Source organism: Schistocerca serialis, chromosome 2, assembly GCF_023864345.2.
Source record: "Schistocerca serialis cubense isolate TAMUIC-IGC-003099 chromosome 2, iqSchSeri2.2, whole genome shotgun sequence".
Classification (NCBI taxonomy): Eukaryota; Metazoa; Arthropoda; class Insecta; order Orthoptera; family Acrididae; genus Schistocerca; species Schistocerca serialis.
The window spans coordinates 838,432,306-839,009,021 of NC_064639.1; the positions used below are offsets into that span (position 1 = coordinate 838,432,306).

General features: G+C 43.2%; 2 protein-coding genes across 3 annotated transcripts; both read right to left on the reverse strand.

Annotated features, from left to right (window-relative positions):
• Positions 1–9,284: 9,284 nt before the first annotated feature.
• Positions 9,285–300,620, reverse strand: LOC126456452 (protein bowel). The gene is made up of 4 exons (XM_050092201.1): positions 300,484–300,620; positions 267,149–268,104; positions 23,381–23,700; positions 9,285–9,292 (listed from the first exon to the last, which is right to left on the reverse strand). Exons 2-4 carry the CDS (start codon positions 268,099–268,101, stop codon positions 9,285–9,287), a joined length of 1,281 nt encoding a protein of 426 aa, XP_049948158.1. The 5' UTR covers positions 268,102–268,104; positions 300,484–300,620.
• Positions 300,621–426,718: 126,098 nt separating this feature from the next.
• LOC126458107 (TELO2-interacting protein 1 homolog) lies at positions 426,719–568,536 on the reverse strand. Of its 2 annotated transcripts, XM_050094935.1 has the most exons (16): positions 568,337–568,534; positions 555,328–555,539; positions 549,989–550,125; positions 538,405–538,582; positions 530,880–531,057; positions 508,465–508,793; positions 492,842–493,050; positions 490,256–490,438; positions 486,079–486,273; positions 479,559–479,818; positions 467,876–468,088; positions 455,171–455,461; positions 439,750–440,072; positions 434,977–435,205; positions 431,334–431,468; positions 426,719–426,980 (listed from the first exon to the last, which is right to left on the reverse strand). In XM_050094935.1, exons 2-16 carry the CDS (start codon positions 555,525–555,527, stop codon positions 426,903–426,905), a joined length of 3,138 nt encoding a protein of 1,045 aa, XP_049950892.1. In that variant the 5' UTR covers positions 555,528–555,539; positions 568,337–568,534; the 3' UTR covers positions 426,719–426,902. The 2 variants fall into 2 exon arrangements, with proteins under 2 accessions (XP_049950892.1, XP_049950893.1); XM_050094936.1 differs by lacking the exons at positions 426,719–426,980; positions 431,334–431,468 and having other exon boundaries at positions 435,075–435,205; positions 439,778–440,072; positions 568,337–568,536.
• Positions 568,537–576,716: the final 8,180 nt, after the last annotated feature.

The following is a 576,716-nucleotide window of genomic DNA, read 5'->3' on the forward strand; positions in this document are numbered from 1 at the left end:
TATTCACCATTAGACCGCAAACGGGACTTTTGTGGAGTCTGCAGTTTGCAGTCATGAACTGTGCGGCTGGTCCCGGCGGAGGTTCGAGTCCTCCCTCGGGCATGGGTGTCTGTGTTTGTCCTTAGGATAATTTAGGTTAAGTAGTGTGTAAGCTTAGGGACTGATGACCTCAGCAGTTAAGTCCCGTAAGATTTCACACACATTAGAACTACCACAGCGTTTTGGCTTCTTGGTTCAAATGGCTCTGAGCACTATGGGACTTAACTTCTGAGGTCATCAGTCCCCTAGAACTTAGATCTACTTAAAACTAACTAACCTAAGGACATCACACAAGCCGGCCGGAGTGGCCGAGCGGTTCTAGGCGCTACAGTCTGGGACCACGCGACCGCTACGGTAGCAGGTTCGAATCCTGCCTCGGATATGGATGTGTGTGATTTCCTTAGGTTAGTTAGGTTTAAGTAGTCCTAAGTTCTAGGGGACTGACAATCTCAGAAGTTAAGTCCCATAGTGCTCAAACCCATTTGAACCATTTTTGACATCACACACATCCATACCCGAGTCAGCATTCGAACCTGTGACCGAAGCGGTCGCGCGGTTACAGACTATAGCGCCCAGAGCCGACGTTTTGGCTTCTGTTACGGTGTACTTTCTGCCGCGTCAGTTTTCGATGTTGCTTACGAAATCACATTCCACAATCACGGACTATGAGAGAAATTTGAGCATAGTAAAATGGGCACTTAATGGAAAAGTTTACACTTCAGAAGAATCTTACTAAATAGGACAATATTTCATAACGAAGGCAGCGGCGGCTAATAACCACATATTCACCATTAGAACGCAAACGGGACTTTTGTGGACTCTGCTACCGCAGCGTTTTGACTTCTGTTACGGTGTACTTTCTGCCGCGTCAGTTTTCGATGTTGCTTACGAAATGCACTGTGTAATTAGGATTTCATATTAACACAACCCCATCGCTGTAAGGACGATACATATTCTCCCATTTTGACCACATGTAGCACGAATATACCCAAGATATAACATCGTCTCGCGCGAATATTACGCTGATCATGAGAAATAAAGCTTTCCTATGGAAGATTTAAGTGAATTATCACTCCAAAGAACTTTTTTTTTTAATTATATGCTTACTTCATACATAACAGCCTTTCATCATTTCCTCTTACCAGTAGAAGCGACAATTTTTACAGAGTTTTCAAATATTAGTATAGTTCATCCCATGGTATAAACGAAACAAACATGTGTCATTGACTATGTATAGAGAGTGTAGCTAAATTCCCTTCACAGACTTTAAGGACAGGTTCCTTACACCAAAACAAGCAAAAATGTCAAGTAAACATGACCTCTAAAAAGCATACTTTAAGAGCTACGAGCAGTTGTTCATCTCACACATTGCAAACACATCTCTTCTGCTGTGAGCCCTTTACTTTCCATATTTTGGCAGGTTGGCACTACGGACCAAAATAAACAAAACTGTCCAGTAAACAATGGGTCTAAAATGCATACATTAAGAGCTATTAGCACTTATTCACCTTCGTTACTGTGAAACGACATCTCATCTACAAAACAAGTTCTCATAGCTCTTGAAGTGTGCATTTTAGGACAAATGTGCACTGGACATTGTTCTTTTCTTTTGGTCCTTAGGACCTCCTCTAAGAAAATATAGAAATCAAATAGCTTTCAGTACAAGAGATGTGCTTCATAGTATCGAAGATGAACAAATGTTCGTAACACTTAAGGTATGCATTTTAGTGCCCATGTTTATTATACTTTCTTTCTTGTTTTGGTATAAGCAGCCTGTCCTCAAACTTGTAAAGCGAAAAAAGAGGGAGGTAAGGACGAATGTTGTAAGTATCTTAAATACTTGTATAGTTCAACGTAAAAATTCTTCAGAACTCCTGTTCTGCCACCAAGCTATTTTATTAAAACCATCTCTGACAAAAATCATTACAGTTTTGACGTACTGATATAATCAATATCCTTGTGAGAGTAATTTCTTTCGAACTGTTGAGAAGTTTACATCTTATTGCCACATTCGTTATTACACTGCTTAAGGGGAGGTTTACTATCTTTTGGTTCAAAAAATAGATTTTTTTAAATTGAATTTTTGGATCAATACAAGTGTTTAGAATCCACCTCTGAAACGGTTTTTCCGAATACGGAACGGAAATGTTTGTTATTCGCAGTTGAACAAAGCAATGCACCTGCCTGAAATCGGCCTTCTTCACGCACCAGTTTTTTTTCTTTCGGAGGACGAGTTATTGTACCGGTGCTTGGGAGGAAACACAAAAAATTAAAATGAAAGTTTGAACGCGTGTGTTTGGAAGTTAGCCCCCAAGCATTTGCATTCTGGTGAGAAAAGTGTGGAGACTCCGACTTTCCTGGCAGTGAGCAGCTTCAACGAAGGGTATTCAGCAATTCTGAAGACCATGACAACGATGGACGTCACCCTGGGACTCTATTCGACGGAGTTCGCCAAGCATTCGGACGTCACCGGATTCAAGGGGCTGAAAACCGCTTGTCACTGGCCGTACGAGCGGCTCTGGAGCAGCGCAGGATGGCCCAGATCGAGAAAAACGCCCTCTATGAAGAAGGACTAGTTAATGGACCCGGAATAGCAGATTGAACGTACGTTGCATAATATTTCATTTGTATGTAGTCAAAAGTTCAAACGAGTTTTCCTCGAAATGACTTTTTTTTATCGCGCGGTTTGGTAACTTCAAATCTATTGAACCGATTGGCATGATTCTTTGTTTCTGACGAAGCTAACTATATTGTCTCGGAGTTGTACCACTTTTATTCCGATCCATCAATTATAAATATTTTTACTTGGCCAACGAAGTCCAAAAATCGATGAGAAAAACCGTGATTTTTTTCAAGTGGCGGCCATTTTGTTTCCTGTGGTCCAAACAACTAAAGCGAGGTACAGCTCCTAAAGAATCTTATATACGTCGCTAACGTCAACTCAATTTTGATTTCAGACGAGCCAGCTGTCCTGTGACATACCGTGCGTGGAGGTCTACATCGGAATTTTGTTTCGTTCCGACGGCACTTCCGCCTTTGCTCTTCGACATTCCTGGTCGAAAAAATTCTAGTTTGTAAAGGAAATATCAATAAACATTTTGAACAATTTTGACATTGATATCTGTAACACATCCCGAGAAAAAAATCTCAAAGAACATGCTTTCTTCGGGCCAAAGATAGTAAACCTCCCCTTAAGCATAACTTTCAAGTATTTACGCAAGACGGAAAAAGTCAGTCAGCCTTCTCGTTTGTGGCAGACTCTGAGGTGAACAACAGAAATATAAGATCGAATCATTACGTACCTGTTACGTTCAATGCAGCACACTCCACAGCCTTCACCTCCTTTCAGCAGCAGCGTTCACACCTGTCTCATATTTAGAATAAACAAATACTCGTATCCGTTAGGCAGATCATGACTACATAAATCAAAGATACTTTTAATCAAATTAATAAACAACTAATGACAATGCATTTCATCACAGGCCATCTTCAGGCTTATTCCATCAGTCAAGTCAAGCCAATTGTTAGCCATTTTTTAAGTGGCCTTTTGACACTTAATATCACCATGAAGTTGTACTTACGGCTACGTGTTCCATACATGATGTTTTCCATTTCCCTCTCATAGTTTCGGTTAGTTCAGTGCGAAAACCCAAGTCACTGATCAATAGTATGGGCAACCTCGATCGTGTTTATGTCAGTATTTAGACTACTCATCTACTGATCCAAGAACTGAATACAATACTCAATGTTATTTTTTCATGTTGGATCTTGTGAACTCCGCGGCCGTTAATGATAGTTGGTGAATGGCCCAGCCAGACACAAATAGTTCTCAAATGTTTTATTTTAGTGCCATAACCAGTTTCGGGTTACCATGCTCATCCTCACATGGCTAATACTTTTCGTTTCACAGATGATTTGATCAACAGCATTTCGTCTGCTCCACAATACGTTCCAGTAGATGGCGATTTGTTTCGTTGTCGTCCATGTGGTTTTCCAGCTCGATGTAAATGTTCTTTAATTCCACACATCAAAAAATGGCTCTGAGCACTATGGGACTTAACATCTGAGGTCATCAGTCCCCTAGAACTTAGAACTACTTAAACCTAACTAACCTAAGAACAGCACACACATCCATGCCCGAGGCAGGATTCGAACCTGCGACCGTAGCAGTCGCGCGGTCCCACACATCACCATGTTCATTGAAGAACATATACATCGAGCTAGAAAACACTTGGACCACAACAAAACAAATCGCCATCTATTCGACCATATTGTAGAGCAGACGACATGTATCTGAGGATTAGCATGGTAGCCTGAAAAGTATTTGTGGCTGGTTGCGTCTTTCGCCAACTACAATACTTACTCGACTAACAGTCGACTAGCGCACTGATGTGGTAGCAGGACTTTGGAACAATGTGAAGTCGTTTCATGTAGTGATGAATAATTGTCTGTCGCGTCGTTTCCAGATGGAAGCATGTGAATTGGTAATGAGTGGTAAATGGTAGTCACAAGATTGATTATTATCTTGAGTCTGAAGGAGATTTAGTAAGGCGCACTCTCGTGGAGATGGCTTTGGGCTCTTCGTGTCTCATAACAATATCACCAAAGTGGGTTAGAAGGATATTCAGAACACCTGTCTATTGTGTACCAAGGAAAAGTTCCGAGTACATAAATTGTGTGTACATTGTAAAATCATTCACCCAATTCCATCGTTTGCAGGAAAATGGGTTTGCTAAGGAGCTCTTGTTCTTCATAGGCTAGTCTGGTCAATATACTCATTTTGGTCAGACTCAGTATTTGCGATGTGTTTTGGAAGATGGACTTCGCGGCAGACAACAAATAATAACATCGGACCCCTCTTTTCATTAGGAATCAATGTCCAGTGTGAAACGGTTGCGGTTCTCGCAGACTTCAAGAAGAATTAAAGAATCGCAATTCCAAAGAAGCCACATGGTGTAAATGTTACCGAGCTGTCAGTCCAATATTTCATGGTCGCAAATTCTGAGCGATTTACTTACAGAAGAATCGAAAGATTGGTAGCAACCTACTTGGAGGAATATCAAACTGGGATTCGGAAAAATGTAGGGAAGCGATAGACAATACTGCCCCCACGACATATTCTAAAAGAGGGATTGCAAACTATATTTGTGGAATTCGTAGCTTTGAAAAGACCTTTTAACAATGTTGACTGGAATATACTCTTCGACATTGGAGCTTACGTCAATATTTTCAGCGCTCTTCGAAATTCTGGACGTAGCAAAGACAAAATACAAGGAGCGAAGTATTATCTGAACTAGAATAGAAATAAGAGAGCTGTTATAAGAGTCGAAGGACATGAAATGGAGGCTGTCTTTAAGAAGGGAGTGAGATGGGTCGGTAGATTATTCAACCTGCAAACTGAGCAAGTAGTACGTGAATCCAATTAATCATTTGGAAGGGAATTTTGAGATGGGTCGGTAGATTATTCAATCTGCAAACTGAGAAAGTAGTACGTGAAACCAATTAATCATTTGGAAGGGAATTTAAAGTTCAGCGACAAGATACAAAAACTTTACGGGCTGCCGATAACGTTTTCATTCCGTCAGAGATGACGAAGGTAGATCAGTTGAAAGAAACAGATCGTTTCTTGAAAATATGTTATAAGATGATCACCAATAAAAGGGCAAACAGATTAATGGAGTTTAGTGGAATTAAATCAGATGAAAATTATGGAATTAGATTAGGAAATAAGGCACTAAAAATAGTGAACGAGTTTTGCTAGATGGAAGGCAAAGTAGCTGACGATGGCCGTAACAGGGAGGATATATTGAATATAAACTTAAATATTAGAAAGTCTTTTCTCAAGGTATTTATTTGGAGCGTAGCCTTGTCAGTAAGTGAAAAATGGACGATAAACAGTGCAGACAAGAAGAGAACAGAAGCTTCTGAAATGATATGCATAAGGAGAATGCTGATGTTTAGGTGGGTAGATAAGCTATCTAATGGGTACTGAATCGAATCCATGGGAATATAAATTTATGGCACACTTGACTAAAAAAGGGGTTAGGTTAACAGCATACATTCTGAGGCAGCACGTAATAGCTTAGCTGCAGAGGGAACCGTAATGGGTACAGATCGTAGAGGGGGACCAAGATTTGACTACAGTGATCAGGCTCAAGTGGCTGCATTTTGCAACAGTTTTGCAGATGTTAAGGAATTATGCACAGGGTAGACAAGTGTGGGGAGCTTTATCAAACCAGTCTTCGGACCGAAAACAACGACGACGACGACATCAACAATAAATGGCCAATCATTATTTTCCGAGTCTGTACCATGTCGTTGCGCTGCGCCAAGTTCTATCCGACTTCAGCAACTGTTTACAGTGGACTAACAGTTTATTACAAACCTGCACCGAAGTATCTCGTTTACGAAGTCTGAGGAAAAAGGAGTCAGGCTGGAGTAACAAATTTGCAAACTTAACCCACATCCAGTTAGCCTACTTCGGAGCAGGACCCGTTTGAGGCCAGACATGTTTGCGTTCGTTCTTTCCACTGCTCAAAAAAATTATGAATCTTTTCGTGGGGCAGCAGAGGAACATTTTGCCATCCCGTGGATCGCAGAATAATTCTCTCGTCCACTGCCACTGAACTGATTTAGATTAAACACATCACAATGCAAGACACAGTTCAAGGACGAGAAACATCGATTGATTTCACTGCTACGCTACGAAAAATAGTTCTTAAGCTCGTAGTTCTTCTGTATGGTATCTATCAGCAAAACTCATGAATCACAGTCATCCACTGTACCTTATTGAAAGTTTGTAGAACAAATCAGTTCACATACACAGTGAACAGCTTCTCTCTCAGGTCAATTATTGGTATATTTTAAACGAACGACACAATTTATTCAACAATATTTTATTACCAAGAGATTACATCATATGTAATTAAAATTTAGAAATCGCTAAACGAAATTTACATAACTGATTAAACTGAATATATGTACACACTTCACGAAAGAAGCATAGGATTTTTTTTGTTTGTTTTAGAAAAAACTTTCCTCCTCCAGAAAATGGCAAAGATCTTCTTACTGTTACAGACGATGATAACCATCAGATCATCCCGCAACCACTTCAGAATAGGAATTTCTTTGTTTCATCTTAGTTGTCTTTGGTGCTCGTGGGTCATTTGTACATTAACAGCAACACATTTCATTAGTACATTTGGTACGATTTTACATTTTATTCTGCTTATCGAACACCAAATTCAAGCTTCTACATATTCTGTTCCCTTGACATTAGCCCCAAGTAAGAGATGAGTATCCAGCAAGCACAGCTACTATATACACTTCTGCTCCCGTCGTATCTGTCCATCCAAGTAACTCTGGAACTACCACACCACTAAGGTAACAGTAAACCTATAAACAAAACAACAAATTAAGGAACTACCAACACAAAAAGCTGTACAAATGTCATAAAACGGTGAAATAAATATTAAATTGAGCTTCATTTCTTCGTTGCCGTTGCGAAGTTCGTTGCACTGAAGGCCACTCCCAAAATCACTTCGAAAACACCCACTTCACTATTTACATAACGTTCTGTTCTACTTCAACACTTCCTCTCACTTAATATGTGGAAGAGCTTCTTTGGAACTGGGATGGATTTGAATTCGTAGTTTACATGGTGCAGGGGGGTCCACTCTCGCTAGAAAGAGTAAATAAAGGAATCATGTTGACGAATGTGAGTGTATTGCAGTCAGACAAGTGCGCTGCACAACACAAACAACTCTATGGGTAGACAAGTTTCCTATATGGCAAACGCATGCGAAACATTCCACTGGGATGAAAGATGGTAGAAAGAGAGGGAGAGGAGAAACACACAGGAGGCGAAACAAGCGCATTTTTTCCTCTCACTTCATTCGGGCAAATATCTTCATGTCACAAAGCACAAACAGTCGTAAACAGCTGCACTTTTCAAAAACCACCTTGTCGTCCAATTAATTTTGGAGTAATATATGTGAATGGATTGAAGAAGCAGAAGCACCTCTCCTTTAGCACTTCAGGGGACTAATTACTATATTCATATACGTATCTCTATCTTCTTCTTGTTCAATTCTCCGGCCAACATGATAACTTCCATAAAGTATAACGACCTCTCAGACTGCAACGTGTGAAATAAGAACGTGTGTTAATATAATGCTTCAGTTCTTCCGCCAACAGGATAAGGCAAAACCTTCTAAACACTTCACAAACTGAATCGTTCTCAAAGCTACGCCTCTGTTACATCAAGTTCGAAGGGACGTCCACAGCAGGCAGTTCTTTATAGCCAAGACAACCATAGATTTACGATTAGAAACCTATCTGCAACACGAGATTGCCTTCTATTCCACCACTATGTGAAAGATAAATCTAACACAATTCACAAGCAACAGCTAACGTCGCTCTGGAAACATTGTCTTCAATCAAACAGCACACGATGTTGTCAAGCTCGTATTTTGTACAAAGTGCTCCAACAATGGTTTCTGGAACAGTAACACGACGACATTCTGAAGGAAAATACCTGCTGATGGAACGACCACAAAATATTTCGGTCATTACATTAGAAAGGAAACATCAGTAATTCCGTGGATCAGTTGTTTTGCCGACAGTACCTGGTGCACCGTGTTTCCATTGTTACTGGGTGTAACCAGGTGACAGTTCTAAACACACGCTAGCAGGGAACGTCCGGCCCGGCCCGCTGTTCTGTCAGAGGAAGCCGTATTTGAGATCAGACAGGGGGACAGCGCGTCGGGGACGGCGAGCCGCGTCAGCGCCGCATGATCTCCTCGATGCTGAAGCCGTGCATCTTGCTGGTGGACGGCCTCTGCTGCGGAGGTCGGAGCGGCGGAGGCGGTTGCGGGGGTTCCGTCTTGGAAGTGGAGGGCTGCGACTGCGGCGGCGGCGGCGCCGGAGGTGGAACGGTAGGAGGAGGCGGCGTCTCTCTGGGGGCGGCGGACGGCGTTTCTCTAGGCGGCGGCGGTGGGGGTGGCGGGGGCGGAGCTGGCAGTGGCGCCGAAGGCCTCGGCGGCTGCTGCGGTGGAGGCGGCGAGATGTCTGGCGGTTCTGGCGGCCGCCGTCGGAACAGCAGCGACTCGGGGGCGGACGCGGCGGCGGGGACGGCGCTGCTGCCGCTGGTGACGGTGGCGCTCGGGGGCGGTGGCGGCGGCGGGTGCAGGTCCCGCCGGATGTGCAGCTGCGGCCGGTGCCACGACGGCCGCATCGTGTAGCCGCTACCCTCCTGCAAAGGCGGACAAGGAGCGACATCAGTATTCAACTGTTGCACTACGGGGCGTGGCTCCAAGAGGAAACCACATATTACTTACGTAGATCATATTTTTACATTTACGGGTTTCCTAATCGGTAAGGTAACTTTCTAACAAAGGAACCTCCTCACCGCATCCCCCTCAGATTTAGTTATAAGTTGGCACAGTGGATAGGCCTTGAAAAACTGAACACAGATCAATCGAGAAAGCAGGAAGAAGTTGTGTGGAACTATGAAAAAATAAGCAAAATATACAAATTGAGTAGTCCATGCACAACATAGGCAACATCAGGGAGAGTATGAGCTCAGGAGCGTCGTGGTCCCGTGGTTAGCGTGACCAGCTGCGGAACGAGAGGTCCTTGGTTCAAGTCTCCCCTCGAGTGAAAAGTTCATTTTCTTTATTTTCCTGAAGTTATGATCTGTCCGTTCGTTCATTGACGTCTCTGTTCACTGTAATAAGTTTAGTGTCTGTGTTTTGCGACCGCAGCGCAAAACCCTGCGATTAGTAGACGAAAGGACGTGCCTCTCCAATGGGAACCGAAAGCATTTGATCGCAAGGTCACAGGTCAACCGATTCCTCCACAGGAAAACGCGTCTGATATATTCTGTACGACACATGACAGGAATATGTTGTCGACCCACCTAACTTATACACTTGGCGAATGGGTAAAAAGATTCTTCTACCTTGCCAGATTTAGGTTTTCTTGTGGATGTGATAATCACTCCCAAAAAAGTGATGAAAACATGAGTTTGTCACATAAACTGCAACAAATTAATGCAACAGCTTCACAGTCGCACAGTTTTCCCTGTCCTCTGTCAAAACATATGTTTTTAACGTTTTCAAATTGTTCCGTGTGTAGACCGTCAAATCCTGCGTATGTCCAAGCAAATCTGAACATGTCCAGGAATTTTGGAGAGCGAAGTTGATTATGTGTGAGTGCCTGAACTTTGATAATGGTCTGAAAATTAAAATTTTCATTCGAGGGCAAACTTGAACCAAGGACCTCTCATTCCGCAGCTGCTCACGCTAACCACGGGACCACGACGGTCCGAAGCTCAGATTATCCTTGATGTTGCCTATCTTGCGCATGGACTACTCAGTTTGTATATTTTGCTTATTTTTTTCATAGTTCCACACAACTTCTTCCTGTTTTCTCGATTGATCTGTGTTCAGTTTTTCAAGGCCTATCCACTGTGCCAACTTATAACTAAATCTGAGGGGTGGTGCGATGGGGAGGTTCCCTTGTAAGAAGCATGAGAAATAGGCATCTCGAGAATGGCGAGGAATTCTAGAAACTACAAGCTATATTTAACACAGGACACTTTTCAGCAGCTTGCAGGAGACCTTGAAAACATGGACGGTCTTCTAGTCAGTAAATCATACCCATTCACAAACGGACAGTATGTACTGTCAACAAAAAACCTAAATAGCGACGGTGTCGTGGTTATGTGGTCACGGTGTTGGACTGCGAAGAGGGAGATCCTCATGCATCATATTTTTCTTTTTTTTCACAAAACTATAAACTGTCCGTCCAGTCAATGACGTGTCTGTTCGCTGTATTCAAATTTGTGTCTGTGTCGTGGTGTAACGTCCGTTTGCAACAGCGAAGTGTAAGGAAGGGACCTCCAGATGTGTGTATGTACAGGGTGTTTCAAAAATGACCGGTATATTTGAAACGGCAATAAAAACTAAACGAGCAGCGATAGAAATACACCGTTTGTTGCAATATGCTTAGGACAACAGTACATTTTCAGGCGGACAAACTTTCGAAATTACAGTAGTTACAATTTTCAACAACAGATGGCGCTGCAAGTGATGTGAAAGAGATAGAAGACAACGCAGTCTGTGGGTGCGCCATTCTGTACGTCGTCTTTCTGCTGTAAGCGTGTGCTGTTCACAACGTGCAAGTGTGCTGTAGACAACATGGTTTATTCCTTAGAACAGAGGATTTTTCTGGTGTTGGAATTCCACTGCCTAGAACACAGTGTTGTTGCAACAAGACGAAGTTTTCAACGGAGGTTTAATGTAAGCAAAGGACCGAAAAGCGATACAATAAAGGATCTGTTTGAATCATTTCAACGGACTGGGAACGTGACGGATGAACGTGCTGGAAAGGTAGGGTGACCGCGTACGGCAACCACAGAGGGCAACGCGCAGCTAGTGCAGCAGGTAATCCAACAGCGGCCTCGGGTTTCCGTTCGCCGTGTTGCAGCTGCGGTCCAAATGACGCCAACGTCCACGTATCGTCTCATGCGCCAGAGTTTACACCTCTATCCATACAAAATTCAATCGCGGCAACCCCTCAGCGCCGCTACCATTGCTGCACGAGAGACATTCGCTAACGATATAGTGCACAGGATTGATGACGGCGATATGCATGTGGGCAGCATTTGGTTTACTGACGAAGCTTATTTCTACCCGGACGGCTTCGTCAATAAACAGAACTGGCGCATATGGGGAACCGAAAAGCCCCATGTTGCAGTCCCATCGTCCCTGCATCCTCAAAAAGTACTGGTCTGGGCCGCCATTTCTTCCAAATGAATCATTGGCCCATTTTTCAGATCCGAAACGATTACTGCATCACGCTATCTGGACATTCTTCGTGAATTTGTGGCGGTACAAACTGCCTTAGACGACACCGCGAACACCTCGTGGTTTATGCAAGATGGTGCCCGGCCACATCGCACGGCCGACGTCTTTAATTTCCTGAATGAATATTTCGATGATCCTGTGATTGCTTTGGGCTATCCGAAACATACAGGAGGCGGCGTGGATTGGCCTCCCTATTCGCCAGACATGAACCCCTGTGACTTCTTTCTGTGGGGACACTTGAAAGACCAGGTGTACCGCCAGAATCCAGAAACAATTGAACAGCTGAAGCAGTACATCTCATCTGCATGTGAAGCCATTCCGCCAGACACGTTGTCAAAGGTTTCGGGTAATTTCATTCAGAGACTACGCCATATTATTGCTACGCATGGTGGATATGTGGAAAATATCGTACTATAGAGTTTCCAGACCTCAGCGCCATCTGTTGTTGAAAATTGTAACTACTGTAATTTCGAAAGTTTGTCTGCCTGAAAATGTACTGTTGTCCCAAGCATATTGCAACAAACGGTGTATTTCTATCGCTGCTCGTTTAGTTTTTATTGCCGTTTCAAATATACCGGTCATTTTTGAAACACCCTGTATTTGTTCTACACAAGTACCACATGTTATTACACCTGCTTTCCGTTTGGGAAGTTATGACTCTTGAATTACTTTGTTGTAACCAAGTTCACACCCATTTAATTGTTGTTTTCGTTCGTGTGCGATATCTACGAGCCAGGTCTTCTACTCTCACTGTTCGTCACATTTACTTGCGACAGTAATACACTGAAAAACCAAACAAAGTGGTACACGTGCCTAATATCGTGTAGGGCTCCCAGAACCACGCAGACGTACCGCAACACGACGTGGCATGGACTCGACTAATGTCGAGGAAACACACCATGACTCCTGCAGGTCTCTCCATAAATTCGTAATAATATGAGGTGCTGGAGATCTCCTCTGGGGAGCACATTGCAACGTATCCCAGATATGCCTGGGGAGTTTTCTGGTGAGCGGAAGTGTTTAAACTCGAAGAGTGTTCCTGGAGCCGCTCGGTAGCAATTCTGGACGTGTGGGGTGTCGCATTGTCCTGCTGGAATTGCCCAAGTCCGCATAATGGACGTGAATTCATGCATGTGATCAGACAGGATGCTTATGTAGTTGTCACCTGTCAGAATCGTATCTAGACGTTTCATGGGTCCCATATCGCTCCAGCTGCACACGCCCCACCCATTACAGGGCCTCCACCAGGTTGAACAGTCCCCTGCTGACATGGGGGTCCACGGATTCATGTGGTTGCCTCCATACCCGTACACGTCCATTGGCTCGATGCAACTTGAAACGAGACTCGTCCGACAAGGAAACACGTTGCCAGTCATCAAACGTCCAATGCCGGTGTTGACGGACCCAGGCGAGGCGTAAAGCTCTGTGTCGTGCAGTCATCAAGGGTACACGGGTGGGCCTTCGCCTACGAAAGCCCATCTCGATGATGTTTCGTTGAATGGTTCGCACGCCCACACTTGTTGTTGACCCCGCATTGAAATCTGCAGCAATTTGCAGAAGGGATGCACTTCTATCACGTTTAATGATTCTCTCCAGTCGCTGTTGGTCCCGTTCTTGCAGGATCTTTTTCCAGCCGCAGCAGTGTTGGAGATTTGATGTCTTAGCGGATTCCTAATATTCACGGTACACTCGTGAAATAGACGTACGGAAAAATCCCCACTTCATCGCTACATCGAAGATGCTGTGTCCCATCGCTCGTGCGCCGACTATAACAGCACGTTCGATCCCTCTTAAATCTTGATAACCTGCCATTGTAGCAGCAGTAACTGATCTAAGTCTCACATAAGCGTATCTGTCTCTTTACACATCTCTGTATGCCCATACCAGTTGTTCTGATGCTTCAGTGTATTTTCTTACCGCATGACTTATATTTTTTTACCCAATGAATAGTATGAAATTCATACTATGTGAATTACCGGACAAGAAGTTCATAATTTTGTGAAAAAAATGGCGAGACGGAGAGTGAACACGGATCTCCCGCTTTGAAGCCTAAAACCATGACCACACAACCACTACGCCGCTGTTCTTGCAATACCCTCGATGTTTCACATCTTGAGCTGTTTCTATTTTCCTTCTTTTCTCGCAAATCGCTAGATCTTCCTGTCTTCATGCTTGTTCTGTGTTCGGTTTTTGATGGGGCTTCCCTTGTAAGTAAGGCAAGACACAAAGGGAAACGACCCTCCACTTAGAAAACACAGAAAGACTGACTTCCCCAACACATGTAGAATCGACTGAAAGGAACTGCCTTCTTTACATACTCATATAGCCAACAGTACAGACAACACTCAGTTAGTCTACATTAATACAGGGTGAACATTAATAAAACCGACATATACATGGACGGACGCCTGACTGGAAACGTAGGAAAAAAGGTCTTATGAACACGAGTCCGAAAATGCACCGTTGTCACGGTAGATGGCATTGATGAATTAATGTTCCACTGACCACGTGCCGTGTGTTCCTTCTGCGCTGCAAGCTGTGTGATGGATTCAGCGGATTTAAGCAGCAGAATTGTCCGGTATTCAGGTCGGGAACAACCCGAGATGGCGTTTGTGTACGGCCAAGCAGATGGAAACGGCCGAGAGGAAGCACAGCTATACTAAAACAAGTATCTTCACCGACACCAACCACATCATACAACATTTCAGCCCCTTTTTGGGCATTTGTGTGATCATGGTTCCTTTCAGACAGACAAACGTGCTGGGAGGCGGCGGACTGTGCGTACATCAGACCTGGAGGACCGGGTTCTACAGGATATTGAGATGAACCCTGGTACAAGCTCCATCCAAGTGGCCCGCCAAATGGTGTAAGTCAAAGTACGATTAAGTGTATCCTGCAAGACAACCGCTACTATCGCTATCACTTGCAACCCCATGGAAGCCGCTTTGAATATCCGTTGCGACGTGGATGCGATACAGCTCTGTACTGTGTTGTCGTTGTACGCACACAGTCCATTTCCGGACACATGTTCACAGGAACTTTCGTCCTCCATTTCCAGTCAGGAATCCGTTCCTCCGGTTTGTCGGTTTCATTAATGTTCACCAAGTATTAGCGAGTGCGGCGGCTCTATGACATATGTTTCTGTGCGGATAGAATTTGCGAGTAGAAGGTGTAATGGACGAAAGACGCTACAATGCAGCGTGTCAGAAGATGAGGATTTGGGTCGGATGGGAGACGTGTCCGGATGGCTGGGACGGTTAAGGCGAGCGTTCTAGAGAACTGGAACATCCTGGTTTGAGTCCTTGTCCGGCACAAATTTCCACTTTCGCCATTGCAATACCGCAATGCCCTGTGTGGCTGGGAGTAATGGTCTCCCACCTACCCTTTTCCTTTTAGTCCCTCCTAGGTTATTTCAGAAAATGAAGCACAGGCCGCGTCATCCTGTGTGTTGTCTGCTCTATTGGACATGACTGACTGGACAGAAAACACTCAGTTACATAAACTTTACATATCTGTGAATAACCGTATTGTATGTTAACCGGGGACCTAGATACGACGGAGAGGCTCTGACCCCCGCCGCAGCCGCAGTGGTCCACCCCTACCGCAGTCCTTGACCGGCACAAATTTCCACCCCTCCGCCACCCCACACGAACCATTCGGGTTTGGCCACCGGTGAATTCCCCCCCCCCCCCCCCCCCCCCCCCCGCCTGGGAACGTCTCACACCAGACGAATGTAATCCCTATTTTTGCGTGGTAGAGTAATAGTTGTGTACACGTACGTGGAGAATGTGTTTGCGCAGCAATCTCCGACATAGTGTAGCTGTGGCGAAACAAGGGTAACCAGCCCTCATTCGCCGAGGGAGATGGCAAACCGCCTAAAAACCATCCACAGACTGGCCGGCTCTCCGGACCTCGACACAAGTCCGCCGGGCGGATTCGTGCCGGGGACCAGGCGCTCCTTCCCACTACGGAAAGCCGTGCGTTAGACCGCTCGGCTAACCAGGCGGGCCGAATAACCCTAACTCAACTGTCCTTAAAGACAGAAACAATTTCATTGAGGGACAAAGTGCTAAGTTCATTTATTTGTAGAGGAAACCTGTCAGCAGCTGTTTCTATAGAACCTAAAATTCTATGATTTCCCTTCCGATCAACTTTCCTTATTTTGTTCCAAGAACTGGAATTTCTTACGATTTTCGTAACAATTCCTTTGGAGGAATATGAAGATCTCGATGTCAGAATATTAAAGAAATCAATTTAGTCACTCGTATAAAGCTTAAAGGCAACGGTAGGGAGCTTAGAGTGTAACGTCCCGTCGCAACGATCCCATCAGAGGCGTACTATGAGTTGCGGTTAGGAAACGATAGCTTGTGAAATCAGTCAACAATCCCAGCGTTAGGATGGTGTGGATGATCAGACAGGGATTTGGACCGCTGTCTTTCCGAAATAGAGCCCAGTGTCTTTCCACTGCCAACTTGTGCGGTTGGAGCCTTGAAGATCAGGACGCCATTCATTACCACACAGAAAATGAGTTCTGTTGCTGTATGCAGAACAGGGTTGCGTTAACTATACAAGACGAGTTAAAACTGTATGGTGGGCCAGAATTCGTACCGGAGCACTGCATTTCGCAGGCAGTAGACTACGCCCAATTCCTCCATTCGACATACCTCACAGACTGACACACAGCCTGAACTTGTCACAAGTTTCTCTCCTTACTTTTAATTGCTGGAAAGCTTCTCCCACAGTGCTGCGAGATTAGCACCTCAGAGATAAAATGGATTTAAATTGTCGAAGACAATCTACCACCGGTTATTAGGGAACACTAAAACAGGATTTGTATAATGATACACACGTGTATGGCTTAGGCGATAATTTGCAGCCGTGAACACGGAATAGTTTCTCCTTCAAAGTAACTCTCATTATACCCGAGCTTCGCTATTCCCTGTGGAGGCGTCGGGAAGAACCGGCGTTGACTGGCGGTAATTATACGTCGTGGCGAAGTGATTTTAAGTCACAGGCCAAGACACTTGCCATTGGTCCAGGCCTGCGATAATTGTCTTCCTACTGCAGTTCTGAAGGCAATTCGTTGCGGACAGAACGACTGCTGCTGCTGCTGCTGCTGCCGTTAAAACTTTAGGACAGTACGCGGCGCAATGACTGCGAAATAAAACGTATCCTTTTTATTTTTGTTTGTTTGGTTTATTTATATGGTTATGTGGGATCGCATGAACCAAAGTAACTTGGTCAAAGAATAAGTCAGTACATGCCGTAGTTTACAGAGAGCAGTTTAAAAAATTTATAAACGAAAGAATTAATAAAACACGAACAAAATGTGAGAGCATATACGGAAAAATAACACAGTACATACAGAGGTTCTCAATTATTCCGAGTAGAGTATAAAGGAGTGTGCCGCAAGCAAACTTGCCAAATCAGATTTGAAGACTTGGGGCTTATCAGTCAAGTTCTTCCTGTTCTGCTGTAAGTCTACTGAAAATAAAAAGTGCTGGATAGGCACACCACTGCTTACTAAAGTGCAAATCATTTTTTCCCTCTAGTGATCTTTGAATACAATATTGCAGTTTGCCTCTAAATGAGTCAACATTCTCATCAGCAAATCCCACGATGGCGTTTACGTAGAGAGATGGCAGCATTAGAATTCCGCGACACCTAAACGACGGCCTACACGACGTTAGAGATCACATTCAGCACAGTGCTCCAGACGTAACTTTACAGGCATTTTTTCTTTAATATCTGACAAAAGTGGAGTATTTTCTTGAAGAAATATTTCTGCATCTAGCCGGCCGGATTGGCCGTGCGGTTCTAGACGCTACAGTCTGGAGCCGAGCGACCGCTACGGTCGCAGGTTCGAATCCTGCCTCGGGCATGGGTGTGTGTGATGTCCTTAGGTCAGTTAGGTTTAATTAGTTCTAAGTTCTAGGCTACTGATGACCTCAGAAGTTAAGTCCCATAGTGCTCAGAGCCAAGCCATTTCTGCATCTATTCCAATGTCTGATACCTACCTTGTCTCAATTGTCCTTAGCAATCTTTTCTCATGGATGACAGAATTATTTCAGTTTGTCTACTTACTTATTTATTTACTTATTTATTTATTTCCCATCATATGGAACATTTTCCGCCGGCCGGGGTGGCCGAGCGGTTGTAGGTTCTTCAGTCTGCAACCGCGCGACCGCTACGATCGCAGGTTTGAATCCTGCCTCGGGTATGGATGTGTGTGACGTCCTTAGGTTAGTTAGGTTTAAGTAGTTCTAAGTTCTAGGCGACTGATGACCTCCGCTGTTAAGTCCCATAGTGCTCAGGGCCATTTGAACCATTTTTTTTTAACATTTGCCGCCTAGCAGGATTCATGTCTGGCGAACATGCTGGCCCCTCTAGTCGAGCGAAGTTGTTATCACGAAGGACGTTCAAAAATGATTTAAATGGCTCTGAGCACTATGGGACTTAACTTCTAAGGTCATCAGTCCCCTAGAACTTAGAACTACTTAAAGCTAACTAACCTAAGGACATCACACACATCCATGCCCGAGGCAGGATTCGAACCTGCGACCGTAGTGGTCGCGCGGTTCCAGACTGTAGCGCCTAGAACCACTCGGCCACTCCGGTCGACCTAAAGGACGTCATTCACAAGATGTCCACGATGGGGGCGCGAATTGTCATCCATGAAAACGAATGCCTCGTCAACATGCTGCCGATATGGTTGCACTATCGGTCGGAGGATGGCATTCACGTATCGTACAGCCGTTACGTCGCCTTCCATGACCACCAGCGGCGTACGTCGGCTCCACATAATGCCACCCCAAAACAAAAGGGAACCTCCAACTTGCTGCACTCGCTGGACAGTGTGTCTAAGGCGTTTAGCCTGACCGGGTTGCCTCCATGCACGTCTCCGACGATTGTCTGGTTGAAGGCATATGCGACACTCATTGGTGAAGAGAACATGGTGCCAATACTGAGCGGTCCATTCGGCATGTTTTGGACCCATCTGTACCGCGCTGCATGGTATCGTGGTTGCAAAGATGATCCTCGCCATGGACGTCGGGAGCGAAGTTGCACATCATGCAACCTATTACACACAGTTTGAGTCGTAACATGACATCCTGTGGCTGCACGAAAAGCATTATTCAACATGGTGGCGTTACTGTCAGGGTTCCTCCGAGTCACAATCCGTAGGTAGCGGTCGACGAATGCAGTAGTAGCCCTTGGGCGGCCTGAGCGATGCATGTCAACGACAGTTCCTGTCTCTCTGTATCTCCTCCATGTCCGAACAACATCGCTTTGGTTCACTCCGAGACGCCTGGACACTTCACCTGTTGAGATCCCTTCCTGGCGCAATGTAACAATGCGGACGCGATCGAACAGCTGTACTGACCGTCTAGGCATGGTTGAGCTACAGACAACACGAGTCGTGTACCTCCTTCCTGGTGGAATGACTGGAACTGATCGGCTGTCAGACCCCCTCCGTCTAATAGACGCTGCTCATACGTGGTTGTTTACATCTTTGGGCGTGTTTAGTGACATCTCTGAACAGTGAAAGGGACTGTATCGGTGATACAATATCCAGAGTCAACGTCTATCTTCAAGAGTTCCGGGAACCGGGGGAATTGTAAACTTTTGTTGATCTGTGTATAACAGGATTAGAATAACAGATGGATAGAGAGTCGAACACAGCTGAGCATGAAAGGGGTCAATCTTGCCGCTTCGCTGTTACCCAGGCACGTTATCCAGCCTCGGCTGCAAGTGTTGTGGGACTCCATACTAGACATCACTCGCTAGCGTGCAGTATTGCAGGGTCTTAATAGCCTTTTCACGTTTCTGTGCACTTTTGCTGCCAAATTTAGACATTCAGTTTGGAGCCGCCAGTGATGCGCTCTACGACACCACTGGACACATCATCTTTACAGACGAGTCCCGGTTCTGCGAACAGCATCATGATGGACTTACTCACGTATGGAGGCTCTGACAACAGCGAACGTTGCACACTATATCCGTCATCGTTATACCTTGTGGTAATAAATGAAGTCCAGCCACTCACAGAGGCTCAGTTTCGACCGTAATTATCATAGAAACTTCGTTGACATTCTAATGTGTGCATGCTGAACCGATTTACACTGAAAAAAAAGTTAGTTCCAATTTTGGCCACCAGGTGCAAATCTGGCGTTGTGAGTGCAATAAAGACGTACAGTGAAACCGCGCTTAACGTGCACCTCCCATACCGCACAATTCGCATAACTACCAAAACAATTGCTAAAAAAATGCCTCGCTTAACGAGCGACGTTTCCCATGACGAGTGACGACGATTTAGAGTGACGTCACCAGCCGTTCGCGCGTCGCGGAGGAAACGTTCAACAACATGAACGCCTGTCATTGTCGGCAGCGGCATATGAATAATGTCTTTAGTATGCACTGCAGTTTCGGTTTAGCGCTCTTTCTGCTACCATCTTAGTGCAACTTGTGACCACACAGTTTTCTAAACTTTTATTCAGATAGTGTTTTTTTGTGCACAAATTCTAATAACCTTCGTAGAAATGTCCCCAAAAATAAAGCGGTAAGAAGATGCCCAGAAGAGAAAGAAAATGAACTTAAAAATGAAACGCAAAAACATTGAAAAACGCGAGCGTGGTGTGAGCGTTATGCTTTAGCACGAACATACAATCTGTCTACATTAACTATTTGCACTATCCTCAAGAATAAGGACAAGATTATGGAGACAGATGCTTCAAAGGGAGTGACAAGAGTATCAAAACAACGGTTTAATATTCTGGACGATGTCGAAGGGTTGCTCCTTATATGGATACGCGAAAAGAAACTGCAAGGCGACACTATTAACAAGAACATAATTTGTGCGCTAAATTTCGCATGTTCTATACCCCAATTCGTCTACAGATTTACCTTTATGATTCCTCCTATAGTGTAAGCGCACAACGATAAAATTCGTTATTTTATATCCTTCCTGATGTTGAAATTTTAATGATAGTGGTGTACATTCTACGCTAAGCATTCTGTCCATTTCTTATAACGGACCTTCTGAATAAGAGAACGTAGTTTTTCCCGCCGACATTCTTTGAGAGATGTTTTATGGTTTTCTTTCCGTTTCAAATTTTTTTTTTATGTACTCACTTCTCTGCCTCCAGGGATTCTGTCACCTAAAAAGCTGTACAGATGAAAATGCACAACCACAATTTTAATGGGGCCAGCGGCTATACCAGTAGTTGTGCATGGAAGCGGTCGCTCGATGCCGAACTGCTACAGACACTGATAATGCTGTTCTGTCACAGACATCGACATTGTCTCTGGTAGCCTGTGGAAGTTCCACCATTTTGGGACGTCCAGTTGAGATAAAACGGCCACCTACATGAGAACGTAGCCGCGCTCTATCAGTACGACAGTTGGACTTGACCACGTCTACAACGATTTGGTGTACAGTATGTCACCACAAATGTTCAGACACCTATTAGTGGACATTAATATAGGGAGTGTCCACCATTCGCCTTCATGACAGCTTGAACTCTGCTGGAGACACATTCAAGGAGGCGTCTGGATGTGTGTGGAGGAATGACAGGCCATTCTTCCTCAAGAGTCGACATCACTGAAGATAGTGATGTTGGACGCTGGATGAAAATCGACATTTTGCCTCATCCCGAAGGTGTTCCATTGTGTTTAGATCGCGACCCTGAGCAGGACAGTCCATTTGAGGAATTTTACTGTCCACAAACCATCGCCCAAGAGATGCTACTTTGTGACAGGCCGCACTGTCATGCGGAAACTAAAGATCACAGTCCCCAAAATGTTCGTTTACTGCACGTAGCACACAGCATTTAGCGTTATCTTAAGCGCAATAAAGGAGTCACACCCTACCCCAAAATGTAACATCTCGACCTCGGCACTTCTCTGTTGGTACTACACGTGATGGTAGGTAACTTTCTCCAGACATTCGCCAAACCCAAACCTTTCCATCGGATTGCCACAGGCAGGGTATAGCATGATTCATAAGTCCAAATCGCTCGTTTGCAATCATCCATTGTCCAATGGCTTCACTATTTACACCACCTCAAGCATCGTTTAGCACTAACGACAGAAATGTGTGACTTAGGAGGAGCTCCTTGGCCATTGTGCCCCAATCTTTTTAACCCTCCACACGCACTCATTCTGCCACCTGGGCAGTTTATGTATATATAAACAACAACAATTCTCTGCAAATATTATAACTTTATTTTTTTTCGGCATTCATGTTAATACCGCAAGTGATTTAAGTATTTGCCCATACATCGACTCTACTGTAGGCAAAAAAAAGTAATACCTCTGAACAAAGTATGTTATACCTCCGTATGAAGATCTACGTACAAGCATCAGTTGTACAGCAAATGCTGGAGTGTGACAAAATTTCCTAACTGTCGATATATACACTGATGAAAAAAATCGCAAGGCCAAAAAATGATTAATGTATAGTAATGAAATGATGGTAATACATTTGTCTAGGTAACAGTTGTAACTTATTAACGCTGCAATATCGCTGGTTAATGCAAGCACGAGGTATGCCATTGTACATGTGAAATGCCGGTACGTTAATAACGGCTGTAACCGCCAGAATGTTTTTTTTTTTTTTTTTGCGTGCGAGACTGTTTGTGTTCATTTTTAAAGTACTTCCTGCCACACCGCTGCTCTCCAAAATTACTGAAACTTTTATATCTAGTTATATTTATGTCATGGAAAACATTAAGTGGGTTTTTGGTAAAGACAATTTTTTTCAACATTGGAGAGTTTTTAAAGAATTTAATATTATTACTTTAAATTTTGTTATTTAATAACATGTCTCCATCTTCTGCCAGGAATGAATATTTCCAATTCTTCGTATAAGTCCTATTTGATGGTTCTTGTCCATTTTATTTAATATATAAAGATCATACCCAATATCATGGAATGGATGGCTTGCGTTTTTTATGTCGGTGGCTATTGCTGATTTATTTATTGTATTCATTATAATGTAAAAATAACTGTAATTGCACCTGATGTTGGCAGCATGTCACCGAATTCGTCGTACGAATAAAATATCAGAAGCAAGTGATTGTTGGAGTATATATTACATCACAAAAAAATTTGCAACACGGAAGTATCTCTCAAAAAAGACCCATATAACATGGTTAAATTTAGTCATGTTACCTATGACTTATCATCCCGGACATTGAATGGCAGTTCCTCATTCCTTACAGATACAGTACGCTGCGAGATACTTACATTGTGGTGGCACCTCGTCGTAGGCGGCGGGCTGCCACGGCGACCAAACAGCTGCGGCGGTGGGGGCGGCGTGCGGGGCGGCGGTGGTGTGAGGCAACGCGGCGGGGGCGGCGGCATCGAGGGCGGCGGCAGCCCCAGGGCGGCGGCAGAGCCCGCGGCGGGAGGCGGTGGGGGCGGCGCCATGCCCGGCGGAAGGTGGGGCGGCACGTGGGGCGGCGGGGGAGGTGCGTGCGGCGGGGGCGGCGAGTCCGAGTCCGGCCCCGGCGGCACGTCGCCCACGGCGTGCGTCAGCGCGTGCCGGCGCAGGTCGCAGTTGCGGCGGAACACCTTGCCGCACGCGGTGCACTCGTACGGCTTGTGGTCGGTGTGCGTCAGCAGGTGCGTCTTGAGGTTGGAGCGCTGGTTGAAGCTGCGCGCGCACACGGGGCACTTGTGCGGCGACTCCTCCATGTGCAGGATCTTGTGCACCGCCAGCGTGCGCGACTGGCAGAAGCCCTTGCCGCACTCCCCGCACTTGAACGGCTTCTCCTTGCTGTGGATGTACCTGGAACACAGGCGGAGCAAATGCTATATTAGCTGCGTTTCACGCACCACTATCGTGGCAGAAAGCTGTGCACGTTCTTAAGAATTAATCTTTTACTCTGCATTTTACCTTCCCTATGCTTACATCAAAAGTTGAAACTTTCAAGCAAAATTTTACAATCGCTTCGAATGCTAGTGTGAAATTTCCTGCCACATTAAAACTGTATGCCGGAACTCTGCATCTTCCATCTCTCTCTGCTTCCTTCCATGCTGTACAGAAGTTTTCCCGCTTACTTTGAAGGAGAAGCACTCGTGGAAGGCCGGCCGGTGTGGCCGAGCGGCTCTAGGCGACCGCTACGGTCGCAGGTTCGAATCCTGCCTCGGGCATGGATGGGTGTGATGTCCTTAGGTCAGTTAGGTTTAAGTAGTTCTAAGTTCTAGGGGACTGATGACATCAGCAGTTAAGTCCCATAGTGCTCAGAGCCATTTGAACCATTTTACCACTCGCGGAAGAAAGGAAGACTTAGCCAAGGCCTAGGGGATTGATTCGAGAATGAATCTCTCACTCTGTATCTTACTAGCCGATTAAACGTCTGTGCCCGACCGCGACTTAATCCCAGAATCTTGCTTTCAACTACAGAGCTATTCCGGCACGACTCACGACGCTTTAGGGAGTGCTACACCTGTAAGGTATGCAGGAGAACTTCTGTACAGTTTCGAAGGTAGAACGGAGGTACTGGTACATTCTGGAGGTTTTCCACATTATGGTGGGCTGTGCTAGACCCGCAACTGCGGTCTTCATTTGAATAAGAAATTCCGGTTGGCAGCTACTGTCTGACTTGTTATTGGAGACATTTTTCCTTATATGGTGGTACGATTCCGTATGAGCAACAAATGACATATCAGGAAATGGAAGATCTTCAAATGGCTCTGAGCACTATGGCATAACATCTGAGGTCACCAGTCACCTAAAACTTAGAACTACGTAAATGAGATGAAAAACGATTTTTTGCTGTGCAAATGTACCGCCAAGATACTGAACTAATTCGATCTGGTACTATAGTTGTGGAATAATTACACATTCTTGCTACGTGAGGAGAAGATGCCAGTGAGTAAGAAACCGATTAAGTAAACAGAGAGTGTGCAAATTACCCCGCCACATCCATCATAACACAGTGTTGGTTCAACTGGTTCAAATGGCTCTGAGCACTATGGGACTTCACAGCTGAGCTCATCAATCCCCTAGAACTTAGAACTACTTAAACCTAACTAACCTAAGGACATCACACACATCCTTGCCCGAGGCAGGATTCGAACCTGCGACCGTATCAGTCGCGCGGTTCCCGCCTGAAGCCCCTAGAACAGCTCGGCCACACCGGCCGGCCTTGGAAGATCTGTACGATGTAGGAAGAGTAGGATTTAAAATCCCATCGACGATCACTGGAGACGAAAAGTAAGCTGCGGAAGGAAATCTGCTGCGCCCATTCCAAAGGAACCGGCCCAGCATTTGTCTTAATTTCGTGAAACCACAGTACACCTAACTTTTGATCGTCGTACTGCTAACAGAACGGACGTCTTTCCGAATCAATGACTCCATATTGAAATTTTTTATCAATATTAGGGAAAAATACTTTTTGTGAGGAGCTTTTGGGGAAACGGAAACCTAGGAGAAATTTTTGCAGCAGAAAATTTCGGTACGCGGGAAACTGGGGAAGTATTTTATCTACCTAGCCTTACTGCTGATGCCTTCTGATAGCTTGGTTCAAGCAACACATATTTCGTTTTCTAGATATTCACTAGATGTCACTCTTGTCTTCAGTTCAATCGCTCACCTTTCCTTTTGTAGGAGACTTAACGCTCACTGCGGTGATACCTCTCCGTGACGTCACTATGACGTGTACTGCCCAGCTTCGATCGTTTGGGGTGCTTGTACAGATGCTACGCTGATGTTAAATCAATAGGGCAATGAAAAAACCATGAAGAAAGCAAATGCGACGCCCCTAGAACAGTTTTTTTCTGGCCAGGCCTTTGTTTTTATTTACAAATTAAAAATTTTAATTTACGTAGTACAATTTTTGTGATATGCACAATACTTTTACGGCCCTGAACACTCATTTCCACCTCTTCAAGATACCAACACTGATGACAAACAACAGCTTAAAGGAAAAAGGATATGTGGGGAAAAGTTACCGAAATAGTATGATTTTGGGGTATTTTATGTCTGCTATTAGGAAATTTCCAAAATTCAGTCTGGAAACGCTGTTCCGAACGCGAGTCTAATGTCTTAGCACTTCGTCATCTCACTCGATGGTGAGACGAACAGTATGCCAGCAAGTAGTTAGAGGGGGAAGTTAGAAGATGGAAACAGACGTGCTGAATACTCCACTGGTTGCACGGTCTTCCATAACACTAAATTATTTACACGCATTGACCTGTACGCAGTGTAGTAACATGAAACGTAACGTGTCTTCTTTGCACATGCTCCATCCGCTGATATGAGCCTCCAAACTCTTCTGCGAGTTTATTGACTTTAGACAACTGTTGTTGCGCACCTGATCGTTGATCTAAACTTTTTCAGGCAGTATGCCTTCCTGATCGAGAGACATTTCCCATTAACCGCTCCTAAACCACGTTGGACCTAGAGCATCATCTCCATAAGTTTACATCAAAAGGTAAAACTTCCAAGCAAAATTTCACAATGGCTACGAATGCTGTACCATCACTCAATAACATTACAGAAACTCGAGCAGTCGGAAACTAAACGGGAGATCAACAAAGTGGCTACTAGATAGGTGATGACTAATATACTGCTGCCAATGAATAGTTGCTACGATGATTCGTTGCTACTGAAAAATTTCAGTTTTTTGAATAGGTTCTTGTATAGGGGACTCATCAGGGACCGCCGCAATTTGCCTCGAGTCCTGAACTTCATAGAAAATCCGTTGGAGTTACGTTGTCAACATTTGACTATTCAGCTGACAAAGCGTTTCCTGCGATAGGAAGAGAACGGAATTTGTGTCTCGCTTCGGTACAAAGCTTTAATATGTCACAATAGTTATTTCAGCGCCCTCATCTCTACGCCGAAGAGCGGTCCTTTGTTGCTCCAGAGGAAGCGGGCAACAATAGCAGACATGAAAATTCTGAGCAGTAATCAATCACTTCGCGGCGAAGGTTCAAATCATAATACAATAGCCCTCCCTCACGCAAGATTTAGACCGCGCATTAACACACCCGGCCCAGTGAGCATCTGGCAGTACAAAAGACATATTCCAGACAGTAGCGTCGTCTACGGTTAACAAAGCCGTAAGCTCATGTCATCGAGCTCTTTCTGCTTTGTACCCGTGCACATACACATCGCCGAAATTAATCATTCCAAACAGGCATTAGAAATTATAATCTATTATCTAGACTACTGTAAAACTCTTCCCATTGCAGAATTAAAATTAAAAGTCATATGGCTTTGTTGCTGGGATATCCTACGGTATGCGCTAAAAATGGCTCTGAGCACTATGGGACTTAACTTCTAAGGTCATCAGTCCCCTAGACTTAGAACTACTTAAACCTAACTAACCTAAGGACATCACACACATCCATGCCCGAGGCAGGATTCGAATTTGCGACCGTAGCTGCAGCGCGGTTCCGAACTGAAGCGCCTAGAACCGCTCGGCCACAACAGCCGGCTACGGTATGGGTTCAGCCAGTTGGTGCAAAGGGTGTTCTATTTCTGCGCAAATTGTCTCTTGAGAGTTGAGACGGATATGTTTTTGTACAATGTAGATGTGTCCAGTATTATGTTTGAAACTTCTTGGCAGATTAAAACTGTGTGCCACACCGAGACTCGAACTCGAGACCTTTGCCTTTCGCGGGCAAGTGCTCTACCAACTGAACTACCCAAGCACGACTCACGCCCCGTCCTCACAGCTTTAATTCCGCAAGTACCTCGTCTGGAACTTTCTTCCAGGGTTGCTAGTTCTGCAAGGTATGCAGGAGAGCTTCTGCGAAGTTTGGAGGGTAGGAGACGAGGTACTGACGGAATTAAAGCTGTGAGGACGGGGCGTGAGTCGTGCTTGGGTAGCTCAGTTGGTAGAGCACTTGCCCGCGAAAGGCAAAGGGTCCCGAGTTCGAGTCTCGGTCCGGCACACAGCTTTAATCTGCCAGGAAGTTTCATATCAGCGCACACTCCGCTGCAGAGTGAAAATCTCATTCTGGAGAGTTATGTTTGTGTTGCATAATGATGGGAGAAGGGAGAGGGTGATACCCGCTACTGGCACATATCCTATTCCTGTTGATTAAACTTAACGTCCCCATCCGACGGACGGATCACCATCAACTGCATCGCATACCCTTACTTCATGAGACACCGCAGAGAGGTTTGGACTTTACTCCAGGACATTGGCCCAAACACTCGTGATCAGGAACTTTATGCCAGCACCTCTCCTCTACAACGATTTTCAAAGAAGGTTTGCCATCATTGCTAGAATACTTTCTGGCACCAACGGATCACTCTGTATTTCGAAACAGGAGTTGAAATAATAGACTCAGGGCGAGTAAGTATCAGGACAGGCTGCTTCGCACAGAGTGCAGATTTCATCTTTTGCTTTATTCTCGGTAAAGGTATTTGTATGCTTAGAACCATTGAGGAATTGGAAGCTACAGGTAATGAGCTAGAGACTGAATACGGTACATTATGTCTGTTTCGGAAGGAGGTGTGTCAAATAGCGTAGTGATGTAGTTCAACATGGCACAAAATAGTGACAACCCAAGAATAATTCAGCTAGCTATAAATGCAAGTATAAGATCGGACAGACGACAAGACTTTCACTCGTTCTGTTTTGTTCATCAATTTCTTAGCCACTGGTGCGTAACACTAAATCATTCTACATCTCCTATCCCTCCACGAGTCAGGAAAAAAGTACTCAAGACCTATGTCCAAAATCACATTACTTTCCAGAGGAAATTAAGCTTTATGTGTCACCATTCGCATAGCTTCCCTCACGGCATATTCGAGCTGTTTCGCTTTCTGTTGAACAACGAGTGACGTTATCAGCTGCGTCTATGCTTTTCCTATTCCTATCTATCCTTCCTCCTTTTCTGCTAAGGTGTTCCTACTATTTCTTGCTCTTCCCCTGACTATTCCACTTCTTCTCCACACTTGATTCCTACTGTAGGGCTACCAAATATTTCTTATATCTCATTAGTCACATTCGACAAAGACATAATGAGGAAGATGTTCACAAGAATATTAAGAATAGTGCTATCTCCGAATTTCCATCTATTTAGTACTGTGACTCTCATCATTAAACACACACCAAAACAAGTTTTGCATCACCTCAGTTCCCAGAACTCCTGAAGAAAGATGTTGACTGTGGATATTGTATCACAGACACAGTACCTTTCACTGTTCAGAGATGTCACTAAATCCGCCCAAAGATGTAAACAACCGCGCATGAGCAGCACCTATTAGACCGACGGGGGCCGACAGCCGATCAGTTCCAGTCATTCCACCAGCAAGGAGGTACACGACTCGTGTTGTCTGTAGCTCAACCATGCCTAGACGGTCAGTACAGCTGTTCGATCGCGACCGTATTGTTACATTGCTCCAGGAAGGGCTCTCAACAGGGGAAGTGTCCAGGCGTCTCGGAGTGAACAAAAGTGATGTTGTTCGGAATTGGAGGAGATACAGAGAGACAGGAACTGTCGATGCCATGCCTCGCTTAGGCCGCGCAAGGGCTATTACTGCATTGGATGACCGCTACCTCCGGATTATGGCTCGAACGAACACTGACAGCAACAACACCATGTTGAATGATGCTTTTCGTGCAGCCACAGAACGTCATGTTACGACTCAAACTGTGCGCAGTAGGCTGCATGATGTGCAAGTTCACTCGTGACGTCCATGGCGAGGTCCGTCTTTGCAACTACGACACCATGCAGCGCGATACAGATGGGCCCAACAACATGCCGAATGGACCGCTCAGGATTGGCATCACGTTCTCTTCACCAATGAGTGTTGCATATGCCTTCAACCAGACAATCGTCGGAGACGTGTTTGGAGGCAACCCGGTCAGGCTGAACGCCTTAGACACACTGTCCAGCGAGTGCAGCAAGTTGGAGGTTCCCTTTTGTTTTGGGGTGGCATTATGTGGGGCCGACGTACGCCGCTGGTGATCATGGAAGGCGACGTAACGGCTGTACGATACGTGAATGCCATCCTTCGACCGATAGTGCAACCATATCGGCAACATACTGGCGCGGCATTCGTCTTCATGGACAACAGTTCGCACCCCCACCGTGCACATCTTGTGAATGACTTCCTTCAGGATAACAACATCGCTCGACCACAGTGGCCAGCATGTTCTCAAGACATGAACCCCATCGAACAAGCCTGGCATAGATTGAAAAGGGCTGTTTACGGACGACGTGACCCACCAACCACTCTGAGGGATCTACGCCGAATCGCCGTTTAGGAGTGGGACAATCTGGACCAAAAGTGCCTTGCTGAACTTGTGAATAGTATGCCACGCCGAATACATGCATGCATCAATGCTGTACGGTGGTACAACATGCAATGTGTGGTTTTCATGAGCAATAAAAAGGACGGAAATGATGTTTATGTTGATCTCTATTCCAATTTCCCGTACAGATTCTAGAACTCTCGGAATCGAGGTGATCCACAACTTCTTTTGATGTGTGTAGTAACCACTGTGTACTACCTGTGTACTATACTTATTATATTGTTGACTCACTAAGGCTGTCTGATTAGATACAAGAGGAGTCCCGAGGGTCCTAATCTTGCCAGATGACATGAATGCATAAATAAGTGAATAACAAGGCACTACATCTGTGACAGTACGGTACTAGTTAAACAGTCAGCGCGCCAGCTGTGGAGAGTGGGACACATCTAGGTCAGGACTTGCGCGGTCCTCCACCGCGTGACGTCATAAAGTTGCCTCTGTAGCGACGGGCGACACACTCATTCTCCGGCGAACGTTACGCAAGCCCTGGAGCCCAGCAACGAGCAGTTAGCACGTCAGCTCTGTGCTCGTAAAACAGAGTGCCACTCTACTTCTGTACGACACGCGACGCCCGGCGAAGTTCTAGAGAATTCGTGTCACATTCACTTCCATTACAATCATCTGCCATTCGGTGGCCAGATATTATGATTTCTTGAACGATAGGCGTACAAAAGATTAAATGTAGCAGAATTTAACACGAGAGAGATGATGTGGAAGATTAACCGAATCGTATAAAATGACGAGCAGTAGTCTCAGGATATTTCTATGACATTTAAAACATATGATGGACTCAGCTCGCAGATGCCCGCTTCATTATATGCGTACACGGAGTTCAGTTTCTACTTAATAGATGGCTCTTATATGTATTCTAAAACGAAGTACATATCACGTGTGTCACATCGTAGCTGATCTCACAGTCAGTAAACAACCAAAATGCTGAAGAGAGCAGTTCGTAGTGATGGTTAAGAGGGATTACAGAAGCTTGTGAATACTGAAACTTCCTGGCAGATTAAAACTGTGTGCCGGACCGAGACTCGAACTCGGGACCTTTGCCTTTCGCGGGCAAGTGCTCTACCATCTGAGCTACCCAAACACGACTCACACCCCGTCCTCACAGCTTTACTTCCGCCAGTACCTCGTCTCCTACCTTCCAGACTTTACAGAAGCTCTCTTTCGAACCTTGCAGGACTAGCACTCCTGAAAGAAAGTATATTGCGGAGACATGGCTTAGACACAGCCTGGGGGATATTTCCAGAATGAGATTTTCACTCTGCAGCGGAGTGTGGACTGATAGGAAACTTCCTGGCAGATTAAAACTGTTTGCCGGACCGAGACTGGAACTCGGGACCTTTGCCTGTTTTGTGAATACTGTTTTCAACAGTGATAATGGAGTAAGTGATTTGTCTTTCAGTGATTCGGACTCTAAAGAACTGCAAGTAATATAGACCGCAAAGGCTCAATGATATTGAGGACTGGTGACTATGATGGCCAGGAAAATGAGACAGTTCATGCTCTTGTTCACAAAACCAGTCCTGAGGGATGCCGGCTGTATGAAAAGAAGTCTTGTCGTCTTGGATCACAGCATCACCATTGACGAACAAACATTGTACCATGGGATGGATCTGATTAGCCGATATGGTCACATAATTCTCAGCAGTAATGCGATCTGGCAGAGTATACATGGGTCCAGTGGAATACCATGCTATAGCTACCTGGATAATCACAGAACCCCCGCTCCCCATGTTTCACTCTTCGTACGCAAACTCGGCCAGAAATTCAAAACAGTGTGAAACGCGCCTCATCCAACGAAGTGATGTTCTTCCATTGTTGCATTTTCCAGGTTTCATGGCTTCGGAACCACATTACCTGCTACGGGAATTGGCATCAAGATGAGTTGTGGTGGAATTCCAGCACGCACTGCATTTCCCTGCTTATGGAGCCCCATTTGTGTTGTTTTGGTTAGCACCAAGCGAGTGTGACATTCCGTTCCGCAGTGACTTTTCAGCTGTCATTCTCTTACTTTTCGTCACAGTCCTCTTCAATGGTCGTCTGCTACGGTCATTCGACCCACCCTTTCATTCATGTTTTGACTGTAAGGATATTTTACCGCTTTCCTTCGTGCTGTAAGAATCTTCGATACGGCGCCCCTTGAAATACTAGACATTTCAGCTACCTTGGTTACAGAAGTACGCAGCACACGAGCACCTACAATTTGCCCACGTTCGAATTCATTTAGCTCGAACATAAGGCTCTCACAACTTCGTAGAGCACTTCTGACGACGATTAACATTTGCAGCGTACTGAGTGCATTGTACAGGTCCCGATAGAGGTCAAATATAACAGCACAACCTGCTAGTTTAGTCAGCATATGAATTTATGTTCAAGCATGCATTTTCATATATTTTCGTCGAGACCCCTGTAATTCACAGTGCTTTATTGAGTGTGGATGTAACTATAGATTCTGAAAACATATGATTTCCTGGTGACCCCCTATTTCGCTATTGTAGCCGGCTCGGTTGCTTTCTGCTTGCAAGGAAAGGCCGCTGAAGATGATGGGCAGGGCTTTCTCTAACCCTTCTAAATGGGTAGGGGTCGGGGACAACAAGGCTCATTCTAGGCGCTCAGTCCGGAACGGCGCGACTGCTATAGCCGCAGGTTCGAATCCTGCCTCGGGCATGGATGTGTGTGATGTCCTTAGGTTAGTTAGGTTTAAGTAGTTCTAAGTTCTATGGGACTGATGACCACAGATGTTAAGTCCCATAGTGCTCAGAGCCATTTGAACCATTTTTTTGAACAAGGCTCATTTCAAAGGCGAGTATCTACCGTGACGGCCTACGTCTCCATCACTAGCAGGGAAAGCTCTAAACGTCCTCGCAGGAAGCAGAAAATTACAGAAGCGCTATTAGTGCGAACGGGGAATCGGCAGTGAAATGGTATCCATGCGACCACTGATTGGTTGGAAGGCCTGTAAGTTGAACAGTCTAATTCCATGTAGCGGTCTAGAGCTCTGGAAATCTAGAAGTCGGCCGGCAACCCTCGTGTTGGTAAGGCGGCAAGTCGTAGGTTCTCTGTGGCGGACTTCGTGTTTTTTAGTGACTGTCATTTCGGAAGTATGAAGTTAGTGATCCTACGAGATGATCGAGGTCAATTTTCCAATAAGGAAAGCCTCCAAAGTATTCGAAAGTGCATTCCCGTGCGTGGGCATCGAGTTCCGCTTAGGCACTTTTTTGTTTTTCTTTGTGATGGTTGTGAATTAGTGAGGCTGGGGTTGCTCGGTAAAAGAGAGGCGTCACAGCACGCGTTTTGTCATTAGGGAGTTGGAGTACTTGAACGTGGCTACCATGTGGCTTGATACCAATAAATTTAATTTTTCGTGCGAATTTGAGAGTGATGTTTTATGTGGTTCTTTGCCTGTTTACTTCCACATTGTATTCCTCTTTTGTTCTTGCGATTGTCGGCAGGGGTGGTTAGTAAACAACTGGATGCGCAGTACCGAACTGTTAGTGATGAATCTTTCCAGTCCAGTGATCACATCTCGTAATCTTTCCTGAAAATAGTCGGATAGTTGCCGGGCCTTTAGATGGTCATATTATTGCGACAACCGTCTATATTCGCCACCAACGTGGAATAGTCACTCACAGATGGCAAGTGGCAGCACTAGCAGTGGGGGGACGTGGGAAACAGTGCAGTCATTGTCGTAATGCGAAAACGGAGCGATTTATCTGGCGTTCAAAAGGGCATGATGATTGGCTTTCGGGCCAAGGGTGGAAGCATTTCGGAAAACCGTTATCGTGCCACCAGGGACAAAGTACATCGTGCATGGCAAAATGGCGCGATCCAAAACCGGTGTCGAGGCAAATGTCGTGCTCCACAGGCTATAAATAACAGGAGCGAACGATGGCTCTGGAGATGTGTACCAGCGAATAGACGTGCAACTGCTGAACAACTGACTGCGCAGATGAACCAAGGGGCTACCAACAGTGTCTCCTCCACGACCGTCCAGCAGGCGCCTGGATCATGTACCCATGCTCACTGCTGTTCATCGGAGACGAAGGCTGGAATGTGCACGCCAGTACCACAACTGCGCGTCCAGTGAATGGCGACAGTCGGCCTTCTCGGATGAATCACGTTTTATGCTCCGTCGGAAAAATGGCCGCTGGCTGTACGACGTGAAATGCCTGAAAGCAAATACCTTGGGGAGTCTTATGCTCTTGGGAAAGTTTTCGTGGCACTCCCTGGGTGACCTCGTTGTTCTGGATGCCACAGTGGATCAACACATATATTCTTCTATCCTCTCTGTACAGTTTGTTTCTTCTAGGCACCTACCAGCACGACAGTGCGACGTTCCAAACAGCTTGCAGTGCACGTGCGTAGCTCAAGAGCACCAGGATGAATTTACTCTACTCCCCTGGCAGCCAAACTCCTCGGATTTAAACCCAAGCTATAATCTGTCGGACCACCTCGATCGGCTGTTGTTCGCGTCATGGATCTTCAACCGAGGAACCTAGCGCAGCTGACCACGGCAGTGAAGTCGGCCACGTGCCTCTCAGTACCTTCCAGAACAGCACGTTTCGCACTGCAAAAGGTGTTATTCTGGCTTATGGTGTAGGTGGTCATATTAATGTGGGTGGACAGTGTAATTATTGGCTTTTGAGTTGTGACCTTTCACCCTGTCTCGCGAATCAAACCAACGCTGACGACCCTTATTCATACTGAATGGCTCAAAATGGTTCAAATGCCTCTGAGCACTATGGGACTTATCTTTGGTCATCAGTCCCCTAGAACTTAGAACTACTTAAACCTAACTAACCTAAGGACATCACACACATCCATGCCCGAGGCAGGATTCGAACCTGCGACCGTAGCAGTCACGCGGTTCCAGACTGAAGCGCCTAGAACCGCACGGCCACACCGGCCGGCATTTAGACTGATTTTACGTGTGTAGCATCGTAATAGATTAATATGGTTCTGCCAATAAACGTCTCCGATTAAAGCCGTGGGGCAATAGGTCACGTGATTCGTCCTGCGCGTCGGGCACCGCCAAGAGAGTGTTGATTGTGGCAGTGACTGCAAGTATGACATAGCGCGACGCCACGGGAGCTACGAGGACGGACGAAAGGAACGTTCAATAGGTATGTACGCGCCGGCCGGAGTGGCCGTGCGGTTCTAGGCGCTACAGTCTGGAACCGAGCGACCGTTACGGTCGCAGGTTCGAATCCTGCCTCGGGCATGGATGTTTGTGATGTCCTTAGGTTAGGTAGGTTTAATTAGTTCTAAGTTCTGGGCGACTGATGACCTCAGACGTTAAGTCGCATAGTGCTCAGAGCCATTTGAGCCATTTGATACGTACTCACATTCGCCGAGCTTCCTGCCGTAGGTGCCAAGCAGTGCGAGTAACGAAAGGTTAGCGCGGACGGCTGGCAGCTGGCGTCCCTGGTTTTCCTAGTGCGGAAGCCCGCGGCGGTGTGTGTCCGACCACTTTCTCCGCAGCGGTCGCTGTGGGAACCGGGGCGGCGCGGCGGCCGGGCGTGCCCGCGCCACGCCTATACAGCCACACCGCCTCTGACTGCTTGCTCTGCTCTCTTCTGATCTGCTCTGCCAGCGGGTCACCCAGCGCCTAGCTGCCTTAGCTGCCCGAGTTACACGTCAGTTGTCGCATTTCAGACACGCTTCACTCTTTTGTTTATCAACTCCCGTTTCTTCCTCTAACTTGTGCTAAATTTGTGCTAATATCCTCATTCGCCTTCCCCCTATCCGTCCATCTTCTCCTTTACTTCTTCGTTTCTGAATCTCTTGTCTTTGTTCCTACAACTTCTGCAAAGTTTTTGTTAACATCCTCATCTGCTTGTTTCCATCCTTCCCCCATTCCTTCGTCTCCTCTACAACTCACCGGCACTACCTCGATTACTTCTTTGCTTCTTAAACTTTTGCCTTTGTTCCTATAACTTCTGTGCAATTTCTGCCAGCAACACCATCTGCTTGTTCTCCTTATTCCCCCCATTCCTTCATCTTCTCCATTAACTCTCCAGCCCTACTTCCATTACCCCGCTACTTCTGAGCTTCTTGACATTCAACAACTCATAGCCTCACTTCTTCTTCTCTATACTTTCTTTCTCTCATCTATGGAAACTCGCATCTTTTCATCGTTACCTTCTAATGCACTCCTCTTCGTACCTACATCTAACCTCGTTCCAGTTTCTTCTCCTACTTACCCTCTCCTCCTGCTATCTCTCCCACCTGTTCCTGCTGCTCTTTCTTTATTCTTTCGTTTTCCAGATGATAATCACTGGTTTACTTTACAGTTACTAGTTACCTGTGTCTTGCAGCTATCTGCAGATCAGTGTTTCACTGTGCAATATAAGAACTCTCCTAACACGGAGAAACATATGCTCCTTTCCGTTCTGTGCTTTAAGGATTGAAAAATAAAAAAACCTTACAACTGAAGCTGTATTTTCAGTCTCTATTATAACGCTCAATTGCGGACGTTCCTCCACCATGATTCTTTCTTGTATAGATCCTCTCTCGTCACTGAGATAAATAAAAAAATTATTATTCATTTTCTGCAGCTACTTCCAGTCTAAAATAAGAAGTGACACTTTTATTAACACTCTAATAAAATGCCACATTATTTTCCTCAGGAACAATCATCAGCTACTCAGTTCGATACAGTATGAACAGTATAATCGTTGTGATAGAAGTACGATATACATCCCATTAAATTTTAAAATAGTGCACCGTAAAAATGACCAATAGTGGAAACAGAACGTTCGCAACTAGTAATAGTTTATTAAAAACATCTGTACCTGCAACTGTACTAATAAACTGAGCTGGAGATATACCCTATTACAAAATAATGGGATCTGAAACACATTCGAGACAACAATGGTAGCATATCGGCTAATGTGTCTCTGTCTCTGCACTAGTTCCAGTAACAAATTGTTCAAATTACTATATACTCGTTTTTTATGACGGTATATCCACACAGATGTCACCCACGAGAAGTTTTCTTGGTTCACGCAATTGTTATTTGCGACAGAAGTTGACAATTAAGTATTTACAGCTGCACGTTTCCCTACCGTAAAAAGTAAATTAAATTTCCCAGTCTCCAAAAAGCAGATGCAGCGGCAAAATGGTGGGTGACAGATAAAGTAAAGAGACAGAAAGACGTAGGGCAGTTGCAGATCGTTTGTATTCAGTATCGAGTACCTGGTATTCCTCGAGAATCACAACATCAATTTGTCAGCGTCTATGACCTTAAGTTGCCTTCTGCAAGCAGCTACGGGCCTAGTCGGCTGTTTTCGTACTCCATTTTGTTCCTCCGGAAAGCATTTCGATTCTCCCGTGATTTCTTTTTCACCGTGAGCGTGCCAGGTCACCAGAAAACGGGGCGTAGTACACAGATTAATGTGTTCGCTGCTTAGAGCAAGTAATTGTTCGGGGCTAGAACATCATTTCTTAGTTGTGTCATATAAATAGCAACAATGCTTATAAAATAGTCATAATGAACTTTAATTGAGGTGTTACTTTATCTGATAGTTTTCGTATAAAACATACATGCACCACGGATAAACAATAACAGACGGCTTGGATGCCATCTTCATAAATGGTCTGAAGTGTATTAGGCAGTGGCAAATCTGGTGTCCGATGCGCTATGCGGAGAGAGAGAGAGAGAGAGAGAGAGAGGGAGAGAGAGAGAGAGAGAGAGACAGACGGACGGAGAGAACTTGGCAAGTTCGTCGTATTTCTCTCTGTCTCATATTACTTGATCGAGTTGTTGTTTCTTCTGCCATTTACAAAGTCGGTGCACGGGGATTCTAAACTTGGGAAATCAGTTCCTGCTTCTCTCTCTCTCTCTCTCTCTCTCTCTCTCTCTCTCACTCTCTCTATGGCTGTGAGAAGACGCCAGCCAATCGCACGCTGACCGACCCCTCTCCAGGATGACAACGCGACAACAGTGGCCGCTGTGTGAAAAGGACATAAGCGCCGCGACCGACTGACGACGGCCCAGTTCAGTAGCAGCTTCAAGAATAGTCACTTGTATAGAGGCGTCAACTCTATTCACTTTGCCTGTACACTCTATGTAGCACAGACTTGGAATTGTTTATACTGAAGAAGATTCATTATTTCTTATGTCACCCTTTTGCTTGCGAAACATCTGTGTAATTGCAAAAGTTAAGTATTCTATCTCTTCTTATTGTAATAAAATTCATTAATACGACTTGTCTGAGTGTTTGACTAGCGAACCGAGAAGCTGGCTTCCTAGACACCCCAAATTCCATCGTTATCACTTGTTCCTATAATATTTTTTTGTTTCTTTTACGTCACATAACGAACAGTACAACGGATAAATAGCTTCCGTAATACACGCACTTCACTAAAATTAAATTTTAATGCTTGCACGAAGCGAACAAGAACGGAGAGTTGTGGCCGAATGACGCTATTGGCTGGCGCGCCAAAGGGAAAGTCCTCTTGCTAGCTCACATCTCCCCTCCACTTGCCTACTTATTTGTTATAGCTTCTACGCAGAGGAAACAGCCGAGGGCGAGGCCATCTGCTGACAGTGTCAGGTATTGTTTGTTTGTGTCTATTGGCGTGATCAGTCTAGTACATCGTAAACAGCCTCGCCACAGTGGTAACGCCGGCTCCCGTCAGAAGTTAAGCGCCGTTGAGCAGGCTAGCGCTTGGGTGAGCCACCGTCCAAGTCCTCCAAGCGCGGATGGTAAGCAGGGCACTCTCATCCCTTATGAGACCATATGAGGAGCTACTTCATTGAGAAGTGGAAGCTCCGGTTACGAAAGCTGAAAACTGCCGGGTGAGCGGAGAGCAGACGTCATGCTCCTCCACAACCGCATACAGTGACGCCAATCGGCTCAGGATAACACGGCGGTCGACCAGTACCGTTGTGCTTCCGAGTTCTGTTCGGACGGAATTTAGTTGTAGTGTGCAACACGTTAATTACAGTTTAACATTGGATTGTATTTGTCATCAATTTAAGACAGTTTATTGCTCCGCAATGCTGTAGTTCTTTCGAATTATATAGACATGCATTAACAAATCATACAGTGTCAACAATGTTTTGAAAAGGGGTGAGGGGTAGAGGGGTGATACCTGCAGACTCTCCTCAGTCAACAGACGCGCAATTCCTCTGTTAATAAGCACCTGCACATGATTTGCTAACCAATACAACTAGGTCAGACGCACTATACATAATGAGGCATTTCGTGTGGTTCATTGGCTGGACGTCACTTTGGCGACTTGGGTGTCCCCAATCGCCCCAGTTATCCAATCAGGGAAAGGGGACCTTCAGTTTAACGTGGATTGCCAAACACGCGTCTTTCCAGGCGCCATCGTTGTTGTGACTGGATAAGACTGAAAACTTCTGAGGTCTGACCAGAATTCTATCCTGTGACCTCTCGGTCTCCAGGTATACGCTTGACCACGAGGCTCGACCCATAATATAATCAGTAACGACTAACGAATGCTTTTCAACAGCTACTAATCTGGACAATACCGTATGCATGTGGTTCAGTTATTTAGTAGTTGCTTTAACAGTCCTGGCGTGGAATCGCTGCCGTTACGGGTGGTCGCGTTCTACGGTTGCGCGCAGAGCTATTAATAGCACAGCGGCCACTGCTCCCGGTAGCTGCCCGTGCCACTGCCCGCAGCGGGAGTCGAAGGCGGATCCTTGCAGCCGAGGGCACCCGAGCTCCGCCGAACGCCTATCTCCAATTCCTGTCCAGTCGCTCTTCTCTCTCTCTCTCTCTCTCTCTCTCTCTCTCACACACACACACAGACACACACACACACACACACACACACACACATACATACATACACGCACACACAAGCGCGCGCAAACGCGATGTCGCTTGTTTATTGCTTTGTCGTATTTTACGACAAGAAAATTGTAGAGCTGCTAGCCAACGTGAAATTAGGTGAAAAACATATGTATTAAAATTAGAAATACCTGGAAAATGTGCAAGCAGACAATGCTTCCAGACAAAAATGTGTAAGTAAAAGTCATAGTTGGATGTCTTCTTGTAATGAACTGTTTTCAGACCTAGAAGCAAACCGAAACAATGAATGCACTTCATTCCACACCACTGACGATGTTCTAAATCGATAAAACGAAACTCGTTTGGTAAAATAAATAAGTATTTTTTAATAAATCAAAAGACGGATTTCAGAAGCCGTTTAGTGGTTGGTTAAAGGCTTCATAGATTTATTTTCGCTTTAGATTTGCATCAAATATCAAGCTTTCGCTGACTTCCTCTGTGGACATTGTAAGGAGTCTTCTGTAGGCCGTGTGATACTAGGTAATTCGACGAACTATATCCTGGAAAAGTCCTGAAGTCTCGGAACTTCTATACGCTGCCGTATATTTTTTCGATGTCAATGATGTGATCGACGTTGATTTCGCTAGATGGTGGCTTATTTCTCTGCAGCCTTTCAGCATGAAGCGCGCTTTTCAGCGCTGCAGTAATTGTATAGCTGTTCCACCTGTTGAAACTGCTTCTCCACATTTTGAAAAAAAAAAATGTTCGAATGTATGTGAATACCTAAGGGACCAGGCTGCTGAGGTCATCGCTCTTTGACTTACACACTACTTTAACTTACGATAAGAACAACACACACACACCCCCATGCCCGAGGGAGGACTCGAACCTCCGGCAGGAGGAGCCGTGTAATCCGTGACATAGCGTCTCAAACCGCGCGGCCACTCCGCGATGCCCCACAGTCCAAATCGCGATATTAAATGAAGAGTCAGTCCTCACTAACAAACTGTTGAGATATTGAAACTGTATGTTGCTAATAATTCAGCCCAAGAATCAATAGTAGTGGAAAGCTAATTCCTACTACGGTCTAATAAAATTGGTGACAGTTTGGACACTTTTTATTACTAATTAAACACCTGCTTGATAGGGTGGCAGCAGGACAGCAATGTGTCAACACAATAAGAAATAACCAATAAAATTTATTAAGAGTTTTAAAATAAACTTTACTTAACTTTTGGTAAAAGCTCGGTGTGTAGCACTTAAATGTCCACTTCTTAATACAATGAAATTTAAATAACTTGGCTGCCTTTGGTAGTCTACGAAACTGTCACCCTGACAAATTAATTATTAAGATGATAGTTTGATTTTCTAGTTCCCAGTAAAAAGCGACTGCCAAGTCGGAATGTATCTTCTGAACGGAACTCGTCGAACTGTACTTTGTGGTGTAATTGCACGAACTGTTCTAAGCAGATTGGAGGCACTGGACTGTAATGTGCACGTGTACTCGACGCGTTGTCTTTTCTGCCTGTCAGCGGAAGAATCTCCATCTCCGGCAGTAGAAGGCGGAAACAAAGTAGTCCCCGGCTGAAAGCGGTTAGTTTGGTGGCTGGCGACTCCGCTGGCGGACGAATACGGTACGCTGATGGAGGTAGCGCGGAAGCAGAGAGATGGTCCCGATTAGCTAACACCATATGGAGGCTGCTGAACTGTACGGAGTCGTTTGGCGTGAAGCTGTGCCTCTGTGTGACGACCTCTCGTACTATAGTTGCGCACCTCTTCAACCATTTACACAAGACAAACGTACGATTATGTTCAATGAATCGAAAATCTCACATCCTGCATCCATTTGTCATCAAAGTAGCCGTTTAGGTCAGGGATCAACAACTTTGACCGGGACAGCGGCTATACTCTTAGTGGTGGGTGGAAATCTGCGCTTGATGCAGAAAGGCTACAGAGAAGTAAGTTGAGTTGTCCACCGTCCAACACCATGTTCAAACTCAGTCAAGTCTTGAAAACCTCCGACTGTAGCAGCAGTAACCGATCTAACAACTGCGCCAGACACTTGTTGTCTGATATAGGCATTGCCGACCGCAGCGCCGTATTCTGCCTGTTTACATATCTATGTATTTGAATATGCATGCCTATATCGGTTTCCTTGGCCCTTCAGTGTGGTTCATCCAGTTATTTAGTACGACACGGCCTACAGGTTACTTCTGACGATGAAGATACAGACAATATACCAACCTAGCACAGCAAAACATCCGTGAAGCATTGACTCAAGAATTTCGTCACGAAAAACTACATACACATCTTTAAGAGTTGCAAAGGAACTTAGGCCATAGCAATGAAGATTCTTCATTCAGATATCAATTCCCCACTATTGTAACGAATGGCAATAGTACTGGGGAAAAATCCTTCAGTCTACTAACATATGTTCAGCCTGTTTACATTGCTATTTTTCCTTTTGTCGCTATAAAGAATTGACCTTAGTTCCAGTATACGAAATCAAATTTCTTTCGTATACCTGGAAAAACTGCGAACACCAGTCTTCGGCAGTGGGCGCTCCATTGGAGCCGGAATTGGGAGCAAAGCGAGCAGCCGGCCGGCGGCCTGCATTGCGTAAGCTCTGCAGTTCCAGACTCCGGGCTCCAAGATAGCCGCCGCGCTCGGCCGGCGCCTTTTACCGCCGCTGACCCCGCGTCGGCAAGGGCAGCGATCACCAGTCACAGCAGCACACGGCCACAGCCGGCGCCGCACTTCTGCGAGAAAAAAGCCCTGCACGCCTTCCGCGCGGAACACACTACCGGACGAAAAGATGACAGAAGACAGTATAATGTGTCCATCACGGGATGCAAATAAATGAAAACACACTGGAACGCCAAAGAAACTGGTATACGCACGTGAATTCAAATAGGCAGAATACAGCGCTGCGGTCGGCAACGCCTATATAAGACAACAAGTGTCTAGCGCTGTTGTTACATAGGTTACTGCTGCTACAATGGCAGGTTATCAAGATGTGTCTTTGAACGTGGTGTTATAGACGGCGCACGAGCGATGGAACACAACATCTCCAAGGTAGCGATGAAGTGGGTATTTTCCCGTACGACCATTTCACGAGTGTATCGTGAATATCAGAAACCCGCTAAAACAACAAATCTCCGACATCATAGCGGCCGGAAAAAGATCCTGCAAGAACGAGACCAACGACGACTGCAGAGAATCGTTCAATGAGACAGAAGTTCAACTCTTCCGCAAATTGCTGCAGATTTCAATGCTTGGCCGTCAACAAGTGTCAGCGTGCAAACCATTCAACGAAACGTCATCGATATGGGCCACTCGTGTACCCTTGATGACTTCACGACACAAAGCTTTACGTCTCGCCTGAGTCCATCAACACAGACATTTGATGACTGGAAAAACGTTGCCTGGTCGGACGAGTCTCCTTTCAAATTGTATCGAGTGGATGGACATGTACGAGTATGAGCCTTTCCTGGAACCTTAAAATCCGCCGTTACATAACTTCGATCAAACGGGGAGCACTCTACGCCTTACAGACACAAACTCTCCAAAGACAAAACATTAAAACAGCAGTTAGAAGTTAAAAACGTAAAATCTACAACTACATCTACATGATTACTCTGCAATTCACATATAAGTGGTTGGCAGAGGGTTCATCGAACCACAATCATACTATCTCTCTACCATTCCACTCCCGAACAGCGCGCGGAAAAAATGAACACCTAAACCTTTCTGTTCGAGCTCTGATTTCTCTTATTTTATTTTGATGATCATTCCTACCTATGTAGGTTGGGCTCAACAAAATATTTTCGCATTCGGAAGAGAAAGTTGGTGACTGAAATTTCGTAAATAGATCTCGCCGCGACGAAAAACGACTTTGCTTTAATGACTTCCATCCCAACTCGCGTATCATATCTGCCACACTCTCTCTCCTATTACGTGATAATACAAAACGAGCTACCCTTTTTTGCACCCTTTCGATGTCCTCCGTCGATCCCACCTGGTAAGGATCCTACACCGCGCAGCTTGGCTCGCCTTCCCCACAATATTGTCTATGTGGTCTTTCCAACTGAAGTTGTTCGTAATTATTACACCCAGGTACAGCCTTGAGAATTGTACTATTTATCGAGTAATCGAATTCCAACGGATTTCTTTTGGAACTCATGTGGATCACCTCACACTTTTCGTTATTTAGCGTCAGCTGCCACCTGCCACACCATACAGCAATCTTTTCTAAATCGCTTTGCAACTGATACTGGTCTTCGGATGACCTTACTAGACGGTGAATTACAGCATCATCTGCGAACAACCTAAGAGAACTGCTCAGATTGTCACCCAGGTCATTTATATAGATAAGGAACAGCAGAGGTCCCAGGACGCTTCCCTGGGGAACACCTGATATCTCTTCAGTTTTACCCGATGAGTTGCCGTCTATTACTACGAACTGCGACCTTCCTGACAGGAAGTCACGAATCCAGTCGCACAACTGGGACGATACCCCGTAGGCCCGCAGCTTGATTAGAAGTCGCTTGTGAGGAACGGTGTCAAAAGCTTTCCGGAAATCTAGAAATACGGAATCAACTTGAGATCCCCTGTCGATAGAGGCCATTACTTCGTGCGAATAAAGAGCTAGCTGCGTTGCACAAGAACGATGTTTTCTGAAACCATGCTGATTACGTATCAATAGATCGTTCCCTTCGAGGTGATTCATAATGTCTGAATACAGTATATGCTCGAAAACCCTACTGCAAACCGACGTCAATGATATAGGTCTGTAGTTCGATGTATTACTCCTACTACCCTTCTTAAACGTGCGACCTGCGCAATTTTCCAATCGGTTGTATATGATTGCTAAGTAGGGAGCTACTGTATCAGTGTAATCTGAAAGGAACCTAATCGGTATACAATCTGGACCTGATGACTTTCCCGTATCAAGCGATTTGAGTTGCTTCGCAACCCCTAAGGTATCTACTTCTAAGAAACTCATGCTAGCAGCTGTTCGTGTTTCAAATTCTGGAATATTCCATTCGTCTTCCCTGGTGAAGGAATTTCGGAAAACTGCGTTCAATAACTCCGCTTTAGCGGCAGAGTCGTCGGTAACAGTACCATCGGCACTGCGCAGCGAAGGTATTGACTGCGTCTTGCCGTTTGTGTACTTTATATGCGACCAGAATTTCTTCGGATTTTCTACCAAATTTCGAGACAATGTTTCGTTGTGGAACCGATTAAAGGCATCTGGCATTGAAGTCCGTGCCAAATTTCGCGCGTCTGTAAATTTTAGCCAATCTTAGGTCCAATGGGCATGCATCATAGATGACATCGTTTGTCCAACAGGACTAGCCAGAAATAAATTTCACGTGTCAAAGAGTAACATGTTTCAGCTGACCAATATACAGTGGCAGAGTTGTACAATATGCCGCAAATCCACTATGATTACGTGTTAGCTGGTTCATCATTCAAACTTTTGGTACGTGGCTGAATGTCAGGCATCGAATCTCCGAACAGACATTCCTGCGACGGCGAAGACCTGACAAGAGAGGATTTCATGACTTGAGAGGATTACGAAAAAACATCCAGTGTAAGGAATCTTACGCCCATAAGCGGAGAACGCAGCTTTTCTGGTTACTTTGAAGCACAATCTACTCTTATGTATGGAGGTACCTATAAAATGCCAGGTGGACACCAACTTTGAAATACGCGCCATAGCCTCATTCTTTTGGGATTCTGTGAGCAAAGAAGCAGTCGAAGTACGATTGGCTGTCAATCAACTGAGACGTGGGCGTCCGTCTACTCAATTCATTCAGTCATGTAACTTCACACATTCACTCTGACAAGAATGGCTGAGTCTTCGCTGCCTGGATCTCTGTCACCTATCACCAATTCCAGTGATGAACCAGATGGATTTGGACTTATCGAATACCTCTGTCTCTATATTGGGTGGCTGCATCATTGTGTCTTTGGTACGTAAGTTTTACCTGTGACTGGTGCTGTTGGGGAAAACTGCATCATTTGTAAAACTTCGTATTGCCTTCCACAGTGCGGCATAGCGTAGCGTGGTTTGGGGATGCAAAGAACGGATATGCACGCTTCCACAGTCAGAAGTCAGACACAAACTCGCCTTGACAATTGCTGCTAGGTACCCATACGAAATGTCGCAGGTGCAAATAATGAATGATTTCGAGATGCACTCCAGAAAATTGTGGAGTGTTACGTTAGAAAAGCGATTTGGTATCAGTGGACTAATTATCGGCTGTTCCTTATTTCTTTAGACATATCTCCAGCTGTTCCGTGAGTCGAAGTAATGGAAAAAGTTGTGTGTACGCCTATTGCGAAAAGAGGTTATTACACTTTCCAGGAATATAATATAGTAGAATGTGCAAGCAGTTCGCTAGATTATTTATCGTACACTGAAGAGAGGGGTTTCACTCCTACCTGCTGTACCAGCCAAAGAAGGATAAATTGATTTCTGCCGTTACTATTCTTCTTCCCAGGTTAAATTACACACCTTTAAGCCACACAAGAGTAGCAGCAGTAAAGGCGTAGGCACGATAATACACTCCTGGAAATTGAAATAAGAACACCGTGAATTCATTGTCCCAGGAAGGGGAAACTTTATTGACACATTCCTGGGGTCAGATACATCACATGATCACACTGACAGAACCACAGGCACATAGACACAGGCAACAGAGCATGCACAATGTCGGCACTAGTACAGTGTATATCCACCTTTCGCAGCAATGCAGGCTGCTATTCTCCCATGGAGACGATCGTAGAGATGCTGAATGTAGTCCTGTGGAACGGTTTGCCATGCCATTTCCACCTGGCGCCTCAGTTGGACCAGCGTTCGTGCTGGACGTGCAGACCGCGTGAGACGACGCTTCATCCAGTCCCAAACATGCTCAATGGGGGACAGATCCGGAGGTCTTGCTGGCCAGGGTAGTTGACGTACACCTTCTAGAGCACGTTGGGTGGCACGGGATACATGCGGACGTGCATTGTCCTGTTGGAACAGCAAGTTCCCTTGCCGGTCTAGGAATGGTAGAACGATGGGTTCGATGACGGTTTGGATGTATCGTGCACTATTCAGTGTCCCCTCGACGATCACCAGTGGTGTACGGCCAGTGTAGGAGATCGCTCCCCACACCATGATGCCGGGTGTTGGCCCTGTGTGCCTCGGTCGTATGCAGTCCTGATTGTGGCGCTCACCTGCACGGCGCCAAACACGCATACGACCATCATTGGCACCAAGGCAGAAGCGACTCTCATCGCTGAAGACGACACGTCTCCATTCGTCCCTCCATTCACGCCTGTCGCGACACCACTGGAGGCGGGCTGCACGATGTTGGGGCGTGAGCGGACGACGGCCTAACGGTGTGCGGGACCGTAGCCCAGCTTCATGGAGACGGTTGCGAATGGTCCTCGCCGATACCCCAGGAGCAACAGTGTCCCTAATTTGCTGGGAAGTGGCGGTGCGGTCCCCTACGGCACTGCGTAGGATCCTACTTCTTGGCGTGCATCCGTGCGTCGCTGCCATCCGGTCCCAGGTCGACGGGCACGTGCACCTTCCGCCGACCACTGGCGACAACATCGATGTACTGTGGAGACCTCACGCCCCACGTGTTGAGCAATTCGGCGGTACGTCCACCCGGCCTCCCGCATGCCCACTATACGCCCTCGCTCAAAGTCCGTCAACTGCACATACGGTTCACGTCCACGCTGTCGCGGCATGCTACCAGTGTTAAAGACTGCGATGGAGCTCCGTATGCCGCGGCAAACTGGCTGACACTGACGGCGGCGGTGCACAAATGCTGCGCAGCTAGCGCCATTCGACGGCCAACACCGCGGTTCCTGGTGTGTCCGCTGTGCCGTGCGTGTGATCATTGCTTGTACAGCCCTGTCGCAGTATCCGGAGCAAGTATGGTGGGTCTGACACACCGGTGTCAATGTGTTCTTTTTTCCATTTCCAGGAGTGTATTTTATACATTCTGATCGTGCCTTGCCGTGTTCATCAATCTGCGCGAATTTCCTCGAGTGCAGCCAGTTCTTACCTAAGGTACAAACAGCACGATAGAAAGTGGATTACGCCTTTTTTAACAGGCATATAGAGGCGGTGGGAGGCCGAAGATCAGCACATTACAACAACTGTGCAGCACTGCGGCGCGCAAGGACAGTCCCACTCCGCGCAATGTGTATTTCCAGTCTCAAACAATAAGTTACTGCTTTAGAAAATTGAAAAAAACACCTGGATATCCTGTTATTTAGTTTTTAATTGCGCAGTTAATAGCCTCTTTCGGCACTTCATTTTAGGTTGCTGTTTACTAATCTCAGTGTCTGTATTGAAACACACCTAACCTGTTGTTTCAGTACTGCCTTCCACTTAACACGTCGTAGATTTTTTTCTCCTCGTAAATGTTGGTTGATGTGTTTAAATTTTAAAGTGTGGAAGTTTGTTGCCCTTGAAAATTTAAAAAAATCTCTCAACGATACGAATCTTGTTAGCACTTTGCCGTTACATAACCAACGAACTTTGGATTGCAGTAATGATCGCTGATGTGCGCTATCAGTTATTGGAAAGGTATTCAAATAAACACGAATTTAAATACTTTATTAATATTTTCATTGTGATTACGTCGTTTGCCGTGTCTGTTAATTTTTCTAGTACTGTTTTAGCTGTAAGAACTTCGCGGCTTTGAAACAGCAACATCAAGACACGAAGGCAGTTCCTTAGCGTTTGTCTGATGAGCTCCATTCACTGAACAACAAAATGTCCGAGAGGACAACGAGGGCATGCTAGAAAGAGTTCCTTCATCAAGCGTTACAAGTTACACTAAAGAAGTGAAACGTCTTTATATTTGCGAGATCTATCTTGGATACGCCGTGCGTTCCGAGGCCCACATCGCCACTCTATGCTGCAAATCAGTTCAACGACATCCTTATAGTCACAGGCTCGAGGAGTGCACTGGAAAACCTATAAAAGCAGCAGCAATGGGATTCGAGCAATAACCACCAAGTGCTCGATGTAATGACGTTACCCTACCAGTGTGGAAACCAACATAAGGTGTCCAGTTATTATGGATCAAGGGACACTCTCACGTCTCGGGTAACGAACTGGTGGACCACCTGCCGAAACGAAGTGTGATTGATGGCCAACCTTACTACGCTTGCCTTTCATATACAGATTTTATCGCTGGTGTAAAGAAACAAGTCACTCAGGAATGATCGCAGACGTGGCAGGTCTCAAAAAGTTTAAAGAAAATCTTTATGCTGCAATACAGCTGAGCACTTCGCAAAAACCCAGTGATTTTATCAAAGCAGGAATTCCCCAACGCACATCTGTGATGGATCTGTTTCAAAAGCTGTCCACAGCGGACTATGCCGGTATTGCCCGGTTTCTGCAAGAAGCGGAATTCAGTTGTAAGTCAGACATGAAGGATCCAGCCTGAGAAGACGTGATGTATGGGCTGTATTGAATGTTTGGATGTACACAGTGTACCACGAAATTTAACCGACATTAATGTAATTTACAGTGCCAATGCTGTATCTACGATATTGTCTACCAAGTCGCATTTCTGGCTAAACTGTTAACGCTAAAGGTCAATAAATAAATAAAAATATCGTCCTTTGCAGTTCTCACTCAGCTACCAAAGTTTCTCTGAGGCCTGAAAACTGGTTTAATGTGATATCTCTTAGCACTTTTGCAAATTACTGAAACTTACGATACCGAATTATTTTCATCCACGGTTATACTCATTTTCAGATATTAGCGCCTGGTTCATGTTTTCGGATATTTACCCTATGTTATAGCCGTCTCGCGAAGTTTGGCTGTTCATAGAGTTCTTTTTTTAAATGTCACAACAAAATATAAAATACAGTTTGGTTCTCAGTTTTATTTTATAAAATAAAAATAAGTCTCTTATGAGAACTGTCACTTATGAGAACTTGTAACAGGCGTAAGTGCAGATATTTTTGTGTGTTCTGTCTTAATAAGCACAAAGATCTACGTCTTCGTTGTTTTCTTCTCTGCGTCGAACAGTCTTCCCAAAAAAACGTGAAAAACTTTATGAGCTGATGTTTTCTGCATGTCGTAACTGCACCACTAAGCAGACCACTCCTGTCAATACAGACCAAGCGTATCCAAAGCGCAGCCCGCAGGCTGCATGCATCCCAAAGCAAATATCACAAGTAGCGTCCCTTTCTTCCTCTCAGCAGTTATTGTTAGTCTTAAGTTTATTATGTGCGGCCCAAAAATATTCGTCTTCTTCCAGTATGGCCCAGGTAAGCTAAAAGGTTCGATACCCCTGGTATAGATTAACCGTTTTGGGTCCACGTGTCCATAAATTTGCCAACGTGAATGAAAGGGTTTGTCCATGACTGTGTTAAGATTAGCACGGGTTTGGCAGTAAACGTGTACGTCTCAAGGTTCAGAATATACCGAAGTTTTGCCAGTATTTACACCTTTCATTCAAAATTAAGACCTTTTCCCGATTCCTAGAATAGTTACGTTGAATGCAACCTGGTGCGAGTTGCAGTACGGTAGGTTTCTGCTCGGCTTTCCTACTGGTGATCTGCTGCAACAAGTTCACAGATTCGTGCAGCTAATGGACGAACGTAACCCTGCCGCCGAAAAAGAACCTTGACTGAATTGGAAGAAGTGCAAATTAAAAGTGGATATAGAAAGATTAATGAATTATACTTCACTCACCGCTTGTAAAACAATCTTGGACCAACTTCTATTTTCATTCACGTTCTCAACTGGACAGCCGGCCGAAGTGGCCGTGCGGTTAAAGGCGCTGCAGTCTGGAACCGCAAGACCGCTACGGTCGCAGGTTCGAATCCTGCCTCGGGCATGGATGTTTGTGATGTCCTTAGGTTAGTTAGGTTTAACTAGTTCTAAGTTCTAGGGGACTAATGACCTCAGCAGTTGAGTCCCATAGTGCTCAGAGCCATTTGAACCCATCAACTGGACAAGAACCATAGATGCTGAAGCCAATTGCAAGTTAAGTAAATTCAACTTCAGTATAAAGTTCTCTTAAAACATTTCTATAAATATTGGGTTTAAGATTGTTGCTTAGCTTTTTGCAATCTACATCTACATGAATACTCCGCAAATCAGATTTAAGTGCCTGGCAGAGGGTTCATCGAACCACCTTCACAATTCTCTATTATTCCAATCTCGTATAGCACGCGCAAAGAACGAACAACTAAATCTTTCCGTGCGAACTCTGATTTCCCTCATTTTATCGAGAGGTCGGTGTCAACAAAATATTTTCACATTCGGAGGAGAAATTTGGTGATTGGAATTTCGTGAGAAGATTCCGTCGCAACGAAAAACGTCTTTCTTTTAATGATGTCCAGCTCGAATCCTGTATCATTTCTGTGACACTCTCTCCCATACTTCGCGATAATACAAAACGTGCTGCCCTTCTTTGAACTTTTCGATGTACTCCGTCAGCCCTATCTGGTAAGGATCCCACACCGCGCAGCAGTATTCTAAAAGAGGACGGACAAGCTTAGTGTAGGCAGTCTCCTTAGCAGATCTGTTACATTTTCTAAGTGTCCTGCCAATAAAACGCGGTCTTTGGTTAGCCTTTCTTCCAGTTTTAAGTTTTTCGTAGCTGTAAGACCTAGGTATTTAGTTGAATTTACGGCTTTCAAATTAGACTGACTTATCGTGTAACCGAAGTTTAACGAATTCCTTTTAGCACTCATGTGGATGACCTCAAACTTAAAAATAAATTTGGACTTCTAACACACAACTTCTAATATTGACTGGTTAATCTTGCCCGTCAGTAGACCACAAAATGGTGATAACCGAAGCTTGTAGCTCTGTTCCAGATTGTTTAGTGCTTTCTTCGCTCGCCAGACTTCACTTGCCAGAAGGTCCGCACAACATGTTTGATACGTGAGATTGGTGCTACCTGTCCGTGTGAGGGACGGAGGTAGGAACACGGACGTGTGCAGTGCAGCGTGCAGCTAGGAGACGGGTGTCAGCTGATGGGGCGTGGCAGGGCGCGGGTCAAGAACAGCCGGGGAGACCCCGGGCCAGCACCTGCTGCGCTGCTCTGCCGGAGCCAGCAGAGCCACGCGCCGACAGCCGCGGGTCAAGGCCGCGCATCCCGCCGGCCGGCCAATCAGCGAGCGGCGCCCTGTTACGTCACGGCGCGTCTCCTAGCCTCACTACGCCGCCCACCCACTTCTGTACTGACGACGTGCTCGCTCGAGTGACCAACGCTACTTGTGATTTAAGTGGCACAGAGGTCTAGACACCGGATATGTATTCTATAGGAATGAGATTCCAGCCCTGCTCTGCTCTAGAGCCCAGTACGCATACTGGACAGAGAATGTTCCACGGAAACCAAAGTATACTACTGGCCATTAAAATTGCTACACCACGAAGATGACGTGCTACAGACGCGAAATTTAACCGACAGGAAGAAGATGCTGTGATATGCCAATGATTAGCTTTTCAGAGCATTCACATAAGGTTGGCGCCGGTGGCGACACCTACAACCTGCTGACATGAGGAAAGTTACCAACCGATTTCTCATACACAAACAGCAGTTGACCGGCGTTGCCTGGTGAAATGTTGTTGTGATGCATCGTGTAAGCAGGAGAAATGCGAACCATCACGTTTCCGACTTTGTTCAAGGTCGGATTGTAGCCTATCGCGATTGCGGTTTATCGTATCGCGACATTGCTGCTCGCGTTGGTCGAGATCCAATGACTGTTGGAAGAATATGGAATCGGTGGGTTCAAGAGGGTAATACGGAACGCCGTGCTGGATCCCAACGGCCTCGTATCACTAGCAGTCGACATGACAGGCATCTTATCCGCATGGCTGTAACGGATCGTGCAGCCACGTGTCGATCCCTGAGTCAACAGATGGCGACGTTTGCAAGACAACAACCATCTGCACGAACAGTTCGACGACGTTTGCAGCAGCATGGACTATCAGTTCGGAGACCACGGCTGCGGTTACCCTTGACGCTGCGCCACAGGAGCACCTGCGATGGTGTATTCAACGACGAACCTGGGTGCACGAATGGCAAAACGTCATTTTTTTCGGATGAATCCAGGTTTTATTTACAGCATCACGATCGTCGCATCCGTGTTTGGCGACATCGTGGTAAACGCACATTAGAAGCGTGTATTCGTCATCGCCATACTTGCGTATTACCCGGCGTGATGGTATGGGGTGCCATTGATTACACGTCTCGGTCACCTCTTGTTCGCATTGACGGCACTTTGAACAGTGGACGTTACATTTCAGATGTTTTACGACCCGTGGCTCTACCCTTCATTCGATCCCTGCGAACCCTTACATTTCAGCAGGATTATGCACGACCGCATGTTGCAGGTCCTGTACGGGCCTTTCTGGATACAGAGCATGTTCGACTGCTGCGCCTGGCCAGCACATTCTACAGATCTCTCACCAATTGAAAATGTCTGGTCAATGGTGGCCGAGCAACTGGCTCGTCCCAAAATGCCAGTCACTACTCTTGATGAACTGTGGTATCGTGTTGCAGCTGCATGGGCAGCTTTACCTGTACACACCATCCAAGCTCTGTTTGACCCAATGCCCAGGCGTATCAAGGCCGTTATTACGGCCAGAGGTGGTTGTTCTGGGTACTGATTTCTCAGGATCTATGCACCCAAACTGCGTGAAAATGTAATCACATGTCAGTTCTAGTATAATATATTTGTCCAATGAATACCCGCTTATCATCTGCATTTCTTGTTGGTGTAGCAATTTTATTGGCCAGTAGTGTAATATCTGCCGTGCTCCAAGGAAGCGAAGTAGAATCTCTGATGTTGACAGTAAACATAACCCGATGTATCTGACATGATCAGCAGGTACTATATGATTGATCGCAGATAACACGGGTCATACACGAACGTATCGTCGGCGGACGAGCATAAGGAATGGAGAAAGACTCGAACAAAATTTCCACGGGATGTAATAAGTGGAAGCTCTCTTTAAATGTGGATATATGAAATATAGTGCCTGTATTGAAAAAAAAAGCCTGATATAATTTGACTAAAAGATCAGTTCAAAATGGTTCAAATGGCTCTGAGCACTATGGGACTTAACTACTGTGGTCATCAGTCCCCTAGAACTTAGAACTACTTAAACCTAACTAACCTAAGGACATCACACACATCCATGCCCGAGGCAGGATTCGAACCTGCAACCGTAGCAGTCGCGCGGTTCCGGACTGCGCGCCTAGAACCGCGAGACCACCGCGGCCGGCAAAAGATCAGTGGCGAACGTCTTGAGAACGTTGCATTCTACAGGGTGAACCAGACCACCACCAGCTAGCTTTCGGAGATGATATTATGCAACAAAACAGAGGGTTCTAAAATGCTTAACTTCAGAGCCTCGTGGTGAAAGTCTGTCGGCGCAGTTCTGGTTCACCGTACATAACTATTTACTGGTAATACTAAGAAGCGATATGAACAGTACTAACATGTAAAATCAGTATTAGGGAACGCGAATGGAAGATTGATTTTTTGGAATCCTTCTGAAAAATGTAAGGCGGCCATAAGGAAATCGCATTTAAGACACTAGTGTGACCAACTTTACAGTACTGTTCAGTGTTTGAAGTCCTTATCAAACAGGCATGGCATCAGACATCGAACGGAATGAGAAACGCGGTACTAAGATCGTAATAGGTCGGTGTAACACAAATTCTCTGGGAGTTTAAATGGGAAGCTTTGGAATTAACCACACACAGTCCCGGGAAACCCTGTAGGCTAAATTTAGAGAACCTGCATTTGAAGAAGATCGTGCTACCATTACGCTGCCGCCGTTGTATATCTACGTAGGGATAGTGAAAAAGAGAGGCAATCATTTTTTCCTCACTCAATGCGAGAATGGGATAGGAAATAAAATCTATAATATCTGTACGGTGTACCTTCCACCACAGACTGGACAGTGACATGCTCTCTGTTTATATGTCGACGTAGACACTCATCCTGAGTTTGGTTGTACCTCTTGGGAATGCGGGCTGGTTCCTTAAACACCACCACCGCCGATTTGCTTCCCATCCTAATCCATCCGAACTTATTCCTTCGCTCACGACCATCCATAAAGAAAGCAACACAACACTATGTTCTGGAACCACTCCTCACTATGGTGGCTCTGAGCACTATGCGACTTAAGTTCTGAGGTCATCAGTCGCCTAGAACATAGAACTAATTAAACCTAACTAACCTAAGGACATCACACACATCCATGCCCGAGGTAGGATTCGAAACTGCGACCGGAGCGGTCGCTCAGTTCCAGACTGTAGCGCCTAGAACCGCACGGCCACTCCGGCAGGCACTCCTCACCATTTACCACAAGATTCACACACCTGATACTTCATGACAGGTCGAAAGAGTACAGTGGCGAGCTACGGCGGCCGGCCGGTGTGGCCGTGCGGTTCTAGGCGCTTCAGTCTGGAACCGAGCGGCCGCTACGGTCGCAGGTTCGAATCCTGCCTCGGGCATGGATGTGTGAGCTGTCCTTAGGTTAGTTAGATTTAAGTAGTTCTACGTTCTAGGGGACTGATGACCTCAGATGTTAAGTCCTATATTGCTCAGAGCCATTTGAACCATTTGAACCAGCTACGGCCATTTGGAGCCTTGGTCAGGGGAATAATTTCGAATGTCGTAACAGTGTCCCAACACTCAAACGTTGGCTGTCACATAAACACTGTCTTAGGTGTCCAACACTACGTGGAGTGTGACAGAGTCTTACGTGAAATAGATTTCGGCCCTGTTTAAATAATCCGTGGAATCATTCAGTGGCTCATTTTCTGCCAACTCATTGATACAGATTCTTCTTTTTCTACGGTATCGTTCCCGATTTTGTGGCGTCTGCATCCGATAACTGTTTGTTCGTCCAGAATTTTATATTTGTCTTCGTGAAAGGAGGCAAACGTGTGTTGTATTTTGCTCGGCTCATAGCGTTACACAAAACATTCCATTGACACTATTTTCTTGATTTACGTCATGCTATCGGTATTTAATTTACAAGTCGGTGCCCATTTCATCCTACGGTGACCAGCAGACCCTGAACCAGACCATTAACCGCAAATAAAAAAGAGGAGGAATTGAGACGATAGGAATGTCAGCATCACTAACCATTAACCATTCATCTGGAGGGAGTATGATGGAGGGCCTTCGGACAGCGACAGCACACATTGTCCAGACACGAAGATTTTCTTGTCTGTTCCTATATTAAAACAAATGAAGTTTTAAATATCGGCACGGTAGGACGTGCGGATGGATGTAACACGAGAGAATTATTATTTCTACGTCTTCTTCTTCTTGTCCTCCTCCACCTTTACTGGTAACGGTAGTCATGTACATCGTTACGTCCTGCATTATAGCCCCAAAATGGCTAATCGGGCCCGACCGACCGCCGTATCATCCGATGCCAATGGTGTCATTGGATGCGGTATGGAGGAGCATGTAGTCAGCCCACCGCTCTTCCGGTCGTTGTCAGATTTATTGAACGCTGCAGCCATTACTGCTCGGTCAGGCAGCTCCTGATTGGCCTCACGAGGCTGAAAGCAGCCCGTTCCAGTCCTCCCACCGAGGAGATATCTCTGGCAGTATCGGAAATCGAACTCGGGTCCCCCACATGGCAGCAGTTGCACTGAATTCTCAGCTACGGAAGTGTACGTACGCCTGTTATGATTCTACTTGAACACCTGTTATGATTCTGGTTCCGAAGTCCTGCTTCTTCCAGTAGAAATAGAATGTCTTAAGCAAGGCACCACCATTGCGCTAACGGTATTAGCCACTGTTGGGTGGAATGTCGCTGGTTTGGTTCCTAGTGCTTTTTAAGACTCATTTTTGGCTTGAGTATTCGGAGATAGTTTTCACTGGGGATCCTGAGTCCACCCAGCGGTCGTTTTTAATAAATAAACAGCGACGTACATATACATTGCCGAGGGTGATTCCGAAGACATATTCCATCACCTACCACCATACAACTCCACACACTTGAACACATGAACAGGTGATAACAATACATAGATAGCACACAAAACGAAACAGCACAGCTTCGACTGGTTTTTATCGTAGTCCACAGTTCAAATGTCCCCACGTCTTTCAGCCCATAAATCAGCAAAGCGAGTGCGACGCTTCGTTGACGCACGCAATTCTCAAAGACGACGCAGGACGTCAGAAGGGGACGCTAATTACTGTGCCAACAGTCGTAGGAAGAACGCGAGGTCATGCGCAGATGCGCATATTTGCGGCAGCTGATTTATGACGTAACTGAATTTTGTTTACATGTTGAATAAGTGAATACGTGTATGCGAGAGAAGGAACGTTCCTCAGGCCGAGTAAGTCAGCGACTTTACTCACATACACACACGGAGACCAAAGCGCGCCCGTAATAGGCTTGCACTTTTCTTTTCTTTTTTTTTTTTTTTTTTTGTTTGTTTGTTTGTCTGGATCGTGTTGTCACAGAGGTCAATTACAGCTCCAATTACGTCTTTCCGACCAAATTTTTTCGCACATTTCCCTTGGTTGTATGGCAAATGACGGAACTAGTAACCCTTCTCATACATTCGCTATTGCAAACACCTCTCCCCACTGGTTCCACTATTGATGTTTTGACTCGCTGTGATCTACGAGTATAAGGGGCACTCAAATGAAAACGAAACAGAGCGAAAAAAGTAAGTACACTGTTTATTGTTTCAAAAGTGATCACCATAACTGTTGATATATTATTCTCTCTGTGAGTCAAGACGGTCAGTGTCTTCATGGAGAAATGTTTGCGGTTGGCTACGGATGCATGATTGTACACAGGGGGGTTACTTCTTTGTCCGAAGTATATCGACGGCCACTAATGTCTTTCTGGAGGTCTCCAAAGCTATGGAAGTCGCCTGGGTAGCAATCTAGACTGTATAGAGGATGTGTAAGGGCTTCCGAGCGAAACTGCTGCAGCTTAGTCGAAACAACAGACACGCCTGCTCTGGAAAAGAGATGAAAACTTTTTTTTTTTTCTACTGCAAGGTCCCGCTGTGCATTGGCTTTCTGGAACAGGGCGCCATAATCATGCACAGCGATACGTGGACACCTCGCAAAAATTGAAGCACGTCATCAAGTCCGAACGCGCAGGAATACTGACGGACAGCATCAGTCTGTTGCAGGACAATGCCCGCTCACGTCTTGCCACGCTTGTTTCGATTAGGCTGCAGAAGTTCCTCTTTGAAGTCCTTACACATCCTCTATATAGTGTCTCCCCAAGTGATTTCCATATTTTTGGAACCCTGAGGAAAGACATTCGGGCGGTCGATTTGGTAAGGACGAAGTGGTGAACGCCTAGGCACAATCATGGTTCCATAGGCAATCGCAAAAATTTCTCCATGCAGGCACTGACCGTCTTGCCTGACAGAAGGATAAATGTATTAACAGCTATGGCAATTATTTTGAAACAATAAATAGTTCACTTACTTGTTTCCATCTGTCTCGTTTCCATTTGACTGTGCCTTATAGCTGCAAAGATCCGAGCTCTGCAATTATCCGATGTGTGAAATGGCCCGCCCTAAATTATATTATGAAATAAAAAAAATAAAAAAAAATTATAATAATAATATAAGAATATTTCAGCCAAGAGTTCATATCGTCTAAGAGCGCGCACTTTAATTTTTAAAGCGTTGGCTGCACTTGCCGGGGAACTTGCACTGGAACCCAGTGCTTATTAACATATAGACCGTATGTTTGCTGCAGTTCTTCTATTCTTTCTTCATATTTCGGTACCAAAGGGTTTTTATTAGGACTGAAAGTAACATACGAACCTCGTAATTTAACTGATTTCAGCCAAACAGTCACTGTTATTTATTTCGTTGTATTAGCTATTAAATATAGATGGTATTTCACCCATGACAACGAGGTAGCAGCTGTCCGTCTAGCGATACATTTGTCAGCAAGTGAACTTACGGTGAAGGCTGTACCCCACTGCGCTGGTTTATTCAGACGTACCTAGCGCTGGACAACAAAAGGCAGCGAAGTAACGGGAATACCCAGCGGAGATGTGTCTCCTGATTTAACGGCTACGGACGAAACTGCAGTTCAGATGTGTAGGATTATGATACGACTCGAGACAGTGGATCGTAGAAGTCAGAGACAAGAGAGCCGCTAATGTACAGGGGGCTCTGCAGACTGGTTAGTGCGGCCCGCACACGTCGCCTCTCGCCGCTGCCGCCGTCGCGGCCCTCAGCTGCTGGAGAGGGGCCAGCCCGCCTGGAACTGGAACCAGTTCCAGAGCCACGGGAGCCGGCTCCGCCTCGTCACTCTCGGCGCACGCCGTAAACTGCCGTCCGCATTCCGAACGGTAACCGCGGAGTACCGCCCGCCACATTAGTCTGTCCGTCTGGCTTCGTGCTACTCGTGTCAGCTCGCCACTCTGCTAGTTGTCACACAGTTTGCCTCTCCAGAATGTAAAACAATGGAACAATTATCTGCCACAATCGCAAACTGTATCACTCGCCGCCTGCAAGGCGTCTTCAAGCGGCCACAGTACAATTTTCCTTTAGCTAACTTGCAATGTGTACGCGTGTCTTTTCACTGGATTTAATTGTTTACACAGTGTTGTCATTGTCTTCAGTCCAAGGACTGGTTTGTTGTAGCCACGCCATTCTATCTTGGGCAAAGCTATTCATCTGCGTGTAACATCTGCAGCCTACATCCACTTGAACCTGTTCGCTGTTGTCGAGCCTTGTCTTCCACTTCTCCAATTTTGACTCCACCCCCCGCCCATCTCCGAACACATCCCTCTTCTACCTGATTACCTATTCCTAGACCCCTCACAAAGTCCTATTAACATATCCATCAGACACGAATCCAAGAAAGAGGGGAGGGGCGGGATATAGCACCATGAGCTGCGATCCCTCCAAAACCGAACCTTGGATTCGTATCTGCTATCCCTTCTGTTGGTCAATTTATGATGTATATTTCTACTGTCTACCTATGTAAACTGCGGTGTTCATCTGTAGCATCACGTTTCAAGACTTATTCTGTTCACGTAGGTTCCGTACTCACAGTGGAGAACGACCACAGCAAGAAGCGGCAACAAGGCATAGTGAACACGTCCCACCTCCTCTGAAGCAGAGGGTCCCACGAGTTGGCCTGATTCACAAGGAAGCAGCACATGTGGAAACGGCCATTCAGCACCGTTACAAACAGAATGGAAAACAAATCTACCTACATGAGTCTTAAAGACAAAAATAAAAGAATGCATTCTGTCTTTGTGCCTGTACGACTAACATGGAAACTGTTATAAGTTCGTTTTCTTCTTCTTCTTCCTCTGCACTTCAAAGTTAGGCACTTTTGCCTGTTCCATCTCCACTTGTCATTGCCAACTCGTTCTGGCTCTTTCTAAATTCTTTCTTCATCGTGGATGGTAAAGCGTGATCTGATGTGGGATTCTCTCTACACTCAATCTCTGTAGATGTTTTTTCCATTAATATTGTAAATATCTAGATGATTACATTCTCTTTTCCTTAATTTATGTTGTCTATACACTGCTTTTTGTAGCTCACTTTCACTTTCTGGCAAAATTGCTACACCATCTGCGTACATAAGGGTACTAACATACTTATTTCTACAGGCACTCTATTTGCAGCTGCGAATATGAACCGCTATCGACTGTGTATTGGAATGACGACAATGAAAATTTGTGTCGCACCGGGACTCGAACCAGGATTACCAGCCTTACACGAGCGGTCGCCTTAACTTCTCCGGCTAACTGCGCACGAATCACGGCCAGGCCCAAACTTCTAAATGTCGTCATCCTTATGTCGCAACCTGCACTCCTGCACTACGTATATTCCCGTCCAGGAAGGACATGTTTATTGAGAGTCGAGGGCCTGGTATTGGCGAATAAATACGAAGTAGCAATGCCTGTGTGGAACTTCATGCCAGATTAAAACTGTGTGCCGGACCGAAATTTGAACTCTGGACCTTTGCCTTTCGGGGGCAAGTGGTATACCAATTGGGCTACCCAAGCACGACTCACGACCCGTCCTCATAGATTCAGTTCTGCCAGTGCCTCGTCTCTTACCTTCCAAACTTCACAGAAGTTCTTCTGCGAACCTTGCAGAACTAGCACTCCTGGTAGAAAGGATTTGCGGAGACATGGCTTGGCCACAGCCTGGGGGATGTTTCCAAAATGAAATTCTGGAATTACCGTGTTATTCATGCATGTCGAAAGGAGCACTGCATCGTACTTCTTAAAAACACAGGTTCTGCTATTTCGCATATATTTATTTCTATTAATCTGTACACCGGATTTGCCTCCTGTTTCCACTTCTTAATCGGATCATAGATATACACATTATATAAGGTTGGTGACATGCTGCAGCCTTCTTTAAGTTCCTTACTGGTACCGATTCTTTAGATTTTATTGCATACAATTTTTATGATTATTTTTGTCTCCTTGTACCAACATTTTATAGCTTCAAGAAGATGCACAGTACATCCAGGTCTACCCTATCCCATATTTCTCTCTGTTCGCATTGTCCATGTTCGGTCTGTTGTTCAAATAAATGCTTTATGAAAGAGTAAGGCATACAATCAAGCTCGTTTCTCTATTAATGGTATTGAGGAAATCAAGTGCGAAGAACATGTGCCGCGTATCGTATGAGCGACGTTTACGGAACCCATACTGATTTCGAAGCAGAAGGTTTTTTGAGTTGGTACTGTTGCAAAACGAACGCTTTAAAACTTTTGGAAGCGAGCTAAATCAGGGTAAAAATACGCATTAAGTAGCACAACCACTTACTTTCAGTTATCGCAGTCGATGTTTTTGAAACATTTGAATTATTCAAATTCTCGTTCATGCAGTGAATACTTTATTTCGCCAACCTCATAACATTTTCCCTAAATTTATCTCCAAACAGTAAGTTACTCTTCTTTCTCTTTTAGTTTCGTTGTCAGGCACGTCACTTCCTTCCTCCCTATCTTCATTTTTCGTTTTTCACCTTCCTCTTTCTCTTCCTCTCTGATTCCTTCTCTTCTGTCCGTTTTTGCTGGCGCTCATTGTTTAAATCTACCTGCATATAATTTGTCTTTATTGTTCAACCTATCAGGGAAAAAATATAAACTCTGTTTCTTTTCTACACTATTTATGCCATGGTAATTTTCAAATGTTGGATTCTATATTATATGTAACTCATTCTTGCTGTAATGAATCCATACATCTTATAAAAATGAATGAACGTATTAATGTATATATGTTCCACATCTCCTCCTAAACGACTGGACCGATTTCAGCGTAACTTTTTAAACTTATGGCTTGCTGTCTGGAAACTCTCGCTATGGGAGTAAGAACCTCCTACCTTTCAAAGGGGTGGGATGGGGGTGACAAATCAGTATAACCCACGACGCGCGAATAGCCATAATTCACTCATCCATTGCTTGATAATGAGAGTATCTAGTGACTTAGAGCAAACTTTACACATAATTTCAAATCTTCAAGAAACTTTTTCTCGTCAACAACCTCCACAAAAAGATGCAAGGCAAAACGTTTTTCGCTTACTACATTTCCGCTGTGCATGCAGTAAAACTGCTGCGTAAAGCATGACTTTTTAACTTATTACTTCCTTCCTACTAACTGTATTCGCGATACACTTTTCAGGCGGTGTTCACATACACCACTGAATGTAACGGCACAATTATATCACTGTACGACGCATAATTCAGGGCACTCGACGACATAAACACTCAGATGCGTGAAAAACTACACGGACGTCATAAACACTGAAATGGGTGAAAAATTACCACATCATAAGAGATCTTTAAATTTATTACTTCGTTGCTACTAATTCTACCCGCAACACTTTTAGCACAGGGTAAGCAAATATGTCGCTGAATGTACATACAGAAATATATCATTCTATAACAAGTAGTTTTTTTTTGTTGGGTTGTTTTGGGGGAGGAGACCAGACAACGAGGTCATTGGTCTCATCCGATTAGGGAAGGATGGGGAAGCTAGTCGGCCGTGCCCTTTGAAAGGAATCATCCCGGCATTTGCCTGAAGCGATTAAGGGAAATCACGGAAAACCTAAGTCAGGACGGCCGGACGTGGGATCGTCCTTCTCCCGAATGCGAGTCCAGTGTGCTAACCACTTCGCCACCTCGCTCGGTAACAAGAAGTGCAGGAGATATGACGTCATAAACACTGAGTTGGATAAAAGGCTGCCGCATCATGCAGGACCTTTAAATGTATTGCTTCTTTACTACTAGCTCTGTTCATAGCAGACTGTAGCTAAATATACCACTGGATGTATGTCCAAAATTGTATTATTGTGCAGCATATAGTTCAGGAGATTCGGCGTCATAAACATTAAGCTGCGTGAAAATGAAACGGCAACGAGAAATAATCTAGAGATACGAGTGAAATATGTGTACAGTTACTTGTGAAATATGTTAAATATATGCGAAATATATTTGACAGATGTTTATGTGGGCAAAGTCACAGGTAAAAACCTCATCCTAAACCCACGGAACGATTTCATCCAAATTTGATACACACGTTAGTTACAATCTCAAAAAAAAAAAGCAACACTATGGGAATAACAATCACCAGAGTCCTATTGGGGCGAGCGTGACAGTGTGGAGAGGGAAGGAGGAAGCAGGAAATGGACAGACACCGAGGGGAAGTAGGAGATAGAAAGAGGGGGACGGAGAAAAGGACGGAGAGAGGGCAGAGGAGGAGATGAACTGAGAGAGAATAGAGGAAGAGATGGATAGAGACAGGACGAAGAAGAGATAGGCAGAGAGAGGGGGTGAAAAAGACGAACAGAGAGAGGGAGGAAGAGAAAGAAAAGAAGAGGACGTGAAGAGAAAGAGGGGAGAGGAGGAGATGGTGAAAGAGGGGGCAGGAGGACATAGACAGAGAGGAGGGATGAAGAATGAGATGCATGGAGAGAGGAGGAAGGAGGAAATGGATTAACAGAAGACTGGAATAAATAGATACATGGGCAACACTGAGTACTTATATATGAATATGAAATTGCGGAACGCCTGATTAGAAGTAAGAGAACTTGATGACCCCACTTTCGACCTGTTAAATAAATAAATGAAGGTACTCCTGTAGCCAAAGTCGAAAGTTACGTTTTTCAGCTGCTTCAGCGTTTGTTATAAAAAAAATTAAAGAAAAGAAAAAAAGAGAGAGATTAAAATCCTCTTAGCTCTAATTGACCAATTTGGACATTTAATGTGGCAGTGTCCTTCCTTAGATAAGGGCCGTGTCGTCACTGTGTCTGGCCCCACGGCCGCGTCCACGTAGGCGCCGCAGGTTTTTGTCTGGCTGGGAGCCGCAGGTAGGAGCAGGCCGCCCCCTCGCTTCTAGAGAGATCTCCCTCCCCCCCTCCCCCCACTCTAACCGCTCGTCCACCCACCTAACCGCGGCCGCCTGTGATGTGGCCGCTCGCTGTTGACAAACTCTGTTTGTCGTAGCCATGGCAACCGCTGAGACCTGCTGGAGGCGGGCGCGCTGCCCGGCTCCCAGCTGGGGACAAGGCGCAGAGGACGGCAAGCAGCGCGCATTTTTTCTCTCAGAGGAAACGCCTCAATGAGAATGGAATCTCTCGCCGGCATACACGTTTCGGTAGCAAGTTGTGTACTTTGCGGCCTTTCCACTTATGCTACGTGCCGTGTCACTAAAGCAGCGAACGAGCTGTAACCGGAACCAAGTTGATACTTCGTATTTTATCTCAGTAAGTCCGAGAAGGTGTATGCACTGAGTGGAGTGCATCAGAGTACCGCTATGAGTACCTCGTCACTTGAAACACAAGTTGAACAGAAACTGTAGGAATAAACAAATAAGTTGTCCTGATAGGAGAGGAACGTAAAATGTCACTGAAATGTCGTATTTGAAACATGTATCTATATCATGCAGCTACTTCTTTACATACCCGCCGCTCCGAATTGGACACCTGTCGTACTGTGGTACCAATTTTCCAATCCCTTGTCGCAGAAGACAGCCACATGTGCTTTCCGACAGTTCTCTAGTCTGCAAAAATACTGTCCTTATAGCCAGCGGTTCATATGACCAAAGAGATGAAAACCAGATGAAGCCAAGTTCGGGCACTGTGGCGGGTGAACAAACACTTCCCATCGAAAACACTGCTGGAGCGTTTCTGTTGCAGCTGCAGTGTGCGGCCGACCATTGTCATGAAGGAAGATAATTCCTGATGACAATTTTCCTCTTCCTTTCTTCTGAAATGCCCTTCGTGAAGGATTTTGTCGAATTGCTTAATTCAATCGCTGCTCATGCATGATTATTTACATCTTTGGGCAGGTTTAGTGACATCTCTGAACAGTCAAAGGGACTGTGTCTGTGATACAATATCCACAGCCAACGTCTGTCTTCGGGAGTTCTGGGAACCGGCGTGACGCAAAACTTTTGCTGATGTGTGTAAATTTTGAAGAGAGCTGTAAAAATTTCTTCTACTCAACTCATTCTGAGTAGCAGGGATTTGCCCTTTCTGGCGTAGCGCAGATTTATTCAACCTTTTTAACACCGCTGGAAATTGAGAAAGGTGACCGAAATTCGTTGTAAAATAATCAATTTAAAGAAAATATCCCATGATGAGGGCCGAAACCAGATACAACTACAAAGTTGTGGGCATTAGGTTGTCGTGTGATGTCGTACTAAGAATTGCTACGAAATTTTGAACAGAGTTAAAAAAAAAGTAAATGAAGCTTGACGAGACACGTCCTTCCAGTTACAAAGCTTTGGGCAACTGGGTATTCACGTGACGCCATATGACCTCGAACATGTGCCACGGGTGTTCAAAGGAATAATGGACCACGGACTCCGCAAGTATGTGACAATGGACAATTGCCAACGGTGTTGAAAGTGTTGAAGCGGCAATTCTCTATTACTGTTCCATTCAATAAACGAATTTTTATTTAGAAACTCGCTTACTTAGTGAAATGTTGTACATTCTATTATTAAAATAAATATTATTTTTGGTTACGTAGACTCATCTGTGTATGGTTAGTATCAAGGCATAGCGAAGACAGATTAAGCTAATAATCTGTAAACTGACCCATTCCATGTCATTGCGATGCATCGCACAAGTTATTCATGGAATAAGTAAATAACGAAACTAAATTACAATACAAAACTGTGGATCTAGTCTCGCCATGTTGTCTCTTCTGAATTTTCATTGATTTATTTTCCTAATAACAGTGAACCATGGCCTTCTTCGATGTATCTTCAAAAATGGTTCAAATGGTTCTGAGCACTATGGGACTTAACATCTGTCGTCATCAGTCCCCAAGAACTTAGAACTAAATAAACCTAACTAACCTAAGGACATCACACACATCCATGCCCGAGGCAGGATTCCAACCTGCGACCATAGCGGTCACGCGGTTCCAGACTGAAGCGCCTAGAAATGCACGGCCACACCAGCCGGCAATGTATCTTCTACTTCGCTTACTTTCTATAACGCCACCCAATAATCCACACATCCATCTATGTTGCTGACACAATGGAATACTAGTGGTTACTGATGTGAAAGTCGGAGGGACATTGTTGGACGAGAAAACCAGCAAAAAGGCTGAATCATTGCGTGGAATAACGAAAATGTCGTTGTACGATAGCACAGCGAGAGATAATTTTGGAACTTTCTTTCTTTTGCTTTCTTTCTTTTGCTTGTGGCGTTTTTCCCACAGATACGCAGGGTCGGCGTGGTTAATCGGATGTGGCAATGTTAGTTTAAGGAGTGGCCGGATGATCTTCCTGCCGCCACCCCGTACTGCCCGGGAAGGAATTAGTGTACCCCAACTGTCTGCGACTAGTGTAATCCATGGAATAGTGCGAAAGTGTTCAGATGTCTGCGAGCCGTGTAACTGAGACGGGACGTGGGGAACCAGCCCGGTATTCACCTAGTGGGATGTGGAAAACCGCCTAAAAACCACATCCAGGCTGGCCGGCACACCGACCCTCGTCGTTATTCCGCCCGGCGGATTCGATGCGGGGCCGGCGAGCTTACCCGGGTCCAGGAAGCAGTGCGTTAGCGCGCTCGGCTAACCTGGCGGTTAATTTTGGAACTTTCCTGCAGGGCTAATTAAGACAGATAAAAGTTCTGACAGTGTGTGGAGGTATAATGCAGTATCGGAAAGATAGAGACATGCAGCCACCGTCTCTCTCCACATTCAAGGGCACGACTTCCTGTGAACAGCAGGACGACCTCAAGCGGCGCGCGTGCTGGAAGCCGCTGGTCGTTAGCGGCGGGCAATTAGGTTCGTGTTCTGCCGGTGGCGGAAGCGCCACCGCTAGGCTTCGCACACGGCTGGTTCCCGGTGCTGACGGCGGCGCTATCGCGGTCTGCCGCGCAGCAAACTCCGGTTCCAAGCGTCGCGTGTCCACCCGACATTCACAAACACCGCTTCAACACCTGTCTGCAAGGCACGCCTGCCGCCTCGGCAACATTTTACAGTTAGTGTCTTCGCTGTAAATCACAAGTTAGGACCATCCGTAGATCCAGAGCGAGGGGGGATGCACGTGTACATGACTGAATCCAAATAATCTATACATATTTTAAAAATGGATGTGCATTATATACTACTGGCTACACAACGAAGATGACGTGCTACAGACGCGAAATTTAACCGACAGGAAGAAGATGCTGTGATATACAAATCATTAGCTTTTCAGAGCATTCACACAAGGTTGGCGTCGGTGGCGACACCTACAACCTGCTGACATGAGGAAAGTTTCCAACTGATTTCTCATAAACAAACAGTAGTTGACCGGCGTTGCCTGGTGAAACATTGTTGTGATGCCCCGTGTAAGGAGGAGAAATGCGTACCACCACGTTTCCCACTTTGATAAAGGTCGGATTGTAGCCTATGTTTATCGTATCGCGACATTGCTGCTCGCGTTGGTCGAGATCCAATGACTGTTAGCAGAATAGGGAATCGGTGGGTTCAGGAGGGTAATACGGAACGCCGTGCTGGATCCCAACGGCCTCGTATCACTAGCAATCGAGATGAAAGGCATCTTATCCGCATGGCTGTAACGGATCGTGCAGCCACGTCTCGATCCCTGAGTCAACAGATGGCGACGTTTGCGAGACAACAACCATCTGCACGAACAGTTCGACGCCGTTTGCAGCAGCATGGACTATCAACTCGGAGGCCATGGCTGCGGTTACCCTCGACGCTCCATCACAGAAACGAGCGCTTGCGATGGTGTATTCAACGACGAACATGGGTTCACGAATGGCAAAAATTCATTTTTTCGGATCAATCCAGGTTCTGTTTACAGCATCATGAAGGTCGCATCCGTGTCTGCCGACATCGTGGTGAACGCACATTGGAGGCGTTTATTCGTCATCGCCATACTGGCGTATCACCCGGCATGATGGTATGGGTGCCATTGGTTACACGTCTCGGTCACCTCCTGTTCGCATTGACGGCAGTTTGAACAGTGGACGTTACATTTCAGATGTATTACGAACCGTGGCTCCACCCTTCCTTCGGTCCCTGCGAAACCCTACATTTCAACAGGATAATGCACGACTGCATGTTGCAGGTCCTTTACGGGCCTTTCTGGATACAGAAATTGTTCGACTGCTGCCCTGGCCAGCACATTCTCCAGATCTCTCACCAATTGAAAACGTCTGGTGAATGGTGGCCGAGCAACTGGCTCGTCACAATACGCCAGTCACTGCTCTTGATGAACTGTGGTATCGTGTTGAAGCTGCATGGGCAGCTGTACCTATACACGCCATCCAAGCTCTGTTTGACTCAATGCCCAGGCGTATTAAGTCCGTTATTAAGGCCAGAGATGGTTGTTCTGGTTACTGATTTCTCAGGAGCTATGCACCCAAATTGCGTGAAAATGTAATCACATGTCAGTTCTAGTATAATACATTTGTCCAATGAGTACTCGTTTATCATCTGCATTTCTTCTTGGTGTAGAAATTTTAATGGCCAGTAGTGTATTTTAGAAATGTATGTGCGTATATGTATGTATGTTCCACATCTGCTCGCAGTCCGCCTCGAAAGCTGAGTGGTCACCGGGACGGAATGCCATGCGAACGGGCCCGAGTTCGATTCCCGGTTGGATCGGAGATTTTCTGCACTCAGGGAGTAGGTGTTGAATTCTCTTCGTCATCATCACCATCTCATCCCCATCGACGTGCAAGTCGCCGAAGTGGCGTCAACTGAAAAGACTTGCACCAGGCGACCGGCTTGCCCGACGGGAGGCCCTGGCCACACGACATTTCGTTTCATCTCCTCCTAGACCAATGGAACGATTTCAACCAAACGTGGTACACGTATCACTTACTGTCTAGAACTCATGGCTATGGCGGTTAAAATCACCCACCTGTCACAGGGGTGATGGTGGATGTGAAAAGGCAGTGTAGCCCCTGATGCTAGAATACACATACTTTAGTTCAAATCAAATGGCTCCAGGCACTATGGGACTTAACATCTGAGGTCATCAGTCCTCTAGACTTAGGACTACTTACACCTAACTAACCTAAGGACATCACACACATCCATGTCCGAGGCAGGATTCGAACCTGCGACCGTAGCAGCAGCGCGGTGACGGACTGAAGCGCCTAGAACCGCTCGGCCACAAGACCGGCTCATACTTCAGTCATCCTGTATTTGAGAACGGGAGCAATTAGTGACTTGTAAGAAACGTTTCAGATGATTTTAAACCTCTCCTCGCTGGCGACCCCCCTCAAAATGATGAAAGGAAAAGAAGTTTGTCGTTTACTTCATTTTCGCTGTTCACGCAGTGAAACTGCCACATGAAGCATGACATTTTAACTTATTACTCCTTTACTTCTACCTGTATTCACAACAAATTTTGCAGACAGTATTCACATATACCACTGAATGGACCCAAAAAATTATGTCATTGTACGACACACAGTTCAGTCAGTAGCCACATATACCATTGGATGTATCTGCAAAATTATATTCTCTCAAAGCACATACTTCAGAAAATAGGACGTCATGAACATTGAGCTGCTTGAAAATGAAACTGCAGGGCAAAATTCCCTTGAGGTACAGATGAAATATGTGTAGAAATACGTGTGAAAGATGTTAAATATCTGTGAAATATAACTGACATGTGTGTAAAAACCACTGGTTAAAAGTTCATCCTAAAGCCATGGGGCAATTTCAGCTAAATTTCGCACGCATATTAGTTACATTTGGAAAGAAATGCTGTAGCACAAGAACCACCAGCCTCCTATTAGGGTGAGCATGATAACGCGGAGAAAGAAGGGGGTAGCAGGAGATCGACAGCGACAGAGAAGGAGGAAGTGGGCGCAGATAGTGGGGAGGAGGAGATGAATACAAAGAGGGGGAGGGGAACTTGACAGAGAGAGGGGAGGATACGAGATGGATAGAGAGAGGGATAAGGAGGAGATGGAAAGAGGGAGGGGAAGAGCGGATGATCAGACGGAGGAGGAAGAGACACTGGACAGAGAAAGGTAAGAGGAGATGAGCAGAGAGAGCAGAGAGGAGGAGATGGACAGAGAAAGGAAAGAGGAATTGAGGGACGGATGGAGGCGATGGACACTGAGAGAGGGAGGAGGAGCAGGAGCAGTTGGACAGAGTATGGGGATGGATGAAGTGGACAGACAGAGCGGGAGAAGGAATGGCAAGAGAGGGGGCCGCGAGGAGATGGACAGATAGAGGGGGGAGGAAGGGGAGGACTAATAAAAGACTAATAAAAGACTGGAATAAATACAACATAGGCAACGCTAGTATTTGATTAAAATCATTTGTATTCGGCTAACTCTCGGATATTAAAGTGGCGAGAAAACTGAAACTGTAAACCAACATGCAGAGTGTTCACATGTTGCCTTGGCCTGCTCGATCACCAGACCCGTGACCAATCGAGCAGGTGTGGGACACCATAGGACGACAACTCCAGCGTCATCCACAACCGGCATTAACCGTCTCTGCACCGACCGACCAAGTGCAACAGGTATGGTGCTCCATCCCTCAAACTGTCATCCGGAACCTGTACGACACGATCCATGCGTGTTTGCATGCTTGCTTTCAACATTTCTGTGGATAATGTACCAGCATTTCACATTTGCAATGGCTTATCTCGCGCTTATATCAACCCGTGACCTTGCACGTTAATCAATTAAATATGTAACTAAACAAAACGTATTCCCAAAATTCATTCCTCTACATTAACAAATCATTGGTGTTGGTGTTTTTTTCTGCCAGTATAGTTCACAGATGAACATTCTTCCTCCAACCGCAGATTTAAGTTGGTGCACCGCTTCACTCGACCAGTTCCAGTTCTAAACGAGTCACCAGCAGTCGTAACAAGTATCGTCACGTTGCTTCAATCATCGCCGAGTGTCATAGTGAATATCGTTAACTGATCCTGAACAAAAATACTGTCATCGACAGCAGTCCAGAATGTACTGCTATTAAATTAGGTCTTCATTGGTCACTGAGTTAGGATAGACCAGTGTTCATAAGTTTTAATTCAGTGTTACGTTGAGTATTTACTGCGTACATTGTTTTAAGATATGAATGTTTACTGTTTCTTAGTGTGTGGCCAGATTTATTTTTGTTATAGTCCAATAGTGCCCTGTGACCACTCAATTGAGACTGCAAACACGCCACATCAATTCAACAACGACTTTATGTGGTACGGGGTTCGCACCCTGCTACCCTTACGATGGACGCCAAACTTATTTAATGTGTCCACTAAAGCATTTTGCCACTGTTATTTTTTTGTTTTTGTTTGGTTTCAGTATTGCATTGTTCCAGTCAGGAAGTCACGGATGAAGTTACCTGCCACTAGCAATCACTGTCGTATGTGGGGGTGCACATACGACCACAGAGAGGGCGAGCGCTGACAGAGATAATGAGTGCGTTCGAAGATCGCTTTGGCAAGCCCCCATCTCGTAGACCAGCCCTGCTTGGTTGGGATAACAATGCTTTTGTTTCAGGCAGTGACAAGGCGAGGCCGCTTGTTAGATGTAAGAAAAACCGATAGGAAACGTGTGTCGGCGTTGCTCAATCAAGTGAGCAGTCTCTAGTGGAATCTACTCGCAGAAGAGCAGCTGATCGTCAAGTACGATAATCGACTATGCCTTATAGCATTAAAAAGATACCCGACTGTGAAAGGATTTAGTCAATGTTTGGAAATGAATTAGCCTACGGCGACGTGGAGCAGCGAGTTGCAGCTCTCCGTACTTTGTTGGCGCAGTTTGTAAATGTCACTCGCCCCCACGGGTTGTCGAAGGGGTTGCCTAACCCTCAGGTGTTGGAGCAGCCGTCAGGCTGGTACATTTCTAAAATGCTCAATAAACGTGCGTGGGTGGTCCAAGGGTTTTGCCGAAGTGTGGGGAGAGGGGCGAGGGGGGGGGGGGGGGGTTCTTACAGGGACCCTTTGCCTTTATATTCACGCACATATTAATGCTGCACGCCAGCGTGATCACCGCATAGGAGGATTGAAAAAGCATAACTACCCTTTCCTGCTTCAGATCACGTTGCAGTTCTGTCTTGAACGGTCCTAGTGGTTACAATCTGTACACCACAGCAACAGTTGCGGTCGACCTACTTTCCAAAGGAGTGCGCTCACGTACAGTGAGAACTGAGACGCAGAGAAGGGTTGAAACGTCCGAGGGTATCAGCGCTGTCAATGGTTGTCAAAACACCGTCTTGTTGCTTATCACACTGCAAACAGTCGATTTAGACCTCGAAATGTGTGAGAATCAACGCCCCCCCCCCCCCCCCAAGAGAAGGGGTGGTTTCATTTACACCCTTGATGGCACTTTCTCAGGCGTTTCGGTGGCGATTCTGAGCGTTGGCTTGTCTGAAATATTTTCCTCGACCACTCATAAGAAAATTGTTTGATTTCAAAGCTGAGCATCGCAGTTCTCATCTCCATAGCAGAGACGTCAGAAAAAGGGATGAAGAGAGGCTGCGACGATTTTCTCATCGTGTGACACATTCACGATGGCGTTGGGCAGAATTGTGGTGAAATTTGGTGCTACTGTGACGTCATTAACCCACTTCAAACATCACATACTGTGGGTTTTTTTTTTTCGTCTGTGTCGACAACTTGCAATCTGAAGCGTCTCCGAGCCCGAGGATTACGTCGTAGGGTGCACGCTTTTGTACCATTTCAGAGGTAGGTTGTACGCACGTTTGAGCCAAATTTCAAACATGCATCGCTACGGGAGTTTCGAGTAAGTGATCCTTTACCATGTGTACCGGAATGAAATGAGCGTTAAGATACAAATGTGTCGATAGGGAACATTTGTTGCGAACGAGCCTTAATTTTTTTTGTTTTGTTTGGTTGGTATGACATCTGTCACAGATATAACACAAACAACATCATATGTTTTCATCGTGTTAACAAGGTCGAATTTTGTACCAGAAAGTGATGATTTGCGGAAAGCATTAATTTTTTGTTTTCATTTGAAAAAAAGTGCTGCAGAGTCGTATCGAATGCCTGTCGAGGCATATGGTGATCATGCTCTATCAGAAGCAACATGAAAAAGATGGTTTCAATGGTTCAGAAATAATGATTTTGATGTAAGAAATGAAGAACGTGGAAGACCACCAAAAAAGTTCGAAGACGCCGAATTGCAGGCAATATTATATGAAGATGATACTTTGAGTCAGAAGCAAATGGCAGCAATGCTAAATGTTGCACAACAAACAATTTCTGGCCGTTTGAAAGCTATGGGAAACATCCAAAACTGTGGAAAATGGGTGCCACATGAATTGAATGAAAGATGGAAAACCGAAAAACCATTTGTCAAATTTTGCTTCAAAGACATGAAAGAAAGTCAATTTTGCATCGAATTGTTACTGGCGATGAAAAATGGATTTATTTTAAGAACCCTAAACGGGAAAAATCATGGGTTAATCCGGGACAACCATCAACATCGACTGCAAAACCAGATCGATTCGGCAAGAAGACAATGCCCTGTGTTTGGTGGATCAGAAAGGTGTGGTGTATCATGAGCTTCTAAACCCGGTGAAACTGTAAATACTAATCGCTGCAGACAACAAATGATCAATTTGAACTATGCACTGATCGAAAAAAGACCAGAATGGGCCAGAAGACATGGCAAAGTAATTTTTTATACGACAATACACCTGTACACAAAGCAAAACTGGTTCAGGATACAATCAAAACACTGGGTTGGGAGCTGCTACCCCACCCACCGTATTCACCAGACTTGGCCCCTTCCGACTACCATTTGTTTTCATCAATAGGACACGCATTGGCTGAGGAACACTTCGATGCCTACGAAGAAGTCGAAAATTGAGTGTCTGATTGGTTTGCTTCAAAAGACGAACATTTTTATTGGCGTAGTGTCCACAAATTGCCAGAAAGGTGGTAAAAATGTATAGAAAGCAATGGTCAGAACTTTGAATAAAATGTTTTTACTTTTCAATCCAAAATTATTGTTTCATTTTCACAAAAAAAAAAAACGCTCATTTCATACCGGTACACCTGGTAATTCTGTTACGCAGTGTGGATCAGATGGAAGACAACAGCATGGAGTATCGTGTAATTACAGCAGAATGGGGATCCAGCACACTTTGTTACTACAGAATTGGGCATGGTTCGACAACATCTCCAGCCCCACTGAAATTTCCAGCACGGAGATCGAATCTTGCTACGTCAAACAACTCGTTATAGGGAATATGACGGTCCCAAGTGCCTCCGTAACGATAAAAGGGTAAGAATTGCGTGAAAGTGTTGTGGAAGCCTTTCACAGCAAAGTTCCACAGCAGCTACACAAGGTGTCAAGGAGGAAACGGAGACGCATAAATCTCTGTGTAAGGCACGCAGGTGAACATAATGATCTGAACAGATAGTTTTTGTGTGTAAGTACTCTTACGTAACAGTGTTTGATCTAGGGGTACAATGCCTTTTCTGACACGCTGTACATCACAGCGACGTTTTGTATCTTTTACGGAGCTAAGTGCTACCACTCCGAACTCCATGAATTTAGGATTACAGATTCATAAATACTGATTTTTTTACGGGCTGAAAATTCACCTCGCCCTACTGTAAATAATAACGACGTTCATTGTAATCATCTACACTAGGGGTTGGGGGCATCCTTCAAAATTGGAAACCTATGCCTTCACTGGTCTTCCTAACGATCTTATGCCTGTTAGTTATTGGTTTTGTCGATTCTTACTTGTGGCGTACGGTTTATGTGTCTTTGCGTCTTAACGGATATTGTTTTACTGTGTCAATTACTTTTGCATAGTTCTGCTCGAATGTCATCATTTCTCTTTTTATCTTTTAAAGTATATCCGGCCACGTTTCTAAAGAAGATTATTTCACAAGCTTCTGTTCTCCTTTTCGCATCCATAAAGCATTGCAACCATTAAACAGCATATCTGTGGACTTTCCCTTCCAACTTTCTGCGTATGCTTTCACAGAAGTAACTGAATAGGTCTAACTTACTGCGTACTTCATTATTTGCCCCCCATATGTAAAAATTCAGGCTAATTATTTAAATGTATTAATTTGGTCTTTGATCTGATTATTAATTTCGATATTGGGCTAATGTCCAAAAAATACTAATGATTTTCTTAATATCGAAATGAGCGTGTTTGTGTCCTTCACACGGTGTTCCATTAGTTTTTTTCGTCTGAGCATCGGCGGCTGTTAGCTGTGAAAGTCTGGAGTTGCGGAATCGCTTTCACAGCTGCCACGCCGTATTATTGTGAGGGAGAGGGTGGTTTTTTTCTGGGACCACCCCGGCCCTGAGGGTAGCTGCACCCCGTCATTAGGTGCGGGGGCGCGCCTGGCAACATGGCGGCTACCCCATCATTACGCCTACCTGCCCCTGCTTCCTATGCCTCCCACGGATTTCCCTGCACGAAGCTCTGTCAGGCGAGATGACGCCACTGCGCCCTCAAACAACGTCTACGGCCGCACAGATGAGGCCCCAAGCGCTCCACCCACCAGACACCTCGCCGTGGCTTTTGATAAAAGTACCTGCTGCGACACCGAAGACAAAGTGACGGAATTTTGCTACCTTAGAAACAAAATAGGGAATGGCGCACAAATCAATGCAAATCCAAGAACACTAGCGCATGCAAAGAGGATGTTCTGCGGTAACAGAAGTCTGCTAGTATCAAACAAAAAGAATTTCCGAGAATGTACTTCTGGAGCACTGTAGATAAACACCGGAAAAGAAGAGAATCGAGGCGTTTGAGCAGTTTTGTTACAGAATGAATATGAAAATAAAAGAGGACTCACAAGATATGAGGAAGTTTCCCGCAGAATTTACTTCTGTAAAATATCTGGGAGTATGCGAACGGAACGATTTGAAGTGGAATGATCATATAAAATTAATTGTTGGCAAGGCGGGTGCCAGGTTGAGATTCATTGGGAGAGTCCTTAGAAAATGAAGTCCATCAGCAAAGGAGATGGCTTACAAAACACTCGTTCGACCTATACTTGAGTATTGCTCATCAGTGTGAGATCCGTACCAGGTCAGGTTGACAGAGGAGAATATGGGGAAGACACTGAATAGGACACAGGATGTGATGGTAGGAGACCTGTTACGACATTAGGGGGTGATTTCCATGGTACTAGAGGCAACCATAGGGGGCAGGAACTGTACCGGAAGGCAACTATTGGAATATACCGTCAGTCCATAAAGCTCCGTGACCTATTTTGTTCCTAACGTATAAGCGACGACAGCGTAGTAACTACGATGGCAGCTTGAACTAACATCTATAAACCATAGAAGTGCATTCGACCATTCAGCAGTTGTGAGTAGGGTGTGAGGTCGCAGTGAATCAACACTGTTAGTGGCAGAAATTCACATGAAGGGTCAACGATCTGATGCCACAGCAGACATTCGAGTCTACATTTACATCTACTACATCTACATTTATACTCCGCAAGCTACCCAACGGTGTGTGTCGGAGGGCACTTTACGTGCCACTGTCATTACCTCCCTTTCCTGTTCCACTCGCGTATGGTTCGCGGGAAGAACGACTGCCGGAAAGCCTCCGTGCGTGCTCGAATCTCTCTGATTTTACATTCGTGATCTCTTCCGGAGCTATAAGTAGGGGGAAGCAATATATTCGATACCTCGTCCAGAAACGCACCCTCTCGAAACCTGGACAGCAAGCTACACCGCGATGCAGAGCGCCTCTCTTGCAGAGTCTGCCACTTGAGTTTGCTAAACATCTCCGTAACGCTATCACGCTTACCAAATAACCCTGTGACGAAACGCGCCGCTCTTCTTTGTATCTTCTCTATCTCCTCTGTCAACCCGACCTCGTACGGATCCCACACTGATGAGCAATACTCAAGTATAGGTCGAACGAGTGTTTTGTAAGCCATCTCCTTTGTTGATGGACTTCATTTTCTAAGGACTCTCCCAATAAATCTCAACCTGGCACCCGCCTTACCAACAATTAATTTTGTACGATCGTTCCACTTCAAATCGTTCCGTACGCATACTCCCAGATATTTTACAGGAGTAACTGCTACCAGTGTTTGTTCTGCTATCATATAATCATACAATAAAGGATCCTTCTTTCTATGTATTCGCAATACATTACATTTGTCTATGTTAAGGGTCAGTTGCCACTCCCTGCACCAAGTACCTATCCGCTGCAGATCTTCCTGCATTTCGCTGCAATTTTCTAATGCTGCAACAAGCGCGAGTTGAAAAACAAAGGATTTTTCTCACAGTTTCACATAGTTGTGTGAACATTCTGTGCGTTGTACTAAAGTGTGGGGACATTATATAAAACACATGGAGCATTAAAACCACTTCCTTAATTTCTGTCTATTTTTTTAATAATCCAGTCCCGAAATGTTTTGAGCTAACGGGGTATATCCAGCAAATAAACGAGGATGTTGGGTACAACTTTCAATGAAGAAAAAAATCTTCAGGCGCATGTTAATGTGCTTTGAGTTATTCAGAGTACGAAGTGGGAAGGTAAGTGGGCTGTCAGACAGCTTAGGGCAGGGCTTAACAACTCGGTGATTTTGAGCGTGAGCATTCGCGCCTGCTCACGCTTTTAGTCTCTAGCAGAGCAGCTGCGACGTGGTGGGGAATGAGGGAAATGAGCCCGCACCGTGTGGTTGCGACAACACAGCAGAAGCGCCTACTGTGAAATAGGGGAGGGTTATTTTTGCCAACGCTGTAATCTAAGAGCAGTAATGACGAGTCGGCATTGTGTCACACTGACAATGCCTTCGCATTTCATTCCACAGTGCGAGGAAACTTATCTTTCTACACAAAAACATGGGTACGCCATCATCATTAGCGAATGATAAGACGCTGAATGCTTCCAGGTAGTTCAGTTCACAGAAACACTACTTGTCTCACTTAGACAAATAGTCAAAGATTACGGAAAAGGTACATGTGACGGACTTTGGCGTGGACAGAAAGTTTTAGAACCTGAAAGGAAGCTCTCTGGAGAGAAAGAAGAAGAGAAAGAAAAATAAAGTCAGTGTGCCATTCGACTGAGCTACAAAACAGGACTACTTTTAGCAAAGTCAATGCGCGTTTTCACGGATGGTGGTTTAATAAGAGAATACATTGTAGTTGCAGCTTAACATTTATGTCCACTTCAGATAAAACAATTTCTAATGGTCTAGTTATCAAACATCACAATCATGTCTCCCACGCAGGTTATGGCAGACGACGTTCAGAGCCAGCTTGCAAAATATTTCTAAATAGTTTGTTGGATATGCTTTTGCGTTTTATGAATGGGTTAATATTGCAGCCACACAACTGCGTCGAAGATTTGAAACAAAATAAATCACCAGGTCCGGATGGAATTCCAGTTCGATTTTAGAAAGGGTACTCTACGGCATTGGCCCTTTACCTAGATCGCATTTATCGTGAATCTCTCGCCCAGCACAAAGTCACAATCGACTGGAAAAAAGATCAGATGTCTACAGTATATAAGAAGGGTAAAAATACGGACACGCAAAATTACACAGCCGACCGTTGTGGCCGAGCGGTTCTAGGCGCTTCAGTCTAGAACCGCGCGACCGCTACGGTCACAGGTTCGAAAAATGGTTCAAATGGCTCTGAGCACTATGGGACTTAACTTCTGAGGTCATCAGTCCCCCAGAACTTAGAACTACTTACCTAACTAACCTAAGGACATCACACACATCCATGCCCGGGGCAGGATTCGAAACTGCGACCGTAGCGGTCGCACGGTTCCAGACTGTAGCGCCTAGAACCACTCGGCCACTCCGGCCGGCTCGCAGGTTCGAATCCTGCCTCGGGCATGGATGTGTGTGAAGTCCATAGGTTAGTTAGGTTTAAGTAATCCTAAGTTCTAGGGGACTGATGACCTCAGCTGTTAAGTCCCATAGCGCTCAGAGCCATTTGAACCACTTTTTGAAAATTACACACCAATATCTCTAACTTCAGTTTGATGCAGAATCCTTGAGCATATTCTCATTTCGAATATAATAAACTTTCTTGAGACTGAGAAGCTTATATCCACGAACCAGCATGGATTTAGAAACCATCGCTCGTGCGAAACTCAGCTTGCCCTTTTCTCAGAACTATGTGTGAAGGGCAACAGGTAGACTCCTTATTCTTAGATTCCAGGAAAGCATTCGACATGTCGCCCCATTGCAGGCTGTTAACGAAGGTACGGGCATATGGAATGAGGTCACAGATTGTGAGCGACTCGAAGACTTCTTAAATAGTAGAACCTAGTTTGTTGTTCTCGGCCGGCCTGAGTGACCGAGCGGTTCTATGCGCTACAGTCTCGAACCGCACTACCGCTACGATCATAGGTTCGAATCCTGACTCGGGTATGGATGTGTGTGATGTCCTTTGGTTAGTTAGGTTTAAGTAGTCCTAAGTTCTAGGGGACTGATGACCTCAGAAATTAAGTCCCATAGTGCACAGAGCTATTTGAACCATTTTTTTGTTGTTCTCGACGGCGAGTGTTCATCAGAGACAAGGGTATCGTCAGGAGTGCCCCAGGGAAGTAGGATAGGACGGCTGTTGTTCTCTATATCATAAACGATTTGGCGGATAGGGTGGGCACAATCTGCCGTTGTTTGCTAATGATGCTGTGGTGTGCGGTAAGATGTCGAAATTGAGTGGCCGTAGGAAGATACAAGACGACTTAGACAAAATTTCCAGTTGGTGTGGTGCAGCTAGCCCTGAATGTGGGAGAATGTACGTTAATGCGGATGAATGTAACGTACAAATGAATGTAATGTTCGGGTACAGTGTTACTAGTGTCCTGCATGATTCAGTCAAGTCGTTTAAATATCTGGGCGTAACGTTGCAAAGCGATATGAAAGGGAAAGAGCATGTCAGAACTGTGGTAGGGAAGGCGAATGGCCGATTTCGATATGTTGCGATAATTTTAGGAAAGAGTGGTTCACCTGTAAAGGAGACCGCAAATAGGACGCTGGTGCGACCTATTCTTGAGTACCGCTCAAGTGTCTGGGATGCGTATCAGGAACACATCGAAGCAAATCGGAGGCGTGCTGCTAGATTTGTTTCCGGTAGGTTCGAACAACACGTAAGTGTTACGGAGATGCTTCGGGAACTCAAATGGGAATTCGTGGTGGGAAGACGACGTTCTTTTCGGAGGGACACTATTCAGAAAATTTAGAGAACCGACATTTGAAACTGACTTCCGAACGATTCTACTGCCGCCAACATACGTTGCGCGTAAACTCCCGACATCGTACATTTCATGGACGGTCTGGGCCGCTATAGAGACATACAGATAGTCATTTTCCTTTTGTTCAATATTCTCATGGAATAACACAGAAAATTGATAACGTTGATATGAACTACCCTCTTCTACGCACAGTGGTTGGTTGTTTGGTTGGTTTTGGGGAAGGAGACCAGACAGCGAGGTCATCGGTCTCATCGGATTAGGGAAGGACGGGGAAGGAAGTCGGCCATGACCTTTGAAAGGAACCATCCCGGCATTTGCCTGGAGCGATTTAGGGAAATCACGGAAAACCTAAATCAGGATGGCCGGACGCGGGATTGAACCGTCGCCCTCCCGAATGCGAGTCCAGTGTCTAACCACTGCGCCACCTCGCTCGGTGTACGCACAGTGGCTTGAGGGGTATATTGCTGTACAGGGTGAGTCAGCTGCCCCTGCCTATGGGTTTCACGCAACCTGCAACGCCTTCAAATGCCAAACACATGATTTTCACATTCTCTCGCTTTCTATGCAGAAACAGTTAGTCGTACAGAAAAAAATAAACAAGACCTTTTTGTAGTTAATTTCATGTAGTTAAATTTTGGACTCGGATACGTTTCCGCTAGAGGCCGTAGTTTTCGAATTAGTCAAGAGGAACGAGGCCTCCGTGGGAACGTATCCCAGAACAAAACTTAACGTCATTAAATTCCCTATAGTAAGATTCGGTTCACTTCTTCTGTTGGACCAGTAGATAACGCATAGAGAGCGAGAGAATAATATGAAAATCATGCGCGTGGTATCTGAAAGCGTTGCGGGTTGCATAAAACCCATAGGTATGTAGATGTGGGTGGCAGCCACAACACACTTTCTTCATTCCAATTCACTGGTGTGGAAAACCCTTCAAAGGCCTCTGTTACAGGTATTGCAGAAATGAGGACATTCTGTTACAAATGACAATATGTACGCAATGACGCAAAGGTGCTGGTGGAAAGCTTAGCAGTAAATCGATAAGTGTACTTTCTCTAGCTTCGTTCGCATAGGCAGGGTGCCGATCCGGAGAGTTTTCGTCAGCTAGACCTAAAAATCATCCGTAGACTGCCAGCACCAATTAACTGGATTGCTTTTTCAGCGGACCCCTGGCTGCCTAACTGTGCCCGCGTACCACGTCCGAGTGTGGCGTGTAGCGCAACTTGCACCTACCACCATGCTCGCTACTGAGCCACTTGGGAGGCTAGGAGACTATAACAAAACGCAACATACGCCTAAGGTGAACACTTCCCCCCGCTGCTAACACCGGACAGGTTCGAATTAAACGAGGAATTACAAATCGGGGAGTTACGTATTATTTCGCCAAAACACTATTACCATTTAGTGGTGCTGTAATATTGCGAAACGATACGTAATTCATATAAAGTTACTTGCTTTCAAGGGACTAATCTAGTAATGAATAAAGAAGAGGAAATGAATGCTCTAAGAATGATAATTGGAGGAAGAATGAAGATCAAGGTTATCGTCACTTCGCATATAAAGTCCTCCGAAGCATTACACAATTCTTACTGAGGAAGGATGTTGTTGAAATTTTCGTGTTCCTCAGTCAAAAATTTGATTGACGCAGCTCTCCACGCTACTGGTTCAAATGGCTATGAGCACTATGGGACTTAACATCTGAGGTCATCAGTCCCCTAGAACTTAGAACTACCTAAACCTAACTAATCTAAGGACATCACACACATCCATCCCCGAGGCAGGATTCGAACCTGCGACCGCTGCGGTCGCGCGGTTCTAGACTGAAGCATCCAGAACCGTCCGGCCACACCAGCCGGCCCCACGTTATTCTGTACAAGCCTCTTTATTTCTATACAGTTATTGCAACCCACATCCACTTGAACCTGTTTTCAGTAGTCAAGACGTGGTCACCGCCTACTACAATTTCACCTATCTTTCTCTCCACCCAACAAATACTCGCTACCCTCAGTTTCCGAAACACGTATTCCTTACAGCCTCGGGATATCGTCCCAACAACCGATAGTCTCTTTTAGTCAAATTTTGTGCCACACATTAGACTGGCTACCTCTTTTTTAGTTTCTAAATATAACCATCGAATTTTCAGCATTCTTTTGTAACACCACATTTCAAAACCATCTATTCTCTTTTCTTCTGTAAGATTCGCACTCCTCGTTCGCTTTCGTATATATCGTTTGCTTTTTATATCGTACTATTGTAAGATATTTCGGTGTCGAAATAAGAAAACTGATATACAACTACTAACTGCTAGTATCTCATTTCCTTCACAAATTTTCTCAGCGCCACCAAATTTAGTTCGGCTACATTCCGTTACCTTGTTTTACTTTTGTTGATGTTGATGTTATAATCTTCTTTATAGAAATTATCTGCTCCTTTCAACTGATATATCAAATTCCTTAGGGTCTACGAAGGAATTACAATGTCTTGGGCACACCTTAAGTTCCTTCTCGGTAAGTGTTCGTGCCATTCCTAAATCTCTGCTTCTGCCCTTTACTGTTTACTCAGTCTGTAGGCTAAATAACCTGCAGATAGGCTACAGCCCTGCCTCATTTCCTTCTCGAAAACTGTTTACTTCTAACGTCTTTCAGTTCCTACAGCTGCAGTCTGGTATCTGTACAAGTTGCAGATAACTTTTCAGTTTCTCCATTTTACCGCTCAAAACACGGTAATTTTAAGGAGCCAGTCAAGGAAAGACATAGATGGAAATTGGCGGTATGTCTTTGAATAATAAATAGAAGGGTAATACGACAGGAATTTTTGACTCGAGACTCAAGGTAATGTTCATCTCCTTAATCGCAAAGGGCTTTCTTCCTCTGCGAACAACAGCCTCGTGATGTATGAGAGTGATGTATGAGAGTGATGCCTTAAGTACAGGGTAGTTATAATCAAACTTTCGCCACTTTAGAGGGTACCATGAAAAGCGAGTGATCGTAGGATAATTAAACTTTGCGAAAACATCTGTAAGGACTTGCGGAAGAGAAATAAAGAATAAGCTGTTGAATGAAACCCATCTTAATTTACGCATGAGAGGGTACTATTTGCTAACTGCTTACCATGTTTAAATTCCTGGTTACAAACGCTGCTCAATGTGACGACCATCTGTATCCAAGTCAGCCTGGAACCGCATCAAAGACTGCTCTACTACTCCCTTAAACAACGGAGGATCGTGGAATGATCAGCTGTCGTGACACAGCTTGAAGACCGCACATTGCGTCGAACATTCTTAAGCATGGCAACAGTGACTTCTTCGACGATTTGTGCCGCAATTGGCAATCCGCCTCTCTCAGGAGCAATTCCCTAATCGCCAGTTAATTCGAACTTCCGTATCATGTTCTTCAATCCCGGTGTGAAAAGACCACCTCTTAGTATTCTGTTAATGCGTCGATGCTTGCGAAGAGAAGCAGCACCGTAGCTGTCGTCTTGATAAAACAGCTTTACCCTGCTCAGTGTGTACTGACCCTTGTTGACTGTCTGCAATCATAATGCACACTGTTGCATGTCTTCCACCCCTAAGTCGCCGTACCATTACCGGCGCCTAACGGCAAGTCATGGCACTACTAACAACGTAAATTCTGCAGGACACAGTTTGAACATCATTCCTATTAACTTGGGCAGTCAAACATTAAACAGTAGTGAATTTGTAATTATAACCACCTCGTATACCTGTTCACTGTAACTGATGTGAAATTTCCTGGCAGATTAAAACGGTGCGCCAGACCGAGAATCGAACTCGGGACCTTTGACTTTGGTGGGCAAGTGTTCTATCGTCTGAGCTACCAAAGCACGATTCACGGCACGTCCTCTCGTCTCCTACCTTCCAAACTTCACAGAAGTTCTTCTATGAACCTTGCAAAACTAGCACTCCTGGAAGAAAGGATATTGCGGAGACATGGCTTAGCCTCAGCCTGTGGTATGTTTCCAGAATTTGTGGAGTTTGGAAGGTAGGAGACGATATACTGGTAGAAATAAAGCTGTGAGGAGGTGGCGTGAGACGTGCTTGGGTAGCTCAGACGGCAGAGCACTTGCCCGCAAAAGTCAAAGGTACCGAGTTTGAGTCTCGGTCCGGCACACAGTTTTAATCTACCAGGAAGTTTCATATCACGGCACTATCCGCTGCACAGTGAAAATCTCATTCTGTAACTGATGTGTTTATAATGTGGTTTCGTGTTGCGTTACCACGAGAGAAGAGAGGGCAGAATGAAGAAACAGAGAAAATGCCTCAAACCACTGAAATGTGGCTGCCACAAAGTCCTTGAAAAGATATTGATTTGAGTTTCTGACTTCAGGGTTTTTTAAAGTGGTAAGTCAGAAACTAAACTCTTTGATGTGAATGCGTTTTTTCCGTATTTTAGTTCCAGGGCTCGGTTTCCAAAGATTGTAAAAGCATTTCTAATACACGCTCTACGGAAGAAAAGTAATTCTGTTGGAGAGCGAAATGCGCTAAAGATCATTTTAATTACTTACATCTCTACGCGTCAATCGCTATCTTTAATACAAGACAAGCAACAGACAAGGTAAATTACAATCAAAAGTTCTGTGTGAAGCGCAGATGTATAAAAAAAATCAGGAATGTGACAGTCAGGAAAGAAGTCGGTGTTAAAGCGCCATTTGCGAGCGCTACTGAAAGTAGTCGTAAACCCTAACGGAATGGCCATGTGATGAGCGTAAGGAATAGCAAGGCGGCGAAAACGCGTTTCTATAGAGAGGTAAATGGACAGTAAAAAAGAAGGTTACCAATTACACAAGGATCATAAAACGGGGAGAAGGGATTTTAAGAGGGAAGAAACGCTGTGTCCCAGCAGCAGAAGTCCGGTCTTAGCCATGTTGTTCAATAAATTTCTTTTCTCTCCAATTCCATTCTATACCTCTTTTTCACTTACTCGATCTACCCATCAAATCTTCAGCATCCTTTGTAGTGCGACATTTCATTGGATGAAGTGGTAAGGCCTTATGTACCACAAATGACGATGATTAGAAGAATGACACTGAAGCCGTGAAACAGAAACCCATGTATTCAGACTTGGGAATGTTTACATACTTATTTATTCTCATCAGATTCTGAGGGACCAGCTATGTCACGAGTCACTGTATAATTTACAGAATGTTGATAAAAATCCAAAATGCGGTAGTTTACGAATGAGTAGCATATTACAGTGAAAACTGAAAATTACTGAAAAAAACTACTGCACAAATTAAAATGCAGTGTCTCGCAACGAAATCTTTCAACTTCGCGTTGAAAAATCGGAAGTTTATCTCTCAAATTTCTGTGCTGCAGGAAGCGTATTAAAAAAAGGAAACCTGAGAATAGTGCGCCCCTTTCTGCACAATGGTTACGGTAGTGTTATTCCAATACAAACGTCTTCCTGTAGATGGTTCAAATGGCTCTGAGCACTATGGGACTTAACTTCTGAGGTCGTCAGTCCCCTAGAACTTAGAACTACTTAAACCTAACTAACCGAAGGACATCACACACATCCATGCCCGAGGCAGGATTCGAACCTGCGACCGTAGTGGTCGCACAGTTCCAGACTGCAGCGCCTAGAACCGCTCGGCCATCGCGTCCAGTCCTCTTCCTGTAGAGTTTCTCTGAGTAAATGCGGTGGTTCCTTTTAAACGAGCCCATGTTATTTGCCCCAAATTACATGAGACTATGTATATACAGAAATGACAGACACAGAAGTCCAAAACGCGAACCAACAGAACATATAGATCACATCATCCTTTCCCGCTCTTTAAGTATTATTTGTGGATCCAAAGAGCTGCCGTATTATATGACGTCATAGGAGATAACAGAGTGAATGTAAGCAAGCGAATAAAGTTTTCGCTTTCCAGTGTCAGTGACAGTTGAGACCATTTTATAGTGAAACTAGTAGCATTCAGTTTATGCAAGAGATACCGCATGTTATACGTAGAAAGCCGTTTTTCGTTTTTAATAATTTCGAAAGATCTACTTCGTTGATTTGTTGAGTACCTTATGACAGCGAAATTTTGATTTAATAAGAGTGCTCGGTCAGAAACTGTTACGAACAGTCTTTTCTCACAGTTAAGCGACAATCTCTTCTTTGTAAGCCACGTACTAATTTTAGCCACTATCCTCTGTCAAAATTATTTACCTTATATTCCACGTCCATGAGCCGTCAAAAATTATAAACATTGGAATCATCCTTCACGTTTACTGATAGATTATTGATAGACATTAAAAAATCTATGGTCCTAAAGGAAATCCCCATAAAATCGTCAGATAGATTCAAATCTATTCCCTGTTCCGTTATAACTGAGGACAATATTTTGTTTCATATTTTCTAGATACAAACTGACCCATTAGTGAGGTTTTTCCCTAATTTCGTAATGTCCCAACCCATGCATGGTTCACGCAATTAAATACTTTCGTTGAATCAAAGGTGATATCTATTGATCTCAATATATTACTTAGCGACTGAATTCCCTCACTCACAAAAGAGTAGACTGCAATACATTGAAATTTTTTATTGATGCTCCTCCAACGGAAGAAATTAGTTGGCTCACCACTTACCCTACAATACCTGGAGAATAATTAACACGTAAAGAACAGGAATCTGAAGGTGCGGAACGAATCTGGTCACAAGCGGGTGTCTTAGGAATACGCTGCGTGCAGCAGCTGAGCAGTCCAGACACCTAATCACCTGCCAGTATGCCAAAACATGGGCTTCTCGTGTACCTTTCTTCTTTCCTCTTCTTCCTAACCTTTTCCTTTAGGGGTTACTCATTTTTCCTTCCAGGAGTCTCCGCTACTTGAGTCGGAAGCTGTTAACCCCTTCTCATCCAAAGAACAAAAGGTAAGAAAGAGTCTACCGTATTGTATCACAAGTAAACCAGTATGAGCTTCCGAAATGTGTCGTTAGCAGTAAATGACCTACTTTTTCCGTACTAAATGAAGCCTATAAACAAAAGAAAGAAGGGACAGAAGAAAACAAACGCAAAATAAGAATGCCTTTTGCTTGGTTACAGCGAGGACAATAATTTTGTAATTCTACGTTAACAAAAGATCATATTTACAAAAGGTGTTCAAAATTTGCACCGTTTGCTTGAATCCAAGTATTGCATCGCTCAATATGCGGAGTCTAGCGCAGCCGCCTACCGGCGAGAGTAGGATCGACAAGCGCTACCACTGCACGTACCGCTAGGTATGTCATCTACTGACGTCACGTATTCAACATCTGTCATCCACAGTTGGTGTGTTTCCCGACTTTTGCGGCCTTAAGTGTCTTTTTAAAAAAAAAAAAAAAATACCTGTCCCAACGTCATCTACGCCGTTTTGGTGGTTTTTAAACTTTGTTAGGAATCACCCATATATGACAGTGCTGGCCGTCCCCTTTCCGTTTTTCTCGGAGCCCACATTAACACCTTCTTACGCCGTCATTGCTTATTCTTTTATCATGCCCAAACCACTGAAGAGTGTGTCACTTTCATTTCTTCCCACATTTTAGATGTTTTGATCTTATCATCAAGGGCAATCTACAAGTATCTCCTTATAAAATCTATGAGTAATACCAGTGCCCTTACCTTGCTCCTCCTTTTATTCGTAAGTGGTCACATTTCTGCGCCATAAGACACTGTATTCTCAATGACACTACGGAATATCCTTTTTTTTTGGTCTACTGACTGACACTGTTGTTCCAAATCAGTACGCGTAGGAACTTCGTTGCTCGTTTACCCGTCGCTCCTTTCATCTCAATATCTTTGTCACATGTGCCATCATTGGGCGTAATGCACAAACAGCAGTTAACCGGCGTTGCCTGGTGAAATGTTGTTGTGATGCCTCGTGTAAGCAGGAGAAATGCGTACCATCACGTTTCCGACTTTGTTCAAGGTCGGATTGTAGCCTATCGCGATTGCGGTTTATCGTATCGCGACACTGCTGCTCGCGTTGGTCAAGATCCAATGACTGTTAGCAAAATATGGAATCGGTGGGTTCAGGAGGGTAATACGGAACGCCGTGCTGGATCCCAACGGCCTCGTATCACTAGCTGTCGAGATGATAGGCATCTTATCTGCATGGCTGTAACGGATCGTGCAGCCACGCCTCGATCCCTGAGTCAACAGATGGGGACGTTTGCAAGACAACAACCATCTGCACGAACAGTTCGACGACGTTTGCAGAAGCACGGATTATCAGTTCGGAGACCATGGCTGCGGTTACCCTTGACGCTGCATCACAGACAGGAGCACCTGCGATGGTGTACTCAACGACGAACCTGGGTGCACGAATGGCAAAACGTCATTTTTTCGGATGAATCCAGGTTCTGTTTACAGCATCATGATGGTCGCATCCGTGTTTGGCGTCATCGCGGTGAAGGCACATTGGAAGCGTGTATTCGCCATCGTCATACTGGCGCATCACCCGGCGTGGTGGTATGGGGTGCCATTCATTACACGTCTCGGTCACCTCTTGTTCGCATTGGCGGCACTTTGAACAGTGGACGTTACATTTCAGATGTGTTACGACAGGTGGCTCTACCCTTCATTCGATCCCTGCGAAACCCTACATTTCAGCAGGATAATGCACGACCGCATGTTGCTGGTCCTGTACGGGTCTTTCTGAATACAGAAAATGTTCGACTGATGCCCTGGCCAGCACATTCTCCAGACCGCTCGCCAATTGAAAAGGTCTGGTCAATGGTGGCCGAGGAACTGGCTCGTCACAATACGCCAGTCACTGCTCTTGATGAACCGTGGTATCGTGTTGAAGCTGCATGTGCAGCGGTAGCTGTACACGCCATCCAAGCTCTGTTTGACTCAATGCCCAGGCGTATGAAGGCCGTTATTACGGCCAGAGGTGGTTCTTCTGGGTACTGATTTCTCAGGATCTGCGATCCCAAATCGCGTGAAAATGTAATCACATGTCAGTTCTAGTATAATATATTTGTCCAATGAATACCCGCTTATCATCTGCATTTCTTCTTGGTGTAGCAATTTTAATGGCCAGTAGTGTACCACCGTAAAGGGCATAAAAGTTGCCGAATTACGGCAAGGTAAAACGTTGTGTCCTTCTGCAGGACACGGAAAGTAAGTGGGTAGTTCCATAAGCTAAGGTTGGTAACCACCCCTGCTCTCCAGTGACTTGGTAATTGATTCAGTCTGTTCCTCGCTTGTTGGATTTGAGCTGTCGGTACGCTGACAGGTCGACGACAGGCGGTGGGGTCGTTGCACCGACAGCAATTAGGTGCCAATTAGCACGCGCGCAGGGGGCGTGGGACACGACGCGACACGTCGTGCATGCATGTGGGTATGTATATGTGTATGTATATGTATGAGAGCGGCGGCGGCGGTGGCGCCTCCGGGAGCCGAAGCCCGGCAGCTGGCTGGGATGTCCCATTGTCTCCGGCGGCATTTACATTGAATGGCGGTAGGTGGCAGGTGTTGGGTGCTGCGTCCCGGCGCTACCAGCACTTCCGCTAACCGAGCACTTGCCGGCAAGCGCGGCCACGTCCGTCGTGCTGCACCCGCGGGCCAGGTTTCGTTTGCGAAAGGTAGGAGGAATAGAAACTGCCTAAAATTCTAAGCAGGCGCCCCTCCGCCGATGAGTCGCATTATTGTGAGGCGCGTCCACGCCTGTACTCCGTAACACCCATTACGGTGTGTAGCGGAGGAGCCGGCCGGAGTGACCGTGCGGTTCTAGGCGCTAGTCTGGAACCGAGCGGCCCCTACGGTCGCAGGTTCGAATCCTGCCTCAGGCATGGATGTGTGTGGTGTCCTCAAGTTAGTCAGGTTTAATTAGTTCTACGTTCTAGGCGGCTGATGACCTCAGAAGTTAAGTCGCATAGTGCTCAGAGCCATTTAGTAGTGGAGGATACTTCTAGTACCACTAACTGATCCTCCCTTCCCTGTTCCATTCGCGAATGGCGCGTGGCGAGAACGATTATCGGTAAGCCTCAGTATTAGCTCTAATTTCACGAATTTTCTCGTCGTGGTCATTTCTCGAGATTTATGTGGGAGGGAGTAAATGTTAGCCGGCTCTTCTTGGAACATACTCTCTCGGTATTTCAACAGTAACCCTCTCCGTGCTGCACACAGCCTGTAGCGTTTGCCACAGTAGTTTGTCGAGCATCTTCGTAACGCTCTCGCGTTCGCTACACACCACGGCGACTGAACGCGCCGTTCTTCGTTGGATTGTGTGCAGCCTATTTCTTCTATCAATTAAACTTGGTAAAGGTCCTAGACTGATGAACAGTACATGAGAATCTGTCAAAAAGTGTTGTTCAAGCCACTTCTTTCCTTAAGGGGACCACATCGTGGTTCAGGTTGAAAAAAATCGATTTTCGGTTTTCCTCATATTTCGATAGATTTTATTTAAGTACTCTGATAAGGATTTTGCTAAAACATTTTTTTTCGAACATTTAAAGAGCATTTTCCTACCACGTGTTTTTCGTGCCACGCCCACTTTTCTGTCACCCACTGTCAACCCATCTTCTGTCAACTCTAAGCCATACGGAGATGCCATTATTAGAAAAATAGAATATGTAGGCCATGTTCAAAAACGTTTGGGAACATGGCTGAGAAAACTAACTGTTGATATGAGAGGAAAAAAATTAGAATATGGAAAATTGTTGACCGGAGAGGGTCGGTTAACTAAAACTGAAATAGAAAACTTGCAGGTATACTATGGGCAGGCAATTAGGAGAAATAAAGAAAATCTGGAGGCAATGAAGAGAGATGTTTGGGCCATATTCTTCCATAAGTCCTCTACTGATGATAAGTCATGTCATGGATTGTGTCCATCAGGAGAAAATTCGTAGTGCAAATACAATAGGGCTCAGGAAACTGGAGAATCTTATCCTTACGAGGATTCTCTTCCTGCTGCTGTTATTACAGCAATTAGACCTATTTTCAGAGACATGGCTCAACCTGACCTTCCAAGGAAATGTCTGCATGGGCAGACACAGAACCCAAATGAACGTTTCAACAGCATTATTTGGAACCGCCTTCCTAAAACTGTATTTGTAGGCATGCATACAATGAAACTAGGAGTTCATGATGTTGTTATTACATTCAATTGTGGGAATATTGGAAAGTGTTGGGTACTGAAAAAGTGGGAATTAAGCCTGGTGAAAATATGATCACTGGGCTGCAGCATTGCGATAAAATGAGGATAGACAATGCAGACAGGTCTGCATCTAATATGGCCAAGAAAGCAAGACAGACATCCAGGAAGATGAAAAAGAAGCTGGAAGACCTGCTAGAGGCCAAAGAAGGGCCAACATATGCAGCAGGACAGTTTTAATTAACTGGAAGTAACAAATTTTAAAAGTTTTTTCAAGTCAATTTCCCGCAAACTAAAATTTTCGGTACATATGCCCCATTATATCAGAAACTATCATAGATAAATGAATAAAATTTTCAGAGACTCTGCATAACATAAAAAGCCACCTCTGGTACTACATTCATTAATATTCCCCCATTAGGAAGTTCACAAAAATATTTTCTGGAGAAGAAACTTAATATTTTTTGTTAATGAATTTAAAAAACTATTTCTTAAAAACTATAAAATGGATTAAGTAGATTATAATACAGTTGACTCTATTATCATCATGAAACATAAAGTAAAAATATTAAGGTCCTGCATCAAATAGTTTTTTCAGAAATGGGTCAAATACTTGCCTAAATTAACATGGGTTAGATAGGCAGGGTGTGGTCCCATTAAGGTACTTCCAATGATTCTCAGCTTGGCATCTGTTTTTCTTGTAGCATCTTATACCCTGTCAGTGCAAAATGTTTCGAGAGTAGATTAATAAAAAGTAGAGAAAAGTTAAGATGGTGTGTTTAATACGTCAGGTGCTCTACATAATCTCCTCCCACTTTAGAAAGCACAGAACGTTCATACAACCACTTGAAACTGTCAGAAAAGTCTTTCTTTGTGACGTTATTCAACTTGCGCGTTACATCGCCTTGAATGTCGGTTACGTGGTCAGAGCTCTGAGTCTTCAGGTGAATTTCTGCCGTTTGTCGTTTTGTGGTAGGTTCGTATTGGTGACACCAAGTCTCGTCACTCGTGGCGAGTTTTCCCAGAAAAGAACCGTCCGCGTTTTGCACTTCCATCAGGTCTCGATAGGCATCCACGCATCTTTGTTTTTGTCAAGGTGTACACCACAAACTTGGCGCACTCTTTTCTCTTCTTTGACACATTCTGGAGAAAGTCTTGAAACTTGACTTCGAGATGTTTAGTTCGTTGCTCCATTGCTATTTGTAACATAACAATGTTGGCATAGTACTGCCGCACGTCCACTGCTTGCTCACAAGCCAGTGGTCGAACGAACGTTTGTTGTTTACAGTTCTTAGTTCAAGCAACCACTGACGTCGCTTCTACGCCAGGGTTAAAACCAGTCCCGGAACTTTTTGGATGGACGGTGTATGTGGTCATTCCATTCTACATCTTTCCGAATGGACACATGTTACATGGAATGTCTGGTTCGAATTAGCACATACTACCACTTTTGTAAACACTCGTCGCCAGTTTTGTAAAGCCTCGTCCTTACTGCTGTGGAGGCCGAGTTTGTGAGTTTGTGAAAGGGCTTCTGGTGCAGTACACCGTTAACACAATTTCTCCCTGTTACTATTGTACAGCTATGCCGCAAGGTCAGCTAACAAGATAGGTGAACGAAGGTTTTACAAGACTCCAACACATTAGTAACAAAGTCACACAAATGAGTTAAAAGGTTTACTTATCTTTATGACTTTTGAATTATTAAGTCTGCAACACTGCTTCTAATATAACACAAAAAAGGCCTTCAATGGCTAAGTGCAAATAAACATAGGTAAGCTTTACAGTACATAGCAAATGCAATTACAAAAAAATGGTTCAAATGGCTCTGAGCACTATGGGACTTAACTTCTGAGGTCATTAGTCCCCTAGAACTTAGAACTACTTAAACCTAACTAATTAAGGACATCACACACCTCCATGCCCGGGGCAGGATTCGAAACTGCGACAGTAGCGATCGCGCAGTTCCAGACTGTAGCGCCTAGAACCGCTCGGCCACCTCGGCCGGGTTGTGTGTGAAATCTTATGGGACTTAACTGCTAAGGTCATCACTCCCTGAGCTTACACACTACTTGACCTAAATTATCCTAAGGACAAACACACACACCCATGCCCGAGGGAGGACTCGAAACTCCGCCGGGACCAGCCGCACAGTCTATTACTGCAGTCCCCTGGACCGCTCGGTTAATCCCGCGCGGCAAATGCAATTACAACAACTGTCTGTTCAGTTCTAAGAGTTCACTAAACGTGGTTTCCTGTCTGAGTAGCCCTGAGTAGCCCCAAGTGGGTGAGAGCTGCTCTTCTATCTTCCGAGTAGGTTTCTGTCCATTGTCGTCCGGTCACTGGCGGACTGTACTCGGCCGTAAGTTGGCCGAGACGAAGTCGTTATCTTCATCCTCAACGCCGCCCGTGGCGCTGGTGGAACTCGCGCGAGAAGCGAGACTCTATGACACTGGTAACATCTCACATCTTTGCGCCTGTGGTGCTTTTGCCCTGCCTGTGTTTTGTTCGGCTGACACTGCAACCACCTCCCAAAATATTTACTATTGCCGTGTATCCAACGGAAAGAATAAGAGCTGAAGTAACATAAATGAAAATCATTAGAACATTCAATCATTAGGATTGATTTTGTTATTTTGAACTACCGAAATATTCTGTTCTCCATACTGTCATATAAGAACTTCGTAATAATACATTTTACTGACAAATGACGCTCAAATAATTTGCCTTACAGAGAATGTATACTACTTGCGGTTACACTAGGTCAAAGACAAAGATCTCAACAGCAAACTAGCATTCCCTGCTCCCTTGTGTAATTTTACTATAGTTACACGGTAACTATGTAATCTTTCGCCAAACACCGTAACGACGATATCTGGTATTTCCTAAACGATCAGCTGTGAATAATTTTTTTTCCTAAACTCATTGTTTGTTATTTCAGCTTGAGAGATGGCATGAGCCCCCTCTCATATTTCTATCTTACTCTGAGTAATTCGATTTGGGGAACTATAGCCGAGTATGGTCATTACAAGGCTAGTATTGAGAACTCAGAAGATATGAATATTTTCCTCTCTAATTGCATGTGGTGAAAAGTTGCTACTGCTTCACATGCGGTCTTTCCACGCAGTGTCTCTCGTCACCCGATTGGTCCGGTGACAGGGGGGTTCTGCTGATCTTGAAACGGTTATACCGACGGGTGTGAGGGAGTCGAGTGGATGCTGTCTAGATGCCGACATTGTCATAAGAGCGGGGGTGACACGCCCACAGGGGCCTGAAGGAGCGGCTGGGGCTAGAGATACCGTTACTTCGCAGAAACTTAGTGAAAACACTTTCTGATGGGCTACCAGCGAGGCGTGGGAATGACCTGTGTTCCCAGGCAGTCTTGCCGGGCAAATTCCCGCGTTTTCTGCAAAATAGTCACTGTGATTGGCTTGCTCAGGGGATAGCTCCGTGACGTAGCAAAATCGGCGCAGAAATTGGCGCCAAGTATCTCCATTGGTGGAATAGTAGTGCTTCGGCAATAGAGTGGAATTTTCCGCCGGTTTTCGAGTTGCTGATTGGCACGTTTAACCACGGCCACTGTCGTGGGGGCGGTAATGTTCTGTGTTCGGCCTGTAGTGTGCTCTTGAGTGAATCGGCTCTTGCCTTTCGGTCGGAGTAGGTTACAAGACTGAGCTATCGCTGCTCTGGACAGCCTGCCTTCCGTTGGCTCTCTAATATACTTTCATTTAATTGTAACTGTTTGACGAAGTTGCTGAAGTTTCGACTTCAACGTAACTTTCCGAGTACAGTTGGCAATTGAGCGTTCTGCGTACAAGCGGCCTATGTTGTCCGTCTTGAGCAGTTATGGCTAAAGTTGACTGTATCGGAGTTACTGTGTGACTTTGCTTGTTAAAATCAATCACTGTACCGTCAGTGGTAGTGTAGCGAGCCTCCGGTATGCCAGCCAGATCGCGTCCTTGCAGTTAAGAAGACAGCTTGGTAATGTATGTCCGCAGCACCGGCAGATTGGGGAATTTTGCTACGTGACAATCAGAGCTCAGCAGAGTGCGCCTGTTCCCGTCTTTTCTAACGTGGTTTTGTCTTGGGTGTTCATTATCTGAGTTCTCACTACTGTAGCAGCAATTAATGATGGGTTGGCTGGGTGTTTCTCTAAAGATTTGAGTTGCAGGGAATTGGCTCCGCGTACCACTTTGTCATAAATGTCACAATCTAGTTTATGGACAACTTCACCTTCACAGCATTTATTTGACTATCCAGTTTGACGTATTGTAAATGTTTCATGTCTTTTGTTTATTATTTTGAGTTTAGTCATAATAAATCAAATTGTTATTTTGGACAGAACTTCCATTCTGTTGATCGGTAGGGCAACCCTCTCATTTCTCACTACGTTAATGAAACTTTCCTTTATCAAATTAAATTATTTCAGGTGTCAAACTCTTTTCTACTCCACTTGCAGGGACGATTATAGTCAGTTCGCGTTTCCTCTTAATCCATGTGCAACAGCAAAAGTCGGAGTTAGAAAAGGGGGGACTTAGAGCATAATTTCCATATGAACATTCTAGAAAAATTTAGTGTTAAATACTCTGCTATCCCCAGCACCTCGCAAGCTTACCATAGGTATCAAATCATACGTCGAAACGAGACAACTAATTTCTCCAGGCAATCACTATAAGCCATTCCGTTGCTCTCTCTCTCTCTCTCTCTCTCTCTCTCTCTCTCCCTCTCCCTTTCTCTCTCTACCCCTCTCTCCCTTTCGCCATCGTAATGTCTTCTAATCACCACATTTAAACCTGATTGATATTCCCACGGTTTCTGTAAAATTCTGCATGAAAAAGTCACATATTCTACATGAAAAAGTCACATAGTACTTTTGGCTGGGAGTCCGCCAGGGATATGTCCAGACGCCCAATTCGAGAGGTCTTTCTTCGAGCACAACAGTACATTTCCTTCTCGAAATATGTTTGACGTGTCATACGTTTAACTCTTAAGTGTAGCTGATTGCAAATGAGTGTGAATGCTGAGTGATAGGTTGAGCTAAAGGAGAACCTCGAACATCACTAAGACGGCCGCCAAGCTTAACGGTGATTCACTGAAAACAACTTTCATCTAACATTCCTAGCCTTCAGCGTTGACGCTATAACGTAAGGGACGTTGAAACGCTAATTACAGACACTTAATATATGGTGCTAACTGTAGCAGCGCGAGACTAGAACAGTGTCCAAGTCAGTAGGTAGATGCCTGATGGAGTCTGCGCAGAAAGCGATGGTGAATATTTAACGCTGTCACCGGTTTGGTCTCTGCCGCCTTTCCACACAACACACTCCAGCTGTTCTTTCCCAGTGGCAACGCCGGAGTATGCTACAAGTGGGTACAGCTGTTTTTCGGAACATTTACATACTCGCAAAGCGACAAAGGACGCTACTGGCTAGAGCCATGGACTCGAGTTCTGCAATGATCGAAGAGGTGAGTCATGAGATATCTTACGAGCTTTTTGGTTCAAAGACGTAAATTACATGTCTAGCAATGACAAAATTATGTACGTTGTCCCTTCATTTTTTTAAATATTTTTTACGATAAGGTCACATGCTCATGTAGTCTGAGCACTGGCTACAGGAGACATAATCTGGTCAGCAGGGCAGAGGCGGGGAATGTAACGGCGACACTTGTTCCAGAGCGGCCCAGCACGGTCGCTTTCTCCGCGACGAGCAGCTGCGCCTGCTAAGCGGCAGCAACAGCAGCAGGTGTAGCGTGGGCGACGCCGCAGTGACGTCACGCGCGGCAATTAGAGCCCAACAGGCGGCCTCTGTGCCCGCCGCGCCGGCCCACGGAAAGCACAAGGGCGCTTTCAGGCGCGTGAGCAGCACTGCGCATGCGCGGCCTGGCGTACCACGAGGCTCCAGGCCACGGGAGAATTTGTCGAGCAACTACTCCGCTAACTCACACATGCCGACGGGGTGGTTCACCACGGCTGACCGTCGCAATTAGTCGCGCCGACAGGGTAACAAGCGGCGATATAATCTAGCGTAGACTGTACAAAATCTCTGTTTGGCGTCGGAAGTTGGGAGCAGCTTCGAACATAAATAAGTTTATACTTAATAAAACGCCTTAACTAGAGCTACAATAAACGCTAGAAAATTCGAACACACTGGACACAACTATATGACTTTCTGGGTGTGCGGCCACGTCATGATGTGATGACTCTCTCTCTCTCTCTCTATCTCTGTGTGTGTGTGTGTGTGTGTGTGTGTGTGTGTGTGTGTCTTCCCTCCTTCCCCCTTTTATTATTGTTATTATTACGAGGCGTGTTTTTATAAGTAAGTACCGTTTTAAAATTAAAAAAAGACGTGCTAAGATATCTCAATAATTTTATTTTTACATGAAAGCCTGTACCTTAATCTACTTTTCTGCGTAATTTCCGTCAATATTGAGGCACTTGTCATAACGTTGTACCAGTTTTTGAATACTCTTCTCACATAAGTCTGCCGCCTGCATTGTTAACCACTGCATCACCACTGCTTTGACTTTGTCATCCTCTTGAAGACGCTGACCGCCCAGGTGTTTCTTCAAATGCAGGAACATATGGTAGTCACTGCAAGATCGGGGCTGTACGGAGGATGATCTTGAGTTTCCCATCGAAAAGATGTGATCAGATCTTTGGTCTGATTCGCCACATGTCGACGGGCATTGTCCTGCAGCAAAACGAAGCCCTTGCTCAACTTCCATGGACTGTTGCTTTGATTCTGGTGCGACGTAGGCATGTTTCATCGCCCGTAACAGTTTGGCTTAAGAAATCATCACCGTCGTTGTGGTACCGCTCAAGGAAAGTCAATGCACTGTCTAAACGTTTGGTTTTGTGCACATCCGTCAACATTTTCGGTACCCAACGTGCGCTCAATTTTCGGTAATTCAAGTGCTCGGTCACAATACCATACAAAACACTATGAGCAACATTAGGAAAGTCATCTCGCAAGGAGGAAATCGTAAAGCGTCTGTTTTCTCTCACCTTATTGTCCACGTCCTGCACCAAACTTTCATTAACGACCGAAGGACGCCCACTCCGTTGTTCATCATGCACGTTTGTGCGGCCATCTTCAAATGCTCTCACCCACTTTCTCACCATTCCATCACTCATAATGTTTTCTCCGTAAACTGCACAGATCTCACGATGAATATCGATCGCTTTTAGGCCTTTAGCGCTAAGAAATCTTAAAACAGCCCGTACTTCACAGTCGGCGGGACTCACGATTATCGGAGGCATCTTAAACACTCAGTACACAACGTAAACAAGGAAGAATCAAACCGTAATGACGTCAGTGCGTAGATTAAGGTACAGGCTTTCATGTAAAAATACAATTATTGAGACATCTTAGCATGTCTTTTTTAAATTTCAAAACGGTACTTACTTAAAAAACACGCCTCGTATTTGAGCAAGGTACCAGCAAAATCACCTCTAATAGGATCATGCCTTGTAAAGCACTCTGGTGTTCATACCGGCTTCGAGGTGATGACAGCTTTACCTTCTTTATCAGTTATCATCGGAAAATCCGTTGGAAATAGCTATTCAGTTGTTGTTCTGACGTAGAGGTGCGTACCAGTACTAGCCGGTGGCGCCTGAGAGCTGTCAGTGTTTGCCATTGCTTCCAATGTGATGATTATGACGTGTGGTGGAGCTGGTTCTAGGCAACGATATATACAGGGTGGTCAGTCTGAAAAAACCTGGAAGGCTGTTTCAGGGTAAGTTGTGCAGAGACATAATTGTTAAGAAAGAAATTCGATACGTTGTGCTGTTTCTGAGGTAATTAGCATTGAAGTTAGTCAATCAGGTCGTTGAGTGCGCAAATTCAAGCTGCCTGCCAGGCACGGGGTTGCCAAACGTGTTCGTTTGGTTTCCTAAAACCGAACAAGAGAGCAATACATATATTGGACGTGGGACACTGGCAAAGTTCGGTCCCGAGCCAAAGATTGAGTAGTTTCGTGTGCTGTCACCTATGTTAAGCCAGAGACGGTGTTGCCAAACTTGTTCTTCGTTGTGTGTCCTAAAACTGAACAAGAGAGCAATACAAATACCGGACATGGGAAGGTGGCAAGGTTCGAATCCGAGTCAAAGACTGAGTAGTTTCGTGTGCTATCATCTACGTTATGAGAACTGACACTAATTTTAACTCACAGGCTGAATGACTGCGCGGGCAACGACCTGATTGGCTAACTTCAACACTAATTACATCAGTAGCGGCGTAACGTATAGAATTTTTTCTTGACAATTATTTTTCAGTGCAACCTACCCTGCAACACCCTTAAAAGGTTTTCCGACTGTTTCTGGCCACCCTGTACACAAAAGGTATTTCTCCCATGGTTCGTCAGGCGCATTTCCTCTGGTGTTTCGACAGATATTTGTAATTTCTGTTTTTGAACCGTGTAGCTGGAGTCACTCCAAACAAATCCTGGTCCGCAGCTCGTGGTCGTGCGGTAGCGTTCTTGCTTCCCACGCCCGGGTTCCCGGGTTCGATTCCCGGCGGGGTCAGGGATTTTCTCTGCCTTGTGATGACTGGGTGTTGTGTGATGTCCTTAGGTTAGTTAGATTTAAGTAGTTCTAACTTCTAGGGGACTGATGACCATAGATGTTAAGTCCCATAGTGCTCAAAGCCATTTGAACCAAACAAATCCTGCTCATCACGGTTTTCGCATGACGCCGAACGCCGACGGAAAGCGTCGGTTTATTTCCCATGACAAACAAAACGATTTTTAAATCAGAATTTTACGTGCCCATTCGACAGAGCGGTCCCTACTTAACCTAGTGCGTTATTCGTTAAGGCCCCCAGTGAGTCGATAATATCGCAGCTGATTTCCAAGAAAGTTGTCCTCTTTAAGGCAAATACCTGCAGTTCTCACCAAACAGGGCCTTTAAATAATCGACATTGGTAGTATAGCTTTATTTGGTTAGTAGACATCGATCGAGACAGTGGCGCAGTGCCTACCAAGACTATTAAATCAAAGATCCCCAGCTGAGGCCAGACTACTATTTTTTTTTTATCGCTTATCGCTTGTGTTAAATTTGGCAGCGATACATGTACGTCAGAAATGCCGAGTTGCCCCGCGTTTCAGTGTCCGTTTAAGCTGTAGGAACCCTTGCTAGCTGGTAGGTTAGTTCAGAGGGTGGAACACGCCAACGGTGTACCGTCTCTATTACGATCGTACCTAGTAAAGCCCTGCTGCTTTGAAACCAACCCCCGTCCTGAAAGCAGCCCTACATTTTACTTGCAACTTACAGTGAGCCAACTGAACAAGTACGTAGGCATCACAGTAGTGCTCAGACTTAAAAGATAATCACAACGTTGCTCCTACATAATATTGCATGATTACATCATAAGTTACCTGAGAGGACGAAATGCGGATCAATGAAAGACGTAGCGTTGCCAGAAACATCCGCTTACCTGCAAAGAAACAAGAAAACTTTCATCAGCATTGGGGTTTCATATCGAAAGATGTATTTATATTTCATTTTTTAAACTAATGAGCTTCAAGATGGAATATTGTTGCTTATGTGACTACATAAAGTATGGCGTATTTACAACAGTGGTGCAACTGAAGGAATTCCAGCTTATGCAAAGATGTACAGTAGTTATTGGAGAGTGGTGTGAGAAAGTGGGCTAATCGTACTAGTCTAATAGACAGCAGTCGTTTCTTGTATTGAGGAATCGATATACATATCGCCGTCCAGAGATCTGGATGAATTTCACAACACTCTGTTGTCTTCTCCGTCAGTACAAAAAGTTTCGAGAATGGATTAATATACAATAGAGAAATGTTAAGATGATGGTTGTAATACTTCAGATACTCTACATAGCCTAGACTCACTCGAATACAACGCACAGAACGTTCATATAATCGTCTGACATTGTCAGAAAAGTCCTTCCGTGGGATGTTGTTCACCTCGCGCGTCACATTGGCTTGAATGTCGGTTACGTCATCGAAACGCTGACCCTTCATGTGAATTTCTTCACTTTGTCGTCTCGTAGTAAGTTTGTAAGGATAACATAAAGTCTCGTCACCCGTGACAGTCTTTTTTTTTCAGGAAAGAATTTTAGAATTTTCCGCTCTTTCGCGTTTCAATCAAGTCGTGTCTTTAGGTTAGTTAGGTTTAAGTAGTTCTGATGACCTCAGATGTTAAGTCCCATAGTGCTTAGAGTCATTTGAATCAGTCTTCCTGGTCGAGTTCTGTATTACAAGGTTACTCAGGGCGATTTAGCTTATGGTACTGAGTGTTTTAAGTGGTGGAATGCGTTCGTACATGTGCAGCTTTGATTAAGCGGTCAAGAATTGGTGACCATGACAGGGTCGACCTGTACGCACAATTCCTTTCAGCAGAGTACTCGAATAAAACTTTAAAGGAGATAAATAAAAGAAAGAAATTCAGTTAATTATTAGTAAATATATATAAATAGCATTAAAACCTCATGAAATGTCTGAGAAAGAGCACTAGGGAAGACAGCTCTAATATACAATAACCTAATCAGGCTGATCTGATCCTTACTTTCGGTAAAGTTGTCGCCATTATACACAATCTCAGCACTGATAACTGAATTTTGATTACTGTATCCAAGTCAGTTAACCATAAATGCATACAAATACAGTTAAGTTACTCTGTCTTGACAGTCTCACTGCAAAAATAGGGAAGATTTACTATGTACTCGTATATTATCTACAGTTTTATGGTTATTCTGTCTACCCTTTTTAGCCGTTATTTCAGGTTCTGTTTGTATACAAAGACCACACTGAAAAGCTTTGCAATAAAGAGACAGTTGAGAGGCGACCCAGAGAAGTGCTGAACCCGTATGTGGGATCGTTAGTATGGTATAGTGGCGAGGATGAACCGGAAGAAATGTGTGGCTGGAATATGTTTTGATCCCCATGAAAATATTTAGGCTCCTGAAGTTGGACTTTTTACAAACGTTCCAGAACTTCTCTGCACGGACAGTATCTACTCTGCAAAAAGGAAGGAAAAGGTTCATTTACCTAACATGACTTTCGTCAAAGACATATGTGTACTTTATTTAAAAACATAGTGTTTCATTGTCAGACCAATATACCTGTTTAATGCCCAAATGTTTTTCTTATACACTGTCTGACAACTAAACACACAATGCCCTCATAGACAATGATTTTTCTGTCTTCTTATTTGTTTAAACGAGTTAATGTGCAGCGCATTAACTTTGGAGTCTTCAGTGCTATTACCTGATCCATAATGAACTAAAACGTCAGCAGAAAATTTGAACGATGTCAGCCATGCGTAACATTTTCTGTCCTGATGTGATTGCATCTCGCGGTGGTGTGACGAATTCAAAATTCATTTGTTTGAGACAAATCTTCTCTGACGACAGCAAGATCCATGACGCGAATGGGAATTTTGCAATATAAACAGTACCTCAGATCAAACCTACATTTGACTCTCGCTATTGCGCAACTTGTGTAATTTGACGTAAAGAAAAGTACGCCTGGCTGTAGTGAACATTTAATTTGCTCACGTCACTTGGTACACCTATGTTTCAGTTCGAAGTAGTGTTTACCCGCATTGCAAGCACGCAAAGAGACTATCGAAAGTGTCTTCGCGAGGCAGCCACGACAGCATGCTGTTAATGTCTTATATCTGGACTCCAGATTACGTACTCTGTTTAGCCATCTAAAACACAACGTTACAATGTACAAATAATTGTATGAAGAGAATACACAAATGCATATTTACAGATATAGGCGCCCAAGCTGTGACAATTTTGTCCACCATAAATTATTAACGAATTGATTTAGAAATAAATTAGATAGTTTTGATTTAGCAATTCACACCATTTCTGAAATTTTATCATAAGCAAGACATAAATATGCATACCGTTGAAACTTAGATTTTTATCAGTACTCTTAAGGAAATTAACAATCACTTTATCAAGATGATGAATGTCTCCAGTTAAAAAAAAAAAGAAAGAAAAAAAGAGGAAACTGATTGAGGCAACTGCAACTGGTATCTCATACTGAGCAGTACTTTCAGAAAGGCCAACGTTTCACAGTCAAACTTGATACATGGAAATAAGATGGGGTTTATAGTATCTTCCGTTTCAGATTCGCTCTGACATACAGGAGAACTGTAAATGTTTATTCGATGTAGGTGGAGAGGAAAGGAGGCGTGGTTGAAGCTGAGTCGAATGATGGTGGAAATCACTGATCGGTTCCAATGTATCCTCATAAACTATGGCTCTGTAGCAATTCGAGACTGTAACAGCACATGACAAACACCTTGCGTTGGTTGCGACAGTTCCACATCTCTTGTCTTTAAAGTTTTCCATGGCTCTTGACGTAACGTAAGTCGTCGGTATACCGGTACGGCAATTTAGCTCACGGACAATGCCTATAGAGACATCTCGCTTCGCTAGTACGTCAAGTTATAGGGGATGCCAATGTGGCGATGCACCCACAGCAAATAGATTGTCTGCCTCCACTGCGCACTGCGAACGTATTCCAAAACTATATGACGGTTGGTTGTTTTATTCCATCTCCGCTTTTGAATATTTTTAAGGACGCTCTTGGAGTCAGACACTAATTCGAGAATGGAATTGAAGATACAAATCTGAGTCATAAACATTATTTGACGAGTGACATTGTTGACAATAAGGTAAGGGAACATGCAAGCGAAATATAGTGGTTGAGCGCGTCGACGGTGTTGTATGTATGAGATTTCGTTTTGAAAACGAGTGATGAAATATGGATGAGGAGACATTCATTCAAAAAAGCATATTAAGCAGCGATTAAAACGGTTCCGTTCGAAGGCCGCACAGTCCTGAATTGCTATGCCAGACAAGCAAAATCGCCGTGAACATTGATGCACTCGGCCTACAGCCGCCCCAGGTTTAAGATATCCGTTTCATAAAACGCCATGCTGTGTGGAGAGGCAATCATCCCATAGGCGCACAAGGTTGAAGATACCCGTTTGGCGGAACACCGTGCCCTTCTGCGTGAAGAAGTCCGTAACTGTCTGCTGCACGAATTCGTCCGACGGGAATCGTCGACCTTCCAAAGCCGTTTCTAAGGGACCGAGAGCGTGATAATCGCATGGAGTAAGATCAGGACTGTTGGTCGTGTGTTCAAGTGTCTCCTAATTGAGGTGGCTAACTTCTGCGTTACGTCTTTTGCGATATGGGGACGTGCGTTATCATGAAGCAGGAGTACCCGTTGTCGCAGTTTTTGCCGGACGGTGATTTTCGACAGACGTGTTGCCCAACACACGTTCTTCAGTCTCCGATGGATGTCTAGCGATGACTGTCTGTCAGTAGCCAAGAAAAGAATTGCAGTATGTTGGTCCTGTTTGGATGCATTTTGTAATGATGTGGCCGTAGTTCAGGTTTCCGCATTTACAGCACGCTCTTCGGAAATGTCACAATAATCCCTTGACAGTAGGTCGGTGCTTACAGACCCGCACTGGAGTCGCGTTAAGTTGCATTTACGCTGCAGCAACACAGTCGAACGGAAGCTATTTCAACGCCCGTTAGACATAAGAATCTTACTAAATAACTAAGCATCAGATGTAAAGTGGGTTCTTGCACATTACATTGTCAATAAATGTCGCCACAGTAACAGCCTGTAAGGATTATTGGCAAACAAAAATGCCCAACAGTGTTGGATTGTTGTGCTATGCAGTGCAGCGGCATACATACGCATAGCGAGTGACTGCGCACGGCTTGTACGAGTTCGGAGTGTACATTGTTTCAGCCCTTCTCCCCACCCGACCCCTGTCCCCCTCCGCCAGTTCTCGGGTGTACAGACGACTGTGCTGCCGCCCAGACCGGGTCTTCAGCTCGCTTTGCCAACTAATACCAACAGTCAAATGGTTCAAATGGCTCTAAGCGCTATGGGACTTAATATCTGAGGTCATCAGTCCCCTAGACTTAGAACTACTTAAACCTAACTAACCTAAGGACATCACACACGTCCATGGCCGAGGCAGGATTCGAACCTGTGATCGTAGCAGCAGCGCGGTTCCGGACTGAAGCGCCTAGAGCCGCTCGGCCACAGCGGCCTGTATACCAACATTATGAAAACAAACCGTCACTGGTGTAAACGGCATCACTGTACCAAAGCAGACAAGTTATTTGCTTGCTACGATACAGAGAGGGAGTCGACTTGCACCGGCCTGAGACTGTACAGGGCTCGCTCCAGTTGGTGCCCCTGGAGCGCGCACGGCCCGTACGAGCTACTTGTTGACGAAGCAGCCACGGCGTTAATTCCGGCGATGACGGAGCCGCGCGGGATGGTATCGCCGCTTCGTTAAGATGGCCGCCGGCGATTGCCCGTAATGACGGCGGCCCCCTGCCGGCTTATTACGGCCGCAGGCAAATTGAGAAATTGAAATTTACGAGGCGGTCGGTCTCCGCCGTGTGGGAACGGCGCGGAGCGGCCTGCACGCCGCATCCGCGTGACCGCGCTGTGAAATCAAAACCGTGCCGACGCATCTTACAGCCCTCTCCGCGCGAGCTACTTTCTTGTCACAGTCGACTACGAGAGGTTGGTGAGTTCACTGTGACACTCCTGGCGTTCTATGCCGAAAATGAGGCTCGCTTTGACGCAAGTACATAATTGTTTGTGTTTAAACTCTGGCAGCAAAAGTGTGAGACTACCAAGTGCTGTTTCCTGCTCAGTTTGGCTGTTGCTGTCTTACAAAAATATTATTTTTTTTTTTCTAGGTGTGCTAATGGTTCGTGTATTAGTTCTCAACCTCAGGCATGGCTACGTCTCCGAATGCGGAGACGAAGGAATTCCTTTTTTTCCCTTTATTGCATTTCGATTCCCCCACCCCCTCCCAGACGAGGGAGAGGGGGGGGGGGGCAGGCTAGCAGCAGCGTAATATGCTGCTCTACAGCCTACAGAAAAGTTAAAAAACATAAGGAGAATATAAATAAACAAGAAAAAAGGCGATAAGAACGGTGACATTATAAAAAACTGTAAAATGGCGGAAAGTTGTGGAATGTAAAATATAAAAACACTGTGGTGACGATGCGGATGAAGGCACACAATAAGTAGACAGGCGCAATAAAAAAAGAAGGTGACAGTCTGGTTTCTGTTCGCATGAGATAAAAACACAACCAGCGACAGTATGGTGGCTGTTCGCAACACTGACAGGGGACGCACAACACTGAACACTCACCTAAAACATCACTATACAGGTGACACAGCGGAAGATGAGGGGGGGGGGGGGACCCGGACCGATGAAGGGAAGAGGGGGGTGGAAAGGAAAAGAAAGTAATGGGGAGCCGATGGAGGGAGGGTTCAAAAATGACTCTGAGCACTATGTGACTTAACTTCTCAGATCATCACTCGCCTAGAACTTAGAACTAATTAAGCCTAACTAACCTAAGAACATCACACACATCCATGCCCGAGGCAGGATTCGAACCTGCGACCGTAGCGGTCGCTCGGTACCAGAATGTAGCGCCTAGAACCGCACTGCCATGGAGGGAGGGGACGTAGAAAAGGGGGCGCTGGGTAGGCATGAGAAGGAATGGGAAAGGCAGTGGAGGGAAGAGCAAAAAGGACTCGGGGGAGAGAAGGGAGGCAGAGAGAGGGTAGGCAGGGAAAAAACAGGATTAAGGGGAGGGGGGAGAGGGAACCCGGGAAAAGGACAGAGGAAGGGAGGGGGAAGTCAGGATCAGAGTTGATAGGAGGGATAAATGGAGGGAGAGAGGGCATCATCCGGGAGGGGGAGTCGACGGAAGCCACTTTTGGAAAGGAGATGATGGGTGTAGAGGTGAAGAGTAGGGGGGACACAAAGGTGAAGGCGCGGCAGAGGGCGGGGGTTAGAGAAGAGAGCAGCAACCCGGGGATGAGGGGGATCAAGACGGCGGGAGGTGTAGAGGACGCAGATATGTTCGATGAAAAGGAGCAGATGGGGTAAAGGAATCCGGTCATCGAGGATTCGCGTGGGGGACAAGAGGCGGCGTATATGGAAGGCAAGGAGGAGTGCATGGGGCTCCAGGGTCTGAAGGGATTTAGAGAATTTGGGGGGGGGGGGATATCCAGGTGGGACTGACATAACAGAGGATGGGACAGATTAAGGATTTGTAGATGTGGAGGATGGTATAGGGGTTCAACCCCCCCATGCCCAGCCAGAGGCGGTTGTGGGCTTTAGATTGGATAGAGAGGAGATGAGGGATCCAGGTGAAGTGACGGTCAGTGGTGAGACCAAGGTAGGTGAAGACGGCGGAGAGGCGGACAGAACGGGCACAGATGGTAAGGGAGAAATCAAGGAGCCAGAACGAGCGAGTGGTACGACCTACGATGATTGCCTGGGTCTTGGAAGGATTGATTTTCAGGAGCCACTGGTTACATCATGCGGCAAAAAGGTCAAGGTGATTCTGGAGAAGGCGTTGGGACCGTTAGAGGGTAGGAGGGAGGGCAAGGAATGCGGTGTCATGAGCATACTGCAGGAGGTGTACTGGAGGGGGAGGGGGGGGGGGGGTTGCGGCATATCTGCCGTGTACAGAAGGTAGAGAAAAGGGGAGAGGACAGAGCCCTGGGGCACACCCGCGGAGGGGTAGAAGGTGCGGGAATAGGCGTTATGGATGGAAGGAATTCTAGAACACATTGTCTTCCACAGTGCATCATTTATCACTTCTAGAGAGAACGTCTGTCCAGATCACAAATTAAAGTTCTCCCGCCGTTTCATTCTCTCTGTACGTGAAGGCTAATTTCAAGAACTACTACAGGGGTTTTGGTATGGTTTTCACTAAGAGATGGACTGATTCACGAACAAGGTTTGTTATCTTTTCCAAAATTAATTGGCATTTAGAGTGACATCTCGTGGTAATGATGGAAGCCACGAGCTGGTCAGCTGCAAAAGCGGCGGTATCTAGCGGGAAAAGCAGTAAGCACCCGCCACATTCAAGAGAGCAGCGACACTTGTCCAGAATCTATACGTATCTTCTACACGTATTATACATTAAAGTAGTCCTTGTCTTTCATTGTGTCTGTATTGGAAGGTTAATCTCAGGAACTATTGAAGGGACTTCGAGGCGGTTTTTCAGTAGTAAAGAAACTGATTCACCTGGAATGTTTGTGTGTATAATGTATTATCACTATGCTAGGCTACTCGTCCGGCTATATGCACAGTACTTAGTGCGAGGCCACGGTGGGACGCCAATTTTGTGAACACGTGATCTTTACAGGACTGAAAGTAACCCCGAAAGATAGTGTGTGCTTCGTACAGGTTGTTAGCTGAAAACGAGGTCTGTTCAAAAAATTCCGGAACTTAGTTCAGAAAATGTTTCTTCACTTACCTTTTGTTTATTGTGCATGGTCTCCTTTTCGAAATACTCTCTTCCACAACTGTCACACCACTCCCAACGCCGTTTGCACTTCCGGAAGCAGATTCGGTACGCCTCTTGCTGAATCGCGCGAGTCGCCGTCTGCGAATTTTCTTTTATCTCGTCTATCGTTGCAAATCTTCGACCTTTCAACGAGGTTTTCAACATTGGAAATAAAGAAAAGGCCGCAGGGGCCAGGTCTGGGGAGTCCGGAGGATGAGACAGCACAGTGATTTCGTTTTTTGGGCAATATCACGCACCAACAGGGATGAATGTGCAGGTGCATTATCGCGATGCAAGAGTCATGAATTGTCTCGCGCCGGCCGCGGTGGTCTAGCGGTTCTAGGGGCTCAGTCCGGGACCGCGCGGCTGCTACGGTCGCAGGTTCGAATCCTGCCTCGGGCATGGATGTGTGTGATGTTCTTAGGTTAGTTAGGTTTAAGTAGTTCTAAGTTCTAGGGGACTGATGACCGCAGATGTTAAGTCCCATAATGCTCAGAGCCAATTGTCTCGCCATATTTCAGGCTGTTTCCTTCTCACATTTTGTAGGAGGCGTCACAACATGTTCCCGTAGTACCATCGATTAACAGTTTGTCCCTGGGCCACGAATTAATGATGAACTAATTCTTTATAGTCGAAGAAAACCATCAGCATGGCTTTGACATCTGACCTGATGAGCTTTTTTTGATTTTGGAGGACCTTTACCGACCCATTCTGAAGATTGAACCTCGGTCTCAACATCATAACCGTAGACCCACGTCTCTTCATCAGTTATGATTCTTTTAAGGAACATCTCGTTCTCACTTGCGCGATCCAAGAGCTCTTCACAGATAGCGAGGCGAAGGTCGTTCTGGTCTTTACTCTTGAGCTGTGGAACGAACTTGGCAGCAACACGACGCATTCCAAGACGCTGTACCAGAATTTCATGACATGATCCAACTAAAATGTTACATTCTTCTGCAGTCTTTCAGACAGTAAATCTTCGATTGGCACGCTCAGTTTCGTTGATGTTCCTGAAATGAGGGTCGTCGAGAAGCGTTGAAGGGCGTCCTGAGCGACGGCCATCTTTAACTTCCGTCCGGCCCTTTTGAAATCCAGTACGGCTTAAGCACTCATCACCGTAGGCTTCCTGCATTATTTGATGTAGCTCTGTAAAGGTTTTCTCGAGTTTCAAGCAAAATTTAATGCAGACGCGTTGCTCCTCTAATTCGGCCATCTCGAAATTCGGAAACTGTGCGACACAACTTCCTACTTAATACTGCACCGAACGATAACTAACAGACATATAAGAATGAAACTTCCGGCAATTACACATTTAACACAGGCATGTGCAGGAATTCGAACCGCATTTCGCTCCGACACACCACTGGCACGAAATTACGAACGTTCCGGAATTTTTTGAACAGACCCCGGACAAGAGAAGCAACCGCTGCGAACCTCTCAGGGTTCTTCGGTCGTAAAGCAGGGACTAGGATGCGACACTGAATGCAAGAGAGAGGGAAGCGTCAGATTGTGAAAGTAGAGTTTTGAGTGATAATATTAAGCGTGTGGAGCTCGTGGGTGGTTAGGTTCCACATCCTCGCAAGGACTCGCATTTACAATGCCACCTAAAAAAAGAAGATAGAACTGAAAATAGTAACAGAATGCCAGAAATTTGCAGTGAAGTGCATACTTGATGTATATTCTACGGACCCGGCAGCCGTGATGCGGATTTCCCGTTTCCTATTTTTCCTTTCCTCCTCCCATCTTTTGGTTCATCTTCTTCAATGTTATATCTTTTACGTTAAGTAGTAATAGCCTGCACAGAACCATTAGTTCATTCTTCATATTATTATCGTGCTTTTGAAGGACACGTATTTTCACTGAGTCCAGTAACTATAAAAGATTTTATTATTGCAAATATGTTAGTTGTATCACTGACGGACTGTGCGATGCGGCATAGTACTTAGACGGCGAACTATAATGTCTTGTTGTAAATAAATAAATAATAAAACAATAATAATTTTTGGTTTGTGCTATAATCTGCGTCTCTTGTTTACTTTTGCGGAAAAAAGATATGTGTTTTAACCGCAACCAGTTGTTCCACAATTTTTGAAACCCAGCAACCGGATGCAAAGCAGGAGGAAATAGCAACAGCGCGAATAGCTGTCGCTGTATTGCAGAGGATGCATATATGAAAAGGGAGCAGGGAGTATATCATTAAATGAAAGTCCGCCCGAACCGGCCACGAAGGCCCAACGGTACCGACCGACCGCCGTATCATCCTGGCGTCACTGGATGCGAATATGGAGGGACATGTGGTCAGCACACCGCTCTCCCGGTCGTATGTCGGTTTACGAGACCCGAGCGTCTACTTCTCAATCAGGTAGCTGCTCAGTTTACCTCACAAAGACTGAGTGCACCCCGCTTGCTAACAGCACTCGGCAGACGGTATGGCCACCCATCCAAGTGCTAGCCCATCCCGACTTCACTTAACTTCGGTGATCTAACGGGAACCGTTGTTAACACTGCGGCAAGGCCGTTGGCTAATACGTTCTTACGTTGGTTAATGAATTGTGCCTAGGTGATACTAAGGGATTTGGAAACTGAGAGAATGCCTGACTGAAAACCCCCACACTCTGAGAAAAAAAATAACAAAATTGCTCTGAGCACATTGGGACTTAACTTCTGAGGTCATCAGTCCCCTAGAACTTAGAACTATTTAAACCAACCTACAGACATCACACACATCCATGCCCGAGGCAGGATTCGAACCTGCAACCGTAGCGGTCGCGCGGTTCCAGACTGTAGCGCCTAGAACCGCTCGGCCACTGCGGCCGGCAAAAAATAACAAATTCTCTCCGATAGAAAGAGCTTGACTCATACTCTTTTATTTTTATATTGAATGTGAGCATTTCGCAATTTCTTTACAGCCTTCGACCAGTCAGTGACTATCTTCAGACTAAAGGCAGACGCTACAATAGTTTACGTTGCTGTTAAAGGTACTCATTTCTTAACTACTTGTTGTGTACTGTTAACAACGCAACGAAAATTGCTTGCAGCCTGTGCCTTTGGTCTAAAAATGAACTCTGAGTGGTCGAAACCTATAACGACATTGTGAAGTACTCATAGAAATGTTGCCGAAGAAAATACAAGAGTGGAAGAACCACTTCACTTTCGGACGATACACACCGTTTGCAGAGGACCCACTCTTCACACGCTGGCTCAAAAATAACGAATGAAAAGACGATCCGTAGTGTGACTGGGAACTGTAAACTTTTGCTTTGAACTCTTCTGCGTCCACTCCGCCCTTCGTTGCTCTCTCCTTCAGCGTCTCTTTCCTGAACTGCTATAAAGTGCAGGATGTTTCAAAGACACTTCTTTTCACGCGTTTATGTCTGTTTCAATCTAGCCCCAACGCAAAGACCACAAAGAATATTATAGACGTTGCAAGACTGCCTTATAGTAGTACAGACGATTGCCTGTACCTGTCCCATTCTCTTTCTGACATGTACCAAACAGCACTACTGATTAAAGTTCTACGAACTATACCAATTTCTGGAGCACGGTTATCGACAAATATTGATGAAGAAACACTAGTAGCTGACGCCCTGTTTAGGCATGTTCGTTAGGTTTCGTTGCAGCTGGCACTGTACTTTGTATTAAGAGTTGTAGCCTCTGATCTGATGATGACAGTAGCCGAAATGTATTAAATGAAAATAATTATCTAGAAGCCTTTATTCGCAAAAATCCACAAAGATATTAGACAAATTTAGGAAATTTATTTTATTTATTTATCATTAGTCAATTGGCGTAATTCAAACAACAGCAATCTTGCCTCTTCTCCTAGAGAACAAATCGTCGAATGAAAACCAATCTCGTGCAGGTAGGGACAGACTGGAGATCCCGTGCGTAAGCAGTCTTCCGCATACATATTTTTTCATATCTGCGCAGACATCATAGCAAACGTATCACTGACGCCACAGACCCACTCGGACGTCGTTGGCGTTTGATTTACAGCGTAGCAAGTCTCACGCAGATAGTACGTGCAACTGCTTTAAACAGGACATGCGCTCGTGTAGAACAGGCTTTGTTGTCAAACGTGTCTCGGCCGCGACACAACCAGCGAATGCGCGTGCACCTCTGGGTGCACTGGCGTTACAGATCAACTTTCACCATTAGGTACTGGTACACCCGGCAATGCCAAGCTCCAAAGTAATAACAGTTCAATAAGGCCAAGGTGTTCGGCGCGTTAACTTTCTCCAGCGCTAACGGTATACTTTTCTGAGTACTTTGTCCGTGCTATAAAAGACTCTTAGAGGTGTTGCATTAATTTTGAGCCTGTTACTTACCTGAACTCGAAAGGCGTCATAAAGAAATGAAAGTATTAGTGAGCGAAGAGATCGCCGTTCTACTGAATGTAAATAAGCACACAAGGACATCAGGAGAAAGCAGCCCCTACAGTTTAAGATAATTGAAAAACCTTTAACAAGCTTATAGACTTATGTGCAGAATAAATCATTTTCTTATTTATACTTAATAATTTACAACAGTATGACATATTTTTTAACTTTAGGTGCCAGGACAATGTGGCTGCAACAATAAAATTGTAAAGAAAGATACATTTATAAATTACGGATCCCCCACCCTCCCCCTTCTAACAGCCGTGATGTCTAGAGGAACGGAAGGTTCCAAATGATTGGAAAAGAGCACAGGTAGTCCCAATCTTCAAGAAAGGTCGTCGAGCAGATGCGAAAAACTATAGACCTATATCTCTGACATCGATCTGTTGTAGAATTTTAGAACATGTTTTATGCTCGCGTATCATGTAATTTCTGGAAACTCAGAATCTACTCTGTAGGAATCAACATGGATTCCGGAAACAGCGATCGTGTGAGACCCAACTCGCTTTATTTGTTCATGAGACCCAGAAAATATTAGATACAGGCTCCCAGGTAGATGCCATCTCCCTTGACTTCCGGAAGGGGTTCGATACAGTTCTGCACTGTCGCCTGATAAACAAAATAAGAGCCTACGGAATATCAGACCAGCTTTGTGGCTGGATTTAAGAGTTTTTGGCAGACAGAACACAGCATGTTGTTCTCAATGGAGAGACGTCTACAGACGTTAAAGTAACCTCTGGCGTACTACCGGGGAGTGTTATGGGACCATTGCTTTTCGCAATATATATAAATGACCTAGTAGATAGTGTCGGAAGTTCCATGCGGCTTTTCGCGGATGATGCTGTAGTATACAGAGAAGTTGCAGCATTAGAAAATTGTAGCGAAATGCAGGAAGATCTGCAGCGGATAGGCACTTGGTGCAGGGAGTGGCAACTGACCCTTAGCATAGACAAATGTAATGTATTGCGAATACATAGAAAGAAGGGTCCTTTATTGTATGATTATATGATAGCGGAACAAACACTGGTAGCAGTTACTTCTGTATAATATCTGGGAGTATGCGTGCGTAACGATATGAAGTGGAATGATCATATAAAATTAATTGTTGGTAAGGCGGGTGTCAGGTTGATATTCATTGGGAGAGTCCTTAGAAAATGTAGTCCATCAACAAAGGAGGTGGTTTACAAAACACTCGTTCGACCTATGCTTAAGTATTTCTCATCGGTGTGGGATCCGTATCAGGTCGGGTTGACAGAGGAGATAGAGAAAATCCAAAGAAGAGCGGCGCGTTTCGTCACAGGGTTATTTGGTAACCGTGATAGCGTTACGGAGATGTTTAGCAAACTCAAGTGGCAGACTCTGCAAGAGAGGCGCTCTGCATCGCGGTGTAGCTTGCTGTCCAGTTTCGAGAGGGTGCGTTTTTGGATGAGGTGTCGAATATATTGCTTCCTCCTACTTATACCTCCCGAGGAGATCACGAATGTAAAATTAGAGAGATTCGAGCGCGCACGTAGGCTTTCCGGCAGTCGTTCTTCCCGTGAACCATACGCGACTGGAACAGGAAAGGGAGGTAATGACAGTGGCGCGTTAAGTGCCCTCTGCCACACACCGTTGGGTGGCTTGCGGAGTATAAATGTAGATGTAAATGTAGTGTTTCACATATATTTGAAGATCTGAGAACAAGGTTTTCGACGAGTATGTATGGAAAGGGTCGAGTATTTTTGTATATGGTCGTAAATAACCAGTCCGTTAGTCTACGAGGCAACTGTATTTAACTATGTGTTATTAACCATCTTAATTAAATTCGTTTGGAATTACTCAGAAACTGTCGAAAAGATAGATTGATGCCTGCAAAGAACAGGCAGCAGTGTAAGTTTGGACTGGCTGTACTGGTTATCCAAATGCCAACAGAGACTTAAAATAAGAACCGCAGGTACTATAGAAACTGCAGTCATTTTAGATGGAACTTGGTACTCTTTTTAAGACTCTTGTTAATGTTTTATGTGAATCTTGTTGCAATCAGAGTTGACATGCATGTTAAATAAGTGTCTGTTTAAGCTTTAATTCCTTTGACTTTTTTTAATCATGTAGATACTGTTATGGTCATTTCGTAACATGTATGTGGAAGGAAGTAATATGTTGCCCAAATCTACTTGGAAGATTCAGTCGGAGTATTTTAAGAATTAACCTCTCCGCAATGCACAAGACGTCGCTTGCAAGTATAGTGCTGACTGAAGCTTTCGTTCTTACCAAAACGCCCCTAACGAACCATAGGCTCTGCTTTGAATCTCCTCTACTAATCCTGCTTCTAAACGATTACAATTACATATCCTTAGAATTAGTCCAATGGGCATGATTATAGAATCTGCCTTTCCTACAGATAATATTTGTGGTCGTCCAGGTACAATCTCTCGAAATAACCACAGATTTTACACAGTTTGTAGCCATTAACTGATCACCAAAAGTCACACCCTTTCGTAGGAAAAATTAACCACCTTTGGAAAGATTAGTACGAAAACCGTAACAACATGACGTAGTTAAGTAACTGTCTGTCGGCATTTCTGACTGTCTCTCTCACCTACAGTTTACAGCCCAACATGAGACTGTCGCAGGGAAGCTGTCAACATCGAAATCACAAACATAAGCCTCACGATAATCTGCATTGAGCGGCCGTTTTATAACCAAATTGGCCTCTCCGACGATGGACTTGACGAATCGAGGCCTCTGCGGCTGTCCCAGGAGACACCGTCGGTGCTCGTCTACCGTACTACTATCAATCATTGCATCTCTTCGTGTGGTGTTTCTGGTGGCAGAATAATCCGCCAACGATCCTAGCACTTGTCTAGACTGCCGCCGAAGCTCTTTTTCTTCCTTGCTTTGCGGTGTCACTTTCCTCTCTCTGTCATATACCTCTATCATTCAAACCATATTAATGGAACCATATTAATGGAACCATATTAACGGATTATCAAATCCGAAAGTATGGACAAAATCGCAAACGTGTACCTGTGAATCGCACGATAGTAAACAAACACTTTCTGCAGCGGTTCAAATCAAATGGCTCTGAGCACTATGGGACTTAACATCTGAAATCATCAGTCCTCTAGAACTTAGAACTACTTAAACCTAACTAACCTAAGGACATCACACACATCCATGCCCGAGGCAGGATTCGAACCTGCGACCGCAGCCGTCGTGTGGTTCCAGACTGAAGCGTCTAGAACCGCTCGGCCACTGCGGCCGGCTTCTGCAGAAGTGACAATGCAGCTTTCGTGACAATCACCATCGAAGAGCGGGAGTAAATGGGCTCCATTATGTTCTTTTTTCTACCAATAACGTAATCAAAGTACAGAAGAGACCTATTTACGTTCAACAGGCAGTTCAGTAGGCAGATAGATGACGATCAGCTTGGCCTTAGAAAAGGTAAAGGCCAGAGAGGCAGCTCTGACGTTGCGGTTGATAATAATCGAAGCAAGGCTAAAGAAAAATCAACACACGTTCATAGGATTTGTCGAACTGGAAAAAGCGTTCGACAATGTAAAAAGGTGCAAGATGTTCGAAATTCCGAGAAAAATAGGGTTAAGCTACAGGGACTGACGGCTAATATACAATACGTACAAGAGCCAAGAGGGAATAATAAGAACGAAGTGTTCGAATTAAAATGGGTGTAAGACATGGATGTAGTCTTTCTCCAGTACAGTTCAATCTGTACATCGAAGAAGCAATGATGGAAAGAAAAGAAAGGTCCAGGAGTGGAATTAAAATTGAAGGTGAAAGGATATCAATGACACGATTCGCTGATGACATTGATAGCCTGAGTGAAAGTGAAGAAGAATTACATCATTTGCAAAATGGAATCAGCAGTCTAGTGATTACAGAATATGGACTGAGAGACAACAGAAGAAAGACGAAAGTAATGAGAAGTAGTAGAACAGCGAGAAACTTAACATCAGGATTGATGGTCACGAAGTAGATGAAGTTAAGGAATTCTGATACCTAGGCAGCAAAATAACCAATGACGGACGGAGCAAGGAGGACATCAAAAGCAGACTAGCACTCGCAAAAAGGCCATTCCTGGCCAAAAGTCTACTAGTATCAAACACAGGCCTTAATTTGAGGAAGGAATTTCTAAGAATATACTTTTAGAGCGCAGCACTGTATGGTAGTGAAACATGGACTGTGGGAAAACTAGAACAGAGGAGAATCGAAGCATTTGAGATGTGGTGCTACAGACGAATGTTGAAAATTTGGCGGACTGATAAGGTAAGGAATGAGGAGGTTCTGCGCAGAAACGGAAAAGAATATTCGAAAAACGCTGACAAGGAGAAGGGACAGGATGATAGGACGTCTTTAAGACTTCAGAGAATGACTTCCATGGTACTAGAGGGAGCTGAAGAGGACAAAAATTGTAGGAGAGGCCGAGATTGGAATACATCCTGCAAACAGCTGAAGACGTAGATTGCAAGTGCTACTCTGAGATGAAGACGTTTGGCACAGGAGAGGAATTTGTGGCAGGCAGCATCAAACCAGACAGAAGACTGATGACCCCGAAAAAAGGGCTGCATCTCAAAAAATGGTTCAGATAGTTCTGAACAGTATGGGACTTAACATCGGAGGCCATCAGTCCCCTAGAACTTAGAACTACTTAAACGCAACTAACCTAAGGACATCACACACATCCATGCCTGAGGCAGGATTCGAACCTGCGACCGTAGCGGTCGCGCGGTTCCAGACTGAAGCGCCTAGAACCGCTCGGTCACACCGGCCGGCGGCTACATCTGTTTGCAGAGAGAGTCAGCAGACAGTCTCTGTGTCAAGTGTTGATCCCCTTAGCTCTTATTTTACTTCGCCCAATGTTCTTTTTTTTATCTCTTATAAGCAACAGCATTGATTGCCAAGAGCCCCGCGAGGCTTCTGTTGTTGTGTACCATGCAATTTATATAAGATTTCGTGAACAGTGACATTCTTGGAAGACTTCTCTTGAGATATGCCTGGAGCTACTCGCCCTCTCCGCTCCTTTTTCTTTTTTTTGGGGGGGGGGGGGGGTAATCAGTCTCCTGACTCGTTTGGTAAAGCTCTTCTCTCCCGTTCCTCTTCGTCGCCCTTACACCCAACGTCCTCATAATTGAACAATTTCTCATCTCTGTCTTCCTATCAGTTTTCGCTCTCTATAGACCCGTGGTTAGCACACTGGACTCGCATTCGGGATGACGACGGTTCAATCCCGCGTCCGGCCATCCTGATTTAGGTTTTCTGTGATTTCCCTAAATCACTCCAGGCAAATGCTAGGATGGTTCCTATGAAAGGGCACGGCCGACTTTCTTCCCCGTCCTTCCCTAATCCGATGAGACCGATGACCTCGCTGTTTGGTCTCTTCCCCCCAAACAACCCAATCCAAATCTCTATAGATCCCTTCTGACACCATTTCGTATGTCACCCTACATACACAGCTATTGGCACTGGGTCACCACCATTCATCGCTACGCTGACGAAGAGCATCAGCACCACCATCCGAAACGTTGTGGTTTTTACCCTACGACGGGGTCCCACAGCTGGAAGGACCTTATTAATACTTGGGGCACCCCAAAATAATGTAGGGTTGCATCACATCAAATTGGACTGCAGCCCCCTCCAGGACGAGGCGAGCGCAGCCGCAGGCACAGTAGCGCCGGAAGTGCAGCTGCGGCGGCGGCGGGCAGTAGCGGCTGCTACCGGCCGCTTCCGGCCACCTGACGCCTCCCGCGTCGCGCCTACCACCTTTTGTTCGCCGCTGCTGCCTCGCGTTTCCGCTCCCCGTCAAAGTCCGCATTTGCATCGCCCTTTCTGCCCGTAATAAGCTATACTGCCGTCCCTCGTATCGTCCTGGCCACAGATAGGGACCGCTGTACTTTATTACGACTATACCTACACACATCCGGCACAGTCTAAAAGGCAAGCGAGACGAGACCACCAACATTTCCATTTCCTGTTCTTCTTTCCTTGTTCGCTTATCTTCATTCTCTTCCTACCTACTTCGTACTCGCACGTGTGACCCACTGAGGTGGCACAGTGGTAAGGCACTGGACTCGTGTTCAGGGGGCGAAGACAGTTCAAATCCCTTTCCGTCCATTACATTTTCGATGATTTTCCCATCGCTTAAGACCAACATGGGGATAGTTTCTTTGATGGACACGACTCCTAAACAACTTCGTAGAAAACTAAATCCAAATATATCTTAACCAAAGGAACGAAGAAAGACTGAGGTTTAACAAGTACGGAGTTACAGTGCGCATATGGTAGACTAGCTTACACGGCAGTGCTTCATAGTTACTAAATAAATATGTACGGGAATTGTACATACGTTCTAATCTCCTTCTTCCCCCCCCCCCCCCCACCATCTCTCTCTGTCCATCCCCTTCTCCCCTCTCTATTTATCGATATTCTCCTCCTCCCTCTTCACTCTGTCCATCACTTCCTCTCCACTCTCTCTGTCTATCTCCACCTCCCCCTCTATCTCTCCCATCTCCTCCTCCCCCTCTATTTATCCATCTTCTCCTCCTTCCTCCTCACTCTGTCCATCATTTCCTCTCCACGCTCTCTGTCCATCTCCACCTCACCCTCTATCTCTCCTCCTCTTCCCCCTCACTCTGTTCATCTCCTAGTCCACTTCCTCCCCTTATCCCTTCTCCGTGTCGATTTCGTCCTTCCTCCTCCCCCCCCCCCCCCCCGCCCACCCAACTGACATTGAGCCTTGTTCGTCGTTATTGCAACGAAATCTTGATTGTTGATTGTTGTCGCTAAAACGAGTGGGTAAATCTGTTGGCATCATTGGTACATCCCCTGTGAGAGAGGCCTCTCCAGCTGCTGGATTTGTGATGACAGTAGTAGCTTCAATGGCAGTATTTTGCGTAGTTTCAATCTGCGAATGGTAAAGATTACAAAGTTTCAGACGATTCAAATTCCGCAACAGTATTCTAATCATACGCCGACAAGTCATAAATACAGCTTTCCTGTTTTCTGTTAAAACCGATTGCGAAGAAGAAAACAGAATAGCATATTGTTGCACAGGGAGAAACAATATATACAGAACAAACAATTTGTTTAATGATTTAAATTCCCTGTTGGTTCTGAGCACTATGGGACTCAACTGCTGAGGTCATTAGTCCCCTAGAACTTAGAACTAGTTAAACCTAACTAACCTAAGGACATCACAAACATCCATGCCCGAGGCAGGATTCGAACCTGCGACCGTAGCAGTCACGCGGTTCCGGACTGAGCGCCTGAAGCGCTAGACCACCGCGGCCGGCTAAATTCCCTGTTATCGTACTTCAAACAGACTGCGAGGATGAAAACGTAGCCGCACATTTTCAGAGCGTTGTATTTTCTTTCTCGTTGTCGGTTTCAACAGAAAACCTGTACACTGCTGTTGAAAAAATATTATATACAGCCTACGTCCGTCCGTACGTTCATTAGGGTATCGCGTAAAAATTTAAAGTAAATTGGTCAAGAACTTTTCGAAATTCTTGCTAAAAAGGTTTCCTCTTACAGGCCATATTCGTTCGAATGTTTATTAGAGCATCGTTTAAAACGTTGAAGTAAATCAGCGCCCGAGAGGACTGACGCATCGCTCACTCGGCCGCGCTGGATCGTACATCCACGGCGCGAACGTTGAGCCAGGAAATGGTCTTGTCTGCAGTGAGATAAGGAATCCACGCGGACAGTGCGGCAAGTTCTACAGCACCTCGTACTATCAGCACGGTGACAATCGTTGCGGCTTCCCAGCACAGGACATAGGGTAGCGTGCCGGCATTGGTGCATCGAAATGTGCTCTACCTGATGAAGGGATGGCATTACGGCAAACAGATGGACGTCTCCACGTGTCGCACCGTCGAGAGCTAACGTTGCCACATTGTATATCTCTTTATAACACGAGCCCAAAAACTTATGTTATTGTATAAGTTGCAATTGGGCATACAAAACAATTCCCTATGGTTCGCAAAGCACAGTAGTTCCCAACCTGGGTGTAACTACCCCCTGAGGAGTAAAATGAAATTTTATGAGGGGTGAAACTAAACGATTCGATTCTGTTTCAGTCATGAAATTAAATTATTTTCAAAAGATCATTACTATTATCACAACTTTGTAAGACTCTACTACTGACTATATAAGTTACCAATAATTACTTTTTCTCACTTAGTAGCATTAACTCCTCACATAGTCCTCCCACTACACATATGTGTTGTGATTTGTCCCGTACATCGCTGATGATAAAATGGTTCAAATGGCTCTGAGCACTATGGGACTTAACTTCTAAGGTCATCAGTCCCCTAGAACTTAGAACTACTTAAACCTAACTAACCTAAGGACATCACACACATCCATGCCCGAGGAAGGATTCGAACCTGCGACCGTAGCGGTCGCGCGGTTCCAGACTGTCGCTCCTAGAACCGCTCGGCCACTCCGGCCGGCCACTGATGATCAAAGAGAGACACATAAGTAACAAATGCTAAATATCTCAAGAAAATGTCTTCTCCAAGTTGTAGATAGTACCTGCAATAGTCTAGAAATTGCTTCATTACTCGCTTCGAAACAGATAAATGAATTAATTGACAGCACAACACAGCAGTAACTACGTAAGGGCTACTATAGTGTTGTACACAGTATTATTATTATTACTATTAATGACTGTAGGCAGACGCAAAGAATTAACAGACTGAAGTCTTCCGATTTCTTCGAGTTGAGAAGTAAGGAGTGCAGCAACCAAGTGATTTACGAACAGTAAGTATAGTACACATACTTTAACTTGGTTGATTTTAAATTTGGCTGCAGTATGCCGTTCAAGCAAGTGTCACAATGGAGAAGAAGAATAGAGGAGAAGTACGTTTTGTAGCAAGTGTCTGCTCTCACTGTGGATAGTTAGCTATCTTATCTGAGAAGGAATTGCGGTTAGCACTTACGATGCATCACAAGTTCTTTCGTCATTCATTGTAACACACACACACACACACACACACACATACACACACACACACACACACACACACACACACACACACACACACACACAAACTAAATATCACTCATCCTTTAGCATTTTAAAAATAAGAAAGTGTTCGGAGAAAAGTCTTCCATTCTACAGTTCAGGTAGGTGTTAAAATTGGTGATAATATGGGGGAGAGGGGACAATAGACGGCCGAACGGGGGAGGGTGGGGGGGGGGGGGGGGGTACTACGCAATGTCTGCATTCAGGGGTAATGGTCTAAGAAAGGATGGGAAACACTGGCATAGAAGGTAATCTGGATAGCGGGCGTTGCATATTGGTGTCTTAAGGCCGAAGGTTGCGACCTATAATCGAAGTGTCCATCACGTTATCTTTCAACTAGGTTTAGTTGCACGTGCTTCTCTGACCTACCCAGATAGCAATGGCGGCTCGTGCAAAATTTTACCAGCGTGCTACAAAATGGTGGCCTATAGCCTACAGACTTATACAAATAATAATCGTAACTGAAAATATTAATTTTACGTAGCCTATACAACCAGAAGGGTTTCGATGTATTTAAAAATTTTGTAATTAATCATTTAACATTGTAAGGAATGAAACAAAATGAAAAAAAAATTCTTGGTAGCAGCGAGAAACTTAGGGCAACGAATTACCAGTCAACATACAGTAGCTAACTACTCTTCCACGAAATAATTACTGCAGCTGCTCCACAAAAGACCTCATAGTCTACTCTTGCACGATACGTCATATGCAATTTGAAGGAAAAATATTGGCCTGGTGTTGTCAGCAACGCAGAACTTGTAGTGTTTGAAGGGATGACGTGACAACAGAGCATGCGCAGTCGAAAACAGACAGCTGTGTCCCTTCTTCGAGGTGATCGCAGCGCAGCTGACCATAATTTGAGCACTCGGCACGATTTCTAGGTAATGCGAAGACAGCGCTACAAAACATGTTTCCGTCTGTTTTGTTTGCTCACCAGCACGCATTCTAAGACAAACGGCGAAGTTTTAGTGCGAATTTGGCTGACGTTCGAATAGGAATGGCATAATTTAAGTGCGATATTTACAGCGTGCCGTAATAATCGCCAGCCGCTGGTAGATACCCACACAGTGTTCGAATGTTGCCCTAAACAGGATATTCTGCAGATCTCTCACCCACTGAAAACACCTGCTCATGGCTCGGTGACAGACTGGCACGTGAGCTCTCGAACCCTGTACACCTTCCAAAATCGTCTAAAAACTTCCAACTGTACCATATACGCGAAGTAACAAATATTTGATTATTTGCTTTTATTTCTGATGTGCAGTTTTAATTTTTAATGGTTTAATTCCATTTAATTTCGTCGTACGCGTAATATCGGATCGTCGCTGAGAGTCGCGTGTGCCCGCGTGGCGCGTTGCGCGGTTGCCTACGACCCCGGCGGCAGGCCTTGGAGCGGCCAGTGGTCGAGTAGTGGTGAGGCAGGGTGAGGAGGGGTGAGGTGGGGAGGAGAGAGCGTGGGACAGCGGAGAAAGCCGGCCGGGCCGCGGCCGTCGGTATCCTTGTGGCGGCCTGAGTCAGCCCGGCTCGGCGCGGCTCCAGAGCTCGGGGCGTGGCCAGCTTCTGCGGCAGCTCAGAGAGCGGCATTTGGAGCAGAGCCGCGCCCTGCGCACTCGGCGCTACGGCGCCGCTGAGCCGTGGGAATGGCCGCTGCGCAGTCGCACACCCGCTGCGCCGCCCAACTTACAACCTGCTGTGCTCCCGTAGCCACTGCTCCCACACTGTTGCGGCCATTTGTGGCGAACAAGTGCGTATCGACACTTCGTCATTTGTTCAGAGCTTCTGTGGAATCACAATATGAAGACGAAGTCCCGAGCGTGCCCAGAATCCATGCCCCTTTTACACGAGTATCTTCCTTCCTTTTCTCAATCGATTAGTCTTGGCACTTGGGTCTGCTGAAGCGCCAGTAGCGTATCTACAACGCATAGCACAATCAAATGATCACTGTTTTGAAACCGCGTAATTCTTTCTCATTGCAAGGCAGAATTTCGAAATTTAGCTCAACGGTACGAGGGCTGTTCGGAAAATAAGATACGTTGTTGTTGTTGTGGTCTTCAGTCCTGAGACTGGTTTGATACAGCTCTCCATGCTACTCTATCCTGTGCAAGCTTCTTCATCTCCCTATACCTACTGCAACCTACATCCTTCTGAATCTGCTTAGTGTCTCACTCTACGATTTTTACCCTCCACGCTGCCATAGAATACTAAATTGGTGATCGCTTGATGCCTCAGAACATGTCCTACCAACCGATCCCTTCTGCTGGTCAAGTTGTGCCACAAACTTCTCTTCTCCCCAATCCTATTCGATACTTCCTCATTAGTTATGTGATCTAGCCATCTAATCTTCAGCATTCTTCTGTAGCACCACATTTCGAAAGCTTCTATTCTCTTCTTGAGCCGAGCGGTCTAAGGCGTTGCAGTCATGGACTGTGCGGCTGGTCCCGGTGGAGGTTCGGGTCCTCCCTCGGGCATGGGTGTGTGTGTCTGTCCTTAGGATAATTTAGGTTAAGTAGTGTGTAAACGTAGGGGCTGATGACCTTAGCAGTTAAGTCCCATAAGATTTCACACACATTTGAACATTTTATTCTCTTCTTGTCCAAACTATTTATCGTCCATGTTTCACTTCCATACATGGCTACACTCCATACAAATACTTACAGAAATGACTTCCTGACACTTAAATCTATACTCGATGTTAACAAATTTCTCCTCTTCAGAAACGCTTTCTTTGCCATTGTCAGTCTACATTTTATATCTTCTCTACTTCGACCATCATCCGTCATTTTGCTCCTCAAATAGGAAAACTCCTTTACTACTTTAAATGTCTCATTTCCTAATCTAATTCTCTCAGCATCACCCGACTTAATTCGACTACATTCCATTACCCTCGTTTGCTTTTGTTGATGTTCATCTTACATCCTCCTTTCAAGACACTGTCCATTCCGTTCAACTGCTCTTCCAGGTCCTTTGCTGTGTCTGGTAGAATTACGTTTCCAGCCGCCCCGCCATTTTACTTGCACACTGAGCTGCACCTGATGTCCGTACCGCAGCAGAACAGACTGTGCACGAAACTTTGACAGAGACAAGTGGCGCCGCTGTTGATGCGCAATGGTCATAGCATAGGAAAGGTACGTGCAACTTACGTCCTACGGAGTCGTGCTTCAAGCTGATACAAATCCGGCGATTAACACTTCTTACATCGACAGTGGCCCAACTATGTCATGTAAGCAATATCTCATGCACCACAAAGATATGGAGTGTGCATATCACGCCATGTACTGGCTTTCGTGGCTTCACACTATTAAGAAGAGGAGCAGCATATTGTTGCGCTGCGTCTCGCATGGAGGATGAGCACCACATAACGTTTATTCGCCTTAACCTTAATCGATCTCCTCACATTTCCTCATTATCCGGACTGCATGAAGCGCTGCCTGCTAATAAGAGGACTGCGAAAGCAACAGTAAGGGTGGAGGAAATAATAACGGGCGCCTCGCCATTGTCCGAGAGCGGCGGCAGAGCGCGAGACCGGAGCCTGGTTGGAGACGAGCGTACGCAGCGGGCCGCGTGACGGCGGGATGAATGGCGCGGGTGGATGACCGATGACGTCACTAGGGGCAGGCGCGTGGGACCAGGCGCCCTCGCAACAGCGCGCCAGCCATCTCAGTAACGGCGCGATGGCGCATTTTCCCGCCTTACTGCATTCACACGTCGTAATAATTAACACCATCACGTAACGTTCACTGCGACAATGTAATATACTGACGCGCCAAAGAAACTGGTACAAGTATGCGTATTCAAATATAGATATACGTAAACAGGCAGAATACGGCGCTAGAGTCGGCCACGCCTATATAAGGCAGTGTCTGGCGCAGTTCTGAGATCGGTTACTGCTGCTACAATGGCAGGTTATCAAGATTTAAGTGAGTTTGAAGGTGGTGTTATAGACGGCGCACAAGCGATAGGACACAGAGTGTCAATGGTAGCGATGAAGTGCGTATTTTCCCTTACGACCATTTCACGAGTGTGCCGTGAATATCAAGAATCCGGTGAAACATCAAATCTCCGACACCGCTGCGGCCGGAAAAAGATCGTGCAAGAATGGGTCCAACGACGACTGAAGAGAATTGTTCAACGTGACGCTGCAGATTTCAATGCTGGGCCATCAACAAGTGTCAGCGTGCGAACCATTCAACGAAACATCATCGATGTGAGCTTCTGGAGTCGAAGGCCCATTCGTGTACCCTTGAAGACTACACGACAACAAAACTTTACGTCTCACCTGGACCCGTCAACACTGACATTCGAGGGTTGATGACTGGAAACATGTTGCCTGGTCGGACGAGTCTCGTTTCAAATTCTACAGAGCCGATGGACGTGTATGGATATTGAGAATACCTCATGAATCCATGGATCCAGCATGTCGGCAGCGGAGTGTTCAAGCTGGTGGAGGCTCTGTAATGGTGTGGGTTGTGTGCAGTTTGAGTGATGTGGGATCTCTGATACCTCTAGATACGACTCTTGACAGGTGACACGAGCGTAAGCATCCTGTCTGATCACCTGTATCCATTCATGTCCATAATGCATTCTAACGGACTTGGGCAATTACAGCAGGACAATGCGACACCACACGTCCATAATAGCTACAGAGTGGCTCCAGGAACACTTTTCTGAGTTTAAACAATTCCACTGGCCACCAGACTCCTGAGACACATTACTGAGCACTCTCGTACTCCTACGGATTAATGGACAGCCCAGCAGGATTCATGGTGTCAATTCCCTCCAGCTCTACTTCAGACATTAGTCGAGTCCATGCACGTCGTTCTGCGGCGCTTCTGCGTGCTCGTGGGTCCTCTGCGCGATGTTAGGCAGGTGTATTAATTTCTTTGGCTCTTCAGTGTAATATTATGCACTCTGCCAAACATGCATACTTCGTCTGTAGGCATATCACTCACTGCTTTCGTGATTAAAGGGAGTGAGTCGCAAACGGGATCGATCATTTGATTCGGGGCAACAAGGTAAGTATTTTTAAACCGTATGAACAATTCGCTTTCCTATCCGGTAAAGGTATATCGTCAGTGGTCTAAGGGCTCCAATTTGTGTAACAGCCGTGGATACTGGAAACCTCAAAGTCTCGTTCATGTTGATAGTGCTTGGAGACCAACCAACAGTAGGGCAGATTACTATCCAAATACGTCAGTTGACCAAACGCGTGTTTGTCATAACACTTCAGCAAGCCTGGTTCCTATGGCAAAAGGGGGGAAGATTTTCACAACTAATTTATCAGTTACCCCTCCGATATTTTTGTTTGTCAATTTTAATCTACCATTTTAGCATCTTCACTAACATTGAAATAGTATTTGTGTGCATTGCTGAGTAACTGCAGTTCAGAATTATCCAGTCTGTTAACCCACACTCATCGTAAACAAACATTTGTACGTAGGGGCTTCAGAAAGTAAGTTGCACTTGTCACCCCACGCTAAGACCATTGCGCAGCAGGAGTGCCACATTGTCAGAAGAGAATATACTGGTATTTTCCGGATTTCCTGCAGACACAACTCTGCTGCAGCACCGATAACAGCTGCATCACAGTGTAACATTGAAATGGCGCGGCAGCTGAAAAAGAATTATAAAGTGCGATTATTAGGGGAAAAACGTCTAAACTACACACAGATTGTCCGTGAAATTCTGGCGGTATATGGATCAAATGCAGTGCCTCTTCCGGCCGTAGTATAATGGTGCCAACAATTTGACCAAGGCCATACACACGCGGGCAATGCTGATTCACAAAAATGGTTCAAATGGCTCTAACATTATAGGGCTTAACATCTGAGGTCATCAGTCCCCTAGATTTAGAACCACTTAAACCTAACTAACCTAAGGACATCACACACATCCATGCCCGAGGCAGGATTCGAACCTGCGACCGTAGCAATGCTGATTCGCCATACAGTCCAGATCTTACACCACGTGGTTTCAACCTTTTCGCCAAGCTGTAAGAACGAGATTTTCCGATGATGAGGACGTCCTCAAGGCGGTTCACGAATGGCTCCGTGATCAACGTGCGGATCTCTATCGTTCGCCGGCCGGTGTGGCCGTGCGGTTCTAGGCGCTTCAGCCTGGAACCGCGCGACCGCTACGGTCGCAGGTTCGAATCCTGCCTCGGTCATGGATGTGTGTGATGTCCTTAGGTTAGTTAGGTTTAAGTAGTTCTAAGTTCTAGGGGACTGATGAACACAGATTTAAGTCCCATATTGCTCAGAGCCATTTTTCTATCGTTCAGGAATGGAACAAGTGGTAGGACGCTCCAAGCTTTGTTTGCAGGGACTTAAGTTAGAAAATAGTGTCATTTTGGGTCACTTTGAAGTATTGTGTAGCATTCAGTAGAGGTTCCTTAGTCTGCCCTAATACTGTGTAACTTAATTCTTGTAGTCCCTTCGTATACATCAACGGCAATCTGCTCGTCTTGCTGATTCTCGATCTACATAAATACGTGTGTACAGAAGTTAAACTACATTATACAAAACAAAATTATAGTAATAATAACAAAAGAAAGTCATACATTCTGAACACCAAGGCTGTATCAAAAAAGTTCACTTGAAGCAATGGAACGTGTTCCATACAGGGAACTTGAGATTCCTGCTGAGAGGATGCAAAACGAAAGATCTGTGAAAAGCGACGTGACATTTAAAAAAATTGTGTGAATGGTCTGTAATAACAGAACAGGTTCCTGAGAGAGGAAAGGGTTTTGGGGAAAAAGGGTTGCAATATGAAGCGACAAAGGAAGCACTGCGGTTGAAGAAATCGACGAAGTGCTTTCTAAACGTTCGCACACAGCTGTCTACTGGAATTCTGCCAGGAGTATTTCGCAATAATAGCGTGGCTTCTGTTCCAAGGTTCCCCACGCAAGACAATTAAACATCTCAGGCTGACAAAGGAAAACGTGTTTGGAACTTTGCCAGCGCCTTCCTGCACACAGAGAAGTTGCGCTTGTATTTCTCCTTTCGACCAAACAGAAGTAGCGGCATCACTAGGCCACAGTTTTATATAAGTACAGAACTGACGACAGAATAGAACATAAAATGACACTAGTTACTCTGTGTAACTAAGCATATCATGTATGAGTGGCAGCGACTGGGATCACCTTTTGCTAACACTGTAGCGTTTAAGACACTGGGAAGATTACACTCGACTGGCATACAATCATGTCGGAAGTAACTTCATGATTAATTACGATTAGTTGTCGTCGCACATAGTTTGAATTGCAACTGACCCAATGTTTTCTCCAGAGGATGCTCGGTGGGGATAGAGACCCAGGTTTGAGCAGATGAAAAAATTTGAATTCAAACTGCTGCCACGGTCCTGCAAGCATGTTATTGTCTAAAATATGCTAATAAACACCTGCGCTCGTCTAGTTATCGACCAAACTAGCAACTATATTTACCTATATATGGTGTATAAAAGACGTAAAAGACGTGCAGAAAACTGTATTGAATGTTTAGAGGAGATAAGAAGAAACACTTTTTTTATATGGCACAAGTGTCACAGGTGCACTGTTTCCTCGCTAGGGCCCCAAGAACGCTTCGACGTTAGTAATGCTCAGAGACGATGTTTAAACTTGCACTACGGTGAATATTGTTTTAGAGACGTTACTGAAAAGACTCAACTGGCGACTGCGTACTAATGATTGCCTAACACGCTCCAAACAACTAGTTGTTTCACGAATAATGGCTGCAGCTTCAGCCAAACAGGCTACCAGTTCTTCATCTGCCCCCACAAAAAGAAATCCATCGGAGAGAGGCCAGGAGAACTTGGTGGCCACGGTACTGGCCCACCCCTCCCAATTCAACAGTTGGGGTTAGCACTGTCGGAAGTTCCCTGACGTCATCAGCAAAGTGCGGTGGGACCCCGTCATCGTAGAAACATAATCGTTGCCTGATTGCTAGAAGGACAATCTCCAACATCTGCGGTAGTCGTTTTTGTTGACATCTTCAGCGATAGAAACAGGCCATGTGTTGGAAATTTTACAGTATGGACGGAAAATCCTCGAAGTTAAGAGTTTCTTCAAGTATTCGATATTCAGACGAAACCACACACCCGTAAAACTTTGAGATTATCCGGTACGTTCAAACAATGAAATCTGGTTTCTATGATTCTACAACGTCTCCACGTCGACTCGCCTGACTCCGCTGATCCCACAAAACCGACTGGCAAATTCGCAGCACTTCACTGTCATGACTTATGTCGCGGTGGAGAGTCACATGAGCTGCGTCATCTTCGGCGCTCGAAACACCAGTATGCTAGTGTAAGAGGCCGACAAATATTTTGACTGCTGAGTCTATATTATTCTCATCATCCTAGTGCGAGGCATACGACGGAGGCAAAAAAACTGTTAAAATCTCTTCCTCGGATGCTGATTCCATAATTTCTCCCAAACGAAGACGATATCGCCTTTCTTCGATACTCCTCAGACGAGACGAAAGGCGCCACTCTCGTCTATAGAATATGGAAGGGATAAAAATGATGCAAAATGTACCACGTAATGAGAAGGATTGCGGCTGAGAACGTTAACTTTAGAGCCTTTAAACTCTAATGTGAGTACTGGAAGTAACCACATCAGACGCGTTGATGGTTAGCTATAACTACCGGGTGATCAAAAAGTCAGTATAATTTTGAAAACTGAATAAATCACGGAATAATGTAGATAGAGAGGTAAAAATTGACACACATGCTTGGAATGACATGGGGTTTTATTATAAGCAAAAAAAAAAAAAACACCCCATATTTCTAGACGAGTGAAAGATCTCTTGCGTGCGTCGTTTGGTGATGATCGTGTGCGCAGCTGTCACTTTCGTCATGCTTGGCCTCCCAGGTCCCGAGACCTCAGTCCGTGCGATTATTGGCTTTGGGATTACCTGAAGTCGCAAATGTATCGTGATCGACCGACATCTCTAGGGATGCTGAAAGACAACATCCGACGCCAATGCCTCACCATAACTTCGGACATGTGATGTGGGTATATAAGCACCGACATGTAGGCAAAGGATTATTATGCTATTCGTGTCTTTCTGACGTGCATACGGTGAATGCGGAAACGTGAACTATGGCAACGTTATTACAAATACGTCCAAACAGGACCAATGTACTATTATTATTTTCTTGGCTGCCGAACGACAAGCACCGGTAGATATCCAGCGGACAATGAAGAATGTTTATGGGGCAACATGACGAAAACCATCGTTATTGAATGTTGTGCCAAATTCCGTGCTGGTCACGATTCGACACAAGACGCCGGTCGATCTGGGAAGCCAGCCTCATCCATAACGCCAACTCAACTGGAAGGCGCTCGAGGACGCTCCGCATGCGAATATCACGCCTTCGGTACCTTAAAAAAAGGGACTGAAGGGTCGAAGATTCCTGTCAAATCAGGACGTGCAGCAGGTAGTTATGGACTTCTTCACGCAACAGGACACGGTGCATCTTCAGCCTGGTGCGTTGGTTGGGTGACTGCCTCAATGCCTTTATTGGCATACCGATTCTGGACTGTACAGCCTTCGAACGGAAACTTTTTGCTCGGCCCTTATACATTCATGATAATAATTGCAGAAAGAACGTGGACGAGTTCCAGGGTATTAGCCACACTACTAGTCACTTTTACAGCATCACGAAGAATATGCTCTAATGATGTAGTGCACTGGATGAAGATGAGTATTGCTTCAGCAGTTGTAACATCTGTGGTGTCACCGCCAGACACCACACTTGCTGGGTGGTAGCCTTTAAATCGGCCGCGGTCCGTTAGTATACGTCGGACCCGCGTGTCGCCACTATCAGTGATTGCAGACCGAGCGCCCCCACACGGCAGGTCTAGAGAGACTTCCTAGCACTCGTCCTAGTTGTACAGCCGACTTTGCTAGCGATGGTTCACTGACAAATTACGCTCTCATTTGCCGAGACGATAGTTAGCATAGCCTTCAGCTACGTCATTTGCTACGACCTAGCAAGGCGCCATTACCAGTTACTATTGATGCTGTAAAACATGTACCGTCAAGAGCAATGTTCACCAGTTATGGATTAAAGTTAAGTATTCCAGCAGCTACGTACTATTTTTGCTAGTCTCATTACCTTGTCCTGTTCCAGACCTCACGCCAGCCTGCGTGAGCTTAAACGCGTGGCTTTCGGCTTCCTGTCATAGTGGATTGGCTGTCTTGCCAATCCACAACAACATCGAGCTACGCAAAGGATTCTAACACATCTAGGATTAACCGTCCCCCTCCTCCCCTCCCGATAAAAGAAATGAAGGCTCAATTCATTGAAGCAGCGAAGTTCCGTCGTAGGGACCTAGTGGTTCTCTATATTTACGCAACGAAGTCAGCTTCCACAAATGCTCATTTAATTAATTACCATAAGGCGCCGCACTACTGTATCGATTTCACTTGCTGATCGAAGTTTCTAAGAGCAGATCGCCGTTTAACCACACCTACATGACTGCGCGGGTAAGAGAAATGAGACCAAACTCCGCAAGTCCCTTATCCGCTTCCGCAAGTCTTTTGTACGCAACCACCTCCGTGAATATTATGTTTTTAAGCGCTTTTAATCCGTTCGGTCGCTGATGCTCTGACAGTCCCCAGGCTTAAACTTTCCTCTGATAAAGTTAAACGTCGTAACGTATATTCTACAGACTAAAAAAGTAGGGGCCAATCATGAGTACATCTGAATACAGCATTGTTTGTTAGATTCTTTATAATTTCCGTAAGTTACAAGTTTCAGTCCTAATTTTGAAATAGATTTTATGTATTTTTCTGTGGCACATTTCCTCAGGCCGGCCGAAGTGGCCGTGCGGTTAAAGGCGCTGCAGTCTGGAACCGCAAGACCGCTACGGTCGCAGGTTCGAATCCTGCCTCGGGCATGGATGTTTGTGATGTCCTTAGGTTAGTTAGGTTTAACTAGTTCTAAGTTCTAGGGGACTAATGACCTCAGCAGTTGAGTCCCATAGTGCTCAGAGCCATTTTTGAACATTTCCTCAGCATTGGGAAATCAAGATGAAGTCATGTTACGGGTTGTAGTAACACAGTGACGGAAAAAAATCGCAACAGCAAAAAGGAGTTGTGCGATATAAACAAAGGTTGGTAGGCATGTTTCTACATCTGAAAGATTATGCCTACTCAATTTTTGGCGCCATTATGAGGATGCAAATCAGGTTTGCTTTAAATAAGGCGCTGCAGTCATGGACTGTGCGACTGGTCCCGGCGGAGGTTCGAGTCCTCCCTCGGGCATGGGTGTGTGTGTTTGTCCTTAGGATAATTTAGGTTACGTAGTGTATAAGCTTAGGGACTGATGAAGTTAGCAGTTAAGTCCCATAATTTCACACAATTTTTTTATTTTTTTTTATTTTTTTGCTTTAAATACTCGCTGAAACGGTCGTGAGCATTAGTTACTTTTGAGATTGGACGTGGTGAGTTGACATCAGCAAGAATGTCTTTAAGATGACAAATACTGTGTGTGAACGATGTTGTGTAATAGGGCTACGAGAAGCTGGATATAACTTCAGCGGTACTGCAGAAATACTTGACAGAAATGTAGTCACTGTACATGATCGCTGGCAGCAGTGGTCCAGAGATTGCACGGTCGCAAGAAGACAGGGCTCCGGGCGGCCACGTGGCGCTACCGAGAGCGAAGACAATCTTGTTAGGCGTATGGCACTGGCGCATCGTAACTGCATCTGCAGCACCAATTTGAGCAGCAGTTGGCACCACAGTGACACAACTCGCTTACTTGAAGGACAGCCCCGAGCCACACGCGTTGTAGCGTACCTTCCACTGACCCCAGACCACCGCCATTTTCGACCTCATTGGAGGGCAGGGTGGACGTCTGTTGCGTTCTCTGAAGAAAACTGGTTCTGCCTGGATGCCAGTGATGGCCGTGTGTTGGTTAGAAGGAGGCCGGTAGAGGATCTGCAACCAACATGTCTGTGTACTACAAACACCTGGAGTTACGGTCTGGGATGCGATTTCGTATGACAGCAGCAGCACTGTTTATCTCACGCACCCTGACTGCAAATGTGTACGTCAGTCTGCTGATACGACCTGTTCTGCTGCCATTCATGAACAGGCGGTGTTTTCCGACAAGATAACGCCCGTCCACATACCGCTTTTGTAATCCAATATGCTCTACAGTATCGAAATGCTACCTTGGCGTGCCCGATCACCAGATCGGTCTCCAATCGAGCACATATGGGACATCAAACAGCACATCATCTACTACTACTGTCTGTCATTGCCTATAACTCAGCGGATATATCGCGGAACCTCTGATATGGTCTCAAGACATAATGCGTTGCAAAAACTAATGAATTATCTAGTTGGGTGCGGTGTGATCGAGTCGCAAATAGCGCTTGCATACCACGTTCCTTAGCCGAATCACTTTCAAAGTTCAGTGATTTTATCCCTAGGCTGTATCGTTGGCTGATAATACATATTCCTACAATCACCGTCATGGTGTCCAGTAAAAAATACCTCATTCAGAGGTAATGTCGTACATCGATTCGTAATGAGGGTATAGGTTTTAACATGGATACTTGTGTGCACCTGTAGAACCAAGACTGATTGTGACAGTAACATGCGCGCTAGTTGCTGGGATCGGTTCTTCTTCTCTCTCTCTTTTTTTTTTTTTTTTTTTTACATCTCACCGATTACGTGTCTCTTTCTAGGACACAGTGGTAGGACTCAAAAGAAGAACTTAAGAGACATGCATACCCATCGCCGACTTTCGATCAGTATTGTTTCGTATGGTAGGCAATCAGTTATTGCCGAAGTAATATACTTATGTTATGTGAACCGGGGGCCTAGAAACGACGGAGAGGCTCCGTCCCCGCCGCAGCCACAGTGGTCCGCAACCCCACGACGACTACCGCAGTCCACTTCACTCCTCCGCCGCCCCACCCCGAACCCAGGGTTATTGTCCGGTTCGGCCCCCGGTGGACCCCCAAGTGAAGGTCTCACACCAGACGAGTGTAACCCCTATTTTTGCGTGGTAGAGTAATGGTGGTGCACGCGTGCGTGGAGAACTTGTTAGCGCAGCAATCGGCGACATAGTGTAGCTGAGGCGGAAAAAAGGGAATCAGCCCGCATTTGCCAAGGTAGATGGAAAACCGCCTAAAAACCATCCACAGACTGGCAGGCTCACCGGACCTCGACACAAATCCGCCGGGAGGATTCAAGCCGAGGACCGGCGCTCCTTCCCGCCCAGAAAGCCGTGCATTAGACCGCACGGGCAACCGGGCGGGCAAGTACGAGGGTTGCCCAGTAAATAATGCCCCATATTTTTTTTCTCCGAAATAAAAAATATTAGAAATGTGACACTTTAGGTGCGAGTTATTTGAAGTTTCCCGCGTGTGTACGCAAAGTTTCAATTTCCTCCGACAGAGAGCGGTGGTGTAGGAATGTTCTAAAATGGCGTCTGCAGATGACATCCGTCATAAACAACGTGCAGTGATTGAATTTCTCGTAGCAGAGGAAGAAACCGTGGGCAATATTCATAAACGCTTGTGCAAAGTCTACGGAACATCTGCAGTCGATAGGAGTACTGTTGGTCGCTGGGCACAGAGGGTGAAAGCATCAGAGGGCGGTGCTGCGGAGCTCCGAGATTTGCCGCGGTCGGGAAGGCCTCCCACGGCTGTCACGCCTGACATGTTGCAGCGGGCTGATGTTCTCATTCGACGGGATCGACGCATTACGACTCGACAATTGGCACTGGAGTTGTCAGTAAGCAAAGGAAGTGTGGATGTGATTATCAATCAGCTTGGATACTCAAAAGTGTGTGCAAGATGGGTTCCTCGGTGTCTTACTGTCGATCACAAATCCCAAAGAAAAGACATTTCTTTCGATTTGTTGCGACGCTTTCACGTTGACGGGGAGGCCTTTTTGTCACGGATTGTGACAGGTGATGAAACTTGGGTGCATCATTTTGAGCCCGAAACAAAAAGACAATCGATGGAATGGCGTCATGCTTATTCTCCACAGAAGAAAAAATTCAAAACAGTTCCTTCAGCCGGAAAAGTCATGATGACTGTGTTTTGGGATTGCGAGGGCGTAATTCTCATTGATGTGATGCCAAAAGGCAGTACCATTAATTCAGAGGCTTATGTCAAAACATTAGACAAACTTAAGCAGCGCTTCCGGCGCCTTGGGCGTCATGTTAACCCACAGGATGTTTCGATTCAGCATGATAACGCTCGTCCTCACACAAGTTTGAGGACTTGTGAACACATCGCGAAACTGGGTTGGATAGTGTTACCCCATCCACCCTACAGCCCCGATTTGGCTCCTTCAGACTTTCACTTGTTTGGGCCAATGAAGAATTTCATTCGTGGAAGACGTTTTGCCGATGACGAAGAAGTGATTCACGAAGTGACAACCTGGCTCCGTAGGCAGAGTACAGATTTTTACCGGCAGGGAATACACGCTCTTGTGTCTCGCTGGAAAAAGGCCGTCGAATTTGAAGGAGATTATGTGGAAAAATAAAGCAAGTAGACAAAACATCAGTCTTTCACATATGTAAATTTGATTGTTGTGGAATAAATACTTCTGGAGAAAAAAAATATGGGGCATTATTTACTGGGCAACCCTCGTAGTATTGGTGGTTGCGTTATATGTTCGCATTTGAGTATCAGGTTCGTAAAGTATGGGGGGGGGGGGCGGGGGCAAGGATTTGACTTGGGGTACTGTGATAGTAATGGGGGGAGAATGTCCAGTTGTAAGGACGGTACGGCTATTTGCAGAGCCACTGCCGACAAGAGGGTGTATTTCTGATACTTCGCTCATTCTCGAATGCTGTTCAATTGAGGGCGCGACCGTAACAACTCCAGCGTTATCCACAGCCAGCATTAACCGTCTCTGTACTGACCGACCAAAAAACATGCATGGAACTCCATCCCACAAACTGACATTCGGCACCCTTACAACGCAATGCATGCACGTTTGCAGGCTTGCATTCAACATTTTTACTGTTACAGCAGTTATTAATATACCAGATTTTCACATTTGTAATGGCTTATTCCGCACTTATATTAGCCTGTGGTTTTGAACATTTAATCACTTAAATCTGTTACCCATACAAATGTACTCCCGAAATTTCATTACTCTACATTAATTTTATTTTCGTGTCGCGTTTTTTTTCCGTGAGCGTGTATTGCCTATGGTTTAAACATAGTCATTTTGCATCGAGTGCTTGGAACAACATTTAAGAGTCATGTTGATAGATTCACTGGTTTCACTCCGATCATTATTCCTGTTGTACATGGAAGAGAAACAGGAGTCAGATCATGAAGTACAGATTCCAGTGGGTGAAGTATCATGGAAGAGCCTTCAGGCTGCTTCGGGGCAGATTTGATTAATTGCCTAAGTGGCCTCTGCTACTGTGAACGAAAGAGGAATCTCTCCGCTGGTAAGACAGATACAGGCCGCACGTGTAATTGTGCGAAAAACCAGGAAGAAGGCCATATCGTAGTTTCTAGTGTTTGGTGACGTCAACAAAGCATCTATCCTTTCCATGACACTGTGCATCGAACCGAATCTACATATACATACATACTCTGCAAGTCACCAAACGGTGCGTGGCGGAGGGTACCATGTACCACTACTAATCATTTCCTTTCCTCTCGCATATAGAGCGAGAGAACAACGACCACAGATATACCTTCGAACGTGCCCTAATTTCTCGTGTCTTATCTTTGTGGTCCTTAAGCGAAATGTGTACGTTGGTGGCAGTAGAATAGTGCTGCAGTCAGCCTCAAACAGCGGTTCCACAAATTTTTTCAACAGTGTTGTTCGCAAAGGACGTCACCTTCCCTCCAGATATTCGCATTTGTGTTCCGGAGCATATCTGCAATATTTGCCTGTTGCTCGAACCTACCGGTAACATATCTAGCAGCCCGCCTCTGATTTCCTTTGGTGTCTTTCTTTAATCCTACCAGGTGCGGATCCCACATACTCGGACAGTACTCAAGAACAGTTCGCACTAGTGTCCTACATGTGTTTTCTTTACACCACACTCTCCTAAAATTCTCCCAATTAACCGAAGTCGACCGCTTACGTTCCCTACTACAATCCTTACGTGCTCATTCCATTTTACATCGTTTTTTAATGCTACGCCTAGATATTTAAAAGACGTGTCTGTGTCAAGTAACACACTACTAACGCTGTATTCGAACATTACGGGTTTGTTTTTCCTACTCATCTGCATTAACTTACATTGTTTTCTACATTTACAGCTAGCTGCCATTCATCATACCAACTAGAAATTTTGTCTAAGTCATATTGTATCCTCCTACACTGTTGTTCAACAACAACACCTTCCCGCCCACCTCAGCATCACCAGCGACCAACCGCAAATTGCTGCTTTGCTGCTCATCCTGGTGGCGAGACCATACGTGTATACAGAAAACAACAGCGGCCCTATCACGCTTCCCTGGGACAATCCTGACGATGATCTTGTCTCTGATGAACATTCGCCGTCGAGGACAACGTACTGGGTCCTATTAGTTTAGAAGTATTGGCACTCTGTCCCAAATGTTCGATAACTGAATCACGTTAAAGTGCTACAATTCTCTGTGTTACAAACGTGGCGATGATTGGTTGCCGGCCGCTGTGGCCGTGGGGTTCTAGGCGCTTCAGTCCGGAACCGCGCTGCTGCTGCTGCTGCGGTCGTAGGTTCGAATCCTGCCTCGGGCATGGATGTGTGTAATGTCCTTAGGTTAGTTAGGTTTAAGTAGTTCTAAGTCTATTGGACTGATAACCTCAGATGTTACATCCCATCACACACATCCATGCCCGAGGCAGGATTCGAACCTGCGACCGTAGCAGCACCGTGGTTCCGGACTGAAGCGCCTAGAACCGCTCATCCACAGCGGCCGGCTCCCATAGTGCTTAGAGCCATTTGAACCAATCTGATGAGTGGTTGTAACTGTATTTAAAAGTAATGTTGATAGACTCACTGATTTTATACCGAACATTATTAGAGTCACAATTGACTTAAAACAATTATTATTATTATTATTATTATTATTACTATCGATCGCATATAAGGCAAACAGATTAAAATAGTAATACTGACACAGTACATTCACTTCTGCGGACAACGTAACTACTGTTGCAGACATCCGCAGATACACTCTCAGATACACACGCACGCACGTAGACTCGTAGAGACAGCAGCGTCCGTGGAGAACAAGAGGAGGAAGCCGCGAGCTGTCTCTATGACTCGCCACCGGCAGGCTGTAAAGTAGGCGATAGCGACAGGTACGAGCTGCTAACGACTCCCCGCAACCCACACCAGCCACATACTTCACTACTGCCAGTCCGGGACACTTGCCTTGTAAGAAGACTGACGCAACAGCGGGGTGTAAATTGTAGCTGACTATTATAGAGAACACTGCGTTTATTGGCAGAAAGGAAATGTAAATTGTGCGTTATAAGAGGGTAATGTCCTGAACCCACCAGGGTAGCCGAGAGCGCTAATGCGCTGCTTCCTGGACTCGCGTAGGCGCGCCGGCCCCAGATCGAATCTGCCCGGCGGATTAACGAAGAGGATCGATGTGCCAGCCAGCCTGGATGTGGTTTTTAGGCGGTTTTCCACATCCCGCAAGGTGAATGCTGGGCTGGTGCCCACCTTCCGCTTCAGTTACACGACTCACAGACATTTGAAAACGTTCGCACTCTTTCTTTCTAGACACAGATACCTGGGGTACACTACTCCCTTCCCGGGGGGTACAGGGTGGCGGCAGGAAGGGCATCCGGCCACCCTCTGCCTCTAACATTGCCACATCCGTCATAACTAGACCGACCCTGCGTTCCTGCGGGATAAAGGCCTACAGGAAAGAAAGAAAGAACAGGGTAATGTCCTGCCTCCACAGCCGAGGACCTAACACACACTTGTACTGTGGTTCGGTTGGTAGGAATTGTACGCACTTGAGTAATGCTCTAGGGCGGCTCACACGGGTGTGTTGTATGCAGTCTCTCTTGCAGACTGCCTGCATTCCCCCTATCTCCTCCCAATAAACCGAAGTCTACCACAAACTTTACCTACGACTGAGACTATGTAATTGTTCCATTTAATACAACCACAAATTACTACACCCTCTTTGAAATCCTATCAATATCAGACTGGATATTTGTGCAGCTCTTTTCGGACAGTACTTCGTTATGGATAAGTGATCATCTGCAAAATGCGTGAGGTCACTACTAGTACCTTCTGCCACGTTATTTATATACATAATAAGACAAAAAAGACCCACCACAAAGAAATTACCTGAATGGGCGGAAATCAGTGGACGTGACGTACATGTACAGCCAAAGAAATGATTACAATTTCACAAAAATTGGATGGTTTATTGAAGAGAAAGAGCTTCACAAGTTGAGCAAGTCAATAACTTGTTGGTCCACCTCTGACTCTTATGCAGGCAGTTATTCGATGATGGCGTTGATTCACAGAGTTGTTGGATGCCCTCCTGAGGGATATCGTGCAAATTCTGTCCAATGGGCCTGTTTAGATCGTCAAAATCGCGAGATGGTTGGAGGGGCCTCCCATAAGGCTCCAGATGTTCTCAATTGGCGAGAGATCCGACGACCTTTCTGGCCAAGGTAGGGTTGGTAAGCACGAAGACAAACAGTAGAAACTCTAGCCGTCTCCGGCCGGGCTTTGCATTGCAGAAATATCAGCCCAGGATTGCTTGCCATGAATGGCAACAAAACAGGATGTTGAATATAGTCGACGTACCTCTGTGCTGTAATGGTACCGCGGGCGACAACCAAAGGGTTCCTGCTTTGCAAAGAAATGGCACTGCACATCACTGATGGCTGTCAGGCCATATGGGAGAAGACTGTCACACTGATATCGCCCCTCTATCCGGCACTTCTCCAGACGCATCCTCCTTGGCCACCGGGGCTCAATTCGAAGCGGGACTCATCACTGAAGACAATTCCAATCTACTCAACGTGATTCCATCGCGCTGCAGCGTCACTCATCCATCCAGCGTCATTCATCCATCGGCCGTCAAAGTTTGCAGTTTTGTATTTTCCATCGATATCTGTATGCATATCAACTTGTGACCAATTTGCATAACTCATTCGTGGCACGTCATTTTTTTTATGATGAACAAGAGGGATCTCAACACACTTCCCTGATGCACACCTGAAATTATCTCTTCATCTGTCGATAACACTCCATCAAAGATAGCATGCTGCGACCCCCCACCCCCTGCCTACGAATAAATTCCTAATGCAGTCAAAAATTTTGTTTCAGACGCCTATAATTGTACTATCGTTAGTAAGCTTTGGTGAGGTACTAAATCAAATCCTTTTTGTGATTCAAGCAGTACTTTGTCCACTTGATTGCCTTGACCTATCACATTCAAAAGAGAGGATTACAGATCAGGGTTTAACGTCACGTCGACATTGAGGTCCTTAGAGACAAAGCACAATCTCGGATTGTTTCAAGGAGGGAGAACGAAATCGGCGGTGTCAGTAGAAAGGAACGATCCTGCCATTCGCCTGAAGCGATTTAGAGAAATCAGGAAAAACCTAAATCTGGATGGCCGAACACGGACTTGAACCGTTGTCCTTCAGAATGCGAGTCCGTTGCGCCAACCACTGCTGCACTTCGCTCGGTCCATTACGTTCAAGACTGTACAGAAATCCCTAGCCACAACAGTAAAAACAGCATCGACGAGTACGTATCGAAGTTACCGTCTCAAATATATCGCCGCAATGTCTGATCCTATTCTAATTACCTTTCCCGACCCTACAAGATAAAGAAACTGCCACATTTCTCCTTTGTTTGGCTAGAGCAATTGTAAGTACCATTTTCATTCAATAGACAGCTTGAATCTAAACTCACTCTATAATCATTTCGAGAACATTGTTCCATTTTTATCCCGAGGATCTGCAGACATTTAAATTTGCCTTTACATGTTACTGGCTGATAACTGCAATTCCCTAACAGCCATATGCAATAACGAACCCACCTATTAAAGTTTCAGTAAGACTGGAGCAAATCAAGGTAAGGGCAATTTTTGTGTTATTGATCAAGTTTTAGCATCTCAAAGAATCTTAAGGTGCTTAAATAATGCGGAATTTGTTGTGGGACATTGTGGAATCTTCTCGCTTCAGCCCCTGTAGTTCCATGAAGTTTCGATAGGTGGCGGCGCTATACATAGCCTTCAACATGGCATTTGTAGCGGAGGTGCGTTCCAAGCAGAGCGTCTTAGATGTTCATAGGCGCTTGGAGAATTGTACGAGACCTGGCAATGAACAAAAGCACGGTGAGTCGTTGTGCGAGGCGTCTGTCATCATGGCACCAAGGTCGCGCAGACCTGTCCGATCTCCCGCATGCCGGCAGGTGACTCCTGTTAGGTTGGAACGTTCGGACACCTCATTCGAGGTGATCGACAGATCACAGTCAAACACCTCGCTGCTCAGCTGAACGTCTCTGTTGGTAGTGCTGACACACTCGTCCGTCCACCAGTTGAGGTTTTCAGAGGTGTGCGCGCGGTGGGTTGCTCGCTGCCTAACAGAAGACCGTAAAGGGCAGCGAAGGATCATCTGTTTGCCCCAATAAAGGATGTAAGCTGCGGGAAGCAGTACTTGGATGATGCAGCAAGACGCTGCCTCCGACGTCGACCAGTAGAGTGGTATTATGGTGGCATATAGGCCCTCCCAGTAAAGCAGCGTAAGGCCAGTAACAATAAATAGAAATTATATGGGAAAATAGGGTACTGTAGCTATAAGAGTGGGGAATAGTGTGGTGTTTTGAAACACTGAATAAAACCAACCTCGTTACAGAAAAAAATGTATTGCTTTACTTATAGAAAGACCCTCGCATTTAACACCAGCTACACCTCTGCCTTAATGGTACATTGTGCGCCGCTTTTTGCACTGTAAGAGACTATTGCAACCCCTCAAATAGCGCGACTGTGGGCATTATCTCCAACATAACCGAAGTTTAGTGATTTTCTGGTCGTTTATTCTAAAACAACACTCCAAAATTTGAAATGTTTGAAATCAAAGAGGATATGCAACGAAAAGAAGCGGTGGAGTGCCGCCTCTGTACTAGTAAGCACGCGACAGACGGATCGGTCTGCATGACGGGGCAGCTTCGCACGCAGAGACGGACAGTTGTGGGCGGTGCTGGTGACAAGGCCATTGGAGCCTGCTGGAGCGGAAGGCTGCTTAGGGACAGACCGCAGACCACAGCCGCCACCGCAGCAAGTAGTTCCAGACCCGAGCCCGCCTCCAGCGCGACAACGCCCTCAAGTAGTAGTTGCTCCACGGCCGCGCCAGCCCGCCTCTGCGGCGACACGGGTATGCCGAATGGCGTTCTACTGTCGCTCACTGATGGGGCTCGGTAACGAGCAAATACTTCTAATGTCGCTTTGCCTAAGCATCTCATGGCTGATTTTACCAACCACGGCCAAAAAGCAAGATAACCAGTGGCCCGTGATCACATTTAAAAGTAAGCCGCATTTAAAATATCTCTGCGTTAATCGCCGGTCAGCAACCGTCATCAGCCATCCGTGCATTGTCGGTGTATTGCAGTGCAAGGTGCCCTGGAAATGCAAAGCTGTTAATAGAGATATGAAATTACAAATGGTCGTCTATATATGCACATCAAAAAAAGTTTTATCACCACCTCGGTTCCGAGAGTTCCGGAACCAGTATAGAAAACTGGAGTGGAGATCAACATAAACATCATTTCCGCCCTTTTTATTGCTCATGAAAACAGCATCAACAGCGAAATACTTCCGATGTTATCCACTGGGACTAGGTCATTTATAAATATCGTGGAAAGTAATTGTTCTCTAACAGTCCCCCGGGGGGGATCTATTATTTTAAGAAGGCAGGCTAGCAATTCATCACTCTGGAATTGTGTCACACTGTTTTTATGGACATTAGGCAGCTTGAGTGGTCTGCTACGCCCCCTAATCTCAACACGGCTGAGTGCATCTGGGACGGCATCGAGCGTGCGTTGGTCCAAGCAACAACTTATGTTGTAGTGCGCTAGAGGCGGCTGAGCCGCCACGGGTCAAAATGGCATTCCGTTTTCGGTTGACTCTTTTCGGTGGACTCGTCGCAGAATATGTCGCCACCATCATTACACAGCAACAGGATATGACATGGTGTTAGGTAAGTGTGTAATCCAGTTGCTGATGAGTGCAAAATACACCAGCAATTTAGTATTGTTTCCAATACCATAGGTGATAAAACTGAAGTAAACTTTTCAATAATTTGTAAAGACTGCCGGTTCCCCCCCGTGTTGTTGTGGCAGTCTTTGCCTGTGCTTCTCCTTTGCTGTCTCCCCTATCGTTGTTGGTTACGTATAGTAATTTTGTTTCCGAAATTAAATAGCGCACAACAGACAGCACGTCAGAAAGACAGTCCGGGATGACATTTAAAGTCTGTATGTAATGACATCACAGCTGGTCGACCTGATCTAATCAGCTCGCGTGGGGAAACGCCCACCGTAGATGCCGGACAATAGCCGCTTGCACTCTCACGTCTGCAAGTGACTGACCGCGCCCCACCAGCGGACTGCCTTTATACTGTATACACTGCGCTGCACTGCACTTAAAAGAGAGTAAACCAGAAAGGCTCGCACAAATCTTTAGTTGTTACAGCAGCAAACTCGGTTCCGCGTTACCTTTGTACACTGCCGGAAAATATGCAACACCCTCAAGGACAAGGTCAAATGGTTCAAATGGCTCTGAGCACTATGGGACTTAACTGCTGAGGTCATCAGTCCCCTAGAACTTAGAACTACTTAAACCTAACTAACCTAAGGACATCACACACATCCATGCCCGAGGCAGGATTCGAACCTGCGACCGTAGCGGTCGCGCGGTTCCAGACTGTAGCGCCTAGAACCGCTCGGCCACTCTGGCCGGCGGACAAGGTCACTTTGTTGACAAGTTATTTGACGGAAAATACATCATTGTTGGCCTTTGTCATAATAATTCAGACCAAATGAAAAAAAATGGTTCAAATGGCTCTGAGCACTATGGGACTCAACTGCTGAGGTCATCAGTCCCCTAGAACTTAGAACTACTTAAACCTAACTAACCTAAGGACATCACACACATCCATGCCCGAGGCAGGATTCGAACCTGCGACCGTAGCGGTCGCGCGGTTCCAGACTGTAGCGCCTAGAACCGCTCGGCCACTCTGGCCGGCGAACAAGGTACCTTTGTTGACAAGTTATTTGACGGAAAATACATCATTGTTGGCCTTTGTTATAATAATTCAGACCAAATGAAAAAAAAATGGTTCAAATGGCTCTGAGCACTATGGGACTCAACTGCTGAGGTCATTAGTCCCCTAGAACGTAGAACTAGTTAAACCTAACTAACCTAAGGACATCACACACATCCATGCCCGAGGCAGGATTCGAACCTGCGACCGTAGCGGTCGCGCGGTTCCAGACTGTAGCGCCTAGAACCGCTCGGCCACTCTGGCCGGCGAACAAGGTACCTTTGTTGACAAGTTATTTGACGGAAAATACATCATTGTTGGCCTTTGTCATAATAATTCAGACCAAATGAAAAAAAAAATGGTTCAAATGCCTCTGAGCACTATGGGACTCAACTGCTGAGGTCATTAGTCCCCTAGAACGTAGAACTAGTTAAACCTAACTAACCTAAGGACATCACAAACATCCATGCCCGAGGCAGTATTCGAACCTGCGACCGTAGCGGTCTTGCGGTTCCAGACTGCAGCGCCTTTAACCGCACGGCAGACCAAATGAAACATACATGTCAAAGTAAAGGGTGCCCAGACTCTCAGATCAATAAACAGTGTACCCCCCTCTGGTAGCGACGGAGGCGTGCATTCATGTATGCAAAGTATCATAAAGGAGCCAAATGGCATCGTAACAAACATTGTCCGCAGCATTTGCACCTTTCGTCGCAATTCAGCAATGATTCTTGCAAGCTCTGGAGAACGAGTAAGTTCACATTTCGCCGTGTTCCAAACGTATTCAAGGTGACGAAACCGGTGATATTACTGGCCAGGACAGTTGTTATACAAAACGAAGTGCACGTTGCGCCGTAGTAGCCGCATGTGGACGTGCATTGGTCTACTGAAAAAACACATCACCTTCCTGTGGCAGAAATGGCAGCAGCACCTCGACTGTTTCACGAGGCCGGAGTAGCAGTACCGGGCGGTGTCGTGGTGTTAGTCGTAGCCTGAGCAGAGGCACATGTCATCTTTCTCCTGATGCAAGCAGACCGTTCCGAATAGTCCTTAGTGACACAGTAAGTGGAATATGGCCCGGATTTCTTCCCTGACTGACGTTCGGTTGGCCAAGGCTACTCACACACTGCATCGATCTGAGGTGCTTCTGTATTACGCGGACGTCCAGAACTTGGTCAGCTGTGTGAGGATGTACACTAATAGCCATTAAAATTGCTACACCACGAAGATGACGTGCTACAGACGTGAAATTTAACCGACAGGAAGAAAGTGTTGTGATATGCAAATGATTAGCTTTTCAGAGCATTCACACAATGTTGGCGCCGGTGGCGACACCTACAACGTGCTGACATGAGGAAAGTTTCCAACCGATTTCTCATATACAAACAACAGTCGACCGGCGTTGCCTGGTGAAACGTTGTTGTAATGCCTCGTGTAAGGAGGAGAAATGCGTACCATTACGTTCCCGACTTTGATAAAGGTCGGATTGTAGCCTATCGCGATTGCGGTTTATCGTATCGCGACATTGCTGCTCGCGTTGGTCGAGATCCAATGACTGTTAGCAGAATATGGAATCGGTGGGTTCAGGAGGGTAATACGGAACGCCGTGCTGGATCCCAACGGCCTCGTATCACTAGCTGTCGAGATGATAGGCATCTTATCCGCATGGCTGTAACGGATCGTTCAGCCACGTGTCGATCCCTGAGTCAACAGATGGCGCCGTTTGCAAGACAACAACCATCTGCACGAACAGTTCGACGACGTTTGCAGCAGCATGGACTATCAGCTCGGAGACCATGGCTGCGGTTACCCTTGACGCTGCGCCACAGGAGCACCTGCGATGGTGTACTCAACGACGAACCTGGGTGCACGAATGGCACAACGTCATTTTTTCGGATCAATCCAGGTTCTGTTTACAGCATCATGATGGTCGCATCCGTGTTTGGCGACATCGCGGTGAACGCACATTGGAAGCGTGTACTTGTCAACACCATACTGGCGTATCACCCGGCGTGATGGTATGGGATGCCATTTGTTACACGTCTCGGTCACCTCTTGTTCGCATTGACGGCACTTTGAACAGTGCACGTTACATTTCAGATGTGTTACGACCCGTGGCTCTACCCTTGATTCGATCCCTGCGAAACCCTACATTTCAGCAGGATAATGCATGACCGCATGTTGCTGGTCCTGTACGGGCCTTTCTGGATACAGAAAATGTTCGACTGCTGCCCTGGCCAGCACATTCTTCAGATCTCTCACCAACTGAAAATGTCTGCTCAATGGTGGCCGAGCAACTGGCTCGTCACAATACGCCAGTCACTACTCTTGATGAACTGTGGTATCGTGTTGAAGCTGCATGGGCATCTGTACCTGTACACGCCATCCAAGCTCTGTTTGACTCAATGCCCAGGCGTATCAAGGCCGTTATTACGGCCAGAGGTGGTTGTTCTGGGTACTGATTTCTCAGGATCTATGCACCCAAATTACGTGAAAAATGTAAACACATGTTATTTCTAGTATGATATATTTGTCCAATGAATACCCGTTTATCATCTGCATTTTTTCTTGGTGTAGCAATTTTAATGGCTAGTAGTGTATCATAAAGTAACCGAATGGTACACTGCGAAACATTGTCCCAAGCAATTTGCACCTTTTGTTGCAATTTTGCGATGATTCTTTCAAGCTCTGGAGAAGGAGTAAGTTTACAGTTCGCCATGTTCCAAACGTTTTCAAGGCGACAGATCTGGTGATATTACTGGCCAGGGCAGTTGTCATACATCACGAAGTGACGTTGTGTCGTAGTAGCCGTATGTGGAAGTGCATTGGTCTACTGAAAAAACACATCACCTTCCTGTGGAAGAAATGGCAGCAGCACCTCGACTCTTTCACGAGGCCAGAGTAGCTGTACCGGGCGGTGTCGTGGTGTTAGTCGTAGCCTGAGCAGAGGCACATGTCATCTTTCTCCTGATGCAAGCAGACCGTTCCGAATGGTCAGTGACACAGAAGGTGTAATATGGCCCGGGTTTATTTCCTGAGTAATGTACGGTCGGCCAAGGCTGCTCACACACTGCGTAGATCTGACGTGCTTCTGTACTATGCGGCCGTCCAGAACCTGGTCGGCGGGTGTGAGAATGTTCCATAGACGACTGCTAAAAGCAACGATATACTGTGCCCATCATGTACAGTAATCCGTCGAAACGTCCATCCAGCTTTCCGCAGACCCGCATTGCTATTCCCTTCAAAATGGTCCAGTGGTTCAATAGGAGTTCGTACCGGTCAGTAGCGCTTGGTTGTACGCTGGAATGAATGTTGCAGTCACTGTTCACCCCAAAGCAACACAGCTCCTTCAGAGTCAAGACACGGGGCACATAGCCAGCCCTCCTGAGCGCCATCTGATATCCGATGACCGCGACAGATAAATCACTAACACTATATTGCCTCATTATGCGCCTATTACAACCTGGTGCCATTGAAAACAGTCCTGGAGGGGGTCGCTTTTTCTTCCAGCAGTGTACCTTCCAAGCATACCCCGCTCTAGTGCACAATGTGTACGACTTTAAAACAATGACAGTTTGTAACGTACAGGCTGAGTCTCCTTAAATTTTCACCTCAAACAACGTTTCAGTCACAAATTATTTCGCTATATCCCACAACAAATTCCTCATTTTTTCAACCGAAACTGGCGCAGAAAAAATTTCGTTGCTTTACTTACTGAGCGCCCCTCGTACAACAAACATAAAATATTACTTTATTTTACTATAACTCTTTAATGTACAGTGCTTAACTTGGATCCATTCTACGGCCACATGAGTGACAACACATGTTTATTACTGTCATCGAGTACAGAATAACTGTTTATGCTTGGCTATTACTGACGGACAATCACTTGTCAATGTACGTTTAACTCTAAGCTTTGGTACATCGCTACGACTAATAATCCTGCCGGATCTCAATTACATTGATGCTACTCTTTTAATCGACGATCATAAAGGGGTCGAGCGGCGCTAACGTCCGATGTAAATAGACATCTAGCAGCGGCGGCGGAGGGAATCTCTTGTGGACATGTCTTCGCCGACGTCTTTCATTCGTGGCTGCGTCTGACAGCGGCTGTCTTTAGCATTTGGTGCCTTCGTGAGGTGCCAGACCTCACTCTTTGGACGACACCACAAACATTTTGTTCGTTGAAACAATGAAGACCTGCAAAAGATCTCGATGTACGCCACACAAGCTTCATATGTCCATGATATTCAGCACGACTGCTGCTAAAGAATCTGAGCTTGGTAAACAGACAAAGTGAGATGGGCATCAAATCAAAATCGCGCGACATGGCTGATCACGGTCTCAAGTGACGACCTGCAGGCCAACTTGTCTAAACAAGTGAGTCACCATCAGCAGCGTTTCTTTGTTTTAGCAGTCTGTCACGTGTCCTGTGCTGTTCTTTCCTTACTTCCGTCTGCAGCTGAAAACAGTCCAGTTATTACTGGTGCATTGTCTGAAAGTCGGCGGCAACCGCGACTAGGGAAGCGGCCCTGGTCTGGAGGCTGGAGAGCGGCGCGCGGACTGGAGCCTGGAAGCTGGAGCTGGAGCCGGCAGCGGTGAAGGGGCGGCGTGGGCGTGGGCGTGCCGGAATAGCAGCCGCGGCGGCAGCGCGCTGCCAACCGCGCGCCGCCAAACTCCCTGCCCCCTCGCCCGCCTCTAGCAGACAGTGCAGCGACGCACGCCCCCGTCACGGCTGCCAATAGCTCGCCGTGGACATCCCACAACCGACGACCAAGTAGAAACTGATCTTCGCTCTTGTTCCATGACCAGCAGGTTTCTGGATAAGTTGCGTCAACGTTTTCTAGATTAGAGATTCCAGAACTCAAATGTGTGGTGCAAACGGTGAACGCTGCAGTCCGATATAAAGCAGTTAGCATTTGACAGCTAGCGAGCTAGATTGCTCCCGCCATCAACATACCATTGGGAAAGCTACTGACAGTGTAGGCTCCCAATGTGTTGCCGCTTATACTGAGCAAAGCCTTGTCCCTGCCAGTTGTCAAGTCGGAAACTATTTTAGACGCGAAAATTTTGACTACTTCCAGAAAAAATGTCTGGCCTTGATTAGAATTAAGAACAGATATTTTTACATCCTTAGCGACACTGCAGAGATCTGTACCACTTGCGAATATTTAGATTTTGTATGTGATTTTTGTTGGAGACAGAGACTTTAAACTTCAATATTATTACCAGTAAAATATTTAAAAAACGAGCCCTTTTCCGAAGCTTAAACATGACAAACGCGTCCTCATACAAAGATAAGTTTGAAGTTGGTAACCAGACAATACCAACGCACTTTCAATTACATATGCTGCATAAAATAGCTGATAAAGGGGATGAGGCTATTTTATGACCACCACAAAATTTTTAAAAATACAGTTTTCGATAACTGTTGTTGAGTTTTATTAAACAACGTACATTTCAAAGAGATACAAATATGTAAGTTGGTCCTAGAGCCTGAAAAATATCTTTTAACACTGGCTTAGCAATACCAACTCTTTTCAATATTTTATACTACCAGTGGAGTTGTACTTTATAACCACCACAAAAAGGTATAGATTTCGTTACATATTGTTTACTTTTATACACAACCTTGGGGGGAGATTTTCTCCACTCGGGGAATGGGTGTTGTGTTGTCTTCATCATCGTTTCATCCCCATCCGGCGCGTAGGTCGCCCAATGTGGCGTCGAATGTAATAGAACCTGCATCAAGCCGGCCGGATCTGCCCCTCAAAGGGCCTCCCCGCCATTGACGTCAAACGCTTATTTCCATTTACATTGGGGATGGTGTGGCTCAGACGAATAGCGAAATTCTGCATGACCCGCTTAAGTATCGGAACATCGATGCTGTCGATGACCTCCTGAATGTTTTTATCTCAGCAATGGTTTTGGGGTTATTGCTGCACACCTGGTCTTTAATATAGCCCCACAAAAAGGAGTCGCATGTGTTCAGATCCGGAAAATATTGCACCCAATCGAGGTCCATGCCAATGGCCTCTCGGTACCCCAGAGCCAGAATGCGGTCCGCAAAGTGCTCCTCCAGGACATTAAACACTCTCCTGCTTCGATGGTGTCGAGCTCCGTCTTGCATGAACCACATCTTGTCGAAATCGGGGTCACTTTGGATAATGGGATGAAATCACCTTCCAAAACCTTTACGTACCGTTCGGCAGTCACTCTGCCATCAGGGAATATCGCACCGATTATTCCGTGACCGGACGTTGCACACTACACAGTCACCCGTTGAGGGTGAAGAGACTTCTCGATCGCGAAATGCGGATTCTCATTCCCCTAGATGCCCCAGTTTTGCTTATTGAAGAACCCATCCAAATGAATGTGGGCTTCGTCGCTAAACCGAGCCATACTGTGCATACTAATTTCCACCTCACCCCGCGGCCAACCGTGAAGTTCGAACGTCGTAACGCAAAGCGTTCAGAAGTTATGACGATTTTATTTCATATAGTTCAATATTTGTCACCCCGTATGAGTTCTGTGTGTTGAGGATCAGATCGCCTGAAACTAACACTGATTTTCATAGTCTTCACACAGTCATAAATCTCTATTTGTTGTGGTTCGTTTGTAGGAAAGTGACAAAGAGAAAACTGCGAGGTTGCCTATAAGCTACCGCTGTAAGTCTCCGATATTTTATCGGCAAAGTTTAAGAAAATTTCTCGTATAATGGGCCATAAAACATGCGTTTAGCATTATTAATTCCTCATAAAGTTTAGTAATGATGTTATTTTTCTAATGCTTACTTCATCGTAAATTATTACTTAAATAATAATTTTCTATTTAAGTATGGCATCGAAAAGGCTTCATGGAAAGTGGAGAACAGAAGAATTGGATATAAGTGTAATAGTATAATTACATTAATGTTTGGCCACAGAGAAGTGTTATCCAGAGCAGTTGAAAAAGAATTGGAAGAGCGTATTCTTACGTTTGGACACATGATGTTCGGTCTAAGCAATCGCATGTAATGAAACTTTTCTAGGTCAGAACGAAGCGAATGGCCCCCTAATTTTTTGTCCGTAAAAGAAATATCGCCGAATCCGAGAGAAGTCATGAAAGCCACAAACTTACAAGTCGTGTCGAAAAATCCTGTGAGCTGATGAGGAGCTCATGCAAACGAAAAAAAAGGCAAGGAAAAAGAACTCTAGAGTAACAGTTCCACCTGTGAAAAGGAAGTGTTATGGTGACTCTGCGGGAAAGGCGCCACAGAAACTCATTCGTAAAACAGAATAATTGAACAGCGAGTTGTGTAAGGAAGGTTGAATGGAGGATACGATCAATGCATGAAATGCAACATTTGGATTCGTGCAAAGTGTGCAGGGGTGGGGAAAGGAGAGAAGGAATTATATTTCAATGCCTACGAAGAATTGGTACAAGAATTCATCAAAAACTATAAACATTTTTTCTAAAATTAAAAAGTGTCAAGTACAAAACTAGGTTACAACATTTACAAAAATTTGGTATCTAATAACTCCGTCCTCCCCACCTCCACCACCCTCCCTCTCCCACTCCCATGCTGGTATTGCTAGGGTCAATCAGGATTAATTGTAACAGGCTTGAGCACTATAAATATCTATACCGTGTGTGAATCTCACATTTTTCTGTTAGTTTTGTGGGAGACAGAGAGTTTAAAGCGAGTTTCTAACGCCGCGGAGAGCGGAATCTTGTAGAGGTCGCCTGCAGACATACTTGTCGCACCATCGTCGCCACTGGGCGTGAAACGTAAGAAGAAAAGTAATTTAAGATGGACTATAAAAGCTCTGGGTAGCTACCAGGAGCAGAAAAATTGTTCTTGTTGTGTGAAGAGGTTGTGGCGTACAATCAAAACTAAGCTACCTTTTTTTTCCCCCTGAAGCGTGCCCGGCACTGATGCAGAGTCCGCTCAGTTAGCTGCTTTTTGCTACAGCTTCCTTTCACTCGCATCCTCGGTGTTTGAGGTTTGTTATTGCATGTCATCCTCGTCTAACCATGGCTTCTTTGGAGGACCACGGGCTCGACTTCTTCCTAGATAGCAGTGGAGGACAGTTTTTACTTAGGACCTGTCATCGCATCTAGCGATAAACCTATACCACCTAAGGCGTGCTTAATTTGCTATCCCATTAGTTCCCTTACATGTATGTCTTCCATATGGTTCAGATGCAAGACACAAATGCACTAGCGCATCATTTTCTTACTTATGCTGTTCTCTCTCTCTCTCTCTCTCTCTCTCTTTCCTTTTTCCTGCCCAGCGCTATGGACCCTATAGATCCATCGGTCGAATGATGGGTCTATAAATTTTCCGGGAACATGTAACACTTTTGTAACTTGACACCTTTTTAGACTCGCAACACCAGCTTGAGCACCAGTGTCTGGGAACATCTCAGCTCCCGCTGTTATAGGCAAATCATGCTGTCGCTTTGCTGAGTAGTTGTTTCTCTTCTAGAATGATATTTTCACTCTGCAGCAGAGTGTGCGCTGATACGAAACTTCCTGGCAGATTAAAACCGTGTGCCGGACCGAGACTCGAACTCGGGACATTTGCCTTTCGCGGGCAAGTGCTCTACGAACTGAGCTGTGATGACGGGGCGTGAGTCGTGCTTGGGTAGCTCAGCTGGTAGAGCACTTGCCCGCGAAAGGCAACGGTCCCGAGTTCGAGTCTCGGTCCTGCACACAGTTTTAATCTGCCAGGACGTTTCAAGTTATGGGGGGATTTATAGTTTAAAGTCAAGTCCGAACCACGGTGGAAATCGTCATTTTTTGCGTGAACGAACATTTCCAGAGGTGAAAGCCACACCACAGACAGCAGATTTAACATCTCACGGAGACCACCCGAACCTCTAACATTGCGTCTTTTTAATACTGAGGATGGTACGCACTAAACGGATGAAACCGTGTTGGGAAAGAGACCGAGAGGTGTGTTCGGGCCTGAGCGGCTCGTCTCTGCGCAGGAGCCGTCGTCAGCGGCTCGGCGCCGCGGTAGCGCGACCTGGACAGCCGCGTGGGCTGCGCGGTTTATGGCGACAGCTGCGGCCCGCACGCGCGCACTGCGGCGGGGACTGGCGGGCGCTGCGTCGCAGGGTCGCCGGCCGCGCAGGGGCGCGCCACAGGTGCAGCATCTCGCCTACCCCTTGGCTCGTGCGGCGCTGCGCAGAGGAACGCGTCAATTCGCCGTGTCCATCTGCTGCGAGAGTCACCATCGGAAACTACACACACAGCTGACAAAAGTCATGCGATACCTCCTAATATCTTGTCGCATCTCCTTTCGCCCAGCGTATGCAGCAACTCGACATGGCAGGGACTCAACAAGCCGTTGGAAGTCTCCTGCAGAAATGTTGAGCCACGCCACCTCTATAGCTGTCCGTAATTGCGGAAGTGTTAGCGGTATAGGATTTTGCGCACGAACTGACTTGTCGATCATGTCCCATAAACGTTCGATGGGACTCATGTTCGGCGATCTGGGTGGCCAAATCATTCGCTCTAACTGTCCAAAATATTCTTCAAACCACTCGCGAATAATTGAGACAGGGTGACATGACATGGTTGTTTGGGAACGTGAAGTCCATGAATGACTGCAGACGGTCACTAAGTAGCTGAACATAACCACCTTCAGTCAATGATCGGTTCAGTTGGACCAGAGGACCCAGTCCAGTCCATATAAAAATAGCACACACCATTAGGGAGCCACCAACAGCTTGCACAGTCCCCTGTTGACAACTTGGTATTCTCGGCACCCCCTTAGCACTGTGGATACAGAATTTTGAATTCCCTGACCATTTCCGAAATGGTATGCCTATGTGTTCGGTCCAACTACCATTCCGCGTTCAAACTCTGTCAATTCCGGTCGTACGGTTATAGTCACGTCGGAAACCATTTCACATGAATCACCTCAGTACAAATGATAGCTCCACCAAAGCGCTGTCCTTTTATACCTTGTATACGCGATACAGTATATGTGCATAACGCTATCCCATGACTTTTCGCTCCTCAGTGTGCACTGGTGTGCAAAACTTGAGGACGAAAGTAACTTTCGCGTCTTGTGTCACTGGCCATACGTAGATAGAAATGCTACACTACAGTACAGAAAGTAAACACGTTATGATACGAGCAGAAATGACACTTTTATTCAAAACTAACAATTACACTGAAGTCACCGAGATTTATGATGGTCCCCCGCACATTAAAAACCGTGGAACATGTTCTTAATAGGATATGTGGTTACCATGTACAGTAATGGATGCTCTGCAATTCGCTCTCTTGCTGGAAACAAGACTGATAAGGGTTCTAAACCTACAGCTACATACACAATCCGCAAGCCACCGTACGGCGCATGGCGGAGGGTACATTGTACCACTACTAGTCATTTTCTTTCCTATTCCCTCGCGAATAGAGCCAAGAAAAACGACTATGTGTCTTTGAACGAGCCCCAGCTTCTCTTATCATCACGATCCTTTTGCGAAACACACATTGGTGGCAGCAGAATAGTTCTTCAGCCAGCTTCAAATGCCGGTTTGCCGGCCGGCGTGGCCGTGCGGTTAAAGGCGCTTCAGTCTGGAACCGCGTGACCGCTACGGTCGCAGGTTCGAATCCTGCCTCGGGCATGGATGTGTGTGATGTCCTTAGGTTAGTTAGGTTTAATTGGTTCTAAGTTCTAGGCGACTGATGACCTCAGAAGTTAAGTCGCATAGTGCTCAGAGCCATTTGAACCATTTTCAAATGCCGGTTTCCTAAATTTTAATAGTCTTCCTCATAAAGAACGTCGCCTTCCCTCCAGAAATTCCTATTTGTGTTAGCCAAAGCATCTCTGAAATACTTGCATGTTGTTGAAACCTATCGATAACAAATGTGCCAACCCTTCAGTGAACTGCTCCGATGTCTTCCTTCACTCTGACCTGGTGTGAATCCCAAACACTCGGGCAGCACTTGGGAATGGATGGCGCTAGTGTCCTACGTGTGGTCTCCTTTACGAATCAGTTTCCCAAAATTCTTCCGAAAAGCCAAAGTCGACCAATTCGCCTTGCCTTGCCTGCTACTATCTTAACATGCTCGTTCCATTTCATATCGCTCTGCAACATTAAGCCTAAATATTTAATCGACCTGACTGTGTCGAGCACACTACTAACTCTGTATTCGAACATTACAGGGTTGTTTTTCCTACATATCTCCATTAACTTACATTTTTCTACATTTAGAGCTAACAGCTATTTATCACACCGACTAGAAATTTTGGCTAAGTCACCTTGTATCCTCCTACAGTCTCTCAACGACGACAGCTTCCAGTAAACCAGAGTATCATCAGCAAACAGCCACAGATTGCTGCTCACCCTGTCCGCAAGATCGCTTATGTATATAGATAATAACAGCGGTGCTGTCACACATCCTCGTGACACACCTGACTTTTTCTGATGAACACTGCTGACTTTTCTCACCGTCGAGGACAACGCATTGGAGTCTGTAACGTGGGAAGTCTTCGAGCACGTGGGAAGTCTTCCGTATGCTCGTACCTTCGTTGACAGACGTCTTGTAGTAAGGCGTTCCATTCCTCCACCAGTTAGGGTGGTAACTGCTCGATGGTCGACCGGTTTGTGTGGCCGTGCGGTTCTAGGCGCTTCAGTCTGGAACCGCGTGACCGCTACGGTCGCAGGTTCGAATCCTGCCTCGGGCATGGATGTGTGTGATGTCCTTAGGTTAGTTAGGTTTAAGTAGTTCTAAGTTCTAGGGGACTGATGACCACAGATGTTAAGTCCCATAGTGCTCAGAGCCACTTTTTTTTTTTTTTTTTTTCTCGATGGTCGTTGGTGCATGTGGACGTGCTGCAATGCGTCTACAAAAAGCATGCCCCACGTGCTGGATGGCATTTAAGTCTGGGGAAAGAGAGCTGACTCCATGTGAGTGCAGGATTTCTCGGAGAATTCCTTATACGTGACTTCGCCTGAAGATGATGTAGACGCATTCCATCGAAACGTTGCTACGAGACGACGACGCTACTCGTCTGACAACCCGTGTAGATTTCATATAAGAGCTCACTCCATTTGCCAATATCTGCTAAGGGTACTCTCATATAGCGACAGGTGGAAACCAGGAACATTGTCGAATATTATCGACTTTTTGGTCTAGATACTAAGATTTGGAGAGCCATAATGTTGCATGGGAGTACTGCCCTCCTACTTTTTGAATGCAGTACATTCCCCGTAACAGCGCTGTTGTGATGCTGTACTTCTTTCCCACGTCCGTTTTTTCAGAGGTGAGTTCGGTCCTGATTATTTCTATCGATTACAGAGTGTCACAGTATCGAATACCCCTTATGGAGGAGCTCTAGGAAGGAGAGAGTATTTGGCGAATGGACTGGGCTGTCGGTTATTCCGACTGAAGTCCCATCGAGCATTTCTTGCATGCGTTGGAGAGAAGTATTACGGTACGTCCACATGTACTAACGACCATCCAGCATTGTCAAGCACGCTGCTGGACGAATGGAAAGCCTTGCCACAAGAACTCCTTACCAGTCCCGTGGCCATATGGGAGCACGTCGCCGAGCATGCACTGCCGTCCGTGGTGATGAAACGCCCTATCAAGAATCATGACCCAAGTTTCGTAATGGTCAGGCGACGTTCATTAACGCGGTGACTTCAGAATAATTATTGTATTTGAATAAAAGTGGCATTTCTGTTTGTCGCATTGCGTATTTCAATTACTTTCTGTGCAATACTGCAGCAGATCTTTCTATGCATGGTGCAAATTTCATAGAGACACATCATGCGAAACTTACTTTCCTACTTTACTTTTGCACACGTCTATTATCAGCATCATCAAAGAACCTGTGTGACCACCTAAATGATCACGGTGAAACTTTTTCCTCTTAAATCAAGCCCTCTTCTCACATTTTTTTCAGCCATTTCGTTCAGGGCATTTACGCAACATTTTCCAGACGTTGTTTTATCAGTTGCAAGGTAAACAATAGGAAGAATATCGTGTGCGTTCCATAAAACATTAACAACAGCCTTTCGGGCAGACGAAATCGATGTCATCGTTTTTGGCGCAAATTAAAATGAATATTAGGATTTAACATCCTTTCTTCTACAAGGTAGCAATTGACCCTAAATAATAAAAACTGAGACGCCATCCACATGTGTACTAAGGAATCAGTTAAACTTTGGTTTCACGATAAATCGCACAAAACAAAAATATCTCAAGTCAATTAAATATTAGGGCAGTCGTAGTACTTAAACAACAATTTGAACTGGAATGATGACATAGCTAATGATGGGGGGAAGGCAAAGAAAGGACTGCGTTTTATTGGCTGAGCACTTAGAACTTGCAACAGGTCTACTAAAGAGAATGGCTACACTCTGCTTGTCCGTCCCCTGCTAGAGTATTGCTGTGCAGTGTGGGATCCTTGATAGATAGGGTTAACTGAGGACATCGAAAACATCCCTTACAAGGGCAGCTCGTTTGTATTGTCACGAAATGGTGCAGAGACTGTCACGGATATGATAAACGAATTAAGATGGCAATTATTAAAACAAAGGCGTTTTCCGTTGCGGCGAGATGTTTTCACGAAATTTCAATTCCGCCTTTCTCCTCCGAATGCGAAAATATTTTATTGTTGCCAATCTACATAGGGAATAATAGTCATTACTATTTTTCAGTCATAACAATGGAACTGGCTGTGAGTGTTCAGTATTCTCGCGGGTCGTAGGTGAGATTTGCCAATACCTCCTTCTGACATTAGCACTCCGTGGGCAGGCCACAAGTGGCCAATCAGGACTATCCGACCGCCGTGTCATCCTCAGATGAGGATGCGGATCGGAGGGGCGTCTGGTCACCACATCGCTCTCCCGGTCGTTATGATGGTTTTCTTTTAGTGGATCCGCTACTATTCGGTCGAGTAGCTTCTCAGTTGGCATCACGAGGCTGAGTGCACCCCGAAAAATGGCAACAGCGCATGGCGGTCCGGTTGGTCACCCATCCAAGTGCCGGTCACGCCCGACAGCGCTTAACTTCGCTGATCTCACGGGAACCTATGTATCCACTGCGGCAAGGCAGTTGCCCCTTTTGAGATACTGCCCTCGTATTGAAGGTGTAGGATCGCTTAATACAATTACGCCAACATCACGTCACTCTGTTTGGGAAATTTTCTTGATTCATAACGGGAACTACTTCGACCAGATATTAATCGCAAGTGAAAAAGCAAATACACTCTTTTTTTACTCTTAAATAAAATCGACTTATTGACTTCTCACCCCTCTATCACAAAGTTGGAGATGACTCGTATTAGCTAGGAGAATTTATTATTCTCTTGCAATCTCAAAGCTTTTGTTATGTTTCCAAAGAACCAATAACTCGACCTGCAAGTTCTTTCTACATCCTGAATTTGCAGGGGTTGGGACGATAGATATCAAAGTGAGATTAGTGCTAATTATTCTAAGAATAGACTCATTATTCAACTGCCCTTACATTGCAGTATACATTTCCCTTCAGCGTGACGTACAGCTCTCAGAATTTTTTGAGAAGATTGCAGTTCTATGTTCTAACTAAAGAGCAATTGTTTCCTCAGGTTCATAGCCCATTTTTGCTACACATCATGATTAACGACACGTGTTATACCGCCATGTTGCTTCACTTATCAGCACTTTTAACTGCAGCCACTCCTGTAGCTGAGATCGGTAAAGCAAGAGCATGCTTCGCAGGAGGTAGCCAGCTCGAATCTTGATAATGGAAGAAACTGACACATTGTTTTGCTGGTCAGGGGAAGAGAGGTGGTGGAGTAAACTTCGTGATCACCAGATTTTTGCGTCAGTGTTCTAGATTAAAATGAAAACCTTTGTTCTTGGGGACGAGGGGGGGGGGGGGGGACATGTAACCATGTTAACGTCGGCGGTCCCCTTGTGGCTATTCGAGAACAGCACTCTATTAGCTGATTCCAGGTTTCATGATTATCGTCATCCTCTTGTCTTAGATTTTGCGTAGTTTCCTTAAATCGATTAAAGTCACTGCCGGAAAATTTTTTTGGAAATTTGTGGTAAGGTTCTATGGGACCAAAGTGTTGAGGTCATCGGTCCCTAGGTTTACGCACTAATTAATGTACGTTAATCTAACTTACGCTAAGGACAATACACATACTCATATCCGAGGGAGGACTCGAACCTCTGTCGAGGGGAACCGCGCGAACCGTGACAAGACGCCTAAGACCACGCGGCTACTTGGACGGGACCGTAAATTACAGTCCTACACTTTCTTTCAGGACAGCTGCCAATAAGAACAAGCCCAAAGCGCTTTCTCCCTCCGTTGTATTTCAAGACAATTTTCCCCGTGTAAAAGTTACCAACTAATAATACGATGCTTTTAGCACGCAGGTTTCCTTCAACGAAGCCCGCTGTTTCACTTAACAAACCAACTGCGTCGGCACCAGCTGCGCTATACACGGAAGCAGGCACACAACTGATTCACAACAGGATTAACGAAAGCGCATTTACGCGTCATGAAAATTCATTGGCTCGCCTCACTGCACACAAAGGCACTGGCTCCCACGGGCAGACGGCGTCTGCAGCACGAACGCTAGCACAATACGTGGAATGTCACAAGAGCGCCTTTCATCTTCGACAAACTGTTGCGGTGCGCACGTTCTTCCGGTTTGCGGCCCCATTCTGTTCGACAGGCAGGCGACGCTGGGAAGGAATTTGGACACTGATGAATAATCGAAGCAACAGTGAAATTTCGATGCCGCAATGGCGTCACTTGTTTCCGGTTGACAGTGTATGATAGGCAGCGTACCAACATCTTCGAACTAAACCAGAATTTCTTCTCTGCTGGAGGAATTTACTGTCGTTGGAGAATACATTAAAAAAAACTCTACAGCCGTCGGTAGTAGCATTCCGGAACCAACAAGACAAGACAGACAATTATAAAGCGCGTTTCGACTTAAGCACCGTTGTACAGCCCCTAATTTTTGTATGCCTGTATGTCCTCCTCGTCGTTTTCTTGGACTGCGTCTGCAGGACGTCTCAGTTGTTGACAACAAATGTCGGCAGTGATGGTTTCACCTCAGGGAAGCAATTCGTAGCACACCAAACCGTCGCTGTTCCATCAGATGCATAACATTATCTTCTGTGGGTGAGCGCAGGTCTTTGTAAGGAGAATTGCTTCTTTGTTTGTGCTCAACCATTCCTTTCTTTTCATTACGATAGTACAAAGACACCATTTATCGTCGTCAGAATAGGAATGGCCGGTGCCGCTGATGACGAGCAAGCAGAGATACACATATGACCACCCGCTGCAGTTAGTGAATTTGCCTTAGAGCATGAGATACCCATGCATCCGAATTTTGAACCTTTCCTATTGCATGTAAATGTCGCACGGTGGTGGAATGATCACAGTTCATAAGGTTTGCTGGATCTCGAGAACACTGACGTGGACCACTGTGGATCAATGTGTTTAAACGCTCCTCAACAAACCCCCAAGGTCTTCCTGAACATGGGGAGTCACTAACGTCAAAACGATGTTCCTTAAAACGATAAAACCATTTTCTTGGCGTGCTCTGTCCAATGGCATAAACCGGATACACGAAACAAATGTTTCTGGTTGCCTCCGTTGCTGTCACCCCTCTACTGAACTCAAACAGAAGAATATGTCGGAAATACTCCGATTTCTCCACTTGGCACACCATTTTCTAGAGTCCACAGTTCCACTTACTATCTCCAGAAGACAAAAAGACAATATGTAAACTCAAACAGCAACAGTAAAACTACAAATAAAATAAACCCATAGCAACCGGAATACCACATGCAAAACGAAAACGCTACGAACTTATTGGCCAAAGTTTCACGTAACAGCCACGTTTCCTCATTAGTGAATACTAAACACCCTATCAGATCTTATATCCATTCATGCATAAATTCAGTTTATTTGTGAGATTGAAACAAACTGTGTTCGGGCATGCGTAACAATGCAATGTTGCACGTCGATGTCGTAATCTTGCTTATTCTCTATAAATACGCAAGATGTTGAAAATTTTAAAAAATAAGTCTATCATCTGTTTCTATAGCAGAGGAAAGCATAAACAGGAACGAACTGAGCCCTTTTTGGGGCTAGTGGGCAGCGCGCGGCTGGCGACAGACGGCGGACGCGCTGTGCAGCCGCAGCCGCGGCCGCTCCTCCCAGACAGGTTCCTGCGGCTGGGCGTGCCCCCGCCGGGGCTCGAACCGCTGTCGCTCGTAAAGAGGCCGCGCGGGAGTAAGTATGGGCCGCGCTGACGGCTGCCTGCTACCACACCACACCACGCCACGCCACGCTGCGACAGCGTTGCCGCCGCCTCCACGGCCTCTACTTCACACACACACCTTTTCCTGCCACAGAGGTACACGGAGTTCCCTGCTGCAAACTCTACCTCCTCTCCACCACTACAACACGTCTATCCAGAAGCGGTTTATTCCTCAGATTTACTAGCGCCTCATATTCCTACTTTCCTCCTCCGACCCCCTCCCCTGTTCACCCTTATCAGAATATTACTGGAAAACTTTATAATACACTAAAGAGCCAACGAAACTGGTACACCTGCCCAATATCATGTAGGGACCCCGCGAGCACACAGAAGTGTCGCAACATGACGTGGCCTGGACTCGACTGAAATAGTGCTGGAGGGAATTGACACCATCAACCCTGCAGGGCTGCCCATAAATCCAGAAGAGTAGGAGGGGGTGGAGATCTCTTCTGAACAGCACGTTGCAAGGCATCCCAGTTACGCAAAATAATGTTCATGTCTGGGGGAGGCTGGTGGCCAGCGGAAGTTTTTAAACTCAGAAGAGTGTTCCTGGAACCACTTTGTAGCAATTCTGATATGTGAGGTATCGTATTGTCCTGCTGGAATTGACCAAGTCCGTCGGTATGCACAATGGACATGAATGGATGCAGGTGATCAGACAGGATGCTTACGTACGTGTCACCTGTCAGAGTCGTATCTAGACGCATCAGGGCTCCCTTATCACTCCAGCTGCACACGCCACACACCATTACAGATCACTCAACAGCTTGAACTACTCCTTGACGACATGCTGGGTCCATGGATTCACGAGGTTGTCTCCATGCCAGTACACGTCCATCCGCTCGATACAATTTGAAACGAGACTCCTCCGACCAAGGATTATGTTACGGCCATCAACAGTCCAATGTCGGCGTCGACGGGCCCAGGCGAGGCGTAAAGCTTTGTGTCGTGCAGTCATCAAGGGTACACGAGTGGGACATCGGCTCAGAAAGCCCATATCAATGATGTTTCGTTGAATGACTCGCACGCTGACACTTGTTGATGGCCCAACATTGAAATCTGCAGCAATCTGCCGAAGTGTTGTACTTCTACCACAGAGAAGGATTCTCTTCACTCGTCGTTCGTTCCCTTCTTGCAGGATCTTCCTCCAGTTGCAGCGAGTGTGGAGATTTGACGTTTAACTGGATTCCTCATCTTCACGGTACATTCGTGAAATGGTCATACGGGAAAAATTCTCACTTCATCGCTGCCTCGGAGATGCTGTGTGACATCGCTCGTGCGCTGACTATAGCACCATGTTCAAACTCACTTAAATATTGATAACCTCCCATTGTAGCAGCAGTAACCGATCTAACAACTGCGCCAGACACTTGTTGTCTTACGTAGACGTTGGCGACTGCAGCGCCTTATTCTGCCTGTTTACATATCTCTGTGTATGAATACGCATGCCTATACCAGTTTCTTTGGCACTTCAGTGTAAAATCAATTAACTGCCTTACCAACAGCGTTTTTACCTCGCCAGTGGACACGTCGTAGCGCAGCTTCCTCACGGCTTTACTGTTACCCTAAGGACCTACTTTATCTTATCAGATGTGCGCCGGCCGGTGTGACCAAGTGGTTCTAGGCGATTCAGTCTGGAACCGCGCGACCGCTACGGTCGCAGGTTCGAATCCTGCCTCGGGCATGGATGTGTGTAATGTCCTTAGGTTAGTTAGGTTTAAGTATTTCTAAATTCTAGGGGACTGATGACCTTAGATGTTAAGTCCCATTGTGCTCAGAGCCATTTGAACCATATCAAAAGCTTCCGGACACATATTGGTGGACATTAACACGGGGTTTGTCCAACGTTCGCCTTAATTACGGCTTGAACTCGGCCGGGGATACATTCAGTGAGGTGTCTCGATGTCAGGGGAGGAATGGCAGTCCATCCTTCCTAAAGTGCAGAAACCAGGAAAAGTAGTGATGTTGGAGGTTGGGGTCTGGAGCGAAGTCGAACTTCTAACTCATCCCAAAGGTGTCCCACTGGGTTCAGGTCAGCACATTGCACAGATCAGTCCATTTCAGGAATGTTAATGTCGACAAACAACTGCCTCGTAGATGCCACTTTATGACACGGTCCATTCTCATGCTGACATAGTCACCGTTGTGAACTGTTCCTCTACTGCACACAGTGCACATTGCTGGGAAGCGCAATAAGGGAGCGACACCCTAATCACGAAAAATGTCTGCGCGCCGTGATACCATCTCCTCCGTACTCCACTGTTGACGTCAGATAACGTTCTCCAGGCGTTCGGCGAACCCAGACCCTTCCCTACGGCATCACCATCTGAAGCGTCGGTTAAAATTGACCAGAGACACAGTTGTGACTTACGATGAACTCCAACTGTTGGCCCATTGCACCCCACTCTTTTTAACTCCCTACACAGTCACTGTGCTTGCTGGACTGCTGGTAACACTTTGGAACCCACCCTGACGGCTTCCGCTCTTTTCACACTATGTTTTACAACTATCCTAATCAACGCCGGAAGGTCACTGTCCGACAGAAACTGACATCTGTCTGGTCTAGGTTTAGCTAAGATTCTTCCTTCGCGTTTTCGCTTCACTATCACATCACCAACAGTCGACTTGAGCAACTTCAAACGGTAAATTCATTACTCAGGTGACATCCGACGACTAGTTCAAATGGTTCAAATGGCTGTAAGGACTATGGGACTTAACATCTGAGATCATCAGTCCCCTAGACTTAGAACTACGTAAACCTAACTAACCTAAGGACATCACACACACCCATGCCCGAGCCAGGATCCGAACCTGCGACCGTAGCAGTAGCGCGGTTCCGGACTGAAGCGCCTAGAACCGCTCGGACACAGCAGCCGGCGCAGGCTGTTCGTCTACTGTACAGTGACATGATGAAAGTCACGGGATAGCGATATGTAGATATAGGGACGCGAGTAGTATTGCGCACACAAGGTATAAAAGGGCAGTATACTGGCAGAGCTGTCATTTATTCTCTGGTGATTCAGGTGGAAAGGATTCCGAACCAGAGCTGCACAACGAGAATTCAAATGGTTCAAATGGCTCTGAGCACTATGGGACTCAACTGCTGAGGTCATTAGTCCCCTAGAACTTAGAACTAGTTAAACCTAACTAACCTAAGACATCACAAACATCCATGCCGAGGCAGGATTCGAACCTGCGACCGTAGCGGTCTTGCGGTTCCAGACTGCAGCGCCTTTAACCGCACGGCCACTTCGGCCGGCCAACGAGAATTAACAGACTTTGAACACGGAATGGTAGTTGGAGCTAGACGCATGGGACATTCCATTTTGGAAATCCTTAGGCAAGTCAGTATTCCGAGATCTACCAGAGTCAAGTGTGCGCTGAGAACACCAAATTTTAGGCATTGCCTCTCATCACGGACAATGCAGTGGCTGGCAGCCTTCACTTAACGTCCAAGCGCAGCGGTGTTTGCATAGAGTTGTCAGTGCTAACAGACAAGCGACACTGCATGAAATAACGGCAGAAATCAATGTGGGACGTACTATGAACGTATCTGTTAGGCCAGTGCGGCGAAATTTGGCGTTTATGGGCTATGGCAGCAGTCGACCGACGCGAGTGCCTTTTCTAACAGCACCACATGACCTGCAGCGCCTCTTCTGGGCTCGTGACCATACCGGTTGGATCCTAGACGACTGGAAAACCGTGGCCTGGTCACATGAGTCCCGATTTCAGCTGGTACGAGTTGATTGTAGGGTTAGAGTGTGGCGCAGACCCCATGAAGCCATGGACCCAAGTGGTCAACAAGACGCTTTGCATGCTGGTGGTAGCTCCACAATGGTGTGGGCTGTGTTGACATGGAATGGACTGGGCCCTCTCTCCAACTGAACCGATCATTGACTGCAAACGGTTACGTCCATCTATTTTGAGACCACTTGAAGGCATTCATGAACTCCATTTTCCCAAGTAACGATAGAATTTTTATGGATGACAATGCTGTCTGTCACAGCGCCACAGTTGTTCGCGACTGGTTTGAAGAACATACTCGACAATTCGAGCGAATGATTTCGCCACCCAGATCATCCGACAGGAATCCCATCAAACATTTATGGGACATAATCGGGAGGTCAGTTCGTGAAAAAAAAAACAGCTTCGGCAACACTTCCGCATTTTCGGTCGTCTGTAGAGGCTGCATGGCTCAATATTTATGCAGGAGACTTCCTACGACTTGTTGAGTGCATGCCACGTCACGTTGCTGCACTATGCTTGGCCAATGGTTCAAATGGCTCTGAGCACTATGGGACATCTGAGGTCATCAGTCGCCTAGAACTTAGAACTACTTAAACCTAACTAACCTAAGGACATCACACACATCCATGCTCGAGGCAGAATTCGAACCTGCGATCGTAGCAGTCGCGCGATTCCGGATTGAGGCGCACCCCTGGCAAAAGGAGGTTCGACACGATGTTAGAAGATTCCCCACAACTTTTGTCACCTCAGTGTAATTTGAAAATCATGTTACAATGCATACCATCACCCTTTCGACCGATGCAGAGGATAGCGCTGAAGTAGTTAAGAGGTCCCGTGATAAATAAAATGAGCGAATGGCATCGCTGGCCGGGAGGCCCCATCCGGAGAAGTTCGGCCGCCAAGTGCAAGTCTTATTGCAGTCGACATCACATTGGGCGACTTGCGCGCCGGTGACGAGGATGAAATGACGATGAGGCCAACGTAACACCCAGTCCCCGAGCGAAGAAAATCTCCAACCCAGCCGTGAATTTAACCCGGGCCCGCTTGCATGGGAGGCGAGCACGTTACCACCCAGCTAAGCTTTTCATCGTTTCGAGTGACCTAAAAGAAGTGGAGCATACCTCAGTCGTGGCGAGAGAACCGGAATGCACTACCGAATTGTCCCCAGAATGAGACCTTTGTTCGATGGCACTTGGTGAAGTGTAAAGAAATTGTAACAAAAACTAGAGAGCTACATTACGACAGTGGGAATACGTCGACAACGGACCGGAGATTGGGGCCGTGTTTGTTAGTCCCGCAGACGGCCGGCATCAGATTAAAACGCTAACAGCGACTGGCGACAGAGGAGGTCGGTGCTAATGGAGCGCTTTATTATTGGACGCAATTAAGGCGGTCGCCCGGGATGGTGGTAGGGGCGGGGGTGGGAGGGGGCGGCCCCATTTCTTGCTCGTTTTGGCCGGCGGCGACGCCGGCTCCGCTGTCCTTGGGCGGGCTGCGGGCAGGTGCGCCGCTGCAGCCGCCGCTGGCTGGCCCTCTGCGGAGCTACTTGTGGCGGCTCGACGTGTGGCCGGCTCACCCGCCATCCGGCACAAGTTTTTGCGAGCCTCGACTCCGCCGCGAACCGGCCCGTTGACGTTCTACTACTTCTGCACGCTGCATTCCTGCCAGATTCCTTTTGCCACGCTAAAGCCGTCAGCACGCGTACCGGAGCGTGCTTTCGAACGTCAACGTCGAGCGTGCCGAGTCACCGTGCTGCTGAACGCTCAGAAACGATGCAGTCTGGCTCAACGTGATATACGCGATCGCAGCGCGCTCCAGCGGCAGCTGTCAGCTGCATCTGCCTCGCATATCATACTCTTTACAAAAAGGTTCAAATGGTTCAAATGGCTCTGAGCACTATGGGACTTAACTTCTGTGGTCATCAGTCCCCTAGAACTTAGAACTACTTAAACCTAACTAACCTAAGTACTTCACACACATCCATGCCCGAGGCAGGATTCGAACCTGCGACCGTAGCGGTCGCGCGGTTCCAGACTGTAGCGCCTAGAACCGCTCGGTCACTTAGGCTGGCTTTACGAAAGAGACTGGTGTAAAATTTCTACGCTAGACCAATTAAAACGCACGTTTCCTCCCTTGTCCGTAAACTGACGAGTCAAAACATTATGACCAGCTGCTTAATAACTTGCTGGTCCATATTTGGAACGCTATACGTCACCAATTCTGCGTATCATGGATTCGACGGTCTGTTGATAGGTCTGTGGAGGTATGTCGCACCAGTCGGCCGTTGTGGCCGAGCGGTTCTAGGTGCTCCAGTCTGGAACCGCGCGACCGCTACGGTCGCAGGTTCCAATACTGCCTCGGGAATGGATGTGTGTGATGCCCTTAGGTTAGTTAGGTTTAAGTAGTTCTAAGTTCTAGGGGACTGATGACCTCAGATGGTAAGTCCCATAGAGGTCAGAGCCATTTGAACCACTTTTTTTTTTATGTCGCATCAGATGTCCACGAAAAAGTTATGTAATTTCCTTAAACAGCGGGCCGCTGTTGTGGGTACTCGGTGATGGCGCCTGATAGCGATCCAAATGAGTTTCACTGGATTCACATTAAGCAAACTTCGGGGCCAAAACATCAACGTGAGTTGGGTTGGGTTGTTTGGGGGAAGAGACCAAACTGCGAGGTCCTCGGTCTATTAGGGAAGGACGGGGAAGGAAGTCGGCCGTGCCCTTTCAACGGAACCATCCCGGCATTCGCCTGGAGCGATTTAGGGAAATCACGGAAAACCTAAATCAGGATGGCCGGACGCGGGATTGAACCGTCGTCCTCCCGAATGCGAGTCCAGTGTGCTAACCACTGCGCCACTTCGCTCGGTAGCAACGTCAGTACACTACACGCTCCTCACATCACTGTAGTACGGTTCTGGATTCGAGAGAGAGTCAATTATCCTGCTGGAAGATGTCGCTGGCGGGGAAGACATCAAGCATGAAGGAGTGCAGGTGGCCCAGAGCTGTCAGCGTGTCTTCGACTACTACCACAGAACATACTACTATTCCCGCCAGGCTGCGTGCTTGGCACGTTGCTCATTTCGAACTGCCGTTCGTGTGGATAACGGCGCTTGTGAAGACGACCGTCGACCTGCTGTAGCAAAAACTTGATTCTTCCGACGAGGCGACACGTTTCCGTCGATCCACGGTCCAATCTTGACGATCCCGTGGCCACTGCAATCGCTGCTGACGATATCGCTGACCAACAAGTGAACCCGTAGGGGTTGTCTGCTGCGGAGCACCACGTTCGACAATGTACGATGGACGGTGTACTCCGAAGCACTTGTGCGTGCACCAGCATTGTGCTTTTTCGGGCAATGGTGTCACAGATCGCCACCTACCCTTATTTACCAAGCAGGCAAGCATCAAAATCCAACGTCCTGTGCAGAGTCGTGGGCGTACAACCGTCTAGCGCCAAGTGGTAGTTTCATTGTCGTTCTACCACTTTCCATATATGCTCACTACAGTAGCATGTGAACATTCGACCAGCTACTCCGTTTACGAGATACTCGTTCATAGGCTCTGGGTAATAATAAAATCACCTTTGTCATAGTCTCTTATGTCAGTAGATTTCCCCACTTGTAGCCCGTGTCGTCCCCCATCCGTCTTTGATTCACTTACATGTTTTCTTACCGTGTCACGTTCCCGCAACGACACCATGCGACATCCAGCCTCGCGGTGGGCAGTAGTCATAATGAACCTGCGACCGTAGCGGTCACGCGGTTCCAGACTGAAGCGCCTCTGCACGTTGGTAAAGCAGATCCCAGACTGAGATTCATTGGAAGAATCCTAAGGAAATGCAATCCGAAAACAAAGGAAGTAGGTTACAGTACGCTTGTTCGCCCACTACTTGAATACTGCTCAGCAGTGTGGGATCCGTACCAGATAGGGTTGATAGACGAGATAGAGAAGATCCAACGGAGAGCAGCGCGCTTCGTTACAGGATCATTTAGTAATTCCGAAAGCGTTACGGAGATGATAGATAAACTCCAGTGGAAGATTCTGCAGGAGAGACGCTCAGTAGCTCGGTACAGGCTTTTGTTGAAGTTTCGAGAACATACCTTCACCGAAGAGTCAAGCAGTATATTGCTAGCTCCTACGTATATCTCGCGAAGAGACCATGAGGATAAAATCAGAGAGACTGGAATAGATGGGAGAACCGATAGAGATACTGAAGGCACCCTCCGCCACGCACCGCCAGGTGGCTTGCGGAGTATGGATGTAGATGTAGAACCGCACGGCCACACCGGCCGACCTTTCATTATAGAAAACTACACAGATAACGACTGGTTTTCGAGAGATCCTCAATTTTCTGGGTCTTAAAAACGGTATACATACATATGGGCTTCAACTGAAAGCCAATATGGCGCTCTTCCATGATCTTTGTTTACGTTCAAAGGCAACTTCGGAATCTCTGACATGCTAGATATTGCTCTGCACGTTCGGAAAGACTCCCCAACGCGCTTTTTCTACTCTACGACGTCAGAAACTAGGCACGATTAACAGTCAACGTCAGAGTGCACGGTTTGGATGCTGACGAACGTGCAAATAACTAGTAACTATGCACGAAGAGGACGGGTACGACGAAGGACAGCAACTTACGGAGTCGTGAGGAGCCATTCAACTTGGAGCCGAAGGTCCACTCGTGTACCCTTGATGACTGCAAAATACAAAGCTTTATGCCTCGCCTGGGCCCGTCGACACCGGCATTGGACTGTTGATGACTGGAAACTCGTTGCCTGCTCGGACGAGTCTCGTTTCAAATTGTATCGGACAGATGGACGTGTACGGGTATGGAGACAACCTCATAAATCCGTGTACCCTGCATGTCGGTAGAGGACTGTTCAAGCTGGTGGAGGCTTTGTAAAGGTGTGGGACGGGTGCAGCTGGAGTGATGTGGAACCCCTGATACATCTACATACGACTATGGCAGGCGACACGTACGTACGCATCTTGTCTTATCACCTGCATCCATTCATGTCCATTGTGCATTCCGATGGACTTGGGGATTCCAGCCGACCAATGTGACACTCCACAAGTCCAGAATTGCTACAAAGGGGTTCCAAGAACACTCTTCTGAGTTTAAATACTTTCGCTGGCTACCATACCCCCCCAGAAATGAACATTATTGAGCATATCTGGGGTGCCTTGCAACGTGCGATCTCCACTCCCCCTCGTACTCTTCTGGATTTATGGACAGCCCTGCAGTATTCATGGTGTCAGTTCCCTCCAACACTACTTCAGACATTAATCGAGTCAATGGCACGTCGTTTTGCACCACTTCTTCGTGCTCCAGGTTCCCTACACGATATTAGGCAGGTGTACCAGTTTCATTGGCTCTACAGCATCAATTCTTATCTTTAAAATGTTGTTAACAAATTTGTAATGTTTTAATGTAAAAAAATCCTTTATTAAGAATGTTGTAAGAAATATCTATAGTTGGTAATTTATATTTGCAATGCGTATAGCACGTAATTAGAGACAAGAAGACTGCATTTTTCATAATAAATTATGATTATATACATGATAATTTGTTCGCCTGGGTAGCTGAGTGGTCAGCGCAGGTGTCTGTCATACGGAGCAGCCAGGTTCGATTCCCGGTACTCCCACGGCATCGTGATGCCAACGGAGGAGCCGTTTACTCGAGCAGCAGCGGTTCCGCGGTCTGCAAAGGCGACGAAGCCAACGGGAGCGCGGGAGTTGACCGCATGCCCCTCGATACTGCATCATCTGCATCATCCGCATGACACCATGGCAGCCGGTAGACATGCCTTGTGACTTCACGGCCTAGAGAGGAACTCGTTTTTTGTGTGTTACGAAACATGTATTTGATGATATTTTATTTCAGTCTTGCAGGTGTTCGAACTCAACGAAAAAAAATAAAAGAACTTATCATTTACTGGTACATCGCAGCCCTCGAACCGAACACGCTGAGCTGCCGTGCTAGAGTAGCTGGACCACCATAACCGATGCATCAACAGATAACTCATCTATAGATTTAACCTGCCCTTCAGGACTTGATCTATAAGGTTTCTATGACTGAGTTTGCGAGTATGAAAATATGTGACAGATACGGCCGTATTTTTTGAGTGATTTGGACTTGGAAGCTTAAATGATTTACACCGCCAAAGATCCGTAAACCTTAGTATCTGACGTCAATTTCAACGGGACACCTCCACCCTTTCCTGAGAAAAACGGGTCTTCATAGACTGTCGCATCTTTTGCTTGCATTGACTTAGAATCTTAAATTATTTACACCGCCAAGAGACCGTAGACCCTAGTACCTCACATGAATTTTAACTTTCTACCTCTACCTGTTCCTGAGAAAAAGAGGTCTTAACAGTCTGACTGACAGACAAACGGACAATAAAGTGATCCTATCGGGGTTTCGTCTTTACCGATTTGGGTGTGGAACACTAAAAAACTAAAAGGAAAGATGTTTTATTAACACCACAGATAAAAAGAGAACCAAAATTAGTGGACAATTCAGCATACCGATGTCATAAAGAACATCCTCCATGGAAAAGTCAAGGGAAAGGAATTTGTAGCAGTCGCACAGCATCAGTACTGCAAAGTACGATAAAAGGAAAAGCCCGCCCGGTTAGCCGTGTGGTCTAATGCAATGCTTTCCGGGCGGGAAGGCGTGCCGGTCCCCGGCACGAATCCGCCCGGCGGATTAGTGTCGAGGTCCGGTGTGCCGTCCAGTCTGTGGATGGTTTTTAAGGTGGTTTTCCATCTGCCTCGGCGAATGTGGGCTGGTTCCCCTTATTCCGCCTCAGTTACACTATGTCGGCGATTACTGCGCAAACACTTTCTCCCCATACGCGTACACCATAATTACTCTACCAAGCAGACATTGTTGTGGGACGTTCCCGGGGGGAAGGGGAGAGGGGGTCCACTGGGGGCCGAACCGCACAATAACCCTGGGTTCTGTGTGGGGCGGTGGTGGGGTGAGTGGACTGCTGTAGCCTGTTATGGGATTGTGTTCCACTGAGGGCAACGGCGGGGACGAAGCCTCTAGGTCCCCAGTTCAATACAATACAATGATAAAAAGAATGAAAGGTATCTATACCAAAAGGTACAGACTGTGAAAGACAAATTGTGACAGTCCTATCAACAAAGCATTGCCGTTGGAGGGTGATGATGATGATGATGATGATAATAATGGTATTTTCAACGCTTAATACATTATATAACTCATATATAAAGTAGAAGAACATGTTACCCATACACATATTTCAATTTTCCTCTATCTTTGCACTAATTTTGCATTCCAGGCAACTGAGTTCCTTTTCTGCTGTTGAGTCCATATTTTCAAATTTTCAATACCACTCAGAATTTTTGTTCATCCACAGCAAAACTCGCTTCAGGCACGTTGCCAGTATACCAAGAAAATCAGCTGCTTTGTTGGTACTCGCCACTCAGCCAAGAATTTATTTTCACTACTGCCGCCACTAGGAAGATTAAGCAAACCACAACGCCAGATGTATGCGAGGAGCTGAACAGTCTGTGTGGATGTTACAGCGGCTTTATCCCGGACAGCGTGAGAGTTAAAGGGTAACGCCAAAAAGTGGACATGCGCAAGGGGAGTTCTATGACTAGAACCGGTTTTCAACTCCAAATAACGATGACGTGAATGTTTTAAATGATCTTTTGGACTTTAGCCTTGGCGAGAGCCTGAAATATGAACCATTAATGTTAATTAAGGAAGAAACGTGTCTAATTATCTTTTATGTGGGCAAGATGTATGGCTGCAAAAATACAAGCCTGCCTGCGACGTCGACGATCATTACTCCGGACGAGAAGCGAGTTCTGCTTTTCTATAAGTGGAACGTACGCGTTTAAGCTCCACAGCTGTATGAACCCCTACAGCTGTATGAATATGATACAAGCGTCCAAATGCATCTCACAGTGTCGTGCTAGTGACGATACTGTGGTAGACTGCATTCACCAGAGATGAGTTCACATCAAAAATATTTATACCTGCAGACTTAACAGCTGTTGACAATCGTTCTGACTGGCAAATCTTTCTCTTTCAACAATAGCTCCAGTTGCTACTACTCATGATTCTGTTTGCTTACTACAAAATATTCTCAATTTCTATATTTGGTTCCATTAATTGTCAAGCTCGAGATTTTTAACATATTCCTGAATTTTGGTAATCAAACTTTGCCAGAGTGCAACCCATAAAAAGGTATAACTTCCATCTAATACAAGCATTAAAAATAAGAAGCCCATTTACATAAAAACAGCTATAGGTCTCCCATATTGAATGAAAGTATGTACGTTAAACGTGTACTGAGGATTGTATCTCTTTCTCAGTAATGCTAATGATAGTCGCCGTTCTTTCTCTTTCAATGGCTGTCAGTTAATACACACATAAAAAAAAGTTTTGCGTCACCCTGATTCCCAGAACTCCTGAAGATGGATGTTGACTGTGGATATTATATCACAGACACAGACCCTTTCACTGTTCAGAGGTCACTAAACCCGCCCAAAGATGTAAACAACCAAGCATAAGCACCGCCTATTAGACGGAGGGCGTCATAAGCCGATCAGTTCCATTCATTCCACCAGGAAGGAGGTACACAGCTCGTCTGTAGCTCAACCATGCCTAGAAGGTCAATACCGCGGTTCGATCGCGTCCGCATTGTCACGTTTTGCCAAGAAGGGCCCTCAAAAAGGTGTCTCATAGTGAACCAAAGCGATGTTGTTCGGACATGGAGGAGATACAGAGAGACAGGAACTGTCAATGACATCCCTCGCCGGCCGGTGTGGCCGTGCGGTTCTAGGCGCTTCAGTCTGGAACCGCGTGAACGCTACGGTCGCAGGTTCGAATCCTGCCTCGAACATGGATGTGTATGATGTCCTTAGGTTAGTTAGGTTTAAGTAGTTCTAAGTTCTAGGGGACTGATGACCACAGATGTTGGTGCTCAGAGCCATTTGAACCATTTGACATGCCTCGCTCATGGCGCCCAAGGGCTACTACTGCAGTGGATGACCGCTACCTACAGATTATGGTTCGGAGGAACACGGACAGCAAAGCCACCATGTTGAATAACGCTTTTCGTGCAGCCACAGGATGTCGTGTTACGACTCAAACTGTGCGCAATAGGCTGCATAATGCGCAACTTCACTCCCGACGTCCATGGCGTGGTCAATCTTTGCAACCACGAAACCATGCAGGCGGTACAGATGGGCCAAACTAAATGCCGAATGGACCGCTCAGGACTGGCATCACGTTCTCTTCAAGGATGAGTGTCGCATATACCTTCAACCAGGCAATCGTCGGGACGTGTTTGGAGGCAACCCGGTCAGGCTGAACGCCTTAGACACACCGTCCAGCGAGTGCAGCAAGGTGGAGGTACCCTGCTGTTTTGGGGTGGCATTAAGTGGGCCCAACGTACGCCGCTGGTGGTCATGGAAGGCACCGTAACGGCTGTAAGACACGTGAATGGCATCCTCCGACCGATAGTGCAACCACATCGGCAGCATATTGGCGAGGCATACGTCCTCATTCGCGCCCGCATCGTGAATGAGTTCCTTCAGGATAACGACATCGGTCGACTAGAGTGACCAGCATGTTCTAAAGACATGAACCGTATCGAACATGCCTGGGATAGATTGAAAAGGGCTGTTTATCAACGGCGTGACCCACCTACCAATCTTAGGAATCTACGCCGAATCGCCGTTGAGGAGTGGGGCAATTTGGACCAACAGTGTCTTGATGAACTCGTGGATAGTATGCCACGACGAATACAGGCATCCATCAATGCAAGAGGACGTGCTACTGGGTATTAGAGGTACCAGTGTTTACAGCAATCTGGACCACTACCTCTGAAGGTCTCGCTGTATGGTGGTACAACATGCAATGTGTGGTTTTCATGAGCAATAAAAAGGCCGGAAATGATATTTATGTTGATCTCTGATCAATGCAAACAAAACAACGAAGCAAAACATATCCTTTTCACTTTCTTTGCGTTGCCTAACTTGGCATAACAAGGGTGTTTTCATGTAGTTGGCAAAAGGAAGACAGTAACGTCTTTGCACCAGGGAGAAGTAGGTATAATGGAACCGTTGCCTAACACAGTCCAGTAAGCGTCTGCTCATGATTTCCTTTCATCCATCTCCACCCAACTTCCCACTTTAGAGCCCTCGAACCCTTTCCTTTCTTCTTTATCTTCTTCTTCTTCTTCTTCAACGCCCTCCTATTTTCCTTTGGCCATTTTCTTTTGCATTTCATTATTTTGTGTGCCATAAAAATGCGTCCGCGTGCAAACGTCGCCCAGGACACGCCCCGGCTGCCAAAGCCTTATTACGCCACTGCCCAGCATTGAACGTCATTCGCAGTAAATGACTGTGCTTGCTTGTTTATTTTATGCTATCGTGACAAATTAATTATCCCGCAACAACTGAAGCCTCTTTGATGCACCATTCTCATGAAACATCGAAATTACGTGTAAAACGTCGGAAGATTAGCGGGAAATGTTCAAAATCATGCTCCAAGGAGTTATAGTTTTTTCGAACACAAGTAATAGATTGCAGGCATTACAACACAATCTGTATTTCAGTACAGTTGCCGGGCGGAGTGGCCGTGCGGTTCTAGGCGCTCCAGTCTGGAACCGCGTGACCGCTACGGTCGCAGGTTCGAATCCTGCCTCGGGCATGGATGTGTGTGATGTCTTTAGGTTAGTTAGGTTTTTAGTTCTAAGTTCTAGGGGACTGACGACCACAGCAGTTAAGTCCCATAGTGCTCAGAGCCATTTGAACCATTTTTTTTTCAGTACAGTTGAAGAATTTCTTCCTTCAGAATGGGCAAAACATTACTACGAAAACTTGTTGAAGTGCTGGAGAGGAGCGAGGGACACTCGTAGTCAATGGTTCCAAGTCTGAAGCACTGCACAGTACCGGAGACTTCAATGCGCGGTTGGGCGAGCAACGGAACAAAGCTGGTGGCGGTGCGGCTAGGCCCGGCAGCGGCAGCGGGCTATGACCGGAGAGGAGAGAGGAGTCAGAGCAGAGCATCTCCAAGGCCAGCGGGCCGGGCGGTTGGTAGGCCTGGCCTGCCGGTTCAGGGCCGCATACCAGGGCCGGGCCTGCCGCGGCTGCCGCCTCCGCCGCCGCCGACGCCGCAGCCGACGCGCTCCCATTAATTACCGACAGACGCCGGCCGCGGGCGCCGCCGGACACCGGCACCGGACGGCGGTGGGCGGCGCACGTGGAGCGGGCGGAGCGCCGCGGCGCGGTGCGGTGCTGCACTTCCGGTCCGGACTTGTTTACTGTCTGCGGGACACTGCTGTCGCAGAGCAGTCACATTTCATTTGAAGCCGAATTTATCGGCGTGAAAGGCAGAGCGCTTACCGAAACCTCGGACTGCACAGTTTCTACCATTCATTCACACTACCTCTCATGCAACTTGAAACTTAAGGGAGAAAAGTTGTGGTTTCAGCAGTTGTAGTTGGTTGCCATGAGCTAATGTGCTACAGCGCACTAAAATTAAGCCATTTCTCTTCGAATTCTTGCCAGAAATTGATCTAAAACCACGCCATTTCTCTTCGAATGCGTGCTGGTAGGCAAATAACTGGACGAAAACATGTTTCGTAGCACTCTCTCTGTTCTAACAACCCTACCACAACAAAGGTCAAAAATTAATTATGATTGTAGTGTTGCTCACGCTGCTAAATATTGCATTTTCGGGCAACAACAAAGTTTGTATTATGTGGCAGGTGTCATTAGAGCACAGTTAATAAAGTCATTTTTTTTAAAATAATGGATAAACTAGGCACTCATCTTTTCGTGTTTCCCACGCTGGTCTCGTTGTGAACTCATGGCTCAATCGTCTAAAATCTAGGAAGTGATGATTCCAAGCTCGGATTCAAAGAGGCCTTGGTGTTATTCTGCAATATTCAAAAGTTTTATAGATGTGTTTCATAAACCATTCTTGAAGATTAAACTTTTGCAAGTTAGGACAATGGTAATGTAAAAAAGTAATCAGCACTCCGAATTTAAGTTACACTTCTTTTTTATTACTTTTGTTGCAATATCACGTAACTCGTTCCAAAACATCACTTCACAATATAAAACATACTTGAAAATATCTTCCTCATTGTTAAAGTTCACATTTCATAAACTGACTACAATTTGCGTCTTTTTAACATGACGAACAGAGCTTGACTCTATAAAAACCGCTTATTCGCCCAAAAATCAGAGTTACAAGTACGTCAATGATCATAGTGACAAAAGAAAGAATACACATAAGAACAATATCATTGCAATATATAAATATCGATGTATCGAAGTCCCTCTACATTAATGAAATCAAATCTGAATGTTGTCGCAGAAATATGTTAACTGTTTTACAGAAACACAGTAGAATATTTCTGGTATCGAGAGGTTGAGGTGAGGTGCGTAATGGTTACGCAATTCAAGTACCATTACACTGTGATAACTAGAAACCACTGTCGGGTGCTGAAATGACGGTCAGCCGCGCTACGATGAACTCACAGAAGGGACACGGCATCCTATTTTCGACTGCACATGCTCCGATATGACGTCATTCCTTCAGACACTATGACTGCTACGTTGCTCACAGCACCAGATCAGTATTTTTCTTTGAAAGACCATGTAACGTATTGCGCAAATATAGAGTATGAGGCATTTTTGAGAAGCAGTTGACATAACAACACCGTGCCTGAACGGTCATGTCTACCGAATGGCAACTGAAGGGCTAAGGTTCAATTCTTGCTGCTACCACAATTTCTTTTATTTTGCTTTATTCCTCACAATGTTAAACGATTAATTATAAAATTTAAACAGATATAAACAGGAAAATATGTACACGTAAACTTAATATATTCAATTTATTTATGATTACTACCCTTCAAAGTCAAAAGGCAATAGGCCACCACATTTCAGCACACGTAAAATTTTGCATGAGCCACCAATGTTTCTCAAATGGTTCAAATGGCTCTGAGCACTATGGGACTTAACATCTGAGGTCATCAGTCGCCTGGGAGCATAGAACTACTTAAACCTAACTAACTTAAGGACAACACACAGATCTATGTACGAGGCAGGATTCGAACCTGCGACCGTAGCAGTCGCGCGGTTCCGGACTGAGGCGCCTAGAATCGCTCGGCTACCGCGGCCGGCACCCAATGTTTCTCAGTAAAAAAAAGAATTCTAATCAAGACCCATGATTTTCATCGGCTTGATGAAAACTAATGGAAACGTGTGACTGTGACATGACAAAAGTCGAAATAAGTAATGACACAACGTTTATGACCTGAGGTTGGAATAAACAATAAAATTTGCAAGATGGTCGCTGTGTTTCCCTACGGCAATGCTGAGCATGTGTGCAGTCCCCTTTCGCATCGATTCGTCTAAGAGTTTTCCAATAGACCTGAAGCTGTTCCTGGAGTGCGATTCTGGAAGGACTGTGAAATATGGAACAAGGTGGATCTTCCAAAAGTTCGAACATTCTTTTTTAAAATTCAGTTAGTCCACACGAACTGCATAATATTCGTTACATGTTACTTTAAAAGCTTTATAAACAGAAGTATTTCGCAGATGAAATTCAAGACTTACTTTATTGCGCAACATGTTAACAGTCTAAAACAAAGCACCATCTGTGAATCTAAGCGTAAGCCTATTTCTTCACAGTCACAAACGCCTTCTTGTAATTTAGTGTTATACGCATTCCGCATCTTTTCGTTTTTACTTTACCAGTTGTTTAACAAAGAATCAAGGAATCAAACAGATAGCGATAGAGAGAAAAGCAGGGCGATATGTAGTAACAAATTATGTCTACCCATTCCTACAGGTGGCAGAATTTCAAAGTGAATTTTTTTTATTCTTTCCAAGCTGGGAAATACACTTGCCGAGGATTAATTATTTTATGTGTACAATTGTTTTAGATGTGTGAAAAGAGATTAAGGATGACCATAAAAAAGGTAACACAATGCACAGGCACAGTGCTACAATAACTTGCCATTAGTAGCAACAGAAAATGTTCTTACTGCCACAATACTTTTCGAAAATGAAAGTCTTTGGTTTATTGCTTACTTACTATACTTACAAACTATATTTCGAATGTGACAGTTAAGAATCTAAAAAAGCACCAGTAGTTGAGGAGAGGGTGAGACAGGGCTGTAGCCTATCCTCGAAGTTATTCAATCTGCACATTGAGCAAGCGGTAAAGAAACATAGAAAAAATTTAGAAAAGGGATTAAAGTTCAAGAAAAATAAATTAAAATTTTGAGGTTTGCCACGGACACTGTAGTTCTGTCAGACATGGCACAAAGAGGCAGAAGAACAGCTGTACAGAATGGATGACGTCGTCAAAAGAGACTATAAGACGGCCATCAACAAAAGTAATTCAAGGGTAACAAAAAGCCGTCGATTTCAATGGGGTGATGCTAAGGACATTAGATTAGAAAATGTGACACTAAAAGTTGAACACGAGCGTTGCTATTCAGTATACACCGCTCCTGGGGAAAATGTGTTTCTTCCCTGCCTCAGTCTGGAACATTTTGAGTCGTATGACGAGGCGGCCGGTGTGGCCGATCGCTTCTAGGCGCTTCAGTCTGGAAGCGCGAGACTGCTACGGTCGCAGGTTCGAATCCTGCCTCAGGCATGGATTTGTGTGATGTCCTTAGGTTAGTTAGGATTAAGTTCTAGGATTAAGTTCTAGGAGACTGATGAAATGGTTCAAATGGCTCTGAGCACTATGGGACTTAACTGCTGTGGTCATCAGTCCCCTAGAACTTAGAACTACTTAAATCTAACTAACCTAAGGACATCACACACATCCATGCCCGAGGCAGGATTCGAACCTGCGACCGTAGCGGTCGCGAATTCCAGACTGTAGTGCCTAGAACCGCTCGGCCACTCCGGCTGGCGAGACTGATAACCTCAGACGTTAAGTCCCACAGTGCTCCGAGACGATTGAACCATTTTTTTCTTTCGTATGACCAAAAGCAGTTCGCACTGTACGAAATCGCTTCGCGTTCGAAACACTTGTTTCTGAAATGTCATCCAGCACCGATTACAACCGTAAACATTCGAAAAACTGTAGAGGTACCTGCACAGCGAAAAATACTACTGTCAATAATCACGCAAACCAGTAGAGATGTAAAAACATCTCTACTGAGAGAGAGAGAGAGAGAAGTTTAACATCTCTACTGGTTTGCGTGAATATTGACAGTAGTAATTTTTGCTGTGCTGTACTTCTAGCCTCATGTGCAGAGTGTGGAGTGACATCCAACGGCTGTGCGCCCCTCGCCCGTTCTGGCTCCCTGCTGCGGGCAGCCTCGCAGGTGGGCTGCTGCGTCTTTATGGGACCCTCAAGGTTCCATGTTGGGGCCGTAGTAAGTGTTTACGCCGCCTACCTGCCGGACCACCCGCCGGGGCAACGCTTCCGGACGCCGTGTTTACAAACGCGCCGTCACTGGGTCACAGTCCACCCTTGCCGTGAACTAAGCTGCCTATGAAATACATGCGGCAACTGCTATTGCGTTATTGTATTGATTACAATGGTGGTGAATACAGCGGATCTTGTCTCAGTAAATTGAACCTACTAAACAGCAAGTTTACTCGACTTTACTTCACCACAACGCATTCCAGGCTTTCGACATCTCCGGACGGCGTCCGCTCCTTTACTGATTTGCGTTTTGTATACTGGATCTGTTTTCAGTGATACAGCCAATAGTTTTTGCTCTTGCTTTCAAGCAGTTGTCATGCTATTAAGCGCACGGGTTTGTCAAGGCACTGTTAGAAACTAAAAATTCTCTACCAAAAAAAGTTGACCACATGGATAGTACCACAGTTTTTACATTTTTTGGAAGTAACAATGATCTCAACTTTTTAAAAGTACATGTTATATCAAGTATGTAATACCTTTAATTGAACAGGAAACTACTGGATGCAGCTCAAATTTTAACGCAACATTGTAAACACGTCCAACGGGAAGACAAGTACGCAATCCCATTACACCATCTGGAAATGAATAATTTTTAAAAAGCATTACGTTGAAATAAATACAAGAACAAGTCGCTGCTTATCGGGGCTAAGTTCGAAGCAGGGCTCATCACTGAAGAGAAATCTACTGCAGTCAATGAGATTCTAGGCCGAAGACGTGTCTGGGGACGCCCTGGACAGCGGAGGGATACCAAATAGATTATCGCCCGCCATACAGCTCAACAGCCAGGAGTGGTGGTCTGTGACGACATTTCAATTCAAAGCAGGACCCATTTGGTTGTCATCCAAGGCACCCTCACAGTACAGGTGATCGTCGACGAAATTTTACGCCCGTTTTGTTGCCCTTCATGGCAAGCCATCCTGGGATTACATTTCAGCAAAATAATGTCTGCCCGCACAGGGCGAAAGTTTCTGCTACTTGTTATCGTGCTTGGTATACCCTTACTTGCTCCGCAAGGTCGCCGGATCTCTCAGAAATTAAGAACGTTTGGACCATTATGGGCATGGTCCTCCAATCAGCTAGGGATTTTGACGATATGATGCGCCAATCGGACAGAATCTGGCACGACATCCCACAGGAGGACATCCAAAACTCTATTAATGCCACACCAAATAACTGCTTGCAAAGGGGTCAGAGGTGGACCAACGCACTACTGACTTGCCCAATATGTGAGGCACTTTCACTTGAATAAATCATCCAGTTTTTCTGAAATTTCAATCATTTGTTTGCCTGTATATGTACATTACGTTTATCGGTTTCCATCCCATTCGGGTAATTCCTTTGTGGTCCATCGTTTTTCATTTTTTATCTTTATTTGATTTATTCTTTTTTTTAAGAAGTGTATTAATTTTATCTCTCGCTCCCTTTGGGAGTGAATCAGAAAAAGTACCCCTTAATAATGATAGGATATACTTCTTGGTTTCCGATATACTGTGGCTTGCGGAGTAGACACATAAAGGTAGAGCGTTGTGACAGATCTGCAGTGCGCGAAGACCCAACAATTCGAATCTGAGAAGCGAGTGACTTACGAAACAGCATATATATATATCATGCTGCCGTTAGTCATCTATTATCTTGCAAATTGACATCCACTGATGACTAAATGCCCCCTTTGCAACTTTCCATGCATTATATTTTTCATTTACAAGCGTCCATGCAGGTCCAGCATGTTTTCTGAGCGTCTACCCACCTGTCTTTACATCGTCGCCTCAATCTCATCTCTTGGAATCCAGAAGAGGGTTTTCTTGGCCTATCTACCCTTGATTCGTCTAGCTGCCAGTTCCAACCACCTCTTTTCAAAAAATGGTTCAAATGGCTCTGAGCACTATGGGACTCAACTGCCGTGGTCATAAGTCCCCTAGAACTTAGAACTACTTAAACCTAACTAACCTAAGGACAGCACACAACACCCAGCCATCACGAGGCAGAGAAAATCCCTGACCCCGCCGGGAATCGAACCCACCTCTTTTCATTTTCCTTGAAGTACCGGGTGATCAAAAAGTCAGTATAAATTTGAAAACTTAATAAACCACGGAATAATGTAGATAGAGAGGTAAAAATTGACACACATGCTTCGAATGACATGGGGTTTTATTAGAATCACCCCATATTGCTAGACGCGTGAAACATCTCTTGCGCGCGTCGTTTGGTGATGATCGTGTGCTCAACCGCCACTTTCGTCATGCTTGGCATCCCAGGTCCCCAGACCTCAGTCCGTGCGATTATTGGCTTCGGGGTTACCTGAAGTCGCAAGTGTATCTTGATCGACCGACATCTCTAGGGATGCTAAAAGATAACATCCGACGCCAATGCCTCGCCATAACTCCAGACATGCTTTACAGTGCTGCTCACAACATTATTCCTCGACTACAGCTATTGTTGAGGAATGATGGTGGACATATTGAGCATTTCCTGTAAAGAACATCATCTTTGCTTTGTCTTACTTTGTTATGCTAATTATTGCTATTCTGATCAGATGAAGCGCCACCTGTCGAACATTTTTTGAACTTTTGTATTTTTTTGGTTCTAATAAAACCCCATGTCATTCCAAGCATGTGTGACAATTTGTACCTCTCTATATACATTATTCCGTGATTTATTCAGTTTTCAAATTTATACTGACTTTTTGATCAGCCGGTATATGAATGATAATTTTTACTGCGATGAAGTTTGATAGTGCCCAAGGCGGTGCAGTTAGCTAATCGTCAAATTATGACTAAATTATTTATTTCAGAATAAAGCAACAACCTACTGAGGAAAATGACTTCCTTGAGAAAATCTCACTCGGCAATACCCAGTTGTTTTTCAAATGGTTTTCGCGATAAGTCAACGCCTTAAGTAAAAATTGGTAATCAGACGCACAAAAATGTGATAAATGAGGAATAAAGTGCTGGGAACCTTCGTGTGTCCTTGCATATCACCTCTGCGTTCCGTCATGTGTATGCGGTGATTTCCCTCCTCCACCTCACCCCAGCCAAAAATAGAACACTGTCACAGCAATAAAGCTGTACAATAAACGTATGGTTAAATGACGGACGGTTGGCAATTTACTTTTAGAAAATTAATCTTTAGCTCTGCGACGGAGTATGCGCCGCGTGAAACTTCCTGACATTAAGAAAGTCGATCAGACCTGGTTTCAAACTTAGACACATTTCCCCTGCACAGGGAATAGTCTTAGCGACTCGTCTAGTAATTGCCAAGGAGGCAGACAGAAATTTTGAAGGTAATCAGGAAATGGAAACACAATTGGCTTGAACACTGGATGAGAAGAGATTCTTTATTGATGGATGTTGTGGAAGAAACGGTGAATGGAAGAAGAAAAAGAAGACGCAGAAAATACCAGGTGTTGGATAGTATAGGAGCAGGAAAGAGTTACGATAAAACAAAGATGGTAGTAAATGTCAGGACTGCATGGAGAGCTACACGTGAAAACCTGCCCTAGGGCAGAACACTGAAGATTATGGTGCTGATGATCATCACGATCATGATAACGATCATGATAACTCTGGGCACGACTCTCGAGCTGCCTTCACAACGTTCATTATCGCAGCACCTCCGTCCAACTGTCCAAACCTCACACAAGCTCTATTACACATCTTGACGAACCAACACACTCTTTGCCCTCTACACCATTTATAACAATAGCGCTGAGATGGGCCTCGGAGGCTGAGCTCGGAGTATAATGGCGTTGCATCACTGCCACGTGACTAGCTGGGAGAAAGCACCGACTGACTCCCCAGTCGCCGGCGGTCCAGGGCCCCACGTGGGTTCTTTCACCACGCCGTGCCGCGCGCCGAAGGACGCCCTGGACAGGCGGAGACTCGACAAGAGGACCGGGGAGCCGATCAGCTATACTTTAGTAGAGCGCAACATCTGCATCCGCCTTGAGTGGGTATTCGTCTTCGATGACGTAATTATCTACCTGAAGAAATCACCTCCTTAGCGCATGGTTGTCAGTAGTTTGCCAACAAAGAACATATGATTGATTTTACAGTGCGGTCATGCACAGCTTACTTAATAGATGTTAAAAAATTTCTTTCAAAATATTATTTGAATCTTGTAAACACATTAGCTGTTGATAATACTTTATTTCAAGGTTATACACGACCAGTTTCGCAATTCCATAATCTTCACGTGGAAAGAATCTACAAAAACATACAGTATTGATTAAAGCAGATCAATAATACCAGAAATGTAGGGTATCTAAGCCAGGAAAGTGATGGCTCACTGGTACTGCAAACCGAATGAAAAAAGGAAAAAGCCACTAAAGCCACTTGTAGTGACCGTGGCTATGCCTACACCAGGGAGGTCGTAACACCGCATGAAGGTGTGGGGAAAACTGACGTTGGGAAATGCGTCGCGAGAGGACAAGTGGGAAGTACTGGAATATGTCGATAGAGGTCGTGAAAATGGCGAGTAGCATTGGTACGTTTTTGGAGTGAAGATTAGGAGCCGTTACGCAAATGGGTATTCCAGATAGAAGAAATACACCATAAGTAGTACACCAACAAAACCGTTGGATATAGATGGATGAAATCATGGCAATACTCTATGAATTGCTAAGATAAAATTACTTAAAATTTATTTTGATGTGACACTTATAATGTCGAAATTATAAAGTGAACTTAAAATAACCTTAAAAATAAAGTTGGTTAAAATTACTAAAAATTATTGAAAATCATTAAAAATTATTAATAGTTATTAAAACCCCCGGTTTGGATTTTAAGAGAAAGATACTGAAAGGAAGGCCGTAACATTTCAATGACCTAATGTTAAGTTAACTATGTGCGTATTTCACTCCCTCTTTTTCTGGTTTAGGTACCCCACATTTCTGTTATAATTAATTTGCTCCTAATCCACATTGTACGTTTTTTGTAGATTTTTTACACGTGAAGATGCGATTGAAATATAATTATGAAATAAAAGATTATCAACGGCTAATGATGTTTCCAGAAGTTACCTAGAAAATTTTTAGTTAAATTTTTTAAAGTAATTTTTTTAACACCGCCATCAAAGAATCCACTCAGTGACGACTTGTGAGAAACAACTACTCTCGCCAGTCGTACCTGGATGGGTCAAACGGTAAGTCCCCTGACCACGCAGTACAGCGTTCTGGATTCCAGTACCCGACCGATACACCGTCATTATCTGTCACGAAGATCCAAACATTTCGCCATTAATCTTTTCAGCAAATGCATGCTGTGTATACAGACCGGACTGGATTTGATTCAATCAAGGGCATTCTCAATGGTTCTGTCCCATATTCTGCTAGCGACAATCATCTCATGCTACATTTTAGCACTAAAATTGCTGCCTGCGTCATGAAAAAATCTTCTGATATCAAGGTCGGCCCCGGAAACCTCTATAGATGTTCTGCGGGCACTCCTGAATCCACCTCCGAACTCCAAACGGTACTCTTACAAGGGAAAGCCCACCTATCCCTTAGTATGTGTGTGTGTGTGTGTGTGTGTGTGTGTGTGAATTTCTAAGGGACGAAACTGCTGAGGTCATCGGTCTCTAGATCTACACACTACTGAAACTAACTTATGCTAAGAACAACACACACAACCATGCCCGAGGGAGGACTCGAACCCCCGACGGCTATCCCTTAGTGATGAGAACGAGGTAGTAGGGGCAATGGTAAGGCATTGGACTGCAGTTCGGAAGGACTGCAGTTCGAACACCGGGCAACTATCCAGATTTGGCTTTCCCGTGGTTTCCCTAAATTACTCAAGGCAAATCTCGGGATGATTCCTTTGAATAGGATACAATCGATTTCCTTCCTCAACCACAGCCAACGTGCTTTTCGCGTAACGTCCATGGAGATAAGAGGAATTAGAGCTCTTATGGAGGCATATCGATAGTCGTTTTCCTTTGCTGGATATGCGAGTGGAAGAGGAAAGGAAATGACCAGTACTGGTAGAAGGTACCCTTCGTCACGCACCGTACGGTAGCCTGCAGAGTACGTACATGGCGACAATTATTGAATTATATGAAAAGAAACGTAAATTAGTTACAAACTACGGCCTGCACACACTTTATTCAACATGTAAACGTAGGTTATGAAATGTTCGATCGATACGTCTACCATCATTGGCGATGATGTGGCGCAGACGAATAGAGAAATTCTGCATGACCCGCTGAAGTGTCAGAACATCGACGCTGTCGATGACCTCCTGAATGGCTGTTTTCAGGTCAGCAATGGTGTTAGGTTTATTGCTGTGCAGCTTGTCTTTAATATAGTCCCGTAAAAAGGAGTCTCAGGTGTTCAGATCCGGGGAACACTGCAGCCAGTCGAGACCACGTCAGTAGCCTCTGGGTACCTCAGGGCCAGAATGCGGTCCCCAAAGTGCTCCTGCCGGACATCAAACACTCTCTTGCTTCGATGGGGTCGTGCTCCGTCGTACATGAACCACATCTTGTCGATATCAGGACTTTGGATAATGGCGATGAAATCGTCTTCCAAAACATTCACTTACCGTTCGGTAGTAACCTTGCCATCAAGGAATATGGCACCGATTATTCCGTGACTGGCCACTGCACACCACACTGTCACCCATTGAGGTTGCAGAGACTTCTCGATCGCGAAATGCGGATCGTCAGTTCCCCAAAGACGCCAGTTTTGCTTATTGACGAACCCATCCAAATGAAAGTGGGCTTCGTCTCTAATCCAAACCATACTAAGCATACTAATTTCCATCTCGCCCCGCAGCCAACCGTGCAGTTTGAACGTCCTAACGCAAAACGTTCAGAAGTTATGACGATTTTATTTCATGTAGTTCAATAATTGTCACACTGCATGTAGATGGAGATGTAGAACATATGTCGCAGAGTACAGCACGCTGCGCAACACTGCTACACGGAAGAAAATTCTTTGTATGCATGTATGCTACATGCAAACAGCAAGAGCTGCAGGCTCCGCAGAAATGTATGTCCGTAGGTCATTTAACAAAAGCATGTTTTCCGGTCCAGACTGTATACCAGTTAGGTTACTTTCAAAGAATGCTGATATAATGGCTCCAAACTTAACAATCATATACAACCGTTCGCCTAACGAAAGATCGGTACCAAAGACTGGAACGTTGCACAGGTTACACCAATATGGTAGGAGTAATCCACTAAATTACAAGCCCATATCATTAACGTCGGTATACAGCAGGATTTTGGAATTTATTTGTGTTCGAACATTATGAATTACCTCGAAGAAAATGGTCTATTGACACAGAGTGAACACGGATATAGAGAACATCGTTCTTGTGAAACACAACTACCTCTTTACTCACGTGACGTGCTGAGTGCTATTGACAAGGAATTTCAAATTGATTGCGTATTTCTAGATTTCCAAAAAGCTTCTAAAGCTGTTCCACACAAGCGGCTTGTAGTGAAATTTGCGTGCACATGGAATATCGTCTCAGTTATGTGATTGGATTCGTGATTGCCTGTCAGAGGTCGCAGTTTGTAATAATTGACGGAAAGCCATAGAGTAAAACAGAAGTCATTTCTGGCGTTGCTTTTCCTCATCTATGTAAACGATTTAGAAAACAATCTGAGCAGCCGTCTTTGGTTGTTTGCAGATGATGCTGTCGTTTATCGACTTCTAAATTCATCAGAATATCAACACAACTTGCAAAACGATTAAGAAAAGATATCTGTATGATGCAAGAAATTGTCAATTGACCCTATATAACGAAAAACGTGAGGTCATCCACAAGAGTGCTAAAAGGAATCTGTTAAACTTCGGTCACACGATAAATGAGCCAAACCTGAAGGCCGTAAATTCAACTAAATACCTAGTAATTACAATTACGAACAACTTAAATTGGAACACACAGAAAATGTTGTGGGGAAGGCTAACCAAAGATTGCGTTTTATTGGCAGGACATTAAGGAAATGTAACAGATCTACTAAGAAGACTGCCTGCACTACGGTTGTCCGTTCTCTTCTAGAATAATGCTGCACGGTGTGGGATCCTTGCCAGATAGGATTGACGGAGTACATCGAAAAAGTTCAAAGATGGGCAGCACGTTCTATACTATCGCGAAATAGGGGAGAGAGTGTCACTGAAATGATACACAATTTGGAATGGACATCATTAAAACAAAGGCGTTTTTCGTTGCGGCGGAATCTTCTCACGAAATTTCAATAGACAACTTTCTCCTCCGAATGCGAAAATATTATGTTGACGCCGACCTATACAGGGTGGTCCATTGATAGTAACCGGGCCAAATATCTCCGGACACTTGGATGATGTCGTCCAGGATACCGCGCAGCATACATAGCACACACCCGTTGGGCATTTTGGTTACAATAGCCATACATCAACGTGATATCGACCTTTTCCGCAATTGGTAAACGGTCCATTTTAATACGGGTAATGTATCACGAAGCAAATACCGCTCGCACTGGCGGAATGTTACGTGGTACCACGTACGTATGTGACTACTAGAGCGCCATCTATCAGAAAGCGAAAAAAGTGGTCCAACTAAAACATTCATATTGCTTTACGTACTACACGAATATGTAATAAAAATGGGGGTTCCTATCTAAAAAACCGCAGCTGATATCCGTCTGACCTACGGCAGCGCCATCTAGCGGGCGAGCCATAGCGCCATCTGGTTTCCCCCTTCTAGCTAGACAAGTTTCGCTCTTTGTAGTTTTTTCGTTTGACGCTTATGTCGTGAGATATTTGGCCAGGTCACGATCAAAGGACATCCCTGTATAGGGAGAAAAGAACTTCATAATAAAACAAGGGAAATCAGAGTTCACACGGAAGGGTATAAGTTGTTTAAATGGCACTGAGCTCTATGGGACTTAACTGCTGTGGTCATCAGTCCCCTAGAACTTAGAACTTAGAACTACCTAACCTAAGGACATCACACACATCCATGCCCGAGGCAGGATTCGAACCTGCGACCGTAGTGGTCACGTGGCTCCAGACTGTAGCGCCTAGAACCGCACGGCCACTCCGGCCGGTGAAGGGTATAGGTGTTCGCTTTTATCCGCGCGCTATACGAGATTGGAATAATAGAGAATTATCGGGAAAGTGGTTCGATGAACTCCCTGCCAGGCACTTACAGGTGATTTGCGGAGTATCTATGTAGATGTAGATGTAGATGTGGCACTCCGAGCACAAGTTTTTCAACCTCTTGGTTGCGAACGTTCTGTATTGCACCGAAGATGCTTCGGTGTGGCGTCTTTAGCGTCTGTTGGAATCTACAGCAAAGAGATGACTAACGTCGAGACTTATTGCGCCAAGAATACACCTGCGTGTGCGTTTCGACTTCAGTTGCCATCATGGGTTGCCTGAACTTGACGTCGAGGAAGCTGTGCGCACAGTGCCGGCCTGGAGTGTGCTGCCCGGAGATGTGGCGTGGGCAGGCAGCCCCGTGCAGGGCGGCTGTGCGCGGCTGCTGCAGCGGCGGCCGCGGCGGCGGCGCCGGCGAGGTAGGAGTGGCAACGCGGCGCCCGCGCACGCATTCCTCCGCCGCGCCGGCCTGCGCTGCCCGCGAAAGCAAAGGAAAGCAAAGGGAGCACCGGCCGAGCCCACCACTGAGTGAGCGTACTGCCCGCCGCCAGCCGGCCGTCAGCTGCCGCACTACCACTCACAACATCTCGCTTCCCAACTGGCGTTGGGCGATTTAGGCGCCTAAGTGTGGTGCAGTTGACAGCCGCAGCTTTGCCGTAATTTCTGGTCAATGAGACAGCGAACAGAGGTAGGCTTTCCGCCTGGCGAAAGAGCATCTTACAAGGGAACCTCCCCATCGCACCCCCCTCAGATTTAGTTATAAGTTGGCACAGTGTATAGGCCTTGAAAAACTGAACACAGATCAATCGAGAAAACAAGAAGTTGTGTGGAACTATGAAAAAATAAGCAAAATATACAAACTGAGTAGTCCATGTGCGAAATATGCAACATCAAGACAGTGTAGGCTCAGGAGCGCCGTGGTCCCATGGTTAGCGTGAGTAGCTGCGGAAGTAGAGGTCCTTGGTTCAAGTATTCCCTCGAGTGAAAAGTTTACTTTCTTTATTTTCGCAAAGTTATGATCTGTCCGTTCGTTCAATGACGTCTCTGTTCACTGTAATAAGTTTAGTGTCTGTGTTTTGCGACCGCACCACAAAACCGTGCGATTAGTAGACGAAAGGACGTGCCTCTCCAATGGGAATCGAAAACATTTGATCGCAAGGTCACAGGTCAACCGATTCCTCCACAGGAAAAAACGTCTGATATATTCTATACGGCATGTGCGTCACATGACAGGAATATGTTGTCGACCCACCTAACTTGTGCACTTGGCGAATGGGTAAAAAGATTCTTCTACCTTGCCCGATTTAGGTTTGTTTGTGGATGTGATAATCACTCCCAAAAAAGTGATGAAAATATAAGAGTTTGTCACATAAATTGAAACATAGGAATTGTCTGAAAATAAAAAATTAAACTTCTCACCTGAGGGAAGGCTTGAACCAAGGACTTTTAACTGCACAGCTGCTCACGCTAACCACGGGACCACGGCACTACTGAGCTCACATCTCCTTGATGTTGCCTATCTTGCGCATGGACTACTCAGTTTGTATGTTTTGCTTGTTTTTTTCATAGTTCCTGTTTTCTCGATTGATCTGTATTCAGTTTTTCAAGGCCTATCCACTGTGCCAACTTATAACTAAACCTGAGGGGGGTGCGATGGGGAGGTTCTCTTGTTAGAACCGCATCGAACAGGCGCAAGCCCCTCCCCTTCCCCCTCATAATATACCCATACATTCTTGCCACAGAAGAAGTACTCCGAATTGGAGAAAATGAAGAAGATGCATATGGTTGGTTGTGTTTGGGGGGAGGAGACCAGACAGCGAGGTCATAGGTCTCATCGGATTAGGGTAGGACGGGGTAGGAAGTCGGCCGTGCCCTTTCAAGGGAACCATCCCGGCATTTGCCTGGAGTGATTTAGGGAAATCGCGGAAAACCTAAATCAGGATGGCCGGACGCGGGATTGAACCGTCGTCCTCCCAAATGCGAGTCCAGTGTGCTAGCCACTGCACTACCTCGCTCGGTAAGACGCAGATGTATATCCATACGCTGACGACATAACCATATGTTCAACAGATATACAGAAGCTGCAGAAAATCATTGAGAAATAGACAAATGGTGCAGTGAACACAAACTACACGCCGGCCTGAGTGGCCGTGCGGTTCTAGGCGCTACAGTCTGGAACCGAGCGACCGCTACGGTCGCAGGTTCGAATCCTGCCTCGGGCATGGATGTATGTGATGTCCTTAGGTTAGTTAGGTTTAATTAGTTCTAAGTTCTAGGCGGCTTATGACCTCAGAAGTTAAGTCGCATAGTGCTCAGAGCCATTTGAACCATTTTGAACAAACTACACATAAACATAACAAAGACAGAAATGGTAATTTTCAGAAAAAGAGGCAAAACACCCAAGAACGTGGAAATGAGCATCAAGGGACAAAAAATAAAAATCTCATCATACTTTAAATATCTAGGGGTGACATTGCAACCAACAGCCAAATGCTTCACAAAACATACAACAGAACGTGCACCCCAAGCAATACAGGACATCAAAAACATCCGTCTGCTCAGTCTAGAAACAGCCATGAAATTATTCAACGCAAAAATCTTGCCAATCCCGGCCTATGGGATGGAGGTTAACTGAAGATCATGGAGGACAAACGAGAAAATACATAGCCGGAGTTCTATGGCACCGAAGCAATGACGAACCGCTCATGGAGAGCCCCAATTTTCGAGCTGCGACATGTCGTAATTAGACTTTCTATTCACGGCTTTCGTCATCTAATTTGCAAAAACAAAACTTATCACGACCCAACCACAACATGTGTATATGAACGGTGTAACGAAGCCTGTGAACGATAACACATAGAACTGTGCAGTAAATGAGTGAAATCGATAAATGAATATGCAAAAATGTAAATGTAAATCCAAAATGTTAAGCAAAGTAACTGTATATGGCTATTTGGCCGCAATTCTAGTAAATAAAAAAATATGCCCAGGATCAAGGAAAGGGTCTCAGTGGTAGCCGGCACGGTAGCTCAGCGTGTTCGGTCAGAGGGTTATCTGCCCTCTGTAATAAAAAAACTGAGTTAATCGATCAACAACGAACTTAAACGGATGTCTTACGTCGTCCGCCCCGAGCAGATGCAACGAACGAAAGCGAACAAAGTGAGATTAAAAAAAAAAAGTGGATGTAACATTTTGTTGCACCTTTCAACTACTTCATTTGCATTTACATCTAAATGAGTACTCTGAAATTCACAGTTAAGTGTCTGGTAGAGGGCTCATCGAACCACCTTACCTTCAAGTTATGTCTCTACCGTACCATTCTTGAACTGGACGCGGAGAAAACGAACACATAACTCTTTCTGCGCGAGCTCCAATATTCTTATTTCATCATGATGATAGTAAGAATTTGCTGAACGACCTGCAGAGAATGGATGAAAGGTGCAGAATCTGGCCGTTGACCCTGAACGTAAATAAAAGTAACATATTGTGCATACATACTACTGTACAGCAACACTATTGATGACAAACAGCTGGGAGCAGCGTCTGCCGTAAAATATCTATGCGTAACTATCCAGAGCAACTGTAAGTGGAATGACCATATAGAACAAATAGTGGGAAAAGCAGACACCAGGCTCAGATCAATCAATCATCCAGACTGTTGCCCCTGCAATTACTGAAAAGGGTGCTCCCCCCCTTCCGGAACCAGGCGTTTTACTTGCCTCTGAATAGATACCCCTCCGTTGTGGTTGCATCTATGGTACGGCTATCTGTATCGCTGAGGCACGCAAGCCACCATAACTCCGCGAAGTCCATTGTTCATGGCGGTACGAATAAGGTAACTAAACCAATAAAAAGGCATCCGAAATACTCATACTTAGAAGGTGAACAAAGAAAGTTAACCTACTCCTTATTATGTTCCGCCACAGTTTTAAAATTATAAATGGTAAATACTTCCAAATTGTTGAATATTTCTCGTGATAGGTTAAGTAAGGTTCCGCTCATACACATATTTATTAAGAAACGTTGGTTACTAAACTATAAAAAACTTGCAGCCTTCATCAGCGTCAAAAACAGTATAGTCATGCTCCTTGGTCTGGTGAGTCTTTCCTCCACCCGTAATATGATGTTACGTCCTCCCACTACACTAGCCTACTGCAATGTAAAATATATCTATGACCATATATTAATTTAATAGTTAGTGTATATTTAAATGGAGGTTGCGACCATTGTCACATCCGTGAACCATTTTTAATAGGCAACTGATGTGGTGATCAAATGGAGCATGAATTCTCACACTTCCCGAAGAGAACATAGTGAACATTATATAATCACGCTGTACAGTACCTGAGAGTGTGAAGACAGGTCTCTGGAGAAAGAGGCAATGCCACAAACATCGGCTTACCTGCAAACAAACAAGAAAACTGTCAAACTTTGGGGCTTGATAATGAATAGCAAAAAATAAAAACGAAATTTGTACGATAAGAAATTTCATGTCGTATTGATATTTTATTTTTAAAACAAATATGCATCGAGAATGAAATTTGTTTATTGTTTTTCACCCAATATTGAAGTTATGGGACATGTCTATATGGAAAAAGATATTTACATTTAGTGCCTTAGCCTAGTTTATAGGTTTTTCTGTGTACAATGTCACTGCCCTGTTCAAATGCTACTCTGATTCACACCGCTGTCGTTTCGTTGATCAGCTCTAAGTATGGTTTGACGCAGCGCTCCAGCACATTCACTGGCCAGCTGAGCTCTCCATTTAGGCTTGTCTGCTCTAGCCCGCATCGTCAGCAATCTGCCTTGTGTGCTTGTAACTACGTCTGCCGCTACGATTTTTCACTTCCGCGATCCTTTCAACTACAATTTTCGTCCACGACCCGTTTCGTAATATGTGGCCAACTATTTTCTTGTGATTCTTCAGTTTCTCCTGGCGTATTTGTTGATCTAAAAGTCCAAGAGTGTACTGCCGGTTCACATCGTCCAACGGGCACAGTATTTCGGCGATCAGACATGTCACCATCGTCACGCGCTGACGAACCTGTCGGCGGCTGCGGTGGCCGAGCCGTTCTAGGCGAATGATCTGGAACCGCGCGACCGCTACGGTCGCAGGTTCGAATCCTGCCTCGGGCATGGATGTGTGTGATGTCCTTAGGTTAGTTAGGTTTAAGTAGTTCTAAGTTATAGGGGACTGATGACCTCAGCAGTTAAGTCCCATGGTTCTCAGAGCCATTTGAACCATTTTGACGAACCTGTCGAACCTGACGCAGCTGACAATGGCGACATGTCTGATCGCCGAAACACTGTGCCCGTTGGACGATGTGAACCGGCAGTACTCCCATGGACTTTTCTATCAACTATTTTCTTTCTTTCGACGATTACCACGTTATTACGAAATAGTTTTATTTCTCAATGCTAAGTCGATTTTCATTCGTCCAAACTGCATTAAAATATTTAATTCATTATTATTATTATTAATTCCTTTAACTCCTTATGTGGGGCATAGGGCTGCAACAAAGAATCACCATCTTGTTCTGTCTTCTGCTAGTATTCTCACTTCTTCCCATCCTATTCCTTGTTGCTAATCTCCTGCTACAACTGATCGTCTCCACGTCATTCTTGGCCTGCCTCGCCTCCGTCGTCCTTGCGGGATCCAATAAAGCGTTTCCTTCGCAATGTGTTCATTTGGTCTCCTAAGTGTATGTCCTGAACGCCTCCACTTCCTGCTTCATATTTGCAGCTCAGTTGGTTTCCGGCTGGTTCTTTCCCAGAGTTTTTCGTTAGAGATGACATTTGGCCATCATAGCCCCAGAAAAACTTTGAGATTCGCCGATGACATTGTAATTCTGTCAGAGACAGCAAAGGACTTGGAAGAGCAGTTGAACGGAATGGACAGTGTCTTGAAGGGAGGGTATAAGATGAACATCAACAAAAGCAAAACTAGGATAATGGAATGTAGTCGAATTAAGTCGGGTGATGCTGAGGGAATTAGATTAGGAAATGAGACACTTAAAGCAGTAAAGGAGTTTTGTTATTTGGGGAGCAAAATAACTGATGATGGTCGAAGTAGAGAGGATATAAAATGTAGACTGCCAATGGCAAGGAAAGCGTTTCTGAAGAAGAAAAATTTGTTAACATCGAGTTTAGATTTAAATGTCAGGAAGTCGTTTCTGAAAGTATTTGTATGGAGTGTAGCCATGTATGGAAGTGAAACGTGGACAACAAATAGTTTAGACAAGAAGAGAATAGAAGCTTTCGAAGTTTGGTGCTACAGAAGAATGCTGAAGATTAGATGGGTAGATCACATAACTAATGGGGAGGTATTGAATAGAATTGGGGAGAAGAGGAGCTTGTGGCACAACTTGACTAGAAGAAGGGATCGGTTGGTAGGACATGTTCTGAGACATCGAGGGATCACCAATTTAGCACTGGAGGGCAGCGTGGGGGGTAAAAATCGTAAAGGGAGACCAAGAGATGAATACACTAAGCAGATTCAGAGGGATGTAGGCTGCAGTAGGTACTGGGAGATGAAGAAGCTTGCACAGGATAGAGTAGCATGGAGAGCTGCATCAAACCAGTCTCAGGACTGAAGACCACAACAACAACAACAACCCCCAGGATGTTCCTCAGACATCCGTTGTTTAATGTCTGCAGCTTATGGGTTAGCTGCTTTGTCACTTTCCATGTTTCACCTTCATATAGAAGCAGAGATTTTACATTACATTCAAAAAAGGCTCTGAGCACTATGGGACTTAACATCCGTGGTCATCAGTCCCCTAAAACTTAGAACTACTTAAACCTAACTAACCTAAGGACATCACACACATCCATGCCCGAGGCAGGATTCGAACCTGCGACCGTAGCAGTCGCGCGGGTCCGGACTGAGCGCCTGAATTACATTACATTCACTTATCTGCAATTTGGTCCTCAATGTTACTTCCTTCGATCTCCAGATGAAGCGTAGGCTTGTAAAAGCGCCTTTGGCTTTGTTAATGTGACTGTTTAATGTCCTCTGTTGCACCACTAGTTGGTGTAATCGAGCTTCCAAGGTAGCAAAACGTATCCACCCTTTCCATTACCTGGCTCTCAAGCTTAAGCCCTGCGCTGTTGTTATCATTTGCCCGCATGTCTTTTGGTTTGTGGACATTAATTTTCAAACCGACTTTCTTCGACGCAGATTTCAGGTCTTCTAGTTTCTCTTTCATGTCGTTGAGGCTGTGGGATAGAAGGCAAAGGTCATTTGAAAAATCGAGGTCTTCTAGATGTGTTCAATTGTTCCATTTTATTCCTCTCACTTTATCCATTGCTTGCGTCATTACAAGATTCAGTACTGTGGTAAATAGTATCAGTGAGAGCGTGCAGCCATGCTTAACTCCTGTTTTCACTATTATTGGATCTGAACACAGACTCTGATGTTGAACCTGTCACGTGTAGTTTTCACACACGCACTTGGGAAGAGAAATTATTTTCTCTGGAATTCCAAAAGTTTGCAATGAGCTCCGTATTTTTGTTCTAATTATTATGTCGAAGACCTTTTCAAAGCCTACAAATAACATGCAAAGCAGCGACTGGTATCATGTGCATGTTCAGTTATTATTCTCAAAGTGTTTATCTGGTCAATGTAAGAGCGACCTTCTCTGAATCCTGCTAGTTCTCTTCTTACTTTCTTGTCCGCATATGCTTTTATCCTATTTAGGATTATTCGCAGAAGGATCTCTTGGCATTGACAGCAGGGTGCCGCTTCTCCAATTATCAGAAACCGATAGATCTGCTTTCTGGGGAGCTTGATGAGCAAGCCTCTGTTCCAATCATTCGGCACTTTTTCAGTAATGCGTATGGCTATCAGGAGTGGATATAGAATTTCTGCTGTTATAGAGGAGTAACTATGGACCGATGTTGTCGAGGCCCAGAGCTTCAGCGAAAATTCACACATTGCTGAAAATACAGTTCCGATATCAAGAACGTATCGTAGGAGAGAAAGGTTTTTGAAACAAAAAATATTGTGTGTTTTTTGTCATAACTTTATATTTCCAAAAAAATTAAGAAAACATCAGTTTCCATAATATGCAAATGATGAACTGGGTTGCCTTCTAAATTTGATTCTGTTTTGTAATCACCGAAATAATATCACAAACTCTCGAAACCCATGAAGTTTCATTTCGAGTCCTCCTTCCCCTTCTGGATGCTTCACTTTTTTGTCACGCAGTATATCTTAAATTCACGGTAACATCTACGCCCTGCGAATGTTCTGTCGCAACATGTATGTATAAATGGTAGCTTCTCTGCCAGACACAGACTTTGGTGCAGGTTTGTCTATTTAAAGCGTTATCTCTGCACATAAACATCCCTGAGACCTAAATACTTGTGTGTGTGTGGGAGGGGGGGGGGGGTTTGCTGTACACTACCTGCATGTATAAGTTCACGAAATTGTTCAATCTTTGAAAACAATAAACTTTCAATAAACAGAAGCAGAATTTTCTATATAAAACAAAATTCAGTTCTTATCTTTGTAAGTTGGTTATGTTATAATTAATTGTTAACTCTGTTTACAAAAAAATAGTTTTTTCTTTTTTCTATAGGGCACCACCACCCCATGTAAACCTCGCAACAACCTGCGAAAGTCACATGTACCGTAAAATGTAATGCTACATGGTTTGTAATTGAAACAGTAACCAGCCACAAGTATGGGTTAACAAGGTTTATTTCGATCAAACCATGACCGGTTTCGGGTTCCTTACAAAGCCATCTTGGGATATTTGTTACACATTTCGTTGCTATTTTGTTGGGGACCCGTTTTGTATCCTTTATGGGTGTGCTGCACTAGGATAGACAGAAAGTTTTTTGTTCAGTGTTTGGTAAAGTTTACGATATATTTAGTTCTTAGAATCTCTATCACAGTATTTGTGAAAAGATATTAAAGCTATTAAAACGTGAAATGTGATGAAAACTCACATGCTGTATGATTATGTGTGACGAAATCGACCTGCATTTTTCTTGTGAATTTTAAAATCAACACATTCGTGGACGCGCACTGTGCGAGTGCTATTCAATTCACTGAAAAGCACCCTACACGACAGCATTATGTTTATAATGGCAAGCCAGCCGCTGTGGCCGAGCGGTTCTAGGCGCGCAGTCCGGAACCGTGCGACTGCTACGGTCGCAGGTTCGAATCCCGCCTCGGGCATGGATGTGTGTGATGTCCTTAGGTTAGTTAGGTTTAAGTAGTTCTAAGTTCTAGGGGACTAATGACCACAGCAGTTGAGTCCCATAGTACTCAGAGCTATTTGAACTGATGGCATCAGATGTTAAGTCCCATAGTTCTTAGAGCCATTTGTACCATTTTTTTTCTTTATAACGGCAACAAGCTCAGTAAACATTTGGAATGCATGGTCAGCTTTACATGAGTAATATAAACAATATTTTCCAAGATCTTACGGTCGTAAAGATGTTGGGATGCTGTGAGAGTGTATGGGCTTAGTAAAGTATGCCTTTGCTAGTCCAATGGAATTAATATAAGAAACCGAAATCGACGTAAAATTATTTACAATAGTTGGTTAGGATTATGTTTACAAAGGTTATACATAAACAACACCAAACACTGTGTGCAGTACGTAAGCATAATAAGATACGTTTTCTGCTATATTGATAAAGCTAAGTTTGAACACCGAATCTATAGTTGCATTTTATGTTATTAAGAGTAACGTTTCAATATATAAAACTATGTATATCATTTAGGCGTGAATTTAACAGTAAAGGTGCAAATAGTTTTACTGCATTCATACAAGAGGGCATTTTTTTATGAAAGAACTTTTAAGTACTATGGTTATCGTGAACTATGGGAATATTACGTTGGTTTAAACGATGAGAAGACCTCTCGGAAATTATTTATGGAGGAGGTGTTGGATGACTCTGTTCATTCGGAATGAAATCAGGATTTGAATCTCAGTCTCCTCTAGAAGATTCGTTGTGACATCCTTACCTGTAACATGTAATATGTAGAGGTTGTTTTTTATCTTTTCAACGGCAGACAGCAAGGACTTCCTAAACAATTTTCGAGAGGCATTTTCGTCGTTTAAACCAACGCAGTATTCCTATAGTTGAAAATAGCCATTGTACTTTAAAATTTGTGTCGTAGGAAACATAATAAATAAATATTTTTGCTCATCTCGTACGAGTCGCATCCAGAAAATAATTTTCTCTATTCGTTTTAAAACAAGGACGATGGAGTTACATGAAAAACTTTATTGACAACAGGTAGAGCAATGTTTGAGCTAGTTTTCGTCATATCCACCAAAAGAACTGAGACACTTGTGATACCGTGGGATCAACTTTTGTATTCCTGTGTCGTGTAAGTCTGCCGTTTGTGAATGGAACCAGAGTGTGACAGTCGTTCACTGTTTCACCTCCGGACAGGAGATGAAACAGTTTGTTAGAATTTCGTGTTGACCGGAGATCCAATGTGACGCCAATGCATTGACTGCTGCTTGGTTTCCGGGGCCAAGCGAGAAATCCACGCCTCATCGCCCGTGACGATCCTGTCGAGGAACTCCGTCACCGTCATCGCGATACCGCTGCAGAAGTGTCATCGCTGCTCCAAAGAGTTTCGTTTTGGGCTTGGGTGTCAGGGTTTTCGGCACCCACCTGGCACACAATTTGGAACAACTGGTGCTTAGTGACAGTTTCATGCAACAAGGATCGCAATATCTGCGGAAAATGGTTGCTGAGCTGCGTAACAGTGAAGCGACGGTTCTCCAGGATGTGCTGGCGCACCAGCTCAATCAGGTGATCGTTGATGAGGGACGGTCGCCCACTGCGCCCTTCATCATGGACACTTTGCCGACTTTCGGGAGAAAAGCCTACACCAGCGACGCACCATCTGTTTGCCCATGATGTTCTGACAGAGCTGACGATGAATTTCGATGGGCGCTATGTTTTGTGCATTAAGGAACCTTATCACTGACCGAACCTAGCAGGTGCAGAGAGTACAAATAAGAGACGCCATTTCGGGGCACTACTCCCGCGGTATGGCACCAGGCGAGAACTGTCCGGTCGGCATTTGATTGTCACGTCATAGATCAGTTACGCATGCACAATTTTCCCTGCCAAGAGGAAACAACATCGGGAAACTTACTTTGTGGATGCGTAATTCAATACAAACTACTTATTCGCCTAGCTGCTGCTATGGACAAACTCGAGAGTTTCCACCACAGTTCAATCAATTAAACGCGAGCTCTGTAAAATACTAGCGACACCATCTCAAGCACCGCCTGGTACCCCAGCACATAATTGCTTGTGTGTGAAGCTAACGTTAGTTTCAATTTTTACGAGTACGTAAGGCGCCATCGGTAATGCAGGACGACTGAAATCTGAATCAGCTACCCAGATTCGCAGTCTGGTAATCACAGAGTCTGTTGCTTAACGATCTACGTACCGCGCATGGTTTTTTGTGCAGAGGCGATATCAAAGACCCGGCCATAGTATTTGTGCCAGTTCCCACAGCAGCATCTTGTATCGTAGGGGAAAAAAACGGCCGGCGGGCAGGCAGACAGACTCGTAGCTGATGCGGCCGTGGGCTACTCGCGTTTCGCGCGCAGCTTTCTTCTGCAGTGACCGCCGGCCCGCCGCGAGGGGGCGGTGATACGGAGCGAGTGCACACATGTGTATGCGTGTGCCGCGTTACGCAAACAGCGCGCCGGCCGGCTACCGACCCGCCCCGCACCGCACGCAGCCGCTATCTGCCCCGTGACGCAAGGCCTACCGTGCCGCCCACGCACGCATTCACGTGACCTGGGCCGGAACAAAGCCCAGCCGCTTCCTGGCCCGCCGCCACCGCTTTTACAACGCGCTTAAACCTGCAGCCGATGCTGTAACACCTCGCTCTGTTCTGAAGGTCGGGTAACAGGACGGGGGCTCAGGTATCAGCACTACTTTGTTTTAATCCTTGGAGCTCCACATTTACTCCGGTTTACAACCATGTTTTGCCTGATCTTGCGTACATGTCCTTCGTCCTCGTTACGCGAGCAGTTCTTCCTTCTTTTGCTAATGGTTCCTTCTCCTGCTGATGGCTCTCGATCGACACGCTTGAAATTATTTCCCTCCTCTGGTTTCGTCTAAGCACTGATTTCCTGTGTAAAGATATTTTCCAGCCAGCAATTACTGCTATGTACAGGGGGTGGACAAAAATATGGGAACATCAAAAACACAACACACTAACATGCCGAACACAGGGTACGAAAGCTGTTGGAACTCAAAACAGATTCCATCCTACGACAACACTGATGCGCCATAGGAACTGGTATATGAATGCGTATTCAAATACAGAGATATATAAACAGGCGGAATACACCGCTGCGGTCGGCAATGCCTATATAAGACAAGTGTCTGGGGCAGGTGTTAGATCTGTTACTGCTGCTACAATGGCAGGTTATGAAAATTTAAGTCACTCTGAACGTGGTGCTATCGTCGGCGCATGAGCAATCGGACACAGCAACACCGAGATTGCGATGAAGTGGGGATTTTCCCGTACGACCATTTCACGAGTATACCTTAAATACAAAGATTCCGGTAAAAAATCAGTCTCCGACATCACTGCGGCCGAAAAAAGATCCTGCAAGAAGGGCCCAACGACGACTGAAGACAATCAATCGTTCAGCGTGACGGAAGTGCAACCCCTCCGCAAATTGCTGTGTATTTCAATGCTGGGCCATCAACAAGTGTCAGCGTGCGAACCATTCAACGAAACATCATCCATATGGGCTTTCGGAGCCGAAGGCCCACTCGAGTACCCTTGATGACAGCCGTTGATGACTGCACGACACAAAGCTTTACGCTTGACTGAGCCCGTCAACACCGACATTGGACTGTTGACGACTGGAAACATGTCGCCTGGTCAGACGAGTCTCGTTTCAAATTCTATCGATCGGATGGACGTGTACGGGTATGGAAACAATCTCAATGAATCTATGGACCCTGCATGTCAGCAGAGGACTGTTCAAGCTGATGGAGGCTCTGTAATGGTATGGGGCGTGAGCAGTTGGAGTGATATCGGACCCCTGATACGTCTAGACACGGCTCTGACAGGTGACACAGTCGTAAGCATCCTGTCTGGTTACTTGCATCCATTCACATCCATTATGCATTCCGACGGACTTCGGCAATTCAAGCAGGACAAAGCGACACCCTACACGTCTACAATCGCTGCAGAGTCGCTCCAGGAACACTCTTTTGAGTTTAAACACTTCCGCTGGCCACCAAACTTTACAGACATTAACATTATTGAGCATATCTGGGATGCCTTGAGACGTGCTGTTCAGATGAAGTCTTCATCCCCTCGTACTCGTACGGATTTATGGTCAGCCCTGCAGGATTCATGGTTCCCTCCAGCACTACTTGAGACATAAGTGAAGTCCATGCCACGTCTTGCCGGCCGGAGTGGCCGAGCGGTTAAAGGCGCTACAGTCTGGAACCGCACGACCGCTACGGTCGCAGGTTCGAATCCTGCCTCGGGCATGGATGTGTGTGATGTCCTTAGGTTAGTTAGGTTTAAGTAGTTCTAAGTTCTAGGGGACTTATGACCACAGCAGTTGAGTCTCATAGTGCTCAGAGCCATTTGAGCCATGCCACGTCTTGTTGAGACACTTCTTCGTGCTCGCGCGGGCTATGGACGTTATCAGGCTGGTGTACCAGTTTCTTTGGTTCCTCAAGGTATATCTAAATGTGTACTCTGCAATTCACAATTAAGTGCAGGGCAGAGCGTTCAACGAACAATCTGCAAGCTATTTCTCTACCGTTCAACTCTCGAAAATTGAGCACTGAAATCTTCTCGTGAGAGCACTCGTTTCACTTATTTTATTATGATGACCATTTCTTCCTACGTAGGTGGTTGCCAACAAAATGTTTTCACACCCTGAGGATAACGTAGGTGACAGAAAAGAAGATCCTTCCACAACAAAATTCGCCTTTGCCTTAATGGCCACCATCCCAATCCGTGTACCATATCCGCGGCACTCCGCCCCCCCCCCCCCCCTCCCCCTCCTATTTCGTGATAATACAGAGGAGCTGACCTGCTTTGAACTTTTTCTATGTCCTCCTTTAGTCCCATGTGATGCGGATCTCGCAGCAGCAAGTAGTATTTAAGAAGAGAGCGGAGCAAGCGTAGTATAAGCATTCTCTTTAGCAGATCTGTTTCATTTTCTACGTCTTCTGCCAATAAATCGCAGTCTTCGCTTTCCTCACAACATTTTCTATGTGACCGTTCCTAGTTAACTTATTCGTAACTGTAATCCTTAACTATTTAGTTGAATTCACAGCCTTTAGATTTGTGTGATTTATCGTGCAACCGAAATTTAGTGGATTCTTTTTAGTGCTTATATTGACCGCTTCATACTTTTCATTATTTACCGCTTCACACTTTTCATTATTTAAAGTCAATTGACATTTACCGCAACATAAGGATATCTTGGCTAAATCATTTTGCAATTGGTTTTGATCACCTGATGACTTTAATAGATGACAAATGACAGTATCATCTGTAGAGCATCTAAGAGGGCTGCGCAGATTGCCTCCTATGTCGTTTATATACAGCAGGAACAGCAGAGGGACTAAACATTTCTTTGGGGAACGCCAGATATCACTTCTGTTTAACTTGATGACTTTGCGCCAGTTGCTGTGACCTGTGACCTTTGTGACAGGAAATCACGAATCCAGTCTCACAACTGAGACGACACTCCGTAAGCACGCAATTTGATTAGAAGACGCTTGAGAGAAACGGTGTCCAAATCTAAAAATATGCAATCTACTCGTTCTCCCCTGCCAATAGCACTCATTACTTCGTAAGGATAAAGAGCTACTTGTATTTCATAAGAACAAAATTTTCTGAAATTGTGTTTACTTTTTGTCAGTTAATCGTTTTCTTCGAGGTATACACGGAAAGGAAACTAAATGGTATACAGTGTGTACCGTGCCTTTATTAAGTGATTTAAGTTGCTGCGCTACACTGATGATAGCTACTCATATTGGCAATTATTCGTGATTCGAAATCTTGAATATTTACTCAGTTTTCTTTGGTGAAATAATTTCCGAAAACCCTTTTTGGTAACTGTACTTTAGTGGCTTAAGAATAGACAAATACGTGTCCCATGTTTTCAATAGAATCTTCAGCATTCTTCCTGCCAAACAGTGGCAAGCTAAAGTAGTGATGATGGAGTATGATAGTGATCGCGAACCCTTTTGTCCAAAGCAGACAACAAAAGCTCAATAATACTCAGATATGTTGACTGTGAGGCCCAGAGGAGATGCGACAGAACATCCTCGTGCTCACAAAACCAGTCCTGGACCAAGTTAGCTGTGTGAACACTGGCACTGTCGTTTTGGCATACAGCATCACCACTGGCGAATAAACACTGTACCACGCGATTAATCCGATCAGCCAAAACGGTCATATAATCGTTGTCATTTTTGCAGAGTAACGGTGGAGGCCATGCAATGCCACGATATTGCTGCACAGATCACCATCGAGGCCCCGCTATGTTTCACTCTTCGGAGGTAAACTCAACCAGAAGGCACAAATAGTGTGAAACAAGACACATCTGCACGAATGACTTTCTTCATTGCTCCATAGTCCGCGTTTCGTGGCTTCGGCACCATGATCTGTTACGGATATTTGCATCACTGATGAGTCGTTCTGGAATTCCAGCTGGCCATGCAATTCCCTGCTTCTTGATTTGTGTTGTTTTGGTGCTGACTGGGTTCGCGAGTTGACATTCAGTTCCGGTTAATTTGCATCTAAAGCTGACTTTCTACTTCTTCATCTACATGGATACTATGTAAATCACATTTAAATGCATGAGAGAGGGTTAATCGAACCACCTTCTCAATAATTCTCTACTACTTCAATCTCGCACAACGCGTGGAAAAAAAGAACTCCTATATCTTTCCGTACGAGCTCCGATTTCCCTTATTTTGTCGTGGTGATTGTTTCTCCCTACGTAGGACGGCGTCAACAAAATTATTCGCATGCAGCGGAGCAAGTTGGTGATTGAAATTTCATTAGAAGATTCCGCCGCAACGAAAAATACCTTTCTTTTAGTGATGTCCACATCAGGTCCAGTAGCATTTCAGTGACACTCTTTCCCCTGTTTCGCGATGATACAAAACGTGCTGCCCTTCTTTGAACTTCCTCAATGTACTACGTCAATGCTATCCAACGTCCTATCCTGTCCAATTCTAAAAAGAGGACAAGCGTAGTATAGGCAGTCTCTTTAGTAGATCTGTTACATTTCTTAAGTGTCCGACCAATAAAACGCAGTCTTTGGTTAGCCTTCCCCACAACATTTTCTGTATGTTTCTTCCAATTTAAGTTGTTTGTAATTGTAATTCCTAGGTATTTAGCTGAATTTACGGCCTTTAGATTTGACTGATTTATATTGTAACCGAATTTTAACGGATTCCTTTCAGCACGCATTTCGATGACCTTACAGTTTCATTATTTCGGGCCTATTGCCAATTTCTGCACCATACAGATATCTTTTCTAAATCGTTTTGCAATTTGTTTTGATCTTCTGATCACCTTACTAATCGATAAACGACAGTATCACCGGTAAACGACCTAAGATGACAGCTCAGCTTGTTTCCTAAATCGTTTACATAGATAAGGAACAGCAAAGGGCCTATAACATTACCTTGGGGAACGCCGGAAATCAGTTCTGTTTTCCTCTATGACTTTCGGACAATTACTGCGAACTATGACCTCTCTGACAGGAAATCACGAATCAAGTCACATTACTGAGACGATATTCCATAAGCACACAATTTCACTACAAGCCGCTTGTGTGGTACAATGTCAGAAGCCTTCTGGGAATCTAAAAATACGGAATCAATTTGAAATCCCTTGTCAATAGCACTCAACACTTCGTGTGCGTTAAGAGCTAGTTACGTTTCACAAGTCCATGTTGACTATGTGTCAATAGACCGTTGTCTTCGAGATAATACATAATGTTCGAACACAATATATGTTCCGGAATCCTGCTGCATATGTTCATTAATAATATGGGCCTGTAATTTAGTGGATCACTCCTACTACCTTTCTTGAATATTGGTGTGACCTGTGCAACTTTCCAGTCTTTGGCTACGGATCTTCCGTCGAGCGAACGGTTGTATATGATTGTTAAGTGTGGAGCTATTGTATCAGCATACTCTGAAACGAACCTAACTAGTATAGAGTCTGGACTGGAAGACTTGCTTTTGTTAAGTGATTTAAGTTGCTTCACTATTCCGAAGATATCTACTTCTACGTTACTCATGTTGGCAGCTGTTCTTGATTCGAATTCTGGAATATTTACTTCGCCTTCTTTGGGTAAGGAATTTCGGAAGGCTGTGTTTAGTAACCCTGCTTTGGCAACACTGTTGATTTTCACATGAAAATGTCGTTAGTTTGCACACAGACGTAACGTAAAATGAAAAGAGATGAGGCCTACAGCTTCGAAACTTTCCATAAAAAAATGATCATTTATTTCTGTTCTTTGCAACATGTGTTAACTGAAATGTTTTCTATCTGCCTTAGTGAGACCGGAATTCATATCGTGCCTCATTGAATTTATTTGAGACTAAAGGTCTTACAATTGCAAAACTTAACTGAATATTGGTGAAATTTCAAATATTAACGGCTTATTGGCAAAAGTTTTTGCATTTGTTTGTATTTGTCAAATTTCACTTGTTAGTAGAAATTCGTAATATGAATTTGGCGAAACCTTGTAAATAAATTTGTCCTTTTTTCTGGATGAAGTACTACGTTTTTTGTAGCCTGGAACCTTGCCAACTTCCCGCCTGGTAGTGCATTTCAAACCTGGTCTGATACGTATTACTTTCATTACGCTGCAGTACGAAATGTATGTACTACATTCGGCAAAAGGTAGGTGGAAGAAGAGTTTTCCCCTTCGCAGAACAGGCTGGCTATAAGGCGGCAGCTGAACAGCAAGTGATCGTAACAAAGTATAGGCCACATACTGGTACCGCAACAGAAGTAAAACAAAATGGGAATAGGTAGCGCGCCGGTGGCTGCAAGCGGCGCAGCGCGAGGGTAATTCTGGTCGACAAGCGGCCTGCCCGGACAGACAATGCGTCATTACAACCACGAGCGGCGCGGCGCGATCACAGCCAGCAAAGTGCTACGTATTGTGTCGCCAGAGAGGCTCTCGGCAGCAATTATCTGCCTATTACCGCGCACGAGCTTTCTCTCCGAGACCGCACTGACGCCACGCGGATCTGCTGGTCGGCTGCAGGAAACTACTGCTGGGCAGAAACATATGTAGCATCGTCATGTAGAGAACGTAATGTGCGCGACGCGTATAACTGAGGGTTATACAATTAAGCGTGACGTGCTCCTTCGTCTCTTCCAGGCAGAGATCATTGTGTCGCGTCCGCGGCCTCAAACCATCCGCCCTAAGTGCGCAAGACATTTTTCGCGACGTATTGCTCTGAATGCTAACTAGAACAGGTTTATTGGTGGGCCCGAATCCATATCCGGCACTGCTACAAATTCTTCTCTTATATCTTTCATTCTTTAGTCCAAATAACTAACGGTGGTCCGACCATACAGAAAATACACCGAAGCGCCAGAGACACTGCTATAGGCATGCGTGTTCAAATACTAACAAATCGAAATTTCGCGTCGTTATTCTGTAAGTTGGTAAGCGTGCTACAAACAGCATGCAGAATGGCCTGTAGATGGGAGTATAGTGCAGATGCACACATACCGTCGCAGTATCAGTATAAAGATGGCCACCCCACTTGCGACTTGCACCAGGGAAGAACAGCGTTCTATTATTCGATTTTTGCGTAGTGAATGTGTGAAACCTATTGAAATTCATCGACGAATGAAGGTTCAGTACGGTTATACATGTTTGTCACAGCAGTAAGTCTACGAACGGAGTAGGAAGTTCGCGAATGGTGTGACTTCAGTGGAAGATGCTCCTCGTCCAGGTCAGGCACAACGAGTTGTGACTCCACAGAACATTGCAGCAGTTGAAGCCATAGTGAAGGAAAACCGCCGAGTGACACTGAATGACATTGCAACATGTTTACAGATTAGTCATGGGTTAGCACACCACATTGTGCATCATGTGCTCCAGTTTCACGAAGTGTTTGCAAGATGGGTGCCACGGCAGCTGACTCCTGAAATGAGAGAACGACGTGTTGATGCTTGTGAAGAACTTCTTCGGCGCTTTGAACGAGAAGGTGATGGCTTCCTTGCAAGAATCGTTACTGGGGACGAAACCTGGGTTCACTTCCACCCACCGGAAACGAAGAGAGCGAGCAAGGAATGGCGCCATTCCTTATCACCAAAACCAAAGAAGTTTTGAATAGAACCATCAGCAGGGAAGGTTATGCTGACTCTCTTTTGCGACGAAAAAGGCGTCATTTTGGAACATTACATGCCTAGAGGGACCACTGTCACCAGTGCCTCACACACAGATCTCTTAAAGAATCATCTGCGGCCTGCAATCAAATCAAAGCGACGTGGATTGCTGTCAGCAGGTGTCCTTTTGAAACATGACAACGCAAGGCCCCACACTGCCCGTACAACACTTGCAACAATCACAGACTTGCATTTTGAGTGTCTTCCTCATCCACCATAATCACCACACCTTGCCCCACGTGATATCCATATTTTTGTACCATTCAAAGACGCAATGGAAGGAAATAAGTTCCGTTCTGATGAAGAGGTACGCCACGCGGTGCATGAGTGGTCGCGCGGACTACCAAAAGAATTTTTTTTCTAAAGGAATTTATGTACTTTGGAAGCGCTGGAGGACTTGCATTGAGCGTGGGGGAGATTATGTTGAAAAGTGATACAGCTTTGTACCACTTCAGCACAATAAATAATATTTTAAAAAAATTTAAGGATTTCATTTGACTCAACCTTGTATGTAAACAGGCAGAATACAGCGCTGCGGTCGGCAACGCCTATAAAAGACAACAAGTGTCTGGCACAGTTGTTAGGTCGGTTACTGCAGGTTATCAAGATTTAAGTGAGTTTGAACGCTCTGTTATAGTCGGCGCACGAGCAATGGGACACAGCATCTCCGAAGTAGCGATGAAGTGGGGATCTTCCCGCACAACCATTTCACGAGTGTACCGTGAATATTAGGCATCCCGTAAAGCATCAAATCTCTCACATCGCTGCAGCCGGAAAAAGATCCTGCAAGAACGGAACTAATAACGTATGAATAGAATCTCAGTGTCACAGAAGTGCAACCCTTCCGCAAATTGCTGAAGATTTCAATGCTGCGACATCAACAAGTGTCAGCGTGCGAACCATTCAAAAAAACATCATGGGCTTTGGCAGCAGAAGGGCCACTCGTATACCCTTGATGACTGCACAACCAAAAGCTCTAGGCCTCGCCCGGGACCGTCAACACCGACATTGCGCTGTTAATGACTGGAAACATGTTACCTGATAGGACGAGTCTCGTTTCAAATTGTATCGTGAGGATGGACGTGTACGAGTATAGAGACAACCCCATGAATCCATGACCCTGCATGTCGGCAGAGGATTGTTCAAGCTGGTGGAGGCTCTGTAATGGTGTGGGGCGTGTGCAGTTGGAGTGATATGGGACCCCTGATATGTCTAGATACGACTCTGACAGGTGACACGTACGTAAGAATCCCGTCCGATCACCTGCATCCATTCATGTCCATAGTGCATTCCGACGGACTTGGTCAATTCCAGCAGGACAATGCGACATCCTACACGTCGAGAATTGCTACAGAGTGGCTCCAGGAACAATATTCTGAGTTTAAACACTTCCGCTGCTCACCAAACGCCACAGACATGAACGTTACTGAGCATATCTGGGACGCCTTGCAACGTCCTGTTCAGAAGAGATCTCCACCCTTTCGTACTCTTACGGATTTATGGACAGTCCTGCAGGATTCATGGTGTCAATTCCCTCCAGCACTGCTTCAGACATTAGTCGAGTCCATGCCACGTCGTGACGCGGCACTTCTGCGTGCTTGCGGGGGCCCTACACGATCTTAAGCAGGTGTACCAGTTTTTTCGGCTCTTCAGTGTAGGTTCCAGATAAGTGAGTGAATCGAAGACTTCGGTTGAAAAATGCGGAATTTGTTGTGGTATATTCCCGATTCCGCAGCTATAACTTCATCAAGTTCCGATAGATGGCTGCACTACACGTAACCTTCAAAATGGCGTCTGTAACGGAGGTGCAGAGAACTGTCACTGAGTTTCCTTTGGCGGAAAACCAGAGCTTCGCAGATCTTCATAGACATTTGCTGAATGTCTATCGCGACCTGGCAGTGAACAAAAGAACGGTGAATCGAAATTGGCACATTCTAATTTCTACTTCTTCTTTAATAACAGAATTCCAGTACGCAGAAGCGTAGGAGAAGATTTTATATTCATCAAGCATTATTCTGATTTATTTACGAGACTGTGTTAGGCAACTACTGATTTCTCAAGTTCGCAAATCTTTAATGTGCATCGGCGTTCCACACAGCAGTCTTGAATGGTTAGGATAACTGTTGTAGGAATTCAGCACTTACAAGGAATCTTACAAGTTCCAGAGACCCTGAGACGCAAACTGTCTTTAACCAGGAGCAATCTCCCCTTTATCTTATTGGGACGGTCGGAAAACAAGTCTTCTGCCTCTTCTTCATCTACGTGCAATTCCCTTTCTATAAAATTGCTTTAAAGTTCATTTCTCTTGTATAGACCCTCTGCATACTCATTCCACCTTTCAGCTTTTCCGTCTTTGGTTAGGACTGGTTTACCATCTGAGCTCTTGATATTCATAAAGCTGCTTCTCTTTTCCCCAAAGGCTTCTTTAATTTTCCTGTAAATAGTATCTGTCTTTCCCCTAGTGAAATACGCTTCTAAATCCTGACATTTGCCCTCTAGCCATTCCTGCTTAGCAATTTTGCACTTCCTGTCAATATCATTTTTAAACGTTTGTATTCCTTTTCGCCTGCTTCATTTGCTGCATTTTTAAAGTTTCTACTTTCATCAATTAAATTCACTATCTCTTGTGTTATCCAAGGCCTTGTCTTTTTACCTATTTGATCTTCTGCTACCTTCACTATTTCATCCATTCAAGCCACCCATTCATCTTCTGCTATATTTCTTTCTTCTGTTCTAGTCAACCACTGTATAATGCTCCCTCTGAGGGTCCCAACAACCTCTGGTTCTTTCAGCTTATTCGGTCTCATCTCCTTAATTTCCTACCTTTTCCCAGTTTCTTCAATTTTAAGCTACAGTTCACAGCCAATAAATTGTGGTCAGAATCCACATCTGCCCCTGGGATTGTCTTACAGTTTAAAACCTGGTTCAGAAATCTCTGTCTTACCACTATAGAATCAATCTGAAACCTTCCAGTGTGCCGGCCAGTGTGGCTGAGCGGTTCTAGGCGCTTCAGTCTGGAACAGCGCGACCGCTACGGTCGCAGGTTCAAATCTTGCCTCGGTCATGGATGTGTCATGTCCTTAGTTAGGATTAAGTGGTTCTAAGTTCTAGGGGACTGATGACCTCAGATGTTCTCATAGTGCTCAGCGCCATTTGAACCATTTGAACCTTCCAGTGTCTCCAGGTCTCTTCCACGAATACAAACTTCTTTTATGATTCTTAAACCAAGTGTTAGTGATGATAAAATAATGTTCTGCGCAAAATTATGCCAGGCGGCTTCCTCTTTCCTTCTTTTCCCCTAGTTCATATTACCTATTTTTTTCCTTCTCTTCCTTTTGCTACTATCGAATTCCAGTCCCACATCATGATAAAATTTTCGCTTCCTTTAACTATCTGAATAACTTCTTGTATAATGCGAAATAATCATCGCTTAATTATTTAGCATTATTTTTACTGTTCGGGTCTAACACTCATCTAAATATCCTGTGGTGACAGAAAAAGGCAGCAGCAGTGTGTGATGAGGTTCTAAATGGGAAGAGACAGGTGGCAGTGCGGGCGGAGGCTGCTATCGGCAGGAGATCTGGGGACCGAGCCGTCGCAGGTGCAGCCAGGTAGCTAGCTGCCACCAGATCGGCCCCAGCATGGACACAAAGGAGGGAGCTTCCTCACTCTCGTAGCGCGATTATGAAAAAGGGAAAAGGTGGAGGGCGAAGCATGCTTCGTAGCTGCACAGCAACGCAGCTACGTTGCTCTATCAAACAGAACATGTACAATCTCATACTGCCAAAGAAAGGAATAGATGAATGTGATAACTGAAGTCATATCCTTCTAAATGCTTGAGCAGCGTAGTACAAAGAACACGGTTGAATGCTAGCGTCACATATAATTAAACTATATAAAATAAGTGAAAATGGTGTCTAATTGTGATGGATAAGCCCATATTAAAATTAAATTTATGCGTTGAAGAAGCAATTAAGAAAATGAAAGAGGTCAGAACAGGAATGAAATTCAGGGGGAATACTACGTAATTGATGCCATACTGCGCTTCTGTCAGAGATTAAGAGAAGGTTAGAAAAACTACCAAACAAATTTCACAATAAATGAAGTTCTGCTTCCAGTCAATAAGTTTCCTTAGAGGACCGAATTAGGGCAACGCAGTGGTCAGACCATATGCAGAGAAAACTTTGTTCGATGAAATATTTGGTTTACAACAAAGAAAGGCGCATGCAGTAGTCATACCATATGCATGGAAAATTTTGTTCGAAGAAATATTTGGTTTACAACTAAGAAAGGTGCATAGTACTGCCTCAATGGAAATAGTAGAATAAAGCAATGAACTGTCAATACTGAAAAATCATGTTAATGAAATGGACTGATAAAATATGAAATAAAGATACTTTCTGTAGGTCAGGTGAGGTAACAACGGGTTCTATTCTGTCAAGTCTATTGTATTTGCTAATGAAAGAAAAATAGAGAGATAAATAACGGACAATATACGCATACACCATTAAGTATGCTGGGTGCGGCGGATATACTGCAAGGGAGAAGTCTGTGCTTGGTACAAGAATACGCAGAACATAACAGCAACGATGAAGAGATTACGAAACACAAAAGTGTATTTCTCATTTTTGTACTTATTTTGCTTAATATTTCCTTCCTTCCTCCAATTTCTCTCTCTCTGCTGCGCCCTCCGGAAGATAGGGAACACAGCCATACGTAGAAGAGTTCCAAGCTGCCTAGTACTCAGGCGTAGCTGCGTTAAGGCTAGCCTCCAACAGAGAGCGCACAAGGCATGAACTATTTTATGTATCTACATACCTCAGAAAAATGCTTCCCAAGTGGACACCCCTCCGCCAAACGCAAATATAAGTTGACATAAGGCTCCAATCGAGAGAGTGTAGCCCCTTACCCTTATAGTACAACCAGTACCTCAAGTTAATATCAGGACTCCTATCCAGTCGGCGGCCAGGAGTGTTAGACTGGACATGCTACAAGTGGTTGTAGTTATCGTTCACTGTATTCACGACTAGACCCGAGTTAAAGCTAGTGCAGGTAAACTTTAAACTATGGCCACACGCCATCTACATACTACAGTTAAGTGTTTGTAAAGTTTCTGTTAATAAATTATAGTAAAATGTTGTTAATCTATGTTGACATCATTTTGCCATACAGACTGCCTAACCCTGTTTGACTCTGGGACGAGGCTGTACAGTTGCATGTACACAAAGTGCCTGATAACAGTAACTACTGTCAGTGGTAAGTGGTTCTTTTCCTACCACATAATACGAGGGCAGTTCAATAAGTAATGCAACACTTTTTTTTTCTCGGCCAATTTTGGTTGAAAAAACCGGAAATTTCTTGTGGAATATTTTCAAACATTCCCGCTTCGTCTCGTATAGTTTCATTGACTTCCGACAGGTGGCAGCGCTGTACGGAGCTGTTAAAATGGCGTCTGTAACGGATGTGCGTTGCAAACAACGGGCAGTGATCGAGTTTCTTTTGGCGGAAAACCAGGGCATCTCAGATATTCATAGGCGCTTGCAGAATGTCTACGATGATCTGGCAGTGGACAAAAGCACGGTGAGTCGTTGCGCAAAGCGTGTGTCATAATCGCCGCAAGGTCAAGCAAGACTGTCTGATCTCCCGCGTGCGGGCCGGCCGTGCACAGCTGTGACTCCTGCAATGGCGGAGCGTGCGAACACACTCGTTCGAGATGATCGACGGATCACCATCAAACAACTCTGTGCTCAACTTGACATCTCTGTTGGAAGTGCTGTCACAATTGTTCACCATTTGGGATATTCAAAGGTTTGTTCCCGCTGGGTCCCTCGTTGTCTAACCGAACACCATAAAGAGCAAAGGAGAACCATCTGTGCGGAATTGCTTGCTCGTCATGTGGCTGAGGGTGACAATTTCTTGTCAAAGATTGTTACAGGCGATGAAACATGGGTTCATCACTTCGAACCTGAAACAAAACGGCAATCAATGGAGTAGCGCCACACCCACTCCCCTACCAAGAAAAAGTTTAAAGCCATACCCTCAGCCGGTAAAGTCATGGTTACAGTCTTCTGGGACGCTGAAGGGGTTATTCTGTTCGATGTCCTTCCCCATGGTCAATGATCAACTCTGAAGTGTATTGTGCTACTCTTCAGAAATGGAAGAAACGGCTTCAGCGTGTTCGTAGGCACAAAAATCTGAACGAACTTCTCCTTCTTCATGACAACGCAAGACCTCACACAAGTCTTCGCACCCGAGAGGAGCTCACAAAACTTCAGTGGACTGTTCTTCCTCATGCACCCTACAGCCCCGATCTCGCACCGTCGGATTTCCATATGTTTGGCCCAATGAAGGACGCAATCCGTGGGAGGCACTACGCGGATGATGAAGAAGTTATTGATGCAGTACGACGTTGGCTCCGACATCGACCAGTGGAATGGTACCGTGCAAGCATACAGGCCCTCATTTCAAGGTGGCGTAAGGCCGTAACATTGAATGGAGATTACGTTGGAAAATAGTGTTGTGTAGCTAAAAGATTGGGGAATAACCTGATGTATTTCAATGCTGAATAAAACAACCCCTGTTTCAGAAAAAAAATGTGTTGCATTACTTATTGTACTGCCCTCGTATTAGTGTTTGCCGGCCGAAGTGGCCGAGCGGTTCTAGGCGCTTCAGTCCGGAACCGCGCTGCTGCTACGGTAGCAGGTTCTAATCCTGCATCGGACATGGATGTGTGTGATGTCCTTAGATTATTTAGGTAAGTTCTAAGTCTAGGGGACTCATGACCTCAGATGCTAAATCCCACAGTGCTCAGAGCCATCCAATACTTGTGTTTGAGGTTGGTAAATAAAGCCCTCTCTCTCTCTTTCTGCTTCTGAATATGTGTTATGTGTGTAAAGTTTTCTTCCATTTCTCATGAAACTTGAGAAATTGGCCCATGACCAATGATGTCTTACTACTGTTATAAACAAAACTGCCAATAATATAATTATTGGACTTGTGTATCCGCATAATTCTAGAGTTTATTTTCTGTGCACAGAGTGATATTCTTTACATGGATAATTTAACGACGAGTATCTGGTTATATGTAAGAAGATGACTATGTGCTGTAATCTTTCTAATTGAAACAGATGGGTAAATACACACAGCAACAAAAGTTTTGCATCACCCTGATATTTCACCAAGGTGTGTTGTTATGGTAACCGTTCCCGTTCTATTCGACCACGGTATTATTGCACTTGGCTTCCAATGGCCTCTGTCCTAAACACACTGTGGCGTTACAATAAACGAGTACAGTGGAAACAAAGGAAAACGCGTCGCGTTGTGAATGATTTCAAGACAGCTGAGCATACACCGAGATGACAAAAGTCATGGGTTAGCGATACGCACATATACACATGCCAGTAGCGTCGCGTACACAAATTATAAAAGGGCAGTGCATTGGCGGAGCAGTCATTTGTACTCAGGGGATTCATGCGAAAAGGTCTCCGACGAGATTATGACCGCATGACGGGAATTAACACACGGAATCGTAGTTGAGGCTAGACGTATGGGACATTCCATTTCTGAAATTGTTAGGGAATTCAGTGTTGCGAGATCCACAGTGTCAAGAGAGTACCGAGAATACCGAACATCAGAGATTACTTCTCACCACGGACAACGCACTGGCCGATGGCCTTGCCTTAACGACCGAGAGTAGAGACGTTTGCGTACGGTTTTCAATGCGAACAGACAAGCTACAGTGCGTGAAATAACCGCAGAAATCTACATGGGACGTACGATGAACGTATCCTTCAGCGCGACGAAATCTGGCGTTAATGAGCTATGGCAGTAGAGGGTAGACGCGAGTGCCTTTGCTAACAGCACGACCTCGGCTGCAACGCCTCTCCTGACTTCATGGCCATATCGGTTGGACCCTAGATGACTTGAAAACCGTGGCCTGATCGAATGAGTCTCGATTTCTGTTCGTAAGAGCTGATTGTAAGATACGAGTGTAGTACAGACCCCACGAAGCCATGGACCCAAGTTGTGAAGACGACACTGTGCAAGCTGGTGGTGGCTCCATAATGGTGTGGGCTGTGTTTATATGGAATGGACTGAGTCCTCTGCTTACGTTCGGCTGCTTCGAGACTATTTGCCACCGTTCATTGACTTCATGTTTCCAAACAACGATGGTATTTTTGTGGATGACAATGCGCCATGTCACCAGGCCACAATTGTTCGCGACTGGTTTCAGGAACATTCTGGCCAATTCGAGCCAACGATTTGACCACCCAGATCGCCTGACATGAATCCCATCGAACATTTATGGGACATAACTGAATGGTCACTTCGTGCACAAAATCCTGCACCGCCAACACTTTCGCAATTACGGATGGCTATAGAGGCAGCATGGTTCAGTAGTTCTGTAGTGGTCTTCCAACGACTTGTTGAGTCCAAGCCGAGTTGCTGCACTACCGCGGGCAAAAGGTGGTCCAACACAAGACAAGGAAATATCCCATGACTTTCATCCCTTCATCTACATCTACATCTACATTTATATTCCGCAAGCCACCCAACGGTGTGTAGTGGAGGGCACTTTATGTGCCACTGTCATTACCTCCCTTTCCTGTTCCAGTCGCGTATGGTTCGCGGGAAGAACGACTATCTGAAAGCCTCCGTGCGCGCTCTAATCTCTCTAATTTTACATTCGTAATCTCCTCGGGAGGTATAAGTATGGGGAAGCAATATATTCGATACCTCATCCAGAAACGCACCCTCTCGAAACCTGGCGAGCAAGCTACACAACGATGCAGAGCGCCTCTCTTGCAGAGTCTGCCACTTGAGTTTGCTAAACATCTCCGTAACGCTATCACGATTACCAAATAACCCTGTGACGAAACGCGCCGATCTTCTTTGGATTTTCTCTATCTCCTCCGTCAACCCGATCTGGTAAGGATCCCACACTGGTGAGCAATACTCAAGTATAGGTCGAACGAGTGTTTTGTAAGCCACCTCCTTTGTTGATGGACTACATTTTCTAAGGACTCTCCCAATGAATCTCAACCTGGTACCCGCCTTACCAACAATTAATTTTATATGATCATTCCACTTCAAATCGTTCCGCACGCATACTCCCAGATATTTTACAGAAGTAACTGCTACCAGTGTTTGTTCCGCTATCATATAATGATACAATAAACGATCCTTCTTTCTATGTATTCGCAATACATTACATTTGTCTATGTTAAGGGTCAGTTTCCACTCCCTGCACCAAGTGCCTATCCGCTGCAGATCTTCCTGCATTTCGCTACAATTTTCTCATGCTGCAACTTCTCTGTATACTACAGCATCATCCGCGAAAAGCCGCATGGAACTTCCGACACTATCTACTAGGTCATTTATATACACTCCTGGAAATGGAAAAAAGAACACATTGACACCAGTGTGTCAGACCCACCATACTTGCTCCGGACACTGCGAGAGGGCTGTACAAGCAATGATCACACGCACGGCACAGCGGACACACCAGGAACCGCGGTGTTGGCCGTCGAATGGCGCTAGCTGCGCAGCATTTGTGCACCGCCGCCGTCAGTGTCAGCCAGTTTGCCGTGGCATACGGAGCTCCATCGCAGTCTTTAACACTGGTAGCATGCCGCGACAGCGTGGACGTGAACCGTATGTGCAGTTGACGGACTTTGAGCGAGGGCGTATAGTGGGCATGCGGGAGGCCGGGTGGACGTACCGCCGAATTGCTCAACACGTGGGGCGTGAGGTCTCCACAGTACATCGATGTTGTCGCCAGTGGTCGGCGGAAGGTGCACGTGCCCGTCGACCTGGGACCGGACCGCAGCGACGCACGGATGCACGCCAAGACCGTAGGATCCTACGCAGTGCCGTAGGGGACCGCACCGCCACTTCCCAGCAAATTAGGGACACTGTTGCTCCTGGGGTATCGGCGAGGACCATTCGCAACCGTCTCCATGAAGCTGGGCTACGGTCTCGCACACCGTTAGGCCGTCTTCCGCTCACGCCCCAACATCGTGCAGCCCGCCTCCAGTGGTGTCGCGACAGGCGTGAATGGAGGGACGAATGGAGACGTGTCGTCTTCAGCGATGAGAGTCGCTTCTGCCTTGGTGCCAATGATGGTCGTATGCGTGTTTGGCGCCGTGCAGGTGAGCGCCACAATCAGGACTGCATACGACCGAGGCACACAGGGCCAACACCCGGCATCATGGTGTGGGGAGCGATCTCCTACACTGGCCGTACACCACTGGTGATCGTCGAGGGGACACTGAATAGTGCACGGTACATCCAAACCGTCATCGAACCCATCGTTCTACCATTCCTAGACCGGCAAGGGAACTTGCTGTTCCAACAGGACAATGCACGTCCGCATGTATCCCGTGCCACCCAACGTGCTCTAGAAGGTGTAAGTCAACTACCCTGGCCAGCAAGATCTCCGGATCTGTCCCCCATTGAGCATGTTTGGGACTGGATGAAGCGTCGTCTCACGCGGTCTGCACGTCCAGCACGAACGCTGGTCCAACTTAGGCGCCAGGTGGAAATGGCATGGCAAGCCGTTCCACAGGACTACATCCAGCATCTCTACGATCGTCTCCATGGGAGAATAGCAGCCTGCATTGCTGCGAAAGGTGGATATACACTGTACTAGTGCCGACATTGTGCACGCTCTGTTGCCTGTGTCTATGTGCCTGTGGTTCTGTCAGTGTGATCATGTGATGTATCTGACCCCAGGAATGTGTCAATAAAGTTTCCCCTTCCTGGGACAATGAATTCACGGTGTTCTTATTTCAATTTCCAGGAGTGTATACTGTGAAAAGCAATGGTCCCATAACACTCCCCTGTGGCACGCCAGAGGTTTCTTTAACGTCTGTAGACGTCTCTCCATTGAGAACAACATGCTGTGTTCTGTTTGCTAAAAACTCTTCAGTCCAGCCACACAGCTGGTCTGATATTCCGTAGGCTCTTACTTTGTTTATCAGGCGACAGTGCGGAACTGTATCGAACGCCTTCCGGAAGTCAAGAAAAATAGCATCTACCTGGGAGCCTGTATCTAATATTTTCTGGGTCTCATGAACAAATAAAGCGAGTTGGGTCTCACACGATCGCTGTTTCCGGAATCCATGTTGATTCCTACAGAATAGATTCTGGGTTTCCAAAAACGACATGATACTCGAGCAAAAAACATGTTCTAAAATTCTACAACAGATCGACGTCAGAGATATGGGTCTATAGTTTTGCGCATCTGCTCGACGACCCTTCTTGAAGACTGGGACTACCTGTGCTCTTTTCCAATCATTTGGAACCTACCGTTCCTCTAGAGACTTGCAGTACACGGCTGTTAGAAGGGGGGCAAGTTCTTTCGCGTACTCTGTGTAGAATCGAATTGGTATCCCGTCAGGTCCAGTGGACTTTCCTCTGTTGAGTGATTCCAGTTGCTTTTCTATTCCTTGGACACTTATTTCGATGTCAGCCATTTTTTCGTTTGTGCGAGGATTTAGAGAAGGAACTGCAGTGCGGTCTTCCTCTGTGAAACAGCTTTGGAAAAAGGTGTTTAGTATTTCAGCTTTACGCGTGTCATCCTCTGTTTCAATGCCATCATCATCCCGGAGTGTCTGGATATGCTGTTTCGAGCCACTTACTGATTTAACGTAAGACCAGAACTTCCTAGAATTTTCTGTCAAGTCGGTACATAGAATTTGACTTTCGAATTCACTGAACGCTTCACGCATAGCCCTCCTTACGCTAACTTTGACATCGTTTAGCTTCTGTTTGTCTGAGAGGTTTCGGCTGCGTTTAAACTTGGAGTGAAGCTCTCTTTGCTTTCGCAGTAGTTTCCTAACTTTGTTGTTGTACCACGGTGGGTTTTTCCCGTCCCTCACAGTTTTACTCGGCACGTACCTGTCTAAAACGCATTTTACGATTGCCTTGAACTTTTTCCATAAACGCTCAACATTGTCAGTGTCGGAACAGAAATTTTCGTTTTGATCTGTTAGGTAGTCTGAAATCTGCCTTCTATTACTCTTGCTAAACAGATAAACCTTCCTCCCTTTTTTTATATTCCTATTAACTTCCATATTCAGGGATGCTGCAACGGCCTTATGATCACTGATTCCCTGTTCTGCACATACAGAGTCGAAAAGTTCGGGTCTGTTTGTTATCAGTAGGTCCAAGATGTTATCTCCACGAGTCGGTTCTCTGTTTAATTGCTCGAGGTAATTTTCGGATAGTGCACTCAGTATAATGTCACTCGATGATCTGTCCTTACCACCCGTCCTAAACATCTGAGTGTCTCTTCAGTTGTCCAGCGTATCCTCGAGCAATAATCACAATAAAAACTCATGATAAGCCGACCGAAGAGCCCTCGCGCCCAGGTGCAATAATACTGTGGTCGACTAATGCCGATAGGAAGGTCGCCCCTGCCGTTGCTTGTAAACATACACACGGTTATCATGAGCGCTACCTACAACTAGAACGCCGCACTCGATTAGATAGCAGGACATCTGTTGAAAGTAAAGCACCTCTAGGGACGCATTAGAGATGTCGTTGGAACAGTAGGCTGAACATCCATCATATTACAAAGGACAATCATGGTCAATGATCGGGTCCGCATCATCACTTTAAGCACAGAAGGCTTGTCAATAAGTGGATCTGCTCGAGGTGAGAGTCAAAATGATGCCGTATGGAGACGAAATCGGTTCCAATTGACAGAATGTGTTGAGGATTTAAACTGCACAGGCGTCCGCGTTCGATAAATGCATAAGATGATCGATATCTACGGTTTTTGATTCACAGGTACCGTTGGCTGAGTGCTCCAGAAGTGCATCCGGCGTTCGAAGAGGCTACATGAAGTCACGTATTGCATCAAACTATTAGTGACGTTGTATGATATGACCATGGCGAGCACCACGCCGTACACCAAAGTACTATGTTCCACGTGTGCAACAAGGTGGTGGTGGCAGAGTGATGTTTTGGGTTGGCATTACGTGAAGCCATCGTGAACCTCTCGTGGTCGTTGAGGACGGTCTCACAGCTCCACGGTACAGTGACGTGATTATGTAGCCAATCGTGGGACCGAAACGCCAGCATTTTAGCGACAGTTTTATCTTGATGGATGATTACTCGTGGCTCTAGCGAACGCGTTCCTTTAGCGTACTAGGCTGGGCAGAATGGAGTGGCACTGCCTGTTCCCCGGATGTGAACACAATCGAACATGTGCGCGATCGATTGATGCGCCTTCTTTTTGGACGTCGACAACGACCATGTAGTCTGCGCGACTTAGGCAGAACAGCGGGACAATTTGGACCAAGGCTGGCAAGACGATTTCACCAGTGGTATGACAGAGGGATTCAAGCTGGCATGTGGGCAGGGGTACATTTCACCATGTGTTGACATTGCTAAGGAATGCTGTTAAAAAATTCTCCATAAGGAACAGACGATTCTGTCTTTACGCAAATCTTTGTTTCTTTTTTCGTTTCGTAGTCTGGACAGATTACAAATACATACAGATGCATGCCTCAGAGCCAGTTCTTGTTTTCTGTACCAAAAAGGTGATGCAAAACATTTGTTGATGTCTGTAAATATTATTCTTTCTACCTTCTGCGGCAAATGTACCTAGGAAAAATGTAATCCTCACTGATACGAAAACCGTGACTATTACAGCGTTCTCCACAATTACTTCAGAATTGCCGATATATTCAAATGTTATTCGATGCCTCGCGCGACCTACATGTTACGTGTGTGGAGCAGACTCTTTACTTAGCAGCGTGCACACTAAAAACACGAAGCCACCAAGTTACAAATACAGCTGTCACACGCATGTGTTAATTTATCGATGCGGAAGAAGGCCCTGCGTTCGTATCATCTAACGAACAGCTTGAGTTTCTTGCTGCTAAGTAACGCTGACGTCACTGAAGCTGTATCGAGGGCTGCCGGGAATAGAAACTTGACATGTGGCAATAGATGTTTTTCTCTGGTAACTGAGGGTCTTGTCTTTCACGAGAAGATTGCTAGTAAGAGCATAAACTGGGTCTCTTCCCCCGCCCTTTCCTCTCTCTCTCACTGTGTGTGTGTGTGTGTGTGTGTGTGTGTGTGTGTGTGTGTGTATCTGTGTGTGTGGCGTACCAAACAAGAGTGGGATTAGCAATACGATTAGGCCGTACGCACCCGCTGCAATCTCTGAGAAGTCTGGAAGAAACTGTTGTATTGACACGCTTGGCGCGCACGCATAGCGAATTCAATCTCGCTCTTCTTCTGGAAATACTCTAACAGACACCAGGAAGTTGTTTAACTATACAATAGTTTTATTTATTACTGTTTGCTAATTTTGATATCCAACTTAAAATGTTTTCCTAATTTCACTGCACTATTTTATTTATATAAAATACAGTAAAAACTGAATTTGTCCTCAACCTAAAATCTGATTTGAACGCCACAGTGATTTACTTGGCACGTTCCTATTCGAAGTGGTGTGCCGTTGTCCTCCTCTAACCATTACACGACTTACTCAACCCGTTATAGAGGGTCTCAGACTGCCACGGAAACTCCGAACCACACCGATGCGGTAACTTTCTCAATAATATACTCTATAACTAATGCGAACTTTTTGTAGAAAACCGCACAGTAGTAAAAGTAGGCGAAGTTGAGGTACAATCGGGTATGGGGTGAAACCAAGAACCCTAATATTTCTCTTTACGAGTTGGTAAAATTGTTCAGTGACCGTTGACCGTTAGAGCATGAAGACAGCAGGCAGCTTCGGTAACACCATAAAGCTTGTTACTGTCAGGCGCGTTGTTGTTGAGCAAAATAATGTGTTGGGTTTTTGTAGTTGTGTATCTTCAATAAAGAACTTATACTCGTATTACAAGTTGAATTAAATAATGCAATGAATAAAACTTTCAACAGGTTTTATGAACTTACGATATGTTAAAGAATTGTTCACCCTCTTTCTTATGCAGAAGGAATTTTACAGATTAAGGAAAAATTGCGGTAAAACCGGGAAGACGCGGTGGGAAAAAACAACTGATAGCCCCCATGTCTTTGTTACATATAATTTATATGCGCGACGTAATACATATATGCTTTTAACTGTACGCTGCTTGTGTGTACACGTTTTAATAACTATAATAATTAGACATAGAATTTACAGTTATTTTATGACAATTTTTAGATTATTTTTATCAGTAAGAATTTTAATAATAAATTCTTATTGAAAACGTATGATTTCATCTGAGACGGGACCATTAAATGCTCTATAGGGTCAGTAAATTAAGACATACGGCATTGCTAAAGCCCAAGCCACTCATTACAAAATGCATAGACATTCAGGGTTCAGATTTGCGTTAGATATATTTATGGTGGAGAGACAAGTATAGTAGAGGTCCTCAAGAAAAGATCGAAATTCTTCACAGGCATAAAAGCAGCCCCAAAAATTGAAAACGATGAATGGTGCTAGTAGAGAAAAGAGTCGACATATGGCAAAGCTAATGAAGTTCACTGAAATACCCGATGACGCCAGGGAGTTCTCTGAAGACATACTGAAGAAGAACAGTGCTGTGGATAGTGCAAGTGTAGGTGAGGGTTTTTTTATTTATGGGTATATCAATTGCTGATTAGAAATTATTTCACTTCATGTGAAGTTTGCAAAATTTGCATCCGTATAAAAACTGTAAACAGTCTTTTGCGTTTCCTGAAAAATTAGAATTTTGGAAAAAGCGAGTTTTGAAAAAACGGTCCTTAATTTGCGTGAAAAGTATGTCTTGCATTGTGTGGAGACTGCTTGGGCCGTTCATTGGCGGTTGCGGTCGGACAGCGCTGAGGCCGCGTCCACTGTTTGCCCACCGTTGCGTCATCCAAGGACTCCTTCCCGGAAGGACCTGTCCGGGCGCACCTCCTGCCCGGCGCAGGTTCCCAGCTATGCGTCTACATTCACGAGTCTCGTTCACTGCGGCTGAAAATTGTCCTCCCATTTCTATTAACGGAATGGCACAAATACCTGCTGAGAATTATGTCAAGGATTATGTCGAAATGATCAGCACAGTCGAAGATTCCGACAAGGCGGATAAAATTATATCTATATACATGTATCTCTCAGAAACGATTATAGTATGCTTTCGTCATTCTGTAACTACCACAAACTGAGAGTCTGCGCGCCGTTGTTTTCGATACTTGACAGTGTGCTCCAACTTATTACTTTGCATAAAAAGCTTTAGAGTGTCGTACATCTTGCATCGGTACAAAGCAAGGAAGGATGAACTTCAAGGTTTCACGTCAGTTCGACAAAGATGTAATTAGAGATGGAAGAGCACAGGATTATCGTCTCATAATAATGCAGTTATCCATACTACTATACAAAGAAAAGTCGTCGTTTAACTTTGTTACCAAAAAATCCGAAAAGTACTTGACTGATTTACTTCAAATTTTTACGCGATACTCAAACGAACATTCGGACGGACATACACTCTATATTTTTTAAATATGTGTAACACATAAATATATATGTAATTTATAAAGGGGCAACGTTGTTACCGAAAATCTTGGACATTTACTTCAAATTTTTACTTAATAATGTAATAAATATTCTGATAGACACAGGCTGTAGGCCTATATATTTTTATTATTTATAGTATACAAATACATATGTAATGTAAAAATGGGAACGTTTGTACCAAAACTCCAGAAAAATTCTTGTCTGAGTTGCTTCACACTTATACACGATACTCTAATGAACATATATATATATATATATATATATATATATATATATATATATATTTCCTTTATTGAATTTCAATTCCCCCCGAAGGTGGCGGGCTGGCAGCAGCTTAGTATGCCGCTCTTCAGCCTACAGACTTTGTTAAAAAGATGAAGAGAATAAATAATAAAAACAGGCGATATTTTTTAAACAGCACTGACAGGTTTCCAGTTAAAACCGACTGCGAGAAAGAAAATGCTATTCTGTGCTCTGCTGTGAAAATGTGCGGTTTGTTTTCTTTCTCGCAGTCTATTTTAACTATGATGGCTGGGCACTTAAACCATTAGTCAAACTGATTCTCTCATATTCTTTCTCATTATATGTAATCTTAAACAAAAACTGTAACAATAACGCGCTGCCTTGTTTTCTTCTCCACAATCGGTTTTCACAGAAAACAGGGAAGTTGTATTTACGGCTTTTTGGCTTATTATTTGAATACTACTACGGAATCTGAATTTTCAATAATAGTAAACAAGGGTCAAGGCCAGAGAGAGAGAGAGAGATGATGAAGAGAGAGGGGAGGAGGAGATGCAGAGAGAAACAAAAAGAGGCGGATGTGGACAGAGAGAGGGGGGAAGGAGGAGGTAGAGAGGGGGGAGTGTATAAATGGAGAGGGGGGGGAAAGAGATGATCTACAGAGAGAAGGGGATGGTGGAGAAGATGGACAGAGGGAGGTGGTAGAAGAAGATCGCCGGCCGCGGTGGCCGTGCGGTTCTGGCGCTGCAGTCCGGAACCGCGGGACTGCTACTGTCGCAGGTTCGAATCCTGCCTCGGACATGGGTGTGTGTGATGTCCTTAGGTTAATTAGGTTTAAGTAGTTCTAAGTTCTAGGGGACTTATGACCTAAGATGTTGAGTCCCATAGTGCTCAGAGCCATTTGAACCAGAAGATCAGGACGTATGTCCAGTACCCACAAATAATTAGGAATTGCGAAGGATTTCCGGGTTCGCTAGTGCGATATAAACACTAGGGATATGAAATGGAATGATCACGGAGGGAAACAAATTGGCCCATTCGACACATGCCAGTTTGACTACGGAAGTCAGTGCAATAAACACTTGTATATTGGGGAGAAAGGTGTCTGACAGTTAACCAGTTAAGTCACATGTGGGATGCGAGGTGACTCATGTGTGGGTCGGGTAGTACGATAAGAGCAGCTATCTTAGCATTAGTGCTTGATAATGCGGCTTCGGCTTTGAAAATAGTTGCTTTCTCATAAATAATAGAACACAGTATTTCTACGGAACATTTTTATATCCGGAAATTGTATCATCTTCGACCCGCAACCCTTATAGAAAAATGGACAAAAATTCCGGACTAAATGCAGCTCTATACAATTCGACATTGCTAACCCTAATCTGGAACGTGCAACTTCACAGGAAGCCAGTAGCTTCTCAGGGTGAGCGCATGAGACGTTCAAGCGAAATCTCATGAAGTTTACAGCTACTTTTCTTTGGATTTTAGGTCATACCGCAGGAGGCTTCGAGTGCAAAACAGCTGAGGTCGTAAGAGACCAAATCATGGCTCGAAATATACCTTATTGTAGGGAAAGCACTCCATGATTCATGAACTTAGTGGATTCAAATGGCTCTAAGCACTATGGGACTTAACATCTGAGTTCATCAGTCCCCTATACTTAGCACTACTTAAACCTAACTAACCTAAGGACATCACACATATCCATGCCCGACGCAGGATTCAAACCTGCGACCGTAGCAGCACCGTGGTTGCGGACTGAAGTGCCTAGAACCGCTCGGTCACAGCCGCCGGCAAGCTTAGTGGATTCATCACAGCCTAAACGGTATTAGTAAAGGTAGTATCCTCGTCGCCGCTCTAGGGTCTTGTAGCGCAAGGAAGCAAGAGAGAGGATGTTGTTATGGGTGGTTGGTATCCTCGTTCTACAACACAAATGCAGACGTGGATTAATGCAGTTCTTTATTTACATGAATCTGCTACTTAACTTGAACGGATTCCATGATCGTGGCACAAGCTCATCAGTAATAGTCCCCTTGCAGACAATGTTGGTAATCTTGCTATTACAAACTTTAGTCACTAATTTGGTCGCCCTACACTGTCGTAGCCTGAGATGAACTACACCCGCTCTGCTATGGAACTGAGAGACGCCGAACTGGAGTGTGAGGAAGTGAGGCCCTCCAGTCAGCGGCGGCTCTCTAAATACGTGCTGTCGACAGGGCGTTGGCGGCATGTTGCTTGCCGGTGTGTCTCTGGCCTCTCTCGTGATAGGCGCGCTTGATATATCGCCTGCAATCGATCTTCACGCTATATCTTTGCCGACCGGTGTGCTGGCGACAGCTTACAGAAGTATGCAGACTGAAGTGGTGAATGAAAATTCGTACTTAGTCAAAAATCGATACTGAGTCTCCTGCTCTCTAGGCAGGTGCATTAACCACTACACCTTCCTGACAGACTGGTGTTCCACAACAGCACGGACTACCCTAGCACACCTCCCTCCTTGATCCAATTTCCCATTCACGCCTCAGCCCACTTTGTATTCCCACTAGACTCGTACAGCATTGCAAAGGTCCTCCAACTATATTGGAACAGCATCACAACATGGAACAAAACGCGGAATCCTGCCTAAAACTAAGGCACAGATGCTTTAATCAAAAGAATCTGTATAGTTCCAAAGACCTTTTAAAGTCTCAAACATCTACGATGGATGTATACAGACTGAAGAGACTAACGAAAATTTGTACCCAGGCCAGGATTCGGACCCAGGTCTGTTGCTCTCTAGGCAAATGTACTAACCACTAACCCACCCTGGCACAGTAGCTTTGCCCAATTGCACGGAATACCCTAGCACTCATACCTTCTCAGTCCAAATTTCCATTCGCCCACTTGGAATTCGCTCTAGAGTTGAACAGCAGTACCAAGTGGGCGAAGACGTGAATGGGAATTTGGACTGAGAAGGCATGAGTGCTAGGGTATTCCGTGCAATTGGGCAAAGCTACTGTGCCAGGGTGGGTTAGTGGTTACCACATCTGCATGAAGAGCAACAGACCCGGGTCCGAATCCTGGCCGGGGTACAAACTTTATTCATTGCTTCAGGCTGCATATATACGTACTCGTAAGCCGTTAAAACTATAAAGAATAACAACAGTGAACCTGAAACGCTAGTTAAAAAGTAATAATCATAGTGAGAGGTCATTCAGTAGACGCTCCTACGACAGCCGGTGGCCACAGTCGAAAATTAAATCTCCTACTCCATTTTGCCACGGTGTAAAGAGTAGAACACGTTCCACAGCTTGTGCTATATCTGCTAGTTGTACAGTATCTGCTAAAACCTCGGATAACTCAAACCAGAAATACGAGTTAAAAAGTAATGGGTTATAATGCTGACACTGGGTCAGAAAGTGACTGACTGAGCTAGAAAGTGAGTGTGAATTGGTTCGAGGTCACCGTTTAACGGATAACGATGGCTGAAAAGACAGTGCACATCGCGCCGGCTCTCGTGTTCGTTTATAAGTGAAAATGCCGCCTTCAAAATGAGGACGTCTACTGACTATGCCAAGGTAAGGCTCGCTTTTTTTTGTTTCTTAACTGCGTGTCTTAAGTACGTATTCGTAACGAGAAGACATTACAAGAAGAGACGCGCTGTGTCCAGGAAGAGCGGCTTTATTGTGCAAGTGGCTTTGGCAGTGCGTTCCTCGGGCTGCGTGCGTGTTGCGCTGGCGGCGACGTTCGCGAGGCCGGCCGCAGCACAAACACGAGACGTCGTCAAACATCCTGCGCGCTGCAGCAGGTGTCGGCAAGAATTTCTGCCGCAGGGCCGCCACGGCTATGGAGTGAGCATTCGGATGCGCAGAACGAGAAATCTGTCCACAACATCTCCAAACAAAATGGTTCAAATGGCTCTGAGCACTATGGGACTTAACATCTGAGGTCATCAGTCCCCTAGAACGTAGAACTACTTAAACCTAACTAACCTAAGGACTCACACACATCCATGCCCGAGGCAGGATTCGAACCTGCGACCGTAGCGGTCGCGAGGTTCCAGACTGTAGCGCCTAAAACCGCTCTGTCACACCGGCCGGCGCAACATCTCCTGCTGCACAAGTCACGTGGTGCTGGGACGGCGCAAGTTGGTCGGTATAGCGCTTAGCATATTTTGAGTGTTACCACTTCGCTAGAACAGATAGATCAACTTCAGAAGTATCCTGAAACTTTGTATATGCGTTTTATAGACGTCTTAACAATTTCATGCCTGGAACTGGAATAATTTTAAAGCTGTGAAGAGCAAGGGTATTGTGCTTTTTCGCCATAGTATCATAGCTCAGTTCCACTTCACTTACGTTTTTTCGGGTTCGGGAAAAGAAGTGACAGCCAACAATACTTTTTAGGTTTCCTGTTGGACTTATTCATGTTGTCCAGTCTCCGTTCTAATTAAAAAGCATTCTTCAGCGAAGTGTTTAGAGCACACTTTTGAATATTTCGCAGGCACGAAATTCTTTGTTTATGTTTTGTGGGGCCATATTTTGACTCTCTGTTCATCTTTCGGGAAAATAGAATACAAAAATTATATAATGCAGGAAACAATCTCATGCAGAAGTACTCAGACACAGATATGGGTTTGAGGGGACCTGAATAAACTGGAGGAAATTAATCACACTGCAGATGAACATAGGACGAATACGTAAACACTGACTGGCAGCTTAAACGCACTTGTAAATTTATCTAACACTTCTCTCGTAAACACATGGGGGAAAAAACAGAGAAATTTGCTCTACAATACAAGATATCATACCGCGTCTCGATTTTTTCAACATATAAAGCGCCTCACACCAATATGATGTTCACTATTAGAGATTTGTTGTACGTACCTAAGAAAAGAAACTGCTCCTAACTTCACGTACCTCTCTTTACATCCGTAGCAACAGCAACTCTGCACCATGGCTGTTATTACTACTAACATGCGCAGTAGGCTATGCTCACTCCAGAGATATTTGTACTCTATGGCACCACCTAGTGTCACACTGCGCCACCAGAAAATTGTAACGGGACATTAATTATTTCAGCTGATTTTCTGAAAACTTCCAGATAATTTTATACACAGCATGTTATATTTCAAGCTAAAATCTATGAAAAGGAATTACTTTGTTTTGGATGTTACAAACGGTAAATACTAGTTCTGAATGTACAGTTAAAATTATTTTTTTAGAAACGTTTGAAATTGCGAATTATTTGGCATACTTAAAATTTCTATTATTAATTGCCCAATCTAGTACTGCTTACTATTTTTATTTTTGGATTCATTTATGAAATAGCAATCGAAACTAGTAGATATTAGTTTGTCAAAAAAATTATAAATCCTTTGGAATATTGTTATTATCGCGGAGTGAAGTAGTAGTGAGCATGCCTCTGATGTGATCGGACGTATTTTTGTACTTTGAGCGAGCAATATAATTTCGGCTTTCTTAACGTGAAAATCCAAAGACTGTATGATATACTAAAATGTGACAAAATATATTAACGTAACGACAAAAATTCTACAGTAACAATCTTCAAATTTATTTAGATCAATTCAACCATGAGGACTTAAAATGTGAGAATTTCAGCTTCAATAACCATAACCCTAGACAAGAAGAATTGGAGCCAACTCTACATGAAAAGCTAAGTAAACTAGAAAGTTTATTGTAACCTTCACTTCTCTCAAAATTTTTCATTAAGGCTTTGCTTATTGTCGACAGTAGCTGGAATTAAGAAGGAGAGGGGAGACTATCACAATGGTAGTACCGATCAGCGCCCCACAGAATGCTCACCTGCCTAGTGCGTCAGCTACGGAAGTCACCCTGAGGGATCGCGGGATAACAGCAAATTACAACGTCGTGGGAATGATGCTACACATCTTCGAACAGTACCTGCGCGAAACATGTATAAAAGAGATGTTCCTACGCGTATACGAATCGACCGGCTGTCAGCTTCAGGGATTTCCGTCATTACTACTACTGTCCTCTGTTCATAGATAAAGGTGGCAGTTCTTCGCTTTCGGTGGCTTTGTCAGAAATTCTGTACACAGAAATACGGGAGTGTTGTCTGACAATGACCAGTAAATAGTTAAAGAAAGGGCGGATTTCGTCGTGGAAAGGATAGAATTGGTGCTTATATATCGAGAATAAATACAAGAAAGTGAGTGAAGCACGATGCATGGGAATATACTAACAATGAGTTCGAAGTTTTTCGCAACGTCATCCTTGCATAAAACATTTTCTGTTTGTTTATCGCTTCAAATCTGAATTAAATATCGAGTTTTCGATAAAATCCTGTATCTTCTTCCTCGGGAACAACTGGATGTCGTGCCTGTTGTTGTGGAAAATATTTATACGTCATAAATGGATAGTGATTGGTCGACACACATCATGATTACGTCATGCTTGCAGAAATCGTGTCTGTTCCTGCGCTGGTGGGAATGGATGACCAACAGAAATGTACTCGAATTAAAATGTGTGAAAGGCAGGGATGTAGTACTTCTGACCTACTGCTGAATCTGTATATCGAAACAGGAATAATGAAAGATTCAAAAGTCGCATTAAAATTCAGAATGAGAGGATAATTATAAGATTAGAAGAATGCATTGCTGCTCCCCGTGTACATGTACTAGAATTATGACTGTAGTTGAATGAGACTAACGGTCAACTGAACACAGAATATGAATTGAGAGTAAATAAAAGAAAGCATACAGTATTAGAAAGCAGTAAAAATCACAATGGCGACAAACACAGAGAAGTAGACGAAGTGGATGAACTCTACTACCTTGTAATCGAAATAACGCATAACGAACAAAGCGAGGAGGACACAAGGAGCAGACTAGCACAGAGTATTCCTCGTCAGTCATCTCCTCGTCGATCTACCAGTATTAAACACAGGCCTTCATTTGAGAAAGGAATATCATTGAGTGTACGTCTGGGACACAGCATTACATGGACAGTGAGTCATAGACTGTGCGGGAAAAAAAACGAAAAAAAGGGGATCGGAACATCTCAGATGTGGTATTATTAGAGAAGGATGCTAAAAATGGCAGAAGAAAGATGATAGTACGACACATGTTGAGACGTCAGAGAAGAGATTTGATGCTACTAGAGTAAGCCGAAGAAGCCAGAAACTGTGGTGGTAAACAGAGATTAGAATATATCCAATAAACAGTTGAGGACGTTGGATTAAGTTTTACTCTGAGATGAAGGGGTTGGCACGGGAGAGGAAACCAAGGCGAGCCACATCAGACCAGTCAGAAGAATGGTGGCCCTCAAAGCGTGAGTGTCTCTGTTCCATCAAGTGTGTCTCAACATATACCACGAATTAAAATAAAGTAATGTTTATATTCCATCTCCAGGTTTTACAGGCGGTTCTAGGCGCTACAGTCTGGAGCCGCGATACCGCGACGGTCGCAGGTTCGAATCCTGCCTCGGGCATGGATTTGTGTGTTGTCCTTAGGTTGGTTAGGTTTAAGTAGTTGTAAGTTCTAGGGGACTGATGACCTCAGTAGTTAAGTCCCATAGTGCTCAGAGCCATTTGAACCATTTTTTACAGGCGGAACAGCGAAATATAGAGTCCAGAAACAGCCCTTTTTATTGCTGTAATGAACAGACGATACTGCTGACAACAGTCACCGATGACACACCGTGCGTCCCGCATAGTACGTAGGCGGTAGTGCAGGAAGTCGCTACGAGGCGGCTCCCCGCTGTGCCACTGCGGGACAGATAACGGCTGCGCGGAAGCCGGCGACGCAACACGCTACCAGAAGCCGGCAGCCAGCAATCAGGTGCCAGAGCGGCTTATCTTCCGTGTTGACATGCTGAGCCACTGCGACAAGACTACCGCATAAATAACTACTCCACTTCCTAACTGTTAACTCCAGATACTTAGCCGACGACTCGCGTTTGGTAGGTATCGTCTGAAGCCTTAGCGAGTAAGCAAGACAAGAAGATGATATTTATTTCGTTAATTTATGAATCTACCTCAACCGGCAAGATAAGGTCAGGCCCTATCTAACATCCAACCAGACAACTTTAGTGAGTCAACATTACTATTTGTACAGTACAATAGCAATATACAATGATAATACTAAAAATAATAATAGTAACTAAAACCATAATATATACTAGAGAATTTTATATTAAGGCAAATTAGCAAACACAATTCGCATAATTCGTGAAACTGTAACAAATAGGATACTTAAATTTACGGGAGTAGAATGTCAGAAACGTGAAAAAAAAAAATGACTGCTCAACTACGTTTTAGAAAAAAAATTTTAATGATCTGAAATTTTAAGTTAAAACATTACAAAGTACAATTAATAATTTTATGATGAAAACACACGGAATTAAAATAAACTGCCTGGCCATTTTGCAATAGTTTCAGGAAATTTGACAAATACTCAAATAAATTACTCAAATAAATTTCCTGAAAAAAATGGCCAATACAACAGGTCTCGAAATTTTAGCTGAAAAAACAACTGATGACAAATATTTAAAAAATCACCAAAATACGTAGAAAAACAGATAGGTAAAATAGAGCGTAAATGTAAATGTCTTGGAGAAACCATGAAGCAGAACGGACTAGGAAAATTTGTAATATATGTAGGACTTAATGGCGGAGAAACTATGCAGCAGAATGGACTAGGAAAATTCGTAATAGATGTAAGACTTAATGGAAAGAGCATATTCTTTTATAAAAATGTTTACAACAAGAGATGCACATCCAGGAAAACAAAAGTAATACGCAATACCACGATGGTAAAACCACAATGTTTATGCATGTGAAGGCTTAGCTATAAATTATAAGCTAGACAGAATAGAGATTACTGGAAAGACGGGTTATTAGAAAAATAATGGGTGCAAGAGATGCACATCCAGGAAAACAAAAGTAATACGCAATACCACGATGGTAAGACCACAATGTTTATATGCATGTGAAGGCTTAGCTATAAATTATATGCTAGACAGAATAGAGATTACTGGAAAGACGGGTTATTAGAAAAATAATGGGTGCAATACAAATTACATATTGTTGCAAAATATATCACAATCAATGGCAAAGCAAAGATTAATCTTCTTTGGACAGCTGTACCGAATGTATGAGAAAAGACAAACGAAACAAATATTCCTATATTTCTGAAAAAGAAATCGACAGTAGCAAGTATTACAGACATAAGAAAAGAACTGGAAGAGAACATCCAAGAATATGAAATAACAGAAAGAAATCTTTTTAAGGATAAAATATTGAATTTAGAACGCTTTAAAGGTAGAAGAAATAAGAAAATTGAGAATAACACAGACAGAAAAAAGGAAAAGAGGAAAAGGAGCTGTACTGAAAAAATGGGAAACAACGGAGAATGAGGCGGACTTCAAGCTGTTGCGTGGTCCTGGTTGATTAATACGAAGATAAAGAATAATGATGGCAGTGTGTATAGTAATGAATATACGGCATTAAGGAAATGTTAGCCTTGTTAACATCGTATTAAACAGTTTCCTCATTACGTTCTTGTCGAATGTTAGTAATGACATCTAATGGAAACGTATGGCAAGAATACAGCAGGAATGAAAGTGCGACAAGTGGACAGGTCTCCATCATCTACATCTACGTGATTACCCTGCTATTCACAATAAAGTGACTGGCAGAGGATTCAACGAACCATCTTCAAGCTGTCTCTCTAACGTTCCACTCTCGAACGGCGCGCGGGAAAAACGAGCACTTAAATTTTTCTGTGCGAGCCCTGATTTCTCTTATTTTACCGTAATGATCATTTCTCCCTATGTAAGTGGGTTGCCAACAGAATGTTTTCGCAATCGGAGGAGAAAACTGGTGATTGAAATTTCGTGAGAAGATACCCTCGCAACGAAAAACGCCTTTGTTTTAATGATTGCCAATCCAATGCACCTATCATGTCTGTGGCACTATCTCACCTACTTCGCGATAATACAAAACAAGCTGCCCTCCTCCGAACTTTTTCGATGTCATCCGTCAGTCCCATCTGATGCGGATCCCACACCGCACAGCAATACTCCAGAACAGAAAAGAACGAGAAATAATAGGATAAGATAAGCACATGCGATGGAAGAAAGAAAACAAGAATAGAAAGGGACGAGAAAAATGCAGATAGTTTACAACGCGACAAAAATACTTATTCCAGAAAAGATGCAGCTGGATTATGTCCAGAGGGAAGCTATGCCGATGACAACAGATAGAGCTTTAATATCCTATTGAATGCAGAGTGTTCTAGAATAAGACGCAGCTTATAGAGTAGTTTGTCCCACATACGTATGGCTCAGATGGAGAATGAGATGAAAAACGATTTTTTGCTGTGCAAATGTACTGCCAAGATACTGAACTAATTCGATCTGGTATTATAGTTGTGGAATAATTACACATTCTTGCTACGTAAGGAGAAGATGCCAGTGAGTAAGAAACCGAATAAGTAAACAGACCGTGTGAAAATTACATCGCGTACCCCGCCACATCCATCATAACACAGTGTTGGTTCAACTGGTTCAAATGGCTCTGAGCACTATGGGACTTCACAGCTGAGCTCATCAATCCCCTAGAACTTAGAACTACTTAAACCTAACTAACCTAAGGACATCACACACATCCATGCCCGAGGCAGGATTCGAACCTGCGACCGTAGCAGTCGCGCGGTTCCGGACTGAAGCGCCTAGAACCGCTCGGCCACCGCAGCCGGCATTGTAGGAGGACTGATGTGATCATACAACCTAAAGTCTTACGCTAGGTCGAGTATGATTCTCGTAGTATGCTGAAGCCGACGTAATAAATAGGATGCAAGCTGCATATGACATAAGTAACAACCCCATTTTTGTGGGGTTAATCCATGTTAGTTGTTTAATTTTTTTGTATCTTCTTCAAAGTGCTTGTTTCTGTATGACAGTACGTAGCAAAAATGTAGAGTTGGTTGTCCTTAATATCAATTAAACAGCGTATTACTATCGCTACGGACTCCACTTCCACGGTGACCAAGGTGCTAGCGGTTAGATGACTAGATTCCAGTTGTGGAGGTCCCAAGTTCAGTCTCAGGTAGGAGTGGGATTTTCCTCTTTCTAGCCCCTCCAAGACGATCCACGTCTATTCAGCCTGCTATCAAGTGGGCGACGGGCGTTTTTCCCGGGAATAAGTGGCGGGCAGGCCGATGGGATTGCCACCCTCCATCTCCTAGCGCCGCGTCGAAGAAAGCTGCAATCTGCAGTGAGAGCAAGAGCCCTATACCTTTTTTTTACTACACTTCCGTACAGCTTTTCAGTAATAATTAATGGCTCTGAGCACTATGAGACTTAACATCTATGGTCATCAGTCCCCTAGAACTTAGAACTACTTAAACCTAACTAACCTAAGGACATCACACAACACCCAGTCATCGCGAGGCAGAGAAATCAGTAATAAATACAAGGCAAGATACAGCATAGCTTTGCGCAATACATCAAGAGTAGACTCACCATGCAGCAGAGAAGACATTCGACTTTTTAATTTTTAACTAGTGGTTGAAAGATGTCTCCTACTGTAAAGTCTATATTAATGTGATCACTTATCAAAAACCTGAATAACCACCAAAGTGGTCGGCAAGTAATGATGGGAGGGATCTCTGTGTTGATAAGGAATCTACGGATGTCAGTCATTGAATGTTGGCTCCAATTTTGACTGGACCAGAGGTGGGATTCTTGCTACACTTTGGACAGGGGGCCTGAAGATGGCATAATGTAGCGCTGAAACTGCTTGCTCACATAAAATAACAGCCAGAAATTCACACGACTGAAAGTGTTTTGATTCGACATTTAATATTTACTTACGGACAATTGTTGCAGTGTTTGCTTTCTGTGTGATGGAACGCAAAACGTGATTCATCTGAAAAGGTCACCTGTCGCCAGTTGCGGTATTGGGATACAAATTCCAGCTTTCGTCGCCTCTGAACAGCTGTCAGCAGGAGAGCATGAACCAGCGCCTGGTGCGGTGGTCCACACGAGGTAACGATCGCCGCTGAATAGTGATTCAGGACAGACTGTTAGTAGCCCCTTGGTTCATATGGGCGGTCAGTTGCTCAACAGTTGCACGTATATTCCTAGGTACACATTTCGGGAGCCGTCGTTCACCGCTGTCACCTATGGCCGGTGGTGGACCACAGTTGCCTCCGCACCAGTTTCGGATAGTGCCATTTTGCGATGCAAAGTATACTTTAACCAAGGAGGTACGCAAACTGTTTACAGACTTAGCCGTTTGGAAAATACTTCCACTCTTGGCCCGAAAGCCAGTGTTCATGCCCTTTTGGGATGCAATACCGCTCCGTTCTTGTATTACGACAAGGATTGCACCGTTATCAACGCCCCCCCCCCCCTCAGGACACGCTTTACATACCCTCCACTGCTAGTACTGCCACCTACCATCTGTGAATGGTTATTGCATACTGTCTTCGAACATAGGCGGTGGTGGTCACATTAATGTGACTGGACCGGGTAAAGACATTCTTGTTGCTTGTTCATTGTGTGGTGTAACACAGTGATCTACATCTACATCTACATAATTACTCTGCAATTCACATTTAAGAGCTTGGCAGAGGGTTCATCGAACCACAATCATACTATCTCTCTCTCATTCCACTCGCGAACAGCGCGCGGGAAAAACGAACACCTAAACCTTTCTGTTCGAACTCTTATTTTATTTTGATGATCATTCTTACCTATGTAGGTTGGGCTCAACAAAATGTTTTCGCATTCGGAAGAGAAAGTTGGTGACTGAAATTTCGTAAATAGATCTCGCCGCGACGAAAAACGTCTTTGCTTTAATGACTTCCATCCCAACTCGCGTATCATATCTGCCACACTCTCTCCCCTATTACGTGATAATACAAAACGAGCTGCCCTTTTTTGCATCCTTTCCATGTCCTCCGTCAATCCCACCTGGTAAGGATCCCACACCACGCAGCAATATTCTAACAGAGGACGAACGAGTGTATTGTAAGCTGTCTCTTTAGTGGACGTGTTGCATCTTCTAAGTGTCCAGCCAATGAAACGCAACCTTTGGCTCGCCTTCCCCACAATGTTATCTATGTGGTCTTTCAAACTGAAGTTGTTCGTAATTTTTACACCCAGGTACTTAGTTGAATTGACTGCCTTGAGAATTGTACTATTTATCGAGTAATCGAATTCCAACGGATTTCTTTTGGAACTCATGTGGGTCACCTCACACTTTCCGTTATTTAGCGTCAACTGCCACCTGCCACACCATACAGCAGTGTTTTCTAAATCGCTTTGCAACTGATACTGGTCTTCGGATGACCTTACTAGACGGTAAATTACAGCATCATCTGCGAACAACCTAAGAGAACTGCTCAGATTGTCACCCAGGTCATTTATATAGATCAGGAACAGCAGAGGTCCCAGGACGCTTCCCTGGGGAACACCTGATATCACTTCAGTTTTACTCGATGATTTGCCGTCTATTACTACGAACTGCGACCTTCCTGACAGGAAATCACGAATCCAGTCGCACAACTGAGACGATACCCCATAGGCCCGCAGCTTGATTAGAAGTCGCTTGTGAGGAACGGTGTCAAGAGCTTTCCGGAAATCTAGAAATACGGAATCAACTTGAGATCCCCTGTCGATAGCGGCCATTACTTCGTGCGAATAAAGAGCTAGCTGCGTTGCACAAGAACGATGTTTCCTGAAACCATGTTGATTACGTATCAATAGATCGTTCCCTTCGAGGTGATTCATAATGTTTGAACACAGTATATGCTCCAAAACCCTGCTGCAATCCGACGTCAATGATATAGGTCTGTAGTTCGATGGATTACTCCTACTACCCTTCTTAAACACTGGTGCGACCTGCGCAATTTTCCAATCTGTAGGTACAGATCTATCGGTGAGCGAGCGGTTGTATATGATTGCTAAGTATTCTGAAATCCAAAGACACGCGGTCCCTGCTGATGCAGACGTGGACGGAGCGCTCCCGCCGCCCTGGCCTTTGTCCCGTGTTCCCCCTTCCCCTTCCACCTCACCCCGGCTCCAGCCCCCAACCCGTTTCTTTGATCCGGCTGACGGTGGCCATCCGCCGCCCCACAAATGATTCGTTACGTGACTCCGTCCAGGGCCTAGCGGACAAAAACCGCTCTGTGGTGTCGGCTGTCCTGTATTGAGAGGGAGGGGGGGGGGGGACGCGAGGTCTGGTTTTTTCTGCCCCCTCCGCCTCCGCCCGCCTCCGGCCCTGATCGGGTTCCTCGGCTGCCTCTTGTCCGCCTCTGGCCACCGACTTTTCACTTCCACGCTCCACTGCATGTCGAAACGATCTCAAATTATCACCGCTGCGGTGACTGACAACGGCCGTCTTCCGTATCACAGACATCGCCGCTGCTGAGGTGGACTCGAGCCGTCGGGGGCCAATGACTTGAAAATATTTGTTCTTGTTTTCGTAATGTTACGAAGCCGAAATCTTGTGGTCAGTGCAGGATACAGGTATATGTCGGAAAAAATATTGTTTCTTACTGTGACGAAGCAACAATGCCAATACCCAAAAATATGTTTGTGCCTGGTAATTTTGTATAGTTTTTGTCATACCAGTTTCTGAAGGAGGAGAATGGCGAAGAAGAAACGGGGCGCCTAGTAAGATTTAATGTCACTATATTGGTATGAGCCAGATGTTGTTGACGAAGCCAAGGCAGGGAGACTAGAATGGATCAGACATGTCTATAGAACAGGGAAGGGGCCAAGATAGAGAGAATTGACAAAGATGAAATTCGAAGGAGGAACACCTTCAGGCAGATCGAAAATAATATGGAGAGACAAGGATGCCAACGATCCTCATATAACGAAACTTCCTGGCAGATTAAAACTGTGTGCCCGACCGAGACTCGAACTCGGGACCTTTGCCTTTTGCGGGCAAGTGTTCTACCATCTGAGCTACCGAAGCACGACTCACGCCCCGTCCTCACAGCTTTACTTCTGCCAGTATCTCGTCTCCTGCAGAGTGAAAATCTCATTCTGGATCCTAAGATACTTGAAGCAAGGGAAGAAGGCGAAAAACCGACTGCAGTGTGTGGAGCCAGGAGAATAACAGAGAAAGGAAGAGTATCATCACATGAACTGTTTGTTAATTATAAGGAGGTTTCTGTGCTTGTCAAAGGGTCCAGCTGATGACTTACCAACATCAGATTCATCTCTCTGTCAGAAATTAAAGAAGACGAAATACGCTACTTAAGATGTACTCTGAAACCAATAAGAAAACATACACACACCAGATTTGGACAATCACATGGCGAGAGGATGAGAAGGTGAAGGAGAGAAAGGAAGTGATGGAGTAAGGGAGAAATGAAGAGAGGAAGAAATATAAAAGAGTAAGAGAGGGGTGAGAATGAAAGCGACATAGAGAAATGAGGGGAGAAAGATGCGGAAAGGAGAGAGGAAGGAACAGAGAGAGATAAAGAAATAGAGAAAGGAAGTGATAAATGAGTAGGGAGAAAGACGAGAGAAAAGGAAGGGAGACAAACAGACGTCGAAATAGGGACAAGGAAGGATCAGAAAGACACAAAGGCAAACAAAGAAAGGAAGAAGAGGGATCAAGCAACAGGGCGAGAGGAAGCTAAATTCTTAGAGAGACAGAAGAAATGGGAAGGTTTAAGGAAGAGTGGGGGTAAGGAAAGGACAGGCAGAGTGAGACAGGCAGAGAAAGGGAGAAGAAGGAAGTAGCCCTATTACACACTGGAAAATTAATAGTCTTAGCAGAACAAATTTTGCTATCCAATGTTTCTGCAGATCATTCCAGCAGAAAACTAGGACATGTCGTTCAACAAATTCCATCCTTCTCGGTTATCAAGCGACGCGGAACAGTGTTTAGGACACTGGATTCACATTTGACAGGAGTGTGTTTCGTATCTCCTTTAGGCTGCGGACAGTTAGGTTGTCCATGATTTGCCGGATCCCCCTCTCTTCTTTTCTCTCACTGTCTCGTAATGTATTTGCGCAAGTGTGTGTGTGTGTGTGTGTGTGTGTGTGTGTGTGTGTGTGTGTGTGTGTGTGTGTGTGTGTTGTTTTTATGCGTATGTATTTATTAGTTACAGAGGCCATTGTAAACAGCGTACTTTGTCATGCGTTATTTAAATGACTGCTGTTCGTGAGTTACTGGCAGTAATTTGAGATACATTTAAGAAAAAGTAGTTTTTTGCATCACAGATTTTGTGACCCCATATATCCTGAACTCTGTGTCGTATAATGATGTAATTTTGCAGGGACAATCACTGGTATATGCGACTACTGTCTGCAAAATGTATCGTCAATAGAGCTAGTAACATAGAAGTTATAAAGTAAAACGTCTAGCCCGATGCTGAAGTTTTATTGCCTAAGCAGCGAAAATGCAGTAAGCGATAAACTTTTTCTTCCAGTTGTTGTGTGGAAGACGTCGCGAGGGAACCAATACTGGACAGGCATGTAGTGCAGGTCGGTCGTCGAAATGCCTTTTGTTGCACGTGTTTTACCCCAAGAAAGAGAACTAGGAGCAGCCGTGGCAAGACATTCGAGGTCATCGTTGCTTCATTTCGCACTTCGGACTGGAATGTCAATACCATCTGTTCAGAGAGATGAGCACTATCTCAGGCAAAACCTAACAACCTAACGATAGTGGATTCACTAAGCAATACAAATACGTCGGTAGTACACTTCTATTAAAATAATTTCGATGCTTCGTTGAGCAGAGTGGTAGAGGCCAGACGACAGTCAATCGCAGGTGTTTCTCGGGCTCCACGTGCTCTTTATGTTGCCTGTTCTGCAGGCACAAGAAGAGAAGAGTTGCAAGTTGACTAACAATAAGGACGCATGACGCGGGAGGTGTGCGCGTACAACTCTCGCTGACATGAGCACGTGATATGTTGTGTACGAACCGACATCTCCGCTGCCCACCGCCGACATCTGTTCAAGCACCAAGTTATTTTAATCGAAATACAGTACTGATTGCTACTGTCCGTGCATGATGCAGAGACTTATCCCGAAATGCGCTCTTCTCCTAGTTCACGTACCCCGACGGATGCAGCCATGCTTCATACGAGAAAATGAGATTCCAGGATCAACATCTCGATCATGCGTAAGATGCAACAGCCAGACAGCAGTATCCGAATTGCTAAGTGGATGCACTACGTTATTTTGCAACTCTCCTACTTCCTTCCATGGCCGCTGCTTGCTGGTTCGGCAAAGCCGATATGCCAAATGGGACGGATCATAGTGTAATCGGTCATCGGAGCCTGCCTCCCGGGTACTGCTCCCCGCGCAACGCCGCACAGAACTTAAGCTTCCTACGCGAAACAGCCAGTCTTACCGCTATCACGGTAGATGAAGAAGGCAGTTTGAAACCAGAATTAGTCGTCCTAAACTGTAGCTCTTCAAAGAGATCCACATTTATACTAGAGATATTTTCTGATGTGACTACATCTACATCTGCTAACGGCCTTCCCTCAGTGGTAACACCAGTTCCCGTCAGATGACGGAAGTTAAGCGCTGTCGGGCTGGGCTAGCACTTGGATGGGTGACCATCCGGTCTGCCGAGCGCTGTTGGCAAGCGCGGTGCACTCAGCCCTTGTGAGGCAAACAGAGGAGCTACTTGACTGAGAAGTAGCTGCTCCGGTCCCGTAAACTTACATACGGCCGGGAGGGCGGTGTGCTGACCACATGCCCCTCCATATCCGCATCCAGTAACGCCTGTGGGCTGAGGATGACACGGCGGACGGTCGGTGCCGTTGGGCCTTCCAAAGTGGAGTTTAGTTTTACATCTACATCTACAATATACCCTGCTAACCACTGTCCTGTTCGTGGCGGAGACTATTTCCTACCATTATTATAGATTTTCTTTCCTTTTCTATTCCTGTATTGAACGACGAAAAATCACCGTAATAAGCGTCTAAACGCGGCCTAATGTCTATTTTTCAGTTCCCACGATAGCTGTGTCAGACATACGATGCTGGATGTCTAATAGTCGCACAGTCTTCTTCGAAAACAGGTTCTATAAATTTATCCACACCGGTTTCGAGAGAACTAAAACTACGCCGTCTCTCTTCCAAGCATTCCCATTTAACTTCCTCGAGCATTTCTGTTACACTTGCATATGAGCTGTATTGAACTGCAACGACTGTAGCAACGCATCTCCGAATTGGTTCGATTTCTGATGTCACGCCTACTTGAGACGGACATACATCACCGGATGCAATTGGTCGGTCGAGCGTCTTGCCTCTACGGATTCATTGCATTTTCTTAGAACCCATTCAGTTCTTCCCTAATACTGATTTTACATGATCGTTTAATTTCATGTCACTTCTTGGTACTAGCCCAAAATACTTATATGAGGTGATATGCTCAAGACGTTCAGCAGTAATCATGAAGGGATGTTTTGTCGCGATATTTTTCTTGCTTATAGGCACTATTTTGCACTGTTGTTGCTGTCGTCTTCAAGTCCGAAGACTGGTTTGACGCTATTCTGTTCTGTGCAAGACTTCACATCTGCAAAGATGATGCAACCTACATCCATTTGAACCTTCTTAATGTATGCAACCGTAAGTCTCCCTCTACAGTTATTTCCCATGCTACGAGCCTTTCAGTACTGTTAATTGTGGTTGCACTTGCTGTTTGCTGTTCGCCCCTTGTTCCCTGTTGCACAATACAGCAGTCATCTAATGCAGTAGCTGACGGTGGTCGGCCACCTCGTCTCCCTGGGACAGAAGCGCCTGAGGTTGCGCATGGTGCCACGCACGTGAAACAATGCTGTGATCATGAACAAACTGCGGAGCTACACTCGTCACACTTCGATCTTCTCCCAGTTTCTCGTCGTGTTGCGCGTGTGAAGTCATCTCCGCGCCACGTTCTAATGAAGAGAACCACCACAGTGCACGGTAAATGTTCGCTGATTGTCGAACACTTTCTCCGTTGCCTTCGACTGCCTGATGATGCAGGGTCAAACCAATTATGGCGCTATAGTCGCACTGATCTCGGTTGTGATACATTCAACTTTCTTTGCGCGACAAGATGATCCGTGGGACCACCGAGTAGGTAATATGTTACTTTATCTGGCCCGTCCTTAAGTTTTGCAGAGCAGTGTGCACTAAGGTGACAGAAATCATGGGATATCGAAACGCGTGTATTTAGATGGCGGTAGTACTGCGTACACAAGGTGCAAGAGGGCATTGCAATGGCGTAACTGTGGTTTGTTTTCATGTGATTCATGAGAAAAGCTTTCCGATGTGATTATGCTTGCACAGTGGAAATTAACAGACTTTGAACGAGGGATAGTAGTTGGAGTCAGATGCTGGGACAATCCATTATGGAAATCGTTAGGGAATTCAATATTCCGAGATCCATCCACAGCGTCAAGAATGTGCAGAGAATATCAAATTTCAGACATTAGCTCTCATTACGGACAACGCAGTGGCCGACAGCTTTCATTTGACGACCGAGATCAGCGGCGTTTGCGTAGTTGTCAGTGCTAACAGACAAACAATAAATCATGAAGTAACCGAAGAAATCAACAGGGGACGCACGACGAACGTATCTGTTCGTGCAGTGTGGCGAAATTTCGCTTTAATGGCAGCATACAACCGTCGGGAGTGCCGATGCTGACATCACGGCACCGCCTACAACCTTTCCTGGGCTCGTGACCATACCGGTCGGACCCCACACGACTGGAAAACCGTGGACTGGTCAGTCCGGAATTTAGTTTGTAAGAGTTGATGGTAAGGTTCGCGTGTGGTGCAAACCCCACGAGTTACCCCCAAGTTACCAACAAGCTAGTGCTGGCTCCATAATGGTGTGGGCTGTGTTTACATGGAATGGACTGGGTCCTCTGGTCCAACTAGACGTATGGAACATTCCACCTCGGAAATCGTTACGGGAATATTCAGACATCCACAGTGTCAAGAGCGTGACGAGAATACCAAATGTCAGCCGTTACCTCTAACCACAGACAATGCAGTGGCCGACGGCCTTCACTTAGCTATCGAGAGCGGAGGCGTTTCCTAACAGACCAGCAACAGTGTCTGAAAAAAACACCGAAATCAATGTGCGACTAAGGACGAATGTATCCGTTAGGACAGTGCGGCGAAATGTGGCGCTAATAGACTATGTCAGCCGACAGCCGATGCGAGTACCTTCGCTAACAGCATGACAAAGCCTGCATATCGGTTGGACCCTTGACGATTGGAAAACCGTGGCCTAGTCAGATGAGTCCCGATTTCAGTTGATGAGAGCTGGTGGTAGAGTTCGAGTGTGGGTAGACCCCAGTAAGCCACGGATCCAAATTGTCAACAAGGCACTGTTTAAGCTGGTGGTGGCTCCGTAATGGTGTTTACCTGGAATGGACAGAGTTCTTTGGTCCAACTGAACCGATCATTGACTGGAAATGTTTATCTTCGGCTACTTGGAGCCTTTCTGCAGCCATTGACTTCACGTTCCCAAACAACGATGGACTTTTTTTATGTGGATGTCACTGGACCGCAGTTTTTCGCGACTGGTTTGAAGAATATTTTGGACAGTTCGAGCGAATGATCTGGCTACCCAGACCGCCCGACATGGTCACAATCGGGTGCTGGTGCTCAAAATCCTGCACCGGCTACAACTTCACAGTTATGGACGGCTATAGATGCAGCGTGGCTCAATATTTCTGCAGGGGACTTCCAACGACTTGTTGCGTCCATGACACGTCGACTTGCTGCATTACGCCGGCCAAAAGGAGGTCCGATATTAGGAGGTATCCCATGACTTCTGTCACGTCAGGTATACTGTGGTCATTAGGGGACCTACGACGCTACCTTAGGACAAGCCCGATACTACTTATGTCGTGCGTTGTGCCTCGATAGTACAGCGGCAGGGCTGTGAGCCGGAGGTGTCTCGCGAGGCGCGGCAAGATGGGTGACGCCTGATGGAGCGGGGCGGCGGCGAGTGAGGCAGTGGCTGGCAGCTAGCGGCTGGCGGCTGCTGGCCGGACTCGTGTTGTGTTGCGGCGGCGGCAGGGGCGGCTCGGGTGTCGCGGCACGCGTCGCTGCCCCGCGCGTCGCCGCCTCCCTGACAGCCGGTGTCGGGCTACACGGCTAGCGGCACACCGCCCCCTTTTCCTCACAAAACACACCGCGCCTTCCGCCTGCTGCCGTCTACCTCATTTTTCCCCTTTGTGGTAAAAAAACTGGGGCCTTCGCCGCGCGGGATTAGCTGAGCGGTCTGAGGTGCTGCAGTCATGGACTGTGCGGCTGGTCCCGGCGGAGGTTCGAGTCCTCCCTCGGGCAAGGGTATGTGTGTTTGTCCTTAGGATAATTTAGGTTAAGTAGTGTGAAGGCTTAGGGACTGATGACCCTAGCAGTTAAGTCCCATAAGATTTCACACATTACCTTACCTGGGGCCTTCGGGACGGCGACGTTAGTGAAGGTGCAAGGTTCCAGGGAGGACCTCAACAACACTCATTGTGACAAAAGTCATGGGGTACCTCCTAATATCTCCTGGCGTAGTGCAGCAACTCAGCGTGGTGTGGACTCAACAATCTCTTCCTGGCGTAGTGCAGCAATTCAGCGTGGTGTGGACTCAACAAGTCGTTGGAATTCTCCTACAGAGTTACTGAGCAATGCTGCCTCTATAGCCGTCCATAACTGCGAAACCGTCGTCGGTGCAGGATTTTGTGCGAGAACTGACCTCTCGATTACGTTCCATTAATGTTCGATCAGATTCACGTCGGGCGATTTGGATGGCCAAACCATTCGCTCGAACTGTCCGGAATGTTCTTCAAACCAACCGCGAACAGTTGTCGCCCAGTGACATCATGCACAGTCATCCACAAAAGAATCCATCATTGTTTCAAAACATGAAGTTCATAAATCACGGCAAATGGTTTCCAAGTAGCCGAATATAACCATATCCGGTCAATAATCGGTTCAGCTGGACCAGACGACCCAGTCCGCTCCATGTAAACACTGGCCACACTGTGCATCTTCATATTTTCGCGGCGCAAATGCTGATTCATAGAATTTCGGGCGTGCAGCCGCATAAATTCGACTTCTTCTTCTAATATTTCGGCTGAATACCGTCCAGCCATCTTCAAAGTGAGCCGAGATGACTGACGCTCCAGCACTTGCTCCGTCCTTTCTAAGCCATGGACCGCACCACTGCGCATGCGACCACAGATACACAAGGCGCCAGAGACGTTAATCGGCGGCAAAGACGTATGGCATATGCATGGAAATAGATCTATGGCTGCACAGTCGATCCACAAGGTGATATCGACGTATTACTGCGAGCTGCACCGTCGCGACGTCTTTGTGATTTTATTACAGAAATTGCCGGATTCGTCGCCAAGCGAATTTCAATTGCTTCCAGAAGGATAAGGTCGAGGCTACTCTATGTTGTACGATAACGTCGAAATTTTAGCCTCGACTTCATCCTTCTGAGACTCAGTAGTGAAGGAAGCATTTGAAATTCACTTTGCGACGAATTTAATTAATAGAGATAGCGGCTTCAGCTTGGACAAATCTTGGAATCCGGCAATTCCTGTAATAAAATCACAAAGACGTCGCGACGTTGCAGCTCGCAGTGATACGTAGATATCACCGTATGGATTGACTGCGCAGCCATAGTCTGACGCCGATTAACGTCTCTGGCGCCTTGTGTATCTGTGGCCAAATGCGCAGTGATGCGGTCCACGGCTTAGAAAGGACGGAGCAAGTGCTGGAGTGTCAGTCACCTCGACTCACTCTGAAGATGGCTGGACGGTATTCAGTCCAAATATTAGAAGAAGTCCGTTTCGCAGACGATGTCGTGGTGTTAGCAAAGGCACTCGCGTCGGTCTGTTCCCACATTCCTGTAACGCCAGAGTTCGCCGCACTGTCCTAGTGGATACGATAGTCGTATGTCTCACATTGATTTCTGCTGTTATTTCACGCAGCGTTGCTTGTCTGTCAGCACTGACAAATCTACGCGCACTCAGCTGTTGTCGCTCGTTAAGTGGAGCCCGTCGGCCACAGTGTTGTCCATCGTCAGAAGAAACGCCTGAAATTTTGTATGCTCGGTACTCTCTTGACACTATGGATCTCGGAACATTGAATTCCATAACGATTTCCGAAATGGAATGTACCATGCGTCTAGCTCCAACTACCATTCCACGTTCAAAGTCCAAGTCCAGTCGTGCGGCCATAATCACATCGTAAACCTTTTCACATGAAACTCCACATTTCAAATGGTATCTCCTCCAATGCACCACCCTTTTATACCTTGTGTACGCGATACTTCTGCCATCTGCATAAGTGCATATCGCTACCCCGTGACTTTTGTCAGTTCAGTATAGTGTCCAGTTAATATTGGCTCTAAAATGAGTGCCTTAAGACCTATGAGCACTTGTTCACCTTCGTCACTGTGAATCACGTCTCTTCTACTCATAGCTGCACACAGCTCTTGTCCCTTTGAGCCCCGCCGGTCACGGTGGCCGAGTGGTTCTAGGCGCTTCAGTCCGGAACCGCGCGACTGCTGCGGTCGCAGGTTCGAATCCTGCCTCGGGCATGGATGTGTGTGATGTCCTTAGCTTAGTTAGGTTTAAGTAGTTCTAAGTTCTAGGGGACTGATGACCTCAGATGTTAAGTCCCATAGTGCTCAGAGCCATTTGAACCATTTTTTGAACCTTTGAGCCCCAACACTATGAAAACAAATATAATTTTCACCTAATTAATCTTTATTATCGTAGTTACTAGTAGTGGTACGGGTTACACTCCGCCAAGCAACTAACGGTGGCTTTCGGAGTAGCTATGTTGATGTAGATGTATTAAGTAATGAATACAAGAAGGAATTGACAAAAAGTAAACCCTCAGTTGTTTCAAGGGCATACAGTTATCAAACCATCCATCATTTCATGTGATATATTTGAAAACAAATTTACATTGTCGTCGACACAGTCCCACATCTCGAAACTCACAAAACTTAAGTTTTTCCAAAGAGTGTAACATGATCGCAATGAAACACCTGGGGAGTACAACAAAAAATACGAACTAGCGATATTTTGTTACGAGTGTTTAGGGTTTGTAATACTTGGTGTGGGTGGATGAACGTATAACTTGCGTCATCAACTGCAGCGTTTACCTGCGCCTGCAGAAGCACTGCAGCCGATCTGTCAGCTTCCCCGGCGCATCCTCGCCGCGGCGTGATTTACAGGCAAATGCTGCGGCGCCGGCAGAAACAAACGTGCTCGCCAGCCGGCTGCTCCGCGGCGTGCCACCTCCGCCTCCGCTCGGCTCCTTTCCTTTCACTCTGACAGCGGCGGAGGGCATTGACCTTGCGGAAGGTCCTCCACCGGCTGCGCGGCCGCCGGAACACCAGAGCGCCGGATCTTACCGGACTGCCGCCTGCGACCCACTCGCCTACTGGCAAACACCTGCAGGGACCTTAGCGCAACGCAACGTAACTTAACGTAACGTAACGCTGTCCCAAACCCGAAGGTTGCTTTCGACACCTCAGTGCTATGCTGGGCATCGTCCTCTTGGAGGTGGTAACTGTCCTAAATACTCCTTCGCAAAGGAAAATCCAGAAGTACTGCTAGCGCTCATTAACACACCACTGCACATACGAATGCTACAAATATTAGTAATGGCGCTGTTGCGAAACAAGTGAAACCGCTAAAATTCAACAAAAGCTCCAGGATTCGATAGCATCCCTACCAGAGTCCATACCAAATTTGCCCTGATTTAACAGCTCTTTTAATCTACCGTAGATTTCTCTAACAGAAAACTGTGCCCAGCAGCTCGAAGAAAACACAAGTCTACAAGCACGGTAGCAGAAGTCATCCTTAAAACTAACATCCAATATCTTTCAAATTCATTTATTGCCGAATCTTAAAGCATATCCTGATTTCAAAAATAATGAGGTATCTCGAAAACAATAATTTCCGTGCCAACCAGCATGGATGCCGAAAACATCGGTCGTGCGAAACCCCATGGCTGCTTTTGTGACATGACATCATCAGACCTATGAATCTAGGCAGTTCTACATCTACATCTACACGATTACTCTGCAATTCACATTTAAGTGTTTGGCAGAGGGTTCATCGAACCACAATCATACTATCTCTCTACCATTCCATTCCCGAACAGCGCGCGGGAAAAACGAACATCTAAACCTTTCTGTTCGAGCTCTGATTTCTCTTATTTTATTTTGATGATCATTGCTACCTATGTAGGTTGGGCTCAACAAAATATTTTCCCATTCGCAAGAGAAAGTTCGTGACTGAAATTTCGTAAATAGATCTTGCCGCGACGAAAAACGTCATTGCTTTAATGACTTCCATCCCAACTCGCGTATCATATCTGCCACACTCTCTCCCCTATTACGTGATAATACAAAACGAGCTGCCCTTTTTTGCACCCTTTCCATGTCCTCCGTCAATCCCACTTGGTAAGGATCCCATACAGCGCAGCAATATTCTAACAGAGGACGAACGAGTGTAGTGTAAGCTGTCTCTTTAGTGGACTTGTTGCATCTTCTAAGTGTCCTGACAATGAAAAGCAACCTATGGCTCGCCTTCCCCACAATATTATCTATGTGGTCTTTCCAACTGAAGTTGTTCGTAATTTTTACACCCAGGTACTTAGTTGAATTGACAGCCTTGAGAATTGTACTATTTATCGAGTAATCGAATTCCAACGGATTTCTTTTGGAACTCATGTGGATCACCTCACACTTTTCGTTATTTAGCGTCAACTGCCACCTGCCACACCATACAGCAGTCTTTTCTAAATCGCTTTGCAACTGATACTGGTCTTCGGATGACCTTACTAGACGGTAAATTACAGCATCATCTGCGAACAACCTAAGAGAGCTGCTCAGATTGTCACTCAGGTCATTTATATAGAACAGCAGAGGTCCCAGGACGCTTCCCTGGGGAACACCTGATATCACTTCAGTTTTACTCGATGATTTGCCGTCTATTACTACGAACTCATGCCGCAGCTTGATTAGAAGTCGCTTGTGAGGAACGGTGCCAAAAGCTTTCCGGAAATCTAGAAATACGGAATCAACTTGAGATCCCCTGTCGATAGAGGCCATTACATCGTGCGAATAAAGAGCTAGCTGCGTTGCACAAGAACGATGTTTTCTGAAACCATGCTGATTACGTATCAATAGATCGTTTCCTTCGAGGTGATTCATAATGCTTGAATACAGTATATGTTAGGTAGATTCAGTTTTTCTTGACTTCCAAAAAATAAAAATAAAAAATTACTCAGTACAATGGCACGGCTTATTAACGAAGGTGTGATTATAAGAAGCATCAGAGGAAAGTTGTCACTGGATTGTGGATTTCTTGACAGGGAGGTCGCAGTAAGTAGAAGTGACGTCAGGGGTGTCTCAGCAATATGTATTCGGACCATTGCTCTTCATATTGTATCTTAATGATATGGTAAACAATATCATTAGGAGTCTCACACTTTCTGCAGATGATGCAGTTATGTATATTGAAGTATAGCCTGAAAATAACTGCACAGTTATTCACTCAGATCTGTATAAGATTTCGAATTTTGACAAAGACTGCAAATTTGCTTTAAATCTCAGTAATGTAATATTGCGAATTTCACAAGGGAGAAAACGCACTGTCCTGTGGCCACAATATAAATGAATTATAGCTGGAATGTATCAACCGAGCCGGCCGCGGTGGTAGAGTGGTTCTAGGCGCTTCAGTCCGGAACCGCGCTGCTGCTACTGTCGCAGGTTCGAATCCTGCCTCGGTCATGGATGTGTGTGATGTCCTTAGGTTAGTTAGGTTTAAGTAGTTCTAAGTTTTAGGAGACTGATGACCTCAGATGTTAAGCCTCATGGTTCTCAGAGCCATTTGAATCAATCCGTACAAATACGTGGGTTAATAATTTGCAGGGATTAGAAGTGAAATGATCACATAGATTTTTCCATAGTTAAAGGACGTTGCACACTTCGCTTCGTTAATAGAATATTTGGTAAATACGATTATTTTACAAAGTAGATTGCTTAAAAAACATTCGTGCGGCCCATCCTAGAATACTGATCAAGTGTGTGCCAGTCATAGACCAGGAATATTGGTTCAATGGTTCAAATGGCTCTGAGTACTATGGGACGTCACATCTGAGGTCATCACTCCCCTAGAACGTAGAACTACTTAAACCTAACTAATCTAAGAACACCATACACATCCATGCGGGATTCGAACTGAGACCATAACGGTCGCGCGGTTCTAGACTGAAGCGCTTAGAACCGCTCGGCCACACCGACCGGCCCCAGGAGATATTCAACTTGTGAAAACCATACGGATGGTCGCAGGTTTTCTTGACCCCAGGCAGAACGTCACAGATATTCTGAAAATCCCGAGATATTCTGAAAACCCCGAACTGGCAGGCACTTGAAGAAAGGCACCAACCATTCTGCGAGAGCCAACTTACCCAGAGTCAAGACTCAGTATTAACCGATGAATATCGGAATATACCATAAACTTTGAGTATCGCTCTCGTAAGGGCAATGAAGAGGTAATAAAGATAGTGTTTAACTAATTACAACGCACTTAGGGATTTTAAGCAATCTTCCCGCGCCTGCTGCCTTACACGTTTCACACAAATGTAGATCAAGTGATAAGTGGCCGGAAAAATTTCTAGGACCACCCGAGGACTGAACCCCAGACTTACTGATTTGTAGCCTGACACTAATCCAATGAGTCAAAAGGCAACAGCAGAAATGGTGCTGGGCGAGAAAATAAGTGACCCACTTTTCACTCCACTTTACGACCTTTAGGTATCCTTCAGTAAAACAACCTACAATTGCACGACTGGTCACTGACTGCCCTCGACACTCCCCACTGCTTTACATATTCCATCCCTTCTATCAGTTCTTTCTGTTTCTTGTTCTTCTGATTCTAAGGCGCATTAGAATTCCCGATCAAGTACCTTACACCTTATACCCTTGAGGTGATTGGAGTACGGTTTGATTCAGTTTCCTTATCTCCTGCTTTCGTCCAACGTTTCATTGCAATTCTATTTCGTGTTTCCTGTTGTACATTCCATATCTAGCTGAGCCCTTACGCGGGCATTCTTCAGTACACCTACCTAGCAGCAGTCGTACACCTAACTGAGAAATTTGGAATGCTCTCGATAGTCTAATACCTAGTTTCTTTGAGGCACAGCTAACTGACAGAGAAATAAGACAGTGCAGGAATATTCGTTACATTAAACATCGATCTGCGTGTAAAACTTCATTTCATCCATCGCCTTATTAAATTAAATTTGGACTTATTTACTTACCTTCAGTTTGCCGTTATTGCGAGAGAATATTGCCAAAGCACAATTGCAGCGTATCGCCATTTTTCGGACTTCGAGAATGGATGAACCTTTGGCATAAGGTGCATCAGAGTTTCATGCAAACAGATCGCGCAGATCGTTTATTGTAATGCAATGATAACAGGAGTTGCGACGTGATGGAATCAGCATAATGGCTTGGCTAGGAGAGTTGTCACAGGTCCTTCCAGAAGGAAGAAAACGGTAGATTGTTTGACTGGCTGTGACAAACAGACGGATGGCTACAGCTGAAATCCTGGCAGAGGTCACAAGCAGAGTGTGTCACTACTAATAATAGGGAACAGATTATTCGCAGTCGGGTTCAGATTTCCAGTTAGCATCCGTTGTTTGCTAGTGATACCATACCACAGAGACTTTCATGGAGTGGAAACTGAGTCAACTAGGACTTTAAGTGGCATTCGCTGTAGTTCAGCGATAAGTCTCGCTTCCTTCTGTGGCTGTTAGATCTTTTCCAATGTGTCTGTAAACGACCTCCAGAAAGGTCGTAGGAAGCACTGACTCTCGATACCAGTACCTCTCCAGCTTCTCGACTAATGGTTTGGGGAGGTATTGGATATGGCAGGAGGCCTGATTTCTTCGTTGTTGGAAGGAGGAGGAATGGTCGAAATGATGTGTCAAGAATGTCAAACCCTGTCAAATCCGTCTGACACGAGTGCCAAAAAGCATATTACAGCAGGATAACGCAAGACGTCGCACTGCAGTTCACACAATAAACGCCTCCAGGGATGTCTGGATCCTTGACTGGCCTGCCCGGTGCTCCGATTTGTGACAAACAGAGCACATACGAAATGAGATGGGAAGACATGCACAGTACTTTGAAACTAGCCCCCAGACAGCAGTGTCATGCAATGAAGCACGTGTTTCAGGCATGGCAAGAAGTTCTTCACGACGACATTGAGATGTAGTTTGTTTCCAGGTTAGAACGAATAGAAAAGCTATTCACACCGTGTGCGTTAAATCTCATAATGACGTTGATGGACGTTAATATCCAACGGAAATTTAATCATTTAATACCTGTTACGTGATCAATAACTCTGCAAAGTTAGATTGATATGTGACTCCTGATTGATGGTGTGACAATGCCCGTATCTAGAATGAGATTTTCACTCTGCACCGCAGTGTGCGCTGATATGAAACTTCCTGGTAGATTAAAACTGTGTGCCCGACCGAGACTCGAACTCGGGACCTTTGCCTTTCGCGGGCAAGTGCTCTACTAACTGAGCTACCCAAGCACGACTCACGCCCCGTCCTCACAGCTTTACTTCTGCCAGTACCTCGTCTCCTACCTTCCAAACTTAACAGAAGCTCTCCTGCGCACACTCCGCTGCAGAGTGAATATCTCATTCTGGAAACATCCCCCAGGCTGCGGCTAAGCCATGTCTCCGTAACATCCTTTCTTTGAGGAGTGCTAGTTCTGCAAGTTTCGCAGGAGAGCTTATGTGTCTGTCAGTGTATATTGTCAAACCATCATGAACGTGCATTAGACCTTACTAAATGAACAGAGGAACAGTATCGCCGTGCTCTCAACTGCCTTAGAGAAACCGCAGAAAAATACATCGTGGTGGTCTGACAAGCATGTTAGTTTTTCAAAATGATGGAGCTCAGCAGTAAGACGTCCTTTCCTTTCAGGCTTTACTAAAGCAAATCTAGATTTCTACTAGTGCCTAGCCATTATCAGTTTCAATAGATGTCCTAGTATCTGTTGTTTGGACTAAATACTAGGGCATGTATTGAAACTATGAAATAGTGCACTAGTAATGGCTATGCACCAGCCGAAATCTAAATTTGCTTTAATAAAGCCTGAAAGGAAAGGACGACTTTTTGCTGAGCTCCATCATTTTGAAAGTCATATCACAGTCATTGCGTGCATCCCACATTCCTAATGGAAGGTACTCCTCTCCGTCCGAACAGGCCACCGCAGCGACCGGCCGCCGTGTCATCCTCTCAACCCAGGGGCGTCACTGGATGCGGATACGGAGGGGCATGTGGTCAGTACACCGCTCTTCCGGCCGTTATCAGTTTTGGAGACCGTAGGCGCTACTTCTCAGTCAAGTAGTTCCTCAGTTGGTCTCACAAAGGCTGAGTCCACCCCGCTTGGCAACAGCGCTCTGCAGACCGGACAGTCACCCATCCAAGTGCTAGCCCAGCCCCACAGCGCTTAACTTCGGTGATCTGACAGAACCGCTGTTACCACTGCGGCAAGGCCGTTGGGAATGGAAGGCAACTTGAGTATTTTAATCACTACAATGCGTTGTTCGGTTCGTTAGAAAGCGGTCACCGCGTGACTAAAGAGGAAAAAGGATTTAACATGCTTTCATTTCGTCTCGAAATTCCTACCTTGCCTCTAATTGTTTACTTTGCTCCAAGCTACATGGCGAGCGCTCGACACGGCTAACACAGTACGTGAGCGCAGGGGCTGCAGTAAGTGTGACTTCCGTCTGCTACATGGGAATTACCCGTTCCCCTCTGGTGGCTGCCCGTATTCCTAGAAAGCGTGAAACAATGCAGCCGGCTGCACGACGTTCACGCCGCTGTCTATTCCTAGAAGACAGAACGGGTGCCTAGATTCGTATCACGCCTTGTTAACAAGGGGCGCGGAGGCGGCGAGACGCGTGTTTCGCGAGCAACGCCGGCAGCTGTCACGAGAACAGCGCCGACGAGCCTCGCCTCAAGAGAACAGCGGAAGAACAGCACACTCTGATCCGAACGCTGGGCTCAGCTCTGCTGCTTCGCATGTGCTGAACGTTGAAGGCTGCCGGGATCAAATTGGACCTGGACTGGGATTCGAACGCGACACCAGACTTTCGCGGGCAGAACTCTTCCAGCTGTACAACCCGCACACGCCCCCGTACCAACTGACTCCTACAATCCGCCATTGCCTCTCACCTTCCGTTGTAAAACCCACAGGGGGCTCCATTCTACTACTTCTCATGGCTTGAACTAACTGAGACAGAGAATTCTGCTGACATTTTCGTTTATCTATGCATAATAATAACCGACGCTCCTGGCTTCAAAATCTTTATTAGAAGTTGCTGTCTACTTTTGGCTCTCTATAGAATCATGTGATCGTTCAGCTCTTTTCCAGATTTGGATTTAAATCATGATTTATTACTATGCCGTAGGTTGGGCCAAAAAAAAAAAAGTCACTGTTTAAAGGTATCCTTCATCTTATTCCATTCGTGGCTGCGCGCCTGCATTCCTCCAACGGAAAGACGCCAAGCTACATGTGCCTGTGCCTAGGGCTGCGCAAACAACATTCACGTTCGAACGGCCTCGAGATCTGCCGATATGTCGCACCGTTCCATACAATATCGAGCTTGTTCGAAGAATCACGTGACTTATGACACGCGCGGCACGTAAGAAACTACGAACCAGCGGCAACAATAAGCTATGGCTCTGCTTAAAAAATGACAATTTCGTGGAAGAAACGGTATTGAATCCTACCAATGCGCAAATTCCGATTGTGTTTGTACAGATTTACGAGTTGTCGTACAATACCTGTATGTACGGCTATATAAACATTTACGCTGATTATTAAGTAAAGGTAAAAGATACAGACGAAAATGTTGTCCTCCAAAAAATATTAGTTGACTCAATCCAATATAATACTTCAGTTATTTATGAGAGACGGTTCCAACCGAGCAATTCCACCCCCTTTCATATGTTAGAATAACAGATAAAAACGATACCAGAGTTTACTTAGTTTGAAAACAGGTCTACAACAAACAGATTAAACAGCCACGACATTTACGAGGTGCATTCAAGTTCTAAGGCCTCCGATTTTTTTTCTCCGGACTGGAAAGAGATAGAAACATGCGCATTGTTTTAAAATGAGGCCGCGTTCATTGTCAATACGTCCCAGAGATGGCAGCACCGTACGGCAGATGGAATTTTACCGCCAGCGGCGAGAATGAGAACCGCTTTAAATACTTAAAATGGCGACGTTTTCCGTACTTGAACAGCGTGCAATCATTCGTTTTCTGAATTTGCGTGGTGTGAAACCAATTGAAATTCATCGACAGTTGAAGGAGACATGTGGTGATGGGAGTTATTGATGTGTCGAAAGTGCGTTCGTGGGTGCGACAGTTTAACGAAGGCAGAACATCGTGTGACAACAAACCGAAACGACCTCGGGCTCGCACAAGCTGCTCTGACGACATGATCGAGAAAGTGAAGAGAATTGTTTTGGGGGATCGCCGAATGATTGTTTAACAGATTGCCTCCAGAGTTGGCATTTCTGTGGGTTCTGTGCACACAATCCTGCATGACGACCTGAAAATGCGAAAAGTGTCATCCAGGTGGGTGCCAGGAATGCTGACAGACGACCACATGGCTACCCGTGTGGCATGTTGCCAAGCAATGTTGACGCGCAATGACAGCATGAATGCGACTTTCTTTTCGTCGGTTGTGACAATGTATGAGACGTGGCTGCCATTTTTCAATCCAGAAACAAAGCGCCAGTCAGCTCAATGGAAGCACACAGATTCACCGCCACCAAAAAAATTTCGGGTAACCGCCAGTGCTGAAAAAATGATGGTGTCCATGTTCTGGGACAGAGAGGGCGTAGTCCCTACCCATTGCGTTCCAAAGGGCACTACGGTAACAGGTGCATCCTACGAAAATGTTTTGAAGAACAAATTCCTTCCTGCACTGCAACAAAAACGTACGGGAAGGGCTGCGCGTGTGCTGTTTCACGAAGACAACGCACCCGCACATCGAGCTAACGTTACGCAACAGTTTCTTCGTGATAACAACTTTGAAGTGATTCCTCACGTTCCCTACTCAATTGACCTGGCTACTAGTGACTTTAGGCTTTTTCCAACATTGAATGACACTCTCCGTGGCCGCACATTCACCAGCCGTGCTGCTATTGCCTCAGCGATTTTCCAGTGGTCAAAACAGACTCCTAAAGAAGCCTTCGCCGCTGCCATGGAATCATGGCGTCAGCGTTGTGAAAAATGTGTACGTGTGCAGGGCGATTACGTCGAGAAGTAACGCCAGTTTCATCGATTTCGGGTGAGTAGTTAATTAGAAAAAAAAATCGGAGGCCTTAGAACTTGAATGCACCTCGTAATGAAGAATTACATTTTGGACAAATTAAATAGATTGTAATAAAGTGACTGTAAATTTTAATGCGAGAATGACTTAACAGCCTCAGGACCCACACTGGGGATAATACAATCAGGTGCAGCACTTTCGACTGAAACGGCAAACGGTCTCGAAAACAGATGTAAGATTGGCACTGTCAGATGGTTGAAATGGCTCCAAGCACTTATCTTCTGAGGGCATCAGTCCCCTAGACATAGAACTACTTAAACCTAACTAACCTAAGGACATCACACACATCCATGCCCAAGGCAGGATTCGAACCTGCGAACGTAGCGGTCGCGCGGTTCCATACTGTAGCGCCTAGAACCCTCGGCCACTCCTGCCGGCGGGAGGTGTCAGGAAGGGACCTATAATGACAGTAGGTTCTCCACAACTACTCAGTTAGCAGCCGAAAGGAAGTAGCTTTCGAATGGGAACCGAATACGTTTGATGACAAGGCGACAAGTAGACCGAATCCTCCACCGGAAAACACGTCTGATGTGTCAAAAATGGTTCAAATGGCTCTGAGCACTATGGGACTCAACTGCTGAGGTCATAAGTCCCCTAGAACTTAGAACTACTGAAACCTAACTAACCTAAGGACATCACACACATCCATGCCCGAGGCAGGATTCGAACCTGCGAACGTAGCGGTCGCGCGGTTCCAGACTGTAACGCCTAGAACCGCTCGGCCACTCCGGCCGGCTTCTGATGTGTCCAAAATGTTCAAATGGGTGTGAATTCCTAAGGGACCAAACTGCATAGGTCATCGGTCCCTAGACTTACACAATACTTAAACTAAGTTAAACTAACTTATGCTAAGAACAACAGACACACCTGTACCCGAGGGAGGACTCGAAACTCCGTGCAGGACGCCTCAAACCGCGCGGCCACTCCGCGCGGCTCTGGTGTGTCATGTGTCATGCACGGCTTTAGTGACAGCACGTGTGTCAAATTACAGGAATCTCTTATCGACGCAACTAATCTGTACACCTTGTAAGTGAGAGTGATATGCCTCCTTGCCCGATTTAGGTGTTCGTATGAATGTGAATGTGATCACTCAGAAGCAAATGATGAAAACATAGTAGTTTGTCACACAAGCTACAGAAAACGAACGCAACAGTTCTACAATCACACAGTTTCTCTGTGCTTTGTTAAAACATATGTTTTTAACGTTTTTGAAGTTGCCTTCCGTTTTGGAAGCTTTGACTCTTGAATTCTTTGGTTGTAACACAGTTCGCACCGGTTTATTTGTTATTTTCATTTCTGTGAGACGTGTGTGTGGTTACTCGCCTCCTGTCACTATTAATCATAATGACACGAGTTTTGAACGCGGCTCGTCCAGTTTGGAGTTCAACAACGTAACCTCTTACACACGACATCATGGCTGTGTATTTCTGCTCAATATTGCAGTTTTTAAGCTTGGACTGTTCACTGTTCAGTACACATTCTTCCTGTTTTCTACATCTACATCTACGTGATTACTCTGCAATTCACACTTAAGTGCCTGACAGAGGGTTCATCAAACCATTTTCATACTACTTTTCTACCATTCCACTCTCGAGAGGCGCGTGGGAAAAAGGAACACCTAAATCTTTCCGTTCGAGCTCTGATTTCTGTTATTTTATTATGATGATCTTTACTCCCTACGTAGGTGGGTGTTAACAAAATATTTTCGCATTCGGAAGAGAAAGTTGGTGATTGAAATTTCGTGTATAGATCTCTCCGCAAAGAAAACCGCCTTTGTTTCAGTGACTGCCACCCCAACTCGCGTACCATATCAGTGACACTCTCACCCCTATTGCGCGATAACACGAAACGAGCTGCCTTTCTTTGCACCTTTTCGATGTCCTCCCTCAATCCTACCTGGTAAGGATCCCACACCGCGCAGCAAAATTCCAGCAGAGGACGGATAAGTGTAATGTGGGCTGTCTCTTTAGTGGGTTTGTCGCATCTTCTAAGTATTCTGAAAACAAAGCGCAGGCTTTGTTTCGCCTTCCCCACAATATTATCTATGTGGTCTTTCCAATTTAAGTTGCTCATAATTGTAATTCCTAGGTATTTAGTCGAATTGAGAGCCCTTAAATTTGTGCGATTTATCGTATACCCCAAATTTATCAGATTTCTTTTAGCACCCATGTGGATGACCTCGCATTTTTCTTTGTTTAGTGCCAATTGGAATTGATCGTCTGATGATTTTACTAGACGGTAAATTACAGCATCATCACCAAACAATCTAAGGGGGCTGCTCAGATTATCACCTAGATCATTTATGTAAATCAGGAACAGTAGAGGGCCTATGACACTACCTTGCGCAACGCCAGACATCACTTCTGTTCTACTCGATGATTTACCATCTATCACTACGAACTGTGACCTCTCTGAGAGGAAATCACGAATCCAGTCACACAACTGAAACGATACTCCATATACACGCAATTTGATTAATAGTCGCTTGTGAGGAACGGTAACTAAAGCCTTCTGGAAATCTAGGAATATGGAATCGATCTGAGATCCCTCGTCGACAGCACTCATTACTTCATGGGAATAAAGAGCTAGCTGTGTTGCACAAGAACGATATTTTCTGAATCCGTGTTGGTTATGCATCAATAAGTCATTTTCTTCAAGCCGGCTAGTGTGGCCGAGCGGTTCTGGGCGCTTCAGTCTGGAACCGCGCGATCGCTACGGTCGCAGGTTCGAATCCTGCCTCGGGCATGGATGTGTGTGATGTCCTTAGGTTAGTTAGGTTTAAGTAGTTCTAAGTTCTAGGGGACTGATGGCCTCCAGTGTTAAGTCCCATAGTGCTCAGAGCAATTTGAACTATATTCTTCAAGGTGATTCATAATGTTTTCATGCTTGATCTGCGTTCAGTTTCTGACAGGCCATCCACTGGGCCATCTTACCACAAAATCTGAGGGGGTGCGATGAGGAGTTTCCCTTGTTAGTAATAAATAAAATTCGCGCTGTACCGGGTACTTCCGAGAGGGATTGAACAACGCTAAGACGGGCCGGGCTGCGGTCCGCACACCCTGCACGCGTGAAGTTTGACACGCCGTGGCCGGCCCTGATCTACACCTTGCATCGTTTGAAAAGAGGCACAATCGCTACTCTTCGGACAAGACGGCACGCTTCTAGTCGGCTACTGTGCAGTTCCCGTGCACTGAAGACGTGCAGCTCTGTGTGCCGCTGCGCTATTCTCCTTCAGTTTTTGTCGTGCTCCTCCAGGCGTTGAGGCAATCACCACGCTTACGTCAGACAGACAGTGTACGTTACTCTGCTCGTGGAAAGCACATCCTCCTCACCTCTCGGATACATCGTCTGCGGTTTCTACAGTGGTCTGAAGCGCATACGTCGACACGCGGGCGAACGCCGTAACAGTCTGAAACGCGTGCTGGAATGCCTCACCGCAGCCGCACTGCGGCGTCCTCCTACCGCCTACCCCGCATTCCCCCGTAATAACCGCAGGGGCGGCCGGACGCTCATGGGAACCGCCGGACTGCCAGCCTCCAGAAGATGGACCCGCCGTAGATTTACGGCCAGAAAACCAGTGGAGCGGCGCCGCCACGGCTGCACAGGTAGGACCGCCACGGGAACCGTGCGTGCCATGCGCCCGCGGGCAGCGCGGCATCTGGGCCATTGTCCAATCAGGCGCAGTTAGGGGGCACCCATCAAACGGACGCTACGGCCGTGATGGATGGATACTCGTCCCGAAAGGCAGTGCGATTCCGGAACCCTCATCCACGGCTATTAAATCGCTAGCGCTTCTCCGTTTTCTCGGAACAAAGCCACTCCATCGAAAGGCCCTATTAAAATTTGACATTTTATCATTTCGTACAAGGAAATTTTAAAGCCTAAGCAATTATTGTTGTATTTATATAAATCTTCACTAATAATAAAACTGTACAACCAAGGGTTTGTCTGTCTGACTGATTAAACATGCTAATCTCTAAATTACTACACGTATTTTCGTGGGATTTTCACAGGTTCAAAAATTGTTCAAATGGCTCTAAGCACTATGGGACTTAACATCTGAGGTCATCAGTCCCCTAGACTTAGAACTACTTAAACCTAACTAACGTAAGGACATCACACACATCCATGCCCGAGGCAGGATTCGAACCTGCGACCGTAGCAGCAGCGCGGTTCCGGACTAAAGCGCCTACAACCGCTCGGCCACCACGGCAGGCGAGAAGGGTCACGACTAACAGAAGGATGTGTAGGTGCTTTCCAGCGAAACTTCTGCAGAGTAGTCGAAATAACCTTGACCAGATGTGGGCGGCGCTATACTGCCACAGAATGACGACGTCTGTCAAAATTTCCGGGGGTTTGGACTTGGTGCTGCGGTTCATATTTTGCAAAGTGACCACATACCTCTGTACGTTAATTGTGGCGCTGTGTTCCATAGTGTCAATGAGCAGCGGACCCTTGCTGTCAAAGAAAAAGGTCATCATGATTTTCCCGGAGCTGGTGTGCTACTTGTTTCAACTACGGCGCAGAAGTTTCGCTGGGAAGCCACTACACATTTTGCATACACGGTCGATTCTCCCCATGCCTTTTCAATGTTTTTCGAGACCTGAAGAAAGATATTTGTGGCCGAGGAGTTGTTTCGGACGGAGAGGTGCAATTATGGTTCCGTACGCAACCACAAACTGTTTTCCATAAGGCATTGACCATTTTGTCTGACAGTGGGGTAAATGTATCTTTTATGGCGATTAGAAAGCAGGTGTTGACAGATGTGAAAATTACCGAACTATCAGCTTAATAAGTCACGGTTGCAAAATAATAACGCGAATTCTTTACAGACGAATGGAAAAACTAGTAGAAGCCGACCTCGGGGAAGATCAGTTTGGATTCCGTAGAAATATCGGAACACGTGAGGCAATACTGACCCTACGACATATCTTAGAAGCTAGATTAAAGAAAGGCAAACCTACGTTTCTAGCATTTGTAGACTTAGAGGAAGCTTTTGATAATGTTGACTGGAATACACTCTTTCAAATTCTGAAGGGGTGGCAGGGGTAAAATACAGGGAGCGAAAGGCTATTTACAATTTGTACAGAAACCAGATGGCAGTTATAAGAGTCGAGGGACATGAAAGGGAAGCAGTGGTTGGGAAGGGAGTGAGACAGGGTTGTAGTCTCTCCCCGATGTTATTTAATCTGTATACTTAGCAAGCAGTAAAGGAAACAAAAGCAAAATTCGGAGTAGGTATTAAAATCAATGGAAAAGAAATAAAAACTTTGAGGTTCGCCGATGACATTGTAATTCTGTCAGAGACAGCAAAGGACTTGGAAGAGCAGTTGAACGGAATGGATAGTGTCTTGAAAGGAGGATATAAGATGAACATCAACAAAAGAAAAACGAGGATAATGGAATGTAGTCGAATTAAGTCGGGTGATGCTGAGGGAATTAGATTAGGAAATGAGACAAAGTAGTAAAGGAGTTTTGCTATTTGGGGAACAAAATAACTGATGATGGTCGAAGTAGAGAGGATATAAAATGTAGACTGGCAATGCCAAAGAAAGCGTTTCTGAAGAAGAGAAATTTGTTAACATCGAGAATAGATTTAAGTGTCAGGAAGTCGTTTCTGAAAGTATTTGTATGGAGTGTAGCCATGTATGGAAGTGAAACGTGGACGATAAATAGTTTAGACAAGAAGAGAATAGAAGCTTTCGAAATGTGGTGCTACAGAAGAATGCTGAAGATTAGATGGCTAGATCACGTAAATAATGAGGAGGTATTGAATAGGATTGGGGAGAAGAGAAGTTCGTTGCACGACATGACTAGAAGAAGGGATCGGTTGGTAGGACATGTTCTGAGACATCAAGGGATCACCAATTTAGTATTGGAGGGCAGCGTGGAGGGTAAAAATCGTAGAGGGAGACCAACAAAATGGCTCTGAGCACTATGCGACTTAACTTCTGAGATCATCAGTCGCCTAGAACTCAGAACTAAGTAAACCTAACTAACCTAAGGACATCACACACATCCATGCCCGAGGCAGGATTCGAACCTGCGACCGTAGCGGTCGCTCGGTTCCAGACTGTAGCGCCTAGAACCGCACGGCCACTCCGGCCGGCGGAGACCAAGAGATGAATACACTAAGCAGATTCAGAAGGATGTAGGTTGTGGTAGGTACTGGGAGATGAAGAAGCTTGCACAGGATAGAGTAGCATGGAGAGCTGCATCAAACCAGTATCAGGACTGAAGACCACAACAACAAGTTTTGAAATAAAGTTTTCTTCTTCTATCTCATTGTCATTTGACATATTTCCGCACACCCTACTGAATAAGCAAGGTAGGTCTGTGAAGACTGACCTGTGGTCCCTGAGGTGGTCCTGTCTCCGGAACGCCTTGCCGCATATGTCGCACGAGTAGGGCCGCTCGTCGGTGTGCGTGCGCTCGTGAATGAGCAGGTTGTAGGACTTGGTGAACTGGCGCTTGCAGAACTGGCAGATGAACTGCTTCTTGGGCCGCGAGGCTCTACCGGGCGCGCGCAGCAGCCGCCGGTCGAGGTGGTGGGCGGCGCTGACGGCGGCGTGGTACACCGAGCCGGGGAACGCGAAAGCTGCCGCCCCCGCATAGGCGGCGGCGGCGGCGGCTGCCGCGGCGGCGGCTGAGGATGGCCCGGGAGGCGGCGGCGGCACCACGGGGGGCGGCGCGCCCGGGCCCTGCGGGGGCGGGGGCGGCAGCACGGCCAGCGCCGCCAGCTCCTTTCGCTTGTCCGCCATCAGCGCCATCAGCTCGAAGCTGGAGGAGGAGCCGCCGCCCGCCGAGCCGCCGCCGGAAGCGGAGGCGGCGGTGGCCGTCGGGGGCGGCGCCGGCGGCTTCGCACCCGGCTTGCACCCTGGGTCTCCGGGGGGCGGCGGGGGCGGCGGCGGAGGGAAGGGCGCGCCGGCGCTGGCGGCTGCTGCGGCGGCGGCGTGCACGAAGCGAGAGGGCACCACCGGCACGAAGGCGGAGGACTCGCGGTGGTGGTGGGCGGCGGCCGCCGTCAGCGCCGCCAAGTGGCGGTGGTACAGAGACACTTCGAAGGCGGCGGCCGCGGCGGCGGCGGCTGCGCTGCTACCGCCCCCACCGCCGCCGCTGCCTCCGCTACCGGAAGCGGAGCTGCCGCCTCCGGATCGAGAGGTGGACGCACCCGGCGAAGGGAGCGTCGGGAACGGCGGGGGCGGAACTGGGGGCGGAAGGCCCGGTGGCGCACGTCCCGGCGGCGGCCGGGTGCATAGCTGCAGCGGCAGCTCCGACCGCTCCTGGCCCTCTATAGGCATCCTCTGCAACACAACACACAAACGCATATATTATCTCTTATACTACCCATCGTTTTTTTAAAGGAGGTAGGACGTCAAACGGGCCGACTTGGAGCAGGAGAGGCATTACAGGAAATTTTAATTTCCAGTGTCCATACTTTTACAAATAAATTCATAAAACTTTGTCAGCATCACCAGGAAGGATTCAGGATTCACACTCATTGCAGTGGAAGTTCGAAAACATAACAAAATAATTTTTTTTCGTGTGAAATTTTATCATTGTTTCACTTACTAATGGCTGCATTTGTTGCTATAGGTACCCTTTTCTTCATAAGTTAGAGAGATTCTTCGATGAATTTTGCACAGCATACATACCATACTTACAGGTGTACGAAACTCTAGAATTTATTTAATTTATGAAAAAAATTTAATTTATGAAAAAAAAACTTCATGTTCAGAAAAAACACAAATTTTGTAGTTAATTACCTCAATTTTTACCACAGTTTTTAATAGATTTAGAAAGTTCTAGAGTTTCATACACCTTTAAGTATGGTTTGTATGCTGTGCAAAATTCATCGATCCATCTCTCCTACTTATGAAGAAAATTGTACCTACAGCAACAAATGCTGCCATTAGTAAGTGAAAAAAATGATGAAATTTCACACGTAAAAAAATTTACTTCATTATGTTTTAGAACTTCCACTGCTATAAGTGTGAATTCTGAATCCTTCCTGGTCATGCTGACAAAGTTTTATCAATTTATTTGTAAAAGTATAGACAGTAGAAAATAAAATGTCCTGTGGTGCCTCTCCTGCTCCAAGTCGGCCCATTTGACGTCCTACCCACCTTAATATGAGGTGGTAGCAGTCCAGCATTCCGTTAACATGTTTTAAAATATTAGGATCAATATAAAAATACTTGACCTTAATTCAATACGACGGCGTGGTGAAAAGTAATGCATTCGAATTTTTTACGTCAAAACTCTTACAGTTTTTTAAATAAAACAGACTTTATCAACATTCTACATCACACTTCTTATCTATATGTCTATCTCTCAACACGGTTACCGTCGCGACGAGTAAATTTCTTCCAACTAGAGACCAGTTTGTTGATACCTTCACTGCAGAATGTCTGACTTTGTTGACGGAGCTACAACCTCACCTCTGCTTGCATTGCTCAATCACTACCAAGTTGTTCTTTAAGTTTTGCAAACAGATGAAAAATCGGATGGGGCCAAGTCGGGACTGTATGGAGGATGATCGAGGACACTGTACCCAAGGCGTCGGATTGTCGGAGATGTGGCAGCGCTCGTGTGTGGGCTGGGATTGTCATGCAGAAGGAGAGGATTCTGCACGTGTGGACGAACGTTTCCCTGCAGTTAGAAACTCGATTAAGGCACAAACTGCCATGTTACACGCTACAGTTCCGAGCTCTCTACCGGCAGGGGGTTGCAACTTGCTTCAGAGAAGCGTAGAAGTCCACCGAACAACATGCACGACGTGTAATCCTCAACCGATATTGAAAGCAGAATAAACTATTCGGAGACATTAGTTTTCAGCTCACCCGCAACACTACATCTGTGTAAAAATATTATCAAAATTGTGACATTAAAACGAGACATATTCGCTGTTATCTTCTTCACAGGAGAAAAAAAGATGTTTCTGAGAAGGTGAATATGATAAACGAGAACGAAAATTCAGAGAACTGGAAGGACGTGTGTACGAAAAGCAACAGTTACGAAGAAGATAAACTGTCCTGTGCGGGCATAGTCAGCGGGTTTGGATCTGGAAAGCTGAGCGTAGCGTATGTGCGTTTGTGTAGTAACACACTGCGTAGATGAGTTGCTCCGAGTAAGCAACATATAACAAGTCACATGCATTGGAGAGATAAGCAGCCACAAATATCACTAGCAGAGGGCGTTTCCTCATTATTCGTGAGCACACTTTGAACGGTATGGGATTATAGTAAATATATTTTAAGATAATTCAAAGGCATTACCAGTGTAATTCTTTTCAACTATTAACTGCGAATTACAGTTTTATACTAAAATGTGTAATAATATTATTCGGGTGTTTAAAATAAAAGGTGCGAAACAGCACTGTCGGTATAAGTGAAGTGTTTATTCAAAAGTAACACATCCATCCCACTGTTACACGAACCGAAAGATTCCCTGTTCTCAGAATACCTGTGGCCGTGACAGGAGCCAGTTCTCCACTGCGTCGTACAGTTCATCGTCCAAGTTGCAGGGCAACAGTTTGAGCCTTTTTGTGTGTGTGTGTGTGTGTGTGTGTGTGTGTTTGTGTGTGTGTGTGTGTGTGTGTGTGTGTGTGTGTGTGTGGACCAGACACACGGAAGTCGTAGGGCGACATGTCCGCGCTTTAGGGCGGAGAATTTGGTGGCCAGCAGAAGTGTTTAAACTCAGAAGAGTGTCCGTGGAGCCACTCCGTAGCAATTCTAGACTTGTAGGGTGTCGCATTGTCCTGCTGGAATTGCCCACGTCCGTCGGAATACACAGTGGATATGAATGGATGCAAGTCACCAGAGAGGACGCCTATGTACGTGTCATCTGTCAGAGTCGTATATAGATGTATCAGGGGTCTCATATCACTCCAACTGCACACGCCTCCACCAGCGTCCACAAGCTTCAACAGTCCCCTCCTGACATGTGGGGTCCATGCATTCATGAAGTTGTCTCCTTACACGTCCATCCCCTCTATATAATATGAAACGAGACTCGTCCGACCAGGCAACATGTTTCCAGTCATCAATAGTCCAATGTCGGTGCTGACGGACCTAGACGATACGTAAAGCTTTGTGTCGTGCATGCAACTAGGGTACACGAGTGGGCTTTCGGCTCCGAAAGCCCATATCGATGATGTTTCGTTGAATAGTTCGCACGTTGACATTTGTTGATGGTCCAGCATTGAAATCTGCAACAATTTGCGGCAGATCCCTGATATTCACGGTACGCTCTTGAAATGGACGTACGGGGAAATCCCAGTATCTTCGCTACCTCGGAGATGCTGTGCACCATCGCTTGTTCGCCCACTATAGCGCCACGTTCAAACTCACTTAAATCTTGAAACCTGCCATTGTAGCAGCAGGAACGGATCTAACAACTGCGCCAGACACTTGTTGTCTTATATAGCCGTTGCCGACCGGTGCGCTGTATTCCGCCTGTTTACATATCTAATTGGTTCTGAGCACTATGGGACTTAACATCTATGGTCATCAGTCCCCTAGAACTACTTAAACCTAACTAACCTAAGGACAGCACGCAACACCCAGTCATCACGAGGCAGAGAAAATCCCTGACCCCGCCGGGAATCGAACCCGGGAACCCGGGCGTGGGAAGCGAGAACGCTACCGCACGACCACGAGCTGCGGACGTTTACATATCTCTGTACTTGAATACGCATGCCTATACCAGTTTTTTTGGCGCTTCATTGTAAGTCCCTTATACAATCCCTAGCAGCCTGTAATAGTAATTGTCAAGTGCTCTGTAGAATGTTAATGCGTCAGGCATGGTGGTCTACTGGTGAAACGCGTGGCTGAACACCAAAAGTCGCGGGATAGAATCCCAATTGGACTAGGGAAAGTTTCAGTCTGACTTTAATCTAGCCTTCACCTCTAAAAATTGTAGGTCTCTTCCCCCCGGTTGGATGACTGGGGTACATTATGGTCAAGCAGGTCGACGAAGAGGGGTCCAATTGAAAGACTTGCACTCGGCCATTGATACACACGATATAATTTATTACTGTGTTAATCTGAGAGAGAAGCGACTTATACAGCATTTATAAAATATAGTTTTTTTTTTTCAAAGGTATTTTGTAGTTTTCGTCTGATTGTAATGAGAAAGTGATAAAGTATAAAAGGTATCATGAATTATACAAAAATTACATCAGTTTTGTAGGATATTACAGACAATAAATGAAGAAATAACGTGGTCCCAGTGAAGTTCATTTAAAACGCAGCATATGTAGAATCTAATATCCACTCGATAGCAAGCCCATTACAGACGGAAGCTAGTTCATTTGGTTAAGAAAGAAGAAAAGAAGTAGGGAGATGGAGATACGAACCTCGCTCCATTCGGTTATGAAACCAGATGGGTACCCACCAGGATTCACTGCAATGTAGAAACTACAGCAAGCACGCAGACATTGAAACAAACGATTTTTCTAGATTCGGTACAAGTGCTCTTTTGAACTATATTGATGTAATAGTTTGTAATATGCAAGGTTAAACCATCTCCAGGAACTGAGGTCACGACACCACGCTAAAGAAATGGATCACAGAGTCATAGGTTTCTAAACTTGTTGACGGTAAGAACTACCTGTCTAGCTGTCGAGCGAGTTTCACTCGCCGGGTCCGTATCTCGTGCGACGGCTGCCGTGGAGCCGGAGAAAGCGGCCGGCGATGCCTTGGGCCCGGTACGCACTCAGTAATCGCCACTACGGCCGCTGCGTAGCTTTCAGGACGGGAATGGACAGGTCTCTGCCACTTCCTCGCGAGCTCTTGTATTACTGCTGTTTTATACTCCTAGTTTCCCTGCTCTTTCCTTCCTGCATCTGACATATCTGTCACGGTATCCTTCTCGCTTTCTTATGCTCCCCGAAAATGCTTGCTATCCAACGTCTTCTCGTTCTTCCGCTTCTCACTGCACCTTCTCCATAGCTACCATCAAGCTGGATTTACTACACCCCTGTGATGTTCTGATCCACGACATTCCTTTCAGTTTGACGCTTGCTGATACACTGAAGCGCCAAGGAAACTGGTACAGGCATGCGTATTCAAATATAGAGATATGTAAACAGGCAGGATACGGCGCTGCGGTCGGTAGCGCCTATATAAGACAACAAGTGTCTGGCTCAGTTGTTAGATCGCTTACTGCTGCTACAATGGCAGGTTATCAAGATTTAAGTGAGTTCGAACGTGGTGTTATAGTCGGCATGATGGGACAAAGCATCTCCGAGGTAGCGATGAAGTGGGGATTTTCCATTACGACTATTTCACGAATATACCGTGAGTATCAGGAATCCGATAAAACGTCAAATCTCTGACATCGCTGCGGCCGGAAAAAGATCCTGCAAGAATGGGACCAACGGCGACTGAATAGAATCGTTCAGTGTGACGGGAGTGCAACCCTTCCGCAAATTGCTGCAGGTTTCAATGCTGAGCCATCAACAAGTGTCCACGTGCGAACAATTAAACGAAACTTCCTGGCAGATTAAAACTGTGTGCCGGACCGAGACTCGAACTCGGGACCTTTGCCTTTCGCGGGCAAGTGCTCTACCAACTGAGCTACCCAAGCACGACTCACGCTCCGTCCTCACGGCTTTACTTCTGCCAGTATCTCGTCTCCTACCTTCCAAACTTTACAGAAGCTCTCCTGCGAACCTTGCAGAACTAGCACTCCTGAAAGTGCACTTGCCCGCGAAAGGCAAAGGTCCCGAGCTCGAGTCTCGGTCCGGCACACAGTTTTAATCTGCCAGGAAGTTTCATATCAGCGCACACTCCGCTACAGAGTGAAAATCTCATTCTGGAATTAAACGAAACATCATCGATATGAGCTTTCGGAGTCGAAGGCCCACTCGTGTACCCTTAACGACTGCGCGACTCAAAGCCTGACGCCTCGCCTGGGCGCGTCAACACCGACATTTGAGTGTTGATGACTGGAAACATGTTGCCTGGTCGGACGAGTCTCGTTTCAAATTGTATCGGGTGGATGGACGTGTACGGGTATGGAGACAACCTCATAAATCCATGGACCCTGCATTTCAGCAGGGGTTACTGTCCAAGCTGGTGGATGCTCTGTAACGGTGTGGGGCGTGTGCAGTTGGAGTGATATGGGACACCTCATACGTCTAGATACGACTCTGACAGGTGACACGTACGTAAGCATCCTGTCTGATCACCTGACTCCATTAATGTCCATTTTCCATTCTGACGGACTTGGGCAATTCCAGCTGGGCAATGCGACACCCCACACGTCCAGAATTTCAACAGAGTGGTTCCAAGAACACTCCTCTGAGTTTAAACAATTCCGCTGGCCACCATACTCCCCAGACATGAACATTATTGAGCATATCAGGATTGCCTTGCAACGTGCTGTTCAGAAGAGATCTCCACCCTCTCGTACTCTTCGAGTTTGCCGGCCGGGGTGGCCAAGCGGTTAAAGGCGCTACAGTCTGGAACCGCGCGACCGCTACGGTCGCAGGGTCGAATCCTGCCTCGGGCATGGATGTGTGTGATGTCCTTAGGTTAGTTAGGTTTAAGCAGTTCTGAGTTCTAGGGGACTGATGACCTTAGAAGTTAAGTCCCATAGTGCTCAGAGCCATTTGCACCATTTGAACTCTTCGAGTTTATGGCAGCCCTACAGTATTCGTGGTGTCAGTTCCCTCCACCACTACTTCAGACAGTAGTCGGTTCCATGCCACTGCGTGTTGCGGCACTTCTGCGTGCTTGGGGGGAGGAGGCTATACGATATTAGGGAGGGGTCCCATTTTCTTTTGCTCTTCAGTGTATTTTCTTGAATAAAAAGGGAAGACGGTACCTAACACCCTGCCTTAATGTGATCCACTTTTTTTTTTTTTTTTTTTTTTTTAGTAGTTGCTGTGTATATTATGACTTCTATAGAAACCAGAGAGGGACATCATACAAAAGTACAAGCGAAATGGTTATATCATGGATGAAACTTGTCACTAGTGTTGTTCAATCCGTGTAGTCAGAAAGGCACTGAGGAATTTAAAGAGCATATGGAACGAATAAATATTAATAGAGTGGAAATTAAAATTATAAGAATCGTTGGCAACATAGGTTTCAAAGAGGAAAACGAAGGGAAGCTAGAAAAAACGTTAGCAAGAATGAACAGGATCTCGAAAGAGAGGTATACCATGAATATTAACACATATAAGGCCACATACTACAGGAGACATTAGAATTAATGATACACCACTCTGATGGCAAACGTTCGGTCGATACAAACAGCTGAATTTCACAGGCAAAGGCAGCTATTACAACAGAAACGTACCGCTTACATCAAGGAACATAAACGTAGACACTAAAAATAGATTTATTAATAACTTTGTCTGGAGCATGGCTCTGTATGAGTTGGAAAATTAGGAATTTAGAAATTTGTGCTAAGGACTATGGGACCAAACTGCTGAGGTCATCCGTCCCTAAACTTACGCACTACTTAATGTAACTTCCTCTTAGAACACACACACCCATGCCCGAGGGAGCACTCGAACCTCCGACGGGGGGAGCCGCGCGAACCGTGACAAGACGCCTGAGACCGCATGGCTACCCCGCGAGGCTATGAGTTGGAAACTTGGACAATTGATGCACGCGACACGGAACGTCGAGAGGCATTTGAAATGTGGTGCTAGAGTAGGACGGAAAAGATCTCGCAGAGAGCAATACTCGCAAACGAAGAAATCCTTAGAAGAATTGGTCAAAACATGTACAGAGGACAACAGATCAATTAATTATGCACTTCTACCGACACAACAGTTTTCTAGTTAATGCAATGGAAGAAATGATACGAGGCAAGAGAGGAAGAGGAAGATCTTGACTGCAATACTCCAAACAGGACACGAAGAAATTAAAAGCAGACACAGACAAGAACTGCTGCTGTCCATCCAAGATGCTTTAGGATTCGTCGGAGGAATAGCATTTACATTGCTTTCGGCTTGGTAGCATGTTCGCGTTTGAATGTGATTGGCTCTACGTCGTACGTAGGACTGAGAAGAACTAACATTGTAGGGCTCACATTTCAGCATTGCTGATCAGGTATCTACTAAAGAAAACTTTAATTCTTATGGCATTTGTTCGAACGCTGTGATTTTCTCCATTTGCCCCTGTAAATAGGTAGGCTACCTGAATCTCTGTACTCTCTGTATTTTGTACTGATAGTGATGTAACTTTTTGTATTTTTCGCTCAGCTTTATTCCTGTTCACCTTTAAATCACGTTTATAGCGGATATTATTCATTTTAACTACCATCCCGTGGGGCTACAATCTTTCGGCTCAGAGAATATGTCATTAGTACATCTCACATTATTAACGGGCTTGTCAATTATTATTATGACGAAACAAATGTTAAAGAGCTGTGATAACAAGGTGTGTGTTCTGTAAACGCAACTCTTTGGCTTTCAAAATTTTCTGAAATCTGTCCGTTCCCAATGTTGATATCGTGATTAGTCCTTCCATTGGTACCTTGTAGAACAGTTTTATACGCAAGCCAGTTTCTTACACAAACGTTTTCTACGAATGTGATTTTAAAAGTTTGACGATGAGGACTCAATTTCACATTAAAATTATTCCTAATAAACTGAACCAAGTCAATCCGATTTTATTACCATGAGAACTAAGTACCAAGCTAATCGCATGCCGAGAAACCACTGCGTTTAGAACACGAGATTCTCGCTTTTTAGTTGCTATTTTTTCGGTGCTTTTAGAGCATTTAGTAAAAACGAAAGATTCACAGGAATGATCAACCAACTCTAGAAGCAGACGCTGCAAGAGAGGCGTTCTTCAGCACAGTCTCGTTTACTGTTAAAACTTGCGAGAGCTTACGTTCCTAGAAGAGTCAACAGATATAATGCTTTATCTTACGTATATCTCGTGAAAAGACTGTAAATATAAAATCAGAGAGATTCGTTCCCACGCAGAGGCTTAGGTCGGTATTACACAATCATATTTCTTTGTCAAAGAAGATATGTCAAATATTTATATCAAAGAAATTTGATGGTGTAATAGGGAACTTTGTCAAATCTCGCCTGTCGTCAAATAAATATGATCAAATCTAGGGCCTCGCTGCAGGCGACATATGTCCACAATTGCGGCTACAGCCATCCGCCTATCCATCCGCAAACACCCTGGCAGCTTTTGAGCAAGCCGGAATAGAGGATATGGTCACACTCTAAAATAAAAAATTTTGTATATTTCCATTTTACTTTGTCTATTTATGAACTCTGGATGCCACAGGTTAAAAAGCGCTTCCCCTGTATCGTAGTTTTTATTAATTTTGTAGTTGTTAGAACACTAATTCCATTAATTAAATTATCCAAAAATAAAAACAGTTCTTAATGTCCATATAGTGTACTAAACATTTATTTGCCTTTACATATTCCCCCTTCACAACTTAATAAATCGCTTCACACGTTCCTGGAATTATTTTGATTAATGTGCAATGTGGTATTCGAGTGCTGTGTTGTAAACTAGAGTAGCTCTCTCCTGTATCAAGAAATCCCTGTTTTCTGCAGGTACAGCATTTTTCAAGAGAGTATTATGTTTTGTAATGTGAGGAGCCACTTTACCGAGTAAATACTGAAATCCACTCTCATTCATTGATAAGTAATTTATAAATAAGACTTGACGTCCTCCACTTGCAGCTCTAGTAACAAATTTTGCTGAATTCTTTTACTATCTCGACGTAACACCTATGGCTTCATCCAAGTATGTTTCCCTTTTTCCGCAGCTTTTCTTTCAAATACACACACAATGCAACTGTTCATTCAATTCCGTTCATTTCCGTGTCCGGTCAGCATTTCCAGAAGGTAGCAACTCCGATGGCCTTGTTGGTTCCCTCGATCAGGTACTGTGTTGTGCAGGGTTGTTCAAGTTGAGGACATATTAGCAGGTGGGCCGGGTCTTGTGTTGTTACGCACTCGCAGGATGTATCTCCATGAGCTGGAAGAATGCCCCATTTTTCGCATGTTGGTCTTGCATAGAGGAACGCCGACCTTAAGACGATTGAGCGATCTGCAAGTAGGGTAGGGCAAGTCGTTTCCTTTACAGGGATATCAGAGATCATGGACCGATATGATTGTCTAAATATTATCTGTGTCTCGTGGAGTCCAAGGCAGGGGTGGTAGCTTGGTCTTCCATCTGGTGATGCGGTTAGACTCTGGTGTTCTCTCTAGTGGTTGAGCCTTGGCGATGAATCTCTTTCTCGACTTTAGTCGATGGACTACAGACTGATGATCATGCAGCGCATAATAAGTTATTCGCCCTCTTGAAATTTGACGAAAAACATGACGATAATGTAATACCCCTTTTTAACGCCACGTCGAAGATCTTTGTCAAAGAAATTTGATGAATATTTTACCATATTTCTTTGTCAAAGAAATACGATAGTGTAATACCGGCCTTACCGGGAGTTGTTCTCCCCGCGAGCTATTCGCGACTGGAATAGGAAGTACCCTCCACCATACACAGCAAGGCGGCTTCTGGAGTATAGATTTAGATGGAGAAGTACATGAACCTTCCCTGCAGGTGGGAAGCAGCGTGTATCTGTTCCAGCACCAGTCATAAAAGGCAGGCTGTCTTCGTTCTCCCCTCTGTTTCCGACCATCAACATTGCGGTGGTTATCAGGAGTGCTATTAAAGACACAAAGAGGATTTAATGTTGCTCTTCCTGTGATATGAAACCTTGCCGAACTGCTTGACGCCTTACAGACCCGTATTTATTGCTAAAGTGTCCTCGCCTTCTCAAAACCGCGCGATGAAATGTGTACCCTTATTGGGGCCACAGCTGCGGTTGACTCCGAGGTCCCCGGGCGCGTGGCGTCGCCTGGTGTCGACTTGCAGTCTCACGTTTCGGCATCTCCAGCCCCCACCAGCTGATGGAGACAAACCGCCAGCCGCCGACTTCAGTTTCTCTGTCACGCGAGCGCCGCGGCGCGGAGGAAACAGAGCGCACCGAACGTCAGCACTAGAACGGGCGTTGCCACACAACCCGGGAACCCTCCATACTACAAATGAAATCATTTTTTATATTCTAATATCGATTACCCTTCCTACATATAAAAATAACTTGGAGACATCAACCACGTAACGTGCAGAATTCCTTTTCGCCCTGATGACAGCAGCGACGCCAAGTGCCTTGGACTCCACGAGACACAGATAATATTTAGACAATCATATCGGTCCATGATCTCTGAACCGCCACAGACAAATCACAGCGACTGATCGGTGCTGTGTACAAGGCGCGAAATTTCGCTCGATGGCGTTCTAGATATGCTCAGTAGGAACGAGGTCAGCTAACCTGGCAGCCACATAAGCATCCCCTCGACAACTGAGAGTTCCTTAAACCATTAAGACACATACTTCCTGTTAGATTAAAACTGTGTGCTGGACCGAGACTCGAACCTGAGACCTTTCCTTCCGCGGGTAAAAGCTCTAACGACTGAGCTATCAAAGGACGACTCGCTACCCCCACTCCTACCCTCATAGCTTTACTTCCGCCAATACCTCATCTCGCGCCTCCTCGGTAAAGCACTCGTCCACGAAAGGCAAAGAACCGAGAGTCGAGTCTCGGTTTAGCACACACTTTTAATCTGCACACGTCACTGCAGAAGGAAAATTCATTCTCGAAACGGCACTCTTAGTTTTAAATTGTATCTGCCCGTCATACGTCGTCAATTACTTATGGCTGACAAGTTCAAATTCAAATAGCTCTGAGCACTATGGGACTTAACATCTGAGGTCATCAGTCCCCTAGACTTAGAACTACTTAAACCTAACTAACCTAAGGACATCACACACATCCATGCCCGAGGCAGGACTCGAACCTGCGACCGTAGCAGCAGGGCAGTTCCGGACTGAAGCGCCTAGAACCTCTCGGCCACAACGGCCGGCGGTTGACAAGTCCTTTCAACAATAAATACAGGTTTCAGACCCACGCTAGAAGAAGTTAATGTGTAAACTGCATGAACGAGGTCCTTAACTGACCAATTTCTGAAGACAGTACTCTTAGGTTCGTGTCCTACTTTTTCTTAGCATTTCAAATTAAATACTGAGTAGAGGTTTGGAATCCAACCGAGGGCTTTACTGCATCGTCTGGTGATACGGGTCCATAAACTGCAGCGTGCCTTAGCGACGACGGCTACGGAAGCGAATGCTTCCCTCATCAGTGGTCCCAAAATGTATCGTCACAGGCGAGGGAAACACAAGACATCCTTCAATAACAAGAGACTGTCCTCGCTTTCGTTCTCGAAAACACCAAATGACGGACAACTGTTGCATATGTAGAATGTAAGTACAGTACAAACTTTTCTGCATAGAAAGTGCTTGATTAGTTGTCATCGTAGCAGTTATTATCTTCTTCATTTTACGTTTATATACAACCGGTTCCGAACATCACGCTCATTAACATATTCAAGCATTCCTTGTACTAAGTAAACATGGCTGTGACGCCGCGATATTGAATAAACGACTAAGTAATGTTTCTTACGGAATGCTGGTAGGAAGATCGCTTATGAGGGACACGTGCTCTCCAGAGACACCACAGAGTGCTGTAGACAGTAAAGTAAGTGATAGAACGAGTTCACTGTAATATATACTGGTACTCTGACGTTAGTATGGTGATGGGCGCTAGCCTACCGTGACACACTGCCAAGAAAGGCTGAAGCCGTTTAGGACGAAGGAATGTGAAGAATAGCAGCTGCTGAAGACTGTGCATGCCTCGAGGTGAACATTTCTCACATCCACAGCTATCCATCAACTGCCACAAATCAGCCTAGCAGCCTCGAATACTATGGGTTTGAGACTAATATCGATTATTTATACATGTCGCCTCCATTTAACGATCATCTCTCTTACTTTTGGTGTTACGGCTATCCTAGATTCTGCAGTATATATATATATATATATACTCGTATATATATATATAGTTGGCTATATGCTTTCTAAGTTTGACTGAAATCTGAAATACTTTCTTGCGTTCGAGAGTTATGCGTATATGGCACCCCCTTCCTTTCTCTCCCCTACCTCCTCTTCCATCCCTAAGAATGTTAGTTGTGTCCTATTTTCACCGATTTCTCTGTTTTCGCATAATAAGTTACATGTATAGCATGTTTTGTCGAAATTGTTCGAAACATTCCAGGCGTAGTCTGGTAGAGCTTCAATTTCACCCAAGGCCAAAGTTAGCAAGAAATGCAATACTGCATCCACACATTACTATGCTCTCTAACTATTAAAGGATTTGTGCTCTGCTATTCCTGAACACAAATCCATTTTTTTTTTTCAGTTCGCTGGCTGTGTGTCTCGAAACACCATCAGGACATAACATTTTAGTCAAGTACATCTCTTCCGCTTAAAATTGTCTTACATAATAACACAAGACATTTCGTTTATTAGTTATATAACTTGATTTTATTGTTACTGTCCGAAAAATAACTGAAATAATTTTTTTCAACGTAAAAGGATATGAAACTATATTCAAATACTACAAATTATTCTTAAGTTTGTTTCTTTAGCTTATACCTTAGTATAATTTTAGTATTTATATGAATGATATCTAATTTGATTGCGAAGACAGCATTCTTTAAATGCGAAAATATTAGAAGTATCGTCAAACATATTGTCTCTAAAGAAAAATATTACTTTTTTAGGTTGAAATTTAATTTGTCATTTAATTTAAGTTGAAAACTGTATATATTCCGAAAAACAGAAATGATATAACGTTCTAAGCAAAGCACGCAATGACATGGCGATTGTCTGTCGCCTTTCACGATTTATTTAATTCTAAATAACATTACAAGAGAATTGACATCAAAGATAATTCTGGACGCAAAAGTGAGTGCTAAATGCTTAGTCTTCACTAATGACATAAATAACACTACATAAGAAAGTGTTGTAGGTAAAATATACAAGACAGTATCAAAGGCAGGGCTTGAGATGTAGTCCGAGAAAATGTATTACATGTAAGATCTACATGGAAACAGCGGTTAAGTTTCATTTTACATGAAATATAGAACACTTTTACTGACATCCTACATCAGGTAAATTCTAGTCACCGTAATGCCATTAGAGGTCAATACACGAAAATATTTGAAAAGCATCATCAAACTTCAAATGGCATAAAAAACACATGGAACAACCATTATAAAAAGCACTATTGCACGATGCGATTTAAAGTATTACAAACAGTTGTTCTACCCGATGCACTATACGGATAAGAAACTAGAGTTGTCGACGGTCACTCTAAAGTGTGAAAAATTAGAAACAGGAGCGGAAATTCTTGGAAAAATATGTGACCGAACGTAATGGAATTCTGATGACTAGAAGAACATACGTCTTCTACGCGCTACAAGATAGGTTCACCACGCTCAAGAAGCGCTTCAAAATATATGCATAAACGTAGAGAACAGACAACAAAACATTACGTAACATCATTCTAAGAAGGACAAAATCACCTGGTTAAACGAAATAAGAAACATTTACAAAACATGGACGCTAAGGAGAAACCACTGGAAATCGTCTGCCGGCCGGAGTGGCCGAGCGGTTCTAGGCGCTACAGTCTGGAACCGCGCGACCGCTACGGTCGCAGGTCCGAATCCTGCCTCGGGCATGGATGTGTGTGATGTCCTTAGGTTAGTTAGGTTTAAGTAGTTCTAAGTTCTAGAGGACTGATGACCTCAGAAGATAAGTCCCATAGTGCTCAGAGCCTTTGAACCATTTGGAAATCGTCTATCCTTGGGGACACTACACACGAAGCACACATTTACGAAGCCGCACAACAGTCTACAAAACCACGGAAAACATTGAACTTACAACAACATCAGGAGACAAGAAAAACCGCATTCCAGTGAAGAGTGTTGCAGCCCACGCTCTCGTCGATGGACCTTCTGTATTTCTTGGATGTTCTCTTAATTTTAGCTTGGATATAAACGACACTTTCTCACATGGAAATGGATGATTCACCGTTGCCATAGTAAGAGGTGGTACCGGAGTTCCTAGTGTACCTGGTGAAAGTTTTAATGATAGAGATGTAATTGCCTATCGTACCTATCATATGTTTGAAATTGGTAGTAAAGATATTGGTAAATCAGCTTATGACTCAACATCTCCTCTTGTCTTGTATACTCGTAGCAAAAGAAAAATTAATCAAAATGAGTCTGTATTTATTTGGGTTAAAGGTAAAGGGGACTGATGACCTCAGATATTAAACCCCATAGTGCTTAGAGCCATTTGAACCATTTTTTCGACCATCGTCACAGGTAATGAAACATGGGTTCGTCGCTTCGCACCGGAAACAAACGGCAATCCACGGAGTGGCGCTACTCCATCTCTCCTCCGAAGAAAATGTTCAAAGCCGCATCATTGGCCAGTAGAGTCATGGCGACGGTCTTCTAGGACTCTGAAGAGATTATTCTGTTTAACGTCGTGTCTCATGATGCAACGATCAACTCTGTATTGTGCTACCCTCAGGAAACTGAAGAAAATTTAGCTTCTTCGTCGACAAAAAAAAAATACAAACGAACTTCTCCTTCTCCATGACAACGCAGGCCCCACTCATTTTTGCGCACCCGAGAGGATCTCAAAAAACTTCACTGCACTCTCCTTCGTCATCCAGCCCACAGCCTGAACCTCGCAACTACCGACTTCCATCTGTTTGGCCCAATAAAGCATACACTCGGCGGGAAGCAGTACTGGCTCCAACGTCGACCAATAGAGTGGTACCATGTGGGAATACAGCCCCTCCCAGTAAGGTGGCGTAAAGCTGTCGCACTGAACGGAGATTATGTTGAAAAGTAGAGTTTTGTAGCCAAAAGAGTAGTGTATTGTAATCACGAATGAAAGCAAGCTGCTTAAAAAAAATGATGCATCACTTATTTTAGGCCCCTCGTATCTGCGATAATTTGCGAGTGAAATAAAGTAGGACTGCCGGACAGGGACTTTAAATCTATTCGTTTTGCAGCATAAGGCTTCAGTAACTACCGAAAGTTCTCATACTATACTTTTTAATAGCGTTTTAATGGTAGGACTGGGACTGAGAAGCCACAGCGATTTTATTGCTTAGTTAGTAGCGGTCGAAATTTCTCTCTGTCAGGGGAGTGGCTAGCAGACAAAAGATCCGCCTACCCCTGCGGATGCTGGCGGTGGAATGTGCAGGTTGTGGGAGGAGGCGCGTCCAAGTGCGCGCACGCACCTTGACACACATTCCCCCCGCCGTGCGTGGCCGGTTAGAGGAGCTGCGAACGTCTTGCCTGTACCATCGGAGCCGCCACACGGCTGCGCTACTCGGCAATGTATCTCGCCGGTGTCTGTCTCGTGACTCCCCGGCATATCCTTGACTACCTGACTACCAATCCCCGCCGCCCCCTCCCCCCCCCCCTCCACCCTGCAGGTCGTGCTATTTGTGTTAACTTCAAAAACATCACCAGTTACCAAACGACGAAGCAAACCAGTGACACGGACATAGCGGGAGAGATGATTAGGTACAACCGTACGAAAATGTTTATCAGAGGCCGTTACCAGTAAAAAACTTTACTGACCCACTTACATCAATGAACCAACAAATTTCGAGGGGTAAACCTCAACTTGGAGCTACAATGGCAATACAAAAGCATTTAACAAAAGTGCACATAGATAATAAAGTTGTTCTGTACAGTCTTGGCATGTGCTATGGTGCCGGCCGCTGTGGCCAAGCGGTTCTAGGCGCTTCAGTCCGGAACCGCGCTGCTGCTACGGTCGCAGGTTCGAATCCTGCCTCGGGCATGGATGCGTGTGATGTCCTTAGGTTAGTTAGGTTTAAGTAGTTCTAAGTTCTAGGGTACTGATGACCTCAGATGTTAAGTCCCATAGCGCTTAGAGCCATTTGAACCATGTGCTATGGTCATCCTGCGGAGAAAGGAGGGAAACCTAACACGAGGGAATATTCACTTCGTTTGTTGGTCTGCTGTTCACATAAAGAATTTTAAATTTTCACTCACTCTGTTCATATGAAACGGCTGTCTTCTTGTGTTGCTAATCTTGTTGGATCTTCGATTAATAATCAGCATGGCTTTAAAAGGTACAGGCACGTTTCATTAAAAGTATTACGTGTTGATACCTCGCATGGAAAGTGATTTTGGAAAATACTTTTGCGGTCAACTGTGACGGCATCTTCTGACGCCATTACATTTATTGGCGACGGTCAAGGAGATGGTAGTGACAGTACTGGCTGAACGGTGATGGATCGTGTACGCAAACTGTTGAAGTCGAGGAAGCGTAAGTCGTGTGGGAGGGAAGAATACAAGGGGACTTCAAAAACTATGCTGCAAAGCACTTCAAATTGACACAGATACATGTCGCCACACTTTCAACATAGCCACCCAGTCTCTGTGAACAACGGTCGGAACGTCGCATCGTGCGAGGTGGCGCTGTAGTAACACACTGGACTCTCATTCGGCAGGACGAAGTTCAAATCCCCGTCCGATCATCCAGATTTTGGTTTTCAATAGTTTCCCTAAATCGCTAAGGCACACCCTGGGAGAACTTGTGCTCCGTCTCAGGTCACGTCATCGTAGATGGGACTTAACAATAACTTTACATCCTTCCTTCTTTGGAAATTCTAAAAGTCATTCGATTTCTCGACGTTAGAAATCCGCTCGTTGGTCACGGAGCCATTCTAGAACCGCTGTGTGAACGTCCTCATCGTTGGAAAATATCCCTCCTCCCCCTTCCCCCACCCAGATGTTCTTTCAGCTTGCCGATTAGATAGAAATCGCCTGACGCAAGATCTTTCTTTCCGATCAGCATCGCCCACGCTTCTGCGGCCTTGATCAAACTGCTATCACCATTGCCCCATGGCCGGGCGCGTCATTGTGTTTGGTCTATATACATCCAGAATTTCACGGTGAATCTGTACGCTGAAATGAAAAGCTACATCGTAAAAAAAAATTAATTAATTTACTTGCCTGACCTTTGACTTTGACACAGATAAGTCAGGTACTGGATTTAAATTCTCTTTTGATTCTTTTTCCTAGATGCATACATTCCATTTTTTTCCTATCTAATATAAAAAAAGTGTAGTGGAAATTTCCCAATTAATAATCTGAGAAAAGAAGGACAACGTATTAATGGGAAAACTGGAACCTCTTGAGTATTGTTGTTGACAGTGTTGTGTTATCCGGGCAAGTTTGAAAGTGTGCTAGAACATCAATTGTGTTTGGTCTATATACATCCAGAATTTCATGGTGGATCTGTACGCTAAAATGAAAAGCTACGTCTTAAACAAAAATTTCCAGAAAATGCAAAAGAAACCAAACCGCCTTCAGTCACTAATTTCATTTTTATTCCAAAACACTATAAATAAAAGACACGATTAACAAGATGGTTTTTTTTCATTTTTTACAGATTAATAGCAAAGACTTCCGTCCTTTTACTTAAACATATGAAATTGTGTGTTGGATATAGTTAAGTATGCCGAACCCGGGTGTTGATTCCATTCTTCTGCACAAAATTTCCGAGCCGAACTATATCGCTGTCTTCTTCGGGTGCTGTGAGCGTGAGTTCCCGAGTTACAAAGTCCGTTTCACCTTCTAGAAACCATCATCGGATGTTACGTCTGTTTAACTGTAGCAATGGCGCCACGGAAATGTTTTCGTGGTATCCGCGTCACGTATTTCATGCGAAAAGAATAGGTTACTGCAAGAAGAAAAACACATCGTAGAGAAATTTCTACAGAAAAATATGAAGATTATAGAAGCAGAAAAGTAATCTTTCAGACCTAAATTAAAATTTAAGTTTTTTAAATGCCTCAGGCGATCACTACTAATATGAGACACGAGTTAAAGAAAAATATTAGCGATAAATCGCCTATGAAATGTTTGTTTGGCTGGGAATTCTCAGAATTCGATAAACTGAAAATTATGATACATACAGCACTGGCCAAAATTAAATCTGAACGATATTCGTGCCTTTAAATTTGAATTAACGTTTAGTTATTTCAGACCTGTTTTGAGCAGCAAAATTCGCTACAGAAAACGATAATGTTAGAAGGGAAAAGAAGACAGAAGATATTACTTTTCAATGCGAACAAAACTGAACAGTTGAACTTTTCATTGCATTTCTTCAACAGTTACTACGCATTCTATATTTATATAAGCGGTGTTCTCGCCCTGGGTTTGTTCAGATTCTCTGCTCACAATGACTTTAAACACTACAATTACACACGTTCACTCTGACAGAGCATACAAACTGTTAGAGGAACTGTTACGGTATTCCAAATACAGCAAAAAGTTGCAGCGAAAGTATAGAGAAACATCAGATCTGTAGAATAGGTTGAGCATCGAAACACTTCAAAAAACTAAATTTCACAGAAAATGTAAGAACTATACACAACCATTAATTGGTTCAGAGAACTGGTTCATTTTCTTCAGCTTTTTTCTCCTCAGCGGCAGGTTTCGCTAACGACGGGAAACCAGAGATCTGTAATTTGGTAATTATTTTATCTTAATTCTGCCGCCAGAGGATGTTACTGCCCCCGTAATCGCAGGTTGCCTTAAGAAGGGCAACTCTGATGCACAATCTGCCTGTGAATCATGCCTCTGTGTGTGTGTTGGTACTTTAAATGCTTCAGTATTGTGATCCTACGGAGATGGGGAACCAGCCAGCTAATTGGTTCATAGATGAATACAAGCAAAGTCATTGTTACACTTTCAGTGGATCCATTAACCTAACAATTGTCGTCACCATCGCCATTTTCGTCGACAATCATTTGAAATTCACTGTTATGTAAAGGCCCCGCGACATTTCTCCATGCATTCTATAATGTAGTCACACGCGTCCACGCTTCTTCTGCATTTTTTCTGGCATCATCTACCCACCTTCCATTAGGTTGTACCCTCGGTTTTTTTCTTATCTTTTGGATTCCAACAGAGAACTTCCTTGGTTTATCTAAAATCCATTCAACTAGCTACACGACTCACCCATCCTCATTTCAATTTCCGCACTGTCATGATTACGTATTCCGTTCCACACCAGTCTGTTCTTTGATGATGTAACGGTACAATGCAATCTATAAATCAAGATTTGCGTGAGTGAGATGGCCTACTACCGCCAAACGGCAGCTCAAAGCAACATGGAGAAATTTTATTTTGTGTTGCCTATTTTTGACATCCATCGTTCAAGGACAGTGGTGTCTTAAATCTCAACGCGTATATCTCGTAAAATTTTCTCCTGTTAACTACCTTCAAATCCATTTCTCTTTTTCTAATCAAACTAACATTACAAGATGCAGCTTAAAGGTGTCTGTCGATTTGTCATTAACGACAAGCACAAATGGGTTTGTCGTCTTTACAGAATTTCGTCGGCCATGGGAGTTTCAAAATTTTGCTTTACCAAATACGCACGTTACCTGCACCATTTGCTGAAGTAGACAGTTGTAACAACAGCTGACAGCCGGCCGGTGTGGCCGAGCGGTTCTAGGGGCTACAATCTGGAACCGCGGGACCGCTACGGTCGCAGGTTCGAATCCTGCATCGGGCATGGATGTGTGTGATGTCCTTAGGTTAGTTAGGTTTAAGTAGTTCTAAGTTCTAAGGGACTGATGACCTCAGATGTTAAGTCCCAAAGTGCTCAGAGCCATCTTTTGAACAGCTGACAATCTTTACCGCATAGTGAAAGGGTGCAAGCAAAATGGTTGGATCGAAATATTTGTAAAAGTATAATTTTAAAACAGTGTGAGGTTGTAAAAGATTTGTTACAATGGCAAACAGCAGAACTCTGTCATTGCAAAACGGCTTAGAACAATTTTTTTATGCACCACTCACTCAACTACTGATACATACAGAAGAGACAAAATGTCAAAATGGGTCAGCAGTGTTTTTTTGGCATCAGTCTACTGGCTGGTTTGATGCGGCCCGCCACGAATTCCTTTCCTGTGCCAACCTCTTCATCTCAGAGTAGCGAGTAGCACTTGCAACCTACGTCCTCAATTATTTGCTTGACGTATTCCAATCTCTGTCTTCCTCTACAGTTTTTGCCCTCTACAGCTCCCTCTAGTACCATGGAAGTCATTCCCTCATGTCTTAGCAGATGTCCTGTCCCTTCTCCTTATCAGTGATTTCCACATATTCCTTTCCTCTCCGATTCTGCGTAGAACCTCCTCATTCCTTACCTTATCAGTTCACCTAATTTCCAAAATTCGTCTATAGAACCACATCTCAAATGCTTCGATTCTCTTCTGTTCCGGTTTTCCCACAGTCCATGTTTCACTACCATACAATGCTGTACTCCAGACGTACATCCTCAGAAATTTCTTCCTCAAATTAAGGCCGGTATTTGATATTAGTAGACTTCTCTTGGCCAGAAATGCCTTTTTTGCCATAGCGAGTCTGCTTTTGATGTCCTCCTTGCTCCGTCCGTCATTGGTTATTTTACTGCCTAGGTAGCAGAATTCCTTAACTTCATTGACTTCGTGACCATCAATCCTGATGTTAAGTTTCTCGCTGTTCTCATTTCTACTACTTCTCATTACCTTCGTCTTTCTCCGATTTACTCTCAACCCATACTGTGTCCTCATTAGACTGTTCATTTCGTTCAGCAGATCATTTAATTCTTCTTCACTTTCACTCAGGATAGCAATGTCATCAGCGAATCGTATCATTGATATCCTTTCACCTTGTATTTTAATTCCACTCCTGAACCTTTCTTTTATTTCCATCATTGCTTCCTCGATGTACAGATTGAAGAGTAGGGGCGAAAGGCTACAGCCTTGTCTTACACCCTTCTTAATACGAGCAATTCGTTCTTGATCGTCCACTCTTATTATTCCCTCTTGGTTGTTGTACATATTGTATATGACCCGTCTCTCCCTATAGCTTACCCCTACTTTTTTCAGAATCTCGAACAGTTTGCACCATTTTATATTGTCGAACGCTTTTTCCAGGTCGACAAATCCTATGAAAGTGTCTTGATTTTTCTTTAGCCTTGCTTCCATTATTAGCCGTAACGTCAGAATTACCTCTCTCGTCCCTTTACTTTTCCTAAAGCCAAACTGATCGTCACCTAGCGCATTCTCAATTTTCTTTTCCAGTCTTCTGTATATTATTCTTGTAAGCAGCTTCGATGCATGAGCTGTTAAGCTGATTGTGCGATAATTCTCGCACTTGTCAGCTCTTGCCGTCTTCGGAATTGTGTGGATGATGCTTTTCCGAAAGTCAGATGGTATATCGCCACACTCATATATTCTACACACCAACGTGAATAGTCGTTTTGTTGCCACTTCCCGCAATGATTTTAGAAATTCTGATGGAATGTTATCCATCCCTTCTGCCTTATTTGACCGTAAGTCCTCCAAAGCTCTTTTAAATTCCGATTCTAATACAGGATCCTCTATCTCTTCTAAATCGACTCCTGTTTCTTCTTCTATTACATCAGACAAATCTTCACCCTCATAGAAGCTTTCAATGTATTCTTTCCACCTATTCGTTCGTACAAACTTAATTATGTACATAGATAGGTCATCGATTCCGGAAATCAAGGATCTCCCTGTTATCGACATTGATACTGGCAGGATAGCCGTCCCAGCGACTCCAAGACTTTCGAGAATGTTTAATTTAAAGTCTGAAGTCAGCTGACAAATGTCAAAAGAAATATTTTTTCGTGTGATATAATAACAAATTCACATATCTTTCGACTACGTTGACGTAGAAGCTTAACATTTTTGCATCGCCAAGGGCCGTACACTCCAACATGGGACATAAATTTCAACTTGATACTTCTATCCGTTCCTGAGAAAAACGGCTTTCAATAGTCGGGCAGACAGACAGACAGACGGACAACAAAGTCATCCCGTAAGGGTTCCGTTTTTACAGTTCGGAACCCAGAGACACATTCAGACTGTGGAAGACTATCGCACGTCGCCAGGTAATTAAGTTCCCACAGTGTACCTTGGTACCTATAAGGTGTGGCTGAAATTCTGCGCATGCGTCAACCAGCAACTGTTTGATATGACAACGTAAGTCATTTACATTCAGTTGCGACCTAATTGCGAGTGACGACAGTTGCTCACGGAGATCAGCAGATTCTAACTGGCCGCCAGTGAGAATAGCTGCTATTCACCGCTGATTTTTTCGAGGTTAACGGGAAGGGAGTAAGAAACGAATAAAGGATTAATATGTGGGTGGGAAGTTTCGTTCAAAGAAATGGTTCAAATGGTTCTGAGCACTATGGGACTCAACTGCTGAGGTCATTAGTCCCCTAGAACTTAGAACTAGTTAAACCTAACTAACCTAAGGACATCACAAACATCCCTGCCCGAGGCAGGATTCGAACCTGCGACCGTAGCGGTCCTGAGGTTCCAGACTGCAGCGCCTTTAACCGCACGGCCACTTCGGCCGGCGGAAGTTTCGTGATGAAGAGCGAAACAGTCGAGTATCTCAAGTGAACTAAGAAATGTTGGAAATCGTTGATCTGGCTATTAAAGAAGACAAACGTTTCATGTCGATGAAACTTATGAATACATGACTATGAACTTGCAACATTCCATAACGAGGGTACAAAAAAAATCTCATCGCGCTGCGAAAAAACTTTTAACAAGAAGAAAATTGTATTGCAGGAAAGTAGTGTGAGTACGTCTCTGAACAACAAACATTATTGACATTAAGAAGCAAGTTATTCCAATTTCCACGACGAACAGTAGGGACTTCACAGGTGTAGAGAGCTAGGCGTGAAGATCAAAGAAGGCAAAAGCAAACTAGCCCAAGCAGAACCTTGTCCACTGCGTATGCAGCGCTGCGGCATCCACACTAGCGCAAGTGGGAGGGTCATCAACCACACACTATGCTGCAACTTGGCGGGTTATGGGCGTCACGATTTTGCATTAGTGGCGAAGCACGAACTCGCGAGTTCAAAGGTTACTGCGCGCGCCTTCCATCACATGGCGTCCATCGTACGATAGATGAACAAAGCTGGTGTTAGTTAATGCTCTGGACTTACTTATTTCTTTGCCTTGCACGTGGGATGTCACCTGGCGTAGTATTTCTGTCTAGGTCTTTCCCATTAAAAAAAAAAATTGTTAAAATGGTTCTGAGCACTATGGGATTTAACACCTAAGGTCATCAGTCCCGTAGAACTTAGAACTAATGAAACAGCGAGCGAGGTGGCGCAGTGGTTAGACACTGGACTCGCATTCGGGAGGACGACGGTTCAATCCCGCGTCCCGCCATCCTGATTTAGGTTTTCCGTGATTTCCCTAAATCACTCCAGGCAAATGCCGGGATGGTTCCTCTGAAAGGGCACGGCCGACTTCCTTCCCTAATCCGATGAGACCGATGACCACGCTGTCTGGTCTCCTTCCCCAAACAACCAACCAACCAACCAACTAATTAAACCAAACTAATCTAAGGACGTCACACACATCCATGCCCGAGGCAGGATTCGAACCTGCGACCGTAGCAGTCGCGCGGCTCCGGACTCAAGCGCCTAGAACCGCTTGGCCACAACGGCCGGCTTTCCCATTCATCTTACCTTATTGCTAAGAGTCGTCGGGTGCATTTTCCTTGGTGTTCGGTAAATATTTGCAGTTTCGTCTTTGCAATGTGTAACTGGAGTTAGCTCAAACAAATACAGCTCATCTTGCCTCTCATGGAACGGTTAGTGTCGACAGAAAGCGTTGGTTTGTTATCGCGTTATCCGTAAATTTAAAAAAAAAAAAAAAGCCGAATTTTACGTGCCCATTCGTTAGAGCGGTAACAAATTAGTGCGATATTTGTGTCATCGTTATTTATTTCACAGGGGCAGTAAAATACGAACAATAACGAGTGCTACAGCTACGACTGAGAAGACTGTTACTGCATGGAGATAGACAGCACTGGTCTGGCCAGTGCTGTCGCTTCTGGCGTTCTGCTTTTTCTTCGTATTTTACTGTCCCTATCGGTACATATCGGTAAAACGAATATCGCACTAGACCAATGTGGGACCGCGCTATCGATGGGCAGACAAAATTCCCCTTTAAAAATCATTTCGTTTGTAACGAGAAACAAACCAACGGTTTCCATCGACGCTGGGCGTCGAAAGTAAGACATGATGAGCGTCATTTCCTCGAGATGACTCCAGCTACACATTGCAAAGACGAATTTGCAAGTATCTGCTGTAAGACCGGAAGAAAAGCGCCTGACGACTTTTAGGAGGGACACTCGATATATACACAGGGTGGTCGGAAATTCCCGTTACAGACTTCTATGACTTGTAGAGGGGAGTGAGTTCATCGTATTTTGAATAGGAACCCATGTCCGGAAACGTCATCCGACGTTAGCGTCAAAGTTATAGGCGCGGGCGTCTGTAAATGTACGTATACACGGGTTGATTCCGTGATGATGTTACATACTTTCTAGGATGATGGAGAGCGATAAATGTACTAATTTGAAGTAAGGATCCCTGTACCGGAAACGAACGAGTCGAAAGTTATAAACGAAAACCGTTCTGATACCTCTGACAGTTGAATACATGTACCGGTTCTTGTGTTACGAAGAGTGTAGGGCTGGTAACTTTGATTGGTGGTAGTGTGGACAAAAACGGGAAAAAATGTCCAATAAACGTGGGCTCTAAATGGCATACCTGAGGAGCTATGACCATTCGTTCATCTTCGCTAATGTGCAACACATCTCCTCTACTGAGCAAGTGTTCATAGCTGTCAAGGTACACACTTTAGAGCCCACGTTTGTTGGACATTTTTTTCTCGTTTTTGTCCACACTACCACCACTGAAAGTTACCAGCCCTACACTCTTCGCAACACAAGAACCGGGTACATCTATTCAACTGTCAGAGGTATCAGAACGGTCTTCGTTTATAACTTTCGACTCGTTCGTTTCCGGTACAGGGATCTTTACTTAAGATTAATACATTTATCGTTCTCCATCATCCTAGAACGTCTGTAACATCGTCACGGAATCACCCCGTGTATACGTACATTTACAGACGCTCGCGCCTAGGGTTCCTATTCAAAATACGATGTACCCACTCCCCTTTAGATGTACTAGAAGTCTGTAACGGGAACTTCCGACCACCCTGTATATCGGTATCAAGTTTCGTACATTTGTTTCTTGACTTCCCGGAAGCATTAGATGTACTTTAACACCAGCACTTGCCAAAATAAAATGTATACTTGGAACAGATTTGCGACTGGATTGAAGACTTTCTGCCGGACAAAACGCAGTACGTTCTTCTTAATGAAAAGATACCATCAAGCGAAAATAGCGTGCAACGTACCTCAGGTAAGTGTGACAGGGTCCGTTGCACTTCACAGTTTCTATACATATTATAAATAAAAGTCCGCTGCACCGTTTCTCTATCCGTGTGGGAAGGCCAATCCCAGGAACTATTGCAGCGATTTTGATGCAGTTTTCACTACCAGACAGACTGACTCACAAGGAAGGTTTGTGTATACAGTTTATTACCATTACGCCACACAAGTCGTCAAGTCGTAGATACTGGGGTGAATCGCTAGTATTGTTGATGCAAATGGACAGGCAGTCAACGCTCTCTGTTTTCTGAAAATGTTCGCAGGCGACTTTGTTGTGTAAGGTGGCTTCCCTTAGTCAGAAAACTGGCACAAAAACCAGGAAGACTCGAAGATGATCAATGCATGCAGCAAAAACTGGAAGCCGATTGTTAATATAAATGAACGTAGTATAAGGTGCGTAAGCAGAGGAAATGATCTGATGTCGTTCGACTACGCGACAGCTGATCAGTTACAAGTGCCAAACATCTTGGAGTATCTGTCGCGAATGATTTAAGGTCCAACGACAACGTAAGAATGCCCACTGGGAAGGCAGATGCAATACTTAAGATTTACCACAAACATGTAATTCACCCAAAAAGGAAGTCAATTACGAATAGTCCTTGAATTTGTGAATGTTACGTAGTTTTATTTCCTGATAAGAGGAGGAGAAGATTCAAATAAGAGTTGTTCGCTTCGTTTCTGGTGTCTTTAATCAGTCCGAAAACGTCACAGAAGTGCTCTACAAATTCCACTGGAGAACTCTATGCTATGGGTGTTCTATATGGTTGAAACTCTTACTCTAGTAATTTCGACAGCCCACATTCAGAAGCAACAAACACATTACTTTCTCAGAGCTATAATTAGAGAAATTCGGAAGTTTACAGAAGTGTGTTGACAATCGTTTGATCCGTGCACCATCTGTAAATAGGACTGAAAGCGGGAAGCGACACCCGACGACAACCACCATTCGGTGCCTCTGTCGTGAGCGTTTTCACCTTGTGTGCTCTTCCGTGCGTTTTGAGGTAGACGATAAGGAGGAGATTACTCTAGTTCACACTGCAATATTAAACGACAAAGATATGTAGGCGATTAGTGTAAAAGTAGTTTTATCGTTGCTATATTTGTGTGGCTTCGTAACTGATTGGTGACTCTTCGATAAACTAAAACCGTGCAGGTTCCATGTCTGGCCGGCTTTAGAGCTTCTTCCTTGTATACGTGTATTGCAACTCCTGTGAATGTGAAAATGCCAAGTTGCATAGTGTTTCGGATTCTCCTTTTAAGTGCAGGTTCCTGTATAAACAGTTTGGCGAACAGTTGTTTACGTCAGGGGAGTAGAATTATGTCTGGTAAAGCACATTGCTGTTTAGTTCGAACTGTGAAGCCTAAGAAATGCATTATTAACACATATCATTTCTGATATTTCAACCCCAAGAAGTTCAGTCTTTCTCTTTAAAAATAGAATATTTGACCATTCTGTGTACTGCTCAGTGCTCATGTTATACTACCGCACCTCAGATTTTGTTCTTGAAAGCTCCCAAATGTTATGTTTCTTCAATGAACTTCTCAGTATATTAGCCATTCAATAAAATTACTTATTGCTACCTTATGATCTATCTCCCTCACTCCGACTGTAAACAGCAGATAGCTTCAAGACAAGCGTTCGGATTCCAGGCGCTATTCCAACATGTGACACACCTGTCGCGTTTCTACAGGTGTGCGTGGCAGAGATTACTTATCAAGGCACTATAATATTAAGATTTTCTCCTTCCCTGGAAACGTACTTCATTGGGAAAAAATGAGTGCATTTAAGCCCTGTTAGATCAGTAACTAATATTTTATTCATGATCCTACAGGAACTGTGCGTAGGAAAATCCAGAATATTCCTGTAATGCTCACTGAAAATCAGGCCTCGAAATTTTTTATTTGGATAGTCTCCTCATTTATTTTGCGTCTGAAAATTCAGAGTTATCATCACCTCAGTAATAATAATTGCTACATGGCTTAATACTCGGGTGTAGGTCTTTCAATTGGACGTCACTTCGGCGACTTTCGTATTCCTGGTCTACTACAGTCATCCAACTGAGGAAAGGAGACCTACAGTTTAACATGGGATCTGAACTACGTGTCGTTCCTCTCGACTCCTCACATCGCACGTAGGTGAACGCTAGATTACAGGTAGACTGAAAATTTCCATGGTCTGACAGGGATTCGATCCTGCAGCCTCTCGGTTTCTAGGCACCCGCTTTACCATCAGACCAAAATTTTTTTCCATCTGTTTTTTCGTCGCTTTTCTTCTGCAGTTCTGGGCGGACATCACATGAAATCTCTCAGATTCGAGCTATGAAACTTTTACTCAGCTATTTTTTTTTTCTTTCGTAGCGGCTGATCACCAGGCCCGAAGACGTCGCAAGTCAGACTCTCCGTTTGTCTGTATTCGCAAGAAACTGTCTGTTACTCCAAAAAGATATGCGTTTGATACGCTCCATCTGTATAGAAATGTCGGGAATAAGGACCTAAAATCACATCAAGTCCAATCCAGAGTTTGCCAGTGTTCTACAAGCAATATCTTCTGTAGCAGTCGTCCAATACTCAGCCAATGAACGGATGCTTACTTCATCTAGCCCTCAAACTCTCGTGCTCCTCCTAATGGTTATTACAACACAGTTCGAATATTCCCAGTTTATAATTGTATGAGACGGCTTATTCGCATGTTTCCTTCTTCTGAAGTGAATCAAAATATATTTCTCTGTTTTTAGTCGTAGCTGCCATTCTGTGAACCAGGGTGATAGCTTCTTCAGTATCCAGTTGTATATATTCAAAATATTTTTTTAGTAGAACATTACCTCGTGGCCAACCACGCTATATGCCAAATTTGTTACGTTAGTAACATAATGTTCCAAGTTCACGGCCTCCTATAATCCGATAGTTCGAAATAGTTTATTATTGCCTAGCCAACTTGAATAATATGCAGTGCACTGGTTGTCAATATGTTATTAGCTCTGGAGGAGTAACCCATAAAACTCTTCCTAAAATGGTGACAGTGAGTCGCAGAATATATAGTCTTTCGAAACTTAAGTAGTGAGTGCATTTGCTTACCTCTGTCTATGATTACCAGGACAAAGTATTGGAACAATGTCACCGATAGTTGAGTCTCTATGATGGAAGCTTTCGGAATCTATGTAGACTGTTAAAGAAAAGATCGCGTTGTCCCAGAAAGATCTCCATGTTTGTGTACCAGGGGTGAACGGAAGCCGCCGATATTTTGTCCATCAACTGCCGATCAGATGCATCGAAGCTGTTAGTCAGAACCTATAGTGGCCTCTAAGCGAACCATTTCGCTAAATGCCTTATGCTTACTGAGGCATCACTTTGTGGTACCTGCCAGAAGTAAAGGAAGGAATCGAGAAAACCCTTTTCAGGATGAAGGTCATTATGCGGAAACAGATGAAATACGAACGCATGTTGACTAGTAAAAGGAGGGCTTTGATTTCATCCTAGACTGCTGCCGACATTTACAAAGGTTTTCCAGTAGTTTCTTACAAGAACGTCATTAAGAAGCATTAATATCGTTCTACTATTCTGACACTTGTTTCCTGGGCAGTAAAGCCGTAGTTTTCTACACGTATTTAGACTTGAGGCGCACACAGAGCTCAGTGAGACACTGAGGAGCAAGACGAGACGCTCTGAATGGAGTTTATGATCAGCGCTTGCCGTGCTGACAACAATGCTGGCACCATGACGGCTTTCGTTGTCGCACAGTTTTGGGTAGAACAATAGATATTTTGTAACGATTTAAGTAAAACCGTGTTTGAGGTATTTTGGCGTTCTTAATCTTGGCACTGAACAAACTAACTCGCTTTCTGGCAGTAATTGGACATGACATACCAACATCCGTGTAGTGGTTTGGAAGAATATGATAAATGCATGACATTGACAGTAGAGAAGATAGATTCTGACATTGTTAGCATAATTTTTTCCTGAATACAAACTCAAGAATTTTTTCCTTCAAAGTGTGTTTATAGGACTCGAGATGTTCGTACCTAGTTAGGCACTCTGAGAGGTGTAAAAATGTAGAACATTCTTCCAGCGTGCAATATAAATACTGAGAAGCCCAGCTGAAGGAAACATACACGATTGACTAAGTGCTTAAATGGCCTATGTTATTTCAGACCAGTCTAAGTGAAGCAGGTAGAAATTACACACGCGAGCTGCGTCAGCATGCTGAAATGCGATTCTTTATTGTCAGGTCTGCTTGCAGAAAACGAAATTTGTAGCGCAATGCACGAAGTAAACTCTAGCTTTCACGGTTGTAAATCCGCAATTTTCGCATCAAAGTTACAACTTGTTGTGACATGTTTTAGTAGCTGGGCTACATCTACATCCGTACTCTGCGAACCATTGTGACTTGCATAGCAGAGGGTATGTCCCATTATCGTTTCATCAATGTATGGGTGCAGGAAGAATGATTGTTTGAAAGCTTCTGTGCGTACTGTAATTATTCTAATTTTGTTCTCATGATCCGTATATGAGCGATAGTAGGGGATTGTAGTACATTCCTACAGTCATCATTTAAAGCCGGTTCTTGAAACTTTGTTAGCAGATTGTCTCCAGATAGTTTCCATTTATCTGCAAGAGTCCTCCAGTTCTTACAACATCTTTGTGACATTATCCTGTGGGTCACACAACCTGTGGCCATTCGTGCTGCAGTTCTCCGTATATTTTCAATATCCCCTGCTAGTGCTGTTTCGTACAGGTCCCACACACTTGAGCAATATTCTAGGATGCATCGTACGAGTGCTTTGTAAGCAATCTCCTTTGTAGATATACTGTACTTCCTCAGTATTCTACCCACGGCTGAGCTTATGTGATAATTCCATTTCACAGCGCTGCGAAGTGTTATGCCCAGGTATTAGTATAAGTTGGCCGATTTCAACAGTGACTCTTTGGATACTATAGTCACAGGATATTACGTTTTTTCGTTTTGTGAAGTGCACAGTTTTGCATTTCTGAACATTTAACGCGAGTTGCCAATTTCTGGACGTCTTTGAAATATCATATTTATGCAGTTACTTTCAGACAGTACATCATTATAGATAACTGCATTATCGCGAGATCATTAAAATACAGCTTGAACAACACGGGCCCCAACACATTTCCCTGGAGCACACCCAAAACTAAGTCTACATCTGATCACGACTCTCCATCCAAGATAACATGCTGTGTCCTCCCTACCAAAAACTCCTCACTCCAGTCGTATAGTTATTCTGATACCCCATATGATCGTAGCGTACTGTTGATAATAGGCGTAGGTGTGGTACTGTGTCAAATGCTTTCCGGAAATCAAGAAATACCGTACCTACCTGATCGCCTTGATCCAAAGTTGTTATTATGTCATGTGAGAAAAAGGTGAGTTGGTTTTCACACGATCGATGTTTTCTCGCACCACATGCTGGTTGGCACGGAGGGGGTCATTCTGGAAATGTTAACCAGGTGGCTAGAGATGATGCAGCAGTAACCTATAGTTCGCCTAATGGAGTGTAAAAAATACCGCTCAGACAGGATGGCTGTTGGTTCCTACCCTTCTCGAACCACAGCTTCGTATGGAGCCAAATAACAACTCTCATTTACCTACAACACTGTCGGAAAACGCTGATGTAGTTCCTTCAACAGGTGCCACGAGTGATTCCTGCTCTGTCATTGCCCGACTGAGTTACATTTCTCCCGGGTTCGATTCCCGGCGGGGCCAGAGATTTTCTCTACCTCGTGATGACTGGGTGCTGTGTGCTGTCCTTAGGTTAGTTAGGTTTAAGTAGTTCTAAGTTCTAGGGGACTGATGACCATAGCTGTTAAGTCCCATAGTGCTCAGAGCCATTTTTTTGAGTTACATTTCCATGTGTAAACAACGTTGATGAGACGTTTAGTATTCCTACGAAAATACTTCCCCAATTGTAGACAAAGGATGTTGCCTGGCATCCCTGTAGACTCACGCATCGGCACACCATGGTATGAACGTATTTGGTGTGGAGCAGTGCATGTGGTTCCCACAGACTTGACATTCGATCCAAATGGCTGCTACAATCGTCGGGCCCGGTAAATTCATGCATCGAGAATATTCATGACGTGTATATTCAGCGTCAATGACGTTTAATCACTGATGTAGCGTTGAGGACAGTATGACGACGCAGATATTTCGTACGACTGGAACACTTTTATCAGAAGAACGCAGGTGTTGGGTGGAATTTGCGACCTGTCGCAAGAAGTTTGCCACCTGTAGTGGTGAACGACCAGAGCCTCCGCGTGATAAGAGCTCGAGCGACGCGACCGTGACGACGTAAACAGAGGGCAGGCTACTGTGCAAGATGGCGGGCGGTAACATGGCGCCCGGCCGGTCCGGGCGCGCACTCACCTGCGGCGCGGCGTCGGCATGCAGGCGGGCCAAGGCGGCTCCAGGGGCACTCGCGGCACGGGGCGCTAGGCTAGGGGCACGGTCACTGGCTCACAGGCGGCGGGCGCGCAGGCCACTACACTGTCCGTGCTGCTGCGGCGTCGGCGGCGGCGCACCAACTGACCGCGTTCCGCGCGCCGCGCGGCTACCTGCGGCTGCCGAGCGCTCGGCAGGCGCCGGTGGCTCCGCCCTGCCGGCCGGCCGCCGACCACAGCGGCGTGGCGGGGGGGCAGGGGCAGCCGCAGCAGCGGCGCTACGGGCCGCGCCGAAAACATCCGCCCCGTCGCTCCGCGCGGACACATACACTCCGCGCATGATGCCCATATCTGTATTTCAGTTTCGATAAATGCTTTTCTGTTGTCTAGCAGCGTCACATTTGTTTGTAAAATCAAGCTTTCAGTGTCTGCCTCTGCTATCGTCATTGTCAGATGCTCTTACTCATCGCGAATCACGCCTGACGTGGTTGCCCACTCAGAATCGACCTGCTACGTCTCATTGAACTTGTTTCTCATCCACCATGGTTTCAGAAAACATCGTTCTTGTGCAACGCAGCTAGCTCTTTATTCGCACGAAGTAATGGCCGCTATCGACAGGGGATCTCAAGTTGATTCCGTATTTCTAGATTTCCGGAAAGCTTTCGACTCAAGCGACTTCTAATCAAGCTGCGGGCCTATGGGGTATCGTCTCAGTTGGGCGACTGGATTCGTGATTTCCTGTCAGGAAAGTCGCAGTTCGTAGTGATAGACGGCAAATCATCGAGTAAAACTGACGTGATATCAGGTGTTCCCCAGGGAAGCGTCCTGGGGCCTCTGCTGTTCCTGATCCATATAAATGACCTGGGTGACAATCTGAGCCTTTTTCTTAGGTTGTTCGCAGATGATGCTGTAATTTACCGTCTAGTAAGGTCATCCGAAGACCAGTATCAGTTGCAAAGCGATTTAGAAAAGATTGCAGTATGGTGTGGCAGGTGGCAGTTGATGCTAAATAACGAAAAGTGTGAGGTGATCCACAAGAGTTCCAAAAGAAATCCGTTGGAATTCGATTACTCGATAAATAGTACAATTCTCAAGGCTGTCAATTCAGCTAAGTACCTGGGTGTAAAAATTACGAACAATTTCAGTTGGAAAGGCCACATAGATAATATTGTGGGGAAGGCAAGCCAAAGGTTGCGTTTCATTGGCAGGACACTTAGAAGATGCAACAAGTCCACTAAAGAGACAGCTTACACTACACTCGTTCGTCCTCTGTTAGAATATTGCTGCGTGGTGTGGGATCCTTACCAGGTGGGATTGACGGAGGACATCGAAAGGCTGCAAAAAAGGGCAGCTCGTTTTGTATTATCACGTAATAGGGGAGAGAGTGTGGCAGATATGATACGCGAGTTGGGATGGAAGTCATTAAAGCGAAGACGTTTTTCGTCGCGGCGAGATCTATTTACGAAATTTAAGTCACCAACTTTCTCTTCCGAATGCGAAAATATGTTGCTGAGCCCAACCTTCATAGGTAGGAATGATAATCAAAATAAAATAAGAGAAATCAGAGCTCGAACAGAAAGGTTTAGGTATTCGTTTTTCCCGCGCGCTGTTCGGGAGTGGAATGGTGAGAGATAGTATGATTGTGGTTCGATGAACCCTCTGCAAAGCACTTAAATGTGAATTGCAGAGTAATCATGCAGATGTAGATGTAGATGTGAGTTGCGATCACAGTGGTCTCCAGCGGCAGATTTTTCCTGCGTCTGGCGCGCAAATCACATAGTTTCTTTACGCAAATGGACGCGCGTTAAATCAGAGGTTACCGTAATGGAGGGTAACTTCGGACACTTTTTAAAGTTTCTTATGACTTTTAATGTGAATATGGAAACTAAATGTTGTTATTCGATTAGAGACAGTTCTCCATTGTACAGAAAGGTCCAAAAAAATGTATACACTGTTTAAAAGTCCATAACTGGCAAACTAATTGACGGAGTTGTCTCATCTTTGGTAGTGTAATAGTTTGTAGTCCTGGCAATCGCCACACAAGCGTTGTATTGCGTTTGTTTTGTTTTGTCAAATGACAGTCGCTAGATAGTCAGTGTTTTGTTCTTAGTTGCACCTAGTTACTCTAGTAAACATGGCTGGCGCAAGGCTTACATTCGATGAAGTTGTATTTTAAGTATGAAAACATTAATGAGGTTCAACGGCAATGGTGAAATGAGTATCAAACAGAGCCACCGACACGTTTAACTATTCGTCGCATTCGAGACAAATTTGAAGCTGAAGGCTGTGTTAAAGATGTACACAAACAACGATCTGGACGACCTGTAACAGTAAGAAGTCTAGCTAACTCCCATAGTGTGTTACAACAATTCACTCGCTCACCACAGAATTTTGACACAGTGTGCCCGTGAAACTGGAGTGAGTCGCTCAAGTGTTCGGCGAATTTTGAAGACAGCAAAGTGGAATTCCTACATCCCACGATTGCTACACGCAATGAACGAGGATGACCCAGATCGTAGAATGGAATACTGCGAGTGGTTTAATAACATGTTATGCAACGGTGAAGAGTTTGCAGAGATGGTTGTGTGGTGTGATGAGGCACAGTTCAAACTCAATGGTACAGTAAATCACCACAATTGCAACTACTGGACCGCCGAAAATCCGAACGTCCATGTAGACAAAGTCGTGTATTTGCCAGGAGTAAATGTGTGGTGTGGGTTGTCTTACTGGGGCTTGATTGGGCCATTCTTCTTTGACGGCACAGCTACCAGTGAGGTGTACCTTCAGAAGCTTTAGACATCCATTTTACCTGCCATCCGAGACTTGTATGGAGACGGATTGTGTTAGGGCGTATCTCGACGAAAATCTACTAGGAAGATGGATAGGCCGTAGAGGTGCTGTGGAGTATCCACCACGTTCCCCAGACCTAATTCCTGTGGACTTTTACCTGTGGGGAACACTAAAGGACGTCGTTTATCGACAAAAGCCACGCACATTGGATGAACTTCGAGAATTCATCGTACATTCATGTGCAAATATCCAACTGAACTCGTTGCAGTCAGTAGTTCGTGCTGCAGTTCGGCGGCATCGTTCGTGTGTGGATGTTAATGGTGACCATTTCGAACACCTACAGTGATATCTTTAAGTTGGACTTTCAGCTACACTTTCACCAAAAATGAGACAACACCGTCAATTAGTTTGCAAGTTATGGACTTTTAAACAGTGGATACATTTTTTTGGACCCCTCTGTATATTACGCACATGTGTGAAAGATAACTGTCAGGATGAATTTTGTTTGCTTTATAATATCTAAGGTTGTGGCCGAAGTTCCACAAGAAATGGAAACACAAAGTTACAGTCGTCTGTGTTAGCATCAGTCACTTAGAACGAACGCTTTAAGATCTCAGTATCTTCCTTTAATTGTCTCGGACTAAATGTTGAGTTAGTGGTTCAAATGGTTCAAATGGCTCTGAGCACTATGGGACTTAACAGCTGTAGTCATCAGTCCCCTAGAACTTAGAACTACTTAAACCTAACTAACCTAAGGACATCACACACATCCATACCCGAGGCAGGATTCGAACCTGCGACCGTAGCAGTCGCGCGGTTCCGGACTGCGCGCCTAGAACCGCGAGACTGCTGCGGCCGGCTTGAGTTAGTGAGTTAAATACAAAAATAATTTTATTACTCAGTCTATTGAGAAGTAAGTAGTAACAGCATCATATCCTTTTTATCGTATGACTTTCAACTCACTAACTACAAACAATGTAACGTAAGAATTTGAATGTATTTACATTTCAATACGATATTTCAAATTAGTCCAAACTGTCTTTTACGTTCTTCAAAAGATATATCACGAAATTTAAGCAGTTCAGAATATAAATTTCTAAATTAGAATAGTAATGTGATAATTAACAAACCTTTGCAGAAAGGAAGCAAGAATGCTCGACTTTTTCTTATATGAATTCCTTTCATTTTGTCCTGAAGGGTTGTTCAACGTACAGCGTATATTTCGGTTGCCTGGCGTAGCGATATTTTTCCTTCCGGAGTCTTTTCTAAATGGCTCTGAGCACTATGGGACTCAACTGCTGAGGCCATTAGTCCCCTAGAACTTAGAACTAGTTAAACCTAACTAACCTAAGGACATCACAAACATCCATGCCCGAGGCAGGATTCGAACCTGCGACCGTAGCGGTCTTGCGGTTCCAGACTGCAGCGCCTTTAACCGCACGGCCACTTCGGCCGGCGGAGTCTTTTCTAATGCATTTTGTAACTCAACATTGTTGTTATTACACTCGGCTCGCCCTCCTACTTCTGTTACGCACTTTTGGCATGGCCGATGTCTCCCTGAAACTTCACACTGGCGATCTTAAAACTAACTCAGCCAAACACTAATTTTTCTTAAGTAAACTTTTTGTGCGTGTATATTAATAGATACCTACCTAGTATTACCGCTATAGAGGTAATGGTTTACAGAACCAAGTTTCAGCTGTGCAGGAGTTTGTTTTCACGCTTCAGCACTGAGTTATTTCGTGCTGTCTGGAAATCAACAATCACCGTACGGCAGTTGTCGTTCGCAAAGTCAAGTGAAACAATCAAGGCGTCAGAGACTTCTATCCACTACACATCACAGCTGAACCTCTAATTCAACTGATAGCAGCACTAAAAGACAGATTTGACAGCGTCAACAGTCTTATGACTCGTTTGATGTTGCCTGCCACGAATTCCTCTCCTGTGCCAACCTTTTTATCTCAGAGCAGCACTTGCAACCTACATCCTCAATTATCTGCTGGATGTAACCCAATCTCTGTCCTCCCATGTAGTTTTTACCCTCTACAACTCCGTCTAGTACCACGGAGGTTGGCCCGTCTGGCTAGCAGCGCGGTCTAACGGGCTGGTTCCCGAGTTGGAAGGCATGCCGGTCCCCGACACAAATCCGCCCGGAGGATTAGTGTCGAGGTCGGTGTGCTGGCCAGCCTGTGGATGGTTTTAGGCGGTTTTCTATCTGCCTCGGCGAATGCGGGCTGGTTCCCCGTATTCTCAGATACACTATGTCAGTGATTGCTGCCCAAACGCTTTCTCCACATGCACATACACCATAATTACTCTACCACACAAACATTTGGGGCTACAGTTGTCTGCTATGAGACGTTCCCAACAAGGGGGGGGGGGAGGGGGGGGAGGACGAATCGCACAATAACCCCTAGGCTCGGTGTGGGGTGGCGGTGGTGTGGGTGGACTGCTGTGGCTTGATGTGGGGTTGTGAACTACTGAGGGCTACGGCAGGACGAAGCCTCTCCGTTGTTTCTAGGTTCCCGGTTGAATACACACACCATGGAGGTTATTCCCTGATGTTTTAACAGATGTCCTATCATCCCATCCCTTCCTCTTGTTAGTGTTTCCCATATACTCCTTTCCTCGTTGATTCTGCGGAGAACCTCATAATTCCTTACTTTATCAGTTCAACCAGTTTTCAGTATTCTTCTGTACCACGATATTTCAGATGCTTCTATTCTTTTCTGTTTCCGTTTTCCCATAGTCCATGTCTAACTGCCATAGAGTGCTGTGCTCCAAACGTAGATTCTCAAAAATTTCTTCCTCGAATTAAGACCTTTGTTTCATACGAGCTCTCTCTTGGTCAACGTATTCGAAGTACATTATTCCTAAATATTTGCCAGTCTTTCACACAAACGCTGACTGACAGCCACTGGAGGTTAACCGACACATCGGATCACAGCAAAAACAGCGACACAGGTCAAAAGTACAATAGCTGAGAAAACTCGAATTACAGAGTTAATTTCATGACATATACAGTGGAATAGCATGAGGTTCCTTTGAATTTCAACTAAGTATTGTTGGAAGTAAATTCCATTATATTTTTCGTGCACGTTGCAGCAGTACATACGTATTTTTCAGTGACAAAAGCAATTGTCGTCTTTCGACTTGTGTCACATTTCTTGCTACGTCTGTTTTGCTGAACGTATCTGAAATTGTGCAGAGCGTACGTAATCTTCCTTTTCTATGTCACCACGAATCTTCTTAACTGTGCAGTAGACTGTTTCTCTTTTCATCTCATATCCACTGAAGAGCCAAAGAAACTGGTACACCTGCCTAATATCGTGTAGGGCTCAAGCGAACACGCAGAGGTGCCGCAACACGAAGTGGGACGGACTCGACTTATGTCTGAAGAACTGCTGGAGGGAATTGAGACCATGAATCCTGCAGGGCTGTCCGTAAATCCTTAAGAGTACGAATGGGTGGAGATCTCTTCTGAACAGCATGTCGCAAGGCATCCCAGATATGCTCAACAATGTTCATGTCTGGGGAGTTCGGTGGCCAGCGGAAGTGTTTAAATTCAGAAGAGTATTCCTGGAGCCAGTCTGTAGCAATTACGGATGTGTGGGATGTCGCATTGTCCTGCTGGAGCTGCCCAAGTCTGTCGGAACGCACAATGGTCATGAATGGATGCAGGATGCTTACGTACATGTCACCTGTCAGAGTCGTATCTACAAGTATCAGGGGTCCCATATCACTCCAACTGCACACACCTCACACCATTACAGAGCCTCCACCAGCCTGAACAGTCTCCTGCCGACATGCAAGGTCCATGGATTCATGAGGTTGTCTCCATACTCGTACACGTCCATAAGCTCGATACAAATTGAAACGATACTCGTCTGACTAGGCAGCTTGTTTCCAGTCATCAACAGTCCGATGTCGGGGTTGACGGTACCAGGCGAGGCGTAAAGCTTTGTGTCGTGCAGTCACGAGTGGGGCTTCGCGTCCGAAAGCGCATATCGATGATGATTCGTTGAATGGTTCGCTCGTTGACACTTATTGATGGCCCAGCATTGAAATCTGTAGCAGTTTGCTGAAGGATTGGACTTCTGTCACGCTGAACGATTCTCTGCAGTCGTCGTTGGTCCCGTTCTTGCAAGATCTTCTACCAGCCGCAGCGATGTCGGAGATTTGATGTTTTACCGTAATCCTAATATTCACGGAACACTCGTGAAATGATCGTACGGGAAAATCCCCACTTCATCGCTTCTAGGAGATTCTGTGTCCCATCGCTCTTGCGCTGACTATAAAACCACCTTCAGACTCACTTCTATCTTGATAACTTATTGTAGCAGCTGTAACGGATCTAAAAACTGCGACGGATACTTGCTGTCTTATATGGGATTTGTCGGCCGCAGCGCTGTTCTCCATGTTTACATATCTCTGTATTTGAATACGCATGCTTGTACCAGTTTCTTTGGCGATTCACTGAATTTGTAAAACATGTCTGGTTACTCCTGTAAGTGAGGAAAGAGTGTACAGTACTCGCCATGTTCTTTTCGAGACAGATATAGCCCATTCACAAGCATTTGGCATTATTTGATAGTAAAATCTGAATTGGAGCACTCATCTCCAAGTACAGAGGCGTCGTGGCATTCATACCGCCTAAGGAGGTAAAAACAGATTCTAATCTAACCTAACCTCCTTGATGCCGCCAGAAGACTGAGATCGGACTCTGTGTGACCAAGCTGTCGGCTTATTTTATCAGGCGGCATCTGCCGATTGCGTCTGCGGTCGTTGCCGGTGACACTCTGAACACAGCCTCAGCCATGAGATCCGCACCGCTTCCACAGGGACCTTATCCTCATACGAAAAATATTATAAAGCACTTTAAACCGTTCGGTACGCCGGAGTTCTGGGGGTAGGATTACGCCTGGGCTAAATTACGAGGGGCTTTGAGTAAGTAACGCATCACTTATTCTTCTTCCCCAATTTCGGTTGCAAAAATTCGCAATTTGCTGTGGGTCCTCGTAGAATTCTCCCGCTTCAGCCCGTACACTTTCATGAAGTTCCGATATGTGGCCTTCAAAATGGCGTCTGTCATGGAGCTGCGTTCCAAGGAGAGATTTGTCATTGAGTTTCTTTTGACGGAAGTCCAGAGTGTCGCAGATATTCATAGGCGCTTGCACAATGAACTGCTAAGGTCATAAGTCCTTAAGCTTACACACTACTTAATGTAAATTATCCTAAGGACAAACACACACACCCATGCCCGAGGGAGGACGCGAACCTCCACCGGGACCAGCCGCACAGTCTATGACTGCAGCGCCCAAACCGCTCGGTTAATCCCGCGCGGCAACTGAACGTTTCTTTCGGTAGCGAACACACACACCTCCACCAGGGAGTACTCAAAGGTATGTGTCCACTGGTTTCCTCTCCGCCTAACAGAAGAGCAACGAAAGACCACCTGTGCGCAATTCCTTGCACGTTACAAGGCTGATCGCGACAATGTTTTGTCAAACGTCTTCACAGGCGATGAAACATGGGTTCATCGCCTCGAACCGGAAATAAAACAGCAATCCACGGAGTGGCGCCACATGACCTCTCCGCTGACGGAAATGTTAAACGCCGCACCCCCAGCCGGTAAAGTCATGGCGACGGTAACCTGGGGATCTGAAGGGGTTATTCTGTTTGACGTCATCCCTCATGGTGCAACGATCAACTCTTAAGTGTACTGTGCTACCTTCAGGATACTGAAGGTCGCTACAAAAATGCAAACTAACTTGTACTTCTCCATGACAACGCGAAGCCTCATACAAGTGCACACCTGGGCGAAGCTAATAAAACTTCATTGACTGGTCTTCATCGTCAAGCCCACAGCCCAGATCTCACACCTCACGGCGACCATGTGCTTGGCGCAATGAAGGGCGCAACCCATGGGAAGCAGTGCGTGGATGATGGTGAATTTATTGATGCAGCAAGACTTTGGCTCTGATTTCGATCTGTAGAGTCGTAGCATGAGGGTATACAGGCCCCACCAGGAAGGCGGCGTTAGGGCGTCGCGTTGAACGAATATTGTGTTGAAAAATAGGGTTTTGCAGCCAAAAGAGTGGGAAATGATATGGCGCGTTGGAATCCCGGATATAACCAACCTGTTCTCAGAAAAGAATGTGTTGCATTACTTATGGAACGCCCTCGCATGCCGTTGTCTTGATACTTTCCCTAAGTATAACTTCCTGTAGTTATGACTGAAACGAATTTAGTGGAATTTCCTCTAAAATATTTCCTTGTCACAAAGGTTCATATGGTTCAAATGGCTCTGAGCACTATGCGACTTAACTTCTGAGGTCATCAGTCGCCTAGCACTTAGAACTAATTAAACCTAACTAACCTAAGGACATCATACACAGCCATGCCCGAGGCAGGATTCGAACCTGCGACCGGAGCGGTCGCTCGGCTCCAGACTGTAGCGCCTACAACCGCACGGCCACTCCGGCCGGCCCTTGTCACAAGTCAAATAAAGGGATTTTACAAGTTGTCTTGTATAATATATATTGTCAAATATGCAGTTCATTTATCAAATGAATGGTAACAGTAAATTCAGACCATGAAGCGAAGATTCCAACGCTAGGAGTATCCTAAAAGAGCCTTCAGGTAGGTTTTGGGAGCTTTCGGTAATTGCATAAGTGACCTCTGTTACCGTAATCGAAACAGGATTGGCTCTGACATAAGGCTCTGGTGGTATGACGGAATCAGGATGTACACAAAACCATGTAATACAGCCTTGAACTTGTCAACAGTGCAGTTGCCGTTTCCAAGATACTATGTATTGAAGCCAATATTGCAGCCCTTCAACCCAAATGAGTAATAATAGTGACTTAAAATAACGGTAATTAACCATCTACATCTACATTTATACTCCGCAAGCCACCCAACAGTGTGTGGCGGAGGCAGGGACGGGTCCAGGATCTCGGTCAGGGGGGGGGGCAAATTTTTTGGTACCTGCCTTCCAAAAAATTAATTCCAAATAAAACCATTAATACTCTATACGCGAGCGAGCGAGCGCGCACACACACACACACACACACACACACACACACACATATATATATATATATATATATATATATATATATATATATATATATATATAATATTCTGTTTTTAGTTTAATTGTGTATCGCTATGTGTTAAGTGCGTTTAATGAAATAACTTACTCCATTACCTAAAAAATATTCTTCAAATACGACACGTGCACTTGAAAAACTCTGTGATTGTCTGCTAATGTAAAATAATCTTTAAAAATGCTAATGTTCATTTGTTTCCATTCTTAAATCTTCGAAATTAGTTCACCAATTGCTTTCATTTGACAGAATGTTGCCATCGAATTCGCGCATGTATTTATACGCAGCAATGATGATACGACTGCGAAAAGTTATAATAGGGTATTTGACTGTGTTCAGGAAATCATCTTATATTGTTAATTACGTCATTTTATGCTCATAATAACTGTTTTTCCTCATGAATGTAAATATTAACAATAAGAAAAGATCGGTCACGCACCAGGGGCGGGGCAATTGCCCCCTTTGCCCCCCACCCCCTGGATCCGCCCCCGGGCGGAGGGCACTTTACGTGCCACTGTCATTACCTCCCTTTCCTGTTCCAGTCGCGCATGGTTCGCGGGAAGAACGACTGCCCGAAAGCCTCCGTGCGCTCTCGAATCTCTCTAATTTTACATTCGTGATCTCCTGGGGAGGTATAAGTAGGGGGAAGCAATATATTCGATACCTCATCCAGAAATGCACCCTCTCGAAACCAGGACAGGAAGCTACACCGCGATGCAGAGCGCCTCTCTTGCAGTCTGCCACTTGAGTTTGTTAAACATCTCCGTAACGCTATCACGCTTACCAAATAACCCTGTGACGAAACGCGCCGCTCTTCTTTGGATCTTCTCTATCTGCTCTGTCAACCCGACCTGGTACGGATCCCACACTGATGAGCAATACTCAAGTATAAGTCGAACGAGTGTTTTGTAAGCCACCTCCTTTGTTGATGGACTACATTTTCTAAGGACTCTCCCAATGAATCTCGACCTGGCACCCGCCTTACCAACAATTAATTTTATATGATCATTCCACTTGAAATCGCTCCGCACGCATAATTCCAGATATTTTACAGGAGTAACTGCTACCAGTGTTCGTTCCACTATCATATAATCATACAATAAAGGTAAACAAGCGAAAACAGAAGGACGATAGAAAAGTTTCTGTTCGAGGGCGTTGCTTCAGCATACATGCAACGTAGCGTGACGCCGGTGCGTGTATATAAGTACCAACATTTATATTACCGCGTAAAGCCAAACGCCGGCACGCCAGTCGGGAACGATAGAGAAGAGACGGCTGTGAGAAGACGTCAGCCAGTCGCACGCTGACCGACCATTCTCCAGGATGACAACGCGACAGCAGCGGCCCCTATGCGAGGAGGTCATAAGCGTCGCGCCAGACTGGTCGCGGCTCAGTGCTACAGCAGCTTCAAAAGTAGCAACTTGGATAGAAGCGTCAACTCAATCTCTTGCTTGTACTGTCTGTGTATAACGGACTTGGGAACTGTTAGACTGAAGAGATTTCTTATTCTGTCTGTCGGCCTTTGCTAGCGACACATCTGTATTGTATTTTTTCATTTTATAATAAAGGTCATTAATACGATTTGTTTGAACATCGTCTAGCGATCCGAGAAAGCAGGTTTCCTAGATACCCCATCTTTGACGACTAGGCTGGGTTTAACAATGTAGGCAAGGGATCAGAGTGACATTCGTGTCTTTCCGACGTGTGCGCTGTAAACGCGGAAACGTGAGCTTCGGCGAAGTTATTGCCAAATGCGCCCAAACAGGCCCAACGTGCTGTTATTCTTTTCTCGGCTGGCGAAGGACAAACACCGGTACACATCCATCAGAGAATGAAGAATATGTATAGAACAGCATGGCTGTCGAACACCGTCGTTGTGAAATGGTGAGCCAAGTTCTGTGTTGGTCGCAGTCCGACGCAAGACACCGGTCGATCTGGGAGGCCAGCTTCATCCATTACAGACAAGTAATCCTTCTCCAAGCGATTATTACGTCTTCACTTCCTCAAAAAAGGTCTCAAAGGGTCAAGGGTTCCTGTCTGGTGAGGATCTGCAGCAGGCAGTTGTGAACTTCTTCATGCAGCAGGAGACAGATTTTTACCAAAGGGGTATCTTCAACCTGGCGCATTGGTGGGATGATTGCCTGAATGACATACCGATACTGGACTGTACGGCCATTGAACAGAAACTTCTTGATCATCCCTGATGTAGCAGCACCACAGTTTAAGATAGGAAAGTTAGATTCGGTGCAACATTGCTGAGTGCACAAATTACAGCCAGGTGCGGGCCTGTTGACAGCAAGTTACACTGACCAGCAGTTGCGAAGTAGAATGGAGGCCACAGGGCCGTTGAACCACTGAAAAGGGTAAATGCTGCAGTTTGCCTGGCGCAAGTTACAGGCAGAAGGGGCCCACTTGCACAACCTAGGTGTGGTGAGTACGTGACTCAGAGCAGTGTGTTAGCAAAACAGGATGCACAGCTGAGTATAAATAGGTGCCGTTTTCTAACTATAGTCATTCAAGCAGTGGCAGCTCTCCTGGACAGCGGAGCACGTCACTCCACCAGCTACACACAGCAGCAGATGAGGCTCCAGCATTACAGTCCACAGCAAGTCACTAGTTCGGTCCTCTGGGGCCGACGCGGGGTCCGTAGCCAGTCAACCAGCGGCGGGCCACTCCTCGGCTCGCTACCGCAGGCAGTCGTCCTGGCTTCCAGCACACACCCGAGGCATCCCGAGGTGAGGACTCAGATTCGGATACCGTATCGCCAGTGCTTGTGCTCGCTGCGATCTCAGCTACACCAGTGAGGAAGGAAGCAGCGGGCCGCTCGGCGGCTCCCAGAAAAAATGGCTCTGAGCACTATGGGACTTAACATCTCTGGTCATCAGTCCCCTAGAACTTAGAACTACTTAAACCTAACTAACCTAAGGACATCACACACATCCATGCCCGAGGCAGGATTCGAACCTACGACCGTAGCAGTCGCGTGGTTCCGGACTGAGCGCCTGAACCGCTAGACCACCGCGACCGGCGGCTCCCAGCAGAGCACCGCAGATTCAACGGGGAAGAAGACTGCTGAGCCAGCTGCCGGCGCAGCCCTGACGACGCACCCCTACAAGGCCAACACACAGCAGCGCGTTGTACAGGGTCGCTGGGGCGGTGGCCTCAGCATTGTGGGACCCTGTGACGCGGACCGAGGTGAACGGGGCACTGTAGTGGTAACAAATAAATCATTGGAAAGCTCGGATGAGTCTTAATACGGTGCCTTCTACCTTTCCCTACTACATTTGGTCATCCTGATACAATCAGTGGCAGATGTTGCCACTACACTTATAATATACTGACGTTTTCCTTTATCTTTCAAGCACAAAGTAATAATTATCCCAATCAACGCCCGCCTGTAGCTGTATGGTTGGGTCACTTTCTTATTTAGTTGGAAGTCATGGAACTTCCTCACTCTATGAGAAATTATATCGTTGTTTGTGGTGGAGGACCATTAGTAGAGATGAAGATTTCATTACATGGCACATAAGTCACCATATTTCTTCTAGCTCTTTCAGACTTGGGTGTTGAGAACTCTATACGCCACTAAGGGCATATTTGCTGCCTCGGTTAAAGTTGCTGTTGCACATTGTGATTGACGTAGATTTGGTTAGGTGGCACATAACTCACCATATCTCTTTTTTCTCTTTCAGACTTGGGTGTTGAACTCTATGCACCAATAATGATAGATTTGCTGTCTCAGTTAAAGTTGCTGTTGACCATCCTGATTTCAAAAACTTCTTTGTTGTCAGAATCTACGACTACATAAATATTGCACGAGCCATCGTAGAGCGCATGGCGGAGGGTATCTTGTGCCACTACTAATTTTCTTTTCTGCTCCACTCGCAAATAGAGCGAGGGAGAAGCTAGTGTCTATGCGCTTCCTTACAAGCCCTAATTTCTCTTATTTTGTCTTCGCAGTCCTTACGCAAAATATACGCTGGTGGCAGTAGAAGCTTTCTGCACTCAGCTGCGAATGGCGGTTTTCTAAATTTTCTCACTAGTGGTAAATGCATGGGATAAGATTTTCGTTTAATCAGACATAATCATTTGTCTATTTGTGAGGCTGTGTTCAGAAACAGCAATCTCAAAATCGTGTGATCTGACGGTACGTCTGTCCACTCTGTCGCAATGTATAACCTTTTCTTCACAACGTAGTCCTCCGTCACGCGTTAAGATGTGGCCGTGCAATCCCAGTCTTACCGCGATCTGGATGCCGACTGGTGACGTTGCAGGAAGTAGGGAAGTATATAAGGGGAACATACGCCAACGGGGAATCATTCTAGCGTCGATAAGTACCGAAAATGGCGGTATCCACTGACACAATCAACCCTGACAAAGGACGGACTTTTAGGAGCCGGCATGTGGGAACGAGCGCCTCGGAAACGGCCGAACTGGTCGGCTGTTTGTGTGGTACTTTCGTCAGCGTCTACCAAAAGTGACTGAAGGACGGTGGAACTACGAGTAGGCGACAATGAATTGGGCGTTCACACCTCATCACAGAAAGTGGGGATCAGAGACTCCCCCTCTCTGTAAAGTAGGATAGGTAACTATCTGTGGCAGATCTGACGACAGAGCGTAGGCACAAGTGTTCCGGAGCACACCGTTCGTCGCACATTGTTGAAATATTCAATCACTTTTCTTGTTACACCAGGTATACTGTTTTGTCGGGTTATGCTGTCATCCAGGTGAACAACTGCACGAAACATGCATCGCGCCACGGACGCGATACTGTGGGAGCAGTATTTTGCTATGGGAAACATTCACCAGGGCTTCTGTGGCACCTGTCGTAGTCATCGAAAGCACAATGACACCTGTGGAGTACGCAGTATTATTGCGGATCACCTCATCACTTCATGCCTGACGTCGTCCCTGAGAGCTATGTAATGTTCTTGTAGGATAACTTTTCATCTACATTTACATCTTGCAAGAACCCATAACTGACTCAGTTTATCCGATGAGTCCGTAGATGGTGGTATAAGGGGCGTACAGTATAATTAGTCACGCTTCCCCACCCGAGTTTTGCGATAATTAAGGCGGTCCGTCGTTGAACTGACTCAGTGAGCCATCGCGTAGGAATTCTTTCTACATGTTATGTGGAGAAGCTGTCATACGTATTTTCATGTCCCATTGCAGCGTCATCGGATACTGAAAGTGCAATACTACTGTCTATGTTTTACGTAATGAAGTGGAAAAAACTATTTTTGTGCTAATGATTTTTACACGGGATGCCATTATGGTGCCTTTATTTAAGGAGCACCGTAAAATGGACTTGTTCTCACTGATTGTAAGCTAACTGTTAACGGCACGAGAGGATGGTCTACCGCATGACTAGATCGAAAGACATCCTATCGAAGAGTGCCAACTATGGCCCCAGTTTGTAACTTGAGTGTACAATTGGTGTAGTTCGTATGGCATCGTACATCTTCAGTTGTTACAATGTTCTTCACATATGTATTAATGTCAACGTTTCCTGTCATTGTAAAATTACTGGAAGACAGTGACATAACTGACTGATAAAAGTAGCATCTCTACAATATTAAAGAAAATAGATTTAAAGCAGAATGCTTTTTCGGACTGTAGACAGGACACAGAAAGCTCAGGTTATATCTTCCCCACCCCTCCCTTCGTTGGCCGTCACTTCATTGGCTGGGAACGATTCGTCTTGTTTTTACGTTGGCGAAGTTTTGACGAGATCTTGTCGGTGATTATTCGAAAGTTTTCGTGCCGCTTTGCCAATTTAAGGCGCTGCAGTAGCCATTACGCAATGAACAGTCTATTGTTGCTATTGTCGCTGTGTTGTACGTTATGTTACATGGCAGTGGAGAGGAACAAAGCAGAATACCCTTGTCTTTCCAAACAAGCAACCCGATTTTTGGTGCCATTTGGCTCTATGTCAATGGCTCTGAGCACTATAGGATTTAACATCTGAGGTCACCAGTCCCTTAGACTTAGAACTACTTAAACCTAACTAACCTAAGGACAGCACACACATCCATGCCCGATGCAGGATTCGAACCTGCGACCGTAGCAGCAGCGCGGTTCCGGACTGAAGTGCCTAGAACCGTTCGGCCACAACGGACGACTATGTCAAAGTGAGTTTTCTGTGTTGTAAAAAAAAAAAAAAATGAAGAAACAGACTGTGCTAAAGAAAAAAACGTGGCAGTTAAGCTGAACTTAATTAAGCCAGACGTTGGACCTCTGATTAAAGATAAACAGCAATATGCTCTCAACTGAAATATGTGTAGATGTTCCTTCACCAGAATTCAACTTTGAAAACAGACTAATTATTGATTCCCAAGTGCCTATTACCGTCAAAGTTTGATTTGTATCTGGACTTTTTTTTTTACTTTTTGAATTCTAATTCATGTTTAGTTTATTAACCCTCTTACGCCAATGGTTTATATTATTTGTGATGCAAACGAAGAATAATATTTTAAATATCAGTTCTGTTACTCATTGAATATTTGTATCAGAATTGGCTTAATTTAATTTCATGTTATTTGCTACAAATAAATGCCTCATACAAACAGAAACGGCTCTGTAAAAAATGCTTCCATGAAATCTTATACATAGTAGTTGATCGGCACGAGGCAAAAAAATTTGTGTGCGTTGTCAGTACTGAGCAAGATATCGAAAATTACCCCCCGCCACGCCCCACCCGGGTCATTCTGTATACCTGCCGCAATCGGCGCTCAACTTGCCGCATCCCACACCCCCTCTCATCTTCCGCAGGGTTCGTTAAAAAGTTGACAAGCTATACTGATACGCCCAAATTTCTAAGAACGTCAAGTGGTAAGCAGTGACTAAAAACCTGAGAACCCCTGTGTAAAAGGAAAGCGAAATGAAGCGTTCTACTTTGACTCGCCAGCAGAATTGGGCCGTTATTGCGCATACAACCTTGCGTTGCACAACTTTCGGGGTTACCAAGACTACAATTCATGCCTATGTGGTCTAATGTTTCTCCTGGTGATTGCACAAAATAAGGAGCATGCACATCACTATGTCAGTTGAAGTTTAAATGTGATGTTGTACACTCTGACTCGAAAAGAACGCTTGTCAGTACTAAGTACAAATTACTTATCCCCCTCTCCCGCCCCCACCCCCTAACAGATCTAAGTAAGAGGGACTGGAGTATTCCATCGATGTGGAAATATACAACAGCATTCCTAATTCACCGAGGCGAACAATAAACTTCATCCAGGATGTGGCAAAATTGTGGAAATACCTCCTGGCTCACGTGATACTGACGGTTTAAATGCAATTTTTTTTAAAAATCTGTAGAAGGATTTCAATTTCATGTAAACGTTAATGCTCAGCGAATTCCAGTCATAGGCACTACAAAAGGGGCGCTCTGCATCACAGTGTGGTTTTCATTTCAATTCAGAGAGCGTACATTCCTACAAAAGTCAATCATTATATTACTTCCTCCCACATACGCCTCACCAAAATACCATAACAATAAAAAAAGAGAGATTAGAGCTCACACGGAGTCTTAAGCCCCTACCACCAATCGTTATCGTCGCAGTTGGAATAGGAAAGGGGAAAGTGGTAGTGATACAATAAGTACCCTCCGCTACACATCATCAGATATGTAAATGAAAAAATATAGAAAGAATAATTAATTCTGTCGAATCTGCATAGCCGAAAAGCGGCTGCGTAGTCAGTCCGCCGCGAAAATTCTATTCTGTCGGTTTAGAACTAGGGTGTCACAGGGCGAAGAAAATTGCTCGAATTTTAACTGATTTGTGCGAAAGTAAATTTTCCCGGTGTATGCTACAGATGAAAAACTCTCGGATGTCTAGACAGCTGTTAATATCGATATATCACGACGTTTCTACGAGTGTCATACTATTCATCTTCCGGCGGAGACTTTGCCTGTATAACATGAGTATGTCGTTCGTCGAAACATCGCAGTATCTCAACACTTCCATACAGCTTGTAACCGACATGTTCGGTTAAGATCGAGGAGAGCCCTGAAAGAGACATTTCGGTTTGTATGTCTGCCTTGTTGGTATTGTGAACGATCTCAGTACGTCCTATGGGATATGTGATATATCTTTGTTGCTATCAGACTTCTGCGGATACTTTTGATCTCTCCGAGTGCTTGAAGATCGTAGCTTGTTACAATCATCTTCTAAGTCAGCATGACAGAAGCGCTGTGACACGATATTCGGTGGTCTGAAACATGCCGGACGCAACAAAAAGCAAAAAATGTTCTCTGCCTCTGCTATTTAGTGTCGACTACTAACACAATGTGAAACTTCCTGGCAGATTAAAACTGTGTGCCGGACCGAGACTCGAAATCGAGACCTTTGCCTTTCGCGGGGAAATGCTCTACCTAACATGGTAGTTCCGGGTTCGATTCTGGATGATGACTTAGAATTTTTCTGTGGTGGCAATGGCGTCTACTCAGCCTCGTGAGGCGAAATGAGAAGCTACTTGAATAATGACAACAAAACCAACGGCTGTATTTGAATCCACGACGTTTATTCTTTTTAGTACATGTTACCAGTTTCGACACCATGGTGTCATCTTCAGGCTCCTGCTTATATAAAAACAAGTAATATGATAGAAAAGTATGAGGATAAATAACACCATAAAATAACGTAAAAAAAATACAATATTTTTATCCATACAAAACAAAATTTAGAATTATCTCGGCATCAGTTTGTTGACGTATATCACGCATGCTGCTTGTAACCCTGTGGGTACACATTGACAGTGGCTGTTACTATGTTGGCAACATTGTTTTACGTCCGTCGTTGTATCTTTGGAGGTATTGCATTCATTGCATTGCTAAGCTTGTGTCGTGGTCCTTAGGGATACGACTGAGTCGCTTTACAGTAATATCAGCGGAACACGCGTTTATTTGTATACCCACAGAACAAGGAAAAAGAGCAACGCAACTTCCATGTTAAAAGTGGGAAACACAGACCGACAGCACGCCTCAAGTGGTATGGAGATGAACTAAAATATGAAAACATTGCGGGTTGCATCCCCCCCCCCCCCTAGTTTACTTACGTTGTAGGTTTTTATTTTTCTTTTAATTCTATTACCTTATTTTTCTGGGCGTGCAGTGTAATTATTTTGGCTGGCATCATAATAAAACAATTGAAACACAGCTGTAGCACACTGTATTACAGCAGAGAGAAACCTATTCAGTAATATCTTCAGTCTATTTTTGACGTTTGCGTCTGACAGACAAGAAAACTTGATAGGAGCAGCGACTGTTAGGCGCAAACGTCAAAAATAGACTTTTAAATTGACATGCTTATATTGTTATCTATCAACACGTAAAAGCTCCAGCATGTTTTATGGCTCATAAGAACTAGATGCAACACCTGAAACTGAGAGTAAGACAAAACAAGCTTGTGGTGTAAATAATTGAAGCAAAAGAAAAATAACATTGTAGCAGCTAAACTGGACTACAAATATTCCTGAATAATGTCATAATTTTAACGTCATACAAGCTACTGGATCAATGGAGAAAAAAAAGCCTATTATTAAGAGAATAAGCAGCAGTTAAAGAGGTTCGGTTAAGAAATATTTATCACAGTATTAATTAATGAAGAATTCTAAAATTTGTTACAACTATGTTTCAGGACTATAAGTTCTCAGTAACTGCCCAGCAAACTTGCACTACTGACCATTAATTTCTTAGAAAGGTTCCTACATCTTACTACTGTAAATGCTTCAACACAAAAAAGAAAACATCAATACCAAGTACCAAAAGCAGGAAAGGTGGATAAAAACAGTGAAATGAAAACAGTGAAATGAAAACAAAACTTACTTTTTATTTCTCAAGCACACAAGAAAAATTTTCTTTTAACTGTTATAAAGCTTTAAACCGTTTACTGAATTTGTCTTTAACAATATCAAGTCTTTTATTACTGATGGTGTGTTTCGAATCTTTCACATACTTGTAAATCAATAGAGGTACACATTGTCTTAAAATATACTGTTCAGAAAAATGGGCCTTGCAAAATGTAATTTCCTCTGGAAACTTAAACAGTGAATAGAATGTATTCTCCAATTGTCCCTGGTGTCCACATTTATCTAAGAATGCATACAACTGACTATGAACATTTGCTACAAAGGATATTAAGCTGTCATTAGCATACAATAATTTTGGGTCTAAAGCATCATATTCTTTGAAACTTGTAAATAAATGATGCTCTGTGGGTGTTGCTGAGAACAGAGTTGTTTTACAGTCGCTACAGTTGGTTTCAGGTGTTACACCCATCTATCATAGAATGTAACCAGCTACATATGCAGGTGCTTGTCTGTCATTTCTTACATCAGCCCCACCACTGCCAGCAGCAGCTTCATTATCAGCAAGGTCACAATATAAAGCACTTTGATCCATGATGGAATGGTCTGTTGTGGAGTCAAGAAAGTTGTCATCACTAGCTCCCAAAAATTGCCTTAAATTGCTTAATGGCATGCATCTATCATCCTCACAATTACCTAGTGACTTTGTAGGTAAGGACATGTTATTGACTATAACTGTTTTCAATGCTGCTATGAACTGAAAGCAAGTTGGGTTGGTGTTTGTAACACCATGCTGCCTTACACAACAAAATACATTCTCCACTGGGTCTTGATTGAAACCCCTCATGCTTAAAAAATTAAAGCCATTTTTTTAATCTGTTGCAAATGAACATCAGTGATCTTATTGTAGTTTGCCACCCACTTATGAAACTGAACATATTTGTCTTATCTCTCCCTGTGCCTAACTCCAACACTTTCCAATTTTCCATTTCCTTTAACAGACTGTACCACATTTCAATATGTGGGGACTCTGCAGAGAGGGCACACTTATAAGACTTGTCATCTTGTGGATAACATAGGATCTGTTCAGTGAATCAAATAAACAATCCATCTTTTCAACAAATTCTGCAGAGTATATTGCCTCAGCAGGTAAGATATTAAATGCCACATGAGTTTCAATAACTGCAGCAACTGTATGACTAAGCTGGGCTGCAGCTACCTTGACTTTCATTTTAGTAAAAGAATCCTTTAATTCAAAATGATTCCTATGTAGTTTTGGCAAAGCCTTAAACATCTTCTGCTGATCCAGAAGAAAAGCCCTGTGAATATATTCAAAACTGGCCTCTTTTTTAAACCCAAACTGTATTTTATTTCCTAGCAGAGCATTTCTAGTATTTTTAATAGATGTGGGACATCATAAATGACTGCAATAGGTTCATCTCTGACTACAAAATAAAATGGACTGGACTCAGCAGATTTCTCACAGCAGAGTTCCTTCAGTGCTCTCTGGTTGGTTGCACCCTAGTCACAAACTGTACAAACTACCTTTAGCCCTATTTCTTGCAATTGCCTTATGACATAGGTAATAAGAGTTTTTAAAGTGATACTTGAAACTGAGTTGTGAGTGAAATAATAAGCGACAACCTGCTTCCAGCTTTTATGTATACCTTTAACCATGAAAACTAATGCATGATTTGCATGAACATTTGATCTCCCTAAATGCCCTAAATCTTGAAACCCTGAAATTTCTTGTTTGCTTACATTATAATACAACCCTCTTTCTAAAGACATTTCATCAAACAACAAAGCACAATATTTGTCACTGTTGTTCATTACTTCAACTTCTGCTTTCATTACATTCATGACCGAAGTATTCAATCCTGGTTCAAAAGGTATAGAAAACAACAGACATTTCTAATACCTCACAGAAGGAAGATAAAAATGAACTGACAAATATTTGTATAGGCGGGGACTTCGTTTGTATATGGATAAAGCAAATACTTTGTCCTCGGGTGTCCATTGCCTTGCATTTGCTGATCGATGAGCATTTAGTAATTGGCTGTTTATGAAATCTTTGGCAACAGAGTTTAAGTTAGATTCTATGACAGAGAAAGTATTGCTGTCATATAAATGTTTAGGTGCTTTCAGTTCTGATTTTTTATGATGTAGCTTTGCTTTGATAGCCTTGTTAGAGTATTCCTATGAATCTTGCACATTTTTGATTTTGTTGGAGTTAAGTCTGCTTTTGAAACCCCTGTACCTAAAACCCCACTTTCCTCATTACAAAATGTTTCAGATAAGAATGTGTACTCACTATCTGCAGATTCATTTTGAGGGGAGATAAAAAATTTAAGAGGTGCATCACTCAATGAATTACTCTGTTCAGCACAACTAGTGCTAGGTAATTCTCTAACACCGGTTTCACCTCTGGTATTGGCAACTGTATAATAAAGATTTTCCATGGTACCACTAGTGCTTGGTAAGTCTAATTCACTATTAACACCAGTTTCACCTGATCCACTTCTGGTACAAACACCTACATGAGATCTACTTGCCACAGCACAACTAAGGCTTTGCAGTTCATTAACACCAGTTTCACTTCTGGTATTAGCAGCTGTAATACTAGTGCTTGGTAGGCCCAATTCACTATTAACAACAGTGTCACCTGATTCACTACCGATTTTGGCAATTTCACAAAGAATACCTGTCACATCTTTTGGAAACACACCCCTGTTTAGCCTATGCCTACTTTTATTCATAAAATCTTCTTCGAAAAAATGATCTCCACAAACAAAAGAAGAAGCACAGTTCACATCTGGTGACAGTTTACAAACACTCTTCCGCTTTAGAAGCAACTCTTGAGGTTGTTTAGGAAACCTGTAGAAATGCTTGTTGCAAATTTCCTCCGTTGAACCCACGTAATAACCAGATGAACAGCCGGGGAACTTGCAGGAGTATTTCAACGTCAATCTGTTGTGTCGAATATTCTGGGAAAAAGATAAACGTCTTCATGAAATAAAACTACTACAGACATATCAAAGTTATTTAAATAAACAAACGGAAACCACCCTGCTTAATTCACGACAGAAGAGAATACATTTCATTTATAAGCTACGAGATTATTTAATGAAAAATTAAATGTCTTACCTTACAGTTAATTGTGGACATTTTTCGGCAGGAAATTTCTTCAATTCCACGGTGAGCTTTATGAATTTAAAGTAAAAAATCTGTTTATAATGAAAATGAGTAGTATGTAAATATGAAACAAATACAAATACGACTGTAACTGAGGACCACAGACTTCATTGCAGAGCAAGACGATAGAATATTTCAAAACAATCACCATAGGAGTTTAGACAGCTCTCATTGGTCAATTCCAGCTCCGTTTGACCCCTACCGCTTATAGTGGTCTGGAATGGAACTACGTGGCTTGTTGCCTCTTCGCCCATATAGCTTTCACCCCCGTGTGTATACCAGGTTTTAGACCGTGTTTTACATTGTTTATGTTTTTGTGGTATTAGAGTAAATGTTGGTATGTCGGTAGGTTTGTATTCTTCAGCGAACATTTATACTTTATATTTGTGTTGCATTTGTCCACTTGGTATTATGTTATTATCTTGTTACGTTTTTTATTATTGGTATAGCTCGTATTTGTAGGTGTTCCGATGGGGGATGTTCGTGACCGCGATCGCTTTGCTGGTGTAACTCATTGTATGTGTGGGTTCTCCTCTCGACTCCATTACGTCATTGGCGTAAAAAAAAAATTTGCAATATAAATTAGACGCTAAATTTTGCTTTGTATAGATTACAAGACTATATTTTTATTATGTAATTTTATGATGTGATTTATTTCCATTTTTAGTCATAAATTATGATTTATGTGTGTTTCCATATGCAGGGGGCCCAAAGATCACACCATCTGGTGTCGAAACTGGTAGCGTGTGTTAAAAAGAATAAACGACGTGGTTTCAAATACAGCCACTGGTTTTGTTATCAATTTTCAAGTACTTCGAGTCCGGCTGCAATCCCACTTTCGTTGATGGATTACCAGAGAAATGAGTAGCTGCTCAGTAGAATAAGCAGCTGAACTGACACGCAAGCCACCGAAGTGACTGCAAATTGAAACCTAAAACCAGTCTGAGAGCCGCACGACGTGATTTACTTTCCACTTCAGGAGGCCTCCAATGTTACCTTCCCGTGATACGCTTACTAAAACTAGAACTTCCACTGCCACAATTTCATTCCTGCGAATTAACAGCGAAAACGAGATTGTGTAACAGGGCAAGAGCTCGTCCTCTCGCATCTTTGCCTTTGCGTGTCGGCGCCGGCGTGGGCAGCTATCAGCGTCCGCACGCTACGCCTTTGGGGGACGGCCAAATGCCTCTTCCGGTCCTGAGAACGCCCACGGCTCACACGCGGGGCCTGGGATCTGCCCCTTGCCAACTGTTGGCGCCATTCTCAAACTTTCCTCTAGCCACGTTGTTAATCGGCCCCAATTCTTCAATAAGGAACCAGCCCACGAAGCACTAAAAATGGAAAAATTACGTAACAGTGCCTCAAAATTGTAATTCTACAGAGTGAGGCAGCTAAGACAGGCCATACTAAGTACATCCATAATGAACAGTATGGCGAATTTCCTGACTTTCGCAAGTACTTTTTATCGTTAATAGTCACCGAATTACGGCATGACTATTTTTGCTCCTAGCCGAATTGTAACTTCTGTGGCACTACAAAGAAGCTTCTAGGAGAGCGTCAATGACATAACACGTACAGGACTATCAAGACAACGACGCCTCAAACCACCGTCCCACAGTCAGGACAAGAGGTTCCACAAACGTCTGCCCTATTACACCACATTTAAGCAAACGTGTAACTCAGGTACGGTTCGTATGTTTACCTGTGGGCTTGAAGCCTATCAGACTGCGTGCTGCTGATGTAGCAATCAGATGCTTTGCTAGTAAAGCTGTTGAGAGGTTCACAATGTATATGACAGTCGGAAAAGTGACTATCGTTTAAGATTAATGTCGCCAAACTATTAGCGGCGCGGTTGTATGCTGCACACCACTGCACAAAGTTGTTTAAGGAAGAAGTATCGTTTGGGCAAGTCAATCTTGGCACTAAGCAATAATCGTCTGTTGAAAATCCACGCTCAAACAAAGTGGACAAAAACAACGCTCTTGATCTACACTCAAGCTCATAAATTAAGGATAATGCTGATACATTATGAAACAACGCTCTGGTGGGCGGTTTGCGAGTTGAAATCACCTCAGGGTACGACCATGCGGCGCATTTGACCTGCGGTTGTCGCATGGTGGCGCTGGCAGCAATCCACATGCGCAGAGGTGTGTTGGTGCATGTCAGAGGACGGTGCAGTGAGTAAGTGTGCACGCGTTTCCAGACGTGCTAATGGTGTCTGTGTGTTGAAAATCTCTCAAAGAACACACACTGATGACGTTATGAGGGGTAGAATACTAGGGCGACTGTAGGCTGGTCAAACACAGCAGGTCATAGCACGGGCTCTCCGTGTGCCACAAAGTGTGATCTCAAGATTATGGCAACGGTTCCAGCAGACAGGAAACGTGTCCAGGCGCTACACTACGGGAGGTCCACAGTATGCAACACCACTAGAAGACCGATATCTCACCATCATTGCCCGCAGATGGCCACGGAATACTGCAGGTAGCCTTGTTCGGGACCAGTCTACAGACGACTGAACAGACATGGTTCATTCGCCCAGAGACCTGCAAGGTGCATCCCACTGACCCCTGGTCACAGGAGAGCCCGTAAAGTCTGGTGTCAAGAACACAGTACATGGTCATTGGAACAGTGGTCCAACGTTATGTTCACAAACGAGTCCAGGTATAGTCTGAACAGTGATTCTCACCGGGTTTTCATCTGGTGTGAACCAGGAACCAGATACCAACCCCTTAATGTCCTTGAAAGGGACCTGTAAGGAGATCGTGGATTGATGGTGTGGGGTGGGATTATGATTGGTGCACGTACACCCCTGAATGTCCTTGACAGAGGAACTGTAACAGGTCAGGTGTATCGGGAGGTCATTTTTCACCAGTATGTCTGCCTGTTCAGGGGTGCAGTGGGTCCCACCTTCCTCCTGATGGATGATAACGCACGGCCCCATCGAGCTGCCATCGTGGAGGAGTACCATGAAACAGAAGATATCAGGCGAAAGGAGTTGCCTGCCTGTTCTCCAGGGCACGTCTGGGATGCTCTCGGTCGACGTATCGCTGCATGTCTTCAAACCCCTACGACACTTCATGGGCTCCGACAGGCACTGGTGCAAGAATAGGAGGCTATACCGCAGCAGCTGCTCGACCACCTGATCTAGAGTATCCCAACCTGTTGTGCGGCCGGTGTACGTGTGCATGGTGATCATATCCCATATTGATGTCGGGGTGCAAGCGCAGGAAACAGAGCGTTTTGTAGCACATGTGTTTCGGGACGGTTTTCTCAACTTATCACCAATACTATGGACTTACAGGTCTGTGTCGTGTGTGGTACCACATTCTGCAATTATCCTTAATTTATGAGCATGAGTTCAAATGGTTCAAATGGCTCTGAGCACTATGCGACTTAACTTCTGAGGTCATCAGTCGCCTAGAACTTAGAACTAATTAAACCTAACTAACCTAAGGACATCACACACATCCATGCCCGAGGCAGGATTCGAACCTGCGACCGTAGCGGTCGCTCGGTTCCAGACTGTAGCGCCTAGAACCGCACGGCCACTCCGGCCGGCTATGAGCATGAGTGTATGTTGCGGAATGAGATACTTGCTGCGTGCCAAGCGCTCGCGACCTGTCTTTGGAAACAATATAAAAATATTCTAGACACTGCAAGTGTGGAGAGTGAAGTTGACCAAGGAAAACTAAGTGCAACTGGTGGAAGAAATGAAACTAGCATTTTAGCAGCATTAACACACCGTGAATATGTTACTAAGAGGCCTCTCGGAAGTACAAGTGGATCAACCAAACACATGTTTTGCGAACACGACACTCTACCGATTTCATCTTCTTCACATTTCGCTGCATCTACAGCTTCGTGGCAATGACTTCCAAAATTGGTTACAGTTCTCTGAATGTTATCTACGAGAAGCGCAAAGTGACGTGGCATACCAATGCACAATGTTGTTTAAGGAAGAAGTATCGTTTGGGCAAGTCAATCTTCACACTAACCCTAATCGCCTGCTGAAAATCCACGCTGAAACAAAGTGGACAAAAACAACGCTCTTTATCTATGTTGTGGAATGAGATACTTGCTACGAGTGAGAGACTGTTTAATCTTCGGAGGAATATCGCTGACTTGTTGATTTTTGTTGATATATGCTGTTCTGTGACGAGGAACAAAGTTGTTACTACACTCTGTCATTCCTATATTTCCACCACACAGCATTTTTTGGTGCCGAAACGCGGGATGGAGCGGGCCGAGAAGAAAGGGACAAAACGAAAGACGTGCCTTACGACAGGAGGGCGCACACATCTCCCCTACAACGCACATAAGTACAACTACAACACCATAATACTGTCAGGAGGTCTGTGGCGGTAGTAAAGTAATTTGATGCTCATAATGTAAGTGAGATAAGCATATCTTTTGTGTGCTTCCGTCGCTGTTTAAATCAAAATGTTGTATTGCTCGTAACGATAATATGCGCTATTCTGAAATGCTGCAGCGAATGCGCATGCGACTAGTGCTGCCATCGGACGGTTGTTAATTGCACTAGACTAGCGATCTTCAGTTATTGCCGATTTAGGAACAGATGATCGCGAGCCGACACCGCTGTTCATTTTCGGATTGGATATGGAAGCGATAGTTCGGAAGCATAAATACACAGTCTAAAAAGGAAACGCACGAGAGAAAGAACGAACGTTACGCGCTTCGTCGCGGAAGTTGAAAGTTGTCAAACACTGCAGAACTTGAGGATTATAAATACTATAAATAGAGAGTGCAACATGTTTTGGACTGGCTCACTAAACTAGATGAGGGAATTCATGATCTGTTAGACGATGACGACTGCGAAGCAGACGCTCGAAAATGTGAAGAGTGTACAGATGCAGCGAAACGCTCCATTTTTCTAATGTCGAACGAATTAGAGAAACAGCTCGTAAAATTTTCAGGGGACTTAAACGTTTTCGATATCCCCATGGTACAATCCCTAACTACGAGTGTTCCTACAACTTCAGTAAGACTGGCACCGATCAAGCTTGAGCCCTTTTCAAGTGATCGGCAAACATGGGCACGGTTCTGGGAGTAGCTTGGCCAGTCGGTCGACGGGGACTCGTCGGTATCTACCGTCAATAAACAAGTATTTCTTCGCGGCTATCTTTCAGAAAAGCCGAAGCATATACACTCCTGGAAATTGAAATAAGAACACCGTGAATTCATTGTCCCAGGAAGGGGAAACTTTATTGACACATTCCTGGGATCAGATACATCACATGATCACACTGACAGAACCACAGGCACATAGACACAGGCAACAGAGCATGCACAATGTCGGCACTAGTACAGTGTATATCCACCTTTTGCAGCAATGCAGGCTGCTATTCTCCCACGGAGACGATCGTAGAGATGCTGGATGTAGTCCTGTGGAACGGCTTGCCATGCCATTTCCACCTGGCGCCTCAGTTGTACCAGCATTCGTGCTGGACGTGCAGACCGCGTGAGACGACGATCCATCCAGTCCCAAACATGCTCAGTGGGGGACAGATCCGGAGATCTTGCTGGCCAGGGTAGTTGACTTACACCTTCTAGAATACGTTGGGTGGCACGGGATACATGCGGACGTGCATTGTCCTGTTGGAACAGCAAGTTCCCTTGCCGGTCTAGGAATGGTAGAACGATGGGTTCGATGACGGTTTGGATGTACCGTGCACTATTCAGTGTCCCCTCGACGATCACCAGTGGTGTACGGCCAGTGTAGGAGATCGCTCCCCACACCATGATGCCGGGTGTTGGCCCTGTGTGCCTCGGTCGTATGCAGTCCTGATTGTGGCGCTCACCTGCACGGCGCCAAACACGCATACGACCATCATTGGCACCAAGGCAGAAGCGACTCTCATCGCTGAAGACGACACGTCTCCATTCGTCCCTCCATTCACGCCTGTCGCGACACCACTGGAGGCGGGCTCCACGATGTTGGGGCGTGAGCGGAAGACGGCCTAACGGTGTGCGGGACCGTAGCCCAGCTTCATGGAGACGGTTGCGAATGGTCCTCGCCGATACCCCAGGAGCAACAGTGTCCCTAATTTGCTGGGAAGTGGCGGTGCGGTCCCCTACGGCACTACGTAGGATCCTACGGTCTTGGCGTGCATCCGTGCGTCGCTGCGGTCCGGTCCCAGGTCGACGGGCACGTGCACCTTCCGCCGACCACTGGCGACAACATCGATGTACTGTGGAGACCTCACGCCCCACGTGTTGAGCAATTCGGCGGTACGTCCACCCGGCCTCCCGCATGCCCACTATACGCCCTCGCTCAAAGTCCGTCAACTGCACATACGGTTCACGTCGACGCTGTCGCGGCATGCTACCAGTGTTAAAGACTGCGATGGAGCTCCGTATGCCACGGCAAACTGGCTGACACTGACGGCGGCGGTGCACAAATGCTGCGCAGCTAGCGCCATTCGACGGCCAACACCGCGGTTCCTGGTGTGTCCGCTGTGCCGTGCGTGTGATCATTGCTTGTACAGCCCTCTCGCAGTGTCCGGAGCAAGTATGGTGGGTCTGACACACCGGTGTCAATGTTTTCTTTTTTCCATTTCCAGGAGTGTAGTAGAAGATATTGCGATGATGGCTAAGACTTAACGCAGAAACGAAGACGATCCTCCATTCTCGTTATGGCAAGAAGGATCGGATAATTCAGGCCTACCTAGATTACAACGAAGCCATCCAATTCAGTTGGCAACCCAGATGAACTCAATTCGACATTAGTTGAATGCCAACGACGTATTTACAGGGACCTGGACGTGAACGGGCTCCATTTTTATACCTCGCTCTCAGTGCACATTACTCTTGATCTACATGCGGAGGAAGTTGTGGCTTTTTTTCCAACAATGAATGACATTAACTCAAGCTGCAAAAGGAAATTTTTGAAGTATCTGTTATAGTTTAAGAATTACAGTACTTTGCCTAATAGATGTTTTTATAATACACGTTCCCATTCTGGTACCATTTTCTGGTGCATCATCAGTCTAATAGCATTCAAACTGTGGCAGGCTACTGTCAACATTCATAGGAACACATTGTACCTCTCGTTTCGTAGTTTGGAGGATATCTGAGGAAATAGAAAAACCTTTTGAGCCGTAGTTGTGTCCGGCTCTTCGAAAAGCGCGGCAAGCGGAGTGCGTTCGCTTCGCGTCTAGTGTTTTCGGTGGCGCCTTCGGTTTGGCGCGCTGTTTTTTACCGCCCTCTGGCGGGAGGCGGAGCAAGTGTACGGTCGCGTGACGATCGAGGTGTACGTACTGGGCTGTGGCCGAGAGAGGTGGTGGCGCGAACGGTGCCCTGTTGTGGGAGGTTGTCAACTGCTCGCCACTTGCTTTGGCCGACCCCTTGGCTGTCAGGGGCTAAGTCCGCCTTACCCGCATGTAAGTGGCTTATGAAGCTTAGAAGCCGTGCTGCAGGAGATCAGCGCGTGGGAACGTATGTCTTCTTTATCGGCCGTTGAAACTACTGGCACCGGTAGGCTCTGACGAGCATAAGGAAGTGCAACCTAGTGAAGTGTATGAGTTTCTTCACCAGTGGTTTTGTTGGGGTCTTCCCAACACAGTTTTCGTTTGCCTGTCCGCGGGAATGTGGTAATTGCTCCTTGGTCGGGCCGTTTCATTCACACCTCGATTGGGTGATTTAGGGTCGGTGTCGCGTGTCTCTGTGGTTCAGAGTCTGTACAGGCAATGCCCTTGCTACTTCTTCTGGTTTTGGGTAACTCGGGGAGATGATGGCTTGTAATGCAAGGTTTGGGGCTGATCTGCTGTGGCCCTGTAGACTATTCCGACTATTGTGACCTGGGCCGCTTTAGACGTGTCACTCTCTCACCGAGCTAAGGCAAATTTTTTTTGGGAACTACCTTTAATGTGAAGGTTTGTGTGCTGGTTTATTCACATTTATCTTGTAAAACTCACAGGTGTAATATGAGTTATTTAATTGGCAAGAGACAACTATTTTAACATTAGTATAAACTAGCTACTTAAAGTTTTTTTAAAGTAATTGTTCTCTTATATATATTAAAATCTTATTATTGGGAAGTTGTTAACGTCATACCTTGCAATATCCTTTACATAGAGAAAATTTGCCAGCTATTTAAAAGAGTTTTTTTAAATTGTTTATATATATATATATATATATATATATATATATATATATATATATATATGTCACGTTTAAAATCTTATTATTGGGAAGTTGTTAACGCTATATCTTGCAATCTCCTTTTCAAATTGTTTTTAATTCTTTTTTTTTCAAAAAATGCCATACTTAAAAATTTATTATTGAGAAAGTCTTTTAAAATAAAAAGGTATCTTTAGTAGTGTGTGTTGTTTCACCATCACCTCCGGGCCTCTACTTCCACGATAACGTTTTGGAATAACATGTGTACTTGAGTTGTTTGCGAACCGCTCTAATTGATGGTTCACCTTTATTATACCACATTACTATTTTGTCTAAAAAGTACCGCTAAAATTATATACAGAATGACAAACGTAGATCATTTCTGCGATGTATTAGGCATAATACAAAAATACTATCCCATTCTTCACTTGAGAGAAATTTGGTGAACATGGATAAAACCATTGTGAAGTTATATGTACCTAATGTTCTGAAAATGTAGTTTCGAGAAAATGAGAAAAGAAAGTTCACAGTGTTTTTGACTCACCGTATGCCTCCTTCAGAACATTCCAGCAGCATAACTTGCTGTCCAGCTGCTTCCTTATTCTCTGTAGACTTCTTCAGGAGCCTTTTCCTTACTCTGGACTCTTTAGTGGTGGCTTCCACAGCCCTTTCAGCTTCAACTAGTCGCTGACGATCTATGGCAGTCAGAGCTATCATATTATTTCTTGGCTGCTTGCCTAATTTGTCCATTACTTTTGACCTGCTGATTGCGCCATCACTGAAACACATGACAGCATCCATCACAACCACTTTGAGTACTGTCCAACCAACAAACACTGTTTTTGGTACCCTTTGCCACACGCAGCTGTTGAAACTCTCATTGGGGCTTTGTGTACGGCCATGTAGTCATTTTCTAAGTTATTTTGTATCTGCAAGGTCCCTGTATATTGGCTATATTGTTTCCATAACTGTGGCAGGCAAGAAATGTTTATGGTGAAATTCCTTTCCTGTCGCATGAGCGTGGCTGGTTTGCAGACACTTGTTCAAAGAGCGTTTAAGACCAAATCAACAACTGAAAAGTAGATAAAAAATACATTTTTTGGAACGAGATAAAATTGTCTTTCAGATGATGACAGAAAAATGTTTTCGAAAATTTCAGTCATTTCACGTCCAGGTCCCCTTAAGCTCTCAGGGCGCTTAGGGAAGATGTGACGGATACGGCCAAGTCCTCGCACCGAAAATTCTCCGCACTTTTCCGGATGGCGTTTGCTGCCGCCAGGTATTTCACGACAAGCGTACGAAGCATCCGAAGTTTCTATGCGAGATGAATCTTGCGGTCACTGGACGCAGGATTGTAAGAAGGTCGTATGTGTCAGTGACTGAATAGAAAAACTGAAACGAGCAGACATACGTTTTCTTCGTCTCAAGCATCGGCATTTAGTTTCAGATTGCAGAAAGAAGGAAAAGACTCGGTGTGCTAAGTCTACACAGCTGCGTCCTAAGTCCATTTGTGATGGAGGAAAGAATATTAAGACTCCTGCGGTTCAAACACTACTTCCGTTGGAAAAATAGCTGTTGCTCGTCATGGATTAATGCACCTTCAGACGGCGCAAGTATGTGTCTCAGGATTTACACGACTGAGTAGGACAGCTCGATGTATGCTAGATGCCTGAAGTCAATTCAGCTTCATAGCAAAATCGCAGATTGACGATTTAAAACTGTAGACTTAGATCGACGAGAATTGACTGTTTGTTCATTTGAATCAAAGCCTACATCCTCACGCCACCGCAGACTTGTTGAGTTTAATATGAAGGAGCTTTGTAAGAATTCTTCTGTGTCATTCACTGCCTTTGAAAGTCTTCACGTGATTTCACACTAGCCACTTGTTCCATGACATGTAAAGAGATATCATATGCCCAGAAGATTATGCTAGCAGATCAAAAAAAGACTCCACGGACGATATCCCCGTGGAGATCTTCGTAGGCGGCGATTTTTTTTTTGTAGAATAATGAAAGACAACTAGCCAATAAGCATCTCTGACTCTTTCGTGTTAGTTCTTCCCACGCTTGGCTGGATACTTTGTGGGAACAAGTCGAAAGCCTGTGTGCGTGCAACTGTGGTAAGTTTTGTTCGTGTTAACTGGTCAGCTGCCCTTGGATAACGACTTCAGACGCTTTTGGGACTTGGATATTATAGGGATTACTGCCAACCAAGATAGATCCGTGACCAACAAGGACATAAGACTTCTTGATGAGCTCAGAGCATTTTTCTTTGTAAAGGATCAACGAGCAGTGGTTTCACTTCCCAAGAAACAGGATTAAACCGTTCAGAGTAACAGACTGACAGCAGGGAAATGATTCAATCATCTGAGGGCAAGATTTCAACGTTAAGAAGCTTTTAAGCAAATGTACTACGACTTAATGGTAGGCTACATTACGAAGGGGCAAGCAGAGATCACCTCGCTCTCCTCTCAGGGGAGGCGCTGTTTTATCTTCATCATCATGCAGTGAATAAAGAGGAAATGGGAAGACTAAGTGGAGAATAGCCTTCGACGCATCGTCTCACGAAAGCAACCCACTTTCTCTGAACAAGGTATTACAGATAGGGCCGCTGCTACTACCATTGACCCTAGAGACTTAATTACGATTCAGACTACATTCCTTCAAATGGTCTTGAATGAAGAAGACAAAGACTTTACCAGATTGTTCTAGTTCAGAACAAAACGGAGATCCTAAAATGATGGACGACATAATACAATACCGCTGTACAGACTTATTAACAGATAAGAACCTCATGGCATCTCGAGCGATTCGTCAGAAGGTGTGGACTACCACGAATCATTTTCACAGACGACGCGAAAATATTTCACGCCGCTAGCACAAATCCGGAAGTCGTTACCACCACAAACACTTATCAATTCCTTGGCCACCACCAAATTACATGGAAATTCAGAACCTCACGAGCGGCTTGATGAGGCGGATGGTGCGAAAGAATGGGGGGCACTGTAAAATGCTGACCGTGGGAGATACAGGGACTTGCAATGTTCGGTGAAGAACAATTGAACATCACTTTGATTAGTACTGAAGCACCTGTGAACTCCTCGAACATTAAACAAGAAGACGATGCAGTTGCAATGACTTCTTCCGGTATTCTGACTGGAGAGGAACTCACAATGATTCCAAAAAAACCAGAATCTACGTGGAAAACGAACCCAGCAAAAGAATTCCAGCTGAGACAGTGACTCTTTGACAGCTTTTAGAAACGTTGGGCGAAAGAATACCTGTTCGAGCTGAGGAAGTTCCATGAAGTTAAACGTCCACCGGGTTGACTCATGAAATTACGCCCTGGAGACTCTACCGGTACCAGAAGACATGCGCCCAAGCCATATGTTGTGGAAGCGCAGAACAGGGAGAGCACTACCAAAGAGAGATGAGAAGGTAGAACCATTATCCTCCGTACCCCAGAAGATCACATGATCAGTCGCCCTGCGCAGTTTGTCGTACGTTCAGAGGTCGACCTGGGTGGGGGAGGATGTGGAATGAGATACAAACTACGAGTGAGAGGGTATCTGTTTATTGTTTGGAGGAATGTCTCTGACTTCTTGGTTTTTGTTGATATATATAGTTCTGTGATGAGAAATGAAGTTTGTGTTAGTACACTCTATCATTTCTACACGTCCAGTCAGTCAATGATTTGTGCGCGTTTGTCAAGACCCGTATCACTGATCCCTGTTTTGTTGATGGGAATTTAAATACGCTAGATTATCTCGAGTTTCTAAGATACACCGCTTCCGCAGTTATTAGAAACCATCCCACTGGACATAAGACAATCAGTGTGGCACCGACATGGCGGATGTGCCACCATCCCGCACATGCAATGACAGACCTTGTCGTGTCCTGACACAGGTGGGAGAGGGAGAAAAGGGGTTACTGGTCAGTCTGCGCTCCCGAGCGGTACAGAGCAGAAGGCAGAAGGACAATTCACAGTGAAGGCATTTGTTTGGTTTCTTCTATCTGAGCCAACACTGGTACAGGCATTTACTAGAAATGCAGGTGGTGAGAATCGGTAGGGAATCGTTATGGAGACTCTTGGACAAACAGAGTTTTGAAATAGTTGTTTATTCCAGACAGGACTAACTAATACACTGGAGGCTAGTTCTAGGATTAGAAAAAGCATGAATAACACTGTTACAACAGAAGCCAGTGCAGAAGTCCCAGGAGTGGATGCTAACCACAGTAGCAAACACTGGCAACATCTTAAGGCAACAACTTAGTTGCAAAACAAAACATACTGAATGTGACACTGTTCACTGAGGCACTCCAAGCGAGAAAGCAGACTTACGCGGAGTTGGACCGAGGCTGGAGTCGACGGACGAGGATTCGGCGTCCAGATCGTCTGACTGAGAACTCTGCCAAAATGTGGAACCTAGGGGTTTTAAAGGGTCGCTTCGGGGCACTATTTTTTCCACTTAAAGCCACCCAGCCAATCCCGTAGGTCTCTTGCTGGTGCCTGCCAATCACGGTTCGGTTAGGTCCCCTCTACTGCTCCTAAGGCGGGGATGTTAATGCAGTTGCACTAACTAAGTCCGTATTTGGTATAAACATTGTTCAGCTGAAAGTTAAACGTAATTTCTATGCCAAATAAAGCTTGCACCCTCTCTTTCTAACCCTTGTGAGCCTACTGACGTTGCTGTTCTCAGGGCTGGTATCAAGCTGGCTTTATACGCTCTTACGTGCCTGTTGGTTACAAAGTTCTACGGTGGCAACCTACCACAGCGTCTAGACGACATATGAAGTTACATGTTAATTCCTTGAAGAATAACTAACGCCCTGGGACAACGTCTGGGGGCGTCTGCATTTTCGCAAGGCTCTCCCGTTATGGTTTACTTCATGTAACAATATCTCTCCTAGTTTCGTCTGCCCTCAGCATCGTCTCTGATTCCGCGCCTTGGAGCGCCTGTCCTCCTTTCTCATAGCTTCAAGGTAACACTGCAGTAGCAAGGAATAATCAATATATTACAAACTTCTAAGAGAACATTTGGAGAGCATTGGAGCGGTCATTCAGGAAACTTAAAATGGTCTGCACACTCACCAAGCTTAACACTTCTGTACTTTTACCTGTGGCGAAAATGAAAACAAGAGGCCTGTTTGGAACCACGGGCGACTCCCTAAGGCACGAAATGCCTTTCGACGCGGGACTGTGCTGCCGTAACTCCACATGAAATTCAATGTGCAGTTTGTTTCTCCAGAATCATTTTACAGCCTGTAACAATTCACTTTCAGCACTTGTTATGACAGCTGTGATAACAGATGCACGAACCGTACTATGGTAGGAACATGTAGATAGAATAACTGGAAGTAGACTTCCAAAATTAATTCTTGACTACAAACCACGAGGGCCTGGCCCTATGTAAGTCACCTCAAACCTGAGACAACACCGGATTCAATAAAACAATTCCTCAATAAGAAAAGAATCAAATAAAACATGAAATGTGAAGAACTGGCAAACAACAATAATACGGAATCCTTTAAAGTAGGCATCCCCTTTCACTACTTAGAGTTGGTGAATAATGCTGAATTCTGGCCGGCAGCAGTCACTTACAGACGCTTTCGTTTTCCCCGTTTTTTCCGAGGAAACGGTGGGATGTCTCTTCCATAAGACACAAGAACGCCGCCAAAGAAATTGAAAAGAAGTAGGAGCAGTAGGAACCTTAAAGATAACCCTATGGAATACAGAAGGTCTAAAGAGTACAATGAACATAGTTCCAAGAGACTTTCTATAAGAATATGACACAGAAATCCTAGCAGAACATTTTTAACCGAAAATTGGCAACACTCAAATTTTACTGCACTTATTTCCTTGCAAAACAAGGCGACAGAGGAAGACACAGTGAACGAATAACCGTCCTCAGGAAACAGGAATCAACACCAGTAACTGCAACTATCAAACAGGAACATACACCCTGGGAGAAACGAAACAAATTACAATAACATCAGCATATTTCCAACCGAACAAAACGGCCATTGATGATATAATGGATGAAATAGGCCAGCTGATCACTCTGAGTAAACATAATAAACCTGTAATCATTGCCGTGGACTTAAACTGCAGAAATAATATAGACAACTACAAAGCAACAATAATAGTGGAAAAGTTGCAGGAACAAGGCTTTATCCTATTAAACAATCTCGACATACTTATATATATTTCCCACACTGGCAAAAGCACACAAGACATTGCATTCATAAGGGGACCAACCAAGGGCAATATATCACCTCTTTGCACTGTAGACCACACACCACCTCGGAAACATATCCCTCCGGAAATAAATATCCAAGGAGCATAGCGAAAAGGTCAAGAAAAAAAAGGAAGAAGCACTTTCGAGAACAATGGAAACAAAACCAGACGACATAAAACAACTTGAAATACTTATAGATAATTCGCGACTAGAGGAAGCAACAGAAGCGATAGGAGAACTCCTAAGACAAGCCGCCAATCCCAGGTACAAAAGAAGAGCGAAAAAATGGTTTGACATAGAGTGTTACAGTCTAAGAAAAGATGTACTGGAAGCTTACGTCAACTAAAATGGTGCGCAGACAACCGTACACTCCTCAGGACTTACACCGAAAAACGATATATTTACAAGCAAACTCTAAAAGTAAAGAAGAGAACATTCTGGGCAAGAGAAGGAAAGAAACTAGTGGAGGATACCTCAAAAGACCCATACATCGCGCTACGCCCCAGAAAACGAGCTGAAACACATTACATCGATATGAAAATGTGGGAGAAGCACTTCGCCAACATACTGAACAAGGAAGGACTAAAAGGAAAAACAGAGGACAAACAGGATTCAATGCCACAAACAACTACGGAATGGGTCTCATTGGTCACAGAAGAGATCAAGGATGCCATTAACAGCGCCAAGAACAAAAAAACCGCAGGTCCTGACAGGAACACTACTGAAATCATAGAAGGACAAAAGACGTACCTCAAGCATTTTACAGCACAGGCGCCAAAATTGGCCGGACATGGGCAAAGGAAAACTTCGAAATGAGACACGTGAAGACCAGAATGGCAGTCCATGGTTCCCACCAACTTATTAGCAGCAGCATACAAGACTAACCAGGCACAATGTGTGAGTGTAAACAGTGTCATTAAATATGCAAACGTTACCATATAGAACTCTATACGAAAAGGACACAGTCAATAAAAGACTAAGCCTCTCCGCGATGTTATCCAATCTGTATATTGAGCAAGCAGTATAGGAAACAAAAGGAAATTTGGAGTAGGAATTAAAATCCATGGAGAAGGAATACAAACTTTGAGGTTTGCCGATAACGTTGTAATTCTGTCAGAGACAGAAAAGGACTTAGAAGAGCAGTTGAATGGAATGGACAGTGTCTTGAAAGGAGGAATAACATGAACTTCAACAGAAGCAAAGCGAGGATAATGGAGTGTAGTCCAATTAAATCGGATAATACCGACGGAATCAGATTAGGAAATGAGACACTTAAAATAGTAGATGAGTTTTGCTATTTGGGGTGCAAAATAATTGATGATGGACGAAGTAGAGAGTATATAAAATGTAGACTGCAGATGGCAAGGAAAGCGTTTCTGAAGAAGAGAAAATTATTGACATCGAGTATAGATTTAAGTGTCAGCAAGTCTTTTCTGAAAGTATTTGTATGGAGTGTAGCCATTTATGGAAGTGAAATACGGACGATAAATTGTTTAGTCAAGAAGAGAATAGAAGCTTTCGAAATGTGGTGCTACAGAAGAATGCTGAAGATTAGATGGGTAGATCACGTAGCTAATGAGGAGGTATTGAATAGAATTGGGGAGAAGAGGAATTTGTGGCACAACTTGACTATAAGAAGGCATCGGTTGGTAGGACATGTTCTGGGGCATGAAGGGATCGCGAGTTTAGTATTGGAGACCAACGTGGAGGATAAAAATCGTAGAGGGAGACCGAGACATGAATACACTAAGCAGATTCACCAAATGAAAACGTCTCACCAAATGAAAACGTCTGGTCAATGGTGACCGAGCAATTGGCTCGTCACAATACGCCAGTCACTACTCTTGATGAACTGTGGTATCGTGTTGAAGCTGCATGGGCAGCTGTACCTGTACACGCCATCCAAGCTCTGCTTGACTCAATGCCCCGGCGTATCAAGGCCGTTATTACGTCCAGATGTGGTTGTTCTGGGTACTGATTTCGCAGGATCTATACACCCAAATTGCGTGAAAACGTAATCATATGTCAGTTCTAGTATAATATATTTGTCCAATAAATACCCGTTTATCATCTGCATTTCTTCTTGGTGTAGCAATTTTAATGGCCAGTAGTGTAGTTGAGCGCGGCGACGAGTAAAATCTCCCCTGTGGTTGTATCAAAAGTACGATACAATAATAAACACTAGTTTTCTAGCTTAGTGTCACAGTTTTTGTGGTTTGTTCCCTTTATATTTATTTATTGTTTAATATTTTTATTTGCATTATAGCTCCGCTGTAAAGATGACATTTACTGTTTTTGCACCGCACTCTTGAAGTGTAACATCTTTTTCAGTATCGTTCGCAAATATTGTACCTTCTTTGACTGCGATAGTCATTTAAAGCCTGATGATGGCATTTCAAGCCGAACACCGGCAAATATCATTAATTAATACTGATGAACACACACAATAATGTGCTTTTCATTTATGACTATGAAATTTGCAAATAGGCTGATTAAGTTTTCATGTTGGTAACGCGACGTAGCGCTCTGTATCAAAATCACTGACTGCGCTGTGTGCATTCTGTGCCTAGCTGGTCTCATTGTTGGAATATTCGCTTGTGTAGTGTTGGGCTGCTGGATGTGAACAGCGCGTAGCGTTGGGCAGTTGGAGGTGAGCCGCCAGCAGTGGTGGACGTGGAGAGAGAGATGCCAGAGTATTGAGAGGTTGCTATAAGCGTACGATATGGACGTGTGTCCGACAGAAAAAGGAAATTTGTAAAGATGGATGCCATGAATTGATATATATATATATATATATATATATATATATATATATATATATATATATATATATATATATATGATGACTTTTGAACACTATTAAGGTAAATACAGTGTTTGTTCTTCATCAAAATCTTCCATTTGCTAACTATGCTTATCCGTAGTTATTGCCTTCAGTGGTTAGAATCTTTTATTTAGCTGACAGTATTGGCGCTCGCTGTATTGTGGTAGTTCGAGTAACGAAGATTTTTGTGAGGTAAGTGATTCATGGAAGGTATAGGTTATTGTTAGTCACGGCCATTCTTTTGTAGGAATTATTGAAAGTCAGATTGCGTTGCGCTAAAAAATATTGTGTGTCAGTTTAGTGATGATCAGAATAAGTAAAGAGAAAATTGTACGTTGAGTTTTGCTCAGCTGTTTGAAAATCAAATAATGTAGAAGTTTACCAGCACAGTCACTCATAATTTTTCTAAGGGGACGTCACAAATTGTTCTACCAAGAAGCGACGGAAGAATCAGTTAACATCATATAGCAACTGTTCGAAGTGGCAGCCGTTACCGTAAGTTCAGGCATTACAGGACAAGCCATTGACAGAACTGAGTGCTGGGATTAAATCATTCGGCCCCATGGCTTGCACACCTTCTTTGAGGTAGAGTGACACTGCTGCTTCACCAGCACTCTCCCCGTTTTATATTGGCAAGTGTGCATTTCACGGGAAAGTTAATGAGTAATCATTAAAGAGTCTTCTCCCGCCCGATCCAACACCATCTCCTCAAATTCTGTAGCACAAACAATTCTTTGTCGAGAACCACGTCTAACTCCGTGGCTTGAGCGACCTACTTCGTTGAAAGTTTCTATCCACAGCGATAAATTTCTTCCAATTACGATGACGCCGGTTGCGAAAATTTTCTCTGTACATTTGTTCGGTTTTCAGAACATTAAATACTGGTACACCCACATTAAACACACGTCTGCAAATTCCTATAAGAAAAACCACCCGGGAAGTATAAAAATTGGTCAACTCTACCGTGGACACAGCGCATAATTTTTGCCCTTCCAAGCAGCGCAGCCATATGCAGCAGGCTGGCCTTGTTTGTAGAGAAATGCAAGCAGTTCACAGGCATGTGTCTCACAAACATAGCTCGTTCGAGACCTCGCATTGCCTGGACTATTCATATTTCACCACTGCATCCTTACCTGAAAATAGTGTAGATATTCTACCGTATGCATAGGCCGTTGTGGCCGAGCGGTTCTAGGCGCTTCAGTCTGGAACCACGCTGCTGCTACGGTCACAGGTTCGAATCCTGCCTCGGGCATGAATGTGTGTGATGTCCTTAGGTTAGTTAGGTTTAAGTAGTTCTACGTCTAGGGGAATGATGACCTCAGATGTTAAGTCCCATAGTGCTTAGAGCCATTTGAACCATAATTTTGACGCAAAAGGTTTGCGACACGATTTATTCCGTCACATGCGCAGATACCTAGAGCGCTGTCGGTGGGGTATGCTCTTGAAACTAAACCGAATAGTGTATCGCTGTGTATAGCATTCTGAACTCGCATTCGGGAGGACAACAGATCAAACCCGTGTCCGGTTATCCTGATTTAGGTTTTCCTTGATTACCCTAAATTGCTTATGGCAAATGCCGGGATAGTTCCTTCGGAGGAGTACGGCCGTTTTCCTTCTCCATCCTTCCTTGTGCTCCGTCTCTAATAACTTTGTAGTGAACAGGACGTTAAACACTAATCTCGTCCTCTTCTCTTTCTCGAAACTAAAAGTCACGTATTACTTTTTAAATACAGCTGGCGTGCTAATAAGTGTTCAACTGGACCGCTGGAGAAGGTCGGTTACCAGTGGACGTCCAGTCCAAGAACGGCAAGTTTGAAACCAATGATTGAGCGTAACGTCACGGTTACCTAACAGCGTGTTTGCCAAGAAGGTCGCGTTCGCGTAATTTATAGTTGATGTTCTGGAGAAACACAGTCGTTGGACGAAATAACATGAGCACATTAGGATAAGCTTCTTATTTATTTTTTGGCGTTCCTGTAAGGCAGCAGTGTTATCTCCTGTTCTTCGCTTACAGCTTTCTTTCTATTCTTGTTTTATCGACGATGTATGCTAGTGACCTCTGTAGTTCAGTTAAAAAATGCTGAGGGACGCCGCACCCATCCCAATTTGTCTCTTGTTGGGTTCCTCCTAAGCAGTCTTTCTTTCCAGTGTTAGTTGAAACGTTTTTAATTCCCGTAAGATGATTGCTGTTGATGTGTTATGGCTTTGCGCTGTTACGTGTATATGAAGTTCCAGCGTTAAGGAGACACGTTCCTTGACTGTAAGAAGTCTGCTTCCAGAAATATATTCTTCCGACGATCTTAATCAGTGAGTCATAAAGAATTGCGTTACGCCACAACTACATTTGGTGCAGAAGAGAATAATGTGTCCACCAGGGTGGTTTCTATTTTGACGGTAGTGATATTTTCACGAGTATTTTTAGGTGACGTACCAAAGTCAAATCATTCTGAGAATTTCGGAGCGCCATTCAGCCCATGTTAGGTACTCGATGGGTGGTCATAAAGGTGTAATTATCACCTCGAAAAACTAAAGCTACGTATAATACCGTATGTTTGTTTCTTGCAGCCACACGCCTGCAGTGCTAATACCCAATGAAACTCACGCACCCCAAGTACCGTAGCAAGCCGTTAGAGGACTAAAGTCATTGATAAAGTATAGGACATCATTATTAGGTGCGGACGCTTCCATTATGGCCAAACAAGTCTGAAAAAATGAGGAAGGACGAGGTGACAGACCGTCTCTTTGAAAGGAGCCGAGAATCGTAAAAAAAGTGGAGGCTCCCGTGCTCTAAGAATAGCGTATCAAAATCTAAGCAATATTGGGAAAAGTGAAAATTACCCAAGAATCTGTTTCCAACATCCTGCATAAAATTTTCAACATGACAGACATCGTCGCCCTGTGGGTTCCGCGATTGATCACACCCATTCCAAAAGCTCCCCCGAACCGAGGCTACAGAGGACATGTAGCACGTGTGTCAGGTGAATCCAGATTTTCTTAACCACCCAAGCACAATGGGCCGGTGCTGGGTGTAACTTATCACAATGACCCTGACACAAAGAAGCAAACCGAGCAGTGAAAACATGTGGATTCACCACCGCCGAAAAAAATGGAAGGCTAGACCATGATCGAACAAGGTGATGCTGAGTGTTTCTTGGGACTGTGACGGCATGGTGCTAAGCTACACTGACGGAAAAACATCGAAACACTCAAGAAGGCCTTGCCGGCCGCTGTGCCCGAGCGGTTCTAGGCCCTTCAGTCCGGAATCGCGCTGTTGCTACGGTCCCAGGTTCGAATCCTACCTCGGGCATGGGTGTGTGTGATGTCCTTAGGTGAGTTAGGTTTAAATAGTTCTAAGTCTAGGGGACTGATGACCTCAGATGTTAAGTCCCATAGCGCTTAGAGCCATTTGAACCATTTTTGAACTCAAGATGGAGTTGTGCGAAAAAACGAAAGTTGGTAGGCGTTTTTCTACATCTGAAAGATGATGTGTATTCCGATTTCGCGCCAGTTGTATAAGAGTTTGAGATTGAATGCGTTGAGTCGATGATGGTGTAGAATGCGTTTAAGGCGATAAAGACGTCATTATCAGCAAAAAAAAAAGAAGTTCCAATGGCTCTGAGCACTATGGGACTTAACATCTGAAGTCATCAGTCCCCTAGAACTTAGACCTACTTAAACCTAACTAACCATTTTCAGATAAGGATGCAGTGGTCCGAAATGAATATTCCAGGCGATGCGAGGTCTCGAACGAGCTATGTTTGTGAGGCACATGCCTGTGAACTGCTTGCATGCCCGAGGCAGGATTCGATCTTGCGAGGGTAGCGGTCGCACGGTTCCAGACTGAAGCGCCTAGAACTGCTCGGCCACACCGGCCGGCCATTATCAGCACCTTACTGAGTTTGAACGAGGTAGCGTAATAAGGCTACGAAGAGTCGGATGTTCTGCAACATTTCAGAAACTCTTGTCAGGAAAATAGCCACTGTACATGATGGCTGGCAGCGGTGGTCACGGGAATGTACGGTCGCAAGGAGACCGGGCTCCATACGGACACAGCGCTCTACGAAGAGTACAGACTATCGTGTCTGCCATATGACTCCAGCGTTTCGTACTGCATCTGTAGCAGCAATACGAGGAGAGTTGGCACCACAATGAACTGTTACAAACTAGTTACTTCAAGGGCAGCTCCAAACCAAAAGCCCTGTAGCGTGCATTCCACTGACCCCAAACTACCGCTGTTTGTAACTTTACTGGTGTCAAGCGAAAGGTCATCGGAGGACAGGGTGTTTTCTGATGAAAGCTGGTTCTGCCTCGGTGCCAGTGATGGCCGTGGGTTGGTTAGGAGGAGGCCAGTTCAGGGCCTGCAACCAACCTGTCTGCGTGCTAGACACGCTCGACCTAAAGCTGGGGTGCGATTTCGTATGACAGCAGGAGCACTCTCGTGGTTATCCAATGCATCCTGACTTCAGATTTGTACGTCAACCCGGTATTCGACCAGTTGAGCTACCATTCGTGAACAACATTTCAGGGCGGTGTTTTCCACCAGGATAACGCTCGCCCACATACCGCTGTTGTAACCCGACATGCTCTACAGAGTGTCGACATGTTGCCTTGGCTTACTTGGTCACCAAATCTGTCTCCAATAGAGCACATATGGGTCTTCATCGAACGACAACCCTAGCGTCATCCACAAACAGCATTAACCGTCCTTGTATTGACTGAACAAGTGGAACAACATGGAACCCCATCCCACAAACTGACATCCGGCACCTACACAACACAATGCATGTATGTTTGCAAGCTTGCGTCTAGCATTCTGTTGGTTCGCCGGTTATTAGAGTAACAGCATTTCACATTTGCAATGTCTTATCTCGTTCTTGCATTAACCTGTGATCTTGCAGCGTTAATCACTTAAATATGTTACCTAAACAAATGTATTCCCGAAATTTCATTGTTGTGTTGTTGTTGTGGTCTTCAGTCCTGAGATTGGTTTGATGCAGCTCTCCATGCTACTCTATCCTGTGCAAGCATTCTTCATCTCCCAGTACTTACTGCAACCTACATCTTTCTGAATCTACTTAGTGTATTCATCTCTTGGTCTCCCTCTACGATTTTTACCCCCCACGCTGCCCTCCAATACTAAATTGGTGATCCCTTGATGCCACAGAATATGTCCTACCAAGCGATCCCTTCTTCTAGTCAAGTTGTGCCACAAATTTCACTTCTCCCCAATTCTGTTCAATACCTTCTCATCAGTTATGTGATCTACCCATCTAATCTTCAGCATTCTTCTGTAGCACCACATCTCGAAAGCTTCTATTCTCTTCTTGTCCAAACTATTTATCGTCCATGTTTCACTCCCATACATGGCTACACTCCATACAAATACTTTCAGAAAGGACTTCCTGACACTTGAATCTGTACTCGATGTTAACAAATTTCTCTTCTTCAGAAACGCTTTCCTTGCCATTGCCAGTCTACATTTTATATCCTCTCTACTTCGACCATCATCAGTTATTTTGCTCCCCAAATAACAAAACTCCTTTACTACTTTAAGTGTCCCATTTCCTAATCTAATTCCCTCAGCATCACCCGATTTAATTCGACTACATTCCATGATCCTCGTTTTGCTTTCGTTGATGTTCATCTTATACCCTCACTTCAAGACACTGTCCATTCCGTTCAACTGCTCTTCCAAGTCCTTTGCTGTGTCTGACAGAATTACAATGTCATAGGCGAACCTCAAAGTCTTTATTTCATCTCCATGGATTTTAATGCCTACTCCGAACTTTTCTTTTTTTTCCTTTACTGCTTGCTCAATATACAGATTGAATAACGTCGGGGAGAGGCTACAACCCTGTCTCACTCAATTTCCCAACCACTGCTTCCCTTTCGTGCCCCTCGACTCTTATAACTGCCATCTGGTTTCTGTACAAATTGTAAATAGCCTTTCGCTCCCTGTATTTTACCCCTGCCACCTTTAGAATTTGAAAGAGAGTATTCCAGTCAATATTGTCAAAAGCTTGCTCTAAGTCTACAAATGCTAGAAACGTAGGTTTGCCTTTCCTTAATCTTTCTTCTAAGATAAGTCGTAACGTCAGTATTGCCTCACGTGTTCCAACATTTCTACGGAATCCAAACTGATTTTCCCCGAGGTCGGCTTCTACCAGTTTTTCCATTCGTCTGTAAAGAATTCGCGTTAGTATTTTGCAGCTGTGACTTATTAAACTGATAGTTCGGTAATTTTCGCATCTGTCAACACCTGCTTTCTTTGGGATTGGAATTATTATATTCTTCTTGAAGTCTGAAGGTATTTTGCCTGTTTCATACATCTTGCTCACCAGATGGTAGAGTTTTGTCAGGACTGGCTCTCCCAAGGCCATCAGTAGTTCCAATGGAATGTTGTCTACCCCCGGGGCCTACTCTACATTAATTATTTTTTCGTGTTGCGATTTTTTCCATTAGTGTATTATGCTCGTAAGGGACCAACCGTCACAAAAGAACACTACCGAAATCTCGCAAATAGGTTAAGGGGAGGCTGTCAAGACGAAGCATTGCGGAAAGCTATCCAAGAGGGTTTTTTACTGCACAACACCCCAGCTCCTTCTGCGCATGACACAGAAACACATATTGGTTCTTCAGGCAGTGAAGTTATGCCTCACTGCTCCTTCCCCGCCCCCCCAGCCCTCCCTCACGTCCGTTTTTCTCAAATGACGCTGAGTGCCTTCTTCCTCTTTCCACGGACAAAGATTGTAACATTCTTCTATAATCCCTGTGTGCTTAGTTCTTGTGTTAGAATGATCAGTAACAAATTCCCCCTTTCCATGCACTTTAGTAGAGATAATACTTCGCTGGTCTACACTTCCCTTATTTGGCTGAATAATCTTTGGTCTGACCACTGCTCAGTGATCTTGACACCAGTGTGTAAAGCTTTAGTCTCAAGAAAATTTCTAATGACGTAAATTCACAATGCTTGATAGGCGTGTGGTATTTCTTACTCGGAAGAATTTCGCGTGTCAGCACATGAATTCTCCAGTCTTATCCTTTATAACAATATTTTTTTTAACATTAACCTTTCAACAGCGTCTATCAGGTGACCTTCTTGCTATTCCATTCAGTTTATTTATTTAGAAGACGTCGACAATATTTTGAGAAGTTCGTTCATTTGTTACCTACTCAAAGGTGAGAGGCAAAGATTTTCGCCCCTCAATACTCAGCGGTACAACGTCCTCTGTCTGCTCTTTCCGTCAACCAGTTTATTCCCAGTAACTTTTATCTGGTGTGGTGTATTCCTTTGTATGTAAATACATATTTGTATTTTGTATCTAATCTACTTCTTTCAGCAGGTACAGTTAACAGAGATTACCAGTAGAATAATTGTTTTTATTTCAACATTAAACTGTGAAAACTGCAAAGACCATACAGATACACAGTCTGTTCTATAACAACTCTATGCAGACATTTATTATCTTCTTGGCTGTACTTAGCTGAAATCGATTTTCACAGTATACGCTTTGAACGTACCACTCAATCAATGCTAGTCAGAAAAATAAAGACGTATTTATTCTTACTCGCCGCCGCCGCTTTGCCCCTGCCGGTTAGATTTATTTTGTCAGAACTCTCCCTCTTCATGCATTGGCTCCTATCAAACTAACTTATTCCGCTAGCTCCCCGACACAAACATTCTAGAAAATCTATTTCAGTTTAGACACCAATGGACTAAAATTGCTACTATTGATTGTTCATCGATTACGTATCCTCAAGAGGTTATATACTTTCAATACACAAACTTCTCTGGGAAGACTGTCGTCGTCCAGTTAAGCATTTAATACGAGGCAACTTTACTCTTCCAGGATAAAAGCTTGAATGTTCATCGATCGGGACAACGTTGCCGTCAAAACTAAAAGTCTCCAACAGATCGAATTTTATCACTGGTACTGTCTATCCAAATAAATTTCAAAATAGTGACTCACGGGTTAGATGTCATAATCTTTTTTCAGATCAGATACACTTCCAGAATTGCAATACGTTCCCGTTCTACACCAATAATTCTCATCTATTATCATTTCTACGCCGGCCGGAGTGGCCGTGCGCTTCTAGGCGCTACAGTCTGGAGCCGAGCGACCGCTACGGTCGCAGGTTCGAATCCTTCCTCGGGCATGGATGTGTGTGATGTCCTTAGGTTAGTTAGGTTTAATTAGTTCTGAGTTCTAGGCGACTGATGACCTCAGAAGTTAAGTCGCATAGTGCTCAGAGCCATTTGAACCAGCCATCATTTCTACGATCTAGAGAGACTGTAATAGATAAAATGTCAGCTTTATTGAACAACAAAAGAAGTATGCGTTTTTAGCGCCTCGGTAAACAATAGCTTTGGTTTCTGCGGATGGCTATCTCTGCTCTTTCCTGTGGTCACCTTCGTGGTTGTCATTGATAAGAGCCAGCCACGGAAAATCCGCCTTGCTGAGTCTCTCGCGTCTGCATTGGCTCCAGTCCATTCTCTTTTACGTATCTACAACACAAACCATATACGTACTAGAACGCACACCAAGTTTCAGCCATATTGGTCTATTTATTTGTTTTTGGCATTCGTGTGAATCAAGGAAGTCGAGTGATTGTCAAAAAATGGACGAAAAAGAATTTCGAGTGGAGATTAAACATTACTTTATGAAAGGCAAAACGCCTCAAAAGGCTAAAGAGAAGCTTGATAAACATTACGGTGACTGTCCACCTCCGATTAGAACAGTATATAAGTGGTTTCAAAATTTTCGGTGTGGCCATATGGACACAAGTGATGCTGACCGTTCTGGACGCCCTATGGAGGTTACGACTCAAGAAATCATTGATAAAATCCATGATGTGGTGATGGGTGACAGAAGAGTTAAGGTGCGTGAGACTGCTAGTGCTGCGGGCATCTCGAATGAACGGGTACCTAATGTTTTGCATAAACATTTGGACATGAGAAAGCTATCCGCGAGATGAGTTCCGCGATTGCTCACCCTTGACCAAAAACGGAATCGTGTGAAGTGTTGCAAGGATTGTTTTCAGCTGTTCAGGAAGAATCCGCAGGACTTTAAGCGTCGTTTCTTCACTCTGAATGAAACATGGATGCATTACTACACTCCTGAGACCGAACAACAATCTAAACAATGGGTTACCACGGGAGAATCTGCACCAAAAGAGGAGAAGACCATTCCTTCAGCCGGAAAGGTGACCGCTCGGAAAGTATAAATTAATCTATTCGTGTTGGTCGATACTGGATATGGTGCGATAACAATGTACTCGTGCCTGCCAACGCCCCTGGCAGTAGGAATACTCCACTTTGTCCCGTCACAAGATACAACTGCGTGACATGCATTTTCGAAACAACGACGAAGTGATTTCCGAGGTGGAGCGTTTCCTGAACAGCCAAAATGCAAACTTCAATAACCAGTCTCCCCGGATAATCATCCATCTTGTGAAAAATGTGTCGTATTGAAGGGTGAATATGTACAGAAGGAGGTGGTAATTACAACTTTGTGACTAGTCGTCCTAGAATGGGATACTTTGATCACTAGAGTAGTTTCCGTCTCGTCAGCAGCGATACTTCTGTGTTCGTTTTAAGGTGATGTGTCAATAGGGAAAAGAAGCGCAGGTCATTTCCGTTTCCAAGAAGGATCGTAGAATAGACGCACATGATTATAGGTATTGCAAACAAGCGAAACTCCGGCATTGGTCATATATTCGTAAGTCTGAAACAGTTTCTTTTGTTATTGCACATCACAGAGTGATCTTCAGTCTTAAAATAAAATAAAAATACACAAAGTCAAACCTGAACGATCAGTGTACAGACATATGTGCCAAATTGCAATAGAGAACATTGAGTTTTACAAGGTAAAATACATACCAAGACTAAATCCAGCGGACTCATATAGGATGTGACAGCGTTCATAGTAGGATATTGAAAACACACCATCGGGCGGTAACTGTAATTTATTTATTACCTCTTAATAAGGTAATAGTTAAAGGTATGCCATTTACTAATGTGTAAGTCATTGTCCATGGCGTGGATTACATTTTGAATATGACTCCTGTCAAATGATGCCCCCTCTGCACAACACATTCATCTAGGCGGCGTTGGAAGCTTTCCATAACTCGGCGTAACGTATTCCCTGGAACATTGCCGACGGCAGTTCTGATGCGATCCTTCAACTCAGGAATGGTGGTCAACGTGTTCGGAATACTTCTTTCTCCATGTAGCCCCAAAGGAAAAAGTCTGCACATGAAAGGTTATATGAGCGAGGCGGCCAGGAAATGTTAACAAAACGGGGAATTAATCTACCGAGAAATTGGTGTCTCAAGAAATCCACGCAAATTCTGGCCACCATTCCTGAGTTGAAGGGTCGCATCAGAACTGCCGTCGCCAATGTCCCAGGGAATACGTTACGCCGAATTATGGAAAGCTTCCAACGCCGTCTAGAAGAATGTGTTGTGCAGAGGGGGGGGGGGGGGGGGGGGCATCATTTGACAAGGAGTCATATTCAAAAAGTAATACACACAATGGACAATGACTTACACATTAGTAAATGGCATACCTGTTAACTATTAATTGACATAAGAGGTAATAAATAAATTACAGTTACTGCCTGATGGTGTATTTTTAATGTCCTACTAAGAACGCTGCCGCACCCTGTATAATCATGCACAAAATATAACTTCGCGCATATGTGTGACGGAAGGGGTGCTGTGTCATCTTATAAAAATACATGAAACTTTGCGTCATCATTAATGAGATGAAGAAATGATATTTGAAACTCTCCATGTACTGGTCTTGTTTTCCAGGCACTGTGGATCCACACTTTTTTTTTTAAGCAAGTGCTTTTTTAAGTCCTTAATCACTATTACGTAAGTTAGGTTACATATTCACGAGTTTCACCAACGGAAGCACAGACCACCACTTCTGCCCCACTAGAAGGAACACAAACTTCGGGTATGTGTGGTTCCTAGAGGAAAAGACCGGAGCACAGGCATAACTCGTTCGCGTTCGATGCTGACACTTCCCCGCTTTTCCCGGGATCTACCGTATGATGGCAGATTTTTAAACCTCTCGGCTCGCTAATCTACCGCGTTTCTCCCGTATATTTAGTTGCTGATCACTGTTATAAATAATAATACCGCGAAGTACTATCAATAGTTCAAGTTCTATGACCGACAGATTTCGTAAAGTTTTCCTATAATAATGGCTAATACTGTCGACATATAGTCTTTTCTTCTGTTCGTTTTCCTGTGGTAAGAAGACGGTTTGGCTCAAGGGAATGTGAGGAGCAGAGGAAGAATGACATAGTCTAGGCGTCTAGAAGGGTGGTAAGAGCAGGAACGTTTACTTGTTTCTCGGTCAGTACTGTCAATCCTGACGTACCAATCAGCAGCTGTGGTATAAATAACACACCCGTCTCTAATGACCGCTCTGTTGTTCAAATGTTCAAATATGTGTGAAATCTTATGGGACTTAACTGCTAAGGTCATCAGTCCCTAAGCTTACACACTACTTAACCTAAATTATCCTAAGGACAAACACACACACCCATGCCCGAGGGAGGACTCGAATCTCCGCGGGGACTAGCCGCACAGTCCATGACTGCAGCGCCTTAGACCGCTCGGCTAATCCTGCGCGGCTCCGCGCTGTTGATGGGACTTAAATCTTCCTCTCTCTCTTCCTTCGTTCCTTACTTAAAAAAGACACGGATGCAACAGGAATTTGCGGTAGCATATTATAGAAACGTTTATGTTCAAACGCCGGCCGGAGTGGCCGAGGGGTTCTAGGCGCTACAGTCTGGAGCCGCGCGACCGCTACGGTAGCAGGTTCGAATCCTGTCTCGGGCATGGATGTGTGTGATGTCCTTAGGTTAGTTAGGTTTAAGTAGTTCTAAGTTCTAGGGGACTGATGACCTCAAAAGGTAAGTCCCATAGTGCTCAGAGCCATTTGAACCATTTTTTTATGTATAAACACGCTCGTTATACTGTTTATTTTTCAACTGGCTCAACAACACAAACATCACTTCGTAACGCAACGAAACAGCCAGCAGCAATCGAAGACAGAGGACAGTCAAACATGTTCCGAATTGTGTAGTCTTCTTTTCGTAATCGTACCTGCTATACCGTTCAGCGTTCACGTGTCTTCATTTGTTTTTAAAGTGAATCAGTTTATATCATGTTCGCTTGCAGTGAAAAATAAGATATAAAAACTTCACGAAGCAAAAAAGCATGCTGCTCTATAATTTATACCACAAATGAACCGTTTTGCATTTTTCTCTATTTGTGGAGTCAGCTGGAAATACGATACCGTTTGATAATAGGGAAAAAGTGTGCAAAGTAAGCCAGATTTTTTAAAAATTATGTCTCCATTGTGGACCATTCCAAGAAAATGCGATGCAGTTGTGAAGTGGCCATTTATTGTGACTAAGTCTCCCTTAAACTTCTCTTAAAATCAGAGTCAGGTGTTGATCTCCTTCCAAACGATGGTAAAATGTTGGTCGCCCTTGAGATAGCAGTAGTACCCCCCCGACGGACACCATCAGGCGGCTTACAGAGTACTGATGTAGATGTAGGGAAATATCTCTGCGGATTTCGGAGCACCGCACATTCGATCTTGTGAACAGAAGTTTGGTGCGCATTCCGAGCACGCAGTCGGTAGGCGGCTTTGTCGGGGGCGGCTGGCTGCGCCTCCAGAATGCGCTGGGAATCGTGTCGCCTTTGTGCAGGGCAGACGCGGTAGCGGCCACACACGCCGGCCGCTGATCCAGATAGCAGCCGCGCTACGGTCCGTCGCGAAAACATCGGGCGGCCCGCGGCCGCAGTCTCCGCCCACAGGTCGCCGCGCGCAGTCACGGCCCGCCCGTTCCGCATCCTCCTAAATCTCCACGCCGGTGTTTATCTCGAGCGGTGCGTGGCAGTTTCAAGGTCACGGCAAATTGCCCACCTCGCCTGTCACGATCGACCCAGAGGCGAGCGCTCGTGTTTAGCGGGCTGTTGTTTCCTGCGGCCGTCAGCGCGACCGAGCTCTTCATCCTTCCGTCTCTTACGTCAGCCGTCCCGTTTCGGCGTATTTCGCCATCTGCACCCCCAAGTACATCACAAGTGTATTCCTCCGGCCAGTCTTTCGATGAACAGCAAGTAGCTTCCCATAGCACATATTTCCCGATTGGAAATCTCGTGATTATGCCAGGGCATTCTTACCTGCGTGCCATGAGGAGCATTTCATCCGGTATCTTAGTGCGGCTTGACGAGACGCAAATTAACCATCTGACTGTTGTGGACGAGTTAACCTGTCATGCTCTACTGCTCCCAAGGTGCTTAGGACGTGTTCAAACTCTTACCCTGGATCTTCCTTAAGCGCTGTTGACGTGTTTTACTTCCATGTCTCGGGAATAATAAAGTTTCAAGTATTTACCATATAACAAAAAAATGGTTCAAATGGCTCTGAGCACTATGGGACATAACATCTGAGGTGATCAGTCCCCTAGAACTTAGAACTACTTAAACCTAACTAACCTAAGGACATCACACACATCCATGCCCGAGCGGTTCCAGAATGAAGCGCCTAGAACCGCTCGGCCACAGCGGCCGGCACCATATAACATACGTTCCTCTTTGTGTGCTATCATTTGCAAACAGCCGCGCGGGGTAGCCGAGCGGTCTTAGGCGTCTTGTCACGGTCCGCACGGCTTCCCCCGTCGGAGGTTCGAATCCTCCCTCTAGCATGGGTGTGTGTATCGTTCTTAGCGCAAGTTAGTTTAAGTTAGCTAAAGTAGTGTGTAAGCTTGGGGACCCATGACCTCAGCAGTTTGGTCCCATGAGACCTTACCACAAATTTCCAAAATTTGCAAACAAACTTGTTTCGGTATCTTGAACTGTTTATGAAATATGAAGATTCTTACGACCACATGATTCCCGATGCATAGGGACGGAAATGAGCGCATCGCGCACAACCATCCATAGGATATAAAAATCAAGAACTCGGAAATGGAATGAGATCGTTACGCTCTCAATTTTAAATAAAATTTGGACATCTTATCTACATTTCATACACAACAACGTATGAGCTAAAATCAACCATACGCAAAGTTTATGCAATGCATTTTTGCCTCTGCTAATTCCTGAAAATTTCGTGCAATGTTTTACTTAATTTGATACAGCTCAGTAACTAGGCGAACAACAGAAACAAATTCAGTCCTTTATCGAGCGAAGATATCAGACTGTAAGGTATACAAATATTTTTTCCCAACTATTTCCCTTGAAATCAGATAAGTTTTTTCACAGCATGCCGGAACGCCATCTCCCGGCACAGGGAGCAGCAGAATTTGGCGAGCAGTACGGTGACAAAGCGACGCTCAACATGGAGTGCAGAGAGCACGTCTACAGCCGCGAAAAGGTTAATTTGTTCAACACCATGGATGTTTCTGTAAACATGCTGCACACCGTAGAGACAGCTTTCTGCTCTTTTGGACAGCAAGAGGACGCATGTCACCTTCCCTCAGGGTGCCCCACACTACGCAGAAGTACTTGTATGAAGCTTGGTGATCCGCTGCTAACCTGAGTGACAGCTATGCCAGCAACACTTTTCAACGTGAGGCACAAATTCACTGTTGCCGTAGGTGTCCGCATCGGAGACCAACACAGTCCTGACAGTGGACTATACGAAAGCGTTCTATAACACCTTAATTTACAATGATTATACTGTGTCGGTTTCTCTGTAACAAACAAGGGAACGTCACCTACTTGACGTCACATTTTAAGGAGAAAAAAAGCACACCTGCGTGGTATCAGCCCCAGAAACCGAACCCGCGTGAAAATTTTGGGCCATAATTCTGCTACTACCAGTTATGACGTTCTGAAAGTACAGTTTTTAAACTTTGACACGTGCTGTTTGCTTGTCACTCGCTCCGCCCAGCTGCAGCCGCCCAACACCCGACTGAGAAGTTCTGCCCAGCGTAGTGATAACCAGAGAGCCCTCCTACTCGCGGGATGTTGAAGGCGAGGGGAAAGGAGGCAGCAGGTGGCCACATCTGCCCATCGTGTTTTGAAATATTGTTCGCGAAAATATGTTCTTTTACGTGAAAAACCTGAGGCATGTAAACGTTCCATAGTATTTTAACAGTATTCTAGTATTAATATTGTGGCAGATACATATACGGCTGAAAATCAAAATGAATAATCCTATGTGAATGAATAATTATTATGAAATGAAGTTAATGATTATCGATTTACAGTTCAATCATGCCAGTCACGTTGAAGAAAGTACTTCACTTTAACGATACCAGCATTAAAATCCGAAGAAAATAACAGACAACGGCGATGTTAACAATTAAATACCGCTATATTACTTCTTTAAAGACACATTCATTCCTTTAGACTGCGTTTCCGAATCGCAACATAAAAATGTTCAAAACAAAGAAATCTCTGGAGGCAGCAACAAAATGGTTCAAATGGCTCTGAGCACTATGGGACTTTACATCTGAGGTCATCAGTACCCTAGACTTAGAACTACTTAAACCTGACTAACCTAAGGACATCATACACACCCATGCCTGAGGCATGACCGTAGCAGCAGCGCGGTTCCGGACTGAAGCGCCTAGAACCGCTCGGTCACAGCGGCCGGCTGAGGCAGCTACAGATTAGAAGTCGCTCTGTTAGACACAATGAACAAAGCACGTTACCAATGTCAAAACAGTATTTCACAAAACTCCTACTCATCCCGCTGAATTAGGCGGCTGCCGTGGATTGGAGCCAGCGACAAACAATAGGTACGCACCAAAGTTTAAAAGCTGTGCTACCAGAAGGTTACAGCTGCGTACTATCAGAATTATGGATGCAGGATCGTTTGCTGGGGCTGATGTTTTGCAAGTGTGCTTTCTTCTCATTCAAATATGAATTCAAGTTGGTGATGTCTCCTTGTAAGTATATTCTGTCTACAACGAGTATGTGCGTGAGTGTGTTTGTCTGTGTTTACGCGCGCGTTCGCTCTCCAAACGTACCTTCTCAGAAATTTAAGCCCCAAACATAGATATTAGTGTACCTCTCTTGGTCAGGAATCACCTCTTTGCCTCTACTGCTCTGCTTTTTGTGCCATCCTTGCTTCCTCCATCGTATTGTTATTTTGCTTCGAAGATAGTACAGTTCCTTATCTTAGTCTATTTCATGGTTACGTATTAGGCTTAATTTGTCTCTAATCTCATTGCTTCATCTCCTCGTTGCTTTCGTCTTTCTTCGACTTATTCCCAGGCAATAGTGTGTGCTCTAACACGCCTCTTTTGCTAATGTTTACACAATGGTTCAAAATGGTTCAAACTGCTCTGAGCACTATGGCACTTAACTTCTGAGGTCATCAGTCCCCTAGACTAACCTAAGGACATCACACACATCCATGCCCGAGGCAGGATTCGAACCTGCGACCGTAGCGGGCGCGCGGTTCCGGACTGTAGCGCCTAGAACCGCTCGGCCACTCCGGCCGGCTTTACACAATGACTCATGCACTACACGGATGGAACTGAAAAGACCTGCACACAATATTAAACTATTAAAATTGTATTTTGCTGACTCTCATGACGTTGGTTTCGTTGTTTCTCTTGTGAGGTAACGGGTGAGTTGTGGGGCGCCCTGAAAATATTCTAAGTTGGGAACTGCCGTGGCCTTGCGGGGGCCTCTCGGCGAGCCGCGGCTCGTCGGCGGCTTCGTGGCGCCGGGCATCGGTCAGAGCAAGAGGGGTGGCCCCAGCGCGTGGTCCAGGCCGATCGCGTGGCTGGGAATTCCATGTTGACGCTGTGACGAGGACTGTGCTTGGTGTCGATGAAGGAGATCTGTATGCCGGGAGTGCCAAAGATAGTGGACTTTGTGAAACCATAAAGGCAGACATTTCACAGTTCATATAGAAATTAACAATGGCCAGAGGAATCATGATACCTTAAAAAGAAACATGTACATTACCATTATTTGCACTACGAATCTGACGGTGTAATCTGATTTTCAATATCTTTGTTAGTTTAAAGTTTAGTATCTGACTGTAAAATATACAAGTAACACCCAGCAACGAATTTCCAGAATCTAAACGGTTCATCCGATTTTGTCGATCGACGTGTCTTTAGAAAGCTCTTAGTGTAATTAAAAAACTAGAAACCCGCCTCGATTGCGAAAAAAGCACCTAGCGTTAACCTAGGTTACGGCGTAGATAACTACACAAGTGGCTAAGAAGACCTTTGTCAATGATTAAAAGAACAGCATAGCTATACATTTATAAACGGAAAAAAGGAAAACACAAACAGTACATATGTACAAAGTCAAAACCACTACTATTAGTGTAAACCTAAATTGGTATGAACTACAGGCATGTAACTTGAATAGTATATGAGTTATTGGAGATCGAAGTGGCCAATTACTATTAATCGTGTCAGGCCATAAGTACTCCACAATTACAAGAAAAAACGGTAGCAGCATGCTTATAATTACGTTTATTCGTCTATGTCTTCGTTTATATCCGATATATGCTATTCATGAAGAAATTGGTCAAATATTTACTGTGTTTTAGAAAGCACAGAGACATTAGGCTACTGGCAAACTTTTGTTTCTATTCCTTTGATATATATTTAATTTGTTTATGTTTTTGAAAATGTGCGTTAGAGCGTGTTTATGGTCCAGCCGTAGGAACGTTTATTTCATTTCAAGTTATTTAAATGTAAATCCAGTATTTGGTATGTGTTTCAATATGTTTGTGAGTGTGCGTTGGCTTGGAGAAACGGCACGAGTGCTCTAGCCAATCACAGCGCTCGTTATGGGGAGACTGTATGGAAGTGGGGGAGGAGCATCGGGCCGCAGAGAACACGAGGTGGCGCTCGACGGGGAGGCGCGGGGGGCAGTCGCAGGAAAGACTTGATGAGTCGAGCAGTTTGCGCGTGGTCGCGGGAGAGAAATATTTCGTAGTGCCGACTTGTGCACTTGTGAGACTTCGGTGGCTTCTGCAGTGAAGACATAGTATTCGTTTAGAGGCGGATATCTCGCGAGCCATGTTATCGTTCATAACTAATTACTTGGAGTAGGAATCTATTGTTTCCCTGTTATTTAACTTATATTTTATTTCATTGCTGGACCATCGAGACCAGTAAGTGTTTGCAGTAATACACGGCATTCTTAAAGGTACTTCTGCATTCGTACTCATTATTTAAAGTCATTAAAACATAGTACCTGCAGATTTTATTTAATTGCGATCTTTCATTCATAAATGTATACGTTATGTTCAAAATTCGCAAGTGCCGAGTGATAGGAAACTTCGACCATTCGATTCATGTGTATATTCATATTGTATACTGTAGACTCAGCAGCATTTGGCTTGTAATATGGAAACTACGTATCCCAGACCCTAGACAACGAAACTAGTCAAAACTTTTAATATTTCAACTCTCAGTCTGAGGGTATGTAGTTGAGGTCCACTAATCACATTTTCTATTTGAAAGCCCGCACCCTTCATGGTAATGACTGTGTCCGCAGGTCTTGCTTACACGCAGAAATTACATTATTTCCAGGAACTTATAGTTAGAGGATTCACTAACTACCAAGTACAGTTTTTCATTGTATCTTCTGTATTCTTAATTACTCAGACGACTGATCACAATATATATGAGCTACTAAGTTCTAAGGTTTGCTTACGTCTGACCAAAACATGTCTACTTCTCACAACAGGTTCCACAAGACGCCCTGTCACAACTGTTCCTCCCGCCAAATGCGAGAGAGAGAACAAAGTTTACATATAGAAGCGAAGAGCTTCATTATTTACGTCTGTGGTAAAGATCTTATTTAAATCAACGTAAATATATTTTTAGGTAAGTGTAAACGAGACCTTGGTTGAAATGTTGTAAATAACTTTATACAAATGTACAGCTTTATAAAAATGTACAGTTTCAATCCTATTTACATCGAATGTAAGTATTAATGTATAAAATGACACTTTTGTACTTTCCTGTTTTATAAGAAGTGACTGACTTACAAATGGAAGTATCGGTACTCAGCGGTATCAGAAATTTGCATTAGGCTTGATTACATTACAGCGCTCATTAGATTGTTCATTCCGTTCAACATATCTTGCAATACTTTCACAGCTGCACTGAGGACAGCAACTTCATCACCGAGTCTCGTCAGTTCATACTTTCGCTGTGAACTTTATCCCACTCCTGAAGCTTTCTTTTATTTCCGGCATTGCTTCTTCGATGTGTACATTGAACAACAGGAGTAAAAGACTGCTTATCTGTCTCACAACCTTCTTAATCTGAGCGCTTCGTTCGTGGTCTTTCATTCTCATTGTTCCCTGTTGATTCTTGTACACGTTTACTACCGCCTTCCCCTACAGTTTATACCTGTTTTTTTCAGAATTTATAATATCTTGCAGCATTTTACATAGTCTAACACGTTTTCTAAGTCGACAAATCCTAAGAATGAATTTTAATTTTTCTAAAGTCTTGCTCCCATTAAACTAAGACTAAACTCCGTCCGAACAGGACTTGGAAGGCCCAACGGTACTGACCGGCCGCCGTGTCATCCTCAGCCTACAGGCGTCACTGGATTGCGGATATGGAGGGGTATGTGGTCAGGACACCGCTCTCCCGGCCATATGTCAGTTTAAGGGACCGGAGCCGCTACTTCTCAATCAATTAGCTCCTCAGTTTGCCTCACAAGGGCTGAGTGCACCCAGCTTGCCAACAGCGCTCGGCAGACCGTATGGTCACCCATCCAAAAGATAGCCCAGCCCAACAGCGCTTAACTTTGGTGATCTGACGGGATCCGGTGGTTATGTTATTATTGTTGTTATTGTTGTTATTATTGTTGTGGTCTTCAGTCCGAAGACTGGTTTGATGCAACTCTCATGCTACTCAAGCCTCTTCATTTCCGAATAACTAGAGCAACCTACATCCCACAAAATTTGCGTACTGTATTCATCTCTTGGTCCCCCTCTACGATTTTTACCGCCCAAACTTCCTTCCAGTACTAAACTGGTGATCCCTTGATGTCTCAGGATGTTTCCTGTCAACCGAGCCCTTCTTTTGGTCAAATCAAGCACCAAGTCAGAATTGCCTCTCTGGTGTCTTTTACCTTTTCTAAAGCCAAATTGATCATCATAAAACAGGTCCTCAATTTTATTTTCTGTTTTTCTGTGTATTACTCTTGTCATCAACTTGCATTCATGAGCTGCTCACGCGTATCTGCCGCTGATATCTTCAGGATTGTATGGATGATATTTTCTCCTTGGTACATCGCCAGTCTCGTACATTCTAGACACCAGATTGAACAATCGTTTAGTTGCCGCTTCCTCGAATAATTTTAGAAATTCCAATGGAATGTTATCAATCCTGTCTTTCTTACCTGATCGCAAGTCTTCCAAATCTCTGTTAAATTCTGACTAAAACTGGGCCCAATATCCATACCAACGCCCATTCCTTCTTCTGCGACGTGATAAGACAAGTCCGGCCGCTAGTAGAGGCCTTCAAGTTACTCTTTCCAGCAATCCGCTCTCTCCCCTGTGTTTAAAAGTGGGATTTCCATCGCACTCTTAATGTTGACGCCCTTGCTTTTTAAGGCTGTTTTGACTTTTCTGTGTGCTGAATCAGTCCTTCCGACGACCTGCTTATTTTTTTTTTCCTAGTTCTTCACACTTTCCAGGCGGCCATTTCGCCTTGGCTTTCTCGCACTTCCTATTTGTTTCATTTCTAAGTGATTATATTGCTGCCTTTCCTTGAATATTTTTGCACTTCCTCCTTTCGTCGATCAGATGAAATATTTCTTCCATAAACATGATTGCTTCGCCACTGTCTTAATTGTACCTATGTTTGTCTCTCCTACTTTTGTGATTGCTCTGTTTGAAGACGGCCATGCCTCTTCAACTGAACTGCCTACTGCATTTTACATTATCGCGGTATATACAGCTCTACAGAATTTCATAAGCATCTCATGTACCCTCAGTACTTCACTGTCCCACTTACTTCGACATTGGTTCTCCCGTACGATTCACATAAACTTCGGTCCACTCATCATCATCATCACTAAGCCATAGTTGCATCTATATCTGCTTAAAATCGCCTTAACATCTCTCAGCTGGAATCTTTCCGTGTCTCTGATCCAAGTACACCTCCTCCTAGTGCGATTTTTGAACAGAATATTCCCTGTTCCTAGATGCAGTTTGTTGCAGAACTCAATTAACCTTTCTCCTATCTCATTCCTACTAACAATTCCATATTAGCCCGTAACTCTTTCTTCGAAGGAAATACAATTCATTCACAAAATCGTTGGATCAACCGATTCTTGAGTATTGTTCGTTGTCTGAGAACCTTATCAGGCAGAAAATCCAGTCATGAACCTCTAGCTCCATCATGGCCTTGTTCACAACTCACGAGAGCGTTACATCGACATTTGTCTCTATACTCTGAAAGCCACGTTGCGGTGTGTGGTGAAGGGTACTTTATATACCACTCTCACTTCCACCCTTTCCTGTTTGAGTCACAGTTAGATCGATTGATGGTAATCCTCCATGTGGGCTCGAATCTCTTTAATTTCATCTTCATAGTCTTCGCGAGACATACGTAGGAGGAAACAACATATCTGTTGACTCTTCTACGACCGTATGCTCGCGGAATTTTAACAATGATCATACCGTGATGCAGAACGCCTCGCTTGCAACGTATCCCACTGGAATTCGTTGATCATCTCTGTGACGCTTTCGTACTTACTAAGTGAAACTGTAACGAAACGCGCTGCTTTTCTTTGGATCTTCTCTATTCCGTCTTTCAGTTCTGTCAGATATGGATCGCATATTGACGAGCGATGTTCAATTATTGGTTCAACGAATGTTTTGTAAGCTACTTTCTTTGTTGGTGGTCCATATTTCCTATGGATTCTTCCAATGACTCTCAGTCTGGCATCTGCCTTGCCCGCATTTAATTTTATATGATTATTTCGTTTCTAATCAAAAAATGGCTCTGAGCACTATGGGTTTAACATGTGAGGTCATCAGTCACCTAGAACTTAGAACTACTTAAACCTTACTAACGCCGGCCGGAGTGGCCGAGCGGTTCTAGGCGCTTCAGTCTGGAAGCGCGCGACCGCTACGATCGCAGGTTCGAATCCTGCCTTGGGCATGGATGTGTGTGATGTCCTTAGGTTAGTTAGGTTTAAGTAGTTCTAAGTTCTAGGGGACTGATGACCTCAGAAGTCAAGTCCCATAGTGCTCAGAGCCATTTGAACCACCTAACTAACCTAAGAACATCACACACATCCATGCCCGAGGCAGGATTCTAACCTGCGACCGTAGCGGTCGCGCGGTTCCAGATTGAAGCGCCTAGAACCGCTCGGGCACAACTGCTGGCTCATTTCTAATCGCTCCGTATGCAAATCCTGGTTATTTTATGGAAGTAATAGCTTCCAGCGATCGTTCTGCACTCGTGTAATCACACAGTAACGTGTGTCAATGTATTCGCAATACATTACATTTGTTTATTTTGAGGGTCAGCTGCCACTCATTCCATCAAGCGTCAAACTTCTGCAGAATCTTCTTGCATGTCGCTACAATTTTCTAGCTACACTACTTCTCTTCATACAACAGCATCATCTCCGAAAAACCCCATGGATATTCCACGTTATCTACTAGATCATTAACGTATATTGTGAAAAGTTATGGTTCTGTAAGTTACTTTTGTGTCCGATGATTCGTCTCCGTTCAGAACGACATGTTATGTTCTGTTTGCTAGAAACTGCTCAATCCAGTCATTCAGTTCGTCTGATAGTCCGTACGCTCGTATTTTGTCCATTAGGTGGCAGTGTGGAACTGTTTCGAATGTTCACGGGAAGTCAAGGAAAACGACATCTTTCCGTATATTAGTATCTACTAGTTTCTGGGTCTCGTGGACGAAAAGAGCTAACTGGGTTTCAACGATCGTTGTTTTCGGAACCCATGTTGTTTCCTACAGTTAAGAGATTATCATTCAACTCTAGTGGCAGACACTCTTAGAGAGGATCACCACGGAGAGGACTGTTGAAGTTCTGAGAGCGTATGTTCCAAAAATAGTCAGGCAGCATGTTACACAGGGTGTTTGTAAATGAATAACGGGGTTTTAACGCTTTATAATATTTATTACATTAAACTTACAGTTATAAATCATATATCGAACGAAAGAGCGGCTCAAACAGTTTTACCAAGAATCTTATAAATGTTCAATGTGAGCACCATTTGTCACACGGCACACATCAAGTCTACAGCCGAGTTCTACTCAAACGTTGATAAGTGTGTCTTCAGTGATTAATTATGTAGTTTATTTTTGAGAGGATAATTAAATATTTATGGCTGCCTTCATACATAGTGATATCAGCCGCTTAGCTTCGGCATAGTCGGTGCCAAGCCAAGCCCAGTTGCAAAAAATAGGAGTGGGAGCAGTAACAACTGGGTTAGTTTGATTCCGGATGACACGGTTACAGATGAAAAACACCAACAGCTCAATGTCGGACGAACATTACAATCTCAACGGCAGAGAAACAAGGTAGACTTTTTATCTGATGGTGAAGGAAATCCCATAGTATCAGAATAATACAGTGGACACAGGCTATCTCAATCCGATCCGCATTGCGACTGAATATCTACCGAAGTGGTCAGTTTGCACTGTGACTGAACATTTACCGAAACGGTCAGGACGTATTAATAAATGCCCTGAACGATCGTGCATTCATTATGTATTTTTGTAAGTCAAGATAACTAGATCGCTTAATATACTTCTGTATTTACAACGGCGTTTCGGCAACTGCCATCATCACATCCAAACTTAGAAGTTGTAAAACAACTTTCTGTGTCAACTTCTATGAAATGTACACTTTAGCAGGGCGGAAAACTGACGATCCACTTTCGCATAGATTTTATTGAAGGTGACACTGAAGGCTGTTTTACAAGTTCTAAGTTTTGTTGTGATTATGGCAGTTGTCGAAACTTCTTTATATATAAAGAAGTATACTAAGCGATCTAGACGTCTTCATTCATAAAAATAGACAGGACGATTTGGAAGGCAGGAAAACTGGTGTACAGTGTGGAAGCTAATAAGATGCCATAACATTATATCCTAAGTACAGAAACCATGACAGTGTGACTTCAGCGACAAGATTATGCTGACTGTGACCAGTCGCTTGGTTAGAACTGACATTGTGTCAAAACTAACAGAGTAATATCATATGGCATTGTTGGCAGGGATTCCTATGATGTATCAGCCGTATGTTGGAAAGGGCGTGCTTCGACAGCATGCACGGTGGCGCCTTTTCTTGTGAATATGCAAGAGTTGCGTCGTACGTGTATTTGTAGAGTGTAGGTGAGTGTAAGTGATGCTTGTGTACTGTCCAGTACATTAGCGCAAAGACCGGTGGTCAAGAACTTTATGCCACCACCTCTTCTCCGCTTGCCGGCCAAATACTGCTAGTGAATTTTATCTTTCTATTTTTTTATTTTTATTTCGGCTAGCTTCTTTGCTATAAATCCATTTGTTCTCTGTATATTGTGATTACACTCCACAAAATTTGTGAAAATTCGCCGGCCGAAGTGGCCGTGCGGTTAAAGGCGCTGCAGTCTGGAACCGCAAGACCGCTACAGTCGCAGGTTCGAATCCTGCCTCGGGCATGGATGTTTGTGATGTCCTTAGGTTAGTTAGGTTTAACTAGTTCTAAGTTCTAGGGGACTAATGACCTCAGCAGTTGAGTCCCATAGTGCTCAGAGCCATTTGAACCATTTTTTTGTGAAAATTCTTGGAAATTAAATTTTGTTCCGAGTTTCAAAAAATTTTTCTAACAGTAGAATATATTGTGGCTCTGTTCCAGCTCACTGGCTCCTACAGAGTTCATATCCTCGGAACTTTGCCGCTTATGCAGTTTATTTCACAATCTTTTGAGATTTTTCTACGCTTCTGTTCCTCATAGTGTTTTGTCGAGTTGCGGCTTCTCTTAACTCTGAGATCGCCAGTCGCGGGAAGGACAGCATTAATGATTTTTTATGTTTTATTGTACTGTGAAACGGCGGCCTGTTTCAAGCCTTTCTCCTCGCATTTAATCCAATTTACAAACTTAATTTGTATACGAGACTCTCTTGCTTCGTTTGCTTCCGATTCCGTTTCAGTCGTCGACTTTCCACCTGTATGGCATGTCGTTTACGTGAGCGGCCAGTTGGTAGCGTGTAGCAATGTAGGTAATCCACCATTTTAACATTTAATGCTTATAGTAGTTTTTTTTTTTTATAAATGCATCCGGTCTTGACCAGGGAAATTCCTTATTCGTTGGCGCAAAAACAAGAGGAATTTTCGCACGTTCTGGAAGAGCTGCCGGGTACTTGAAGTTCAATGTCTCACGCTAATGGTCCTCATGGACAGTCAGAGGAGCCTTTAAAGAATTGTACTCTTGGCTAAGCTTACGCAAGCAATGAGTGACGAAACGAAAGACTGGTGTACTCAGTAGCAGAGCAGCAAACCACTGGTGGAAGGGATGAGAACGCTGCATGGTCAGTAAATTTCGGGTGGAGTCTTCATCTGTCCACTTGCTTTTTATGCTGCTGTTGTGGTCTCCAGACATATTTCCTCGTGCAAAATACTCTCAAGCGCCAAAGAAACTAACACAGACATACGTATTCAATTACAGAGATATGTAAACAGGCAGAATACGACGCTGGGACCTGCAACGTCTATAAAAGACAAGTGTCCGGCGCAGTTGTTAGATCGGTTACCGCTGCTAGAATGGCAGGTGTCAAGATTTAAGTGAGTTTGAACGCGGTGTTATAGTCGGCGCACGAGCGATGAGACACAGCATGTCCGAGGTAGCAATGAAGTTCGGATTTTCTCGTACGACCATTTCACGAGTGTACCGTAAATATCAGGAATGCGCTAAAACAGCAAATCTCCGACATCGCTGCGGCCGGAAAAAGTTCCTGTAAGAACGGGATCAACGACAACTCAAGAGAATCGCTCAGCGTGATAGAAGTGCAACCCGTCCAAAAATTGCTGCAGATTGCAATGCTGGGCCATCAATGAGTGTCAGCGTGTGAACCATTCAACGAAACGTCGTCGATATGGGCTTTCGGAGCCGAAGGCCCACTCGTGTACCCTTGATGACTGCACAACGTAAAACTTTACGCCTCGTCTGGGCCCGTCAATACTGACATTGGGCTGTTGATGACTGGAAACATGTTGCCAGGTCGGACGAGTTTCGTTTCAAATTGTATCGAGTGGATGGACGTGTACGGATATGGAGACAACGTCATGAATCCATGGACCTTGCATGTAAGCAGGGGATTGTTCAAGCTGGTGGATGCTCTGTAATGGTGTGGGGCGTGTGCAATTAGAGTAATATGGGACCCCTGATACGTCCAGATACGACACAGGTGACACATACACAAGCATCCCGTCTGATCACCTGCATCCATTTATGTGCAGCGTGTATTCCGATAAACTTGGATAATTCAAATGGTTCAAATGGTTTTAAGAACTATGGGACTTAACATCTGAGGTCATCAGTCCCCTAGACTTAGAACTACTTAAACCTAACTAACCTAAGGGCATCACACACATACATGTCCGAGGCAGGATTCGAGCCACTTAGAACTACTTAAACCTAACTAACCTAAGGGCATCACACACATCCATGTCCGAGGCAGGATTCGAGCCTGAGACCGTAGCAGCCGCGTGGTTCCGGACTGAAGAGCCTAGAACCGCCGACCATATAGGCCAGCTTTGGGTAATTCCAGCAGGATGACGCACACTTCACACGTCCAGAATTGCTGCAGAGTGACTCCAGGAACGATTTTCTGAGTTTAAACGCTTCCGCTGGCCACCAAGGTGCCTAGACATGGACATTATTGAGCATATCTGGAATGCCTTGCAACGTGCTGTTCAGAAGAGATCTCCACCCGACCGTACACCTACGGATTTAAGGACAACCCTGCAGGATTCATGGGGTCGATTCTCTTCAGCACTACTTCGGATATTTTTAAGTACAGCTGGAGGAATTTCATTTTAATAAAAATTGTACCAGCTGTGTCCCACCTTCAACCAGTTTAAATATGGATGTACGAAGACTTCAGATATTAGTCGAGTCCATGTCACGTCGTGTTGCGGCACTTCTGCTTGCTCGCAGGGCCCCTACACGATGTTAGGCAGGTGTACCAGTTTCTTTGGCTCTTCTGTGTAAAAGTCTTGATAGACCTCACAAACGGAACGACGAATTAACGTACGGCTGCGGAGGCAGGTCATTAACACAGCTATTCGGCTGTGCCACTTCCATATGAGTATAATTTTGACATTTGACCTGTATGCCACTTTACTGTCACACTGGCTCTTAAGCAGACATCAGATGTGCATAATCACATAATTTATTGCCTCGACAGCTGCTCTGAGTCGCCGGACAGACGGCAGAATGGGTTGGCTCAGTTGCCGCTGCCTATTGCTCCCGCTCGGAGGGCGCAAAAAAGAGAGAGAAGCCGTAAGAGAGAAAATGGAAGCACAAGCGATGACAAACACAGGCCGCGGCCCGCGGCGGCCGTGACGGTTCCGCGAATTGGCCGCGGACGCTAACCACAGGGCCGGCGCGCCGCTCCCTCTGCCAGGCACCGCTCGGCCGGACTGGTCCCACCCAGTGGCGGCGCCGGCCGCTCAACCGCTGCGCCCGCCTCCTTGACGTCACGACTGCTTACAGCTTATTCATTTGCCCCGGCGGTTGCACGCAAGTCGTGCCACTCTGAAGGTATCAAAACGGGTATCCTGTTGGTCCTCTCACTTTTTTTGCCCTTTTACGTGGCAGTTGTATCTACGAAAGGTAGTCATAAAGTTTTCATTATCTCATTGAAGAAACAAATAAGTGATTAATTTTTTGTTTGCTTTCAGGCATATGCCTGTAGTCCTTTTACACACTGAAATTCGCGCGCCACAGTAGCTTTGCACGACTCTAGGGGAACCGAAACCAAATCGCTTGGCCCATCTCCATTTTGTCAGTGGCTAGAGCCGTTTCTTTTTGGCTGCTCTGGTGGCGGGCTACGGTACTGTGCTGCAGGGATTTCAGTGTGTACCAGGAGTGAAGACGTGCACCTGCAAATAAACCAAAAATTAATCACTTATCCGTATGTTTTCGAGCTTGCTGTATCCGACCCGCAGGACAGCCAGGTCTGCTGGGTTGCCTACCAAGCAGAAGTCAACAGCAAAATGACAACATGTTTATGGTTCAAATGGCTCTGAGCACTATGGGACTTAACATCTGAGGTCATCAGTCCCCTAGACTTAGAACTACTTAAACCTAACTAACCTAAGGACATCACACACATCCATGCCCGAGGCAGGATTCGAACCTGCGACCGCAGCAGAACTGAAGCGCCTAGAACCGCTCGGCAAAACGTCCGGCCAATATGTTTATAGTGAAGATTGCGGAAGGAACCTGTCAGACACGCGGCGCCAACATAGCCACAGTACACTGAGGTGACAGAACTCATGAGACACCTCTTAATATCGTGTTGGATCTCCTTTTGCCGGATGTAGCGCACCATCTCGACGTGGACTCTGCATGTCGTTGAAAGTACCCTGCAGAAATTTTGATACTTGCTGCCTCTATAGTCGTTCACAATCGCGAAAGTGATGCCGCTGCAGAATTTTGCGCACGGATTGACCTCTCGATTATGTCACATGAATGTTCGATTGGCAGGGTGGACAAATTGTTCTTCAAACCAGCTGCGTGTTGTCATCCACAAAAATTCCGTCGTTGTTTGGGATCATGAAGTCCATGACTGTCTGCAAATGCTGTAGACGGTCTCCACGTAGCCGAACATAATCATTTCCAGAGAATGATTGGTTCATTTGGCCCAGAGGACCCAGTCCATTCCATGTAAACACAGCCCACATGATTATACAGCCATCACCAGCTTGCGCGCTGGCTTGTGACAACGTGCGTCCATAGCTTCATGGGGTCTGCGCCACACTCGAACCCTACCATTAGCTCTTACCAACCGAAATTGGTACTCAGCTGAGCAGGCCACGGTTTTCCAGCAGTCATGTGTCCAACCGACAATTTATCGAGCCCAAGAGAGGCGCTTCAGGCGATGTCGTGTTGTTACCAAAGGCACTCGTGTCGGTTGTCTGCTGCCATAACCCATTAACGCCAAATTTCGTGGCACTGTCCTAACGGGTACATTCGTCGAATGTCCCATATTGATTTCTGCTGTCATTTCAAGCAGTGTTGCTTGTCTGTTAGCACTGACAACTCTATGCAAACCCCGCTGCTCTCTGTCGTTACGTGAAGGTCGTCGGCCTTTGCGTTGTCTGTGGTGAGATGTAATGTCTGAAATTTGGTATACTCGACACACTCTTTACTCTGCGGATTCCGGAAAATTGAATTCCCTGCGGATTTCCGAAATGGAATGTCCCATGCTCCTAGCTCCAACTACCATTCCGTGTTCAAAGTCTGTTAATTTCCGCCATGCGGCTGTAATCACGTCGGACATCTTGTTGACATGAATCACCTGAGTATAAAACACAGCTCCACCAATGCACTGCCATTTCATGACTTGTGTATGCGATACTACCGTACTCTGTATATGTGTGTATCGCTACCGCCACCTGAGGAAACTCATCATATAATGTCGAAATCGTATAGCGTCTGCCCTCTCTCACTTTTTTTATCAACTTTCTACACCAAATCGTCAGTAAAGACTGAAAGTCGCCCACTTCGTTCGTCATCATGCACATTCGTACGGCCATCTTCAAAAACTCTCACGTATTTCTGTAGCATTCCACCGCTCGTAAGTGTCAAGAAGTGTGCTTTATGCAGTTGTTAGAGAACATATAAACTATCCAAAGTTACGCTTGTAGAAAGTGGCGTGCAAAACAGTACATTGCTGTCACAACAGAGGAGATCATTAAAACTCTGACTATCGATCGCAGATTCGCACTCTGAAAAGCACCGTATGGTATGTGGCGGAGGATACACAATGTACTGGTATTATTTCCAGCATTCATATTCCATTCGCGGATGGTGTGCAGCAAGGAATATTGTCGGTAGCTCTCTGCGTGAGACCGAATTTTTGTAATTTTAGCATTTGTTGAAGAAAGTAGCAACTTTCTTGACTAATTTGGAACGTTGGCTCTTGGAATTCTGTGAGTGATGCTCTCCGTGATGCAACGTTCAAGGGTGCCTGATGTATTTGTCAACTTCCAGTTTTTCAGACTAAATCGCGAGCTGTTTTGCTATGATAATCTTTGGTCACTTCTCAATACCTGTGGTGTAGGTCAGTTGTTGCTTAGTTGTGGTGGTTTGTCCTAACGTCACTATGTAAGGCACGGCTAGTAGAATGTCAATGTGGTCAGTGCCGGTGCAACATGTTCTGTATTTGAATGGGGAAGAAAAGGTTATGTTCTACACTGTTCTTTAGAGTGTTCGATGAAAGGTACAGGTCTGGCTGCTATGACGTATATGGAGAGAGAAAGAAATTGGTTGGTGGTTACAACTTTGGTTTGTATGTGAAATCTTAGAGTGAGAATTGCGGTTAACATTCAATAACGCAATATATGCTGCAGTGCATTGCTTGGCGTACCATATTGACTGAAGGTATGTACTGAACCATTCTGCGGGACATCCAGTTTCAAATAATGCGTACCAGAATTCGTTTTCTTTATGTTATGCGTTTGATTCACTAGAGCACTATATAAATTCGTTCTCCATTTATCTAACGATTTTTAGCAATTTCGATGGTTGCATGAGTTCTTTGTGGACGAAGTTTTGTGGTGGTGTAGATGCCACACGTGGATCATGTAACTATAACCACGTTCTTCATGTAAAATGACTATGTCGTTGTGTTGCAATAATTAACCATTGATACAAAATCTTCCCATAATTTTCACGCACCTCCCCGTCATTAATTGAAAGCCTCTATATATAATATCTGTTTTCAAAAGGCCATTGGATACGGACTAAAAATTTGTTTTGTAATGGGGATCCTATTGTGATCATTTGCCTTCAGCGGAAGTATTTATTAAATGAGAATTGTTTTCCGTGTGCTGCACGCATTTAGTCAACGTAAGATTGCTAGTAGTATTTTCGTACGATTCTTCCAGATTGCAGAAGGTGAGTTTTCGTCGAGATTTTCGGAGCAGCAAATGACATATAAAGTTGCATACAGTGTTTTTCTATTATTAAATAATTTCATTTCCTTTTTATAAAAGTGTTTCAGTTACGATTACTAGCCAAAGACGCTCAGCACACGTGTTTTGTCTGTAGGATGTAGAATATTAAACACTTTGCATGTCAAATAAGAGTTCTGCTACAAGGAAACTCCATCATTAAACCAAGTTTAAAATTCTTTACGCGAAAATTAACCGTTGCGCAAAATAGGTGGTACTCGTATTAACTTGTTCTTGAAATGAAGTCCGATCACGTTGCAGCAATACTTTCAGGGGTCAATACTCGCAGATAAAAAGGGGCAGTTTTATCAGGACAAAAAATTTCTATAGGTTATGCACTCAGAGTTGTAACCTAACATAGCCCGCTGTCTGCAGTTCGTTGAATACTGCTGTGTGTGTGTGTGTGGGGGGGGGGGGGGGGGAGGGGGGGAGGGGGGGGGGAAAGACAAATAGTGTCTTCTTTTTTTATTTTTTATTTTTTTTAGTTACCGAGCGAGGTGGCGCAGTGGCTAGCGCACTGGACACGGGAGGATGACTGTTCAATCCCGCATCCGGCCATCCTGATTTAGGTTTTCCGTGATTTCCCTAAATCGCTCGAGGCAAATGCCGGGATGGTTCCTTTGAAAGGGCACGGCCCACTTCCTACCCCGTCCTTCCCTAATCCGATGATACCGATGACCTTGCTGTCTGGTTCCTCCCCTAAACAACCCAACTCCCCTCCCCATCTTTTTAGCCCCGTTTCCCTCTTGTTTTAGTAATTTTGACCTTCGATAACCCACCAAGCTCCTCCTTGGTTCACACTCTATGCTAAATAGTAGAGTCTGTATCTTATAATAACTGGTAGACTGAGCTGATTCCAGATCGAATGAAAGCGAAGGAATCAGACTCCAATAAGGCCAAGTCTAATAAACTAGTTTTAAGCTGAAAGAAGCGTCTGATGATTATTTTGAAGCGCCTTTTCCTTCAAAACACCCAAACTACGGTGTCTAGTCACTTATTCTCACATTGTGGCTCATTTACTTGCATACATGCATCTATATGCAGGGTGGCAAATGACCACCACTGGCGCCGACGCAGCGCTGCGATCGATTTATGGAACTCTGACACACGCATAGCAGTTCTGCCTGAGGGTCAGCGGCAATAGTGTTTTCAGTGTTCTGCCGTATCTCTTAAAGTGTGTGAGGACCGTTAGAGTACACCTGACCCTTCAATCTGCCCCACAGTCAAATATCGCAGGGAAATCAGGCTATCGATGTGGCCAGGACATTGCACTGTCTCCGCAAATTGTCCTCTCCTCACCGGACACCTCACACTCACGAGACAATGTTGTCAATGCGGTCTGTGCATTTTGCCGCGCGGGATTAGCCGAGCGGTCTGGGCGCTGCAGTCATCGACTGTGCGGCTGGTCCCGGCGGAGGTTCGAGTCCTCCCTCGGGCATGGGTGTGTGTGTTTGTCCTTAGGATAATTTAGGTTAAGTAGTGCGTAAGCTTACGGACTGATGACCTTAGCAGTTAAGTCCCATAAGATTTCACACACATTTGAACTTTTTTTTTTTTTTTGTTTGTGCATTTTTCCATTTTGCTGGAAATATCCATATACTCGTTCATCTTGTGTGAGTTGATCCACAAATGGATTAAAAACAGTTTCTTGGCACAAAGGGCAGAGTTAACTGTTTGGTGTAAGAATCGTGTTACGTTGCGGCCAGCAGACACTAATCATGAGATAATGCGCCGGCTCTTCAGAGTTCATGTGGTGATTTTTCTGATGCATGTTGGCGCGTGTTCTATGAGTTCACATTCTCTGATCGGCTGAACCAGAGGCTGCTCTCAGCACTCAGGACAGAGCATGCGGGAGATGCGCATGCGCCGATATGTGACATCAACTGACTGGCGCATCGAAATCACCCTTTCCAGCATATTCTGTGATGGGCAGTTCCCCTGTCATTAACAAGGCTCAGTTCCGTTTCAGTCTTATAAATATTTTTCAGTCTAGTCTACCTGTGTGTCGATCAGACAGTCAATCTATTTGTCTGCCTTTCTCCCTGTCTCACATTCAGGTAGCATTGCTGGGTTGCATTTGCGCAAAATCTTTGACCAATTAGAAGTGCCCTCTGTGGCACAATTACATTTCATCTTCTACCAAGGCTCAGAAACATGCATACGCAAGTGGTATAATTTGAAATAGTAATCAGTGTTGATCGCGAATTTCTGTTAAAAATTTTAGAACTACATCTCATAATTATTTGAGTTGGCTTCGACCTCCGCTCACTAAATATGTGCCTAAATGTTAAAAAAATGCTTGGTGTAATTGTCCCAGATTGATGCTGGGAGCAGCGCAACTAAAAATGTGGACCGATGGAATTTTAAAATGTAAATTACGTAGCACGATTCGATAGCTGCTCTATGCTATGTAATTAGTTGGACCTCTCGGACTTCTTCTTCGAATGACTGCAGATTCAGCTTGGACAATAAGTGGTAAAGAGACACTGAAAATTTGTAACAAAGTTGCGCCAACGGCGGAAAAGTGCCACGTAGAAAAGTTGCCTCTCTCTCACGAAAAGCTGTAAAATGAAACTGCTCACGCTGACAGTTTGCCGGAAAAAGCTCTAGACTTATGAAGTGTTACAGGCGTATGCCTTAATGTGAAAAAGGCACAATAACATAATTACCGCCTTTACAGGCCAATATCTGTTAAACAAAAGTCTGAGCTATGAAGAAATATATATTTTATAATAAGAGGGAAAGGATGAAAAATAATAATGTTTTAATAATATTTTTCGAAATAAAAAGAAAAGCAAAAGAGCAGACATGCATTACAGCAAATCGTCAAACAGATCAAAGAAATACTTCTCCCAGAAACGCAATTCCTCATTTAGCAGGAGAAGTGGGTGTTTTATATAAAGAATCTACTCTGCCAAATGAGCAAGTGGCTTTTAGGGAGAAGCATTTCTTTTTCCCGTGAGCTACGGTCAAATGAGAAGGGAAAGAACCTTAAATGCATTATATATGCGACCCTTATAGGTCAATTCATTTCTAAGTTTTCAATACAATGCTAAATTTTTTTAAGGCCGGTGCCAACACAAACATACACGGCATAACAGCGCTCGTCAAAATCGATTTCAAATTATTATCATCACTGTAAATATCTAACGAAATCTTTCTAACAAATTTGTTCTTCCATTCCATGATTTGAGGGATTCTGCTAAAACTGTTAGGTGTATCAAACTGAAAATTATTACGCTAATGATGTGACTGAATGCTTCAAGTGTAAGCTGCTTACGTCATAACTTCCAGCATTCAACGGAGCAGTGGAACATTTCTTTTTTTAAGTGTTTTACATATAAACCATTCTGTGTAAGAAAACTGTACAAGAAACCAAAGAGCCAATTTTTCTTTTGGTAATCAAAGAAAATAGCTGCCAAGCTTCTGGAATTTTGCAGTCACTGCTCTATGCTATTTATAACAAACGATTGGACAAGTTGTCTTTTAACGTTTTCGCATCCTTTTTCTGTGTGAGCTCGGGGGGATTCGACGTAAGTGAAATGTATTCCCTGTTTACTGAAATAATTGACCTGTTTATTATACTTAATCGTATGTAATCATTTAAAAATCATTTATCTTCGTCATTTAGTTTCTCGTGAGCGTAATTTTTATGCTTTATAGCGACCGACGGCGTAAAGTTGGAAGTGGACAGTTTCATGATGAAAGGACCGAACGCTATTCGTGTTCCATGGATATCTCTTCGTTAATCGAAGGCAGAACCCTCCCTGCCGCCTCTGAGATTAAATTTCACATCGTCTTTCTTTTTCTTGCGTAATTTTCTGCGTGAGATTTGTTCTCAATTGATCGATCACACTCAACGAACAATAACGTCACCCGACGTACTCACTGGCCTAATGCGCTCCCTTATCTTTTTATTGACGGTGATATATTTGAATCACAGCAAATCATTAACTACATTTCATAAGAATCCTTCAGTTCCTTAAGTTTATTCATTTTCATTTTGAGGCGTATATATAGCTGTAAAATATCAGTATGAGAACACTCTTAAAACAATGTTGAATGTATACGTGCATGAGGTTGACATATTATGTAAGCTATTACGTACATATTTTTCGGACAGAATAACATGTGGTCTCGAAATACATTTCAAAATACACTGGTCAGTTTTGACACATACCATATGCTTTTCCCTAGCCTTCTATGTCCAGCTAATAGGACACGGTTGTGCCTACGCTGTACAGTACTTCGCGCTCCGGCGACTGCAGTGGGATGAGCAAGTGGCAAACGACCGCTGCGCACGCATATTTAAAGCTGTGCTTTCAGGTCATAACTGACTACAGTCAGAACCATCGCCCAAATTTTTGTGCGGATCGTTTGCTGGGGATGATACGCTGTGCGTGCGTTTTTCTCTCCGTAAAATATTGGGTCAAGATGCTGATGTTTCCTTGTAAGATCAGACGCATGAGCGTTTCATAAGCTGTCTCTTTTGGAGACTGACTGCATTTTCGCAATATTCTATCAATGAATCTACGTCTGCTACCTGCCTTACCTACGATGAATCCTGTATGATCGTTGCATTTCATACTCCCATTAATTGATAAATCCAGGAGTTCGTATGGCTTGACTGATTTTACTTGTGATTCATTGATATTATAGTCACAGGACAATAATTTTCTGTGTTTTTTGTAGTGCATAGTTCTATATGTGTGATCATTTAAAGCACGTTGCTAATATTTGTACCACTTGTAAGATCTGACTGGATACTTGTGCAGCTTTCTTCATTTGGAACGAGGGGCGTTTGGAAAGTCCGCGCAAAAATAAAAACTACTAACGCGTTTGGGGTAAACCTTTTTTATTTCTAATCTCCTGTTGGACTTATACACTTCGTCCAGCGCTGTTCTAATTTGTTGATCCCTTCCCAATAATAGGAATTGTCCAAGTCTACAAAATAGCTATTAGTTGCTGCAATCACCTCCTCGTTTGAATAAAATCTTTGTCACGCCAGCCATTTCTTCAGATTGGGGAACAAATAGCACTCCGAGGGAGCCAAGTCCGGAGAATAGGGGGGATGTGAAATGAGTTGGAATCCTATTTCCATTAATTTTGCGACCACAACTTCTGAGGTGTGTGCTGGTGCATTGTCGTGATGGAGAAGGACTTTTTTGCGGTCCAATCGCCGGCGTTTTTCTTGGAGCACGGTTTTTAAAACGATCCAATAACTATGAATAATATGCACCTGTAATACTTTTACCCTTTCCAGATAGTCGATGAGGATTTTCTCTTGTGAATCCCAAAAGACAGTCGCCATAACCTTTCCGGCCAAAGGAATGGTCTTCGCCTTTTTTGGTGCAGATTCTCCCTTGGTAACCCATTGTTTAGATTGTTGTTTGGTCTTAGTAGTATAGTAATGTATACATGCTTCATCCACAGTGGCGAAACGACACTTAAAGTCCTGCGGATTCTTCCTGAACAGCTGCAAACCATCCTTGCAACACTTCACACTATTCCGTTTTTGGTCAAGCGTGAGCAATCGCGGAACCCATCTTGCGGATAGCTTTCTCATGTCCAAATGTGTATGCAAAATATTATGTACCCGTTCATTCGAGATGCCCACAGCACTACCAATCTCATGCACCTTAACTCTTCTGTCAGCCATCACCATATCATGGATTTTATCAATGATTACTGGAGTCGTAACCTCCACAGGGCGTCCAAGAACGTTCAGCATCGCTTGTGCCCATATGGCCACTCCGAAACCCCTTATAAACTGTTGTAATCGAAGGTGGAGAGTCACCGTAGTGTTTATCAAGCTTTTCTTTAGTCTCCTTAGGCGTTTTGCCTTTCATAAAGTAATGTTTAATCACCACACGAAATTCTTTTTCGTCCATTTTTTGACAATCACTCGACTTCCTTGATTCACAAGAATTTCAAACACAAAGAAATACACCAATATGGCTGAACTTGGCGTGCGTTCTTTCCAAAGACGCTACTAACTAAACACGACCTCGATACGCGCTGAGGTGCCATCTCTCGGACTTTGCATGGACTTTTCAAACGCCCCGTTTTTCGCCATAGATAACCGCATAATTTGCAAAACTCTGCTGTTACTGTTAATATTGGATGCCAGATGATTAGGATGCAATATGAGCAGAAAGAGTCTCAACACTCTTTCCTCTGGCATTCCTGAAGTTACTTATACTTATGTTGTTGATTCTCCATTCACGATTACGTGCTGTGTCCTCTCTTCCAATAAGTCCTCAGTCCAGTCACAAATTTTCTTCGATGACATACTTTTTCTGCTACTGAACATTCTCATTCAAGGCTCAAGATCAGTGAAATTTATTTAGTGTCTTTATTGAAGAATTGACAACCAGCTGTGGCATTTACTCATTAGTATTTCTGCGGTCCAAGTTCTAACCATTTCATACAAGTGACAAAAAAATCAGGGGTTTTTCTTCAGTCCTGAATACAGTACAAGTATGGCTGTTTTCAACTGGGTGGTTGGTTTGAACGTCACAGTGCTATACGAAACGCGATAAAGTAACAGTATTTAGTTCTTATATTTATATTTTGAGAATATGCAAATGTGCATACCCAACAGGAGAAAGCTTGGGACGGTTTAGTTACGATGACTTTGGCAAACAGTGGAAAATATGACAGAGGGCACCCTACTATCATAGCTGTAAAGAAACTATATCACTAGAGAAATCAGACATAAATATGTATAGTTCTTCGAACGGAGACAAACTGAGCAACTGCAAGAAAAAATAATTAATGGAATGGTCTGAATGCAATTTAGGAGGCGTATCCAGAAAGTAAGGCCCAGTTAGGCGCGAAATCGAAACCACTGTGAAAATCTATGGAACTTTGCACAGATGTGTTGGGCAGTGCCTTTAGTGTGCGTGTCGATCGCTCTTTTCAGTTCAGAGCGCAAAGCCGTTCTGTAGAAATGCCTAAAACAACAATGTCTCCCACCAAGTATGTGGGTGTGGTGAGACATTTCGCCTGAAGCTATGCAGTCCACATAACATATATGTCATGCGTTTCTTTCTCCAAGACATTTTTCAGCCGCATTCTGCAAGGGCAACGCATTATGCAAAGGCAATGAAGACCCTCCTGCAGCATTTTCCATAGGCATTGTTTGATCACCCAGAATACAGCCCTCCGTTGTTCAGCTCTGCTCACATGAACCGCTGGCTACGAAGACAACATTTTGGCATAGACAATGAACGGCAGACCAGTGCAGAGAATTGGCAGAAAACACAGGCGGCTGCTTTCTGTGACGAGGGTACTGGAAAGTTTGTACAACGCCACGACATATGTCTAAGTCGGAGCGGCGACTATTTAGAGAGCTACGAGGGTAATCCCAAAAGTAAGGTCTCCTGTTTTTTTATAAGTACATAGACTTGTTTATTTCTACAACGTTTACATCAGTTTACAGCTTGAACTTTTAGCTATTTTTGGACAGAATCACCATTTTTGTAGACGCTGTGGGAGTTTTTGTATGCCCATGTCATACCAGCTCGCCGCCACGCTGTTCAGAAGGTTATGAACCTCTTCTTTCACCTTGTCGTCGGAGCTGAATCGCTGGGACCACAATTAACGCTGACAGGTACTGTGAGACTCTGAAAAAACTCAAACGGGCAATTCAGAACCGCAGAAGAGGAATGTTGAGCAAGGGCGTACATATTCCCTATGACAACGCTCGCCCACACATCACTCGGCAAACCGTTGCTCTCCTGCAACAGTTTCAGTGGAACATAGTCACCCACCCACCCTATAGTCCTGACTTGGCGCCCAGTGACTATCACCTGTTCCCTAGGTTAAAAGAACATTTGGCCGGAAAGCGATTCAGCTCCGACGACGAGGTGAAAGAAGAGGTTCATAACTTTCTGAACAGCATGGCGGCGAGCTGGTATGACATGGGCACACAAAAACTGCCACAGCGTCTACAAAAATGCATTGACAGAAATGGTGATTATGTCGAAAAACAGCTAAATGTTCAAGCTGTAAACTGATGTAAACCATTGTAGAAATAAACAGGTCTATGTACTTATAAAGAAAAAGGAGACCTTACTTTTGGGATTACCCTCGTAGCTGGAAGGTGGGACTGACTGTTACGAATAAAAAATTTCTGATTTTCACTGCGGTTTTCATTTCGCGACCGATCGGACCTTACTTTCCGAACAGCCCTCGTATTTAGCTTACAACTAAAGTAAAGCTTAGCACAGACAATAGCCGTAACTTCAAAACATAAAGCAATAAGTTTTTCTGCACGAGTCACTCATAAGACCAAAAGTCATCTTAAATAACTTCCTATTCTTCAGTCCGGTACTTAATTCTCTTTTATTTGAAAAACTGGAAGACACGGAGTGGTACACATACATGGAAAGGATGTAAGTATGGAAAGGATCGTACAGACTTAAACAGTCAATGAAAAGTGTGAAAACAACATTTTGGTTGAAGCTAGAAGTCTCCCATTAATGCTAGTATTAGAATTCCCAAGCCTAGACATTTGTTTTTTAATCTAAACCAAACGAACCGTGTGGTGTCACCGCCAGACATCACTCTTGCTAGGTGGTAGCCCTTAATTCGTCCGCGGTCCTTTAGTATACGTCGGACCCGCGTGTCGCCACTATCAGTGATTGCAGACCGAGCGCCGCCACACGGCAGGTCTAGTCTAGAGAGACTCCCTAGCACTCGCCCCAGTTATACAGCCGACTTTGCTAGCGATGGTTCACTGACTACATACGCTCTCATTTGCAGAGACGACAGTTTAGCAAAGCCTTCAGCTACGCCATTTGCTACGATCTAGCAAGGCGCCATATTCAGTTACTATGTCTTCTGAACAGATAATACGAGGGCTGTCCAGAAAGTAAGTTACGATCGGCCGCGAAATGGAAACCACTGGGAAAATCCGGTAAAGCTTCGCACAGATGTGTTGGTCAGTGTCTCTAGTATGCCCGTCAATCGTGTCGTGGCGCTCTTTTCAGTTTTGAGTGAACAGTGAGCACGTAAAAATGCGTAGGGAAAAGCGTCTTCCGCCAAGCATGAGGGCCCGGTTAGAGATTTCGCCTGTGTCATGCAGCCCACATAACACATCTGTCGAGCAGTTCCTTCTTCAAGCCAATTCTCGTCCGCACGCTGCAGGGGCAATGAAGACGCTCCTGCAGCGCTTCCGATGAGAAGTATTTCATCACCCACAATACAGTCCGTAATTGGCCCCCCCTGAGTCTCATTTCTGCTCACAAAAACCGCTGGCCATGAAGACAAAATTTTTCGACAGACAACGAGCTGCAGACCTGGCCGAAAGCACAGGCGGCTGCTTTCTATGACGAGGATATTGGAAAGTTGATACAACACTACGACAAAACTCGAAGTTGGAGCGGCGACTATGTAGAGAAGTAGGTGGAAGGTGTACCTAACTGTTTCAAATAAAATGTTTCTGGCTTTCACTGTGGTTTCCGTTTCGCGACCGATCGTAACTTACTTTCTGGACAGCCCTCGTATTGTGAATCATGTACCGTCAAGAGCGACCTTCATCATTAATGGATTAAAGTTAAGTATGAAACTAATTACGCACGCTTTCTGAATTATAATTCCTTGTCATGTTCCAGACCTCATGTCAGTATAGTTCTTCCCTCCTCACGCCAGCCTGCGTGAGCTAAAACGCGTGCATTTCGGCCTCCATTCCTAACACGGTGTTGGCTCTTCTGCCAACACAACAAACCAAACTTCAGCAACCTGCAAAATTCTTCTGATTGTGAACCGAGGAGTACATTCAGTTCCCTGAACCGTAACACGTTTCGTACTTGGCACTTAGTAATCCCAAACTTAAATCGACCGCAGGACTTATTCCTGGTAGACCCGTTAGCGGTGAGTAGGCGCCTGCCACCAGCTGTGTCTGCTACTCCCCTACGGGAGCGACAAGCGGGAAGTCGGCGCACGCGCAACAGGCGCTGAAGCAGCTGCTGTTGTCTCTCAACCTTGGCCCAGACTGGCGTGCTGTTTCCCAGGGCGCACACGAGCAATTACGCGTCCTCTGCAGCAGTGTTCCCAGATATGCAGGTGCCTATCACACTGGTTCTAGCACTGAAGGTGCTGCAATTTTCCTTTGTTGTATTTTTCTTACTGCAGGAGTAAGCAATCGGAGTAATGTTTTCTCTGCTCTAGCACTGACCCTGAGACACTAGCAGAGGGAAAGAACCACGACTTGCATTTTTTTTTTGTTATGTTTTGCAACGGCTGAAGACTCTTGGGAAGAATATCACAGCTGATACTGGAAACTGTATGCATGTCAAGCTGTGTGAGACACTGAAAGGATTACGCTGCCTACTGCGAAATGCACCTTGTCAAAAATAAATTTGGTGGATAATTTGTAACCGTTCCATAACACCGGTACCATTTCCATCGTACCACGTTTCACCCATCTTTGAAGTTTCCATTTAATTTAAAATGTAAGTTAATTTTTAGTGAGTTAGCAACAATAAGTAGCATTTGATCTGAAACATTAAGCTTACGAAAACAGGAAGTTTACAATGACCTTAGATTCTTGATGTACGTCGTTAGTAAGTGCATTTGAAATTGGATCCGAGATTGTTGTCACGATTCACATAGGAGGGCTAATAGGACAATAAGGTCTGATCGATCGCGAAATGGAAACTACTACGTAAATTAAAAATGTTTTATTTGCAACAATTGGCTACACCTTCCAGCTACTTCTCTACATAGTCGCCTCTCCGACTTAGACATTTGTCGTAGCGTTGAACCAATTTTCCATTACCCTCGTCATACAAGCCAGCCGCCTGCGTTTTCCGCCACTTCCCTGCGCTGGTGCACAACTCGTTGTCTGTGCCAAAATGTTGTCTTAATAGCCAGCTGTTCATGTGAGCAGTAATGAAACTCGCGAGAAGCCAATTAGGGGTGTATTGTGGGAAATCACACTTCCCATCGAAAATGCTACAGGAGCATCTCCATTCCCTGTGCAGAGTGCGGCCGAGAATTATCATGAAGAACGAAACGCATAACAGTTATGTTACGTGGGCTGCATAACATCAGGCAAAATCTCTCACCAGCCCCTCATACTTGGCGGGAGGCACCATTGCTTTAGGCATATTTTCGTGCTCACTGTGCGCTCTGAACATCAACGAGCGACTTGACGCTATCGACGGGTATACAGGAGATACTGCCCAACATACCTGTGCAAAGCTTCGTCGGATTATCACTGTGGTTTCCATTTCGCGCTGATCGGACCTTACTTTCCAAATAGCCCTCGTATATCGTGACAGCAACTTCCTGGCAGTCTCCAGAAAGAGGAAAATGGTTCAAATGGCTCTGAGCACTATGGGACTTAACTTCTGAGGTCATCAGTCCCCTAGAACTTAGAACTACTTAAACCTAACTAACCTAAGGACATCACACACATCCATGCCCGAGGCAGGATTCGAACCTGCGACCTTAGCGGTTGCGCGGTTCCAGACTGTAGCGCCTAGAACCGCTCGGCCACTCCGGCCGACCGAGAGAAAGAGAAGATTGTGTGCTGACCCACTTCCGGTTTCCTGGGATACACTGTAGGCAGCTGTTATTACTATTGTAAATAAATGAAGCTGCTTGTAATTCATGCTTTCAGGAACGGATCCTCATTTGCTATCAACACACTTGTTCTCACACAGACATCGCTACTACTTCCACACACTTCACCAACTCGTCACTACATGTGTTATGCAGCTTACCTCGGCGTATAGTTATGCGCTTAAGTAACGAGCTGTTGTCAGATTAGATGTTGATGTAGGGCCGGTTGACACCACCTTCAACATATTTTCTTTTGTGGCGGGGTATTGTTGAAAAGTACAAAGTTCTCAATGAACTGTAATACATAATTCTAAACCCTTACGAAACATTTTCTTGCTGACACGCCCCACAAAATGATGAAAGAAAATAAGTTCATCGCTTATATTTTCACCGATCACGCAGTAGAACTGCCACATCAGGCATGACGTTTTAATTTTTTGCTTTCGTAGTAGTTACACTATTCGCAACACATTTTGTAGACAATATCCACACATAACACTAGATGTACCTTAAAAATTACATCATTGTACGGCATATAATTCGGCAGATATGAATTCATAAACATTGAGATGCGTGCAAAACTAGCTTCCCATTAAAAAGGAGTGCAAATGACCTACATTATACTCATCCAGTGTTTGATTATTAGTAGACTTAGCGACTTCCAACAAACTTTAAATGTACACTACTGGTCATTAAAATTGCTACACCACGAAGATGACGTGCTACAGACGCTAAATTAAACCGACAGGAAGGAGATGCTGTGATATGCAAATGATTAGCTTTTCAGAGCATTCACACAAGGTTGGCGCCGGTGGCGACACCTACAAGGTGCTGACATGAGGGAAGTTTCCAATTGATTTCCCATACACAAACAACAGTTGACCGGCGTTGCCTGGTGAAACGTTGTTGTGATTCCTCGTCTAAGGAGGAGAAATGCGTACCATCACATCTCCTACTTTGATAAAGTTCGGATTATAGTCTATCGCGATTGCGGTCTATCGTATCGCAACATTGCTACTCGCGTTGGTCGAGATCCAATGGCTGTTAGCAGAATATGGAATCGTTGGGTTCAGGAGAGTAATACGGGACGCCATGCTGGATCCCAAGTGCCTCGTATCGCATCTTATCCGCATGGCTGTAACGGATCGTGTAGACACGTCTCGATCCCTGAGTCTACAGATGAGGACGTTTGCAAGACAACAACCATCTGCACGAACAGTTCGATGACGTTTGCAGCAGCATGGACTATCAGCTCGGAGACCATGGCTGCGGTTACCCTTGACGCTGCATCACAGACAGGAGCGCCTGCGATGGTGTACTCAACGACGAACCTGGGTGCACGAATGGCAAAACGTCATTTTTTCGGATGGATCCAGGTTCTGTTTACAGCATCATGATGGTCGCGTCCGTGTTTGGCGACACCGCGGTGAACGCACATTGGAAGCTTGTATTCGTCATCGCCATACTGGCGTATCACCCGGCGTGATGGTATGGGGTGCCAATGACACGTCTCAGTCACCTCTTGTTCGCATTGACGGCACTTTGAACAGTGGACGTTACATTTCAGATGTGTTACGACCCGTGGCTCTACTCTTGATTCGACCCCTGCGAAACCCTAGATTTCAACAGGATAATGCATGACCGCATGACGCAGGTCCTGTGCGGGCCTTTCTGGATACAGAAAATGTTCGACTGCTGCCCTGGCCAGCACATTCTCCAGATCTCTCACCAATTGAAAACGTCTGGTCAATGGTGGCCGAGCAACTGGCTCGTCACGATACGCCAGTCACTACTCTTGATGAACTGTGGTAACGTGTTGAAGCTGCATGGGCAGCTGTACCTGTACACGCCATCCAAGCTCTGTTTGACTCAATGCCCACGCGTATCAAGGCCGTTATTACGGTCAGAGGTGGTTGTTTTGGGTGCTATTTTCTCAGGATCTATGCGCCCAAATTGCGTGAAAATGTAATCACATGTCAGTTCTAGTATAATATATTTGTCCAATGAATACCCGTTTATCATCTGCATTTCTTCTTGGTGTAGCAATTTTAATGGCCAGCAGTGTAATTTCAAACCTTCTCTAAATTTTTTGTTGTTTACATGGTTTACATGCCTAACGTCAAACAATTAACACGTTGACTCATTTGTAAAGTAATCACAACTTTGAGGCTGGGAGTTGCATTCATACATGGGACTTGTATTCTTTACAGAATAGGGAGTTTACTGGTTGCTAACTAACCACTTGCTCAGCATCACCTTATTTAATTCGACTACATTCCATTATCCCTGTTTTGCTTTTGTTGATGTCCGTCTTCTATCCTCCTTTAAAGATACTATCCATTCTGTTCAACTGCTCTTTTTAGCCCTTTGCTGTCTATGACAGACTTGTAATGTCATCAGGAAACTTTAAAGTTTTTATTTCTTCAACCTGAACTTTAATTTCTATTCCAAATTTCTCTTTGGTTTCTTGTACTGCTTGTTCAATACACATATTGAATAATACCGGCGATAAGCTACAACCCTGTCTCACTCCCTTCTCAACCACTGCTTCCCTTTCATGCCCCTTGACTCATATTACTGCCACCTGGTTTCTGTACAAGTTGTAAACAGATTTTCGGTCCCTGTATTTTACCCCTGCTACCTTCAGAATTTCAAAGAGGGTATGTTAGTCAGTATTCTAAAAGGCTCTCTCTAAGTCTACAAATGCTAGAAACATAGGTTTGCCTTTTCTTAATCTATTTTCTAAGATAAGTCGTAGGGTCAATATTGCCTCACATGTTCCAACATATCTACGGAATCCAAAGAGATCTTCCCCGAGGTCGACATCTACCAGTTTTGCCGCTCTTCTGTAAAAAATTCGTGATAGTATAATGGAACTACGACTTATTAAACGTTCGGTAATATTCACACCTCTCAGCATCTGCTGTCTTTGGAACTGGAATTATTACATTCTTTTTGAAGTCTCAGAGTATTTAGCCTTTCTCATACACCTAGCACACAAGACGGAAGAGTTTTGTCGTGGTTGGCTCTTCCAAGGCATTCTAACGGAATGTCGTTTATTCCTGGGCCTCGTTTCGACCTCGTTCTTTCAGTGCTCTGGTAAAGTCTTCTCACAGTATCATATCTCCCATCTCATTTTCATCTACGTCTTCTTCAATTTCTTCAATACTGCCTTGATGGTCATCTCCCTTGTACAGACCATCCATAAACTCCTCCCATCTTTCTGCTTTCCCTTCTTTGCTTGAGACTGGTTTTCTTTCTGGGCTTTCGATATCAATGCAGGTGCTTCTCTTTCCTCCAAGGAGCTCTTTAATATTCCTGTAGATTGTATCTAGTCTTTCCCCTGGTCAAATATGCTTCTAAATCGTTACATTTGTCGTCTAGCCATTTCTGCCTAGCCATCTGCACTTCCTGTCAACCTTATTTTTTAGACGTCTGTATTCCCTTTCGCCTGCTTCATTGCTGCTCAGCAGGTTTGACAATGTATTGCAGAAGCCCACGGTTTCGTGGTCGGCGATACAGCCCCTTGGCTTCTGGCAAGTCGCTCGTTACTGCGCCACATAAGCGCCGGAGTGGCACGCGTCGCCCACGGCGACCAATGGGTAATGGCCTGTCACGTTCTGGACGCAGTCGACAGGTGGCAAGCGGTAGAGACTCCTCAGCCCCTGGGCTCAGAACGCAGAGGCGGTAGCGCACAGCTCACATCGTGTACAGTGCCGGAGGGCGATTGGTTATTTCCCCAACCGCAGAGTTGTGTAACCACTCCGGATAGCCGCTCTCGTGAAGAGGAGATGACGGTACCGGTAGCTGAAACATCGTGGGATCGTAGTCCCGTTGTGGTCGTGCTAGGACACTGTTTACAAAAAGGTTCAAAGAAACGATGCACAGAATTACACACTAATATCGCTATAGTCCGTCTGTTGCAGGCTCATACAGCATACTATAACATCAAATATTGTGATGTTCCTGGAGTAAAAGGAATTTCTCAAAGAATCAGCACGCATTCTTGAAAAACCACTATTATGAAATATCGTTTGTCTTAAACAGGGTGATTCCGTGATGATGTTACTAGCTTTCTAGGATGATGGAGAAGGATGAACGTATCAATTTGAGGTGAGGGACCATGGTCCAAAAATGACTGGTGAAAAAGTTATAAGCGAAAATCTTTCTGCCATCTTTGACAGTGGAATATACACTACTGGCCATTAAAATTGCTACACCAAGAAGAAATGCAGATGATAAACGGGTATTCATTGGACAAATATATTATACTAGGACTGACATGTGATTACATTTTCACGCAATTTGGGCGCATAGATCCTGAGAAATCAGTACCCAGAACAACCACCTCTGGCCGTAATAACGGCCTTGATACGCCTGGGCATTGAGTCAAACAGAGCTTGGATGGCGTGTACAGGTACAGCTGCCCATGCAGCTTCGACACGATACCACAGTTCATCAAGAGTAGTGACTGGCGTATCGTGACGAGCCAGTTGCTCGGCCACCATTGACCAGACGTTTTCAATTGGTGAGAGATCTGGAGAATGTGGTGGCCAAGGCAGCAGTCGAACATTTTCTGTATCTAGAAAGGCCCGCACAGGACCTGCAACATGCGGTCGTGCATTATCCTGTTGAAATCTACGGTTTCGCAGGGATCGAATGAAGGGTGGAGCCACGGGTCGTAACACATCTGAAATGTAACGTCCACTGTTCAAAGTGCCGCCAGTGCGAACAAGAGGTGACCGAGACGTGTAACCAATGGCACCCCACACCACCACGCCGGGTGATACGCCAGTATGGCGATGATGGATACACGCTTCCAATGTGCGTTCACCGCGATGTCGCCAAACACGGATGCGACCATCATGATGCTGTAAACAGAACGTGGATTCATCCGGAAAAATGACGTTTTGCCATTCGTGCACCCAGGTTCGTCGTTGAGTACACCATCGCAGGCGCTCCTGTCTGTGATGCAGCGTCAAGGGTAAACGCATCCGTGGTCTCCGAGCTGATAGTCCATGCTGCTGCAAACGTCGTCGAACTGTTCGTGCAGATGGTTGTTGTCTTGCAAACGACCCCAGCTGTTGACTCAGGGTTCGAGACGTGGCTGCACGATCCGTTACAGCCATGCTGATAAGATGCCTGTCATCTCAACTGCTAGTGATACGAGGCCGTTGGGATCCAGCACGGCGTTCCGTATTACCCTCCTGAACCCACCGATTCCATATTCTGCTATCAGTCATTGGATCTCGACCAACGTGAGCAGCAATGTCGCGATACGATAAACCGCAATCGCGATAGGCTACAATCCGACCTTTATCAAAGTCGGAAACGTGATGGTACGCATTTCACCTCCTTACACGAGGCATCGCAACAACGTTTCACCAGGCATGTATGAGAAATCGGTTGGAAACTTTCCTCGTGTCAGCACGTTGTAGGTGTCGCCATCGGCACCAATCTTGTGTGAATGCTGTGAAAAGCTAATCATTTGCATATCACAGCATCTTCTTCCTGTCGGTTTAATTTAGCGTCTGTAGCACATCATCTTCGTGGTGTAGCAATTTTAATGGCCAGTAGTGTATCTACCGGCAATGTTATTGCTAAGAGTGTATGGTAGCCAACTTACAGAAGTGGTAGTATGAACCAAAACAAGAAAAAATGTCTAGCAAACATGGATGTTAAAATGCGTACCTTATGGACTAAGAGCACTTATTCATCTTCGATACTATGAAACAGAGCTCATCAACTACAAGTTCTTTGGTTTTCATATTTTTGGAAGAGGTAATGTGGACCAAAACAAGAAAAAAAGTCTAGATAAGAAGGGCTCTAAAGAGCATACTTTAGAACTGTGGGCACTTATTCAGTACAAGAGATGTCTTTCACAGCAGCGAAGATGAACAGCTGCTAACAGCTCTAAAGGTATGCACTTCAGAACCCTTCTTTACTCGACTTCTTTTCTTGTTTTGGTCCACATTACCTCCTCCAAAAACATGAAAACCAAAGAGCTTGCATTAGGAGAGATGCGTTTCACTATAGACGAACAAGTGCTCAGAGCCTTTAAGGTATTCATTTTAGAGCCCATGTTTACTAGGCATATTTTTCTTTCTTTGGTCTGTATTACCACCTCTGAAAAGTTGCTTACCCTGCAATCTTAGCTACAACAGTACCTGCGCATGTATTCCACTGCCAGAGGTATCAGAACAATTTTCACTTGTAACTTCCGATTCTCGTTCGTTTCCGGACCAGGCTCCCTTACCCCATATTGATGCGTTTACCCTTCTCCATCATCCCTGAAAATCTGTAAACTTCATCACGGAATCACCATGTACACATACGATATCTTGAAAATGTCAGATGCAGGTGAGCAGATACTCGTAATTTCCATCTTCTTAGATTGAAGAAAGCAAGGTATCATCGTAGGGAGTACCTTCACAAATTTTTGAGTACCGAAAGGAAAACTTAATAAGACCTCTAATATTTTCAACGATGGCAGCAAAATGCACAATCTTCCACAAAATCTTCCAAGCAGTAAAAATCAACGACTCACAAAGCGTTCTGAAGTCAATGAGTTACAAATCAAATGGTTTGAGCACTATGGGACTTAACTTCTGAGGTCATCAGTCCCCTAGAACTTAGAACTACTTAAACCTAATTAACCTAAGGACATCACACACATCCATGCCCGAGGCAGGATTAGAACTTGCGACCGTAGCGGTCGCGCGGTACCAGACTGTAGCGCCTAGAACCACTCGGCCAATCCGGCCGGTCTCAATGAGTTACAGGAAATGGAACAAAGGAGTAAGGATATTCAGGACCTAGCAGACGACTGTCATCAAGCAAGGAAGAGTGGTCTCTCAAATTGTAGAATTCGTGTGAGTCGGATCTAATTCTGGCATTAAATACAGTCAAAGAGCAGATCGACTAGCGGAAAGTGCACTTAAGAGCGGAAAATGCGTGGACATAAAACTCCCATACATAGACTATCTACTCAAAATGAAACAACAGACAATTCTGTCGCGACAGAACGAATGGAGAGAAAGTAGAGAAAACAACAGGTAACAACTATGAAAGTTCACAGCCAAGCATATTAAGACAGCCATGGTTTGCTAAGTTCAGAAAATGAAACAAAATAATAGAGCCCACAGTGAGAATGTGTCTCAATCGTGGATTTTTCCGCGCCCACTTACATAAAATCGGGTATTGGACACACCCTACTGTTAATGCGGTAACGTAACAGTTAGTGATGTAAACCGCCTCCTGGTTCAATGAAGCGATATGACAAAAGAAGAGTGAATCTTTTAAAGGACAACTCCTGAGTTCGTCACTGCCTGCAGCTTTGCGCTATCCCAGTTCTTGGAGATAAAACCAAGCGTTCATAAGACACCATAGCCAGATATATATCACAAGAAGATATAGAAATATATGATGGACGTTGAAATTAATTCATATGTTTTTAATACAAGCAGATGGTTAGTTATCAACCAGTACTCAGATTAGGAAACGAGGCCCAAAATAGTAGATGAATTTTATTATTTGGGCAGCAAAACAACTGATGATAGCCGAAGTAGAGAGGATATAAAATGTAGACTGGCAATGGCAAGTAAAGCGTTTCTGAAGAAGTGAAAATTGTTAACATCGATTACAGGTTTAAGTGTTAGGAAGTCTTTTGTGGAAGTATTTGTGTGGAGTGTAGCCATGCATGGGAGTGAAATGTGGACAACATACAGTTTAGATAAGAAGTGAGTAAAAGCTTTCGAAATGTGGTATTACAGAAGAGCGCTGAATATTAGGAGGGCAGATCAGGTACCTAATTAGAAGGTACTGAACAGAACTGGAGAAAAAATAAATTTCTGCGACAACCTGACTAGAAGAAGGTATCGGGCGGCAGGACACATACTGAGACATCACGGGATCACCAATTTAGTATTGGAGAGAAGAGTGTATGTGTAGGGGGGGGGGGGGGGGGTAAAAATTGTAGGGGGAGATCAAGAGATGAATACAGTAAGTAGATTCAGAAGGATGTAAGTTGCAGCAATTACTCGGAGATGAAGAGGTTTATGCGGGATAGAGCAGGATGGAGGGACGCATCAGACAAGTCTTCGGGCTGAAGTTCCTGAGCGAACTAGTTCGTCTACAGCTGTATAACTTTCACCGCTTGTTGGAATGACTACCACTTCTCCATGAGCATAATATAGAGATGACCACACATAGCATCAATTAGAGGGACCAGTTTCGAGCTTTTGCATAAAGCACGAAATTTGTCGACAACATAAATACCACAGAATAATCCTAGTATAGTGGCACCACTGGAAATGTTCAAAATTCGACTACTTGTAAATGAAAGTATTTGTTTAGAAGTTACATTGTGTACGTATGTCAGAAGCAGTTTATCAGTGTAGCACAGGCTATTGGTCCCGCGCTATCAGAGAACCCGCAGACAACATACGCTGTTTTTACGGGAAAAAATAAACATTAGCGGTTATGAACTGACAGTAATAATCCGTTTCGGATTATGTGCACATCATCATGCAGCAATGGAAACAATAGATCGCTGACATAAAACTGTGTGCATTTTCGAACAACATTTGGAGAACTGGCACAATAATTTTATTTGCCTATTACGAACATGCGCCAAAATACTGTAGGCAGAGAGTGTTTGCTTCACGTTGTTAACAAAGTTCCCCCCCCCCCCCCCCCCCCCCAAAAAAATGGTTCAAATGGCTCTGAGGACTATGGGACTTATCTGCTGAGGTCATAAGTCCCCTAGAACTTAGAACTGCTTAAACCTAAGTAACCTAAGGACATCACACACATCCATACCCGAGGCAGGATTCGAACCTGCGACCGTAGTGGTCGCGCGGTTCCAGACTGTAGCGCCTAGAACCGCTCGGCCACTCTGGCCGGCAAAGTTCCCCCAAAAATCATTGATAATTCCTCGTACCAAACGACCTAGGCCGCATAGTATTCTTCCACTTTCGTGAAAGTAAGTTATAGGTTTTTACCACCGCTATAACTACCGTCATAACTGTTGCCGCCTCAGATTTGTACAGTTTCCATAACAGGATCGCAAAAGAGCACTGAGTGAGATTTGCCCGGCTGTTTTCTTATCGTCTTGCCAGTTTCAATGGATACACGACCTGATTAGGTAGTGGTCCAATTTCAGTTTTATGATGAAGAGACTTATTACTAATAATGAGCAAGCTAGTGTTTAAACCAGAGAAATACATTTTCTTATACTTTACCTTCACGTTTACAAGCGATTAAAACAACACACTGCATAAATTTCAGTACCTATTGCTGAAGAGGAGTCCTGCAGTTCTTGGAGAACATGATTGTCTCGATCCATACAAAAAGATGCAAAAAGAATACACAACTATTAAATTTTTTGAACTAATGGATGATTTGGAAGTCAAATTACGCTGTACACGAAATTTGTTTCTCAGTCGTATCTTACAGCTGCGTTAATTGTTTTTGAAACATTTCATTTAAGCAAGTGAAATAAGTATTTTATATTTCGCAAAGGAAATTTCAATAAACTTAACATGTAAGCTACTAGAAAATGGAATATAAAAAGATATGTAACGTGGAAATAGATTTTGTGGGGAACAACAGCGTTATCAAATTAGGTATTGTTGAGGTGCAGACAGCGTTGTTACAGGATCGATTCTTACTAAACTTTGTAAACGAAGATTTCTAAAATAAGACCTGTTTGATCAATTTTAAATTACTTGTGATTTTTTTGTGTAGTTTTTAAGATCGGATTGTAATTTTATAATACTTCGTTAACATTTCAAGGATTTCGTAAACTGAAAGTGGAATTGATAAGATATTAGTCGAAATCTATAATATAAAAATGAATCGCAAAATGTGTTGGTAAGCGCATAACTCAACAACGCCTCGACCAATTTGGCCAAATCTTTTTTTAACATGTTCGTTGAAGTTCAAGGATGGTTTTTACGGCGAGAAAAATTAGAATTATTGCTGGAAAAACCCTAAAAATAGCCCTTTTCTTTTTCCTATACAAATGATTTGTAACTAAAACGTAGTCAATTTGAGCTTTATTGCTATGGTATAAAGTTCATATTAAATTACAAGCACTCACTGTTGTCTAAGCAATGTAGGTGTGTTCCTAACGTCAAAGATCATATCTATCAAAACAATGTGCGTGTGTGCGTTGGAGCACAGAATACATAGTTGGAGAAGTTTAATGTCGCGTTCCGAAACTCGCGTTTCTTTTGTATTAGTTTCGGCACGCGAGATAAAATGCATCAGTTTCCACGTCATTACATCAGTCAAACAAAAATCGCGTTACAATTCGTACGGCTTAAAAGGATTTGACTTCAAGTCATATAAAATTAAAAAAAAAAAAGTTGTCTGTGACCTAATCTACTGAGTTTGCTGTTGTCAACTGATACACGAAACGAATTCGTGTTTTGTGCAGAGTGTTTACTTAGTTAGTGTTTGTTTAGTTCGTGATTAGTGAAAAACTAATTTATATTTGATATGCCTCCTATAAGACGAAGCAATTTAGGTAGAAGAACCAGAAATGCTACAAACCAAGCTAATTACCGATCTAATCGTACGGCACAAGAACGTGACGACGGACATGAACGTGAAAGAATTCGGATATCACAAACGCGTGAAGCGCGAGCGCGACATTCAACTAATAATCGCGCAAGTTTGAATCGAGCTGCTTTCAGTTACGATGTGTCAATTGACTACAGTAACTACCAATGTGTTGTTATTGGTTCTATGAACTCGGTTTGCTCACACTGTAAGGCATTAAAATACAAAAACGAAGCCAATGGATTGTGTTGCACAAATGGTAAAGTGAAATTGATACCATTGGACCCACCACCAGAACCATTGTACTCATTGGTTTCAGGAATAGGAACAGATTCTATACACTTTTTCACACATATCCAACAATATAACAATTGCTTTCAAATGACTTCATTTGGGGCAACAAATGTAGTTCGGGAAAATTTTATGCCAACTTTCAAGGTATGTATTATAGCAGTTACTCATAGTTATTTTAGCGAACAAAATTTTCTGTCACAAAAGTTAAGATGTGTCACTAATCTTCAATTTCTTAATCACTTATATATCACTTAGTCATCATATTATATGGTGATTCAGTTTCAGTGACACTTTTATTATATTTTATATTTGATAGATATTAGTTCAAACTAAATATATACTTTTTAAGATCAAATATTATTTAAGTTTGATCACTGACAATCCATTAATCTATACCACACCATAATATTTTATTTTATTTACAGATACAAGGGCAAATATATCACAGAGCAGGTTCACTGTTACCAGTGTCAGATAGCGACAACAAATTCCTGCAAATTTATTTTATGGGCAATTCACCACAAGAAATTGATCTGCGTTGTGCACATAACAATTTAGTAAAGAGGTCTATTGTAGAACAATTACAAACTTTATTTCATCAACACAATCAATTGATTATATTGTTTAAAACTGCCCTGGATCTGATGCCATCCGATAATCACAAAATTGTAATCAGAGCTGATAAAACACCTGCAGGTCAACATACAAGACGTTTTAATCCACCAACTATTGATGAAGTTGCTATCGTTGTAGTTGGAGAAAACTTGGAATCCCGTGATATTGTTTTACATCGTCGGAATGATCAATTACAACGTATAAAGGAAACACACCGCTCATATGATGCACTGCAATATCCCATTATATTTTGGCAAGGTGAAGATGGCTACGATTTCTCAATAAAAATGATAAATCCCATTACAGGTAACTAAAATATTAATTTAGCTATGGCGATAATATCTCAGTCATTATATTATGTATTTTAATTTTATATTTGAATGTTATTAAAAGAAAATCTATTTACAGGTTCTGAAACCAACAAAAAAGTCAGTTCAATGAACTATTATTCATACCGCCTAATGATTCGGGAAAATGAAGAAAATCACATATTGAAATGTCGGCGATTATATCACAAATATGTTGTTGACATGTATGTAAAAATTGAAACGGAGAGATTAACATTCATCAGGTTGAATCAAACCAAACTCCAATCTGAAGAGTATATTCACCTTCGAGATGCGATTAATACTGATGGAAATGCACAGAATGTCGGTCGGATGACTATTCTTCCAGCAACATACATCGGAAGCCCTCAGCATATGCACGAATATGCTCAAGATGCCATGTCGTATGTTCGTCATTATGGTACAGCAGATTTGTTCATCACATTTACATGCAATCCGCAATGGATAGAAATCAAGCAGGAGTTATTCCCTGGGCAATCACCCATTGATCGTCATGATATTACAGCCAGAGTCTTTAGACAAAAGTTGAAATCTTTAATGGATTTCATCGTAAAACATAATGTGTTTGGTGAGACACGCTGCTGGATGTATTCTGTGGAGTGGCAGAAACGAGGATTGCCACATGCACACATTTTGATTTGGTTGGTTGAAAAGATAAGGCCAAATGAAGTTGATGCAGTGATATCAGCTGAAATCCCTAATGTACAAGTAGATCCTGGATTGCATGAGGTAGTTATCAAAAACATGATACATGGTCCCTGTGGAACTCTTAATCAAAATTCACCGTGTATGATGGATGGTAAATGTTCAAAACGATATCCACGGACATTAATATCAGAAACAATTACTGGTAATGACGGTTATCCATTGTATCGTCGCAGATCGACAGCAGACAATGGAAAATCAACAATTGTCAAATTAAATCAACAAGATATTGAAATAGATAATCGTTGGATTGTTCCATATTCACTCATTTTATCAAAGACATTCAAAGCACACATCAACGTTGAATCTTGCCATTCAGTGAAATCTATTAAATACATTTGCAAATATGTAACCAAAGGGAGTGATATGGCTGTGATTGGAATTGGTGCAGAGAATTCCAATGATGAAGTTACCCAATACCAAATGGGCCGCTATGTCAGTAGTAATGAAGCAGTTTGGCGAATATTTTCTTTTCCTATTCATGAGAGACACCCTTCTGTTGTTCACTTAGCTGTGCATTTAGAAAATGGACAAAGAGTGTATTTTACAGCACAGAACGCAGTACAAAGAGCTGCTCAGCCACCATCTACTACATTAACCAGTTTTTTTGAGACATGCCAAAACGATCATTTCGCACAAACATTGCTATATTCTGAAATGCCAAAATATTATACCTGGAATCAATCCTCAAGGAGATTTATACGACGGAAACAAGGAAAACCAGTTCCAGGATATACAGATGTATATTCCACCGATGCGATTGGCCGGATTTATTCAGTACATCCAAGCAATGATGAATGTTTTTATTTACGAATGCTATTAGTCAATGTACGTGGCCCAACATCATTCCAACAGTTACGAACTGTTCATGGTGAATTGTGTGGATCCTACAGAGAAGCCTGTCAACGTTTGCAATTGCTTGAAAATGACGCTCATTGGGAGCAAACTCTCAATGATGCTGTAATATTCACACACGCTCATCAAATACGAACATTGTTTTCTATAATCATATCTACATGCTTCCCATCAAACCCAATTGATTTGTGGATCAAGTACAAAGATTATATGTGTGATGATATTTTGTATCAAATACGGAATAGAATGGGAAATCCAAATATACAAATCAGTGAAGAAATTTAAAATGAAGCATTGATTTCAATTGAGGACATGTGCTTGATAATGTCAAACAAACTATTAATTCAATTAGGCCTGACCGCGCCCAATCGTCCAATGCATGACGCTTTTAACCAAGAGTTGCATCGAGAAAAACTGTATGATCTCAACGCTTTGAAAGAATTAATTCAAACAAATCTTCCACTGTTAACTGAACAACAGAAGTATGTATTTGAAACTCTTATGAAAGTAACAAATGATGAAACTGGAGGGATTTACTTCTTAGATGCACCTGGTGGTACAGGAAAAACTTTTTTGATTTCATTAATATTAGCAACAATTCGCTCACAAAATAAAATTGCACTTGCACTCGCTTCGTCGGGAATCGCAGCAACTTTGCTTGAAGGTGGTCGAACAGCCCATTCAGCACTAAAATTGCCATTAAATATGCAAAGCAATGAAACTCCAACCTGCAACGTTTCGAAGAACTCTGCAATGGCAAAGGTTTTGCAGCAATGTAAATTGATTGTTTGGGATGAATGCACGATGGCACATAAAAAATCTTTGGAGGCTTTAGACAGAACCTTAAAAGATCTACGGAGCAATAATAACCGATTTGGTGGTGCAATGATTTTATTAGCAGGAGATTTTCGTCAAACATTGCCAGTGATTCCACGATCAACGCCAGCTGATGAACTCAATGCATGTCTAAAGTCCTCCAATTTGTGGAAACATGTCAAAGTACTTCATTTAAGCAAGAATATGCGTGTCGAGTTGCGAAATGACCAATCTGGAAACATATTCTCTAAACAACTCATTGACATTGGTAATGGCAAATTTCCTATAGACATGTTGACTGGCTGCATTAACTTTCCTCAAAGTTTTTGTCAGTTAACTCGATCAAAAGATGAACTTATTCAGAAGGTGTTTCCAGATGTTTCTCAAAATCACAGAAACCATGATTGGTTGAGCGAACGAGCTATACTGGCTGCAAAAAACATAGATGTAAATGAATTAAATTTCAAAATTCAAGAACAAATTACAGGCGAATTGAGGATATATAAATCAGTTGATTCGGCTAATAATCAAGATGATGTAGTCAACTATCCACCGGAATTTTTAAACTCGCTGGATTTGCCAGGATTGCCACCTCACAATCTTCAATTAAAGGTTGGATCGGTGGTTATAATGTTGCGAAATATCAACCAACCGCGTCTTTGCAACGGTACACGGTTAGCGATAAAAAAATTACTAAACAATGTGATAGAAGCAACTATACTCAAAGGAAAGTATAAAGGAGAAGATGTTCTCATACCGCGCATCCCAATGATTCCGACTGATGTGCCATTTGAGTTTAAACGACTACAGTTTCCAGTGCGGCTTGCTTTTGCTATGACTATAAACAAGTCCCAGGGGCAATCATTAAGTGTTTGTGGTATTAATCTAGAAAACCCATGTTTCTCACATGGTCAATTGTATGTTGCCTGTTCCCGTGTTGGAAAACCATCAGATTTGTTTATCTATGCGCCAGGTAATCAAACAAAAAACATCGTATACCACAAAGCACTACAATGATAATAATAATTATTATGATTCACATGATTAACAATAAAGCGATTACTTACTTTTAAATCCTTATATATGTTTTATTTAATTATTTTTTATTCACAACGCCCTATCACCAGGGTGACGGTTCTGTTCAGGAGAATTTTTTTAAATACGTAGGCAAAAAAACTGCCATATTACAAATCTTTTTGACAGGACGAAGTCTGTCGGGTCAGCTAGTATGATTATAAAAACGATAATTCGTAGCTTGGAAGTTTTGCAAATAAAAAATCATTTGTTTCACTGTAACTGGAATATCATACGGAATACACTACTGGAATTAATTCTCGACACTTTGTAGAAATTCCTTGAATATTGGATTCAGGAGTTCAGTTTAATTGAAACGTACATTATAACTTATTACAAATTTTCAGGAAATATGTTTTAACATCCGCTGTTTGAAAAATTGAGTTAAAATACATAAACTAAATTTAATTAAAAAATCACAAAAAATACCCACAACTGAACAATTTCAGAAAGTTACAAATTATTTGGTACAAAAGTTGTTGCAATGTTTCTCATTATTTTGTGGGATATCATTCTCATTTAATCACTATCTGAATTCTGCATGTTACCGAGTCTACCAAATGTAGGAATCTTCTGGTTTGATCATTCTGAACAATAAACTGAAGATGATCCCAGTAGTTCCCTCTTGATACTGGAATTCCGTCGTGAAATGTTGCCAGCCAAAGTCAGCACACCAATGTGATGGTTAGCGAACGATTTCTAATTGGTTCTAGCGCATGTGACACGGAACACTGTCTTGCTGAAAAACGCAGTGATTTTTGTTACCTTGAAACCAATCACCGAATAGAGGACAGCAATTTCAACACTAATACTTCTCCTTAGTACTTTTTGGCGTTAAAATTGCCCTGAAACGCTTGCTGATCCTAATGCAATGTCTTACCGTGCAACCCCACACCCTGACATTGAAGGGATGCTTCATAGTGGCAGTTTAGCACTCAGCACATGCGTTTGCCTGGTCGACGACGGAAAAACTTAATTCCATCGCTTCCAAAGATGCTGATCATAGTCTTGTCAGTCCAAATGATTCTAGCTCAGTCATCTTGCGTCCACTACCTATGTGCTAAAGCCCAACGCATATGTTTCTGCTTATGCAGTTTATTCAGATGAGGTTTCTTTCTTGGAGTTCATACCCGCAAACTATTTTCTCAAAGTCTTTTCTGAACGTTTGATCAGAAACTTCGACCTCCAAAGTACATGTAGACAAATCTGTGATGGAAACCAAAAAACCTAATCCAGAGGTACGTACAGGCAAGCTTTGCAAATCCTTCTTAGTGTTCAAGCTTAGCTGAGTATAATGCTTGCTCACATAGTACCTCTGCAGCTTTCTTTATCCGAGGCTAGTTGGAACCCTTCTCTGTCTGGAACTCTTGTGCTCACTGGAACTCTGCTTTGCTTGACATGGTGCTGTCTGCTTACAGATGGTACGTAACGGCGTCGCTTTTTACCTCCAATCCGCAGTCTGTGGGCGTGAAATCAGCTGTTACCCAATACGAGTGACGTCTTAATCTTCTGGCAAAAGTGGCTTGCTCTATACGTCTCTACCTAAATTACAAGGCGATACTAGGCGTTGGCAATGACCAGAAACGTAGTGAACATGCGACGAACATAGTTAACGACATGGCAAGTATAACGTCATAGCCTTATCCATGTTTTAAAATGTAAGTAAAACTATCCGTGTTGATTACGAGAATTTACTGCATCGAGGAGAGAAGTATTTAGAATTGCAACTAAGGTGCACACTCACACATCAATAATATAAACTTTTATTGGAAGGTATCATAAAAAACCAACAGCTGTAGAGGAGACCACTATACACAAAACGAATTTTCACAAATCGTAAATCACTCGAATCGCAAAACACACTTTAGGTATATAGCATCAGTGGAGGCTACGAGACACAGAATGAATAAAAACACGTATTTATCGGGAAGCAAAAGACAGATAAATCAACGAAGTACCAACATTAAGGCCGCTCGTAACGATCAGACTTGTCTGCAAATTCGATGTTTCGTGTTCATGGTTTTGTCAAACAAGTGCGCAAGCGTAGCAACGAAGATTGTCAAATTTAACATCGTTTTCGCAGCAGATTTTATGCTGTGCGTAACATATCACGAATTGTTTCGACATTAGTAGGAAGACTACATTGCCTTAGCACTGTGTACAAAGAAGAAAAAGAAAACACGGTGCTAGTCCAGGGAATGGGTGAAATTAAGAGATAAATACACCCATAAATCTACTAAAGTGGAAGACCCATCGGCTCTGCCACTTTGGTTTTATCCGTGATCGTAGTTTCACATTATTACGGAAACTCCCGATTCAGTGAGATAAATTATATGAAACGTGTTTTGCTAAACATGCGCGGTGAACTGTCCGTGATCTTATTAAATCTTTCGCCAATCAAAATTTCTTTCAAACACAATCCATGTTTGACAAAAACGTCGAATAGCACGGCATGCCAGCCGCTGTGGCCGAACGGCTCTAGGCACTTCAGTCCGGAACCGCGCTGCTGCTACGGTCGCAGGTTCGAATCCTGCCTCGGGCATTGATGTGTGTAATGTCCTTAGGTTAGTTAGGTTTAAATAGTTCTAAGTCTAGGGGACTGATGACCTCAGATGTTAAGTCCTACAATGCTTAGAGCCAGCACGGCTCACTGCCAAATATTTGACAAGACTAGCAATGTTTTAACACATTGATCGTTTACCGGGGCCTTTAAAATTTTCTCGAAACAAAAGACACAGTATTTTATTTCTCATGCATAACAGAGATTAAAAAATGATGTCTCTTGAAGCAAACGATAATATGCAACCAATAACCCTATAAATAAAGTAAATTGAAAGTACACGCACCTAATGGCGGTGTCAATGGCCAAACCAAACAGCTAGTATCGCGAATTTCTCCTAACACAATTGCTTATGACCGAAATGGAACACAGCTTTAAGCAATAAGGCCTATAGTGTAACCCCTACACTGAAGTGACAAGTCGTGGCATACCTCCTAATAAAATGTCGGACCTCCTTTTGCCCAGCGCAGAGCAGCAACTCGACGTGGCATCGACTCAACATGTCGTTCCAAGTCCCCCTGTAGAAATACTGAGCAATGCTGCCTCTATTGCCGTCCACAACTGCGGAAGTGTTGCCAGTGCAGGATATTGTACACATACTGACCTCTCGATTATATCCCACACATGTTCGAGGGGATTCATGTCGGGCGACCTGGATGCCCAACTCATTCGCTCAAATTGTCCAGACTGTTCTTCAAACCAATCGTCAACAATTGTGGCCCGGTGACATGGCGCATTGCTATTGATAAAAACTCCATCGCTGTTTGGGAACATGCAGTCAATGAATGGCTGCAAATGGTCTTCAAGTAGCCGAAAAAAGCCATTTCCTATCAGTGATCGGTTCAGTTGGACCAGAGGAGTCATTCCATTCCATGCAAACACAGCCCACACCATTACGGACCCACCACCACCTTGCACAATGCCTAGTTGACAACTTGGGTCCATGGCTCCAGGGCGTCTGCGCCACACTCGAATCCTATCATCAGCTTGTAATAACGGAAGTCGGAACTCACCTGATCAGACCACGATTTTCCAGTGATCTGTGGTCAAACCGGTATGATCACGAGCCCAGGAGACGCTTTGCAGGCGATGTCGTGCAGTTAGCAAAGGCAGTCGCGTCGATTATCTGCTGTCACAGCCCCTTAACGCCAAATTTCGTCGCATTATCCAGATGAATACGTTTGTTGTACGTCCCACTTCGATTTCTGCGCTTATTGTACACAATGTTGTTGTCTGTTATCACTGACAATGCTACACAAACGTCCCTGCTCTCGGTCGTGAAGTGAAGGCCTTTGGCCACTATATTGTCGGTGATGAGAGGTAATGCCTGAAATTTGGTATTCTCGGCATACTCCTGACACTGTGGAGCTCAGAGTGTTGAATTGCCTAACGATTTCCGAAACGGAATGTCCCATTGTGTAGCTCCAACTACGATTCCGCGCTCACAATCTGTTAATTCCCGTCGTGATACCATAATCGCGTCGGAAACCTTTCCTCATGAATCACCTGAGTACACCGCTAACGCACTGCCCTTTTATATCTCTTGTACGCGATACTACCGCCATCTGCATATGTGCATATCGCTATCCCATGACTTTTGTCAGGTCATTGTATTGCGCACAGTACCGTTTGATCGCAGGAGATGGCAGTTATATACACAGGGTGAGTCACCTAACGTTACCGCTGGGTATATTTCGTAAACCACATCAAATACTGACGAACCGATTCCACAGACCGAACGTGAGAAGAGGGGCTAGTGTAAATGTTTAATACAAACCATACAAAAATGGACGGAAGTATGTTTTTTAACACAAACCTACGTTTTTTTAAATGGATCCACGTTAGTTTTGTTAGCACATCTGAACATGTAAACAAATACGTAATCAGTGCCGTTTGTTGCATTGTAAAATGTTAATTACATCCGGAGATATTGTAACCTAAAGTTGACGCTTGAAACCTCAGACGTTAAGTTGCGTGTTGCAACAAACACGGGCCACGGCCGGCGAGCAGCATCTGCAGGGCCAGCCCGTTCTCCTGATCTTACACCTCTGGACTTCTTTCTGTGGGGTACGTTAAAGGAGAATGTGTACCGTGATGTGCCTACAACCCCAGAGGATATGAAACAACGTATTGTGGCATCCTGCGGCGACATTACACCACATGTGCTGCGGCGTGTACGACATTCATTACGCCAGAGATTGCAATTGTGTGCAGCAAATGATGGCCACCACATTGAACATCTATTGGCCTGACATGTCGGGACACACTCTATTCCACTCCGTAATTGAAAACGGAAACCACGTGTGTACGTGTACCTCACCCCTCATGGTAATGTACATGTGCGTCAGTGAAAAAGACCAATAAAAAGGAGTTAGCATATGGACGTAATGTGCCGTTCCAGTCTCTTCTGTACCTAAGGTCCATCACCGTTCCCTTTGGATCCCTACGCAATTCGGTGCTCTCCGATACACACGATCGAACAGCGGAGGAGTGGTACTCAAGAGTCAACTTTAGGTTACAATATCTCCGGATGTAATTCACATTTTACAATGCAACAAACGGCATTGATTACGTATTTGTTTATATGTTCAGATGTGCTAACAAAACTAACGGGGTTCCATTAAAAAAAACGTAGGTTTGTGTTAAAAAACATACTTCCGTGCATCTTTGTATGGTTTGTATTAACCAATTACACTAGCCCCTCTCCTCATGTTCGGTCTGTGGAACCGATTCGTCAGTATTTGATGTGGTTTACGAAATATATCCAGCGGTAATGTTAGGTGACTCACCCTGTATACAGGGTGTTACAAAAAGGTACGGCCAAACTTGCAGGAAACATTCCTCACACACAAATAAAGAAAGTATGGTATGTGGACATGTGTCCGGAAACGCTTACTTTCCATGTTAGAGCTCATTTTATTACTTCTCTTCAAATCAAGTTAATCATGGAATGGAAACACACAGCAACAGAACGTACCAGTGTGATTTCAAACACTTTGTTGCAGGAAATGTTCAAAATGTCCTCCGTTAGGGAGGATACATGCATCCACCCTCCGTCGCATGGAATCCCTGATGCGCTGATGCAGCCCTGGAGAATGGCGCTATTGTATCACAGCAGTCCACAATACGAGCACGAAGAGTCTCTACATTTGGTACCGGGGTTGCGTACACAAGAGCTTTCAAATGCCCCCATAAATGAAAGTCAAGAGGGTTGAGGTCAGGAGACCGTGGAGGCCATGGAATTGGTCCGCCTCTACCAATCCATTGGTCACCGAATCTGTTGTTGAGAAGCGTACGAACACTTCGACTGAAATGTGCAGGAGCTCCATCGCGCATGAACCACATGTTGTGTCGTACTTCTAAAGGCACATGTTCTAGCAGCACAGGTAGAGTATCCCGTATGAAATCATGATAACGTGGACGAAACTAAAATGAGCTCTAACATGGAAATTAAGCGTTTCCGGACACATGTCCGCATAACATCTTTTCTTTATTTGTGTGTGAGGAATGTTTCCTGAAAGTTTGGCCGTACCTTTTTGTAACACCCTGTATACAAACTGTATTTATATTACATGTGCCTAGTCCTTTGCAACCTCCAAGGCGCTTGGAGTGGCTTGCAGGAGATCAATCTTCGTGCAGGATGTAGGGCACAAAAGGCACTGGAGCATGTGGCTTGTGGTTTGTTCTTGTCCACAATCACAGGACGTATCTTCTGTTACGAAGCCCCATCTCTTCAGGTTGTCTCTGGATCGACCAACTCCTGATCGTAATCTGTTTAAAGATTTCCACACCGGCCAGCTCTCGTAGTGTCCAGGTGGTAGTTCTTCAGCTTCTGGCGTCTGCAGGTGAGGCGTCGACTTCTTCCGTAACTCCAGCCTTGCCTTCTCTGGTGAAATGGTGAGCTTCTCGGATTTTCTCAGGAAGCTCTTTCGCGATCTCAGCCGTTGGTGTGGTGGATTATGTCCGTGCAGTGGATGGGCACTGTCCTGTTCCACTTTCAGTCACTCCTTGTTGGCAGCCACTGTTGTGTGTACCCATGGTGGCGCTATTCCAACCAGGCAGTAGAGCTTATCAGTTGGGGTAGGTCTTAAGCAACCTGTGATCAGGGGGTACATGAAAGGAGCCTCCACGAAGATTGCAATGATTTTCGACCAAGATAAGACTGGCAATCGGGCGTACCCTGGGCGTCAGGTTTCTCTGGCGGCTGATCCTTTCACACCACAAACATCATCTTGGTCCTTTTCAGGACCACAGTTGACCATCATATCGAGGAGATGGCAGTGAAAGGAATCAAAATATTAGGACTTGCAATTCCAGCGGCTTCTACCGACCCAGGGAGCCGAAGACCCAAGAAAATATAAGCGCACGGTAGTGGGATTGAGGATACGAACTGCACTGACACAAAAATCTCCGATTTAATTATACATCTACAAATTCTGATTGCATTTTATTCCATTAATAAGACGCCTATGATTTTAACGACAACTTAGATTTTCTGGCAAAAGTAAAACGAAATGAAATCTTTCCACAACACGCCAGAAAGTCTTACAACATTACATTATTTTTGGGATATTTACGTGAAGAACGTGTGTTTCAAAACACCATGGTGATACACTCGACTTGACAAACATCTATACGAGCGCATGCATAGCACATGACATGAATACTTCGTAAGGGAATGGGTAATTTCCAAGAATGGTTGCCTATCGAAAACGCTGAGTCCAAGCGATACATATCGAACGTGCGATGGTAAATCGATCATGCGACTCCGGTAGCGGGTGTTATGAGTATGTTTACAGTGGTTACTACAGCAATGACAAAAGAAGAGCGTTACAAAAATACTTGCAGTTGCAAAGGAGACGACTTACCTTACTCGTCGTCGGTGTTGTCGTCATGTTAAAGTCCATGACGGTGGTCTGCATGGATAATTTGGAAGAGTCGAACCATTTATTCTTCTTGATACTCGCTTGTTTTCCGCACTGTCCGCAATGAAATTGTAACGGTATTTCAGCAACGAAACTGTTCTCACGAATTTTTACACACTTCGCACGACCACAGTCTACACAGTCCCTTCTTCCCTCGTCTGGTAATACTCCATATTTGTGACAAAAATTCAAACAATTTTCTACGCTGGAATCAGATTTTTGCATGTGAGAGAATCCGACGAATAAACATCAAGAACACCAGACATCCGCCGGCCGTTGTGGCCGAGCGGTTCTAGGCGCTTCAGTCTGGAACCGCGCGACCGCTACGGTCGCAGGTTCGAATCCTCCCTCGGGCATGGATGTGTATGATGTTCTTAGGTTAGTTAGGTTTAAGTAGTTCTAAGTTCTAGGGTACTTATGACCTCAGACGTTAAGTCCCATAGTGCTCAGAGCCATTTGAACCATTTTTGAACCAGACATCCCACTCACTAACGACATAAATCGTCTGGGTTTCCCTAGCAACTCACAAATAACTCGCGGAGGTATGCAATTTAGAGCAACTACGGGAACAATGGGAAACAGATAAAAATGACGATCACAAATAATTGATCACAACGCCCGCCACCGGCGTCGCATGATCGATTTACCATCGCACGTTCGATATGTATCGTTTGGACCCAGTGACTTCGATAGGCAATCACTCTTGGAAATTACCGGGGAATGTATAATTGATAGTATTCCGATTTTCCCATAATAACAAGATCTATAAAAATCGTGTTTCTCCAACACAAACTGCCCCAAACGATTAATAATCAATCTGCATGACTTGATATCTCAAACTAAATTACTTCATTAAACATACATTAACGAGCTGCTCACCAGGCTGTGAAGGACCAAGGGATGTCTACCGGCCGCCGTGTCATCCTGCGGTACGGAGGAACATGTGGTCAACACGCCAGTCTACCGGCCGTTTTGTAGGCTTTCTAGACCGCGGAGCCGCTACTACTCGGCCAAGTAGCTCCTCCGCTGACATCCAGAGGATGAGTGTATCCTGTACCAGTCCTCCCACCAAGCAAACATCCTTGGCAGTACCCGGAACCGAGCCCGAGTCCGCTGCGCTGACCACTCATTCAGCTACGGAGGCGGGCCATTAAACACAGGAACTTTTTTTCACACACGTGACTTCTCATTCTGCACTTCCGCTCCTCTTTCTCCTTCCTACACTTTCACCCGTGACAATTTTCACTACTGTAATTATGATACGCACTGTATACAAAAATTTCCACATCCCACGGTAAGACGAAATCATTGACATGTGATTGTTGATGACTCGCCTTCTGACTGATATACTTGCTCGATGCTCTTACTTCATTTCACAGTTCTCTTAAATTTTCGCCGAATGGCGATAGAAATATTCGTGTTGATCGACATTCGACTCGTCTTGAACTGATGCTAAGCAACGGCGAGGGGAGCTGCAAAGATCATTGTATTGTTGAGGACTGCATCATGTCGCGATTGTACGAGGATGTTGTTGCTGCGTGGACTTCAGGCTGATGAAGCTTTCCAGGTTACTCTATCCCGAGTAAGCAGCTTCGTGTCCTAATAACTGCTGCAATCTGTACCCATTTGGTCCTGCTTACTATATTCGTCTCTTTATCGTCGTCCTCTTCCCTCCAGTATGAAATTGATGGTTCCGTGATTCATCAGAATGTGTACTATCAACCGATCCCTTCTTTTAGTCAAGTTATTTCAACAGATTTATTTTCTCCCGAATGCAAATCAGTACTTCCACAGAAAAAGTGAGTAGCCCAGTTGCAAAAGCGGCTATCTGACCAAAAATCGAAAATTGAGCTAGAGGCACTTTCTTGTACAGGTTTTCACGGTATATGTAATAATTTGTCTATCAGGCTTCAAAAACGGTTCTACGTATTTTAAAATGAGGTGCGAAAATCGAGTGCGGATGTAAAGGCGGCTATGTTTTCCACGCGTTAGGTTGCAAAAGTGGCCAAATTCTATTCGGTTGCACAATAGGCAGAGTCTTAATGGAACAATGGCCACCAATAAAGGATACGGTTGCAGAACCGGACATATCGGCTTGCCACACGTAACACTCTTTAAAAGCCGATTTTTAGCTACATGTGACTAAAATGTTTGGATTGGTAGTACTGGGTAGATTCTCGTGTGTATTTGCTTCTATTGCTACACTGTAGGAAGGAAAGTGCTAGAAGGCAATATTATATCATAAAAAGACATACCAGCACACTCGTTCCACTGTGTATTTTAAAACGACTTTGTAGGCAGTTTTATTGTAGCATAGTTCGAAATGGACAAGGATAATGAAGAGGAAATTTCTACTATTCGAGTAAATTTCGACGAACCCGACGACAATAGAGCTGAGATTAGCGTTAATGATGAGAGGGAAGGTGCCAAGAGAAACTCTACTTCTAGGAAGAAAAGACGGAATGTACAGCAATGGAAACGAAACGTCGAGAAAACGAAGAGGTAAGGAAGACCACTGCTTATAGTAATATTCAAATATTCATTACAGGTTTAATGTTGTTGGAATTAATGACCTAGCAACATTACCTTAGCTTCTGCTTAAAATTTAGGACAAATAACCTATCCTACAATCATCCAGTATTTCATAATGAAAGCACTTAGCGACTTCCAGCGAACTTTAAGCACAATTTCAGTTCTTTTCTAAACTTTTCCTCACTTATCGACAAGAATAACAGAATCGAGAGCTATAATGACGGTTGCAGTGCATTGGGAACCATTCGTGGGCGACCTCTGCGGGAGTTTTGTAATGGTACCAGATGAAATGAAATGAAATGATCGTATGGCACTGTTGGCCGGGAGACCCCATTCGGGCTCGGCCGCGAAGTGCAAGTCTTATTTCAGTCGACGACACATTGGGCGACTTGCGAGGCGATGATGAGGATGAATGATGATGGGGACAACACAACACCCAGTCCAAGAGCGGGGAAAATCTCCAACCCGGCCGGGAATCGAACCCCGGCCTGCTGCATGGGAGGCAAGCATGTTACCGCTCAGCTAAGCAGGCAGGTGTGTCAGATTATTTCACGTTAACTTCTCTCCACATTTTAATGCTATTGGTTTTTAATTTTTTTATTAGGTAACAATTTATAAAAATTTAAGATCGTTCATACAGTTATATAAAAATTACTTCGTTGTTTGCTTGCCTTGCAAAAAGACTTAAATACGGAATGCATCATCATCGTCATCATCATCATCTTCTTCGGGAGGGTCAGGAACAAAAGAAATGGAAGTGGATGGCCGCGCATGTAACTGCGTTTTCTTCACGCTACTAAGCATATTTTTAGTAGGAATAAAATTTTTGCATGAGCTGCTACTCTTCTCACACTGCCAGACAAGCAAACTCCATTCGCTGTGAAAGTTACGAACTTATTCATATTTTTCACTTTTATGAGATTCATCTTACTAAAAGCTCTTTCGCAGTCAGCATTTGAATGTGGAAGGGATAAACGCAGGAAATTCTTTCGCGCCAAATAAAGTTTTTATGTTGAATGTGTATCCCCAAAATACGTCCACTTCTTAACAGCTCATTATATATTCCGGTTTCTGAACTGCCTTCAGAACTTCAACTCCTAAATATATTTGACTGTCGGGAAGAAACTTCGACCTGTTTTCGGGGCAATGTCAATAACTTATTGGTTACGACATACTGCCGGTCCACGTGGCAAAGCAACATTTTCCTTGTACCTTTCCACCATTTTTTCATGTAAGTCAACAATAACAACTTTATCACTCTGGAAATCCGTATTTAAATCCTATCCTGCCTTCTATGATAAATTGTAAGGACTGTACTGCGTCGGGTTTTCCTATATTTCTCCAAAATCCAAACTGATCTTCCCCGAGGTCTGCTTCTAGCAGTTTTTCTAATCTTCTGTAAAGTATTTTGCAACCATGACTTGTTAAACTGACAGTTCGTTAATTTTCACACCTGTCAGCAACTGCTTTCTTTGGGACTGAAGTTATTACCTTCTTCTTGAAGTCTGAGGGTATTTCGCCTGTCCATATGTCTTGCACATCAGATGGAAGAATTTTGTCACGGCTGGCTCTGCCGAGGCTATCAGTAGTTCTGACAGAATATCGCCTATTCCAGAGGTCTTGTTTCGACTTACGTCTTTCAGATGTCTCTGAAATTCTTCTCGCGGTATCGTATCTCCCATCTCATCTTCATCTACGTCCACTTCCCCTTTTACAATATTGCCTCCAAGTTCATTTCCCTTGTATAGAACCTCTAAATACTTCTTCCATCGCCGGCCGGAGTGGCCGTGCGGTTCTAGGCGCTACAGTCTGGAACCGCGGGACCGCTACGGTCGCAGGTTCGAATCCTGCCTCGGGCATGGATGTGTGTGATGTCCTTAGGTTCGTTAGGTTTAAGTAGTTCTACGTTCTAGGGGACTGATGACCTCAGATGTTGAGTCCCATAGTGCTCAGAGCCAACCACTTCTTCCATCTTTCCCTTCTTTGCTTAGGACTGATTTCCAATCTGAGCTCTTGATTTTCATACAGCAGCTGCTCCTCTTCTCCCCAAACGCTTCTTTAATTTTCTTGCAGGTGGTACACATCTTTCCCCTAATGAAATATGCTTCTAAATCCTTATGTTTATCCTCTACCCATTCCTGCTTAGCCACTTTGCACTTACTGTCAATCTGATTTTATAAACGTTTGTATTTCCTTTCGCATGCTTCATTTGTTGCATTTTTATATTTTTTCGTTTCATCAATTAAATAATTAAATTCAATATCTCTTGTGTTATCCAAGGATTTCTGCTAAGCTTTATCTTCTTATCTATTTGATCCTCTGCTGCCTTCATTATTTCATCTCTTAAAGCTACCCATTCACATTCTACTGTATTTCTTTCCCCTGTTGTTGTCAACCGTTGCCTAATGCTGCCTCTGAAACTCTCAGCAACCTCTGGTTCTTTCAGCTTGTCCAGGTCCGATCTCCTTAATTTTCTACCTTTTTTGCAATTTATTCAGTTTTAATCTACAATTCACAATAAATAGTTGTCAGCGTCCATATCTGCCCCTGGGAATGTTTTATGATTTAAAACATGGCTCTTAATCTCTGTCTTATCATTATACAATCAGCCTAAAACCTTCCGGTATCTCCAGGTCTCATCCATGTATACAATCATCTTTTGTGATTCTTAAACCAAGTGGTGGTGGTGATCAAATGATGCTCTCTGCAAATCTCTACCAGGCGGATTTCCCTTTCTTTTCCTTACCCCATTCCATATTCACCTACAATTTTTCCTTCTCTTTCTTTTCCTACTATCGAATTCCAGCTCTCCATCATTATAAAATTTACGTCTCCCTTCACTATCTGAATAAATTCTTTTATCTCGTCATACATTTCTTCAATCTCTTCATCATTTGCGAAGCTAGTTGGCATATAGGCTTGTACTACTGCGGCTGGTGTGGGTTCGTGTCTATCTTGACTACAATAATGTGTCCACTACGCTGTTTATAGCAGCTTACTTGTATTCCTTATTCATTATTAAACCTACTCGTGCATTATCCCTATTGATTTTGTATGTATAATCCTGCATTCACCTGACCAGAAGTCCTGTTCCTCCTGCCACCGAACTTCACCAATTCCCACTATATCTAACTTCAAGTGATCCCTTTCCTTTTTTAATTTTTGTAACCTGCCTGTCAGATTAAGGGAGCTAACGTTCTACGTTCCGATCCGTAGAATGCCAATTTTGTTTCTCCCGATCTATTTTATCTCCAGAATATTTTACACAAGAGGATCCAGTCATCATTTACCCATACAGAAGACTTGCATACTCTTGGGAAAAATTACAGCTGTAGTTCCCCCTTCCTTTTAGCCGTTCACAGTACCAGCACGGCAAGGGCAATTTGGTTGATGTTACAAGGCTGAATCAGTCAAACATCCAGACTGTTGCCCCTGCAACTAATGAAAAGCTGCTGCCCTTCAGGAACTATACGTTTGTCTGGCCTCTCAACATTACGGAAATTATGCATTAAATAAGTTTTTTGTCAGCCGTGGATGTTTGGGTTGAATTAATATTAGCTTTTAGCGACAACATCCCCGACAGATATCTTTGTTCTCATCACAGTCGTCAGCAAACCAACGCCAAAAACAATAGTTCACGTAAACATGTTGACGTCACAAGCAGAAGATGAAGAGATAGGAGAAGTGTATGAGGATATTCAAAAACTCCAAGACGAGGAGATATACTTGGATAAGACCTGCAGATGCGGGAAGATCCAGCTGGATTACATCATGGTTGTTAAATGGGCCAGTGCAGCTTCAAGATGGTTTATGAACAGATTAAAGTTACCTGCAGGTGCTCAATATACACTTAATATTATGAAGAATTTTTTTTGACATTCTGTAGCACATTCATCCATATGCTGCTCCAGGCAAAATTTATGAATGTCTATTATATACCAGTGGTTACATGACGTTCAGAGAGGCAGATTGTCAGCTGGGTTTGAGGACTCTTAATTCATCTATGTTGTTGTTGTTGTGGTCTTCAGTCCTGAGACTGGTTTGATGCAGCTCTCCATGCTACTCTATTCTGTGCAAGCGTCTTTATCTCCCAGAACTTACTGCAACCTATATCCTCCTGAATCTGCTTAGTGTATTCATCTCTTGGTCTCCCTCTACGATTTTTACCCTCCACACTGCCCTACAATGCTAAATTTGTGATCCCTTGACGCCTCAGGACATGTCCTACCAACCGGTCCCATCTTCTTGTCAAGTTGTCCCACAAATTCCTCTTCTCCCCAATTCTATTCAATGCCTCCTCATTAGTTATGTGATCTACCCATCTAATCTTCAGCGTTCTTCTGTAGCACCACATTTCGAAAGAGTCTATTCTGTTCTTGTCCAAACTATTTACCATCCATTTTTCACTTCCATACATGGCTACGTTCCACACAAATACTTTCAGAAACTACTTCCTGACACTTAAATCTATACTTGATGTTAACAAATTTCTCCTCTTCAGAAATGCTTTCCTTGCCATTGCCAGTCTACATTTTATATCCTCTCTACTTCGACCATTATACGTTATTTTGCTCCCAAATAGCAAAACTCCTTTACTACTTTAAGTGCCTCATTTCCGAATCTAATTCCCTCAGCATCACCCGACTTAATTTGACTACTGTCCATTATCCATGTTTTGCTTTTGTTGTTGTTCATCTTATATCCTCCTTTCAAGACACTGTCCATTCCGTTCAACTGCTCTTCCAAGTCCTTTGCTGTCTCTGACAGAATTACAATGTCATCGGCGAACCTCAAAGTTTTTATTTATTCTCCATGGATTTTAATTCCTACTCTGAATTTTTCTTTTGTTTCTTTTACCGCTTGCTCAATATACAGATTGAATAACATCGAGGAGAGGCTACAACCCTTTCTCATTCCCTTCCCAACCACTGCTTCCCTTTCATGCCCCTCGACTCTTATAACTGCCATCTGATTTCTGTACAAATTGTAAATACCCTTTCGCTCCCTGTATTTTACCCCTGCCACCTTTAGAATTTGAAAGAGAGTATTCCAATCAACATTGTCAAAAGCTTTCTCTAAGTCTACAAATGCTAGAAACGTAGGTTTGCCTTTCCTTAATCTTTCTTCGAACATAAGTCGTAAGGTCAGTATTGCCTCACGTGTTCCGATATTTCTTCAGAATCCAAACTGATCTTCCCCGAGGTTGGCTTCTACCAGTTTTTCCATTTGTCTGTAAAGAATTCGTGTTAGTATTTTGCAGCTGTGACTTATTAAACTGATAGTTCGGTAATTTTCACATCTGTCAACACCTGCTTCCTTTGGGATTGGAATTATTATATTCTTCTTGAAGTCTGAGGGTATTTCGCCTGTCTCGTACGTCTTGCTTACCAGATGGTAGAGTTTTGTCAGGACTGGCTTTCCCAAGGCCGTCAGTAGTTCTAATGGAATGTTGTCTACTCCCAACGCCTAGTTTCAACTCAGGTCTTTCAGTGCTCTGTCAAACTCTTCACGCAGAGTCATATCTCCCATTTCATCTTCATCTAAATCCACTTCCATTTCCATAATATTGTCCTCAAGTACATCACCCTTGTATAGACCCTCTATATACTCCTTCCATCTTTCTGCTTTCCCTTCTTTACTTAGAACTGGGTTTCCATCTGAGCTCTTGATGTTCATACAAGTGGTTCTCTTTTCTCCAAAGAGGCAAAATTTATGAATGTCTTCTATATACCAGTGGTCACATGATGTTCAGAGAGGCAGATTGTCAGTTGGGTTTGAGGACTCTTAATTTTCCTGTAGGCAGTATCTATCTTACCCCTCGTAAGTGTGCTCCCTGCCGCCGTTGGATAAGCAGCTGAGCAGCAAGTCGTATACTCCTAGCTCACTCATTTGTTACATAGTTTAATTCTTAATTTCTTTGCGTGTTTTTGGTACTTGCATTGTTTAATTCATAAATTTCGGGCGTATTATAGTATTTGAGAGTGTAGCATCGTGTTTTAGTACCTGAATAGTGTAATTTCGCTTAGTCTCCTTCCGCCGCCGAGCAGTGTCAGCAGTGCGCAAGTAGCAGCATTACTGCATTTACTAGGCAATCTTGTATTTTAATAACCGTTTAAATTTTGTCGATTTGTTTGCGCTCTCTGTAGATTAGTTCAGACGTTCTTAGCAAAACAGTTTTTAGCATGGATAGGAACTGCAACTGCTGTGTTCGGATGCAGGCTGAGTTGGCATCCCTTCGCTCCCAGCTTCAGGCAGTGTTGGCTTCGGTCACACAGCTTGAGGCTGTAGCCAATGGGCATCACTGTGGGGGTCGGGATGGGGGTTTGTCGGGGACGGCCAGCTCGTCCCACGCATCCCCTGATCGGACTACGACTGTGGTTGCCCGGGATACTGCCCGCATTGAGGCTGATCCCTCACCTGTGGTAGAGTGGGAGGTCGTTTCAAGGTGTGGCAGGGGGCGAAAGACATTCCGGAGGGCTGAACGGAAAGCCTCTCCAGTTTGTCTGACGAACCGGTTTCAGGCTCTGTCTCAGGCTGATACTGATCTTCGGCCTGACATGGCTGCTTGTCCTGTTCCAGAGGTTGCCCCTCAGTCTGCAAGATCCGGGCAGTCGCAGAGGGTGGGCTTACTGGTAGTTGGGAGCTCCAACGTCAGGCGCGTAATGGGGCCCCTTAGGGAAATGGCAGCAAGAGAGGGGAAGAAAACCAATGTGCACTCCGTGTGCATACCGGGGGGAGTCATTCCAGATGTGGAAAGGGTCCTTCCGGATGCCATGAAGGGTACAGGGTGCACCCATCTGCAGGTGGTCGCTCATGTCGGCACCAATGATGTGTGTCGCTATGGATCGGAGGAAATCCTCTCTGGCTTCCGGCGGCTATCTGATTTGGTGAAGACTGCCAGTCTCGCTAGCGGGATGAAAGCAGAGCTCACCATCTGCAGCATCGTCGACAGGACTGACTGCGGACCTTTGGTACAGAGCCGAGTGGAGGGTCTGAATCAGAGGCTGAGACGGTTCTGCGACCGTGTGGGCTGCAGATTCCTCGACTTGCGCCATAGGGTGGTGGGGTTTCGGGTTCCGCTGGATAGGTCAGGAGTCCACTACACGCAACAAGCGGCTACACGGGTAGCAGGGGTTGTGTGGCGTGGGCTGGGCGGTTTTTTAGGTTAGATGGCCTTGGGCAAGTACAGAAAGGGCAACAGCCTCAACGGGTGCGGGGCAAAGTCAGGACATGCGGGGACCGAGCAGCAATCGGTATCGTAATTGTCAACTGTCGAAGCTGCGTTGGTAAAGTACCGGAACTTCAAGCGCTGATAGAAGGCACCGAAGCTGAAATCGTTATAGGTACAGAAAGCTGGCTTAAGCCAGAGATAGATTCTGCCGAAATTTTTACAAAGGTACAGACGGTGTTTAGAAAGGATAGATTGCATGCAACCGGTGGTGGAGTGTTCGTCGCTGTTAGTAGTAGTTTATCCTGTAGTGACGTAGAAGTGGATAGTTCCTGTGAATTATTATGGGTGGAGGTTACACTAAACAACCGAACTAGGTTAATAATTGGCTCCTTTTACCGACCTCCCGACTCAGCAGCATTAGTGGCAGAACAACTGAGAGAAAATTTGGAATACATTTCACATAAATTTTCTCAGCATGTTATAGTCTTAGGTGGAGATTTCAATTTACCAGATATAGACTGGGACACTCAGATGTTTAGGACGGGTGGTAGGGACAGAGCATCGAGTGACATTATACTGAGTGCACTATCCGAAAATTACCTCGAGCAATTAAACAGAGAACCGACTCGTGGAGATAACATATTGGACCTACTGATAACAAACAGACCCGAACTTTTCGAATCTGTATGTACAGAACAGGGAATCAGTGATCATAAGGCCGTTGCAGCATCCCTGAATATGGAAGTTAATAGGAATATAAAAAAAGGGAGGAAGGTTTATCTGTTTAGCAAGAGTAATAGAAGGCAGATTTCAGACTACCTAACAGATCAAAACGAAAATTTCTGTTCCGACGCTGACAATGTTGAGTGTTTATGGAAAAAGTTCAAGGCAATCGTAAAATGCGTTTTAGACAGGTACGTGCCGAGTAAAACTGTGAGGGACGGGAAAAACCCACCGTGGTACAACAACAAAGTTAGGAAACTACTGCGAAAGCAAAGAGAGCTTCACTCCAAGTTTAAACGCAGCCAAAACCTCTCAGACAAACAGAAGCTAAACGATGTCAAAGTTAGCGTAAGGAGGGCTATGCGTGAAGCGTTCATTGAATTCGAAAGTAAAATTCTATGTACCGACTTGACAGAAAATCCTAGGAAGTTCTGGTCTTACGTTAAATCAGTAAGTGGCTCGAAACAGCATATCCAGACACTACGGGATGATGATGGCATTGAAACAGAGGATGACACGCGTAAAGCTGAAATACTAAACACCTTTTTCCAAAGCTGTTTCACAGAGGAAGACCGCACTGCAGTTCCTTCTCTAAATCCTCGCACAAACGAAAAAATGGCTGACATCGAAATAAGTGTCCAAGGAATAGAAAAGCAACTGGAATCACTCAATAGAGGAAAGTCCACTGGACCGGACGGGATACCAATTCGATTCTACACAGAGTACGCGAAAGAACTTGCCCCCCTTCTAACAGCCGTGTACCGCAAGTCTCTAGAGGAACGGAGGGTTTCAAATGATTGGAAAAGAGCACAGATAGTCCCAGTCTTCAAGAAGGGTCGTCGAGCAGATGCGCAAAACTATAGACCTATATCTCTTACGTCGATCTCTTGTAGAATTTTAGAACATGTTTTTTGCTCGCGTATCATGTCATTTCTGGAAACCCAGAATCTACTATGTAGGAATCAACATGGATTCCGGAAACAGCGATCGTGTGAGACCCAACTCGCCTTATTTGTTCATGAGACCCAGAAAATATTAGATACAGGCTCCCAGGTAGATGCTATTTTTCTTGACTTCCGGAAGGCGTTCGATACAGTTCCGCACTGTCGCCTGATAAGCAAAGTAAGAGCCTACGGAATATCAGACCAGCTGTGTGGCTGGATTGAGGAGTTTTTGGCAAACAGAACACAGCATGTTGTTATCAATGGAGAGACGTCTACAGACGTTAAAGTAACCTCTGGCGTGCCACAGGGGAGTGTTATGGGACCATTGCTTTTCACAATATATATAAATGACTTAGTAGATAGTGTCGGAAGTTCCATGCGGCTTTTCGCGGATGATGCTGTAGTATACAGAGAAGTTGCTGCATTAGAAAATTGTAGCGAAATACAGGAAGATCTGCAGCGGATAGGCACTTGGTGCAGGGAGTGGCAACTGACCCTTAACATAGACAAATGTAATGTATTGCGAATACATAGAAAGAAGGATCCTTTATTGTATGATTATATGATAGCGGAACAAACACTGGTAGCAGTTACTTCTGTAAAATATCTGGGAGTATGCGTACGGAACGATTTGAAGTGGAATGATCATATAAAACTAATTGTTGGTAAGGCGGGTACCAGGTTGAGATTCATTGGGAGAGTGCTTAGAAAATGTAGTCCATCAACAAAGGAGGTGGCTTACAAAACACTCGTTCGACCTATACTTGAGTATTGCTCATCAGTGTGGGATCCGTACCAGGTCGGGTTGACGGAGGAGATAGAGAAGATCCAAAGAAGAGCGGCGCGTTTCGTCACTGGGTTATTTGGTAACCGTGATAGCGTTACGGAGATGTTTAATAAACTCAAGTGGCAGACTCTGCAAGAGAGGCGCTCTGCATCGCGGTGTAGCTTGCTCGCCAGGTTTCGAGAGGATGCGTTTCTGGATGAGGTAGCGAATATATTGCTTCCCCCTACTTATACTTCCCGAGGAGATCACGAATGTAAAATTAGAGAGATTAGAGCGCGCACGGAGGCTTTCAGACAGTCGTTCTTCCCGCGAACCATACGCGACTGGAACAGGAAAGGGAGGTAATGACAGTGGCACGTAAGGTGCCCTCCGCCACACACCGTTGGGTGGCTTGCGGAGTATCAATGTAGATGTAGATGTAGAAGATAAGCCTCTACATCCTTACATTTGTTCTCTAGCCATCCCTGCTTAGCCATTTTGCACTTCCTGTCAATCTCATTTTTGAGACATTTGTATTCCTTTTTGCCTGCTTCATTTACTGCATTTTTATATTTTTTCCTTTCACCAATTAAACTCAATATTTCTTCAGTTACCCTAGCATTTCTAGTAGTCCTCGTCTTTTTACCTACTTGATCCTCTGCTGCCTTCACTACTTCATCCCTCAGAGCTGCCCATTCTTCTTCTACTGTATTTCTTTCCCCCATTCCTGTCAATTATTCCCCTATGCTCTCCCTGAAACTCTGTACAACCTCAGGTTTAGTCAATTTATCCAGGTCCCATCTCCTTAAATTCCCACCTTTTTGCAATTTCTTCAGTTTTAATCTACAGTTCATAACCAATAGATTGTGGTCAGAGTCCACATCTGCCTCTGGAAATGTCTCACAATTTAAAACCTGGTTACTAAATCTCTGTCTTACCATTATATAATCTATCTGGTACCTTCTAGTATCTCCAGGATTCTTCCATGTATACAACCTTCTTTTATGATTCTTGAACCAAGTGTTAGCTATGATTAAGTTGTGCTCTGTGCAAAATTCTACCATGTGGCTTCCTCTTTCATTTCTTACCCCCAATCCATATTCACCTACTATGTTTCCTTCTCTCCCTTTTCCTACTCTCGAATTCCAGTCACCCATGACTATTAAATTTTCATCTCCCTTCACTACCTGAATAATTTATTTTATCTCATCATACAGTTCATCAATTTCTTCATCATCTGCAGAGCTAGTTGCATATAAACTTGTACTACTGTGGTAAGCATGGGCTTTGTATCTATCTTGGCCACAATAATGTGTTCACTATGCTGTTTGTAGTAGCTTATCCGCACTCCTATTTTTTTATTTATTACTAAACCTACTCCTGCATTACCCCTATTTGATTTTGTATTTATAACCCTGTATTCACCTGACCAAAAGTCTTGTTCCTCCTGCCACCGAACTTCACTAATTCCCACTATATCTAACTTTAACCTATCCATTTCCCCTTTTAATTTTTCTAAACTACCTGCCCAATTAAGGGATCTGACATTCCACGCTCCAATCCATAAAACGCCAGTTTTCTTTCTCCTGATAATGATGGCCTCTTGAGTAGACCCCGCCCAGATATCCGAATGGGGGGACTATTTTACCTCCGGAATATTTTACCCAAGAGGACGCCATCATCATGTAACCCTACAGTAAAGCTGCATGCCCTCGGAAAAAATTATGGCTGTAGTTTCCCCTTCCTTTCAGCCATTCGCAGTACTAGCACAGCAAGGCCGTTTTGGTTAGTGTTACAAGGCGAGATCAGTCAATCATTCAGACTGTTGCGCCTGCAACTACTGAAAAGGCTGCTGCCCCTCTTCAGGCCATGCCTATTATGATCCCACCTATTGAGAAAATCAAAGGAACCACACCAATGTGTGCACCCGACATAAGCAGCTGTTTCAACTCCAGATTAACTTTACTGATAGAAGAGGTCAAATGAGGTTGGTCATGGCACCCAAGAACAGAAACAAACTCAACACTAGTATGCTTTGATGCTGAAGCAATCTTTGACAGGTTGCACTCTATACTGTACCCAGGATCGCTGTCAATACTCTTACCTGGCCCACCCATTATAGCCAGGGTGTCTTCCTTAGTGAAATCTTTGCAAAGTGATCCTAAATCCTCTGTCACCTGCTCTAGACCAGCACTAGGTTTAAAAAATTGGTGTCCTGGTATTCTGATCCTAGTTCATCCAGCCGAAGTTGGCCAACACCTCTTCCATGGGAACTACCAAACAACAGCACTTTTTTCTCTTTACTGACTTCCCTGCATTCTTACTTTTCAACTTGCTGCTGAAAGTTTGTTGTGCCCTGTCTACGCCTGCAACTGCTTGAGGCTCACCAGCTTCTAACTGAAGCAACAGGTAAAATTTATTTTCTGCATTCACCATGGAGATGTCAGACAAAATTCTAGGCCTGTTCCTCCTGTTGCCTGTTGCCACTTCCCATCTCTCTTTACCCTTCTCCCTCCTTAGCCTGTCAAGATCTCCCATGGCCTTGTCTAACTCAGCCTGGTGGTGGTGGTGGTTAGTGTTTAACGTCCCGTCGACAACGAGGTCATTAGAGACGGAGCGCAAGCTCGGGTTAGGGAAGGATTGGGAAGGAAATCGGCTGTGCCCTTTCAAAGGAGCCATCCCGGCATTTGCCTGAAACGATTTAGGGAAATCACGGAAAACCTAAATCAGGATGGCTGGAGACGGGATTGAACCGTCGTCCTCCCGAATGCGAGTCCAGTGTGCTAACCACTGCGCCACCTCGCTCGGTAACTCAGCCTGAACAGTGCCAATTTTCCCATCCTGTTCTAATATCTTCCTATCTCTACTACGTATCCCACAAAACCACTTATATGTCTCATTTACTTCCCCTACTCCAACACCATTACAGTCACCCACAGGGAAGACACTACAGCATCCATCACACCAAAACCTCTACCTAACAATTCTACGGCAAGTCAAGCACTTTTTGCTCATGATAAACATAATAGTTTATTAAGAATAAGTCAGTTAAATTACAGATAAACACTAAAATATGATTCCACAAATTTGGCCTATAAAAACAACAGTACAAAGTTACGGGAAAAACAACTTAAAACTTTACACTACTTTCTGGAAATGCAAGTTAAATAAGGAAGAGGTATGCTACAGTTCAATTGCTGGAGAGAGCAAAGAACAATTTGCTGCGGCAAGACGTAAACAGAAAATAAAACTATAACCTGACCGTACAATCTTTTCAAATTTTCTGCTATATTACGTAAAGAAAAACGAAACCTTTAATGATACACTTAAAAACACACTAATACACCTGTTTACCATGTAATCAGTACTAAACTAAATGTATTATAATCTAAATTGACTTATCTTTACAAGAACACCAAAACTTGCACTAGTCGCCTGGCTGCAGGGCTGTGATTGTGTTGTCCTCATCATCATTTGGGAAGTGGCAAGATTGGAACTGGAAAGATAGGGGACTTGCACGGGCGCTGATGACCTCAATGTTGAGTGCCCCACAAACCATCATCATCGTCATCATCATCATCATCATCATCATCATCATATACAGAATTTCAAACATTGGTTTACGCACCATATTTGACTAACGTAAATCTAAAGAAGAAATTACATAATGTCCTGAAGGTCCCCCGATTACAAATTCCAGGGAATTATAAAAATCTGTTGAAATAACATGGCTCCTATTAACTTACTGAGTCCCAGTGCTAGCCATCATCAGGTAACGAGGGCACACATTATTATCCTGTGACTTTTAGCAGTTAAAATACATGAAATATTGCAGCCTTCTGAATGAACACCGATTAAATGCATAGGCTAATTGTTTAAGATGTAATGTTAATTTCATTTTCTGGCACATTAGTCAGTGTTGGACTGGAGGAATATTCTGAGTGGAGGAGTAGGCTAAATAGCATTTACCGCTAAACTGGATGTGTCACTTACATCGAATTTCATGCTTTCAGTTTTCCTCAAAATAACTTATTATCTTTATTCCAACTTTCCATTTGTTATTTAACATAAACAAGTGTCCCAGTTTCGTGTACAATCAGTAATCCTAATTGCGCTATGGATGCACAAATAAAAAATTTAAGAATATTGTACCTTCACACTGAGATGTAAGGTAACTGGGACATTACCTGCAAAGATTTTCTTGTCATTAAATAAATGCTAAAACATTGTCTACTCTTTTAGTTTCTTATTTCCTAATGTAATTCCCTCAGCATTATCTCATTTCATTCAATTACATTTCATTACTTTGGTTTTAATATTGTTAATACTCATAATCACTTTTCAAGACACAATGCTTTCTGTCAACTGATTTTCGAACTCTTTTCTACCTCTGAAAGAATTACAATAAAAAAAAAAATTCCGCCCAAACAGGCCATGAAGGCCCAACGGTGCCAACCGGCCAATGTGTCATCCTCAGTCCACAGATGTCACTCGAAGCGGGGTATGTGGCCTGCACAATGCCTCCCAGACACATGTCCGTTTCAAGACCGGAGCTGCCACTTCTCAGTCAAGTAGCTCCTCGGTTTGCCTCACAAGGGCTTAGTGCACTCAGCTTGCCAACAGCACTTGGCAGACCGGATAGTGACCCTTCCAAGTGCTAGCCCAACCCGACAGTGTTTAACTTTGGTGATCTGAGGGGAACCAATGTTAACACTGTGGCAGGACCATTGGCGAATGAATTACAATGTCATCGGCAAATCTTTAAGTCACTGTTTCTTCTCCCCACACACTAATTTCCTTTCCAGATTCCTCCATGATTTCATTTACTGCCTGCTAAAATGTACAGACTGAACTTTGCAAGGAAGACTTATTAAACTGATTGACTGGCAACATTCACACTTGTCAGTTCCTGTCTCCTTTGGAACTGAAATTATTAAATTCTGTTTGAAGTCTGAGAATATTTTATCAGTCTCTTATTTCATATGTAGAACTGGAATGGTTTTGGTCATGGTTAGTTCTCACCACAAGCATTCACAAAGTGGATGGGGGGTGAAGGGGGAAGGCAGCAAGAGGTGGTATTCGCGTCTCCTGGAACCTGGATACACGTTATTACCAAATTAACTTGAATTTCTAACAATGACTGACTGCAATGCTGCTAAACTGCAGAGTAACATTGCCTGGCATGCCAGGAAGTTCTGTGACCTTACCAGTGGCTACCTACCCTGCAACTTTCTTTTTCTTTTTTATGCCATTCACAATAAATTATGCTGAATCCTTGGCATGGTGGCAGTTTTGGTGCATTCTACAGTCATGACGGGTGTGAACCTTTACAGAATGGTACTGTAAAAGTCTCATCAATCTTTTCTCTGTCTATTCCTCGTACAGATCTTTTCGAGAGGCAGAAATGGACCAGTCCAATACCCCGAAGCTTGGAGTCCAGTACAATGTAAGCATGGAAGCTACATAAATGCCTAGCACCCATCCCCAAAATCCTCAAAAATGCCCCCTCCACTTGCTGCACAATGGAACCTCAATAATAGCTGGTTGAGGGAGGATATGTTCCCACATATCTGATGCGACATTTTCTGAGCATCAGTGGGTGATTTCTGCAGTTGGAAGCTAAATACAAGGGTTATCCAGAATATAACAGATTTTTGGTCTATCGTGGTGAGCAGGACTATAGTCGCTATCTTGGTACCATAATTTCCCTACACTCAAGTATGTGGACAAAGGAGACCCGGGACAGCTTGCAAATTCTACATTCAGTTTTCTACAGCAGAGCTACTGCAATAGTTTCTGGAGAAAACAGCCATCTGTACTTAATTTATGAGTCTATGAGTCCAAATGTGTCAGCCATAACAGAAAATCCCAATTTTATGCACTAGATGAGAGGGAAAGGTGTCCTCTCCAGGACTTCCAACCTTCTCAACTGTATAGGATGTTAACACAGCACCAAATGCAGTCACAGAACTATGAATTCTTCAGTCCGGTTGGCCTGACAAACTGTTAAAACAGGGACAAATATGCTTTAACCCTTTCAGACACAAAATAAATAAAATCATTTTTAAAACTTCTTATCTGTTTTATTAGGCTATAACTCATACAATATTATGGAAAAATGTGAAAATAAATTTTTGTGCAGTATTTCAGCAGGTACAGGGTAGATTCAAATGAAACCACTGCACACTAAATGCGGTGGCTTCAAATGAGACCACCACCATAAACTTCATTACTTTCCGTGATAGGGCACAAAACAGTTCCTTTCTGCTGATAAACACAAAGCAACTTCGCAGCAAGAACATGTCTATCTGCTTCTATGTGGATTACTTTTTGTGCTGCAGTGTATACACATCGCCTTGATATGCAATGTACGGGCAGATGTTTTGATCCTGTTGTGCATTTTTCCACTGGAACAACAGTGTTACACTTTTTGGCACATGGTTCAGATGATGCGCTTTGGCGACCAGGACTGTCTTTGAAAACACTGGATCCTACAAGGCCAGCTACAACATACTGCCGAAATTCCTTTAGCTTTTTCTTTTCATTCTGCTTGGTTAGTCAAAATAATATAAATGCATTTCCAATAGAAATATCAGTCATATACCAAAATAGTCTGAGCCACCAGCATCTAGATTTTCTGTCAATTGCATAGAAACTATTCATCATGTCCACTTTATCTACACATCCCATGTTTGAATTATAAGATTTCACTATCTGTGGACAGGGTGTTTTTGTAATTGTGCCATCCTTTTCTTTCCTACCGACTTCTTTCAAAGTTACAGGTGAGTCAATTGTTGATAGTAACGTGAGAACACATTTTCTTTCCATTTCATGCATGCAATCCTATCAGAACGAACTGACCAGTCACTTTCTCCTCTTCACAACTCTTTGTCCGGTTTCAGAGGAGGAAGTCCTTTTCTGTGGGCTCTAATGGTACCACAGGCTAGGATACCATCAAGTTTTAGTGTCTGCAAAAGTGGAACACTATTAAAAAAATTGTCAAAATATATGTGATATCCTTTGCCTTCTAAGCCTTTACACAAATTTCTTACAATCCTCTCTCCAAACATTTCTCCACTGTACCATCTGATTTCCCAGTATATACCTCAAAATCGCAGATATATCCCATTTTGTCAGTTCTGACCCATATTTTGTACCCCCTCTTGATGGGCTTTTGAGGCATATACTGTTTGAATGATATTCACCCTTTGAATTTCACCATGCATTCGTCAACAGATTGCTCCTTAGTTGGAGCATAACATTCTTTCAACCTTGTCAGTAATTGTTTTATTAGTGGTCGAATTTTATACAATCTGTCGTAACATTTATTCCCTTTTTGTGGCATAAGGGCATTGTCATTTACATGTATACGAGATAAAATCCAGCGGAATCTTTTCAATGACATAACTGAAGAAATGTACTGATCTCTGAGTTCGTTGTGTGATGACCAGCAATCATGATATGTGCAAGGTTGTTTGATACCCATTAGAATACTTATAGCCAAAAACACCTTGAGTTCATCTTTTTCAAGAGGTCTGTAATTCTTACCTTTCTGAGTCGCATAAAGATTAGTCTGGAATACCATGTGTTCCAGCATATTGTCCTCAAATAGATATACAAAGAAACCAACTGGCAGCATACCTTCACCTTCAGTTTTCCTTTGACACCAACTTTCTCTAAAAGAATGACAGAATGCGCCGTACTGTCATCCCTTGCCCATGTAAAATTCACAGACCTTATTACTGGCATGTTATCTTCAGAACTGAAACTGTAATCACTAACACTTTCAGAAGCAACATTAGATATCACTGGTCTTGGCACTTGTGAATCAAGATCACTGTCTTCAGCCAAAATATCACTTTCATTATCACTGGTACTATCAATCTCGAGAGTCCACATCCAAAGGAATTTGTTCTAAAAGACATGCCAGAACTTCCTCATCCTTTAATTTGCGAGAAAACATTTCGCGAAACTGAAATTAAAGAGCTTCTAATACTACCCCTGCAGCCACAGTGGTTTCAAACGAAACCACCAGAGGAAATACAGAAAAAGTACATGATTTTCATTATTGTTGCAATACATATAGCATGTACTTATATAAGAAAGTATTATGAATTTGTTCCATGTGTGAAAGTTACATTTCAAAGACAAATTCAATCACCAATCAAGGAAAAGAGAACCAGCACACCACAAACAAAAATGGCACTTATACTTGAATCGCTAACTGCAACCACGTGAGAAATATTGATGTAGTTCAAATTTTCATCACTAGATGGCAGCACCATCTACGTCCAGAAGTGTGGTTAAGAATGTAGCCACTGTGCTCTTGCCACAAAATCAAAATATCATGGGTGGCTTCAAATGAAACCACATCGTCACAAAGGGTTAAAGGGCAATGGAATAGGAACAGAAAGAAAAGAATGAACACATTTTACTATCTATAATAATGTAATTGCCATATTCACAATTATATGTACACAAAATGTAATCTCACATAAGAAATGGATGAAACACATGACACATGATATTTCATTCAATTTTTCTTCATACTTCTTATGACTGCAGCTTATAACTGAAATATATGACTAGAAGATGTGGTTCTTCTGCTTTCCATGATGATTTTTGGCATTAACTGAGTTTTTGTTACAAAATCTGCAAGTGTTGCAGGATGTGAGAAACATTCTTCTTGTACTCACTATCTTCTCCACAGCTCCCAGGCAGCTAGAAAAAAGTGAAACATAGAGAAACCATAAGAGTGTTTCCTATCCACATACATATTTAACATGCAACTTCAACATTATAATAGAAATAAAAATGAAACTCTTCTTCCTGTTCAAACTCTGATAGAAGGGTAAAAATTTGTTATCACAGTAGTGATTTTAAATGCAATTTTAATGTTACACACATTAAGTTTTAAGATAAGGTAGAGCTTTCTGGCATTAATGAGGCAACAGATGTATTCCACAATGCTGGTGTATTCTTCGTTATTTGGTGACATTTCCTGACAATGATAGTAAGTATTTCGATCACAAACTTGTCGACTGTAGGGGCCACAATACTTGACCATTTTAATTTTACAGTCAAAGCTAGGTCTCCCTTGGTTTGTTTTAAGTCATTACAAAACAGCTGATTGAGAAAGGATACCTTGCCATATATCTGCTGCATCATTTTCTGAGCATCAGTGGGCGATTTCTGCAGTTGGAAGCTAAATACAAGGGCTATCCAGAAAATAACAGCCTTGTGATCTATCACGTTGGATGGGACTACAGTCACTACCTAGGTGCCATAACTTCCACACACTCAATACACATCCAGCAGTGGTAGCATTTGGTCTGTCTCTGTTATTTTGCTTTCTGTGTTGTGTTAAAATGCTCGCTGCAATAGAAAATCCAGTCACTTGTGATTTGCATTCTGCAATTAGGTTTTTGTCCACAAAAAATTGCAAACCAATTGCAGTTTATCACGACCTTTGTGATGTGTAAGGAGAAGGAATAATGAGTGAAAGCCAAGTGAGGCAATGGTGCACTGATTTTAAAAATGGCCGTACCAGTATTCACAATGAGGACCACACCACCACACCTGTAGGCCTAGCCTTGTGACTAATGAACTTGTGACCGGTGATGAAAATCAACAACAAAATCCATGAAAACCATCATTTCTCGATTACGGAACTTTTGCAACATTTCCCCAAATTCCACGGAGTCTGGTACATGAAATTATGGTGGAGAAGTTTAGTTACCGCAAATTTTGTGCTAGGTGGATTCCCAAAATCCTAATGGAAGGCCACAATAAACAGAGACTTGCTGCAGCACTGGCCTTCCTCGAAGATTACAAGGAAAATGGTAAAAAAGGTATTGATCATATCATAACTGGGGACAAAAATTGGGTGAAGCATGTCAGTTGTGAAACAAAAAGGCAGTTGATGGAACGGGGACACCCACATCCTCCCAAGAAACCAAAGAAGTGTTTGCAAATGCTATCAGCAACAAAGCATGGCTAATGTGTTTTGGGACTGTACAGGAGTGACTCTCAATGATTTCCTCGAATGTGGTGGTTGTTGTTGTTGTTGTTGTTGTTGTTGTTGTTGTTGTGGTCTTCAGTCCTGAGACTGGTTTGATGCAGCTCTCCATGCTACTCTATCCTGTGCAAGCTTCTTCATCTCCCAGTACCTACTGCAACCTACATCCTTCTGAATCTGCTTAGTGTATTCATCTCTTGGTCTCCCTCTATGATTCTTACCCTCCACACTGCCCTCCAATTCTAAATTTGTGATCCCTTGATGCCTCAAAACATGTCCTACCAACCGGTCCCTTCTTTTTGTCAAGTTGTGCCACAAACTCCTCTTCTCCCCAATTCTATTCAATACCTCCTCGTTAGTTATGTGATCTGCCCATCTAATCTTCAGCATTCTTCTGTAGCACCACATTTCGAAAGCGTCTATTCTCTTCTCGTCCAAACTATTTATCGTCCATGTTTCACTTCCACACATAGCTACACTCCATACAAATACTTTCAGAAATGACTTCCTGACACTTAAATCTATACTTCGATGTTAACAAATCTCTCTTCTTCAGAAACGCTTTCCTTCCCATTGCCAGTCTACATTTTATATCCTCTCTACTTTGACCATCATCAGTTATTTTACTCCCTAAATAGCAAAACTCCTTTACTACTTTAAGTGTCTCATTTCCTAATCTAATTCCCTCAGCATCACCCGAACATGGTACAACAGTTAATTCAGAGAGGTAATGTCAAACACTAACAAAGTTAAGGTGCGCAATACAAGACAAGTGCCAGGTAAAACTTAGCACAAAAGTTTAATTTTTTCAGGTCAATGCAATCCACACACAGCCAACTGTACCGGTGATTCCCTACAGGGTTTTGGATGGGAGGTATTTGATCATCCACCATAGAAGTCTGGATTTGGCACAGAGCGACTACCACATCTTCCCAGCAATGAAGACGTGGTTCGCTACATAACGCTTTGATACTGACGCTCAACTGCATGTCTGTATAAACCAGCAGTTGCAACTGCAAGTGGCAGATTTATACAGAGATGGTACTGAAAAACTTGTGCCACAGTATGATAAGTGCCTAAATCTGGATGGCATTTATGTAGAAAAACAGCTTAAGAGTGTACCTTTAAAATGTACATAATGAAATACAGTTTTATCAAATTGTTAATTTTTTTAATGAATATAATAGAGGGAAACATTCCTCGTGGGAAAAATATATCTAAAAACAAAGATGATGTAACTTACCAAATGAAAGCGTTGGCATGTTGATGGACACACAAACACACACACACACACACACACACACACACACACACACAAAATTCAAGCTTTCGCAACCAACAGTTCCTTCATCAGGAACGAGGGAAGGAGAGGGAAAGATGAAAGGATGTGGGTTTTAAGGGAGAGGGTAAGGAGTCATTCCAATCCCCGAAGCGGAAAGACTTACCTTAGGGGGAAAAAAAGGACAGGTACACACTCAAGCACACACACACACACACACACACACACACACACACACACATATCCACCCGCACATATACAGACACAAGCAGACATTTGTGAAGGCAAAGAGTTTGGGCAGAGATGTCAGTCAAGGCGGAAGTACAGAGGCAAAGATGTTGTTGAATGACAGGTGAGGTATGAGCGGCGGCAACTTGAAATTAGCGGAGGTTGAGGCCTGGTGGGTAACGGGAAGAGAGAATATACTGAAGGGCAAGTTCCCATCTCCGGAGTTCTGACAGGTTGGTGTTAGTGGGAAGTATCCAGACTTGTGTCTGTATATATGTGCGGATGGTTGTGTGTGTGTGTGTGTGTGTGTGTGTGTACCTGTCCTTTTTTCCCCCTAAGGTAAGTCTTTCCGCTCCCAGGATTGGAATGACTCCTTACCCTCTCCCTTAAAACCCACATCCTTTCGTCTTTCCCTCTCCTTCCCTCTTTCCTGATGAACCCAGAAGGTGTACACGATCAAGGGCAGAGCCACGTGTGAAAGCACCCACGTGATTTACCAACTGACCTGCCTACACTGTGAAGCTTTCTGTGTGGGAATGACCAGCAACAAACTGTCCATTCGCATGAATGGACACAGGCAGACAGTGTTTGTTGGTAATGAGGATCACCCTGTGGCTAAACATGCCTTGGTGCACGACCAGCACATCTTGGCACAGTGTTACACCGTCCGGGTTATCTGGATACTTCCCACTAACACCAACCTATCAGAACTCCGGAGATGGAAACTTGCCCTTCAGTATAACCTCTCTTCCCGTTACCCACCAGGCCTCAACCTCCACTAATTTCTAGTTGCTGCTGCTCATACCTCACCTGTCATTCAACAACATCTTTGCCTCTGTACTTCCGCCTCAACTGACATCTCTGCCCAAACTCTTTGCCTTTACAAATGTCTGATTTTGTCTGTATATGTGCGGATGGATATGTGTGTGTGTGTGTGTGTGTGTGTGTGTGTGTGTGTGTGTGTGTGTGTGTGTGTTTGTGAGTGTATACCTGTCCTTTTTCCCCCTAAGGTAAGTCTTTCCGCTCCCGGGATTGGAATGACTCCTTACCCTCTCCCTTAAAACCCACATCCTTTCGTCTTTCCCTCTCCTTCCCTCTTTCCTGATGAAGCAACCGTTGGTTGCGAAAGCTTGAATTTTGTGTGTGTGTTTGTGTTTGTTTGTGTGTCTATCAACATGCCAATGCTTTCGTTTGGTAAGTTACATCATCTTTGTTTTTAGATGTGTTAATTTTTTTATTTCAACACGTCTGTTATTTTCTGGATAGCTCTTGTATTAAGGTGATACTTGTGAATTTCTATAGGTGACTATATGTGAACTGCTGTTTGGGTACTGTTGCCAGATGCACATGCTCATCCATTTCATTTCCATATTTTAAAATGTACACAATACCTACTCCTTTAAATACTATTTCACCAGTCTATATAGGCAACATGAAAGACATCAACATAAGACAATTGGAAATGACTGAGTTAAGACCTAATTCGAGCGAATGTAATGGGAACAGCTGTATCAAAATTTAACAGACCAGGAAAAAGCACATGACTTACTTTATGAACCTCCAAGCTCTTATTTGTTGGAGGGGGTACCAATTCGGGTGTTGGATACCACAGGCACACCAAACTGAACCATACAATATCAGCATCGACGAGGTACAATGACATGAACAGCTCCACACAACTTTCCTGTAATAAAGTATAATTGTCAGTGTCTGAGAAAATATGTTGGTTTACAACTTGCCTGAATTCATTGCTGCTATTCTTCCCCAGGATTATAAAGCTAATCTCAACAGATAGTAAAGTATACATTACAAGTATTAGCAAAAACAGAGCATTTTCAAAGTTTACTAAAATGCTAACACAGGATCCAATTGACACGGGTTTTGAAACAGACAATGAAATCAATCATGTTGTGCTCAACAGTGTGTTCCATCACTGGGTGGTCTTGACCACAGTTTTGTGTTGGTCATTCATTCAGGGGGACAGCTAGGTGGTGGTCATGTCCCCCCCCCCCCCCAAAAAAAAAAAAAAAAAAAAAAAAAAAAAAAAAAAAAAAAAAAAAAATGCTGTGCAAGAATTGCAGTTGAAATGTTATATGACACAAATGCTTTCACAGGTGGCCCTGCCTCTGACAGCATAGGATAAACTTGAGTAGGGTGTTTTGGATGGGTATATCACACAGGTCTTGTATCTGGGTCTTCCACAGGAATATGACACACATGCCAAGACGTTGGGAGTGTATGTGACATAATGATGGACTAGGACATTGAGTAGATTGGGTGGGCAGCAGAATACCTCACTGTGAACGGCACAAAGAACATAGTGCTCATTTCCAGATATGACGATACAAAGATGAAGCACAGACGAAGGATATTATTAAGCATAATATACAAGAATTCAGTCTATTTGCTCATCAACAGCTCAACAACATCTCCATTAAAATGATGTGAAGTACTGCTTTGTAAAGAATTGTGGGTAATTAGAAATGTAGCAGTGGAGAGAGTATCAGTTATTAATCAAATTCTGTGCACATAATTAATGCATAGTAACTTCTTTAAAAAAGAAAGGGTAACACTGTGACATTGTTAGAAGATAATTCAGAAAGTAACAACTTATTGCACATTTGGTGTACAGACTGATTTCAGGCTGCTGTCCAAGGTTGAATGTTTTCCTCAACATCTCAGTGTTCCGTGAGGGCCAGTTCCTACGACACATTGTTTAAAATAAATTGTGTGGCATGAAGTCGTGCTGACTATTAGTTCAGAGGGGTTATTCAATGTCTGAACATTTGGAAGTTGAAACCCTTGTGGCAAGGGGTTGAGAGTGTGAGTTGCATGGGGATGGACCAGGATGTTGAGTAAGTTGGGTGGGCAGCAGAACACCATTCTAGGGGTGAGAAGGATTGTGGGTAGGGTGTTCATCATTTCCAGGATAAATAGTCATCCAAGCCCTGATGAAGAACATGGTTCACTTTCTCCAGTCCTGGGTGGTACTCGATGATGATGGGGATATTTCTTTGCAGCTCATTCTTAAAAGGTGTTGGGAGGATTAGGACTGTGTGAGGATATGCCATGGGAAATCTGTTTGGAGACAAAGTTTGAAAGGCAGTACCTGTCTGTTAAGGCCTTTGTGTGATGTTCAGCATACTGGACAAGGGAACAGGACAAGGTGAAGCAAAAGGGGGAGAAGGGGTTGAGGTTGTGCAGAAATTAGGATATGACATGGGTCTGGTTCAAGTTCACTGATATCTTCATGATCTGCACCCAAGCCCAGGATGCCATATCCTCTTTTCTCCACAACCTCAACACCCCCCCCCCCCCCCCCACCTCCCCTCTCAGTCCATCCATCCATTCCACCAAGTCCTCATTAGTCAACATGCCGCCTTTGTGGACATTGACCTCCATGGCTCAGTTCATACCTCAGTCTGTATCATGCCTGTTAACTGCCAACAGTACCTGCATTTTGACAGCTGTCGATCCTCCCACAACAAAAAATTGCTCCCATTTAGCCTGACGACATATCTGCAGTGACGAGAAGTCCCTTGCTCATTATGCTGAAGGTCTCACAGAGGCCTTCATGGACAGGCACTACCCCCTCCCCACCAAAACCAGAACAGATTTCCCTTGCCATACTCTCACACACTCTCCTAATCCCCCACCACCTCCAAGAACCACTGCAAAGAAGCACTTGTATCATCATCCAGTACCACCCAGGATGGGAGCAACTGAACCATGTTGTTTGCTAGGGCTCTTATTATCTATCATCATATCTGGAAACAATGGACATCTTACGCATGATCCTTCCCACCACTCCTGGAGCGGTATTATGCAGCCCATCCAGCCTACCATCATCATCCCATGCCACTCCCACTCCCAAACCTCTCCAAAGGGGTCACATTCCTGTGAAACACAGAGGTACAAAACCTCCACGGTCCACACATCCTGCACATCCTACTCCAGTCCTGTCGTAGGTTTACCCTATCCCTTCAAGGAAGGACCACCTGTGAAACCACCCATCATATACCAGCTCTGCTGCAATTTCTGCACAGCATTTTTTGGGAGCATCACCACCAACCAGCTGTCCACGTGACTGAATGTACCGTCAAACTATGGACAAGAACAGTGTTGACCAACTGTTGGCAGAACAAGCTCGAGTTCAATCACTGCTTCACAACCCATGCCATCTGCATCCTCTCTACTGGCTTGAGATTTTCTGAAACACACACACACACACACACACACACACACACACACGTGTGTGTGTGTTTTCTCTAGCTCATAAAAAAAAGGTAGCAAGTTTTCATTCTTTTTTATGTGTATGTCTACACTGAATGTTCTATTTGCTCCGACAATACTGTATTTACATTCCACCGGAACTTTACACAAAATTATATCTTTTCCATTATTAAAATGATATTGAAAACAAACTTCGTTTCTTTCAAAACAATACTCAAGGTATACAGCTGATAGGGAATGGCTCTTTCCACTCAAAGAAAGCTGTTTCTTGCTTACTACTTGGAACTGGATTTCATTTATTTCACGGTCAGCCATCACTTACTACAGCTGCTAATTTGGACTCCATACTTCACAAATTTAGTATTCGTATTTCACGTCTAGCAGTCTTTACAGAGAACTTTTTCAATTACAAATGACTGTACAGTAATACAAAAAATACATGTTGAATTCTTTATGGATATAACAAATGAAATTAGCTCTTACTTTTTACATCTAATCACAACAGTTTCCAGAATCAACATAGCATTCCTCACGAAAGGCCAAACTGTTTCACATGACTAATCTCTCAAATATATGTCTATTGTCTCCAGATCTTATGCAATTAGAATACTCATCACATTGTGCAACTCCTGGCAGCAACACTGCTTCAGTTTTGTATCTACTTCAATGAGAAGTATATTGATACCTCTCTCCACTTACTTACAATAAAAACTGAAGCTACAATGTTAATCTCTGAACTCTTCATTTCTTCCTTCTCATTTCTACACAGCCTGAAGAATGAGGCAGTAAATCTTAAATGCACATGCATGTGATATGTTTAAAGTCACCATATTTTTAACTTTGATATTTGCATCTGAATCTTATATACATAAAATTGATTTGATGACAAACATTTCAACCATTTACTATAAAACACTGATACTTCAAAACAAGACAATCATTTTATAATCCGGTCTCACCTGCAGAGGACGAGGCTGCTGAGAAGAGAGGTAAGGGGCGCACACAGCCACAAGGTCCCTCAGTGGGCGGCCACTCATGGACAGTGCTGCAGCTAGACGTCCCAGGCCTTGCAGAAGGCACAGCTGTAATTTATATGCCTGCGTGAAGCGATATGCACTTGCACTGTCTTGCAGTGTGCTATTGTGGGCAGAGCGACGTAAAAACTCGAACAGTGGAGGTAGTGCTAATCTGAAATGACAATACAGCAGTTTTCTTGTTATTCTTACTACCCCATCAACAACAACAGTAAGTCAAGGCAGAACACATCTTTTAGTGCATTGCACCCAATCGGAACAAGAACTTGAGATCAGTTTTACATACACTAGGGACATTTCATAAATTATGCACACTGATTTTTTATGTGCACATTTACTTATTTATTTCAATATCTCTTTACAGTCCTTCAATATACCCTATGACTGAATCCCAACATCTCAGAAGCTCTATTATCCCATCCAGGACACAATTTCTGTTCATCTCTCTAATGGCTTGGGTAATGGCATCTTTCTCTTCCAGAGAAAGATAATGGCATCCACACATAGGTTTTTTCAACTTTGGGAACAAGTCGAAGTCTGGTGGACTCACGTCCAGGCTGTAGAGAGGATGAGGGAACTCTTCCCATCTGTACTCACACAGTTTTTTGGCTATAACACTGCTGATACGCAGGCAAGCACTGTCATGGAGAATGAATGGCCCAACCTTGAGCAACTGAGGTCAGGTTTTGTGCATTTTTCTGCGCAGGTTTTGCTTGAAGATATGTTAACACATTGTTGTGCCACTTGCCCCACATGGGACTCAAGCTGTTATGATGATTCCTTGGAGGTTATAAGCAAAAAATCACCATTCACTTGAGCTTCAATTAAAGGCATCGACAGTTTTTTGGACGTGGAGAGTCTGAAGCTCTCCATTCACTGGACTGTGAGTTCAACTCCAGTTTGAAGTCTACAATCCACATTTCATCAATAGCGACAATTCAACATGTTTCATCAATAGTGACAATTCAACACTAGAATCCTCCACCTTCGTGGTCAAATCATTCTTTGATCAAGATCACAATGTCCAGGCACTTCTGCTTCATTCAGCAGTCAGACAGTGTGGGACCCATCCTGCAAAAATTTCTCTCTTCTTCAAATCATTTGTCAGAATACAGAATACTGCTGTTGGGGGACTTCCTGTGGCTTTAGAGAGTTACTCACAAGTCGCACTGCATTGTTCTTCAAGAGCATCTGCCGCAAGTTTCACACTTCGTTCATCTGTTGATGTTTTTGGCCTTCCAGGTCTCAGATTATCGCCTATGCTCATACAAGCGCTATGAAAATGACTCACCCAATGTGAAACTGTACTACAGTCTACTGTAAACTCACCACAAACTTCACTTAATGCACTGTGGATGTTTGTCAGGTTTTTGCCGTGTAATGTTTCAATCTTGATGTACGACCTTTGGTCTTCAACATTCACAGTTTCCAAGACCCATGCATGGTCCATTTCCACCTCTCACCAATTTTATGTTAGAGTACACAGCTTCTTTTTCAAGCTCCCAACTACATCTGACATAATTTTCATTGTTGCTGCATCAAACAATCCACAGTAATACTAATCTGTGCACTATTTATGAAATATATCATGTATATTTATTCAAGGTAATTTCCAAGTTCAGTAATCTGTTGCTGTAATTGTCACTGTGGGGCCAATGACTCCACATAAAATCTGGTTATGACACATGACCAATGTTATCACACTCATCTGCAGACAAGAAGTCACAAAAACAGTGACATTAATCCTTCTGAGATGTCTGAGGGCTCACAACAACAGCATCATTTAAATGCTGTACAATGAAAAGAGAGACATCATGATTTTGTGTGTAGAATATGGGAGGTTTGTAATGAGCCTGCATTTGATTATGATATGCAAATGCAGCTCCAGGTGACAGGCAGACATATGATGGCAGCTGATGTTACTGCGCGTTCAAATATTGTAAAATTTGTGCTGAACTGAATTACAAATTATTTATTTTCTTTCTTTGTCAGTTTAACACTGTTTAATACAAACTCCACATTTTATTTTTGTGCCATCACCATCACTATCACTCGTTGTAGCAAAACTACTGATGTGCATCAACAGCTTACGGTCTTGTGGTGCTGTCAACATGTCATCACCAACATTCATGCCCAATAGAAAATCCCCGCCACATTATTTCATTGTAGCAAGTGACAGTGGGGGGCAGAGGGGGCAGGGACAACCCTCCACCACAGCTTTTTTTATATCAACAAGTGTTTTAGCATCCACCAGTACAGCCACTTTACAGGAATTATCCATCAACAGACTGGAGCAGAGTTTGGTGAAATGTTCATCAAAAATTCCTACTGTCAGATGTCAAATCCATTGTAAAGGTTCCAACTAGAGCGAAGTCGCACAAAATCTAATACCAAATCCTCTCTGTAGAAAGTATCAATTACAGGATACTCTCGCACATACATTCATTTGCTCAGATGAAAATGCAATTTAGTAGTGGACAAGGAAGATATTTGTTTTAATTACCAAAATGAGCCCTACCATGAGTGACGTGAACGTCATTTTCCAACCTGAGTGGTACATGTTCCACTGGACAAAACACCAGTCGTATGCTTGGTACATGGCGCGTTTCACTCACTAATTGATTAGCACAGTTACTCTGGACATATTAGACTACCAATATTATCTGTAACAGCAACACTGGATCACGTAACAAAGGTGCGGCAGAAACTCGTCTGAACAGTTCCAAAAGTTTTTATCCCATTTGTCTTGGTTTGCGTTGATCAAGCATAAAAGATAGAATTCAGTGAGGACCGACAACACTCTTGGAATGTTAATGGTATTTACTGGGCCAGAACATCAGAACCTTAAAAAAAGGACTTATTTTTATTTTTCCTTTATTTCATTTTTCCCCCACTTCAACATGAAGAGATTTAATTTCCAGAACTAAGATTAAAGGAGGAAAAAGGTAAAAGGTACATCAAACGACACAGATTAAGAAAAAAAAAAAGAAAAAAGAATAATGCTGACTCTCAGTCATGGGATGCTGGGTTTGATTCCTGGGTGGATCCACTTTTGGGACCAGACATATGTATTGTCATCATCACCGTTTTATCCTCACTGATGCACAAGTTGCCAAAGTGGCATCAAATAAAAAAAATCTTGCACCAAGTGGCAGAACATACCGAAAGGGTCTCCTGCCCAATAAAAGCATATGCAATCCCAAAGGCGTTTAATTCATCCTTCCATACTAATATTATTAAGTGTGTGCATTGCATTTTAACAACCAAGCCACTAAACCGATTTTGAAGTAATTTGGTACAGATATAGCTTAAACCCTATGCAAAAATGTAGACTACTTGAGGGGAGGGGGGAATAAATATTAAAATATTTATAAATTTGTTGCACAATGTATATGTAGCCCATGCCCCACTGCATGCACCATTTAACTTACTTACTTACTAAGCATAAATCATCATAACAAAACTATTGAGATGTGACTGCAGCAATGTAAACAAAGGAATGTATCTACATAGGCTTTACTTGCATAATGATTCACATTATTAATGTTGGGTTTGCAGCCAATTCTCAAATTCAACAAGATATGATACACCCAAAGAAATGAAATGGAAGACCCTTTCACTTTTGAATCAGAGATTTCTGTCATAGAAGTGCTATGGAAACTTTGTCCTGGTGTTGCCACTGTGCAAGACAGTAGTTTTACAAAGACCTGCAAAAATGAGGATACTGCTGTGTCTTATTGTCAGTACCTTCAATGCATCCCCCTTCTTTGTCCTTTCACTACCAATTAATATCATATTTTCAACTTTGGAGAATTTATTGGGTACCTGCAATCTTTAGCCTGGGTCCTTCAGATCTGCTCGTAAGTTCAGATGATGTACCTCTTTTTACTCAGGTTCCGTTTCAAGTGTCCTTGAGCTTAATCAATGGACAGTTGTATGCAGAAATGAAAATATTTTGTTGTTACATGCTACCTTTAACCTATTTTGTTTTATTTTCTGAAAAGATTTTTTGAAGAGACTGATGAAGTAGCTAAATGGAATTTATTACCACATATAGTTGCTAATTAATTCATGGAGAATTTGCAGGAGAGACCATTGAGAGGGCAACTTTAAAACCTGCTTGTTTTTCAATTTATGTTAATGAAATACGTGTGATCTGGCTACATGGAGTAGATTCTCTAAAACATTTCTGAGAACATGATAATTCTCTTCAAGCTGATGTTAAATATATGGTGGAAGTTCAAAATGATGAAAATGTTCCTTTTTTTGACATCTATCGCAACATGTTGGCAGTCACAGTGCACTATTTGTCCAAGAATCACGTGATGGAGTATGAATAAACCAGGATCTTGGCCGAGACATTGTGAGTGTTGGACACTATGAACCAGCAGTGCACCTGTCGACTGTTCGATCACCAAAAATGCTCTTACATCTTCTATTAAGAAGTTTTCATACATCTTATTCATGAATATCACTACGAAGATATTGCGAATCCATTTCATTGGCTGATTGCTGTAGATGCAGCTTGTTAAATAGTACAGTAATGATGCCCACAAACCTTAATGAAGTGTAAATTACAAAAATCTGACCATGAATTCCCAGATAACTTACACATCTTATTAAACACATTTATCACACTATCAGAAAGACAATAACATCTAAAATATTGAATGTTTATTATGCAGAGATATGTCCTACTTTATGCATCTGGAGCGCAGGAAGTCACCTGAGGTGTATGCAAGAGCACAAAGCAGAGTAAAACATCTTGCAAGGACCAATGGATCTGGACTTCGAAAGAGAGGTGCCATTGCCTCCCATATCTTGTGTGTCAATCTCAGCAAGGTGCTGGAATGTGTCCTCAGACAATGCACCCCATCAGTCAGAGTTTCCAGTGAAATAACCTGATGGCGAGGAGCATGAGATCGTGGAAGTGTATGAAGGCATCGACTTAACACCTCCCGCACAGCAGCAACATGTGGTGGAAGACGCTCTTGGTGATCTTCCGATGAATCATTATAATCCTGAAAGCAAACAACACAGGATGAGAACAGGTTTTCCGAGACATGTTATCAAACCACCATGATTTCATTTAGTCACAACTTAAAATATCACTCCATACAAAGTTCCATTATCAACAGAGAAAACCTCTTGGATTTTAATACCACAAAACTGTGAGTCAGAAAACAATAATACATTTAGTAGACATTACATGCAGTCCAAAAATTGACTCAATGCAAAAAACAACATGTAATACAACAGGTTGAAAACCAATGGAAAAAAGAAGTGAACTACACTATTCTCAGAGTTATGAAGTGTAATGTTAGCTCACTAAAGATGTCACTAAAATTAAATGAGATTATTCAGGGCAATGGCTTGAATGAGAGAAACTGGCACAGGACAAAAGTAAAATAAAATTTTATATGCCAGCAATAAACAATACTTAAAGATGAATTTGATGAAAACTGAGAAGTCAGTTGTAAGGGATGAACATATAGATGCATAAATGAGACAAAAATAGGTATAAACAGAGAAAAATAAAACCAAAAGAATAAAATTATAGAGAAGCAGTAGCCAAGTAAGAGACAAGACGCCTCCAGTTACTCATACAATGCTGCACACAAATTGTGTAGGAAAATAAATTATTAATCCAAATCCCCCACATTGAAATTTTAGGTTTCAGGAGAATCAAAAGAATTTTTTTCTTGTTAGATGAACTATCTAAGTAACTTCTGGCAACATTCAAGTCATCAAACACAGTGGCCAGTGTACAGAACAGTAAGATCAAAAATTTTGCTTTTTATTGTAGCAAGAATCCAAGATGACCATTGCCTCATGTCACTTATTATGCCTATGACCAAATGAGCTACCATCAACAGAGAAATCAAGATGATGCCAGAATCATAGAAAGATATGACTTTCCTTACAACAATCCATTAGAAGTTCTGAGTAAAAATGACACCAATATACCTCTTGTCAATAGTTCCAACACTATGGACAGGACCAATCACGAGGCACAGCAGAAGAAATTAAGAAGCGTAAGATAAACTAGGAAGCAAGGGGAGAAGAAAAGGAAATGGAAAAAGAGACATGAATGATGCAACTGTAACAGATATTCCAGGTGTATTCTGTGATTTCAACAAAGTAAATATCTGGAACCAAACAACAGCACTAGTTGCATTTTTATTTTCAATCACCAGACCGGTTTTGGCCACAGAGGCCATTTTCTAGAGGTTATATGAACTATATTGAGGTTGAGGGTGGGGGGCAGCAGAGTGTAATAAGTTGTACAATACGAAAAAGAAAGTAACAACAAACATTGTCAGAACAAGCATTGTGAAACAAATAATCTATAACAACTCATCTACAAACATCATGAAAATGGCATGGTAAAATAAATAATCTTGTACAATAACTTGGCCACAATTAAGTTAGTAACACATATAACAAGAACTTAAGAGTCTATCTTCATGGGAGTAAAGAGACAAGACTGGTGAAACATATAATGAGGCGGTGCTTAAATTCAGGATAGCTGGGTTGCAGGAAGGTCCTGTGCCAGACAGTAGGACAGAGGGAAGCATATAATAATAATAATAATAATTATTATTATTATTATTATTATTATTATTATTATTATTAGAGTAATTAGCAGATTGTGAAAATAAAACAAAATACAGAAATACATGGCATTTGAAAAATTTACATAGACACACCAGAGAAAGCATCATAAAAAGAAGTAATAAAAAAAAGTAAAGACAAAAGATGACACTCAGAGAATCTAATGCAAAAGAAGTGACGAGCTTGGAAAGCCATCGATGCCAAACAAGAAGAATCAGCAAACACATTCTTGAATACAGGCATGATGTTTAAACGATATGAGGTCCTGCCATTTACAGGCAGTCCTGTAACCTACCCCTCCCCTGTTTAAGCACTGTCTCACCTGTGCTTTCTATGAGAAAGTGGATCAATCCCACATTTGGCTCATCCTGGAACTGGGCCACCAACAACACTGCAGCCTGAAAACATGTTGGCTGGACTTGCTATGAAATAATTTTCTCTGCAGCAGCCTGAAGGCAATACCCACACATCACCTGAGCCCAATCCAACGAGTCAGGCAATCGTAACATCATAGCAAGAGATTCAACAGGAATAAAACTTTGATGTTTAGCCTGCACATATGCTGAGCAAGAAATACTCACCAGATAAGCATGAGGTCTCACCAGTCTGTCTGTGCACTTCCATGACGCTAGGTTTGTCAGTTCATGTTACATATAAGGCATATTCTGAAACTGAGGTCCATTTGGTCACAAAAAAATTAGCTCATGAGAAAAGGTTTTAGTGACAGTAATATTTTTCTAAATATATACTTCTCTATAAATTGGCATTCACATCTATTGTTGTTGTTGTTGTTGTCGTCTTCAGTCCTGAGACTGGTTTGATGCAGCTCTCCATGCTACTCTATCCTGTGCAAGCTTTTTCATCTCCCAGTACCTACTGCAACCTACATCCTTCTGAATCTGCTTAGTGTATTCATCTCTTGGTCTCCCTCTACGATTTTTACCCTCCACGCTGCCCTCCAATACTAAATTGGTGATCCCTTGATGCCTCAGAACATGTCCTACCAACCAATCCCTTCTTCTGGTCAAGTTGTGCCACAAACTTCTCTTCTCCCCAATCCTATTCAATACTTCCTCATTAGTTATGTGATCTACCCATCTAATCTTCAGCATTCTTCTGTAGTGCCACATTTCGAAAGCTTCTATTCTCTTCTTGTCCAAACTATTTATCGTCCATGTTTCACTTCCATACATGGCTACACTCCATACGAATACTTTCAGAAATGACTTCCTGACACTTAAATCAATACTGCATGTTAACAAATTTCTCTTCTTCAGAAACGCTTTCCTTGCCATTGCCAGCCTACATTTTATATCCTCTCTACTTCGACCATCATCAGTTATTTTGCTCCCAAATAGCAAAACTCCTTTACTACCATAAATGCTTCATTTCCTAATCTAATTCCCTCAGCATCACCCGACTTAATTAGACTACATTCCATTATCCTTGTTTTGCTTTTGTTGATGTTCATCTTATATCCTCCTTTCAAGACACTGTCCATTCCATTCAACTGCTCTTCCAAGTCCTTTGCTGTCTCTGACAGAATTACAATGTCACTGCTTCCCTTTCATGCCCCTCGACTCTTACAACTGCCATCTGGTTTCTGTACAAATTGTAAATAGCCTTTCGCTCCCTGTATTTTACCCCTGCCACCTTTAGAATTTGAAAGAGAGTACTCCAGTCAACATTGTCAAAAGCTTTCTCTAAGTCTACAAATGCTAGAAACGTAGGTTTGCCTTTCCTTAATCTTTCTTCTAAGATAAGTCGTAAGGTCAGTATTGGCTCACGTGTTCCGATATTTCTTCAGAATCCAAACTGATCTTCCCCGAGGTTGGCTTCTACTAGTTTTTCCATTCGTCTGTAAAGAATTCGTGTTAGTATTTTGCAGCTGTGACTTATTAAACTGATAGTTCGGTAATTTTCACATCTGTCAACACCTGCTTTCATTGGGATTGGAATTATTATATTCTTCTTGAAGTCTGAGGGTATTTCACCTGTTTCATACATCTTGCTCACCATTCACATCTATATTATATGTAATACTTCACCAGCTTCTTTAACCCCTCTGCATAGAAGTCTGCTGTCTGGGAACTGAACCAGTTGGTAATGTCGGTCTCGAGTTCACCATCATTTTGAAATCATTGTCCACCCAGCCACTTCTTCAAAGGAAAGAAGAGGAAATAGCTGCTTGGTGCAAGGTTGGGACTGTATGGACAGTGCTCAAAACATTCACAATGAAAATCTTGAATATTCTTGGTTTTGACAGTGTTGCCATGAATGAGGACATTGCTACACCACACTTTCCCATGGCATCAATTTTAGACTGCATGTCTCAGTCTGATTAGCATTCCACAGTGAACGTCAGCTGAAAATGTTGACCCATGGTCCATGAAATCAATCAAAAGGACACTTTTCATCCCAAAAACTGGTACCATCATTTTTCCCATGAAGAACAGAGATCGCTTAAGCTTTTTTGGTTTGGATGAACTTGAATGGCACCACTGCATTGACTGTTGTTTTGGTCCTGCACTGGTGTACGACACCTGTGTCTCGTCACCTGTAACAATATGGGAAAACAGCTCATCCCCATCTTGTCTATAGCAGGCCAAAAACTGTTGTGCAGTACGCATCCTTTGCTCTTTGTGCTGATCAGTGAGCATTTTTGGAATCCATCTCACACACAGTTTCTGATATCCAAGCTGTTAAGTGCCAAATGTGTACATCGAGGGTCCAGTAACATTTTAGAATTTGTTTGCCAGACCACTAATCGTCAATCACTGATCACTCTGAATTTTTTGGTTCACTTGATCAATGACATTGTCAGAATTCATACTGGGTCTGCCACTCTGCTGTTCATCATGAATATTTGTACAGCCATTTTGAAAATCTCGAGACCATTTTCAAACTTTTTTGTCACTCATTTTTCAGGACCACAAAAGGCATCTACATCTACATCTACATGACTACTCTGCAATTCGCATTTAAGTGCTTGGCAGAGGGTTCATCGAACCACAATCATACTATCTCTCTACCATTCCACTCCCGAACAGCACACGGGAAAAACGAACACCTAAACCTTTCTGTTCAAGCTCTGATTTCCCTTATTTTATTTTGATGATCATTCCTACCTATGTAGGTTGGGCTCAACAAAATATTTTTGCATTCGGAAGAGAAAGTTGGTGACTGAAATTTCGTAAATAGCTCTCGCCGTGACAAAAAACGTCTTTGCTGTAATGACTTCCATCCCAATTCGCGTATCATATGTGCCACACTCTCTCCCCTATTACATGATAATACAAAACGAGCTGCCCTTGTTTGCACCCTTTCGATGTCCTCCGTCAATCCCACCTGGTAAGGATCCCACACCGCGCAGCAATATTCTAACAGAGGACGAACGAGTGTAGTGTAAGCTGTCTCTTTAGTGGACTTGTTGCATCTTCTAAGTGTCCTGCCAATGAAACGCAACCTTTGGCTCGCCTTCCCCACAATATTATCTATGTGGTCTTTCCAATTGAAGTTGTTCGTAATTTTAACACCCAGGTACTTAGTTGAATTGACAGCCTTGAGAATTGTACTATTTATCGAGTAATCGAATTCCAACGGATTTCTTTTGGAACTCATGTGAATCACCTCACACTTTTTGTTATTTAGCGCCAACTGCCACCTGCCACACCATACAGCAATCTTTTCTAAATCGCTTTGCAACTGATACTGGTCTTCGGATGACCTTACTAGACGGTAAATTACAGCATCATCTGCGAACAACCTAAGAGAACTGCTCAGATTGTCACTCAGGTCATTTATATAGATCAGGAACAGCAGAGGTCCCAGGACACTTCCCTGGGGAACACCTGATATCACTTCAGTTTTACTCGATGATTTGCCGTCTATTACTACGAAATGCGACCTTCCTGACAGGAAATCACGAATCCAGTCGCACAACTGAGACAATACCCATAGGCCCGCAGCTTGATTAGAAGTCGCTTGTGAGGAGCGGTGTCAAAAGCTTTCCGGAAATCTAGAAATACGGAATCAACTTGAGATCCCCTGTCGATAGCGGCCATTACTTCGTGCGAATAAAGAGCTAGCTGCGTTGCACAAGAACGATGTTTTCTGAAACCATGTTGATTACGTATCAATAGATCGTTCCCTTCGAGGTGATTCATAATGTTTGAATACAGTATATGCTCCAAAACCCTACTGTAAACCGACGTCAATGATATAGGTCTGTAGTTAGATGGATTATTCCTACTACCCTTCTTAAACACTGGTGCGACCTGCGCAATTTTCCAATCTGTAGGTAAAGATCTATCGGTGAGCGAGCAGTTGTATATGATTGCTAAGTAGGGAGCTATTGTTTCAGCGTAACCTGAAAGGAACCTAATCGGTATACAATCTGGACCTGAAGACTTGCCTGTATCAAGCGATTTGAGTTGCTTCGCAACCCCTAACATATCTACTTCTAAGAAACTCATGCTAGCAGCTGTTTGTGTTTCAAATTCTGGAATATTCCATTCGTCTTCCCTGGTGAAGGAATTTTGGAAAACTGCATTCAATAACTCCGCTTTAGCGGCACAGTCGTCGGTAACAGTACCATCGGCACTGGGCAGTGAAGGTATTGACTGCGTCTTGCCGCTTGTGTACTTTACATACGACCAGAATTTTTTCGGATTTTCTACCAAATTTTGAGACAATGTTTCGTTGCGGAACCTATTAAAGGCATCTCGCATTGAAGTCTGTGCCAAATTTCGCGCGTTTGTAAATTTTAGCCAATCTTCGGGATTTCGCGTTCTTCTGAACTTCGCATGCTTTTTCCGTTGCCTCTGCAACAGCGTTCGGACCTGTTTTGTGTACCATGGGGGATCAGTTCCATCTCTTACCAATTTATGAGGTATGAATCTCTCAATTGCTGTTGCTACTGTATCTTTGAATTTGAGCCACATCTCGTCTACATTTGCACAGTCAGTTCGGAAGGAATGGAGATTGTCTCTTAGGAAGGCTTCTAGTGACACTTTATCTGCTTTTTTAAATAAAAATTATTTTGCGTTTGTTTCTGGTGGATTTGGAAGAAACGGTATTGAGCCTAGCTACAACGACCTTGTGATCACTAATCCCTGTATCAGTCATGATGCTCTCTATCAGCTCTGGATTGTTTGTGGCTAAGAGGTCAAGTGTGTTTTCGCAACCATTTACAATTCGCGTGGGTTCGTGGACTAACTGCTAGAAATAATTTTTGGAGAAAGCATTTAGGACAATCTCGGAAGATGTTATCCACCTACCACTGGTTTTGAACAAGTATTTTTGCCAACATATCGAGGGAAGGTTGAAGTACCCACCAACTATAAGTGTATGAGTGGGGTATTTATTTGTTACGAGACTCAAATTTTCTCTGAACTGTTCAGCAACTATATCATCGGAGTCTGGGGGTTGGTAGAAGGAGCCAATTATTAACTTAGTTCGGCTGTTAAGTATAACCTCCACCCATACCAATTTGCATGGAGTATCTTCTTCGACTTCACTACAAGATAAACCACTACTGACAGACACAAACACTCCACCACCAATTCTGCCTAATCTATCTTTCCTGAACACCGTCTGAGACTTTGTAAAAATTTCTCACAATGGATTTCAAGCAGCGGAAGATCCTTTGGCTGGCAAAAATATAATCACACTGCACTCTTCACAACTGGTGGGATCTACTATTGTCGCAGCCATTTTGATCTACTTTCACTGATTGGCAAACAACTACTGAATCAAACCAATGCTGCAGTAGTTTCCGAAATATTCGGTAGACACTGCTGCACACATGAAACCCCATTCAGGCTTACCATCAGTTAAATATTGGTCACCAGACCTTAGTTTAGGAATAAGCCTCGCATGTCACATTCTTAATTGTGGATGAGTTGTTATACAACATTATTTATTTACCATGGTAGGTCTGACAATGTTCTCAGTTAGTTTCTTTTTCATATAACTTATACCACCATACCTTGTTTTTCAATATTGTTCAGACAACCACTTGAAAATGGTCTTGGTGGCCGAAGCCATTTATGGTAACAGAAAATAAAAGCATGAATGGTGCTGTTATTTGATTCCAAGTAATTACTACAGATGTGGATCTCGCATCATCATGTTCCACGTGTGTCACAAAAAATTATAAAGCAAATATTAATCAGCATTTTGGTCACTGTTGCTGGTGGGCTACATCAGAGCATATAATACTAATGGGACAATGCACTGATTTCTCTCTCATCTTTGTAACTGCTTAACAGGAGGTAATAACAACCATTCTTTGATTGGATGTTAGAAATGGGGCAGAGTGGAGCAAAGGTTGTATACATAATTTTACAGGCCCATACTGGCAAATTAGGAAGGAGTTGCTGTTATGACGTTATTCTACTTCGCAATTTGGTGATGGTTAAGATGTGTTATTGCAATGGGTTTCTTATTACGGTTTAAAACCAAACTTTATGAGGCAGTTACGTAGGTGCAGTCTGTCCTTTAGCCAGCTACTGATGGCACCCAAGATGATTAAAGCTTGCAGTCATCATCATGATTAATGTTGGCGGACTGTCCAACTATTTTTATTTCCTCTCACATCCTCCTTAGGAAGGTAAGTTGCAGCTTAGCTAGGACATGAGCTGTCTTACGGTAAGAGAGGCTTGTGCTTTCTTAGGCCTGTATCAACAGGTCTCCAACATAAACTTATCTGTACTTACAAATGACCTCAGTGTGTGCAACATATTGACAGCATCTTTGGGTCCTAATGCTGTTACTCCTACAAAGGATGTGTTTAAATGAACACATAGTGAACAACACTGTTCACAGGGACAGTGACTCTCTAAACATACTGTAGAAGAACAGTGTGGGGCTGTTCCATCTACAAATCTCAGACGTATTTTTATGATTGCTTTCTTTGTGAACTGAAGGTGGTATAAAGCTTCTGCAGTTCTCTTACAACGTACAGGTATCAATTGTAAATAGGGTCAAAACCATGTTAAAAATGTAATGGTAAAAAAACTCTAAAGTGTGGTTCACACATGAAGATATGATGAATGATACATGATAAATACAGCTGTGATCACTAACAGAACTGTACAAAATTTAGAAAAATAGAACAACAGTTTTGTGCAGATGTACCTGTTTCGAATTTATGCTATAAGAGGATTTCAAAAAGTTTCCACCTGAAGGCCGTACAATCCAGTATCAGTATGCCAATCAGGCAAAATCGGTATCAGCATTGAAGCAATCATTCCACCAATGAGCCAGGTTGAATATAAGAACTTGGTAAAATATCACGACCTGTTGCGTGAAGAAGTCTTCGACCCTTCATGGCCTTTTTTAAGGGACTGAAAGGAGTGATAATCACATGGAGAGAGTTCAGGACTATAAGGCAGGTGCTCAAGTGTCTCCCACTTGCCTTGGCACAACTTCTGTGTTACAACATTTGGAATATGGAAGGTGTATTACCACCAAACGTGGCGCAACATGCCAAAACAGTCGTTTTCAACAGACATGCTGCCCCACACAAATTCTTCGTTCTCCAATGGATGTCTATCACTGCCTGTCCTTACACATCCCAGAAAAGAATTACAGCACACTGGTCTATTTGGAAGCATTTGGTAATAACATTGGCATAGTTCACATCTACACATGTATCACACATACATCAGAACGACGTGATGCCCCACTAATCCCTCTACCTGCATGTTGGTGATTATATACCGGCGTTGGAGTTACATTATGTTGCATATATGCTACAACAACGCGCTCAAATTAAAATTTATTGATCGTCCTTTATTGTCTGCTGCAGTCACAATTGTTGTTGTTGTTGTTGTTGTTGTTGTTGTTGTTGATGATGATGTTGTTTTTAGTCCAGAGACTGGTTTGATGCAGCACTCCATGCATGCTGCTCTACCCTGTGCAAGCTTCCTCATCCCCCGAGTAACTACTGCAGTCTACATCCTTCTGAATCTGCTTAGTGTATTCATCTCTTGGTTTCTGCAATTTTTATCCTCCACGCTTCCCTCCTGTGCTAAATTGGTGATCCCTTGATGCCTCAAGATGTGTCATACCAACCAATCCCTTCTTCTAGTCAAGTTGTGCCACAAATTCCTCTTCTCCCCAATTCTATTCAATACTTCCTCATTAGTAACATGATCTACCCATCTAATCTTCAGCATTCGTCTGTAGCACCACATCTCGAAAGCTTCTATTCTCTTCTTGTCTAAACTATTTATCGTCCATGTGTCACTTCTATACATGGCTACATTCCATACAAATACTTTCAGAAACGACTTCCAGACACTTAAATCTCTACTCAATGTTAACCAGTTTCTCTTCTTCAGAAACACTTTCCTTGCCATAGCCAGTCTACATTTCACATCCTCTCTACTTCGACCATCATCAGTTATTTTGCTCCCCAAATAGCAAAACTCATCTACTACTGTAAGTGTCTTATTTCCTAATCTAATTCCCTCAGAATCACCTGATTTAAATCTACTACATTCCATTATCCTCATTTTGCTTTAGTTGATGTTCATCTTATATCCTCCTTTAAGGCACTGTGCATCTGTTCAATTGCTCTTCCAGGTCTCTTGCTGTCGCTGACAGAATTACAATGTCATCGGCAAACCTCAAAGTTTTTATTTCTTCTCCATGGATTTTAATTTCTACTCCAAATTTTTGAATAACATCGGGGATAGGCTACAACCCTGTCTCATTCCCTTCTTAACCACTGTTATACTTTCATGCCCCTTGACTCTAATAATTGCCATCTAGTTTCTGTACAAACTGTAAATAGCCTTTTGCTCCCTGTATTTTACTCCTACTACCTTCAGAATTTGAAAGAGAGTATTCCAGTCAACATTGTCAAAAGCTTTCTCTAAGTGTACAAGTGCTATAAATGAAGGTTTGCCTTTCCTTTACCTATCTTCTAAAGTACGTCGGAGGGTCAGTATTGCCTTGCGTCTTCCAACATTTTACAGAATCCATACTGATCTTTCCCGAGGTCGGCTTCTACCAGTTTTTCCATTCGTCTGTAAAGAATTTTTGTTAGTATTTTACTGGTGTGAATTATTAAACTGATAGCTCAGTAATTTTCACATTTGTCAATACCTGCTTTCTTTGGGATTGGAATTACCATATTCTTCTTGACATCTGGGGGTATTTTGCCTGTCTCATACATCATGATCGCCAGATGGTAGAGTTTTGTCATGGCTGGCTCTTCCAAGGCTATCAATAGCTCTAATGGAATCTTGTCTACTCCCAGGGCCTTATTTTGACTTAGGTCTCTGAGTGCTCTGTCAAATTCTTCTCGCATTGTCATATGTCCCATTTCATCTTCGTCTACGTCCTCTTCCATTTCCATAATATTTCTCTTAAGTAAATCACCCCTGTATAGGCCCTCTATACACTCCTTCCACATTTCTGATTTCCCTCCTTTGCTTAGAATTGGTTTTCTTCTGAGCTCTTGATATTCATGCAGGTGGTTCTCTTTTCTCCAAAGGTCTCTTTAATTTTCCTGTAGGTGGCATCTATCTAACCTCTAGTGATATATGCCTCTACATCCTCACATTTCTCCTCTAGCCATCCCTGCATAGCCATTTTGCACTTCCTGTCGATCTCATTTTTGAGACGTTTGTATTCTTTTTCGCCTGCTTCATTTACTGCATTTTTATATTTTCTCCTGTCATCAATTAAATTAAATATCTCTTCTGTTATCCAAGGAGTTCTACTTGTCCTCGTCTTTTTACCTACTTGATCCTCTACTGCCTTTACTATTTCATCTCTCAAAGCTACCCATTCTACTCCTACTGTATTTCTTTCCTCCCATTCTTGTCAATCATTCCCTAATGCTCTCCCTGAAACTCTCTACAGCCTCTGGTTCTCTCAGTTTATCCAGGTCCTGTCTCCTTAAATTCCTACCTCTTTGCAGTTTCTTCAGTTTTAACCTACAGTTCATAATCAATAAATTGTGGTCAGAGCCCACATCCACCCCTGGAAATGTCTTGCAATTTAAAACCTGGTTCCTAAATCTCTGTCTTACCATTATATAATCTACATGAAACCTTCCAGTGTCTCCAGGCCTCTTCCACATATACAACCTTCTTTCATGAATCTTAAACCAAGTGTTAGGTATGATTAAGTTATGCTCTGTGCAAAATTCTATCAGGCAGCTTCCTCTTTCATTCCTTACCATCAGTCCATATTCACCTACTACTTTTCCGTCTCTTCCTTTTGCTGCTATCAAATTCCAGTCCCCCATGACTATTAAATTTTCCTCTCCCTTCACTATCTGAATAAATTATTTGATCTCATCATACATTTCTTCAATCTCTTCATCACCTACAAAGCTAGTTCGCATATAAACTTGTAGTACTGTGTTAGGAGTGGGCTTCATGTCTCTCTTGGCTACAATAATGCATTCACTATGCTGTTCATAGTAGCTTACCCGCACTCCTATTTTCTTATTCATTATGAAACCTACTCCTCCATTACTCCTATTAGATTATGTGTTCATACAGGGTGTATACGTGGACAAGGAAAAACAATTCCAGGATATCCCGGTTAAAAAATAGACTTTTTCCTGGGCGAAAATACATTTTTTCCGTGCTAAGTGACAGTAGGCTTTCTGTAGATTTTCCCTCGGAACCATAAAACTTACCAATCCTTTGAATGGGTAATGTTTTATACACTGACATAGAGCTTCCCAGAACTGTAGGGGGGGGGGGGAGAGAAGTTTTGGAAAGACCTTTGATGAAAAAAAGGAGAGTAGTTTTGGGAAGACCTTTGATGCACAGCAATATATATGCTGCATATTCTTGTATTATGAAAGTATAAATTCTAATTCCACCAAACACAGCATGTCAGTTTCTGGGGCATTGAAATCGAGATTGGGGTGCCCTTTTGTAGGTCAATTACATCTCATGCCACATGATCTCACCAGCTGATATTCAGAACATAGGACATGTTTTGTAGTCAGCCAATAGCAAGAGCACGCTGAAGTAGTGCTAACACACAAAGTACATAGTGTAGCTACAAGAAAAGCTAAGCTTTCAAATGTAATATCGATCGTTTTCTTTGTGTGTGTTATACTTTCAGATACATCATACAAATGTGTCAGTAAATTTAAAAATTATAAATGTCTGGCCTTCTGGACTTGAAATTCTTCTAAGTGGCTTGTCTTCAAAGTGTTAAGTTTTAAACAAGAGTCAAATGCTCTGTGATTTAAGAAATTCATCCCACATTCTCACAAATAACGTAAGTTGTCTTGAATAAAAGGAAATTTACTTTGAAAGTAATGCTTTTCAAATCACCATTTGCAATACTTTCCCGAGACTGTTAGAAATAGGTTCATTTCATCAGATGCCACAGAGTGCCAGAAAACAGGCATTATGCACACGCACAGCTGGGATGAAGTAAGAAGCCCACATGTTCATATGTATAAAGCATTAAGAGATCTTTCATTATACCATAAAAGAAATAGGGCATCAGAGGATACTCCAAGAGCAACGGAATTTTGGAAACCAAACTAAAATGTATAATTCAGCTTGAAGTGCATATTGGTTTGTCCAGATTCACAATGAAGTAGGCCCCACCTGATACTAAACTTTTCAGTGTGATTTCTGGGATGTAAATTTTCTTGCAGTACCAGTACCGCACTATCTCATGTTTGGTTCTTTATTATCACGCAATGCCATAAATGGCACTTGAAATTCAGCGAACAATTGGAACTAGGCAATACTGTGGAATGAAACACTTCCGTTTCGAATAAATTAAGTGTCTCAGCAGAAAAGATTAGTAAACCAAATTTCTGTAATAAACTGACAAAAATAACTTCATTGTTGTGCAAGGCAATTAATGCTTGACTGCCAAAAATGTGGAATTAAAATAAAATCATAAAATTGAAAACTAATAACGTATTTTTGCCTTCCTTAATTATGTGAATCTATTTCAATTCAGTTGATAGCTCTTGGCCACAGAAATCCATTTTGTTTCCTTTGACATGGGAGCTGTAAACACAGAGGAAACAGTGAAATCACTTAATGTAAACACGGACCACGTGGAGACTACCCCCCCCCACCCCCCACCCCCCATCCCCACTACAACCCAGACAACTCTGTGCATGTGTGAATCTGTGAATCTGGCTGCTTGCTGCTACTGCCGATACAGTTAACATCCACACCTCAAGTAGCCAGAAGCGGGATAAGGTACTGCTCATATGGGAGTCAACTGCGCATGCGCATGAGCCCACGGGCAACTGCTCAAACAAACCTAATGTAAACAGTTGTGATACCATGCCCATAGAATGCAGTTCATTGTTATGCAGTATTACACAGTCTTCACCCTATGGCTGTTGACATATTTTTGCTGTTTGCAAACACTTGTGCGCACAATAGTATTTTGTTGTAACTGGCGCATTTCCTTTGCAACTAAAGTTTTATTATTTATTTTTTCGTTTATGTTTTGTTGCTGCAGTATTATTCTCCAGTAGCAGGATACAGTAAAATTCTTTGCTAGAGTATCAGGTATTATCAGTCAAAATTACAAAAATTTAACTGAAAACATAAACAACGAAAAATTCCCGGAATTCCAAAAAATTCCCGTGTTTTTCCCGGTTTTCTCCCAGATGAAAAAATTCTGGGTTTTTGCTGCATTTCCCAGGTTGTATACACCCTGTTATAACACTGTATTCACCTGACCAGAAGTCTTGTTCCTCCTGCCACCGAACTTCACTAATTCACACTATATCTAACATTAATCTATCCATTTCCCTTTTTAAATTTTCTAATCTACCTGCCCAATTAAGGGATGTGACATTCCATGGTCTGATCCTTAGAACCCCAGTTTTCTTTCTCCTAGTAACGAAGTCCTCCTGAGCAGCCCCTGCCCAGAGATCTGAATGGGGAACTATTTTACCTCCGGAATATTTTATCCAAGAGGACACCATCAACATTTAACCATTAGTAAAGCTGCATGCCCTTGGAAAAAATTATGGCTGTAGTTTCCCCTTGCTTCCAGCCATTCACAGTAACAGCACAGCAAGGTCGTTTTGGTTAATGTTACTAGACCTGATCAGTCAACCATCCTGGCTGTTGCCCCTGCAACTACTGAAAAGGCTGCTGCCCCTCTTCAGGAACCACATGTTTGTCTCGCTCGCAACAGATACCCCTACACTGTGGTTGTACCTACAGTACAGCTATCTGTATCGCTGAGGCACACAAGCCTCCCCACCAGTGGCAAGTGGCAAGGACCATGGTTTATGGGGGGGGGGGGGGGGGGGGGCAGTTGCAATTATATGTTTTGTTAATAAAAAGGAACACTGGAACCGTGTTCAACTGTGCTGTCAGAATCCGGATCCTATTCCTGACTTCCAATCAATGTTGCAGAGTCCTAATTACCACATGTATTTAATAACACATGGTTGTGATTGTTCAAGATAAGCTTTACTATTCTTCATCTAATGTGAGCTCCAGCATGTAGATGCAGCACTTCTACTTACCTCTTGTTCTTCAGATGCTGTTGCTTCTGCAGCAAATCTTTTTCCTATTTCATCCATGCTGAGGGTCTCTGGTTCTTCTTCTAGGCATTGGTGCTTGTTCTGTTTGTATTCCAGCAGTTCTGTTACAAGGCTCACAGGCTTTAGTCTCTTTGGATCTGAGGGAATTTCTTCCCTTTGGGCCAACAGTTGCTTTTGATTCAACCAACTCCGTACACAACCAACAAATGCTCTCATCACATGTAGCTGGGCTAAAGAACGCTCGTCATCCTGATGTTCAGTCTGAGATATTACCTGTGAACACAACCAGCTTAATTTTAATTAACAATGAAACATAAAATATGAGATTCTGTTGTATTGATTTGATACTTCAATGAGAATGTATCAGTTTGTTAACATTTTTCAAGATATAATCACATCTCTTTTCTATTTAAATGATGTTTCATTTTAACTGTATTTTTATGTAGTAATGTTTTTCAACATGAACATTAGAAACAAATGTAGTAAAAACATCTAAAATATACACATTTATGAAGCAATTCATACTCGTATTCACATTTTATAGCCTCTTTCAGTATGGTATGTTACTGGCCATGTTCTTGTGAACTCCCAGGGCATCCAGATCTTTCCTGACTCTATCTTGTCACTTCAGCTCTGTGGTCTTCTAAGGTTTCTCCTTTTTGTGGCTTTCCTACTGTTTTTAATATACTTCTTCCCTTCTCAGTACATGTGTCACCCACTCAGTTTTCCTGCTCCTTATTTCTCACAACCACATCATTTTCTGAAACTTTCATGCCGATATATTGGTAAAATTTTCTTCCTTAATACCTTGGCTTCAAAGGAAATAATATTACTCTCCACCTTCTTGCTCCGTGTCTATGTCTCAGCTCTCCACATATTAAGACCAGTCACATAATTATCTTAAAAATCGGAGTTTGAATATTCTGGTTACCAGATTATTGGTAAATAGTGTATTCATTGCAAACATGCATCTCTCTTCAGACTATTATCAACTCTTCCATTTTATTATTCCAATTAAAAATGTTATCTGTGTATCTGAAGGACCCAACAGCTGGGATTCTCTCTACAACCCTACTCAGCAATGTTCCCCATACAAATATTAGTATCTGAGAAAATTTTACAGAGCGTAAAGATTGCAAACGTAAAATAATCCAGTCTCTAACCTCTGTGAAACATAATTATTTAATAATATATATGAAACTCTCACCAAAGTTGACAGTCATGTTTGAAAGTAGCAGTCAGCTCTTATGTACTCAGCAAGATTCAGTTTTGTACCCACAAAGACCACACTCCTACTGCTGAGTTCACGGGCATGGTGTGGAGAAGGGAGCATGGATAGGAGGTGTCTCCTGTCCTGAGCACTGGAGTATCACTCCGACGTGCATCCATCAGAGCCTCCGCTTCTCCTCCAGATGCTGAACCTTGGTTAAGCATGGTTCCTCTTACTCCCCGAGTGTTCCAGCACAACGTATAAATAGCAGATTTTGAATCTAATTCACATCCACACTACTCTGTAACCTACATGGTCCAATCACATTAACATGACCACCACCTATGTTTGAGGTCAACAAGCAATACTCCACTCACAGACGGCAGGTGGTACCACTAACAATGAAGCATATTTAAAGCATGTCATAAAGGGCATGATCATTGACTTTCGGGCCAAGGGTGGAAGCATGTCCAAAATGACTAAGCCTGCAAATTGTTTGCTGTTGCTGTGGTTAAAATATACCATGGGTGGAAAAATGGCACTATCCAAAACTAGCACTGAAGCAACTGCGGTACACTGCAGGTCGCAAATGACAGGGTGAGCAATGGCTGTGGAGTTGTGTCTAGGTGAATAGTCACGCAACTGTTGAGCAACTTATCATGCAGACGAACTAAGGGGTTACCAACAGAGTCTCCTCAACGACCATTCACCAAACATTGTCGTGTATGGGTGTTTGCAGCAGGCACCTGGTTCACACACCCTTGCGAATACCACAACTGGAAATCCACTGAGGGATGACAGGTGGGCTTTTCAGATCAATCATGTTTTATGTTTCATCAGACAGATGACTGTTGGCCTGTATGGCACGAAACTGCTGAAACCAAATGGTCCAGACATGAGGAGAGTTATGGTCGGAGGAGTGTTTTTGTGCATTCCCTGGGTGATCTTGTCTTTCTGTAAAGCACAATGGATCAGCACAAGTATGCATCTATCCTTGGGGACTATGTTCACCCCTACATGCAGTTTGTTTTTCCTCGGCACAATGGCATCTTCCAGCAGGACAACTCCCTAATGTGTCACACAGCTCTCAGTGTATTATGTGATTCTACGAGCCTCAGGATGAGTTTACCATACTCCCCTGGCCATCAAACTCCCTGGATTTAAACCCTTTAAGCAGATTTGGGAATCTGTGGGATGACCTTGATCTGTTTGTGTCATGGATCCTTAAAAGAGAAATCCAGTGCTGCTGGCCACAGTACTGGAGTCGGCATGGTTCCACATCCGTGTTGGTACCTTCCAGAACCTCACTGCACTCTTCCTGCATGTCTTGCAGCAGCCCGCACGGCAAAAGGTGGTTATTCAAGCTTTTGACAGGTGGGCACATTAATGTGACTGGCTATTGTATAATATCTGTTGTGTCGTTGAGCCCTATGAGCTATTGTATTTACGAAGCTGCAACAAAGCACTAGTCTGTGTGTGTGAAACTTTATGGGACTTAACTGCTAAGGTCATCAGTCCCTAAGCTTACACACTACTTAACCTAAATTATCCTAAGGACAAACACACACACCCATCCCCGAGGGAGGACTCGAACCTCCACCGGGATCAGCCGCACAGTCCATGACTACAGCGCTTTAGACCGCTCAGTTAATCCCGCGCGGCCAAAGCATGAGTCTAGTCTGCAACAATACCCAGGAGTTCTCTTTTTCATGTTCCAGTTAAGTTACCAATACCATGACCAGCTTTCACTGTTTGTCACGCAGAAGGACTTGGTATGCAGTTGTGAGTTTGAAGACATGAGTTCTCCGGCATACAGTATCTGCAGTGTGAAGTCAGTATGTGTGATAATTCAGTGCAGAGGTTTAGGGAAACTAATTTCTCTTCTCTGTCATTTTAAGATAAGGTCCTTACGAAGGACCTAGGGAGACTGATGCCAGCAATCAAGTTAGTGAACAAAAGTAAAAATAAAAGCAAGGAAATTTTAAGAACTGTAAGATCTGATGTTTACCAGAAAGTAGACTGGACATTTGGGTGTGATATCCCAAAGAAATTATACTGTTTTCTATGTTTGATGTTTGCAAAAGAAAAATGCTTTGGCACTCACAGATGTTGACAATCTTGGGCATTTATCACAGAAAATACAGTAGCACAGATGGTCTAACACACATATGGCTGCACAGCTGGACCACAGTCTTCTACAATAACATGATAGTAAACAACTGGACAGTACTTACACACAGTCAATTGAAAGACATGATGATCGGAGACACAAAAATTGTTACACACACTCTTATTTTGTAGTGTTTCTGAGTTTTCACTTCATGGATATGAGAATGCAGTGATTCATCAGAACCAGAACTTTCTGCAACATTATAAATTTCGCCACTGAGCCAGATGTTGATCTTAGTGATCACCTATCGAAGGCTACTGTTTGTAAAGGCACTTCTTAACATATTCAAAATTATTTACTTTTCTGAATACTGTAAGTTTATCACAACTGAGTAAGGAAAAAAAAAATGGTGCCACTCATATTGTATCTGTTATCACAGATGAGATAACTGATATTTCAACAATTCCACTGTTGAGCAGTTGACCCTCTTGCTGTACAACACAGGGTAGAACCTTTCAAAAGAGCCATATAGGATATCTGAGGTACCATCACTCACATGATTCCCATGTGCAGAGAGCTGTTGCATCCTGCAAAGAGACAAAGACAGGGAAACGAAATTCCAAAAACTGTTGCTGTAAAAGGCGTGTGTGACAAAATTAGCACCCAGTTTACTGAACACTTTAACTTCACAGAACATACTGTTCTGCAGCTTTATTTAATTCTGACAAATTTGTTTTATATGCAAGTCAATTTCTGCAAATGTTGTTGCAGAGCTCTGATGAAACTTATACCTTCGTTGAGTGAAAAAAGCTGAGAAAGGAGCTTCACAAAGAAGGAGGTTCTAACTCTAATAGGTGTTGTTCCACTTCTGCAATTCCCATTCAAAAATAATTTGCAGGACCCTTTTAGTGAAAGAATGAACTCCTGAAAATTGATTGTTATCATACAGATGACAATGTCTGAGGCTGAGTGTGGTGAGCGTACTGTAAGACCTTCGGTACACACACCATCAGATTATTTGACTTGTCACTCTATGCGAGTGTCAGCAATATGTCTCGTGGTCTTATCGTGGCATGTTTATCTTCTGCCGTTAGGTCAGATGATAGAAATGCCACTTGCACGCTTAGAGTAGCAGAATGACGGTGACCAACTTTAAACAGAACTTGATTATTTTTCACACACATTTATTAAAATAATAAAAAGCATAGATATTACATACCTTGATTCTGGATGCTGTTTACAATGGACAATCTGAAGTTCCTTTAGTCTTGGTACGTTAATCTTATTCTCACATCTCTAATACTTGACAAAGTGTCTATACATTTCTCTTCATGGCTATGTACAGGAATATGATAATCTTATTAGGTGCAGACTAATGTAGACTGGTACAGAGTGGTGCAGACAAATGCAGACTGATGCAGACTGACTAATCGGAGGTCTGTACACTTGTCGTAATACCTCGAGCGTTCAGGTATCACTTTGCGAGTGTGATCCGCAAGGAGAAAAGGTTCTACGTTAGCAGCAATCTCATTGGCTGCGTTACATATTAATACGCGGATCGGCGGAAGCAGAATTTGGTCCATCTCTAAGACATCGCCATCTCGTAGTGCGGAGACGGACGAGCGCTGTGCCTGCGCTGTTGTGCTTAGCGGGGTGCGCTCTAGTGGGAAAGTTGTATACGCGCTGACTACATGGAACTATGTACACAACACTGAACAAACTATTTATATCCTGAAGAATTGCCCTGAGACCTAGTCTTCTTCAACCATGAACTTCCCATCTTCAGTGTTCCCTTTGCTTCTTTTTCATCCTCCCTTGTTACTACCATTCATTTCTTTCTGTCTTTGTTGATCATTTAACCCATTTTTTGTGCATCCCCATTGACACTCTAGTCGTCCTTTTAAATTTATATTCCTCCACTGCTGCAAGAACAATATCGTTGGCAAAGGCAAAGAATTTCACATCATATTCTTGCACCTCTGCTAATCAATAACATTTCTTTCACACTTTTTCCAATACCAGGTTAAACATGATCAGAGAGATGCAGTCTCCCTGCTTTACACCTGTTTTCACTGTAAAACATCCAAATGCCTTTCCTTCAAACTGCACTTAACACTTAGCTACTTCAACACGCATTCTAGTCACTTTGATCAATTCTTCCAATATTGTCTACACATTTTCAATGTTGAGGCTATCATAGGCTTCCTTGGTATCTATCAACAAACAATATACCTTCTTATCAAAGTCCCATGATTTCAACCTATTAACTGAGGTATGAGGTTTCACAAAACCTTATAATGCCTACCATGTTTATCTCATCACAAGGTAGAGGACTTACCAGCAGTAAACCATTTGCTGGCCTACTGTCACAGTATAAAACGATCAGTTAAAATACCGTTGTTGATCTCCACTTCTCAGGTGGCTGTTTAAAAGCATTTGTTAATTTAAAGCACAACAATCACCAACAGTATCTCCACCTGCTCCTGTCACCTCCTCCATGTAGAAAATTATTAACACACAGATTGAGCACCTGTGGATAATGGATTTATAATGAAAACATGAGTTATGTCGAGAAATGTAATGGACAAACAATAGCTGGCCCAGCTACTCCATGATGAGATTTTCCATGACTTTTCTTCCTGTGATACTAACAGGCCCACATCACCGAATCGCACCGGCCTTATCAACCAGGCCTTGAAACATACAACCACATCCTTTGAAAAGGCTTAGAACGGCTTTTGTATATACAGCCACTGGACAAAACATTAGCCACCCCTGGAGAAATCATTACAAGTGTCATTTAATTCCACTTAATTCCACCCCTGGACTTGATAACCTGGATTCAATTAGGAAGTGCATCCACAAGTTTGGGCAGGTATGTCACATCCAGGCTAATCCATTCACTATGGATTTGATCTGCAATTCCATCAGATTGAGGGGATATTGATGTCAGCATTTTACCCATTGTTCCTAAAGGGTTCTAATTGAGGGAATATTGATGTCAGCGTTTTACCCACTGTTCCTAAAGGGTTCAAGTCTGGTGATTTTGCAAACCAATTGAGATATAATAGGAAGATGGGGAGTGTTCAGAAAACTACTCACATATTCTTCCAGCCTGATGAACCTTGGTATCGCTGTCTTGAAAAATACGGGTGTCAACAGCATACTGATCATGCAGATGTTGACTGAAAGGCAACACCTGATCATTCAGAATGTTTATTTAAACATGCTGACTCATGTTACAGGTCACCACAGTGAGTGGCCCAATTCTTATAAGGAAACAACCCCAAAAGATCAAGCCCCATCTTCGGCTTGCACCTGAACTTGCACACATTCAGGATAGAATTGCTTCATTTGTCCTTTGATGCACTTTATGATGTGCATCATTTGAATAAAGGCAAAAATATGATTCGTCAGACCATTTTATTTTCCGCCAGTCAGTTACTATCCACATTTTATGATTTCTAGCCCACTGACGACGCACAGCTTTATTTGCCTATGTGAGCAATGACCACTTACAAAGTGACTGACTCCAAACATTCATTGCATACAGTGCCCGAAGCAGGTTGGGCTGAGCCTTCACTCACTATCAAGAGTGCTCAATTACTGTCAGGTCTGGAAGCAATTTTGATTCACAAGCCGCGAAACACATCTCTGGCCCCTCTCAGTCAGTATCTTTTTCTGACAACAATTCTTAAGTTGTGTCTCTTTGTCACATGTCACACCACTGCTTGCAGATATACTGGACAGTCTGCCACAAAACACCTACATAATCAGCAACTTCAAGGTCGAACACGATTGCCCCTATTTGCCACTCTGTCATATCATTCATTTTAGCCTTATGTACATACAATGTTCACTTGGAACATAAATGTTTCACTGATCATTACTTCCTTATACTCACTTAGAGGCAGCACATGCATGGTTTGGCACTTGACTCGATCAACATGCCATTTGTAAAGGCTTAGTGATTCATCTGCGAATGTGCACTGGGGTGACTCAGTTTTTATCCAGTGAGCTCAGGTATGTTGTAACACCAGAAGACTTTAGTAAAATGCAGAATGACTTGCAAAGGACTGATGAATGGTGCAGCAACTAGCAGTTGACCCTGGACATAAAGAAAAGTAACATATTGCACGTAAATAGGCAAACAGATCAACTACTGTTCAATTATGCTACCGGTGAAATCACTGAAAATCTAAGAGCAACCATCCTAAAGTTGAATGACCACATAAAAAATTGTAAGAAAAGCAGCTGCCAGCCTCAGAGTCCTTGGAAGAAACTTAGACATAAGTAACTCTTGTTCAAGCGATTCTTGAATATTGTTCATCAGTCCATGGCATGTTGGCACATTTCATCGCAGGATCGTTTAAAGCATGAGAATGTTATGGAGATGCTAAACTTCAGTAGCAGCTGGTACAAACAGGGCATTGTGAGCACAGGAAAAGTTAGTGTTGAAATCCCAAGAGCTTACATTCAAAGATGAGCTGGGCAACATATTACTTTCTCTCACATATCTCATGAAATGACCATGATGGAAGAAAAAAAAGCAGAGAACTTAAAGTTCATTCAGAATTTTATAAAAAGTTGTTCTTCCCACACACCATTCAAGAACTGAACAGAGAAGGGGGCAAATGATAGTGTTACCAGAGGTACCCACAGCCATACACCTTATGATAGGGCCAGCCACAGCATGCCAAACTTCATGTGTGCAATGTGCACAGGCCACGTACGGGCCACGTACGGGCCAAGTCACAGCCTGTCACTCAGCTTTGCTCAATCCTTCTCAAAAGTACTCAGAACAGAGGAACATTTCATTATCATTGCAGTGTGGCATTTTGCAGTTGGCACAACTAAGATCACCACAACTGCATTGTCAGCACTGTTTTACCCTTCACTATTTGTTCGTGGTATGAAGGATGTTCACAGGTCCAGTGGCTGTTTGCACAAAAAGAGACAGTCTAGTGATCTACCATCACAATCCTTTAAAATGAATGGGAATGACAGAAGAGATGGATAAGAATTCCCAGTTCGCATAAGCGCCTAGTACTGCTTGTTTGCTACGAAATGACATTGTAGAACCATGCAGAAAGAACTGAAACTTTTAGATGACAATGAAAGAACAAAAAAATACAATGACCAATAGACTGTTCTGTACATCAAGATGCACTTTGTGCCAAATCTGCAGGCGTGTAGCACGTGATGCAATTGGTGGTATGAACAGTAATTTTTTTCTGAAGTGGCACCCATTATTTCACTTACAGTTGCAACAGTTTTCAACAGAAACGAACAAAAAGTATGAAGACTTCATATATTACAGCAAAGTACTTTGTCTGAGTCAAGGGTAACGCCTCAAACAATTTACTGATTTAAAACTCCCTACTGTTAAATCTATGAACAGAACAGCTGTTTTGCAGGAACAAAAATTAGAACACCAGGAATTTATTGCAGACTTCGCATTTTAAGTAGACTTGACTGCCCACATTAAGACAGTGCAAGGTACCTTCTTTCTTATTTCATAGGGATGCATTTGAAAAGAAAATTGCTTTGTAGAAGGGTCACATTCTCACAAAGAAAATTCAGTTCCCTAAGCTCACTGGCATTATATAAAGTGCGAGGTTCAAAGAATTCATTGTGGCCTTGCAAGAACTACATTGATAGTTTTATGAAGGTTTTGAGGACACTGTAAATGTCACATCTGTTTTCGAGATATTCTCTGTTTCAATTGAAGGTTTCCCGAGTGCGTATGCAGATGCAATCGATTGATGAGCAAGGTAATTGCAGTTTCAGTGACAAATCTTTTTGCACTAAATCTGTCCAGAATGTCTACATTGCTTTCCTCTGGCAGATTTTCCAAGTCTCTATAGTGAGGTAGCAAAAAGCTACAGTATGTCAATTAACATATTTGTGTGGAAGACCTTTTTTTGATTATGAAACTAAATAAGTTACAACTAGGTGGCAACTTGAGTGTGAAACTCTGTGAAATTGTCTGTATCTGTCCATATACCAACAGTTTGTACCAGATAAAATTTATTTTATGTCTTCAAAACATCAAAAATAATTAATTAATGTTAAAAACTTGTTTTGTTTGTGATCTGTATAGTTGAGAAATCTGAAATATAAAACCAAGTCGTGTGTGATATGACTGTACTGTCATTTAAATCTGGCATGTCCATTTACTACAAACTGAACAATTGAGTGACTGAATATGCTACTGACCACAATACTAATGACTCCAAATGTTGCTTATCACCTGTGTGTATCTATTCCTTCACTGAATACTTTCCCCCTCCCTCCCACTCCCTCCTCTCTCTCTCTCTCTCTCTCTCTCTCTCTCTCTCTCTCTGTCTCACACACACACACACACACACACAAACATATATGGATGCTCTGAACTGCTGGAGACATGTGCGTAGTAGTTTGAACAACATATCGAACAGATGAGAAATTTCCTTTCATGAATATATTTGATCTGCCCCATTCCCTTCATGATCACATGTGATTCTGCTCTGAATACACTGAACTCATTAAGTAAATGAAACTTGAGTGTACCATCAGAGAACATCAAATATCGGTAAACGGAGCACCTTGCTTAGATCAAGTTTAAACTACAGTAAAGGTGAGATCAATTAATAATATTATAAGATTTCAGCTTAAAATCAATTTAGAGTTCATTTCTTTCTGTACCATGATACATTTAAATGGTTCTGGGTGTCTTTATCAACTGCAACAAAGAGTAATTTCACACTCAGTTAAATACTGTATTATGACATTGTCTTAGTGCCACTAGGTCTTGTTCAGTTCAAGTGTCAAATAACACCACAACTCAAAATTGTTTCAAGAGATCCATATTACCGAAGGACAAGCAATGGTACCAAATGCAAGTGACTGTGGGGCTAATAACAGGATACACATAGTGTGTATGAGTAGGAGTTGCTGCCAGTCTCAATACAGGGGCTGAGTGTTCGGGTGGTCTGTCATACAGTTATACCAGCTTATTCCCTTCAAGGTCAACAGTGTAATCAGTATGATATTCGGATACAATGAGTTAGCTAGGCCATAAACTGTACATCCAAAGAAAATCTGGGACTGCACAAAATCCGGCAGAACTGGCGCAGATGCATCCAAACAGCTCCCAATGACCTGTAACCGACTCATTTCAATTATTCAGTATATTTACATATGTCTGCTTGTGTCTGTATATGTGGGGATGGATATGTGTGTGTGTGCGAGTGTATACTTGTCCCTTTTTCCCCCTAAGGTAAGTATTTCCGCTCCCGGGATTGGAATGACTCCTTACCCTCTCCCTTAAAACCCACATCCTTTCGTCTTTCCCTCTCCTTCCCTCTTTCCTGATGAAGTTTGCGAAAGCTTGAATTTTGTGTGTGTGTTTGTGTTTGTTAGTGTCTCTATCAACATACCAACACTTTCGTTTGGTAAGTTACATCATCTTTGTTTTTAGATATATTCAGTATATTTAGATTTTCAAATCCTCACAGTGTGGCAAAAGGTGAGTACTAAAATAACGCCTATAAACTGTAACTGTGTCCCTTATTTAGATTAATGTTAAGATAAAAAACAAGGACATTGGTTAAAATTTATCCACCTAAATTTCTTTGCCAAAAATTTAAAACTTGTGTTACTTGCAAATCGCTCCACATGCTTTCATCCTAAAATGTACTTGACAAATAACTTTTGTAAGGGTGAAGGAGTAAACAGAATATCCACAAACAACATACACTGAATGAGAGAGCGAGCCACAGATGATGTTATAAACAACCTTGGCAGACAATATTTTCTTACTTAAGTGTTTGTGGTGGATTATCAACAATTAGTACTCAAAAGTTAGGTGGTATATGAATGTGGAGTGATAGCCAAACCCCTTACTCCTCCCCAGTCCCTGGAATTGGAGTTGTCCAAGTGGTTGTGTCACCATATAGTGTAACAGGCCAGCACAAGGTAGAAACAGTACTTATAAAAAGATTATCGTGTTGCCTCTTCCAATATTGTTTGGTTGTTCTGAATGGAGCAGCGTCTCCTGAATTCACCTCAGAAGTGACTTAACCCTTTCACTGCTGCAGTGTATATACATCTTGCTACGCTGTTCCCCAGATGTCATGGACATGAACATGTGCACCACTCAGATTTTCCTAAAGTGCTAAGGACATCTGAGTACATCCTAAGCTGTGCCTCTCACTGCTGTAGAAAATTTACTTCCCTATCTCAGTGAATAAAAATAAGTTTCGAGAACTTATCATACAACAGACGTGCCTCAATGCATGCTATCATTTGCAAAAGACCTCATTTCAATATCTTGGATCTTTTATGAGATTATACAATTTTTATGCCACACAATTCGCAATATACAGGGACATGAATGGGCACATCGTGCACAACTGTCCTTTAGATATAAAAACCAATCATTCGAGAACAAAATGCAATATTTTTATACTCTCACATTTAAATAAAATTTTGATATCTACATTTCATTCACTGCAATGTATGAGCTAAAGCAATCACACACAAAGTTTATGCAGTGTATTTTCACCTCTAAAATTTCACGCAATGTTTTACTTAATTTGATGCACTGCAGTAAGTATGATGGATAATGAAACGAAATTCAATTTTTTATTGAGTGAAGACATCAGACTGTAAGATGTGCAAAAAATCAATTTTTTTCACTTAATAGTTTTCGAAAAATTGGATGATAAATATTTCATATTGGCCAGAATGCTGTCTCTCAGCACAGGCACCAGCATTTGGTGAGCAGAACATCCACAAAAAAAGCCTGCTCAGCATGGAATGCGATTAGCACATCTGTAGCAGCAAAAGCTTAATAATTTTCTGGATTCCAAAAAGTAGCATTATAGATGCAAAATTTCTACAGTGTGCTGAGCAGAAGTAAGACACAGATGAAATTAAATAACTTGTAAATTTCTGTTTATAAGCCAAGCTACTAGAATAAAATGTCTTGACATGCACACAAAAAATATCAAAAAGGGGAGGAACGAATGAAGATGCCAAACAGAGTCAACCCACTTATTAATATAGCAAATAGAGTAGATGAAGGATGGTGACTGTCATAGTATAAGCAGTATGCACAAATCAAACATTAACTGAAAAGCTAGTTATATGATTATGATACATAACTAATAAATGTACAATGCTCTGTAACCAATCTAACTGCCTTTATACTACACAATTTTATAACTGCTCATCAATTAGTCCATTAAAAATCTTCATCCTTGGTCGTGATATATGACAAAACAATTTTAATGACATTTCCATGATTTAATTCTGCTTAAATTATCTAAGAAGATTATATACTAAGCAGTGAAGTCCCACATGCAGATGAACATAACCTCACCAGTCCAACCATGTCCCTGAGTTGTGGCAAGTTTTCCAAATGGCCATGCCTCAAAAGGACTCCAAGTACAGCGAGAGCTCCCTGCTGCCTCTCAGGCAATCTCAAGTTGCGAGCCGTATGGAATGCCAAGTAGTCAGCATTGCTCCAGACAAGAGAAGATACATCTCCACCCGACATAACTCTGGCTGCTGCCATCCCAGCGTCTGACAATATCTGTTTGGATAATGAGTTTATTTAGACTATGCCTCAATAACAAAACAAATCATAAATATTATACATTTATAAGTTAATTCACTATTAAACAAGCATATACATTATAATTATGCACAGGTGGAAAAAACTTTCAATGTCAGACAAAATGACCATAGCCAAAGCACAGCAGGCATACCTAAGAGAAGAAACCAAATGTCAGAAATTTCTCATTCACAGTTTTGTCTACACTTGCTTCCCTATCATTAACTCTTTTAATGATTAAGTGTGTAATGTGTTAATGATTATAAAAGGCATCCTGTGACCACTAAAGAACAGTGCTGCAACCTGTTTACTCAGGTTAGGGGGCAAATTCAGCTGATACATCAGATGTGTCCAAAGGAAGTGTGTTGTGGCCTTGCTGTTAATGTTTTACATTAACAACCGGGAACACAATACTAACTTCCACATTTTTCCAGATGATGTAGTTGTCTATAATGCAGCACTCTTTGAAAAATGCTGCACAGATATTCAGTCAGGTCATGATAAAATTTCAAAGTAGTATCAAACTGAATGACTTGCTGTAAACATTCCAATGCACATTTTGCCATTGAGTCATTCCCTGTCAAGTCAACATAGTGATTTTTTCTTCCCATCTCAGATTTGGACAAAACTTGGCACAAAGATAGCCTACATACAGATTAAAAAAAAACTCAATGTTTATTAAAATATGTCAGCTATTTTGAAAATATGGTAATGTGAAGCTGTAAAAAATTGCAAAAAAAATGCCCCACTGCCATAATTTCAAATTGCTGTAGCAACCTCTCCTAATAAAGCTAAAATGATGTGAGATGTGTCATTTTGCAGTATTTTTCGTGTCATTTTGCAGTATTTTTCATGAGCTATCCTAAAATATGCAACACAATTTGGGTTTGAGATGATTTTTTTTTTCAAATTTTGATAAATATTTAAATTTTTAATTTATCAAAAAGGACATCTCCAATTTTTTTTTGAAAAATTATATACAGCACTTCACATTATTTTTAAACAATTTCCCAAGTAGGAAAGTGGGACTGTCATGGGTTCACACTTGGGTAAAATTTCAAAAATACATTTTTGTAAAATCTGTAGATTTAAGCAGAAATATACTTGATTTCTTTCTTAATGTGTTTATGCACATATTCAAATTTACTGTTGACACATGCCTTTGAACTGTTACTTGTGAAACCCGATAAAAACAGAATGTGCTTTAAGATTTCACTTCTTTTTAGTTGCTTCATTTGTTTTTACAGTATCATCCCCAGAAATTTGATATATTTCTCCGGTTGGTGTTACTGGCTTTACTTCACAAAGAACACCATTCACAAATATATAGTTTTGCAGGATAAGCATAAGACAGTGATGGGTCAGTTGGGTGAAAGAAGGTGACTAACTTCATCAAGGCTTTCGTATTTTGTTAAAACATAAGCTAACCACCATTTCTTATTGCAGATGGCACTAACATATCCATGAATATCTCTCAAAGTCAGTTTTTCAAGAGATTTTGCAACTGTTTCAACAGTAGATTCTGTTGTGTACTTCTGATGTACTTAACACTATGGGTATAAAGCATGTAACCTCTGTGTCCCTTTGATGGTAACAGGTAAAATAGACTGACAGAAGCACTCTTCTAGGAATCTTTCAGTTTCATTGTACTCTTCTTGTGCTAAAAATTCAACGTGTTCAGATGTAGTGTTTCAACTGCCCAGTCAAAAAGTTGTGGAATAAGAATTTCATTATCATACAAACTCTGTAGACTTGGTTTTGTTGCTAATCTTTTAGCAGGGCCACCAACATTATCGCTTCCAGGTTGATATGAAGGGGGAACCAGACACTAATGACATTGGTACAAACCAAAGTGCAGACTCCTCGCGACACTACTCCGGGGCTGGCACAGTTCCAAAAGAACGCCTGATAACCAAGAAATGTTGGAGAGTGGTCATCATGGAAGTGTGTTTCTTGAAGAGCAAGACAGAATGCAGTATAGGAGGAAACAAGGCGTTGTATTTCCAGTAGCTGGCAATAATATCTGTTTCAATTACACTGGATTATCATGTGGTGAGAGTCCAGGTGAGACATAAAGAAGCAGAGGGGAGGCCACGTCATTCGGTCCGTGATCATCACCAATGAGGATGGGCTGACTGATATCCATAAAAACAGGGTCTGATTCAGGATAAGGAGGAGGGGGTGACCCCCCCCCCCCCCAGAAGCTGGAGAAGCCTTGTCCTTTGACTTGCGGCTGCTTCTTCTTCTCCCTTAGAGGAAGGGAGGAGGTGTTATCAGTAAGGGATCGGACAGAGAGCGAGTGGCTTTGGGGCCCTCAGAGCACGGATCTCTCATCTGACCTGTGTGTGCAACCTTCCTAGCCTGAGAACACCAGGGAGGGGTGTTCCGAGAGGGAGCCCATCCCTATCAAGAGCCAGAGAAGAAGATGTCTTCCCTGGCCGAGGAGGAGGAGCGGTTCCTGGAGGGGAAGGGCCAAGAACTGCCATGGGTGAGGAAAGGGATGAGGAGCAGGATGGAGATAAGGGAGATGGCTGAGGAGGGGAAGACATAACTGAGGCAAAGTAGAGGAGAGATTTACAGGATGAAGTTTGTCAAACTGCTTCTGGGCTTCAAAGCAGATGAGATGGTCAAAGATCTTTATCTCCTGAATTATTTTTTCCTTCATGTACAATGGACACTCCGGTGAGTGGGGAGAATAGAGACCAGAGCAGTTTAACCAGTTAGGTGCTGGGATGCAGGGGCTCCCCACATGAAGAGGGCAGCCAAAGTCACCAGAGAACGGAGTGGCATCACATCACAAGGACATGTGGCCGAACTTGAGGGAATGGAAGCAATGCATGGGAAGTGGAATGTATAGTTTCATGTCACATCTGTACCTTGACCTTCTCAGGCAGGGTATCCCCCTCAAATGCCAGGATGAAAGTGCCAGTGCCTACATGGTGGCCCTTAGGGCCTCTCTGGACAGGCCAGACAAAATGAATGCCATGTTATTCCAGATTAGTCCTAAGTGAACTGGAGGAGAAAGTCCGTATAGAAAATTATACCCTGGGTCATATTGAGTGACTTGTGAGGAGTGATAGTCAAGGGGACATTTCCCTAACAGTTCCAGGCACAGAGGGAGACCGACTGATGGCAGAAGTTGTCTTTAGAAGGAGAGAACCAGATCTTATCTTATCCTGCTTAATGACTCAACTTCACCGAACTTGCCCTCAATATGTTCCACAAAGAAAAGAGGTTTAGTGGTGGCAGAAGTCACGCCATCAGTCCTGATACAGACCAGGAATTGTGGATAGAGTTTTTCCCCAAGCCACCAGGTTTGGCCCTCCTCCCAGGGGGTAACCAAGGAGGGTAAGACTGGGAAGGCGAAACAGGAACTGAGACAGAACTTTGTCCACCCTGGTACCACCCACTCCGAACAGGGGCTCGCCTTGTGGGCGCCATCCAGCCATAGCGGCGGCCACGTGGCAGGACAGTCATTGTAAGGAGTTCTGATGCCCCGAAAATGTGGGCAACCACTCCTATGCTTGTACAAGCTGTTCATAGTGCAGGTACTAGCACAGCCAAATGAGTACATAACAGCTCCACCACACGGACTGGCTACCGAGCTGGTCACCTAGCAAGGATTCGAAAGGGCTATGGCAGGAAGGGAGGGGAATGGGGGAAAAGGGAGAGGAAGGGGAGAGGAACTCAGGCCAAAGACACTAGGGAGGGAGTTCCCCATTTGGCTCACACTACAGATTTCAAATTTAGATATGGAGGCCAAACCCCTGAGGAAACCCAAAATAGAAAAGCCAAAAAGGAGGAGGAAAAGCAACCAACTGAAACCACAAGACAAATCTAAGTCATGAGAATAGCTGGGATAACAAAGAAGAACACCAAGAGAGGGAAAGGAAGGGGCAAAGGGAAAGGAACAACTGCAGGGAAGGAGAAGGAAGGGAAAGGTAAAGCAGCATGGAAAATAATAAAGGCTGCAATAGCCCGGGGACACATGCATGCTACACATGTTCCCACAGAAGGGCTGTGGGCCCCCTGAGGGGACTCACACACATGATCACCATCTCTGACCACTGAGGCCACACTGCAAGCAACTGCACATAATGGGAGAAGCAAATGAATGACGGGCATAAGGACAAGGCTGGGGCAGGTTGGGTGGGATAGCTAGGTGGGGGGATAGCTAGGTGGGGGGATAGCTAGGTGGGGTGGTAGCTGGCTAGTGGGAGGAATAACTGGGTAGAGGGGAGGGGATGGTAATGTATCGTGCATGTGAGAGCACGCAGAGACATGGTGGGGGGGGGATAGCTGGGTGGGGGGGGGGATAGCTGGGTGGGGAGAGGATAGTTGGGCGGGGGGGAGGATAGCTGGGCGGGGGGAGGATAGCTGGGTGGGGGGAGGATAGCTGGGTGGGGGGAGGGTAGCTGAGAAAAGCTGGATCCTTTCTGTCAATACCATCTTTCCCGTAACCCCCCCCCCCCCTGGCCTGAACCTTTGTTAGCCCTGTCCTTCACCCACCACCTATCCCCTTCCTTGCTCTCCCACTTCACCTGCGCACCCACTAGTCCTTCTCTCTCTCTCTCTCTCTCTCTCTATCTATCTATCTATCAAGCTATCTATCTATCTTTCTCTTTCTCCCTCCTCTCCTTTTACACTTCCCTTCCAATGCCCACCCAACCTGCCACCCCATCCCACTGTCTACCCTCCCAACTGCACCTAGCTGCCCTAATGTGCCCCTGCCAGATCCCTGCATGCTCCACCACTGCACTGTCATCCCTCCCCCTCTGCCCCAGCCTACTCCATACCCCCATCATCTACAGTTGCTTGCAGTCTGGCCTCAGTGGCCAGAGACAGTGGTCATGTGTGTGCGAGTTGTTCTTGCACAAATATGTGTGTACTGTCTACTTCATAAGAGGCCTTCCAGCCCAAAGCTCACATGTTTATCGGTATTTTTGTGGTACCTGTCTGCAATGCAACGTCTCCTCTATATTACGTTAAAGTTTGTGATATGAAAGAAGGCGGTCCAGTTTTCAGCCATTTTGCGCATCCCCCTCCACTAGCCACTGGCGGCCAATAATATTCATTCTCTTTCCGAGCGGCTAGCAGATAGTTACAGCTAGAGAGCAAGAATCTCGCTCCTACATGCTGCACTGTTGCCACACTTCGTGATAACCGAATTATTTATTCAACCATCCATTTTTTTTTTTTTCCTTTTTTTCTTGCAGCAGTATTGCTGTGAATGTAAATCTTATAAATGTTTAAGTGCGATTAAAAAAAAGTCAGGTGAAGGCAATAAATGTGGACTGCTTCACAAACAGGCGAGGCAGATTATTTACCACATTTATAAATTTTCAAATGTGAATTTAAAAGCAGGTATCCTACTGCTGACATTGGAAAACATAAGAATGGACTCCAGAACAATGTGGTGTCAGCAAGAGAATTGTAAAGAGAATTGTAATCGAAAAAAGTGTCAGAGCTGTAGGAACTGTAGAAACACTTGATTTCGTGTTGCCTGGAAAGCATCAAAATCACAAGGAACCTGTAACACAAATGGATAGTTTTAACAACGATGTTTTAAAGTGCTCCATGTTAATGATGAATGCCCGACATAACAAAAACATGTTACAGTTATGGTAAGTACTTTGCAAAGGTAAAGAATTTTAAAAAACGTTGGTTCCAGATACATTAAGAAGAGTTATTAGTTCAAAGAAGTGAACTAAGTGCAGGATGAACTATATCCCATATAAAGATTCGCGATACAAGAGGAGGAGGTAGTTAAACAGTGTATTACCTTGATGAAACATAGGTCAATTAGAATCATTCCAAGATCTACTGGAAAATGAGTGACGGTACTGGCGGTTTTAAAGTTCTCTTAGGGATAGGTTCTCGGATAATTATTCTGCATGCTGACTCTTCTTCTGGTTTTATTTCTGAGAATAAACTTGTATTTATGTGCAAGAAAAATAGCAGTGATTACCATTCGGGAATGAACACTGTCAGTTTTGTGACGTGATTCACAATTCTTTTCATACCTTACTTCGAAGTCGGTCTTTGCCAGTTATAATTCAACACTTATAGATAAAAAAATCAAGTACAAACACCAGAAAATCGGATATTTTTCCCTGGCTTAAAAATAAAAATGTTAAGCACCATATAAAACAGATTCGTGCCGATCTCCTGCAGCTCGTTAATTTATACTGTACATGTCACATGACAGAATGTATAAACTTGACTTCCTTGCACGTGAATGGGATCACACAGTTTTGTGTTTACCCAAATGTCACTGTCATTGTAGCCCCATTGAATTAATTTGGGCAAAGGGTTTTAAGGGTATGTGAGAGAGAGAGAGAGAGAGAGAGAAAAAAAAAAGACATTCAAGATAACATACAGTGAATCGCTTGTGCATGAGGCAATAGACAATGAGGCAACAGACACCATCCCACCTGTAGTGTGGGCACAGACTCTCTGGTATGCTGGAAGCTTCAGAAAGAAGAATTTGGCAGGGAGGTGATGATGGATGTAAGCCTTGAACCTATCATTACAAATTTAGAATCAGATTGTTAAGAAACATTCAAATAGGAGAGATGATGATATTTTGATGTGGACTTTGGAACAAAGTAATAATATTTCTTAGTTTTAAAGACTCGTGGTTTAAAAACTGTTTTTGTCAACATATCAGTTGCATACATAATAATGAGAACTTCCTAGAATTTTTGATTGGGACTTTGTATCCTTTTAATTATGCAGAGTATAATGTTCAACATATTGCCCAAGGAGAAGTTAAGCTTCTCCTACCATGTTGTAAACCTCTGTCATTTTCAAGGCATGAACTGAATAAGGCCCTAAAATGACAGTAACTGTTAATTGTCGAGACATCGGTGGTGAGTTATTCGCAGATTACGTTTAATTGTTTACTTGTTCAATGGATTATAAATGCAGTCTCTCACTTTAATATCTAACATGTTAGTTTACACTCATAATGCCATTAACAACGAAAAATACAACAACTTACTGACCATTTTTACAATAGTCTTTTCTACCACTAATTCTTTTTTACACGCAGTGATTACATTTAACTGTTGTCAAACACACACACACACACACACACACACACACACACACACACACACACACACACACACCCCTTACACATCTTTAAAAATTCTATTGAGTAGAAGCAGTAGTCAAGCAAATATAATGATTTCGGTTTGTTCTTGAAGTTAATTTTGTTGTGTATTAAATTTTTACTTATAATGCACTTCAAATCGCAATAAGTGGTAATTATTGCAAGCAGTTTAAGTGTCGTTTTGAGAAAAAATGTACTTCACGTCTCCACAAAGTTGTGTCAGCTGTTCTTGCCTCCCGACGTCATGCAGAATAAATCTGCAGAGCAATGGATGTGAATTAATGACATGAATTAATATATCTCTCATGACGATTGATCAAAATTGGTTTTAATATTTATTATTCCACTCATATATTTGAACGTACAATACAATGTACCATACGCAAACGAGCCCGACTGTTATCTGCAGCAATGCAATTCGGCAACATGGACTTTGTTTGCCCACTCTCTGCTGCCGCGCATGCGCAGCTCTCACCCCCACCCCCCACGCTTTCTTTCTGCTCTGCCTCTATGTGCGGAAGTGCCATCCTAGGTGACACAGGCTTTAGTAGTCAGTTGCTTTCAATATGTGAAGAAATGATGTAAATGAAGAAACTGAAGATGGTGGCGACCCCAAAACACAGGTAAACTGTAAATATGCAAACACTCTGAGAAATGCCATCAACAATTATCAACAAAAAAAGTAAAAAAAAATCAAAACAAGAAACTTGATTTCTCAAATCTTTATGGATTATTACAACTTTACAACTGCTGAGAGTTCTCTTTCAGCAGCAATTGCATTTTTTTTCCATAAATGAGAAAGATATGTAATTGACAGCACGAGACAATAAAACTAAGATGTATTAGGAAATACTTAAGAATTTGTTATGACACATACACTGCAGTCAAGATATTGGTTACAAAACTCAGTATTAAAACTCTACCCCTCTGTGTAAAACAAGCACTCCGAACAAGATAAATAGCCTTAAAAAAAATAGCCTTCAAAATTCAGGTGCATCTTATACTTGAAATTAATACAAAAATGTCCAGTGTTTGAGTTCAAATTCCCACTAGTCTTAAAAATGGCCATATGTTCGATGCCGTGGGAAACCTCTCTCAATCTGGCAACATTGGATTTAACTCGCAGCAGCAGGGCACTGATGTGACGAACATAAGTTGTAGGGATTCACAAGCTTGCTAACACTGTCTTCCTCCTTCCACCTCCCATCACAAACGCGAACACTTTCTAGCCTCTGATGTGTAACTGCATCTACGATGCCAGTGAACTTGAATTCAAAGTGATTTGTATTATTGGTGTAAAAGGTATTTGTATGAAGCAGGCTATAAATTGAAATTTAACAATTATATGCAAAGAACATGGAAACAGAGTAGCTGAGCAACATTTTGGCTCTCCACCAACAGAAAAAAACCATTTGTGATTGGTGGGCTAGTAAAGAACTGAAAAAAAAGAGGAAGACTAAATGTGCAAATAGAGGACTGAATGTAAAATGGCCAAAACTAGAAGCTGATATACTGAAATGGATTCAAAGACACCCTCAAAACGGCACCGAAATTAATACAAAAATGACTGAAATACACTGTGCCCTCACTGAAAGAATTCTGCCCTGACTGATCAAGACCGCTAACCAATTGCCCGTAATCTACCCTCTCACATCAAAGACACCAACCATTCCTTCACCATCTCTCCACCATCCCCACCCCTTTACCTCCTGGATCCCTATTCGTCACTGTTGACGCCACCTCCCTGTACACCAACATTCCTCATGCCCATTGTCCTACCGCTATTTAACACCATCTTTCCCTACATCCTTCAGACTTCAAACCCACTACCAAATTCCTCATGCACCTTACTAACTTTATCCTAACACACTACTAATTCTCATTTCAAGGGAAGGTATGTAAACAAATCCACAGCACAGCCACCTTTCCCTACATCCTTCAGACTTTGAACTCACTACGTAATTCCGCATGCACCTTACTAATTTTATCCCCAACTGGGGCCAGGCCACATGTGAAAGCAGCCATGTCATTTACCAGCTCTGCTGCAATCACTGCACAGCTTTTTATATTTTTATGGCTACCAATCAGCGTCCACCAGGATGAATGGCCACCTCCAAAGAGTGGCCATGAGTAAAGTAGACCACCCTGTGGCACAACCTTCGGCTGAACATAGCACATTTGATTGCAATGGCTGCTTCACTATCCGAGCCATCTGGATACTTCCATCCACCACCAGCTTTTCTGAACTGTGCAGATGGGTGTCATTCTTATGACACATTCTCCGCTCCCATAATTATCCCAGCCTAAACCTATTGTAACATACTGTTCCCACACCCTCCTCCCAACAATTTCCATCCCCTCTTCCCTATCATCTTCTCCCCATTCTCATCTCCCCCCTGATTATTTCCAGCCCTCCACCAATGCATCTGCCCATCTTTTCCAGCTCCTCTCCTATTTTGCTCCTTTTTTCCCCACCTCCCTTTCCCACAACCTCCTTACACTGCACCTGTTGGCATTCTAGTCCCTGCACATTCCACCAGACAGTGTTCGTCTCTCTACCCATCCATACACAACTATCCCTCCCCTTCCCCATCTCCTCCAGATTGCTGCTTGTATCCACATGATAGCTGCATTCTATCCACATGATAGCTGCATTCTGGCCCAAGATGCTGGAGTTGACAGTCATGCGTACGTGAAGTGTGCTTTCTTGTGTGTGTTCCTCTTTACTGAAGATGGCTGTGGCCAAAAGCTCTATGTAAGCATCTTTTAATTGTGCCTGTTTGCAAAGTAATGTGCCTTCTTTACAGTAAGAAGCAATATGTCTTTTCCTATGCTGTTAACTGTAAAAACAAGTTGACATGAAAAAATGCACTACTATATTATCCTTCCATGTTGTGCTGATGGTACTAAACTTAATCCAATGATCATTTTCAACACAATGGTGAAACATTCTGGAATACCATCAGGTGGTGGTGTTCATGTACATGACAAGGGTTGGATAGTTGAGTCTGGTATTAAATTATGGATTAACAGAGTGTGGGAGAGAATGGAAGGAGCTTTACAGAAGAAAAGTTCTCTTCTTGTGCTAGATCAGTTTAGTAGTCACTTGAAAAATTCTGTGAAGGAGAAATTGAGATAGGGAAATAAAGAACTTGCTGTTATGGCAGGAGCACTTACTTCACAATTGCAACCTCTTGATGTCTCAATAAATAACCATTTAAAGTGTGTATGAAAGAGGAATGGAACCAATGGATAATGGATGAAACCCAAAGTGAATTCACACCAAAGGGAGCTTTAAAAGGACTTACAATCAAACAAGTGTGTTAGTGGATAAAACAGTCTTGGTCTAGAGTGAAAGAAGACATTTTGTTAAATCTTACAAAAAATGCGGCGTAAGTAACACTCTTGATGGCAGTGAAGGGCATCTTATATATCAAATGGATGATGATGATGATGACGATGATGAAAGATGATAATTTTCAGGGATTTTGAAGGTCAGTTTAGTTTTATAAACTAAGATTTTTTAAATCTGGGTTTGCAATCTAATAACAAAAATGGTAAAAATGTTAAACAGTAGGAAATCCTGGATGGAATGTAACAATGTTATGAAAAGGGAAGTTGCTACTCACCAAATAGTAGAGACGCTGAGTCACAGATAGGCACAATAAAAAGACTGTCTCAAATATAGCTTTCAGCCAGTAAGGCCTTCATCAAAATTAGACAACAGACACACACATACTCACTCACACAAACACAACTCACACATACATGATTATAGTCTCAGGCAACTGATCCTAACCCAATGCTGCTTTCCTTTGTTACTATTTTCTAATGTATCACTATACTCAATGTTCATCCTTCTTTCTCTTCTATCCTGTATTTCTCTTGTCACCTTACAGACCAGTGTGGCTTCAGTTGCCTGAGACTGCAGTCGTGTGTGAGTTGCATTTGTGTGAGTGTGTATGTGTGTGTCTGTCGTCTAATTTTGATGAAGGCCTTACTGGCCAAAAAGCTATGTTTGAGACAGTCATTTTATTGTGCCTATCTGCGACTCAGCATCTCCACTATATGGTGAGTAGCAACTTTCCTTTTCATAATATTGGTAAAAATGTTATTTTTTTAAAAATCTACTTAAAACTTAAGTTGTGACTTATGGTCCATAGTTTCTTATAGTCCCTAAAAAATGGTAACAAGTGCTATGACTGAGTACATGAATTACCTGGTTCTATGGAAAATCTTAGTAACACCTTACAACTGGGTTTGCTACTTCTATGCCTAGATTTCAATTTACACATATTTTATGACAAGGGACCACCTACTCACACCACTTACCTTGTGTGGGGAGCCAACTCGTTCCAGTGTAAGAAACAGTGTTCTCAATAGGTACTGAGGCACACTGTCTTCAGGCACCTTCTCATACATGATACCCACACCCTCAACAAGTATGCAAGCATGCATCAAGTTGGTTTGGGCTGCTCCCAAGGGAACAGACTTTGTTACAGACAGGGGGCGGTACCACACAGCTGGTTCCAGATAAATATCAAGGATGCTCCTCACTACTGGCCAAACTGATTGGTGTTCCTTGGACACCCCTGTGGAATAATGCATACTGATGAGCTATGAGAATTGGGCCGTAAGAGAAAATAAAATTGTTGTTACTCATTCACAGCTTTGCACAAGGTTCCACTTAAAACTGAAGTGTTACATGTCTTCTATGAGGTTTTAAAGCTAAGTGTAAATAAATTACAGCTTAACACAATTAGGTAACATGTTATTCTCAGGATTTGCTTCACTTAAATGGAGCCCATTGAGACATAATGCTGTCCTTTGCCTAGTGTACATCAAGCAGGAAAAAACTTAGCTTATATGAATTATTGCTTCTGTACCTCACTTAAAAGTTGAATTTTGTTTTTGTTGTCTTCAGTATGAAGGCTGTAGGTAGCTCTCCACAGTAATATATTCTTAGCGTAACTACAGCATCCTACAGCCATTTGGAGCAGTTTTGGGCTCCAACAATATTTATCCACCGCAATTCTCTCCATTACTAGGGCCACGAAAATAATCATTTTACTTTGTGACGAAATTCAGTGTTGTTTCAGGCCAAATTCAGGATTGTTTCCTTGCCAGTATTGGTGTTGTTTCCTAGCCAGAATCAATGTTGTTTTTCTTGCCAAAATTGGTGTTGTTTCTGTCAAGTTTAATGCTGTTTTCTGTCAAATTTGGCATTGTTTCTTGCCAAATTCTATGTTTCTTGCCAAAATGTGTGTTGTTTTTGCATAATTTTATGTTCTTTTGGCAAATGAAACACAGAGTTTGGCAAAATTCGGTGTTGTCTTTTAACCAAATTCGGTGTTTTTTGGCCAATTCAATGTTGTCTTTCAAACAAATCCAGTCTGTCCGTTTCTTTAACCAAATTCAGTGTTGGTAGTTTTTTGCCAATTTCGATGGTGTTTTTGCCAAATACAGTGATCCTTTTTGCCAAATTTAAAGGCCCTTTTCGTCAAATTTTTGCCAAATTCCTGCCATTAAACAGGAAATGAAACACAAATCCCCAGCCTTAAGGAGATCAGTTGCCAAAAAGCACTTTAACATTCAATAACTATCAGTTACTAATATCAGTAAATTGCAATCCTCGTTTTTATAACCAATACATCGTAAAAGTCGCCAATTTCATGGTATTTCACTAAAAACTGCTAATTTCATTTTATTGCTTTTGCAAAATTTTCCTGTCCCTACCCATTACCTAATGCAACTATTCATTGGTGTCTCCAGATGTGTCTTATCAATCTACCACTTCTTTTAGTCAATGTGTGCCATTGATTACTTTTTTTCGCAATTCAGTTTGGCACCTCTTCACTAGTTACTTGATCTACCTATTGACAATCTTCTGTAGCACAACATTTCAAAAGCTTCTATTCTCATCTTTCCTGTACTGTTAACAATCATTTGTCTTCTGTACAATGCTACACTCCAGACAAATATTTCAAAAAAGACTTCATAACACTTAAATTTGTTTTCAGCATTAACATATTTCAATTTTCCAGGAAAGCTTTTCTTGCTATTGCAAGTCGACATTTTATAGACAAGGTCTGTTCAAAAAATTCCTGACCATTCATAATTTCGCACCAATGGTCTGTTGGTACGAAGTGCAGTTGGCATCCCTGTTTTATGTGTAACTGACAGAAGTTCTACTGTTGTACGTCTTTTAGTTATTATTCACTGATGTATTGAGTAGAATGTTGTGTCGTACAGTTTGCAAATTTCACAATGCCAGAGTTAGAGGAGCAATGCATCTGCATTAAATTTTGTGTGAAACTCAAGAAAACCTTTACATGGATACACTAAATGATGCAGGAAGCCTACAATGAGCGCTTAAGCCATATTTGGTGTTATGAATGGTTCACATGGTTTAAAAATGGCTGGACGGAAGTTAAAGATGACCTTCATTCAGGACACCCTTCGACGTCTACCGACGACGTTCACGCCAGGAACATCAACGAAATTGTGTGTGCCAACTAAAGACTGACTGTCCGAGAGATTGCAGAAAAATGTAACATTTCAGTTGGTTCATGTCATGAAATCCTGACACAGCATCTTGAAATACATCATGTTCCCGCCAAGTTTGTCCCACAGCTCATAAGTCAAGACCAGGAAGACCTTCCCCTTGCAATCTGTGAAGAGCTTTCAGATCACACAAATGAGACAAGACATTCCTTAAGAGAATCATAACTGGTGATGAGACATCAGTTTATGGTTATAATGTTGAGACCAATGTTCAATCTTCACAACTGGTCAGGAAAGGTTCTCCAAGACCAAGAATGGCTCGTCAGGTCAGGTCAAATGTTAAAGCCATGCTGATAGTTTTCTTTGACTTTGAAGGATTAGTTCATCACAAATTCATGCCGCAGCGACAAACTGTTAATCGATGATGCTATCAGGACGTGTCGCAATGCCTGTGAGAAAATGTGCGAAGGATACAGTCTGAAATGCGGTGAGACAATTCATGGCTCTTGCATCACGAAAACACACCCACACATTCATTATTGTTGGTGCATGACAACTGCACAAAAAATGAAATCACTGTGTCCCTCATTCTCTAAACTCTCCAGACCTGGCCACTGCAGACTCTTTTTTTTTCCCAAAGTTGTCAACCTCACTGAAAGCATGAAGATATGGAACAATAGATGAGATAAGAGAAAATTCACAGATGGCGCTTCGCGCGATACAGCATTCCATGGTGAGCACAGCTTTTTTGTCGCTGTACTGCTCGCCAAATGCTGCTACCTGTGATGAGAGACAACATTCTGGTTGCTATGAAAAACTTAGCATCCAATTTTAAGAAAACCATTTGGTGAAAAAATTTGATTTTTGCACATTTTACAGTCTGGTATCTTTGTTCAATGAAAGACTACATTTATTCTCATGATTTGTCATAGTTAATGCACTACATCAAATAAAGTTTGTAGAAGTAAAAGCACATAGCATAAATTTTGCATATTGTTGATTTTTAGTTGATACAATTTTGTGTACGAAATTTAGATAAAATATCAAAATTTAGTTTAAAATTGAGGGCAGAACAATCTCTCATTTCATTCATAAGTTATTGATTTTTATATCCTTTTTACAAATGATCAAAGATATCAAAGCAAGATTTTTTGCAAATGATAGCATGCAAAATAGCACAATGCTGTATGAATAAATACTCAAAATTTTTTAATTCAGCGAAATATGGAAGTAGGTTGCCCAAAGCAGAAAGAGGTCAGCAGAATGGGAGATGTAAACACATCAATAGCACTTAAGGAAAATTCAAGGGTTGTGTTTAAACAAGTCCTTAGCACTGGACATGCAGTGGAGGAGGATGAGTTAACTCATCCAAAGCAGTCAAAGGATTAAAATTTAAAAGTAAGGTATGTGCACACAGGAAACATGTTTCTGAGGTAGAAATGACCTGGAACTTACAACTGGAAACTGGAGACACCAATTCAAATTTCTCCATATTGCAAGTACTTGTTTAATAGATAACAACAGCTAATACTGGAATATGTCTTAGCCATATGTCCTAAGACGGGAATTTGCATTGTGGGGAATTTTTTCTGATTTTAGGCTTTCTTGGCACATGATGGTTTTGAAATATTCTCAGCTATTCAGACAGGCGATCCAAGACATTTGATATTTAGGCAAGTTGATTTGTTATGATTTTCTGGCATTCCTGATGACTATCTTCTGCAGGAAGATGGCATACAGCAGAAGATAATCAGCCCTCAGTATCACCTGGAGATGACGACAAGTCAGCTTGTTGAAATACGGCACCATTTGGACAATGCTACCTGACTGAATAGCTGAGCACGTTTCATCAGACGATCATGTTTCAAAATGAGTATTATTGTTGTCGTACAAAGCATCAGCCCATTAAGACAGGATGTATGATCTCAAAACCAATCAGCGAAATTTCAGAATCTCTTCAAGATTGGGCACCAGATTAAATTATCTATTTTGCACACAAAATATGTACAACCACGATGAATATAATCAATTTTGATGTTAAGTAACTAAGTCAAATTCTAGCAGGTCACTCCAAGAAATTAATGCTATGTACTTCAACATTGTTATCAAGCAATGACAATGTTAAAGAAGCTGCTGAGTCCTTTCCAAGCAGATTTATCCACAGTACTTAAAATATTTCTTCCAAATTTGTTGTTTACAAATTTACAGTAGATACAAAGAGACTATGTTTTTCTATTCTTTGGTAGATGCACTCCCTAATGACACCCATGGTTAATAAGGAGAGCAAATTTAGGATGAATTGTGAAATACACAACCATAGTATCAAAAGTAACATTACTTTCCTTATACACAATGCATCACTACCTGGGGATTCGGAATGGAGTTTTGTGCTTTGGTGTGAAATTCTGTAACAGACTACCAATATACACTCCTGGAAATGGAAAAAAGAACACATTGACACCGGTGTGTCAGACCCACCATACTTGCTCCGGACACTGCGAGAGGGCTGTACAAGCAATGATCACACGCACGGCACAGCGGACACACCAGGAACCGCGGTGTTGGCCGTCGAATGGCGCTAGCTGTGCAGCATTTGTGCACCGCCGCCGTCAGTGTCAGCCAGTTTGCCGTGGCATACGGAGCTCCATCGCAGTCTTTAACACTGGTAGCATGCCGCGACAGCGTGGACGTGAACCGTATGTGCAGTTGACGGACTTTGAGCGAGGGCGTATAGTGGGCATGCGGGAGGCCGGGTGGACGTACCGCCGAGTTGCTCAACACGTGGGGCGTGAGGTCTCCACAGTACATCGATGTTGTCGCCAGTGGTCGGCGGAAGGTGCACGTGCCCGTCGACCTGGGACCGGACCGCAGCGACGCACGGATGCACGCCAAGACCGTAGGATCCTACGCAGTGCCGTAGGGGACCGCACCGCCACTTCCCAGCAAATTAGGGACACTGTTGCTCCTGGGGTATCGGCGAGGACCATTCGCAACCGTCTCCATGAAGCTGGGCTACGGTCCCGCACACCGTTAGGCCGTCTTCCGCTCACGCCCCAACATCGTGCAGCCCGCCTCCAGTGGTGTCGCGACAGGCATGAATGGAGGGACGAATGGAGACGTGTCGTCTTCAGCGATGAGAGTCGCTTCTGCCTTGGTGCCAATGATGGTCATATGCGTGTTTGGTGCCGTGCAGGTGAGCGCCACAATCAGGACTGCATACGACCGAGGCACACAGGGCCAACACCCGGCATCATGGTGTGGGGAGCGATCTCCTACACTGGCCGTACACCACTGGTGATCGTCGAGGGGACACTGAATAGTGCACGGTACATCCAAACCGTCATCGAACCCATCGTTCTACCATTCCTAGACCGGCTAGGGAACTTGCTGTTCCAACAGGACAATGCACGTCCGCATGTATCCCGTGCCACCCAACGTGCTCTAGAAGGTGTAAGTCAACTACCCTGGCCAGCAAGATCTCCGGATCTGTCCCCCATTGAGCATGTTTGGGACTGGATGAAGCGTCGTCTCACGCGGTCTGCACGTCCAGCACGAACGCTGGTCCAACTGAGGCGCCAGGTGGAAATGGCATGGCAAGCCGTTCCACAGGACTACATCCAGCATCTCTACGATCGTCTCCATGGGAGAATAGCAGCCTGCATTGCTGCGAAAGGTGGATATACACTGTACTAGTGCCGACATTGTGCATGCTCTGTTGCCTGTGTCTATGTGCCTGTGGTTCTGTCAGTGTGATCATGTGATGTATCTGACCCCAGGAATGTGTCAATAAAGTTTCCCCTTCCTGGGACAATGAATTCACGGTGTTCTTATTTCAATTTCCAGGAGTGTACATCAAATAGGAAATTGAAAATAACATGATAACTGAAAAAAGCTTCTACAGTTTATCACAATATTCTGAAACAGGGATGGAAATTCTGAATAACTTAAATTTTTATTAAACAGATCTTGATTTTCTTCAGTGACAGATAGCTGATAGTGGGCTGTGTACAGTTACATAAACACAATGTTTGAGAGATATTAGACAAAAACAACACCTAAGTGGTGTAAGAGGAGGAGCAGTCACTTTTTAAAAGTAGTTTTTTTCTTTTATAGTGATCCAAATGTAATTGTTATGACCATCAGTGTGATCAGATTAGCAGTAGTCAATTTGTTATAAATATAATCTACAGAAGTAGCCTCTAGTGATCAGACACCCAAAATTAACACAATTTCTCAGTTTTAAAAATAGTTTGAACTAACTTCAGAAACACAAATTCAAATCAGATAAAAACTTAAAAAAGACAACAACCCAATGGAAAGAAAAAGTCGTTAACTATAGAAAACATACCTGCAATTACCATATTTAAGATCAAAGCAGCTTCTGTTTTCTCAAAGACCAGTTGCAACAATGTGTCAGCTACTGTATCCAAATGTCCACAACTTCCAAGGAGCTTGCAAACCTTTTCCAGAGCAGCAACAACAGAAGGTGCAAACAGATGACGCATACTTCGCCACGGAACCCTTGTAATGGGAGCGTCGTCATCTGCAGGTAATCATTAATGGATCAACGTACAAGGTTCTTTCTATCATACACATTTTGGATTAAACAACAGCATCATTGGGGTAAGTGTGGTAGACAAATAATATATACAAAATGTAAGACAGGAGCAGAATGATGTACTGCATGCTGTCATTAAATGGTTGTTTGCTGTATTATCACATCAGACTAATGATAAAGGAAAAACAAATTTCAAAGGATTATAATTTGTTTGTGAAGTGTTCTTTAATCAAAATTGCTTTTCCCCAAATCTGTTCCACAGCATAGCTAACACAAATGTATTAGATGTAGTTATGTTCCCCACATGCTGTCTGTGTTTGTGATGTCTTCCTGTGATTGGCATATGTAAACTTGCACTTTGCAGAGTTTAGGCACACCAGAGTACTCTGTTACATGCTGTCACACTGTTTATTATAGTTCCTTGTCATATATATTTAATAAACATTTAGTGAGGGGCATTACTAACATATGTCTTTACTGCTCACAATTATAGTAATGGTCAAGCGAAAACTGTTTCTACTTTACTTTGTATTTAACGTCAGTATGCATTTCAAGTAAGAATTCATTAAACTTCCCCGGCAGATTAAAACTGTGAGCAGACTGGGACTTGATCCTGGGACCTTTGCCTTCTGCGGGCAAGTACTCTACTGACTGAACTATGCAAGTACAACCCATGAACTGCCCTCACAGCTTTACTCCCACTAGTACCTTATCTCCTACCTTCCAACTCAACACACTCCACTGCAAACTGAAAGTTCATTCTGGATGAAGGCACATGGAAAGAGTACTGTGGTTTCATCAGTTACTTTTTAAGCCAAGTCATTTATACACAGCAGAAATAGGACACATCTCAGAACTGACCCCTGTGGGACTTTGTACTTGACTTTTTTTGCTCAAGGCTGTAAAAACCAGAAATTCTCGATGTTTCACTGCCTTCGTAAGGGAGTTAGAATGAAAGACAATGTCATGGCCAATAACATCAAAGGTTTTACTAAGATCAAGAAATATACTAGATAAATACACTGAAGAACCAAAGAAACAGGTACACCTGCCTCATATGGTGTAAGGCTCAAATGAGCACGCAGAAGTGCTTCAACACAACATGGCATGGACTCGACTAATGCCTGAAGTAGTGGTGGAGGGAACTGACACCATGAATCCTGCAGGGCTGTTCATAATCAGTAAGAGTACGAGGGGGTGGGGATCTCTTCTGAACAGCACATTGCAAGGCATCCCAGATATGTTCAATAATGTTCATGTCTGGGGAGTTTGGTGGCCAGTGGAAGTGTTTAAACTCAGAAGAGTGTTCCTGGAGCCACTCTGTAGCAACTCTGGACGTGCAGGGCATTGCACTGTCCTGCTGGAATTGCCCAAGTCCATCAGAATGCACAATGGACATGAATGGATGCAAGTGATCAGACATGTTGCTTACGTACATGTCACCTATCGGAGTCATATCTAGATGTATCAGGAGTTCCATATCACTCCAACTGCACATGCCACACACCATTACAGAGCCTCCACCAGCTTCAACAGCCCCTACTGACATGCAGGGTTCACGGATTTATGAGATTGTCTCCATACCCATACACATCCACATCCATCTGCTTGATACAATTTGAAATGAGTCTCATCCAACCAGGAAACATTTCCAGTCATCAACACTCCAATGACGGTGATGACAGGCCCAGCAAGGCATAAAGCTTTGTGTCATCAACATCTACATCCATACTCCGCAAGCCACCTCCTGACGGTGTGTGGCGGGTCATGCAGTCATCAAGAGTATATGAGTGGGCGTTCAGTTATGGGCAGTCAGATATGGCCCATATCGATGATGTTTCATTGAATGCTTCACATGCTGACACTTGTAGATGCCAATGCATTGAAATCTGCAACAATTTGCAGAAAGATTGCACTTCTGTCATATTTGGCTCCCGTTCTTGCAGGATCTTTTTCCAGTAGCAGTGATGTCAAGAGATTTGACCAGAGTTCTGATATTCACAGTACACTTGCGAAATGGTCATGCAGGAAAATCCCCACTTCATCGCTACCTTGGAGATGCTGTGTCCCATCGCTTATGTGCCAACTATAACACCACATTCAAACTCACTTAAATCTTGATAACCTGCCATTGTAGCAGCAGTAACCAATCTAACAACTGTGGGGTTGGGTTGTTTGGGGGAAGAGACCAAACAGCGAGGTCATCGGTCTCATCGGATTAGGGAAGGATAGGGAAGGAAGTCGGCCATGCCCTTTCAAAGGAACCATTCCGGCATTCGCCTGGAGCGATTTAGGGAAATCACGGAAAACCTAAATCAGGATGGCTGGACGCGGGATTGAACCGTCATCCTCCGGAATGCAAATCTAACAACTGTGCCAGACACTTGTCTTATATAGGCGTTGCCGACCGTAGAGCCATATTCTGACTGTTTACATATCTCTGTATTTGAACACGCATCGTTATACCAGTTTCTTTGGCACTTCAGTGTATGTTTATCAGCTACTGCCGTCAGTATCTCATGTAAAAAGTCCAAAATTTCTGATTTGTTTGATTTTCCAGCTCTGAATTCCTACTGAGAGTCATTTATCAGCATTAATTTTCTTAATAAAGCTATTAAATCTTCTAAAGAGCATTTTTTCCATAATTTTGCTGCAGCCTGACAAAACTGATACTGGCATGTAGTTAGCAATTTCACATTTGGAATCCTTCTTATGCAGAGGTGTTATTTTTGCCATTTGTAGTCTATTTGAAAAAACACCGCTCTCGAACAATTAGTTTACAATGTCCACTTGTGGTTGTACAATAAATGTTGCAGTAGCTTTGATGATAGCATCAGGTATCTCATGAGCATCCAGGAATATTTATTACATATACCATTTATAATTTTACATAGCTTTTTAGGTATTGCTGCAAACATGAACAATGTCTTTGAATGATTTTTTTATCTAACTGTACTCTCATGTTGTAGGGATGCTTACCATGACATCATCTGCTGTACTATTTTTGAGAAATAACAGTTGAAAGCACTAGCTTCATGTCTGTAGTTTATCGTTATTCTTGATTAGTACTACAGCACTGTGGTTTAATGACCTTCAGCTACATAATTTGAAATAACTTGTGTTCATACTCATTTGTATCTTTTGAAGTAGGTAACGAAAGCAGTACTAGTATTTTGCTTTGAGAACTTATACACACTCATCTTATTTTGACATGATATGTTTATCCCTTATGTGATACATTTGTTTGTTTTTTGACAGAGTTAAATATAGTTGTTTTCTGAGGAGAGCTATTTTAAAAAAATGCTTAAATCCGACCATAAACTTATATTTCACACTGGTATCATTACAATAGTATACTTAATTACCGTTTGCTCAACTCAAGAGAAAAGTACTGAAATTCCTTACAGTATTCATTATTTCATGAAATTTTGAACCTATTACAACATTCATTGTAAAAATCTGAACATAGTGATCACTGGAACCTGGGTAACAACTGTAACAAACCTATAATACTGTCTTTAAATTTCCTGGCTTTCAGGAAAACAGTAATGAAGTCACTACATATGCTTACATTTTGTTTGAGAGTTTATTTCTTCTGAAAGTTCCCCCAGATGGTGACAAAAAAAGTTTTTTGTATCCATCTGGTGACCTGTATACGCAAACAATAATTCTATTTTGCACTGATAATTCAACTATAGTTAGTCCTATAACTTTTTCATTTTGCAAATTATTACAATTAGTTAAAATATAGTGCGAACAATGAAAAGTCTCTCGTATTTTTCAACTGCCCTTTTAGAATATAGAACAATTTAATCAAGAACAACCCCAGGCTCAAAATATTTTTGGAAATTGGGAGCCTGAAGACTTTATTAATGCAAGGAATATAGGATGATATATGTAAAAAACAGATATCTGCTAAGAACTGAAAATACAAGTGTGTGGTCACTAACATGACACTTGTTATTACCTCTAAGACCACAGTCCTCCAGTAACGAGATCCCTGAAGTGTCCAACTCAGCAGCATCCAGCAACACATCAACCAATTTGCGACAATGTACAGGTGACTGTGACAAGCGTAACAAATGAGCAGGAGCCAGCAATCGCAGATAACCTTTCAACTGATGCAAGGCAGACAGTTGTTGTTCTTCATCTACAAAAAACATAGCAAGTAGTTATAACTTTTAAACAGTTATTAAACAAGACACAAAGGGATTATGGATATTAGCTGCCAGTGGGCATTGATTTATATCAATGGGACAAGTTGAAAATTTGTGCTGGACCAGGATTCAAACCCGGGTCTCCTGCTTACAAGGCAGATGCGCTGACCACTATGGCATCAAGACACAGTGGTCACCAGAACCATATGGCCTACCCTAGCAACCCTTCCTGTCAGATCCAAATTTTCGACTTACACCAGAAACTGCTCATTAGTCTCATTACTTGTAGCATCTCACCAATTCCTGTAGGAGTTCAAAGCTGGTGTCCATCTGCACTGAAGGGATCACTGACCATCAGACACCACACACATACAGAATAGGCAAACAAAGGTGGCCCAGAAAACAGAGTTCCAGGGTACAAAGTAACACAGCACAGGAAAGGAAATACAGTACTAACCTGACCATAGCAGGTGTTGATAGTGACCACCATTCATCTCTTGGCACTTTTGGGCCCTGGTTAGTAAGTTATTGAAGGTGGATTGAAGCTCGTCTCCTGGAATTGCTTCACTCTGATCTGAAATGTTCTGCTGTAGTTCTTGAAGGCTACGAGGGTTGTTCTGATACACCTGAGACTTGTAGGCTTCCCATACAAAGTAATCACACACTGACGGAGCAGCCAGCTAGGGCTGCAACCAGACTGACCTCTGCAGGCAACTGTGTCAGGTGTGAAGATTGTGTAAACATGCTCCAAGGTTCAGCCAGCTGTATCAGCAGTTGCTCCATCTTGTATGGTGTGGTTATATGCATACTTTCATGACTAATCGCATCCACTCATCTGGACCACTTTTTTTGCCCCACCTTGTACATAATTATTATATAGCATGTAATTAGGAGGAAAAATGGAATAAAATGCTCCAGCAAGTAACAGTTCCACATCATTTTTTGTGAGCTAAGAATCATATCACTGAACAAATAACCACCTGGATATAAGCTGTTTATTCATGTAACTTAGGACAAGAATCATCATAGTATGTCTGGACCTGACATAACAAATGACTTTCAAATCCCAAACTTACCAAAACACACATTAAACTGCAACAAAACTACCATTCACACTGACTGTACATCATGTTATCATTTCCTGTCACTCCAAAAAAGAAGATTGCTGGTGTGTACACATTTTTTCATAAGAATTTGAATCTTGTGTAGTTTTCCTTAGCACTCCAACTTATATATATATATATTTTAACTGTAATTTTTTATGCGGCAATAAACCAAACCTGCCCCCCCCCCCCACACACACACACACACACACACACACACAAACAAAAATTTAAAAAAATTCTATGGAGGAATCATGGGAACAATATTTTCATATCAATTGTTTTGCATCAAGCACACTATATCAATACTGATACCTGCTGTGAAGTATTACAAAAAATGCTGGTAGTGGGTCTAAATGTACACTGTTTACAAATTTAGTGCACTGAACTGTGGTGTCACCGCCAGACACCACACTTGCTAGGTGGTAGCCTTTAAATCGGCCGCGGTCCGCTAGCATACGTCGGACCCGCGTGTCGCCACTATCAGTGATTGCAGACCGAGCGCCGCCACACGGCAGGTCTAGAGAGACTTCCTAGCACTCGCCCCAGTTGTACAGCCGACTTTGCTAGCAATGGTTCACTGACAAATTACGCTCTCATTTGCCGAGACGATAGTTAGCATAGCCTTCAGCTACGTCATTTGCTACGACCTAGCAAGGCGCCATTATCAATTGCTATTTATCTTGTGATGCATGTACCGTCAGACCGATGTTCACCTATTATGGATTAAAGTTAAGTATTCCAACAGCTACGTACTTTATTTGCTAGACTCAAATCCTTTAACTGTTCCAGACCTCACGCCAGCCTGCGTGAGCTTAAACGCGTGCCTTTCGGCTTCACCTCCTAGTGGCTTGGCTGTCTTGCCAAGTCATAACATGAACATTTAATTTCTGGATGACACTCAGAAAAACTAAACTTCATTTGTCAGGACAATGTACAATTTGTTACAGGATTATTTCAAAACCCCCTTTTCAGACCTGATCGTTCTGAGACTGACAGGCAGTATAATCTTGGGGTTGTATACAGGCTGACAAATCCATTTGTAGAAAAATACTTTGCCAACTACTCATCAAAATACTAAAGTTTGAAAATGGAATTATCAACCTACCTGAACATACAAAAACACACTGTCTAATTTACATATTTCTTGTTACAAGCCTTATACATCACTTATATATACAGTTAATATTTTTGGCTCATAAATTATTCAATTTAGATTATTAGGAATATCACACTGATATAAAAAATTCAAATAAAGCAACAACAAAGAACTCCACTGTGAGGAGAACTTACCTTGTCGGCAGTGAAGCAGCTCTGGGAGGGCCTCTACGAGTGAGTGCAACCTATTTTCTACAACAGTGATCAATGATCCCCCATCTGATGACAGCCTTTCAGAGAAATTAGATACAGCAGTTGTTGCACATTTAGACACTAGTGCATCAGAATCTTCTGAGAGTACCACAACAGTATCTATCAGGCTTGGTATAGCGCCGGACAAAATTCTAAACAAGAAAAGCACTTCAATCATAAAAATTATCAAATTGTCCATATTACAGATAAATATGATTCCATTTTGTGCCACATAGAAGAGCTGATGGTAACAAGAAGTAAACATGTCACAAACATTAGTTGTCTCCATGTACAGAGGAAAGACAATATGCAGCTTGTCTAGAATAGTAAACACCATTTGCCATATAACATAGTAACTTCATCCTAGGAAACAGCTTGCTGCTCTTTGGACCATGCTTCCCGATATGCTGCCTACCTTCAAGTTTCAGAGCTTCCACAGAAACAAACGAAAAAAAGGATTTTCCAGCAACACGTAATGTGATACAACCCCTATTGTGTCCAGCATACAAGTACACAAGAACACATCCTTGTTCGTATACATGCTGTTATTTGCTGTAGACTGTGATTCTACAGTGTCACTGAGTTGGATAATAAAATGGACTTTTATCCCTTCACTGGCAACCCGTACTTTTGTATCTGTGCCTGAATGTATCTTGCAATGTACCTGTTTATAAGGGCATAGCAGTTTTGTCTTATCTGTCTGTTTCCACCCAGATCTGGTCTCTGTATTTGTGTTTAACTCAACATATTTATTTGAGACAACATCTAAGCTGAAATATTTCATTGAATCTAAATCTCAACACAAGATTATACCATTACAAGTTGTAAATGAATATGATGTATTGTACCAAATGGAGGATCTGACTGAGAAATTTTTAAAATTGCAAGCAAACCAAACGATTGGCTAGCACTTACCATTAGGAGATATAATTCCTTGTTCTGTTCGCACTTTAATGTAGATAACAGTAATCCTGGATTTCAATATTAAAAGTTCCTTCCTCAGAGGTGAGTGAGGACCTGGTTGAAAAAAGACTGAACAGTAATGTTGGGGCAGGGCATTCAGACTACTAGTCAAGATGGACCCACCTGTTGAGAGGCTGAAGGTTGGCAATAATGAAGGAAACTGTCTCAGAGACAGCAGGAGGTCAAATGCATTACATAGGTACGCAACGTGTCATCAGCTTCAGTTCAGTGACGACAGAAAGATAGAGTGAAAAGTGATAGCAGGTTAAAAGATGGGAGGGTGGGGGAGAGGGTTGGGAGTGTGTGACAAAAAATAACTGAGTGAGTACATAAATAAGGCAACTCTACCACAGAGGGAAGTAAGATTTTTACTTGATTTATTATTGATGAGCATGGTAAAGATTTGTAAGCAGCAAATGACGATGTAACTGAATTAAGTTATGTTGAGCATGATGTGGAAGCAGAAGAATCATTGGTTCAAATAACCAACTTATCGAACAGACGGTGAAAATGTTCAAGAAAATAGCTCTTTTGACTCAAAGACTATCGTAGTAATGCAGGTAGGCAAAGTTCATCAGTGCAAACTACAATATCAGGTCAAGTTTCTGAAATTACCAACGCACAGACAGATGTAGCAAAAACTGTCAACAAATTATCAGTTCTAGTAAATAATAGTTCGGCTGAGCAACAAAGACTTTTAAAGAAGCAGTTTGGTGCACATAGACACCAAATGGTTTATGATTTATCTAAATGGACTTTGGAGAAGGACAAATTAACTGGCAAAATAATAAACTTATTGAATGAGAAGTAAAAACTAATGAACAACTGAAAAGTCATATAAAGTACGAACTGAAAACAAAATGAAAGAAACAGGTATGGGTGACTAGATCACCATCTTGGAACAGATAAAAGAAGAGATAAAAATCAATTAAAAAGATCATTGCTGACATGTCAGAGAGAGAGAGAGAGAGAGAGAAAAAGAAGTTACAATAGAACATAGCAGCTGCAATAGGAGCCAGCAGTTCAAGTTCCCATCAAACAAATATATGGCATAGTGGCTGCACCAATAATTAATGTCAACACTAATACGACAGAGGCAATTCCAGATATTGTTACCTAATAAGCATAGCATACATCCAGTTGTATTTATACACCCTTTCAGATGGAATGCCACACTCATGGTCTGACATACAGTGGATCAGATTTGTTAGTGGGACATCCAAAGTGATACTGTTCTTTGGGCAACTAAGGCAGCAGAATATTGTGATAGTTAAGAATATTATGAATATGCTTTTCTTGTAAAGTACTGGTCCAGTGGTATTAAGGAGGGAAATATGTAAAATTTGGGAAAGGCAACCACTCACCTATAGTGCACAATGCATGGAGCACAAAAACATATAACAGAAAACAGCACTCAGACTAGCTTTCAAGCACTTGATCTTTTTTAGCAAGGCTGAACTATCTTGCACCATTTGAAGAAATCGTGAACAGTTTACCACACATTTCTACTAACAGCTCCTCAAGAGAGCTGTCCGTCCTTGGTAGCTGAATGGTCAGTGCAACGGAATGTCATACTTAATGGCCCGGGTTCAATTCCTGGCTGGGTCGGAGATTTTCTCCACTCAGCGACTGGGTGTTGTGTTGTCCTTATCATCATCATTTCATCACCATCGACATGCAAGTCGACGAAGTGGCGTCAACTCGAAAGACTAGCACCAGGCGAACGATCTACCAGACGGTAGGCCCTAATCACACGGCATTTCCATATCATGAGAGCTACTCTAAAATAAATCTGAGGATAATTTATGGATGAATCCACTACCCAAAATTGCCTACGAATGAAACCATTTGGGAGGAGAAGATATTGTCATCCTTACAGATAAGGTAGAACACAGAAAAAGTCAGACTGACAATAAGATCTCTGGAGAAAATAAATCCTCTGTAGGAGATACCTCACTCTGGTGTGAGTAATGGCTGGTATGTATCTACAATAATCAGAAAGAATTTTTCCAATTAAGAGGAAGCAGTTACTGGAATTATACATGTATATGTGGTTTCCTGGGTGTTGTGAAGTAAGAACTTCTTTGATGATAGTAAATGATTTGCAGTTGCTGGAAAAAAATCACATCCTGTTTCTGACTCAGCGAGTGGTAACATTTTAGCATCTAGGTTTTTTTAATGTTGTTCATGTTCACAGAAAAGGGATAAGCCAAGAGAAATAAGCTCATCAGAAATGCATGTTTTAGAAAGCAACTGGCTCAATTTTGAACACTGCAACTCCTGCACATTAGCTTGTGTTTAGGTATATCTAATTAAATTTCTTGCCTGTGGTAATTATGGGTTAATCAGTTTAATACTCGTTACAAGATGTCAATATTGCTGAGTCCTGGTGCATGTCTTTCACATGATAAGACTTGGTACAAGTACTTACAGGTATGTAAATGCATGCTGTGAATGCCTACACTCAGCAAGTACAATGATCCTTTCATGAAACTGACAAGCAAGAGTGTCAGAAAGGTATAATTCTGGATAATTGGATGTACTGTTTACTAATTTAGTTTGATTGTAAGTTATTATAATGATACTTTGTATTACAGTTGGATAGTTGTACATGCAGCCTGATTTTTGTGTGATTTGGAGGCTGTGATCTCAAATACGTTGTATTCTGAAAATGTATTCAATGACTGAAAATACACACAAATGTGTCATTGACTGATCAGAATGAGTGAGACGGCTGTTGTCCTCATGAACACAAATTTTGGCAGCATCAAGTAGAACTGGTATGAACATTTCATACTAGCACTTGGAAAAGTATAACGAAACTACAAATATCTCTGCTGCAGGGTCAACAATCAGATACTGATAAACTGTATTATTGGTGTTCAAATGGGTGGGACAGATGATGCACTGTGTGAATGCAGCAGTGTACATGACAAACTGCAAAGACACTTTATGAATGTACTTGTAGGCTGTTATGAATGGAGTATGGAACTGCTAATGGCCTGTGGTTAGAATGATGACATCCCTGTCAGGGCATCAGATGAACTTGGGTGAGAATTTAAAAACATACAAGCTGATGGTAAGTATCACGATGATTAGTCTGCTCCCTCCTGAATCCTCATGATTTCAATTTGTAAGGTCACAATAATGATGCTTGTGAAACCTGTGAACCCCTGTCTTCTTCAATTGCGAGCGCAAAATTAAATTTTCTGGTGTATGATCTGAAATCCAGGAGGATAATTACGTTAAATGTCTTCTGGTATATGTTATACAACTGTTATACATGTTGCTGCAATCTGATGCCCTGGATGGCTTTTATTGGACCTGGCATCACCACTGAGGGTCACTTCATATGCCAGGTCCTGAAGCAAACAAGACTACCCCTTGAGTGACTTGGCTCAAGGTAAAATTCCAGATTTTATAAAATAATACTTTGAGACTCCAGATCAATAATGACAGAACATATTTAAATTTACCTTGATAATTCAGTCCCCTGCACTGTAAGACTTCATAATTTCCTGGCCTTGATCCATCCTAAAGTTGCTTCTCTATGTATAGCCTAGTCTATGTAATCCTGTATAATCATGTGCATATCTGCAAAAATTCTATCCACTACATCATGTATGAAACCATACTTGTCTAATCCTCTCAACTGTACTATGTAAGATGATAATTTCATCTGTAAATCCATATTCCATGTAGAATTTTTTCCAAACATTAAATATCAGTCATATATGACATGAAACTGAAGACTCTGTTTACAGCTTTCCCAGGGCCGATTGGTGGAGCAAAGAGATAACACATGGACTCTCAGCCTCATGCCATTCAATGAATTATAAAACATTAAAATAAAAAGTTATTTGTGCTCATCAAATTAAAAACAATCTGCAATGACACATACTGTATTTATCTGACAAGGTTTTTCCCTAATTTGTTTAAAAATGCAAATGTAAAATGACATTCACAGATTAAACCACTATTCCTGAGGTCAACATTTTTACATTGTGTAATAGGTCAATTTATGGCAAGTGAGAAGCAAATTTCGTGCTGGTACCAACCATGGGAATGTACAGCATATATCTTGGCTTTATATGGAGATCTACCTTGGTTAAATCACAGTTTACTTGAACCCAGTTGTAGTTGGAATTGAAAGGACATTAAAATTGGACAAATACTCAACAACAGTATACGTTTCTGCAGAAGACAAATTAATGCGAACGAAAATATGTTCGCACAGAATACTTGAATCATGAGCTTCAACAAGGGTTCTAAGGTTGCTATTACTCTGCAGCACTGATGATTTTCATGGTTCTCTACAGTGTTATCCCAAAACGGATTCAGCTGTAAGGAGCCAGAGAGGACAATGTACTGCTGCCATTCAGTTTGCTTATATGGCCAGCTCTGTAAGAACTGTAAATTACAGCAAAGGATAATGGATTCAACTCACAGCCATGACTGTTGAGAAACATGTCTCCATGAGATCGTGACCACAATTTGTTCACATGCACTGTACAATGTTAATTCATGAAGTAGATACCACAGACAACTTTACAGCTGGAAGAAAATTTGGTGTCAAACAAGCTAATGTTAATAGGTGGTGTCAGATGGAGAATAAATTCAAGCATGCCAGTTCTACACACCAAACTTTCAGAGGACTGAGCCAGGAAATTTTTCATGAATTTGAGCAGTAGGTTGATCAGCATGTGTGAGAAAAACACTGAAGACTTCCCAACTAGTCACAAAATTATCCGTATGAAGAAGCTGGAGTTAAAAAGCAATCTTCCAACTGCACACATCATGTAATTCAAAGCAAGTACTCACATGTGAATGAATATCATGAAGAGAGCTGGGCTTCTATTATGATGCAGAACAATGCTACTTTCTCCGATGTTTGATGAAAAACTATTTGCATATCAAATGAAAGTGCTGGCAGGTCGACAGACACACAAACAAACACAAACATACACACAAAATTCAAGCTTTCGCAACAAACTGTTGCCTCATCAGGAAAGAGGGAAGGTGAGGGAAAGACGAAAGGAAATGGGTTTTAAGGGAGAGGGTAAGGAGTCATTCCAATCCCGGGAGCGGAAAGACTTACCCTAGGGGGAAAAAAGGACGGGTATACACTCGCACACACACACATATCCATCCACACATATACAGACACAAGCAGACATATGTGGAATGTTTCCCTCTATTATAATCATATCATTTATTTGCATATCATTATCATATAATCAATCTGAGAAAATGTTGTGACTATTTGCTAGACCGTATGGGCAACACCTAGTGGACACCTGTTTATTTTGATATGCCATCAAACATTACTGTCAACGTGGAGGGTGTCGAAAATGTTCTTAAACCAATTCAGTGACAGACCAGAATAACAGTAATGCTGGTGGGTGCTAATAGATGGAAGGAAGCTCCTGCCATATAAGATTCTTCACAGGAAAACCATACAATAAGAAAAACTGCATGTAAGGCTTATCTTACAAAATGTGATGGATGACGAATGACCTTATGCTCCATAAATTTAGACAACATTTTCTGTCAAGCACAGTGATCTGGTGCTATAATTTGGTTGAAACAACAGTCGAGATAGCAATAACATTAGTTTATTAAGACTGGTTTCAGCTTATGTTAAAGTCATCCTCAGATTTTTTGGGGGCCCTATGGCTGATGCTGGCAGCTCCTCAGTTTGTCACAATGAAAATATATGATCATGGTATCATGTGAAAAACTGAGGAGGTGCCAGCACCAGCCATAGGGGGTCCAAAAAATCTGAGGAGGGCTTTAAGAGGGGTAGGACATCAAACGGACTGACTTGGAGCAGGAGAGGCACCACAGGACATTTTAATTTCCACTGTCTATACTCTTACAAAAAAATTCATAAAACTTTGTCAGCATGACCAGGAAGGATTCAGAATTCACACTCATAGCAGTGAAAGTTTGAAAACACAACGAAATAATTTTTTTTACAAGTGAAATTTCATCATTTTTTTCACTTACTAATGGCAGTATTTGTTGCTATAGGTACACTTTTCTTCATAAGTAAGAGAGATTCTTTGATGAATTGTGCACAGCATACAAACCATACTTAAAGGTGTATGAAACTCAAGAATTTTTGAAATCTATTAAAAACTGTGGTAAAAATTGAGGTAATTAACTATAAAATTTGTGTTTTTACTAAACATGAAGTTTAAAATATAACAGTTCATTCATTTTTTCATAAATTAAATAAATTCTAGAGTTTCATACACCTGTGAGTATGGTATGCATGATGTGCAAAATTCATCGAAGAATCTCTGTAACTTACGAAGAAAAGTGAAGAAAATGCAGCCATTAGTAAGTGAAAAAATTATGAAATTTCACACGTAAAAAATATTTATTTTGTTAAGTTTTCGAACTTCCACTGCAATGAGTGTGGATCCTGAATCCTTCCTGGTGATGCTGAAAGTTTTACGAATTTATTTGTAAAACTATAGACACTGGAAATTAAAATGTTCTGTGATGCCTCTCTTGCTCCAAGTCGGGCTGTTTGACGTCCTACCGCCCCTTAACAGAAGCCGAAACTTGTCATAATAAGCAAATGTTATTACAATCTCAACTGTTGTTTTAACCAAATGGCCTTAAACTAGATTGGTTGGAGGTTGTTTGGAACAGAATACCACTCTCTTTGCTTAACATGCAGAAAATTTTGGTACTGAATTCTTTCAGCGGACATCTCATCCATGAAATTAAGGATCTGATATCAAAGAATAACACAGACCTGATGATAATTCTTGGTCACTTGAACTCACAATTCAAGTAATGGATGTTGTTTGAATAAACCTTTTTTGTGGGTTGGCCTACAGCAGCTTTACAGTGAGTGCTTTCTTCAAGGAGACTATGCCATCACTCCAGGGAGAAGTTGAAGAAACTTCCAATATTTGTTCTGGTCTACTGGGAACTTACTGCCTGGGGTAGAATCTAAAAAAAGCTATAAGAAAAGGATTCAGTAATTGTTACATATCCAATGTTGTGAATGGCTCAGATGACATAATATGGAAATAGTGCCAGGAAGGAAGAAATGGCAGCAGGCTTACAAATGAGGATGATACAGGTGTGATACTGTTGGTGGTGTTGAAGACAATTAAAAATAGCATTAACATGGACTACTAGCAAAAAAGGAAGTGAAGATAAAAATCAATGTTCATTTTTGTTTACTTTATTTCTCTTTGTGTTACCAAACTGTAGACTACCAATAAATGACATAAGTTTAAAATGGATAAAATGCATACTTTATATCAATAAAACAGTTTGTAATTCTAATTAGCCAGAATATGTTAAAAATAAAAATTTCTTAAGGTGCCTCTTCAAAAAAAGAGGTCATCTTATTTCACAGTCATCTTATAGTTGGGTAAATTGTATTCAGTCACTTCTTTCTGTACATTTAATTATATTCTTTATGATAATACTCGTGCCTAAAGTTTCACTTGAAAAAAATCACTCCCTTTTATTGACATAGCTTTATTCAGTTTAACTGCACATATGGAACTGTTCTTTGCTGAACCAGCTTAACTTGTGATACATAAATCAGTTATGGCAGACATTTTTCTGTGTAGATCCAGAGATGCAGTCAAATACTGATACCAAAGAAGCATAATACCATGTCTCAAAAAAATTAAAATATATTATAAATTTAAAAAAAACTTGATATTAAAATGCGACTGGGGCCTTCAGCCACAGACATGCTTTAAAAGGAAATAATTTTAAAACTAATAATGATGAGAAGCAAGTAAAACCAGAATGGTGTCAGCCCAGTATACCAGCAGAAATGACTTTCCCCATTTGAAAGTCCACATTAGAACAACAATAATATGAAAAGGATACACTGCTATTTATGCAATGAGGCAGAGAGAGGCACAAAAAAATCTTCCTTCTGAAATGGAAAACACACACACACACACACACACACACACACACACACACACACAGATACAGACAGACAGACAGACAGAGAGAGAGAGAGAGAGAGAGAGAGAGAGAGAGAGATTCACAAACATAAGCACAACTCACACACACATGGCCACTGTCACCGTACACCCCAGGATCCCAGCACCCGGAGATTAGAACACACACACACACACACACACACACATGGCTGTGTGTGTGTGTGTGTGTGTGTGTGTGTGTGTGTGTGTTTGTGTTCTAATTCATAAGGAGGACTTGTTTTGTCCAAAGCTTATATGTTCAGCAGTCTTTTCCGTTATGCTTGCCTGCAACTCAAAGCCTCCTCTATGTGGTGAGTAAAAATCTATCCTTCACAGTGCTGTCTTTCCCCAGTGGGGGTTTTACAGCATTTAAATCAAACCACTGTTAAAATATCACATTTAGCCTAACTGTGTAAGCTTGCTGCATCAGAAACACAGCACAGGTAATTTTAATCTCTGCCATTGCATTTACTTTTGCTCACTAATTTCTATTTCAGAGATGAAGACAAACGATAATACCACTGAATTTGAATCATTATACTGACAAGACACAAATATTTGTTATGCACAATTAAGTCACCATTTTGTGTACAAAACGAAGAAAGAGCTTGTATTGTGGTCAGCATTACAAAAGAAGCTCTCATATCAGTATTTTACTATCCTTACATTATTACTAAACAATATTTATGTTACAATTCAGTATTTTTTATTGCTTCCACTGAAGAAGCAGTGCAGATGTACAATGAAAGACACTCACTGTAATATGCTACCTCTTTCTAAGAAAACATATTAATTACTAGCAAACTTTCAATAACTTTCATTCCAGTAAGAGTAATGTTTTATTTTCCATTCTTTTATCAAAGATAAAATCTTATGATTCCAATCCATTATCCATTCGGACAATAGTTTCTTATAGAAGGGGTTAGCAATGTTAAACAGTGTTGATGGAAAATTTATTTCTTTTCTTGATCACATTCCTACAGAACTTGGAGCCTTATTTCTCCAGAAACAAGGAAGGAAAGAATTGAACTGCTGCAAAGACAAAAGATGGATAACTCCTGGGATGAATGTATCTTATGCTAGAAACAGTGTTTTCAATACAATTCAGAGGCACAGTGATGGCAAGCACTGCACCCAGTAATGAATAACCACGTACATATGCATCAAAATTACTCTAATTATTTATATAGACACCACATGCACTGCCAATTAATGAGGGTTTCAAAAATACAATCTCAAAGGAGATTATAAAATCCATCAGGTCACTAAAAAGTAGTAATTGTGCTAGAAATAATGGTGTTTATAGCAGAATATTTACCTCGGGTGCTAATGTTGATAGGACTGCTCTTAAGCTATCTTCATATCAATCCTTGACTTGGAGCAGATGCACTCACACACACTTGCATTTGCTGTAATACCATGCTTCTACAAAACTGGAGATGAACAAACCAACTTTAATTACAGACCTAAATTTTCAAAGTTGTTGGAGAAAGTGGCAGTTGAAAGAATACTGACTCATTTAACAGAGCAGAACTTGGTAACTGCCTCTCAGTTCGGCTTCCATAAAGGAGGTTGACAGAGCATTAACAAGAAAAATTACGCTCTTGCTATAACCTGTGACCTTGGCAAAGCCTTTATGTGGATCACAAGAGTCTACTTAGCAAACTAAAGTGTTGTGGCATTAATCATGTCTCTCATGCATGGATGGAATTTTATCTACCTCAGGCTTGAAACTAACTTCAACAACATGTGGAATGCTACTAGGATCAGTACTAGACTCACTCTAGTTTCTAACACGCAAAAATAATCTTCTGATGACTTTAAACTGCAGTCAAAAACTATAATGTTTGCTGATGACACATGCATACTAATCAAGGGTTCCAACCCATCAACAACAGACACAACTCCTACGCCAGCTGAAGCGACCCACTGGTAATAGGTTAAGTTTTAATGGTTCAAATGGCTCTGAGCACTATGGGACTCAACTGCTGAGGTCATTAGTCCCCTAGAACTTAGAACTAGTTAAACCTAACTAACCTAAGGACATCACAAACATCCATGCCCGAGGCAGGATTCGAACCTGCGACCGTAGCAGTCTTGCGGTTCCAGACTGCAGCGCCTTTAACCGCACGGCCACTTCGGCCGGCTTAAGTTTTAATCTCACAAAGATGCATACTGTAAAGTTTCAGACCAGCTACAATTACATGTTAGGACCACATGTAGACATCAATGGCCTTATACTATATGACACATGCTGTGTAAAATTCCTAGGGATCCAGCTGGATAACAAGCTACAATGAAGTCAACACCTCGATAAACCAATCACGAAATTCACTTCAGTGTGTTAAGCCCTTAGAACCACGTCTCATTGCATTGACCTAAAGACAAGTCTGTTGTCTTATTTTCCATATTTTCACTCCCTGTTGTATTGTGGAATTATATTCTAGGGCAGTGCACCTAAAGAAAAAAAAACTTTTATTCACCAGAAATTAGTACTCTGAATGGTGTCTAAAAGTAGATAACTGTACATCTTGTACAAGCCTTTATAAGAATCTTTGAGTTCTCGCACTCACTTCTAACACATTTGTTTCTTAGTGAGTTTTGTCAATGACGATAAAAATCAGTTTCAGCTGACCTGTGATGTAAATAGTCATAATACAAGACACAACATATATTTTCACGCAAACTTTGCCTCTTTGTCTAAGGTTCAAAATGAAGTAGTTTTCCGTGGTGGTAAGGCATACACCAAACTCCTGTCTAACATAAATCAAGAAACTGAGAGTCAAAAACACACAGTACTAGCCATTCTATCAATCAATTATGTGAATACCGAGATTCAGGGATTGAAAAGTTATGCTAAATATATGGCAAGTAGCAGTGTTTGTTATAAAGCTGCATGATGTTTCATAATGTACAATAAATCTGACATCGGCAATTGTCACGCAGCTTTACAACAATGCACTTACAGAAAACTGGTGAAAGTTGAAAATGGAGAGCTAATAATACAACCAGCAGAAATACGGAATGGATGGAAAGAGTACTTTGACAAAATGCTAGAGGGAAGGCATCAGGGTTAGATGAAGTATGTGTGGAGATGATAAAGGCAGCTGGAACTACTGGGTTGCATTGGTTTATATAGATTGATAAGATGCATATGGACTCAGAAATGTGTGTCAAAAGAATGGGGAAAGGGAATAATAATTCCAGCATTCAAGAAGGGAGGCAGAAAAATATCTGACAAATATCATGTGATTACATTGATATCAGAAATAACAAAAATAATGGAAAGGATACTGGAAAGAAGATAACGGGAAGAAGACGAACAGTATGGCTTTCAGCACAACAGGTCAACAGTGGACCCAATTTTTAGTATAAGACAGTTGATGGAAAAGAATTGGGAATATGGAAAAAACCTTGTGATGATGTTTCTTGAGTTACTGAAGGCTTACAATAGCATCCCCACAGAAAAGGTATAGAAAGCCTTGCAGAGAACGGGAGTTAGAAAACAAACAACTGAAATTCTTCAAGCAATGTATGACAGAAACTTCAGCTGTGCCCAGATCCAAGTTTGAAGAACTGATTGGTTTACAAATGTTACAATGTTGAGACAAGGAAGTGTAGTGTCATCATTATTATTTATAATGGTGATGATTGAAACTGTGAAAAGAGACGAACGAAGCTCACAGAGGAAGAGAGATGAAGTTATTGCTACTTGCAAATGGCATTTTGGTGTGAGGAACCAACAGTAAGCAGGCACAGGAACAAAAGACATCTTAAATTAAAATTAATTTATGTTGAACTGGTTAAAGCAGCACCATCAAAACTCATTGAGATATTGGCAGTGAGTTTTGACAAATGTCTTAGAGGTGACGATGCTCAAAAAGAGAAGAAAAAGGCAACAATTACATCAATATTTAAGAAAGGCAACAGGAGAAATTGTGCTAACTATCGTGGTATTAGTGTGATGCCATCCATGGCGAGAGTCTATGGCCGTATCCTAAAAAAGAGGCTAGAAGAAGAAATAACTGAATCTGAAGAACAAACTGGATTCAGGTCTGGTTGCTCCTGTACTAATGGAGTATTTACCCTCAAAAACCTAGTGAAGAAAAGGACAGCCAAAGGGCGTTATGATCCACCTTGTCTTTGTAGACCACCAGAAAGCTTATGGCACAGTTCCACAGTACAAGCTATGGACAAGTCTAATTGATAATGGCGTGTCACCGAGCTATGTGAAAGCTGTCAGACACCTCTACCAAGGTTGTACAGCAATGGTAAAAGTGAGAAATCAACTATCTCAAGAGTTTGAGGTGACAAAGGGATTACGCCAGGGAGGCACACTTGCCCCTTCACTCTTTAATATCTACCTAGAGGAGACACTAAAATCCTGGAAAAGGAAATGCGGAGGAATGGGTATTCCCATTGATGATGCGATCTTGTTCACTTAATTTTTTGCTGACGACCAAGTGTCAGTAGCTGGAGATGACGAAGGTGCAAATTATATGCTCCACAAATTACAGGAAGAATATGAAAAATGGGGGTCTTGTCATAAACATATCTAAAACAGAATATCTGAAAGTGGGAGAAAATGCTGTTAATGACTTACAACTCGGTGCTGATACTGTTAAAGGATGTCATAATTTTAGGTACCTGGGAGTGACACTCTGGCACAATGGTAGAAGTATGGATGATATAAACAATAAAATTGGCCAGGGCAAGTGAGCCATAAAACAACTAAATGGTAATCTCTGGAACAAAAACATAATGCACAGAACAAAACATACCATCTACCACACAATTATTGAAAGTATCATAACATATGGTGCAGAGTTGTGGGAACTAACTCAGAAGCAGAAAAATTGCCTGCTGGCTGTTGAGATGGATTTCTGGAGAGGGAGTTGTGGATATTCCAAGCTTGATCATATTAGACATGATAGGATCAGAGAGGTGATGAATGTCGAAAGCACAATCCTAGACTACATAGAAAGGAAGCACCTACTCTGGTATGGTCACTTACAGCGTATGCCAGACACAAGATGGCCAATACATGTATGGCAATGGACTCCACATCAAAGAAAAAAGTGCGGTAGACCTGCAAGATGCTGGAAAGACAACATCAACAAAGCAATGGCGGCAAGAGGTCTTAATGAAGGAGACTGGAATGACCGTGAACAACGGAGATTGGGATGTGAGAGGCGGCTGCAGCCGTAGAAACCTCGCTCATAGATATAAATTAAAAAATCGAGAGATATGGAATGAAGTTCAGTGTGGAGAAAAGCAAAACAATTGTGATAACCAGAGAAGACAGAGATAGAAAGGGACAAATTAACATTATAGTTCAGGGTATTGAGACTGCAGATAACTGTAAATTTCTAATAAGTGTGTTAATGGAAAATGCTAGAACAGAGGCAGAAATTGTCAGAAGGGTACAACAGAGCAAAGCATTTTACCAGTGTGTGAGGGACTTAGTTTGGGGAAGAGGGTGCCAATGAAGTGGAAGGAAGTGACGTGAATACATACTTTACACCCATACTGACATATGCATCAGAGACTTGGACAATGCCAAGAATAGAGAAGAGTAGAATCCAAGTCAGTGATATGAAATTCCTAAGAAATGCAATAGGGAAAATGAGGAGAGGCAAAGTGAGAAATGAAGATGTTAGGAACAAAATTAGATAAGAAAAGTTGAATGAGAGAATTGAGAATAACAGGTTAGAATGGTTTGGACACTTAAAGAGAACGGAGATGGAAGAATACCAAAATGGATGATGGAGGCGAAGTTTGAGGGCAAAAGGGCAAGAATGAGACCTAGATGGATTGACTCAATAAAGACGAGTTTGAGAAGAACAGCTATAATAGAATAATAATGGAAAGACATCAAAAAGTGGAAAAGTACCATAAACGTTCCAACCAGGCCTGATACTGGGTAAAGGAGAAATGAAGACAATGAAAACTGTAATTCTTAATGGTGATCATAAGAGCTTTTGCCTTATGTGCAGTCACTTTCTTCTGCTGATATACTGGGTGTTTCAAAATTAATATCAGGGTTTTAATAATTTGTAGTGTTTATTACGTTCTACTCACAATTATAAATAATACATTAAATGAAAGAACAAAGTGAATGTAATAAATACTACAAATCCTTAACACCCTGATATTAATTTTGAAACACCCAGCACATAAGAAATATCTGATGCTTAGGCCTCTGGAATACTTACTGCACTCGGCATTAACAACCAAGAACTGCTATAAGAGTAAACAAAAGCAGTATTCTTAAGAATGGCAGAACTTAGAACATCTGTCAGAGCTATGGCAACACTATATAAAGTGGGTGCCAGAGTACGTACTGCTCCAGTTTACCGAATAATGGTGTAAATAGAGTTATGTCCTCCCTCCCATCATGTAGTCAACTGAACGTATGTAAGGGAGCGAGACTCAAACATGGGTTGCACACATTCTTAATCCATCAAGAAGTTTCAAAACAGCACAAACTTTGCTTCTTCAGGGTGAAAGATTCATTTTTGAAACAAACAATCACTCAATCTATCTACAGAGAGATTGTTATATCAGGAAGCTTTTAAACTACTGTTTTATTAAATTTGGGCTTAACTTTATCTTTGTATCCACCTGTACCTTGCACTGTTCTCCAATAAATGCTGACAGGCTACAGCTAGGCTTTTCCGGACTGACGGGTGTCCATGTTTCCGCAGACTTTCAGCCACCAAAATAATGGGCCGTTCAACTTTGCTGGCTGCTGCTCTCTGCCACTCCACTGTCCTGCCATGAGCATTCTTCAGGACTGCCTCTGTATCCTGCGTAGCACTCTCTGTTCGAGATTGTTTGTATCTCACTGTGGCACTGTGGACAAGTTCTGCCAAAGACTTCGGAACTGCCATGTTATCAGGCACTGAGCTGTCACCCAACAACAGAACCAATAGTTTCCACCATGCTTCAAGAGCTACCTATTGAGACAAAACACAATGTTTCCATTCATTCATAAATTTTCACATAAAAAAGCAAATATGAACTAGATAATACAACAAAACATGTTTGTTTGGTAAAAATATTGGTAGTTAAAGATAAACTTTGCAAGATACTATAAAAAGTATGGCAGAAGATATTTGTCAGACATTCCCTCCATTCCAGACCTAACTGAAAGAGAGGAAAGGACTGATGCATGAGTGCATAACAATTAACTAATTTTTGTCATTTTGTACGTTTTCCATTGTTCCTTAGTTGCTTTTATATTCACAAAGATGTATCCTGTGCTTGCAGCTAAATGAAAGGTAGGTTGTTTGTGCCATGTGTGTTTCGCTTCTTTTATTTGTTAAGCATCTTCAGTGGTCTATAATATATATCTGTTTTATGTATCTAATAATTGCATTATATAGTAATTACAAATACTTTAATACAATACTTTTTCTTGTTATTCTTTAGCTTTCTTAGGACAGAAAAACTTTTTCAGCACAAGTTTCATCATGTTAAATTACCATTTAATGTTACTTCAATTTCTGATGTTATAAATCACAGTTGTATTCAGTTGGTCCGCATACTCCAGATGGCTGATGGCTGGTTTCCAGCATATTTTCAAACACATTTATTTGAACATGCCACTTTCACTTCTCAATGCGCGCACGTGCGTGAGTGTGTGTGTGTGTGTGTGTGTGTGTGTGTGTGTGTGTGTGTGTGTTATCAGTGGGTTGTTGATTATACTGATTTGGTGGTCATTTATTACTTTCTTGTTCATTCCAAGGGCTCATTTTATGTGAAAGTTTTCCTTTAATGTTAGGCGTCTGCTGTAATTGTTCACTCTCATAATTTTCATATCCTGTTCCATATTAGATGGTTCATGTCCAGGCTTTATCAGATGTTCAGCAAACAGATAACAGCTATTCTTATGTGTTTTTTAAATCTAGTTTTTAAATTTCTGCCTGTCATTCCCAGACACACTGATTTGTATTCTTGATGTCCTGACAGGTATATATCAGCAGTATGCACAAACATACAGAATAGTAACACTCATGACATGACTAACAAAAAGAAATGATACACTTTACTATATAAACACAAATCAACACACACAGTAGCAAATATACTGAAGAAAAAAGGATTACACATTGCTTACAGAACAAGAAACACACTCCATTCACATTTACAAACACCAACAGACAAACCAGACAAATGCCAGAGTGTTGGTATATATCTTGCAATGAATAAGAAAATAACATATGGTCAAATCAATATAAACAACAACTCACTGATAATGCTAGCCGTTACGACAATAACAAACAGAGATGTAAAACATAACCAGACTAAATAATAAATTAATCTCCCTGTTGCTCCCCCCCCCCCCCCCCCAATCCCCCCCTTACACACACACACACACACACACACACACACACACAAAATATCAAACTACACAAAAACACAACACAAACAAAAAGATTAATGATAAACACACAGTGGCAGCTGTCAATACTACACATTGTAAACATTTACAATCAACAAATTTGGGAAAGTGGAAGTGGAGTGTTCAAATAAATGTGTTCAAAAAAATATTTTTGAAAAAATGTTTTCAAAAAATGTGTTAAAAAAAATTTCAAAAACCGGACATCTTGTGGATGCAGACTGACTAAATAAAACTCCAAGATGACACAAATGCTTTAACTACATCAGAAATATCACTGATCTAGTTCAATATTTATTTAGAAGCACAGAATCGTCCTCAGGAAAAATTAATTGTAACACTAAGCTGTTAGCAAATGCAAACAATTTTTTGTGTGGCGTGGCATTATTAACCATAGATGAGAAACAATAAACATTGTCTTGGGGTTTGATAATAGCAATCAACAATGAGGTATGAAAAAGCATGTTAAAAAGATAATGGTATAAATTTTATCAGAGGAGAAAAGAAAAAGGCAAATGGGAGTAATGGAAAGGGGAGTGGTAAAAAATAATAGTTTTAAGCATTTAAAGCAGAACACAGTTAACAAAGAGGCAAAAACAACAGCAGCAATTGCAAAACAAACTTCAGAAAAAGGAAAACTTTCTTTGGCCATGTGGGTGAGCAGTTCAGGAGATGATTGGTGAAGCGTTTCATACGAAGCACTGTTTTACAAGGGTTGGAACTTAAATAGTGGCAACTATTTATTCACAACCGATACAAAAGAGGTACATGTTTGCACCTGTTACTGTACTTCAAAGTAGTCACCAGTGTTGTGTAGAACCCATTGCCAGGGATGTGGAAAGCGTAGTGTACCATTAGCTGAGCCTGTTCTGTTGACAGTGCGAATGGAGCGGTCTACTGCCTGTCGAATCTCTGGAACAGTTCTGAAGCGAATGCTTCCTTCATCTTCAGAATCAAATCAAAGTCACAAGGACTTACGCCCGGGGAGTATGATGGATGGTAGAGTACTTCCTAGTCCCATTGACCGAACAGAGCAGCCACAGCTTGCGCTGCATGCGCCCGCACACTTTTGTGCAAAATGATGGGTGGTTTCCGCAGAAAGTGATGCCACTTTTTTCGCAAAGCTGTCGCAACCCACCCATCACTTTGCATGACAATGCGTGGCCACATATAAAGCAAGCTGTGGCTGCTTTGTTCGGTCGATGAGACTGGGAAGTACTTTACCATACACCATACTCACCGGACTTAAGTCTTTGTGACTTTGATTTGATTCCGGAGATGAAGGAATCACTTCATGGCATTCGCTTCAGAACTGTTCCAGAGATTCGACAGTCATTCGCACCATCAACAGAACATGCTCTGCTAATGGTATACTATGCCTTCAGTATCACTGTCAACGGGTTCTACGCAACATTGGTGACTACTTTGAAGGACAGTAACTGGTGCAAACATGTAACTCTTTTTTATCAGTTGTGAATAAATAGTTGCCACTATGATGCTGATGCTGACACACACACACACACACACACACACACACACACACACACACACAAAGCAAGCACAGAACAAAATTTAGAATTTTTTACTGTTGCTCTGGGAGAATATGGTACCTGTGAACTGCTTAGCAAAATAATATTGATATTAAAACCACAGTTCGCTTAAGAAAACTGTAAAATTACAGCCAGGCATAATGACTGACCATTACTTACTTTCAGGTGGTGAAATTTAAAGTTCTGCCAATAGACGCATGTAAAAGTAAAAAACAAACTGTTCTACCTTTCAGCACTATTGGTTGCTTTCTCCAGGAGAAAAGACAGATAAGTTGGGGATGACTGGGAGGAGGGGCAGGTCACAGTGACCCCACGATGAGAGGAAGAAATGAGAGGTAAACTGAATACTGCAATTAAGAACTAGGAGGGAATGGAAAAGGAGAAAGGGAAAAAAGAGACAGAGAAAGAGAGAGAGAGAGAACCAGAGACTAATAAGAAAAACTTTGAGATAATAGAGTAATTCTTTATCTGCTCTTTTCCAATTACTTTTTTATTTTATTTTTTCCTTCTCTCTTTCTCTTTTTAGTTTTTCTCCTTTTCCTCTTATTTATTAGTTCTTAACTGCACTACTAATTTCACTTCACAGTTCTCTTCCTCCTAACACTTCTTTACTTTTCTGGTCCTATTGTCTCTGAACTGAAGCTACTGCAGTGTTTATGAAACTATCACCTTCACCTCCTGATGATTGTCCACTCATCTTTGCCTCCCTTTGTCCTCCTAACAGATGGGTCCATCTCAAAATAGGATTTGTGTAACCTGATGCTCAACCCCCTGCCTCCCTTTCCAATCTTCCCCAATTTATTCCTCTTAGAATGAGCTAACAATTCTGAGAACAAAGATAGTTTTTCTACTTTTATATGTATGTGGGGGGGGGGGGGAGGTGGAGGGGGGGGGAGTGAACTGCTTGGACTTCTGCAGTACAACAAATACATAATGAATAACATTATGTCAGAACAATGGATGTACAGAAGGTTATAGTAAAAAGACAATATTAGTTAGTATATGATAGATACTTTCACATAATATCAAGTGTGTGTGTGTGTGTGTGTGTGTGTGTGTGTGTGTGTGTGTAGAGATACTTACAGTTGCTCAACGGTGAGGTAATCAGTGCCCTTACATACATTAAAAGAAATGAATGTGGATAAAATTACTTAAAATTTTATCACAGTGAGGAGAAAATGTAGAAAATGACACTCATACATTCATCCCATCTCACTCATGCTGGCCCACACAATTACTCTATCTCACACACCTTGAGAAAACGGAGAAAGGTGCTATACCTGGGATTAAAACAGAAGGAAAACAAAAGAGGAGCTAAAATAGAGACACAGGGAAATGTGACTGGCAAACCACTTACAAAAAATATGGATGGGTCAGTCACCCTGTAAACACATTAAGAAAATCTCTCTAAAATTTGAGGAAACAAGTGGGACACATCGCAAAACCTTATAACTCTCATGAAATTTGTTTGAACATTTCTTCAAATAGAGGGCAGATCTGCTGGCAAATCTGCTGCTGCCCTCTGATTGAAAAATAAAACAGAGCCCGTTTTCTGTCACTTCCAGCCACTCATGTTCCCATTGACACATGACTCTGTACCTAAACAGTGAGACAATGGCTTGCAGGGAGATGGTACACCGAACTAACTGAGGAACATGACACATCTTGGCTGCTGCATCTGCCCTTTCGTTCCCCACAATACCCATGTGCGCTGGCACCCAGCAGGAGGACACCTACTTCCCTAATCGTTACAGCTGGACGAGGGTGTCCCGCATATCTTGGACTACTTTATCAGCAGAGACTGAAGGATACTCAGGAAGTTGGAACAAACAAGAAATTTGGCAGGTAAGGCATATCTCATCTACTCCAGCATCCTCAAGATTGCAAGTAGTTCCACATCAAATATACTGAACTTCAGAGGCAACTAATTCTTGAGAACAAGACATGGGAAAATGATAGAGCAACCATCGAAGTCCCGCTGCTTAGATCCATCCATGAATACAGCTGCACAGTCAGGGTGCTCATTTAAAATTTCAGACAATAGTGTATTAAAAACAGAAGGTGGAGTGCAACCTCTCCTCTACTGTACTAAATCTAAAATTGCTCTGAGCCTCTGCAGCAACCAGTGTGTCAGTCAGTTGAAACCCCAGATTTAAGGCTGTACTTGCCCCACACCAATGGACTCCAACACACACTTCACAAGGATCCCAAATGGACTCGTTGCCCATGGACCGTTGGTTACGAAGCAATCGACAGCTGAATGAGCACTGGTATAGTACGCTGGGGGAAGTGGGAGTAGCAAGCAACTGCCACACCGTGAGAAGCTGCCACCAGATGGTAAGTAGCAGTTCCCCACCGCCAGCACAAAGACTGGTTATGGAGCTTCACCTGTAAGCGTCAGTGGCCAGCCTGATCCCTTCATGGTGTACAGTGTTAATGACTTTCAGGTACCAAGGTCTTGCTGATCCATACATTATGCACCCATCATCCAGCCACAATCACACGGAAGCCCCGTAAAACTGGAGCAAAACCACCCTGTCCACTCCCCAAGACCTGTGGCTAAGACACTTCAAAATGTTCAGTGCCTTCTGGGACCTTGCCATCATGTCCTTCAGGCGTGGTAACCAAGACAGCTTGGAATAAAAAAATGAAGCTCATAAACTGCACTGAGTCTTTAAAAGGGAGAATGGTGTTCTACTGTAAGTTGCAACTGACGAATTGTTGTTGCAACACATAGGAGGAACAGAAAACAGCAAACTGTCACAAATAAGGAGCACTGTAGGGGACTGCTCACTGTAGACGTGATATTGTATACGGCTATGGCAAAGAGGGTATCACTTAAAACACTGCCCTGAGGAACACCATTTTCCTGCTTGAAACTATCTGACAGCACGCCATCTACTTGGTACGCAAAAAGCACTTTGATAAGAAGGATCGAATAAAGATGGGAGATCACCACAGAAGCCCCATTGGTGGAGCTGCCACAGAATACTGTGTCTTCAAGTACAGTCATATGCCTTACTGATATAAAAAATATATATCCATAAAATGCCATTTATATAGGAAAGCCTGCTGAACAGCCTCCTCTAGCGGGGGCCGGTTGTCGACAGAGGATTGAAATCTCCTGAGTCCACATTTCAAGTGACTTAGGAGCCTCCTGGTCTCTAACATCCAGACTACATGAAGGATAACCATATGCTCCAACGTCTTTCATACACAGTTTGTTAAGGCAATACTCTGGTTGCTACTCTGAGACACATTCAGTCCTTTCCCAGTTTGAGAACAGGTACTAAAATTGCCTCTTTCCACCAACTAGGAAAGTTGCCTGTCTGTCATTGAATTAAAACATTGTAAGAGGACTTCCTTTGACCCTAGTTGCAAGTTCCACAGCATGCTGTATTGGATTTGCTCATGACCAGGTGCAGTATCACGAGCTGCAGACAGTGCCAAATCCAGCTCTCACATGGAAACTGGGCTGTTGTTAGATCTGAAAGCCAACTCACCCCTTTCCATGGTGGCACGGTAATGACAAAACACTGGATCCTAGCTGGCCATGACAGTAGTCAGCACAAAATGTTCTGCCACTGTGGGTGTGATATCTCCAGGTGTTGTTTGGAGACAGCTCTGATTCAGCAGTAACCAACTGCCTTTGATGGAAACCCTCCTGATAGCTTCCCATACAGTAGTACAAAATATGGAACGGTTGATGGAGTCCAGGAACACTTGGCATGACCTTTTCTTGCTCTCCTTGATGATGCATCAAGTCTTTGCCCTGGCTAATCAAAAGGCTGTGAGGTGTTCCGCCATTGTGCAGCACCTTAACCGTCACAGAGCAGCACACCATATCCAGATAACTGAATGGCACTCATCAGCCCAGTAAGAGACAGGTGGCCTACTAGGATGATGGAGGAATATTGGGATGGAAAAGTCAGCGGCATGGTGGATTACTCGTGTGACGTGGTCCATCCACTCCTAGATGCTGTCACAGCATTCAAACATGCTAGCTGGCTGAGCAGCATCCAGTTGGTTCTGCGGATTCTCCATCATGGTTGCATCCTTTCAGGGAAAGCTCCATCCAGTAGATGAATGCAGAGTGGGAAGTGGTTCAAAATTGTTCAAATGGCTCTGAGCACCATGGGACTTAACATCTGAGGTCATCAGTCCCCTAGAATTTAAAACTACTTAAACCTAACAAACCTAAGGACATCACACACATCCATGCCCGAGGCAGGATTTGAACCTGCCACCATAGCGGTCGCGCAGTTCCAGACTGAAGTGCCTAGAACTGCTCGGCCACTCCGGCCAGCTAGTGGGAAGTGGTCACTGGAATGAAGGTCTTCAATGACTTCCCATTGAACAGTGTCTGCAAGAGCTGGAGAGCAGAAAAAGAGATCTACGGTTTAGAATGACCTAGTAGCAGCACATAAATTAGTGGGAGTGCCTGTGTTGAGGATGTACAGCTAGTGAGACATCATAAGTCTCTCCAAAACCTGAACTTGAGGGCAAGTAGAGGTCGAGCCCCTAAATACATTACAGGCATTGAGGTCTCCCAGTAGCAGAAATGGTTGGGGGAATCGTTCTATAAGATCTGTTAAATTCTCAGAGTCAATCACATCACGTATAGGTAAATACAGTAAGCAAACAGTGATCCTCTGACACACTTCAACTGAAATTGCCTGCAGGTCAATAGCTAAAGGGAGAGAAGAGTAGTGGAGCATGTTATTGACAAACGAGGAGACCCCTCCCTTGCCCCTCTCCCTAGTCAGGTCATGCTTGCAATAATCCCCCGTAGTACAGGGGCATCATATGCTTTAAAATGCATCTCCTGTAAGCACAAGCACAAGCACAGGTGGCATTCTGTGCCAACAGTTTCACAGTTCCTCCACATTTATCCTGAACCCATTATGTTCCACTGTAATATGGGAGTCATCTATCATGGAGGTCGCACTTTACCCTATCTTTCTGCCATGGAGGTGAGCCCATAGTGGGTGGAGATGTTCAGTGTTGGAGCAAGATGTGTGCCCCAGGCCAAAATCAAGGTCCATCGGCTCTGTAGGTGAGTCATGAGAGATGTTATAGGGAGGATGTTAACATCATCATACTGCATGGTTTGTGTCTCCATTAGCAGCTGATTCTTTGTCATAGGCTTCAGTTTCTTTGCCTGGGGAGGTTTTGGGGCCACAGCCTTGGAGTTGGTAGCAGCAGTGCTGGATGGTGGACCTGTCTGAAGCTTTGTAGGAGTAGTTACGCAACGTTGGCAACACAGCCTTGTCTCGTGTTTTGCGAGGAGATATGTGCTTGGAAGTGATTGCAGTAGCACAAGTGCATTGACAAACACAGGTGCTAGTGCTAACACTAGCAACCTCCATTTGTGTAGCAGCATCGGTCTTCTCAAATTGCTGTTTAATGACAGACGCACAGGTGGTGGTGAACATTGGGGGCTGCATGGCCTTATTGATATTTTTGGCTTGACCATAAGAGATATGCTTGGTTGTTTTGATCTCTTGTATCTTCCTTTCTTTGAGGTAGACACTACAGTCCCCACTCCAGACAGGGTGATCCCCAGAACAGTTTACACTTCTCAGAGGAAGGAGATGAACAACCAACTCCATCATGGGCGGCCTTGCAACATTTTTCATAAATGGCTTCTCCCTTACAACATCAGCTGGTGCACCCAAAGCACTGTCATGTAAAGAGTGTGTATGGAGACATAAACCACATGCTGAGGTGAAGGAAACATGTCTTAATGTGCTCTGGAAGTTTAATGCTGCTGAAAGTCAGCATAAATGAGTCAGACTGGATAAGAACATCATCCACCCTTTTCATGATATTCTGCATGTCAACTACTACTTCTTGGGGCCACTTAACTTTCAGTTCTTCTTTGGAATGTCCAGCAGATCCATGCATGTCACAATGTCTTTGCTGCAATCCAATGTGGTGTCGAGCTCAGTTTCAATGGCGTATTCCATAGGGCATTACACTTCCTGCAGGTTTGTTGTCTGCTGGGAATTAAGAGGTTTCGACCAATAATGTCCCACTGCTTAACTGATTGATTTTAATGTCCCTGTGATTCCCTCTAAACCCTTTCAGACGTAAAAATGAGAGATTTTCTCAAACATTCCCTCTCTTCTTTTAATTATCAAATATAAATTCTGTTCTTCAGCATCCATTCCATTACTAAATGTTGACTCCAGAATCTGGAGGGCACATCACATGAGAACTCTTGAGCGATTGGGAATTGGTAGCCACCAGTGGTCCACCCAATGAGAGGGAGAAGAAGAAGATTTCAAGAGGTGCATCTTGGTACCATGAGCAGCTACAGAAATAAAGAAGTCCATATAGACAGAGCCCTGCATGGCTAGGTAAACCTTATAGAACTGAGGTGTGACAGGTTCCCCAGAGGCTGTCCACTCATAACTGTTCCACCTCAACAGCTACGTATCTCATCAGCGTGCAGCACACCTTGAGATTGAGGGTTTTTTATAGAAGTATTTACCATCCTCACAATCCAAGCAATCAAGCCAAGATCCCCATTCCCTACGACACATAATGTTCCACGCTGCACCATACAGTAGTCACTGAAGCATGCCCTGAGCTTATAGTGACATGGGATTGGTGGTGATTACCAGACCCCAACTCAGGAACTCAAGGGTCACCAAGCCCGTACCCAGCAAACAAATGCTGGGCCCCTGAGGGTTACAGTACCAAATAAGAATGTTGGCACAAAACAGGAAATTCTGTGCATTGCTGAGCTTGCAATCAGAGATCTGTTTTTCATTAGGACATGTGAAAGCAATTCTGCATAGTGTTGTTAATAAGGTAAATGATACTTTCCTTGGTAATTGCAACTTACTGAATTTTCATTTTGGACAAATATTTGGCACACCTCCCATTTTCCTTACAATACTCAGAATATTTTAGAAGTTAAAATAACTGAAAATATTTGGCGGAAGACTTTGTTTCATTCTCTATTACATTTATCATCCATCTGCCCACTGTTTTACAAATTCCATTATTAAGGAGCATCTTGACAAATATAAAAAGAGGAAAAGTTCATATTAACCAAGAAAAGCAGTCGTCTGAAATTATTTCTGCAAGCTGTGTGAATAATCTGCTAGTAGTTTCGGCTGACTGTGCTAGTCATGAAACAAAACTAATTATTTAGGAATGACTGTGTACAAGATCAGTCTCACAGTAATGTGATAATACCAAATTTGGTACATGGATTATACTAAAGAAATGGACAGATCTATGATGATAAAACCAATCTCAAACATGATGAAAAATGTGAGTTCCTAAAATGTAAAAATAATAAAAATCAGACAGCAAAAACAGTGGTGTCCATAACCAAAAGAGTTTATATTAGTACTTTTGTAAGGAGGGGTGGGGGTGGAAGGAGGGGACGGGCTGTCAGAGCAAATGTACAAAAGGCTAAAATTTGTTTAAAAAATTGAGAGTTCTTGATAATTAATAATTAAATAATGACTATCATATTTTGTAAAGTGTAGGTTACATCAAAACTAACATTTCTATTATATTTGTCACACTTATTCCAATAAAATCAGAAAAAACAAGTGCTTTAGCCAAAAATAAAAAATCTCATTATAATTAAATGTTAAATGGTAAGCTACAATTTGAATCAAAATTTGTGCTGACTTTCTTTGGTGATACCGAAGGTGCAAATGATCTATAAAATTAAAGGTGCAATCTAGTTTTTGGGAATAATGTGATGGGGAACAATAATTACATTAAGATATCTAAGTTATTACTTTCTACAAATGTTGGCTGAGGATTACATTTGTTTTTAGGAAACTTATCTATAATTATGTCTTCCAAATTAGACTCTTTATTCCCTCTCTGTGAGCACTTAATAAACACAAACTTGAAAGATAATGATCATTAATTTTGCTCTTCACCGATACTTCCACTTCCCTGGGGTGCTAACGTTCCTCAAGTAGTGCAAGTTAGTGATGGAACTGTCACATAATTCAGGAGAGCCCTCTTTAAAAGATGGAAAAAAATTAGTTTCCAAAAAGAAATCATTTCATTTACTCAACAGTCCCTGTTTCACCATAAAGCATAACATCATCTGCTTTACACGTCAACATTTTCAATACCATAAAATTCAGGCAGATCCTCAGTAGCTTTGAGAAAAAATAGCTTTATTTATATTTTTCATAACATCGGTACGAACAAAAATTGATTGGACAGTTGACTCATTTTCTTTAAAGTCTTTATTCAAGTGACATTAATCAGAGATTCTAAACAAAGAATTAACTGATCTTTAATAAATGTGTTGATCAGATCCAGAATGTTCAAATTATGAGTTTGTCATCTCAGTTTCCAGAAAATCACACGTATGTTTTCCTTCCATGAAAATCTCAGCAAATTCATCATAGGATTTGACTTTGCTTGGGAAAAAAGCCCAAAGATCCTTTTTTACATGCTGGTGTACACAATCCAAGTCATAATCTACAGATTGCAATTCATTCATGAACAGCAACTGGCATGAAGAGTTCCCTGATATGACTGGGATGTACAATGAAGATACAGAAGAAAGACTGGACATCTAATTCTGAAGTTTATGACCATACTTCTGGATTTGCTTCATAATGAACAGAAAGGACTATCTTAATGGTTACAAAATGTTTAGAAAACAGTCCTACCATATATAATTTTCTTTTTAAGACCATATTGCTTCACACAAACCCGGCAAGTTTGTGACTTTCTAAGTATAAGCACCACTGGGACACTATACGTGAGTTGTAAGACACGTGTGACTTCTATCATTTGAGAGGCGTTCATTTGCTGACCAGCATCAACAGTGCCACATTCTCTTAAAGTAGGGTTTCGGTAGAAGAAGATTAACCATGCGGGCATTTTTCTGTGATACTGCCATGGCTTTCATAAATTCTACTAGAAAAAAGAAATCATATGGTATTAAAGTCAGTCCACTCTCTTGGAGGAAGTTGTGTCTTAACAACAGAAAACAGAAGGCAGGTTAACAAACAGTGAGCCTAAATTTGGAGTAGACAGACATTAAATATGGAAAACTGTAAGGACCGGTGCCTGGTCCGTTCCTATTCTTGGCCAACATTAATTATTTACCCAGGACATAGGAGAAGTCTTAAGAAACCAATATTTGCTGCTGATGAAATTAATACAGAGCCCAAAAATTAAAAAAGGATACAGTCAGGTGAATAATGAAACAGGTGTACAGCTGGTTCAGAGCAAACAGTTTACTCCTTTATCTTACACAGATTCATACTATGCAATTCCAAAGAAATTAAATTAACTTAACAGGTATCAAAAGTAAGGATCAATAGGCACACAATGGATAAGGCACCATGTATGACGTTCCTAGGCATCCAGAACAGAGAGGGCACCAACCTGTGGATATGTTAACCAATAAGGTCAGTTGTGCAGGCTCTGCACAGAAATCTCTCTCACTGTGTTATCCTACCAACAAGATTGCTAGCATTCCTTCACTCACTACCGTCCTATGGCAAAATCTTTTGGAGCAATGCAGTGAAGGTCAAAACATGAATTCATTCTACAGAAGGGGACAGTAACGACATTTTGCCACAGCTAAAATACTATAGTTCAATTCTTTAATCTTGGTGGCTCACGCATGCCTGCCCAGACGCAGGAGATTGCTGCGTTGCCAGTTGCAAACGACGCACATGCCAAGAGAAGCAGCGCCATAGTATAGTATAGTTCACAAACTTACTTTTAGGGGGAGCACGCAGTTAACCCTTTCGCTGCTACAGAGACGTGCTCCCCGCATTCCTCCTGTAGCCTTCGTGCATGCAAACACGTTCAGCCTATGCTGAAGGAGTAATTCTGTCAAGTGCTTCGTGCAAAAGCCTTTCTGTATCGGCAATTTTAAATGTCACGTTTCGTTCTGCGACATACCCTTTCACTTGTGCCCAAATTAACTCTATCGGATTGTACTGACAATGGTACGGTGGCAAACGCAAAACTGTGTGTCCACGTTCCTGTGCAATACAATCGATTTCATAAACTTCTGTGCGAGGCTTATGGAGCACTACAAGATTCAACATTTCAGCATGAGTTTGGTTGGCAGTATGTGGTATATTTTTACTTGCAAGCCACAACATGATATCGGCTTTTTTGTACTTGTTGTGGGTGTCTTGTCAACAACAACGGAGCGATAACTCGCTTGTCCATTACAATCACCGGGTTTGCAGGCAAGTAAGGGAGAAACTGACTTCTAAACCACAATTTAAATGTCTCTGAGTTCATTTAGGAATGATAATCCCCTGAATTGCTCTTTTTTTGCCCGGAGCACTAATTTGCTTTCTGGAATGAATCCGGAAGCAGAACCAGCGTGAAGCACAATTATTCGTCCACCTTTACCAACTGGTACTTTAAACCCACCCGAACCATCACTCATTTTCCAACACACTTTCCTTGTGTGATTTTGGTTTACCCATGTTTTGTCTAAGAAAAAAATGTTCTTATTCCCGGATTTTCTTACTTTAATAATATGTCTTAAAAACTGCCTTTGAAGCAGTGATATCACTATGTTCCATTAAAAACTTTCTTCCATCATTTGTATGTACATATTTGAATCCAATGCCGGCCGCTGGTGGCCGAGCGGTTCTGGCGCTACAGTCTGGAACCGCGCGACCGCTATGGTCGCAGGTTCGAATCCTGCCTCGGGCATGGATGTGTGTGTTGTCCTTAGGTTAGTTAGGTTTAAGTAGTTCTAAGTTCTAGGGGACTTATGACCTCAGCAGTTGAGTCCCATAGTGCTCAGAGCCATTTGAACCATTTTTGAATCCAATGTTTTTAAGTATTCTATTTATTGAAGTCATGCTACCTTTAAAATTTATGGTTTCACGCATTTTCACAGTGATTTTTTTTTACACTAGGAAATTTGCCTGTGTTGTACATGTTGAGCACTTCTCGTCTTAGAAATCTTTGGCAATCTGCTGAACGATTCTCAAGCTAACGCCTGTCGCTTCTGCAGTACGTTCCTTAGATCTGGCGGTGTCTGTGATAGGTCCACTGTTTTCTGCTTCGGGCTTGAAAAAAGCATGTATCCTGTAAATTATTTCCCTGCCTGTTTATGGAGAGTTTGTCACTTACCACCATCATCAGCCATGACAACTTGCAACAAATGCGATAAAAATTCACCAAATAATAACTGCAATCACATTTAACACTCCCACTCACCAAGGCATTCACAGCAGACCGCTCAGAAAACTGCTGAACACTTATTGGCTGTCAGCAGATGCATGACGTCAGGTGCGTAGAATGAGCCTTAAACCTACTGCAGTCGTTCATGGTTCCAACTATACAGTGTTCATTTTAATTGGAGACATTGAAATATCCGAAAATCTACAATCAGATCAAACAAATTTATAACTAAAATTTGTTTGTCTCCGAGGGGGGCATCCAATGATACACTATCAGACGAATTTGTGGTCAAATTTGTTATAATTGGATGTCCCCTTCTGAGAGGGACTAATTTTCATTAGGATTTCTTTTGGCTCTGTGTGTCGTTTTCAAGAGATTTCAATGTCCCCAGTTTAAATGAACACCCGTTATAACACAAACAGTGTTTATAAATTGAGAAATATTCCATCTTTAGTGACTGTAATAAAACTTTTATTTATACCAGCATCATTTCGCTTTTTTCTAAAACGTTCTGATTAAAACAAAGTTGGCAAAGTTCACAAACCGAACTGTGGACGTAATAAAACATAGAAACTAAAAAATATTGTCAGTGAGGCGCAGAGCGCAAACAATTTGTGTTTGTCACAGCGGACAGCAAATACTTGCCAAAGCATAGATCAGTCGACGAATACATTGAATATGATGTTGCCAAAGCAGCAAAGCAAAGAATTGCGTCAGACAATCAAGTAGCACGGCAACGTACGAGCCGAAATTCTGCTCTAAATAATACTTTTAATGCTGCCGCAAAAGAATATATCTCAATGTGAACAGTACAACAACGACTGCAGAAGAGAAGATATACAAACAAAACAGATAACATGAATATTGTATGTGCACCTTTTCATTGTTTTTAATTGCTGTGAAAAGAATACTGGACGACAAAATTAGAAAAACCGAAAACCTATTATGATTATAATGAAGGGACAAAGGACTAGAAATTTCAAAAAACTACATTCAAACAAATAAAATTCATGAAGTAAGACTCTTCGATATTGTTTTTAAATAAAGAAAATATTAAGCACCAAACAAGGTTTGAATGCAGAACCTTTCACTTAGCAGTCAAACACCTTAACCATTACGCTAACGCAAATAGTCTTTGATTCTAAAATATCACACAAAATACCAACAAACACTGTTGGTATGACTATGATTACTCACGTTTCATCGAAGTACAACAGAAAATAAACAATTACCGCTGTTCTTCATTACGAAAAAGCGGTTCGTGAGAATGATACAAACACCTTTCCTTGCTATCGCCTGAATTAGGAGGCTTATTACTTGTTTGGTTTAATTAATTAATAGAATATGAAGCAATTGGTATAAAGAATGCTTTTTCCAAACTTCCTATAAAAGAAAGTCTGCTATCAAGACATTGCTTTTGTTCAATTACTTTATTTATGACTGAACATTTCTAAAACTGAAGACACTCGTTGGTGCTCTGCACTGCAGTCGAGCTCTGGCAATGTCATTCTCTATTCATTGACTGACTGTATTTTGTGACGTCAGATGCGCAGAACGAACCTGAACTCAGCCGCCGTCGTAAATGGCGCGCACTATAGAAGTAAAAGCAAAATCAAACAATGGCAACTCCAGGTTGGAATAACAACAATGTAGCAAAAGATAGATTGCTACTTACCATAAAGATGACACATTAAAAGTTAGAGATAGGCACAGTTAAAAGACACTTACACATAATTTTTCTTTCACATACAGCCTTCATTAAAAAAAGAAAGGGAAAGACACGTCATTCATCCACACAAGCAAGCACTACTCACATGAACATGGCCACCAACTCTGGCAGCTCAGACCAGAATGCCTTTCTGATCCAAGCTGTGTATGTGAGATGTGCTTACTTACTGTGGCATCACAACTAGTGTGCGATCGCCCATTTGTCTATTAAAAGCTTTAATTCAGAATGTATGTGGGCTGCAATGTAAGCCGGTAGAGTATTATACGGTCAAGTAACGGACGAGTTGTGTCCTGCAGACTGAGGTCACGACCATCTGCTGCACCTGCGCGTGTGAAAGCAGTGGAGTAGCGCTGGCAGGCCACATACATTATACAAAACTAAAAATATTAATAACTAATAAAGGAATAACCTGAGGAACGTCATATTTGATGTACAACCTTCTGTTGTGAAAACAAACAATATGTCAAAGTCTGAGATCAAAAATAATTGTATTTTGGAAGTTCGTAAAATTCCATTAAAAAAAACGTAGTTTTCCGACAGTCAAGAATTTAAATAAATACAGTGATGTAATAGTTCACCTTCAGTGACTATGTACGATGATCTGATAACACTTTCAGTGTTCATATACAAATTTGGAAAGTTTTTAGTTTCAGAAAACCTCTGTGACTTTTCTATAATAATAATTTCAAGAATTCTAAGTAAATATGTGTATTGTGTGTTAGGGTGCGCGTGAATGAGAATGCGTGCGTGAGAGTATGTGGGACATTCGGCATTATTAAAAATCATTCATATAATTCTCTACAGGAACTGGTTAGTGTTCCAATTCTTTAACGTGCGAACGAATCCACTAGTGGTTCCCCTACTAGTGAATGTCGGATGTCCAAGTATGTATGCTTATGTATAAGACAGCCAGAACATTCGCGACTACATAATAAATTTCCAGATGTAGAGTACAGCTTATAGTTCATTTTATTTTGTTTATTTAATTAGAGAGTTTTGTGCTACTTAATTTGATGACATCAATGAGCCTACACAAGCGGTTGGTGCTAGCTAGATTTTGGCAGGAGCCGCGCCCTAGAAGTGAGTTCTCATTGGTCATAAGTGCTGACAGCCAATGAGAAGCGAGACAGTTGGCCGCCTAGCGAGGAGATATAGTTTGGAGTGTGGGAGAGTGAGAAGGAGAGAGAGTGGCGAGCTAGTTTTGATTGGAGGCGGTTATGCTGGATATGACTTTTCACATTATGTGTAAGATGAAGTCTTAGGATGACTTCCGCATTATGGTCCAGTGTTAATGGTATCTGGTAGTGACCAGAAACTGTTTATGAAAACTTTAGTGTTGTGCTAATTCGTTCTGATGAAAATCGCGAGTGAACTTTGAATTATATAGCGTGGCAGTACTGAGTATATTCTTACTGAGTATTTTATGGTGAGCATAAACTTTAACTAAAGACAACCACTGAATATCGTGTGCACAAGTAATTGGCCGATCATTGACTGTGTTACAAGTAATTGGTTTCGGAATTTGGGAAGGTAAGAGTTCTGGCTGTTTTAGGTATGGTGATAACTGTGAGCAGAAACTTTAGTAATTTTCATAAATGTGGGCTGATGATCTTGCTTAACGGCAATAAAGATCTATTGAAGGTTTAAATTTGAACTTCATGTTTAAAGTACGAGTGACATCCCCTTTCCGAATCATTTCTCTAAAGTACATAGAAAATTTTCAGCAAATTTTACTTATAGCGGCCTCCGGCGTGTAGCTATGAGGTTACAGTTTCCTCAACACTGTTTTTCTGTGATCTCGTAAGTAGCTGCAGCCAGGAGTTTACGTGCGAAGATCTGCCGCTGTAAAGAGGTAGGTGAACAAAAATTATAAAAGAAAATGCGTTGCAGCAGCAGCAACATATAATCCGTCACAATTGGTGCATCACACGCACGCACGTAAAAAATCCGTCGCACTTACATGAATGAATGGTGTGTGTGTGTGTGTGTGTGTGTGTGTGTGTGTGTGTGTGTGTGTGTGTGTTTTCTGATGAAGGCTGCAGACAAAATCTTATACATAAAAAATTCTTAATTCCATCCAAACAGACCTCGGAAGGCCCAACAGTACCTCTTATGTGTAAGAGTCTTTTAAATGTGCCTGGAATTAGTATGTCACCTGTATGGTAAGTAGTAATCTATCTTTTCCTACACTGTTGCAAAAATAAAAGTAATACAGACTATGCATCCCTATTTAGTTTTCAGAATGGAGTTTTATATTCTAATGTAAAAATCTATAACAAGTTAGCAGCAGACATAAGGCAGAAAACTGAACACAGTATCAATGGAGTCTTCGTCAATAGCACATAGCGTGCCACTCATGCGGTCTGCGGGAGGCGACACATTTAAACTTAATGCCACTGCACCTCTACAAGTACACTCTCTCCAGCGTGTGGGTTGTGCCATGAATGCCACCAGAGGATGTCATCTTCCATCACTCACTGCATTCAGTTGTTGAGCATCAAGTCTTTTTAACACGTCGCACACCGAGCTCTGCCCCAAAATCTTGGAAGACTTCCAGTGAGAGTAAACTGTTGTAGCACGACACTACTATTGCTACAGCTATATAGAGACTGAACTTGGAATTGTTCGCAAGTAAACAAGTTCACAGCAACCACTAATCAACTCTTATCATATTTAATGTTATGTATTCTTTTCTATTCAACTTGCACATATTTAAATAAAGGTTTTATTCATTTTGTGGATGTCTGGCTTTTGTTAAAGGCCACCTTCAAACTGCAGACACAACAGTGAAAATCACTGGTTATTAAACAACAGAGTAAGAGAATGGCTCATTGGCCACTCCTCCCACAATTCATCAGAATGTTTGGACTCAAGAGGTACAAATTCCATGTAAATCTTATGGTTACATTACAATATTATTAATTATTAATATTATTAAACATTTCTTGACTTTTCCAATATATAGATCACTGGGTAAAGTTATGTAAATGCTATATAGGTATAAGTAACAGCCAAGTAGTAGAAGGGGAGAAGCAGTGTCTTTTTTTTTTTTAATAGTGTTTCATCTAATATACATGAATAAGCATAAATTGCTACTCATAATATAGGGGAAATCTCCAGTCGCAGTCACATGCAACAAAAAGACTGCTAAATAAGCAAGTTTTTGGCCAGAAGGTCTCCTTCTGTATTGGACAACATATGCACACACATTCACGCAAATAAAACTCACGTACACGTGACTACTGTCTCTGTCTGCTGAAGCCAGACTGAGTCTGGCCTTGGCAGCCAGAGGCAGTGGTCATGTGTGCGTGAATTGTGTTTGCATGAATGTATGTGTGCATGTTATCTCATTCAGAAGAAGGCCTTTTGGTCGAAAGCTTAGTTGTTTAGCAGTCTTTGTGTTGTGTCTGTTTGTGACTCAACATCTCCACTATATGATGAGTAGCAATCTACCCTTCTCATAATATTGTCATTATTTCATACTGGACTTCCCACTTTCTGAATATGTATAAAGTAATGGCCATAATTATCAGTCTGAACAGATTACTACCAGTTATAATTTTTCGTTAGTACACTTAACGGCAGCAGGTTGCCGTGGTTGCTTCTGCCTGTTAAAGTGTAACTTGACTCATTCCACATCTCTGAAGGATCTCCTCCATGATGGGATTTTATGGAATGCAAGGAATGAATGAATGAATGAATGAACGAACGAACGAACGAATGAATGAATGAATGAAGCTGAACATGATGGTTCATCTGTTGCTACATTACTGTTTGATAGTGAAGAAATGAGTAACAGTAGTGTTGTGATGGCAACTGGAACAGTCGCGGGGTTGAAGTGACAGGAAACGTGGCGGGACCCGTGGAGCGGCCCGTGAACAACAACACAACGAGAGAGGACGGACACGACCAATGAAGGACCTTACGACAATAACAAGAATGAAACAACATGGGCAAGAAAACCTAACTACACAACCATGTCCACTCATAAACAAAACACGAAAGTAAATACGCTGTCTAAGGCGAGGCGATATGTCCTGAGATGTAAGCAACGTTAGATTGGCAGGTTGAGCGACAGGCAGGCGCTTAAGTACTCTATCGGGGATGCCGCTATTGGCCGCTGCAACCACGTGTTCCACTGTGGCGCCCTCACTCTAAATGCGGGCCAGGAGGCACACGCCGCCACAGCTTACGGCGCGATGGTGCAGAGACCTCTAGGGGTCTTCGACGTCCATGACATCTGGCGGGGATTCAAATTCCGTGGTGCGCGGTACCAGGAATTGTGAAATTAATGTTGCTTGTATGCTGCTAGTTGAAGTGAAAAAGAAAAGACAATGCAACAATATAGACATGACATCAAGCCACTGACAGAAATGAGAAAGAATACCAAAAGCTTTTGGATGAAGTGCTTCCAGTAGAACTCTCAAAAATTCACATAACAAAACACTCTCTCTCTCTCTGTCTCTCTGTCTCTCTCTCTCTCTCTCTCTCTCTCTCTCACACACACACACACACACACACACACGGTCACTGCCCCAGGTGCTAAGGCCTGACTGGCCTGCTTCTGAGGAATGACATCAGCTTGTCCTTTTTCATTCCGCCCTCTGGGACTCAATGCCTCCTCCAAGTGGTGACCAGCGATCTACCCTTTCCATATCATTATTATTCCATCCTGTGCTTTCCGTCGTTTGAAAAGACAACATAAAAGATTCTAGCACAACATCTATAGCAAATGATACGATCATGGAGAGTTTCATTCTCTGTTTCTGAAAGACATGATAGAAAATATGATTTATGCACATAGTAAGAGCATACCTGGGCCCCAGTGAAAATGCACCTTAAGACTACACTCTATAAAAAAAAATGATGACTTGATTCACAATTCCAACTGTGTTCTGTCATTTAGCATATTAGTGAGATCAGCATCCACTAGGTTCAACAAATGAGAAGCACAATGAAAATACTTCACTATTGTAAATTTATTTTTGATTGTATGTTGAACACTGTTAACATTAGCAGCCACTATGGAGTACCCATCAAAACCTTAAGTCAATAAACTGAACCACTTGCAAATCTTCATTTTCTATGGATTTCAAAATAGCATTTACAATATTTCTTGCATCCAGCTTATCATGCACATCAAAATGTATGCATTTCTTTTCCATCGTACAGCCAACACTAGCATCTTCTTGCCACTAATGTCAGTATAATCAGCGAAGTATGAAAATGTTTCACTTTCACTGACCTCTTTCACAATTGAATTATAGATTGTTTTACTCTAAGAGAAGTATATTAGGATTCTACGGGATGTGTCCTTCAGTGGTCTTCAAGAATCTTATCTTCCGCATCAATGCAGAACTGAATTATGTCAAAATTTGAGCCTGCAGAGGGTTCCTCATGAAGTGAACAAAAAAAATTGTTTTCAAAACAGACTTGAGTTTGGTTCTGTTGACCTCAGTAAATTCAACCTTAGTTGAGTTTGATCGTTCAATTATATTTCTTCTTTTCATCCCCACAGTACCACTAAACATTTTCACATCAGTCACAGCTTATTGGAGGCAATCAGATTTGGAATCTGTCCTTGCACCATCATAGTAACGGTGCTTCTTCATGGAAATATTTTATGTCCTCCTGAGTATTAATCAGAAAAGCAGCAGCTTATTTGCTTCCAAATACTGAATACCAGTCACTAACCATAAATTTACACCCACACGGAGAATCATGTGCTTTAGCATGTTGCTTCAGAGATTCAGGCAGTCGCATCTGCCCCAGATCGAATACACCTGGTGGGTTAATGATGAGGGCCAATGTGCTAACTAACATGGATGTGGTTTTTAGACAGTTTCCCACATCCAACTAGGTGAACAGCGGTCTGGTACCCCCGCCGTTCCACCTCAGTTATACGATTCGCAAACATTTAGAAGACATGCATAAACATTCGCCTGGGTAAAACTTCATGCAAACAGTATGGGTTACACAAATTCCATCCCAAGAGGTGAAGGGGTGGTTACAGGAAGGGCACCTGCCCACATTCTAACATTAACTTCAATGTGATTCTACCACATGTAATATATTGTTGACTGTTTTAATACAAATCAATGAATGTTCCAAAAACACTAGCAATTCATCAAAATATTTACAAATGATGCATGTTGTATACAAGTTTTCCATTAAGATATACAAACTAGTTACGCACCACAATGACTGCATGCCCTTGTTTAGGATCTCCCATGAGAGTTGCCGTGATTCCAGCCAACACCCCTGGGAGCATTGCAGCAAAAACATCTGCCACCTTCTCTTGTATTTCAATGCTGGACCGTTGGACGTTGTCATGTGTTTGGTTCAGCAGCATCAGGCATTCAATTGCAGTGATCCTGAACCAACAGGCGTAAAAAATTCAAAACTTTGATACTGTCTTTATTTCTGGTAAAACACTAGAGTAAGAAAGACAGACAAATGAAAAGAAATATCATATTTTATTAAGTTTTCTCAGAATGATTAAAAGAAAATATATAAATGGATGTCCATAAAGGTTGAGAGACCCTTTGTTTGCACAAAATTTCAAATACTGATCTAGTTAATATGTAGAAAAATAAACTAATCAAACTAATTAGATACAAATTAATGATATGGTTATAATAGAGGGGAAACATTCCACGTAGGAAATATATATCTAAAAACAAAGATGACGTGACTTACCAAATGAAAGTGCTGGCAGGTCGACAGACACACAAACAAACACAAACATACACACAAAATTCGTGCGAGTGTATACCCGTCCTTTTTTCCCCCTAAGGTAAGTCTTTCCGCTCCCGGGATTGGAATGACTCCTTACCCTCTCCCTTAAAACCCACATCCTTTTGTCTTTCCCTCTCCTTCCCTCTTTCCTGATGAGGCAACAGTTTGTTGCAAAAGCTTGAATTTTGTGTGTATGTTTGTGTTTGTTTGTGTGTCTGTCAACCTGCCAGCACTTTCATTTGGTAAGTCACATCATCTTTGTTTTTAGATATATAATCAGATACAAAGAAATACACTGAGGTGACTAACGTCTTGGGATACCTCCTAATATAATGTCAGACATCCTTTTGCCTGGCATAGTGCAGAAACTTAACATGACACAGACTCAATAAGTTGTTGGAGGTCCGCTGCAAAAAAATTGGCCCCTGCTGCCTCTGTAACAGTCCATAATTGTGAAAATGTTGCCAGTGTAGGATACTGTGCACGAACTGTCCTCTCAATTTCATTCCATAAATGTTTTATGCGATTCATGTCAGGCAATCTGGGTGACCAAATCATTTGCCTGAATTGTCCTCAATGTTCTCCTTGTCATCCACAAAAATTCCATTCTTGTTTGGCAACATGATGTCCATGAATAACCATTACAGGAGAACCCAGGACACTCAACATAAACAGAGTGCGTACAGAAACTTCCTGGCAGATTAAAACTGTGTGCCGGACTGAGTCTCGAACTCGGGACCTTTGCCTTTCGTGGGCAAGTGCTCTACCAACTGAGCTACCCAAGCATGACTCACGCCCCATCCTCACAGCTTTAATTTCGCCAGTACCTCGTGTCCTACCTTCCAAACTTCACAGAAGCTCTCCTGCGAACCTTGCAGAGCTAGCACTCCTCGAAGAAAGGATTCTTCGGAGAGCACTTGCCCGTGAAAGGCAAAGGTCCTGAGTTCGAGTCTCGGTCCGGCGCACAGTTTTAATCTACCAGGAAGTTTCATATCAGCGCACAATCCGCTGTAGAGTGAAAATTTCATTCCAGAGTGCATACCATTATGGAGCCACTACCGGGTTGCACAGTACCTTGTTGATAACTTGGGTCCATGATTTCGTGGGGTCTGCTCCACACTCAAATCCTACCATTAACTCTTACCAAATGAAACTGAGACTCATCTGACCAGACCACAGTTTTCTAGTCATCTAGAGGCCAACTGCTATGGTCATCAGCCAGGAGGTAATGTCATGCTGTTAGCAAAGACACATGTTTGTCATCTGCTGCCACAGCCCATTAATGCCAAATTTTGCCATACTGTCCTCACAGATACATTCGTTTTAAGTTCCACATCGATTTCTGCAGTTACTTCACACAGTGTTTGTACAATCCTAAGGCACTGACTGCACACTGACCAACACAGCACCGCGTAACAGTATGAAGAAGGTGCTGGCCCACATGCCATTGGAAAGAATGGGCAGCACCACTCCTCCAGGAAGACGAGGGTCCAGTGCCCCCTTTCAATGCTGATTGAACCAGCCACCCATCGTTGACTGACCAGCACTGAGTAATAGGAAGACGTTATTTAGCCTGCACCCTGCAAGTAGCAATAGCAAGTAAAGTATTTGTATGCAGGAGCCACTGGAAGCATAGGAATCAAGTTATATTTATTTTCTTTTCGGAAATAAAGTGTTCAGTTAATCTTTTTGGATTCCTGCCACTGGCCATCACAACTTCCCTCCTCCCTTGTTTTTGTCGGTGCTGATTCCCACAGTAGCAGACACAACATCTGGCGATGAGAATTTCAGTACCAATGCTGCCTTTGCTGTACATCTCTCTGTCACAGCGCATCAGTAATACTTCCATCTTTTCTTTCAGAGCCACACTGCTACTAATTATGTGCTTTCTTTTACTTTGCTTCTACTTATAATTTGTTGTACCACTCCTCTCATTAAAATGGTCCCCAAATCCACCTCCTACACCACCTGCGCATATGCCTCCAGTTGCTGCTGACTTTGATCTAATGCAGTTTATTCAGTTTCAGAACCAACAAATGTCAGAACCAACGATGCTGAGCTGGTCCCACCAAATGCAGAGCATGATCTTGGAACTGGGAATATTCAGTTTGGCCATCGATGTGGAAGCATGGCTGGGATATCCCCATGATTTGTTGCATTTAGGGTTATCGTAATGAACCCATTTTTCATCCCCGGTCACAATGCGATGCAGAAATCCCTTCCATTTCTGCCTCTGAAGCAACTGTTCACAAACACACAAATGCCATTCATCGTCTCTTGGTTTCTGCTCACACGGAACCCAAGTTCTTTCTTTCTGAATCATTCCCATAGCCTTGAGACATTTTGAAATGGTTTGCTGTGTCACTCCCACTAATCATGCCAATTCTTATTGAGTTTGATGCGAGTCTTCACTCAGCAATGTCTTCAATTCTGCATCTTCGAAAACATTCTCTCTTCCACAACTATGCCGGTCTACAAAGTTAAAATCACCATTCTTGAAGCATTGAAACCACTCACGACACGTTATTTCACTAAAAGTGTTCTTACCATACGTACTTGAGAGCATTGAATGAGACTCAGCCACTGTTTTCTTCATATTGGACAAAACAGTAACACCTCCCACAAATGACAAAAATTAGGCTCATAAACTGACATTTACAATCAAGAACAACTTTATGATGCAGACAAAAATCATCTAATGTTTGAATGAGGTTATGTTGATTGAGGTCCAAGCTAACTGCCTGATGTCTGAGATCTGTTTCTTTTGACTGCTACTTACCGTTGTCACCACCTACTGGCAAACGGTGGAAGTAAAGCTGTACACCTTTTATAATTTTTTTTCTCTAAAACCGCCACCACGAATTTTCTAAAAATTGCATAGTATAATAGTTTGTTACTGTACTTATGGAATGTACACTCAGAGTGGCAATATCTTGAAGTGTAAAATTTGAGAAGTTTTTATGTTAGACCTAGCTACTCTCAAGGTAAAAAAATCCTGTACACTTAAAAATTTAAATTGATTGCTGATATTGAGTAAAAGTAAATAAAAATTGGTAATTTTAGTCAATCAACACTGCACTGTTCAAAAGAATTCTTTTTCACCTGCCCCTCACTGAACTTGTATAGTCGAGCTGGATTTGCACAGGGACAGGATAATTCAACAAGAGAAGTACTTGGGAAATTCGAACTGCACACTGATCTGTTGATGATGGCCATTTGAGAGAATCTGTCAAACCATGAGGTGTCATAAATAAGGCAGTTACATCTTCCAGCTCATGAAAGACACTAATTATTTGTCCCATCCACCACTGATTGTCAAACACACGAGAATTGAAGTTTCTCACAACAAAGTCTTATGAAGTTTACTGAGGTCTATGCATTTCACACAAAGCATTTCGTGGAGAACTGTTGTTGCAATGTATATGCCACTCCAGGGTACTACACAGTGTTCACAGAGATGACATACACCATCAGATGCACTTTTTTATAGTCTGTTGTTGAAAATATCCATTTTTTGTTTCATTCCTGTACAATGCCTTCCAAGCTCATAAAGCTAAAAGCAGTTTTTAAAGTGAAATGCTACAACATCAGTCACATACATGTGTTTATGAAACGTATGGCCTCTAGATGCTATGTCATCAGTTACCATGCTGACAGCACAGCCTGCATGGCCCTGTCATGAATGAGACCATCACTAACTAAAGCAAAACAGTGTGATATTCCAAGGAAGTGAGCAACAAATGTGAATACTGACACTTATGATGTGTGCCAGTAGTAACTTTGAACACTGTTCTGTAAAGAAACAGACCAGTTCTCAGCAAGGTCGAAATGAAGAACTAATGTATCAGTGTTGTGGGATGTGGCTGATTTTACTTCTGCTATGGCCTGTCTCTGATACTGTGGATATGATGGTGAGATACTCCTAAAAATGACCCAATGCCTAATCTCTGTTACAAACTTCCCTATTACCACTGTCTTCTTCACCAACTCTCCTCCCTTGTAAATGCATAGGTTACGTCACTGTCAGTATCCTGAAAATGTAGTGGTTCAATGGGCATCCCTTAAGCACCAGGGCACCTTGCACTCTCCTGCAACCAACATTTATCTTGCAGTTAAACATATACACAAAAGTATCAGGTCCATCTCTGTGTACTTCTTCTGTGTGACACTACTTATGGTTACACAAATAAGCTTCAAATTAGTACATTCAATACATGTGCATAGTTCCTTCACTAGCTGGCATTTTACCCATTCTGGTCGTAAAGAGCAGAATTTTATGACACCAGTTTTTAAATTTGGGTTCTCCTGTTTTGTTAGGAGATACGCTTCACTTACTGATCTCGTTATATGTATGTCTCTTTGCCTTTTTAATTTTTTCACAATTCTCACGAACTGGGATAACATCAGCCTGATTAGGACTTTGCCTGTTGCAATCTTTGTCATCACCTAGGTAATATCCCAGAGCAACATTAAGCATATCATCTTGCAATGGATGCCCACCACAGGAATCTGGGCATGCCCAAATACCTATTTCATTCTTTATTTATGAGCTTTTGAAATTAAATAATGTGTAGAAGAGGGTATGTATTTCCGTATCAACTGCTTGAAGTAGCTATGTGGAATCAGTAAATGCACCTTCTCAGTACATATGGCTGCTGAGATAGCAGTATTTATTTTTTGAAACCACACATCACATTGGGTGCACAATGTCACTATCTTCAGGTTCTGCACCAAGTGCATCTACATTATACATGTCACAAAGTTTTGATGTTGTCTGTGTAAAACTTGTTTCAAGTTCTTCCACTTTTCTTTGTACATACCGTTTTCTTCTTGTGCTTCTTATCTTGTCTGAGCATTTATGGGAGGGGGAGGGGGATATTAGGGACTAAAACTGAAATGCTAACATTCAAGGCATCAACAATCTCACACTCAGGAATATAAACATCTGATCTGTCTTTCTTAATTTCACATTCTGGTGACAAGTGATTGTTCAGGTGGGTTATCATTAAATTTCTTGTGACAGCAAGTATAGCAATTCCTGCACAATGGATGTGATGGTAACACAGTTATTTCAGGACCAAGATATTTCTGCAATACCTCTTACAGATTTCCAACAATTGCGATAAACAGAAGAGAGCTGGAAACAGTGTTGCCAACATGCGTATTTTACACCAGAAATTCAGTTATGTGAAATATGCAGAATGCTGAAAAATTTCTAACACTTTAAACAGAAAAGTACTGTTGACTTTGATTGTAGTAACTATTAAGGGGGGGTAGGATGTCAAACGGGCCAACTTGGAGCAGGAGAGGCACCATGACATTTTAATTTGTTTAATTTTCATTGCCTACACTTTTACAAATAAATTCATAAAACTTTGTCAGCGTGACCAGTGAGGATTCAGGATTCACACCCATAGCAGTGGAAGTTAAAAAACATAACAAAATAATTTTCTTTTACATGTGAAATTTCATCATTTTTTCATTTACTATTGGCTGCATTTGTTGCTATAGGTACACTTTTCTTCATAAGTAAGAGAGATTCTTCAATGAATTTTCCACAGCATACAAACCATACTTTCTAGTGTATGAAACTCTAAATTTATTTTATTTATGAAAAAATGAATGAACTGTTACATTTTAAGCTTCATGTTTAGAAAAAGCTCAATTTTATAGTTAATTATCTCAATTTTTACCACAGTTTTTAATCGATTCGGAAAATTCTAGAGTTTCATACACCTGTATGTACGTTTTGTATGCTGTGCAAAATTCATCGAAGAATCTCTCTTACTTATGAAGAAAAATGTACCTATAGCAACAGATGTCGCCAACAGTAAGTGAAAAAATGATGAAATTTCACATAGAAAAAAATTATTCTGTTATGTTTTTGAACTTCTACTGCTACAAGTGTGAATCCTGAATCCTTTCTGGTCATGCTGACAAAGCTTTATGAATTTATTTGTAAAAGTATACATAATGAAAATTAAAATGTCCTTTGGTGCCTCTCCTGCTCCAAGTCAGCCCATTTGAATTTTCATAAGTTTTGTGATGGGGTTTCCAAGTAAATAATTCCTAAAAACTCATAAAAATGCGATTTTTTAAATTTTTCGTAATAAATATTTTCATAATACACACAGCTAGAGCAGAGAAGATATTGTTTATAATTATATATTGTTTATAATTATTTTTTTTGTATTTTCTTCTTAAATTTGTAAGTTATGAGAAAGCCAATAAGTGTGTGTGTGTGTGTGTGTGTGTGTGTGTGTGTGTGTGAGAGAGACAGAGAGAGAGAGAGAGAGAGAGAGAGAGAGAGAGAGAGAGAGAGGATCTAAATTTGAACATATAAAGTGGGAGCTACAAAGAGAACCATCTGCCAGGTCTCCAGTACTTTTGATTTATTAGTTGTAATTTTTTTTAGTTCTCTACTGTTTTAAAAGTTATTTACAAAATGTACATTTTTCAAATGACTGTACCATTTACAATGAAAATATTTTATTTTTTAACACATTTTATATAGAGATCTAACATACATTTTTTCCAAAGAAATTCATGATCATGAACTGTTATGTCCTGTATGGATTGAGATGAAATTGCCCGAACAAGTACTAACTGCAAAGGTATTTTCTTCAAATGTAAACATGCTACTTGTGATGCATGAACAGAATTATAAATAACAAATGTTGAAATGAAATCAGATTATTTGTAATTCATGTAATACTGTACTTCAAAACATAGGCTAACTACAAAGGGTTAGAACACTGCTTTTCCTTTATCAACTTAAGCTGCTTTCAACTGCATTTTGCACACATTAGCAAACAGTAAAAACACTCAATGAGAATCTGTTTAACACTTTCCAAGCACAAGAAAAAGTATCTACAATAATTATGGATTTTAAATAAACAGTAAATGGCAATTTTTGAACATGTTAGTTATGAAGATATGGCAAGAGAAAATACCATAAATTCGAGTTGCAGTGTACACTCTACCTGAGAGGCCTATACTTTTCATGCTGCTGTATCTGGACACACACATACACACCCTGACTCAGCCAAGGAATGTTCTTAACTTCATACACCTGCTTCTTTACATGGATTGGAGTTTTCTTCAACAGCTCACATGCACAGTCTAACAAAGATACCTTCAGTTCTTCATTTATGGGTGATACTGGAGAAAAAAAAAAGAGAAAAAAAAAACCACAATCAAAGATCAGATTAACTCCAAAACACACACACACACACACACACACACACACACACACACACACACACACACACACAGGTTGCCAAGATAGTTTCATTACATTTCACACAGTAATGAATTATATGAAACTGTTTTATAATGAATTGTATTCTCTTCCCAATTATGTCACCTTGATACAACTGTAATTAAATATCATTAAGCAAAGGTAAGTTTACTATGTTACAAAATACGTAACTTCTGTAACTACAACAAAACTGGCAGGAAAATACTTATGGTCCTCTATCCTTGGTTAACAATATTGATATCTGAACTGAAGTGAATGCTTAAACTGATTCTGGAGTTTGTTTGCCTTTTTATTTCAGTGTTAGACATAGTTTGATGCAGAATATTCAGTTGGAGATGGATAAATACATTAAATTAAAAGAAAAGCACTACTATGTTACAACAGTGAGTCACATTATCTTACATCTACCGTACACCTATTTTCTACAAATCATTGTAAGGGACATGACAGAGCTGCTTTTTATTGTGCCATGTACAAGTGGAGGATGGGAAGAATGATACATTATATGTCTCTGTGGCTGCTATTGCAATTATGGCTGTATCTTCAAACAGTCTGAAATAGCAGTGCTAAGGAAACTGAAGGATATTTTATAATTTAGATTCCAACCTAAAATAATTTCTTAGAATTTCCTAAACACATTTTCACAAGTTATTCAATGTCATTCATTGATGTCTGACATGTGGACTTCTCAGCACGTTTCTAACACACTACTGAGAGGCAAATTATCCTAAGAACATTCATACTGCCCTTGTTTGTACACAGCATGTCACTCTGTACTAGAGCAATGTTATTCTATGGGCTGAACATTGTTTAGTAAGCAAACTCTTTTGGAAACAACTGCAGATGTCCAGTATCATACCAATGCCTTGAACTTGCCACCTACTTTGCCCACAACTGAGTCTATGGGATCATTTTACTTAATATCCTCCAAGGACTGTTACACTCATGTGTTTGTATGTTCTAGCTGACTCCAGTTGTGAGCCAATAATCCTGTACATCTACATCTACATCCATACTCCGCAAGCCACCTGACGGTGTACCTCTATCACTTCTCCCTTCTATTCCAGTCTCGTATTGTTCGTGGAAAGAAGGATTGTCGGTATGCTTCTCTGTGAGCTCTAATCTCTCTGCTTTTATCCTCATGGTCTCTTCGCAAGATATACGTAGGAGGGAGTAATATACTGCTTGACTCCTCGGTGAAGGTATGTTCTCGAAACTACAACAAAAGCCCGTACCGAGCTACTGAGCGTCTCTCCTGCAGAGTCTTCCACTGGAGTTTATCTATCTTCTCCGTAACGCTTTCACGATTACTAAATGATCCTGTAATGAAGCACACTGCTCTCCGTTGGATCTTCTCTATCTCTTCTATCAACCCTATCTGGTACGGATCCCACACTGCTGAGCAGTATTCAAGCAGTGGGTGAACAAGCGTAAAGTAACCTACTTCCTTTGTTTTCAGATTTCACTTCCTTAGGATTCTTCCAATGAATCTCAGTCTGGCATCTGCTTTACCGATGATCAACTTTATATGATCATTCCATTTTAAATCACTCCTAATGCGTACTCCCAGATAATTTATGGAATTAACTGCTTCCAGTTGCGGACTTGCTATATTGTAGCTAAACGATAAGGGATCTTCCTTTCTATGTATTTGCAGCACATTACACTTGTCTACATTGAGATTCAATTGCCATTCCCTGCACCATGCGTAAATTCGTTGCAGATCCTCCTGCATTTCAGTACAATTTTCCATTGTTACAACCTCTCAATATACCACAGCATCATCCGCAAAAAGCCTCAGTGAACTTCTGACGTCATCCACAAGGTCATTTATGTATATTGTGAATAGCAATGGTCCTACGACACTCCCCTGCGGCACACCTGAAATCACTCTTACTTCGGAAGACTTCTCTCCATTGAGAATGACATGCTGCATTCTGGTATCTAGGAACTCTTCAATCCAATCACACAATTGGTCTGATAGTCCATATGCTTCATTAAATGACTGTGGGGAACTGTATCGAACGCCTTGCGGAAGTCAAGAAACACGGCATCTACCTGGGAAACCGTGTCTATGGCCCTCTGAGTCTCGTGGACAAATAGCGCGAGGTGGGTTTCACACGATCGTCTTTCTCAAAACCCATGCTGATCCCTACAGAGTAGATTTCTAGTCTCCAGAAAAGTCATTATACTCGAACTTAATACGTGTTCCTAAAAAAATTCTACAACTGATTGACATTAAAGATATAGGTCTATAGTTCTGAACATCTGTTCGATGTCCCTTCTTGAAGATGGGTATGACCTGTGCCCTTTCCCAATCCTTTGGAATGCTACGCTCTTCTAGAGACCTACGGTACACCGCTGCAAGAAGGGGGACAACACCTACTACAGTCAATAACAAACAAAAATATCTCAATGAAAAATACTGTCAAGAAAATAAAAGAACATTACACTTTCATGTTTCATGAAGTAGACAAGTATGGATTCATCTAAATTAAGAAACAATTTCCAGTCTCTATACAGTGTTTACATTTTATCCAGATCTGACAGGATATTGCCACAATTTCAATGAGAGAACACTTTCACATACGTAACTACATCATCTGCACACTGTATGTGGATGCTACTAATATGATCCACTTTGTCATTAATACCTGACTGCTCTGTTTGTTCACAGCATGCCAAAGGTTGTAGGTGGCAAGGACCAACTTATTATTATTATTATTATTATTCTTTCTTTTCTCAGACGTTATGTCTGGTCAAAAATAAAAGTGACGCGGACCTTGATCAAGCGTGACTTCCTTTTAACTGTACGGTATATGTTACATTGCATTTAGGAACTTTCGGGTTATTGAACATGTATCAATAATTACAGATTTCTTTAATTGTATATATACGTTTGGATGTAGCTGTATTGTGTTGATGTACTGGTGGATATTGTGCGGTATGACTCCTGTAGTTGATAGTATAATCAGTATAATATCAACTTTATCCTGATGCCACAAATCCTTGACTTCCTCAGCCAGTTGGATGTATTTTTCAATTTTTTCTCCTGTTTTCTTCTGTATATTTGTTGTATTGGGTATGGATATTTCGATTAGTTGTGTTAATTTCTTCTTTTTATTGGTGAGTATGATGTCAGGTTTATTATGTGGTGTTGTTTTACCTGTTATAATGGTTCTGTTCCGGTATAATTTGTATTCATCATTCTCCAGTACATTTTGTGGTGCATACTTGTATGTCGGAACGTGTTGTTTTATTAGTTTATGTTTTATGGCAAGTTGTTGATGTATTATTTTTGCTACATTGTCATGTCTTCTGGGGTATTCTGTATTTGCTAGTATTGTACATCCGCTGGTGGTGTGATCTACTGTTTCTATTTGTTGTTTGCAAAGTCTGCATTTATCTGTTGTGGTATTGGGATCTTTAATAATATGCTTGCTGTAATATCTGGTGTTTATTGTTTGATCCTGTATTGCAATCATGAATCCTTCCGTCTCACTGTATATATTGCCTTTTCTTAGCCATGTGTTGGATGCGTCTTGATCGATGTGTGGCTGTGTTAGATGATACGGATGCTTGCCATGTAGTGTTTTCTTTTTCCAATTTACTTTCTTCGTATCTGTTGATGTTATGTGATCTAAAGGGTTGTAGAAGTGGTTATGAAATTGCAGTGGTGTAGCCGATGTATTTATATGAGTGATTGCTTTGTGTATTTTGCTAGTTTCTGCTCATTCTAGAAAGAATTTTCTTAAATTGTCTACCTGTCCATAATGTAGGTTTTTTATGTCGATAAATCCCCTTCCTCCTTCCTTTCTGCTTAATGTGAATCTTTCTGTTGCTGAATGTATGTGATGTATTCTATATTTGTGGCATTGTGACCGTGTAAGTGTATTGAGTGTTTCTAGGTCTGTGTTACTCCATTTCACTACTCCAAATGAGTAGGTCAATATTGGTATAGCATAAGTATTTATAGCTTTTGTCTTGTTTGTTGCTGTCAATTCTGTTTTCAGTATTTTTGTTAGTCTTTGTCTATATTTTTCTTTTAGTTCTTCTTTAATATTTGTATTATCTATTCCTATTTTTTGTCTGTATCCTAGATATTTATAGGCATCTGTTTTTTCCATCGCTTCTATGGAGTCACTGTGGTTATCCAATATGTAATCTTCTTGTTTAGTGTGTTTTCCCTTGACTATGCTATTTTTCTTACATTTGTCTGTTCCAAAAGCCACATTTATATCATTGCTGAATACTTCTGTTATCTTTAGTAATTGGTTGAGTTGTTGATTGGTTGCTGCCAGCAGCTTTAGATCATCCATGTATAGCAAATGTGTGATTTTGTGTGGGTATGTTCCAGTAATATTATATCCATAATTTGTATTATTTAGCATGTTGGATAGTGGGTTCAGAGCAAGACAGAACCAGAAAGGACTTAATGAGTCTCCTTGGTATATTCCACGCTTAATCTGTATTGGCTGTGATGTGATATTATCTGAATTTGTTTGGATATTAAGTGTGGTTTTCCAGTTTTTCATTACTATGTTTAGGAACTGTATCAATTTAGGATCTACTTTGTATATTTCCAATATCTGTAGTAACCATGAGTGGGGTACACTATCAAAAGCTTTTTGGTAATCAATGTATGCATAGTGTAGCGACCTTTGTTTGGTTTTAGCTTGATATGTCACCTATGTATCTATTATCAGTTGCTCTTTACATCCACGTGCTCGTTTGCAGCAGCCTTTTTGTTCTTCATTTATAATTTTGTTCTGTGTTGTATGTGTCATTAATTTCTGTGTAATGACTGAAGTTAATATTTTGTAGATAGTTGGTAGGCATGTTATAGGGCGATATTTAGCTGGGTTTGCTGTGTCTGCTTGATCTTTAGGTTTCAGATAGGTTATTCCATGTGTAAGTGTATCATGGAATGTGTATGGGTCTGCAATGTAATTGTTAAATAATTTAGTTAGATGTGAATGTGTTGAGGTGAACTTCTTTAGCCAGAAATTTGCTATTTTATCATTTCCAGGGGCTTTCCAATTGTGCGTAGAATTAATTGCTCGGGTGACTTCATGTTGCAAAATTATCACTTCAGGCATTTGTGGTATCATCTTGTATGAGTCTGTTTCTGCTTGTATCCACCGTGCATGTCTGTTATGTTGCTCCAGAAGTGTTCCATGTCTGTTATGTTTGGTGGATTGTCTATTTTAATGCGTGTGTTATCTATTGTCTGGTAAAATTTCTTTTGGTCTGTGTTGAATGTTTGGTTTTATTTCCTTCTATTTTCACTTTTTTTGTATCTTCTAAGTCGTTTGGCCAATGCTTGTAATTTCTGCTTCTTTTCATCTAATTGCTCTATTGCTTCTTGTTGTGAGATTTTACCTAACCTTTTTCGTTTTTTGTCTGATATTTCATTTCTTATAAATTGTGTTAGCTGTCCGATGTCTTTTCTCAGTTTTTCTATTCTGATCTGTAGCCTGTGTTGCCATGCTGGTTTTGTGGGTTTCTTCTGTGTATTCGTTGGTTCTGATCTCTGCCTAGTGTGTATATTTAGTGTAGTGAGGGCTCCTACATAAACCAGTAGTTGTAACTCTTCCATAGTTGTATTTTCATTTATTTTGTTGTGTATGATTGTGTTGATAGTTGTTATTGTTGTTTCGACTTGTGGGTTATTTGGTGGTCTATGCAAGAATGGTCTAATGTCTGTATTTGTGTCTTTGTATTCTATATATGTCAACTGAAATTTTTCTTCTATATCTAACATGTGTTTCACTTCATGTTCTATTTGTGCTTGTTCTGGTGGCTGTCTTAAGATTTCGTTTTCCTCTGATTGTTTAATTGACACGTTTTGTTCTTTGTTTGTTTTCTCTGGGATGTTTGAGTCCATTACTGTATTTTCTTCTTCTTCTAATTGCACATTATTTTGTTCCAGTATTTGTTGTACTTGTTGTTTGATGTTTTCTAATTCTGACTGGGGTATCCTGTTATTTTTGATTATTACACGGATCTGATCAGCTAGTCGTTGTTCTGTTAAAAATTTTAATTCTGGGTATCTGGTAATAAATGTTGTGTATACTTGTGATCTGTATCCAGTTGTGTTGGTTCCTAGGTTTGTTGCTTGGTAATAACAGAACATGAGGCGTCGATTAACTTCATCTGACCATCTCATCCTCTGTCTTTGTTTTCCTTCTAGGGTGGTTGCAGGAAGCATATCCTGCAAAACACCTCTATTTGGATTTAAATCATTTTCCAGTTGGCTAGCAGTGTCGTTACAATTGTGGGCGGGCATAGGGTTCAAGCGTCGTCCCCGACCATGACGGCGCTTGTCCGAGGCTTCTTTAGTTCTGTCCTGAACCAAGTAATCACACTAGAAGGGGGGTTAGCCCTATTAGTGGTTTGTTCTTTTCGTCGCCTTTTACGATTGGCAGAACATACTGGAGACCGATTCTTTTCCCGGGCCTCCACATTAAGCAGAAAGGAAGGAGGAAGGGGATTCATTGACATAAAAAACCTACATTATGGACAGGTAGACAATTTAAGAAAATTATTATTATTATTATCATTATCAGGAAAAACTGCAGCAACTATGGAATCAGACTGAAGACTTATTAGCAAACAAAAACTTAGCTTGCCTTTCTTAATGGGGAGACAGTGTCAGAAGTGAGAGTAATATCCAGCACACCTCTAGGAACAGCAATAACATTGTTATTGTTTGTGAAACTGGTATAAATAACCTGACGGATAACATCTATGGTTCCCAGAACAGTTTTTAGATAACAATTCTGTACAGGGAACTCATCCAATTAAATAAGAGTTTTTAAATATGACAAACTTCTAGACGGTCAACATTTGCTGCAAACAAGCACAGTTGACTTTTATCATAAAATTTGATCTACTGTAGTGGTGGGAAATAAACGAAGAGAACAAATACTGTATGGCTACATGAACAAAGAGCAGATAAGTATCAAAATTTGATTCAAATCATTTGTTAGTATTGGCAGTTCAGTGCAGAGGGGAGGGTAATGTTGTTACCAGCACACAATAAGTATATCACACAGAACAGAAGCCACATACAGAATGCTGTGCAGTAACTGCAGCACAGTTGTTCATGGGGTATCCCTGGGAGAATAGTCCATACACGGGGATATGACAGGAACAGCCATTCAAAGTAAAAACAGTCTAGTAAACATAGGCTCTAAAATGCATAGCTTAAGAGCCATGAGTACTTATTCATTTTTTGACACTGTGAAACACATCAATTCTACTCCCAGCTCTTTGTTTTTCATATTTCAAGAGGTGGTAGTATAGACCAAAACAAGAACAAAAGTCCAGGAAACATGAGTGTGCACTTGTTCATCCTCACTACTGGGAAGCACATCTCTTATACTGAACAAGTGCTCAAAAACCCCCCTTAAGGTATACATTTTAGAGCCCAAGTTTACTAGACCTTTTTTCTTGTTTTGGTTCATAACACTTCCTTCCAAAACATGGAAAGGAAAGAGCTTGGAGTAGAAGAGATTTGTTTCATAGTACCGAAGATGAAGAAGTGCTCATAGCCCTTAAGATACACGTCTTAGAGCCAATGATTAGTGGACATTTTTTCTTTGTATGATTGTTCTTGTCACATCCTTGAATACTGATGATCCCTCCTGGGACACCTTGGATAATTTGGCTGCTTTCCCCACATGACCCTGCCTTTTATTGGGTAGGAAATGACTGTGACTGGACTTTGGTAGGAGGTGGTGGGTGGATATTTCAATAACTCCTGCTTTCCAATGCAGATATGGCATCCAGGTTGTAAGGAAAAGACTTTTTGGCATGGAACAGGTGACAATTGTCAAAGTGAAAGTACCGCTTGTGATCGGTTTGCTTTAAATGAACAGATGTATTCATGGAGCCATCTGAGAGGTAGATACTGACATCTAGGAAGGTAGCTCGTTGACTTGATCAGGACCAGATGAAGTAGATTTGAGAGAAGGTGTCGATGTTATGGAGGAAAAAGTAAAGGCTCTCCTTGCCAGGAGTCTAGATCCTGAAAATGCTATCAGTGAATGTGAACCAGTTAAGAGGTATAAGTGTTGACTGGATTGGAAGGATAGCTCTGCGAGGTCCATAAATAAGATGGCATAGGTTGGTGAGATGCGAGTATTCATGACAATACCACGAATTTGTTTATAGATTTGGCCTTCATAAGGGAAATAACTGAAGATCCATCCGAACGTGGTTGGCTTGGAGGATCAGGAAAGAGGTGGTGGGTTTGGTAACAGGGCACTGGAGAAGGTCGTGTTCCGTGGCTACGAAGACATGGAACAGTTCCTTTGATGACCAATGCCTCCAAACTTTTGTCTGTAACCTCTCATCCTACATTCACGACACTGCCCACTTCCTTTGCCACCTCTCCACCACACATTCTGTCCTGTTACTACCTTAATCCTTGTTGGTCACTGTGGATGCAACGTCCTTTTACATCAATCTAATTAAAGACCATGGCTTTGTGTCCACAGCAACAGTTAACAATAAACCAAACAAAATTTTGTTGGTGCATGACAGGAATCAACTTGTCATTGGCATCACTAGAATAATAGTGCAACTCTCTCAAACGCTACACATAAAAGGACACAAGTTACTTCATACATGCTGTAGGTGGAACTATGCCAAGTAATGTCTTTCATTACAGAGTTTTATACTTAGTTGTTGACTAAGTAAATAGTTGGCAAGTTTTTACAGACTTCATTCTATATGTGCATGAGCACAATATGACAAACATAATAATAAAAATACTCACAGTCAAACAATGGAAAGCCAAGAATTGAATGTAAAAATATTATGAAAAGGATAGTTTCTACTCACCATATAACGGAGTTGCCTGAGTCGCAGATAGATGCAAAAAAAAAAAAAAAGACTGATACAAAATGAACTTTTGGTCACATCCTTTTTCGAAAATAGATGAGACACACACACACACACACACACACACACACACACACACACACACACACACACAAATGCAACTTACACACCCATAAGCACAGTCTCTGGCTGCCAAGGCTAGAATGCAAGCAGCAGCACATGCTGGGAGAAACAAACTGTGTGGTAGTGGTAAGGAGGAGGCTGGGGAGGGTGAGGGTGAGGGATAGCATATGGTAGGGATGGGGAACGGTAACAGTGGATGGGGAAGTGGGGGGGAGGGGGGCAGCAGAAAAGGAGACAAGTAAAAAGACTGTGGGAGCACTGGTGGTATAGAGAGCTGTGCAGTGCTGGAATGGACACAGGGAAGAGGATAGGTGAGCAAAAGACAATGGCTAACAAAGGTTGAGGCCATGAGGGTTACAGGAACGTATGAGATATTGTACGGAGAGTTCCCACCTCTGCAATTAAGCAAAGCTGGTGTTGGTGGGAAGGATCAAGATGGCACAGACTGTGAGGCAGTCATTGAAATGGAGAACATAATGTTGGGTAGTGTGCTCAGCAAATCGGTGATTCAGCTGTTTCTTGGCATGGTTTGTCGGCGGCCATTGATGTGGACAGACAGCTTGTTTGTTGTCTTGCCCATGTCGAATGCAGCAGAGTGGTTGCAGTTTAGCTTGTAGATCACATGACTCATTTCAAGGGTAGTCCTGCTTTTGATGGGATAGGTGATGCTAATGACTGGACTGGAGTAGATGATGGTGGGAGGAGGTATGGGACCTGTCTAGCATCTAGGTCTATTACAGGGATATTATCCATGAGGCCAGAGGTTGGGAGCAAGGGTTGTGTAGGGAGGGCAAGGATATAGTGTAGGTTCAGTGGGTAGCAGATTACTACTGTGATAGTGGTGGGAAGGATAGTGGGTAACACATTTCTCATTTCAGGGCACAACAAGAGGTAGTCAGAAACCTGGTGGAGAATGTTATTCAGTTTCTCCAGTCCTGGGTGGTACTGAGTCATGAGGGGCATGCTCTCCCGTGGCCAGACAGTAGGATTTTGGGACATGGTGGGTGACTGGAGATATAAGGCACAGGAGATGTGCTTTTGTACAAGGCTGGGAGGGCATTATGATCTGTGAATGCCTCAGTGACACCCTTGGTATATTTCAAGAGGGACAGATTGTGACTACAGATGTGATGGCCACAGCTGCCTAGGCTGTCGGGAAGAGACTTCTTGGTATGAAACAGATGGTAGCTGTTGAACCCCTGGTCTTAACCCCTTGTCTCATGGCTCACATCCCTGTAATATGACCTAGATGCATGACCTGTCCCATACCTCCCCCCACCACTACCTACTCCAATCTGGTCACAAACATCACCTATCCCATCAAAGGCAGGGCTACCTGTAAAACCAGTTATGTGATCTACAAGCTAAGCTATAACCATTATGCTGCATTCTACGTGGGCATGACAACAAATAAGCTGTCTATCCACATGAATAGCCACTGACAAACTGCAGCTAAGAAACAGCTGGACCACCCTGTTGCTCAGCATGCTGCCCAACACAATGTTCTTCATTTCAATGACTGCTTCACAGCCTGTGCCATCTTGATCCTTCCAACCAACACCGTGCTTTTCTGAATTGTGCTGGTGGGAACTCTCCCTGCAATATATCCTACTTTCCCGTAACCCTCCTGTCCTCAACCTTCATTAGTCATTGTTATTACCCATCTAGCCCCTTCCCTGTTTCCATTCCAGCACTACATTGTCCTCTATTCCACCAACATACCCAGTCTCTTCACGTCTCTCCTTTTCTGTTAACCCTCCCCTCTCCCCCACCCTCTATCTAACCTCCCGACTGTACCTAACTGCCCTATCCTCTCTCCACCTCGTCCCTGCACACTCTCACTAACAGAATAATGTGCTGCTGCTCGCAGTCTGGCCTTGGTAGCCAGAGACTGAGGTCTTGTGTGTGTGCGTGTGTGTGTGTGTGTGTGTGTGTGTGTGTGTGTGTGTGTGTGTGTGTGTTTTGTCTATTTCTGATGAAGGCCTGTTTGGCTGAAAGCTCTGATTGACAGTCTTTTATTGTGCCTATCTGCAACTCAACATCTCCACTATATGGTAACTAGCAACTGTTGACTTTAAATAATAACACTGTATCACAGTAAAAGTCTTATCAGCTAATGTCGCTATCTTAAGAAAAGAGTTAAAAATTAAATCCTTGGGCTTTATATTTTCAACACCAAGTTTTCTTTTCTTATGACCTCTTAAAGATAACTTGGCTTCAAATTTTTCTTACCTAAGGAATTATTCCCAAGTATTACTTCACATTCAATCACTATTTCTATTTCTGATGCCTAAGTAAAAAATTCATTGCAAAGTCTTGATTAAAATACTTACTTAAATTCTCTTGATCTTTGTCATACAAATGATTAAATATCAGTGTATATATTCTGAAAAATGTGGTGATGTTATCAGCCTCCGTTACTTTCAGAAGAATCTTTAAAGAATCAACAAGGGCCTGTCGGGTTTTCAACCTAAAACAATAAATTTGGATGTACGACATTGCCATTTTTTCTACAGCAAATCTCATAAAAAATTTTCTACAGCAAATCTCATTAAAAAAAAACTGTCAATAACCTTACCACATGATTTCATGGTTTAGCTGCATGATACTTCTATTCCTAAGTACATGCAATATCTATATACTGTTATAAATGCTTTGACTTATCTCATAATCACATATTTTAATATTACTAAATATTTTTGAAGAAAAAATCAAAATAATGAAAAAATAGCTAAAAGTAATCAAATGGTAGGCAGGACTGAAAATCAGAACAACTGAAACAGTATCTAGTAATATAAAAACCAATACATAATATGCTGTTACTCTCCTGTTAAAAATAGTCCTTCAGTATTTATTTACATCTATGCTCTACAAGCACATGTACCGTGACCGGCAGACACATCATCATAACACTCTATGAATGTCTTTTAGAGAGGGAAAAATAAGTATATTTCAGCATGGGTTCTAATCTCAATGACCCTGCTCTCATACAAAATAGACTGCCTGACAAAACAAATGTAGCACCCAGAAAACACGGTTAGATGTCAATGTAATTCAGTACACATACTCACCATTGACAGATATGTAAATGTTAGAGTTACAGGTCTCTGTGGCAGGTACAACAGCAACCTAAGTGCATTAGTGTTGTTCATGTCTATGATTCTGCCATTACGGTAAGGTATGTTGTTGTTGTGGTCTTCAGTCCTGAGACTGGTTTGATGCAGCTCACCATGCTACTCTATCCTGTGCAAGCTTCTTCATCACCCAGTACCTACTGCAACCTACATCCTTCTGAATATCAGGGGCATCAATAGCATCAGATGAGTGATGCCTCATACATGAGACAGCATTACCAATACCTCACAGAGTTTGGTGTGAATTTTGCTTGTGTGCATGCATGCGTGCGTGTGTGTGTGTGTGTGTGTGTGTGTGTGTGTGTGTGTGTGTGTGTGTGTTTTCTGTTTCGGAAGGAGCATTCTTTTTGCCTGAAAGCTAAAAGTTTAACAGTCTTTTTCATTGTGCCCGTTCATGACTCAATGCCACCTATACGTAGTGAGTAGCTATATATCCTTTTCATATTGTCGTCTTTCCCCATTGCGGGTTTTGTAGCATCTCAATCAAGTAATGATGTTGTTGTTCTCAATCAAATAATGATGTTGTTCTTGTTGTGGTCTTCAGTCCGAAGACTGGTTTGATGTAGCTCTCCTTGCTACTCTATCCTGTGCAAGCCTCTTCATTTCCGCATAACTACTCCAACCTACATCCTTCTGAATCTGCTTACTGTATTCATTTCTTTGTCTCCGTCTACGATTTTTACCCCCCACCTTTCCTTTCAGTACTAAACTGGTGATCCCTTGATGTCTCAGAATGTGTCCTATGAACTGATCCCTTCTTTTAGTCATATTGTCCCACAAACTCTCCCCCCTCCCCCTCCCTCCCCCCCCCCCCCTCCCAATTCTATTCAGTGCATCCTCATTAGTTACATGATCTACGCCTCTAATCTTCAGCATTCTTCTGTAGCACCTCATCTTGGAAGCTTCTATTCTCTTTTTATTTAAACTGTGTATTGTCCATATTTCACTTCTATACATGGCTACACTCCAAACAAATACTTTCAGAAAAGATTTCCTGATGCTTAAATCTAGACTCGATGTTAACAAATTTCTCTTCAGAAATGGCTTTTTTGCCTTTGCCAGTCTACATTTTGTATAATCAGTTATTTTGCTGCCCAAGTAGCAAAACTCATCTACTATTTTAAGAGTCTCCTTTCCTAATCTAATTCCCTCACCATCACCTGATTTACTTCGTCTGCATTCCATTATCCTAGTTTTGCTTTTGTTGACATTCATCTTATATTCTCCTTTCAAGACACTGTCCATTTTGTTAAGCTGCTGTTCCAAGTTCTTTGCTGTCTCCGACAGAATTACAATGTCATCAGCAAACCTCAGATTAGATTAGATTCGGTTTTTGTTCCATAGACGCAAAAAATGAGTTATTCTCGTGGGTGTGGAACATGTCAGAAAGTATAACAAAAACATAAAACATTTGAATATAACACTTACTACCCTGATCATTTATCAGGAGATTGTCGAAATAGGTGAATACAATGCGGTAAATTGGAACAGCTAATATTTACAGAATTAACACACTGTCAGAATGAAACATTGTTATGCACTATTAATAAATAGTTCATACACAAAATATCCTAATCTTGACTGTTGTGACCAAGTGCCGCCAAAACTGAAATCTAGCAGACATTTTTACTTAAGCTGGCTTAACAGTCTCTGTTAAGATATTCATGTATTAGAAAGTTTTTATTTCTCCTCCCAGAACTTTAATTCCTTCTCCAAATTTTTCTTTTGTTTCCTTTACTACTCACTCAATACACAGATTGAATAACATCAGGGATAGGCCCTGTCCCACTCCCTTCACTGCTTCCCTTTCATGCCCCTCCACTCTTCTAAATGCCATCTGGTTTCTGTACAAATTGTAAATAGCCTTTCGCTCCCTATATTTTACCACTGCCACCTTTAGAATGTGAAAGAGAGTACACCAGTCAACACTGTCAAAAGCTTTCTCTACATCTACAAATGCTATAAACATAATAGGCTTGCCTTTCCTTAACCTATCTTCTATGAGAAGTCATAGAGTCAGTATTGCTTCATGTTCCTACATTCCCAGAGAATCCAAAATGATCTTCCCCAAGGTCAGCTTGCATCAGTTTTTCCATCTTTCAAATAATAGAAAATCCTAAAACTGAGGTGTGATGTTCCCCAGCTGTTACCACAAACTGTTTCCTCTCATCACCCACCCACCCCATCAGCTCATAGCACACTTTTAAGGCTGAGTACTTTTTTCTTTGTGCACTATTCTAGTCATGCCAAACAGTATTCACTAAGGAATACCCCAAACTGATAAGTTATGGAGGACTTATGGTACTGATCTGCTCCTAGTTCAAGAATCTCTTGTTGAACTAAGCCACCAAAGGGTTTCTCAAGATTCTTTCCATTTAGTGGCACCATCCATTGCTACTAGCGGTAAATATTAAACAACCTTAACCCTAATTTAAACCATATGGCATAGGGACTCCTACTTTTACACAGTCCACTAACGTCAACCGTAATCACTATAGACTCTATGATAACAGGTATTTAAGCAATGAAGCATCACAATTTGTTATTGATGAGGTTTCTTCTATCCTACTCCCTCCTAATTTGATCATTTTTCTGTTATGAGACTGGTTCTCTATGGATTCCACCAAATATACTGCTAAGAATTCAGATCACAGGCATTGTCATTATTGGTGTGTCTTGTGAAGCAATGATGGCAGCAAATGCCATTTGAAGTGATGGAAACATAAACAAGTGTGTCTACAGCTGTTTTAAAGTGCCCAATGAGAAAGCAGCAGACAGATGTTTAGTTTCAGAGTTAGGAGTTGAAGTATTTGCGCCAAATCCTGAAATGAATACAACCATAGAATTTGCAATGTATCTGGAAAAACAATAGCTTTCATCCTCAAAGTTAACAATATATTATTCATAACAATAAAATAATTATTTGGCACATGGTATACAGCCCAAATAATGATTTTTAACTGTTCAGTAATTGTAGTGAATTTGTTCCTTACATCACTTTCACTGGCTTCCAAAACTCACAATCAATCTATCATCTTCCAATCTACCCTAGACCTCAGGCTATGCTAACACCACAACCTCTCCAGAATGAGATTTTCACTCTGCAGCGGAGTGTGCGCTGATATGAAACTTCCTGGCAGATTAAAATTGTGTACCGGACCAAGACTTGAACTCGGGACCTTTGCCTTTCGTGGGCAACTGCTCTACCAACTGAACTACCCAAGCACGACTCACGCCCCATCCTCACAGATACTGGCAGAAGTAAAGCTGTGAGGATGGGGCGTGAGTCGTGCTTGGGTAGCTCAGTTGGTAGAGCATTTGCCCGCGAAAGGCAAAGGTCTCGAGTTCGAGTCTCGGTCTGGCACACAGTTTTAATCTGGCAGGAAGTTTCACCACAACCTCTCTCCAAAGACTTGCTTTCAGTCAGGTCATATTTGCTGGCTTCACCAACTCACACCCGCGCAACCTAAACATTTAACCCAGAATTATTTTACTTAAAATGTAAGTTTCTCTTTACGAGTTCATTTGCAGTGCATCCATTTTGGTTAGAATGAAAAAGTAAGAAAGGTTCCATATGTAATCCATAGCCAATCACTATACTTACACCTATTAATCATGAAATATTATGAGTAATAAATGTTACTGACTGGAATGTTTTTGCATCATAATAATTTAACATACAGTCAGAGAAATAGCTTTCACAAAACAATGTGTGTAAAAAGAGCGAGTAAAATCTTGAAAAGATTTCAAAGTGTCGCAAAGCTTGCCAATTTAGTTTAAATATTCAGAAATATTACACTGTATATTTTGGAAAGTGAAAAAATCTAGTGTCCTATGACTACAATATAAATAAGTCACAACAGGAATCAGCAAACACATATGGCTGTAACAATTTGTAGGGATATAAAATGGAACAAAAAAAGCTCAGTCATAGGTAAAGTGGGTGGTAGACTTCGGTTCATACGTTGGATACTAGGAAAATGTAATCGGTCTATGAATGGGCTTGCTTACAGAACATACGTGTGACCCGTCTTAGAATATTGCTCAGTGTAAGGGCCCCATACCAAATACGACTTGCACGGGACATTGAATATATACAAACAAGTGCAGAACAAATAGTCACAGGTTTGTCTGATACGCAAGTGATTGTCACAGAGATGCAGAGGCAACTGAAATGACATATGCTTAAAGACAGACGCAAATTACCCCATGAAAACTTATTTACATAATTTCAAGAACCAACATTAAATGAGGAATCTAAACATAATCTTCAGCAAGTATGTATATACCATGAAGACAAAACTGGACTACTTACAGCATGCACAGTGCTACTTAAGTAATCACATGTGAATACCCGAACGGAATAGGAAGAAGCTCTAAAATAAGTTGTACAGTGGGAATTACCCTCTTTCATGCACTACCCATTGGTTTGCAGAGTATAGATGTAGAAATATATCTGGAGCAATGATTGGCCATATACTCTCAAAGCACGATTGACTATGTATTCTCAAAACAGGAAAAACAAAACTACATTCTACCTTGTCTGTGGTGCGCGGAGATGAGCTTCCAATGGAAACATCACATATGCCTGTAGGGCCTGCAATGCTTCCCGTGGGCAGCACAATAAGACAGTGTTCAGTTTCATTATATTGTCCAATGTTGGATCTTTCATAACAGTTGTGCAGAGTGGCCGCAAGCGGCTGAACTCTGCTGCAGCTGCCGCTTCTGCTGACTGCATCTGAATGCTTTCCTTTATTCATGAAACAATAATGAAAATCACAATATAAAAAAATGCAAGTGGGAGTAATAAAAGCTTGAAATCACAAAACAAGTTCACATTACAGCAAATGTAAAGAATGGTTGTAATTTATCATCACTGTTGATTAGCTTTTTTTAAGAAGCAATGAAGCAACTGAATAAAAAATAGAAAGAGAATAAAATTGTAATGAGATACAGATACCAAAGCCATGGTACAAAAAAATGACATAACTCTTTTTGCCAAATGCAAGGACTAACCTCTGAATGGGATTTGCATCCTACTAACCACAGAAAGTTTGGGTAAAGATTAATGAAGAAAGAATGCAAATACAAATAGACTGACAAAGCATTAAGTGCTCAAAACACTCCAATAACTAGGAGTCTAACACTGTGAACAGTGGAAATCTGGAGGAAAAAACAAAAAACAAAGACACCTATCAAACCTGGTACATCACAATAGCATGTAAAGCATCATGTAAAAAATAAAAACATAAAACAAGAATATATTAAAACATTTGTGACTAAGTGCTAGATGACAATGCTTCACATTATAGGCCAATTTACTTCCACAGTGTTCAAAACTTGTATGAGGTACACTGTATCACTGATCCATGATTTATATAATTTTGAACTACAGAATCCACCAGAAAAATGTATACACTCTTAGACACACTCTATCGAGATATCGATATTGTCTTTCAATTTGAGTTACGAGTGTGGTGTAGTATGGTCTTTGGCTCAACAGCTGTTAGTACTTTCATCTCGGTATTGAGAAAACAAGATGGCTGTAGCACGCTTGACATACGAACAACGAAAATGTATTGTGGAGTGGTTTTTCAATTTTGATAACACCGTTGAATTGCAACATCAGTGGAGGCGGGTTTTTAAAACAGAACCACCAACCCACCTAACAATTAAATGCATCATTGCCAAGTTTGAAATCCATGGAACGAGTTGTGATATTCACAAAGGAAGATCAGGAAGACAGCACACATCTACAAGTCCTGCTTCGTCAGCTCTCATGTTGGAAACATTTGTTAATTCTCAACAGAAGTCTGCTATGCACTGCGCACATGAAGTGGGGGTTAGCAGTACAAGTGTACAAAGAATTCTGAAAGCTGCAAAGTGGAAAGTTGACATTCCACGATTATTGCACACGGTTAATAATGACAATCCTGATCGCCAAATGCAATTTTGTAAATGGTATCAGCAAATGGTAACTGATGATGAACAATTTGTGACAAAGGCAGTGTGGAGTGACAAGGCACAATTTAAACTTGATGGAACCATTAATCGGCATAACAGTGTGGACTAGGCACTGGGAAATCTGCATGTTTATGTGGATAAAGTGGTCAATCTACCAGGGGTTCATGTGTGGTGCGGACTATCATCTAGGGGCTTAGTAGGACCCTTCATCTTTGATGCTACTGTCACTAGAGAAGTGGACCTGGAAATGTTACGTCCATCAATTTTGCCAGGTATACGTGCGCTTTATGGAGCTGATGAAGAGGTCTTCTACCAACTGGACAGGACATCCCCACCCTACCACCTAGCCATACGAGCTTTCCTGGATGACAATTTTCCGGGGCACTGGATTGGTCAAAGCGAGCCCATTGAGTTCCCTCCACAGTCACCAGGTCTAACACCTATGGACTTTTACTTGTGGGGAACTGTGAAAGATAATATCTATCGACATAAGCCATGCATGCTGGAGGAACTTCGCCAGGAGATTTCAGTGACACGTACAGCGATCTCCACTGTAAAATTGACTGACATAGTCGCGGCCATAGTCTTGTTCAAGAAGGAAGGGACACTCCATGGTAAACATTCGTGATAAAGGAAGTTTAAGAAAACGAGATTATTGCATAATAGACATAAAACAAGGCTTAGTGTTATAGACAGAGAGATGGTAAATGAAATGTGTTTCGCTGTCAAGAGGGTACTGCATGAAGCCTTCAGCAACTAAACCGTAGCAGGATATTATCGTAGCATGTCTCTCAAAACCAGAGGAAATTCTGATCATATGTAAAGGCTGTTAGTGGTATCAAAGATAGTGCCCAGACATTCACTCATGGACGAGAAAGGAATTGAAACTGAAGGTACAAAGCAAAAGCAGAACTGCTTAACTCTGTTTTCAAATGTTGCTTTACAAAGGGAAACCCATGAGTACTGCGCCCCAATTCTCGTACTTCTGCAAGAAAAAGTGAAATGAATATTAGTGCCAGTGATATTGAGAGACAGCTGACATATGTAAAACAAAACAAATCTCCAGGGCCTGATGGGATCTCTATCAGATTCTACACTGAACTGCAGCTGAGTTAGCCATTTTGTTAAACATAACACACCAAAAATCAGTCAAACAAAACACTGTGCCCAGTAGTTGGAAGACAGCACAGGTCACGTGTATCTACAACAATGGCACCAAAAGTGATCCACAAAACCACCACCCCATATCCTTGACAACCATTTGTTGCAGAATCTTAGAACATATTCCGAGTTTAAATGTGAAGAAGTATCTTGAACAGAATGACTTCCTCCATGCGAACTAGCATGTATTCCAAAAACATTCATGATGTGAAACTGAACTTGTGTTTTTCTCCCAAGATATACTGAAAGTTATGGATCAAGCCAGTCAAGTAGGCTAGATACTGCGTTTCTTGACTTCCAAAAGGCATTTGACTCAGTACCACAAGTACACTTACTATCCAAAGCCTCAGGTTGGTGCACAAATGTGTATTGTTTCTCCATAAATTAAATAAACAGAACATATACACATAACAGAGATTTCAGTCATCAATAATACATTCTCCTTCACTATTTACAATAGTCTGCCAAAGCTAGAAACTTTTCAATTCTGCAACAATAGAAATCATGTGGTTTCGAGGCAAAGAACTCATCAAACCACGTTCAGAATGCATTTTGTCCGGAAAAGGAAGTTCCTTGAAGGATGTTTGAGAGAAAGTGGAAAAGATGAAGATCTGAGGGCACAAGTTCAGGTGAATAAGGTGGGTGTGGAATAACTTCCCAACCCAGATCCTGTATAGTGTTTTTTGTCACTCCAGTAGAATGCGCGTCACTTCACGCAGACTTCCTGGTCATTGTTCTTGGGGTGCACTGCAAGATGTCTCACTTGTTGCTTGTTGACAATAAATATCAGCAGTGATGATTAAACCTTGGGGAAGCTATTCATAGCACACCACACCATTACTGTTCCACCAAAATTGTCATACAGTAAGGAGGAAACCTACTCCCACCTCACTCGAATTGACCACACAATCACTCTATCTCACATGCAGTAAGACAGCAGAAAAAGAGCGAACGGTGCTATATACTGGAAGAACATCCCATCTCCTCCAGAGCCCAAAAGTTCACATATAATTCTGCATCGAAGACAGTAAAGTCTTGAGACAGCCGGACCCTGACAACACGATTCAGGAAAACAACAGAGCAACCAACAGAGTCCCCTGTTTATACCCATCTGTAATGACAGGTACTCACCAGTGGTGCTCACACAAAATATCAGAAAATATTGCATTAAAAACAGAAGCATGAGATTAAGCCCGCCTGTACTGCACTAAATCTAAAATTATACTGGGCCGCTGCAGTGACCACAGTGGCAAGCAGTTAAAATCCTGGATTTGGGATGGACATGCTCCACACACCGAGTGATTCCAGCACTTGTTACACTCAGGTCCTAAACAGCATTGTTGCTCATGCATGATTGGGGAAAAGGCATTCCACATGCAGACAAGCAACAGTATGGTAAGTGGCTCAAGTGAGAGATGTGAGGAACTTGCGAGTCTGTTGCACCACAAGGAGCTGTCGCCGGATGGTGAGTGGTGGTTTCCCAGCCTCAGCACAGAAACTGGGGGTGGGGCTGGTCTTCCAAAGCACCTGTGACCAGCCTAATCCCTTCATGGTGGATGACATCATGAATCTTCAGGTAGAAAGGCCTCACTGACGGATACACTGTGTATTCATAGTACAGCTGTGAATGCACAAAAGCCCTATAAAACTGGAGCAGACACTCCTGTCTGCTGCCCAAGGCCTGTGGCTACGGCACTTTATGATATTCGGCACCTCCTGGGCTCTGGCTTTCAGTTCCTTTGGGTGTGGTAACTATGATAATTTGGAGTAAAAAATGAGGCCCAGAAACCTCACTGAGTCTTTAAAATGTAGAACGGTGTCCCTCAGAAGCAAGTTGGGTAAATTACAAATATGACAAGAACAATTAAAATATGCACATGCGCACAAACACACACACACACACACGCACACATACACACACACTTAAGGAGCACTTTACAGAACTCTGTACCACATATGTGATATTGTTGATGACTATGGCAAAGAGGGTACCACTTAAAACACTGCCCTGAGTAACACCATTCTTCTATTCCAAATTATCTGACAGCATGTCACCAACTCAAGACCTACAACAATGCTTAGACAGAAAGGACCATGTGAAAACGGGGAGCTGGCCACAAAATCCCCACTGATGGAGTGGGACCAGAATACTGTGTCTCCAAGTAGTGTTGAACACCTTACCGATATCAAAGAATATGCCAGGACAGTGATGTTCACACAGGAAAGCCTGCTGAATAGCTGCCTCTAGTAGGGTCAGGTTGTCAACAGCGGACCAAAATCTCCGGAATCCACACTGAGAGCAGCTAAGGAGTTGCCTGGTTTCTAAAAACAACCAGACAAGGTAATGGGTAACCATACACTCCAGGGTCTTTCCTAGACAGCTTGTTAAGGCAATGTTCCAGTAACTACCGGGACACATGTGGTACTTTCCTGGTTTGAGGAGAGGTATCAGAATTGCCTGTCTCTAGGAATCAGGGAAGTTGGCTGTCTGCCATGTAAGATAAATTTGGTTGTGACTTGGTGCAGTGTCATGAGTATCAGACACTGCTGACTCCAGCTCGCAAATGGAGAAAGGGGAGTTGTAAGATGCTCTGCCATCATCTGAGCAATGCCCCTGAGCTTTGTTTGGAGACACCTGTTTCAGCACTGCTGCTATTGGTTAACCGGCTGTGTTTACCATAAATCCTGCAGATGGCTTCCCATACTTTCGTAGAACAAGTGGAACGGTTGACGAAGGCCAGGAACACTTGCCATGGCCTTTTCCTGTTTTCCTTAATTACGTGTCAAGCCTTGGCTCTTGCGACATTAAATGCTGCGAGGTTCTCTGCTGTCAGGCAGCACTTAAACCATAGGAAAAAAAACACACACCTGGCCCAGATTGCTAGGTGACACTCACCAGTCCACCAAGATACAAGTTGCTTCCGAAGATCAGCTGAAGGCTTTGGGATGAATAAGTCAGTGGTATGATGGATCATTCATGTAATGTGGTCCACCCATTCCTGGATACTGTCACAGTGTTCAAATACAGACCACTGGTTGAACAGCACCCAGTTAGCCCAACTGACCATCCATTTTTGTGGCTTCTCTTCAGGTAAAGCCACCCCGCCAGGTGAATGTGGAGTAGGAACTAGGTTGGTGGAACGAAGGTCATCAGTGACTTCCCGCTGCACAGTCTACAAGGGCTGGAGAGCAGAAAGAAGAGGCTGATGGCTGACAATGACCCAGTAGCAGCACAAAAATAGGTGGAAGTACTTGTGCCGAGGATGCACAGCTCATGAGATGTCATGAGGCTCTCCAAAACCTGACGCCAAGGACAAGTAGAAGTCGAACCGCACAAAACATGATGGGCTTTGAAGTCTCCCAGTAGGAGAAATGCAAGGGGAGTTGTTCCATATGATATGTGACAGCCTCAGAGTCTACCACATCATGCAGAATTAGATACAGGGAGCAAACTGTGATCTTCCAACACACGTTTTTTTAATGGCAACTTCTTGCAGGTCAGTAGCCAGGAGGACAGCAGAGGAGTGGTGTGCATTATTGACAAACACAGTGACCCCTCCCTTGGCCCTTTCCCCAGTCAGGTAATTTTTGCAATAGAGCGTATAGTCTCACAGTACAGCGCACCACACACTTTAAAATGCATTTCCTGCAGATACAAGCACAGGGGGCACTCCTGTTCTAGGATTTTCCTCCACTAAACTTCCACTGTAATATGGGAACCATCTATCACAGGGGTAGCACTTTCATCCTGGCTTTCTGCCGGGGAGGGGAGCTCACAGTGGGTGGTAGCTCAGTCCGACATCAAGATCCATCGCCTCTGAAGAAGATTCAAGATAGGCATCAGACAGGATGACATCAACATCATCAGACACTATACATCCTTTCTTCTTCAGTGGATGATTCTTTGCCTTCGACTTCAATCTTCAGGTGGCTTCAGAGCCACACCCGCAGAAGTGGTATTGCAGTGCTAGACGGTGGACAAGACTTGATCTTTGGTGGAACAGGAAGTCCCACAATGTCAGCAACCAAGGCCTTTTCTGAAGTTCTGGAGGGGAGGGGGGACCTCGAAATGCCTGCAGTAGCACAAGTGGATTGACAAATGCAGGTACTAGTGGTGACACTGAAACTGGCAGCCTCTGTTTGTGTAGCATCGACTCGCTGCACTGGCTCGTTTCAGTACTGAAGCGAAGGATGTGGTGAATGTTGGTGGCATCATGGCTTTATACATTTTTTTTGGCTTCATTAGGTGGGATGTGCTTTGTCCCCTTCGCTCTTGTATCTTCCGTTCTTCAAGGTTTACACTGCAGTCTCGACTCCAGGCAGGAAGAGCTCCAGAGGAACTAACACACTTCAACGGTGATCAACAAGCGACATCTTCGAGGGTGACCTTACCACATTTGCCACAAGTTTCTTCTCCCTTACACCCAAGAGTAGTATGCACAAAGCACCGGCATTTGAAAAAGTGCATTGGGTTGGGGACATAAGGCCGCACGCTGAGGCGAAGGAAACCTGCCTTAACATGCTCTGGAAGTTTCGTGCTGCTGAAAGTCAGGACAAAGGAGTCGGATTTGAAAAGATCATCATCCACCCTTTCCTTGATATTCTGCATATCAACTGTTCCCCACTGGGCTAACTCAACTTTCAGATCTTCTCTGGGAATGTCCAAAAATTCTTGCATGTCACAACACCTCTGCTGTAATTCAATGTGTTGTGGAGCTCTGTTCCAATGGAATACTCCCACGGCTTATCACTTTCTGCAGGTTCGTTGTTTAATGGGAATTAGAGTTTTGACCAACAGTGTCCCATCTCGTGACTGCTTGACTGATTTTAATGTCACTGTTATACCTTCTAAACCATTTTGAATATAAAAAGAGGAGAATTTCTCAAAGGTTTCCTCTCACCTCTTAACAGTCAAAAGTCTACATAGTGTGCCCAGGTAAGCCTGATACAACCGAGGTGCTGCAGATTCCTCAGAGGTTGCCCCCTAACAACTGTTCCACCTCAACAGCCATGCATATCATCAGCACACGGCACACCTTGAGACTGAGGGTTGGTTCTTTTTTTTTTTTACCATCCTCGCGGTCTGTGTCCCTGACATACAAAGTTCCACTGCCACGTCATACAGTGGTCGCTGAAGCATGCCCTGAGCTTAAGGTGACAGGGGACATGCAGTGCTTACCAGTCCCCAGCTCATGAACCCTGGGGCCACCAAGCCCATACTCAGCAAACAAATGCAGAGCACCTAAGGGCTCCACCAGATGCGTAACATTATCCTTCATTAATGCACATCATCTTTGTATGGGGGGTTGCTGCTTTTTTTGGGCTCAACCATTCCTATCTTTTCCTTATGTTAGCATAAAGAGGCAATTTCTTGTCACCAATAAAGATACAGGACAGGAATAGGTGGGGTTGTTCATGAGATAATTGATGACGAGCAAGCAGAGATGCACATATGGCTACCCACTGATTTTTTGGCTTAGAGCATGAGTTAGTCATAGACCTGACTTGTTAAACTTCTCCACTGCATGCATATGTCACACAATGCTGGAACAATCACAGTTAATACATTCGCCAGTTCTCCAGTAAAGTGATGTGGATCATTGTGGACAAATGCATTTAAATGATCTTTATCAAACCCAGAATGTGAAGAGTCACTAATATCAAAATGATCCTCCTTAAAGTGAGAAAACCATTTTATTGCCGTGTTCTGTCCAATAGCACTATCGCTATACATGGTCCAAATGTTTCTGGCTGCCTCCACTGCTGTCACCCTTCTATTGAATTCAAACAGAAGAATTTGTTGGGAATGTTCCGATTTCTCCATTTTCTAGCATCCACAGCCTGACTCATTATCTCCAAATGACAAAATAACAATACGTAAACTCAAATAGCAACAGTGAACTACAAATAAAAAATGATAATCAATAAATAAGCCCATAGCAACTGGAATACCAACGTGCAAAACAAAAATGCTACTAACTTATGCACCAAATTAATACAGTCATATGTGGTATCAAGCTAGGTTTGTGACTGGATTGAGAATTTCTCCATGAAGACAGATTATGTTATCTCAGATGGAGAGTCATCAATAGATGTAGAATTAACTTCAGGTGCCCCATGGAAGTTCACTGCTGTTCATTGCTGTTCACATTGTATTTAATGAATCTGTCGGCAATATCAATAGTAATCTCAAATTTCTTGAAGATGATGCAATTATCTACACATAATGAACTACTGTCTGAAAGAAACTGCACAAATATTTAGTCAGATGTTGACGAGATTTCAGCTTGGTGACAAAGGTTAGTAGCTTGCTTTCAGTGTTCAGAAATGTAAAATTTTTCACTTTATAAAATGAAAAAACATAGTATTCTATCACTACAATATCAATGAGTCACAGATTGAATCAGTCAACTCATATAAACATCTGGTGTAACCACTATGGAGATACGAAATGGAATGATCACATAAGATTAGTCGTAGGAATAGGAGGTAGCAGACTATGCTTAACTGGTACAGCTCTTGGAAAATGCAATTGTCTACAAAGGCAACTCCATACAAAATACTTGTGTGGCCCATCTTACAATATTGCTCGATTTTGTGGGGCACGTATTAAACGGATTAACAGGAGATGCTGAATGTATAGAATGGCAGCATGAATGGCCTCAGTCTTGTTTAACCTAAAAGTCATGGAGATGCTGAGAGAACTGAATTGACATACATTTGAAGATAGAAACAGAACATTCTGTGGAAAGTTACTCACAAAACTTCTAGAACCAACTTTAAAGGATGAATCTTGGAATATATAGCAACCCTTTACATACTGCTCCCATAGGGCCTGCAAAGGCAAGATTGGACTAAATACAGAATTCACAGAGGTGTTTAAGACATCATTCTTCCCACAGTCCATAAGTGAATGGAATGGGAGGAAGCCTGGTATAATGGGAAGTATTTCTCCGACACACTTCACAGTGGTTTGAAAAGTATAGATTTAGACAGGTGAGCATTATAAGCAAGTTTCTGAAACAGCTGAAGCGCAATTACAGCATCAGCAGCTGTTATGTTGCATACTGGTGTTGGAAATTCACTGACACTGGTCGTAGTCAATCGGGTCATAGTTTACAGTAGCCAATGAAAATCACTGAATGTAATGATTTCTTTTGGTAGAAGATATGAATTAATTACATTTGTTTTAGGTATAAAGACATGAATTTTAAAGTTGGTTACTGACTTTTGTATTTATTTGGTGACAGGAAAGAAACTAGATGCACTAACAGACTCAGTTGTGGCGAAGCCTGAGGCCTGGGTAAAGTTGGAATGTGGCAGTTTGATTGTCAATTGGCAAATTTAGTGATTATGAATAAAAGAGGAGGAGGAGGAGATTAGTGTTTAACGTCCCGTCGACAACGAGGTCATTAGAGACGGAGCACAAGCTCGGGTGAGGGAAGGATGGGGAAGGAAATCGGCCGTGCCCTTTCAAAGGCACCATCCCGGCATTTGCCTGAAGCGATTTAGGGAAATCACGGAAAACCTAAATCAGGATGGCCGGAGACGGGATGAATAAAAGAACAGAAGTTAGTTTACAATTTGGAAATTAGCAATTATGAATAGAAGAAAAGAAGTTATGCTGTCAGAATGGACTTTGTGGTCCAACACCTGGATTAAGTTGGAATGGGATAACAGGCTTTTGAGTTGGCAAAACCAATGAATCTCAACAGCAAAATATGACTGTCACAATAGACTGATGAGTAGCATGGTCCAAGATGTACATTCCTCGTTGTAGCAACAACTTGAATGCCTTATTCTCATTTTACTGAAAATTCTGATGGTGTGGTTATTTCCAATATAATAGAGCATAATTGCAGCTAACTTTATACATGAACCATATGAAATTATGAATGGGCATTCCAAGTGCCTACCAACAACTGAGTCATGATTTGTTTATCTCAGTTCCAGTCATTCAACACGCCAGTTGTTGCCAACATCAGCACAAAACAGAGAAGCCATGGACACTGTAAGAACACTTTTACCTTCTACAACATTTGGTGTAGCAATATTGCCACAGCTGGTTCATTACCCTCTACACATAATCAACAGTGAGAAACATCTCATATGAATGTTAAACATCACATGAACAAAATGAAACCACTCATACTCTCCACTAGGATAGATAGGCTAAGATTTAATGTATACTCCATTAATACTAAGTGAAGTGGACTTCAGCATACAAAACAAGTGAAAAGCATCAAAAGCATTTACTTATCACCACAGAAAAGGTATAGAAAGTAACGGACATACCAGAATTCACGGGACACTGTAGCCGAAAGCCATTAAGTGAATAAGGAGTTACAAAGTTTATTTATATTAATTACATTACAGTGTGTTCACAATTTGAACACTACATAAAAATCTCATTATGTGGAACTATAAATAATATACACATCATATAGCTAGCGGGTAGCACAATGAATGGGGAATTTCAAAAGAGGTTCTTGCACAAATCTGTTGAGCATGCTGCACTGCTCACACAGCTCTTTTTTTAAGTTAAGAAAGTGAACGATGTGATGTGTTAACCCAGAATATAAATTTGTACTGAAGGATGCTATGGAATTGGAAAAATAGGCAATCTGAACACAAAGCAAAGCTGTAATATACTTAAGTGATATATTTATTTCATTTATATGTGTACACAATTTGAAGTCAATATTTGAAAATTTTGCTTTCCAGAGAGGGTCCAATTCTGTTGGAGTTTGGTGCTGCATGAATCATTTTTTAATCAGAGGTTTAGAAATGTTGCCGTTTCGCATTAATCATTAGCCCCTGTTCACCTTAAACCAACCATTTAGTTGGGTTGAAGTTTTGCTTACAGTTGATTCAAGATGCTTGATGTATGAAACATGCTTTTGTTGTCTGCAAAAGGGTATTTGTACATGAATCAATATTCAGCTCTAGGGTATTTATATGCACAAAGAAGAGGATTGGTACAAGATGGTATGCTTGTGGAACTCCCTTTTTTCCTTTTTTCGCATTTGAGGAATACATCTTAGCACTTAACTTTAATACGTGTATCATTTCTGTTACCTCTTTGTATAGTTCACATTGAATGATTTCAATTCTGCACCTCTAACAGCTTATTGCTTCTCTGAAAATATTTTGTAGTTCAGTGTACCCTACCCCCACCCCTTTCCAGAGTATTTTGTAGAAAAATCATAGATGGCAGTAGTTGCACATTTACTTTCCTGAAGCCATGCTGGGCATCAATAACAATTTTATTTTTACCCAAAAATTTCAGTACCATGTTACACACTATATTTTCTACGTTTTTAGTTACGTCTGTAAATAAAGTGCTTGGTCTACAGTTTCCTGATTCGTCTCCTTTCTTATAACGGGGGCCACTGTGGCAATTGGTAGATAGATAGAAAACATGTCTGTCAGAAAAGATTTGTTTACTGTGGCTGGCAGGTGTACACAAATATCTGTAATGATTTGCTCTATGACCTAATCAGGAATACCATCAATTTTTGAAGACTTTTCTTAAACATATGGAGTTCTTTTGAAAATATAGAGTGACTCAAGGCAAGAATGTAGCCTACTTAGAGTAGATTAGTACTTGTTCCATAGATCATGTATATGACACTTCATAATGGTGAGGAATGTGTCAGGTTAATAAAAGGTGTCTATACAAGAAATTACATTACACAAAATATTACATGACACTTATATATATAAAATTTGGGGGGGAGGGGGGGGGTTTGGGGAAATTACCCACTTACTATATCCAAAAATTCATCTAATGAGTAAAAGGAGTTGCCATTAAGAAATTCTTTTATTTTCCTTTTAAATGCTATAGACCCTATGGCTATCTGTCAGACCTATTAGGTAAGTGACCACAGACTTTTGTGGCAGCATAATTTACCCCCTGCTGAGACAAAGTTAGATTTAACCTTGAGTAGTGAAGATCATCCTTTTCCTAGTGTTGTAGCCATGTACACTGCTATTACTTTTGAATTCGTTCGGATTGTTAATAAAAAATTTCATAAGTGAATACATATATTGTGAGGCCACAGTGAAGATATCTAGTTCTTTAAATAGGTGTCTGCAGGATGATCTTGGATGAACTCCAGCATTTATCATTACTTTGTTTTCAACGTTTGTATTACGTTGTATTACGAACTATTAAGTAATTTTTGGTATCTACAATCGACAACTTGCAAGGATATGAGATGTCTTGGGGATTATAAACTCTCACAATGATGTTACTACTCACAGTGACACTTTGCTTGGGGTTCTTTTACTGGTATTAGCTCATCATTAGCAATTTTTTTTCTTTTTTGGATAGGAAAAATATTATACTACATAATCTTATGGTGGAGTACACGCATTATCTCATATGATAATAACAATTCACCATAAAAAAATACATACCGCACGTCAAATGTACATATAGATTCACATTTGACAATAATTAGAGGCTCGAATTTGATCTTGTCCGAACCGAAGCATACTTGCACTTCACAACGCTAAACTCACATCATAATATAATAATGACGACTTGCTGTCAAACACCAGATGTAAACAAACCGCACTTTCACATAATTTCATAATCTCTCTGCAACCCGCGCAACGCAAAGATCCTCAATTACAATTTAGCAGTGATCTCCGTACTAACTGGATGTACATCTTCTGTCTTTGACCATAGCGCTTATCCGTGCCGTCTCAGGAGTGTTTGTTTATATCGTCCGCCATCTTTTAGTTAGGCAAAAAGTTTCTCTTGGTGTTAATGAAGTGTATGTTGTGAGTGTAAAATGGTTATTTCGTGCTCTGCATACAACTGTACGAACCGGTGGAACAAGGAAAGTAATTTAATTTTCCACAGATAATAATTGAATGTCAAGAAATGACAACAATCTCGTAAATATCTTGGTCGTTGCCTTGCACGATACAATGTGTCTTCTGTTTTGGACGGGTTTCCTCTGCAAAAAGGCGATTTGCTGAAACAGTGGGTCATTGCCACTAAACGCAAAGGTTTCACGCCTACAAGGGCTAGTTTCTTGTGTGGAGATCACTTCTTGGAAGAAGATTATTTAGTAAGGCCTGGTACTTCGAGAAGGCATCTCAAGCCTGATGCAGTGCCATCACAGTTTGCGTTTCCGACGCATTTAATGCCCAAGGAAAAGCAACCAAGGCGGCGGATTGGAATAACAACTCAACAGCCTACTGTAGAAACTCATGATTATATTGAACAGGTTAGTCACTTCACATGAACATTGTTGCTGTTTTCAAACAAACATGTTTTCTCATAAGTACTTGCCAAACTTTGTTTCATGCCTGTACTACTTGTATTCTATTCTTGTTTCAGTTTTCTCAGAGTTGTGAAATATCGAAGGAATGTGGATCTCAAACACACACAGAAATGATTGACACGGCCACTGACATATTAAGTTTTTTACCAGATGTTGTGGAGACACTGAGAAGAAAAATCAAGAGCCTGCAGGAAAAAATTAGGAGAAGAGAGAAGAAAAACTATTCAATGAAGGGCATCATACGTACTCTGAAAAAGAAGGGTCATCTAATAGAGAAGCTGCATGAATTCCTGAATCAACAAACAGGGACTCTGGTGGAATTAGTGTGCAATTTGTTGAATAATAGTGTGTCATCCAAGGGAAACAGGTACAAAACAGACATTAAAATGTTTGCAATTACAGTGTATTTTTACTCTCCTAAAGCGTATGAATATTTACAGACATTAATGCCTCTGCCTCACAAATCACTGATTTCTCGTTGGGCGGAGACTGTGAATTGTGATCCTGGCGATGTAAGTGATGTGTTCAGGTACTTTGAATTTAACCATCAAGTGAGGACTGAATTTAAAAATTCTAGCCTCATAATAGACAGTATGGCAATTAGAAAACAGGTAGTGTGGGACCAGGAAACTAAGAGGTATACAGGTTTTGCAGATTTTGGAGGAGAAGTTGACCAATCAAAAGAAGTGAAAGAAGCTTCAGAGGCATTAGTTTTTATGCTTGTGTCCATATAAGGTAAATTTAAGTGTCCTGTAGCGTATTTTTTAGTGAATGGCTTTGATGGCAGTGTGCAGGCAAAGTTAATAAGCTCTGCTCTGGAGAGGCTAAGCAATTCAGGCATCAGAATTTGGGCAGTAACTTGTGGTGGCACAAGGACAAATATAAATACTGTTCGTTCATTGGGATGCAGTATTAATTTTCATCAAAACTTTTTTTCTTCTCAGTCCCTTCACCCAAACCTCAATGTTTACTGTGTTTTGGATATGTGCCATTTAGTGAAACTTGCTCGAAATGCATTAGCAGAAGTAGGTGTTACAGAGTCTACAAATGGCCATATTAAGTTTCAGTACTTAATAGAAATAAATGAGTTGCTAATTGAGGAAGGCATGACATTTGCTAACAAGTTGTCAGGACAACATATTAATTATGTTAATAAAAAGATGAATGTCAGCTTAGCAGTTCAAACATTCAGTTCTAGTGTTGCAGATACTATAGACTTTTTGAGAAGAGCTGGCAATCCCAGATTCCATGGTAGTGAGGCAACAGTGGAGTTTTTGAGATTTATAGACAGAATTTTTGATGTCTTTAACTACAGAAATCCTCTAGCTTCCGGATATAAAGCCAGCCTGAAACTCAGTAATCGGGCATATTGGCTTGATATTTTTCATAAGACAGAATCTTGTATAAGAAGTTTAAAAGTAAATGGTGTTTCTCTCCTGCAGCACCCAAGAAATACTTTTGCCTTGGGCATAATTTTGAACATGCATTCGATTAAAGCCATTACATTGGAAATAATGACTAGGGAAAATTCTCCTCTGCAATATTTATTGATGTATAAGTTTTCCCAAGATCATATTGAACTCTTCTTCTCATGTGTGAGATCTAGAGGGGTTGGAATAACAACCCAAATTCATATCAGTTGTAAGTGTGCTATGCGCAAGTTGCTTTTAGGCCCTAATGTTAGCACTGTTGGGGGAAAGTGTACAAATTTTAATGTGTGTTCAATGGTACCTGTAGGACTGTATGATTTCCAATCACAAAAGTATCCCCTTGTAGACGATTCTTGTATGTTTGTAGACAAAGTAGAAAAATGGGGCTCACTTGTTGAAGAGGGTACTCTGTTTTCCACATACAAGCAGAACATTTTGTACTACATTGCAGGGTGTGTTGCCCCTCACAGTTTCAAAACAAGTTACATGTAAAGACTGCTTCTATATTCTTAGGCCACCGTTGTTTGTAATGACGCAACATATGCAGCTCATTCACAAAATTTGTAAGCCGAGGCAAGCTTATTGAAACAAGTAATGCTGTATACTGTATACTCTGTATTGGAGCACCCAGAAAAATTGTTTCAAATGTTTGTTGTCAGTGATGACATGAGGCAAAACCATTTAATTAGTAAGATTGTCATGTGTGTTCTTAAAAAATTGTGAACTATTCATTCCCCAAACTTGACCATGACTTCCATAATGAATGCAGAATTGAAGATTTGCATGAGATACTGCTTGTATGTAAGATTGCATCCAGGTACATTCAGGTGCAGCTGAAAACATATGGGGAAAGGTTTTCACTTCAGAAAATAGGTCACAATACAACTAGTGTAAGACAAAAAGTCAGTAAGATCATTTTATTCAGTATTGTGTAGTGTTGTGCCTGTAACATTGCAGTAGTGGTTGAAAATGTATGGAAATGACAAAAATAAATTCCGTGTTTCAATGTGTTTTTGTGTTCTCATTTCAATACCCTTGCTCATGCTTAATGTTTACAGTATTCACTATTTTACAAATGATAAAAAAGTACATAGACATATGAAGGTGTTCCTTGGAACATTACAATCAGGGTAACTTTTAACTAATCATAGTATCTTTGTACCAATTGCTATTCTTGTTTCAAATGTCTGGTGTTCCACCTGTTTGTATTATTTTGTACCAAATGTAATGTTTTTATTACCTCTGTGATTCATTTAAATGTCTGTCCACCTCCCTAAAAGCTCTTAGGCTTGTGATTTTTCTTTAATTGCTTTGATTGTGAAGTGAGCTTCTGACAGTGATTGAAGTTGAATAAAGTCAGGTTGATACAAATATCTTGATATTTCAAAGTAAATCTGGAAACTGAATCAACATTGTTTTTACTTCTTATTAACACCTGATTTCCTTTTGTTGGGATGTAAATTTATTCATAACATTAGACATGGGAAAAATACTATGGTTGGTTTTTTTTTTTTTTTGGGTGAAAGTTTGGTGTCCGTTGTGATGTAGATTGTGTGTGCAGTACTCTTAAAAAAGACGGAAAAAGTGGTGCAAAGTTACCCAGATTGACTGAACTGTTTAGTTAAATATGCGCTTTAAACTAACTGATTTCATCGCAATTTCCACGTTGGTACATATTAATTAGTTCATTAAAAGAAGAGAATTTTCGTGTCAGTGTCACACGTAATGTTGGTTGTTTCATATTGTGGCTGACAATTAGCATATTGTTGTAGATAACCAAATTCACGTTTAAATAAACCCCATTACGATTTTTGCCGACGCCAAAGATGATGTCGCCACTGATAAGTGCATTACATATGTGAATAAAACTGTTCCTTACGCCTGGGAAAAATTTAGTTTCGCTTTTAGGTAATTTATATTTACGATATTACAGTAGACTTTAGTGTTCATGAGCGTAGTTCGTTGCTTTAATGTTAATCTAGTTAGTTTTATTATCGTCAAGAATGTAGATACTTCCGGACGAAAACGAGTGCCGCCTTTCTAACTAAAATATCACATACAGTTTCTTGCCTAACTGCTATATGGCGGCGCTAACAGACGACGGCATGCTTTGACAGCCGAAGTTCGCCACCCAGTTAGTATAGAGATCACTGGGCATTAAGGTTTCACAAAGTACGCCATCTTTGGCACTCCCGGCGTGTCTCTTTCACTGTCACAAAGCAGAAAGCACCGTCCTCCTCACAGCGGAATTCCCAGCCACACGGCTGGACCATACATTGGGGCTATCCTTCTCGTCCAGCTAACGTTTGCCACCACGTGTTTGCTGCCGGGCCGCGGCTTAAGAGGCTCCGGAACGCCCTATACTTGCAATGTTAAAATAACGCTTATAAATTACATCTTTCCTCACAAAGTATTTGAGGTAGGAAGTTGAACTTTTTACAGATTATTTATTGGAATATGGGCTACTACTTAACACAGGGAGTTTACAAAATTTTAGTTCAGTTATTAAAGATGATTTTTTTTTCAATTGTAATGAAAATTCACAACATTTTTTTGCAATTTTTTATTTATATATTCAAAAATATACAGTTTTTTGGAAAAAGGCTGTGTTAAATTATGCAGAAGGTACTGTGTAACATTTACTGAAAGTTTGAAACAAATATGTTTGGAAGATCCTTAGAAAACATATAATTAGTATGAGAAAATAAAAGTTTTGGGAATCGAGCGACAAAGATTGGATTAACATTTTAGTGCATTCCAGGTCCATATGATGGATCATCTTCATCCTCTGCAAACTCCTCCTCCAGCTTCCTCTTGTTCCTCCTCCTGTTTCCTCTTGCTTGTATTTCTAGACTCTATACAGCCCTGTCTGCAGCCCGAAGGTGTCCTTGTCTAAAGCAAGCATCGCTCGTTGTTGTGTTCGTAGATTTTGCTACCAATTTCTTCAGTTGCAGTTACTGCAACACTGTTCCAAAAGGTGGTCATGTATGAACACTTATCACATTTCAGTTGTATTTCACTAGCAAGTCCTACGTGCTTTATTATGGAGAGTTCCAGACCAACTTCACTACAATGAATACATCTTACACAGTTTGAAAAAATTCCTTTGAGAACCGACATATCAAATATTTCATTCACATCCGATTCGCCCATAAAACATTCATAGTTTCCACTCATTGAACCAAGCTTCTTCTGTGAAGTATTTTCTTTCCCACTTTGCTGTGGGCAGGTGTACTTGAGAGGTTAGGTTCACTCACTTGGTTATCGTCTTTATTGTTTACAGTAATAACACATACCTTTGGCTTTCCAACATTTCTCCTTTTCTTAAAAGCCTTCAGAGGATTTCTAATAACTTTACTTTTACTCATTATTATACTTCAACAAAACATAGACTCAAGAAACAGAATTAATTACGAATATTTTCGAGATAACGACAGAGTAAATAAACATGAAACAATCGACAATCACACCAGGGATATATAATGAACCATCACAGGTTAGCCACAACACATACTTTATCACACATCACTAAAATGTACCTGATGAACACGGACGTTAATAATAACACCATTTGACAGCAGTTTAACAGCGCCACAGTGGGTCACGCCCATGTAGAACACATTTCAAAAAAAATTTAAAAGTAGTTGTAGTCTTCGGAATTGAATAAATTATATATCTATTAAAAGGTAATAGTCTGCAGATTCAGAAAACGCAAAAAAGTAAAAATTGAACTTTTCATGATTTTGAGCCTTTCCGGAGCCCCTTAACGACCATCCAGTGCGGCCGCCTCAGCCCCAAACGTATAATATTTCCAGGGCGCCACAACTCGCCCGTTACCTTGCTAAGAAACTGTGCTATATCTCCTAACGGAAAATTTATTGACGAGAAACTAATCCTAGTTTGGCTAAAACCAATATCAAAGTCAGCCCTACAATGTAGTGATGCCATGCTAGGGTATAAACTTCATCTTGCAGTACAAAACGTTAGTCATCTTCTGCTGATATACCGTACAGAGAAACATTACGCCACACATGGGCATTTTACAGCAAACTGTAACAAATTGTCCCAAAATTGCTCCTTACATTGACAAGTTACTGTGAAATTCTAACAAATTGCCTCATACATCACAAATTACAGCAAAAGTACTATAATGTCAAATGGGATGCATGATGGTTAATTTACATGGTGACAACCATTACCTCTTTTGGGCAATGGCGGTCTTGCTCTAGAATTTGACATTTCTGGAGAACAAAAATCTCCTCTATAAAAATCAACACGGATTCCACAAGCCGGCTGGAGTGGCCGAGCAGTTCTAGGCGCTTCAGTCTGGAACCGCGCGACCACTATGGTTGCAGGTTCGAATCCTCTAAAACTGACAGATGTAAATGTAATTTCTGGAGTAACCCATGAAATTGTGACAGGTCCATTAACTGTTTACAATTTATATAGATGATCTAGCAGAAACCATCAGAAGCTCTTTGAGACTGTTCACAGATGATGTGGTTGTTTATAAGAAAGTAGCAACGCAGAAGCCAGTATAGATTTTTAGAATGACCTGCAGAGGATTGATGAATCGTGCAGGCAGTTGACCATGAACATAGATAGGTGTAACACACTACTCATACATAGGAAAAGAAGCCCACTGCTGTACTGTTGATGACAAATTCCTGGAGACGGTATGAATCATGAAGTATTTAGGAGTAACTATCCAGAGCAACCTTAAGTGGAATGACCACATAAAACAAATAGCAGAGAAATAGACATCAGACTGAGATTCATAAGAAGACTCTTCAGGGGCTCCGGAAAGGCTCAAAATCATGAAAAGTTCAATTTTTACTTTTTTGCGTTTTCTGAATCTGCAGACTATTACCTTTTAATAGATATATAATTTATTCAATTCCGAAGACTACAACTACTTTTAAATTTTTTTTGAAATGTGTTCTACATGGGTGTGACCCACTGTGGCGCTGTTAAACTGCTGTCAAATGGTGTTATTATTAACGTCCATGTTCATCAGGTACATTTTAGTGATGTGTGATAAAGTATGTGTTGTGGCTAACCTGTGATGGTTCATTATATATCCCTGGTGTGATTGTCGATTGTTTCATGTTTATTTACTCTGTCGTTATCTCGAAAATATTCGTAATTAATTCTGTTTCTTGAGTCTATGTTTTGTTGAAGTATAATAATGAGTAAAAGTAAAGTTATTAGAAATCCTCTGAAGGCTTTTAAGAAAAGGAGAAATGTTGGAAAGCCAAAGGTATGTGTTATTACTGTAAACAATAAAGACGATAACCAAGTGAGTGAACCTAACCTCTCAGGTACACCTGCCCACAGCAGTCAAAGTGGGAAAGAAAATACTTCACAGAAGAAGCTTGGTTCAATGAGTGGAAACTATGAATGTTTTATGGGCGAATCGGATGTGAATGAAATATTTGATATGTCGGTTCTCAAAGGAATTTTTTCAAACTGTGTAAGATGTATTCATTGTAGTGAAGTTGGTCTGGAACTCTCCATAATAAAGCACGTAGGACTTGCTAGTGAAATACAACTGAAATGTGATAAGTGTTCATACATGACCACCTTTTGTAACAGTGTTGCAGTAACTGCAACTGAAGAAAATGGTAGCAAAATCTACGAACACAACATTAGATTTGTTTATTCCTTGGGTTCAGTTGGTAAGGGTGCTACTGCAGGTGCAATTTTCTATGGCATCATGAATCTTCCAATTCCCCCAACCAAGTTTACGACCTGTAATAAATTAATAGGGTCTAAAGTGTAAGATGTCTGTATAGAATCTATGAAGAACGCTGTGGAAGAGGCAGTAATGGAAAATAATGGTAACAGAGATTTGACTGCAGCGTTCGATGGTACCTGGCATAAACGGGGACACACATCTCTTCATGGTGTAGTATCTGCCACTAGTATGTATACAGGGAAAGTTTTAGATGTAGCAGTAATATCAAAGTATTGTAGATGTCCACAAATATATAAAGGTACACATGAAAATAATTGCAAAGCTAACTATAGTGGCAGTAGTGGAGGAATGGAAGTGGCTGGTGTTGCCAGTAT

Excerpts from the sequence above, each read along its gene's own strand:
- LOC126456452 (XM_050092201.1), bottom strand. The coding sequence starts at position 268,101 with ATGCCTATAGAGGGCCAGGAGCGGTCGGAGCTGCCGCTGCAGCTATGC. Across the intron at positions 23,701-267,148 it reads GACCACCTCAGGGACCACAG|GTACATCCACAGCAAGGAGA; the intron begins GTCAGTCTTCAC and ends CCTGTGTTCCAG.
- LOC126458107 (XM_050094935.1), bottom strand. The coding sequence starts at position 555,527 with ATGCAGTCAGCAGAAGCGGCAGCTGCAGCAGAGTTCAGCCGCTTGCGG. Across the intron at positions 486,274-490,255 it reads GGAGGACTGTGGTCTTAGAG|ATGACGACGCTCCCATTACA; the intron begins GTAATAACAAGT and ends GATTACCTGCAG. Across the intron at positions 435,206-439,749 it reads CTGCGCTCCAGATGCATAAA|ATTAGCACTACCTCCACTGT; the intron begins GTAGGACATATC and ends TTGTCATTTCAG.